The sequence below is a fragment of the Hetaerina americana genome, unplaced genomic scaffold (assembly GCF_022747635.1).
Source record: "Hetaerina americana unplaced genomic scaffold, ioHetAmer1.1.p SCAF_10, whole genome shotgun sequence".
Taxonomy (NCBI): domain Eukaryota; kingdom Metazoa; phylum Arthropoda; class Insecta; order Odonata; family Calopterygidae; genus Hetaerina; species Hetaerina americana.
Genome location: NW_027286070.1, coordinates 55,266,485 through 55,843,200, shown reverse-complemented (window position 1 = coordinate 55,843,200; position 576,716 = coordinate 55,266,485). Strand labels below are relative to the sequence as shown.

Here is a 576,716-nt window from a genome sequence, read left to right as displayed (position 1 = left end):
AAGGCTTATATACCTATGTACAGTCATACCCCACTCCCTCTCAGGCCACAACGTCACTCTGGCTGTCCCTAATTATGTTGGAATTGTGACATGCAGGAGTTCCAATAGTCATCACTTGATTTGTTCGTACAAAATGAAAGGCAGAATCCATGGAGCAATTATGCAGTTTTGTGTGTGAAGGTTCCCCAGTTAAAATTCAATAAACTGATCTTAATGATCACATCCTTTCTCTAGCTCATTTGTGTATGCATAAGCCTACCAAAATCAAATAGCAAAGTTTTTAAGATATTTACCGTGAAGAATAGTTGTATTGTGATAAGACTATATATTTTTTTATAATTAGGCTATTTTTGCTGTTATTAGGTGAATTAATAAATATTCATGGGGAAAATCGATTGTATCTATGGGTTTGAATATTTCTAATCAGTATAAGTGTATCATCACATGGATGGATGCATCATGCATAACTTTAACCGTTTTACTTACTCTCTTTATCGTTCAAGTTCAGAGTTTGTATCAATGTCTATAAGCTTACGAGATGATTTCTTCCATCATGTTTTGGGAGTAATATGTAATGTTAATTTTACACAAGTGTGACTGGCATCCTCTCATTGTGATAACAAAATAAGGTGATGCCTTAAGTGACAAGATGGACAATGAGGTATCCGTTTTGTTAAATATGCCTGCTGGAACTTAGCATTTTTTTTTTGACATTCAAAGTTTTGAAAATCCATGTTTAATGTTTTCAAATTTGATCAAGTTATCCTAATAAAAATTTAAAATTGGAAAATTTTTACTAGTGGACCTACACTTTTTCAAATATCTCAAACTCTGAATTTATACGTTTTCCATAAATCGATGCATCATTTTTTTATGTTTGCTGTGAAAAAAATGAAGCATCCTAAAAGATTGAAAATACATCCCGACTGTACAAGAATTCTAATGCCATCTGTTCATTGACAATAAAGGAACAGTTTAGAAATATATCTGAAAGTTTGAACTATTGAAAATCCATGTTTAATGTTCATGACCATAGTGCCAGAATTATCTCAATATTTGCCATGTACAAACTTTGGTGTGGTTGGGAATTGTCATTCAATATGTCAGTTAATGAAAATAATGGGGAAAATTCTGGAATGGTAAAGTGAAATGCACTACTGCAGAGTAAGTTCCGTTTTTATTCATAAACTGCCTTGACATTTAAGTGCATTGCATTTTGCAGTCATTGCTACCAGTTGGAATAGGTTTCAATGTGGAATTTCCATGAATAGTGACTGCCTAAACATTGAATGAATCACTACATGCACATTAATGGTGTCATATACTTGTAGTTTCAGCATCAACTTGCAAAGGGACTGTGGAAAGGCCTTCCTATCCTGACTTGAAGGAAGAATTTAAGTTTTCAAAGTTCAAGAACTTTCAGGATTCTAATCATTCAAAATATTTATTAGAGATTATATGTGTGCTTATTCTTATATATTAGGTGCAATTGTAATTAGTTTTCAAGCTATAGACTAACCCGTGGGTAATGCTAAGGAAAGAGTCACAAGTCTTCACCAAGGTTCTTTTCAACTATCGCCAAGTCATTAGTGTGGCTATTGATTGTCTTAGTGATGTCTCAGTTCCGTCATGTGTTTCTCTTTACAGTTAATCATATTTATAGCTATAATATATATAATTGTAGACAAATGCTTATAAAAAATTATGGTTAATGAATACTATCCTTTAAATAGAATCTTTGGTTAGTAGTTATGTCAATTTCAGATTTACAAGTTGGTGACCTTCTTAATGAACCCTTTTTGTGCTACTTACTGGGTGTTAGAATTATAAATATTTTTTCAAGGATAATATTTGATGTTTTTCTTCTAAATGTTATTTGCGTTTTGTTTGGTGTATTTTTTTGTACTTACAAACCCTTATATTTTTGCATTTGACCATTTTCTAATTTGAAATTTCATAGCAGGCACTCAGGCGGGAGGTTGGAGTACTCATTCTTTCTAACTCTTGTTGTCACCCTTAGAACAATATGTCCAAGAACTAAATGTTTGCATTTGTTTAGGAGTGGGCCTTGAATACAGAGAATAGTTGCCAACAGTTGGGTTAGTTAATTGATGCTAGAAAAATACTATATTGTGCTATTGAGAAAGGTAAAAACTGGAAGGAGATGCTGGTACACTAATTTATTTATTTCCAAACAGATAGCAAAAAGAAGTCGAAATCCATAATATTTTTTATTCTAGGAATAACACTCAATATCATATAATTTTTTTATCTGTGATGTGTTTTGCTATTTTATATTTATTTGCATGAGTTATGTGAATTATGTTCATATGTCAAAATTAAAGCAATATAATTGGGTATGTTTAGTATATTTTTAGTTTTGTGTGAAAAAATCAAATGCTAATTTAGTATTACATTAAAATATTATTTAATCATCAGCAGTGTTGCAGCAGTCATAACAAATTATTAAAGTGGCTCTAATGCAGATAACTTAATAATAATGATGCATAATGCAATGCTTGATAATGCAAGAAATAAATACTCATAACAAATGTTGTCCAGTTTCAAAATATAACCTTATTTTGGCAGTGGAATCTCAATGCATATGATATTATTATGCAATTGTATTAAGAGTAATCAAAATACTTAAGATATCCTTACTATATTGATTGCTCTTTATTAATAATGGTCTCAATCTGGTCTCATCATCTTTGCATGAATTACAGGACTGGCCTTTTTTTAAATCCTCTGTTTTAATCAAGTAGTCTTTATCAGAATAATAATCTGTTGACTTTGTTATCGGCATTTGCCTTAATTAGAGCCTTGTTAAGGCTGCTGTTCTAGCTGATCAATATCAGTATAATAAGCAGCTGACTCAGTTGCTTATCATCCCACTGATCTCCTCTGACAAAATCAATTGAAAAAAGTAGATTCTGTGGACGCATTTGGTTCACAAGCAATGAATCCCTCTTGTCAGACTTGAACGGTTAACTTGAAAGTGGAAAACTAAAGGCCTACAAATAGCATACCACACAAAAATTACGAATGGGTAGGTAGAAAATGTGAAACATACTCATGCTCTCTTTCATGAAATATGAGCTCCATTCATTTTTGTTAAAGTATTTTTTATTTAGTCACTTGTAATATGGAGTGATCATTGGTATATAGTCAAGAGCTCATGCTTACCAATTTTCATATTAATCTTAGGCCAATAAACTGTACTGTAGGTACTACTCTTTATATCAGGAGTCCATTTTGTATCCCAAAGTCATGCTAGGATTTCAATGCATGAGAAAGTCCCAGAAAAAAATCGTTGGGATTTCAACTGATTGATCAGAAATTCTTTTCTGGTAAAATTCGAAATGGAATGCTGCCAAAATATTCCATACCTTAATATCTGCAATATTATAGATTCATGATTTTTATGGGTGCAATAGTTGAACACTCCTATAGTATCCCATTTTTTGTGTACTAAATGTGCATTGTCCAGAATCTGCCTTAAAGCATAAAAAGCTATTGTGTAACCTATTTATTTCATGGGAATTTCAGAAAATTTGAAATAACATAATTATATGCAGGAATTCAAATACAGATGACAACTGAAGATTTGATAGTATTTTGATATTTGCCACATTCATTGGTATAAATTTGATTCTATGATGCAAGAATGTGTGTTCATCTAAGTTCAACTATTTTATCCTTCAGAAACAAGGTAGTACCTATTTCACTGGAAGTAGATTGAATTACTTATTCTTGTCCTTGTTTTTCCCCTGACATAGGGTCCAGTGCTTCTGGCCTTAGTAGTCCAGGTTGGTTGTATTTTATTTAAAAGTCTGCTAATTGTCATTTAATGATTAATCTTAAGTGAAGGAATGCAATTATTACTAATTATCATTTAAATTTTGCATTTTGATTCAGTGCTCTGTCTGTAAAAATTGGTCTTTTAAGGCTTAAGGTGCACATAATCTTACTTTATACTTTTCTGCTTATGTATCTAAAACTCATTTTTATTTCAGTTATGGTTTCTTTTATTTTGAGCTGCTTGTCTTTTCATTTTAAAGATTTTTAAAAGAATTTCTGTTCGATTAACTTCATAACTGGCTTGCAATTTTGCTTATGTTTCATGTCTTGGTCACATTGCATTACGTAGCTGGGGTTGAGATTAAAACAAAATCTGGCATATTATTTAAGTATTCAATGATTATCTTTGAGAAATCTTAAGTATTTTAAATTGAAGCATTTGAATCTGGCCAATTAACTGGAAATGTCATCATAAGGTAAATTTTCATTGGAGCCTAGGTACCTAAGTTCTATTGAAAGCAAAATACCACTTTCAACAATGAAAAAATGTATCTCCAGCAGAATTTTATTTTGAAATGCTCTTGGAAAATTTCTCTAATCTTGAAGGACAAAATAATCCCCATGTTAGCATGGGTATATTCAGTAGAAATTCCATATCGTTCCTTTATTTGTATGTAGAATTTTTTGCCATTTGAGATGTAGGAAGTTTCTTAAAATGCTAAAGCAATTTTGCTCATGAAAATATATCCTTTACCATCAAATGCCCTTCAATCTTCAGCATTTAGAATAGTCATTTTATATTGAATTGACAGAAAACTAATTACAATCTTGGGAATATCTTTTTTATTTATTCACTATGTTTAGTGGCTCTTCTTCACTTATTATCTAAAATCAGTACTATAATTTTAAAGACTGTAACAATATGAAAGGCCTATTTAAAATTATACTGGTAGGACTGGATAATTTGCCAAATTTTGATTTAATTCTTTACGTTAAATTATCTTAAATAAAGATGGCACATGGTTTGTTATTTACTGATTTCTCACTTAAATGTTGCTTTGTTAGTAGTTTGGTGGTTGCTTATCATGTCCCTAATGCAACTGGCACAAGAAGTAGGTATTTCCTAATAAATGTGGTCTCTAACAGGCATCTTTTGAAAGTGATCTTAGAATGATTTTCTTCAAAATGAACAATTGAAATATGAGCAAAAATGAGTTTTCATGATTCCAAGTAGCTGTAAAGTTTTTGTGTTGTGGAAGTTCAAATATATGGTCAGGTTTTGAGCATGTATTTTTTACTTCATATACCACAAAAGGACTTTTGTATTATCTTTTGCATATTCTCCCATATTCTTGAAAAAACTGTGCATTGTTGCTTAGGTGGTACAATATTAGCTGTTGCTGTCGATAAGTGTTTGTTTGGTGCAAAGCGGTCATTTTGATTAATTATAAAATATCACCTTATAAAACATCATCCTAGTTCATTTGCTTTTAAACTCTCATGTCTCTTAAACTTGTTTGTATTATCTAATGATTCTAAAGTAATTTAAATTTCAAGAGTTCCTTAAATGTTGTCATTCTTATTAAAAGTAGCAATTATTTAAGAGCATATGCATTTAGTCAGTGACTAACATAATTTGATATTAAATTTAGAGTAGAATATTGAGTGGACCCATCAACCCAAAAACCAGAATAATTTTAGGATTTAAACACTAAATAAGTGTACCTTTTGGGTGCTATTTTGATTTATGGCAACTGCTATAGCTAACATGGTTACAATAAATCATAATATATTGTGTAAATTGCAATCCAGATACATAGTGCTCTCTCTCTACTCTAATTTAGGCACTCTATATAAAATTCCATTATAGCATACATTCAAAATCCATTATCTTGTGGTCATGACCAGGGTCTTGTCATGTCTTCTCAATCTATCAAACCTTACTCTAAGATGGCTTATAGAAACAAATTATAATTATATCTGCTTCAATCAACTTCTCACGGTACATATAAATTTCATGTGACATTCAATTTAAAATTGTGGTAAAGGATGAAAGTTCCAACACTTTATTCTAATTGTTTATCAATTAAAATGAGTTGGTTTGGGGGGTTTATCCGCTCTATCCCTCAGTCTATCAGCTTTAAAACTGGTTAGGGGTCTCACTCTTAATCAGCTATTTGGCTTTGTTTATGTTGATCACTGATTGGTCAGACTGACATGTTATAGTTGACATTTCAGTTAATGTGTGTTCACCAACTTGATAGACCTAAGAATGTTGTGTGAAGTACTCATGTAGTGCTTTTTAAGTTGAAGAACTATTACGTAAGCTAACACAGAGTCTTGAGTTATTATTGACAGGGTAGACTTATGGTTTCGGAGGTTTTTGTAATTGATGAATTGTTGTAATGTTTGTATAGCATGAATATAATGTAAATGCTTCTAAGTATTTGTGTTTATGATCTCAATGTACATTAAGCCATTTTGGTGTTACTGTGTCTTATTACAATTCTGAAGTTTTACTAGAAAAGCTTATATAACTGTGTGAAGATTATAATGTAGTCAAAGTAGCTGCCATGTTAAATAAAGTTTTATGATTATTTGGGATTGGGAAGTGCTTGATTTGGTTTAGGTTTTATAAATGTGTGGGACTATAGGGATTAGTGTTGTTTGATGAACCTAGCCATTTAATGGCTTGGTGGACCTAATTCATTATCTTTTAGTATGGATTGATTATGTTTTGCATTTAAAAAATTTTATGTTTGCATTTAATGGGCCCCTTTATTTATTTCTTTGGCCAAATTAAGTTTATTACAGTAATTTGCAATGCTTTCATTACAATTTCAGTTGTTTATCTAGATTTTGTATACCTATTGAAATAAAAATTTTCAACTTGCATTTATATTTTGAGAAGTCATGGTTATTATAGATTTGTTGAAACATTGCTAACAATGTGAAATTATATTTTACAGTGTATATTAATGCAAACTCTTATTCTTTTCAGCCTTATCTGGCCTTACTAACTCAACTGCAGGTATGTGTATGTGTCAATTTTTTTTCTTAGTATGCTTAGCTTTTTTTAGCACTTAAGGATTAACAAATAAATCTATCAGTGCATCAGACATTTATTTTAATTTGGGTGCATGTAAACTGGAGCCAACCCTTCGTGTAAAACCTATTTTTTTAACTTATGATGTTACTTTCAAAAAACTTCATTCTTAGAAACTATCAATTTTAAACTGGATGGACTTTGCTGTTGAAATGAAATAGTTTTTTCACAAAGGGAAATTAACTTTTTCTAGTCAGCATTGCCTATTTGATCCATGAAATTTATTTACCACTTAACTGGTGTTCTATTCGCATGATTTATAGCACACAAACCTTATCCTGGCTCATATTACTAAAATAATAATAGTAATAATGATTTTTGTTCCTATTAGAGAAAGTATGGAGCAGGTCACATTGTCTGCTCATATTCTTTGCAGACATCATAGAGTGGATGTTACTGAGTCAGTATAAATCTCAAAGTATAAATATAAGTAAGTGTACAGAGTAAAACCAAAAACAGGAGGCTGGAGCAGTAACAAGAGTTTTTTCGTAGAGTTATTTATGAAGAAAAACATTTACCTAGAGAAAGGGATATGAATTATATGAATTCATCAACTGTGTAGCATTGATAACTACGAAGGAATTGATATAGTTTAGGCTTGAATAAGAAAATATTATCTATTTCACTTAATTTTCTCTGTAGTGATTTCAATAATTTAATTTCAGCATATCCATGGTTCTTAGCAAACAGGGATGAGTTGTGGGCACGTAGTCTAAAGTCTTTACAGCCTCTTGTGCTATACCTATGTACATCAATGTAAACCCTAAGCAGATGACCCATTTATCCTCAAAAGAGGGGATGCGGTTATTTTTCTTTGGTGGGGATGAAGTGAAATAAATGCTGTTTTCTAATTGTTGGTATAAACCAAATTGTCTGCACACCATTCATCCAGAGTCATACTTTCTCTGCACTATGACTGGGTTTTGGTTCTTGGAGTAGGTTAGGTGAGTTGTATCATTTGCATACATATACGAGGTCTTTTCAAAAAGTATCGAGGCTTTTGTGTTTTTTTCCAAAATTATTTATTTATTCATGAATATCTATTTTTTCCCCTTCAAAGTAATCCCCAATAGATATTATACACTGGTGCCAATGTTTTTTCCAATCCTCGAAGCACTTCAAAAAATCATTTCTTGTGACCTTGTTTAGCTCCTCCTTCAATACAATCTTTATCTCGCCAATCGTAGTGTAGCATAGCGTTGTCCTTTCATTGGCCTCTTCAGTTTCAGGAAAAAGAAAAAGTCACTGGGGGCCAGATATGGGGAATACGGTGGCTGCAGCATCATTAGTGTGTTGTTTTTTGCCAAAAATTGGCACACAAGTGTCGCCACATTACAATGCCCCTGCTGACATGTGCGAGCAGGGGCGTTTTAATGGTGCAAACGCCAATTTTTGTTCTTCCACAAATCCGGGCATTGGTGGCAAATTGCTTCACGCATATTGCGCATAACTTTCACATTCGACCGAACTTGGCGTCCTTTTTTCGGTCTTGGCTCGTGCTGCAGCTTCCATTGGGATGATTGAGCTTTAATTTCCACATCATAACCATAAACCCATGAATCGTCACCATTTATGCAAATGTGGGTCATTGTGGACAGAGTCCAACACCTCATTAGCAATGTTAATGGTCGAAATTGAGCAATTTTTGTATGAATTCACAGTGACCTGTGTCATGCCCAAATCATTGGTAAAAATCGAATGGCACAAGCCAATCGATATATCTAGGTCCTCAGTAACTTCTCTAACGGTGATTCGATGATTGGCCAATACTATTTTCTTCACTTCATCAATATTTTCGTCTGTTGTTGACGTGCTCGGGTGTCTGGCATGCTCTTCGTCGTTCACATCTTCTCGACCCTCTGAGAACATTTTGTGCCACCGATAAACGTTGCTTCGGTCCAAGGTAGTTTCTCCATATGCCACAGTCAACATTCCGAATGCATTCGCGCACTTGATTTCATTTTTCACACAAAATTTGATACAGATTCTTTGATCCATTTTTTGGAACAGGCAAAAATCGAAGACAAGTCGAAACACGTCCAAGCAAAACAGTTCTCAACAATTAACTGGACATTTAAAATGGCCAAACTTTTTGGTATAAGTGAGAGGCATAAGTACCAACATAATGCCACAAAAAAATTTGAAAAACATGGGGTTTTACCAATTAGAAGTTAATTAGATTTCATGGAGCGAAAAAACCTATGCCATTGGATACCTCAAATTGTTTATTTCTAAAACTTGGATCATCATGGTCATTCGTTCAATTTTTACCTTGCCCTATTTGGAATGGATGCATTTACATGAGGACAATATCATGAAGCACCTGGGTAAAGTCAGGTGACATCAGACAAAACAACATTCCTTATTTTCAGCAGACAAGAAACTAACAGCTATCCCCTTTGCTCACATTTTCATGTTAATGTTTGCCACTCCTGGATAACCATCTCTGATAGTTCCACTTAGTCAAATCACCATTTTTCCTAGCCTTCCTTGGACGACAAATGAGAAGTAATAATATCCATAAAATAAATAGTGACCATGAAATGTGCTTTTTATTTTATAAATGATAAATACCCGAGTAAGAATAACTATTGACAGTATTGACTTATTATATTATGGTCATAGTATGTCTGACCCTGGAATCCCAATGGCCCAAATGTGAATGGTCATTCGTTTTCTCATGAACCATTCATCAAAGATAGGTAGCTGCTTTATAATAATCACTTAAGAATAATTTATGACGTGGTCAAAATGTAGAATGTACAAATGAAAAATGTAGGTATCCAACATATGTGCCTTCACTTTCTTGGTTGGAAATCTCTTATAATTTTTTTAAGATAGATATACAACATCTTAGTAGGGATCTCTTCTCATTTTGTAAAATTTTATTTTGGTTCAATCTCCTTTAGTAATCGTGGGAAGTGGTGTTCTTTGGTATAAATAGTGGTGCAAAACTGAATAAAATTCAATGGGTATTTTTATCTGCTGAAAACTTTTAAGTTCCAGGGTTGATTTTGCATGACTTCCAATTTTATGAAATGCACCTTTTAGGAAGAAATGCCTTTGAATGTGCTGCTCAAAGTTGGAATTCGGGAGCAAGCATTTTATAATTTGGCATATATAAATCCAGTGCAAGAACCAGAAATAACATATTCAGGATTAAACTAATTTTGTGTGCAGGCATATTTATTTTTTAACTTAGAATTTCAGCCTAGCTATTTTATTGATTCCTTATTACATGGAACGTTGATTCCATACCGAATAAATAATTGGAACTCATTCTTATCTAATTGAAATTCAGATTTTGCTTTGGGTGAGGCTCTATTTCTATGCCTTGCTATTTTTATTTTTGTTTGGGCCTTGTAAATATCAGTAAACTACATTGTTCATCTTGTCTTTTTATAATTAGAAGTGTGACTGAAAAGTAACTCCCCATCAAAAAAAAACATGAAGCCCATATTAAAATTAGCCTGGCTCTAATTTTCATCTGTCATACCTATCTGGGGAAGATAAGTATTGTTAATCAGAACAGAAAATGCTCAAAATACTGTGAATAAAAGTCAGCTTTCATGCTTTAGATTATGCAAATTTATTTAGGTTTTATCACTACATACATTTCTGTGACTGATACATTTTCACACAGAAGTTATATCCATTGAACTATATAGCTAATTTTTCTTTAAAAGCTTAACTTTTTAGGCTGTCACTAATTTCATTCTCACTATCTGCATGCCATGCCATGGGTATGCAAAATTTCATTCCTCATGCATCGACTGTTTCATACAAAAGGGTTAACAAAATACACCAATGTGGATTCATTAAGCTCATTCATAATCATCATTTACCGAATGCTCTTCTCTGCTTAATGCAGTAACATTTATGGTCTCCTACTCAGGTGATGGCTCTCTTACGTATTTCAGATTGAAGTTTTTTTAGTAAGATTTAATGGCCCAAAATTTTGTTTTTAGTTGGATGCAATTCACTTTTTTTTCAATGCCATTCGATTTTACATTCCTCCCTAAGTTCAGCTACTGCATCATTTCTAAAACCAATAAACTATAACTAGTGAATCAAAAGTGGCCTAAATTTCAAGTAGAATTAGGTATGATCAAGTAGAATTTATGTGCAGAAAGAGTAATTAATTTAGGAACATAGTTGAACCTCTTGTTTATAAAATTACTTATATAATGCCCTCTTCAAAAATTAACATTTTCTTCTTGGAAAAATTAAGATGATGCTTTGTGAAAATGGATGCGTATGAATGTCTAAAATGTGCTTCCACTGTGTATTCGCTGGTGTTTTTGAGAAAAAACCCTAACTGTCTTATTCTCTTTTCCATCTTCCTGCTACTGGCTCTTTACCTACCAGCTCTTCTTGGGAAGGCTGGTGCTACAGGTGAGCAGAATTCTGTCTTAATGTCCTCTGCCTTTTGAAGTGCCTGAGAACTGTTATAAACAATTAGAACACAATTTCTTGCCTTTCCGTTTCATTTACTAACCACATATTAGGTGATGGCAAATTAGATTAAATAAATTTGGGTGCTATGTGGGGAAATAAAGTAACAGTTTTTATCCAAAAATCTTGGGTATCTGATGCAAACTGGCAATTTATGAAAATTGCAGGTCTTGTTCTTCTGAGTCAGGAAATCAAGAGATTGCATGTTGCTCTTTTTCCTTACAAATAGACATAAGAAACCCTCTTACACCGGCAGACTTATCACAGCGTCATTTAAGTTTCTCTTACTAATTGTTAATAATTATTTTTATGAAATGTAACCATCTTCCATGTTGGCAGTGTGAAGTTCTAACCTGTGTTATAATTCAGCAGAGCTATATTAAAAAGGTGAGAGATTTGGTTGAATGCTACTCAGATGTGTTTGCCTGTGTGGATAGTTGACCATAATGATTAGTCATGTTCAGTTTGTGTTTTATGTTTTCATCCTGGCATATTTCATGTCAAATTGGACCTAATTATAATAAAATAATTACTACTATTTTTTGTTGTGAGGACAAAATTGCTGCGAAAGCCTGCAATCTTTGATAACATAAACATTATTACAATTTGTATTTTTATTATGATAAAATGTAAAATGCACCAGATTTTTGTGTATAATGTACATCACTATCTTTATTTTGCATCTAAGTCCCTTGATGCATTGAATCTCATTCAGAATCATTCTACTTATTACCTGTATTGTGTGAGTGCCTTGTGATTTCAAATCTAGATCCACATCTGCAAAAAAAATGATTTGAAAAAATTGCATTAATCAGGGCATATTGTATCAACTGGTTATTAACTTTCAAAATTACCAGAGTTTGTGGCAGTCATTTTGTGTGAGGTGTACTGCCTGTAGATCATTTAAAACCATATAAATTATTACCTAACTGAAATTAAACTATGCTCTTCCCTTGAATATTCACATGAACCATGGTTAAACATAAGCACTAATGAGAAGAGATAAATAACAGAAAATGATTTTCACAAAGTAAATGTTTTACATGAGAAAGTATGTATATCTGTTCAAAGAAAATCTTCTCTAAAAAATGCCTGCATCAAAATTTTTGAATTTTTTTATTTCAAAGAAAAATGTTTCCAGTGAATTGTATGATCATGTGTGTCATCAGTAAACTTCATACATATCCTTACTCATAGACTGAAAAATTAGAAGTATCCTTTGATAAAGTCATCACTTATTGATTCTTTAGAGGTTATTTGTTGTTAAGCTGGTATAATACATTATATTATGGCAATAGTTGGGAAGGAATAGGATAGGTATGTTGGACTGAAGGAAGGGAGGAAGTATGTATAATTAAAAAGTGGTATATTGTAATGTTGGATGCCAGGTTGCATTTTGTTAGTAGGTGTAATAAAATGTATTGTTGTACCTTATAGTCTCTGCCCATGTAAAACCAACAATCTGCAATTTGTGAAAGATACTGGATAAGTAATGTTTTCATGAATTTTATTATTTATTTTTCTACCATCAAATTGAAGGGACCTGTTTTCTCTTGATTTCCATATTCTTTCTAATGAGTCATGTGTTTTAAGCCTCCTTTTCTCGCTTTCTAAGGCTCACTTCACAAGTTTCTTATTTAATTACACATTTGGTTGAAAAACTTTTTCATTGACATTAAATGAAAGAGAAATAAGAAATTGTTGCATATATAATTGATAGCATTTTTGTTCACGAAAAAAAATCACTGTCTAAAAAATTTAATCTTAGCTCATTCCTGTGAATCATGCCAGGCGACTTGTCCAAATGTATTAATATTTCAGCGTGATGAATTTCCTCAGTTCAGATTTACAGACTACTTTCGTATATAAAATACTTGCAACTTCTGCTTACTTTGTTTTCAGGTTACTTGGTCCCAGTTAATTCTCTCCCAACCACTCCTCTTCACTCCCCACCTGCCTATGTTTGGGATTGATATCATTTTATCCGATAAAAGGTTTTTCCTAGACATTAATTCACTGATATCTTAACTAAGAAACACATAATTGAACTTTGTGTCTTATGAAGTATTACACCATGTTTGTAGAACCCAATGTATGGAGTGCATATTCTGTGTTAACCAATGTTTGAGTGATTATAATTATATTTACTTCAGAAGTATTTCAGGAGACTCAATGCTTTATTTCACTGTATCCATTATATGGAAAAAAAATGCTTGGAATGTTGAGAAAAAGGAAATCCTGTGAAAACTTTTAAGCGTTAAATTGAATGAAATAATTCAAAATCTTAAAAATTGATGGTAGTAGTACGATTCAATGCAAGTAAAGGCCTTTAACTCAGAAATTTTCTAGAAAATCACTATATATATATATATATATATATATATATATATATATATATATATATATATATATATATATATATATATATATATATATATGTATGTATATATATGTATGTATATATATGTATGTATATATATATGTATGTACGAGGGACATCCGGAAAGTAGTACCCGTTCGTGAAATAAAGACACAAAAGTAAATATTAGCAAACATAAAAAATTTTATTTGAAAGAGGATACTTTAAACTACTTCTCAACATAATCTCCAAGCAAATTAAGGCATTTGTCATAACGTGTGACAAGTTTCTGTATTCCTGCTGCATAGTCCTTCGCCGCCAGCTCATTGAGATACGCGAGGGACCCATCTTGCACAAATTTTTGCATAATGCAGATGGTGTTTAACAATTTCATGAACAATTGTTCGAGAAACATTGGGAAAATGCTCACAGATGTCATCAATTGTGACGCGCCGATCGTTCCTCACGAATTCGTCAACTGAGCTCACCAGTTGGTCTGTAATGACAGACGGTCTCTCCGAACGCTCATCGTCGTGTGTGTTCCCCCTCCCCATGTTGAAGTTGCGACACCACCGCCGAACAGACGACTCGTCCATTACATTGTCTCCATACACCTCCTTTAATTGGCGATGAATATCACATGGGCGAACGTTTCTTGCATTGAGGAATTTAATTACTGCCCTCACTTCACAACTGGCGGCGTTCTCAATTTTTTTAAACATTGTAAACAATCACAGAAACAACACAGGCAATGCTAGCGTCACGCCGTAAGGGATAGGAACACATATAAAGGACGAACACAATAAAGGTGGGGAAGGCGGAATCGAACGGATCACAAGAGTAAAAATATGGCAAGTGGAAAGATCCGGTGTTCGAGTCCCGGTTGAGGAGATATTTTTACTCTTGTGATCCGTTCGATTCCGCCTTCCCCACCTTTATTGTGTTCGTCCTTTATATGTGTTCCTATCCCTTTTCCTTATATCTGTTTCTGTATATATGAGTATTTATTCGCCGTTTGGCGGCATTTCGTGTTTGAATGTGTATTTGGCCAATGTGGCTCATCTCTTTCTTCTGGCTATGCGTGCCACGAAACGCACTGTTCCTTTCCTGTATGATGTTGTATGAATTCTAACCCACTGTCCTTTCCTTTCCTTGTGTATTGTCTATTTCTCCTTTGGTGGGTGAAACTGCCCCCTGACGCCATCTCTTGGCTGAAAGAATCGGGGCGCTTGGCGACATATTAGACCCACGGATCTCAGAGTAAATTGACTATCCTCGATAGCTCAAGTGGTTAAGAGCATCCGCCCGGCAAGTGGAAAGATCCGGTGTTCGAGTCCCGGTTGAGGAGATATTTTTACTCTTGTGATCCGTTCGATTCCGCCTTCCCCACCTTTATTGTGTTCGTCCTTTATATGTGTTCCTATCCCTTTTCCTTATATCTGTTTCTGTATATATGAGTATATATATATATACATATACATATACATATATATACATACACATATATGTGTATATATACATATATATATATATATATATATATATATATATATATATATATATATATATATATATATATATATATATATATATATATATATATATATATATATAATAGCGCATGAATAGGCATATCTAATAGCCACTCTAGCAATGCTGTTGATTCACAGCCAATTCTGCCCTTATCTTATGCATGCTAAAATTATATATCATCAAATTTTGTCATATATTGTGTTCATGTACATGGTCAACCTGTTTTGATCAATTGGACAACTGCAAGGTTTTGCTGTGAAGTTTTTCTGTCCTTGCCGTGAAGTTTTTCTGTCAAGTACCAAGAGGTTCTGCCATGTTTTTCCTTGGATTTCTTACACAAGATTTCACCTTAATCCTGCAGCATGATTTCATATTTATTGAATGAAGAACACAATGTACCTTTCCACTATGCTTTATTTACATACTGTCTTTACCTATGTGTAATTACACAGTTACGTATTGTCCTTACATTGTGTTCTTCATTTAATGAACATGAACTTCCCCAAAGTTGAGCCTGGAACATTTGAATACATGATTTCATAATAATTCAGCATCTTAGAACATGAATAGTTTTTCTCTTTTTATAAAAGTCTGATGCATTTAGTACCTTTTAATTTTAGGAGCTACCCTAAGTAATATTCAAGTGTAAATGTAGAGAATTCAAAATTTGTCATGATGATAACTGCTAAAGAATATGTGCACACCTACAAAGCCTATGTGATCTAGGGATGTTACAGAGTGCTATATGGTGCCTGAATGGCCTCAGAGGGCAAGCAGCCATACAAGGTGCGCTCCACCCTTCAATGCTATAAGGCCTGAGAACCAAGACTTCTGAGAAGGGAAAGATAAGGGAGGGACTTGAACTTTGTGAGATGTGCACCTTTTTTTAGTGACAATATCTGAGAAAAAAGTAGATTTGGCACACAGGAGTATGTGGCACCATGAAATTACAAATTAAAGCCACTCCTTTGGATTAAAATGCATATTTATGGATATTTAAATGGAGTCCTCTAAGGGTTAACGGCAATAGTCCCTATTTGTTCAAAAGGCTTTTGTGTCCATTTCTGTGGATTCCAAAATGAATAGAATTCTCAAAAATGTAACTCCCCCATGCAATTTGAGAATTCTACTATGCTTTTTGAAATATTTTTAATATTTGTACTATGATAACTTTTCATTGCTTGTTTCCTCCCAAAATGAAATAATTTCTCTTACATATTCTCATATTTCTAAGCGTTGGTACAAATCGACAATAGCAACTGATATAGCCGTTTTTATGAATTAGAGAATAATATCCACACTATGCATTATAAAAAGAAGAGTGAAATATAGTATTAAGAAATATTTTTATTTTAAGAATTTGTTCACATATATATGTAAATATACATATATATATATATATACATATATATATATAATTATATATATATAATTATATATATATAATTATATATGTATATATATATATATATATATATATATATATATATATATATATATATATATATATATATATATATATATATATATATTTTTTTTTTTTTTTCATATATACATATATATACACACACACACAATATATTTTCTATTTATATATGTATGTATATAATATTCCTTTATTGTATTCTTCAATTCTAGGGTCTTTGGGAGGTCAGGGGTCTAATTCAGCAACCAATGGTTCTCTCAGTGGTGTAAATGCAGTGGCAAGTATGGGCCTGGGTGCATTGGCAGGAAGTGCTCTAAACTCGATGGCTACACTGAATGGATTAGGCTCCTCTTCAGGTGTGGGTTCTACAAGTGGAAGTAGTCTAGATGCTTTGACATCAGCCTATTCTGGCATTCAGCAGTATGCAGGTGATTGCACTGTAGTATGCAAATAAATTTAAAATAATGCACATGACAATGGAAATGAACAGAAAAGCATTTTGAGTATAATGCAAGCTGAAGCTGTTTGATTAAGTTTTATTTTGCAAGGTCTATTGACATAATATCAAGCATGCAATATTGCACAGGAATGTTTTCTATCATAGTAAATGCTTGGGATTGCATTAAAATCTTCATTTTGTTGCTAATCATTATTTTTATAATTTACCTAGATATTGTCATCTCTTCTGTTACTAGTTGTATTCCTGTGGAATGCCACACTGCAGTAAATCACTTGTGGTAGTAAAAATGTTATTTTTATTTAATGAGAAGGGTTCATATTATTAAACCAGTGGTCAAATATGAATGATGATGATTACATCAGAGGAAAGTCACACTTAAGAAATTTAAAATGGCGGAGATGACAAAATCAATTAATTTAAGTTGCTTTTTAGGAAAATGACTATGATATATCCCTCACAGCAAAGTAATATCTATTTCATGTCCATGCATTATTATTAGAACATTTTCAATATCTATACAATGCGCAACTATTAAAGGGAAACTTCGTTGAACATTATCCCACTCAAAGATGCATACTTTGAAATATTATATAAAGTTGTATTAATGTTCGTGAATAATAATAACTGGATATGTTATGCATATTTAGAATTTCAGGTGTTGAGGACCTCTCCTAGCCCATTATATCTAATATATGAAACATTATACATTGGATGAATATCTTGAATGTCTGTATAATTTTCAAATTTAATAGAGATATAACTTCAAATGTTTGACTTCAACTAATGGGGAAGGGTAAGAGAAAGTTTTTCCAAAAAAGTGGTACTTGGTGACATGGGGATAAAAATAAAAATTAACTTAGGTGATGGCACATATGTAGATCTAATTGAAAGATATGAGATTTCTCAAACATTATGATTCAGAGATTCTTTCTTAAGTCCCACAAGAGGGTTTTCACTCTCTAGTCACTGGGTGAAGGAAGGGTCGAAATTGCTCCCAGGAGGTGCACGTTAACCTCCATCACTCCTAAAATATGAAAAAAATCTTAAGATGATGATCTGTTTATGGAGGTATTCTTTAAAAAAAATATGTAATTCATAACTAGTGACTGTGTGTGTAACTAGTGGTAATATAAATCACAATCCTAGGGTCACTTACTTCAGGATAAATATGGTTTTTCAATTTCAAATTTTTTCAATTCGAAGACAAGGAATTCGTTTTCAAATTGAAAACAAGAAATTCGTTTTCAATTCAAAATTTCGAATTTTTCAGAAAGCTTTTTGAACTGAAAATGTTTGGAAAGAAATGAATTTATTGTTCCTTTCATTGTTGAGTTTGGTAAGGTATTTGCATTTAAGATGACATTGTTTAGACAGTTGTGGTATTTATTGTTGTTAGTCAACCTTTCCTATCGCTGAATCAGCATATAATGTCTCTATTAATAGCACTGTTACCATGCTAAACTCTTTAGCATACCCTTTGAGTCCTAACCAAAACCCTCCAATTGTAAGTTAAAGAATAATTTTGGACAAAGTGGCAGGCCCATCCAGATTCTCTGACTCAATCACCAAAGAATGATAAATATCTCCCTTTTGGCTCGAACATGTATCGCAGGGGAATCAAGGAGTAGAAAAATTTTCATTGAAGAAGTCACAAACTTGCTGGAAAAGCTTATTGGCAGTATTTTGCATGGAAGCTGAAACAAACACTACTATATCAAGTGTTTCAAGTGACTTTTTGGTATGTAGTTCAGGGCTTGGACTGAACTCAGTTTAGAGCCAGTCTGGAGTAGCCAAACTTCTAATGTCAACCTTTTCAGAATAGAAAAAAAATCATTTCTTCTTCATATTGCCATCCCTCTGTGTAGCTTGGGAATCACCTGCACAGGTCCTTCAGGGATGGAATAGAGCAGAATAGAAAGTGTTTAGGCACCATGTGCTACTTAAATTAAAAATCTTTTCAAAGTGTTTACTGGAATGAATTAATTACAAATATCTATTTGATGGTGTATAGGCATTCAAAAACTAACATTAAAAAAAAATATTTAGACATTATTTTGAATTTTCATAAAATCATTTGCTGGGTGGGAAGTTGAATGGTTTCCTAAATTTCATGGAAGGAAATGCGTTTTGCAAGTAACGGTTATTGATAAATTGTTCCTTCTTCTGACTTTGCTTGCATTTCAGCTGGATTTCCACAGTTCAGCCAAGCAGCAGTTGCTGCAGCAGCTGCCACTGCAGGTGCATCAAATCCTGCTGGCAAGCAAATAGAAGGCCCTGAGGGTGCAAATTTATTTATCTACCATCTTCCTCAGGAGTACAGTGACAGTGACCTTGCTCAGTCATTCATCACATTTGGCAATGTTGTTTCTGCAAAAGTGTTCATTGACAAGCAAACAAATTTGTCCAAATGTTTTGGTGAGTGTGATATTTTTGTTGGTTGTTCATTACCTCTGATGAAAAATAAAGGTGTTAATAGTTTTTGCCATAGAAAATTATAAACTGTGATTTCAGTTAGATTTTGGGTATTCTTGGGTAGTGTAATGTGAAATGCCCAGAAGTTTCTTGTCAATGAATGTGATAAATACCTCACGAAATATATTTGGCTGATTTTATTTCATTATGTAGCAATAAGATGAACAAAGGATATCCTGCAATCCTTGAAAGATACATCTGAAGTTCTGGTAGGATACATAGATTGCAAATAATATTTGGTGTACATGGAGTGGATGGCCATCAAATATGCATCAAAAATGAACTCATTCCAGTGCTCGTGGCATTGTTTTGGAATTTTTCCATCAAAGGGATGGCATCAGCTTCTCAGTAAATTCTATATAGGTATTCAAAATAAATTCATGACACAGGTTTGTACCCTTGATGTCAGAGATGAGGAAGAGTGAAAGCCTACAATCATCCAGGCTGGGCAAAGGAGGAATTATTCCCCTTAAATCTATCTGAAATTCATATGCCCGTAGGTCTCAGGAGATCCAGGCCCTCGGCTGACAAACCAGCAGGTTGAAACCTGTTGGTGAGGAGAGAGTTAGTGATGGGCTTATTAGTCACTTGACTTCAGAGGAGAAGGAGAAATGAAACAATGTTGAAACATTCACTCATATATATAGGCATTCTTTTAAGGGATTTTAACATAATAATTTTATTATTTAAAGCAAGCATATCCCAAGTTATTTTAAATGAAATTCCTGGTATACACTGTTTGACGTTTTTATGCTACCAAAGTATTTGAAATTATCTTCTTGATCTGAGTATTGCCAGCATGTGTATGGCTGGCATTTTAAACCTCGTAATTATTTCTGGTTTTCATGAATGGTTCTGCTATGAGTGAAACTTATCAGGTTTAACTTTTTTCCTTTTAGGCTTTGTGTCTTATGACAATGCCCTAAGTGCCCAGGCTGCTATCCAAAATATGAATGGTTTTCAAATAGGCACAAAGAGGCTGAAAGTCCAGCTGAAACGGTCAAAAGAAGCATCAAGACCATACTAAGTTCTGTGAGTGTTATTTTTTAATTTTTCATTTCATTTTAAGTGTTAAGGCATTATTTTAATTATATGTAAGATATCAAATACACTGAATTTTAGTGCATTGTGAATTCTTTATTATAATATTACTCTGAATGATCAGGGTGTTTGAGAGTATGCAATAAATTGTTATAGGGGTTTGGGATACTAGTATTTTTGTGTGAATGTGTAAAAAGTAAAGGTTTTTTCCTAGACTTTAACCATGAGAATATAGTGGAGAAGGCCTTAATCAAATGAAGTATTTAAGAAGAATGTGTTCTTATCATTAAAATTGGCGGAAATTATTATATGAAGGGAGAAGGTTGACATTAGGTTCAATTTTCGTGGAATTGGGAATAAAACTGTCATTTGGAAAAAATTTTTATTTATAACTTATGCATGAATTTAATGAGAGGTATGCCATATAGATGTATCTTACTTGAATATTCATGTCAATATTATCAATTTTTTTTGTGGTATTTAACTTTTATTTGAGTATGTAAATATCACTGTCATGCCATAGTGGTCTAATTGGCACACATTAGACATTTCAAATTTGTGTGGGGTTATTTTTGGTGTTGAATAAAACTAGGTGAAAACCATATTTTTATTAGATATGATATAAATTCTACCCATTTTATTGATTTTTGCTCAACTTCTTGAAGCCAAATAAATTCTCTATTCAACTGTGACAATTTAGCTAGGCATCATGTCATTAGAATCGATATTATGCTTGAGTACCATGGGCATGAAGAACGTATTTTACTTCTCTTGAAGACCTCTTTTGGGAGAACATCTTGAGGTCAAAAGCATTAACTGGAAACTGTTTTGCTCAGATAAATGGTGAAAATGAAGTTTTGGATTACTGTATTTTCACATCGATAACACGCGTGTTATCTATAAAAAAATTTTCAGATGATCGAAAAAATGACAATGTGTATTATGTAATTTTTTTTAATGAAACATAGACGTATTTATACATACATATATCTGATATAGACATATTTTTACGCACACTATGTATAATTTTTACATACAAGGGTGGTCTGAAAAGTTTCCGACCTAAGGAAATTTCAGGAAAAATGTCTTCTTTCTTTGTTATTTCAAAAACTTTTCAGACCACCTTCTATACGTGTTCAAGATAACTATGAAGCCCTGGGCGTGCTGGTATCTATACAAATTCATGATAACTGCAAAGTTCAGGGTGCGCGTTATAAATAAGGTACGGGTTATCGATGGGAATATGGTTTTTTAGAATGAAAACATTAATTTCCATGCAGAAAATTTTCCTTGCCTTTATTAGAAAGAAAATGTCCTCATACACAATCTAATGATAGATGAATCTATTTGCAATCTTTGTATTGTAGCCCTCATTTTATTTTTAAATTTTAACAACGTTAAATTGAGAAAAGTTGAACTGTGCCTATAGTTTAAAAACATCTGTTGAGGCACTGCCCCTATCCTCTCAAAATGTAGATTTAAAGCAGAGCTTAAAGTTTCCAAAGTGGCTGTACCTTTTAACTATGGTGTACTTGCCAAACGTGAAAATAAGAATAATTGAAGAATCATTGAGTTAATTCATTTGCGTTGAAATCTTTTGTAATGACATAATCGATTGAACTTCAGAGTTTGAAAATATCATGGTAAAATAGGAAATTTGGCCTGAAAATCATAGATTGAATTAGAATATGAAAAAAAAATTAGTTGATGCCATTTTATCTGAAAAATGCTGTTTTCAGAATATTAATTTTTTCAGGTTACCATATACCTTGTATAACTGTGCTAATAATATTAGTTATTCATTAATTTAAAGCATTGGATGCCTAATCCATGACATGGGTCACTGTAACTGATATTTTCAGCTGGAAAAATTCAGCCATTTTGATCTGGAAAATTCTTTAATCCTTTGATTATGTTCAAATGATATAGTTGTCATTTGTATCTTTGCATGCATGTAATTGGAATTGATTAATGTCTCTTTTCCATCACAACGATAAGCTTATATCAAAGCCTCAAATAATTGGAGCGTAGTTAATTACGAGGGTCATCCGGAAAGTAGTACCCGTTCGTGAAATAAAGACACAAAAGTAAATATTAACAAACATAAAAAATTTTATTTGAAAGAGGATACTTTAAACTACTTCTCAACATAATCTCCAAGCAAATTAAGGCATTTGTCATAACGTGTGACAAGTTTCTGTATTCCTGCTGCATAGTCCTTCGCCGCCAGCTCATTGAGATACGCGAGGGACCCATCTTGCACAAATTTTTGCATAATGCAGATGGTGTTTAACAATTTCATGAACAATTGTTCGAGAAACATTGGGAAAATGCTCACAGATGTCATCAATTGTGACGCGCCGATCGTTCCTCACGAATTCGTCAACTGAGCTCACCAGTTGGTCTGTAATGACAGACGGTCTCCCCGAACGCTCATCGTCGTGTGTGTTCCCCCTCCCCATGTTGAAGTTGCGACACCACCGCCGAACAGACGACTCGTCCATTACATTGTCTCCATACACCTCCTTTAATTGGCGATGAATATCACATGGGCGAACGTTTCTTGCATTGAGGAATTTAATCACTGCCCTCACTTCACAACTGGCGGCGTTCTCAATTTTTTTAAACATTGTAAACAATCACAGAAACAACACAGGCAATGCTAGCGTCACGCAACTTGGCTCAGAGAAGGCAGACAAGCCACTGAAGCTATCTGACCTCGTCCAGCGGCTACTCGCGTCGTCAGCACTTCATGCGGCACGAACGGGTACTACTTTCCGGATGACCCTCGTACAAAATTAATCACAAGTTCAGGCATGAATATTAGTTGAATTTTTGCATGAAAATTGGGATTCTGTTCAGTATAGTCACTTGCATCACTATAGTCACCTTTGGCATATATTAGTATTTCTCATAGTTTAAATATTTCAATTTTATTGAGAATAATTGTCAAGGAATAAAATATACAGTAGTGTTAACTGATTAACACTTTTTGTTTCAGGTTTTCCAATTTACTAATAATGATGGATATTGGCATTATATAAATGTTATACATCAGAAACAAGATCAGTTTTAATTTTAGATTCAAACAGCTATTTTAATGTGAACAATGCTTTAACTGTGGTATTGTTTTAAATTTGAATTGAGTATATTAATAATTGAGAAGAGTTTCACAAGCTACAGAAAAGGATTGAAAATCGTCTTGAGAGTGAATAATCTACTAAGACAATGTGGGGATTCTGACTTTTGACTTTTGTTCAATATATTATTAGTGGCATAGCAGACAGAACAATTTGGATAATAATTCACTTCCTGCAGTTTTTTTAATTGGAAAGCACACTGTGATTATTCAACCCTTATTCCACAAGTTCCAGTGAGGCCATGGTATTGATCAGTTATGTGCTCAGGGAAATACACAGTACTCATCCCTGGTGTGGGCTCAGAGCTTTAAAGTTGAGGTTGAATGTTGTATGAACAGGAAGGTATCATCAAATTTTCATATTCTTGCACTTATAGTCCATGCTAGTCTTTGTACTGTCTATAATCTAGAGTTGTGAGCTGATATAAGTAGGTGTGTGAAGCATACATGTTTTGTGGAACTGTTTTTAACTGTGACGGGAAAACTGTTTGTAACATTGTTATTATGAAGTCTAATTAATGTTTCTAAAAGTATTTTTTACATTGGAAGTCCTTTTCGAAAGACTGATATACTTCAGTGTATTTTTATACACCAGTTTGTACAAACATATTTATTTGTAAATCTGTTGTTGTGATGGTCTGCCAAATGTTAAGAGGCTGGCCTGGAGGTTGAAGCTGATTTTGTTACTATCATCACATTAGCCAGTGTTTTCAATACTACTCTTTTTTGCGACATTACGGAGGTTTAATTAACTGATTAATTATAGAGAACAATTCTATGCAGTGTTAGCCTTTATTTCACATTATTAATGTAGGAATTACAATCTGTTGTTAATATTTTCAGATTATTATTGGCTTATTTTTGAGTTATCATGACATTAGCTTAGTAGCACAAACTAAAATGTCAATTATAAATTGCCACTTGCTTTATTATCTTCAGTGATAGTTAACACATACACTACAGGCACAAATGTGTGTACTTGTGTTTTTATCTATTTAATGCATTACTCTGAAATCAAACATCAAATTCTAATGAAATATAACATTAAATAGAACTCAAGTGAAGTAGGTTGTTTTATTTGCCCATAAATAAATTTGATAGCACATATCTTGTTCAAGTAATAGATTTATTTTTAGATAGTATTTTGTGATCAAAGTTTTCATTTTGTGAAACTACTTTGACCTTGGCATGGTTTTAACGATTCCTAGTCACAAAGCATGCCTTCCTGATTGCAATTAAACTTTGAGGTTAGTTCATGGCCCTTTACTTGGAAGCTTATCTGATTAGACATCATTTATAATTTAACTTTCAATATTTTTTAATAAGTATCAACCCTGGTAAAATATTAGCCTAGAGACCAAATAGCCACGTATGAAACATGATTGTGGTAATAAGAAAATAAAGTAGGACCTTCAATTTGTTGACATCAAATTTGAAAATCTTTATAAATAGTCAATATGTAAATCCCAACTCCTGCCATGGAGAAAAAATACTCAACATTGAATTTATTTTTCCAATAAAATGTCTTTTATTAGTTTGCAAAACAATACAGATAAAACAATCCTTCTTTTGTAAATCATCAAATTCATGCCACTCACTCTTTCATTTTTAACTTAGAATGAACTAAAAAAGCTAAGCTGAAACTATATAAGATTTATTCCATCTAGTCCAGTCAGTTCACTTACTTGAAATAATTTAATATATATCCAGATGATGTACTCCAAAATTTTTTCTTGTTACGGGAAAATTCCCGAACAATATCCCGTTTTACAAGTGTTATGAGGATGTATAAATCAAGTTTGTAAATTTGTGAGTGCATTTACATATTTATGCTCTCATGTATTGCAGAATTTGAATTATTATTTTGATGTACCTTCAAACCATTTTCCTATTATTGAGATGACATTTAAAATCTTATATTTAAGTTATCGTATCAATTTGCAAAAAAAATTGAATTGCAAGTCATTGTTCATTATCCTTCTTTCTCCAAATCTAATAATTTTTGTGAAGGAACAGCTTGGAATTATTTTTTCTTATTCCATTGAAAAAATTTAAAAATTAATACATATTGAAACCAGTGATATCATGGCATGCGTATCAGCATCTTTCCATTGAAATACACAAGTTATGTTTTGCAAATTCTCAGAGCATTGCCATTGTATTTTGCTATGAGTAGTTAGGTATTTTTATTTATTAACCAGTGGCATTTGACCCAATGAAGCAAGTGAAGCAAAAGTGCTGAACAAAGTTGAATGGAAAAAATACTGAGAGATAAGATTCACACCTTATGTCCATGTCTAGTACCTGATGAAGCCTCAGGGAACCAAAACATGCATCACATTGGAGTTTCCTATTAGTTGGAAAGAGGTATTTATTTTATTCTTCATTATGAATATTAAAAATCTATATTAAATGGTTTCAGAATTTAAAGTCAGCAAAGAATGCATATCACCTGGTATATGGAATAGTGTGTGGCACCAGTTAGTTGAGGCATTGTTTTGCTCAGCAGTAGCCAAAGACTCATCTATTTTCTTCACTGATGCATATGCTACTTGGGGTTGCTAAGGCCAGCAGAGTAAGAATATATCCATATTACCTAGACTTGGATAAAGTTAGTAAGCTGAAGTTGTGAATGACTTCATACTGTTTATTTTAATTGGCTAACAGAATCAGAGGGATGTTAAATAAAAAAGTAGCTTTGCATAATATTCAGGGGATGTTAGTTGAAAAGGGGTCCATGTGGCCTTTTGTTGAAGCTTAATATCACAATAATGTGGTACTAGGTCAAACATTGCAAGTGATATTTTTCAGGACAGCAGAAAATATTAGTGTGAGGTAAATGTTGTCATTACTGGTATTAACGTAGTGATTTTGTTTTTCCATGTACATGCATAGATGGAAATAATTGTTTTCATTGCCTGAGATGCTTGCTTCAGTGAATTTAAACAATTTTAGTTACATGTTTCATGGCTACGTAATTACACGTAGAGATACTTTAATAATCATGTGCAGTATCCAATGAAAATGACAAAAACCACGTAATTACTCCCTGGTGTAGTCTCGAGGTGACAATGTACTAGAGTTAATATTTTTGTTGTGATCCATAATATGTTTCGGCATACTGGAGGAATAGGGCTTTAGAAGGGAAGGTCACATGCTGAGGAGCTATGGCTTGTTAGATTAGGTTCAGAAAAGATGAGCCACTGTAAAGAGGAATATGATGAGGCTCTGTTTGTTATGTGCTTTCTGATTCGCAGTGGTTATAATCCTAACATGATCCAATAGTGTCTCGAGCAGTCTTTATGCAAATTTTTGCCTTTACAAGCAAGCCCTCTTAAAATTTAAATCAAAAAATGAGTTGTGTTAGGGATCTAACAAATCAAGATGTAAAAAAAAGGTCATTAGCATGAGCATGCATCTTCATGACTCTGTTTTCTTCTCTGATTCATCCCTCCATGTCATTCCTGCCATCCTAGTCTCCACTCTACTGTTTGAACATCATGAAAGATGCTTACTGTCTTAGGTAAAATAAATAGCACACACGCCCACATAGTTTTTCACCTCTCCTTACTAGCTCCAAATTAATTTTTTTGTAAAATATCAGAGAATACTGCACATCTCTTAAAGTTGTGCTTACAATCTGAGAACAAAAAGCAGCAATTCCTCCCTGTTCTTTTCTCACCAATGATGTTGTCTATTTCAGTAACTGTGGCCATTCTTCCCACATTTCATTATTTTCACTCCTGCACTGTCCCTCTATTTTTTCCCCCTTCATGCTCAACTCTGTACTTCTGCTTCACCTACTTCAACAATCATGACACACCACTGGTTTTAAATATCATATGTTAAAAAGCAGTAAGAGTAGCAATCAGAACCTTTCAGATTTGATTTTCTTTTTATGTAGCAGTCATTCTAAAATCTAAGTTTCATGCATGTTCAAAGTAGCAGAGCTTCCAGACCATTGCAAAAAAATCATGACAAATATCTGAGGTCATTTACATGGAGTCTTGTCTACCACATTTGTACTTGATATTTCTATTTTTTAATGCTTGCTTTATTGAAGGAAAGATATTTTTTCATTTCGCCTTCATGCAAGCAGCTGTAGGCATCTTTTTGGAAATAGCAAATTCATCTAGCTTTTAAACCAGCTCCAAAGTATGAATATTCTCATCACTTCTGCAAAATGAAGCAGCGGTTGTAATATTTTTTTACAAAATGATGATATTCAGGTTGTTCTATCTTCAGAGTTTTCAGTTTATGTTTCGTATACATTTATTTAAATTAAAGACACATGAGAATATTAAATAATTAGCAATCCTAAGTCATGCCCTTTTTATACATATCATTATACTATGGAATTATTTACGTTTTTGCATGTAATGTTTTCATTGTTAATCCATATCAGTATTTAAACATTAATATGAAGCTTAAGTGCCATTAATTATTCTTCAATTTTGCTGCCATAAACTAATTTTATTCTGTGATAATTTTGAACTATGTGATTGAATTATTGAAGCCAAATTGAAGGGCAAAGAAATTGCATCACCATAGGAATACAGACTAAAAAATTAAATCAAAAACAAATTTTAGAATATGGCATAATGTCACGTGTTATGGCAGCAGTCAGCATGGTAACAATTGCAAACTACAATACCATTGCTGAAATGTAAAAAAGTGATGTAATTTTGTGTTACCAAATGCCTCTTTCAAACGTAATAAATATTTTGTGATTGCTCATAACTCAAATTGACCATCGGATAAATTTTTACCGCTTTTCATTTTATCACCTTGAATAATTCATTATATTTTGAAATAAGACTGTTCTTTGACAATGTAGACATACAAATGTCCTTGTGTGTATGTAGCCATCATGTTATTTATAAGAGAAAATATTGTGGCCAAGTGATGAGTTGCTGCTCCTGGAATTTAATGTAATGATGGGAGCTCATAATATGTCTCGTAAAAGTGGCTAATTTGATATAAATTTTCATAGTAAAGTAGGTGTGGTATTACAATATTGTCAATAATATCTCAGATTAGGTAATATGAGGTCATTGCAATGTAATTTGGTCATGGGAGTTCCAAAGATAAGAAGTTGGAATTACTTAATTGATGTTTAAGACTTATTTGTAGAATCTTCAGGGAGTGAAATGACATATTCATATGGGATATAATCTTATGCAGTGTTTCTAAGCTGCCTCCTTTTTTAATGAAAGCCCAATCATAAATTGCAGTGTGGAGAGGCTAAGGAAAGTAAATGCCAATTCTAAGTTTAACTGAACTTCATAGTTCCCTTCTCAATAAATTTGTTGTAGTTTCAGATGGTTTTATGAAGCAGAACTTTCTCCCTACTCGTGCTGTTATGCATGAGATGACAAAGATAAGGACTTTAGTGGTTTAGAAGCTGCAGGAGATGATAATTAACGAAATTTCTGCTTCTCACTTTGAATAACCAATTTGCTTGTTCTTAAATATGGTCCCCTACATTTTTGGTGATTTATCTATTTATTGATAATTGCATTGGGGTAAAATTGCACTTTTTCAAGGTATGACAGATTTGCTGCATTTTCAAAAAAGTGATGGATATTTTATAAAGCACACTTCATTTGGAAGTTCTTGTATATGGCAAATGTGTTAATATTGGGTCATTTAAATTTTACTTGATATATGAATACCAGGAAATGAGACAATGGTGGTTACTTAATTTGTTATATATGTGAAATGGTCTCTCTCAGAACATTCAGTGAAGTATTTCTTCTCTTAACTTGTGCTCTTTTGATATTGGCTGCGTGCATACAAGTGATTGTGGGTGATATGCCATTGTTACTTCAAATGTTTTATTTAATGACTCTTTAAAGTACCAACATGTTCTGTTTATGGTATTTATTGTAACTGCAGTTATTGAAATTATTCGTAAATGTAATTTTAAACCAAAGGTTTAACTCTGTGATGGAACTATAAATGAATAAAAGCATTAAAGAGAGTTTTCAATAAATAAGTTTATTTTATTTCATAAGATCTTGCAAATTTGTTTTAAGTGAATAACAGTTGCATTATGGAAAAAAATACTTTTTTGTGATGTGGTTCAAATTTCAAGTGGAAAATATTGTAAAATATTACAGAGATGTAGTCAAAAATTGCTTATTGTTACCTACCTGTCTATCATTGTCCACACACATTAATTTTATGAGACTTCATGTAGAATAATGAGTAATTATTGTGTGAATTAGCTCTTTGCTGTTCAATACACAGTTGTGATAACTTGTCATGTCCCTGCACGCTCTGACTGTATTGTTTCATTATGATGCTAAACCATACTTTTAGTGGCTTTTCTCATTAGCTTATTACATGAAAGGTGGCTATTTTGTGAGCACTAATTGTTAGTAACATTCATTAATCTTTTTATAAAGTTAGAAGATATTAGAAATAAAATGATGTTAAAAAGCATACGCAGTAATTAAGTTATGTGGATAATACCTACATTTTAAAAATTGGTTATTTAAATAAAAATGCCTAGGAAAACTTCACCATTATTTGTAATAATTTATTCTTAAAGTATAGTATTACATTGATTTTACATATTTTCTGAAGGAATGCTCTAATTATTATCTGCTTATCATAGAAAGGCCCTATCTAGATACATAGATATACAAAACAAATTATTATAGCCATGTATTTCATAGGTTAATTTTTAAAAATCAAAAGCTAATCATTTTGATAATCACTTTGATTTCTTAACCTCACATTCATATGGAAATAATATAACTAGCCTTTAGGTACTAATTGCCAATTGGTCAGATTTACGTCCATGTTATATAATGAGAAATGGCTGTTTCATGCAATCTTTATTTGATATATTTTATTATAAAATCTAAATTATTCTAAATTTGTAACCTTGTGAAAGCTAAAAAGTTAGAAGTTATCTAAATGCTTGAACAGCAACTTTTGTATCCATCATAAAAAATGAATGTGCAGTGTTTTCCAACAAATTGACAAATTTGTTAAAGGAATTCATAGATCAGCAACTTAACTTTTTTGTCCTAGTCTTGACTTTGAATTTTTTATTCATTTACTATTTATTTATTCAGCACTTTTTGGCCTTTTACATCGGGCTATTAATAATGGACACAATTATGACACAGTGGACACAATTACGAACACCCCAGCACTAAGTGGAGGAAAACCCACCCAGGCGGGAATCAAACCAGCGACCCTTGGGTTGGCAGACGTTACCCCGCCACCACCAGGGCTGGCAATTTAAGATGCCTTTCTTCAAATAATTTTGTATATTCAATGAAAAAGGGTGAATGCATTCCCTTAAGACATGAGAATTCATGCTTTGTTGTGCACTGTTGTGAAAGTATAATTAATCAGCTTAATCATTGTCATGCACATTTAATAATTTCAAAGTGAGGATGCAGAAACACCTAAAAAGGTTTTAAATCTTAATGATTGAAAAAACTCCTATTTTAACCTATACCCCAGATAAGCGATCTTGCTGAACAGGTGTTCTGTGAAAAAATTGTTTGGAAATCCAAATGGTCTTTAAAATATGAAATTTTGAAACAATTTTGTTTGAAACCATCATTTTATTTTGTTCCAATATAAATTGACTTTCACTTTAAATAGCAGCGGCTACTGTCTTTTTGCCCAGTTATTACCATTTAGTGTAATAATGTCATTGATATGGATAATCTCCCTTGATGATATTTTATATTGATAAATTCCAAACAAAAACTTCGAACCATAATAGCATTTAAAATAAAATTTAAACTTCGATTCTAAAGTTGATAAAGGGATCAAAGTGATAATTTTTAGGGAAAAATATGCCTCGAAGTGTCATGAAGTGAGTTCTCATGTTGAGTTGTTTGTATTTTATCCTAGGAATAGTGATGCACTTAACTTTTAAAGAGATAGTTAGGTTCTGAAATAGAGAGTAGGTATTTATAGAAGTTGATTTTGTAGCTTATGGAGTTGCTCATGGAAATTATCTGAAATAAGAGGACATTTTGAAGTTTGTGATTTAATTCGTACATTGCATGGCGGAGAGGAACTGTTGTAATACTAGAGGCATGCATGTGTGTTTAACTAATTGTGGTTTAGTTTTCAGTATTAATTTTTTTTGTTTGTGAATGACCTTCATTTGTATTAAAAAGTGACTTCTAATGTATGGCTTTTATTCTGATATGTGACAGAATTGAGATGTCAATAGGCATGGTTGATGTTCAGTACAATTACCTTGATTTCTAGTTTTGGTTGATATTTGATTTATACTGAAAACAGTTAATACAATGAAGTTAAATGGAATTGTATTTAAATGTGGAATATATCATTACACCTTAGATCAGATATTGTTTAAAATTTCAAAACTTTGGCTGTTCTAATTGAGTTATATAATAGAAAAGCCAGATGCAATGAAATTTACTTGCATAAAAATTGGTTCTTTGTGCACATTAGATACACAACACTTGCCAAACATGATTTTCACTGCTATTCATGATTTTATTTTTAATGGTAGCTGTTTTAGTTACTTTTTGTCACTCTTCAATTTGTTTTCAAATCCATGTTATCCTGTTTGTACAAACTGTTAGACAATTACTTGTTTTGTCCTAACTTATAAGTTCCACCATCCCATTTTGTTGCCTCCTTAAATGTACTTGACTGAATCCTTGAATGGTGCTCAAGAACCTTGAATGGACTTTTAGCTCTATGATGTGGCACATGTGTGTATTCCTCTTCTTCCCTGTTTGTCTATGTGTAAACACTAACTCTTTATTATTTCTTTTTGTATCTTTATCCACCATCTGTTTTTAACATTGGCGTTCCCTCTGTTTTTCTCCTGGACCATTAGGTGGCGTGCGTGTGAATTGTGACCTTGATTAGACCTTGAATCTGCTCGATCGATCGCCGTCCCTGCACGTGTACGTCTCGTAAGTGTTTGCCAATCAAGAGCCACTTTTGGCTTAGTTTGGACATTGCCTTTTTGTGTGTAGGTACATTCGTACAGCCATATCAAAAAGTTCAAGGGAATTGAGTTGAAAGGTCACTGGACTCTGTCATCACATGTTGCTGACTTACAAAGGGAGTGATTGGTGATTGAATCCAATTGCTCCACCTCAAAGGAGCCTTTGCCCTTGTCAGGGCACTATAGCTAGATTTTTTTGTTTTCCTGAACAAAATTTTATTATTTAATGTTACTGTGGCTTTTTTTCTTATGTACAAGGATTTTCTTTAGTCTGTGGATTATTATTTTTGAAAGAGGAAAAGTACATTTGTGTTAACTATTCACTTGTTGCTTAAAACCCCCATTTGTATGTGTTTTTTGTTTTGTCATTTTTAGTGATTGAGGAAATTTATTTAGAATGAATGAATGACATGTAATGTGCATTCACAGTATATTTGGGGGGGATACATTTTCCTAGTCCAGTGTGATGAAAAGTTAAGACAAATATGTTATGTATGAATTATTAAAAAATTGTGTAAATGTAAATGTTAAAAAGAGAAGGGATGTGCTAAGAGGTGCTATTCCCTGAAATGGTGCTTTGTTGTTTAAGCATCTTATACAACCAAATAGATTATTAATTTCAACCAAAGACATGTGTCAATGTTATGTTGGTTTTTGTTTATGGGTTTATCCACATGATAATAATCCATGGTTGTGATAGCCCATGTGTGATTTATCACATTGATTTGTACTTAATGAAATGTGGATACAAGTAATGTGTGTGCTTAGTTTTGTGGCCAGTTTGGTTTTATTATTAACCGTCACATACAGATGTATAAAGCAGGGCTCCTCTGGCAGCTGTTTAATATGGTCTTATGGTGAATGCACTGTTCGCTAGTTATAGTTAATATGTATTGTTTTCTGATTCTAGAGTCAACTTTCATGTTATTTGTTTATGTAAGATTTCATTTTAAGCTTTATAGTCTATGTTGCCCTGCACTGGTCCTAATGCATGGCTTTAGTGGTGATTGATTACTCCTGTGGGATGTTAATTTGTTGTTTGTTTACTATATGTAGTTATGGTAAAATTTCGTGTTGTTTTTCATATAAAATGTCCACAGGGCCTGGTTAATGTGCCATTTGTGTTGACAGATACCTTGTAAAACTTATATAATAAGTTTGTTTGTTAGTTGAAAATTACTTAGTTTTCATATAATTTGAGACAGTTTTTAATGGTAAGTAGCAAATGGAAGCTATGAAATTTCACCTTAGATTAATGTTCATTATCTGTATGCTATTGACTTCCTTGGTTCCAGGTCCTTGTTTTGTTTATTTGTTGTATTCGTAAGACCAGTCATTTTTGTTTTCACCAAACTGTAAATTTGAAAGTTCATACACGGCATGGCCAAACAACTAACTCCATACAACTATTCATTATACCCGCTTTTTGTCAAACCATTGCATCGGCAAATCATGGGCTGCTAATTTCTCTATCAAATTGTGCACAGAGTACCTTGCAAGCCGAGTATCTTAGAGATAAGAAGATTACTAGTCAGTACTTGATTACCAGTATGTCATTCGATTTGTTTTTGACTGCCAGTGTCTGCATACCCAGGGATAAGTAGTAAACTGCTTAAGAGTTGATGGTATTTTGTGACCAAGTTTTAATTCAAGTTAATTTTGATCAAATTTAGGGCCAAAGCAAGTTACAGTTATAATATTAGAATGTTCCTTGATTATCTTGGAGGTGTATATACTCTTGCTTGATGTTTAAGCAAAGGGTCTGCCACTGGAAAGGTTTTGATTGCATCATTAAGTGTGGGTTTATCAATATTTTTGAGAGATCGATCAACCAATGGAAACATACTGTGTGGTGTATGGAGCACAATTTTCTATCCATAATGAAGTTTTATTGTTTTTTGGACCAGTGTAAATGAGAGAAAAGGTTTGTGATGTTTTGTATTTTAATTTGAAAAATTTGAAGCTGGTTATACCCCAGAATGATCAATGTGAATCCCATTTATTACTTTATTTTGATAAAGTGTAATATTTTATTGTTGGAACTACTGATTTCTACATGGCTGTTGGTCAAAAATCTCAGGTAAATTGTAAACTATGCCTGTCATTTGTTCCCGGTTTACATAGGGGTTACATGTGAGAAAAAGAACCAGATATTTAAAATTGTAAAAAGAAAAATTGAAGATGAAACAATTATTATTGATAAGGTCCAAATGATAATAAATGTTTTGCTATATTTGTTTATTAGATGGTTGGGGAATCTGAAAAACATTACAAATGATGAAATTGCTGAAAGTGTAGGTATTTGTGAAACCCACACTAGCTTAAGTTTTCAGTACACAACCATTTGCTAAAAAAATTAAAATGTAAAGAAAAAAAATTGAGGACATTTTAGAACATGAAGCAACATGAACGTGTGATGGGGTGTGTCAGTTGGCAGTGGAGGGAAGGGATGAGGGTACAAGGGTAAAAGAGCCCTGAAGCCTTATAATTGACTGACCTCTCAACCTTGCATTGCCCCTCCCCTTTGTGACCAAGTGAAACATTGAACTTTTGAGGGAGACATAAGGGGATTCCTTCATTTCTATGCTGAATTTAGTTGAAATAGTGACACAGTTGACTTTTTGTACTAAGGAAGAAATTCTGTATAATGAAAGTGATAACTATTCAGTGTATGAAAAGGGCAGCAAAATAAATCCTATTTTGGAGATACCAAGGCATTTTAAAATTATACTTCTCCCTGTTAGATGAATAATATCTTCATCATTAAAGTACTTGTGTATCTAAGTGAATGATTGACTTGATCCCAATATCTAAATGATTAACTTGTATATCTATGTCTGTTTAAAAATAAATATTTACTGAGAATATTTTTGAAGTCATTTTTCAATAATTTCCCATTGATATGAAAAAAGTCCTTCAATGTACGTACTTAGAAATAAATAATTATAAAATGTTAATTTCAAATATAAAAGTTAATGCTTGGTCAGGATTTGGATTGATTTCCAGAAATTTAGAATTGTGATTTTAAAGGCTAAAAGAAGGTGTAGCAAAGGCCTGATGATCTGATGGACCTGCTAATGAGAAAGGATGGATTTACAGCCCAGGTTTGGTTACCGGCTTTGAAAATCTACTTCACATGTTCTAAAGAGGATAAGAAGAATCGTTTCTCAGGAAAATTGCTGTGTTCACATCAGGTAAGTTTTTCTTGTAAGCAGCCACCTAGCTGGAATTATATATTCCTTAGTTTTGGCATAATTATCTAAATATTCACACAATGTTATACTTTCGCTTTTAAAAGAGTAGGAGATGTTGTTAGTAGACTGCCCAAATTGGATGCCCTTCAAGTAGGACTGATATATAACATTTTTGTTTGCCCATGAAAAAAATTATTTGCTTTTTTACAACTACAAAGGGAAATATGGATGTTTAATGTATGATAGGATTCCTAGTTGTCTAAGTGCTCATTCTTATTTGTAACTTTTCTGGTTTTGTTTCAATCAAATGTGAAAAAATGAAGGAAATTGTTGTGACAAAACTTCCTTCTCATGTATGTATTCTCTTTTATTGGTATTCTTTCATTTTCTGGCTTAATCTTGCTTTTTCTTCCTCCAAGGATACCCTTTTTGTTATCCTTGGATTTTTCTCTGGGAGTACCCCTTGAAAGGCATTCAGGTGCATATGTGGAGGCTCTACTCCTCTGTGCTCAGTAACACTTGAGGTAGAGCGCAAGCACATTGAAAAACCCTTCCCTGAGTATGACAACTCTATCCCACCACTGCCTAGTATATAGCTCCTCCCCCCCATTATTATCACCCTGGGCGATGAATCCATTAACTATTTTTTCTTTTCCTACGGAGGCTCCACGCCATCTGGGATACTTCCAGGTAAAAGGCTTGTCCAATGACTAGGTGAGTATGTCTCCAGCTAATTGGAGGATCCCTATAACTTTTAACCTAAATTGGGATGCCGAAGTACCAGAGCACATCCTGTTGCCTCCTGGGAATATGACGTCTTTTGTCCCCTGTCCAACTCATTCATCTGCAGGTGCTGACATGACTTCCATTGGTTTTCACTGCCTGAGTAGGACTTCACCCTTCATCCTAGTCACACTGCCAACTTGGATCACTTGTCATTGATCAGTGATAGCTCTGCCCAAATAACAGTACTCTGGTTCACTCATGTCTGAACCTACCATGTGTGTGAATGTGTATTTAGCTCTTCTAAGAGCAATCCTATGCAAATTAAACCAGTCCATGTTATGATTCTAGTTTGTGGAAACTGGGGTGAGAGGAGTTGTGGTTGTCATGAGGCTTGGGTAATCATGGATCATCTAAGTCATATCATAATAATTTATAGATTTTATTAGATCTGTAATTTAACTTTTTGAAGCTCCCACCCCCAAAGGCCAGTATTGCTTTGTCCATTTACCGTGCATGCCTACACGTATTGTTGTATTTAAACCAAGTGGTTGTTGTTATTGAACCCTATCAGCTGATAAACTATTGTGTTCTCCACTGGTCTCCCCTTGTTCCTAAACCATAGTTCCCTTGCTCACTACCATCTCTTCTGTCTATGCTCGCCGCCGAAACCTCATCACTATCAAATGTTTCCCTTTAGGAACTACCACTATTATGCCCTTTAACTGATTGCCTACACAGTCTACATCTTCCTTCTGATGATTGCTTTATGTCATGTAGGCCTGAACAGTGACGAAGTTTATTGGTTCAACTTCTACTTCTAGAAATAATGTTCTGTCAGTTGCTTTCTTGTCATGTTTACTGTACTTCTTCCAAACTTTTTATTCAAGACTATTGCAACCTTTCAGTGGCTCTTATCCCCTCCACTTTACTGTGTATCTATCACTCAAGTAATACCACTAACCTTCCATCTCATCTCGCCCTAAAATATTTTATTTCTTCTTTCCATCTCTTACTTTATATTTTCCACTTTTCCTGTTCTCAACATCATCCCAACCTTCGAGGCCCCTATTCTTACTGAATCAGTTACCAGAACACTATCACCTAATGGCGACACCACTGGTGACAGATGGCTTTTCAGCGACCTCATTGAGGAACAGATCTTTTGAGGACTACCTCTCATCTGGTTCCTACCCTTTGACCTATCTAGCATGGCTCAATCAGGATCCATTATCATTACTTCTGCCAGCACAGCTCTAGAGGTTATCAGAACTCACAGGCCCTTCCACCCTGTCAAGGTTTGAAATCCATGGCAAAGGTCATGTTAATATTGACTTGCTAATTATATCCTGTCTACTGTTTTTTAATGTTGAGGAGAGGTCTTGTTTGTTGAGTATTAATGAACAGAGCTATTTCTGTAATGTTGCTCTTTTTACAATTGAAGAGTAATGTCAAGCAAGTTTCTGTTGCGGGTCGAGGATCCTCAACCACATCTTACAACCCTTTCACTGCCTCATTCTTTACTCTGGTACCCTACCCCTCTTCAGAGATAATTCCCAGTTACCAGGACACTAATTATCTAAAAAATGGGCAAAAAGAAATTAGGAACTAGAACAAAGAAACATTGGAAATCAAATTTCTCTGATCAGTAAAAGTTTTTGTCAAAGCAGATAGACAGAAATTCAGCGGGATTTCATACAATGAGCATCCTTTCTTATAAAGGGAAACATTTTCGTGAACCAATGTTTCCTGTATGAATTAACGTAAAATACAATAATATGTTCCATTCCAAAAATAATAAATTATGGTTTTTTCACAGAAAATTACATCTATTTTGTTTTGGATTGTTGAGTGTCTTAGTCTTTTCTTCTATCATGGAATGAGCCAACCTAGAATGCAAATTCAAATGTAGAAAAAAAAATTTTAATTTGTTTATTATTTATGATACATTCTGTTTTTGCTAACACCTCAAACTTTTGTGAAAATGCAACTCAGCATTATCAATAAACAAAGTTCTAGTATAACCACTGCCTTGTCAGGGTGATGCTTCGTAAACATGGTATGGTGCAACAGTTTACTGTGGCCTCTAGATTACATTTAGTGTGCTCTTCTGGACTTGACACTTCCTAAAGGCTCATTAAGTTCCAGAAAAACAAGCAGGTGTTTAATTTCCACGTTGGCACAAAATAGCAATGTGGACGTCCTTCATTGGTTTGTGGCAAGGCAACGCATTCTCTGCTTTTATGTGTACTGCTTTTATATAGGTTCGCTTCAGCATCTTCTTCCAGAACAGACCTGGCTTGCCAAAATTAAAAACTGTTGCGGCAGATTACCTTCAGAAGCTATGCCTTCTTTAAGTCACCAGTAAAGTTCTTTGCTACACTTGCGTAGCAGCTTGCTGATTCACCAGCCCTTCCAATGCCATGGATTCTGGTTCTTTTCTTAAGCTTCTCGAATACTTCCTTTGAATTCCCTTAAATACTTGATGATCCTGTCATCTCCTTAACAAAGGTTGGTAAAATCACTTTTGCCTTCTCATAAATGATATCCTCGTTGATAGTGTCACATTGCAATCGCTTTTCACTTATCCATACGAGAAGCAAACTTCTAACTTTGTTGAGAATACTTAGCAGTTGCGTAGATATTTTGTCACATTCTTTGAAGCACCTATTACCTTAATTTTTCCTTGTTCTGGAAGATAGTGGAAATTGATGTGGACCAATTGTATGAGAGTACTAGATAAGCCATGTTCACACCTTGATGTAAGCATAAAATTCTGTAAGCACCCAGAAATCTCTTTAAGAGGTGTGATTATTTCTTAGAAATCTTTGACGGCTCCTCAATTTAGCGTTAGGAATTCTATCTGTACTCTTCCATTCAAACTGCAGACTGGTCTTCCCCACATCGTAAGCAATAGCCATTTTAAAATGGCAATGGCCTGACTGATGAATTCATTTTTGACAACAGCCCTTGAACCATCTTATCTGTCCAAATGAAATAAAAGCTCAGTTTCCCAGTGGTACATTCCATTGGTCTGAGAGTGTCACATGGAGATATGAAAACATCTTTCAGAGTGAAGTACTAGGAGCATGGGTACTAAAGGGTGGTACATTTGAATGTGGTAGCTTTTTTACCTAATGTTCAAGCGGGTATTTACTTGCAATAGGTACAACTGTTTCCTTTGGTTATGAGATGGTGGAGGTGAAAATAAACCCTAAAAAGCAAATTAGTAGCCGGTGAGATATTTGTTCATTCCAGGGAAAAAAATATTTATTTTGACTTGAATTGTACCAAAAAGCATAATATTACCACCTGTATGCATAAATAAGAATGAAAATTTTTGTGGCAAATGAAAAAGGACAGAGGATGATTAGAATTTGGAACCTTAAGGAATTTTTCTTTAAGTCCTGTGATGTATTCACTCGGAGCTATAACGTTTAAAATAAAACTGAGAAATATTCCCATGTGCATTTTCAGGCACTGCTTCTCATGCTCCAGGAGAAATTTCTTCTTCTTGACTCAATCTCCTGTTACAATTAAAGGACTTATGTTAAGGTCATCAAACTATGACTTCTCCTGTATTAGAGAAACTATCCACTATCTGCAGACTGGTTATTTAAACATCACAATTTGAAACATTAATTAATTTAAAATGTGCATGTAAGTAGGTAAAAAACCATATTCTATATACCACATGCTTTGCAGCCTACATTCAGAATGCCATGACTATGATGTCTTCTGGAGATCAGATCCTTCTACTCCCAAAATCATGGAACATACTCCAGTCTCTTCATTCTCTCCCTAATCAGTGGGAGAATAGAGGGGGGAAGAATGCTGGGCGGAGAAGATAGTGGAAATTGTAGGATAGTGGAAACTGGGTGGAGAGGCATATGGTGTGTTGTGGCATATCCCAAAAAATGGGGACAGATAAACACCACTCACCTTACCTTACCCAACTCTCTTTTTTCCCCAGAGAAAAATTCCCAGATCTTTCCAATTTTTCCTATTTTCTAGATATGTGGCAGCCCTAGAAATATTTTTTTTTGAGAAAAGGAGTAACTACCCCCAAGTTTGACACACATTTTGTGGGACATCCTGTATACAACATACATGTATCTCAATGTTAGGGGCAGGGAAAGGGGGAGGAAATAGTTATGAAGGGAGATTAAATTTAGAAAACATCTATCCAAAATGAGAGGTGAGCAAATGAAGAGACTACCAAAAGTTGGATAGGTTAAGGAGAGCTCACTTAGTACAAAGTCCTGTACTATACGTGAAATACACACATCAGGGTAGGGAAGCCATTTCCTTCCTCAATGCCCCCTGTAGTTCCCCAGGGTATACAAAATCTGGTACCCAAAATAATCACCAAGCTTGGGAGAAGCTGAGGGTATCCAGAGGCATCACCTGGAATCAAACCCAGGCCCTCCAGGTAGTAGCCCAGTGCTCTACCAATTGAATTACCACCTCCACCAAGTGAAGAAATGCAGCAGTAAAATTTTGAAATCAGCCAATTTGCTTTTCTTCAGAAATACAAAGTGTACTTCAAACTGAAAACTGTGTGCCAAAGTTGTCTCATGCAAAGGTTAAAAATGCAACTACTGAATTACTCAGTACACACTGCTTCATATTTTAAGAACATGATAGGTGATAATAACAATATATATTAGAAAATTTATTAAAAGTGCTAAAAGTTTTCATATGCATAGTATCAAATAAAAAATAAATCAAATTTTATTTACAAGGTATCCAATATGCATAAAAATTTGCCAAGATACCAAATATCATTACACAACTCCAAAATGCACCACCTTAATAGAACCACTGTCTTCTTCTTCTGAGAAATCTGAAAAATGAAAAAAATATTTAGTTTTTCATCAAAGTGGGACTCAAGTTTAAACTGTTCCTTTGTTAAACTTAAGCAACATTTACATTTAGCAGTCATAATTTATCGAAGTATTCACTTTTATCTAAGCATACCCAGGATAATTAGCTATTCCCATCAAAGAGACTCTCTTGTTTGTAACATATAGCTGATGTAATGAAAGTGACCACCTAGGAAACAAATAACATCTTATCTAAAAGAGAAGACTCTAAAACAAAATCCAAGAGGATTTAGGGAAATGAAGTCTAACTGTTAATTCAAAGTTTTAACGAATACTCCCATAATTTGTTTCAGAAAAATTTCTTATTTTCAATACAAGGGTCGTTTGAAATGTTTCTGACCTCAACATGAAGATGGCAGCACTTTTCAACAAAAGTTGAGAAACATGCTTGCACATGCATCGAAAGATATTCACCAAAATTTCGGCCATTTTTTGACCCTCACTCGGTACTTGACAATCATTTGAGTGAGCCAATGAGTGGGTTTTTGTGAAAATGGAGAAAATTGTGTACCGACCTGTCATTTAATATTTGTTTTTGAAAGGCAATACACCTATGCATATTAAAGACAAGTTGGATGCTGTGTATGGCGGCTTTGCAGCATCACTTATAGCCATGAAATTTTGGGCAGCTGAATTTAAACATGGCCGTACCAGCTTGGCTGATGATGAGCCTTTCAGACAGCCAAAAACTACGACAACCATCAAATGGGTAATGGGCAATTAAGGGTAGAGAGATATCGGGTGCTATGGAGTTAATGAAAGAATGTTGGTTGCCATGTTTGCTCACTTTGGACCAAAAACGCATTTGCATGAACATTTCCAAGACGTGCAGGAGCGTCTTATGCAAATGAGTCAGATTTTTTGCATTGATTCATAACTGCACATAGATGAAATTTGGATCCAACTCTACAATCATGAGTCAAAAGAATAGTCAAAGCAGTGGACTGCAAAGGGTGAACCCAATCCGAAAAAGGCAAAGATGGTTCCATCTGCCAGGAAAGTGATGGTGACTGTTATTTGGGATAGTCACAAAATTTTGTCCATTGATTATCTTCAAAAAGGAGAAACAATAACAGGAGAGTATTATGCATTTTTACTTGACAAGCTGAAGGCAGAAACTGCAAAATACTGACTACATTTGAAGATGAAGAAGAAAGTGCTTTTCCATCACAACAACACAACTGTTCACACTTAAGTGGTCACCATGGCTAAAATTCACAATTTGCACTTAAAATTGGTTGACCACGCATCATATTTACCAGTTCTGGCCCCCAAGGACTTTTTCCTATTTGCTAATCTAAAAGTTTCACTCGGAGGATAGAGATTTTGCAGAGAAAGATGTTAAACTGTACTTGGACTACTAATTTACTAACTACTACTTGACATCTGAACCAGAATCAGTGGTATTTTAATCAGGAAAGCTACATCCAGCCTAAGAATTTTTCTCAATCACTTCTCACTTACATAATGCCTTTCTGAATCATGACATTAAGGAGTCCTACCGAGTATTTCATGGGTCTGTAGTCATGACATGCATGTAGAGTGAAATCCAAAGCAGGTGAATTTAACATTCACTAGATAGATAAACTTTAATTACAAACATGCTGAATTGGACCCAACTGTACTCTCAAAAAAATTAAAGTACCATCTTACATTGAGGTCTATGTACATGGTACAAGAGAGCTAATGAACTACCATGAAACAATAAAGACTGGAAGATTTCAGTCATCAAGTTCAGGATTAGAAACTAATTATGGTTAATTCACAAACAAATATATTTTCATATAAAATCTCTTGATGTCTCATCATCATATTTTTAAAATAGGGAGACGAACTCTGAATACTAGTTTTCCCATTGACAATTATGAATTACTTCGACAAAAAAAATTATGTAAATTGATGACTTCAGGACCATACTAAATCAATAACAAAATAAATAACTTACCAGGCACTGCATCAAGTCTTCCAACTGGGCGTGAGGCTTCCTGTGGCATAGATGGAGTGGGCAATACTCTAGAAATTATTGAGTCCACACCTCTCGAACCCTCTGGGATTACATGGCCAGGTGGAAGTCTTTGGGATGGTATGCTAACAGTTGTCATATTCCTAGTTTTTGCAGGCACATGAGGATCAGGTAATCTCCTTCGACTGTCACTAAATCCAGGTAATGTAGGCTTTGGTGATCCCTAATATTAAAAATTATACTATAAGAGACTATTTGTATTGATAATGTCGACATAAAAATTGGTAGTAATACAAAATATTCATTTTAACAAAAGGATTTATATTTTCCCTCCTGAAACACAAATGTACCTATTCACAAATAAAGTGGAACCTTGCTTAACGAGTCACTTTTTGTATAACAAGTGACGAGGAGAGGGAAAGGGATTCCCTGATGCATTGCTCGCCTGCTACTGCAGTCTAACACTTGTTCCGCTTGTATCTTAGCACCACTAAAGATCACACATTTTTACTGACTTGTATTCAAACATATTATTGGTGATTTTTTCATGCAAAGTTTAATCATATTTTTGCACAGTTTTAAAATTGACCCCGAAGAAAAATCCGTACAAAGAAAGCTATAAGGGAATAAAAATAAAAAATAACAGTGGAAATAAAAGCAAAATCATTGAAAATCAAGAACAAGGTTCACCTTGCTTGGCTAATCTATTATTCACATCAAAAGTCAGTTGACATCAATGATTGGCCTTTTCTTAAAGAACTCTAACAAGACTAAGGAGATGGATATTTCAAATAGAGTGTCAACAGTATCTACTCAATGGTTGGCTTAGCAGTAGTATTTAGGGACAGGAAAGGATGAAGGGTGGAGACAAACCCGGTGTCGGCATTAGCCTACTCTTTACGAAAGGTGCCAAGGGGTCCGCAGTTTAATGTCCCATTCGACGGACGGCATACTCACTCAAAGTGCCCTCCACAAAGCACCTCAAGTAGGGATCGAGATACCTCTGAAAAATATTCAACACTGCCAGGATTTGGACCCGCGCCCTCAGGGTGGGAAGCCAGTACAGTAGCCCCCGCACTATCTCGATCCCCTCAATGGTTGCTTATTCTCAACGATGTTGAAAGGTTGCTTCTCATATGCATAACCAAAAAGCAATTGCAATTCAACACCATTAACTATAACCATTAATTTGTGAGCAGGGGCAAGTGATGTTTGCCGGCCTCATTAATAGCCGAACAACTACTTAAAGGGAAACAGTTTGGGCTTTACTGTGAAAGACATGCTAATAGTAGTAATAAACTTCTGTTTTAAATGCAAGGTACTTCAGAAATTAATTTTCACTGCACCTTATGGTCTTACTTCTAAATTTTAGTACCATGATTTATCATTCTGAGCTATATACTATTACATACTAACTATCTGCAAACAATTATAGGTAATATTAATATTAAATCAAATTAAGAGTCAAGGAAATATGGTCTGCCAGTCCCAGTGGTGAAGCTGCAAATAGCTTTATCGGGCGATTGGTTCATCCAAAGAATGTGTAAAATATGTACTAGGTTAACTTTCCATCATGCAGTATGACTTAGATGTAGATTGATCAGATAATTGGCCACTGATGGAGTTAGGCGTGGTACATTAAATATAGCACCTAAGAAAGGAGTTTGCATGGAGTGGGCAAAAGGCCTAAGGCCTTAGGGACTTTAGGTCTCCAAGTAAGCCCCTTTCAGTCATGGAAAGTGATGTGGGCAAGGCTTAATTACTCTGGCAAGAGGAATTTCTTAGCTTTAGGAATGAATGTCATTAGCACCTCCCACGGAATCTTTGAATCCTTTCTAACCAGCACAGAACCTATCACCTCGGTTGACTGGGGGACGCACATTTTGAAATTTGAAAAAGGGAGTTATGCTCAACGTGAAGGAATGCTTCCATGTAATCTAACCTACATGGGCCAACAGTAGGGGAAGTGAGTGAATTCTGAATCTCTGTCCACTTCAGTAGGTTCTTTAAGCAAGTTATACTTGCAGAATAATCCAGCCACAAATGCAAGTTGCAGAAACTCTCTGCATTTATTTACTTTAATTCTTGTCGCAAAAGATCCTATCCTTGGAATCTTTCCGAGAGCCCTCAATTAACCCACTACAATAATAGGTCTACAGGTGGACATTGCCATTTTGCTTGGAAAGAAGTGAATAAAATTTGTTAGGCTATCAGAATTTTATTTCATTGGCAAAAATTTCCAACGAGGAGCCTGATTTGATTGAGTCAGACAAGTGGAAAATGATAGAACTTGAGATTTTAACTTCCGATGAGATAATGCTGATGCCCCAGAAGAATTCAAAGAAAAATTTTTTAAAATTTGTAAACTTACTGCTTGAAACCAAACATCTTAAAGAGCCATTGTTAAAAGTAGAATGAAGGGAAAGCCAAGTACACAAAATTGAAGACTATATTCAAATAATTCAAGAAGAGTTCACCAACGAACTGGGAAGAAAAACCCCCAACGATGGGTAATGAAATCTCTTTCTCAGAAAAAAGAAAGTTTCTAACAAAAGGAAAGAGCAACAAGGAAGCGAAGTGAAATTACCAATTGGGTAAGTAACTTTGTCCAAGAAAACTAATCCCATTTCACATACAGCCTGGCTCAACTTTGGGAATCTCTGAAATAAAATTGAATAGACCCGACAATATCAACTATCAACCAGTTATTTTAAGTTTCTAATAAAAAAATCTGTTAAATACACGAAGTTCTCATCCAATAAATTCCATTTGGTTCTTTTCCCTGAACAAAAACAAAAATTTTGTTTAAATTTAAACCAGAGATTTTATGAATAAATCCTAGAGTTATATTAGCAGTCACTTAGAAGATTGGATTTAGAGTAAGAAAGTAGTCAAGTTACGAAAAGGGAAGTGTCCTTGGGGCTAAAATTAAGGGCTTTGGTTCCTAGTGAGGAATTAATGCTGAAAGTCAGGAAACATTGTTACCAAACACTGCAAGTCCATTATACTACCTAATACAAAGGAAGTATGGATTCGTGTCAACATATTGAGAAATTCTGGTTGATACCTGTAAACTGACATAACATTTCAAACTTGTTTCGATACAAACACTTCCATAATTTCTTTTCCATTTCACAACACTAAACCTTATTCCATGAATTGCTGAAACTTCAACAAATATGAAACTTTCATGGTACACTGATTTGCTGATACTACTAAATGAGACTCACAACCAACAACAAAGTAAGTATTTTTCGCAGATCTAACAGCTTACTATTTCAGCGTCAATTGTTCTCCCTTTAGAAATGTATACTATTTCAGCAAAAAATGCAATTCACGCATTCACCTTATTTGAAGGCAAAATTTACCAAAGGATTCCTTCTCTGATCTTAGCTCTAATGCATTTCCATGTATTAACTAAACTTATGGTTTCGGAATATTAAATGCAGCTATGGGGAATTGAAAAATGAAAAAACCTAATTTAGCAATGAGATACCATCATATCAGCCATGCAATTCATCAGAAAAACCATTGGTGTAAAATGGCCTCAGTAGGAGAAATCATGGTTCACAAGTACTAGCCTGTTCTAGCTAATGACCATTCATGGATTTGTTCTTATATTATAATTTACTCCCTGCTTAAAATTCAGTGTTATATTTCTTAAATTAATGTGCACATCAAAACATGCTACACACCTTGATGCGAGGTACCATGTCAGCAAAAGTTACTTGTTTCTCCATCACTTCTATCCCTAAGTTTACTGATTCAGATTTTGCTTCACTTCCAGCACCTTGGGTACTGTCAATTTCAGAATCACTTGAAGTACTATCCTGAGAACTTTCTGTGCCACTGGAGCATTCAGAACATGAGGATCTGGAGCAATGAACTGAATCTGAAAAAAAGAGTATTATATTTTAGCACATATGAAGTTTATTCCGCCTTCCACATGTGAAGCCCTCCATCCAGATTAAATGGGAGTCCAGATTAGCGAAGGATTAATATAATTGTAAAAATATAAGACTCAAAACAACACTCACCAGAATCAGAATTGTGCTTCATGACATGCCTTTTCCCCCCAGTTATTTGGTCTGCTCTAGCACGAGCAGCTGCTGCCAACTTTGAATCCTTCTTCAACCTAGCATAGTAGAATATATCCATGAAAAGGTCATGATCATTTAGGTCAATGGCCAAACGGAATGCCTTTTCAAACTGTTGATATCTGTAATACATAAAAAGTCATATCAACCAAAATCCGAGGTATGATTATTCAGACAGCTTCACAAAACAATTCAATTTCACTCATCACTAGTGTAGCAACCCTTGCCTGATAGAATTATTTTTAATTAGTGTCTTTTCAACTAATTTTGTTTGTGGAAACAGCAAAAATTTATTCATTAATGAACAAAATAGTTATAATACAAACATATATTAAGTTATATATTTTAACTCCAGTGCTCATGTGAATCCTTCCTCCACAAAATTTTCATGACTAGTGCAAGGAAACTTGAAAATATGGCCCAAATAATATTTGGAAAATAAGAACGGATCTACATTTGAATTTCCTGCCTCTTTACAATAATACTTTCATTACCTTTACAATGGCAATTTAATCTTCTCATTCCTGCACTTTGACCCTGATCCTTACTTAAATTCCAGGCAAGGAAGATAACCGGAGGGCATGAATGGGAGACATTGCAGAGTTAATAAGGAAGTGGGGAGGAAACAAATGCATTAATAACACTATGGAAGTCTGAGATTTTGGAATTAAAGAAGAAAAGAGAGAGAGCATGCCTATGATCCATGGTCCTGCGTTACATATGGAGTGATGGCACATTCATAACAATCTAAATGTCAGCTGTTGTGACAGATGCAACTACCGAGAGGAGGCTACCAGCTAAAAGAGCCAACTTAATTACAGAGATTGTGGGAGTGATGTTTTGGAGTTTTGTAAGCAAACAATTTTGCATGTTTCTTAGCGGGCTTTTAGTTTCCACTCCTCAATTTTACAAGTATTTGGTTTGCTCATATATCTGGAAATAGACTTTTGAAAGTGAAATGTGGAGAATGGTAAATGTGTTGCGAGCCAATCACAACTTGGTATACAGTAGAACCTCAGTAAACGAAAACCTCGGATAGCAAGTAATTCACATATTGAGCAAAAATATTGTACACAAGAAGAAGTAAAAGCGGACTGTTGAAGATCTAATGGAGTTGCATTCTTTTTCACTGGAAGAAGTTGTGAAGGAGAGTTTGTCTGAGGAGGAGGAGGTAACAGAGGAGCAAAAATAATCTAATGCAATAAGTGAAATGCTGAAAGCATGGGAAACTTGCATCGTATATTAAGAAACATCACCCTAATATAACAGTTTTTACGAGGGCTACAAATTTATATGATGATAATGCTGTACTGCATTTGCGCAACATTTTGAAGATTTGGCAAAACCAAATGTATCTCAACAGTTTTCTAGTCAAAAAGAATTATTTACGTATAATAAATAATAAACTAATTCTTTTGATTTGTTTTTTTCTAGAAATCTAATTTGTATTCTGGGTTGGTTCATTTCACAACAGAGGAAGATATGGAGACTACAATTCTCTCCTGCATCATACATAGAGAAGAATTACCCAAATAAGAATAGCTATGTGTCCTAAAATTTTAAGTAATTTTAATGCTATGTCACATCTTTTAAAAAGTTTTGTCGGCAAAAACAAATGTTTCTTGAAAAGTTGTACAATCTTTATTGTAAAAATGAATTGAGTGTATCGTTAACAATAAATAAATTATTATTTTTTATTTATTCTTTTATGTTTTCCATTAATCAAATTCTCATTCATGGTGGTTTCATTATGTGATAGAAGAAAAGGTGTACATTAACCTGATCCTAAAATAATGTCTATCCAATTTTCTTTGAATCAAACTTGCACGAATTTTATTTTTGTTGGCATGGAACACATTAACATATTTTACATTACTTTATATGGAAAAAAATTATTCACTAAACAAGTATTTCGTTTCACGAGAAAGGCCGTGGAATGGATCATGCTCATATTACAAGGTTCCTCTGTGCATATATAGACATAATTTGTGTTATTTCTCCACCATAAAAAGGGAACATCAACTGCATAAGGTGGTGATAAAACAATGATTGATTTTGATTGCAGCTAAGGTGGTACTTGGTGGATTATCAATAAGAGGATGGAGAGTAAGGAAATAGGGTACTTGCAGAATGATCAGTTTGGGATCAGGAAGGGGAGAGGTACGCATGATGCCATAACAGTGATGAAGTCATTAATACTACGCAACATCAGTAAAATAAGATTATATTTGCTCATTTTGTAGATTTTTAGAAGGTATTTGATAGAGGAAATTGGGTAGAATTATAAATGTATTAGAAAAGACAGAAATAGATTGGAGAGATAGGTGACCTATCCACAGCCTTTACATAGCGTCAGGTCACCCAGGCAAGCATGATGGATGGGAGGTAGGGACTAGTTGAGTCAGAAAAAGGAGTAAGACAAGGTTGCCTATCATCTGCGGAGTAAATTATAGTAGAGGCATGGGAAAAACTGGAGATAGGAGTGAAAATTAAGGGGGTACTCATAAAATCAGGTTTGTGGATGAGCAAGCACTAGTTAGTTGGCCAAGGGGTTACAATCTTTGCTGAGAGCATTAGAAAACCTGTGTGATAGGTATGGAATGAGCATCAATGTAAATTAAATGAAAAAAGTTATGCAGTTTTCAAGAAAGAGGAAATCTAAATGAAATATTGAAGTAGGAGTTAAGAAACTACAGCAGATAGAACAGTTAACCTATCTCAGGATTGTTGAAGACTAAAATGGTCAAAGAAGTAGGGTATCAAGAGAAAAATTGCATCAACCAAAGAAGCTTTCACTAGAAGTAGAGGATTTTAAGAAAAAATTAGTTAATCCTTTGATAAGGAGCATGGTTTTGCATGGTGCGGAAACATAGTAATAGAGGCAAGGCGACAATGTACATTGGAGGATTTGAAACATGAGTGTGGAAATGAATGGAAAGGAAAACCAACAAAGAAGTACTAAGCAAGAGAAAGAGAGGGTTTTCAGTAGATGTCCAAAGGAGGTAGAAAAAGTATATGCATAGTATTTTGATTAGCGACAGAATTCTGAATACTGTGATAGAGTGGAGAGTATTTCACAGGTAAGTTGAAGAAAAAAATAAACTTGCTGAACAGAATGAAGCAAGATAGAAAGTATTCAGTATCAAAAAATAGTTTAATGTGGAGTGTGTCTATCAGGTTGTCTTTTTGGATGGAGCTGGTGAGTGTAGCAATGATCATTCTGTGTCAATCCAAAACCTACTTCAAATGGTACAAATCCAATAATTGAGGGCTGTTTAATAATATTTATAATAATGAGAACTTGGAATAAAATCTGTATCATTGAAAAAACCCTCTTGTGACATCAGAGTAAGCTAGTCCCATTTCAAGGTGAGTCTAGGTACCTCAAAGTACACTGCACCTGGGCTAGCTTGGGTGAAGCAACTGTGGGAGTTGGCATCTGTAGAGTTAAAAATAAATGTAAAGAACTCTGATGTATTTTCCCAAATGGCTTAAAAAAGCAAGATACATATTTATCGAGTCAGATATATGAAAAACAATGGTTATCTCAATTATTGCAAATGTTGCTTAATGGCACTTGTTACAGTATGTGGTTTCTGACAAGGTCAAATGTTACAAAAGTAGTTATTTGTAGCCATAAAATCAACATAATAAATAAACCAGCCAACTAATAGCCCACTGAAATGGAACAACAAGCATCATCTTCCAATAGGAAGATGATGCTTGTGATTCTACCACCAAATATACCAAAATAATTTATATCCCCTCACTTCAGCATTTTTTCAATTCATGGTCATAAGCAGATTGATAATAATAAAAAAAACCATAAACACAGTAATCAACCCTAAGGTCGGTTTGGTATGTGATGATAGAGTTCACCCAGTACTAAGCCCGCAGGCATGTGAAATTCACACATCAGGGTAAGGGGGCCAGTTCCCTTCCCTATGCCGATTATGGTTTCCCAGGAAGATCTGGTACCTGAAAAATTACATAGCTTGGGTGGAGCTGCAGGTGCCCAGAGAGGCTTTCCCAGGAATTGAACCTGGGCCCACTGGTCTGTAGTCCAGCGCTCTATCTCTGGACTACTGTGACCCACAATAATAAAAATAATAATTTTTATTCATCCCAGGAATAATAGCACACACTGAGTCAGCTAATATATTACATGGATATGTGATTATTATTCAATACATACTAATTATGCACCTTAAGATTCATTTACAGAATAAAAACATTTCCTCACAAGATATTTGCATACTGCTTCCTTAAATACAGAAAATTTTTCAATGCTGAATGCAATTTATTTTTTAAAAATTAAACCCTTTAGATGTAATTAGGGTTGTGGGTGTACATTTTTAAGCTATGCCCTATGATCAACTCTCTTGCAAGTATAGCAATAATCGGCTTCTTTATTCAATAAAATGTCAATGTGATTTTGCCTTAAATAATGGTTTGCAATGGCTCCTTTTTTCCATCTTTGATATATGTATTCTGATTGATATCACATCAATGCCTTGGCTAAATTAACTCTGATTACACCTAAGAAATACCAGCAGTGCCCAAAAACCCCACATAAATTATGTGATTCTGCGGTAGCAATCGTTTATTCACAAGACACTGACCTTGTATTTACTTAAACTTAATGTTCTCTCAAAGCAGAAGTGTGTAGCTACCTTAAAAGGAGTAGTGTGCCACTGAGTAGTTACCTTAGAAGGTGGTGGAAGAATCTTCTTGTGATAGCTCTCACCTTATCCCCAAACTCCAATTCAGTGGCATGACAAATTGGATGCAAGGGTGCATGAAATGTTCCTAGAGCTGCCTCCAGTAATGCTGGGGAAAAAAATTGAAGAAACTCTGAATACATGCCATTAGTAGCTAACTTGAAAACTCTTATTTTAGATGTAAATTTAGCAACTTCTGGTTAAGAGAAAAAAACATGTTAAGAGTGTCCATACTACACTTGATTGCTATAATCAAGGAAATACAATGTCAGTCGCAAAAGTAGTATGACTAATTTTTTCCCGAATAGACGGACGGACAGGCGGTGGTTTCTCTACCTCGGTTTGAGGGAGGAGAGTTTCAGGAAAGGCTGGAGGTTGGTGGCAGTTGGCTCCCAGCCTTTGTAGAGTGTGGATCATTTGTTTATGTAACTGCTATAATGTGACCTAGTTATACTCCATCGTGAAAATGTTATTGGAACAGTGCCATGCCATCTAACTTTGCATGAAACTGGGCAAAACTAGGAAAGACTCCTGACATGCTTGAGGCAGCTTAAGGTGACAACACAATGAATGTTTTTGAATGGCATAAGTTGTTTCCGGATGGTAAAGAAGATGCCGAACTCTCAGGATGCTCTTTGACCTCAAAAAGTGACCAAAGTATGTGGACGCAGAAGGGTGCAACTTTGAAGACTTTTGAGTGAATGTATCAATTCTAGCAAAAAATGTATTTTAATCAATTCAGTTCTGCTACTTTTGGGACAGACAATGTATGATATAATATATTATATATAATATAATCAAATATAATAGGTTTGGAAAATTGTATTATTTATAAGAGAAACAAGGTGGCTATCATTCCTGGTTTAGTATTAGTTTTATAACTTCTCTGCTGTATAAAGACCTTTGTTATGGATGACTTTGGTAGTGTAAGAGGGAACCTGGAACTGCATTCAATCCTTTTCCATTGAAACTGAAATTTGGCCATTCAGTGGTAAAAAGAGCCCCTGAAACAACTGCGATCTTCATAATTTTCCCAGGGGGTTTCAGACAAAGATACCTCAACCCTACTTTTTTTAAATAGGTGGGACAGATAGGAGGATATTTGACTGCCATCTTGCTTGACGCATTGAATTATAATGAAAATACAGCATATCATGGGGAAAATCCCATTAATATTGCGTAGAGAAGTAACACTTGTGGAAAAATTTAAATAACCCCAAGGGTCAAATCAAAAGGTAGAGTGATTTCATTTTTTCATGAAGAATTGGGTGTGAAAAACAACTTGGCAAGATGGGTTCAGTGCCTGCAGTGAAGAATAAATGTAATGGTATGGTCAATTCAGAGGCTGGTTTGGCACTTTTCTGTCTCAATCCTGATGAGTTTCAGCATGGATACATAACTGTGGACGGAAAAAGGATACGCCACCACAATCCAGAGACAAAGGACCAGTCAAAAGACAGGGTCATGCAGAATCATCTACATCGATTATTTCCAAGAAGGAAAAATGATAAATAGAGAGTATCATAAATTATTATTGCATCAGTTGAGTGAAGAAATTAAGAAAAACCATCCTCATTTCTGCCAAAAATCTCAAATCAAGACAATGCATGATGGCACACCTGCGCAGTGTTGATGCTGAAAATTATGGAGTTTAAGGTTACATGATCACAACATCCACCAGGCTTGGCCCCGAATGACTACTTTGTTTCCAAACTTGAAAAAATGGCAAGGCAGAAAACTATTCACACTAAACGAGAAGATCATCACCAACACAGATGCCTATTTTAAGGACTGTCCAAAATACTCCTTTTTGGACAACTTAAAAAGTTGGAGAAACACTGAGCAAAATGTACCAAGCTAATAGGAGATAATGTCGTAATATTAAAAAAAATATGCCCAAAATAATTTGTTTTTCTCTTTTTTTCAGGACTTATTGAATGACCCACACACATATAATAGCAAATATCGCAAAAAGTTAATTTTGCCAAAATAAAATTCAAATATTTTTAAAAGGGGTATTCCCCAACACCCTTTACAGTCTTCCAAAAAGTCTGAAGGAGTACGTCTATACATCTTATTACGTTACTAAGAAAGGAGATGCTGAATTAAATACTAAACAATGTTTACTTGTACGTGGTTGTGCTCCCCTAAGGAGTGATATATGTATACAATCTTGATTTTTTGTAAGAAAAAGAATAATTCTAACTTTCAGACACAATTGAAAATCAATAATGATGCATTTAGATGGGACATTTTTTATGATTCTCCACCATTATGAGATAGCTAATAAGTAAAGGTAAGAGCAGATTTGGTTGAAATATTTCAACTAAATAGAACATCCAATAAATGTACAATAAGTTGTACAGAGGAATCACCATAAAAACAAAGTCTGTGAACAACAGTCCGGCCTTTTCAGTTTCTCAATTTTATAAAAATACGATGGAATTGAAGTGGTAAAATTATTAATGGAACAGGAAATTATTACACATACCAAAAATTTCAGGATGAATCACAATCCCTGTTTGAAAGTTATGAATTTAAAAAGGCTCAACCATATAGAAAAGATTTTGCTAAAATGTCTTCCAGACCGGTGACTGCATTCAGTACTTCTTCAAGTCTTCCACACATTAAGAGTTAATGGGTGAGGAGGGAGGGGAACTCTACTTCACCATCATTAAAGGAATTTTAAAAGCGACCTGTGTCAATAATGAAAGAGAAAGGTACATAAAAAGTTTTAAAACATACTGATTTAGTAATTCAGGAAGCTGGAAATGTTGTCAAAATTCAAAATATTAGCATTGGGATACACTGATCCCAGGTCTATCTAGTACACATAAACACTTGCTGCAATCTGGCCTGTAACAATAACATTTCCTTTGGAAGTACAAAATGTTTTCCTTTCTTCTTGATGGGTAGAAATTCCTTTAAGTTTATTCTGGTATTTTGCTTAATTCAGCACAATAGTTAGAATGTGAGAGAAATGAAATGCAACAGGTATTATTACAGTGAAACTTAAATTCTATGGAATTAACCCTTCCTTACTTAATAAAGTTTCACATTTGCACACTGTTCTGAAATATGTATACTATGTTACTACTACAAGAAACAGGAAATTTTTATGGCCTTTTTTTAACAAAAATTTACCTTCAATCTCTGCATTTAACCTCTTTCTAAACAGGTGATTGGATATTAAGTAAAGTGAACCAAGGCAGGCTTGGCCTAAAGAATCCCAACCCAAAGAAGCTAGCAATGCTACTGCAGCTTCTGTCTTGTCCAGGGAAAGATAGCGGGTGACTACTGCTTCCGGACTTAATCCTCCCATAATCCTCTGGTAATTATCTGGTTGGAGTGTACCCCTAAGCTTTGTGCATCCAGATTGCTCTCCTCCAGCACCAACTACACGAAGTGATGCCAGTGGACCCCTGCAATGTTATATGATTAATGGAATCAGGCTTTTTTGTGAAATTATTTTACATTATATGAGCATATACTTCTTAGAACTTTTCAATTTAATTAGTTTCTACACAACTCTGCAGTGTTATGAAATTCTAAGTAAAAATAATGAAAAAATATAATTTGACTGACACAAACTTCATCCTAAGGGTATTGCATGCACACTCAAGTATTTCCAGTGATTTTGCCAATCCGAGAAAACTTGGAAGACATGAATGTCCCACAGAAATACACAGATGAAGCCTTCACAACAAAGGCTATTTGCATTAAAACATACATGTATATAGCCAACCACTTGAGCAAATTTTCGAATGAAATGGGTAAATACATGACTGAGATTAAGCATCATAAATAGGTTCACAAAAAATATGTGTACACAAATTGGGTACTAAGGAAAGCTGAAATATAGCTGGCAGGAGCTCCATTGTTTTCCCTGTGGAACTTAAAAAATACTGAAGTCACTAACAACTTATTACATTATTATCAATACATTATTATTAATGGCATCTAAAAAAACAAAATTTTTGCAAAGAAAGGTAATGGAGCATAATGAGAGAGCACCCTCAAAGTCAAGCACTATTTATTAACTCTACAACAGCGATATGAAAATCTATAAGCTGATGATGAAAATGACAACTTATGTTTTCAGAAAAATTTTATCGTTCAACATAATCACCTTTAATATCAATAAATTTCATCCAGTGGTGTTCCATTGCCATTTACCCATCTCTTTCATGTTCTCCCGGGAGTGCTGCAAGGTACTAATCTACAGCCGCAATCCCTTCTTGAATGGATGAAAAACGTTGACCAGCAAGGAAACTTTTTAAATTTTCAAAAGAGGTTGAACTAACAGGGAGCCAAATCTAGGTAATAGGGTGGATGTTACAGCAATTTATAGTCCAAATTCTTCATTATTCTAACCGTTTGCGGCATCTAATTATGCCAATATTTTTTAGCTTTCTATTATATTTATTATTGGTTTTATTTTCAGTTATTTTTTTATTTTCATAATTTTTATTGATTTACTGCTTATGTCTTCTCTAATTTCCCTCACCCATCCTTTGCCCATTTATAAGAGTACGGCTGGAGTTGACTCTTCCCATTATATTCATACGGCCGTAGTTATCGTTCGCTTTGTACATAGACTTTCGTATAACCCAAAAACTCAAGCTCCCTCAAAGCCAACTAGTCATGAACAAACTAAACCCAGAAAAACCTTTCAACCTTCCCATTCTACATCTGATCAAACCAAATACCTTGCAAGCTCAATGTGTACCCATCCTAATCCAGCCACAACTAAACCAGAAGATGGAAAACCCAGGCTCATCCTCATATCACATGCACATAACATTTCTATCATGCTATCCTTAAATGAATTCTACCAAGTCCCAATTATCAAACCTTTCAAAACAAATCAAACTCTCCAAAAATAAAGATCTTCCCAAATCAACATTACATCAAAATAAAAGTTCCTAAGCATCCAAAATAATAAGATTCCCTCCCAATAAATGTCATTCCATATCCAAACCAAACCAATATATACCAAAATTTTGCATGAAATAAATTTTAACACTTGCTAATGATGCAGATTAGGATGAACCATATACTACCTTGATCAAAAAGTTCCCGGAATAACCACCGTGTGGCGCTCCCATCGTTCCGATTTGAGTTCTGTTTTTTTTGTTAAATTGGTACATCTGTTGTTGATATTCCCTTTAAATCTTAGTGTCATAACTTGACATTTGCAAAAGTTACGTAGCCAAGAGTACATCTATCTCTGTGTGTGTTGGCGATTTTTTACAATTTCAGAAATGGATTTAAATTTGCAACAACGAACTTGTATTAAATTTTGCGTAAAAAACGGATTTAGTGGCGCACGGACGTTGGAAATGTTGGAAAAGTGTTTCGGCAACGATTCTCTAAAAAAAACGGTCGTTTACCAGTGGCACGAGCGGTTCAGAAGTGGTCGTGAGTCAATCGAAGATGATGAACGCAGTGGCAGACCATCGACATCTAAAGTCGGTGAAAAAATTGATAAAGTAAAAGAAATGTTGGTCAATAACCGCAAATTAACCATCAGAGAAATAGCGGAGGACTTGAACATTGCCTATGGATCCGCCCAAGACATTGTGGTTAATGATTTGGGTTTCCGTCGTGTAGCAGCAAAGTTGGTTCAAAATTTCATGCAAAAAAGAGACCGTGTTGACGTCGCAAAAGACATGATTTGCGAGGCTGAATCCGATTCCACATTCATCAAAAGGATCATTACTGGAGACGAGACGTGGGTTTATGAGTACGACACGCAATCCAGACATCAGGCAAGTGAATGGCGTTCACCAAATGAGCCGAGACCAAAAAAACCACGTCGTTTTCAGTCAAAAAAGAAGGCAATGCTGACGGTTTTCATGGATTACAACGGTGTAGTGCATCATGAATTTTTGCCAGAAGGCCAGACAGTAAACAAAGAGTATTATTTGGGCGTTATGAGACGTTTGCGTGAAGCAATTCGCCGAAAGAGACCAGAAATGTGGGCAGAAAACTCGTGGATTTTGCACCATGATAACGCACCGTCGCACAGTGCTATCATTATTCGTAATTTTTTGACGAAAAATGCAACAAATACCATCCAACAGCCACCGAATTCACCTGATTTGGCTCCCTGTGACTTCTTTCTGTTCAATCGAGTTAAAAAACCATTACGGGGAACGCGTTTTAGCAGCCGAGAGGAAGTAATGGAAAAATCGCAGGAAGCCCTGATGGACATACCGAAAACCGAATATAAAAAATGTTTCGAGGGTTGGATCAAGCGCTGGCATAAGTGTGTTGCAGTCGATGGGGATTACTTTGAAGGGGACAATATAGATTTAGATGAATAAACTTGTATTTTTAATTTTCTGAATAAATTCCGGGAAATTTTTGATCAAGGTAGTATGGCATCTATTACCATAAATATAATCTCATCAAAATATACATATAATACCTTTCAAACATCAGCAATAAAATGCCATCTGTCTGTGCATAGCTTTCCCTGTATTTAGATTCTACCTGGGGATTCCATGAAGCCAATATCAAAGTTGGTTGGTACCTAGAATATAAAATGTAACATTAACATTGAAATAAAAATTACAGTCAATCCAAATACAGCTGAGAATATTAAAACTATATGTTGATAAGAGTAAAAATATTAAGCTTTAGACTAAACTATCTCATGATAACAAATGTATCAAATGGAAAATCTGCAGAATACACCTTTAATAAATCAGCACACAATTCAATCACTCAAACCCTTCAGATTATATGCATAGCATGAACACATAATAATCTAGGAAGGCCAATTTGTTTCACCAAACTAGTATAATTTATTATGCGGTTAGTCACAATTTTTTTTGGTAAGTAGTGGAAAAATAAAAATGTAATTTAGCTTATTATTACATAGTAAATTAAAAAAAGAGATATATGCTGAGCGAAAATTCCATGGCCAATATTTACAGACGTAAATATATGCACACACACTATTTTTTAGGGTGGAAAAAGCCAAATATACCACTGGTTAAGTGTCAATCTAAAATGTTTTTGTTAAGAGTGAACATTGATTTACTCACAATAAGTAATTTGAATAATCACAAAGCTAGGGGAAATAAATAATTCAACAGAAAATCATAATTAACAGTCCTCCCAGGGAAATAAGGATAGGATTCTGACCATGGAACTTGATACAACTCAGCTCCAAATCAATGCCTAGGCTTCAACTTCTGTCAGACTTACATATGACAATTTTTCTGCCTACAACCACTTTCTAAGGATCATCAGTTTAAACAAACTCATGCCAGTTAATTAATTTTTCATTGTTGATAGCATGATGTATAATCTCAAACTTCTAATGCACCTAATGTAAGTGGACCTCGGATGGACAGAGGCTACTAAATGCTACCGCAACAATCCCTTTGTCTTTCTTATCAAAACCTAATCCTGCACTACAATAAGCCCCTCTTCAACTCTGTACACGTTCTTCCTCCTTTTATTCCCCCCAGCATCCCTATCATATTCTGCCTCTTCTTTGCTTGTCTAACACTATCCCCTCTATCCGCCTTCAACTTTTAATTACCAATCAAAATGTTTTCCATTCATCTTTTCTTTCTCATTTGAATTTCTCCCAATAACCCCCTTTTTTCCCCCACCTTATCTGTCACTTACTTGTTTGTTTTAAAAAATTATTTTAAAGCTGGAAACATTATACACTAACTTTACACAACCCTGAGGCCTCATGGATATGGCTCAGGCAGTGAACACCTTTCCCAAAAGTGAGTCTTTTTGATAGGAGCCCCAAAGAAAACCTCTTATTTTATTGCATCCCACTTCAAAACTTTACTCAAATCTTTCTCACTGCCTGACATACTAATTTACATGAAACTTTTAAGATAATTTTTCAAACTTATATTCTCTCATATTTTGAAATTATTTTCTAAGATTGCCAAAAACTCTGCTCTGTGGTTTCTATAGTTTCCCCACCCTATTAAACAATAATGTGAAAATATTTTTCACTCCGAGGAAGGGATAGTACAAGTTACATATGAAAAAGCAAGATGTTATATCAGCTGTCAGAAGAGATCTAAGGTGTTCATACCTAGTTTTGAGCAATGTCTCTTCCTATTTTTCCATTGCTTTTCATTTATTTATATATGAATTTTTCTTTTTTTCTAAAGTTTGTTCTGACTTATATAATTCATAGAAATACTCAGCAAGAGTTGAGAGTCTTCAAAGTCTAATATCACATTGTCCAAGTTTTTCATTGTGTCAGTTGCTATTATTTGGTCCCATAATATGTCATGTGAAATATGGGAAGTCATGAGGAGGAGACATCCAGTAAGACTCCTCATATTTTTTCTTGAATCACATGCTACTGAAACTATCCTATAACTGTTACACATTAATAATATCATGCACTTTCCTCATAGTGACAATAGATGAGAGGTATTAAACACCAGCAAAACAATTGGACTAGATATTGGCATCGACTCTGGGTCATATTTGGTATTGTTGAGCTCAGGTATTGATGTTTAACAACAGGCAGGAAAAGTGGCCAGGAGACAGAGAAAAAATTAAAAGTTCAATCAACATAGATAGTTTCACCAAACAACAAAGGTTTCTCAGAAGTCATCAGCATCAGTATTGGGTTGTGCCATAATTTATACCAAAAATTTGGCATTCATCGTGCTTATACAAAACTTGAGCTAAAACTGTTGACTGATGGCCATTGCCAAGACAAGTTTCAGGGCATCTGAGGGAAGATGCATGCCATAAGAGGCCAAAGCTGTGGGAAAACAAGAGTTGGGTGTTGAATCACAACAGCATGCCAAGTCACACATCTCAGCTGGTGGGGCAATTTAAATCGCTGAAGAGGACAACCTTCCTCTGTACCTTCCAGACTTGGCCCCCATAAACTTTTACCTATTCCCAAAGTTAAAAATCACACTGAGAGGATGCTGTTTTGAAGTTTAAACTAGATTCAACAAAATTCACTAGGACAGCTATGCACTATCTCAGAAAATAAATTCTAGGGAGTATTCCAACAGTGGCAGAAATGATGGGGATGGTGCATTGCAAGCAGGTGGGAGTACTTGGGATAAACATATATAATATTGTAATTTAAGTAATGAAATTTGCACGGCAAAAGGCCCTTCTTCTTTAAAAAGTATTCATATTCCTTTACATTGCCAATGTTATTTTTTCTGATTATAATTTTCCCTTCGTAAACAAGTCTCCAAATGTTATCATTGTCATCCGTGAACATATTTTGCAGGTATTGCTGACATTTAATTTGTCTGACCTGGCCCTGAGGTTTAAACATTTCATAATATTTAGGTTCACTTTAAAAAACATATATGTTTTAGTCACTGATAGTCAATTATTAATACATTTACATAAGTCTTAATCCACTAAATTCACTGCAATAAACTTACATCACATGATCGAAAATATTCTGTAAAAGGCATCATAACAATGTGTAACTCTTAAATCTAAAATACCCTAATATTAGATGAGTGTTGTCCATTACAATATCCACAATCATTCAATTGTTTCTGGCTCAACCTTGTGGAAATTCATGTTAATGAAATTAAGAATACAAAGTAACTTTCCACTGTTCTTTATTAGCATACGACCGGTTTCAACGGTCTGATGATGACGCTTGAGCATTGAAACCGGTCGTACGCTAATAAAGAACAGTGGAAAGTTACTTTGTATTCTTAATTTCATCCACAATCATACCAGAAATAAGGCGTGTACATGTAATCATCAAATGATGAATCTGTCTTTAGAACAGGTTTCATCTAACTGGTTCTGGCCATGCTGTCTATTGATATACTTTTTCTTTGGAATGTTTGTAATCAATTCATTTCCATCTGTCTTTATTTTCTGCAGAAAAATATAATGAAAGAAATATCTTTCCTTCAAATTTGACCTATGAAATTCAATTTAGAGTTCTATAAAAAACTATCTATATTCTTTAGAGCACCTTAGTTTATTTTTTACTTATTTCATACAAGTACAAAACTGATTTTTCTTCTCATATCCACATTTCATAACTCTTAAGACATTAATTCCCATTTTTCGTGAACACTCGTACCTCTGATATACATTGCAATATGCACCTCTGATATTATTTCCTCAGCACCATATCAACTCTTTTGGTAGACTATAATAATTTCAATTTTTCTAACAATTCATTTCTCTAATGTGAATCCATTTTATATCTCCTTTGTACAATTTTCACCCAGCCATCATCCTTCTAATGTATTTAAATGGGGAACTTGTTACAGTCTTTCTCTATGATCAACTTTGTCATTCCTTTATTCTCAACATCTTCATAATTCCAAGAAACTGTGGGAGATGCCATCACAGTAACCTTTAACAGAGCCATCCGCTAAGAGTGCATAACAATGCAATAATTTTGCAGTGTAAAAATCATTCAACTTGACCGAGACTCAAAACCAGATCCCTCGATGTCTGGCTGAGTGCTTTGGTAAGCTTGAGGGCTTTTAAAGGAACAAGGTGTTGTGACTAAATACCGCACATAAAATATCATAGGCATAAGAGGGCACCTAAGCAGCTTAACTGGCTAAAGCACTCAGCCGGACATTGAGGGATCCGGTTTTGTGTCATGGGTAAGGCAAAACTTCATACTGTTGTTTCTCATTTTAACATCTTTCGCAATTTTCATCTTTTGATCTATCATTTCCGTAACCGTTCTTCCACAGCCAGCAGACGCTTGATTATCCACATACAGTTAAACCCCTTATTTGCACTTTTCTAGGAACCCCAGAATAAAAGTGTAAAATATGGGAAAATGTAAATATTTCACTTTTATATGTTTAAATACTGAAGTTATTGTCCACAGTATAACTATATACTAACTACAACAAATAACTTCAACCGGAATTTCTTCACCAAAATCAAATTAAAATCCTGCCTTTCTAAGCAGTTACATTTGTAGAATACTTAACTTGATTCCAAACCTATAATAAGTGGTGTAGAGCATACAGTACATTAAATTTAATTGCCTTTGTATTCTTACCACAATCATGCAAAAATATGAATTTCTGTACTATAATTCTTCAGTAATACACCTTAAATGAGTGAATTATTATTCAATCCAGCAGTTAGAGCTAACTAGTACTATTTGCAAGACAATATTGTAACTGTACATTTCTGAAGGGTAAATGGGATGGATGGGCTGGACACTATCAATAAGCAGCAGAATTTTCCTGTTCTGATACCCCCTAGAGCATGAAGTTCATCTTCAATTATTTCTGAGTCAATTTAAGTTTAGATATTTCCTGTATATCTAGTGGGCAACATCTTTACATATTTGACCTAGGACTCTACAAAATACCGACCACTAGTGGCTGAATTTTCTCACTTCACTCTACATTATTGATTAATAAGACAGTAAGCCCTAGTTGGTTCAGCACCACTCCATGACAGCGTTCCCCTCTAAAGCATAGTTTTTTTATTCACTTCTGACAACAATGCTATAAGACACTGTCTCAGGGGTTAATTGGTGGAAGTTTTCATAGTAGGCATAAACAAGGGAAGACTAACTCGGTAGAGTCCACTAGAATTTTTATTTTTCACAACCATGGTTTCATCGCAAGGCAACATACAAACAAGTTAGTGGAAGAATGTTTAATTGCTTGAAAATGCTGGCAGCTGTGTCATTTTTTAGCTTTACAGATTATTCCAGTTGCCAATATTTCTGTTGAAAGAGCTGCGTAGTTTTAGGGGAATTCTCCCAGGCTACAATGTCATATGTTAATTTACTGTACATGCCCGCATGATACATGCAAGTGGCTGTTCCAAAATTTACTAGTTCAATATTCATCACATCATATAACTACCACTGAAAAGAGAAAATTGATATGGAACTTCAAACTCAAGATTTCACTGACTTAAAGGCACAGAACCATATCTATGAAACATTTAAAACTTCAACCCACAGATTTAACTTCAACGTTACAAACATTTTTTTTGGGGAAAAATGATAAAAGAAGATTTATTCCTATTTATCTTAACCATATTTGAATGGCACTAATTTCCCACATGGGAAACAGAATTTTGCACAAGTTTACAATATTACCACTGTGTCAACAGATGATTTTGTATCATTAGCATAAAAAGCAACACCATTTAAAAACATAGGGAGATCATTAAGACACAACAAAGATCCACAAACAGTACCGGCTAAAGGAAAAAACCGCAGGGAATACCCATAACCATTTCTTGGTAGGAATAAAACCTCATACATTTCTACTGGAAATGGTTACTGTCTGGGCTCTATTTGTAAATGAATGATCTTAAAAGATCACTGTACCTCTAAACAATTCAGATCAAAATCCTTCGATATAATCAAATTGACGATTGAGATATTGGTTGATAAAGTTTGGCTGATTATTAATTTTATGCTGAGTTAGGCAGTGAAGCATTCACTAAATGAGTCTTTAAGGATATGAGATAAATGCTACAATATCCCTTCCCATTAAATTTTCTAACAGCGTGCTGCATTTCATATTAGGCATCTTTAATACTCAGCTCTATTTTATTTCTCAACAGCAGGATGGTGTAACACGTAAACATAGGTTCATCAACTAAGCCATTAAATTATAACTATGATATTTAATTGAAACTAATACAGTGAATTAAAAATGTACCCAAAGTACTCAACAAAGAAAGAAAAACTAAAGAAAACAAAAGCATCCTTTACCTGAAGTAAACTCCTAAGTCAAGTAGATTTGAAGGATTAATGTTTTCTCCAATTAACTGAAGCTTAATGCATGCCAGAGCCACATCAAAGCACTGAAACTGGCCTTTTTCATTGGAAATCAGGACAACAGTACCATCAGGATGCCAGGACACTAGTGATGGAATCTGAAATATTCTCCTTAATCAGCAAACCAAAATCACATGCAAATCCAAGATGGCACACACTTCAAACCAAATAGCAAATCATGGAAATAGCAAACAGCACAGATTAATTCATTTCACAGCATTACATGGGACTAAAAAAATGCAATATATTAGAGCGTCCATACATGCAGAATTCAAACCCACAGTCTTGAGACTAGCTGAAATGCATGCTATCTTCAAGATAAATCAGGCCAGGATCAACACTTACAAAGGCAGCCTTCACCATGCTGGTAACTCCCAGTCCAGAGTTGAATAACACAATGGAGGAGTCTATACAACCCAGGACAAGGCGCTCCCCATCTGGACCAAATGATAAGCAGCGAACCTGTGTCTGCAGGGGAATGGATGTGGCAGCAGCCCTCTGCAGTCTCCGCCGGCCAACCACTTCGCATGTGCAGCTATCTACTGTGACATCCCCCTTCAAAACAGAGCATAATGTTGAAATTTGTGTAATAATAATAATAATAATTTTATTTCCCCAATTGACAAGTACATAGTATGGTACAAAATATCATACAATTATGTAATCGTATAGGGTACGTCAAGAAGTACAGTAACTGGATTACTAGCCAGAGAAAAGAAAATAAAATTACACCTACACATATAGTTAAGGATTTACACAATATAAAATTAGAATTACCCAGAATTGAAGTAGTCGTTCACACTGTAAAAACATTTTTCATTTAAGTACATATATAACTTATTTTTAAAAATAGAGAGTGATTTCTCATTTTTTAAACTAATGGGAAGCCTGTTGAATATTTGGATGCACAGAGAACGAGGTCCCTTGGACATCATTGTCATGCTAGCAGTCACTACACACAGATGATTTCTTGTCCTAGTCCCATAGGCGTGTGTGCCATTATTTGATGAGAATAGATGCATGTTCTTTTTTACAAAAATTATCGAATTATAAATAAAAACACTAGGGACAGTTAAGATGCCAAGGCTTTGAAAGAGAGGTCTGCAGTGGGCTCTATAGGGTTTATTGCACATGGACCTAAGCAATTTCTTTTGAATAATAAATATTTTATTTAACTTAGTTGATGACCCACTTCCCCAGATTATGATACCGTATGATACAAGAGAATAAAAAAGACCATAGTAGAGCGTTTTCAAAACATCCATACTAACAGTATGTTTCAGAATTGAAAGAAGATAGTACACAGAATTTAATTTTTTACTTAGATTTATGATGTGCAGGTCCCATTTCAGGTATTTATCAAAATATATTCCCAAAAATTTGTACTCATCAATAATTTTACAGTTATTTGACATAGGCTGAGACGTACTTTTATCAGAATGACAGGTTTTTGCAGAGAAAATCATGGCCTGAGTTTTTGTTTCATTAAGAATAAGGTTATTCCCATAGCACCACATGCCCATGTCCTGAATAATGGCTTTACCTAGAGTCATCTAACTGGTAACAAGTATTCCCTATCATACAAAACATTTTATTCTCTATATATGATATTTACTTAAGCATCACTTGATATTTTAACATAAATTGAGTATTTCTTGCATATTTTCAACTTTTACAGTTATTCATTCATAAATGTTTAATTTGTACACTCATTCCACATTTTTCTCCCTCAATAGTAATCTTTCCTGAGTTCAGTTTAATCAGCTTCATTCCATTTTACTATAGCAAGAATTCCTCACTATTCTTGTAATACTTCTCCAATTAATTCAAACACACAATAATTTTAGGCCCACTTTAATTTATTATTTTTATAAATGACCTCCAGTTTCATCTTCCTAAAAGTTAAGCCACTCTATATGCTGATGATACTTAAACATTATGCTTTGGTAATCAATTTACGGAGGTAAATGATTTTGCAGGTTTGACTGTAACAAGCAAGCATAACTGGTGTAAGAGCAATAAATTACAATGAATAAAAATAAAACATTATTTCAGAATTTCCATAATAAAATCTGTCCTCCAATTTTGAGCCCTTTATTCAGAGGTGATACTAATCAGGTTGTATAACACTCTGGTTCTGCAAAATTTTTGGTACTTATACTCAATGATACTCTTGACTGGCATTCTCACATAGTCGATACGATCAATAAAATGCCAATACAAACCTTCAAGATTCATAAACTTGTTCCAACTACCGCTTCAGATGTCCTAAAACAAGTATATTATGCCAAAATGTCCTACAGTGCAATCTTTTGGGGAACCATAGGGCTGAGGCTAAGGCCTTTTCTATGCACAAAAGATATTGGAAAGCTATGGCTAAAGTATCCATCAGACGTCCGGTAACGTAATTGTTTTTTTCTTCCAAATAATGCTATGACCATGCATATATACATTTTTAGTAAGCGTTCTTGTAAAAAAAATCCATGTTTATTTTTGCCTAACTCATTTGTATATTGCCATTTCTCTCGTGGAAGAGATGTTTAATTCAGCTTCTGCTTTATCTATGAAAGGTCCTCATCACTCTCCTTCACTTATTATTAACAAATTGCCAAAGAATATAAAAATAAATCCAATGTTTATAGGTTTTAAACTGGACTTTAAAAGGTACATTTAATCATGTGCTACTACAGTGTGGAGAATTTTATTAGTGATAATTTGTGATTATCAAATGATTTACATGCAAGGGTGTGTTTGCAGCATTTCAGTGTATTTTTTAAAAATTAATATAGGTTCAACTGGTATACTTCATTGAAGTGCATAGTTTCATATATTATTCTGATTCTATTTCTGTGTATCTTCACGACTATGTCACATGCCTGACTGATAGAATATAGTACATAAATAAATAAATAAAAACAATGTGGTAAAAGGAAAAAAGTTCATGCACACACCCTAAATATTATTATTGGTATTCTATCAGTTAAGAAAGGTTTTGGATGAAGGCAGCCTATGGTTGAATGATACATTTACTAGTCGGTCTTATCAAAAGTTTTCCCGTTTTTAAATTCAAAATTAAAGCAATGTTACTCCATAAAATGTATTACAAGGTTGTGGATTTCATTAATGATGGAGTGTAATATTGCTATAGAGTTCTTTGTTCTAGTAATTTGTATATTATTCTACTATCTTCTGACTTGTCCTATATCATGTACTTGATCGTTGGACCAATAAAATTATTATTATTATCAAAACAAAATTTAAGACCCAACACCAGAATAAGCCCCTCTCCAATTTCACATACTTCCTACCTCCCTTCATTTCATTCAACAAGCCTATCCAATTCAAACTCATCCTTTGGCTGTTTAACATTCTCCCCTTTACAACAGATTTCAACATCCTATTGACAATGAAAATACTCTGCATTCATTTCTCCTGCCTCCTCTGGATTTTTCCTTACAATCTCCTCACCTCCTCAGCCATTCCTCGCACTTTTTCATTTCTTTCCCTCACTATCTATTTAACCTTTTCTATCCTTCTCCATACCCACATTTAAAAAGAATCCAATTTAAACCAACTTCTTCCTTAAACAACCTGTTTGCACCGTACAAAACCATACTCCCAAGCAAAAGTTTCAACAAGTCTACACACGTACACTTTAATGTCCCTATTATCCATTCCCTCCTTGTAAAAGCTTGATCACATATTCCACTTCTTCTTACATCCCTACAACTTCAATGTTTTGATCCAAAAAATTTCCAAGATAGGTGAATGTACCACCTGTTCTGATTTGTTCAAGCCTATTTTAACATTAATCCTGGATTTCCTCTTTTTAAAAACCAGATGACCTTTGTTTTTTATATTGATTCTTATCCAATACCTATTGCACTGACTTACCAATGCATTCAACCATCCTAGTAGTAGTAGTATTTAGGGGAGGCGACTGACAGTTTGTCATTGCGCCATCGGGATGGACAGGAAAGGACGAAGGGTGGAGAGTAACACGATGTCAGCATTATCCTACTCTTTACGAAAGGCGCCAAGGGTTCCACAGCTTGACGTTCCATCCAACGGATGGCGTACTCACTCAAAGTACCCCCCACAAAGCACCTCAACTATCAGGATACCACTGAAAAATATCTGCCGCTGCCAGGATTCAAACCCGAGCCCTCGAAGTGAGAAGCCAGTACGTTAGCCACCATACTATCTTGATCCCCTCTCAATAATGATTGCAACCCTTAGGCTGAATGGCTAATCAAAACTTGATCATCTGCAAATCCAAATAATAGTCTGAATTTCCCACCAACATTCATTTCATCTCCAGTCCTGACCATGCCCCTTTAACCATTTCTTTTGCATAAACATAGATAAACACAGGTGATAATATACACCAGTCTTATCCTCTTCCTAACACTGATCATCCTCACTCTCCATCTGCCACAAGCAACCAAGTAGTCTGAGACATGTACAGGTTACACAAGTCTTCCATCCTGTCAATCTACATCTATTTTCTGCAATACAGTAATTAATTCTACCCAATTCACTCTATAAAACAACTTCTCAAAATCTACTGGAGGGACAGGTATATGCTGATTGTATTCTATATTCCTCTCTATTAATGACCACATTACTTCTATGGCATTATTTTCACCTCTCTGCAATATGAACCCAAACTGATATTCACCATATCATTTTCCTCCTCTCCAGTCACTTATTAATGACACTGGATACCACTTTAGCTCCATGCAAAATCAACCTTATTGTTCTTTATTTTCCTCATACTGCTATGTTCCACTTTCTTGGGACAGTAATGAAAACTGATCTGATGAAGTCTTCCAGTCAAATTCCTCTTACATAAATCTATTAATTATTCTATCAAAATTATTCTTCCCCCCATTTCCTATACCTTTGAGGAGTTCTGAGGGAATTGCATCTATTCCATTATATACATGCAATATTATTTTACTTCTGAGGCCTTGGTTTTATTCCTCCAATAAGACATAAGATGCCTGTACGGTGCACTCTTTTTTCTATGAACAGAAAAAAAAATCAATGCATCATTTCAATTAGAAAATTAATCATTAGGATATGAGTAACATGACTGCACATTCTTTGGATTCACATTGTCTCCACTATGTTCAATGTGGCCTATATCCTTGAGTAAAGCTAACCTTCCTTGAAACCCTCTGCTCCACAGTATGAATGACACCAGGCTCAACTTGACTGAATGAGACACAAATAGGATCAAATTCTGTTCTGTAATAGCACAACAATTCGGCTTTCATTCTGAAAACAATAAAAATAAAATAATAGTTGAAAAGTGATCCATTTATTAAGTCATCCATTATCGTTCAAAAGAGTAATAAGATTAATTACGTTCATACCCACTAATGCCATATATGTGAACATTGGCTCTATCTTGATCTTTGACTAAGGGACTCCATGGGTACACTTCATCTCTCATACATCTCCACCATACCAAAACCTGAAAAGTAAAGTTAGAAGAGATACATGAAGACCTATTCGTGAAGTCACACCAGAAGAACGGAGTTAAACTTGAGAAATCATACCATGTCACCTGCAGAATTACATGATAGTTTCCTCTCTAGTCGGCGCCCTGACGGTCCACTAAGCTCCAAAACTTGGAGTTTCGGTTCCATTCGTGACAGTTTTTCCGTAGGGGAATACTTCGATTTTTGCTTGGTTAAATAAATGAACGTAATTTGATTGTCATTATAGGAGCAGACAATATGTGTGTCGGTCTTCACAACTGAAAATTAACGGAACACAATAAATTTGGCTACTTTCATACTCAACAGATACTTTATTCATGAACAATGTTTAGGAAAACGAACTACTGTATCCTTACCATCAGACAGATGGTCCGTCAATAACTTTCCGATCAAGTATTTGTCAAAAATTATTTTAACAATATCGCCAGTGAAAATATCCACAATAATATTTGCAATAAGACCAGAACTGAATATTATTTGAAGCAGGTAACTGCATTTCCATTTGCAGTAAACAACTCGGAGATGCGCAAGACTCTCCTTTGGTCAAAAAAAACAGTAAAACGTATGAACAACAGTGAAATTCACTTTTAGAATACTGGAATTACATATTCTGACATCATTTTCCATTCGAAAATACCTCCAACTCCTTCACACCATCTTTCAGTTTGTTGGGTCTTTTGTTGTCAACGTTCCATTGTACTCCTCTTTTTTGGGCGAAAGATTTCTTCCCGCCAAAGTAAATGGACTCAGAGAAGTCTTTTTTCTCATGGTATTGAAATGCTCCATAATCAGTATCACTAATATTCACGTCTTCACTCACAGTCCAAAAGTGAGCTTCACTTAGTAATGTCAACATTGCAGAAAAATGAAAAAACTAATAGTATAAATCATTAGAAGAGGAAGAAGATATGATTCAATTTTATATTAGTTCCGTTTATCCAGGGCAAAACTCCACCATTTTCATCATTCACAAAACAGAATGCAAGTGTTCAAAATGACAGATTTCATTCAACTTGTTTACAAACACGCCACGGTGCCACGTGACCCGTTAGAGTAAAAAAATAATGAATATGAGGGACGATGACGCCCGATGCTATTTGCTTGAGGATACCATTATAGCATCGGCTACGTGAAATTGCATCAAAAGTTATTTCGTAAACGAAACCGATGCCATTTATATGAGTGCCAGCCTGTTTAGCCCGTGACATAATGTCATCCACAAATATAAGGACAGTCCACCCCCGCGTTATATCCTTTAACCAAGGATCGCCCACCCCCAAGTTAAGACCTTTAACTCTGTTTTCTTTATGACACCCCCTCGAAGAGGGAGTTGTTTTACGATGATACTACGACGTAGTTACATTCTTGGCCAGTAGATGTCGCTGACGTCACATTACTGCTCTTTGGCTACTTCGATTGCTACATGCATCTCTTAACCGTGCACAGATTTTCTCTTCTTACTTCCCGATAGTGATTTCACCTTGCTGTATCGTACTCGAATTTCACCCTTCCTCTGCAAACTTTCCATATCCTCGCTCTTCGTCTTCCACCGTGCTTCTTTTGTTTAACTACTGCATGTAAATTTATTATTTGGCTCTTAGTACTTCCTTTTGCTTAACTGTGTTTACAATATCCCATTTTCTTCTCTCATCTATTGCTCTGATCATCTCATCCGTTATCCATGGTTTCCCAGTCCTTTTCCCATAGTTTCTTTTGCTGCTTCCGATATCCCTTTCTGGATTCCTTCCCAATTTTCATCATTAGTACTCAGCTCTTTGCCGTCATTCATGGTTTTCTCTACAGCCTGCTGATACTCCTTCCCTTTCAATCCTTATACATTCCATTTCCTAAATCACCGCCCCTGTCTTATCTTTTTGAAACTGACTCTAAACTTCATAACAACTAAGTTGTGGTCTTGAGTCCGCATCTGTTCGCGGGAAGTACCGTCTTATGTATATTTTTATTCATTGAATTTTCTTGTCAAAACAAAAGCCCAGGCATTAAGGTGATGTTGGTGGGAAATAAAAACATTTACACTGGCAATTAAATATTTATTGAACGAGGAAACGATTTCAATTCAAAAACCACAAATTCTTAATTTAAAAAACATGGACTTAACATTTAAATGCCTATATTAACGACAAATATTTACATAATGAATGCCAATTTTTGATAGGCAGCACAAATCTTTCCAAGATACCTCCTTATTTTCTTAATCCTGGCTCTGCAATCAGCAACAAGGATTATATTAGAATTGTGGATTTTGCACTAATGAGAAAACTACAAGAAACCAATTTAACCTGATGGAATAACAAATAAAGTTGTAGAAAAAACCATAGGGAAAAGAGATCCCCGGGAAATATTTGAAACCATCAAGTAGTGCCAATAGATTGTGCACTGCCTAAATAATGTGAAAGACAGCAAGAGTAACAAGATATCAACAGCAAAAAGTATATGCCGATATTATTCATATCTGGTTTGTAGAATATGTGAAAGTAAATCCCCGACGATCTGAAGAATCGGAAACAAATATTATGAATGCCATGAATGAATTATTGTGAATTAATTTTCAGGGTTATTAAAGGCAGGTATTGTAAAAATAATTAATTAGTTCACTTTATTCATCTCTTTATTAAAAGTGCTTAATGGATACTCCAGTGGTAACTAAAACGAATAAATTCTCAAAATTAAGTTCCTGAGTGACACCTGAGAAATCGGAAATCAACTGTTTCAGAAAGTATTGGGGTTACTAAATTGGACAAAATTTTCTGAAGGAGATTGTCTTTTTGGTAATCATCTAAAAGAAAATGTAAAAAGGTTTCCTGAAGTAAATTAGGTTCTGCTGTAAGAGCTGTTCTACATTGGTCACAAGGATGAACCTTGAAATATGTCTGCACCATCTGTACACTGACATATGGACTGAACATAGTTTTGGTAACTTTGCGTCAAGTTTTCGTTGTCGTCAGTTGGTTCTCCTGTACTGTATTGAATACGCTCATGAAAAAGACAGGATAAGTCAGTAAAAAGGTCACAGCCATCATCCATGGCATTTCTTTGAGTCTGGTTGCAAAGCAAATTATTTATAAATGCAGTTATCAATACTGTCTGGAACTGGTGTGTATAGGGGTTGTGATTATCCCCATAGTTTTGCCTAATAATATTGAAAAATTTTCAATTGGATTTTGATTAAGGTGTCTTGTGTTGAGGTGCCAGAACTGCTTAGTTTTCAGTTCAGCCAACAGCAACATTACCGCTATTATAATTGTTAACCAACAATCCTGCAAAGGAAGGTGGATTAAATTTTTCTTTCCCAGGAACTAATATGACCTGATTTTGGCAAGGGCTGATTGCCAGTGATCCATATGTGGACTCCAATTCCTGAAGTCCAACTCAAGGGTTTCTTGTGTTATTATCAATGGTCCGATTTAAGCTGTCGAAGGTACAATCCACTTCCATAAGGAATTGTGTTGTAGCCAGCTCACCTATGCCAACAACACCTACAAGAACAAAAGAAAGATGTACGTGAGGCTAAAAAAAGAATTCCTTTAAAAAAGGAAAAGTATTCTCAAACTGGATCTACCCTCTTCCAACTAATGCATGTACTCCTGCAGACACATGGTTACTAAAAACTCGAGCCGCTAATTTTACATGCACTTTCTGGAATGATGTTGGGACAAATGAGTTTCTGAGAGGTTAAAGGGCCTACATATATGGAACATGATGAAGGTAATAAATGTAGCACACACAATTTTATTACTACCAATCCAATAATAAGAGCCACAAAAACAGGAAATCTAAATAATCTATTTGGAGCCATGATATTGCAAAGATGGTAGCCGGGTGCATTGCAGGTACTCCACCTTCAGCTACAATGTAGCTTTTGTAAAAAATGCTATTATGTTACATTTATCAAACAATAATTGATTTCTAAATTTATTCCATGAAAATTTCAAATGATTATCTTATGTAGCTAGCTATATTTATCCAATAATACAAACTAACTTCGTTTTCTAAAGGTTTGTCAAATAATCTTATGCAGTGATAACGTTGCCATTTCCAATGGAATTTCTTTCTTAGGTGCATGCACGAGTGTTAAGTTGCTGCTCGGTGAAATCAAAGCTTTGCTTAAAATTGCTGACACATGCATGGTTATACAGGGTAATGATCGATATTGTTGATTAAAATCTACCGGCAAATATAGTGTTTTGGATGGACACCGACTAGATAACGGTACAATGATGCACTTACTTGCCAAATCAACCTGACATCCTACACTATAATATGACCCTCTTCAATAAAGCATACTTCTTCCAACATCCCATATTTCCTCCAACATCCCAAAAATTTTCTTTCCCTTTCCTAGCTTACCTAACGTTATCCCCACAACCACAGTCTTCAATATTATTATAACACTAGAAAACAACGTCAAAATCTTTGTCGCACACTACGAAATGGTTTTATTCATCCCGTAGCCTTCTCTTAAGAATTATTAAAACTCATATCTCACAGCCTTTAGCAAGTGAATAGAAATTAGCCGCTTCAACTCCCCAATTAACATGTTTACATTGTGTTTTGTATGATCATTTAGACAAATGACTACTACAAGGCAATGAATTTGTCGATGTTATTTCAACGATGCCATAATGTCACGGTCTCGGCAGCCCTACACTCAAATAGCATCCAGAAATGGCAGCGGCGAATTCTACGGAATAACTGCTACCTCTGTTACCATTTCACGTAGGCAATTCCATAATGACATCCTTAAACGAATAGCATCGAGTGGCATCGTTAGCGAGTAACCCCATAGGTATGGTACGGGTCAAAGCGACATACCAAAGAAGAAAAACCTGATTAATTTATTAAACCTGTTTTGGAAGTGTTTTTTCATTCATTTTATTATAGTTAAAAATGTATGAATTTAAGATCGTAAGTTGATTACATTGCTTGTCATTATTTATTAAGCTTAATGGATGCGTCCATATGTTTCCAAGGATGCAGTTGTTCATTTATATGCAAATGTCTCGATTTTTTAGTTCCCTGAGAAGGGAACAGCCCGCATACACGTCGGTAATTGCCAAGGCCAGCAAGTTTCATAAAGTTGGCTCTAAGCTAAAGTGGTGTCATGACTAGCAGTCGGCTGTGAATGCGTCATTGTGATGGATCAACCTATTTGAACCGTCGTAGGGTAAGAATTTAGTGTATCATGATGGTATGATGGAAAGGAGGAATTTATGGCCATTTATTTTGTGTTCAACTCAAACAGCAATTGTAGTCGAGTTTATGGTGCCCCAGTAGAGTTATCGAGATAACCACACTGTGAGAATGGAATACTCGGTAAATACTCGGCCCCTCTTGCAAGAGAGTGACAGTGAAGTTGATGATACAGGCGGAAACAGCGCCATGGAGGACGATGCAGATACCCATGTGGTTGTTACTAGAATGGATAAGCCCATCTTAAAATTGAGGGAACCATCTGACAGGTGAGATGGAGCATGAATGACCATTATATAAGTACCCTTTTCTTAGGAAAGGGTGTTTGTGATCGGCATAAATACCCCGCGATCCACCAAGAAGGTGTGTGGCTGTGGGTGCCAGCACCATGTGGGAAGGGTGACTGAAAAGGGAGGATATGGGAGAGGAAAAGAAAAATATTCGTTGTGAAACTATCACATAGCTTGCAAACTGGTAAACGTGCTGGAGGGTTCATTTACCTAATAAACTCGTTAGTTGTTATGTGAAAAAGGGGAATAAAATGAAATAAAACCACCCATATGATAGATCTCCACTAATACAAGACATGTCATGCAGAACTGATAGATACGAAGGGGAAACTCCACCATCACATGGACATGCAGCTCAAGGTCCCCACCCCAGAGACAGGAGAGGGAGAACAAAGCAGGGCACGCATTACTGTGACAAGCACTACATTCATTAAATGGCAGTGTCATGCGAGAAGGGATTTGACAACTAAACTCACAAGATGAGTGAAGTTTTATACATTTGAATAAAACCAATAATTTGCTAGATGGTGTGGGTGGCATTGGATTTCTGCTATCTATAACCCTGCAGTTACTATCCCATATTTTCCATAGTAAGGAGACCTTGAGTCTGCTAGTTCAGGCATCTATTTCCCATATTTTATATTCATGATCCAAGCAACCAATATATGTTGGAGTGCAAATAATTTGCAAGACGTCAGTACTGAAAAATGTGGCTCTGAATTTATTTAGTAACTTTACCTACCATTGAATCGTCTTTATTCTAATGACTCCCAACCCAACTCCAGAAGCAATTCTGTGAAGCTTTTCATTTTATCGTAACAGTGTTTTACCAATCAGGCTGCCATATGTTGAACCCACTTTCTCAAATGAGACCTCCTTCAGTTGGATCCCATGCATATTCTAAATGAGGCCTTAAAAGAGCATGGTTATAACGTTACTTGCCCTTGTAGTCATTCCTTCCCAAAATGCATCTAATAAATGCCAATTTTTTATTTGCTTGCGTGCAGATTTTACCAATGTGGGTGCCCCAAGTTAAATCTTTAGTTATTGTAAGACCCAAGTAATCTGTCATAGGAAATCCTCATAAACTCCTTTCAGGAAAATTAAGTTGCGCATGTTTCCTCCTAAGAAATTTGAAGAAAACAGCTAGTAAAAACGTGCTACTCTTGCATTACTAAGGCCTTACTTACTCAAATATTACATATGGCATCATTCTCTGGGGCTCATCTCCTTTCTCCTGTGTTGAGAAATTTCTTGGCATTCATTTGGACTCAAACTTGACATGGGAAACCCATATAAACTGCCTTTCAGGAAAATTAAGTTCAGCATGTTTCCTCCGAAAAACTTTGAATGAAACAGTTAGCAAAGCCCTGCTACTATTGCTTAAATATGGCCTTTTCTACTCCAGTATTACATATGGTATAATTCCCTTGGGCTTATCTCCTTTCTCCCAAGTCATATTTAAGCTGCAAAAGGAGGCTATTCGCATAACTGCATCTAACCTTCAATTTCATCTGACCATCCAATCTTTCAAGATCTTGGGCTCATACCTTTCCCTTCCATATACATCCTATTCACTGTAAAATACATGAAAAAAAATCTGCCAGATTTCCATGCAAATTATTACTATCGCATTCACTACACTAGAACCCAGTCAAACCTGCTCAAATATAACTTTCTTCTTCTCTGCCCAGTCAAACCTCAAATATAATTGAAACAAAGCTGCAAGGCTAGGACCAAAGGCAATGAGACTAAACTAATATAATAAACTACCCCAGAAATGCAAAGATACAAGAGATGTAACCCCATTGTAAAAGACAAATATATGTGAGAAAAATTTTTTCTGTGGGTATGAATTTGTTAATGATAAAATATGACTAATGTATGAAATAAAGCCTATGAAAAAACTAATGTTTTCCGCATATGTTAAAAATGCATTAATATAAACTGGTATGTTTGTGTCTATACGAATGTATATGTAACAAACCATATACACAGTAATCAACCGAAGGTCGGTTTGATAGGTGATGGTAGAGTTCACCCAGTACTAACCCCAACGGCATGTGAAATTCACTCATCAGGGAAGGGGGGCCTGTTCCTTTCCCTGAGCCAGTAATTGTTTTCTAGGAATATCTGGTACTCCAAAAATTACATTGCTTGGGTGAAGCTGCAGGTGCCCAGAGAGGCTTGCCTGAGAATCAAACCCAGGCCCTCTGGTCAGTAGTCCAATGCTCCACCCCTGGACTGCCGCAACCCGTGACAACGGAAATATATGCATATATAATATAGTAAACCATTATGAAAGTAATGCATATGATTATATTTATTTCCCTGGGACAAATAGATTGGTTAATCATACTTGTACAAATGCTTAAAATTTTTCAAAATACTTTCCTACTGCATTAATAAACATGTGGAGACATCTTTCCCACTCCTGGAAAGAACTCTAAAACTCCTTGACAGGAATGTTGTAACATGCTTTAATTTTAATTGCAATTTAACCGTCAATCAACTGCAATTTATTTCACATTATCTCAGGTCCATCCTGTTAAATAATTACTAAGTTTGTTAATCTTTTTTTATTCATAATCAATAAGGATGAGAGATGGAATATCCTATTTTGTTCTTCTTCTCAAAAAATTGGGTCTTTAAATAATTTGTTTGTCTGCAATGCCATCCTTGATGGTTCAATAATTATGAGGGTAACTAAAGGGTTATGTGATTGCCCTGTGTGTTCAATAATAGTATTTAAGTATTCACTGAGGAGACCCTTATAATTGTATGGTTTTTGTGTGAATTTATCAATAACTTCTCTTCATAATTTTACTCCAGAGGTTACATGGTTTGTATTGTTTTAAGGGTGTAATTGTATTTAAGGGTCTAATTTTCCTAATTAAGTCAATAAAAATGTAATTATTATTGCATACTTATGTTAATTATACTTACTTTCTTTATATTCCCAAGGTATCATTTGGCCTACACTGTATTTTATATCCTCGGAATGACAACACTTCTGCCATGGAATTTCTTCATCACAGCAGAAGATGTGAGTTGGAAAAATTGAGTAATTTTTTGATTTGTTAGGTATTTTGGAAAAATACCTAATTATTCCCTATATTTCCAGTATTGGATGTTCAAACTAAGGGACACCAATGGGAATTATACTACTCTTGGAACTAAGACAAAGCTACAGACTGAGTTTACTGCATATTTGAGTATGGCATCAACTATCCCTAATACATTGTGTCTCATACTCAGCTCTTTTTTAGCTCATAAGTAAGTGTTAATCTAAATTTTGAATGTTGTTTTAATTTGATACATTGGCTTTCTATTTCCCTAACTTTGAATTTCTATCTTTTCTTTCAGACTGCCCTTACAGATTCGAATGAATGGTTCCCTAACTATTATCTTAGTTCTATTTATAGTCACTGCTGCTTTTGTAAAAGTGGATACAGATTCATGTAAGGATTATATCTTGAATTTTAGCATTCAAATGGATTTTCAACTTTGAATTTATTAATTATGTATTATTTTCAGGGCAAACTGGCTTCTTTGCATTGACGTTGTGTACAGTTGTGATTGTTAATGGTAAGTATATTTTCCTTTAACTTATCATCCATTTTGTCAATTTATGTCTCAGGTTCAATATACTTGGTCCATTAAAAGAAAGGTACAGTTGAACTTTGCTTAATGAGCACGTCGCATTATGAGTAATTTGCATATTGATCAGATGTTTTAAAAAATGACTTGCTTAATAAGCGATTGTAGGCATAACAAGTGATAAGGAGAAGGGGATTTCCAGATTGATTGGGAGCCTGCTGCTTCAATTTTTGTTTAGCTCTTGTTCTGCTTGCATCTTAGTTTCACTTGTGATCACATATTTTTCCAAACTTGCCATCAGAAATATTATTTGTGATTTTTTTGTCCAAAGTTTAATAATATTTTGGGTATAGTTTTAAAAATATCTTCAAAAAAAGCCACTAGAAGAAAACTATTAGAGAATAAAAATAACTATAGAAAGGGAAATAAGTTCATTGGAAAATGACATTGAGGTAGGAGCATGGCTGATATAGTATTCATATGCGAAGTCTGTCCAATGAATACGCCAACTGAGGCCATAAAACTTTATGCAAAATTTAGTCTACATTGATTTTGTCCCCTTCAAAGTAATCTCCTTTCGTTGTTATGCACTTATTCCATCTTCTTTCCCACTGTTTCAAGCGTCCTTGGAAGTCCTCGGCAGTTAGGCTTTTTAGTTTTCTCGTCGTTTCTCGCTTTATTGTGTCCACATCTTCCCAGTGATGCCCCCTCATCACACTTTTGATTTTGGGAAAAGGGAAAAGTTGCAAGGGCGAGATCTGGCGAATAAGGAGGTGGATCAAGAATGGTGATTGAATTTTTAGCCAGAAACTGGCAAACAGTCGATGCTAAATGTGCAGGTGCATTGTCTGAAGGAACCATCCATCATGTTCATTTAAAATAGGGTGCACTGTTGATTTTCCTAAATTCATTTCATCACCTATCATTCGGACAGTTTTTCAACGATCGGTAAGGACAAGGGACTGCACACAATCAATTTTGTTGTCAACACAGGTGGTTGAAGGTCGTCCCGGCCTTGCATCATCCGTGGCATCTTGCCGACCATCTTTAAAACGCTTAATCCACTTGAAAACAGATGTTTTCTTCAGAGCCTTATCACTGTAAACAGCTGTCAACATTTCAGTAATTTCTTGATAACTCATACGGCCCTTCACCAAAAAACTTCATAAATTCCAAAGAAACTGCAGGAGATGCTGCAACAGTAACTTTTAACGGAGTCATCCGCTAATGTGCATTTCAATTCTTATAAATGGAAAAAGGATGGGTGAGGGAAATTAGAGGAGATATATGCAGTAAATCAATAAAGATAAATATAACTGAAATTAAAAATAAAATAAATATAGTAAAAATACTAAAAATAAATAAATAGATAATGGAAACAGTTAGAACCAAAATATGTCTGGCTAAGGTTTACTTGATAGCATTGACCCTCACCCTTGTCAAGCACTCAGCAGTCAGGGGCATATAAATTTATAAATACATATATATATATATATATATATATATATATATATATATATATATATATATATATATATATATATATATATATATATATATATATATATATATATATATATATATATATATATATATATATATATATATATATATATATATATATATATATATATATGGCTGCAAATGGTCCTAAATCAATGTGTATAAAATTATATAATAACCTACCTATATGTATTAAAAAAGAAGAGCGTGAACCAGTATTCAAGAAAATGGTCCGAGAATACCTCTCTGATAAGTGTTTTTACAGCATCAAAGAATACCTGAGACCTAATTCATAAATGTTCATTCCTTCCTTTTATCCTTGTAACACTTGTTTCTTGTAATACTTTCTATTTTTTGTAAACCATGACATGTCCTATACACTTGCTAGAGCTACTATGCACAGTGTCTCTTGGATGAATAAAATATTATTATTATTATTATTATTATTATTATATATATATATATATATATACATACATACATACAATATATATATATATACACAATATATATATACAGTATATACACACACACACACACTTAGTAACACACAATATAGAAACACAAAAAAAGAAGAACACTCACACTTTATTTCTTGATATTTCGACGGAAACACTCTGTCTTCATCTGAAGATGTAGAAGTAATGATTACTTCTATATCTTCAGATGAAGACAGAGTGTTTCCGTCGAAATGTCAAGAAATAACCTGTGAGTGTTCTTCTTTTTTTGTGTTTCTATATTGTGTGTTACTGTGTATTGTACTATTCGGCACTTCCGTGTTACGTCTACGAAAGCATGTATATATACATATATATACATACATATACATACATATACACACATATATATACATATATATACACACACACATATATGTGTGTGTGTGTGTATATATATATATCTATGTATAATATAAACCCCGAACCCTCAATGGCCGACCCAGTGCTTTACCTAGTAAGGCTATCAAGGCGTACTCTTACTCTCTAAAATTCTGAGTGTAAGAGGATGCCTCGTTAGTTCGACTGGCTAAAGCACTCAGCCGGATATCGAGGGATTTGTGTTTGAATCTTCATCAAGGTGAATGATTTTGACACTCTGAGATTGTTGTAATGTAATATATCTCCTTGTTGATGTGGAATAAATGACAGAAATAATTTAAGGGTTCAGGAATAGAACAGTCGATCAGTTTCAAAATTGATAGAAATAACTGAATCTGTATCTAATAAGTGAGATTTTCACTGTATCATGCCTTATCTCTTCAGGAAAATAATATTTTTTTTCTTTCTTACTACACAGCTGCAAGTGCAATTTTACAAGGAAGCCTTTTTGGTGTACTTGGAAAATTTGCTCCACGCTTTATCACTGCTGCAGTGGCCGGCCAAGCACTTGGAGGGATTTTTGCAGCATTAGCTGAAATATTTTCACTGAGCCTAAATGTTAAGCCAACAACTAGTGCATTTATTTATTTTATTGTGGCAGTTGTAATGTTAATCCTGTCAATTGTTGGATTTTGCCTTTTATCAGAAACGGTAAGATTTTTTGTTTGAAGTAATTGTTTGTCCTGTAACCACTAAGCTATGCATGTTGTATTCTGAATTTTGATCTACTATGGTCACTTTTTGAGTCCAGGACCTATGACACCATAGTGTATTCTAATTCATGTATAAAAATATTGTCTTGTCTTTAATTTTTCAAGTTTTTTGCTCTGATTAATCTCAACTGGATTTTTTCGTATTTCCTTCAATTTAACTTACAATACTCAAGACTATTCATTTTATTTATAGTTATTCTTCAAGTTTCACATTCAGGATAAAAGAGATTTGGATAATCTATCTTGTGATTCGAGTTCAATCCAGGAAGTGGATGAATCAACTCAAAGAAATATAAATTATAAAAGCATCATGTTAAAGGTAAACATTTTATGAGCTGCAACTTATTCATTTTTAATTTATTTTCACATTTCTGTGGGTATTAAAAACTTGTTGACCTTTATATTACAGATATGGGTATATAGCTACTCACTGTGGATGGTATTTTTTGTTTCATTAGCTGCTTACCCTGCTGTCACAGTGTTGATTGTATCAACATCTCATGGCAACTCTTCATCTTGGAACAGTATGTTGTAATACCCTCTTTTAGATGACAGTTTTACCAATTGTAGGTATGTTGCTAATGGCCTTTCATTAATTGCAGATGTATATTTTGTCCCTGTCGTTGGCTACCTCCTGTTTAGTACCTTTGATTATGCAGGAAGAATTCTATCAGGGTGGCTTGTATGGGTAAGCTGAAAAGTATTGTCTTTAGTATGCCATTTTAGGGAATCCTTCAAAACAAGGTATCTTATAAAGCATAATTTGAAAAAGTCAGTTGGAGCTTTGGAAGTAATTGAATAGGTCTAGATATTTTATTTCGTCAAGTAGTAATAAGAATTCAGTTAATGCAGGTTCAGGAATTAATATTGTGTCAATCAATAATTTCATACATATTCGAACACTAAAAAAGTTTGAGAAATACATTTGTGTGTTTAGTATTGCCATAGATGACTTAACTCCTTAGAATCTGAGAATTAATTATGTGCCCATTACTTATTACAGTGAGTGTGACTATGTGATTCACTGGCCTCAAATTCACTTGATTCTTAAATTTACATAATTTTATTTTCTAGCCCAGGGATAAAAGTTGGCTGGTTGCCCTATTAAGCACTGCTCGTGTAGTTTTCATCCCACTGTTACTTCTCTGCAATGCCCAACCAAGGCAAAACTTGCCTGTTTTAATTAACTCGGACATTGCCTACATAGCAATCATGATGATGTTTGCATTGTCTAACGGTTATTTAGCAAACATCAGTCTTGTATTGGTGCCAAGGTAAGGAACATCTTTCAACTTGGTAGAAATAATTTGGAAATGTTTCATTTAAGCCTATTGTGACAGATATATCCATTTTTCTCTCTTGTATAAGTGAGAATAATTTTGATGTTGAACAAATATCAATTTCTATTGCAAAAAAAAACTTCAAATTATTCAACAGATTCAGGCGAGATGTAGTGGAAGTTTGTCGTAAGAAACAAATTTGCATTTAATCTGTGGAAATCAATCAAATTATGCCTACAGCATGGATAGTACTGAAGATAAAGCTTTCCAAGATTGTACTTCTCTCCTTCACAGTCTGGTTCCTGAGTGTATACAAGGGACAAACTCAAAGATTTTTTTTTTAATTCCCAAAAGAGAAAGATATTAGTATGAAATTAAATAAGGTGCTGCAGTTTGACCATGAAATACTGCATTAAAAATCAGGGGAAAGTGCATTTGAGGAAACATTCATGGAAGGAATTCAGAATTGCTCTTAACTGCATTCACCTACATTCTGCTCACCTGCATAATTAGTAATGACGGTCATGTAAACAATCATGAATTTTTTATAAGATAAGTGATAGGCTTTCAGGTTGTTGATGACTTAAGATGCTTCTGCCCTCTAGTCAAATTTTCTGAAATGCTGCTCAATTCATCTTGAGATATTATTTTATTCAATAGAAGTTTTAATAATTGCACTTCCTGTGCCAGTTTTCCTGTAGTTTGTCCATCAAAAATGTATTATTTCATCTTGAGTGCATATGGGCAATATTGATACCTTAAGTAAAAATATAAGTTGTTTAAATATGAAGGAACACTCCAATTTTTATGTTCATTATTTAATTACTAGTAGAAGAAGTCTTTCTGGCTTAGTATGTGCTTTTGTTGGACCCTGGCACTGGCCAAAATTATATTCCCTAACTCTTACCTACAAAGTATCCTTTAACCCCATACCACATATTGCAATAACTCATTCCTTAGCTCTGCATACTTTCTTACTTGATTTTCCAGCATACTACACGCTGTTACTGTCTTAAACATCCCATTGCCTCTCAAAATCTCCTGCATCCACTTGCCCTGCCTTTGAATTTCTCCCAGGAGCTATCTTGCTTCCCAAACCATGTCTAGAACTTCATTGTTTGTTTTTTTTCCTGACCATTTTATTTTCTCCATCCCACTTTTCATAGGCCTCCAATCCATGCTTATACTGATGACCAATTTTCTCACCTATATTTAATATATTTATTATTGTGATGTTTTCATTCATTTGGAAAAATTTGCATCGGTTACCATTTTAACCCATAGTATTTAAAACTACTTCCATGTCATTGCATGTGTAATCTTAACTAATAATCCACATGGCAAGAATTTACAAGATGGAGAAAATTTATCAAGGATTATTATTATAGAAAAACAATTCTTTGGTGGACTTTTAACTCTTAAATTGAAATATTTTGTTATCAAAATATTGAACTTCATTGTATATTAACATTCATTACTTGATAAAATTTTCCTCTGCTACAAACATGTACATTCATATTGATAGCCACTCCATTGTTGACTAAATTTCAAACTCTGATGATGCATATGAGGACAAATTTAGGTAAAATACTTTTTTGGTATAAATGGGATTTCTATAATTGAGTATTGAGCAGTACTATTGTTTTTTCCTCAAGGTGTGTTGATGCATCTGAACAAGAAGCTGCTGCATCATTGATGGCGGCTTTCCTTGGGATTGGCCTATCTTGTGGCTCATTTCTGAGTGTACTTTTAGTTAAATTACTTTAATTTGAAATGTCATATTCCTAGAAGAGACAATTATACGATGACAAATGTGTTGATCATGCTTTTTCTGAAATTGATCATCATCCAAAACCCATGAAGATGCACTGAAAACATGGTATTTATATTTTTTGTCAATAACAAAAGCTGATGTCTTTATAGGAGGTGTTTCAGAAAATTTTAGTGGTATAGTGTAAAAAAACAATATTTTTCCATTTTTTGCCAAAGGGCAATAATAAGGGCACCTATGGCATCATTCTGTTGATGAATTGCTTGTGATCATTCCATTCTACTTAAATGGTAACATCTGTGTATGTTGTGATGCATAGATAGCAATTTTGCTATAGCTTAAGGCATTTCTGTTAATTTTACTCCAACTATTCTATGTGTTAAAGTCGAATGAAATCCACAAAAATATTTCACTGCTAAATTAATATCAATTGGCTTTGATATTCCATATGGTGAAAGTCATGTTGAACACAGAAGAGTTGCAATTGTAAGTGCATTTATTGAAGATTTAAGAAAGAATACATTTTAGCTGATAAATAATTGGATGCCTTGTTTTACAGCAAAATGGTTTATCAAAAATCTGGTTTGGGGGAAATATTTTAGTATTTAATGCTGGTTAAAGTTTTCAATGAAACAATTTTTTTACAATGCGACATAATTATCAATACAATGGCTGTCTTTGTGGAAGTAGCCTGCTATTTAGTACCTGTCTGTTTCTGTAGAATGTGTTAATTGATGGAAACTTAATGGTAATCCCATAGGATTTTAAGCATTCATTCATTTGGTTTGAGGGTATTTTGAAAAGTTCTTGGAATCAGTTAGACTTACAGGTCTTATCCCAGTGAAACCTTTTTTTCTCTTCAATGTAGTCTCCTTGTACCTAAATGCACCTAGTCCAGTGATGTTCCAGTTTCTTGATCCCATTTCAAATATTAGATTCCTTCAGGCCTGCAAAATATCCATTTACTTCAGCTGTTATTTCTTCGTTTGAAGAGAATCTCCATCCACTGAGGAAAATTTTGAGCTTGGAGAAGGAAAGGAAATATGATGAAGCCAAGAAGGAAATCTGATGTAGATAAGGCTTGTATGGCAGCAATTTGTATCTTAGTTCATATATTTTTGCCATAGCAATGACACTTGTATATGGGCGTACATTGTCTTGATGAAAGATGACTTTCTTCCTTGCCAAACCTGGCCTCTTTTTGCTTATCTTCTGCTGTAGTTTGTCCAGGAGGTAAGCGTAGTGCTTTGTATTTTCCAGTCATTGTTTAACCATTGGGAAGATTAACTGTCAGCAGAATCCCTTTTGAATCCCAGAAAACTTAGCCATCACCTTAACGGCTGACTGGAAAATCTGATATGCCCTTTGGGATGACATCCCTATATCTTCAGCAATTTCTCGCACTTTCAGCCAGTGAACCTCCATGACCATTTTTGCATTTTTGCAATGATTTCTGGGGTTGTGGTATAAATTGGCTAACCACTACGCAGATCATGATCTAACCTGTCCTGACCAAACTTGAACTCATTTGCCCACTTGACAACATTTGAATAGGAAGTAGCAGAGAGACCCAGAGTGTTGTGAAAGTCTGCATGAATTTTCTTTGCTTTCTAACCTCTCATTAAAAAGTGTTTAATCATTGCTCAAATCTCAATTTTTTCCATCTTCACAAATCACCACATGGGAACAAGTGAGAGGCATCTGCACCACAGACCTCTTCACAGAGCACTGAAGCATTACTTGCTCACTCATACCTATTACAATGCAGGAAACTCGTTGAGCTAGCACTAATGGCTGGTGGTGATTCCAAGAACCTCTCAAGATACCCTTGTAATACTAAAAATAAAATGTAAAAACAACAGTCTGAGTGAAATATCTACATGAAAAACTTCTTTCACACTCTTGCCAAAATGTTTAATTTTTCATGTTGTAGTTACTAATTGAACCATACAATACAGGTATGCAGTATTTTCAAAATGCTTAAAAGGCTATTTGCATTAGAGTGCTCTAAAGCATTAAAGTTAAATAAATGTTCTAATAAAAGGAATCATAAGTGTGACATTATGTCAACCTACTGTATTTTTAGAGAAATTGGTTCCATTAACATAGTGTATATTTTTTTAATATTGAAGGATTGAATGTCAATGATTACAAGTTTTATGGAAATATCTTACTTCACTCATTGCATGCTTTACAAGACTTGATTTTGAACACTTGAAACTTTTTGTATGCTGAAGCAATCAGTCTGCAAGAGTTGTGAATGAAGTCAGAAGAGCAATTACTGAAGTTGAAATGTTTAGATGCACTGTTTTGAGTAAAGGTCTTAATTCAAGAATTGTGTAGAGATTCTAATTGTGGTGATATCTATTTCTATACTGAATGTTAAAGATCTCATTATGTATAAATGTTTGTGCATGCTGTCGAAATTCAGATTAGCTTATTTAAGCATGTGATATTGATCCATTTGAAAAGATATTAGTAATGTTAATGCAAAGTGTTTCCCAGCCTACCACATGAAAGCCGTTTTAATGCAACATCAAATTTTACATCTCTTTGTTATCATTGTTGAATGCTGTGTCTACTTAATTGAGATTAGGAATTTATTTCCTGAAAAACTATCTAAGCTCCACTCCATTATAATCCAATATTTTAGCCCAATGCCATGGGGTTAATATATACATTCCATTTTCAGCACAACTTGTTAAAAACTATATCAGATTTGCAATGTAGAGGTACTCTAAATGTGAATGATGATTTTCAATGTGGGTGGGTATGGGAAAAATTATTTTAAATCAAATGCTTTAATTTTTATAGTAGCCACACACAAATGGAGCATGAGCATCCTGGCCAGAGAAATATTATTTGCATAATACATTTATTGTCTCGTGTGATATAATGCAAATCCAATTATATGTGGTCTGTCATAAATCTTTCCCACCCCCAATGTAATTGTGTATACCTGTATACAGATAAGACACAACTCCATTTTCCATGGCCATAATATATAAATATCTCATTAATTAATATTTTTTATACATATTAAGTTTTAATGTTGCTCTGAGTGTTTTAACAATCCATGTGATATAGTAATAGTGAGTTAAGGAAAAAAGTAGGTGCACACTCAGTGTTGCACCCTATTCCTAGCTTCTGGAAGTATGGATACATTATACTCCACATTGTCTAGGCCTCTGGGGATTGGCTGCAATAACCATTGACTTTGGTTTCCATCCAGTGAAAGTATACACTATCCATCCAAATGAATCAGGCTCATGGCATCAAAGTATGAAATCATGAAATTGGGAGATTTCTGTACAAATACCTCATTAATTTAATCTCTAATGCCATCGTATGTCTAATTTATTCATATTGTGTTTGAAGTGTGTTAATTTTAATATGAAGATAAAATATTTTTTATATCAGAAATGGACATGAACCAAATGTCCATTTCTATCTGGAACAGTTTTAAGCTTCTTTAATTCAGGTTCATTAAAGTTTTTATTTGAATGTGATGATAAAAATGTCTTCAGCCTGCAAAGTAGTTATACCCATGAGGCCCGACTATAATAATGTTTACTGTTCAGAGTCCTAGGTAAAATGCGAGCTTAGAAGATTTTTATTTTGACTTTATATTATTTTTATACTTTTAATATTTTTACACAATATGCTCTGTACATTTTAGTTCTTTTAGCATTGAGTGATTGTTTACACAATTGAAAGACTTGCATTATGTTATCCCCTAAATTCTATTGCCAAAGAAGTGTGTGATGTGTGGCTTGGAGTAGGTTATTATGATATTTTATTCGATGGAAATATTTTTTGAGTGAGTATGTGATGTCTTTTGTTTAATTGTAAATGAGCTCTATACTCTGTGGCATATAAGTTGTTCGTATGTTTACCTAACATATGTAAATGGTGTCTTTATGAGAATTTTCAATGATAAACTCCTGCCATTTTATAAATCAAGTGATGGAATGTGGTGAAAACCTACATCAAATAAACATTCTTGTTTGAAAGTTTTGGCATAATTTGTCAAAAGGTCAGTGTTTTCTTCTTTTACTCAGTGTAAAGTTTATCCTAGATTAAAAAAGAATAATTTTTAGTACATCAAAACTTAAATGCCACAAGATATTATGGCTATATTTGCTCAGTGTTAAATTAGCAATGAAACCTATGGCTCTCCTAATGATTTCCTCTGAAGTTCATGACTTTTAATATGCTGTTATTGGTGTTATGTAAATGGTTGTGACACAATATCATGTTTTTTCATGCATATTTGTCAAATAAATATTATTATAAACAAATTAAAATTTGAGGCAGTTTGAATTATTTGTACATACTAGTATATGGAAAATAATGTACAGACAGCAGTTCAGATAAATACACACAAATTCAACTTTATAATGAAGAAACTATACATTGAGATAGAATTGTTGGTTATCAAGATGTCGTATGTTTATCATCAGGAGAACAATTTTTTTTAATTTTTCCTTGTTGTTGGGGATCTCTTCCATGGACTACAACCTTGATATGGTGAAAGGGCTTGTACGTTCCGATGACCCCTAGAGCTGTGCCGACGGTAGTAATAATAATTGCTCCTGATGGGGTCACCCATGCCAGATAGGTCGAAGGTTGGAAAAGGTAGTCCATGCAGCATCTGTTCCTCAGTGAGGTGTCTGTAAAGGCATCTGACCCCAGTTGGGCAGCAATTGAGTGATGGTGTCATGTTAAGAATACTATTGAAGAAGGCAATGGGAAGCCACCTATATTATTATTTTCAAGATTTATATGATGGACTGTATAGAGGAAATGAGTTGTGGCAACTCAGGGACTTGGCCCAATCCACGATGTGTCATGCCCTGCAGCAGGAGAGGCAAGGCTTCCATGGCCATCATCTCACCAAACCCTTGCAAAGGAAAACCGACAGCAGCAGCTCAGAGGACTGCATTGGTTGGAATAGGAACTTGGAATATTCAGGACTGGAAAATTAGAGAATACAAAGTGAGAGATTGAAAGAGAAAATGTAGATGTTTTAGGTCCATGCGAGGTGAGATAGAAGGATAGTGGGGAAATACTGGAACAATATTTACAGAGTAATATGCATTGGAGGGGATGAGAGCCAGCGAGGGGTGCCAATAATATTGAATAAAGTGGTAGGAAGAAGAAAAATCAGCTTAGAGCAAGCAAAAGATAGAATATTACTAGTAGAGATATAAGTAGAACCGACAAACTTTATCATTGTTCAGGTATACATGCTACTAAGCAATCATAAGGAGGAAGAAATCGATAGGATATATGACAGCATATTTTAGGGCGCGTTCCTGCAGGGAAACATTTGATAGTGATGGGGGATTGGAATGTGACAGTAGGTGAAAGAAGAGATGGTGATGAGGAGGGGGACTACGGTTTAGGCATGAGGAATGACTGCAGGGAGAATTAAATACAAATAGACTGGAAGACATAAATTATGCACAAATTTGTACATTAAAAAAAATGTATAAATGTATCCATATATACACACAAATATATATTAAGTATACACCTACACTTACTCAAAGAAAATGGCAGTGATTAGAAAGGACATAAGAAGGGAGATAAAATGAAATAAAGCCAACAACATTTCTGTGGAACTACTCAAAGGTTTAGGGAAATGTGGAAGGAAGATTTTTTTGTGGACTAATTCATAGCATTTATGAGAGAGGAAGTTGGCTGGAAGACTTGAATCAGTTTTAGTTCACATTCCAAAAAAAGTAATGCCTATGTAATATGAAAACTACAGAACAATAAGTTTGATTTTGCCTGCAGCTGAAGTGGTTCTCAGGATCATCAACAAGAGGATTGAGAGCTGGGAAAAGGATTACTAAAGGGATGATCAGTTTTGGTTTAGCAAGGGAAGAGGCACACATGATACCACTGCGGTAATGATATAGCTAATAGAGAGAATTTTAGAGTACAATCAGGAATGAATTGGAAATTCAGTGCAATAGATATAGCATGAGAATCAATATTAGTAAAACAAAGGTTATGTGATTTACCAGAAAGAAAAACGCTAAGCTTAACAACAAAATATGAGGGCAAGAACTAATACAGATGGAACAATTTACATATCTCGGTAGTGTTTTGGACCAAAATAGTCTTAAGTAGTAGGGACGTAAGGAGAAAAATTGCTCTAAACAAAGAAGCTTTCACAAGGAGGAGAGGATTGATGACAGGTACATTGAGTAAGGATGTTAAGAAAAGGCTCATAAAAACTTTGATATGGAACATGGTTATGTACGGCATGGAAATAAGGTCTTTGAATTATGATGATAGGCATAGATTGGAGGTTTTAAAATGTGGGTGAGGAGAGGGTTAAGTGGATTAAAAGGAAAACAAATGAGAAAATGCTGGACATGGTGGGGAGGGATTGTTGGCAGAAATCGTAAGGAGAGAAGAAAAATAGATGCAAGGCATGTTTATTGGCAGTGGGACGTTGAAGACTGTGATGGAGGCAAGAATGTTAGGCAAATGAGGTAAGGGCAGAAATAGGATAGGGATGTTAAATGGAATGAAGGAGGTACACAGAAATGAAGAGGGGCTTGTTGTAAAGTGGGACGATGAGTTATATTTTGTTAGGAGAGATGAGAGAAATATTTGGTAGTTGTATTCCATCCAATACCTACCTCAACTGATAGATTACCTTTAATAATGTTGGGAATATTTGGAATTTTGTAAATCAGTGATTCGCATGAGTGAGCATAGAATAATAAAATAGTTCATTGACAGCAAGGGCCGTATTGCAGAAAGCATAAGGTATATAACGGTGTCTTAGGGTAACCTATTATTCAGGTAGTCTAAGTATTATAGTACACCAATGACAATTGGGTTCATAAAATACCATCCAAGGAAGAAGCAATTAGGGATATTGATGAGGCATATTCAAAATGTATTACTCAGACAAATTTTTTACATCTTCGCATTTGTGCTTTCTCTATGTACCGGTTGCTACCAGGCTCACAGAATTGTACCTTACTGTGGTTTCACTTTGTTTGCTTCCCATATTACTTACCAGTTCAGCTGTTGCAGAGCTTCAGCTCCTTTTAACATTATTTCTACCTATGAACTATGTATGATGTAATTTAGCACAAGGGAAGAGGAATGCAGGATAAATACAGAAATGTGTTCCTTTATGTCCTAGGTACCCTGATGATAACCATATACATATACAGGGTCACACCCAAAAGTGGATTTTTTTACAAGAATTTTATTGACGATATACTTACATCGACTTAATAATCTTCCAAGTATGCTCCTTGAGCTGCTACACACTTAGTATAACGTTGCTCCCATTCCCCGTACGCCCGCTGGAAATTTTCTTTGGGGATGCCGTTGATGACCCTCGTCGAAGCCTCTTGAACGGCCAATATCGAGTCAATACGTCGTCCCTTGAGCTGTCTTTTCATCAGGGGGAAGAAGAAGAAGTCCGGTGGTGCCAGATCAGGAGAATAGGGCGGGTGTGGCAACGCCATATTTGGCCAGGAGCTGTCTGACGATGAGCGCGCCATGGCACGGCATGTTGTCATGATGAAGCACCCAGCAGTTTGCGATGGCCGGTCAGACTCTTTTCACGCATTCTCGGAGGCGGGTGAGCACCTGTACGTTAAGCGTCGGTCTGTGTTCAGCAGTGTCCTCACTCTGTCCACATTCGTGTCGGTTCTTGCCATTGACGGCCGTCCGGGGCGATGGTCGTCTTCAACGAGCTCCTTACCCTCTTTAAACAACTTGTGCCACTCAAATACTGTGGAACGGCCTGTATTTCCCGTGTTAAATTGTGCTGTCATTTAGCCAGCAATTATTAAAAGTACCTCTAGCCAATATTCATTGCTATTGCTATGGTTAATATTTTTTGCACAAAAGCAGCATTTTCTTCAAGTGAGGTTATTTACAGGGTGCGTTCTGAAAGTAATGCAATTGAATTTCCCACACCGCTCCTATTGGTCGGAGTGGGACTGAACCGCTTGGAGGGGGGACGCTAAGCTTTGCTGCAAAATAAGTCTCAGTGCTCTCTAAACTGTGAAAGTGGTTGGAAGTCAGTTATTGTAAACCCCTGTGTGCTGACCGTGTCATGAAAAAAATGGAATCGACGATGGAGCAACCTTACATGATTTAGTGTTGAGCTAAACTGAAAAAATATCTTGAGGAGACTGACAAAATGATTTGTGAGGCTTAAGGGGACTCTGCTCTGTCTTACTCACTAGTTTTGATGCCTTTAAGAAGGACTGGGAAGAGTTTCACAACACACAACAATTGTTGGACTCAAACCATCAATTGAGAAATAAGATGGTTGGTTGCCAATGAACTGAACTTGTCGTCCACTGTTGTGTTTTCCATGGTTACAGAAGATTTAGGGATGAGGAAAGGGTGCGCCAAGCTCGTGCCCAAGGTGTTGTCAGATGACCAAAAGACCAACTAAGAAATTTCAAGTGAACTTATGCAACGTATTGAAATTGAACCTAATTATTTGGACAGAGTCATCACCGGTGATGAAAAGTGGGTTTATTAATATGACCCAGAAACAAAACTCTGAGTGGCACAACGACCAGTCCCCCAAGCCCAAAAAGGCAAGAATGAGCAAATCAAAAGTGAAAACAATGCTCATTGTCTTTTTTGACAGTAAAGGAATGGTCCATTAGGGGTTTTGTTCCTCAAGGACCGATAGTTAATGCCACCTACTATGAGGCTGTACTGGAAAGACTCTGCAAAAGGGTCATCAGGATGAAAAAAAGACATCTCCACTACCTGGAAACTACATCACGACAGCGCACTACGATTCTGCGAGTTCCTGGCCAAACACCAGGTGCCACAATGCTGTCCCACCACCCCTATAGTCCAGATGTCACCCCAGCAGACTTCATTTTGTTCCCTCGGATTAAGGCAGCCCTGAAAGGAACCCATTTTTCATTCATAGAAGAGATCCAATCACCTTGCGAGATGTTCCCAAAGATGCCTTCCAGGGCACCAACCGGTAATGGCAGAGTCGCTGGAAAAAATTTGCAGAGGCCCATGGACAGTACTTTGAAGAAATAAAAGTATTTGTGCAAATCTGTTCAATAAATTACTTCAACAAAATAATTGCATTACTTTCGGAAGGCACCCTGTATGTTGGAGATATGAAATGTATTTTACAAAAATGAAAAATTTTACGTAAAAGAATTTCTTTCATGACCTCTTAAGTATCAATAGCAAATTTGAACGATCATTATTAGTACCATTATTTTTCAGAAGAAATAAGACATGATACAGGATTTTTTCTCTTCATTGTGGTGTACATCACATCGACTTACAGGGTCGCACCCAAAAGTGGTAGGACTGATTTTCTCTGGCGCGAACGGAGCGGTGGAGGGGGGTCTGCCTGGCAGGGTAAGGTGGAGGGGGCTCTTAGCAACAGACCAACACCAACCTCAGTCGCCTGCGGGCTGTCGTTGAGTGAGGACACCGTTTTTAGTGAAGCAAGTTTTTTATCCGCGTCGAAAAACAAAATGAATCTGAATTTAGAGCAACGTTATTCCGTGAAGTTTTGTGCGAAACTTAGGAAGACGGCAACTGAGACCCTCGATATGATCAAGCAGGCTTATGGGGATACTGCCTTAAGCCGTTCCACAGTATTTGAGTGGCACAAGTTGTTTAAAGAGGGTAGGGAGCTCGTTGAAGACGACCATCGCTCCGGACGGCCGTCGACGGCAAGAACCGACACCAATGTGGACAGAGTGAGGACACTGCTGAACACAGACCGACGCTTAACCAGTGACGAAATTGCAGAGCAGTTGGGTCTGTCTCCATCCAACGTCCAATGCATTATTTCACAGGATTTGGCCATGCGCAAGGTGTGCGCCAAGATGGTGCCGAAAATTCTGAGTGTCGACCGACAGGCAACGCGTGTACGCATTTCCGAAGAAGTGTTAGCCAATTTGCACCGAGATGAAAATTGTTTGTATGTGATAACTGGTGATGAAACATGGGTTTTTCAATATGACCCCGAAACGAAAAGACAATCCGCGGAATGGCACACTTCCGCGTCCACACGTCCAAAAAAGGCTCGCATGAGCAAATCAAAAATCAAAACGATGTTGATTGCGTTTTTCGACCGTCATGGAGTGGTTCACAAGGGGTTTGTCCCACCAGAGGAGACTGTGAATGCAAACTTTTACGTGCAGGTGCTCACCCGCCTCCGAGAACGCGTGAAAAGAGTCTGACCGGCCATCGCAAACAGCTGGGTGCTTCATCATGACAACGCGCCGTGCCATGGCACGCTCGTCGTCAGACAGCTCCAAGCCAAAAACGGGTTGCCACACCGGCCCTATTCTCCCGATCTGGCATCACCGGACTTCTTCTTCTTCCCCCTGATGAAAAGACAGCTCAAGGGATGACGTTTTGACTCGATAAAGGCCGTTCAAGAGGCTTAGACGAGGGTCATCAACGGCATCTCCAAAGAAAATTTCCAGCGGGCGTACGGGGAATGGGAGCAACGTTATACTAAGAGTGTAGCAGCTCAAGGAGCATACTTTGAAGATTATTAAGTCGATGTAAGTATATCGTCAATAAAATTCTTGTAAAAAATCAGTCCTACCACTTTTGGGTGCGACCCTGTACTTCTGAGTAATGGCCAAAGTCTTCCAAACCAGAATTCATCTGGATTTTCTAGGGGACGATTCAATTTATTTTTCACAAAAATCAGTTTTTAAAGCATGATAAAATTTATTTGCAATTCAAAGACAAACATTGAATGCTCTATAAGTGACAATTCTGGATCTGAAAGGGGTAATTATATCATGCAGATAAGCAATGCAATTATGGATTAAAGCAAAGCTTTCTATTAGCTTTCTCTCTTTATCCATCAGCACCCAAAACTCTCCACAATGAGGCAACTGTGTATAAATGATGTTGAGGCAGGGAGAACACCATAAATTTTAGCAAAGATATTCTTGGTTTTAATGTAAATATGAATTTTTAAACAAAACTGTCACAACCAGCAAGGAAGAAACTGGAACATATTTCCCAGGATTTTTTTTACTAACAGTATTTAATAGGTAATAGTGTTTTTGATAAACCCAGGACTTTTGTGCCCTGCTTAGCAACACTAAATATCCTTAAACCACATACCACAACAAACAATTATCTTGACTATGACCTTTTCAGCTCCCCAAGATGTTCTAAGTATCCACAATTGAATGCAGAGTACAGGCAAAATACGCCTAATACAGAGCAGAAATCCTGAAACATTATATGGCCAAAAGCCCTCAATAATCAAGTTTTGGAAACTGAACAATACTACATATCGTAACAAATTTTTCCCTCTTTTAAAAAAATTTTATTTAACAGCTTGTAATTAAACTAATCCTGTTTAACTAAATTAAATTTACAAGGTCTATTCAAAAAGTATTCCGACCTTTGTGTTGTGCCTGATTAATTATTTTAATGACAGATTGATTCTCCCAGCAAAGTAAAGAAATGCTCACTTTTCTGCTCAGATGTGCTTTTTATTTTTTTTTACCTTTACATTCTATAGTAAACCTACATTTTGAAAGGGAAAAGCAAATGCTTTATTTTATGGATAGATTGTATCGTCTACTTAATTGCTTTAGTGTGATAATGATGACTGCAAATATGACAGACAAAATAACATTTTGTTGCACTTCCTTAATAATGCTACGCAAAGATTAGATTTATAGAATCAAAACCTGGATACATATAATCACACATCCTTGAGTTTAGGGCAATATAGATCATCTGAATAAATAGCACAGTGGAAAAATGAAATCATCTACCACTGCTGTGGTAGTGGAAATGTGGCGATGACAAACTACACACTTCCATTCTTCAAGGCAAAATTCCTAAGAATTCAGGAAGAAGTACTGACTGAAGCTCCTGAAATGGGCTTGGTAAGGAATTGACTCAACATGGGAGGTAGGAGTAATATTTGAAAAGAAGTAAAAATTGTTTTGGTTTCTCTTAATGTCATGACTTCGGCTATGATACTATAATGGCAGCATTAACATGAGAAAGAGGGCAGGTCATCAATTAATCTCAAAAGAAATTATGGAGTTTTGAGGTAAACCAATTTTCAGTACATAATAAAGAGATTTATTAATATTAACCATGTACAATTTTACTTAAATAATTTTTAAGAGAATCAGCTCAAAGGCAAATCAATTTTAAATGAGATTCACATTTTGTCTTAATGACTACTATTTCAATAAAAGGAACGCTAATTTTATCTTATCTTTATGAGGTTATACTTAATAAGACATTATGTACAATATTAACACAATTGGATTTTGCAAAAAATTTAATCAATATATTAAATCAAGAAAACATGCAAATTTCTATCTTAAGAATTATCGTTCTTCTAAGATCACAGTTTCTTGTGGGTACAGATTAAGCTCCTGAAGTGTACATTCCTTGTCCTTTTCAGTCAGCTGTAAAACACAATTGGGCTTATAAATTTCTTATTCACTGTCACAAACAAAATATTAATATGCAAAGAAACCTTACTCTCACATCACAGAAACTTCCAGAGTAGTTGTAAACATAATGAAATCATAAGCTGTACACAGATAATAAATAGTAATGCAGATAACAAGCACCACTTTAAATATGCAAAAAATCTCTTAAAATTCCATTTGTACAACAAAATACAATCTATGTATACTATGTATCATTAATTTATATCAATTAAAAAAATGAAAAGAAATGAGTGGAAGAATCTAGAATCTCATTTCAAGTGCAAATAGGTGCCTCGATGATTATAACAGAAGAATTGTAAACAAACGCAGAGACCTTTAAGGTACAAGAACTTGAAAAGAAAATCCAGTCCTTAGAAAATTAAAAGAATAAAATCTTAAATATAATCATGATTGCATCCTGACTCAATCTAGTAACAAAGAAAGCTCGGGCAAGATACAGAGGGTGAATTAAATATAAGAGGGTAAGTCAATAAATAACTCGCAAAACTGGACAGAGGCAATAATTATCGAAGTAAATTCCTGATATTTATATCACTTTTCTAGATGTTCACCCGGTACATTCAGACACTCATCCCATCTTTTTACAAGTTCTTGATTGAAAAAAGCATGTTATAGGGGTTAACATGGATCTATCAAAAGCCTTTGATTCTGTAAAATCTAGCATTCTTTTAACTAAACTAGAACATTATGGTATCAGGGGAGTAGCTCATCATTGGCTTACATCTTTTTTGGAAAATAGGAAACAGTATGTAGAAATTGTTGGAAAAAATGGTGCTACCTACAATTCAAAAATGAAAACTATTAAATATGGTGTTCCACAAGGTTCTGTATTAGGGCCTTTACTTTTCCTGGTGTATGTGAACGACATTGAAAAAGCTATAATCTCTCCAGAGAATAATAACGTTGTGCTCTATGCAGATGACATAAGTCTAATAGCAGGTCATACTAAATCATCTCAATTAGAAATAGACATGTATGCTATGGCGAATTCAGTCGCTCAATGGCTGCATGTAAATAATTTACAACTAAATGCAAGAAAAACAGTTTACTTGTTATTTAGTAATAGAGACCTTCAGTCAAATATTTCAGTAGAAATAGAAAATCAATTGATCTCTGAGTTAGAACATACCACTTTATTGGGTTTAGAAATAGACAACAAGTTAAGCTGGAGGTTTCAAATGGAAAAATGTAGTAAAAAATTATGTTCAGCCCTATTCCTTTTAAAAAATCTTGCCAACTATTGTAATACAGAAGTATTAATCCCAGTATATCATGGTATATTTGAGTCCATAGCTCGATATGGCATTGTCTGCTGGGGGAGTTCAGCACATGGAAACATCAATAGAATACTCACACTTCAAAAACGTGCGTTAAGGGTTATATTTAAACTAAATGCAAGAAAATCCTGCAGGGAGTATTTCAAATGTCACAAAATCATGACCATTCCCAGTATATATATGTATAATGTGATATTGTATGCCTGCACGAAAACACCTTCACTGATCAGAAATAGGGACGTTCACAAGTACGACACCAGGGGCAAGGAAAATCTTCATAATGGCCATTGCAGAGTAGCAGTACTAAAAAAAACCCCAGAAGTTTCAGGAAGACTACTGTTTAATCGGCTTCCTGAAGAGTTAAAACGAATACTCCCCCAAGAAAATAAATTCAAAAAAATGTTAAAACATTTCTTTTTAAATAATGTTTTTTATAGCGTCCAAGAGTACACAGAAAGAGCCAATGTAGGAAATTCAACTTTTTTAAATCCTTAATACTCATATATGTCATGTACATTATTATTCCTAAGAACCTGTATACAATTGATGTAATTGAATTTTTGACAAAGCCCATACAATTATGTATTGTTCTATGGCGAATAAAACTATCTATCTATCTATCTATCATTTCCTGCAGCAAGGAGGTCTTTTGTTTGCTGTTGGAGCCAACGAGTAACCTTAAGGGCCTACGGCATCATCTCTTCCACAACGTTGGCCACCCAAATGACTTTTTAGGGGCCTGAACTGGTGAAAATCTCTGGGGGCTAAGTTGGAACTGTTCGGTAGCCAAGCCTTCCCAATGAAGTGTTCGTAACATTTTCTGAGTTCATCTGGCTGATGTTTGCGACTTATTTATTGACCTGCCCTCGTAAATTCTGAAGAGGGAAGGAATAACAACTTGTTTAAAACCTGTGCACCTGAATTAGCGAAAGAGGAAAGAGGTCAAGGGGTTATTACGGTTAGTAATTAGCAATGGACTATCCATAAAGTTGCGAGACATAGCGGCCTATTATCTCCAATGTAGTTCAATGTCAAAGTGGAATGCAGCGATACAAATCATGAGTAATCAGTGTGGTCTGTAGAGCCGTAAAATGAAAGTAGGCAACATTGAATGTTATGGAATAGGTAATGAACTAGGGTAATTTGAAAATCACCCATATGTGATATGCAGAAAGAATTTGAAAGAAATGGTCTCACTCAATATTTACAAGTATTCTTTATGCATACAGTTCTGACCAAGTTTTGGGTAGACAACCATAGATAAATAAACCACACTGTTGGTTACACCATTGTGCTGAAGGAGAAAACTGAAACATTGATCTGTGCTTTTCAGGGATTCTTGAAACGTGAGAGTTCATATGCAACTGTTGATATGCATATTTTACAAAGTTTACTTTCTGTTCCTGTACTTGCATTTCGTTAAGGAGAGCAAAAAGTGAAACACATAAGAAGCACGGCAACCATTTGAGTAGTGATTATTTATCCAGTGAAGAGCTTTCAGACAGACAGCTGCTGACATTCTCATGCTGTTCCTCAAAGTTAAGAGGAAGTAAAGCAATGCTCCTGGAGAGATTTCCCAGGCCGTGGAAGGGCATGTGTCCATCATTAACCAACATGAGTCCTACTTTCAGCATCCCAACAGAGAATTGTAATGATAAAAATTAAAGCAAAGAGTTCAAGAAATCTTCATGCAACATGAGTAAAATTGAGAATGTTAATGATAATGAACAAGTGTATTCTAAAGTGTTCCTAGTTTGATGTATCTCCCGGGAACAGATGGGTTCCAATGAAATATCAATTGATGGGTTCAAATATTTATTTTTTGAGGTCCATTATTGCTATCAATTTGGCATGCCCTGTACTGTAGTTTTTAATTCAAACACAGGAGTAAAATGAGAAAAATAATGCAAACCATTGAAAAAAGTTCAAAGGCAATTATTTCGCTAACATAATATTCCATTCCAAAAAGAACAAAATTGAAGACTACAGCATGTTTTATAGAAAAACCTTTCCATTTGCCAACACTTTTATTAACACTTAAAAGTAATTCATAATTCTCTAAACAACTGCCATTTGAACATCCCCTGTAACACTTATTTATGGTGGCTACAAGGTTGGATTTAGATGTATCAAATTTAGAATAAACTCATATTTTAAAAAGCAACCATCAAATTATGCCCTAGTCAACTCAAAAGCCTATATTTTCATAACTGAACATATTATTAGGCACTGTAGCCCATTATTAACAAAACAAGAAGGAAATCTGGATGGAAAGATGGAGACTAAGAATATAATGAGGCAAGGCATGACACTTGTGAATTCATAGGACTCAACAAATAAAAGAAGAAAAATCATGCCCTGGTTCGCTGACAGCAATACTAATGCACTGTTGTTGTCAAACGCCAACACTCAAGTTGTGCATCACAGAAAAGATATCAAATATTTCAAATAAATCAGGATAAAATAAGTGCAAATGCTTCAATAATGACCTATATCAAGTCTTCCTTACTACTGCATTAAATAAAATTTATTCAAATAACCAATTCATATTTAAGAATTTATTTGTAGTGTGTAAAATAATAACACCCGAGTAATAAATACTATGATTTCTGGAAGGACAAACAACTGCAGGTATGGTTCAAACACAGGCTAGATTTTGTTTCCATGGGCCAATAACATTTATGCACCAATAATTATTTTACAAATCCAGTTCATTTCACCTTAAAATTACAGTGAATACAATTTTTTCCCCACTGCCTATACATACTATAATTATGAATTCCCAAGAATACTAAATCCAAAAACTGACAAAAATATTTAAGACGATGACATAATGTAAGCTTTCGACCACCAAATTCAAAATTTACTGTTTATTTACACCTCATTATTTTGAAATTCAACTTATAAAAAAATTGACGAAATAAATGCATCTTATAAATTAGTACCATTCCATATTTAGGCGGTAAAAATTTAAGATTATTTCATCATTCCCCTAAAATATGACTTATATTTCCATAGTATGTGACCAACCAATGATATTTCCTGCACTTGCATGAAATTGACTTCCGCAATCCCAAGCATGAGAGCTATCTTTCTATTTATGCATTTGCCTTAGGTAGTAAACTTCACGTGAAATATTTTTGCTAACTTGACAGTGAACCCTTCACGAATACCATTTTTGACAAAAACTAATTTTGCAGAGAGCACTGCCACTTTCATGCATGCGCTTGACATGCTTGTATTAAAATGTATTTCAACTCACTACATAAATACCATTTTGTAAAAACCTTTTAAATGTATAAACAGTGTGATTTGATTCAAGCTGTTTTGACTACCTAGTTCATTAAGTTCATTGCTATGTTTCATTAAAACTTACACTAAGATACTTGTAACAAAGCAGTTAAAATTACTTACGTCTCTCCGAGGCCAGCTAGTGAGAACCTTATAATCTGTTTGTGGATATCCGAGAACTACAAGGTAATCCATTAAAACCTGTGAAAAGGTTCACAAATGGTCAACATTAAAAAAAGCACTTAATACTAAACCCATCTAAAGCCACTTTAATAAGTGATTCCCAGCATCTATGCAATGACAGAATATGCTTCTTGTGTCCATTAATAATTCATAAGCGAATTATCAATTTCCTATTATTACCCACTTGTTCAACTGCAAACAAGAGAAATAAATTGTACTCACAAAATGTGATTAACCACAACACTCATATAACTTTACTAAGAACCTCTTAACATGTGATCATAGAAAATGTGATAATTTTTAAAGGCATCTTCAAAAGAAAAAAGTATTGAGGCCATACATCTAACTCCATTCACATTGTGACAAGGGGAAATGGCATAGGTAAAAATATTCTCCAAATTGCAGCTCCAGCGTTAAAAGGGTATTAAAATATGTAGGTACTTGAGGAACCATATAACTGAATCATAAAAAGAAAACATCCACTTAATGACTTTTAATTGCTTATCAGAGTTTTCTGCCAGTGATTCATGAAAAATATTTAACAAATCATTATTTTTTGACACAAAATAATTGTGATCATTCCAGCATATAATTTCTTTTACTGAATGCACGAGATATGTTCAAAAAGTAACAGGTATTTTGTAATTTCGCTAAGTGGGTAGTGCATGGCATAGTGCTTCATGAGTTCTTGCCCTTAGGTCAAATGATCAATAAAGAATATTACTTATAAGTAAAATGCCGTTTGCATGATGCAATACAAAAAAAATATCCATATTTGTGGTTAAACAATTCATTGCTTTTGCACAACAATAATCCACCGGCTCACAATTAACAGCTTGTTCATGAATTTTTGGCAAAAAAAACACTGAAATGATGTCCCTACCTCCATATTCACCAGACAAGGTTGGTGCGACTTTTTTCTGTTCTCAGAAATAAAGAGAACCTTAAAGGGTCATCATTTTACTAGCATATATGAGAGTAAAAATGCATCACGGAGAGAGCAAAAGCTACACCAAAGTGTTTCGAGGATTGGAATAAAAGCTGACATAAGTATATAATATTCAATGGGAACTACTTTGAAGGAGGGGACAACATTGATATAGACTAACAAATAACATTCTTTCCAAATAATTAAAATACCTGTTATTTATTGAACACACCTCCCATGGCATCCTCTTAATTTAACAATTACAATCATTTGAACCATTCTGAGGGCAGGTGATAATTCATTCATTACTGTGCTATAAGATGTGATAATGACAGTGCTCATGTAAAAATATTTACTAAATTATTCTCTTTTGCACCACATGTATTCTGCATGATAAAAAAACATAAACGAAGCAAACAGTAATCTATTAATTTTAATTTGATGTATTTCTATAACTGCTATATGGATTGCAGTCTATTCTTCAAGACAAGATACACTTAACCTTTTAGCATTAACTACTTTTATGGCACTAAGGAATTTTCTCAAATACTCTAATAGAATCAAGAGAATGAATAAGATTTCACAGCGTGAATCTCTATGGAAGTCCATTCTCATAAAACACTTTGATTAAACCAAAACTTTTCCAAGCATCAATTAACCGTAGTTATATTGGTAGAGGGCATACAAGAAAAACTTTGTTTTTTCATTTATTTACTTTTTCAGCTCCAGATTTCTCCTGACAAACTGTAATATTTTTTCCAGAGTAATAGCAATGAAAATTCTTTACTACCTTCAACTTGGTGTTAATCAGGAAAAGCCGAGTAATAACTTTCTCAGTAGGCAACCGGAATCTAATCTTTGTTACAAAATCCCCAGCTCCCTCTCCAGGTTCCTCTGGGAGACTAGACTGGACCTGCAGTCTGTGGGCCTGAAATAATACATCAAGAAAAATTATTATAACAAAAGTTTTTTTAGTTTTTTGTGGGAGGCGACTGACAGCTTAGGCAATTTGCACCATTAGGGATGGATGGGAAAGGAAGGGTGGAGAGAAACCCGGCATTGGTATTAGCCTCCCCTTGTCGAAAGGCACCAAGGGGTCAGCAGTTTAACATCCCACCTGACAGATGTTGTACTCACTCAAAAGGCTCTCCACAAAGCACCTCAAGTAGGGATCGGGATACCACTGAAAAATATTTGTTGACTCTAGGATTTGAACCCAGGCCACCTCCATTGGAAGCCTGTATTTTAGCTACCGTGCCATCCCAATCCCCTATCACAACAAAAGAACCAATGTAACATGTGGGCCAATACTTCTTGATCAACAAATTACTTGTTGAGTATTACACAGGAGAGTCACTCAATCAAGAACTTTAATTCTCAGCTATTCATGGCTTTCTAAGGTTGAAAATTTTCTGTTCCAGACCAGATTACAAGTTAATTGAAATTATAATTATTTGTTTCACATGATTATTCCCAAGATAACATGAAATCAAGATGAAGGCCGGTTACTGTGCAAGCCAGGGTAACTCCTGTGATATTTCCTTGAATTCTACAGAGAAAGTTATTAATTGCAAATTATGACCACAAATTTTCATTCTAGACTGATCTCAATCATCTATTCTTGAAAGCCGTATTTGAATGCAGAAATATTTTTCTTGTCGTACTTATAAGTTCATACTATCTGACATGGAGTCTGATACAGACATGCTCAAAGAGGAAATGACACTTTTAAAAGATTCTCTTGCAGTTAAAAAGGCTAATCTACGTTAGGGTGTATGATTTGCTAATACTGTAAAAGTCAACTCGGAGAAAGATTCAATGTCTTAAGCTTCTGATAAATCAATCTGCGGTTGGTCTAAACTTAGCCGAGACTTGAAAGTAAAACAGGTGTCGATCTCAAAAAGAGAGCGTGTTACCCCCTCAAGCAGCATTTCTACAACCTCATATTTATGACGTGAAATGTGACAAAAGTGGTGCGGAAGAACTATCCGCAGCAGGGGAAGATAGATATTTTAAAGTGAGCAGAATGTTCCCTTTCAGGGATTCCTTGTCGCTCTCATTTCCATGAATGGAACTTCAACCTGGATACAACAGTTAATTTGGAAAACTATGAGAACTACTCCTGGAGGTTGACACATCCACTAACTTAGAGATTAAACAACTTAAGGCAACGCGTGGAAATTAGAGATAATTTAGGGATTCCATATGCCAAGATTTTTGCAAAACCCTCCAGAACCCCTCTTTCTTGCCATAATATGTTTGGGTTAATTACTGTTTTTTGAAGCCATGCCTGCATCCAAACCCCGAAGTATAACCTGTCATAGGATGGTCTTGCACATGAACATTCAGTGCATAAATAATACATTACTGAACCTCGAGGTTTTAGTAAACGAGATACTCTTTATATCCATACTAAAAATACTTTGTACTTTTCCACAGATTTTTATTATGAGATATAATGCGTTTCCCTGACTTGCGGCATCATCAGGTACAGATTTACTTAACAAACAGTGCAAGAATATACATACTCAAGACGATTGGGTGCATTATGGGGTTGGTTTCCCATTTCCAGGCTAGTTTCTCAGAAAGGAGTGGGGAGGGGGACAGGAACAATTCCTCGTTACAAAGTGTCAAGTTGGTGTTTGCTAGGAGCCTCCTTATCTCCATTTGCTCTAGAGTGTCCATTTTTAATCCTTTTGGCAGTATATGTACAATTGTATGTGTAATGTATTTGGACAAAGTCACTGCTGTGGTCGAATTCTGGTAGATGCTCAGCAAAGAGAGAGTTGGTTTTCTTATTTTTGTGGCATCTTGCATGTTCCTTGACTCATAACTTGACATTCCTCCCTGTCTGACCGACATAAACGGTGTTGCAAATCTTGCATTTCAGTTTATAAATACCTCATTTAAGAAGGCTATCCTCTGTGTCTTTACCATTGACTAGAAGTTTGGAGAGGATTTAAGGCAGATTAGAGGCAGTTGGAAATCATATAGGATTTCCAACTGCCTACCCACCTCACTCAAAGCAGCCTTTTACACACCCCTAACACACTGCCATCTCAGTAGATGCAGCATGTGTAAGTACTCCCCAAAATTCCAGCACCCAATTCCTGGGAGTAATCCTACATAGAAACATGTCTTGGGAAGAACACATATTCAAATTACGTAGTGTGTTAAGTTCCCTATGTTTCCTCATAAGAAATTTTAGACATTCTGTAAATTTGGAGGCACTTCTATCCATTTAATACGGTGAATTTTATTCTTGTGCTAATTTTAGTATCCTGTGATGGGGTTTCTCTTCCCATGTGGGCATAATCTTCAAAATCCAATAGAATAATCCAATTTTTATGTACAGGGTGGGGCAACTCCCTTTTTCAAAGGGTTTTTGCTTTATAAAAAAGATATTATGTTGCCACACCCAGTATTATGAGCAATGCTTCTTGTGATGCACTGTGTAAACCTCACTGCAAAAGGATTGGTTTATTAATTGGGTTTCAGGTTTTTCAATTAACTTCCCTATGAAATCAAATATGAAAAAAAGTGCCTGCTTTCAAGAAAGGCTGTTCAGCCTATTAAAAAATAATACTTTTTATTCTGTAAATGAATTTCTCGAATTGCCACAACACATCAAGTCTGACTTAACCAGATAATATGTAAATATAGTAGCATATTGGTATGTATACATATGCATGTATATATGTAGTATTTTTTCTAAAATTATAAAGTTTACATCTGACGCATCCTATATTTGTGAATATATATGTGAATATGCACCAAATCTTTGGACATATATAAGTATTTTTACTGTCATTAATAATATTAATTGGCAGATACATCCCAAGAAGTCATCATTTTAACCTAAAACAAGGTTCTGAATAATGCAATTAGAATTATGAAGAGTAAGACTTATACCATACCCATTCAGGAAGCATTAGTTTTCCTTTATAATTTACTGCCATATATTCATTTGTTTCATATCCACCCTCAACAGTTTAAAAAGTTTAAATACTATACATCACATCTTAGTATTTATTTGAAAGATAGGAGGAGGGGGTACCTTGCACCTTCATACCAGTTTCAATATTTTGAATTTGTGCATATATGCACTGACCATGTGAAATTTGCAATTGAATAGCAGCCTGTGCTTGTACATGATATTCCTTGTGCAATAAATAAACCCAGACACTGAATTGAATGTCACCATTAGCTGGTCAGCAATGACCAACAATTAGAGACACAAACATCAAATTCATCTTGTTGCCAACCTCTACATCTACATCAATACCCTGCAAGCCACCAAAAAGGTGTGTGGCAGGGGGTGCAGCACCAGGAGGAAAGGGTAAGGGATGAGGGGGTTAGGGTTTTTCAAATGGATGGGGAACCTGCAAAAAAAATATACATAAAAAATATATGTATAAATATAATCGTATAACCCTGCGCAGTCGCTACCTTGTAGGTTAATACTTATTATGTCGAGCCGGCTCCTGGGGGATATCGATTACAAGAATTCTGGTCTCTTATTGTTCTTGGAAAAAATGACCATTTAAATCTGTCTGTCCTGCAGTCAATCTCTCTAATCTTACATTCGTGATCCCTCCGCCCGTAATACGTTGGGGTTCATATTATGTTCTTGATGCCATTGGAAAAGGACCCATCTTTAAATGTTTTTAATAAGTTTAATCTATATTGTAAACGCCACAGTGTAAGGGAATCCCAGTTTAAATTTTCTAGCAAAGTAGTTACGCTACTACATTGGTCATAGCAATTTTTGACAAATCTAGCCCCCCTCCGCTGAAGTCGTTCCCAATTCCGAAATTAAATTTATCTCTTGAGGATCCCATATACTGGCAGCATACTCAAGGTGGGGCCTGACTAGGGCAAGAAAACATCGTTCCTTCACTTTTTCGTCACATTTACCCAGCACTCTTTTTACAAATCCCAATTTTTCATTAGCGCGACCGCATATTTCCCGTATGTGCTTTCCCCAGGAGAAATCGCGAGTAATTGTTACACCCAAGTATTTAAAGGAATCTACCCTCGCGATTTCTGTTTGCTTCACTTTCACCGGAATGCATTATATCATGAACAAATAGTACGAGTTGAGTTTCGCAGGATCTACCTTTACTGAACCCATGTTGGTTATTAATCAATAAATCTTGGCTATCGAGGTACCTCATTATGAAACTAACAATGATGTGCTCAAAATTCTTACAGGAGATGGAGGTGAGCGATATTGGCCTATAATTACTGGGATCCTCCCAGTCTCCATTTTTAAATATGGGTGTCACAGAAGCTATCTTCCAGCTGCTTGGCACGCTTTCTTCTGCTAATGATTTCTTAAATATTATATAAACCTCTATCACTATGCAGAAAATAAACCTAAACCCTGAGGTAGATCACTGAAAAACTATTCCTGAACATTTTCGTAATCCTCACGTGTCTACAACCTCTTGTGGCAAATTTGGCTTTAGGCTATATGTACATTATTTCTTTGAATATCCCCTTCAAATTGAGATTGAATTTCCAAGGTATGTCTCAATATTATTATTCAGATATGCATTCATCACCCATTTTGATCACAAACTAAATAGAATACGTGAATCACCGTCAAAACTTTGGTGAACCACCTTTTGTGTACAATATTAGCACTGACCTGCTAGTTAGCTTGTAATTACAAAGTGCATTTAGCATTAACTAAGTTTACCACGATGTTATGCAGCTCATTAATGCTATTATGTTACTAGTGCAATGAAAGGCAACAGCACAGTCAATCATTTAAAAAAATTATGCTCTCAGAGCATGCTCAAAACCATAGAAATTTAGGGAATAAATACCAAAGCAAAACAAGAACAAGAAGGAAATCAATGTTAAGAGCAATTAAAGAAAATAGAATTAGATATATACAAGAGTTTTCTGTTATTCTCTTTACTATGGGTCTTTTAAGGTCTGCGTAAATGGTACTTTAAAAGGACAAGTTACCTATTGCCAAATGATCAAACCCAAGAAGAAAAAAGGTTATTTTTTATAAATGACTCAGCATAAACATGTTACTTACTTGATATTCCTTGTAACACCTAAGTTTCAATTTACAAGATACTTTAAAGGTGTATAATATCCTCAAAGAGCCATAAAAGTTGTCTTATTTTACTCTTACTTGTATACAAATTTTAAACATGACTGTCAAGAAGGAGGAACAAGCTGGGCCTATGGCTGCATTAATTTAACAGTAGAGCTTGATGATATATAGTTTGTGAATACAGCTAGTCAAACCCAGTATTTACATTATCGGAATTTGTTTCCCTGCAATTTACATTTTTATCACGTCCCATGCATTTTCCTATTTTTTCCAATGCACATGGAACCCCATATTTACATGGTTTCATTTTCAGTGATCCCATTATTTGCATCTTTCTGTGTGCTGAATTGAAAAAATGCCACATTCCAAAACAGTCAATCATGTACATAAGCCTTCATAAAAAACTTTTTTCACTAAATTTCATACATTAACACCTAGAAAAGATGAGAGAGAGCAGTAATGTTTTAGAAAATAATTATATTTTCTTATAAAACTGTTGAAGCTGAACAACAGTTTGCACGAGTCAAACGGCAAGGTAGCTCAGATTCTTGTGTGGTTTGTTTTCCTCTATTACTTGGGAATGTAAATATTATCCTGCTTGAAAATGGAAAAATGAAGCGAAAAAAGAACATTCTCAACGGTGAAAATTCTCCTTTTCCTACATTTTTCTGGGGTCCCCAGAAAAGTGCAAATAATGGGTTTTACTATACAAATTTTTATCGCAAATGCATGCTGTAGAAAAAGATATCCCTGCAAAAGAAGTAAGGGATCAAAGGAGAAGGTGACAATTAATGAAGAAGCATCAATTGTCTTTCATCCCAGCTAAATTGGCACCATTCATACTTTAGCAAACATGTAATTTTGGGGGTAAATTTGGAAAAATATCCAAAATTTACTAATTAAATTACCTCCTTCCATACATACACTCCCTCTTAATTATACAATATATGAATGAAATATCTACATTATAATGCCAAAAAATTTAGAAATAAAACTCAGGGAAGTAGACATCGACTAATGATCTGAACTAACCTCCTTCTGTTTCTCAACTTCCTCCTTTTCCTGCTCCAGCCTCTTCCTCTCCATAGTTTCAATCATTTTAGCTTCCTCCTTAGCTCTGGTGAGTAGAAATATGAGTTGTAAGAAAAGATGTAGAGAATCATGCACACTAGAGTACATATATTATGGAATATATTGTTAAGACATTGAAGGCACTGAAGAAGTAATATGCTTCACTGATGAAATTCTACAAAAAGAAATTTCTAACTAAACAAGCATAAGTACTGAAGAAACCGATATGTACCAAAACACTCAGAAATTTCCAACCGACTATTCACAGATATTTTTCTTATTTTAATCAACAATAATTTAACAAGTAAGTTGCAGGTCTTTGAGCAACAAAACATATCAAAAAACATTTTAGGCCCAAATTATATTCAAAACTTGTCATTAGATACGTAAGTATTTATAAATTGACTAAAATGAAGACTAACATGCATTTCCAAACATGTGAGAATTTTGAAAAACATGCTCCTGATCAAAATGTAGAAATGCATTCATTATTTATACAAAGACTTCTTTAGGGACATCTTTAGAGTTTTAGAGAGACTATGCTCACATTATCGAGAAGTGCAGATTCCAAAGAAATGAGATGCATAATATATGACATGTTAGGATTTATGACAAAATATTGAGAGTAATATGGTTATTATTTTTTCTTTCTAGCCATTTTCAATTACAAACCATCAGAAATACTAAAAGTATTCCAAGAATATTATAATATTCTTACAATTGCCAAGTAAATTATTTAAGGAGTTACATATTTCCTATACATTGGTTATTAGCCTGGTATTCAAATTTGAGAAGGAAGAGGGGACAAGTTGAGCCATCATTTTTAAACATGATCCTTAGTAAATTTATTTTTAAAGGTTGTTTAATTGCTTCTGGAAGGATGCATCCTCCCCAAATGAGGTTCACCTATACCTTAACCACATAACCAAGAGGAGTGGGTGAAGGGTTCAATCAATCCCTGTTTGATAGCCAATGGAAAATGTTTAGTAAAAACCAGAGGAGCCTGTATTATCTCCTTAAAATACTCAAAATGTTAAGTGAGTAAAAAAAAATGTTTTGGAAACAGGTTTGACATCAAGGCTTCAAATTATTTCTAAAAATATTTCTATAATATTCTTCCTTCCATGTTCATTCACAAAGATGAATGTTAGGATCAAAAGACCATAAAATTCCATTAAGTACAGTGGATATGGAAAATAATTTCACATTGAGTACTAATGGAATGAGCAGAATACCATTCTGACTTCAATTCCCAGGGTTTGTCACAAAACTTTCACTAAAAATTAACAACATTTCATGAGGTTTAACCTTTTCAAAAATATTTTTAACTTTTCTGTATTAGTTTATTTTCCATTGGACATGGAAAATATCCAGGGAATCAAAATTAAAAATGCATTCCACTAACCCTGGGGATAACTACATAAAACAGTCTTCAACCTAACATTGAAATCATTTTAAGCCACTTGAGAGTCAATTTAATTTGGGTACATGTATCTTTGATGAGCATGATATAAATTTTGGCATGACAACTAGTGACCTATAATTTACACAAGAATGGTCCATTGTGAGAGGGCCATGGAAACATTACATTGCCCATTGGTAATTAGAATGCAAGACGTATGCATGGAAAGGGAAAGTTTGTTAAGTATGAACATGAAAAAATGATAGCCTCAGATTCTTGCTTTATGCATAAATATATTCATTAGTAGTAGTAGTAGTTTTGAGGGGAGGCGACCGACAGCTAAGGTCATTTGCGCCATAGGGGAAGAACAGGAAAGGATGAAGGGTGGAGAGAAACCCGGCGTCGGCATTAGCCTACTCTTTACGAAAGGCGCCAAGGGGTCCGCAGCTTAACGTCCCATCCGAAGGACGACGTACTCACTCAAAGTGCCCTCCACAAAGCACCTCAAGTAGGGATCGAGATACCTCTGAAAAATATTCAACACCGCCGGGATTTGAACCCGCGCCCTCAGGGTGGGAAGCCAGTACGTTAGCCCCCGCACCATCTCGATCCCCATATTCATTAGTATCCATGGAAAAGAGAATACTTTATGATTAAATTTGGTTTCATGGAATAAGATTAGAGAGCAAGAGAATAAAATGAGAGCAGGGGGGCAAGTAACAGGTGCTGAATTTGGTACCATTTTAGTCATTCTGAAAGTGGGTCTTCAGAAAATGGGAGAGATAAAAAGACTATAAAGCACCAAGGCAAATTCGACAAGTTTCAAGATATGAATGTAAGAACACATTCTTGAGGATAAGCTGAATTGGAATTGGGCAGAAAGTGAAATATAAATTGAAAATGCAATATCAAGTGATGCCTGGAAGAGTTTGACAAAAATGACTGCCTAATGGACTGAACTTGTCTATGGAAAAGATTTAATTTGGAGAATAAAAGGGGAAACCTGGTAGAATGAAGAAGTAACAAATTCTGTACATGCAAAGGGATGAAGATGATAATTACAGCTAAGGCCATGTTAAACATCAACTTTTGAGACATACCCACCATCTGTATGAGAAAGAAAACATAGTATTACATCACATTTGTTCTATTGGTATGGCATACACCCAATGTAAAAAACTGAACATGAAACGGACACATTTGTTTGTCAATGCTTACGCTTCCTGCAGGTTGATAAAAGGTTTGATTACTTTTATGCAGGATCTCAAGCATAGGATGCACCTTAAATATGAGATGGTGACACTACTTCCTCTCATTGCAAACTGGGTATGAATTTCTAATATTTACAGAAATCTCTTTTTTTATAAACATTGAAAATCAGCAGTCATAACTAAATGATGCAACAGGACTAAGATGGGATCATTAAGGGGGACATAGAGATTATCAACCTGAAGGTTCATTTTATAGGTGAAAGTAGGGTTCACCTACTATTAAGCCCAATGGCATGTGAAATTTGCATATCAGGGTAGAAAGACCAGTTTATTTCCCTGTTCTGCCTATGGTTTCCCAGGATGATCTGGGACCCGAAAAATTACACAGTTTGGATGGAGCTGAAGGTGTCCCGAGGCACCGACTTGGAATCGAACCCTGGCCTTTTGGTAATTGGACGAGTGATCTACCCACTGGACTAACTCTGATATGGAGCGTAGCTATGCACAGCGCGGAAACGTGGCCATTGAAGCAGGAGAAGAGATGTAGATTGAAGGCTTTTGAAATGTGGGTGTGAAGAAGGATGGAGAAAGTGCAATGGACCGAAGGGAAAACAAATGAGGAAGTACTAGGTATGGTGGGTGGGGAGAGGGTTTTTTGGGAAAAATCCTAAGGAGGTCGGGAAAATGGATGAAGGGCATATAGATCGGGAGTGGGATGTTGAAGACTGTAATAGAGGGGAGAATGTAAGGCAAACTAGGAAAGGGCAGGAACAGAATAGGGATGTTGCATGGGATGAAGGGAGGAAGAAAGCACTCAGATATGAAGAGGGACCTGATGTAGAGTAGGTTGCTGGATTGTGTTTTTTAAGAGTCACAAAATATTTATTTGGTAGTTGTGTCCATCCAAAACCTACCTTAACCGATAGATTATTGAAAAAAATAAAATGGTACATAAAATACTAAGGAGAGATATAAGAAAACAAAGCAGCCAAGGCACAGCAATGTGACAGCAGCAACATCTATTGACCCTGAATGTAACTACGCCGTAGTATCATTGTGAAACAACTCCCTCTTCGAGGGGGTGTCATAAAGAAATCAGAGTTAAAGGTCATAACATGGGAGCAAGCGATCCTTAGTTAAAGTTTTAACACGGGAGTGGGCTGTCCTTGTATTTGTAGATGACATTGTCTCAGGCTCAACAGCCTGGTACTCCCATAAATGGAATCAGTTTTGTTTACGAAATAACTTCTGATGCCATTTCACGTAGCGGATGCCCATGCAGTTCCCATGACAAGTTCCAGCTATATTAAGCATTAAAATATTTCTGTCAGCAGTCATGATGGATGTACAGAACACACAAGATGTGAGACAAATTCAAGCACTATACAAAATTCACAAGCTATGCAAAAAAAAGAAGACAAGAAAATTGTGAAAAATGAAAGGAAAATATAGCTAATATTAAGGATATTTACGACATTAGTTAACAAAGAAAAGTAACTATTTTTGATCAAATTAGAAACAAGTGAGATCTGTATCACCACACTTCTCTTTTCAATGCAAGAAAAGGTTTACGGATAGTAAAGATTTATGATATGGAAATATGAGACGGAAATATAATGGTCTTAACATCACAATGAAAAATTTATAGCACCAAATTGCCCTACACATTGAGATGCTTGCACCTGCAAAACTTATATTTTTTATTACATAAGCCCCTATGGAGCTTGAACAAAATCGTAGGCCTATATAATTAATGTATCTGTCGTTAACCAACCTTTTTATCCCTTTCACCAAATTTAATCTTTAAATGAAAATACAACTAAAACACCAACCCATTAATAACAACTTCAATATGCGATATTATTCCTTGACGTTTGATTAAACTGAGTGGTGGTGCTTGTTAGGATGTAATCGCTTCAAACATAAAATTGCTTGATTTTATACTTGAAGATATAAATTTGCATTAATAAAGAATTTTGAAAAATTTATTTGGAGAATAATATCAGCTTTCAATTATAATGGCATATTTCACATGAAGATGTCCTAAAAATCTGTTGATAATGCAAAGAACGTATTCTTAACAACTATATTATGGACTTAAGTAAAAAGTTAAATTGGAAGTTATTAATCCATATATTCATTCACCTGTCTGCTTCCAGGGAGGCAAAGTATGCTTCATCTTGTTCTCTTTTCACAAGCTCCCTAGCTGCCCTTTCCTCTTCTTCTTTGATTTCTAATCGTTGCTGTTGTTCAAATAAATCAACTGCCTGGATTAAACTTGAAAGGAGTTCGTGAACGCTTATACTTCCTAGATGCACAAGAAAAGAAAAATGTTTTAAAAAAGGAAATATTCTAAAGGTAAAATAATCAATTCCTCAAGTTTTTCAATTATGCTAATCTAAATGCAATAAATACTCACTACACTAAACTGAGAAATGCACTAAAGAATAATTGAATTTTTATTTTCTGATGATAATTTACCCTAAAGTTTTCAGTATTGTTAAAACAAAATACATACATATTTTGATAATGAATCAATAACAATTCAAAGGGCAGGCATATATCAGCAGAAAAGGTGGAGATAGAGATATGTAGGGAAATGTAGAGATAACATCCACTTTAGTTTCAATTATGACAATTTTAGGTGACTCCTCCTCAGAATTTACTTATTATACATTTCATATGCCTAAGATATATCTACAATTTTAAACATCACAGACTCATTTAAATTTTGAAAAATTTGGACTATGAACTTCTGTAATGTCGCAGTTCTTATTGGATGCTAAATAGAGTTCGCTTCATTCCATATATTTTAACTGAAGCTCAATAATTATGTATGTATGGCAATTATTTGCACACACAAGACAGAAATTACTGAAAAGTTTTCAAATGTTTATCACCATTAGTGATTCAAATACAATTCAAAACTATTTAACTCAAACAATGATCACTTACAGTGATGAATATATCATAGTACTTAATTAGTTAAAGTACAAAATAATTTGAAATTACCATGAATGACTGTGAATATTTCCGTTACTGATCTCGCCTTCATGACAATTATCAAAGTAGGCAGTTGCTCCACTTCAATATTTTGGATTGTCATTGATGCCATAGTGCCTAGACTCCTTGACACAGAAGCCAAAAGCCTAAAATAGATCACAGATTTAGTATCAAAATCTCGAAATAGAAGACAAAATATAATTACAAAATGTGCTCATTACAGTGTAGCTTTCATGCAGAGCATTTTACCTATTTCTAGTTGACATGATATTCAGCCTTGCACAATAAACAAAACACCCATTGCAAAACAATCTGCTGAGAAGCCTTTCATCTTTCACTTACTTATTTCGGTTGGACTGAAAAGTGATGTCCCATCCCCAGAGTACAAAGTTGGAAGTTAAACAGGAAATAATTGATTCAGCACACAATAGTTGAGCACAAAACACATTCGTAAGCACACTTGCTTCATGGTGTAGGTAAAGAGCCAGCAAACGCCTCTGAAAAAAAAAGATAGATTAGATTAGATATCATTCTATAAAATGTGTAATTAGTGTTTAATATTGATTAATAGTATATACCAATAATACCTGGCATGCTTCCACAGGATTGAATGGAAGAGGATGATGGATCACTACGCAATTAGGGAAATTTATTATTTCATCATGAAGGTTATTCATTAGTCAATTATATAACATATATTTTAATGCTTAGGATTGCCGTTCCAAATGTGCTCCATGGTATCGACTTCTAATTGTCCATGGAAAAGGAATCCCATACATCAGCTGATTTGTAAGTTTATTTACCTTAACTCCTTACCTTGATGGAGATCCACCTTAAGGTATTTAATTCACAAATTGACTTTCTTTCCTAAGATCCAAACACTCAAATCTACTCAAATTGAGGTTATCCACTGGGAAATAAAATATCACTTTCACTACTTCATTTGAACAATACTTTTCCTATATTTGTTTGATGGAACAATTTTTCTTTGATACAGCTCCACAGATATTTTGAACAAGTTTTACCCTTGTTAGAGTAATGACAGAATTGATAGTAAATAATCACTTAGTCTCTCATTTACATGTATATTTACTTATTTGAGTCAGTCGGAGTATAACAATAATTGAGGATAGAGCCACAATTCTCATCATACTCCATTGATGATTTTTATTAACCTGGTCAATAAAAAATTATACTGCTTAAAAATTACTTTGGATGAGATCACTAATTACTTGAATCCTATGCAGGCTACTGAATAAAGAGTGATCATACATTTTGAATCCAATAAGTGATTGTGTAAAGTCTTACTTTTGCCACATTGTCAGCTTAATATGTTAAGTACATGTTGCTTACATTTCATTGATTTGAATCTAGAACTGAATCAGTAGCAGCCATTGTAATTTGAAGCATGTTCAGTTTGCCAGCAGCAATTATAGAGGCAACAGGCTATGAGCAATATACTGCAATGAAATTTTTCCTCTGTGATCATTAGCTGAGGTCAATTTAATGCTACATAAGGCTTAAGGAGAGTCTGTCCTTCCATATGGCACAGCTACGAAATGGTTTGCAATGTTTAAAGACGTAAGACAATTTCAAAAGATGGTGAACCCTGTTCTCCAGCCACTGCTCTCACAGCAGTAAACATTAACATCATTACTGTCACTATCAGACAAGATTGTCGAATAATGTCAAGAGCACAATCATAAATATTGCAAAACTAATTGGGTACCATACACTAAATACAATATACTTTCTAAAAGAAAAATTGCACATGAGACATTATTGTGCTAGGTAGGTTCCAAGAATGTTAATACCTGGACAACAGAACACTTATGTGAAGACTTGCTAACAATTTAAGTTGATATTACAAGAGGATGACAAGTTTTCTTTCCTAAGGCCATTACTGGAATTGAAAAATGGCAATGTTCATTGATCCTGAGAGCACACAGCCAAGTACTGTCATCATAAACACAAATAAACTGTATGCCGGGAAACTTATAATCATAGTCTTCTTCAATATTCAGGCGATGATGCACCAGGATGTCATACAAGCATACAAAACTGTTAATGGAGCATACTATTCAGATATACTGAAAATTCTCCTGAGACATTTCACTGGGAAAAAGCTACATTTCAGGCTAGATTCTGAATGACAATCATGCACGCCTGAATATCACAAATGCTGTTGATGAATATTTAGCAAAAATTCATGTGATGTGTGTCCTTTCATCCAACTCTTAGTCCAGATCCAAACCCAAATTATTGTTTCAAGAATCCCAATGAGAAGAGATATTTCACAGAAATTTCTTTTCAAAATCAGAAGTAAGCATGGTCAAACTGAGAATTACAAATTTAAATGACTGCCACAGAAGAAAATACTGGCATCAAATCAATGAAACTTGTACCAAATGTCTATTACAGATAAAGCCAACCATTTAAAACAAAGTAAAATCTAAAAAAAATAAATCATGACATAAAAATTGTATGGTCACTACTTATTGAACAGAAATCACATCATGTTTCACTTGTATGTTATGCAATATGCACATTAATAGCTTTTTACAACATGAAATTCTGGAAAGAGACTCATGAGAATCACAGCTCACAAATTGTTTCCTACAGCTTCATATGGGCTACATGCCTACATGGGATAAATGTTAGTATTTCACAGAGCCTTCACCTTCTAGAAAGAACTCCCAAATTATTATAATAGAACTGTTCAATCCTAGATAGTATAAAATATTTAATAAATTACCAGAAATCAATGTGAAAATGGCACTAAAAATATTTTGGATTCAGATTGCAACACAATAGTGCAATCAATCAAAATTTAAATTACCTCTTTTGCAGGTTTTGAACATGCCTCTTTTACAGCATCATCTAGACAACCTTGAAAGAATACAGGATGTGCACGACCATAGCGACTCCGAAATTGTTCAGTAAAATGGAAGGAAGCAGATGCTTCATCCTCCACATTATCTGGAACTAAGGAGAACAGGACACTAATATTAATAAACATATTGCAAAAATTTTAATTTCAAATTTACATGCAAAAGTAAACATTTGAATTGCTCAAATTTGGAGGAACATTAGATTGAAAAGATTTTCTGGCCTTCAAAAAGTGTTCCCTTCACTAAAATACTTATTACAAAAAATTTACATTTTGCATTAGCTACAAGATTTATACTGAGAGGGCATTTCAAAATTTTAAAATGAAAACATTTTATATTATCATTACTACGAGGTTTGTTACATAAGAGTTGTACACAAATAAATGGGAGCCACATTAAGCATGTACCCATAATTTGCAAAATAGCAAAGTCATGACAAAACTAAAACAATCAGAGATGCCTTAACACCTCATCAATAAAATCCCTGTGAACTGATAAAAAGGTAGTTTTTGGGCACAGGTCCAAATCAAACTTGACTTCTCCAGAGAAAGGGTTTCTGAATCTCCCAATACCTGACCTGATTTAAAAAAATATATAACCATTAAAACATTGTGATATTCATATTTTTTCTGTTTTTCAGATCAATAACCTAACCACAACATAAGCAGTCAATTGATGAATCTAAAATATTATTCTTATGGTCATATTTTCTCATAGTTTTGCAAAAACAAATTCCCAAATGGTTTTAGGATCACTTAGCTGTTTAAGATTTAACCGAGTTGTTCACACATGCATTCATTATTCAGATTATAAATTATTATACACCATTGCATGCATTTTAGCATACGTTAACACTACAACAATTGTATTTAGCAATATTTGTGGGAAATAGACCATTTAAAAGTATTAAAAGAGACCTAACCCATAATTTAAATTACATATACTAAAAAGTGCCACCATATACATACTTAATGGCTGCATCCTCTTGCTTTCAATACCCATAATGGACATGTCATCCTCTGCATTAAATGACTCTGATGCATCTTCAAATTCTTCTACAGAACTGTTATCACTATCAGCTAGGTCAATCACTATCTGTAACAGAACAATAACTCATGTTAATGGCACTGGGAATATACAAATGAGATAAAATCAAAATTTGTTTTCCTTTATGTCCACTTCAGCTTTTCCATTCATCTCCACACCCACATTTCAAGCCAACTACAACTACACTATAATCCTGTTGTTTTCTACAACTATAATCCTGTTGATGTTTCCAATGACTATGTTTCCCCGTTCAACAAAACTGTTAATATTATTAATTTTCATTTGCCCAGAGATCACAATACAAAAAGACCAGGCGGGTGGTGTATATGCATGATATAAGGCATGTCAAAAAGGAGCACACTATGATCTATATCTAAGTTTTATGGAGCCTTTACTTAAAATCCTTAATGTCCATGACATTAATTCCCTCGTCGAGAAAGCTTCCGTGCCTAATGCAATTCTGTTTCCGCACTACTATTTTGGTCCTCAGGAGATCCTGTACTCCGGAAAAATCCCACAAATTGCAACCTTGTGGTCGGAAAACCATTACTTATGTGCAAAATCAGGGGCTGGTTTCATATTCCACATAACCAGAGTGTATATTTGGATGACTTTATTGATACCCAAATAAGCTAAAAGGAAATTCAGGTACTAATGTTTCCTCCCAACATTTGATAGAGAGCTCTAACATGATAGCTAAACAGTGCCAATGAAATGATGATGGAGAAATTCTAGATTAGAGGAAACAAGAAGTGAAATCAGTCTTTGGAGACCTTGAGTCCTCTTCATACTTTGAAATTAAATCTACATTGGTATTCTCTCCTAAATAAAAGTCCTGCTTCTTTGGCATGCAGGCCTTCTCTCAAGTAACCATTTTTTTCAGTTTGAAAAAAATTCTGGATACCCAAAGGCAGAAATGTGTCCCCACAAAAAAAGTTTTGCACCCCTCAAGGCTGAATAATGAGAGGATTGCACACATTTTTTAGTATTTCTGCAAAATGCTTGTCATTTTGTTTCATATAGTTACCTTTTTATTATCTCTAGCAACAGATGTGGGATGACTAGCAGTAACTGCTTTCCTCACCGACAACTTATGAGTAGGGTAATCAATACCTGAACATGCCAGAGTCACCTGAAAATATCAGGAAGTAAGTTCTCTGCCCTTTAAACGATACTAAATCCTGTGAAAAAATGTGCACAAAAGATAGGGAAATCTATCTTTCCAGTATGGGTTATATTCAATCCCTTACTTACCATGCAGCAATCCAGCTTGAATATGCTGCAGCAATTAATTTCATAATAACAAATACCTAACGAAATAACAATTAAAATATGGTCTTATGCTGTTAGAGTCAAACTCTGAGGGGTATAGAAGGGTTAAAACTAGCTTCATCTCACTCTTGATATAATACCATTTAATTTAACTTTTAATTACTAGCATGCATCAGAATTAAAACTTTAAAACCTAATTCATTAATATATAGTTATTCTATTAATAATAGTTAAAATTCTTGTCTTTTGCTAACTTAGGAAGCATACATTTATTTATTGATAAACAAAAAAATGATAAATGTAAAAAAAATCTTGCAATGCTTGGGCAGTCATTATTAATTTAATTATATGAACATAAAACATTGATGATATCCAATCTCAATACCAAAAATCATGCTTAAGCTGCCCAACAGCTTCCTGGTTCCCAGTTAGAAAAGCTAACCACAATACACTTATAGTGAGGGGATTCTTGCCATTAATTAGTTATTTACAATTCACTTTTGACTAGTTCTAACAGATTTCAGGGATGGGAATGGTATGGTGACAAATATAATGGCTTTCGACACAAGAGGCCCAGATTCAAATCCTGGAGACAAGATGTTTTCAGTGGTATCCTGATCCCTACTGGAGGTGCTTTGTGGGACGTTAAGCTGTGGACCCCTTGGTGCCTTTCATTAAGAGTAGGCTAATATTGACACTGGGTTTCTCTCAACCCTTCCTCCTATCCCACCCGTCTTTAATGACACACATTATCTCAGCTTTCGGTCGTCTCCCCTAATTGTAAAACCACTGTAATAGGGTAACTAGAATAATGGAAAGGAAAGAAGCTGAGGGTGGTGACAAAAATAATACAAGGCTTTCAAGTATATGGGTAACATGACCCGGCAGTCAATTTATCGCTTAGCTGAAATTATACCAACACTTGAAAAAGTCAAAAAGGAGCTAATTTTGAACTTACACACACAACTTTAACTGGTACCTTCGGTGTGTCCAACTTCAATTCAGTTTTTTCAACTTAACTTCAAATTTTCAATAAGCTAATGGATAGTTTTCATTGCTTAGAAATGTTGTCGGGGTCCATAGATTGATGTTTAAAAGGGAAGTTTCTTTGAACTTTCCCATGACTTTCAGGACTATTTACTTACATATTCTGTGACATAATGACTTTCTGCGGCACAAATACAAAGAAGTCCATTAAGTTTGACCAATCAAGGGTTCTTACAATTTGAATTTTACAATAGTGCCTAGTGCCTTAGGGCAAAATAAGGACATGGATTTTCTCAAGTGTTTCTAGGGCAGTTACCAGTACACACATTCCATTTTGATAGTGAAAATCCTGGCGCTGATATTATTTATCCTGCATTTCTCTATTTAATATTTGTGTGGATGTGATGAATTTTAGGCCTCATGGGGCTAGCAATATCAACACCCTCAAAAATCTCGACAGGATCAAAACTGTATTTTGGATTCTTTTGATAAGTCCTCTGATAGAAAATGACTAGATCAGCCCATTACCATACATACCAGCATCATCTAGCTATACAGACCAATACACCAGCTGCAGCAAATGTGATTTATATGTCAATGATTACCAAAACCACCACCATGCCTTTCAGTAGCATACCAGGATGCATAGGACAAAATAACTTTGATGCATGACATTTAATACACAAATGAGCAAATTGCCCTATAGTACTCTTGACACAATTCAAAATGACATTTCAAATGAGAAATTAACACCAACACAATTGAAATGAACACTACATAACAAGAAAGATTTGGATTTGGCATCATTTGCAGGAAAATGTATACTAGGGTAACAGTCAAGTACCATCTTGTCCCAAAAACAATCAGTCTGAAGAGAGCAAGCGTGAGAGGGTGTATTCTATTGGTCCACAGTCCCTTATGTCATAGCCACTGGGATTTTGCAGCACCTTCACAGTAGAGATATAGGGGTAAACATTTTTCAACAGCAAGTTTCTACCACTTGAAATAGTTCTGCACATGCCCTTGGACCAAGGAATTATTTAAGAGGGCATTCTTGCTAAGTAAGTTGTTTGAAGCAAGAGGTCGAGCATCCCAATTATGATTTTGAGCTCATTGATATCATGAGGCAATCCATTTCCTTTGTTCTTAGTGTTAAATTAATCACAATGAAGCTGAGGGTTATGACACAAATAATGCAACAACTTCAAGTTTATTGGTTGCACAACCCAGGGTCTCCTAAAAAATTATACTAATAATTAGTTTCAAATTTCAACATACGATTGGAACTCTTAAATTGCAGCTCTGCCCAAGCAATTTCCTCTATGCCATCTTAAATGTGTCTTAACCTGAATATATTGAAGATATTTATGAAACCCTTCTAATGTAACATATGCAGTTCATTCAAATTATTTAACAAATAAAAAAGAACTTCCATCTTGGAAATAAAACTTACAGAGTCATCATCAAGAGCTCTTTGTGGCCAACCTGTCCATACTTGGTGGCGAACTGGAATATCGGTCACAGAATGAACATCTCCTTTAACTTCTAAAACAGTCCGTGTGCCTGGAAACTTCAAACTGTAACTTTTATCTCTGGTTTCATCCTGAACATTTAATGTAAACTCTTGGGCTAGTCTTTCAGCTACCCTAGAAGAGCTGGACAAAAATTACAAAAGAACAAATTATAAACCAATGAATTCAATACATGCATTTCTTTAGTATGACACCTCAGAATCAGAACTAAAAACATATTGGACTAACTTGAAGACGCCCACTTATAATATGAGGGCGATTCAAAAAGTAAGGTCTCATATTTTTTTTCATGAAAAATCAAATTTATTCTTAACTTTGTGTACACCATAGGAAAGGCTAAGCACTTAGCTATTTTTCTACATAGTTGCCTTGATGATCAATCACTTTTTGCATCCTTGTAAGCAGCTTTTATAATACCAGCATAGTACCTTTCTACCGCCGCATCACGAAGCCAACTGACGACTTCTTCTCTGATATCAATTCATCGCCATTTAGTGGACGTGTACGGTACGGTAAGCAATTAATAGAATAGCCTTTGAGCAGTGATAACAGCTCAAAATTCCCCCAGTGCAGCAATACAATAAAATCAAGGGGGTATTCCACATCTATTTGCTCATACAAATTATAGCGAAGGAAGGACGTTTGAAGGGCCTTCCTATGAGAAATCAGAAGAAATAAGTTTTTCTGCTATCACAATCTCAACACAACTCCAAAAGTCAAAATGTTTTCAGGAAAGTGAATTCCAATTGAAACAGATTTTTGTCACTTAAAGTTGCAGCTGCCAAAAGATAATCAGTGCATTTAAGATTTAATGGCTTTTAATTTGGATCTCACTAATCCCAAGAACCAGTGAAGCTGTGAAGTAAAAGACATAACTCACTAATCACAATGAGCAAGGGAGAAAAAGGGATGCATTTAATACGGAATGCCTAATATATACCTAAAAAAAATATCTATTGGGGATGTCTATTCAATTCAGAATAAGTCATGCTTTCCCCCTGTCATCATTGATGTTGTTCTAACACCCTTACTATTGCCCTTTCACTATGCTTAAAAGTATTTGGCACATGTAAATAAATTTTTTCGGCAATGAGAAAGTCCACCCCACTGTGTCCTCTTTTTGTACGGACACCAAATTATATTCCCTGGTATGGTTGAAATTTTACGATAACATCAGGGAGATGCCACCCGGTAGCACTTAAATCCATATTTCACTTATGGTGTGCACAGCGTGTGAGGAGAGGAGGTAGCCAGAGGAGTTTAAAATAAGACAATAAAGTAGAGGGAAGAGAACACAAGAAGCACTTAAATGTTTTAAATATGCGATGGTTAGAACTTTTGGTAATCAGAGAAGACGGTAGGAAAATAACAATACCTGGCATCATTTTCAAATATCTTTGGGGCTGATGATAAAGAGCAAAGATATTGAAAGGGCTAACCCAAGTTAGATCATGTAATGGAAAACTTAGCATATGACTTTGCAGGAACCAACTTGGATGTAGCAGGCAGGGTTTTGCCTCTTGAAAATTTAGTTCCTTCCAGACCTCCTTGCCATTATTTACCTTATTTAATCACTTCAGCCATAATTTTGTGGTGAATCCATGATGAATAAGATCAAAATAAAACTTTGTAATGCCACATTTAAAAATAATGTTAATGTGATCTAGGTTTCACTGCAACCCAGCATCATTAGGCCTGATGCTTCTGGATAGCAGTGAAACCTAGGCCACGTTAAAGTTTATTTTATTGATGGCATTACAAAGTTTTATTTTGATGTTACTCTTCATTTGCTTTATTTCCCTGGTATATTGTATCCCTTCTTGCATTCATTCTATGTGCTTCCTCCACTTTCTCATCTCCATGTTTCCTTCTCTTTTCCCAGTTTTAATATTACCTTTCCTCTTTCTTAATTACCTGCCAACTCTAAAACCATTATTTGCATCATCCTCTCCTTGCATGGATATCCTGAAGGCCTATGCAAGATACTTGAAAAATGTATCAAAACAAATTGGAAATAAATAATTTTTTTTGTGTCCCCTAGTATCAAACAACCAAGTTATCACACAAAACACAATATGATTTTTTCGTAATTAATCATTTCACAAAGAAAATTCATAACTTTAGTTTTCAAATGCCCGCTCTAGAATCATAGAGGAATATTTTACAGGCAACTCTGTGCTCCAGAAGGCCCATTTTAATTTATAAAAGAAGCTCCTGCCACGCAAGTAATGGCAACGAAGACCTTCCCCGACCAAGAATTATGCCTGTACAGCACAAAAGATTCATAACATGATACATGTAGTTGTTCCCTAGTGAGATATTGAAATGAAATTCCTTCTGAGATCTCTGTAGAATGCTACAAAGTACAGTACAAATGATAATATTAAGTTTGATCAGTTAACCAAAACAACATGCCCCCACTCCAAGTTCACACAAAGGACCAGAGGGCCCAAAGATTTTTTCAAACAATAATAGAATGACAAGAGGATAGAAAGAATTATTTGATAAGGTAACAGTGAAAACCACAAGGTGTTTACAATGAGTGGAAATTGGCTAGCAGTTCACGACATAGCATAAGTTTTTAAAATCCACCCAAAACCTCCATCCCAATTGGTTAACTAACTATAATAATTATTATTCATTTCACAAAAATATAATGCTATCATAATCATAAATTGAGTGGCTGTAAGAAAACACTATAAGAAAAGTGATTCCATTCAAAGTAAATATCAGTGAAATAATGGCAAGACAAGGTAATCACACGCCAAAATATTGACTGCATTTGCCAATAAACTTTTTCAATAATTAGCAAACAAAAAAGACCAACTCTCATCATAGTCTCACCAGATCTCAAATGTCATTTGGAAATGACAGTTGAGATCCAGCATCGTTACTTTTAATGTTTCTATGTAAGTTAACAAACATTCAATAAATTTTCATGCCTTCTGTTAGTACAAAAAAACTTAAAACGGAGGCACTTGGAATGCATACATGGAAGCTCAGGATGGTTATTATGAGAAAAATCTATGGCAAAGTGTTTTGCCTAAGCAAAAAAATTATGAATCAAAAGAAATGAAGATAAATCAAGGTCAAACTGCATTTTAAATTTAAATACATTGATGTAAAGTAATTTAAAAAAAACATAGTACATAGAGCATAGATTTGTCAACTTCATCACTCAATTATCATGAAGCAGTGGACTAGAAGGACAGAACAAACATTTATATAGCACCACAGGAAAACCAACAGAATCTTGCAAAAAGATTCATGTAATGTATCAAGGATTAACTTACTCAAGAGACGAATCTAATCCCAAAGAATCATTAGGACAACTCAAGTGCAGGTTGTTTTCCGATGGAAGACCGAGAGAGGCTAGGGCAGTTGAGTTAGGAGGAGATGTAATACCACGTTTCCAGCCTTTTAGCTCCTGTCTGCATGATGGAACATCCAACTCTGCATGAATCATCGCCTTCAAATCACCTTCACAATGGAATAGTATTTGAAAACGAGTTTGATCCACGTCATTAATACAGTGAGAACAAAAATTTATAATGCACACTATAGCAAAGCAACATTAGCCATAAACAGTATTGACTAAATTCTATCGTTATCAAGTCCGAGTGCAAAAACAGTGTTCAATCCAAGTGCCATTGTCAATTAATTTATATTACGAAGATATTGATGGTTAAATTAGAGATTTAACTAAGGATTATACAATTTAAATATTTACTAATTTGATCACCAATGGAAAAAGGCTATACAAAAATATAAAAACTGAAAATAAATCCTTGCAGACCCACAAGTAAGAGCTCACACTCAAAAGAATAGGATAATTATTACGATCCTTGTAATACAATTCTTTATAGAAGAGGTAATAGGGTAAATGATGAATGCTCTTTTATATGAATTCATGATGAGCTAATGTTCATAATTACTAAATAACCAAAGTAAATGGGTATAACAGTGCTACATTTACATAATTTCTTTATTTTAATTTAAAAACTGGTAGACAAGTCAAATGATTTTTTAATGAATAATTTAGCCATTCAAGGGAAGTGGGAAAATTAACAAGAGGCAACCAGTCATTAGATTATGTAAGTTTCAAGATAACACAACTTAGAGTTTTCCCCTGAAATATCAAGTGATCCCAATTTCAGAACAAAACAACAATAATGATGATAAAAAACATAATTTTTGAACTTCACAAGAAAATACATTCATGGAACTCAATAGAACATTTAAATATTATCAATCATTTCAGGCAACTCAGTAAATAGGCTACTGATTATTAAAGTTGTATGTTATTACAGGTTTGGAAAGTATTAAAATTGTATACAATAGTGGCAAGATTTTTCGCACAAAAACAAATATCGAACTCCATTATCAACAAAATTATCCAAACCATAGCTAGCACCGTCAGAAATATGACTTGCAAGCTGGTGAGCAGGTAAGGTTCGTAATTAATCATAGGCAAGTTGTTCATTAAATGTTACAGACTGACAGATATAAGATGCAGAGGTAAAAAAGAGTGAGTAACGCTTAAAATTTAATTACCTACAGTCTCCGAGTCGGGGATCTTGAGGGATATTATTCTGTGTTTGTAGTGAATTTGAAAATTTAATAGCCTCCACGTTTTGGGAGAAAGTGATGATGTGGATGGAAAGGACTCGAGTGTGTATGCCATTGATCGCTTGCTTCCCGTGTCAGCCCTGCAAAGCCTTCTTGGTCTTCCTACGACTTCCACAATGTCTTCATCATTATCACCTCTTCCTGAAGGTGGCCTGCCACCCTGACCTCTTCCCTCGCCCAGGTCTATTATTTCAATGTCTGGACCGGTATTTACTTGAGACTCTGATGGCAGCGTCTGAGTTTCCTGAGGCATAACACGATTGATAGCACGCTGCAAGAAAATAACGGATTACTGGCAAAAACTAAACCGGAAGGCACTACATGATATAAAGAGCATTTACACAATCTTCTTAAAAAAACAATACATTATTAATGTGTGGATTATCGATTACTGACTCACTGAGCAGGCAATAATCTGTTCATTGTATATAGTTAATAATAAAACTGTCTATATAAGAAATGTTGTCTTATCGGTCAAGATTATATCCTAAGACATTTCGTCTTACCAGTAAATCCCAATTTGTTTCTTCCAAATGGTAAAGTGCTTCAGCAACATCCTCGATTCCAGTACATGCCTGGAAAAAAACCCTTCGTGGTAATAATTACACGCTATATAGAACTGCAATTGGGCCAAAATTGAAAATTCCTTGAAGGCAAAACTAAATAAATGTAGAAGAAAAACAATTGACCAAAACACAAGTGAACACCAAATCCAACAATAAAACAAAATGGGAGTAAAGCATACCTGAAAATCTGCCAATATTTCTTCTCTATTCTCCGACATGATGGTAATAAACGTCAGTTGCAGATATATTTCATCGACCTTAGCATAAAATGCTACTAGTACAAAATACGAGAAAAATTAAAATGCAGCCGGTACTTAAAGTACAGAATATCACTTCACCTAGCGTGTAAAGCTTTCGTCCAGGTACGCACAATCATTAAAGGGGATATGATGCAGACTTAGCGATTTAGACCAGCGCCTTAATATTTAAAATGATTCGAAGAAAACCATAGATACAGAAACCTCGACACATTAAGTAGACAAATCTAACTCTTTACCGAGCTTGTTATTGGGAATTCATGCCATTAATGTCCAGTACGCTCAGATTAAAAAAAGCCTGGAAAGATATAGCAAGGGAACCCGTCAATAGGGGTTCATACACCTCAAAATTTAAAATTATCAGTGGTTACCTTCAACGCACCTGACTTTATAGTACTGCTGTGTAACTTAATCGTATCCTAGCGGACGCATACGCTACTCATTTCACATTTCATTTTTCCGCTACGAGCGCCACAAGTGTCAAAAATCAGTATAATATATTGCGTTTTAATCATTTGTTCGGCTTGTTTAGCCTCGAAAGCCACTATTTGCAATTATTTTAGATCAATGGTAGCTCTAAGTACTAAGGGCACTGCGGTCTATCTAGCTAATACGGTCAGTAAAAACCAAATATTGAACATAGCTGTTGTGAGTTAATATATAATGCCGGGCAAAAGTTTTAAGGGTATTTCATTGTTTATGTTTACATTCTGGTTTGTCTTGTCAGGTTTTGGCTGTATTTGTTTTAGTATCTTGGACATTTGTAATTGTTGCTAGTGCTTATGTTTCAAGAAGAAACAACTGTTTTTCATAAAAGTTTTACTTAGTAAAATACAATGGCCACTGCAGATTCGGCTGCTGCGCTAGCGGAGGTAATGTCATATGTTATTTTTTTATCATATTGTGCATTTAGTTTAGGATACGTTCATTCATTCTTTTTTCATATTTTATTAGGAGCGCTTTAAGGAATTGTATCAGTTGGTTCATCAAATTCAGGAAGAGAGAGTAAAAAATGAGCATAAATTGAACAACATCTCGCGAGCTCACGAGAAAATCAACCAAGAGGACAAAATGTCACCTTATTATCAAGTAAGTTTTGCTTTATCAACATGCCTTGTATGGAGTTTTCCTGGAAAGTGAAAGAATCGAGGGAAAAGTTAATAAGGGTATTTGATCTTCTGTCGAGATTACCCTGTTAGCATATTTTTTATTTATATCAGGAAGACCTAGAGACATGTACCTAGGACAAATTAAAAAGGACGTAAAACAGAGAAGGAATCATGGATTGAGGGAATTGACGTTAAATTGAGTAGACTGGAGGGCTGCAGTAAACCAATCCTAGGATTGAAATACTGATGGTGACAATGATAATGATGCATTTATTTGCCCTTATATTTGGTGCATAGTCACACATTCACAAATATATGATATGTCAGATATAATAAGGTTTCTTATCCATCTTTGCCATTCCTATTCTGTTTTACAAATCCCTGTTGCTTCTTACATCACTAGAAATCTTGTTCCTAATGAGCAAAACTCTTCCATGGGTTCCAGCATGCCCTTGCCTTGTCTCTTGTGGGGATTATCTTCCTTCTTTCAACTGCAGACTGTTACTTTAGTTTTAATCTTGTTTATCTTGCTGTATTCTTTCATCTGCTTCTCCATGGTGGCTAGTGTTCTTGTTTGGTCATCTTTCTTCTTTGAAAGTATATCTCTGCCACCTAAAAATTGCACCTTACGTATCCTAGTAGTAGTAGTATTTAGGGGAGGCGATCGACAACTCAGGTCCTTTGCACCATTAGGGATGGAAAAGATGAAGGCTGGAGAGAAACCGTGTCTGCATTAGCTTACTCTTAACAAAAGGCACCAAGGGGTCCGCAGCTTAACATCCAATCCGATGGGTGGCCTCAATGTGGTGCCCTCCACAAAGCACCTCAAGTATGGATTGAGATGCCACTGAAAAATACTCGATGCCCTTGGTATTCGAACCCGAGCCCTCTAGGTGGGAAGCCGGTATGATAACCACCGCACCACATCAATCCCCCTTATATATCCTTTCTCCTTTAATTTGTGCACCATCCCATTTTTTTATCTTGTTAATTGCATTCCCAAGGTATGCTTCTAAATAATAAGGGCAATAATTAACAACCCAGCCTTGCTCCCTCCTTAGTTTCAATTTCTCCTTTGCTCCCATGGCATCTAATCGCTACCAACTGCTGCTCTTGTGTGTGAATCTTCTCTTTCATTTTTGTTCAGTCCATTTTCTTTTAGGGCATGTAGAATCCGATTCTAGTTCATATTATGAAAGGTTTTCTCCAGATCAATGCATGATATTTATGCCAATTGATTCTTCAGTATTCTCTACTAAGTCTAAGATTGAGAATAGTTTCCCTTACTGCATATTATAGAAAGAAATACCTGATTTCATAGATCTTACCCAGTAGCAGCTGGGTTAAAGAAGGAGAGAGTTAGGAAGGAGACACCCTCGAGATTTATGGGGTTATGAATCCCTCATTTAATACATCCTCTCCTTTTAACATGTTTCAATGTTATAAGCTAAATATATTCCCATGTAACAGTGTGCGTTAATCTTGTTAACATGTGACACTAATTTATATAATAGCAAAGCACATCCTCTGATTTTGGGTAACCCAATAAACCTACAATTTCCCTCCTATTGCCTAATACTTTAACTATGCTGTGCTAGTGTAAATACCCTAAGTCCCCCAAATCAACATATATACCAACAAGTTTTGATTGATTTCTTCTGATTATCCGCTATTTAAATATTGAGAAGTTGATAGTAATACTATTACTCTTTAAGTATCTATGAGGGGTTTCCAAAGCCTCTCTGCTATTGCACATTAAGTGGTATAAAAATGATTGAAATGTTTTGGAATTAAATCCTAAATTACTATGAAAATGGAATAATTTATTATGAATGCTCACCACAACTTTTTTTTTTGTCCCTTTGTAGCAGAAACTAAGAAGTTTGTACAGTGCAGCTGTTGCCGATGGTGAAGGGGAAGAAGAGATAATAAGAAAAGCATTGACTAAAATTTATGAAATACAGTCTATTCGAAATGAGCGAAGTATTCAGGTAAGTAGTGAAGCTACTTGTGCTGTTAATTGAATGAGCTTCCCTTGAAACAAATAAAATGATTTCAGTATGGAATGTTTTAATTAATGACTATAAAATCTGACTTCAAATAAGGTTGCCTTTAACAAATAGTAATTCTTCTTCTGAATTTTAAGAAAATTTTTCTTAAATTTACTTAAGTCTTGGCCCTTGAATACTGGCTTACTCTGTTACCCTCTTGGTGTTTAAAGATTATTTTCTTATAGGAAACTGCACATTGCCACCAAGTTGTTCTCTGCTATATATTATTTTCAAACAGACTTTATCATTGAAATACCTGTAAATGCCATTTTTTGAAGTTTTTCTCTCTTACTGCATTGTTTTATGGATAGGTGGAGTGACATTCTGGTGAAATTGCCACAGCAAATACATTGGTTAAGAGAATTGGTTCCACTACACATGTTAATTCTTTCCATCTCAATGATTAGTGTTTCACATGAATCAAAATAGTTTTATTTGAAAAATGTGATCCCATTGCAATCCAAGAATAAAATCATGAGGTTTCTCCACCACAGCCTGATTTTCAAAGTCATGCTGTCTGGCAAAGTTTAGTTTTTTGAGGATGTATGCATTCTCTTTTTAATTATTTACTTATCTAATCCTTAACAGTTATTGTAGGGTATACTCTCCTCAAGCCAATGACAACCTTGATTCTTAGGGATTCTACCTCAAATAATTGAAGGGCAAATAATAAATTCTTTGTTATTTACTCTTCAATTACTGTTGTCATCATTTATTTTGTATTATCAATGGTTGATGATAGAACATATTAAGAACTATCAATGGTGCATAAGGGATGTGTTAGTCCAGTGGGTAGAGCGCTGGGCTGGTGACCAGAGTGCCCGTGTTTGGTGATGCCTCTGGGCATCTTCAACTTCACCCAAGCTGTGTGATTTTTCACATGCCAGATTTTCCTGGGAAACCATAGGTGGCATAGGGAAAGGAACTGGCCCCCCTGCCCCGATGTTTGAATTTCATTCGCTGTTGGGATTAGTACTAGGTGAGCTCTACCCTCACATATCAAACCAACCTTGGGGTTGATAACTGTGGCTTATGATGAATATTTAATTGAAAACTTGAAGAGGTACTTGAATATTTCCTCTTTCCAGTTTTTTTACGGATTATTACTGTTTTGTCATTCATCTTTCAGTCAAGGCACTCTGGCATAAGTGAAACAATTCGCATTGGAGCCCTCATGAAGATGCTTCAGAGTTCAGCCTTAACTTTACCAATATGGGTAGGGCAACCTGGAGAAAAGCCACCTCCACTGTGTGGAGCCATTCCAGCTGATCCTAACTACATCGCTAAGGTTAGTATCTGCTGTTGAAAATGTTTTTGTTCTTGGAACAGACGTTCCTTATGTTATCATCAGGTGTACATTCCAAGTGAACTTTATTATATGCTTTTACTTATACAAGATATTGAATCACTGTCATTCATCATAATGCACTCATTTGCAGTGGTAAGGAATAAAGAGGTATCAATCTCTTCTAATAAAATCTTTCTAACTAACTTTTTTTTCAACTTACCGTACTTTCCCATCCATAATGCATGCATTATCTGTGCAAAAACGTTCATATGGTCGAGAAAAAAATGATGATGCACATTATGTAAAATGAAAATTGAAAAAAATCCATTTTTTCCACAAGTCCAATCCATTTTTGCACAAGTCACTGTGACCCCCTTCCAACTTTCCAGGATCCACCGGCTTATTTCTTCATAAAACACTTTTAATCCTTGCTGATTCTTCTTTACGAATTCTTGACTTTACAAAATTTAATTTTCTGGCAGCCTCACGATGTCCTTTTTCTTTGGCGAAATAAATGATTTTCTTCTTACAATATTTTTCTTCGTGGGTAATTTTCTTGAGAAAATTCTAAATTACAAAAGCTTAACTCAATTCAGTTATGAAATAGTCACCATGTAGGTGGCACCTTACGTAGACCTTGGAGGGTTTCTAGAACAGTAGAGCGCCGGTACAAACAAAGCGAAGTAAAGCAAACAAAGCCAGGAAATTCCATTTCATTAAAATTATTTTAATTTTATCCATTTTAATATATTAAACATCAGTTTATTGCAATACAGTGATTTAAAAAATGTCCATTTCTCCACTAAATTGAGTAAAAGTAACAAATGAGGTCTGTTCAAAAAGTTCCTGAACTTTATTTATTACAAAAGAAATAATTCTTTTACAAATTATTAGTCAGGGTCCTTTTCACAATAGTGTCCTCCCCAACATATACACTTATTCCAACAGTGTTTGTACGCTTTGAAACAGTTCTGGAATGCTTCTTCAGGAATACTCATAAGCTCTTCCATAGAATTTTTCCCTGGAATGGTGGAAAATCTTTTACCTTTGAGTGAGATTTTAAGTTTGGGGAACAGGAAAAAGTCACATGGGACCAGGACTGGTGAGTAGGGTAGGTTGAGAAGTACAGTGGTCTTTTTTTTGCTAAAAATTCATGAATTCTGAGATAAATGAGACAGTGACTACTGATACCACTACCATCTGATAGTTGGCCATGGCATTAATGCCTCATGCATGCTCACTGCAAGTACCTTTGCACTATAGGCCTGACTGCTCATTATATTGTCAATGAGGAAGCCTTTTACTTATCAGAGCATGCCCACAATGAAAACAAAATCTTCACAGGGTGACCATGATACATCTCCATTTTGTACAGAAGGTGGGGACTTTTAATCCATTTTTCTCTCTCCTTCCTGTCCATGTTTGTTTCAGCCTTAGCTGAGACATTTATCTAAAGCATGGAATGTATGAGATGTTCAAGGAGACCAATATGAGGCCCATATGCTAACAACTACTTTGAGAGGTGAAGAAGGCTATTTTTAATATTACTATTAATATTTCCAGCTGTACCATCTGCCCATCTTCCCAAAGCGCTAGGTTTGATTACATGGTAACCTTGACTTCACTTTTATCCATCAGATTCTAAGGGGAGCAATAAAATAACTAAATCATGATGGAAAGTAGTATGATTGATGTGGATTTGGCAATAAGCTCTCTTCCTTCTTTCCTAGGAGTTCCACATTCAATCAGGCAATATTATGCTAGAGAAGCATAAAGAAAACTTGGTAATAGGTCTAGCGATTCAAGAATCTTCCTCTTTTAACATCTCAGTTAATGTTGGTTTTTGTTTCTATATAACAAATGGATACATCCAGACTGTATTCTATATTCTTTTCTATTAGTGACCTTATGACTGCTATGTGATAATGTGTCAATCTGTCCTTTATGAAACCTAAACTGATCATCCCCATTCTTTGTTTATCACATTGTCATACGAAAACTCCAAAATGTTATTACTGAGTGCATAATTCAAGATGTTTATATGTACCAGGACCAGACCAATTGAGCTTCCTTGAGGAAAATCGAAAGACACTTACATTGAAAACTGATCTCCCTTTTATCATTCAGTGGGGAAATATGTTACCCTCAAGCTCCATTTTTTGATGGGAAATATATTACCGTTTACCATTTATTGATGCACAAATTTAGTATTTGAGTCCTTATTCATGCAATTGTATGTGAGACTCTCATTTTGATAACTGGTGACACAGTGACATAATATCTGATTGTACATATGACAGAAGCACAGAAATTCCACAATTAATAATGATTGACGACTATGGTTCCACCGCTGTGTGGCATCATCATGTAAAGATTCATTGTTAGGCCAGGTGTATATATACTCTATCAGGAAGAAGTGATGGGCGGAGGAGTGAGAGGGGGAGGGTTTGCTGCCACGGGTGTTTGAATCCTCCCATTGGAAAAAAGATTACATGAGCTCGAAGAATAACCGATAAACACCTGTGTGCACTCTAATTAGACCCCCATGTCAATTAACTATTGTACCCTACCTGCTCTCCATACCTATATTTTCCCATTATCCCACCCATCATCCTTTACCACCCAGTGCACTCATTTCATCCCCCCCCCCCTCAGAGCTACCAACCTGCCCTTCCCCCCCCTACATTCCCATCCATCACCCAAATTCTTTAATACTTCAAACCCTCCCCCTCTTAGTCCTCCACAAACCCCTTCTTCCTGATAGTGTATAGTGGTGAAATCATGGATGTCAATTAAAATTAATTGTGGAATAGCTGTTTCTGTTATCTGTGCATAGAAGAAATTCCACCGAGTGATGGTGAAAACAGTGTCATATCTGATGTTTTTGTACAGGTTGGGGATATGGTAGCAGCCCTTGTTCGTGGACCAGAAGAAGGAGAGAATTGGATTTTAGCAGAAGTTGTATCCTACAATACTACAACTGGTAAATATGAAGTGGATGACATTTATGAGCAGCAGAAGGACCGCCACCAGCTAAGTCGTAGGAGAGTGGTTCCTTTGCCATTAATGAGAGCCAGCCCTGAATCAGACCCTCAAGCTCTTTTTCCTAAAGGCTCAGTCGGTAGGAATAATTTTACTTAAATGCTACTATAAACAGGGTGCAGCAGTTATCTCCGGACAAATTTCAATTTGAATTTCCCGCCATATAGTTATGTTGGAGATCACGATTGGCATTCTTGAAAGCTATAGGCATCTAGTAAACAGTCATCACCTCAAAATGACCGAGATGTTACGTACAAGTGTGGAGTACAATTGAAGAGCCGCTATTATCAAAAGATTTTGCACTGGGTGTTCGCCCAGTGAAATAGTTTGATTCTTCGGGCACCCCAGATCAACTGTTTACAATATTGTGCCTAAGTATAATGCTTCGGAGAAGTCTGGGGAAGGTTTCGCTAACCCGGTGAGGTCACTAATTGTTGCAGTTGTCGAGAAGGCTCAGGAGCTGATTTCAGAGGCCTTGGGGTGTTGCTGAGGAAATTGGCATCAGAATTGAATATTAGCCAGCAAACAGCAAGCAATGCGTTGGATGGCAGATGAGGACCTACAATACAAGTCGTACACAATAAAGGTTGTGACACATGCTGTTTGAGGCTGCCAGAATGAAGCGGATTGCTTGCTGCAACCTGCTATTGTGTTCTTTAAAAATGAAGCTGTGGTGTGAATCAGATTCTTTTCTGATGAAAAAATTGTCACCGGTGATGCGAAGATCAACCAAAGAAACAACTGCTGGCTCGCCCACGACCCTGAGGATGTCCAATTGTTGCTCAAACAAAATTTCCTGGCTAGTGTTCACGACTTAGGTGTTGTGTCCAGTGTGGGTGATATCATGCCACCACATTTCTTTGAAAAGGGACAAACTATCACAAAAGAGGTATATCTGCAAATTTTGAAGAATGCCGTGAAACAATAGATGTTAAGGGGGTTGCATTGAGTAATGTTACTCTTGACAGATACCACTACTTGTATGTAAAAGGATTTTCATTTGTATTTTTTAAAAACATTAATTTTAAACAAAAGTTACATTTGTCCGGATTTAAGCGCCGTACCCTGTATATATATAGATGTATATATTAACTCTTAATTGGAATGGATAGTGGAGGAGAAACTCCACTGATATTGCATTTGCTTTTAGCATGGATCTTGTATTAAGGGGAGATTGTAGTACTTTATTTATAGAGCATATAAAACAAAATGACTGTTTTTGGTTTATAGATATTCACATCTTATATGCATTTAAGAATATTTTTTAGCTTCTCCATGTTGATTCTTCAGCATTTTTTATTTTAAAGTGATTTTCACATCTGATGCTTAAATTGTCTTGCAGTTATGGCATTATATCCTCAAACTACATGTTTCTACAAAGCTGTTGTGAATCAACTGCCAGTTCCTCCCTCTGATGAATATGAGGTGCTGTTTGAGGATCCTTCCTATGCAGAGGGCTATTCTCCACCACTCTCTGTCGCACAGCGCTATGTTATTTCTATTAGAGACAGAAAATCCAAGGTGACTCAAGCTGCAACTTCTACTGCATCCCAAGTTTAGCATGTATGTGTATAATTATGTGATGCTGTACTCATTGTCATGCAGTTATAGTGTTGACGAAATTTCATTGTTTTAATTAACAAAGAAGTTGGCAATTTAGAATTCATTTTGTATCTTTTTAGTGTCTTTGCATGACCATTTATCAGCATCTTTATTGATCTTGAACTCAGTGAGTTTCTGGCTGTCTTACATACGTTGCATAATTTTACATTATCATAATTGACCAGGATTGTCTTCCGAGTACAAAACTTATTACTTTATTAGGAATCATATATTAAATGCATAATCAATTGTCACTCTTTAACTCTCTTTAATGCTTAGTTGACTCATGGCTCACCGGATGATTTAAAGGTGCTCTTACCATATAACAACAGTATTAATTGAAATGCTTACTGTAAATGATCATGAGGTACACATACATATTTTCTTCCCTGGATCTCATTAATTGGATTAGAATGCATTCTTGACTTAAGCAAATGTAACGAATGATTGTAAAATAAACTATGATAATATATACTTCAAGGAAATACTGTGTTAAAATTATTTTGCTTAAAAACTGGAGCATATGGTATGGCCTCACATAATGCAAATTTGCCATAATATGGTTTTCCTCTGCCTGCATAATTTCAAGAGGTTCTGTGGTATTTCTTAAGATGCAGTTTTTTGTGCCATGCTGAAACAAACTTTTTAATATTGCAATGAGCCATATCATTTTAAGATTGTGAAGTCCAAGTAATTGCAGTATAGTAAAATCACTAAATTTGAAAAAATGCATAAAATGGAGGCATTGCATATAATAACATATATGAGCGTGCCATTTCTCCCATTATATACAACATCCATTTACATCAGTATGACTATGAAATTATATTCAGTAGGAAGTTAGTTGCATAAAATATAATGCTGAACTAAATCGAAGATTATCAACTCATTACTTCTAAATGGAACCTCTGATGCCTTAAATTTAAGGTGGCATCGAATGATAGCATGCCTTCTTGTGGCTTCTGTTAAACTGTTATAGATCAGAAGGGTAATTTGTCTGCTGTGAACTTTGCTCTCTTAACTTCAATTCTAAATATTCAAATCTAAATGATCTTTCTCAAAAAGTAATACTAAATGCCAAGACTTATTTTTAAAGTGTTTTTCTTGCTGGTGCTCTACTTAAAAAATATCAAATTTGACAAACGGCATCAAATTTCTCAAGTATGAGTTGGATTTTCTAAAATCAACCCTATTTTCTACAGAATGTGAATTTTTGAAAGTTTTTTACAATTTGCTAATGTCCTACTTGGAAACACTATCTAGTATCCACCTGTCAACATGGCTTAGGAAATCAAGATCTACTTCCACTTCCACATATCAAGTTGTCAATCAAATATTGTCTGACCTGGACAATAGATCTGAATCTGCAGCACTTCTCCAAGGCTTTTGACCATGTTAATCATCAAATACTATTGTCAAAACTCACTGGCTTTGGCACAAGAGGTGTATCCTTTGATTGGATCAAGTCATATTTAAGTGATAAACAACAATGTGTTTCTCTCTACAAAAATGAGATGAGATATGTATCGCCTCCAAAACTTATCAATCCAGTGTCCCCCGGGGTTTTGTTCTGGGACCAGTTCTTTTCCATTTGTACATTAATGACATCCCAGATAGATTAAATACCTTGCCTAGCATACTACCAGTACTCTATGCTGATGACGCCAAAGTTTTAGTGTCAGCCTCTGCTAACAATGACCTGCTGTCATAAGTCAGGCCATGCTACACTTCTGATAGATGAGTGGTGCCAGCAAAACTCTCTCAATGTGGATAAATCAAGCTAAGCATACATTACTATCAAAAATAAGCCAAAAACTAACATCACAGTCAATATTAATGGGATATTGATTCCACAGAAAACCAGTTCTTGCTTCCTAGGCACTGAAATAGTATTTTATCTTTCGATTATCATGTTAGCAAGTTATGTTATAAATTAAGCTCCATTTGTTTTCTCATCACAGTTATCAGGCACACTGTTAGTTATGATGCCCAATCAACTGTGTATTTTGGTTAATTCTATGCACATGAAATATACAGTGCCATTTTCTGGGGTTCCTCGCCAAAAGCCAGTACAATATTGAAAATACAAGAAGGGCTGTTCAAATAATGTGCAATGCATCTTTTAATGCACCATGCCGCCCCCTCCTTAAAAAGCTTTACATTCTGCCTGCATACGCACATAGACACATATATATATGAGGGTGGTCTGAAAAGTTTCTGACCTAACAAAGATACAAGACATTTTTTCTTGAATTTTCTGAGTCGGAAACTTTTCAGACCACCCATGTATATATACATATATATATATAAACAAAGATGTAGATTGTCAGCAGACAGATGTTTCAAAAATCTACATCTGTGTTTTTATATAGTTGTGCGTCGCCGAAGAGCGTTCCATTTTGAAGATAGAAATATATATATATAAACACAGTAATCAACCCGAAGGTCGATTTGGTAGGTGATGGTATAGTTATGTAGGTTATGGTTTCCCAGGAAGATCTGGTACCCAAAAAATCACATAGCTTTGATGGAGCTGCAGGTGCCCAGAGACTTGCCTGGGAATCAAACACGGGGACCCTCCGGTCAGTAGTCTAACGCTCTACCCACTGGACTACTGTGACCCATATACATACCTTTTAGCTTGATACGCCTTACTGGGTGTTTTTCCAACTTTGTTTAGCCATCCAAAAGGGAGGATTTCGTAAGGTCCTCAAAACAACCATTCAAGTTGGCAATGACTGCCTTGTGCCTGGAGAATTGTTTTCCAATGAGCCATTTTTTCAAGTTTGGAAATAAAAAAGTCACTGGGGGTCAAATCTGGTGAATATGGTGGATACTGTATTGATTCAAACTCATTACTCTATTTTATAATACTCGATAATTTTCGCCATCAAAACTGTGCAGGTGGGCACCTGTAAATTTAAAAAATGAGGATGTTTTTTCTTAATCTATGCACTCGGACAGTTCAACAATAACGCATTATATTCTGCGTTCATCGTTTTTTCTTTTTGCCAGTAATTGATGTTGATGAATTGATGTGTATCCCAAAAAACTGTAGCAATTGCCTGCGATTTCACCATCTCTGGCTTCTGCTGAGTCAGCTCACCTTTAGAAACCCACTGTTTCAACTGTTCCTTTGCCTCTGGAGTGTGGTAGTGTATCCATATTTTGCCGAGAGTTATGTATCAACACAGAAACTCAGCAGTCAATATTGCTTTGGAAAATTATCAAACCAGCCTCTGAATCAACCTCACAATTGCATGTATTATCCTCTGAGAGCAAACTTGCCACCCATCTTGCCAAGATATTTTTCACACCCAATTTTTTGTGTAAAATTGAAAACAAGGTACCTCGTGATATGCCTTTTACCCGGACTATTTCATGAACTTTGATTCATCAATCACTCATAACCATATGGTGGAACAGACATCTCAGGAAGAAATTTCAGAGGAAGTCATTTCCAATGAATATCCAGAACAACGTTCATCATTTGTGGATGTACTGCCTTGGTTTTAAATCATTACCCAAATCGTAATTAGTCGTAGAGACAGGAGCAGATGTGCCATGAGCTTCATCTAACAACTTTGATCTCTTTCAGTGTTAAGCCTTCTAAATAGAAGTGTGCCATCACTCCACAAAACTCATTCTATTTTTCTAAGTAAACAAAAAAAATGAAACTTCAGCAGCAGTCTAGTGAGAGACGAGGCTTACTAAAATCAAACCTTTCCCAATACTACGAGTGCCATCTCTAAGGAGCCATTGAATGACTCGCACATTTAAAATATATTTTTTTTAATTAGAGCATAATGATGATGGTATAACTTTTATCACGGTTTGTCTATAAACTAATAATAACTACAGTTATTAACCCGAAGGTTGGATCGATAGGTGAGGGTAGAGCTGGCCTAGTACTAAGCCTAATGGCAGGTGAAATTCACACACCAGTGTAGGGGGACTAGTTCCTTTCCCAGTGCCATTGGTGGTTTCCCAGGAAATTCTGGTACTTGATAAATCTCATAGCTTGAATGAAGCTGAGGGTGCCTAGGGGCATGCCCAGGAATGGAACCCAGACACTCTGATCAATAGTCCAATGCTCTACCTCCTGGACTACCACGCTCCCACTTATAATAACATATGATGCCTTTATTTTAGTTATACCAAATGACAGAATTCTAACCAATGAGGGGAATCACATCTTTAATTATATTATGAGGAAAAGTTGAGAAAGTGAATTGTCAAAATTAAGTAGTCACAATTAAATAATGAAGTGTTTCAGAGAACAATTCTTGGAACGTTATCTTTTAATTTGAAAAATTCAACTCTTTTCCCAAATAGTATCTCCATATTTTCTCCTCGTATTTTTGTAGAAGTTATGTTTTCAATATATATATGTACTGAGTGTTCACTCAAGGTATGCAATATCTAATGAGAAATCCATGATCTTAGACAGATTATGGATTTCTCATTGGATATTTCATACCTTTGCAAGACAATGCACCCAAGTGTTGTGATCTTTATTTATTCATAGGGCATTTCAAATAATTTCTTCTATGGCTTCTCAATAACATATTGGCATATGAGGTAATCTTAAAATAACCATCGAAGAAATGTATTGTCTCCAACCTATCTATTCTGGAATTTACACAACATATGTTTGTCGAAAACTATGTCGTATTTTAATAAAATTCCCGTAATTACCAAGTTACTTCTTTGATATTAAAAACTATTGAAAAGAGAAGGGCAATGATTATACTCTGTTCATGCATAATCAATTTCAATAGACTGCATTCAGTCCATGTCGATAACATTCTCATGAAACAATCCCTATGCATTGGACTTAGTATAAGAAGACCCTTTCCTGTTGGAGAATATTAGACAAAAATACAATTACAATAATATTCTGTGCCACACCCTCTCAGGTCCTTGATTAACCTGTTATTATAATATCAGGACCTATCTTGCGTGGCATATCTCTTTGGTATCATTTAAAAATGATTTTTCTCCAATCATTATCCATAGCATAGGTAACAAAACAAGAAACCTTAAACTTCAGTATACCACATGCAGCAATTATTGAAACCCCAAACCTCAGTTAAAGTCACATCATTGAAGTTGCTGCTTCCAAGAAAAAGTATGTAAGGTTCCTGAAAGTCAAAACAAGAAACTACAGCAACCTATGGTCATTCCCACATGGTGGACAGCAGAAAACATACAACTATGGCGACGTGAGGACAAATCTAAAATATCCAGAGATGACACAACCATTGAGCCACTGGGCAAGAGGTCTCTTTCATCATAGCAATTTTGATAATTCAAATGGCTCCTTCTTGATGTAGGTTGTCATTCTATCATCATTTTGTGTGCTTGGCATATGCTGTGTTACATTACTTGGGATCTGACCAGTAGTACCAATGACATTAAGTAAATTATTGTCAATGGATAAAGTGATCAAAATAATTTAATATTAATAACCAAAATTCACTTGCATATGGGCAATAAACTATTTTATTTGCTTTCATAAAAAATCACCAGATGGCAAGAGTTTAATACAAAAGTTATGGAGGAGTTATAGGTGGTATTTATCTGTAGAACCATGAAATCATAATTGCAACATAAGGTATTTCATTAAATAAATACTGCAAATATTTATAAAAAATTAATGGTTATTAATAAATTCCACACAATTTTACTGCTTTCACATAATAGAAAAATAATTGCTTCATGATTTGATAACATAACTTTCAATATGGCCAACATGTACATATTAACAAACCAATTATTCAATCAGGAAAAAAATATACTTATTTTCATTTGAATTTAACTGATATATAATAATATTATTTAACAGTTGAATCAAGCTTTGTTAGAAGGAAGGCATTTAGTGGGAATCTGAAATACCCTTGGTATGGTACGACTCAAAATGCTATTCTTATCACATATTACAGTATAAGGAATACGGTCTCTCCTCTTAGGATTCAGTCTTAATGGCTCAAAATAAATTTCCTTCGGCAATGACCCTAAGGATGGAGAAGTTGCTAGGCAGTTAACACATAACATCACCTCATCCTTCACTGGGGTGGTCAAAAACAGGCTGTGGTTGTTTTTATCTATTGCACGAACAATACCTGTAGAAATGACAAGAAATGTTCATTCAAATATTTAATGAATATTCCAGGAAAAATTTGGCAATCTTAAGAGCCAAGGGATCCATTAAGAAGCCATATCGTGTTAATTGATTCTATCAATAAAATATAAAGAATCAATCATTTTCACTGATAGATTTCCAATTTATGAGCCTATCAAAATAAATTAGCAGCATACAATATTTTCACCATAATGCACAACATTAATGACTCTTTTTTTACTTAGATATGTCGGGCAAAAACGTTTTCATGGCCACAGTCACATTAAAATACACACGAATGAATTTTGCCTTAACCCTTTCAGTGCCAGTGGGCCGACCTATCGGCCAGAGGGGTGTGTGTGAAAAATGCCATGGGCCGATCTATCGGTCAAGTGTTTTTTGCTCGCATCTTTGCTTTTTAGTGCATTGCAAAACTTTTGTAGACAATTTTTGAGTATCTGTAATGCTTTCTTATTATTGCTGACAAATTTTCAAGATGAAAGAGATATATATGTTTACATTTTGGTTACTTGAATATAAGGAGTTTTCTGCATTGTAGCGTATCTTCTTTTCCTGCGTAGCATATGCTGTGTTAGCATAAGCTTACACGTAAGCATATGTTTTATCATGTGTTCTGTATTACTTACAAGCTCGTCTATGTATTACATGGGAAGACCCAGATATACCTGGCCTGACCTAGAGATGGTGGCAATTGTTTGTAAAATATCACTGTATTAGAAAGTATGCAACCAATTAAGCTTATGTTTCAAGTTTGAAGAAGCTACGTTGTTTAGTTTTTGTTTAGCAGCCATCAATAGTGAACTTTTTCAGTGAATTTGCAAAAATGAATAAAATAGGTCATCGTTATGTGATAAAATACTTGCTTAAAACAATAAAATATTGGGTAGCAAAGCTTAAACGAGGCCGTATGAGGTGTCAAGACGAGCATCCAATTGGTTGACCAAATGAGGTGACGACTTCAGAAAAGGTGAAAATCCACGAAGTGATACAGGATGATCATCAACTGAAACAGCACAAGCTAGCAGACATGGCAGGCATTTCAAAAAGTGTGGTACATCACAATGCCTCATTAAAAGGAGGTGGAAATAGGAGAGGTGAAATGCAAAAAATAAACAGCTATGGGTTTGAACAGAATTCAAATATGAGAAGTCAGATTTAAGGGACAAGTTCAAATTGAGATTATTAGAAGTGGCGGTCATACTTTGCACATTAGGTTTAATTTTCCTTTTTTTAATTTTTCTTACACCTTAAAGTGTAAGTAATTCAATTGATAGTGCTATGTCAACAGTCACACAAATAAAAAATTATATTATTGGGAGATACTCAAGCTTAAAAACTTGGCTCTTGAAAATTTTTCATTACCAGACCAGCTTTTTATTTTTCACAATTGATGTAGGAATAATCATTGACAGAAAGATCCTAAACAGGGGCCATTTCAAACCCATTTCAGCCATTTTAATTTATTTAAATCTACATTGAACAGCTTGGCTATGCCAAGAATAGTCATTAACTGGGCCATAAGGATTGTCAAAGAATATTTGTTCCAGGTGAATCCACAATTGTTACTTATTATCCCTTCATTATTTGCTTCAATTTAATGAATTCCTACAAAAAATCAATTAAGTTTGGTAAAATAAAGAATGAGCAAAAGCATAACAGAAGACATTTGCCTTATGCCAGGTACTTAAATGTTATCTTATCCTTATTGCCGATTAACTTGACAAATGCTATGACTTTTTTTTAATGGCATTTTGATATGGATAAAAACAACATTAAGCTGAATATGAAAGGAAAGCCAACAAGGAAGTTCTGGGCTAGGAGGGGGAGGAGGGAGAATTGTTGGGAGAAATCAAAAGGAGACAGGAAGGATAGATTAAGGGCATTTTGTTTGGGAATGGGATGTTGAAGACTGTGATATAGGGGAGAGCATTGGGCAAATGAGTAAGGAGAAGGAATAGGATAGGGATGTTGGATGGATGTTGGTTGGATGGAAAAAGGAGAAAGCAAGTATGCTGAATTGAAGAGGGATTTACTATGGTGTTGTTGTGTTACATTTTATGTTATGAGAGGCAAGTAAATGTATTTTTGTGTCCATGCAAAACCTACGTAAATTGGTAGAATACAGATGATAATAATAATGGTAAATGTTGTAGCAAAATTTGCCAGATCTTCAATGTTAAATGCAAGACTTACCAAATCCTAAGCAAGGAGCAACTGGCATGTGGAAGAGAACTTTTGGATGCCATGATGTATTTGGCTTCAGAACTCTTCCCCAAGGCAGTTTTTCTCTTTTGGTTATTGATGTATCAGGAATCTCACCCAGACCCTCTTCTAATTGGTGATTTTGAGCTCCAATAATATTTTCCCTGCTCTCCTCAATATTACATAATGCAACAAGTCTTGCATTAAAAGCTGTTGTAATCATTTCTGGTTCCAACAATGGAGAAGGGAGACTCAGAATGAGATCTGATAGTTTAATCCTGTAAGAAATACATAAGTGAAGTTAATTAACTAATTAATTGTCAAATTCATATGATGAGAACTAGATTTGAACATTCCCATATTTTATTTCTGGTTCTACAACATGGTTTTCTTCTTCTTGTACTCTTCAATGTGTGTCGCATCCAGAGCAGAGCACATCCAGTTCAGAGCACACCAATTTCATAATGCATGGTCAGGTCTTAGAATCTTTGAGCATGCTACAAAAATATTTCTCCAGAGTAACTTAGTAAAATACTAATGAATCAAATGGTTGTGTTGTTTGAAATATATATTTGATATAAGCTACTGTTTCTAATGAAACATTATTCCTCATTTGAGGACAGTACTGTTAACAGGAACAGCTGTTTTCTCCCCAAATTATAACAATATCTGGGAAGTGTTTCATTGGTTCTCATCTACTGATTATTACTATGAGGCTTGGAAGTTCCAAAGAAAGTTTATTCGCTCTTGGCACATCTAATCAACTTATAATTCTTCACATTATAATCATACCTTATAAACTTATAATTCTTCAAATTCAGGATATAAATAATTTTTATCATTATTAGGTTATCTACCGATTACTATAGGTTTTGGATGGACACAATTACCAAACAAATATCTTCTTTCTCTTAACAAAACACAACCCAACATCCTACTCTACAAATAGCCCCTCTTCATCTCAGTATACTTCCTTCCTCCATTCTTTCCGTCCAACATCCATATCCTATTCCTACCCCTATCTTATTTGGCTAACATGCTCCCTTCTATCCCAGTCTTCATTATCCCAATGCTGATCAATATCCTTTTCATCCAGTTTTTCTGCCTCCTTAGAATTGCTCCCAACAATCTCCTCTTCTCGCCCACCATAGTACTTCCTCATTTGTTTTCCTTTCGGTCCATTTCACCTTCTGCATCCTTCTCCACACCCACATTTCAAAAGCCTCCAATTTACACCTATCATTCTACTTCAATGACCAAGTTTCCGCACCGTACATAACTACGCTCCATATCAAAGTTTTCATGGGCCTTATCTTAATGTGATGGTTGCTTTTTATATTTCCAGCCTAATAATGAAAAGACAGCAATTTATAGTTGAAAATGGCTCTATTATTTTTTGAAGTATTCTCCATGATAATCAATACACTTCTGCACTTTTGTAACACTTTTTCCCCTCTGATTAAGGTACCTCCAAGACATGGTTTTTGAATGCATCAACGGCCTCTTCAGGCATTGAAAAATGTTGGCTTGTTGGTTTTTCTTGATAAACAGAAATTAAAAGAATCCCTACTAATTTGACCATTTTAGTCCAAAACACTTCCAAGATTTGTAAACTGTTCCACCTGCTCTAGTTTTTGCCCTCCTATTTTAGCATTTAACTTAGCCTTTATCTTCATGGAAAACCCCAAAACTTTTGTTTCATTTACATATACTCTCACTCTCATATCTATCACAGTGAACTTCCAATATACTCAGCAATGCTTGCAGTCCCTTGGCTGACTGACATACTAGAGCTTGGTCATCAGCAAACCTAACTAATTTTATGAATTCCCTAAGACTTTCATTCCCAACTCCGGTTCTATCCATACCTCTTTAATCATTTCCTCCACATACACATTGAACAGCACCAGTGATAATGGGCAACCCTGCCTCACACCTCTTCCAAACACTGCCCATCCAGACTCCCTGTTCCCCACTTGCACCTGAGCAGTCTGAGCCATGTACAGGTTGCAGATTAGGCTCCTGTCCTCCCAATCTATTCCTCTTTTCTGCAATACACTCATTAGTTTTTCGCAATTCACTCTATCAAATGCCTTTTCGAAATCAACAAAACAGGCAAATACATCCTGATTGAATCCTATACTCCTCTCAATTAGTGAGCTCATTCCTGCTATGGACACATGCCTCTCTCCTCCCTAAACCCAAACTGATCTTCCCCTAAGTAATCATTTGCCTTGTTCTCCATCCTTTTGTTGATGATCCTGAGAACAACTTTAGTTGTGGGGGATATCAAACTTATTGTTTTGTAGTCCTCTTTGTAGTCCTTATGTAGCCTTTACCTTTTTCAGAGTAGGAATACTGATCTCACAAAGTCTTACAGCCTTCCTCATAGATACAATGAATCAGTCTACATAGACTCTTCTTCCCACATTTTCCTAAACCTTTCAGTAGTTTCACAGGAATGTTGCCGACCCCCACGGCCTTATTTGATTTCATCAATTTTCATGCACTTTCTATCTCATTGTCGAGTATACCTGAACCTAAGCGATCTTCGTTTACGTCATATGCCTTAGCTTGATGGACTAAATTCTTTAACATACAGTTCTTCTATATATTCCTTCCATCTTTCTTGTACCTTTTCTGTTTCAATTATTATCTTAAACGACTTATCTCTAACTATTAACACATATTTTTCCTTATTACTTCCGATAGCATTTTAACCTTCTTGTACAGAGCACCAAAGGCACCCTTCCTCTGCAAATTTTCCATTTCCTCACACTGCATCTTCCACCATGCTTTTTTTGCTCTATTTGTAACCAGTCTCAATTTATTATTTAATTCTTTGTACTTCCTTCTACCTAACTCTGTATTTATATTCTTACATGCCCAATGACTAAGTTCGTCGGTTCTGCTCTTACCTCTACCAGTAATATTCTATCTGTTGTTAGCTCCATGCTGACTTTCCTTCTTCCTACCTTTTTATTCAATATTATTGCCACCCATTGCTTGCTCTGTCCCCTCTGTTGTATATTACTCTGTTGCTCCAGCAATCCCCATTATCCTTCCATCTCACCTCGCATAGACCTAATACATTTCCTCTTTCCATTTCTCACTTTATATTCCCTAATTTACCTGTCCACCACATTGTTCTATCATTTCAAGTTCTTACTAATTCTAACTAATTCTGTGTTCTTCTTATGTGTTGCTTTTGTTGGTTTTGCTTAACAAGTGTTTTGTGAGATTAGAACTGCGGAAGCCTTGCCTCTCCCACTGCCAGGCATGACACACGGCCGATTGGGCCAAGTCCTGTAGTGGTCAAGACTCTCTATACTGCCCATCATAGCAATCTTGGAAATAATAATTGAGGTGGTTTCCCATTGCCTTCCTCAATAGTTTTTTTAACATGACACCATCACTCAATGGCCGCCCCACTGCGGTCAGATACTTTAACAGACACTTCACTGAGGAACAGACATTGCATGAACTACCTTCCTTAACCTTCGACCTACCTGGCATGGGTGACCCCAGCAGGAGCAATTATTATTACTATTGCCAGCACAGCTCTAGGGGCCATCGGAAGGTACAAGCCCTTCCACTACATCAAGGTTGTAATCAATGGGAGGGAATAAACCATTTGTAGCTCATTTAATGCCCTTTCCTGGCATTACAATCACGTAACTGTACAAACTATGCCACTCTTTAAAAAGTTAAAATCACTCCCTAACTGAATAAAACTTTATATTTGTAGTGAAAACCCATCAGCCTATATTTTGGTTAATTGATTACTAGGAGAGCAATGACTACTCAAATACAGTGGCTAAAGCATGAACCGTAAAGAGAGAAGCCCACACCAGTGCTTGTGTACCATGCTGGTGCTAACAGCAGTGGTTGTTTGCCAATTTTTGTTATAAAAATATACTGATATGGACTGCCTAACCAATGGTAATCACTAAATTATGGGATAGTGCAAATTCTAACAACCATTATAGGTGTTTTATGGGTATGAAATTGTCCCTGTGAGATCAAACATTACAGTGCAGCATCCACTGCTATTAAACCTATCCCTTACAATTTGCAATAGCTAAAGAATTATACACACACTAAAACAACCACCACTCTTTCTAAAAAAGGACATTACTTTAAATATTCTAGATAGGATAACTTGATTTGTTTGTTATTCTAAATTTCTGGGATAATAAAAATAAAAGTAATTTTGCTTTGGTCATCTAGCAAAAAAGAAGACTTTTTAAACTAAATTTTTTCAAATAAAATTTTAAAGGGCCCTATCAATCTATAGCTGCTTTCTCCCTATCTTGCATCTGTAATACATATTGCCATTATGAAAAAATATTGATATAAACCTAATTATTAAATGCCAGATGAATCTTTCCTTCAATTTGATTGGAATTCCCATTTTTTTAATAATTTCCTGGGATGAGGCCAACATGCTTCTACAATGCAGAGGCATTTTCTATGCAGATTTTGTTCTAACTAATCTGCTACATTAATGTAACTCAAATTATAAGCAAACTTGAATAGAAAAGGACATAATTAGTTCAAGAAACTATGCTTACATCTCAGGCGTTGATTGTAGTATGGAATACCTGGGCTCAGTCACTATTCGGCTGAAATAGGCTATAATGCACAAATCACGAGACTGCCAAGCTGGAAGGCCCCTAATAAGAGTAGAGCAAAAGAAATGTAAGTGATACCAAAAGCAAAAAAAATGGAAAGCATACCAAATGACAGAAAAATAAGCAATGCATAAAACCAAACACACATAGGCATGCATCAGATTAAGGTATGAATGCCACCAAAGCACCTTTGGAAGCCTGAAGCAAACTTCTCACAAATGCAAAAAAAGTTAAAAATGCTATCTTTAGTGTGTACTATGTAACATATCTACACAGAAAATCCTTAGCAGTGCTGCTCATTTAGTAATTTAAAAGAGTTTTCATGAATTAATAGCATTAATATTCCTTTTGCATCACTAAGAGTTTCCAATAAAATTGATTTGGCACGGTTTATTTACATATATAAACCTAAAAAAAGAATATATTCTCCATTTTTTCAGAAAATAATTATCCAGTTGATGTTGGATGGATAAATTAACAAATTTCAAATGACCCCCTAGATTTATTGATTTATTACATGACTGGTTTTGATGTACTATATCATCTTCAGGTTTCAATGTACTCTGTCACCATCGGGTCACAACCTAAAGATGATGTAGTACAACAAAATGGTCATGTAATAAATCAATGTCTAGTGAAAAACTGTTATCATTTAATCATTACTATGCTCAAATTCCACCAAATAACACCTAAAACTACACAAATAATAACAGCATTTTGTCTGATAATGAATATTATGCTAGTTACAAATAGAATGAAATGCAAATATTACAATTCCAAGGATATTTCATGTAATAACTTTAATGTCAAATAAAACTTCCCTCAGACACTTAAAATTATAACATTTCAATTAAAATTACATCAAGAGCATATTCTCTGCATTTCTGCTCTTATTTTTTCAAGGTATGTGAATGAAATTTTGGGTAGGCTGAACTTGATTGACTGAAAGTTAATTTCTTGGTTGAATATTATGCCTCCCAAAGAGTGAATTGAATCTGCTTCCAATTCATTCATTATTAAAACAAAATTCACATTTTTATCAATAAATGAAACGGTTTTAATATATACCACTCAGAATCAACATCCTCCAGCTCTCCTGAATCCTCTAAGGCCCGTGATCCATTTTCTGTCGCTCCTTGAACACCATTCAGTACTACTTCTTCAGCACTGGATCTTTCAGCCAACGACCTCAACTGATAATAAGCGTACTCAGACAGCTTAGGCCCCTGGTGACTTGAGATTGATGGATTCCAGTCCATTCCGTTCCAAGAGTTTACAGAGCACCAAGATAGGAGGTCCAAAGGTTCAAAATTCCGTCTTGAAAAGCGACTACTGATTTGTATCACATGAGTGGGATGGCAGAGCTGTATCAATTTCACAGCCAGATCACCACCAATACCTTTAAAAAAATTGCTACCATTAATAATCCAAACATTATGGTTACCTATACTTCTAATCAAAAACATTATGTGGAGAACAAATTTGTAAGTACTGATCTACATTGTCACAATACTAGGAGTATTAATTAGCTTCACAGCAGGTCCATTAGAACGAAGACAAACTTGGATCTTGGGATTTGGGTCTCAGGCTATATAAATAACTAATGATTGGAAGTTTATCACAATTGAACAATTTTTTAAGTGTAAAAATAATTTGCATTGACCAAGATTCAAACCCAGATCCCTTGATGTCTGGCCCAGTGCTTTGGCCAGTTTAGCTACTGAGGCATCCTTTTACTAACCAAAATTTTGTTTAAAGCATTGTGCCAGACAGCAAGGGATGCAGGTTCAAATCCCTGTCAAGGTGCATGCTTTTTACACTTTTGAAATTGTTGCATTATAATGCACATTAACAGATGACTCCGCTAAAAGTTACTGTCATCACATCCCCTGTAGCCTCTTTGAATTTTTTATTGGAAATGTATTCTTTACATCAATAGTTTTAAGTCAAAGCTCACAAACATTCTCAATGGTGGCAGTTATTATGGGATGTAACCAACAGCTGAGGTTATTTCTGCCATTAGGGATAGGTGAGTTATTGGGTAAGGGTGGATTTTTTGAGAATGAAGGGGAAGAGTGGAGAGAACATTAGCATTGCATTGGAATTAGCTTATATTAATATAAGGTGCCAAAGGAATGGTTAATGTCTCATATGATGAATGGCATACAACATTTGAAAAGATATACAGATAGCACCCAATGTAGGGATAGGAAAACTGTTTGTTGTATTCTTTAACCTTCTGCAGATAGTACTCAGCCCACAATTAAATGTGAGGGTCACAATATTTGAATGAAACACTTACATGTAGTGTACTCACTTGCACATGGAGTTGAAAAAAATCATTTTGAAATTTGGACACCACTAAGATTAGTATGTGTCAACAAGAGACCTCTGCTAAGAGTGGACAAGACACAAAGCATCCTTGACAATATATTCTATTGTTTCAGGCTTCACTTCGTGGAAGTATTTAACATCGATACCAAAAAGAAAGACTTGAAGTAGGATCTGTGGAAAAGTACAAGTCTTTCTTTTTAGTACGGACATCCTTGACAAATCATTCATTCCAGATGCAACATATATTTCAAATGCAGCAACTAATGAGGACGTTTGTTTCAAGACACAGTGTTAATAACTACAGGGAAAAATGAGTAACATTACACATAGGTGAAGAACACATTCACCTACCTCTGCAGAACCCCATAGTATTAATAAACCAAGGAAGTTGACAAAGAGCTGGATTGGAGTAGCAAAACTTAAGTAATTCATCAGCACACTTTAAATACCAATCTGGACATCTTTCAACATTTAAATCACCGATACAAATCATTCTAAAAGAAAGGAGAAAATAATCAGAAATAAAAATCTGTGATTACTATTTAAAAGTATTTTCAAAGTACAGAGTAATGCAGTGATGCACATAGATTGATTGTGATACATTGATTTACCATATTTAATTGAAATTGTTTAGAGCTCACATGTAATGTACAGTGTCATTTTCTGGGGTTATTCACCAAAAGCCAGTACACTATTTAAAATACAAAAAAGGGCTGTTTGAATAGTGTGCAATGCTTCTTTTAATGCACCCTACTCCCTCTGTAATAAGCTTCACATTCTGCCTCTTCCATGTATGTTTGCATGTGTGTGTGTGAGCTTCTGTATTAGCACTATATTTAATTATATATATATATATATATATACATATATACACACACATATATAAACAACAATCATCAGTGTTAAGTTCAACATCCAATTCTACAATAGTAATGGAGATTATCATACTTTATTAACCAAACCTCTTAAAACCTACAACAATCATTTTTAAGCACTAAAAATGCAGCAATTGGGCCTTAAAATAAGGGCGTCATTATTTTTAATAAGTTATCTGACAGTGTAAGGAATCTCAATAAAATGTCACTATTTAAAAAATATGAAAATCTGTTGAAACATATGTTCTACTCTGTTGATGAATGCCTGAAACTATAATTTGGGGCTGAATACTTTCTTTCAGTGTCCTGCATTTGTACAACAAATCCTTGGACAAAAATAAATTGCTTGATTGATTAATAGAATTCTAGGGTAAAACAAGAACCATAGAAGGAGATTGTGAACTGAGGGTGAAGGCTGAAATGTTATTTTTGAAGAAAAGAAAATATTTCTGGGTTGCCAACATGACTCTATTCCTTGATTGAATCTTTACAAACAAGAGAATATTTTATCAAAGAATTCTCAGCATAGAAGGTGTAGTAAGATGGGAGATATAGGTATACTGATCAATTTCTATTATTCCAAGTTTTTCAGAAATATTTTAAAAGCTCTTTTACAGTTTCTCATCTTATCTTTGGCTCACAACATGGTTTCTACAGTTTCCATTAGTTTGTATCTGTATGTATGTATGTATTTGTATGTTAATGCATTGGTAAAATCCACCTAAAGCTTCACATTTAATGAAAAGAGAAGCAAATTAAGTGATTCAACAAGAAACTGTCAGACTTTCGACATAGGTGGACACACAATAAGGCTATCATCTTAGAAAGTTTCAGAAGAGAGAACACCAAATCTGCTTCAATGGTAAGAACTCTTTGCTAAATCTTTCCTTGGTGAGGTCCACAACAGCAATTTCATCCCATCCCCTAAAATTTGGACAACTTATAGTAATGGTCTGTTTGTATCCCTTACATTCCCCTCATTTCCATTGGTTTTTTCACATAAAAATCATATTTCCTATGCTGCTACCTGATTGGAACAGTATAAATTGAATGATTTAATGGAAAAAAATGTGAAACATACCAAACAAACAGTGAAAGGCTGTTGCATAAGAACCATGGCTGTGAGCAACAAAAAATTATATGGAAACAGCAAACTTGATTCATTTACTCCAGCAAAATATTATTTAAATGGAAAACTACAAAACCTCCTTCCTTTATTATCAATCAGTCCCACCCCACCAGCCCTAATATCTTTGTTAACTTTCCAGGCCAACATTAAATTTCCATCACTGATGACCAGACTCACATTTAAAGCATTGTAAAAAAATTAGCAATATTAATTTCAAGATGGCTAAAATCATTATTCTCGCACAATCAGCTAAATGACTAAAATCATATAAGAGACTGTTTTAGCCGTTACTCTGTGGAATTTTTCCATCGTATAGAAAGATAGAAAACACAGCAATTCCACATTTACAGTGGAATTGCTGTGTTTTCTTTCTTTCTATACGACTATAATCATTGTTCTTGACATCTTAAAACTTCCATAATATGAAAACTTGACATCTTATTTAATCCATGGTATAATATTTTGGAAAAAAATAGCTTAATAGACAAAATTCATTCTAAAAAAATAGGAAAAACTCTACAAAAAAGGCAACAGCATTTAACCAGTACCACTGGTCATATTTTTTCATTAAAAACTATAACATAATACCTCATACAACATTTGACCTCAAAGATGAGCCCATGATTTTAGCAATCAGTGATGTCACCCTCCGTGATCTTCTGAAGAAAAGCATAGAAAGAACGCAGAAAATAGGAGGGAAAGAAATCTAACAATGGCAAAGCACGTTTTTTCTTCCATCTTATCAGTGTAAAATCCCATTATGTAAATGATATTAAAGTTGAAACTCCTGTTTGATTTTTTTAAAGATGTGGAATATTATGTCAGTTTAAATACTGATGAGAACACAAAACCATTTTTGCTGTAGCAACCTTGGAGTTCCCCAAAGGGGTATTCATTTCACATTTTCAAAAAGAATGATAAGATATTAAGAATTACATATATTTACAGCAAACATTTGGAGAAATACAAAGAATAGCTGGTCCTCTCTGATGCAGTCAATGAACCACAATTACCTAGTTCATGAACTGCAAAGAAGGCAGCTACCAAAAAATGCACATCTGGGAGCCCTAGTGACACAGCTTTTAACCTACTTCACTGAAGTGATGAATCACCTAATAACATGACCACTGTTACCCCAGGAAATTATCATCTATCTATGGTGTAAAGGAATAGGAAAAGGCTGTTACCTTAGTGACAGTTACGCTTGTCATCATTAGGCATCTTAGAGTATACTTATTTTTTGTAGAATGATTCCATCAAAATTGATGCATCATATCTATGCCCATAAAACTGCATATGATCCATCAATTTTGACAGAATCATTCTACAAAAAATAAGTATAACCTTTGAACACTGCTTCAATCTTGAGGAACTATTCTGGAAAATCATTTGAAGAATTAAACATCAGCGATGTACATTAGCAAAACTATTTCAAATGAACAAGTTGACTGTTACAGGATAGAAATTTCAGACAGAATTTTTTAATGGAGTGATTTTTCCAGATTTACTCAATTTTTTTAATGCATCTCTGGATTTGTTCCACAAAGCTTTGGTCAAAACTGTCGTTTGATGACTTTTTTATAATAGTCCAAGCATAGGAAAAGACTTTTTGATATTTATTGATGTGCTTAGTTAATTGCAGAGGAGTTTGACAAAGAATCAGGAATTCAAAGGTGATGATAAAGAAGAATATGTAACTCATTTCATGTCTTGGGCTTGATGGAACTGAGAGTGAGGCCCAAGTACTCTTTAACACCTTGAACTTAATTGAGTCAAACCTTCTTAGCACATAACTCTTTTGAAGGATATGAACTTAAATTTGAAAAAAATTGAAACCACTGGTACAGATGGGAGTAATTTGATCCCTGAAGAACATAAAGTAGGTACTAATAAACAAAGTAATGAAAGCAAAGGTCAAGAATGCTACCATAAAACTGTCTTTTTCACAAATTGAAATTAAACATCAAACAGCATAGACAAGTCGTCGAAATTTGCTGGATAAAACTAGCAACTTTCCATTTTTTTTAGAAATATAAAGAAACATTTTCAATAACTTATACAACATTTTAAAGCTTGAACATTCTATTTTTCTACATAATCACCATTTTGGTCTATGCATTTTTGTAGGTGCTAGGGCAGTTTTTGTATGCCCATGTATACCCGCACTGCGATGTGAGGTAAATTTTACAGTCTTCAAAAATAATCAAAGCATGATATTTTGTTTTTACACAACCATGTATCACATGTGCAGTTGAACTATATTGTCTGTGTAGGTCATTGAACTGTCAACTTTGATGAACTGTATAATTTTGCTATAAAATTAAAGTTTATGAATGACAAAAGATGAAACCATGTTTTTTTCAATATTTTCTTAGGATAACCTAAGTCTTGGGAGTGACTACATACAACAAGTTTTAACATGGAGGATTCATTATTGCCTCACCACCAGTGGGCACATCCATATGCAGAAGCATGACTGCCCAAGATTTACCCCACTCTGGATTCACCACTGCTAATTTTGTCCACATTACACATTTTTTATTGCCATCACTGTCAAATAAATCCCTCATACCATCCAAAACCCTACAGAATTTTTAACCCCATTAAGAGATTATCTTAACATTCTTACTTTTAAACATCTTAAATGGAAACTTTACTTTCAAGTTTTAATATCCATCTTCATAATTGGAACCATTTACTCATTCATTTTTTTCCATGAAAACTCCATGATTTAACAGCTACAAGTAATGCCATTCTTTGAAATAAAACCATATTATAATGTTCAGAGCAATACAAACCTTTCTGGATCTTTGAGATGAGTATAATTTGGTCCCAGCAATGGGTCAGATATTACAGTAGCTGATATGCATCCAGGTGGTACGAATTCAGATTGCCCTGGGTCAAAGTCAACAAATAAAGCACGCCTCTCTCTGAAATCATAATGCCCACTCTTCTTTCTTCTAATAGAACTTGAAAACCATTGGTTCACCATAAATCTCATAAATGTTGACTTCCCAACACCTTTTCCACCAAAAACCATTAGGCGAATTGGGCCTAATAAAAGAATAAATGACTCAAATTAAAACGGTATACACATAAAGAAATGAACTAAACCACATTATACTATAATAAATAAGTACCATTAGTATAATAAAACTTACTGGACTCTTCTTTGGTTTGGAAATTGATTGAAGTACATCCATATTTTATGTGGATCAGGCTGTATAATATCATGACACCATATACTCAGAGCGTTTGAAATAATTCCTAATGATAAATTAATAATACAGTGAACCTAAGAACACTACCCTTATGCTCTGGGCAGTATGGCAGTGGTTGGAAGTGAATTTCCAGCAACTAATACTGTACATACTTATGTCACAACCTGTGAGTGATTGTGGAGATAGGATCTGAGCATAACTCAGAAAATAAATGTTGCATCTGTTACTAAGAGATAAAGAGCACTTACAATGGCAAAATCTACACCCCTCCAAGTGTTTGCCATCATATTCTTAACACTTTGTATAATTAGATAAAGAAGCCCTACTAATTCAGTCAGAAATGTAGGCCTTCCATCTATAATTATATAACAAAAACACAACTCAGTGGGTGCATCTCTATTAAATAATTATAATAAGTTTGGGCTGAGTCAAAATTAAAAGCAGAGTATTTATGGGTACTTGGTATCATGGCTTATTTACATATTTCTAAACAGTTGCAAATGGCAGAGGTGACTCAGGGATTTTGAGTGTAATTATGGAGATGTATCTAGAAAGGGTTGTCTAAAGCCGCAAAAGACACTATTGGAACCGTTAACGCTAAAAGGACTAGGAAACCATGGATCACAGATGAGATGATTACAAAGATGGATGAGCGGTGAAAATGGAAGAATGTAAATACAGAATTAGGCAAAATGAAGTACAAAGAATTAAACAATAAATTGAGGCGGGCAACAAATAAAGCAAAAGAAGCATGGTGGTAGATGCAGTGCGAGGATATGGAAAGTCTGCAGAGGAAGGGTGAAATCGGTGCGCTGAACAGCAAAGTTAAATCTTTATCGGGAAGTAAGAAAGGGAGATCTATGCTAACAGTTAGAGATAAGGCAGGTAAGGTAATAGTTGACACAGGAAAGATCCAAGAGAGATGGAAGGAATATATAGAAGAACTGTATAGTTAACAGCTTAGAACAACAAAGTTAGACATAGAAAAGGAACATGACCTAGAGGAAGATAGCTTAGGTCCAGGCATACTAGACAGTGAGATAGAATGGGCATTAAGGGAGATGAAATTAAATAAGGCCGTGGGGGTGGATAACATTCCGATGGAACTTTTAAAATGCTTAGGAAAATGTGGGAGGAAGAGGCTATATGGGCTGATCCGTAGTATTTATGAGGAGGGAATCTGGCCAGAAGACTTTGTGAGATCAGTTTTAGTTCCTATTCCGAAAAAGGTAAAGGCCACGTCATGTGAGGACTACAGGACAATTAGTTTGATATCCCACACAGCTAAAGTTGTTCTCTGGATCATCAACAAAAGGACAGAGAGTAGGGCAAATGATTACTTAGGGGATGATCAGTTTGGGTTTAGGAAGGGGAGAGGTACGCGTGATGCCATTGCAGTAATGAGATTATTAATCAAGAGGAATATAGAACACAACCAGGAGGTATTTGCCTGTTTCATAGATTTCGAAAAACCGTTTGATAGAGTGAATTGGGAAAAACTGATGAGTATATTGCAGAAAATAGGAATAGATTGGAGGGAAAGGAGGCTAATCCGCAACCTGTACATGTCTCAGACTGCTCAGGTGCGAGTGGGGAACGGGGAGTCCAGTTGGGCAGTGTTAGGAAGAGGTGTAAGGCAGGGTTGACCATTATCACCATTGCTGTTCAACCTGCATGCAGAGGAAATGATCAAAGAGGCATGGGAAGAACTGGAGGTAGGAATGAAAGTGGGCGGGGAATTCGTAAAATCAGTTAGGTTTGCTGATGACCAAGCTTTAGTTTTTCAGTCAGCCAAGGGGCTGCAAACATAGCTTAGTGGTTTGGAAATTCAGTGTGACAGGTATGGGATGAGAATCAATATTAATAAAACAAAGGTTATGCGATTTTCTAGAAAGAAAAAGGCTAAGCTTAACATTAAAATAGGAGAGCAAAAACTAGAGCAAGTAGAACAGTTTACGTATCTCGGTAGTGTTTTGGACCAACACGGTCAAAGTAGTAGGGACGTAAGGAGAAGAATTGCGCTAGGCAAAGAGGCTTTCACAAGGAGGAGGGAGTTGATGACAGGGACATTGAGTAAGGATGTTAAGAAAAGACTCGTAAAAACTTTGATATGGAGCGTAGCTATGTACGGTGCGGAAACGTGGTCATTGAAGCAGGAGGATAGATGTAGGTTGGAGGCTTTTGAAATGTGGGTGTGGAGAAGAATGGAGAAGGTGAAATGGACAGAGAAGAAAACAAACGAGGAAATACTTGGTATGGTGGGCGAAGAGAGGGGTTTGTTGGGAGCAATCCTATGGATGAAGGAAAAGTGGCTGAAGGGGGTGTTGACCGGCAGCGGGATGTTGAAGACTGTAATTGAGGGGAGAATGTTAGGCAAAGGAGGAAAGGGAAGGAACAGGATAGGGATGTTGGACGGGATGAAGGGAGGAAGAAAGTACTCAGAGCTGAAGAGGGACCTGATGTGAAGTAGGATGTTGTGTTTTGCTAGGGGTCACAAATTATTTAATTAGTAATTATGTCCATCCAAAAACCTACCTTAACCGGTAGATTACCTAATAATAATATGGAGATGACGGTTGTTGGTTCGATTCCCAGATATGCCTTAAAGTTTCAACTTTAGAAATATTGTATTTATGATTTTTCTAGAATGAGACAAGAAGAAAGTAGATCCTGAGGCAAAAGCTATCCTTTATCAACGGTGAAAGACAGCAGTTTCACCATACGGCACTGGTGCAAATCAAGATGACCAGTTCAGAATTAACTGCCACAGCTATGAACAAGAGTGAAAGCCATGGAACTGGTTGCACTACTATTAGGTGGAAGGCAACTGGAAGCCACCAAATGCACGGCATTCAAATGCGACATGATGGCATTTTCTTCAAAGCAATCTTCCAATCTTTCTTCTTTTTAAAGCAATCTCCCAAACAGATCTCCAAGTGGAGCCTACTGGGATGGGAACACCATGCAAGGAAGACAACTGGAGGAAAAAGATATGGGATGTTAGGTAATTAAAAGTAAGCATAGATTTGAAAAGTTCTAAGATGGAGATGGACAGACTGGGGACAGACATCCTGGGAGTGAGCGAGATTAAGTGTGCCAGGGCTGAAGACTTATAGAAGAGTGTGTACAGGGTGATGTACTTCTGAGACAACCGGTAGATTGTAGAAGTGGGCATCACACTCAAGAACAAATGTGCAAGAAGAGTCAAATAGTTATGGTAACACAATGAGAAGGTTCTGATGATAAAATTAGAGGGAGAGATTCTGACCATAAAGTTTTGTTTAGTCTTCTACTGTAGCCATATCGTCAGCAATCCTTATACTTTCCCCTTTTTTAGTTTCTAAGTTCACTCCTCTACTTCCATCAAAGAATTATGCTATTATTTCTTCGACACACATAAAAAAAGGCGAGTGACAGACCGCATCCTTGTGCAACATCCCTTCCTATCCAAATCTCGTCTGTTGATAAACCTCCTACTGTTAATGAATTTCTGATAGAGATTTAGGCCGTCCCAGATCTATCAAGAGCTCTCTCTAAGTTAATGCATAAAACAAATACTTCATTGCTCTTTCCCCTGCTTCTTACGCCTATAATTCCCAACAGACCTATTTCATCTCTTGTAACTAAATATTATCTGAATCCATATTGTTCTTCTCCGAGCACACTTTTTAGTTTCCCATACAATCTTCTATTAACCATTTTAAAACTATTTTAGTGATATTTGATGTCAGGCTTGTTATTCTGTGTTCCTCACATTTCTGGATATTTTTCTTTTTTTCTAGAGGAACTATTACGGTTCCCTTTAAGTCCTTATTCCATTGTCCCTTTTGTAAATGTCACTGATTTTTATTAATTCTTTCTTTCCTACATTTTGAGTGCTTTCAATATTTCAACTGAAATTTGGTCCACTCCTGTGGTACTCCTGTTTCTCTTCTCTTTTATACATTCTTCTACTTTCAAGTATAAACATCATACCCTTATTTCTTCCCCTAGTTCTAATTCACTTTCCTTGGGCCTTTTCTCCCATTCAAGGGACTTCCACAGTCTCAATCTCACCTGAATAGAGCCGAATTATTATTATTCAAATAACCATTCAGTGTATCACTTCCAACTGTTCATTACCTCTTCTGGTTCAAGGTGAGTTTTCCCACCTTGGTCTGATATCTCAAAGCTACTTCTTACTTTGACATTAAATATTAGGTCTCCTGCATGTGTACATATCACATCATATCTTCTTTACTCATCTAATTATTCTATCACTGCGCTTGTCACTTTACCATTTTCTTTTGACCTAATCTGTTTCTCTTCTGAATTCATAATTGTTTCCCATATTCTCTTCTACCTTCTTCTGTATTTTAACTTTCCCGACTTCTTTCCTCCATTTTGTTCATCACCTTGCCTGAGATCCATTCTTTTCTGATTTTCCACTTGCACTTTACAACAACTACCTCTTTCATGCTGCATTTGATGTTCTCCCATGATGTCTCTCAACTGCACAGTTCTTATCCCATTTCCTTTCAACTTTCCCATTAATAGTTTTTCAATTTCTTTAGCTTTCCAATGTCTATTTCCTCTCGTTTACTTCCTTTTCAACTTTATACATAACTATTTAAGTTTCAATACCTTAAAAGAGGCTACTCTAAGAAATAATGCAATTCCATTTTCATTAATTATTTAAATATAGCGCAAAAGGGGGGATCATTCAATTTTAATAATGCAATGAATGCGGGAAAAACACACTGTGTTGAACTGTAAAAAAGATATACCATTAATATACAAAAAAGAGAACTCTTACCTTCACCTGCTCCTGCATTTAGTACTGCTTCAGACAATCGATCCCACTCGTAATTCTCTTCATGTAGACGACTGGAGACAACAGACTCCCCAGGTTGGACGAATTCCACTCCAAGATTTAGCTCAACATTCAATTCTGAAGGTTTATGATTCGTATCTATTGTACTTGGAATTAAAGGATTGAAATTAAGCGTCTCGACAAAGCAGCCAAAAAGTTTATCCCACTGGTCCCCAGAAGCTGGCTCAATGAGAATGGCACTATCCCGCAACCCTATCCTTCTTAAAATATTGTGGTCCAAACCAGGTAATTTCGGCATCGACTAAAAATATTGAAGAATGGGTAAATGTGAGAAAAACTAATGGTACATACCTAATGGTACTACTTTCCTTTCTGTATTGAAAAATAATAAACAATTCTCACCTCAAAATCACCGCCATTCATATATCCAAGAGCCTGCAAATACAAGGGGCTGGTTCCTTTAGGCGAGAAGACTAAGCGAGATTTCACACCAGGGAAAAATTCATACCCTAAAAAAGACGTGGATCCTATAATCGGCGTGACAGATAAAGCACCTCGAAAATGTAATCGACTAGGGTAGCGCAGTATCAGTAGGTAGCGCTTTCCTGAAAGATGATGGAATTCTGCGTGGTCACTATTACATTCTACAGAGGGTTTTCCGTGTCCCATTAGTTCTCCGTCATTTTCAATTCCATAATCGAAGCCTGCACAATTTTGGCCATCAACGCCCAAAGATTTAGAGCTTCGTTTTGCCTTTGACTTCTTCGAATCTAATAGTGCACCACTTACGGTAGACTGTTCCACTAAATTAATTTCTTTCACATTCCATTTGCCTAAGTCAGTTTTTGAAAGAATCTTTCCCTTGGAGTTCCCTGAATTTTCTAAGCCAATATCTTTTATTAGCCACCTCTGTTTTTCAAAAGGATAAGCCAGAGGATGTATTGTCTTCTTGGTAGTTTTCAAGCAGGGATTGCGACCATTTGTGGACATCACAATTCCCTTTAATAGGTCTTTTCGTACAACCTTTCTTCGGGAAACCACTTTCGTCGTTGCATATCTGTCGCACGAGCCTACACCGTGAGAATAAACGACATTTTTCGGCTTTCTCATTTTTTTTGTTTAAATTGGGTAGATTTCATAAGAATATCTTATCTAAAGAAACGGCGTTGCTAATTAAACCCGAACAACTTATGACCACATGTCCACAACCATTTCAAAAAATTTTCATGTGTTTTTTGTCTTTGACTACAAGACTCATAATGATTTCAACATTCAAATAAATCAATTTAACATTCTTTTTAAAGTTTTTTTCATGCATAATTATTTCCATAATAAATAAGATAAGTTGAGACTTTCATCAGGTTCTGAAGCTGATGCCATTAATTATGGTGCTTCCGAGTTAACCGCTATGACGCCGTATCACCTCGCCGCTCAATAGGCGCCATTTTAGTGTGATTGTGAACATGTCAATAGGAAGTTCATGCGCAGTAAAATGTAGATCCATATAGGAACATTAAATATCTGCCTTCTGGTGTTTATAAAGGAGCATATTCTAATTAAGTTGCTCATTGTTTATTTATATGAAAATTGTGTCACCATTGAGTTGTTTTAATCACCCACTGTTAAAATGAATGAATAATGCGGATGGATATAGAATGCTAGGCTTCAGTGTTATAACGTTGACTGAGGTGGTGTTAACTGGTTAGTATTTGAAGAGTTTTTGCGGTTCGCTGCTGTTATTGATTATCCGAAATGAAAAGAAGTTCTGATCGTGACACCCCACCGATCAGCAAGAGATCACGTTCTAGCATTGGGAGATATGATGATAGTTCGGACGAGAGAATCACTCCTGAAAGAGATCGTCGTGGAAGCCGAGGAAGATCCCCAGGACCAAGCCCCGGCAGAGGTCGATACCCCACGGAGAGTTCACACAGAGATGAATACAGCCGCTCCAGAGGGGTTTCTGAAAGGTCTTACACCTACAAAGTTCTCTGTGTGAGTGCACTGCATCCTAAAGCTAACGATGATGTGATCAAAGATACCCTGTACAGAGAATATAAGAAATTCGGTGACATTAGTGTCAAAATTTCTCATGACTTAGACGAAAGAGTGGCATATGTTTGTTTTAGAAGTTATGAAGATGCACGTGAAGCCAAGCATAGTAAACCCAGAATTATTTTATTTGATAAGGCGGCCATAGTTGAGGCAGTATACGAAAGCAGCAGTCGAAGTAGCAGCGATGTATATCGTAGTAGGCCTCGTAGCATAAGCCCAGAGTACGACCGATATTACCGCCAAAGGTCGCCTGTTATTCCTTCAGAGCGACATCGGCCAAGTGAGCGGTATGAAAGAGGATATGGACCGCCACCACCAGGGATTCCTCACAGAAGCGGAGGTGAATTCAGACGCGGCGAAGGTGGGCCGCCGCCTCCCCATCACGATTTCATTCGTGGTCCATCATCACATCACGGTTTGCCGCACGCGCCTCCCGGTGGTGGTCCACCGCATCATTATGGTCCACCCCGAGGTCATGGGGGAGGAGGTGGAGCTCATGGGGGCTACAAAGCCCATTTCGAAAAGCACGAAAATAAGAAAGACAAATTCCCCAACTACTTGCATCACGTCCCGCCGGAGGATGACCCTTTGGCTACAAGAACATTATTTGCTGGTAATCTGGAGATAAATATTTCTGACGAAGAGCTTAGACGTATTTTTGGTAGATACGGCATAGTCGAAGATATTGATATCAAACGACCACCTCCTGGAACCGGCAATGCTTATGCATTCGTCCGTTATCAGAATTTAGACATGGCCCACCGGGCCAAAGTTGAGCTCTCTGGGCAGTACATTGGAAAATTTCAATGTAAGATTGGGTATGGTAAGGTGACTCCCACCACGAGAATTTGGGTCGGCGGCCTTGGTCCCTGGACTTCTATTCCCGGGTTGGAGCGAGAATTCGACCGGTTTGGAGCAATTAAGAAAATTGATCATGTAAAAGGAGATGGGCATGCTTATATTTTGTATGATTCGATAGATGCTGCCACTGCTGCGGTCAAAGAAATGAGAGGATTTCCACTAGGAGGCCCCGAGAGGAGGTTACGTGTCGATTTTGCCGATGTTACGCCTGCTTTCGGTTACAAAGCGAGACCTTACAGCACTGAAGAAGTGACTGCTGCCGGAGATTTTAGGACCAGGGGCCCACCTGTGGGAAGAGAAGATTACACGGCGTTCGAACCAGGTTACGAGGCGTGGACTGACGGCGTTGAGTATGCATATCCTGCTGCAGCTGCTACGGGTCGTGGGGGTGGAGGGGGATACAGGGGCCGAGGAGGAGCCTGGGGAGATAGACGTGGTGGTGGACGTGGTGGGGGCTACCGGGGGACATATCCTGCAGATGGTTATCGGGAGGAAGATTGGGTTAAAAGGCCAACAGGTGCCGGCGCAGAAGCTGGTGACTTTGAGGTGTTGGGAGCTAGGGGCGCCGGTGGAGGGTCCAGGAGACAGTCTTCGAGGTCCCCAGAGCATGGTGACGATCGTTCCCCGCGGTCTCCGGGGGAGAGGAGAAGGCCGCGATCAGGTGGCAGTGACTCCCCTTCGGAAGGCCGGAGGGGAGTTGGTGGATCCTCTAACAGGCACTTAAATGGTGCCCTCACTTCTGCCCGGTCCCTTCCTGATATTGCTCGAAAGAGTGAAGTTGCCTGGACTGGTGCTCTGATTCTGAAAAACTCTTTATTCCCGGCCAAATTCCATCAAACCGATGGGGATTCAAGTATTGTTGGGGGTGCTGGTGGGGGAGGGGGATTGCTAAGAGACGAAGAAGGCCGTCCTCAATTGCGCATTACCCAGCGCCTCCGCTTGGATCAAAGTAAACTCGAAGATGTGTCTAAGCGTATAGCATCTTCGAGTTCCCATGCCATATTTTTGGCGCTTTCTGGTTCAACAGTGTCTGTTGCAGGAACCGGTGAAGATTCTGCAGTCCAAGCTCGCCCTTTAAAAAACTTGGTATCATATCTTAAATTGAAGGAGGCTGCCGGGGTGATCACTCTTTCGAGCAAGGAAACTGATGCAGCAGGAGTGCTGTATACTTTCCCGCCTTGCCCGTTTTCTGTGGAGCTTTTGAGACGAACTGCGCCCAACCTGTCAGAAGAAGGCCTTCGGGAGGATCACCTTGTGATTGTGGTAGTCAGAGGGGGTTCATTATAATGTTAGATAAGCATGCTTTTTGTTGTCAGAATTTCGAATGCTAATGAAGTACAGCTTATTAGTCTTAGGAACTGATTTGATTTAATTTTTCATGATGTTTTTCAGGAAATATGTTAATGTTGATAATTTAGGTTTGAGCAAAATTTTCTTCTGTGAAACTGTACAGTCCTGAATGAATCAGAGATAGAATCCATAATTGAATCCCATTCCACAATATGTGCAATGGTAACTGCAGTTGCTATTACATGGTATTATGTGTTGTGTAGAAGTATATAAGATGTAGCACTTGAAACACTTTAAGTATACTTATTTGCTCTGTATAGAGTTATAGGAAAAGTAATATATTGTACAGGTGTTTTAAAGTAATGACACAAAGTAATGTTTGCCCCTACATTTTTCATTGAATAAATGGAAAGGTGAAAGCTGTTTCGACTTTGATGATAGTTGTAATTGGTTTCTTTCAGGGGTCTAGTGTTTATTATTCGTGCAGTCTCCTATTTATGATAGGTAAATTGCAGTGTCTGTCTCCGTAAGATATGAGAAAGAAAAGATTATCATATGTACCTGCATTTTAATGACAAATATATTACAACATAAATTTGTTTACTCTAGTGTCATGACGGTAGTTCATTGGATGTGTAATTCTTGTTTTCATTGTGTAAATTAGTTTTCAAATATTGCTTATATTTTTACCCATGCTGAGTTATTATTGTGAGTTGACGGTTTCTGACTCCAGGGACCACATTATTTTTATGGCATCTAAGGAAAATATTTTCTTGGTTATGAATCGTAATTTGCTCAAATATGTAGGATCTTTTGTAATATTTTCTATATATTGTCGATGTGAATCCAGTTGTGCATACATGTCTTAATGCCTTTTTTTTCATTTGAGGGTTTTCTTCCTTTCTGCTGTCCACATGGCAGATCAACTGGAAATGGCAAGCATGGATCACAATGCAGTTCTGAACCACAGCACGCCTGAAAGCCATAGCACTAATTACCCAACCATCAACTTAATCAATCATTGATGATAATGTATTACTTGATTTATATTGTAACACGTTGTTTTCCTCATCTTCCAAATTCCAACTAAAGGATACAACAGCAATAAGAACTGACAAATGCTAGAAGTATGCATGATTTATGGGACGGTTGTGTTTCTTAAATAAGTTTTGTGTATTGTGGACAGTGTTTTTGAGATCATCATAATTCTTTTCATAAATGGGTGGAGTGCAAGTGGTCTGAAGTGGTTCAGTGGTACTGTTATTCTTGATATGAGGACATGAAGAGAAAAATAAAAGTTGTGATTTGTGCTTGCGTGTGATCTGTGTTCCAGTTTTTGTAAGAGTGAAAAGTGTACTGGTGTTTCTATAGTTCTGTGTAATAGCATACCCTTTTGGGTTTAAAGAATGAACCTTAAGTTCTTTTACTACCTTTTTATTATTTTCACTAAAGAAACCATGAGTCTTTAACTAGAATTTCATTAGCTATCAAATTTTTAGTCAGTATTTATGCAGATATCATTCTTTATACCCGGGTACTTGTTACTCAGGCATTCATAATGTGATAAATAGAGAGGTCCTTGTAGACAAATTAAATTTGTCTTACTGCATCCCATATTCAAGTGAGTCGTCACTAATCTTACCCTGTCGTACAAATTAAAGTGAGTGGATGAGTGTTCGAATTCAGGTGTGAAGTGCTAGAAGTGTCTTATTCGACTAAGAGTAATTGTGTTTCCTTTTCACAACAAATCTCAGAAATGCATAGTTTTGATGAAATTTAAGTAGTATTGGTTATTAGTAAACTTAATTGTTATTAAATATTTGAATTTTATAGCCATATTAGTTAATTGTCGTATTACCGGGTCTGATTTCACAGATAATTCAGGTTTGTAAGATCAAAATGGTATCGGAAGAGTTGCAGTGCTGAATGGTGGTGCCGGTGTAAGTTCTAAGTTCTTTAAAGTTTGTGCATGTGAATAGTACGTGTGGCGAGTGTTAATTTGCTTTTGTCAGCACTGGCTAGTGCAGGGAAATTCATGCATTTCTAGTGTAACTTGTGTTTCTGAGAAAATTCCGCTCCAGAGTTCGGTGCAGTTACGTGCCCAAAATTTGGAGCTTAACTTTGGGAGCTTAGTTGAGTTTTTGGAGTGAGTGTTGTGAGTGAGTGAGGCAAATTAAAAAGAATACTTATATCACGTGGTTTTAGGAATCCGTTAGTGCATTTATATTTTTTTCAAAAAGTATACTAAATTTTTTTGCTCTTAAATTATTTTAAATTTAGTCGAAGAAATTTATAGCTAACAAATGTGTTTTGGAAGTGAGAATGATTCAGTGGAGTGTAGTTAAATAACGTGTTGTGAACCAGATAAATACTCTGATACTATTGGCAAAGACAGCACAATTGCGGAATGAGGTAACAGAATCTAACGACATGACCAGATGAGCCTTAATTTTGGTAAGTTTTCTACAGATCCTGGAACCTGTTGGTAAGTTTTGAATGAATGATGAGTTTTTTAAAAGTGCACTCAAAAGTTAATTGCATGAAGTTAATATTTAATGAGATTGAATTCATAAAGTGCATTGCAAGTGACTCAAGCTTTCTACTTTATTCCATTGACGGGCTTGAACTGTAACTTTTATTCAATAAATATTTTACATTAATGTTGTATTTTGATTCCTGTGATGTTCAAAGATACCTCATTCATTTTATGTTGTAAGACTAGACTTAATCCCGAATGAGTCAGAGAAATTTGTGTTGGCAGTATTATAGAATTATTTAATCTGTCTTTAAGTGCTCAACTCGGATAGAACAGGGAAACGTTGCGCATCAAGTAATTCGACTTGGTCACATGATTCCTACCGATAGATGGCAGTGGCATTTTCAATTACTGCGCCGATGGCAATTCATCAGTGTTTCGAAAACAGTACAAGTGATGTTGATTGTGACTTGAAAATGAAAAAGTATTATCAATTAGGTTTGATTATAGTTTCTCTGTTGAGCGTTACTGCTTTAATATTCTATCGGCACGAATACCATAGGTTAAGGTATGTGCTTGAAGTGCTGAATTTCTTCGGTGATCCTGGGCAAAAATCTAAGCAGGACGACGGCAGAAGTTGTTTGCAAGCTCCAATAGGCATTAACTCGGGGGTAGGGGTATATGCTTCATGGCAGAGGGTTTCCAACTTTCTCTACGTGTATTCGGCATTTTGGGACAGTGTCTCTGCGCAAGTTAAGGCCATTGCGGTTAATAACGAGAGTGAGTCGTTGGATTCACTGGAATGCAGATTGTGGTATGCGGACAACATTGAAGCGAAACATGGTGATGGTAAGTGGAGAAAAGTTGGATGATATTTCCATTTAGTGTTTATATCAAAATAGTATCTTTTTTTCGTAGTACAAATACGCCCCGAAGACCTGGGAGGATCTTCGTTCAAATATCTATTTTGCAAAGATCCGGATGCTCAGAAGGGAGTGCCTCAGTACGTCGCGTTTTCCCTGAAGAAAGAACATCTGCCTGGTGCTACTATCCCGGTTCTTCAAAATTCAGTGCCAAGAAGTTCGTCGAACGCAACTGTATTCGTATGTACTGTCCCAGGGTTCATTACCAATTCTGAAGCAGTTGGATTTTTCGCATATCACCAGCTGATAGGTGTTTCAGAATTCGTAGTATATGGCAATCCACAATTTCAAGGATTGAATATTATTAATGTCCCTTGGAATTTTCCTTATCCAGGTACAGTGCAAGTTGAATCAGTAATTTCAGCAGATTGTTCCTTAAGAGCCTTCGCTGCAGGCGCCAAGTATGCATTAACGTTATCATGGAATCAGTATATAGTGCCTCGTTATCATCGAACATTGCAGTCCCTTTTTAACGACTACACTGGTTCGGGTAAAATAAGTAATTTTGAAATTACACGGGTGGAATTTTGCACAGAAATAAGTGATAACAGGAAAACTCTTAGTAATTATGCAATGCTACCCATGCAGAAGACGCACAGACGGTCAGACGTTGCATCTAAGTATATGACAGTGCATGCCATGTCTTCATTATCCCAACAAATACCTGGGGATATTGTCTCTCTACATCAGTATGGATTGTGCTTTAAAAGTAAAAGAAATAGAAAGGGTCGGGTAGTCTATGATCCTGTATTCCGCAGGTTTGATCCTGATCTGCACGAGGCGTTGAAATTTTGGACGTCAATTGAGTAAATGAACAAGTTTTTCAAGGCCTGTTTTTCGTCAGTGCCTTTTATACCAAGGGATATTATATTTCAGAAGAGCATATTGGTTTGTTAGCTCAGCAAAAACGTTGCTGAGGTTTATCTGGCCAAGGCCTTGTTTCTTGCAGATTACAATGTAACTATAACATTTTATTGATTTTATAGGATGAGGTTTTAAGAGTTCTTGCAGGCTGTGATATAAATAGAGCTAACAGAGGGTTTTACATTGACCTTTGCTGTTAGTGAAAGGCATTAGGAATATTGTCATTCATTCAGATATTTTCAGTGGTTGTAACGGCATACAATAGCTCTCTGCAGTATGTGGCAGTGTTATTCTTAATAATAGAATGAGACACTTGTCTTCTTTATAATTTATGTGTTTTATGATATTCCAAACCTATCAACAGTAACCTAATTATGGCAACTGTCAGCAAGTGTGTGGAGGTTATGATGTAAATTTTGCTTATAACCTGACTAATATTCCACTAATGGTCTCTGACCCTTGTCATGTTGTTCTCTTACTGAAGAGAATTAAATTCTATTCCACCAAGCTCAACAAGCATGCTTTTTCATTTGTATTTTTTAAGAATAGCATGCGCCTAGAGTCTTCCGACCATCATTGATTAAATATGTGGCCTACATACTTCATCATAAAAAGGGTTAAGTAAAAATTGGGGATTTTCCATGTGTAGCTGAGACATCACAATAACTATATGTCACAATTTTCAAATATACTGATAGAGTTTCCCAAATTGTTGAACTGCCTTGCTAGGAATATATTTTGTTGTTAATTAAGGATACAGCATTAGAATATCTAAATGTCAAGTTCTCTTATTACCTTCTCTGTTGGCTCTGATTTCCGTGCTTCTTGGCCCTTGCTTTTCAGAGTATAATTTAGTTGCCATACTTACAGCTTTACACATCATTTCATCTTATGTCCTTATCTGCAAACTTCTCAATGCGACTTGAGGAAAAGGTTGGAAAAGTGGTGTAATGTTTTATATTGCCATATCACAGAAAGTTGCTTCAGAATGTATTCCATAGCCGTGGTAACTTTTAGTATTTGAATTATGTTATTTTCAGGTATCAAAGCAGAGAGACACCCATGTGCCAATCAATTTAACTTTTTGTATATAAACCAAGTTGAATTAAGTCTCTGAGAGTATTTCTGGATATATCATGGTAGAGACGGTACAGATAGTTCTCTGTATTGTAGGGTCTTGGCCTTCAAAATCAATTATATGCTCACCTATATGAGTAATGGTGGATAAGAGGAAAATAGCCTACACTTTGGGTACCAATATGGTCCTAGCTCAACTTTTGTCGGGGACCGTTATCAAAACATCAAATAAGTAATGAATAAAGCAGTGCTGATAAGTTTAATTTACCTGGACATCAAGTATTCCTTTGTCTTTTGAGAATTATAGGGGAAAAAGTTACAAAAGTCAATACCCACAAGATGATGTGTGGACTTATCTTTTGCCAAAATGTATGTCAAATTATTGGGAAATGTTTTCTCATAAATATAATAATGCCGACGGATTGAGGTTGGCCCACCATGATTTTTTTGTTTGCTTTTTCAAATCCATTACGACTTGGTAATCATAATATGATCTACTTATTGAAGTGTTATAAATTTTCATTTATTTCCTGTTGAAGTTCCTTATTTCACAAAACTGTCCATACCTTTCTATTTATTTACTCAGGTTAATAAGGGTTACTGAATTTTCTCTTCTATTGCTTCTTTTGGACTATATAGTCAATTACTGAAAACACACCATTGAAGCTCTCCATGAGATGTGTTCTATATATAGGTACTTAAGATATGAATGAACCTTCCTTCTTCATAGACACCACATATAAGGTTTTCATAAAATGAGATCAGTATATGATAAGTGAGGGTTCTTTTCTCATTATCAATGCCTGTGTTTTTTCATATTAGACAGGAGAAGTTACTGGTGTTTGGCATAGATAATAAAAGGTTAATTATTTGCAACTGTTTGGTCCATACATTTTCTATTCATAAGTCTTCCAATTCATGGGATAGGTGTTTGAGTGCCCCTATACATAGATGACTATTGCTCAATGTTTTTGATTGTTAAAGAAACCAAAAAGTCTCGAGGACAGATTTTCTTATTTCCATGCTGTATATAAATATGCTTTCTGGAACACGTACCTTTGTGTTTTTGCTGTGCCTTATGCACTCATTTGAAGAGGCTATGCTGTTTTTTGGAACATTTTTTTGCAACCAAATGATGACCATATAAAATCCAACTATGCATGCATTTGATACGGTTATCATTACACTGGTCCATTATGATCAATGAATTTTACTTTTCTCCTTTTATCTAATTGGAGGGTATAAACAATATTTTCTCTTCAACTGTATTTTTGTCCGCACATACATAACCAAGGGGGATAACATTTATGAGCTCGTAGCTACTCATTTTACACTGTAATAGACAAATAATGGCTTTAGGATGTTTTCCCGGTTATCTCAGAGTTCAAGTTCTCAATATGGTAAGAATAGACTTGTAATTGCAGTACTGAGTTTTTTAAATTTGGTGTTCCAGAAATATCTTCTGATTTATTAAAATAGAACTTGTGGGCTTGGGGAGCTATGACATTCTTTCTTACTATTTGATTTATTTAAAAACTGGAAATACTTCAGTTATAACAATCATTCCTCATTAACCTTTGGAACACACTAGTAATGATTTTGATTAATTAGATGTTGATTGGGACAATCTTGTTTGTGCATTGCATTTTTAGTGTTAATTAAATTGTAAATCTAAGGTTTTTTTGATTTGTACCATCTGTCTTTGCCGAATATGGGATCATTAAAGATTTAAACATTTTTCTGTTGTTTGCCGTAGTTGTTTGTAAAAGTTTGAATCTCTTTTCTAGGAGTGGGAGCCTTTACGTTTGTATTTCATGGAGAATCTCTTAAAAGGAGTTTCGACCTAACTCTCTAGGCTTTTTGATGGTTTTCTAACTGTCTGAAAATTAATTCTGGAATGCACAATGTATTGAATGCCCCATTGCATTGAAAGCTTTGATTTTGTGCAGTTTTAGGTTATACAGTGGTGTGAGAAAATTTGTAAGCAGGTCTAATGACGGATATTATTTATGATTATAGATGATTATTGTATTTTATCTGAATGGCAAAGCATGTATACCATGCACTTATAGACTACTAATTTCGTCTAAGAATTTAGTAACCTTGAGATTTCATTTCATAAGTTTTGCTTTAGAAGTTATCACAACAATTGCAGTATGCACATATTATTCCATTGATTTAACATCAAGACAAACGTATTTTTATCATTGATGGGCTACCATATTTTAATATGTAATTTTAAATTGCAATGATGCTTGTTAGTTTATGCACACATAGGGGTCTTCTGGGATGGATTTGTGTGCCTTTGAAGTGATCATTCTTTTACTAACATAAAGTAATCATCTGTCATTAGTGAGTCCCATGGGGTTTTTAGGTTAATTTCTCTTTGTGAATGAGTTTGCTCCATGAAGTCATTATCATGTTTTATTTTTTCTTCATTACAGTTCAGTATTCATGACACTTTCATTTTAGCCATGTTAAATCCCAACCCATTTCTGTTTGCCCATTTTTTGGCATTGTGTCAATGAGATCCACAGTTTTGGGTTACAGCAAGGCAACCAATGCAAATACTAGCTTGATGATTCTGTTAATTTAAGCTGGAAGGCCATTCAATCTACCAAGTCTCTTATTACTTAATTCCTAGGAAAGTAGGGGAAATTACTGAAATATTGCAAAGTTTGCAAAATGAGTGCAAGGAGTTAAAAACTGAAAGGTGTGTCTGTACCTGTTATCAGATATTCCTTTGAAGTTTTTATAAGGATACAAAGGTGGAGTACACAGCTGCTTCATCCACTTAGGACTAAGTCATTAAAGTTGCCAAATGAGTACTGGAGGGAAGAACTTTAATTCTAACTGTGAGCCATACTCTCTGAATTCCTTTAATTATGCATCTCATATTCATTGCACGGGCTGTAGTTGACTATATTATGTATTTCCATGTCAAGCTATATTTGTTTAAATGGAAAACATCACTTAACACATGAATTCATGTTATGATTTATTCTAATTGTTTACCTGAAATATATTTCTTCCACAGGTAAATTGAGTTTTTTATTTTCCAAAGGCATCAAAATAAGTATTTGAAGGTTACATTAATATTGTTTCATAGAAAAATTGAATTTTCATTCCCCTTAGAATGCATATTGTAAGATTAATTTTGCATTTATTCAGCATCCCAGAAGGATGCATTCTTGGCAATCGTGTAATTGACATGTAATGCTTCACTACTTACAATCATAGAATGTAATTGATTGTGTCACCCTAACATCTTTTGTCTCAAAACATAATTAGGGAAGGTCACTATGCCTTTTTGGCTCATAGAATTTTCTGCAGTGATTTCATTGTTCACAGAATTGTTAAGCGGAATTCTAATATTGATTGAACCCACAGTTATAGTGCCTCCACTTTATGATAAGGTGGTGTGATAATATTATGCGGTGGTGAATTTTAATGTGAATAAAAAGTATGAACTGATGCATTTGGTGTTATGTCTATTTATCTCTTGATTTGGTAAAAGGATTTGCTGATCTTTTGCTATTAGGGCTCAATCATGGTCTCGAGAATTATGGTAAATTATGAGGGGTTTTTTCTCTGCAAAATTTTCTGATTTGTGTAATTGAATTGCCTCCTTCGATTATGTGATATTTTGATTCAGTAAGTCTAATTTTTCATCTTTGATGGTGACATGCTTTTTACGTTTGAAGAACTGTCCATTTACGATGGTGTTCCCCACTTCTTAGTTTATCATCGGAACATAAATGAATCATTCTAACTAAGGCATATTTAATCACTAAAACATTGGAAATGCAGGGCATAGTGTTTTGTTCTCAACAGATGGACTGACAGAGAGAGAGTGCACATGATGTACATTTACGGCCTCATGGTTTTTCATGGGTCTGTGAAGAACAGTTTGGTTCATGTGGGATGGATAACTATCCCACCTTTTTTCTTAGCAAAACAGTATCTTTTGGCTAAAGAAACATTCAGTTTTATTCTTGCTACTAACTTGGAAATTTTGGTTGCTTCTTGCTAAAAAATAATATATATGGTTGCATAGACTTGTCAGCAGTTTGCATTATGTTTGGCATCGTATTTCTACAAGTTACGAGGTTGCTACTTCTGTCTTGGAGACATTTCATGTTATGATATACTCTTTAAAACATTTTAAGAATGCACTATATTCCAGCGAAAGTGATTCTTTATGGATATGTAACATTTGTCTTTGCCGCTAATGGATACTATGATTGTTTACAGACAATGCATATCATCTGAAATGAAAGAGCGCTGAAGTATCTTTAGATCTGATTTTTGTATACTTTCTTTTAGCCTAGCATTCAGATATGATATAATGAAAGCAGTTGTGTAAATGTATTCGTCAGTTGGGTATTCTTTTTACTGGCTCTTCTGCCTGTGCATGTGTTTTGTTAGAATATACAACGTAGTACATGGCATGTATTGGACTGACGAAATAGATAGATAGCCTGATGATATTTTTATCAGCACTTGTCAATGATATTGTGTTGCATTTTTTTCTGAGGGTGCTTATTGTTATTGATGATTTTTTGTAAATCATCTTATTTTATGTCTGTCAATTATGCATCAAGTTTTTGAATCTTTATAAAGAGTTATTGCACAATGCAATGCCTTCCTGTATTGTTGATTAATCAGAGATGCACATGTTTCTTAAATAATTAAAATTGTAACTGTGCTGGTCTGTGATGTAATTCACCTCTGAAATTTTGTTGTACCATGTATTTTTGATAATTGTATATATTTACATGTACATAAAAACTTAAAATGTATGAATGATTACCTGAATTCTCTCCTTGGCATTAGCCCTACCCATTTAACAGCCGAGGTTTATTTCTTGTTCATGAAGTGGTGGCATGAATGTTTTGAATTTATATTTACTGTTCATAAATTTTTATCCAATAAACCTGATTTTCAAATTTGATATTCAAGAAAGATTTTGCAAACTTAGTATGATTAATAAGAGATGAAACTTTAATGGTGGAAAAGTGATCCTTATAACCTTAGCATTACCTTGTTACGGTGGAGGTGATGTATGTGATAATTTCTTGTTGTGTTAAACCCCTTAAATATTTCTCTTACTATCCATGTGAAAAATTTATTTTCATTGGTAATTTGAATAATGTGAATAAGTTTGGCAGGAGTTTAAAAAGTTGCTAATGGTTAATTGTCAACAATTTGATCATAATATCCTCAGTTGAACAAAAATTGAAATACAAAGAAATTATATTTGTTTATTGTTCTTCTTGCATTCCATCTCAAAAAGGATCTCTAGCTCTGGACATGAGCTAAGTTTAATTATTCTTCTGAGAAAATTCACTTGATTTTTAAAGTTTTTAAGCCACCAATAAAGCTGTATGTTATTAATTACCATTATTATGGCAATATTTTCTAGTTTAATCATGCCTTTGGCCCCTGAAAATTCGTGAGAAGATTGTGTATGTACCTTTTACTTCATTACAAATTTGAATGACCAAAAGAAACACTTTCACTAGACGATTTAATATATTCACGGAATTGGCTAAAATTCATCATAATAGTGACTAAACCATTTCATAGAGGAAGTTTTACCATATGGTCTATTATGTCTAAATCCACCATATCATACCTGGGACGATGTGATTCACTTGTATGACTTGATTTAAATTTTTTCATCATGGTACATATTTTCCCTTGAGTCCAGCCTAGTCTGGTTTCCAAAAGACTTCATTCAAAACTACTGCAGTTTTCATGATTAAATCATTGGAATGTACTGTTTAACATGACAAAGAATGGTCACATCAGGTGTAAAAAAATTTCAATATAAATCACCTTACAGGTTACCAGGTCTTTTCCAGAGAGAAAAACAGCTGACCATTAATTTCCAAATAAGTAAACAAAGGTACTTATTCATTTTCAAACAAATATCTGGTTTCAAAGTTAACACCAGCAACCTTACCTTACAGTTTTCAATTACACCGTTGATTTTATCTCCATGACACACTTTTTACAGGCAAGACAGTTTGTTACTTTCCTCCTAGTCATCCTAATAACATTAGTACTCTGATTTGCAGGAATATTACTTCTACAACATAGTAAGTGGATTTTCTAGCCGAAGCTTACATATTTGGTAACTAAAAAAGCTACAATAGCAATGAAAGGATCATACAAAATAAAAAATTTATTAACATAATTCAGTAACTTCTTTACAATTTCTTGAAGATAGTTGTTGCAATTGAAATCAGAATATGAGTGTACTTAAGTGAACTGAAATTAACTATAAGAGGAATGGAGCTACTTGAAAATTTTCCAAGCAAAACATTTCGAAGCTGCTGTAAAGTTGCATCATTGGTTAATAGAATTACAGATACGTTAAGTCAGTCTTTGAAGTAGAGACGAATTTAACACTCCAGCTTCAGCCAATGACTTGGAACCATCAGTGAGTTCACATCTGGGAAAGGCAGACAATAATGTAAATGATGTCAGTTGATATTGAGGACGAGCACTATTAAAAAGTTAAGGAAATCATTGCAATATTACTTGAATACATTGTGGCAACCAAATTGTGTCAAAATAACTTTAAATGGTAAATCAGATACATAACTTCAACTTCACATGCTTAAAAGGCACGACAATAGAGCTACTAAGAACTTTTAACAAGGAGATCATCATTCAGGTTAAAGAGTGTGTGGGGAACCCACCACAGCAGATATCGAAAAAATTACATCATCAATGGTGCATTTAGGATAAGGTATTGTGTTTGATTTTAAAAAAACATTGGACATTTTTTTATATTTATACGCATTGAAGTATTTTGGAGGCTGGAAGTTGATTAAGTAAGATTTCTAGATGAAACATGGATTTCAGTATTTGCTGAGAATATTACACCATTTGAAGTACAGGATGGAGAATTACGAGATAATCCAGTACATGCATAAGCGATGGCAATATATGGAACAGCCATAGGTGACCGCAGAACCATTTTTACTGAGCTGTTTTCTAAAGAATTAATTTCACAACCAAACTGAAAAGTACACCTATTTGACAATTGAAACTCCAAGGAATTTGGAGGATATATGAGAAACCAAATATGGTAATGTAAGCAATACATGCGAACTACTTATTAAAATAATATTTTTTTTCATTTATACTGGTGGTTATGAAATGCATTGCTGACTATACATTCATTGATTGTAACTGGGGAACTTCACTACACGGGGAGGATCAAGAGTCCATTTTCTACAAGGGGTTATGGTCTTCACAGCATTCACTAGCGGACAAACGAAATGTTAAGTCTCAAGAAAGGATACATGGTGATGTAGCGCCGCACATCATCTACGGTGTGGGTATGGTTGAAGCGACCTTGCAGGACTGTGCCATCAGCTAGGCGCACTTGCACAGTTGTGGATGGTTCTCCTTCATTAACATTTACTGACTGTACTGCTGCAGTTTCATTAGCCAATCGGTCAGGTTCAGACAAGGGCTTGGTTGACCCAATAACTGTAGGTACTACACTAAAATATGGACATAAATGACATGAGTAAAATCTAAAAATTACATACTGTATGTATAATAAATTAAAAATAGACCGAGACTAAACTATAGAAAATCAATGAATTAAATATATAACTAGATATTTGGCCTACAAGTTTTGATGTAGAAATATGACATGATTCAAGTGGTTGCTTAGGAAGCAGCAATTTCTACTTAGCAACCATCAACGTGTCAGAACTACCTCTAGATGAATCTTCAATAATAATCATTTAGCAAAATAAAAATGTTTGAAGAATTAATAAAATTAAATTAAGAATGGTATATATAATTACATATTAATGCAAGTTGGCTGGAACCTTAACACCTTCCAACACACCTTTGCAAGGTATTATATAGTATATAAAGTTTATAAATAATTAACATATCTTTCATTGTTCTTTAAATTACATTTTTGTCAGGGCTATGTAAAAAAAAAGAGGCCAAACCACTCACATCCATCCTAATCATAGGTAATGGCCAAATCTATTCTGCTCATATACTCTTGATGAAGATATTTAGCATAAATCTCATAATTTCAGATTAACAGTTATCATGCCCACAAGAAACATAACACAGACATGCAAAGCGAAAGTGCTGCATATACATATGAACAGGGGAGTTCAATACATTTTTATTAAAATCCAACAGTCCAATTATTTCAAGCAAACCAGTTTCCCTTACACTATTTATGAAAAAAATAAAACTGTCAATTTACCACAAGAGATGGGTATAAGACTTCATCTTAGGCTTAATTTTATACTGTCTCATCAAATCCAATAGCTAATTAACATGCACATTGACTGCATTTATGGACATTAACCACATGGTAACTCCATCTATTCGCTAACACGTACCTTAACAGTCTCTTTTGATTTAACTATCTAATACCAAACTGATTTTTGGCTCTACCCAGAGATGAATAATTAACTTTAATTTAATGAGGCATTACATGTTAATACATGCCTATTAACTAGCCTTTCCATCATGTTACTGGAGTAAGCATAAGTTAAGAATAAATATCATTTTAACGGAGTTGGCTACAGCCATTCAATTAAGTGGCTACAACACCAAGTTTAGGGTGATATAAATACATATGTATGTAACCACAAACTTTTGGGAAGAGAAAGCAAGCTGTGACTGTGAGCATGTAGTACATTTTAATTCCACAAATTGTAATTGTGACAGTTTTTATGCATCAAGCTAAAGAAGCATCCACACAGCAGTAATTCTAATCTGATTGCAACCAAACATTAACTTCAATGCGCTTCACATTACAACAATACTATTCATAGTTAAATTAGAAGACTATGTAAATAAATTGCATTCATTAGAATATATATATATATATACATATATACTTGACACTTACGTGCCTAGAAGTTGTCCTTTTCCTGAGAATGCCTTGAATTTGTTAGCTATATAATCTTCATGCCTATGGTCCTCCATGTTAAGATGCACTTCAGCTCCTCTCCTTCTCCCACGGCTTAATTCTGGAGGCAGTTCCCTTTTTATAAAGCATTAAAAATGTACATCAAAGATTGAAATATGATCATGCACATGTAAAAACGTCAACTCAAAGGCCAATTTGACAGGTGACTGTAAAGATCACCCAATACTAAGTGAGCAGCATGTGAAATTCACAGATCACAGAATTCCTTCCTCTGTGCCAAATGTGATTTCTTAGGAATACCTGCTACCTGAAAAATCATATAGCTTAGATGTAGCCGAGAATGGCCAGAGGCATCCCATGGAATCAAACCGGCACCCCCTGGACTATTGCACCCCTCTTTATGATACCCTAGATACAATTTCTTCTAAATATTGCAATCTATATAAAATGTAAAGTAGACTGAACACTTGTATTAATGTATTTGATGTATACAGTATAGTGATATACAGGAAGTATATGATGGTATACAGTATAGTGATGAGTATTAGTGATAGGAACCATGGTTTCAGATGCCCTGATTTTATTAGTTGCCATTGCATGCATTTTGTCTTCAAAAGTTGCTTATTTGATTTTAAAAGTGGCACAGTTAGTTTTAAAACATTAATGGTCGACAATAATGGAGTACCCTTCACTAATTTGTACTCAAAACAAAAGAGCAAAATTTATTGTCCCAGGAGTTCCAGTCATGTCAAGCAATAATATAGCAAAGTGAAGAAAGCATCTAATATTGGGAGAAATGGAAATAATACTCAATTTTCATGTGCTTCTTAAGCACTTTCATTAAAATGCTCAGAAAAAACAAATAATGAAATTTTCAAGAAAAAAGTCCAAGACAAGTACCATTAGACAAGAACATAATAGTGCTGCACCAGCAGCTAACTTGGCCATTCTTTCAAAATTGCCTTGACCACTAAAATCAGGAAATACGAATGAACACCTCATAGCTGATAATCTATGATCTGGAAAAGGCAATGTAGATATGGTGAAAAAGATGGCAATTTATACAGAATGGCAAAGTTAGTTGGGTTACTTCCACATTGATTCAGTTGCCTTGCCAATTTTGCTGGCATTGCGGACAGCACCTCGAGGTCCAAAGACTTCAAGTGCCAATAGTACATCATAATGAAAGCCTTCATTATTACATGTTTGATTGTGCCCGAAAGTTGGAACTAAAGACCCAGGAAAATATGAATTCGTTCTTTCGCATCTTCTGCAACTGACCCGTCACTTAAGACATTTGAGGAACTTAATAATGGCATAATTAATACAGTTACTTTGAGAAATGCAAAATAAGTAAAGATGAAAGGTAAGGGAGCCGAAGCAGTTAAAATGACAAGTATTACATGCAATTAAATATTGAGACTAGCTGTGCACCATTCTCGTATCATTTAGTTTTTAATTACATTTCTGTACAAACCTGAAGGAGAAGTTTTCAGGATTTAAAACTATAGGAGCAGATTGTGATTACAAATTTTGTTTCCTACTGTTAAGAGAGGCTATACTTGTGTTATATGTTAGAGAAGAAATAAGTAGTACAGGTAAGTTTTGGCCTTAAGCCATTAGGGTTAAAATGGTTACTGCAGATGTGAATCATGGGCAATTTTGGCACACACAGTTTGGACATTTATGTGTGGAGAAACTGCAGGCGATTCCATATTCTAGAGCAATGAATAATCAGAGTTGATGGTGTTTGGCAACCTATTTATAGGCCAAAATCGGACCATGTTTTGAAATTCAATTGAGTTGTTGCTATCTGTAGGAAATACCCTATAAGAAGAGATACTGGCATATAAGACAAGTTTGTGTCATCTATTAGCCATAGTGACCAGTAGTTTTAGATTCTGTAATTTCTTTTTTGTGTGTATCTGAACAACAGAATTGAAAAGTAGTATTATCATCTTAAGGGCACCAAAAGTGTTAAGTAACAAACACCTTCAGTTAACATAGTGCTATTTAAAGAAAAGAACAACGACAATTTAAAAATTCAATTATTACAAATATATTTTAATCATTACTTCTGTATGTTGATCCCATCTACTTAAATCACCTGACTGAATTAAACTTTACACTAATGCAATCAATCACAATGAAATAATCAGGTAGATGCTTTCATAAAAAATGCAATTGAAACATTGGGTTATCTTAGAAATAATTAAGAGGCTTTTTTCAATTCTCAGGCACATCATCATATTACCTAAATTGATTAATAGTGTGCTCCAAATACAGCAGCTGGATAAGACAATTCCTGGTTTAGATTTCCAAGTACCATTAGAAATAAATATGCCACCACTCTTGGTGGATCCTTTAGTAAACAGAGCATGTTTTTATCTTAATTCATTTTAATTATAGAACACATGATACACAAAAAAATAAAGCATAGTACTTGTGACCAGGAGAGTACAATTTGAATGGAAAGGTCTCTCAAATACCAAGGTCACTTTAATCTACAGAAGATTATTCAACATAGTATATCTAAATTTGCCCAAGCTTTAAGTGATAAAAAGCATGTAATAGGGATAATAACATATATACTATAAATAAACATGGATCTATCAAAAGCCTTTGATTCTGTAAAATCTAGCATTCTTTTAACTAAACTAGGACATTATGGTATTAGGGGAGTAACTAATCTCAGGCTTACATCTTTTTTGGAAAATAGGAAACAGTATGTACAAATTGTCGGAAAAAATGGCGCTACCTATGAATCAACAATGAAAACTATTAAATATGGTATTCCATATAGTTCCGTGTTAGGGCCTTTACTTTTCCTGGTGTATATGAATGACATCGAAAAAGCCATTATCACTCCAGAGAATAATAACATGCTGCTCTATGCAGATGATATAAGTCTAATAGCAGGTCATACAAAATCATCTCAATTAGAAATAGATATGTATGCTATGGTGAATTCAGCCGCTCAATGGCTGAATGTTAATAATTTACAACTAAATGCAAGAAAAACAGTTTACTTGGTATTTAGTAAAAGAAACTTTCAGCCAGATATTTCTGTAGAAATAGGAAACCAATTGATATCAGAGTTAGAACATACCACCTTATTGGGTTAAGAAATAGACAACAAGTTAAGCTGGGGTTTCAAATGGAAAAATGTAGTAAAAAATTATGTTCAGCCCTATTCCTTTTAAAAAATCTTGCCAACTATTGTTATACAGAAATATTATTCTCAGTATATCATGGTATATTTGAGTCCATAACTCGATATGGCATCATTTGCTGGGGGAGCTCAGCACATGGAAACATGAATAGAATACTCACCCTTCAAAAATGGGCATTAAGGGTTATATTTAAACTAAATGCAAGAAAATCCTGCAGGGAGTACATCAAACATCACAAAATCATGACCATTCCCTGTATCTATATGTACAATGTGATTTTGTATGCCTGCACCGAAACCCCTTCACTGGTCAGAAATAGGGATGTTCACAAGTACCACACCAGGGGCTAATTTTGATAATGGCCATTGCAGAGTAGCAGCACTACAAAAAACTCCAGAAGTTTCAGAAAGACTGCTATTTAATTGACTTCCTGAAGAGTTAAAACGAATACTCCCCCAATAAAATAAATTTCTGTTTAGGAAATTCTGTAAATGTTTAATACCCATATATTCCATGTACATTATTATTCTATGAATTTGTATGTATGTTAATGCACCTATAAATGTAATTGAATCTTAACAAAGCCCATACAATTATGTATTGTTCTATGGCGAATAAATCTATCTATCATGCAAGAAAGAACAGGAGAAATGTGGAAATTTGATGGCATTACCCCTGCCGAACAGCATCAAGAAATTCTCTGCTTTCCGGATCACTATAAAGCCGAAGTGGCCCATCATCAACGCTAAAACCTTCTCTCCACATTTTTAAGGTAACTTCAGTTTGTGACTCTTGCCGGGACGTTGAAGGTGAATGTACAACTGCAGGAAAAAATGTAAGTTTTTATTAATATTCCTGCCAGTTACGTCCTACTTCTTTACATCCTACTTCTACATTCACATATTTAATATTAGAAATAGATGGATTAGGCTTTATTAGATAAAATGAATTTGAAAAGAATAAAATCAGAGGAAAAGGCTAAGAGGGCATATAGGTAGGGAGCAAGAAATGGGAGAGGCTGAAAGGGTACAAGAATTGGGAGAAAATCGGCAAGAATTATGAGGTACGATCCATCCATATTTGAATCTAAATACTAAATGAACGAATACATTAGACAACTATAAATTTTTAATCATTAATAATGACGTTCAATAATCAACGCCATAAATAATTTACTAAAAATCACTATGGGTATTTAAAAAGTTAAAATACACCTTAAATGGGAGCTGACAAAACACAGAAACCGACTAACCTTCAGTGTCGTCATTTGATTGACCTAGTTTATAACCAGTTCCAGTGAAGGTAGCAACCCTTCCTTTACTTCCGTGTGCTTGATTCCTTGGATCGACTATTTCCGCACCTTGCCTAAAAAACGTATTAACCCCAAAATATACACAGCAACAGGCTAAATTACACGGCCTCCAAATCATGTAGCATATTAACTTTACACTATGAGCATTATTGTGGCAGATGGATTTCAAAGCTACAATTGAGGATTACTTACTCCTGGGCAGATTGAAACATCACGGATACAATATCTTTCTGCTTTTTTTTCGATGGACCAAGGATTTGTTGGCCACTACTCTCAGACCCACCGGCGTAGAATGCCTGTCCCTCTTCGTCGTCTTCATCATCATCATCTTCCACAGCTTCTTTTAGACTAGAAACAGTGGCGAATCTGGGGGAAAATATCAGGCATTAATTTATTCGTTCAGATACCTAAATATGTAAAATAGTAAGGACCAGTCACTAACCGCGACGATGTAGTAGAGCGACTTTTAGTTTTAGATTTGTCCGGAGGTTTCACGTTGGGTATTTCTTCCACATCGGGAGAGCTGTCGCCAGCAGGCTGTACTTCCCCGTCATTTTCATAAAAGGCAGCCAACGCAACCTGGACAAGGAGATGAATTACATCAATTAGAGCTTCTATCAATTACATATAAACCTTAATTTAAGTCCCAAAATTACCTCTAATCGCCACGCAGATGATTCTAAGTAAAATTTCGCCCTTTCTGTATCAACACCGGTTATATCCGTAAACTGTGACAATAAGGAATCTTTATCCATTACAAATCACTTGGCGAACCGTGATCAAAATTACCAGGAATGGGGATGAATCGTCTATTTCACTTTCTTATTACGTTATATTTGTATGAGAAAATAAGAAGTCTCATATGTTTCAGTTCAAGGCGAAAGTTGAATCTGCAGCATAGTATTTATTTAATTTAGGCTTTATGGAGGCAACAATTATTAAAACCTTAAAGCCAAAAAGAATAAAATGTATTCCTGACCACAACCTTAACTAAAGAAAATAAAATTGTGATGATTTATTCTGAATGATATTTACAAGTTTTGTAAACGTTTGTTCTAGCGAGGCATGAAAATTATAAGTTCGAAATCTTTTAAGTTTTCACACAGTATGTCCAAAAAACAAATTTGAAAAAAATTCACGAGTCACGTCGCGCAGAGATTTCATATTCTCGATGGCCTTGTAAAATAAAAATGAAACAATAGAAGCAACGAAGGTGATGATATTCAAGGCGACATCAACGACTAGTGAAGACGTATTCCATGGAGTTTGGGATGAATTGAGAGTCGTAAGGCTTGCTGGAGCGTGCTATATTAGTCCACTCTAGAAAGAACTGGTAACATCTAATACGCTTTCCTAGATTATATTCCTTTTCTTTCCACTTCAATTGATTAATATCTATTTCCAAGCTCAATGTACTGATGATTGTTGCGGGAACACAATTTCACGTGACATTGACAGTTAATAAGCACGTATTTCAAAATGCTAGCGTGTATATTTCGCTTAGCCACCGAAAGGCTAGAAATCCCAAGAAATACATTAGGGTTTTGTTCTCAGTGTTTTGTTTTTACGCGACCCTCTCTTTAACTCGAAGAACACCATCTCGTGGTAGAACCGGTATTTTCGAAACATGGCGGCGTTTCGACGGGAATCAGCTAAAGAGCTCAGTTATTCCGTTCACAAATGCTCTAGTGTCTCATCTATCTACGTTCCAGAGTAAGTAAAGCATTGGTTCTTAGATAACTATTAATTTAGCCTAAGGTTATTTTTATGTTGACACTTAGAATCAACTTTTTAGGTTGCCTTGGCCCGTTCCGTAAACATCGTAGGTGGCCAAAACGCATTATCCTGTACATGCAACAGGGATCCTTTTTACTCTAGGAAAATGTATCATACCAAAAGCTAGCGCATGAAATTACTGTGTTAACCACTTGAAACATTGTTCTTTAATTATCAGGAGATAATTTTTTCATTCATCAATATTTCTTGCTTCCATTTACCTTCAGGAATATTCAGGTTGATAAACCGAATGACCAGTCTTCGAGGTGGTCGTCCGACACTAACAACCCCCCACAGGTGAAAATTGAATTCATTTTCAGGCCATAAAATACTGTTTTAAAAACAATCTCTCATGTTCAAATTTTTTTCAGTTCCTCGTTCTTAAGCTTCAGAAATACTCATTAGTTGAGTCCATTACATTTGGAAAGTTTGAAAAAACTCATGTATGCAACTTAAAAAAATTTAAAGTGTACGGAGGTTTGCAAGATGATAATATGATTGAATTGCTAGAAAGGTAAGTACCTTTTTAGGTCATGTTGGTTATTCTCAAATTGGAAATCCTTGCAGCTAACTTTCATCCATGTAGCCATCCATTTGATGTTAATATTTAAGTTTAAATTTATTATAATCTAACTGGGGGGACAAAATATTAGCCTCTTAATCTAGGTTGCCCTTGTCAGTTGGTAAAGTGATAATACTCTCACTGAAGTGATATAATCATTTATGTACTTTCAATAATGTTACGATTATTTATTTCAGTGGCTTGCGGAATGATAGTTCTCCGGAAACCTTTGAGTTGAGAAGGTTTGTCGGAGGGCGCCCACTTCCTATCCGTTACCTCAAGATATCCCCATTTCAGTCTTGGGGTCCATCATTTAACTTTAGCATTTGGTTCGTTCGAATTACTGGCATAGATGCATGGGACATTGTGCAACCTTGTATTCACTCTTTTAACTTGGTAAGATATTAAGTGACGCTCATAGTAAATAGTTAATAGTGTTAATGAATGATGCGTATAAAATAAAGTACACTAAAGTAGTAAAAACCAAAATTGTTGAAATAATTGAGATATAATTATTAGCATGTAATTTTTATGGATTATTCTGTTTCTTGGTTCAATGACCTATGTCAGAAACTTGGCATATCAATAAATCTCACTGTGTTTGATTTTGCAACATAGTAGTGTGTATAAATAATTAGATAACTTTTTTGTTATTAGATTATTATTGGATTAGATTTAGGATATAAGATAGGTTTTGCCCGCAAACAGTTTTCCTTAAGGAAAATACACTTCAGTTATCTTAAATCTAATTTAATCTCAAATAAATCGCCCTAGATTGATCAGGGGGAGATAGATTGTTGCAAAAGACTTTGAAAATGATTGGATGAAACTTCTTTAATTACAGAGGTGATTCTCATTACATATATTTCTGTTATCATCATTTTTTCGACAAAAGTTTGTTTACACTAGAAGTTCAAATTATTTATTAGACTCGGATCTTTGTCCAATGAGCTGTAAATGTTAAAATGATATCCAAAGCAAAAGGAAGTTTTGTAGGCATTAAAAGCTGAAAAGAGTATGTCTTTATTTCTCTATAATGGGTAAGAGCTATCCAGGTCATATTTTCTATGGGTAGCTAATTCTAAGACAGGTGTAATGTGATGGAATATTATGGACCCAGTATAATATATCTGGTTATTGAATTAAAAAAGCCTAACACGCATATTAAAAATGCATTACAGATAATGAAAATTAAAGGCTTGTGTGGCTCATGATAAATTGGTGTTTAAAGAGGATAACTTACATGCAGACATTGCATGGGACACATGAATGATTAAGTTTCTCACCTTCCTGTCTTCATAAACAAGATTTGAGGTAACGTAAGAGGGGTAAACTCATTTCAGCTTATACACATCTGATACATATCACCTAGTCATGGTAATACCTTCAAAAAGTGAAGCAAGATAATCTGGTTGGAAAATGAGAGCTTGCATCATGGGAAAGATGTTATTGGTGTTAACAAGCTGCTGAGATAAGCTGTATAATCATAGGGATCCAATGGCATGTGCTGATGAAATAGTGTTACAGGGAGGCTAATCTCCCAGTTGCAGTATCCCTGGAACAAGCCTGTGCAAATTCCTTTTCAAACCTCATAATTTTTTAAATTGCAATTCAAATGTGAATAGGAACTAGGCAAGTTATTGTGTGCCCAAGGGCTGTTTAGCTTAAAAAATTCACGAGTTTCATTTGAGGGCATTTCCACCTTACAGTTTAGAGAACGAGAAGCCCTGAGGCTGTGCATGAAGCACCTGCGCTCCCGAGGTCATTGGGAGGCATTGGAAACCCTGGAGTCTGGGCAAGGTGTGCCTCGCTTAGAAGACCCTATCATCACTCATCTTCATAACCTTCTTGTGCGTGATGGAGATTACTTGGCTGCTGAAAAATTTGTGGAACAGGCTGCAAAAGGAGGTTTGTACATTGAAATTAGTCTTCTTTGATCTCAATTTGTTATCAATGTGGGAGACATTTCAAGGAAGAAATGAAATCATACATGTATTCAATGTGTCCTTTGCCATAAAAGAATAATCGTCTCAAAATGAGTGCCAAATTTACTTGCCGTCAGGCATGGAATAAATTCATATTTATGAATATTTTATCATTGAATCACAAAACAATGACTGCTACAGGTTTCCTTTTTGGTTTCATAAAATTAAAACATGATCAGGATACCAGGATGGAGATTAACAAAATGAAGAGTCGAAAGATGGATAGGAGATGCATGAAAAAAGAGTAAATGTGGAAAGTTGATTTTATGTGAAGTGTTATCCTTCCTGTTTTGTGCATGTTGATTTCTATGAACGGCCATCATACCACTGTAAGCTGCATGTCTAAAACACCAAGGAACTGATAAATCATTTCATTTCTATGATCTTACGTGATGTCATCTTTTAGGTTATTTATGAGGAATTCCAATTTCAATAGTTACTATGTAACTTTTCTTATGTCATTCCATCTGAGTTTTTCTATTCTTACTTCAAGTTGTGGCTATATACCATCTGTTTCATTTCCACTGCATATCATGTACTATATATTTCTCTGCCATTACACTTTGACTATGATTCCTAGTATAAAATGCATTAATTGTTTTTTCTAATGCAATATAAACATTTACTAATGGGTGCATGTGTGGGTAATGCACTCCTTGTGTATAACATTTTTTATTTTCATGTCCGTGCCCCTTACCTTCCTGAGGATAATCTAAATGGAGGAAGCCTCCCCTTCTTCCTAGTTGCTTGTTTCATTGCATATTTTGTATGTGTGTAAATGTTTAATAATGCTGGTATAAAGTCATGCTAGATTTTAATATTTCAATTTCATGGCATTTACTTGTAAAATATGAGCATCAGCTTCAGTGACACATATTGATTGTGGCATATGGTCTTTTTCATATTTTGTTCTTGCTCTGCTGGAATGGCTTAGTTGGCATCATCAGTACTTTTGTAAATAATCTCTAATTCAATGCAGATAATTTGAAACTTCAATTGGAAAATTAACAAGTTTACTTTTAAGTGCGAGTATAAAGTAACTCTGTCTGATTTTTCAATTGATACCGTCATTTCAGTAAGTTGCCTTCTATGCAGTTGCAATTTTGAGGCATTAGGTTTTTTTACCAGCATTAGTCAAAGTTAATGACGAACGAATTTTAATTTGCTAGTTAGTGTTATTTTCCAAGATGGAAAATATTTCCAATTGCTCAAGATAACTTATCAACCCAGGTTCATTCAAACATATGATTTCATAAAATTATGATATTTTATTACAAATGACTTGAGTAGAATATAAAATTACATGATATTTTTCTCATGAAACTTGTACATTGTATAGGCACGGGAGAAAAAAGGTATGATTCAAGGGAAAGGGAAATTTCTTATTCAGCACCCCTTTTTGCTGGCTGTACAAATACACAGATTGCTGCCTTTAGAAAAATATGACATCTGTGGTCTTATAATTGGTAGGCACTTGGGGGTCAGTGTTAGTGTATGACTTTGGCACAAAAATGAGAATATGGAATAGCTTTGGTTTTATAAATTGAACATGAAAATCTCTTTCCATCATAAAAGTATGTTTGAATAGAAAATCTAGCGAGAGCATAATTGGTGAAATTACTTGGTGAAAGTGATTCGTGGGTTGACTGAAACAGTGGGTAGTTCCACGTATGCCTCTTTATTTTATTACTTAGATTTTAACATGTAGCATTATAATCTTGTGTGTTTTTTGTGAGGTGTTCAGGGAATGTTTTATGCATAGTATAATGAATATACATATATGATTTATATTAAGAGTGAGCATGATAGCAGGTGGTTGGGAGGGGTAAGAATCAAGGTTAAATAAGGGATGACCAGAGTTATGGTACTGTCTGGTGTAGTCTCAAGGTGTTACTTCACTGAAGTCAATATTTCCACTATTGTTGTGCATAAATTATTCCAGACAAGAATTTGTGAAAAGTGTAATCATAGGAATAATGGGTAGTTATATTAGGTTAGGGAAGAGCCAGGTGTTCTGCTCCAGCAAGGATTGCCTGATGTACCAAAAACTGAATTTGCTTTCCAAAACACCATTCATATCCCACAGTCAAATAGTCTCCAAAGTTCAATCCTAACACTCCTAAAAATGTAGTGAACTAAGGCTTCAGATATGTAAGAAGAAAGGAGGGCACTCATCTTCTAATTTCAGTGTAAAATTCTATGTATGTATAAAGGATGGCTAAGGTTAATGGTGAGATGATATGGGGTTTAAATTTGGAAAATATATTAGGTATTTATTTATGCCACAGGAAACTGTGGAATGCACATTAGTAAATTGTTTATAAAGGCTCCAGATTTGAGTCATGAAAATCATCAAGCATCCTTAAGTAATCATATATTCTTTCAAATTTACATTTTCCTGAGATTTAAATCAAAGGGAAACTTGTTCTTTAGGACTCTCCCAATGTATAACATAAAAACACTTTATGACTGAGCTTTCCTCTCCAGACCCTGTTCCTCAACCTAGGTCCTGCCAGTTCAGTTTTTGTGTCTGCTGTTCAGACCTTGAGTATGAGTTAAAGAGATGTTTGGGGTTGATACTTGGTTGAATTCCATTATAATCTATAAGGAAGGATCAATTAACTCTGTATTTCCATAGAATAGAATTGTTATTGCTAACCAGTTTTGCTACACCGTAGAGCATTTGGACTAATGGAACCTGAGGTTTTACACATTTACATATCATCAAGAGAGGATGGGGGAAAGGGGAGTGGGATAAGGGAGGAGGGGTAGGCATACGATGGTTAGTCCCTAGGTTCCAGGTGGAGGGGAGGTCATTAGTTGGTTCCCTGAAAATCTGTTGGGAAGTAATTGCAGAATGTCCAAGAGAGGGGAGTGGAAAAGGCAGTCGCTGGTATGAGTTTCCTTTCTCCATGCACAGGTCAATAGGGCCAATTGTTCTTGGATGTCCATCCATGTCCTTTTTTTCTCTTTGTGTAACGTCTGCGGCATGAAGTTTACCTGGTGACCTGTCCCGAGGTGGTGAGCTGGAACTTACGTCATTCCTGTTTTCTTGCCGATGTCCCAATGATCTTTTTCTGCTCATCCCCAAAAACATACTTCTTGTCTGCCTAATTTATGACGCCTCACGATTCATACATTGGAGGTGGTAAACTCCAATCTGTTGAATGGTCTCCACAGGATCTTTCACTGTTGGGAGCAGGTTTTTAAGATCCAGTTTGTTGTGAAAGGCAGCATTTATGTTAAAGTCTTTGAGGAATTTTCCAATTATGAGGAGGTTTTCCCAGTATATTTTATGGGATGCCAACACTGTTGTTCAGGGAGATGGGAGGTATAAATTTCTCTAAGTGATAATTTCCGTGAATTCTTCTCGGGATTTCATCCGGGTAATCTCCTCCATCTCCATCGCTGCCGACGTTTCGATGAAATCCTTTTCCATCGTCATCAGGGCCGATGACGATGGAAAAGGATTTCATCGAAACGTCGGCAGCGATGGAGATGGAGGAGATTACCCGGATGAAATCCCGAGAAGAATTCACTGCCATCATCCGCCGGGAGAAATTGAAGTCCTGATAATTTCCGCTTTAAGTCATCTAAGGTGTGCTGTAACTGTTGGCTCCTGCTATTATTTTAATGGCTGCCATTTCTTCAATCAGGGCTTTGGGTGTTAAGGGTTAGAGTTAATGCCCAGAGTATCATGTCATGAAAAGTTGCTAGTTTTTGGTTTATTGAGTGTTTGGAAGAGGCATGGCAGACCTGGTCCATGCATTTGGGTTTATGCTGGATAGCAAAACTTTGCTGTCCAATTTTTATGGAGATCCTCAGACATATTCCACCTTTTGATGATGTATAATTGTGTTTAACATAAACCATTAAACCATTACCAGATGATTCTGCAGTGTAGGGAAATTAGCCAGTAATAAAAATTCTATCCTGTGGTAAAACAAAGTAATTTGATTTTTCCTTGTTTATTATCGAGTATGAGATTTTTTGCCTCAGTGAAAAAGTATAGCCTACTTCATGTAGTTTTTCCAGCTCGCACTGTGAACTCCATTTTAGTTCTATTTAGTGTCTATAGTAATATTGTGTATCTCTTGGAGTCACGAATGCAAGGCAAACCAAGTGGTGTATTGAGATGCAGGAAGGGAATTTTCTTTTCATTGATGTTGTGTCTTCCATGAGTTTTGGTCATTGTTCTTCCCATGCTTCAACTGTTACCTCTTCGTCTAAACACTCCACCTGGTGTTCAACTCTGTGCTTATGATTCCTCTATCACAGCACACTGTTGGAAGTCACCCTTGTGTTTTGTGTATATGGGGTTTTTCTCAGATTGGGATTTTTAGTCTTCTGTTTGTTTTCCTTTTTATTAGCCATTAAAAGAGAGAGGGAACATACTTTTCCACAGAATTTATGTGACTTGGTACAAGTTGTTATATAGTGATATGGCATCATCCGGTACACATTTGCAATAACACGTGATGCATATATACACAGTGAGATAAGGTGGGAGTAAGTTGGAGTTCAAACAGAATTGGTTATTTTAGAGGTACCAGTGACCAATAGGTGATATTGTAGTAATTCTGAGGTGTGGGAAAAGGGGTGGAGGACTTAAGAATCAGGGGGTGGTAAAATGTGTATTAGGGGGTCATGGTCAATGAGGGGTGGTGGGGTAATGAGATTATTGCGGAGGCGGGGTGGGTAAAATTTATTTGCTGAGTGTTACACTTTGAGTTGGATGAAATTTATAATTTCTATTTCCATTTGTTCAAGGGCATCCAATTTTAGGCCTTCTTTTTGCTTTTGGTTTCATAGTCACTGTTGTGATTGTGGTCTTTTAGATGCTTACCAAAGAGGGAGGTTGAGCCAGAATTTTCATGCAACATAAATGCTATCTTTGCTTTTACAGAGAAGTTTGGAAAGGGTCAGTTGCATATAAAAGGCTGTTCTTTGGGAGGTTAGGAGGCCATTTGATAATTTTAAGGGATTTTGTGGAGAATTCCTAGGGAACATTATCTGGTGTTGGTTGGGTTTTTTAAGTGTACATGGGAGATTTGATTGATGGCTATTTTTTGTTAATAAATTTTCAACAAAACTGTGTGTGTAACCATTGTTTTAGACTGTGGCTTTTATTTTTTCAAGTGCTATGTTGTAATAATTGAGGGTGAGTGGAATGATTAATGAACAGGGGAGTGGAGGGTGGCGTATTAATAGGAAAAGTGATTGTAGGAGTCATACAGCATTATATGATCAGCATGACTCTGAAAATACCGAATACTTGTTTTTATGTAATTAATGAGATTCTTAAATCTAAAAATTAATCGTGTGTTGTTGTTCATTCTACATAGGAAAGGCGTTTTAGGGTGCAAGGTATTTAAAATGAGGAATGAATCTAATTGGTGGTTGGTACCTGTCCAAAGACAGAATATCATCTACATGCCTAAACCAATAGCCTACATATAAGAGTTGAGTGTTTGAGTTGAATAATTTTTCTTCAAGGAAATTGATGAAGAGATTGCCTAAGAGTAGAGATAAGGGGAGCCCATTGCTAGACCATCTGAATGATGATAGAACTGTTTATTGGAAACAAAATATTATTGTTCCACTGCAGCCTTTATCAGGGAAGAGAAGTTGTTAACTATTTTGTAGGTAAGTTGGAATTGATTAGCATGGCATGGGCCAGTTGCTGGACTTCATCTGTGGGCACACAGAGAAAGAGATTGTTGATGTCTAAGCCAACTAACTTAGCATTGGCAAGGATGGCTTTTGTCTCTATGGATGCAGTACCAAAATTAAGAAAAAATTCTTGAAATTCCCACCATATAATACCTCATTTAGAAGTCGCCATTGGTGCTCAAATAAGCTTGATGCATGTACTGAACAGTCATACATTCAAAACAGTTGCAATACTGAGAGCAAGTACAGAGTATAACTGAAGAGCCGTGGTAATTGACAGTGTACATGCTGGTCGCTCGGCAGCAGAAATTATTCATATCTTTGGGTAACCAAAATTAATGTTTTATGATGTCGTCTCGAAGTATATTGAGTTTGAAAAGTTCGACAATAGTTTTCTGACATCTGAAAGGAAAACTTACTTGAATGAGCATTTTGTCAGGACACCCGACATCATTCAATGGGCTTAGCTAATTTTTGAGGATCCAGGGCTATCAATCCAAAATTTGTCATCAGTTGTCGGTGTGAGGCAAAAGATTAATTGTCCAATCATCAAGGAGGACCTCTGCAACAAGTATTGTGCACCAGTAATATAAGGCATGATTTCAGAAGCTGCTAGGGCAAAGCAAGTTGAACGTTACCACCTGCTTTTGTATTGAAGAATTCATGCTGATTACGGGAATTACCATCGTGTAGGTGAGTTGATGGACAACTGTTTTGCCCCCAGTCGTGGAGGCATCTTCAGGTCGAAGTGATTCACGTTGCAATTTGACTGCTATATATAGGAGATGCTGGCTGGGCCAGGAGCTCTCTGATTGGCTCTTTCTTGGTGGCCAATGGGAATCACCCTTTTATATGTGGGACCCAGGGTGTAGCCGTCCTCACTGTTGAAATTGTTTGGAATCTTTATTATTTCAACTGCTTCTCTTTATCAATCAATAATGCCCTTCTATTGTCAGCACTTGCTTGATCGAATTTGATCGTGTGCCCGGGTTCCAACCATGCATGTCCGGCAATTGCCGATGGTCGCAACTGTTTTTTATCTGTGGCCCTTTGGTGTTCTTTGGTCCTGCATCTGATGGACCGTCCTGTTTGGCTGATGTAGGACTTCCCACTTGTGCACTTTATCTCATATACAGCCCAGATTTAAATCCATTGGACTACTATGTGTGGAGCGTGGTCAAAAGGGTCATCAACAAGTGCAGACATCCAAATTTTGTGTCATTGAGAGTGAGTGTCATTATTGAAACAACATATGCTGATATCGACCATGGGACATTAAATTGGGCCTGTGAGTGCTTCAGACCAAGAATAGAGGCCATCATTCAAGGCAGTGGGGGATACTTAAGTAAATTTCTTTATGATCATAAAATATTTTATTACAAAAAATTTTGTAAACATTTTCATTTTTGTAATAAAAGAATGTTTGGAAAAATTGTTTAAAATGTCTGCCACCTGTTAGGAACTTAGCAAGTTTTACAGAGTTGTTTATGGTATGTATAGGTGTGAAATTAGTTTATTGTTTCAAAAGGATGTTAAGTTTAAGTTACATGAGATGGGCAGGGGAAGATATTGCTGAAATTAAGGGTCCGATGGGAGTATAATTTTTGCGTAGTTTAGGAAGACCATGTAATCTAGGAGCTAGGTTTAGTCAGAAGCCTTTTCTCACTACTGCTGAGAATAGCACTGATTTTGACTCTGCAATTTTCACTTACTAATGGAAAACAGGTTGGCTCTTTTGGTAAATTATCATTACATACATTATTGTGTTAAATGAAATCAAAATAGTTTTGTTCATAATCACACTCATTTACAATCACAGCAATGTTCTTTATGAGCTTTTTGTATGAGTTGTTCTTCTTTGGTGGTGTCTTGTAGTCTCTGAAGAATAGTATGATGGAGGGAAGAGGTAGAGGCCATACCAAGGGATGCATTGGGGAATGACATGAAGGCCTCTTCCAGTAACTGTTTTGAGGCTAGTGGTTCCTTCCAGAGGGTGACTTCCCTATCTTCAGCAATTGAGGGTCTTAGCAAGAAGTTTGGGAGGGAGGTGACAAATTTTAGACCCTTGTTGAGAAGATTGTGCTTACTATCTGAAAACACTTGAGTGGGTAAATTCACTCATCTCTTGGAGGGGATAAAAGTGGCTCTGGTTTGAAGGTCTTTCTTCTGGGATACTGTGGCATTATGCTGAAGGCATATAAGTTTTCCTGGATTCTTTCCATTGCAATTCACGAGATTTTACTGACCTGTTCCTTCCGTAACACTGTTGAAGAATTTCAATCACTCCACAATCTGAAACTGGAGAGAAAGTTCTTGGCCCAAAAATAAATGATAATCTGAAAAGGAATCAAGTTAAGCATACCATATCTATATTCTCCTGTCACCCAAAGGTGTTTAATGACAAGGACTGCTTTCTGAGCTGTAACTCATTAACTGGGTGCCCTGATCTTGATGTATGCTGGAAAAACTCAATTTTTTAGGCACTTTGTGCCGAAAAGAATGTTTAGAGTAGCAATATTGTACTTAAAATGAAAGCTTTAAAAATCGTTTTTGCTGTACTGCCATACAAGCATATGAAAGAAACTTTACAGGGTTAGGCTTCTTTTTGTGGAAGTTTTGTATATCCAATTATTGAGAGAGAGAACATAATAATTTTGTAATCCTGGATAAATTCTGTGGAAGAGTACTTCTCTCTTTCATTTTATGGTTATTCAAAACTTGCACGAAGTGAAGCCTGCAAGGATTTTTCATTGGCATTTTGTGTCCTAAATGCTGAACATGTGTCATTTGGCTTCATTGGGACAAGAAAATGTATGTGCTTTAGTGCATCTCACACCGCGTAGTCTTGCGACATAACTTTGTACTGTTTAATGTGGCAACTCTACTGAAATATATCATGAATTATAACTTGGCTCAATCTGAGAAAACATGACCAAAAATTTCTATTCTAAAAGTTAGTCTTGGTTCATTCAGTTGTTTTTCTCCATTCAGCTTAGCTGATATAAAGCACAATCTTTTGAGCCATTCATAAACCATAACATTAGGAGAAAATATTTTACATTTCCTTAAAAAATTAGCTAAAAAGTTAAATCTTCATCAAAAGTACAAGTGTGAATCAGTAGATCAGGCAGTAAGTTTATAGGCCCAGTTTTGTCTTCGAGGTTTCCATTTACTCAACTTTTTGAAAGAATTGTTCATGTAATGAATCTAATGATAATTGTTTAAAAAACTGTGTATTTGACCTCATGCTCTTATAGTTTTGTTTTGTCTTCTTGTAGGTTCGTTGTTTTCTCAATACATTGAACGCCAAGAGTATAAGCCAGCATGGCATGCAATGTCAATATCAGGGAGCAATTCTGAAATAAGTACACCAACATCTCCACCAGTAGAAATTGGAAACAAATCAAATTTGCTCTCCCCATCCAAGCAGCAACCCCTATCACCACGTCCTGGCATGAGAGGTGGACACCAAATGGTTATGGATCCTGCTGCAGAAACGATATATCTATTTGGTGGCTGGGATGGAAACCAAGATCTCAGTGACTTGTGGTCATACCATATACCTTCATGTCATTGGACATTGCTTTCAATGGATACAGAAGCTCAGGTGTGATATTTTACTTAATTTATTTCAACAAAAATGAATGATTTGTTGTTGTTTTCTTTAAATATTCCTATTTGCTCTTTTTTCAAAATGAATTTTGCCTACCAGGGAGGACCTAGTGCACGTTCGTGCCATAAAGTTTGCCTTGACCCTGAGAGACGGCAGCTTTTCACCCTTGGGCATTATGTAGATAGCCAGTTCAGATATCCAGAAAATCTCAAGGTATGTACATTTCAAAATTATTTATTGCCTATTTGTGATAGGCTCTTTGCTTGGGCAGAGGGTATTCAGATAGGTGGCAAATATTATTTATCAAGGTTTCAAACTTCTTTTTCATTGACATCTTACCTACATTTCTTTCTTACTAATATCTTTTGGGGTATACATTGTCAGGAAATGCATGGTATTGGGGTCTGAAAGTTAACTATTTAAATGAAATGATGAGTTCCCTGCTCACTTTCACTCTTTCATACTGCCCTCTCTTTACACATGTATTTGCCTTTCATTTGACATTCATGTATTGCTTCATTCATTTTTTTCTGTTCCTGAAAATGTCTGAAAATTCTAGAGGCAATGGAAGAAGGGTAGTAGTAGTAGTAGTTTTGAGGGGAGGCGACCGACAGCTAGGGTCATATGCGCCATAGGGGATGGATAGGAAAGGATGAAGGGTGGAGAGAAACCCGGCGTCGGCATTAGCCCACTCTTTACGAAAGGCGCCAAGGGGTCCGCAGTTTAACGTCCCATCCGGCGTACTCACTCAAAGTGCTCTCCACAAAGCACCTCAAGTAGCTATCGAGATACCTCTGAAAAATATTCAACACCACCGGGATTTGAACCCGCGCCCTCAGGGTGGGAAGCCAGTACGTTAGCCCCCGCACCATCTCGATCCCTAGTAGTAGTTTTAGGGGAAGCGACTGACAGCTAAGTTCATTTGTGCCATGAGGGATGTATGGGAAAGGTTAATAGAAGCTTGGCATTGGCAATAGCCTACTCTTGTCGAAAGGTGCCAAAGGGGTCCGCAGTTTAACGTCTCATCTAACGGACATCGTACTCACTCAAAGTGCTCTCCATAAAGCACCTCAAGTAGGAATCAGAATACCACTTAAAAATATTTGTCGTCTCAAGGATTTGAACCTTGGCCCTCTTGGTGGGAAGCCTGTACATTAGCCCATGCACCATCTTGATTCCCTCCCGAGACTTGTAATCTTCCTTGCCTTGAGAGGCTTTAACCATATTTAACTCCTTGTCTTTCCCTTACTGTCAACCCATTTTACTCTTCTCTCATGCATTTCTTTGATTATTCAACTTATATTTGTTCTTTCAGCAATATAAAACTAATTGTGGATATTTCTTTCATATTTATCCATTCCTGCTGCATCCAGTTAACATTTTTTCAAGGACCTATTCATTCCTCATCTTATGTTTCCTAATTTTATGGTGTATGCCCCTCTAGTACCCCACAGTCATCAAATTGACCACATTTATACTTATCCTGCTATACTCTTTCACCGCCATGCATAATATGATAATATGGGAAGAAGTACACTTATTCAGAATGTTATTTCTTTTTCCCTCAACACATTCTTTTTTTTTGTTATACTACACATACATTATTTATCCTGGCCTTTACAAGCTCTCTTCTCTCTGCTTCCTCTCATAAACATTCCTTCAGGATAAACAAAATCAACCATGTTCTGTTTGTTGCCAATGAGTCTCATTTTCCTATCATTTTTCCAATTTTCTTATGACAATGAATACTTCATTTGGGCATATTTATCATGGATTTCATTATCTCGGGTACCTCTTTGGAGCTATCTGGGACCCACTATTGAACTTTTCTCTCTCTCAATCACCAATGCTGCATCATTGGCATGCTAAAAAATGGGAGTAATCACATCTCTGAACCTAAAATCCACAGCATTTTATATCATTTCCTGTGAATGTATTCATAGAACCATACCAAAACCAGGTAATATTTTGCATTCTTATCATTTTTTTATTTCCAACTAGTCATTCAAGACCCAATTCACTCTTATAATCTTATTATTTTCATATGTTACTTTTACTGTGCCAAAAAATCCACTTTTTTGTTAGAAATTTCTTTTACTTATTCAGAGCTATCTGTTACAGATTTCATGTGGAAGTTATGCTATGCAGGTGATCTCTGCCTTATGATGTGCATACTCATATTTTTCCCAGTATTTTGGGAAAGTCACCCTTGTAATTATGAGGTATGCCAAGTATAAGACATAAGACAAAATAAAAAATGTCGTGTGTTAAAAAGATTGAATGACTTCTCATCAATAAGTTTTTGGACCACATTATAAGTTTGAGGAGACTCCTGAATATTTAAAATGTCAATTGTACAGACTACTTCCACTTCCTTTTTATTGTTGGTGTCTTAACATTCCTTTAAGTTCCCTTATCTATGATGATTTGATCTTATGTAGAAAGAGGTCAGTAAAAACATGAATATAAAGGATATTCTACCTTTATAGAATCTTTAAATAAAAGTAAATTATTAATTTGAAATAATAATCAATAATGGCATTCTTGAGTGCTTGTGAATATGAAAGATTGATTCACTGATTAAAGCATATTGTAATAATAAACTGTTTATTTTTTTAACCATCACAAAGTCTTGTATTTCAAAGTAAAATTCATCCCAGAGAAACAGGTATTTGCCGCCATACATCATTCTTAAAAAATGGTACCTTCAGACACTCATTAATGATTGGGAAATACCATGAGAAATGTTTATTTTAATTGTATGTAATCGAGGCATTAATGAATATTCAAATCCAAGAAATTAGATCAAATTTCTATAAAAATTCGGAATAGATATGCTATTAAAATTCCAGGATTATTGAATTTGGCTCCTTGCAAAACTACTTTTGTTAATGAAGTGTTTGTTTGCCAATCTACTTACTCGCTCTTATTGACTTTGATGTGGATATTTTCATTTTCAGAGTGACTTTTTTGTGTATGATATTGAAAGGGATCATTGGACTCTAATAACAGAGGACACCGCTTCCATGGGTGGACCACAGCTGATTTTTGATCATCAAATGTGTATGGATGTGGAGAAGCAGACCATTTATGTGTTTGGGGGCAGAATTCTTCTCTCAACATTTGGGTATTAAATTGATATTATTTCTACCTCTCTGAACTTGAAATCACTGCCTTATCATTAATGCTAGTATGGTTGCAAACACATGGCAAATTGTTTTTCTAATGTAATAATGCTATTGGACGTTTCAATTTTATATTTGAAATTCCCATTGAAACATATAGTGCTTTGCCATTAATGTTTGTAAATACTAATTTATTATTATAGGTAATCTACTGGTTGAGGTAGGTTTTTGATGGACACAACTACCAAATAAATAGCTTATCTCTCCTGACAAAACACAAACCTACATCCTACTCTGCAACAACCCCCTCTTCATATCCATGTGATGGGTGCATTCCAGAAGTGATGCGATTGAATTTCCCTCGCCTCTCCTATTTGGTTGGTGTGGGATGGTGCAGATGCTAGTGGAGTGGCACAGGAAATCCCAATCGCATTACTTTCGGGACACACCCTGTAAAATAGTCCCCCTCTCAGATCTCCGGGTGGGACTACTAGGAAGGGTACACATCGGCCAGGAAAGACAGATGCAGCATAGGGACATGGAATGTAAGTTCCATAGGGATGAGTGGAAAGCTGGAGAATGCCAAGATAGAAATGGAGAGGCTGGTTATATATATCCTTGGAGTTAGTGAGATCAAGTGGACAGGAGCAGATGACTACTGGAGCAAAGGATATCAAGTTATATACTCGGCAGAGAACTGGAGGATTGCAGGCGTTGGCATCATATTTAAGAAAGAATGGGGCAGAAGAGTAAAGGTAATATTGCCGTACTGCGAGAGACTTCTGATTGTGAAGTTGGAAGGAGAGCCCATGGGCACTGCGATCGTGCTAGTATACATGCCGATGTCTAGCCTTACAGAAGAAGATATAGAACAAGTGCAACTTATGCCAAAGGAGAAAGACTAGTCAAGTTTTGCAATGATAAGAATATGGTAATACCCTCTTAAAACAACATCGGCGAAGGAGGTATGCATTGAAGATGCCAGGGGATATTGCAAGATACCCAATAGACTACATACTAGTAAGAAGGATATACAAGAACCAGGTGAAGCAGTGCAAGAGCTACCCTGATCCAGACTTAAATAGTGATCACAACCTAGTAATCATGGAAAGCCTACTGCAAGAAAATTAAAATACCAAACAAGAGCCAAGGTGGGACTCAAAATTGCTGTCGGAAAAAGACAACACAGGAAGATTCACCACGGCCATTGACAGCAAACTAGGTAATGAAGGAGAAAGGAGACAGAAGAGAGATGGGATGAACTGAAGAGAGCAATCACAGAAGTTTTAGAAGAGCAACTAGTGAGAAAGAGAGTCGACTTGAAGGAACTCTTGTTCACGACTGAGATAAGGGAACTCATAGAAGAAAATACAAGAATGCCTCAATTCCATAAAGTTAACTCCTGAAACCATCCACAAAATTTTTTATATTGATTGCCATTGGCATTTTTTTCATTCTGTAGACCTGAATTTATTTATGAATTTAAACTTGCTCAAAAACATTTCTTTAAAATTTTCTTGTTGGAGTTCATAGTCATGCATATTCATTTTTATCTTAATTTTGAATTCAGATCTGGAGATGATCGTCCTGGATGTGCTGGGCTTGTGGGTACAGCATCTTCTATGGGTCCTCTGGAACCAACTTTCTCTGGACTCTTCTCTTATCATATCCCAACGAACACTTGGATGAAGCTTGCTGAAGACTCGAGTATGAGTGGCGAGAGTTGCAGCTCAACACTACCCACCATCCGCTCACGAGTTGGCCACTCAATGCTCTTTCACCCAGTATGTAACACTCTTTTCCAGAGCTTATCTGTGTCCTTAACACTTAGTTATATTTTACCACTTTTAATTAATTACATTTGTGGCACTGGGTTTCTAATATTCATCCTGAACCCAGTTGGGAGAGGAGGAAATAATCCAATAAGGTTTAGAGTCAAATATGAAAAGACAAATTTCCTTATTCCAAATTATTGGATTTGAAATCAATGTAGATTAATGTGTTCGATTTTGAAATTTATGAGTTACATGAAATGAGTGTATTTTGATTTCAATGAGGCTTACAGGGTAGGGTGTTTAAAGCAGTATTTTTGTAGTAAATAAAATATATGAAATTGTATTCAGGTAACGAATGGTATCAACTAGGTTTTTCTATTAAAGCAATATTCTTTTTAAGCTTATAATAGGCATGTGGTATGTTTAATTCTGGAAATAGCAGTTATTCATGGAGTTGTAGCTGGTATTATAAAATAACACAATATTGCAATTGACAACTACTTCACCCTATATTTTTCAAAACCAAGAGTGTATGTTTAATAAAAAATAGTTTTTTAATGATTGAAATTGCATGGTAATTCATCTTATTGGTATGATACCAATTACAGTATCATGTGCTTAAATATAGTTGTTGCGATTTGCTTATTGCAGTCCATCATGCAAGTTCACTTCTGGTGGTCAGAATTTCATTACATAGCTTGCTAAATAATCACTACTTAAGCCAAATGACAACAATAACAATTACTCCTGACACACTGCTCCTGTAACTGCGTCAGTTAAAAGGACCTGTGGCATTCAATAACCACACAACATCATTTGGTTGGTGTGGCCCCATGAGAGAATACGGGTGTCTGATGCCATGACATTCATCATCTCCTTGGGTATCATATGTCCTATTGTACTGGCATTGGATTTGGGGTATTAAATGTTAAAAATGAAATGTGAAAATAGAATCATCTTTGGTTTTTGCATCCCTTTTAGGGCAGTCGCAAATTATATATATTTGCTGGTCAGCGTGGCAAGGAGCACCTGAATGACTTTTTTACGTATGCTGTGGACACTGGGGAAGTGGAGCAGATACTATCAGATGGTGGCTCCAGCAAGAGTTCCGGAAGCTTAGGTTCAGAAGGGCGACGTGTACCAGCGGCTGGTTTCACTCAGCGTGCCACCATTGACTCAGAAATTGATGAAATATATGTTCTCTCAGTATGTACTTTAATATGAATTTTTGTATCTTCACTGAATATATTGTTAAAGTTACTGAAAAAAACTTCTTTTTCTCCAATAGGGTTTAAGCAAGGATAAAGAAAAAAGAGATGACAATGTACAAAATTCCTTTTGGGTGTATTATATCAAAATCAACCAATGGTAAGTATTAAAATTTATTCCTCTCCTCTGTTACATTTCTCATTTGGTGATGACTGATTAAGCTCTAGGACTGTGTCTAAATACCTAATTGAATTATAGCTGCATGCTTTAAGCAAAATAGTGGCAGGTTGTGAAGGAGGGCCATCAGGTAGAGTTCTCCCATTTTAAATGACGGTAAATAAAACTTGAGTGTACAACATATGAATAACAGAAGTGTTCAAGAAGGAATTATACAGTTTTTGATACCCCAAGAAACATTAATTTAGCAAAATAATACTCCCTTGGATAAATATCCACAAGTAGGTATTATATTAATTTTACAGGGTGAGGGGTGGGTAAGCTTTTTGTCTCAGCCTGACGTTTTGTTGACTCAGCCAGGAAATTTAAGATGAGGTGGAGATTGGACTAGAGAGTGTTTCAGATTAAAAAGTAATAACTCTAATATTTCACTTGGGGATATATGTAATCCCAGTGAATGTTGTATTAACATCATGAAAAGGTAGTGACAAATAACATTGAATTTCCAACAAATAGAATTTTTATTGCAGACTAGTTTCGCTACACTTAAGCATCATCTGGGATAGTGATTCCAGCGAAAGCCAGTGTTGCCAGTGAAACTAGTCTTCCTTTTCATTATAATAAAATTCCACAATGTCAGTCTTTTTTACATATTTGATGCTGAAGATTTTAAAAAATTAGGCATGTTTGCATGGCATGAAGTAAGGCAGGAAATATGAGGAGTTGAAGAGTATATTCAACAGATTAAGGCAAGATTTGATGGAAGTTGGTCATTATGAGAATAACAAATTTACCCTTTTCCACATATTCAAAATCTGTGGAAAAGTGTAAATTTGTTTTTCTCATAAGAGTTGAAGAGTGGTTATATGGAAGATTTGCTGATTTCATGGCACATGATTGCTTTGAAAAACCTGTGGAAGAATAATTTATTGGAATGCCGGTTTTATTTTTTTATCTAACTCAGGTTATCGATATCAGATTGTAACTAAATGGAGATTCATTTTTTTCCAAAATGATTGCTGTTTTTAAAAGCTATCTTAAAAAAGAGAAACTTGTTTGGAGAAAAAGTATTGCTAAAGCAAGTACTAATATAAAACAAGTACTCCATGGCTATTTATTAATAAATATTTTCTTTTTTAAGGTCTTGTGTTTATCGCAATGAAAACACGGGAGAGCGTTATTGGAGTCGGATGCAACACGTTGAACCTTGTCCCAGGTTTGCACATCAGCTGGTCTATGATCCTGTCCAGAAAGTTCATTATCTTTTTGGGGGAAACCCAGGTCGTTCTTGTCTGCCTAAATTGAGACTTGATGATTTTTGGCAGCTCAAACTTCAAAGGCCAACCCAGAATCAGCTTCTGCAGCGTTGCAAAATGATGATTCGCACTCACAGGTACTTTTTTATCCCCACAATTATAAATTACTTAGTGTATGTTGGTGTGTCCTTGTTAGAACATTCCTTTGGATATGGATTAGGGTAATTCATGTAATCTGAAAAAAGATTGCCTATTTGACATTGAAATTATGTTGTTATTTGATGTATTAAAATATCGAATATATTTTTGTTAGGCAATATCATTTGTTAAATAAAAATTAACTAAATTGTATTTAATCACTTATGATTTTTAATCATTTTTTTCCTAGGTTTGAGGAGTTGGCTGCAGTCAACAAGATGTCTGCCCTTAACTATTTGCAGACTTCTCTCTCAGAAATTGTTGACCACAATGATCCTGAACAAACCAAAGAAGTAAGTAAGGCTCATATTTCATTTTATCAACACTAAAGACATCGGTAAAGAAAATAAGGTCCCCATTTAAAAAACTATGAATTTGGAAAATGTCATGATAATCCTGTATTTAATTGTATATTGACGTTGAAATAAGGTAATTTATTTAATGGTAAAACATTGGTTTCTTGGCTGAGTATATTAGTATTCACAAGGAATTAAAAAAACTCACCAAAATTTAGAGCAGTATGATTGTTTTCATCAACTATGAAATTGTACATGAAGATGATAAATAATTCATTAAATGAATTGTACCATAATAAAGTTTGCTGTCATCCTAATCCATTAAAGTACAATTTCATAATCCATACTAAAAAGAAAGACTCGTACTTTTCCACAGATTTTATTATACGGTACAATTTCATAAGGTTAATCTTGATACCATTGAGTCAGTATGCAGTAGAATCTTGCTTAAAGAGCGAGTAATTTGCAAAATGAGCAAAAACAGTTCCCCCAAAATGATGTGCTTAATAGGTGACATTTTGCATTACAAATGACTAGACTTGAGAAAAGAGGGAAATTTTTTAAATGACACTGACCCTGATGCTTCAGTTTGTGTTTAGCACGTATTCCACTAGCATCTTAGTGTCACATTTTTCCAAACTTGTGTTTAGGCATATTATTAGTAATTTTTGTGCTAAGTTAAGTAATATTTTGTGCATAATATTAAAAATGTCCTTGAAGAAAAAGTTGCAAAGTTAAACAAACTGGCAGAAATGTCCCTGAAGAAGAAAGAGCTGTAAGAAGAAAATGGTGAGAGAATAAACATAGAAATGAAAAATAAAATCATTGAAAATTGAGAACAAGGTGTGATAGCTGATCTAGTATGCACATACAAAATCAGTCTTCATCAGCAATTTGCAATGTCCTCAAGAACAAAGACCAATTTAAGGAGATAGATGCCTCAAGGGGTATATACGTATTCTCAGCCATGTTAAAAGGTTACCTCTCATATGGATATACAAAAATCAATTGCATTTGACAATATTAACAAGAATATCATTTGTCGGAAGATGAAAGTGATTTTGGCAAACCATATCAAAAGAAGACAGGATCAATGGCCAAAAAAGTATTTAAGGAAAGTCATAGGTGATTATAGAAATTTAAGATAACAGCAGCATCCCCAGCATTATGAGGCTTGGTGAAGCAGTGAGCTCCAATTCAAAGGCAGAAGATTAATTCATCAGTGGCTCCAAGAAGCTTGTAGATTCTGATGGTTACCTGCCACGACATGTTTTTCAATGTGACAATCTGGGTCTCTTCTGGAAAAAAAATGCCATAGTGAATCTGAAGAACAACAGGCAAGAGCACATTGACCAGCCGCTAGCCAATGAAAGACAATTTCACTCAGATATTTCATGCCAACAAAAGTGGTGATTAAAAAATTAAACCCCTGCTTGTTTACCTTTCAGAAACTTTATAAGCCTTCAAGAAGTGTAAAGAATAGTAGGCTAAATGTGATATGGAAGTCATGGGAAACTGAAGTGTTATATTTTAAAAGGCACTACCCTAATAAGGTAGTGGCTTTGTGTGTCTCAAATTTATTTGATGATAATGCTGAATCACATTTTCACAAAATATTGAAGAATTAGCGAAAACAAATGTCTCTTGATGGATTTCAAGTAAAAGAAAATTAATTATGTGTCATAAATAAAGAACTAATTATTTTAATTCTTTTTTGTTTTCTACGAAAAGATTTCACGATCCAAGTTGGTTAATTCTACGATAAGATGAAAATGATTCACAAATCCTTAACAATACATACATACTTTGAATAAACCTTGTTCATAATTATTTTTTTCCATGGAACATATTATCATATTTTTCATTAATTTATATGGGAAAAGTTGTTTTGCTGAATGAATGTTTCACTTTATAAGAAGAATGCCTGAAGAAATTATGCTCGCTATGTAAAGTTCCACTGTATTGACCGTAAATGCTTGTAATAATTACTAAAAAGTCTTCATGCCATGGAGATTGGTGGGATAAGCATACATTTAAATTTATAAGATCCAAACCATTTGACACCACCCATTTTGTTTTAAGTGTTTCAGAATATTATATCTTGGTGAACTGGATTTTTTTCAAATGAGTTATACATATCTCCATGTGGATATTTTATCTTAAGAGATTTTAAGACTTTTTATTTAAACCCTTTTTGCTAGAGGTTTGTAGCAATGAAGAAGCTTGCCTTCAGCAAGAAGGCTGAAAATGGGCTACAATGCTTTGTGGAAACTCAGTCTGCATGTTACTGTGCTAGTTGCCACATGTGTGTGGCATCTTGTAGTCTAAAGTGGGTTAGATATTTGGCTTTTCTGGCTGACCTCTGCAGTTGTAATCATGTGATGTTGGATTTAAATCATATGTAGATGTTATTTCTCATCATGACTTGGCAGAATAAGAAAAAAAATTACTAAATTATCAGGAATATAAATTGCACTGTACTTAATAACCCTCTTTAAAATCATTATTACTTGCATAATCCATTTATTAATACAGAAAAATAAGATGCTGTCCTTGTGTTACCATCGCACATGAAGTGTTTTGCAGTCACCATGACAAAATGTTCTTAAATAATTTTCAGGATGTGGTTAGGAAAAAGTTGTAGCACATGAAAATGAAGTAACCCCACATTCATATTTTAATTCTTACTTTTATATTCTTTAAAATAAGAACTAGAATTACTCTACTTATCATGTTATCATCTTACGTTGAACAGTGATGCTGGTCTCTCAATTACTAAACATTATGCATCTAAAAATTTCATTTTATGTAAATGATTGTAAAATAAATGCCAGTTGGTACGAAATGAAGATTATTTTCTCTGTAGGATTGTTAGTGGCATTTTGAATGGCAAATGAAGTGTGATGGTGGATATAATGCAATACAATAATGTATATCCTTAACATTAATAATGAGTTTTGTGAATGTGTAATTGTATCTACCTGGGAAATCTTGAAAAAAAATGCATGAATATCAGTGGTAAACTTAGATAAATACTATTAATGCCTGGAAAGTCAAGGAAACTTTTGGACATTTTTGAGTGGAACTAGTCCAAATTTATAGTATGGGAAAAAGTACAGGTGGGAGCCCAAAATCAAAACTGCTTGCATACTTCATGCACATGTGAATTTCACTTGTTTTTAGAAAATTGTCAATGTACAGCAGTATTGCCAATTTATAGTGGGTCATATAATAGAACGTGAAATAAAGAGATGGCTGCATACTCACCACCTACAAAGAAAAAAAGATTAGCAAAAGACAGAAGAGGAAATTTACAGATGAGTGTGATAGTTACGTTGGTAAATGGGTGAGAGAGAAACAAAAATAAATCCATGTCTGAAATTGTTATCAGTAAAGGAAAGAGACAGAAGAAAAGTGAACATTTAGCTGGTGATAATCTGGAAATAAATGGTGTAGAGACGGGTCATGTTGGTATTCTAAAATTGATGAGTGAAACCATTTAAGCACATTTACTGAGAAAAGTGTTCTATAAATGAATTTGAAATCAGATTTTCAGATTTAAGTGCATGGTTGGAGAAATTGGGGTCGTAATGTGAAGTAAACTCTGTTCTCACCTCTCACATCAATATTACTGTGATATCTTTTCTTTGTCATTGGAGGTGCCATGTGAGATTGTTTCTGTGGTGATCTTTTTGCTCTTTAAAGTAATAATTCCCTAGCAAAATAGAGGTATTTTATATTCTCTGCATTTGATGAATAGTTGGTAGTTCTTTGATCTCTTCTTTAACTACAATTGTTGTAAATAGGGCCCCAGTTTTCTTAATTTTATCTTGGATATTCAATCGCTGGGTGGTCTGTATCAGATCTAAAAGATATTTTGATCTGCCAATCTGTTCACCCTGCCTAGTCTATTGATTAGTTTTTATTCAGTTGCTAGTTCATTAGCATTTTTTATTCTTGTGTGAAGGTATACAGCTTGCTCACCTGCCAAAGATTCACCTCATTTTATTAAAAAAATGGGCATAGCACAAAGAACAAAAACAGGGCTATATTCATTAGTAGAATATAGAGCGAATGAAATGTGTATATCATGAATATTGTATGCAATGCAAAAGAAATGGCAGACTGAGCATCACTTAAGAATAGCTTTATGAATATTTGATTGACATTAAAATTTTTAAAACCCTCTTTCACCTCTTTGTGTCATGCCAATTACCGTATTTTCCCATCGATAACGTGTGCGTTATCTATGCTAAAATGTTCTGATGATCGTAAAATGGCGATGCGCGTTATGCAATGAAAATGAAAAAATCCAAACATACGTATTTTTACACACACACATCCGATATAGACGTATTTTACTCACACTATATATAATTTTTATGCGCTTACATAATTATATGTATATACAGATGTGCGGCCTCTATACAAGATAACTATGAAGCCCTGGGCGCACGGTATCTATACAAATTATGATAACTACAAAGTTCTGGGTGCGCGTTTTTGATGGGAAAATTTGGTACTTTGATTTCAAAACTCTCGGTACATTGCTGTTCTCTGATCCCTGTGTTCTGTTCAAGTATGTTAGTACTTTCAATAAATTTTGGCCACCAAAATTATCTTCAGTAAGCTATCATTCCACAGAGTATTAACCAAATGGGTCTATTATTTCTGTATTGTTTTTATTTAATGTTCCTTTTCCCATCCTATTTTTGAACTCATTTATTGCATCAATTCTGACTTCTTCATTCTTTTGTAGCACCAATTTCCATTGATTCCAAACTTTTTTCTCCTGCTGTCACTGCCCCACCATTCATATCTCACACCTATGGGAGTAATACACTATGTATGTGGATATTGATCTAGTGTTAAATAATTTTTTTGATTTATTTTATCTTAGTAGTTGCTCTTCCTTTCTTAAAATGCCTTTGCTTTGCATTAGTGTTAAATACATGGCTAATTTAAGGAAAACAACCTTTAATAGTTTTATCTTCAGTTCCAGTTAATGGCAGCTGTGCTATTTCGAGATGAAGATGGGAGTGGAGAAGAGGACTGTGGCAAAATGGGTGCTCACTCACAAAATTCAAAAGACGGTGTCGAGAGCGAGGATGAGCATGTCTTGCTTTTAGCTACGAGTGAGTGCCACATTCGAAGGTCTCGCCTTTTTGATCGTATTGTGGAATTCTTCCCGGAAACTATGACACAACCAAGGTCAAACCTAATAGATCTGGTGCCTCTTTGAATGCCTTGATTTGAAGAACATTGATTACAAATATTACGATATGGCTGGTTCTGGTAAAAATTGATGATCATCCTCATTTTTACTGTTATATGAACAACTAAGCCTAATTTTGATCAGAAGCTCAATTTATGTTCTTTAATAGATCACATGTTTTGGTTTAGTCTTCATCTTCTTCTATGTCATTGACTATTATCTATTGAAATGTAAGTTCCTTAAGTTCATAATGATTGCTTATACTGCATGTTTTTTAATGCATGAGGCTTAAATATTGTATAAATAAATGTTGGACTTATTAATAGTTTTTAGGTGCCATACATTAGTCATTGAAAACTTAACTATGTTATACTTGTTTTAATTTTAAACTGCTGATTCAGATACTCATGTGGAGGTTACTGTTTCGGACAGCCGATATCAAAACACAAATTGTTAAATATTTGACATTTAAATCATCAATTGCAAGAGTGTACAAATTTTAAAAATCACTTTTCCAATTTCATATTTTGGTCATATAAGTCACTAATTGTTTGGATACTAAGCAGTGTTATCCATCACTACATTTCCATATGAAGGCTGTATCTGTAAAGTGTTACCAAGTAAGGCAAACTGAATAAGATACAGAAATGAAATGTCTCATTAAAAAGCACTTCTATTTCAATCAAAATTCAACTGCATTTCTAAATTATCAGGTTAATAGCCTCTATGTTACCTTTGTGATAAAAGTAAAGATACTGTTTACGATGTCTAGTTTTTCTGTGTTGCTGAATATTAGCAGCACATGGGCCTCTATTGTAAGTGCCTGAGTAGCAGGTAATGTAAGTCATAGTGCTAATTTTGTTAAAAGTAAAACAAAGTTACAAGTTGAAAAAAGAATATTAATTTTCTTAATGTCTATATATTTGTATACATATATATATATATATGTGTATACACATATATATATATATATATATATATATATATATATATATATATATATATATATATATATATATATATGTATACACACACACATATATGTATCAATTATGTATGTGTGTATATATATATATATGTATGTATATATATATATATATATATATATATATATATATATATATATATATATATATACACACACACATACATAATTGATACATATATGTGTGTGTGTGTGTATATATATATATATATATATATATATACACACACACATATACACACACGCATACATACATAATTGATACATATATATGTGTGTGTGTATATATATATTATGTATCAATTAGTTATCATTTCTCCTACCTAAGATTTTGCATAATTATTTTCAAATATATTTTAACACATTGTTATTTAACTAAAATGGAGGCGTTTTTAAAGTAATCTCTTTTTGTGTCCTAAGAATTGTTTGTTTTGACTGAAGTAGTTAATTTCACATTGATTAATGTGCAATTATGCTCTATTTTCAAAGGCTGATCACACAGTTATGTGTGAGTGTAATTTTAATGCTTGTCAAGGGTAAAATACCATATAGCTTTTAAGTGCAATGTTACTAAATTCGTTGACATGTTTATTTGTATATAAATGTAAGGGTGCATTGTATGTACATATCTATATTCTGAAGCTATAACCAATAAGCTGGAGATTTGTTAAACATTGTTCATTATGTATTTAAATGTAAATCAAAGCACAATATTAATTTGTTTGACTCAATGTAAGTTTTTTTTCCTGGAATCTCTAATGTAGTGAAAGATCTCAAGCTACGAGTATTTGACCTTGTAAAAATAACTTGTAAAGAGACGACACATGTACAGTGAGGCTGCAACTGTAGTTTTAACTGCTGTAAATATGAACAGAATGATTTTGAAAAATCATTCCTGACAGTTTGTACTTTGCAAATTTATACATGTTTAAAAAATATATTTTTGAAAAGTTGGCATTAATGTTTGCTGTCATTTTTTTGTATCTATGTATTCCTTTTTCTCTTTATTGAATTCAATTCCTCCAATGGTTCTACCTGACCCATCAAAGGCTGATCAGATGGTGTAAGGCTGACCACGTGGGTATCAATTGCATTGGGGAGGGTTGATCTTTTGTTATTTATGTGAAGTTATCAAATTGGTCGGTTTGCATTATCATTCCCAAAATTGTTGGATAGATCTGTCAATGAGCATTTTTGTTTCCCTAGACAGTTTCCTATTCCTGACACCATTGGCTATGCCATTCATTAGCGGGGTGTTAGACAGGACTTACTTCACCCATACTGAAACTACGCCAATGTTTAGCTCCAGAGGCTAACAAGCATAGAATAAACCAAAAAATTTTAAGTTTAAATCTTAAATGAAATCGTAGTTGGAGGAATAGTCCTCATTTTATTTTAAATGGCATGATGCAAAGGAAGCCACAGTTTTTTATTCACATGCACTCTATTAGACATAATTTGACAATATTTATTAAATTCCATTCCCCTTGATAATTATCGTATTGTGGTTGTGGCTTGAGCATTCTCATGACACTTGGCATTGTACTGGTGGTGGTAATGGTAATTAGCAGAGTTACTCCTTGCAAAGGAGAGGACATACCAAAGATGTATGCAATATGTGGATATGCTTGATGTTATGAGAGAAGGATCTTGCGCCATAATACACAAGTATGTACCCCAAGGGATACCTTAAGGTAGCATTTAGAGTTATGCTAATTCATCAAGTAAAATACTGATTTTATTGCCATTACCCTCTTATATTCCTTAAATGAAGAGCTGACTACAATCGAGAAAAAATGGAAATGTATCAAATAATGGATATAACCTGCTACAAAAGAAACTATAGGAATGGGAAAAGGAAACTATAGATCACATGAGATTATTGAAAAGATAGACCAGAGAAGAGAAAAGAAGAACGTAAAAACAGAGTTAGGTAAAAGAAAGTACAAAGATAAAAAATCGAGATGGGTAACAAAAAGAGCAATAGAAGCATGGTGGTAGATACAGTGCTAAGATATGGAAAGTTTACAGAGGAAGGGTTAAATTGGTGTGCAATACAAGAAGGTTAAAATGCTATCAGGAAGTAAAAAGGGAAGCCCTGTGTTAGCAGTTGGAGATGAGTCGGGTAAGATAATAGTTGGAACAGAAAATATCCAAGAGAAATGGAAGGAATATAAAGAAGAACTGTATGGTAAAGCACTTAGGCCAGGAAGTTAAGACGTACGAAGAGAATATGACGTAGATGAAGATAGCTTAGGTCCAGGCATACTCGACAATTAGATAGAAATGGTATTAAGGGAGATAAAATCAAATAAGGCCATTGGCGTGGACAATATTCCTACTGATATACTTAAAGGTTTGGTAAAATGTAGTTGGAAGAGGACTGATTCGTAGCATTTATGAGAGGAATCTGGTGAGAAGACTTGGTGAGATCAGTTCCTATCCCAAAAAAGGTAAAGGCTACATCATGTGAGGACTACAGAACAATACGTTTAATTTCACATGCAGCTAAAGTGGTTCTCAGGATCATCAACAAAAGGATGGAGAGCAGGGTAAATGATTACAGGCATGATGCCATTGTGGTTATAAGATCAGTAATAGAAAAGAATACCATCAGGACGTATTTGCCTGTTTCAAAGATTTCAAAAAGGCATTTGATGGAGTGACTTGGGAAAAACTGAATATATTGCAGAAAAAAGGAATAAATTGAAGTCATAGGAGGCTGATACATGTCCTGTACATGTCTCTGACAGCTCATGTGCGAGTGGGGGATGGAGAGTCCGGATGGGCAATATTAGGAAGCGGAGTAATGTAGGGTTATGCATTATCACCTGTGCTGTTTAACATGTACGTTGACGATATTATTAAAGAGGCATGGGAAGAGCGGGAGATAGGAATGATAGTGGAGAATTAACAAAATCAGTTAGGTTTCCTGATAGCCAAGCTCCAATTTGTCAGTCGGCCAAGGGTTTGCAAATAGTGATACTCAAATACTGTGTGGATTGGAAATTCAGTGCAATGGATATTGATTGAGGTTTATTATAAGTAAAACAAAGATTATGCAATTTTCAGGAAGAGGAAGACTATGTTAATTAAACATTAAAATATTAGGGAAAAACTAGAACGGGTGAAATAGTTTACATATGTCAGAAGTGTTTTGGATGAAAATGGTTAAAGTAGCAGGGACAGTAAGAGAAGAATTGCCTTAGGCAAAGAAGCTTTCACGAGGAGGGAATTGATGACAGGGACATTGAGTAAGGATGTTAAGAAAAGTCCCATTAAAACTTTGATATGAGCATAGCTATGCATTGTGCAGAAACATGGTCATGGAAGCAAGATTATAGGCATAGATTGGAAGCTTATGAAATATGGGTGTGAGAAAATGATGTAGATAGAAAGGAAAAAAAATGAAGAGGTGCTGGGAAATGTGGGGGGGAGGAGAGGATTTCTGGAAGAAATCCTAAGGAGATGGGAAAAATGGTTGCAAAGCATATTATTTTGCAATGGGACGTTGATAGAAGGGAGAATATTAGGAACTTGCATGGGGAACAGAGATAGGATAAGGATGCTGGATAGAAGGGAGGAAGTATACAGAAATTAAGAGGGACTTGATGTAGAGTAGGTTGCCGGATTTTGTTTTGTTAGGAGTCACAAAATATTTATTTGGTGGTTGTGTCCATCCAAAACTTATCTTAAGTGATTGATTACCCATTATTGCTAAATGACTGGATATTTTGGGATGCAAAAGAAACAATTCATTGGAAAAGTATTTTAAATAACATGCCTTTAAGAAAATTAAATGGCTGAAATATTAACTGATACTTCGGGCTAAAAGATATAATGAGTTGCACGCAGGAAACTTTGACTAACAAAGAGAACGTTAAGCATACTTCTTTAGAAGTTGATAAAATCTGTATACGTAGTTTTCAATGGCTGTATAAGCAAAAGTCCACCTGGGAACAAGTTGACATGTCCATGAAAAACCCGCCATCTGATTACCTTTACCCACTCTTAAATGAGAGAAATTGCAAGTTTGAAATATAATTGGATTGCATAATTTACCTCGTAAATTGATAGTTGATCTTATCGTTCATTACATGCTGAACAGCTAAATTGCTCATAAATTTATTATTATTATATTAATAAATGGACATTCTCCTTGTAATTCCAGAGCAAATGTAAGTGGTAGTTATTCTGTTCAATTTCTCATCCAATTATTTTGCAATAACGCTGGCTACTTTACGTTTATTAACTCTGAATTATCAATGTAGCTTCAAACTCCCGCTTTCTCTATGTAACGATTGAAATATTATTGTAATTATAAATTTTCTTTAAATACTTTATTAAAATTCAATTTAATTTTAAGAATCGTGAACATTGGAAAGGAAGCTTGTAATTTCCGTATATACTGATAAGAATGGAAATGGCTTTCACCTGTAACGCGGAAACAGGTGAATCTACTTCCGGTTCCAAGAGCCGGAGTTGTCAGAAGTCGACATTCCGATAGTGATCTATACATGGCATTCCTAGTCCTAGTGAAGTGGCGAAACCCAACTTTTGGATTTTAAATTTTCTAAAAATATGACCTGAACTCGAGGTGTTCTCTGTTTATTTATCTCTGGTGCCATTAAGGAAACGATGGCCTCCCAAGGATCTTACATCGTAGAGGAGCTAAGTATAGATGAATTAAGGCGTGAAGTAGAAAGACTTAGCCGTGAGTTAGACCAAGCTAGTAGTGAAAATGTTCAATCTGCTCAATATGGACTGGAGTTGCTTTCTGAGAAAGGTAGATTAGAGGTTAGGTGTGGCGAGCTTGAGGCCTTATATGAAAACGCTAAACATGAATTGGACATCACTCAAGAGGTAGTATTTGTTTGGATATTTTGGCATTATTTACATCCACAGATATGAGTGTTTATACTTTTCTTTCTTCTTTTTAAAGGCCCTCGCCAAATTCCAAACTAGTCATAAAGTGACAACAGAAACAGGTATCGAGCAGGAAGAGTCTCTTCTTAATGAATCTGCTGCATTGAAGACGTCCTTGAATACAAAAATATTAGAATTAGAGAGTGACTCAAAGCAGGTGAGTGGTTCCAGAGATATATGAGTTATTTTTAAAAATTAATGCGGACATGTTATTTGTTTCTGTTTGAAGTCATTTATCGTGGCGTTTTATTAGGTAACATTTCGTCTTGTCCATAGATCACCGCGTATTGCCTAAGCTACTACGATCGTTATTAACTGAAGGTTCAATTTGTTTACTTTCTGCTATTATGGAATTCAAATAAGATTGTTGCAAAGCTGAAGTGATATAATACAAGAAATTGCTTAAAACTGAAGCATGTTTATGTTTCAATATTGTGTCAAGGCTTCCAGATTAGTAACAGCAGTATTGTTTTGTATTTCGTTTTCTTATTGGCTGCCGTTTCCGTGTTTTTTTTCAATCGCAGGTTTCGGTCATGTTTAATTTTCATAACATTTCTTTTTAAAGAGTGACTTTTTATAATGCGTGGGAAAATACATATTTTGTTTTGAAAATGTACTCGTAGAGCGTAATGCCAAAATTGAGCTTAAATTTGCTATATAGAGCAAAAGAGGTGATAGCAAATTTTCGTGTCTCTTGTTGATGCATATATGGAATTTTTTCAACCCTGCATTTCAGATGAGACAGGAGCTGGAGCGCTTGATAGCTGAACGTGAAAGATTTTTTCTTGAAAACAATGAGTTGCATAAAGAAAGGGAAGAGTGGGAGCTTGAAAGAAGATCACTTCGTTCAGAAATTCGAGAAGCCAAGAAGAGGGAGACCCGACTTCTTTTAGATAACTCTGAGCTTGAAGAAGAGAATATTGGCCTGCAGAAACAAGTATCAGGCCTCCGCTCTTCCCAGGTAAGCCTTCAAACTAATTTTGGGAGTTTCTAAGTAGGAAAGAGTTATCAACTTGGTTACTGAACTTGGAATATAAAGATAAATTCTTAGCAGGTAAATATAATGTTTCCTGTACAAATATAAAATGTGTACTGGCACAAGTTGTGTGTGTGGAGAATTTTCCAAGTAGAAATGGACAGATTTAATGAAATAATAATATTTTTGGATTAACTATTTGCCAGCGATTTTTATGATTCTACGTTTTATTGATAACATAATGGAAACTTATCCTTGTTTAATACCCCGCAATATTGCCCGCAAATATGTGAATCAGCGTGTAGAGAAAGGAATGTGAATGTGAACTGGAATTTCTCATTGTGACATTAATGATACTCTAGGGCGAAGTACTCGGCTACCTAATTGTTAAAATGTTAATTCCTCATACGATAATAACGGTGATGGTTTACCACAATATACCAGATTTGTCGAACTTCCTGTGTGTTAAAACTATTATTGATTATCTACTTTCAGCTATCTATATCAGTTACTTGTTCGATTTCTAAATGGAAACTTTTACTTCCTAGACAATGAGTGCTGATGTCTAAAATCCTCAGCGTTTGTTTGGCTTTTATTACTTTTAGGTGGTCATCGTTTTTGCAGGGACCATTTTTAAAGAATATTACTCCAGTATGTGCGGAACAAAAGAGCTGATTCCTTTATTTCACATAAGTTGCTATTCACAGCCATTTCAAATTAAAGGGTGCGTTCCGAAAGTAATGCAAATGAATTCCCGCGCCGCTCCTATCTGAATGGCTAGACGTCGGCATACATACTTGCACGGTCGCGGTGTCCGTGGGCTCTCCTTCCAGCTTCACCATCAGAATTTTCTCGTTGTACGGCAATATTACCTTGACTCCTCTGCCCCATGCTTTCCCCAGTATGATGCCAGCGCCTGCGATCTTCCAGTTCTCTCTCGAGTATATAAGTCGATATCCGTCGCTCCAGTAGTCGCTGCTCCCGTCCACTTGATCATGCTAACTCCCAGGATGTCTGTAATCAGCCTTTTCATTTCAATCTTGGCATTCTCCCGCTTGCCGCTCATCCCTAAGGATCCCACATTCCGTGTCCCTATCCTGCCCCTGTCTTTCCTGACCCATGTACCCTTCCCAGTAGTCCCCACCCAGAAATCTGATAGGAGGACTATTTTACAATACAATTTAGGGGGTCTATTTTACCTGTTTATATCAAGTTTTCTTCCTTCACTCCAATGTACACAAAAATTGGGTGACTGACTTAGTTCATGAAATAAATTGGTTTTGTATTGAATTTTCAATTTATCTGGATTGTGTTAAATTATTTTTGGAGCAATAGGCAAGTCCGATCAATGAAATTAAGAACAGCCTCATGCTACTGTAGTGTTTTGTTTGACACTTTGAAATTGTTGCAATTTAATGATAACATGTGTTAATCTGGTAATCGATAGTGCATATTCCTTAAAGTAAAGAGTAAATTGCCTATTGACGGATTATGTCAAATATAATGAAATATTAGGGTGTCAATAAACTTGCTAGACACATTTAGAGTGCGGGGATATTAATTGGAATCTGTGGAGGAAAATGAAAGTCAAAGCTACCTTATTTTGTTGAATGTATCTTCTTAGTGATTTAAACTCAAAGAATATATGCTATTTTTGTCAAAAACTATTTTAAATCAGAAAGTTATGATATCAGGTTTATCATATTCGTATCTTATTATTTACATCATATTATCTCAAAACAATATTACCTTTGGCTGACCTCATCAGAGAACAATATGTTTTTGTCAGGTAGGTAGAAAAACTTCTAGTCTGAATGTTATTGTATTGGATTGGCCCTTCCGAGTAGAAAGATACAAGTTACTGTGGAAACTAATGTTAAGGCTTATGAAATATCAGAGAGCATTCGAGTTTACTGCTTACATCAATAGAATCAAAATTGTACTTCAAACTTGAAGAAAATGACCACGTAACTGATTGGTTTAAATGCTCGTTTCTCTGGTACAGTTCCCTATTCTAAAAAACATAAAAATATTGTTCTAAAAAAATATAGTTGTCGTCGGGATAGCTTTTGATGCACACTCAAAAGAAAAACATCAGTTCTTAGTGACTTAGAATTACATTATTAAAGGTTAGTTTTATAGCCCATGCATTCAAACTGTCATGTGGTGGAGCATTGGGCACGGTCTAAATCATCTCTATGTGCAAACTACGAGTAAAATATCAAAATTGAAGGTATCCTGATAACTCGCTCAACTCAAACCTCTTAACCTCATCTTTCTCTATCCATATCCTTTCCATCAAACTCTGTCGTTTAGAAAAGACATCTTCAATATAGAATTCCACTACTCCCCTTTGTGATGTTCGGAAACTTTCTAAATTGTATTCGTCTATGATGTATCTCCATGTAGTGCAAGCATTTATTATTTATTTATTTTGAAGATAAGAATGCATTAATATATTTTGTGTTTATTAAATTAGAGTTGTGGGCTGTAAAAGATAATTGTATCTTAATTACCTACTGGGTACATAAGATGTTTTATACTTAATGCATATTGTATGTATTAATTTTTGTACATTTTTTTGGATTGCTACATTTGGTGATGTGTATTGTCAATACCATGTAATAATTCACGTTGATACTATTTTAGTACCTTATAATCATATTTCATACAATATGTGCCCAATGCTAAGGCCTATTGAATATCTTAAATTCTGTCATCATTATGATAAATAGGTACTTTGTATGATGTTTGACTTAAATATTTAATAGATATGTTGACTCTGTCATGAAGTCTCTAGAAAAAATCCCTAGTAATTACTAAAAACAGCTAACATAGTAGTATTCTAATGTATGTATGATGACGGAAAATTCCCTTTTAATCCTCATATGAGAGACCTAAAAATAAACGTGCACACCATCAACAGTTATTGCAGCCTGATTGATGAAACAGCATGGAATTAACTTTAATCATGCTGTGATCGATAATTTCCTTGCCGAGTAATGGCTGAATGGTTACTGAAAAAAATTTAGCGGCTGTAGTACATAATGAGACAAAGCAAAATGTCCACTCCTTGATAATTACCTTCAGGGATTCACTTGACTAACATATCGTCTCCCTTCATTTAATGACCTATTGTTCACTTCAAAAATCATGTACACTCAGAATATTTAGAAATTTGTTGCTATTTTTGAACTATCAAAAAGTATTGATTTTTCGTGCATATAACAAAATTATATGATGAAAACATGAAAAAATTACTTGAAACAATGGAGAATCAAACGTATGAAGTGATTTCAGGTTTAGAAATTGAGTAAATTTTTGACACCCTAAGTCTTTCCCATTCTCTTTTAATGCACCTTGTAAGTTAATTCTTCATGTGGTAGTTATTTGCTAAATATCATTATGAACACACTCAATAATTTACCTGTAATTTACCATTTCACCTCATTAATTATTCACATTGGTAGATGTAATTTTGTGATTAGGTGTAAGAAAGTGGTTTTTGGTAAATATAAGAATTTATGATTATAACTCTTCTAAAACACTTAGAAGAATATGTTGAATACACATGAACTGGTTTGGAAATTAATCAGCTTGGATCTTGCCATTCCAGGTTGAGTTTGAAGGTGCAAAACATGAAATACGCCATCTCCACGAAGAGATAGATGTTTTAAATCAACAGGCTGATGAGCAAACGAAGCTGCAACGCATTTTGGAGAGACAGCTTGAGGAAGCTTTGGAGTCACTTCAGGTAATGCTTTTGATTTGTAGTTGTTTAATTCTTTAGATCCATGCTTGTTTGAATCATCATAGCCATAGCCAAGCCATTTATTAGCTCTCATTGAGTCTCCTAATTTCAAATGGTCTGTTATTTCTTGCTATTCCTTTAGTATTAAAGTTTTAAAAGTGAAGTTTTGATATGATGAAATTTGATGAATATAGAAATATTTGTTGTGAATTTATTAACTAGTCCTTACTTCATATGTTACTTTCACTAACACTGCAGTTTGTTTATGTATTTAGAACATGAAATTAAGATAATGATGATTTTCAAAGTTGAATAAGGAAAGATGTAAAAAATTTGATCTTTATATGTTATATTCAGAGTCATAACTTTTTCATAAAAAAGATTAATTAAGTTACTTAGCACATTGTAGAGTAAATGTGATTGGCATTGGATGAAAGTCGATCATAAGAAAAGTAAAGCAATGGTATTCTCAAGAAATAAGAAGGCTAAGATGAACATCAAATTTGAGGGACATCAAAAAATTGTATTGGTTAAGGAAGCATTTATGTAGTTGGATGACAGTTACCTTAAGTAATGGCTTAAAAAGAAAGATTATTGAAAACTTCAACATTGAGCATAGTTTTGTGTGACTCAGTAACTTGGTTTTTGAAGCTAGATAAAAAGCATAGAGTAGAGGTGTTCAAGATGTGGATGTGGAGTTAATGGAGGGCAGAAAGAAGAAACGAATAAGTTCGGGATATGGTAAGGGAAAAGACATGGTTGAAGGGAGAAATTCTGGAATGGCAGAACAAATTGATGCTGGACAATGCTTGGCAATGGAAAGCGCGAAAAAGTAATTAGAGGGGAGCATGATAAAGAGAGAAGAAGAAAGGCATTTTAGTAGGAGTATGCCAAGTTACAAAATGAGTTATTGAAATATGCAGAGTGGTATTTAAGGATATTTTGTATCATATTAGTTAGAGCTTATAGGTAGAGTAGTGTGTGGTGCAGGGTCATTAAAAAACCCTAAGCCAATCGCCTAATAATAAACACTAAAAATAAGTAGCGTTGATAAAAAAATTTGGGAAAAAATTCCCGGCCCTGCTATATGCTCATTGCATTATTTTACAATTTTTGTAACTATAGAAATTTAAAATTTAAATCACCATCATGCTTGTAGATTCCAGGGGGGAATCAGCATTCAAAATATGGGCAGTTACCTATATAATTCATTGTGATGTATATTAGAAAATAAAAAACTAATAAAAACTGTTATATTTCTTATTGCAAAGGAAACACTTGGTTTTTCCACATAAAATATTTATTCACGACCTAGGTTTCGACGCTCAGCGTCATCTTCAGGTGAAATACAGGCCAAAATCTTTCTTTATATAACAGAAGGAATGGGGAGGTGGGGGGGGGTGTGTATGGATGTAAGAAAGGAAGAGGAGATCCATACTTCCATCCTTACATCCATACACCCCCCCCCCCACCTCCCCATTCCTTCTGTTATATAAAGAAAGATTTTGGCCTGTATTTCACCTGAAGATGACGCTGAGCGTCGAAACCTAGGTCGTGAATAAATATTTTATGTGGAAAAACCAAGTGTTTCCTTTGCAATATGTATCGTTTCCACAAAGTGACGCCTGAAGCTATCTCCTTGTTATATTTCTTATTAGAATTTGTTTAAATATTGATTTTTTTGCTGATAAGAAATCCTGATCAATGTGCATATGGTCAGACCTCAACTTTTCAATTTTGAAATTACCGGTGCTAAATAGTATGTGTTAAGTTGAGGTTGTGGTAAAATTATTTGAAATTTGTCGCTTGATATCTTACGAATTGAATACCTAGCATTATTACTATGAAATAGTACAAACACCATCAGTTTGTTTGTGCAAACAGGCGCAATAAATTTACCTTAAAAAGTACTGATTTTGAAAAAGTTCCCCCTTCTCATATAGAAATAAGGGATCTGTTGAATTGTGATAAAACTATTATTAGCTACCATTACTTCATCATCATATTAGCAGTTTTCACAGCAGTTGATAGTACTCAAACAAATGGGAAGAAAGAGAAAAGCACAAAGAAAGAAGGCAGATAATGCCTCATGCATCGCCATCTTTACCTTTAGGCATCTGCCATGATTTAATTGATCACGGGTGTTCTACATAATAACTGAACATTTTTGTCTGAGAAAAGAATAAGCTCAATAAAATTAATTGTTTCTGTTTTGTTTGCAGCCTGCTCTTTTCTATTGTGCACAGATTCAAAAATATTTCTCTCTACCTATGACAGATTTTACAATTTCTGCTCTTTTTTCTTTTATATCTTTGGTCTTTTTAAGGCAGTATAAATCATTGCTAAATTTTTTATAGACATGGAAAGGTTTGACTTAAGTGATGTCATATTTCCATAAATTATCAATATTGATCTGATGCAAACCAATGTTCTTTATCATCATTTGAAACAGTAATGCTGTTGTATATTTAATTTGGAAAGCATTCCCTAAATTAGTTGAGCTATTTGATTGAGGACTTTTCAGTTGCTTGATACATATTTAATGTTTACCCTTTGTTCTTCCATGTCTTAAATCCTTGCTATTTGTACTTCCTCTTGCCTAAAGATATTTCAATTTGCCATATATGTTTACTACTTATCTAAAAATTTACTTTCTCTTTAATGATTAGAGTTTCATTATGTAAATTGGTTGACTAGATATATCATCAAACCCTATATTTTGTGTTGGTTGGTCTCAATTGACTTTTACCCACTTAGGAACTCAGGAATGTTGTTGTGCCCTGGAAAAAAATATTGAGGGTGAATGTACTAAGTAAGTAATAGATAATGAAAATTTCGAAAGAATTGAGTAATGCCGTATTATGCCAGAAATGCTTCATGGACATTGGCCAATGAACTGCCTACAATGCATACTTATCAGGTAGAATTGGGAGAAAATTCATTTTGAGCTTGCAGAAAGCTACTTGCCTGAAAACATGACTGAATATAATTTTTTTGTTTATTACTGGCATGCTTTATGTAATTTACGTAGTTACTTCATTTAAATATTAATAAGTTTAAATTTCTAGGTGGAAAGAGAAGCAAAATATGCCCTGAAGAAAGAACTGGACCATAGGATTAACTCTGAGTCTATGTTCAACCTGAGCAACTTGGCATTCAGTATAAGAGGTTTGTAAAAGATAAAATTTATTATAATATTATAGAATTATCATACCCATTTTCTATTTAAAAAATTATGTGTAAAATAAATAGTCTTAGGGCATAATGCTGAACAAAAGGAATTGCTATGAACAACTGAGCCAATGGTTATCAGTTTGGTGGAAAGAAAAATACTATGGGATAGCTAATATTGGACTTGTCTCAAATTTCTTAAGTTTGCCTAAGTTCAGTTGTTTTCCAGACAACTCCAGGGGCTGTTGATAACTTTCTCTGAGATTGATCTCATGAAATTAGTATTGCTTAATATTAATGGTGTTTGCTTTCTAAAGTAAGCCACCCAAGAACAAAATAATGATGCATATTAATATTCTAAATGCTTGACTCATGTGAAACGTGTTTATTATTGTCAAAATAAATTATTAATCAAAATAAATAAGTATTTCACATGATATTTTTTTATCATTTCTGTGATAATAATTAAACATTCCTATTGACTATACCATTTGATAAATGTCAGAAAAATATTTAGGTAGAACACAAGGAATCAATAAATGTACAATATATCTCTTTTAGTATGATAAAAAAATATGGCACCAAACACTCATTTCTCTGTGAAGGGGATGTGCATTTAATTTTGGTATATACAGTTCAGTTCTGGATCTTGTTTGATCTTGGAAACAAAGAGGAATTTGCTGCAAATAAATTAATTCTTCTTATAACTGAGCTACACAATTAAAGGATTTTGATTTATTGATAATGTGTTTGGAAAACATATCTCTTTCGCTTTAGGATTGGGTTCAATCTAAATCGATTATATAAACGAATCTTTTGAGTTTACATCCTTCCATTCTGAAATTATGAAATTACTGTTCGAAATATTTACATAATATTTACATATCTATCTTTACCTCATAGATGACCTCATTTAATGGCGCTAGAGAAAGAAACATGGACAATGAAGCTCGTCTTGTTTTTCATTAAACGGATACGTTTGGCGTGTATCAAACATTAGCTATTGCCTTTCCGCTGGAATAAATTATACTTTTCCGACGTGTGAGGTTAAAAATAGGGAATTTGATGTGCGCCGGGGCCGTTTTTCTCTGGGTTTTATCGTGGAAATAACAATGTAATTGGGTGTCGGCGGGAAGGGTAACGACGTAATGGTTGGGAGAGAGGAAGATGATTGGTGGAGTGGGGAGGGGCAGGAGTTTGGGGAATGGAGGGAGCTTACTGGGCGTGGAGGGGCAGAAAATAGCTGTGACGTCACTTTCCCTTTCTCCCACCCCCTCCTGCCCTCCTTCCCCGCCCCAGCGCGTTGACAAACGCCCTCACCTGCAAAAACCCTCCCCCCTTCCATTCCACTCCCCACTCCTTATCCCCTTGCTTTCTCCCTCTCACTCACTCCCTATCTCCGGCCTCTGGCTTCATTAAGCCTTCTCGTTATCTCCGGCGATCCCTCTCTGGTTCCCCTCTCCATCCACTCCCCTTAAAACCCTTCACCCTCCCCAGCCTTACGCCATCTTCATTCCCACCCTCTCTCAAATCCCCCACTCCTTCTCTCCTCCTCGACTCCTTTTCTCCTTAAGGCCCTCCCTAGCATCGGGTCTTCCCTCCCTTCCTTCCCCTTTGCGGATTTTCACTAGGACAGCCAAGTCTGGTTTCCATATCTAGTTTCCTCCGGCCTCCCCATAATCTGATCATCTCGTGATCCATCTATCTTCCCACGAGATTTTCCCTCACAGTTGGCCATTCCTTTCTGATTCCTCTCGTTCTCCACCTTCCTCTGCCTGCCTTCACCTCCTCGATCTCTCCCTTGATCCCTAGCTCTTATTTTCATTTTCTCCTCACTTCTCTCCCTCTGCGACCCTTATGGTCGGTTTTTTTGTGATACTCGAGTCATTGGGATGTCTGATGGAGCGAGTCAACTACTCGATCAGGGTTCAGTGCGTCTACCATCCCTAAAGCTAGTGCTTATCGTTCTCCAGTCCTTTGGCGAGGCAACTAAATCGGAATCGTTCGTATGATTTGAGTAGAGAAAAATTCCCTCCATTCTTTTCTGATAATTTTCCAAGCTAAAGAGTGGAAATCCACAGTTAATTGTAATGAGAGAGAATTAAAAAAATACATATTTTCTAAGTACCAAAAATGTTGAAAATTGTTTAAAGAAAATGCAAGTACGAGGGTCATCCGGAAAGTAGTACCCGTTCGTGCCGCATGAAGTGCTGACGACGCGAGTAGCCGCTGGACGAGGTCAGATAGCTTCAGTGGCTTGTCTGCCTTCTCTGAGCCAAGTTGCGTGACGCTAGCATTGCCTGTGTTGTTTCTGTGATTGTTTACAATGTTTAAAAAAATTGAGAACGCCGCCAGTTGTGAAGTGAGGGCAGTGATTAAATTCCTCAATGCAAGAAACGTTCGCCCATGTGATATTCATCGCCAATTAAAGGAGGTGTATGGAGACAATGTAATGGACGAGTCGTCTGTTCGGCGGTGGTGTCGCAACTTCAACATGGGGAGGGGGAACACACACGACGATGAGCGTTCGGGGAGACCGTCTGTCATTACAGACCAACTGGTGAGCTCAGTTGACGAATTCGTGAGGAACGATCGGCGCGTCACAATTGATGACATCTGTGAGCATTTTCCCAATGTTTCTCGAACAATTGTTCATGAAATTGTTAAACACCATCTGCATTATGCAAAAATTTGTGCAAGATGGGTCCCTCGCGTATCTCAATGAGCTGGCGGCGAAGGACTATGCAGCAGGAATACAGAAACTTGTCACACGTAATGACAAATGCCTTAATTTGCTTGGAGATTATGTTGAGAAGTAGTTTAAAGTATCCTCTTTCAAATAAAATTTTTTATGTTTGTTAATATTTACTTTTGTGTCTTTATTTCACGAACGGGTACTACTTTCCGGATGACCCTCGTAGTTCTGCGTAGACTTCTCATGTGGTTACACATTACAGTGTTTAACACCTTGTTTGGTAGAGATCTTTGAATGCCATGAATGAAGGAATTGCACTGTAAAATACAACCGCAAGGGAAAAAAATTAGATTTTTCATGTTTTACCTGATCAGAATGTAATTTATAAGATCAGTAATAGGGTGACCACCAATATGTGGGATTATTTCCTGTAGCTGGATAGGAGCCATAAGTTTTTGAGCATTTAATTGGATAATCCTAATTACAGTATGTCTTCAGGAAGATTGAAGACTGAAATGATTGAGGGAATGAGTTGCATATTTAAGGCACTATTTGTGAAAACTGGGACATAATTTCCTCAGTTAAAAGGGTAACATCATAGATGGCATTTATACCATGAGGAGATACCGTGTCAAAAATAGTTACCTAAATAGCAGGTAGATGATTTTTGAAAATTATTCTGGAAAAGCTAATTACTATATCTAGTGGTATTTTGGGGTTAATGGATTTCTACATTCCACCTTGTGCTGTATCCCACTGGTCATTTTTCTCACATTGAACATCAGGAAAAATGGTGTTGAATTGCTAATTGTTTTCAGACTTTGCCGTATCTTTAGAATTTCAGTTGTAATACAATATACCTTTTGTGACTATGAGTGGCTCTTATGCCATGGTGGCTTTGTCGCTTCAGGTATAACAGAGGAGCAGTCGATGGGCAGTGGGAGTGAGGAAGAGGCTGAAGGTGAGGAGGGTGAGGGAGAGGAAGGCATGGATGTGGACGAGGGAGAAGGGGAAGTGGATGGGAGTGAGGGTAGCCTCCAGAGGTTTGAGGCAGCCCTGAAGCGTAAGAAAAAGAAGAAGGGAGGTGCAACATCAACCCCAGCCCCTAGCCATCATGGCAAGCAAGTTGACCTGTTCAGTGAGATCCACCTGAATGAGGTCAGGAGGCTGGAGAAGCAGTTGGAACAGGTTAGTGTTGCCCTTAGCTTCTGCCAACTTGAACTCTTGAACCCTGTAAATAAAATGGCAAGCTGCACTCCTTGGAATACTACCTTGATCAAAAATTTCCCGGAATTTATTCAGAAAATTAAAAATACAAGTTTATTCATCTAAATCTATATTGTCCCCTTCAAAGTAATCCCCATCGACTGCAACACACTTATGCCAGCGCTTGATCCAATCCTCGAAACATTTTTTATATTCGGTTTTCGGTATGTCCATCAGTGCTTCCTGCGATTTTTCCATTACTTCCTCTCGGCTGCTAAAACGCGTTCCCCGTAATGGTTTTTTAACTCGATTGAACAGAAAGAAGTCACAGGGAGCCAAATCAGGTGAATTCGGTGGCTGTTGGATGGTATTTGTTGCATTTTTCGTCAAAAAATTACGAATAATGATAGCACTGTGCGACGGTGCGTTATCATGGTGCAAAATCCACGAGTTTTCTGCCCACATTTCTGGTCTCTTTCGGCGAATTGCTTCACGCAAACGTCTCATAACGCCCAAATAATACTCTTTGTTTACTGTCTGGCCTTCTGGCAAAAATTCATGATGCACTACACCGTTGTAATCCATGAAAACCGTCAGCATTGCCTTCTTTTTTGACTGAAAACGACGTGGTTTTTTTGGTCTCGGCTCATTTGGTGAACGCCATTCACTTGCCTGATGTCTGGATTGTGTGTCGTACTCATAAACCCACGTCTCGTCTCCAGTAAAGATCCTTTTGATGAATGTGGGATCGGATTCAGCCTCGCAAATCATGTCTTTTGCGACGTCAACACGGTCTCTTTTTTGCATGAAATTGAGGTCTTTTGGCACCAACTTTGCTGCTACACGACGGAAACCCAAATCATTAACCACAATGTCTTGGGCGGATCCATAGGCAATGTTCAAGTCCTCCGCTATTTCTCTGATGGTTAATTTGCGGTTATTGACCAACCACTTCTGAACCGCTCGTGCCACTGGTAAACGACCGTTTTTTTTAGAGAATCGTTGCCGAAACACTTTTCCAACATTTCCAACGTCCGTGCGCCACTAAATCCGTTTTTTACGCAAAATTTAATACAAGTTCGTTGTTGCAAATTTAAATCCATTTCTGAAATTGTAAAAAATCGCCAACACACACAGAGATAGATGTACTCTTGGCTACGTAACTTTTGCAAATGTCGAGTTATGACACTAAGATTTAAAGGGAATATCAACAACAGATGTACCAATTTAACAAAAAAAAACAGAACTCAAATCGGAACGATGGGAGCGCCACACGGTGGTTATTCCGGGAACTTTTTGATCAAGGTAGTAATTTGAAGTTCAAAAGAGTATGGGCAGCCAATGTTCAAAGCCAGCATGATACACATAGCACAAATGAATTTACAGTTAGGGAACTAAGTAAGTGAAATAGAAAGAATGAATACCATATTTATTTGAATCTACACTGCACCTTTTTTAGTAATTCTTCCCCTTAAAAATCAGGGTGCGTCTTAGATTTGCAGATTAAGATCGGAAGTAAGAATGGGCGAGAGAAGACATATGCAACCTGTACAAAGCTTTCAAAATTCAAATGGCATTCTTCTTGTTGTCTATTGGCCCTCTTGGCAAGTGAAAAGAAAATCTCAAACTGAATTCCCTTCATAGAAAGTTGCTATAGAGAGTGGTTAAAATAGCAGATTGTTTTTTGCAAGAGATGTTACAAACAATAATCTTTGAATGTTGACAACACTTCTGAACTACAGCTATTTTAAAAAAGTTGCCAGCGAGTCCTTTTTGCAGTGGTTTCATGCCATCTAAAATTATAATAGTTTTGATAAAATTAAAATTATTTTATTTTTTCCTGGGAATATGATGCAACTTTGGTAGATTTCAAGGAAATGTAAAGGTTATTACTGTCACCTTGAACTCTTTGAGGAAAAATATTTAAAACTCACAATGACTTTTGAAAGGGGTCCAAAATATGCTACAAGTTTCATTCAGGCAACATATGTATGTCATATATCATTACTGACAAATTCAATTTTTGCAATATTATATATACACACACTTTCAAGTAAGTGAGTGGTGTTTAACCCTGTAAAATTTATTAAATCCACAGAAACCAAATCCATTATTTTCGAGTTTATGCTGTTATAACTGTATATTGTGAAAGTTTTCTGGTTTCAGGTTTTCTTTTAATCTTTGTGACATTTATTGTCTTACAGCTTGAAGGTGAAAAGAGTGCTCTGGCAGTCAGCATGAGGGAAGCACAAGGGGATGCTGATAAACGTGCAGGGCAGTTGGACTTGTTGAAGGGTTGTGTGGCTCTCCTAGCAGCTCACTCCAGTTCACTTCAGCATCTGAAGACCAAGGCCAGTGACCAGTTGGAAGATTGCCCTTCACCTAGTAAACGGAATAAGGTTAGTTGTCTACAATTCCTTTCAAGAAATCATTTAAGTAATATTATAAATTAAATGTACACACCCTTTTTTGGTTGAGTCCTAGTTGATGAGGTTAGAGGGGATGCTAACCATCAATACCCATGCTGCAAAAACCACTGAACACATTACTTCTTCTTTAATATCTAAAATAATTATCCTAAAAATATTGGATTTGTTACAAAGAACTGTCAACAGCAGTGGAATTGGCTAGTGTATGTACGAGGTGCCCTAATGTCGCATCTCTACGCACCACTATCGTAGTAGCGTTTGTGGATATGGACAGCGATGTTTTAAAGAGTGCGTGTGTTCGATTCAGGACATGATTGGAGGTGGTCATTGTAGCTGAAGTGGGTTACATTGATTAATGTTACTATTGACAGATGCCAATAGTTGTATGTAAAATGATTTTTATTTTCATTTGTAATTTTTTTAATTAGCTTTTGTACAAAAGTTTCGTTTGTCCAGATTTAAGCGCTGTATTCTGTACTTAAGCTGCCTTAAATGTTTTTGGGAAGATGCCTGAAGATAGAGATTCATTGACTAAATTTTTAGTAACTGGTTCTTTGATGAATTCACAGTGCCTTTTAGCAGAGAGTATGGTATATCATCATATTCAGCTGGATGTTTCTTGCCTATTTTTGAAATATTGTTTTGGTATTGAGAGGCATACCCTACAATAGTTCATCTGGTTGGTGACTTAATTTTTGGCAGTCCGGTTATGGAATTGAGAAAATTTTCATGCAGTAGATTGGGAATATCATATTGATTGGTATTAAAACCAGCATTACGATATGCAGCATCTATACTCAACAAATGATATTTTGAGGGCTGTGTAATATTAATAACCAAGGCAACAATTTCAGAGCGTAAAAATCATTCGCCTTGACTGGGACTCGAACCCAGATCCCTCAATATCCGGTCGAGTGCTTTAGCCACTTAAGCTACCGAGGCGTCCTCTTAAACTCTGAAATTTTGGGGCTTTTAAAGGAACTAGATGTTATGACGAAATACCGTACATACAATGTCACATGTATTCGTAGTCGTGCGCGAGGCGCCACTGTCCACGAGGTTAAAGCCAACTTTAAACACGTATGGTGTTTTCCCTTTGACAAATTCCAAAGAAACTGCGGGAGATGCCGCAACAGTAACTTTTAACGGAGTCATCCGCTAATGTGCATTTCAATGCAACAATTTCAGAGCGTAAAAATCATTCGCCTTGACTGGGACTCGAACCCAGATCCCTCAATATCCGGTCGAGTGCTTTAGCCACTTAAGCTACCGAGGCGTCCTCTTAAACTCTGAAATTTTGGGGCTTTTAAAGGAACTAGATGTTATGACGAAATACCGTACATACAATGTCACATGTATTCGTAGTCGTGCGCGAGGCGCCACTGTCCACGAGGTTAAAGCCAACTTTAAACACGTATGGTGTTTTCCCTTTGACAAATTCCAAAGAAACTGCGGGAGATGCCGCAGTTTCTTTGGAATTTGTCAAAGGGAAAACACCATACGTGTTTAAAGTTGGCTTTAACCTCGTGGACAGTGGCGCCTCGCGCACGACTACGAATACATGTGACATTGTATGTACGGTATTTCGTCATAACATCTAGTTCCTTTAAAAGCCCCAAAATTTCAGAGTTTAAGAGGACGCCTCGGTAGCTTAAGTGGCTAAAGCACTCGACCGGATATTGAGGGATCTGGGTTCGAGTCCCAGTCAAGGCGAATGATTTTTACGCTCTGAAATTGTTGCATTGAAATGCACATTAGCGGATGACTCCGTTAAAAGTTACTGTTGCGGCATCTCCCGCAGTTTCTTTGGAATTTGTCAAAGGGAAAACACCATACGTGTTTAAAGTTGGCTTTAACCTCGTGGACAGTGGCGCCTCGCGCACGACTACGAATACATGTGACATTGTATGTACGGTATTTCGTCATAACATCTAGTTCCTTTAAAAGCCCCAAAATTTCAGAGTTTAAGAGGACGCCTCGGTAGCTTAAGTGGCTAAAGCACTCGACCGGATATTGAGGGATCTGGGTTCGAGTCCCAGTCAAGGCGAATGATTTTTACGCTCTGAAATTGTTGCATTGAAATGCACATTAGCGGATGACTCCGTTAAAAGTTACTGTTGCGGCATCTCCCGCAGTTTCTTTGGAATTTGTCAAAGGGAAAACACCATACGTGTTTAAAGTTGGCTTTAACCTCGTGGACAGTGGCGCCTCGCGCACGACTACGAATACATGTGACATTGTATGTACGGTATTTCGTCATAACATCTAGTTCCTTTAAAAGCCCCAAAATTTCAGAGTTTAAGAGGACGCCTCGGTAGCTTAAGTGGCTAAAGCACTCGACCGGATATTGAGGGATCTGGGTTCGAGTCCCAGTCAAGGCGAATGATTTTTACGCTCTGAAATTGTTGCATTGAAATGCACATTAGCGGATGACTCCGTTAAAAGTTACTGTTGCGGCATCTCCCGCAGTTTCTTTGGAATTTGTCAAAGGGAAAACACCATACGTGTTTAAAGTTGGCTTTAACCTCGTGGACAGTGGCGCCTCGCGCACGACTACGAATACATGTGACATTGTATGTACGGTATTTCGTCATAACATCTAGTTCCTTTAAAAGCCCCAAAATTTCAGAGTTTAAGAGGACGCCTCGGTAGCTTAAGTGGCTAAAGCACTCGACCGGATATTGAGGGATCTGGGTTCGAGTCCCAGTCAAGGCGAATGATTTTTACGCTCTGAAATTGTTGCATTGAAATGCACATTAGCGGATGACTCCGTTAAAAGTTACTGTTGCGGCATCTCCCGCAGTTTCTTTGGAATTTGTCAAAGGGAAAACACCATACGTGTTTAAAGTTGGCTTTAACCTCGTGGACAGTGGCGCCTCGCGCACGACTACGAATACATGTGACATTGTATGTACGGTATTTCGTCATAACATCTAGTTCCTTTAAAAGCCCCAAAATTTCAGAGTTTAAGAGGACGCCTCGGTAGCTTAAGTGGCTAAAGCACTCGACCGGATATTGAGGGATCTGGGTTCGAGTCCCAGTCAAGGCGAATGATTTTTACGCTCTGAAATTGTTGCATTGAAATGCACATTAGCGGATGACTCCGTTAAAAGTTACTGTTGCGGCATCTCCCGCAGTTTCTTTGGAATTTGTCAAAGGGAAAACACCATACGTGTTTAAAGTTGGCTTTAACCTCGTGGACAGTGGCGCCTCGCGCACGACTACGAATACATGTGACATTGTATGTACGGTATTTCGTCATAACATCTAGTTCCTTTAAAAGCCCCAAAATTTCAGAGTTTAAGAGGACGCCTCGGTAGCTTAAGTGGCTAAAGCACTCGACCGGATATTGAGGGATCTGGGTTCGAGTCCCAGTCAAGGCGAATGATTTTTACGCTCTGAAATTGTTGCATTGAAATGCACATTAGCGGATGACTCCGTTAAAAGTTACTGTTGCGGCATCTCCCGCAGTTTCTTTGGAATTTGTCAAAGGGAAAACACCATACGTGTTTAAAGTTGGCTTTAACCTCGTGGACAGTGGCGCCTCGCGCACGACTACGAATACATGTGACATTGTATGTACGGTATTTCGTCATAACATCTAGTTCCTTTAAAAGCCCCAAAATTTCAGAGTTTAAGAGGACGCCTCGGTAGCTTAAGTGGCTAAAGCACTCGACCGGATATTGAGGGATCTGGGTTCGAGTCCCAGTCAAGGCGAATGATTTTTACGCTCTGAAATTGTTGCATTGAAATGCACATTAGCGGATGACTCCGTTAAAAGTTACTGTTGCGGCATCTCCCGCAGTTTCTTTGGAATTTGTCAAAGGGAAAACACCATACGTGTTTAAAGTTGGCTTTAACCTCGTGGACAGTGGCGCCTCGCGCACGACTACGAATACATGTGACATTGTATGTACGGTATTTCGTCATAACATCTAGTTCCTTTAAAAGCCCCAAAATTTCAGAGTTTAAGAGGACGCCTCGGTAGCTTAAGTGGCTAAAGCACTCGACCGGATATTGAGGGATCTGGGTTCGAGTCCCAGTCAAGGCGAATGATTTTTACGCTCTGAAATTGTTGCATTGAAATGCACATTAGCGGATGACTCCGTTAAAAGTTACTGTTGCGGCATCTCCCGCAGTTTCTTTGGAATTTGTCAAAGGGAAAACACCATACGTGTTTAAAGTTGGCTTTAACCTCGTGGACAGTGGCGCCTCGCGCACGACTACGAATACATGTGACATTGTATGTACGGTATTTCGTCATAACATCTAGTTCCTTTAAAAGCCCCAAAATTTCAGAGTTTAAGAGGACGCCTCGGTAGCTTAAGTGGCTAAAGCACTCGACCGGATATTGAGGGATCTGGGTTCGAGTCCCAGTCAAGGCGAATGATTTTTACGCTCTGAAATTGTTGCATTGAAATGCACATTAGCGGATGACTCCGTTAAAAGTTACTGTTGCGGCATCTCCCGCAGTTTCTTTGGAATTTGTCAAAGGGAAAACACCATACGTGTTTAAAGTTGGCTTTAACCTCGTGGACAGTGGCGCCTCGCGCACGACTACGAATACATGTGACATTGTATGTACGGTATTTCGTCATAACATCTAGTTCCTTTAAAAGCCCCAAAATTTCAGAGTTTAAGAGGACGCCTCGGTAGCTTAAGTGGCTAAAGCACTCGACCGGATATTGAGGGATCTGGGTTCGAGTCCCAGTCAAGGCGAATGATTTTTACGCTCTGAAATTGTTGCATTGAAATGCACATTAGCGGATGACTCCGTTAAAAGTTACTGTTGCGGCATCTCCCGCAGTTTCTTTGGAATTTGTCAAAGGGAAAACACCATACGTGTTTAAAGTTGGCTTTAACCTCGTGGACAGTGGCGCCTCGCGCACGACTACGAATACATGTGACATTGTATGTACGGTATTTCGTCATAACATCTAGTTCCTTTAAAAGCCCCAAAATTTCAGAGTTTAAGAGGACGCCTCGGTAGCTTAAGTGGCTAAAGCACTCGACCGGATATTGAGGGATCTGGGTTCGAGTCCCAGTCAAGGCGAATGATTTTTACGCTCTGAAATTGTTGCATTGAAATGCACATTAGCGGATGACTCCGTTAAAAGTTACTGTTGCGGCATCTCCCGCAGTTTCTTTGGAATTTGTCAAAGGGAAAACACCATACGTGTTTAAAGTTGGCTTTAACCTCGTGGACAGTGGCGCCTCGCGCACGACTACGAATACATGTGACATTGTATGTACGGTATTTCGTCATAACATCTAGTTCCTTTAAAAGCCCCAAAATTTCAGAGTTTAAGAGGACGCCTCGGTAGCTTAAGTGGCTAAAGCACTCGACCGGATATTGAGGGATCTGGGTTCGAGTCCCAGTCAAGGCGAATGATTTTTACGCTCTGAAATTGTTGCATTGAAATGCACATTAGCGGATGACTCCGTTAAAAGTTACTGTTGCGGCATCTCCCGCAGTTTCTTTGGAATTTGTCAAAGGGAAAACACCATACGTGTTTAAAGTTGGCTTTAACCTCGTGGACAGTGGCGCCTCGCGCACGACTACGAATACATGTGACATTGTATGTACGGTATTTCGTCATAACATCTAGTTCCTTTAAAAGCCCCAAAATTTCAGAGTTTAAGAGGACGCCTCGGTAGCTTAAGTGGCTAAAGCACTCGACCGGATATTGAGGGATCTGGGTTCGAGTCCCAGTCAAGGCGAATGATTTTTACGCTCTGAAATTGTTGCATTGAAATGCACATTAGCGGATGACTCCGTTAAAAGTTACTGTTGCGGCATCTCCCGCAGTTTCTTTGGAATTTGTCAAAGGGAAAACACCATACGTGTTTAAAGTTGGCTTTAACCTCGTGGACAGTGGCGCCTCGCGCACGACTACGAATACATGTGACATTGTATGTACGGTATTTCGTCATAACATCTAGTTCCTTTAAAAGCCCCAAAATTTCAGAGTTTAAGAGGACGCCTCGGTAGCTTAAGTGGCTAAAGCACTCGACCGGATATTGAGGGATCTGGGTTCGAGTCCCAGTCAAGGCGAATGATTTTTACGCTCTGAAATTGTTGCATTGAAATGCACATTAGCGGATGACTCCGTTAAAAGTTACTGTTGCGGCATCTCCCGCAGTTTCTTTGGAATTTAATAACCAAGTTCTATTTAGGTTGATTTCAATTTTTAGAGAAATAAATGATGTACATGTCATGGTTTCTTTTGGTCTTATTTCACCAAGTTATTCTGTTCCTTTTTGATTACCTTATAATGTGATCTTAGTGGGACAGAATCATGTAATTTAAGGTTATTGAAGATTTTTTTATTAGCAGAAGAAGCCCCTATCTCTCGAGTTACCCATTTCCAGTTTGTTTTCCGGGGGACATGAGTTTTTACAGGTATTACAAAGAGACATAAATTGAAGCAATGCTAGAAAATAAAATGGAAGTTGTTGAATAAAGTGACAATTATTTGGTAAGACAATCCTATGATTGCTTTTATAGTGATCGTTTAAAATTGGATTGAGCTGAACATGAGTAGTAACAGTTTCATTAGACCCCTCTATGAAATGTACTGAAGTCAGCATTGAAAAGAAACTTAGATAACTGAGCTTTATGATCAGAAAAGTGTATATTCAACTTTATACTTTCATTTGATACAATTTAGGAGAAGATGATGTCAATTATTGAGGAGGAACAGAAGCTCCATTGAAAAGAAGGCCAACTCTCGCCAACTTTTCTGTCCATAAAGACAGAAAAGTTGGCGAGAGTTGACCTGTATAAGCACAATAGGAACATTCACTTCTCCAAATATTCAGCTCCCTGGTTGAATTTTCATATTGATTATTTCAAATTTTTAGGTGATTTTTTAAAATAATCAGCACACCACCATTTTTGTGTTCTGATCTACAAAAATATGAGACCCAGTAGAAACCATCAATACTGGCAATTTTAATTTTGGTGGGTTCAGTCATCATTCAGAGGTGCAAACAACATCAGGCTGGTGATTGATTAAAAAACGTTCAAGAACATTCATATAAGGTCGGATGCACTGAATGGTTAAGTGTAACAATTTTAAGGCACTTTGATTGGTAAGTATTGTGAAGTGATTCATTGACCTACTTCTGTTGGTAGGCATAACCTCGCAAAAGAATAGTTTCCCAAGAACATATTCATCAGCCATACGTTGGGCTGCTATATTTTATTGTTAAGTACTTCACGGACGGTGATATGGAAGGAGGTGTAATTGCCTTCTATTTGTTTGTGTAGGTTAGTTGAGTCTGTATTTCCGGAAATCATTCCTTCAGTTGCACGATTGTTCTTTTGTTGTGCCCGGGGTGGAGTTCCAGACAAACAGGTTTAATTGTTGAGGGATCCTTGGAAGAGAACACTTCTGAACTGAGGAACCCATCGTTGTACCAGGACCCTCTGTGCCCATGGCGAATGAAAGTAAATTTTCTTGTTTTCATTTTCTGAAACACTCATCTCCATATTCTCTAGTTTCATCAGCGAAAGTCATGGAAATCTTTTTTTTTTCAAGTTTGTAGTATTTAAGCATTCTGTTCCCATAGGTTCATTGGTCCGATTTATTGAATGTCGGTTATCGTGCATTTAACTTGAAGATCTGGTGAATTATCACCTGATGTCCTTTGATTTCATGCTAAACTTTCATTTCTGATCCAGGAGGAGGTGAATAAGAAGAATTTGGATACTGCTATAATAAATTGCCAGCAGTGGTTTGTAATAGCTGGCCGAGAATTGGATCAACTTCAGCAAGATATAGCAGCTGCACAGAAGCAGTGCTCTGATGGAGATAATGAGGAGAATGGGCAGTCAGCTCTTTCACTACTTCAGGCAGAAGTTACAAATATTAAGAATCAGGTAATTGAACTTACATTTGCTGTCTGCCTAGTTTTGTTCAGTCTAACATTCTTGAACAAAAATATGAGCCAACATTCTTCTATTTGCATTGACCTCTTTTTAATGCTTATGTGTATATCTGTTATTGATGTGGGAAAAGCTCTCGGATGGTAACTAGAAAATAAGTTTATCAAATCTGTAAAAAAATCAGTAAAAATTATTTTCAATTATTCTACCATTGTAATCATAAGTTACCTATTCTTGTAAAATATTTTAAATCACTATGTTAATTTTGGAAAGAGCTAGCATATTTTTTTTGTCAACAAAATAAAATAATGGTGTATAAATAATAACTAACGTATTCTTTTTTGGCAACTTTTAAAATTATTTGATAACACAATTTATGTTCTACATTACTTGATTCCAAAATATTCTTATTTCTAGTTATTGGAAGCAGAACATAAAGCATTGGGTATAGAACAGGGTATGGGAGCATTGGCTGCTTTTGCAAGTGAAGCGGGTGCATCTCTGGATGCAGCAATGAGTGATTTGTCTGCTGCATCAGATGAATTGGCTCAGCTGTATCACCACGTTTGTGCTGTCAATGGAGACACTCCATCTCGAGTCCTGCTTGACCATCAGAAACCATCATCACCAGTTCAAGGTTAGCAGGATTGTGTCTGATGCTAACTTTATAATGAATCTTATAGGGAGAGTAATTTGTAGAATATAGAGCTGGATTTAATTGGGTTAAATGGATTCTCATGTTTGTCTTTTGAATAGCTAACAGTTTTTATGATTATACTCAGGGAATATAGATTCAATCATTGAAAATGAAAGGGTTATCACTGATTAAATGATGTATTGATATAAAAGAACACAAAACACCGCATGAAAAGAAGAAAGTTAGCATCTATGTATAATCACAAAATCTCATTTTAGATTAAAACTTATCATAAAGGTAAAAGTCAAGCAAGGTTTCTTGTTACAGGGTGGGGCTAAGCCAAGCCCTAAAATAAATTTTATAATAATTTTACCACAAGGACAGGTATTAGTTGCCTGGACTTTTCTTTTGCCTTTTTCATGCTTGTTTATTCTCTTCACAAAATGTTTGCCTTGACCCATTTCCCAAACCTTGTTTGTAGTGTATAGAAAAACTGCGATTGAATAAGCAATACTAAATTCTCAAAATGTAATGATTATTGTTCATATATCTTATTTTTGGCCCTGGATATCTTTCTAGAAGGTTCACACTACACAGAAGGTTTCAGATTAAGCAATAAAGATACATTTTTTGATTATCCTCAGATTTCAAACTCATTTATTTAAATTGAATTTAAGAGGAAACTTCTATTCTCTACAATTTTTTCGTCTTTGCTTATTGTTTAAAAGTAAGTTATTTTGGCATTTGTTTTTAATTGCAGATGGTGTGGAGTCCACTCATGGAATCAAGGGGGAACAGGTTGATGTAGGGAAGGATGTGGTATCTTCAAGTGGCATTGGAGACAAGTTAGCTGTTCTGCTGCAGGGAAGACTTCCATCCCAGGTCGCCCCACGTGAGCTGGAGTCTCTGGGTGAGGCAGCTATAATGGCAAAGTGTTCAGAGACATTGCTGGACCAAATTCGTCACCTACGAGCTGCTGTTGAAAAGACAATTGATTTGTCAAAGGCAAAGGGTTTGCGCATGAGTGCATCTGCTGAAGGTTAGTTTTCAATTTGGAATTCGGATCAGTAATAGCAAAGTTTATGGACATAATGGTATGCAGTTATAAATATATTGTTGTTAAACCAACTTATTCATGAGTGCCAAGTTAGTGAATGTAGAATTTGGTCATAATCATTTTTGAGGCACTTTTTCATGGTTAAAGATAAATGGCAAAGAATGTTATTTTATTTAATAAAAAAATGAATGGACCGCAGAACACATTGACTTAAAAACATCAGTTTGGCAGTATCTAATTTTTTCTTGTACTTTTTAATATGTACATTCTTTTGTTCTTAAAGAAAAATTTTTGTTAAAAGTTTAGAAAATAATTTGGGAAATATGTCTCAATTTGAGGATACTAGCCACTCAAAAAAATTAATTTTTACAAGTACATGGATACCAAAACACTCTGGCTTGATTTAGTAGCCTATTAAATGATCGCATTGTTTATTTGCATTTCTTTCTAATAGTTTAAAATTCAAAAGATAAACTGACTCACTTTCAAAAAGAGAATGCTTTTTAGAAGTCATTTTTATGTAGTCACTGAGCTACGTTACTTTTGTTACATGATTTTGTAGCAACAAATACATTGCCAAGAGAACGAATGTCGTAGAATTTATCAGTTCAAATCTAATCCTTACTAATAGATTACATTTGCAGTAATACAATACTGTAGTACTTCAAGTATAACTTATTTTTGTGGTGTTGAAATTTATTGTTGAATAAGTTGGTTGTTTGTTGTGTGGTCATCAATTTCTTTACTTAATTTTTTCCTTATAGCTATGCATAACATTCCTAGATTAAGTAAAAATTGTTAAACTCTCTTCAACTAATTGATATTCAACCAACTATGGTGTACACAATTAGGGTTATTAACACTTAGTATCTTACATTCTATCTGTTGCAAATTGTATCAGTGATAGTATTGGATGTTTGTTGTGCCAGGGATTTATGTTCATTTATTTCATTTCCAAGTACCTACTTGGTTTAGTCATAGTCTTTCCTTCTGAACATAATTTCACCTGTTCATTATTACTCCTTTATTTTTTTAATTTTTACTCCATCAAATTATTTGCTATAGTTCCTGTTTGTGGCAGTTCAGCAATGCTTTTGCCTTGGTAAAAATTGAAATATTTCCAAACTCATCATTTCTTTACTGTAATTTTATCCTATTGCACTATTACGAACAGTAAATAATTCAGCTCCATAAGGCAGCTTTTCTGCTATGAATTCAAACCTATATACTGTAATGATGAAATATTTTATTTTCTCATGCTGTTCTGTAAATAATTTTATGCTAAGAATTCATATTCTGAATGTATGATAAGCGCATGAGTGATTCTCTTCACTATGAAGCTACAGGATGAAAATTCGAACTATTGAAGCTTTTCCTCTTTAATGCTCTGTGGTACATTGGCAAATGAAGTAAACGGGAGATGTTTTGTTCTGTAGCTAAATGGATTTTAAGTCTAATTACTTTCAAGGGGGTTTTGTGTAACATCACAACAGCGACATATTTTTATTCGTCTCCTTTTAGCTTTGCTGTATAAAATAATAGTTTCCAGCCCAGTTCATTTTCTTTTTTAAAGTTCATGATGTGATTCTATTTAAATTAACTCTAAATAGTTTTAAGATAGAGATATTTGTTCCAAATAATGGAAAAATGCCACATTTTCCCTTTTCAATATTACATCTGCAGCAGTCAATGACTCAAAGGAAGCAGAGTCGCAAGAAATTCAGGAGTTACAGGAGCAAGTGGTCAAATTGAAAGCATTGCTGTCAACCAAGCGTGAACAGATTGCCACCTTGAGGACTGTACTTAAATCAAACAAAAATACAGCTGAAGTAGCACTCAATAATCTAAAATCAAAATATGAAAATGAGAAAGCTGTAGTGTCAGACACAATGATGAAACTCCGGAATGAACTCCGTCACCTAAAGGAGGATGCCGCCACATTTTCCAGTGAGTTATTCACTGCTATTCTCTTGAAGTATACTCGCTAATCACTATGGATCCCGGACCCCTTGGCGCCTTTCGTTAAGAGTAGGCTAATGCCGACGCCGGGTTTCTCTCCACCCCTCATCCTTTCCTGTCCATCCCCTATGGCGCAAATGACCTCAGCTGTCGGTCGCCTTCCCTCAAAACTACTACTACTCATAATTTTGAACAAATTTTAACATAATGATATAGCAGTTTCTGATTGTGCATCAATCTGGCCTTTTTTTATCATTGTTTGAATGATTCCAATCTTTATTTTTCATAAAGGCTATTGTGAATGATTTTGCTTCACTTGTTGACCACCGCTAAAATTAAAACTAATGAGGATGGTCTTTGTAGTTAGAGTGAGTTCAATGCACAAAATGTGTTTAGTTATTTTTGTTCAGTAGAGTAAATTTGTTCGAATTATTTTTTCTGAATGGTATTGTGTATAGATTATTATGGTTGAGGTTACATGACCATTTGGTATGTATCAATTCTATTAATTATAGAAAGTTTCACTTATTCTATTACTCCAAGTCAATGCCTATCTTAAGTTGTCCTTGTATCTCTTTTCTAATACCACTTATTTATAAATAATGAACTTTTAACACGATTAAATTGTGTATCTTTAAGTGGGATAAAGGTCTTATGTCCCTAGTGGTCTCTTAAATCCAATAACAACTATGTGTTAGTTTGTTGATACCAAAGAATTTTTGTGCCATTTGTTTTAATAATATAGCTGTAGCTTAAAATTCTATGATAAAAAGGTGCTTAAAAATAAAATGGCAACATGATAACAAATAATTACAGCTTCTGTCCAGTGAACATAAGAACTGCTCTTAGTTGCAAAAATTTAACTTGCAATGATAATGTGATAGCAAATGTAACGTATATAAAACCAATTTTTGGTACATAGCCTAGAGAGAATATAAAATACACCTTAAGTTGCTAACTAAAAAGTTTTCTAAAGTTCCTCCTGTCAAAATTCTAGTATCAGAAACATCAGAAAAACAAAGTATAATTTTCTTCTACCAGAACATAACCTAAAATAAGTCAGTATTGTCTGCGTAAAATTTTTAAAATAACCCAAAGTACTTGAGAAAAATTTTAATATGCACTAGTTAAAGGTAAAGTTTTTTGGCTAGTGCTTACCCAAGAATGATATAGTATTATCAGCTTGTCACATGCGGTCATTATTGATTTTGTATCTTATTGGGTTGCTTTAGAGGCTGGGCACATTTCTAAGTGGTAGGTTTCACTATTATGTATGTAATAATTGTGAGATACAAATTTAAATATCATTTTATTTACATTATTTCAAATTTATTTATTCATTGTTCTTTTATATCCTAACCCTAAACACTAATAGTGTTCTGCAATATTCAAGCCAAGCACTTCTACAGTGGTACCTCTTACAATGAGCATAATTCGTTCCAGAATCTATCTTAGAAAGCAAGACACTCATTAAGCGGAACCATTTTTCGCGTGTAAATTTACAAAAAATAAAATACTGTTCCATGCTGAAAAATGAATTATGTGCAAGGTTTATTCAGCATTGTTTCGGATTGTGAATCATCTTCATCTTTCCTGAAAATAATTTTGATAATTTGGATTAAATTGTTCATTAATTTCAGCACGTTTGTATTTCATTAAAAAGTACAGTAATATATCATTTTTCTTCTTGTAAATATAATGCTTGAACTTATATGTCTTGTGAATGAAGTACCTAAGTCGAGACTTTGTTTTTCATAGTGTAATATTTAATTGTTCTATTTAACTCTTTAATTGTAAATTTAATAAATTAAATCTTGAAATTGTAAATAATATGATGGCCATTTGCTTTTTCTCTGATCATATTGCTCTTTCACAGGCTTGCGTGCAATGTTTGCTGCTCGTTGTGAGGAATACGTTACTCTGGTGGACGAGATGGAGAGACAGCTGGCTGCTGCTGAAGAAGAGAAGAAAACCCTAAACCAGGTAAATTCTTCCGCTTTCAGCATTTAACAGGAAGGATTTCCTTTTAGAAATGTAAAAGTTTCCTTTTGTGGTTTCATTGAAAATTCAAGTCCTTTGTTAATACTTGGCTTTACTTCTTGACTTCAATTTACACTTTGCTGAAAAATAGATATGTGGTCACTTGATCCTGTCCAATATTCTTGAATGTCAGCTCATTTTATGATTAATTTCAAATTAGTGACTTAATGACATATTTTTGTTTTGTATATGTTATTCAAGAGATCTCACATTTCCCATTCGATATTTTTTAATTTGCTATTTGCGTTACCTTATAAAACATATTTTATTGTTCTGTATTAAGCCTTTTATTTTATACTCGATCAGTAGATCATGCCCATGCAAATTGTGATAAAAAAAGATAGCAATGTTTTAATGAAAAATTTATTTTGATTGGTTAAACTTATTCAAGTTTGTCACCTTCCTATTAATTCTCTTTGCAAGGAACACACTGCTACAAAGATTTTTTTAAGCTTGGCCTGCTATCTGGAATTCTTCTCTCAGAATGGCAAGCAATTCACTATCAAAATTTTCATAATATCATCAGTTATGTTGAAGTGGTATCCTTTCAAGGTAGACTTCAGCGTAGGAAATACAAAAAAGGTGTCTGGACTTTTTTGTATTTCCTATGTAGCTATGCATGGGAAGAGAGAAATTTATATTTCTAGCATCTTTGTTAAATAATCAAAGCTTGGAATTCGGGTAATCACATGCATATTTGCTTTATAAAAATAATTTAGCGTTGAATGTTTACAAACATGCTGCATTTTGTTGGACAAAGAGATAAATGTAAAAACATCATCATTAAAACCCTTTGTTTAGAGTAAAATATTTTATCACATGTAAAACAATATTTTCATGCGAAGTTCAGAAAAATGAAAATTATTATATATTTTCAAATTCTTAAATCAATATTAAACTGGGGTTCCATGAAACTTAGAAGATCCAACAGTAACAATGACAATATGAATCATTGTATCTGAAGGGCTTGAAAAATCCATTCTTGTGTGAATTTACATTTTTTCGCGAAGTCACTGTGTGTTATATCAACTGGAGGACTGACTGTCTAGCCGCCTAAGAAATGTATTTTTCAGTTGTGTAGTTATTCTTCATAACTCTTTTCAAACAATGAAATGAACTGATAATATTTTTAAAATAGTTATTGGTACTTTTATTCATAATTATTCAGTCTATGATATTTTCAGTGCTTTTGCAAAAACATTTAAAGGTTGGTAATGATGGGGTCATCAATATTTCCATTGCTTCAAATCGCAAAAATAAATCTTTTCCAGCCAAATATATGATAATATACAAGGAGTGAATTTTGATAGCTTGTATTTGTCAATTCGGTATTTAGGTTAACTTCGGTTATGTGACTGCTGCTTTTTACATTTCTTCATATGTTTGAGATACCTCACAGCCTCTTGTTTCCATCTCATAGTAGTTGATAAATGGTAATAGTTAATAGATAATGGAAGAAAAAGTCACCAGTATAATTATAGTCCCTTGGATCCTCTATGTGGTGTGAGGAAGTGTGCATGCAGTGCAATTATATTGTCCGTGTTTATCCTAAGTATAGTTAATTGAAAAGTCACAGATTTATCTCAACTTGCTTCATCTAAGCGGCAACATATAGACGGAGACTGCAGTAATTACCTGTGCAATGAATAATGTATTCTGTCAATCACAGGCAGAGTTTCAGCAAATCATTCACTCTCTTCACTCTTTGATTTTGATTTGAATATTCTCTAGGTATTTGTAGTTCTCATTTATGTTTGAAATTATTGGCAAGCACAAGCAAAATTATTATATTTTCATGTAGGAAGTTAGTGTTCAAAAGGGTTTGGATGCATGCAGCCAGTTTTGCAGTTTCAGTTAATAAATCTTTTTCAGAGTGATACTATTAACTATAATTTTGACTGATGAGCTTTGAAAGAAATAATAAGAAATTATATCCCTTAAAAAATAATGGATAGCTTATGTGCAAATTACGCTTAAAAAGGAAGGCTATCACTGAAAAACAAATAACAAAAGCTCTTTCTACTCACCAAGATTCATCTACTCTGTTGATGGTGGAGATTTATGTATGCATATCACATTCTATGTTGTTTCATTCATAGGAACATCTTATGGATTCATTTATAAAAAAATTTGTTTATTTATTTAGTAATTTTGTATCAGCGAAGGTAGCTGATGGAAAATGGTGCTCAAATGTTGTTAGTTGCACTTGCTTGGTTTCATCTTCTAATTTGTATTCTGTTTTATTGATTTATTCATCACAAAATATGCAGAAACAAATGCTATCTCACACATATTTACTAGGGATTGAGAACTTGTTTGTGAGTTGAAAAAGTTGTAGTGCATTCCGACTTTTTGAAGTAGAAATTACTATAGCTTGCAATAGTGAGCATCAGGGATAACATCAACCTTCGGACGGTCTAACGTGTGCATATAAGGCCTAGGGATAATTTTTGAGCTTTTTTTCGGAAGAAAAAGTGCATTGTGTATCCCATCAATTACAATACTTTGGGGGGTTGCTTAGAAAAATGTTCAATGTGAGGACTTTTTGATTTACGTTCTGCCATTATTTTTATGATCAAATAAATTATGTTCTTTATTTTTATATTCCTCTGATGTATTCATTCATAAAGCATCAGAACCTGTTTAAAAAATATTTTTTCTCACGGTCTCAATTTTATATAAAACTTCATTTTACAGATTTTTTATGGGACCCATCAAGAAAATAGAATTTAGATTTTACAGAGCATACAAAATGCTTTTAATAGAATTCTTTAATTTACTCATCTCTATTGGGCATGATTGGTTTATGAACTGGTGTTACAATTATATCAATAATCTTTTTAGGAGTGATTATCATGGTGTTTCATTAATTATGCACTTTAAGTATAGTCATGCACTCGTCCTAAGTGGCATTATTCCATCTGTATTTCCTTTCACTGATCAAATGTGTAATACCGAGTAGGAGAGGCGGTTTAATATTATTTATTTTCTACTCATCGAATTTATATCCCTTGTTGGTTCATTCTGTGGTCAGAAATGAATGATGAAGATGAATCACCATCAACTTTTGAAAAAACTTTGAGGATAATTTATTTTTTTGTGTGGAATGCCTTATGCTGCATTTTTCATTCATTTATGTGAGAATAATTGTTTTGATTAACATGAAAGATTTCAGGACGAATTATTCTTGTTTTGCAAGGTTTGACTGTATAGTAATCAAAACGTTTATGTAAACATACTTATTCAACACATTTGACGCACAACACCCACTAAAGTGTTTTCCTTGTGATTAACACAATCAGGTACTTCAGTAAGTTTAAGGGGTTTATCAAGGAATTTTTTTTTCTTTCATATTCATTCCAACAAAGCTTTTGAGGCTGGCTGTCAAGCAGAAGTTATCACTGACGCAGAAGCTTGAGGAGTTAGAGGTGTGCATGGAGATGCGAAGCAGCAATGCTCGTCGACATGGAGGTGGGCATGGAGGAGGCTCATCGTTATCTACTGGAATTTCATCATCTTCTGGCCAGTCAGGTTCTAGGCCCAGTGGTGGATCATCGGGTTCTTCCAATGCCAAGGGGCTGTCTTCCTCTTTGTCATCCTCTCCTGCTTCTCATCACATCCGCTTACCAAGAGGACACCACCAGTCCGGGCGGGACTTCTTTTAGTTGTATTGGCCCTTCTTGTGAGTCAGAATTTTCCTATCCTCCTCTGTAGTGATAGCAGCACCAGCTGCGGATATGGGTGAGCCTGAGGGATTCCTCCAGATGGCAAGTACTGTGGTGTTAACACTTCATCTCACAATCACCTGATTAAGAAATTATTTTTAAGTTACTAACTTTGGCCGTCCTATAGCATTGCAGTACTAGTGAAAGCACATTTGACCTTTGGTGTAGCTTGAAGGAGGAGGGATTTGCAGGGTCACAGATGGAGTGCTTGTAAAAGTAATTTAAATTTCAACTTGCTTCTTGCTTGCTGAATTATATTATCATTTTAAAGCACCTCTGTCAATCCTATGATCCTGAAGGGATGTGATTGATGAGAATTGTGGTCTAGTTCCATTTTAAAGGAACATGCATAAGCAATGAGAGACATCTTGAGTGATGTTCTCCCCTGATATATCCTGAATTTTAAGTTGTTTCCACAAGTCAGCACCTTACAATTCCAGTAAACTTCTTGTCATAGTGAAATTATGTGGCATTGGCAGATGAATTAGTGCCAAGTGAGAGTTTGCAATGGGGAATCTATAAAATTGAGACCCCTTTTTATTATTTGCTAAAATGGGTCACCTAAGTAGTTCCCATTCTAGGATAATTGTTTAGTTTTCTTTTAACTAATAAAATTTGTAGCTAGTGAGAGTAATCCAGGCCTTGTAAGTGATGATCTGCTAATAGTCTAATGAAAATGCTTAACAAGTTTCTTTTGACTATTTTGATTCTTTAATTTTGTGGCTGCAATTGTACACATATATATATTTCTTGTGGAGATTTTATAGATTGTTTTATATGTTGAAATTGGTATATTTATAATAATAATCACAGGGACCATTGCTTGCAGAATGGATTGGTTTAATTGGAGTTGTGAACTGGATATCAGGAAGCAGTGAATCATTTTTTTTTAATTGGTCATCAATGCTTGTTACCTTTATCCCATTGTGACAAAGCTTCTACCAATTGATAATGAAGTAAATCAGTGTCAGTAGGACCTGGCGCATTTATGTGACCAAGTTTTTAGACTACCGTCCCTTTCATAGAAAAAAGAAAGATATAAAAATGGCAGCTTTTTAATCTTCGTCTAAATCAAATTATTTATTAATTTAAATTTTGTTGTATTTCCCTTTATAGATAAAATACATTTATTATTGTCATATTATGTGGGATTTTATATGTGCATGTGGTGCCATGAGGTGCTCATTATGAAGTGAAATAAATGACTGAATTGTCACATTTGTATTATCAATATGTGACTAAAGTGAATGAATGTGTGTGATGAAATAATATTGTTTTGTTGTCTTTGTTGTTAAATGATTATTTTGATTCTTTGTAAGTTAAAAATATATTTTAAGCATAAATTTTAATATACCCTTTTGAGTGACTATTTGCTTTATCTTTTTTCATATTTGATAAAGTATGGCACCCACGTATTTATTGTGTCTCTTTGTAGGCATCAAGATTGTATTGTTGTGTACAGCTAACATTGGGCTATGAAGTATTCTATTGAACTTTGGGCAGCTTATATTTGTAATGTTACATGATGTCTCCCATCTGAATGTGTAACTTATTGACTAATTTTTAAACTATGTTAAATCTGTTATTAACATTTTGTATTGTAAAGGGAGTTGAAGTGCTGTGAGATTTTTACAATGCATTAAACTCTCAGATAATGCAGAGTAATTATAATTTGACTCTGACTTTATAATGAAAGAAAATGCCAGTGTATTGGCTCATTAAAGGCTAGAATTCAATACATTTATGTTTTTGCTTTGATTGAATTTTCTTACCTATCAACACCGAACACTTATATTTTATTAGATGGTGCTCACAAAGGACAACACCAGAATTTTTTCAATATATTAAAGGCAAAACTATTAATTTAGAAAATAAATATCAAAGTATAATTGCAAGATCTAGGAGATTCATTGTGGAAAATACTAATCTGACATGGTGAGACTTTAAAATTAGATGCTTCAGTTTATTTTTCCTAAAAATAGACGTGCAATTTTCCACAAATGAAATTATTTATTTGTAACCCTAGTTTATGATATAGATGCCTCATCTTCTTCATGTGAAGAAAGTGATAACTTATTCCATGCTTATTCACCATATTCATGGTGTGAGAGGATGAGGGAAGGCAGATAAGTGCTTGGGAACCTCCTTGGGGCATGGAGACCACTAAGATGCCCTCACCACTGGTTACTACCCCCATAGCATGTTTACAAGCCATCATCAATGACCAACCAATTCCATGAAGTAAGCCTTCCACCTTGGGGCAGAAGATGAGTTGGAATGCTATCCTAATGCTTTTAGATATCCATTTTCTCTTCCAGCGCTAGAAGTTGTTACTATTCTTTACATAAAGAGATGCGTATACATTGAGACCGGAATTGTGGATAAAATTTTACTTAGAGAAATTTTATATCTATTCTTTAAGCAAATATGGGATTGATTCCCAATCAGTATAAAATGACTCTTTGGGATTTACCCTCAACTGCTGACTCAGTGCTTCTGCATTTGAAGTTGTTTTAATACATATTTCTGTGTTTTTAAAGAATTCTTTAGCCTTCTGGATTCTTGGGCTCTGCATGCATAAGGATTATTATAGTGTTGTATGTGTATTTTTAATTACATTGAGCATCTCATTCCTCTTTAAGGCCAAATAAACTGCATATGGAAAAGTTCATAATGGTTGCTTAGCTTACCGAAACATTGCTGGAAATGATTTGACTTGGATTGCATTCTTCACCTAGGTGAATGATTTTATCACATTTGTGTGTGATTACAGAATCATTATAACTTGGTCATATCAAGTTGTCTTCTTCAAATTTAACAATATTGTGTGACATGTCTTTTTTCACTGGAACTACTGCAATGCCCTTATGCTTGTTTGCCGTTAATTGACAATGGTGTTGTGTTGACGTTTGTATGGGCTTATGCTGAAAACTGAGAACCTCAATTTCTTACATTTTTGCAGTTGGGAAGAAATGCTTTTCAATCTATAATTACTGTCTTCACTTAAGCTCTGTGTAACATACATTGTAAAAAGCTCTCTAGACTTATAATTAAGAATTTTTTCTGGGGAAACTATCATGATTTGCTCATCTGTGCAAAAAAATTGAAAAGGTTAGATAGTACGATCGCACTAGTACATACGTTTATATAAATAAGTGTACCTATTGCTGCCATTAGTTAGAAACAAATAACAATTGTTTGCTACAATTCTCATTGCTTCCAATGTTTAAGATATAGAAAGGAATAAAATTTAAATAAAATCATCAATATTTACAATAAAATGTCAACTGAATCTCAATAGTTTAGAGGGTTGGAACATTATTAGTGTATCATTTGAATAGCAAAATTGTTTGTAAAATTTTGAGAAATACTTTGCGATATCTCCGGAAATCCATTAACTGTGAATTGTGTAGATCAGACCCATTGACTTTTGACCACTAAAACCAGAAATCCATGATATATATTGTTAATTAAATTACTATTTTCATCTCGGATAAGATATATAATTCTTAATGTACTTTTACTTGTAGTGGGATTGCGAGTAAATATTAATATCATAATCAGTTATTCTGTATCGCTTCTCTTGCTTTTCCTTGAATATGTGTACCAAAATGAAATTCACAATGTATATTTTTCTGCTACATCCATCCCTTTTCCTGTAAAAAATTCCCAATCCAGCAAAGCGATAGGAAATTAATTTTGTGAAAAACCTTGTAATGGGTAAGAACTGCCTCTCATTTGTCTATTATTGAGTTTTCAGGGATTTATTTTTCTGTGGATCATGCCATTCATTTCTATTTTTTGTTGTGCACTAACCTAGATGATTTTTTCTGCATAATTAAGATATTCTCCTATCATTAACCAAGAAGGCACTACAATGTTTTTGTGTACAGTGATTATGTAAATCAATATCAAATCAAGATATGAAATCGCAGTCTGGCTACTGTGTTAAAATAACTTCTAGGCAGACAGCCAAAACAATGTTGAAAGTGTCAGGGAAGGGAGTCATAACTTGGTTAATGGGAGAAACAGGAATGCAGTCAATGAGTTCACTTGGTGTGCCATTGGGAAATGATGTGGAAGGTATCTTGAATATTTCTTCTCTCTCTTTAAGTTGAACTTCAATTACTTAATGCTCTTTCTGGTTACAGAGTTATAAATTGTATTGCAATTTCCATGAGATTAATCCTCAAGAATTGAAGTAGAAAAAGTAATTTCTCTAACATTAACATCAAGAATATCAATTAAAGGTTTCCCATTAAGCATTTTCAATTTGCACATATATAGTACAGATGAAAATTTCTCAATTAACAGTTTTCAATGTGTTCCTTTGCCCAAATGTAAATGCATTTTCTGTTTCATAAAATGTTTAAACTAAGGTTGAAAATAATAAGCAAATATCTCTGAGAGCCAAAAATTGGCAGTGAGCAATAAAGTATCCCAATTCTCCGAGAGAAGATTAAGTAATGTATAAGATAGCAATGTAGAAGTCTCAGGTGTAAGACATCTGTGTTAAGCAAGATTTATAATTAACTGGAGCTAACTGAATGGTGTAAACATGGTCTTTTTTATGAATTATATTGAGATGATTGCATTGGAGGTTAATAGGTTATGTAATAAGAAAAAATTAGTGTATAAATATTGCAGTCACCTCAAGTATTTTGCATTCAAAATGTTGCTTGAAACTGTCTAAGAGATGGAAAATAATATTTTTCATTGTAGAACAGTACATCCTCATATTCCTTGTTAAATATTTTTAATGAAATCATGGATTTTATTTTAACAATAATAATTTAATCTAGGCTGCATTTTTTTAAGAATATTTCAATAATCCTTAGATGCTTATAAACTTGGTACCAATTGGTAAACGGTACTCCAAAAATCTTCTTCTAAAAAATTGTGTTTAAACTTTGAAGCATACGCATTGGTTTTTATATTGAGACTTTGACATAGGTGCAGTATATCCTCTTTAATCTCAGGCTGGCATTCAACCTTATCCCTTAAAAATCCCTGGACCTAATTCTGGGGCTCCCTTGGCTGAGGGTTCTCTGGTAGGGTTTTCACCAGCATGGTAAAGCTGGAATACTGTGGAAATTTAGATCATTTGGAAAACTTGGTTAACATTCAGGAATTCTGGTAAATGTTCTGTAAAACCTGCTAATTGACATTTTAGGTGGGAAAGTTCTTCACCTTTTATTTTTAGATGTGTTCAAGATAAGCCACCAACTCACACCTAAGAATCTCTGTTCTTCTTTGGAGTCCTTGATGTAACTTGTCCTTGCCCTCCATTGAATTACATCATTAAGATTGTACCAATTCAGGCAATGGTTTATGCGTTATATAAAAATCAAGATCTGCAAAATTCGATCCATGAATATTTCAATTTTTATTATAACAGGTTTAGTTTGTATTTTTAATAAGAGGTATGTATGTTTGTGACTTTTGTTCCTTATGAGTTATTTCACTTTCTTCTTGACTAGTGGTGAAAGAGTAATTTTCTTCTGCTTATGAGCAATTTTCAGGCTTCTCATTTGTTGATGATAATGACAGATTTCCATTGCCAATGAAATCATACTGCCCTCACTTCTCTGGGCAATATTTTTTAAGCATACCATTTTAGTGAAAGAGTGCCTCTTTATTCTTTCAGAATATCAGTTTCATTTTCAGGAAATGTTCCCTGAATGAAAGGCCAACAGTCAGTAACTTGTGATCGCTCGAGAATTCCTAATCACGATTGTGTGCTTAATATTCTTTGCGGTTTATGCAGAAATCTGACAAATAGCTAGGTATTATGTGTGTTACATGTGTGATATCACCATGAGATTATTAAGTGCTCCTTATGATTTACAACCCCTGCAGTTAATAATTATTGAAACATGAACATGCACCTATATATAACTTGTTTGGCAATGGGGAATACCCTGGAAAACTGAAAATATTCTCTGAAAAGCTCAGGGCACCCCCTGTCCAACCATAAAGTCCATTTTAGTAAAGGCTATTTTAATTCATTTGATCTGCATTGACCATTTACTCCATCACTCATTTTAGGGCCTTGGGTTTTTACTTCTGATATGAGCCTACTTCTCAGGTGTCACAAGCCTTGATTCACTCTGTGCCAGCAGAGGTGGGGAGGCAGTGGCACTGTCTCAGAGCACTGCAGGCTTATTAGTATCATACTATGTTTCATCATCAACAGCCAATACTAGATTGCTGATCCTTACCTGATAGAGATATCATTTACATTCCACCAGTATAAATTGCCTGATAATGTTCTGGTTAAGCTTTTAATTCTAAAGTTCACAAAAAGTGCCCACCATAAATTAGTTGAATATGTGTGACTAAAATTATTTAGTAAATAGTAACTAACTATTGGTAACAGGTGATTTCTTTCAAAGCAGTTGAGATTTTGAAGGTTAGGGCATGGGAAGTCAAAGATCTAAGCATTATTCATGTAATTTTTAACTTTAATTGTTCTGTTGTAACAAATTTTAACTCATTAACAATTTATCTTTACAGTTCCTTCAAGAATTAAATTGTATCAGTCCACTTACCCTCAAGAAATGATTGACCAAGTTTTCCTTCTTTCCTCTTGCATGATCTATCGACCGCATATTTTTATTCGTTGACTTTAATACCTCCTGATTCATAATTCTGTTGGATCACTTCCTTTTCGGCATCCCTCCTTCACTGCCCTAGTTATTAAGGTCTCCAGTTATTGTTCATGAGTTACACCAAAAATGACTAAACAGGGAGGAAAGTTTGTCACTGTGTCATGAACCTTAATTGTCTCATCATAGTCAGTGTGTGAAAAGGTTGTGGTTACTGCAATATATTCTTCAGAAAAAACTGCTTGGAATAGTTTGTGATATTGTATGGTCACTGAGGTTATATGCAAGGTGACTTATTTTATATGTTGTCTTAGTCTCAGCAAGCCTTTCATTTTATCCATCTACTTGCTATTGTTATTTAGTTTTATGCAGCTTACTTGATCTTCATGCGTGTACAATAATTAGTATTTGTGAATTCTACATCTTGCAATTAAACAAATTCTTATTAAGCAAATTCATAAAATTTAAACGGTACGCGGAATACATAAGCGCGCGCTGATTTTTATTATCTTTTGATGCCAGGTTTCAGGGTGACCTTTTTTAACTTTTTTCTATTCTCTATTATGTGTAAAAAATGCCAAGTACCTATTTGTTAAAAGTCTGCGATCAAATATTTCCGAGTAAAGAGGTTGTGGGCACTGACTTTCTCCCTCAGCTATTTTCTATAATTTCTTATCTGACGTGCGTGACGGTGTAAACAAATTGAAGTCTTCAGTATTACATGCCAAGCGCCGAGCAGGTAGAGCCGTAATTCTAATATATTTCTGTAGGAGGCGGTGTTGACGCGCAGAGAATGTCGTAATCTTTTACGTTCGAAAGGCTCGGATACCGTCAGACGGTCCCGACCCTTGCCTCCGTGCAGTTTCTCTTTGTGTTACCCGGACGTTATGTGATCTTTGAAAATTAAGACGCTCGATTACGATGGCTGAGGTAAAAACGCATCAAAACCTGGAGGAGATGGCTTCGACTCCACCCACTCCATCTGTCACTCTCAACATAGAAAGTGAACGTAAGTGAAATTTTTTACTTTAGATTCTGCTTGCGGGTTAGGTAAATGTTGTTATTACTCCTACGTTGCTTACGAAGTCACGGGAAAAATGTATCGCTCTAGATTTTTAGATGCCAGTGGGAAATTTTTGAGGAATCATTAACCGCGACTACGGCAGTGGTGTGATTGTGTCCAGCCGAAGTCGATTAAAATTTATCAAAAGAGTTTATTTCGTCATATATGCAAAATTGTGATTCGTAGTTACCGCGATAAAAATTATGCTATTCATTGCTTTTCATAAGTGTCTCAGTTTTTTTCGAACCCGCTCGTTTTGGAATAGCTTTCACGAGGAACAGTGTTTTGCCCCACTTATATGCCCGCGGGCAACTCGACATTGGCAACGCGGTAACCTTTGATGGAACGCTACAAAGTTACTTCACCGGATTGAATTGCGTGTGGCTGGCTCAGCAGCCCTAGCTCCTTATGGTCGGGGTTTCACGACCGTACGTCTTTCACATTGGTAACTCATTGTTTTAATTGTCATGCGCCTGTGGATATTGGAACACCATAATTTCACAGCGGCAGTTCTGAAGGGATTGAAATGGGCGCCTAAATGAAGAACGTTCCTACAACTATCAAAAATACAAGAGAAATCCCTAAGGCCGCATTCTTTAGAGTAAGGCCGAAGGGAATATGAATAACAAATAAAATTCTAAACGAATTAAAATGAAAATTAAAAATTACGAAAAAAGGAATTCCTTAAAACCGTTTAAAAGACTAATACTTAAGTGAATACGCTCTATGTATGGATTGAGATGTGGTTCAGTGATTTAGTTGGGCATTTTTGCCAAAATTCAAACAGTATTTGTAATTAAAGTATTTCAAGGTAATCGGGTTCAAAACTTAAGAACTCCACATATTTGGTTCTGAACCCATCGCTGACTTTTAATGGGTCATGGGAGGGGAGTAGCAAGCAATTTCGGGACCTTGAAAACATCATCAAGTTTTAGTGTGCGTATACTACGAGGAATAAGGAGTATAGGGAATTATTTCGTGGGTCCCCTTCTTGGAAAGAACAGGCCCCCAAGTTTTCATTGCCATGGGCACACATCGAAACTAATGAAAGAGCGCTCGAATTTCCAAATCGGCGGCTCAGTGGCCGTTGTGTAAATATTTCTGATATCGGATAACGCTAATATTTGAATATGATAAAATATTTTAGCTGGTAATTGTTTTACGTGAAATGCATTTTTTAAATTATAGGCGACAAAAACTTATATTTCAGTGTGAGATTGTACAGCTGTGTATTGATTTTAACATTTTTACATATTCCGGGGATATCGTAAGAATACTATTGCTACAGGGAAGTGGCAGAAGGCTCACTTCTGACCCGGTACCGACGTTGAAACGTCTTTATGCATTCAACATCGAGGACAGAATTTGAGAATTTTTCTTCTGTGCTCTACTGGGATTAGAGGTTGTATAAAACACAATATTCAACTCAAATATTGGTTTGACTTTAAGAAACATGGCAATTGCTCTGAGCTTGGCAGCAAAGTAATATGAAATGATTGTTTGCGGAAATCCCAAAACTTACGAAAAGCGGTTATTTACGGTAATTCGGGGATCGAGATGGTGCGGGGGCTAACGTACTGGCTTCCCACCCTGAGGGCGCGGGTTCAAATCCCGGCGGTGTTGAATATTTTTCAGAGGTATCTCGATCCCTACTTGAGGTGCTTTGTGGAGGGCACTTTGAGTGAGTACGCCGGCCGTCGGATGGGACGTTAAGCCGCGGACCCCTTGGCGCCTTTCGTAAAGAGTAGGCTAATGCCGACGCCGGGTTTCTCTCCACCCTTCATCCTTTCCTGTTCTTCCCCTATGGCGCAAATGACCTTAGCTGTCGGTCGCCTCCCCTCAAAACTACTACTACTTACGGTAATTCGCTGCTCAATTTCTCACGTAGGGTTCAAACCCGACTTCTTTACGCTTGAGAGTGCGTGATAATTACCAGCGGTATCAATTTTCGATGCCATGAGCGAGGACCTTCAGAGCTTGCCGTGTGAAGGTTTTAACGATTAATTATTTTCACAAGCGAATGCACGGCCCAAGCAACGTCGACCTTATTTGCGTAATTTAATCGTGAAAATTAATGTTGAAAAATTACATCTGACATGATAATGTAGTTTTCGGTGTGGTGAGGTTGTAGCATATTGGGAAGAGCCAACTTTACCAGGATATGTTAATTTTACATACCGTAAGATGAGCACCAGGGGTCCTTCTCTTCTCGAAGCTACTCGTCAGTTTACAAGTCCTTTTAATGTGTACAAACGGAATCCGCTGATGGTAGTATGTGGAGTAGCATATAATATTCGTCTACTTAACACAGTAGTTCAATTTGAAAGCTTTACATTACATTTCAGACTTTTCAAAAGACTTTTAAAGTGACTTGTAGCTTTGAGAAACAGATCCCTGGTGTTCTACTCTCTCCTATCATACCAACCATTAGGTCAGTTTACTTCCGTGATGGAAGTTTTCCTGAAAACCTGATTTTTGAAAATTCCCGAAAAGTTTACAATTTGTCCAATATGATTCTCATCATCTTGTATCTCATTACAACCTTAAGAAAGTGCGTGTGAACTTTGACTTTTTTATAAATTCATACCGGTGCATGCGACAAACCAAAAAAAAATGTATTTTTCCAAAAGTAAACGTTGAGGTGTATCTATGTTTTTACCCCCTCTTAGTAAAATTTTCAAGATTCTATAAACATGAAAAAGCCTTCTTTCGCACTCCCTTATGTGAATTAAACCTAAGACTTTCAGAGGAGAAGTTTTATGCTTCATCACTTGCGCAGTAAGAATTACGTAGAAAAAATCCATGGGATAACGTGGGTCTCAAGCTCAAATTCTCCGATGCGGAAGTGGTTTTCACTCCCGAAAGCGCTCTGTATGGCGACGAAACATTTTTGTGGACCGAGATTACAGCAACTTGCACCAAATCCCACGCTATCACCAATGCCTGCCTACCTTCGCACCAAACGCATCGCGGTCAGACTGTGGCATTTCAACTTGTCACAATGAAATTTCCGCCGCCAGCTGAGAGATGATCTAGTCCAGTGATCATGAGTTGGGGTTCAGTGAAGGTGCACTTCGTCATGCGGCAGAAAATCATCTACTGTGGGTTTGCGAAATTAAGCTGTGGAATGTTGGGTGGATTACTTTCTCCACTCATATCACCCTTTCGTTGCCCGTCTTTGATTATTTTCATGGCTCTCAGAAGTTCAAGGAAGAGTTTCGCATAAAATGTTCAGCTGGTCTAAAATATACAATTCCTTTCTCATCCCATGGATTGTATCTCTGGAATCCAGAGAAAAGTTGCAGCTGTTGATGAGCTACAGATGTTTAATTATTTCGATTCACGAGGTGTCGTACTGATGGCGCACAACAAAGGAATATATAGGAAAATGGTAGGTTTCCCGCACAAGACCCGATTACCTTTCTTGGCGCCCTCATGGAGATGTGTGAACGGAGAGCGCCCGCCGCAAGTGCTCACCTTCGAGAATGACGGATTGGCCCTGCTGCATCAAGGCCATATTTGTTGGATAGTAACCGCTGCCAATAACAATGATCATTCTGATGAGTTGTCTCGACCCTTGGTGTGGAATTCCATTTCACCTTCACGTGAAGTGAATGAAATAAGCTCATTGTGAGGCAGGGTGTTCACTACCCGAGGGGACTAGGACAGGTTTTGTGGGCAACTAGCGATGGCGGAAAACTCATTTCTCCCTTTCCCTCTACTAAACATATCTCCGGCCAATCCTGATATTCTTCCTTCACTGGGGTGCTAGTTAGATATGGTGGAACCGTTCACTAATTTATATTTTATTTATTTAAATAGTACCCTGAAAACCACCGCTAATGTGTGGCAGGGAGCTGATTAGCTAATTTGAGATAATTCAGGAAGTATATGGGCAACGTGGTAAGAACATCGGAAAGAGGAGAGAAACAATGGCAGGCGAGGTAAAACACGTTTTAAAAAAATCGGGGCAAAGTAATATTAACCGTAGGTTAGTATGGTTCCTTTACCATGACTTTGAGGCTATAGAATGAGTCAAGATTAAGGGGCTTTTGTGACGAGGATATTGAGGCGAACGGAGAAAATAAGTTTAGCAGATAGGAAAACTTAACAATGTTTGAAATGTGGCGAGGAAATTGATGGAGTTGTTACGTGAAATTTGTATTTCTCGTTGGTGGAGGTACTTAAGATTCAAAATATTTTTGCTTCGAATTGGCCTGATTCTTTTGGATCATGGTTGGCATAAATTGAGTTTTTATTTTGTTCATAATGGAAGTCATGGTCGACGCTTCTCCCAACCGTCGTTAGTTCCGTCATCCTCATTCATGTAAGCAGGCGAAGCGAGCAAATTGCTGCTGTTGCCCTCGAAATTAGCCGTGAAAATATTGATGAGAATGTGGAAGCTGACGTAAAGGAATGCTTACTTTCTTGAGGAAAACAAAAGTTCCAAAAACACTTGACCCATTGGTCTGCCGTGTAATGTTAGTTTCACTGTAGTTAAGGGACCGTTAAAAATGATAATTTATAGTTAATCATTCTTTACAACTAAAAATATGATGTAATCTGCGTGTAGTGCCTTGTTTCCTATTGGAGTGTCATTCATTAGAGCGTATAATAACCGGAATTTACGAAATTGTTATTGAATATTGCAAATCAACAGTATTTTGTCTGTAGGGAAATGTAATGTACTTTGAATCTAACAATCGCCAAATTACATCCAGAAATAACTTCTTTTACTAATAAAATATTGAGACGTAGGTAGGTTTTCATTACGTGTGCTTATCGATCTGGTTCTGAGATTCATTTCAGGTAAAATTCATATTTAACAAAATATTTGTTACGTATATATATACACACACACACACATATATATAATTCAAGCGAAAATAGAAAGGCATTTATGTATATAATTGTATATATATGTATATAGTATATATATGTATATATATGAAAATATGTAAATGTATTTATATGTATATAATATATATATATATATATATATATATATATATATATATATATATATATATATATATAAAATTATATATATATATATACGTCCGTATTTATGGAAATGTATGTATATGATATATATGTATGTGTATGCTATACATGTAATATATAATTATTAAGTAATCTACTGGTTAAGGTGGGTTTTGCATGGGCACAGCTACTAAATAAATATTTTGATTCCTAACAAAATAAAAAATCCAGTATCCTACTCCACATCAGACCCCTCTTCATCTGTGAGTACTTTCTTCCTCCCTTCATCCGGTCCAACATCCCTATCCTGTTCCTTCGGTTTCCTTGATTGCCTAACATTCTCCCCTCATTTACAGTCTTCAACATCCCACTGCCGGCCAATACCCCCTTCATCCACTTCTCCTGCCTCCATAGGATTTCTCCCAACAAACCGCTCTCTTCGCCCACCATACCAAGTACTTCCTCATTTGTTTTCAACTCTGTCCATTTCACCTTCTCCATTCTTCTCCACACACACGTTTCAAAAGCCTCCAATCTACGTCTATCCTCCTGCTTCAATGACCAAGTTTCCGCGCCGTACATAGCTACGAGTTTTTACGAGTCTTTTCTTAACACCCTTACTCAACGTCCGCGTCATCAACTCCCTCCTCCTTGTGAAAGCCTCTTTGCCTAGCGCAATTCTTCTCCTTACGTCCCTACAACTTTGACCGTGTTGGTCCATAACACTACCGAGATACGTAAACTGTTCTACCTAAAAAAAACTAAAGCTTGGTCATCAGCAAACCTAACTGATTTTACGAATTCCCCGCCCACTTTCATTCCTACCTCCAGTTCTTCCCATGCCTCTTTAATCATTTCCTCCACATATACGTTGAACAGCCCCGGTGATAAGGGACAACCCTTCCTTACACCTCTTCCGAACACTATCCATCCGGGCTCTCCCTGCCTCACTCGCACCTGAGCAGTCGGAGATATGTACAGGACATGGATCAGCCTCGTGTCCCTCCAATCTATTCCTATTTTCTGCATTATGCTCATTCTTTCTATAAAATGCCTTTCCGAAATCTACGAAACAGGCAAATACGTCCTGATTGTATTCTATATTTGTCTCGATTAGTGTTCTCATTACTGCGATGGAATCGCGCGTACCTCTCCCCTTCCTAAACCCAAACTGATCATCCCCTAAGTAATCGTTTGCCCTACTCTCCATCCTTTTGTTTATCATCCTGAGAATACCTTTAGCTGTATGGGATATGAAACTTATTGTCCTGTAGTTCTCACATGATGTAGCCTTTTCCTTTTTCTGAATAGGAAATAAAATTGATCTCGCAAAGTCTTCCGGCCAGATTCCTTCCTCATAGATACTACGAATCAGTCCATATAGACCCTTCTTCGCACATATTCCTAAACCCTTATGTATTTCCGCACAAATGTTTTCAATCCCCATGGCCTTATTTGATTTCATCTCCCTTAATGTCCTTCATTATATCTCATCGTCGAGTATGCCTGGACCTAAGCTATCTTCCTCTACGTCATGTTCCTTTTCAATGTATAGCCTTGTTGGCCTATGTTCTTTACCGTACTTTTCTTATATTATGTGTATATATATATACATATATATATATATGTATATATATATATATATATATATATATATATATATATATATATATATATATATATATGCGTCGCCAAAGAGCTACCATTTCGAAGATTATTTATTTTGTATGGAAATGAAAGAAGTGTGCTGATAATTAGTTGTGACGGGGAATGTTTCTAGAACCTATTCGGTTAAGCATTGTAAAGGAATGCCGTATTTTACTAGGCATTCAGAGCGAACCATTTAAATGTTTTTTTATTCAACATTTTCTCATCTCCTTTGCGATGTTTTTTGCCAATGGCTCTTCTCGCACAACTTTAGTTTTCCTCAAGATGTGTTAACAAAATAACCATAAGTCTATATTTCCTTTAGAGTTTTTCTTTCCAACAAATAATTACCAAGTCATTTTTTGCTTTTCTATGGCAGTCATGCGGCGCCTGGGTGATCTTTACGGCTACCAGTTGTTAGAGCGTGTTTTGAAGGTCGGTCGGAGCGCGGCGTTCGCAACTGCGAGTAAACGTGTCCGCGAACGTCCTTTTTTTCGGGGTTGGGCAGTCTCGGAATCCACCCTGCGCTGTTTACTTGAGGAGATACTGGGTTTTAAAAGACCACGCTCTTTGCGAAATTGAACGGAATTATTGCGAATAATATCGAAAAAAATATATCTATGGATGTATCTTAGTTTCTCTCTAACCTTTTGTGTTTATCGTGCAAACAACCTAATAATTAAGGGTGAGATAATATTTTGTCCGATTTTACGTGGAATCGTGTGCGTATATATATATATGTATATATATATATATATATATATGTATATATATGTATATATATGTATATATATGTATGTATATATTTGTATATATATATATATATATATATATATATATATATATATATATATATATATATATATATATATATATATATATATATATAACGATTGTACGGAAAAACTCACACGAGCGGCACAATAATGGGCTGACACAATATAACACAAATAGAATAGAATAGAAACATTTAAAAGGACACTCACACGGTAAATTGTTCGAGCTTTCGGTCCTCTCAGAGGCCTTCTCCAAGAGAGACTGTCTCTCTTGAAGATTTCGAAAAAGCGTTTGATAGAGTGAATTGGGAAAAACGAATGAGTATATTGCAGAAAATAGGAATAGATTGGAGGGAAAGGACGCTAATCCGCAACCTGTACATGTCTCAGACTGCACAGGTGAGAGTAGGGAACGGGGAGTCCGGTTGGGCAGTGTTAGGAAGAGGTGTAAGGGAGGGTTGCCCATTATCACCGTTCCTGTTCAACCTGTATGCAGAGGAAATGATCAAAGAGGCATGGGAAGAACTGGAGGTAGGAATGAAAGTGGGCGGGGAATTCGTAAAATCATTTAGGTTCGCTAATGACCAAGCTTTAGTTTGTCAGTCAGCCAAGGGGTTGCAAGCATTGCTGAGTGAATTGGAAATTCAGTGCGACAGGTATGGGATGAGAATCAATATTGATAAAACAAAGGTAATGCAATTTTCTAGAAAGAAAAAGGCTAACCTAAACATTAAAATAGGAGGGCAAAAACTAGAGCGGGTAGAACAGTTTATGTATCTCGGTAGTGTTATGGACCAACACGGTCAAAGTTGTAGGGACGTAAGGAGAAGAATTGCGCTAGGCAAAGAGGCTTTCACAAGGAGGAGGGAGTTGATGACGCGGACGTTGAGTAAGGGTGTTAAGAAAAGACTCGTAAAAACTCGTAGCTATGTACGGCGCGGAAACTTGGTCATTGAAGCAGGAGGATAGACGTAGATTGGAGGCTTTTGAAACGTGTGTGTGGAGAAGAATGGAGAAGGTGAAATGGACAGAGTTGAAAACAAATGAGGAAGTACTTGGTATGGTGGGCGAAGAGAGCGGTTTGTTGGGAGAAATCCTATGGAGGCAGGAGAAGTGGATGAAGGGGGTATTGGCCGGCAGTGGGATGTTGAAGACTGTAAATGAGGGGAGAATGTTAGGCAATCAAGGAAACCGAAGGAACAGGATAGGGATGTTGGACCGGATGAAGGGAGGAAGAAAGTACTCACAGATGAAGAGGGGTCTGATGTGGAGTAGGATACTGGATTTTTTATTTTGTTAGGAATCAAAATATTTATTTAGTAGCTGTGTCCATCCAAAAACCTACCTTAAACGGAAGATTACCTAATGATAATATATATATATATATATAATGTATATATATATACATAATATTATATGATATAGGAATTTTTAATGTTCTTCCTCATTTCTTTAGAAATACTAAATGTGCTAACAGGTGTGTGTTTCACGGAAAGCTAAGTCATGTACATAAAATTCGGCATGTGTATAGCTGTTTTAATTCTCTCTCATAAAGATGAAAAATACAAGTGGGGGGCCGAGAGCCTAGTAAACATCCCGAAGATTATTGCTGCAGAATGCCTACAAAAGCTCCGGAAGTGCCTCACATATGGCATGCAGGGACAGAAGGAGCGTTAAATTCGGGTTGCCCCCACCAACGATCGAATTATCTTTTTCATCCTATTGCTATCACCTTACTTACCTTTCAGTAATTATACCATTATGTTGCATATGATCCGAATTTGCTTTATCATTTAACATAGGCCTTACCGGTCCGGATGTTTGCGTGCATGATTTACGTGATGTGCGCCTCTGTGAACGAAACAAGGGTGTAAAATATGAAAATGAAAAGAATAAAATATTGGAGTTTTATTTTAAAATAAAACTATTTATGCTTAAGTTATTTTGGTTGCTATGGTTAATCCGTTTTAATACCCTCTTTTTAATGTCGCATACGGAGTATATAGACACATTTCCTGGAGAGTCGGGTGGAAAAAGAATTATGAAGATATTTTCGGATGATTCGTTCGATTGTGGGAGAGCCTTCCAAGTGTTGTGGGGCTTGTACTTCCAGAAAGAACCCCACCTTCGTGACAATTGTAGGATGACATTGGACATATAAGGTGGAATGTAATTCATTCGGAGCTGCTACAGAGTAGATTAACGCTTTAACCTGGCCTCGCCGCCAGAGAAATTAACGACTAAAACGCGGCGGATTAGACATCCTGAGGGATCGGAAGTGTTTACTTAACAGTGTGATCACTCCCAGTCGATGACCATGCCCTCACGTTTTCACCCGACGGTTGTTGAATTACAATAGAGGTCTGCCAATCAGTTATTATCGATTGAGCCATCTTGCAAGCACCTCCAGCTAAGTACGCATAATCATTGCGTGAGAGCTCTCCTCTCACTCACGTGGAATTACGAGTATGTTTGAGAGGCTTGAATCAACACGTCTTGGGGCTTAATTATCCCAGGAGAGGGGTTAACTAGTTGGAGCGGTGGATTATGCGTCACTTGAAGGATTCCGTTCATCCTCCATTGGATGGAGAGTTCGGATTTGTATGAAGGCGTTCGTGCTCCACAGCTTTACACACTGCTCCGAAGTCTTTGAGTGCATTAAACCGTCAGTCTGATGAGGCATAGCCGTGGAATGATTTTCCGGTGGTTTTTGTTCTGTGTGATGAATTTTGATTAATTATATTAATATAATGTGGAAAAATTCAATAATTTTGTAGCGAAATGCGTTTCAAACCTTCAGTTTTCTTTATTTTTATGTTATTATTTAACTGAAATCACAACAAACTCTCACCTGATATTCACAGGGGATGAACCTCCTATACTCCTTGATCAAAAAGTTCCCGGAATAACCACCGTGTGGCGCTCCCATCGTTCCGATTTGAGTTCTGTTTTTTTGTTAAATTGGTACATCTGTTGTTGATATTCCCATTAAATCTTAGTGTCATAACTTGACATTTGCAAAAGTTACGTAGCCAAGAGTACATCTATCTCTGTGTGTGTTGGCGATTTTGTACAATTTCAGAAATGGATTTAAATTTGCAACAACGAACTTGTATTAAATTTTGCGTAAAAAACGGATTTAGTGGCGCACGGACGTTGGAAATGTTGGAAAAGTGTTTCGGCAACGATTCTCTAAAAAAACGGTCGTTTACCAGTGGCACGAGCGGTTCAGAAGTGGTCGTGAGTCAATCGAAGATGATGAACGCAGTGGCAGACCATCGACATCGAAAGTCGGTGAAAAAATTGATAAAGTAAAAGAAATGTTGGTCAATAACCGCAAATTAACCATCAGAGAAATAGCGGAGGACTTGAACATTGCCTATGGATCCGCCCAAGACATTGTGGTTAATGATTTGGGTTTCCGTCGTGTAGCAGCAAAGTTGGTGCCGAAAGACCTCAATTTCATGCAAAAAAGAGACCGTGTTGACGTCGCAAAAGACATGATTTGCGAGGCTGAATCCGATCCCACATTCATCAAAAGGATCATTACTGGAGACGAGACGTGGGTTTATGAGTACGACACGCAATCCAGACATCAGGCAAGTGAATGGCGTTCACCAAATGAGCCGAGACCAAAAAAACCACGTCGTTTTCAGTCAAAAAAGAAGGCAATGCTGACGGTTTTCATGGATTACAACGGTGTAGTGCATCATGAATTTTTGCCAGAAGGCCAGACAGTAAACAAAGAGTATTATTTGGGCGTTATGAGACGTTTGCGTGAAGCAATTCGCCGAAAGAGACCAGAAATGTGGGCAGAAAACTCGTGGATTTTGCACCATGATAACGCACCGTCGCACAGTGCTATCATTATTCGTAATTTTTTGACGAAAAATGCAACAAATACCATCCAACAGCCACCGAATTCACCTGATTTGGCTCCCTGTGACTTCTTTCTGTTCAATCGAGTTAAAAAACCATTACGGGGAACGCGTTTTAGCAGCCTAGAGGAAGTAATGGAAAAATCGCAGGAAGCACTGATGGACATACCGAAAACCGACCGTAACTTTTGCAAATGTCAAGTTATGACACTAAGATTTAAAGGGAATATCAACAACAGATGTACCAATTTAACAAAAAAAACAGAACTCAAATCGGAACGATGGGAGCGCCACACGGTGGTTATTCCGGGAACTTTTTGATCAAGGTAGTATCTCATTTTCTACCCTTCGGAAACTATATAGTATTAGGCATGCGGCGCTTATTGAAGACCAGTTGAATACGTTTTCCCTAACCGTACGGGGGTGTCTCCTGTGTTTCGTCCAGTTTGTACCTAACGTAAGTAATATGTAAATTGATATGCTTTCATTGTTTATTGATTTCAATTCACAAAATAGTTTCTTAATTATTAATATGATTAACTAAACTTACTTTCGACGTCGACATTTGGGTTGATTTGAAAATAACTTAAATTTCGTACCTTTTGAGGGTAGTTGCTATGTTTTTTTAGGCATGTAACAAAACTCAAAATATAAAGTATTTATGAAATTTTTATTGGTCATTTTTGGTCATCATTTTGCCAATACTATTATTGCATTTATATCATTGATATTTTAAAATTAATGCTATTTCAAGGCATATGTACATAAAGTTTAAAAATTTGATGGCGAGCATAGAAGGATTTCATCAGAAAGTCAACAAATCTAGGCGTTAGCAGTCTTGAGTCCATGCGTCGCGACGCGTCGTTCGTTCCGCTGTTCACGTGTCTACGGTGACGAATGGCGCAGGCATTGCGGGATACCTCGAACGTAGTTCTAATATGCAAAATGATTATTTATGTTTAAAACAAAGTTAAGATAATGTCTTTCTTTAATTTGAAATAATTCTAAATTCATCCACCCATCCCCATTAGTAAAACTGGCGCAGATCTTTTTCAATTATATCATCTGTTTTATTGACCAATCGCCTGCCTTTTTGAATTATTCAGTTTGTAAGGAAAAGAAAGAGTCAAATTTTAGCAGGGCAATTAAATTTTATTTATTTATTTGATATTTTATTAAATTTATTTAAATATTGTAGTTTAAAAATTGATTTTCATCATTATTGATCCCAAATATTCAATATCAATCTTCAGGAGATTTCTATGAAATAGATTATGAAGATTTAGTGTTCTTATGATTAAAACTGATCTCTTAGAAAATGTGCGAGGGAGGAAGTGTTAAACTGGGAGGTTCCATCGGTTTCAGTGCCGCAATGCCCGAGGATACTTCTCATCTCACATCAGTGGTGGATTCAAAGGGCGATCCAAGGATCCATTGATGTGGAAAACCAGTTCAAAATATTGTGTTATGAAATGCATGTGATAAGGAAGAGTAGTCAGGGAAGCGGATTTGGTGGAAAAGGGTTTATGTGGAGGGTGTGGGAATTCCCCAATCGTGAGGGAGAGGTATAGGCTGCAATTGATCATATAAGTTTCATCTCGGATAGGCAGTCATCGTGGAAGTTGTTTAGGCAAGTGGTTTTTTGTGGCAAAAGTTGTGGGGAGTGGTTGGGCGGAACATACATTGGGGCATGTTACCAGGTGTGCTTTCAAATCGAGGGGATGTGGAGAAACAAACATCCCTCTACTTTGTAGAGAGACCTTGTTATTCGGCGAAACTCTGACGCCCTACCTTGACAAGCTCCTAAGTGATGTGTCAGTCGGTGATTAACAATGACCTTCCACAAAGTGGATGGACGTAATAGGATATAATGATGTCTCCAAGGTTGCCGGAGATTCTTGCGCAAATGGAGAAATAATTTTACTATTTTACGAAATTGATTGCAGTACCTTTATTAGAAGTACATTTATATTTGACCTTCGCATTCTCCGTGGAAGAAGTCAGCTGGAGTAACTTTTGAAGTTTGAGAAGTACCTTTAAGTGTCAGTTAATTATTTAGTCAAGATTTAAAAAATCTTGCTAAGCTGAATTCACGTGAGTTGATGTTAAAATATCTGGCTTTTAATTAAAATAAATTTGGCGTTATCCATCAAATGTCATTGCAAAAAGTCCTATTTGCACTTTGCCAATAAAATAGCTATTCAATTACGATTTGTGGTGAAACTCAGCAACCAAACTTCAATATTATCTTCAGGGATAATGTTGGAATTAATAAGTTATCTGCAGTACATAAACATAGGCGCTTTATGGATTCTGTAACTTTGAAGAGCAGTTTGATGGCAAAATTATCCATGTAAGCCCACTAATGAATAAACTTTGCGCAAGGAATGCTTTTGTAAGATGTGTTTTAATATAAGATTTGTCATGATTATTGAATTAAATTGTGAACCAGAGTCATCTGCTCACAATAGTGAGGTACAATTAGTATCAGCTAACAATGAATATTTTTTTCAACAAAACACACTTTATATGAAGATAAAATTATGGATGTTAAATATGAATTTACGGTATTATTGCATAGAATAAATTAGATTCCTCTGAAACGCATGAGTTTTATTCGAGACAGACGGGGTGAAGAAGTGCAAAGCAAATGATAGTTATTACTTTATTTTAGCTTTGTGGTAATCACCTGGTATTGGTGGAAATAGCATGAAACGATAATTTTGCTCGGGAAGACACAAGTTAGCTTAACAGACATTTCGCACCTACGCTACGTACTAACCATGTACTGCAGATACCTAGGTATTAGCAGCGGCCTCAAATTTGGTCTTTTGAATGTTACTGAAGTCGATTTTTACTCACCTGCCGAAAATACGGTCTTTTTTTCAATTGGGTTCATAGACTGAATTCTTCATTATTCATTGTATGTCAAGGGTCTTCCAACTCTGTGAGACCATCAAGGAACGATTAGGTTGGTGCGGTTGTATTTTTTTTGTACCCTACAAACCACCGCTAGGATGTTTGGCAGGGGGTTAATACACACCAGGATAATTTTACCCGAATAGTTTTACTCCTACTAGGTTCGGATAATGTTCTCCTTAACCCTTATCGTTCGTCGAAAAAATGACTTATTTAATCCATCTGTTCTACACTTAATCTCTCTAATTTTACTGACATGATCTCGCCTACCGTGTTAAGATGGGGGTAATAATACATTTTCAACATCACTGCTTAAGAGACATCCTTCCAATTAATGCAAGAGATTTAATCTGGAATTTTACCTTCACTCCGCGAGTGATTACCAGCCTAGCTCTAAAATTTTTGATACGCTTCTCAGTTTTGTACATCTGTACAAAAAACAACGGATATAATTATAATTGTACACGCTCTGACATCCCTCTTCGAGACACTTTATTGAAACTTTGTGTTTGTGTCTTCTTTACTGGTAGGTACAATTTTTTACCCCTTCTTGGAGCATCGAGTGCACTTCTAATGAAGTACTTCGCCCGTCGAGTGGGACTTACAAATATGGCTACTCCTTTTTCCCTCTCAAATTATCCACATGCCATTTCCATCCATAAGCATTTCTTCCTCGTGTTTGGTATCGTTTCCACCAGGGCGTGACACGAGCACGTTTTTTATCGTTTTTACATTCAGTTTCGCGTAAAATATCGGAGTAACGTTAAAGTATCCCAAGAGCAGCAGTACTTTGGCTCACGAGGGTTCAGTCAGGCAGCGAGGCAGACCTTTTTTGATTTTGACCATATTTTTTGAACATTCAAATGCCACATAAGCTAGCGGAGGCTTGCAGATTACTATATAAACATAAAAATTCAAATCATTCCCTCACTTTAGTGGCGGTAGCCGGCAGTTACTCCCGGACCCTTAGTGATCGCCAATGGCTTCCTTATCAAAGTGTTTAATTTTCTTTTTCGATCATTATCTCCACAACTGATCAGCATCCATCCTCATCTCTTCCATTTACTTATCCTGTGCCAATTCGATTCTTTATAAATGTAGCCATCCGAGACGAGAATAATGATTTACCATCTCCATTCTTTCAAAGCCATTTTATTTTTTTCGAAATAACGGGGAGAGAAGGTTGATTCAAATGTAGACATTTTCCCATGTCAACAACCGGAAGGTTTTTTCCGTAGGAAATATGCATGAGAAACTCAAAAGTTCACAGAGAAATTCTGCGTTGTGAAAGTTAAGTAATCACCATAATTATTTTAAATCCACCCACAAATAAACTTCACCCAATAAATAAACTCGCGGGATTACTACCTTTGGCATTGGTCATCGTTCGGAATTAATCATTGCACAAGAAAATACTCCGGTGTTCGCAATCCACCTTAAAACATTTCCAAACCACATGCACAAGTAAAAATCTAAACGACGTCAATTTCTGCGTGAGATTTTAAGGATCATCATTGGTAATCTAGCAATTAAAGTTAGGTTCTGGATGGTCCATAAATACTATTATATTTCGCTTGGACTTTCCCGTTTGCCCTTCATTGTTTCCTACTTTACTCCTGCTTACCATCTTTTTAAGCAGGGAGGATACCAAAGACTTCAAATTTTCTAGCATATAATATATCGGTTAGCCCCGACATTAAAGGTCTGCATTCAGTTTAAGAGTGTTGCTCCATCCAGAAGTTCAGATCCCTGATCATGAAAAAGATTATTTGAAAAAACGAAGGAAATCTCGGATAAAATTGGGCGGATCGACTTCAGAGGAGAGAGAGTGTCGGATGATAGCGATGATATCTCATGCGTCGTAACAATCCCACGTGTGCACTAAAAATCAGGGATACCTTGGGGGAAAAAAATTTTAAAACTTCCCAATAAATACTACATTAAGTAAGGCAAACAATCGCCATAATTATTTAAAGACACCTAACCAATAAACTTAAGTCAATAATGTAAACTCACGGGGTTACTAACACTTCTGTCGAAATATTGTGCGGAATCAAACAGCGTACAAGATAACATTCCGTTGAGTGCAATCCAACTAAATCATTTTTCCAACTGTTGGCCCAAATAAAATACGCACCCTCACGAGATATCTCAGTAAGATGTCAGGCATTATCATTGGCAATCGTGCCTATTAAATGTAGGTTTTGGATGGTTCCTGAAGACTATTATGTTTCACGTGGACTTCCCCGTTTGCCCCTTAGTATTTTCTCCTTCAGTTATTCGTACCTCCTGACTGCACTCATTCACGACTACTTCTAATTCACAATTTATTAGCATCAAAATCGTCATAGGTTAATGTAAATCTGGAAAGCATGCTTTGGACTGTCCTAAGAACTATTACTGATTAAATAATGCGTGGAATTACTCTTGTTTGCTTTCTATTATTTGCTTCTTCCGTACTTCATACATTCCATATTCTTTTTGCCAACCATGAAGCTTATTATCTTCTTTCCTCTTCCCCTTTCATCTAAAATTTTTCCTTCTTATCACATCCTTTAACATTCTATTTCCTTGAAAATTTCCTCCACCCAATTTTTCTGTTTCCTCTGGATTTTGCCTCGCATATTCTCTCTTCTCTCATTAGTGTTCCTCTCAGTCCATATTATTTTTTTCCATTCTTCTGCAGACCCATATTACAAAAGCCATCAATTTCCTCTCATCTACTTGTTTCAGTGATTAAGGAGCGGGTTGATACAACGCCACGCTGCATACTATTCTTTTCTTTATGTTTCTAGTTAGCTTAGTGCCATCAAGTAATTCCATCAATATTTACAAATGCTTCTTTTCCGAACGCCCTTCTTCAGATGTCAGGCAACGGGACGGAAATCTACAATCATAAAGGAAATTATTCACTAATTTACACACTCTTACAAGAAAACGTTTGCACTGAATCGTGGGATTTTTACAGCAGTTTTTCCTTAGTCATGTCTGGCGGAGAATCTCCTCGGAGTGTTTTACGAATTCGCCCAACGAGGTCCGACGTGCCGTAGAAATCCCCGCAGGTCCGTCGCATTCTATTTCTGAGAATAGTGATCGCTAATTAATATGGTGGAAGTTGCTCAACGGAGAATCATTTTTGTGCGGTTGATGAGCTTGTCAAATGCGCTACCACCTGTTGCAGAAATACATTTAGATTGTCTAATTGAAAGTCATTCGCATGTATCTGAAAGTTTCATGGTGAACTTTCCTTGCCGGAGAATTGCTTCTGTGAGTTTGTTTCCCACGAAAGTTTCGCCTATCCTGAATTCCTTGTGTGCGTGTCGGGTTATTATGCCAACTATGGTCGCGGTACGGGAGATATTAATCATAATTTCCGCCACGGAGGAAATGTCTTTAGCCTTTTTCCGACAGAAATTAGTATAGGAGTTTCTCTTAGTTGCATTATAAAATATATTAGTCGTAGGAGTTGTGCAAGTTGAGTCGCATTAATATGAAACTAGCGTTTTGAAATATTTGTCTCGAGAACCTCCCTTCTTTGTAGAAACTGAAAACACTGCTTCGTTTCATGTGTCAATCTTTTCCAGGATGATTATTTCTTGTACTCCTCTTCACTTTAGTTCATCTGCTTGTACTCAAAGGTCTCTACCTCTGCCTCGTTAAGGTAGAGATCTTGCACAATATAACGTGATCCGTTGCAAAGACATGTGGCAGGGTCATAATACCAGTAAGGGAAGGGAATGGGAGAATGAAGCGAAAGATTTAAAACATAGTAGCTCTATTTCTTGCCGCTTTTATTATGAATTATCCGAGAGAAAAATGAGTCAGCGAATCTTTAATTTTAGGAGACATCTCCAACGACGCCTTTGTCTGACCCGAGGTGCGATCGCGGATCTTTTAGTGTCAATTCGCTTTCGTTACGTACCCAACACTCGAGTTCCATCTGCGGCTCAGTTTGAAACCAGGTCCCAATTCGAGGTAACGATTTCTGTGGGCATTATATTATTACATATAATAATTGGAGGAATTGCGTTTTTTTTTTGGTTTCTAAGGGAAAAATTTGAAGAACGGTGATAAGAGCTTAAGTTATCCATTGCGTTAATGATAACTAGAACAATTTTGATTTCACACACTCACTCTGAAGATCCGTGATCGCACACCCGTTGATTGATTCGCGCTAATTGAAATGTTTGAATTATTTTGTGTATGGCACGAGTGAATTCGAACTATTAATATTCGATTCAGTCAGTGGAGAACTTTCCGATCGTCCTTGACCTCCTCGATTCCCATACCTGCGATAGCGACGCTTGCGACTATATTGCAACGAAATCGTTTCGTGAGAATATGCCTTTAAAATGCGGTATTAAAAGTTTGTTGAGGTCAAAACATGGAAAAAATTGCCATTTTTTAGTCGAAGGGAGATTACGTATGCTGGAGAAGCTTAGACATTTAAGATATACCCGGCAGTTTCATCTTGCTTACACATGATGACCCATTCATAAACCTAGTGACACACATAGGGGCAGGAGATCATGGCAAGCATCTCTTAAAGTCGCCTGTGGGTGTGAGGGAATGAGTGTATATGTATGTATCCGTCTAGTGCGTTTGCTATAACGCATGCTCAGATGAAGAAGCGAATGCGAAAAGCTACTTTAAACATTCCATTGTTTTTTAACTTGTAGCTACATTCCATGATTAAGACCGTATAAAAAATTCGTATAGTACGCAGTTCATAAGACAATGACGTGAGTAACGTTTTGGCAGGGTAGAAATAAACGTAAGTGATTATAGCTATAGCTTTGCGACTATGATGATACATAACGTGTCTCAAAACTACTTTGGGATTCGAATATTTCGCGATAAGTTGCTGCTCCTGGATACCGGTGAAGATAAACCGGTCTAATATGTACATGTTCAATTTATATGCATATGTGTTCTATAAACAATGTAGAATATTGGCGATCATTAGAAAGGGTTCTATTGATATCTCAAGGCTGCATATAAAATTCCATTCGTTACACGTTAATGCTGAATTGATGCGAAGTTCTACTCAGATCATTGTTTAAGATGAGATTAGATATTAATGTGTGTAAGGATTTATTTCAAACGCTCAGTAGTTAGTTACTACCTCAGTTGTGATTCCAAGGCGTAATCTTAGGACGCGGAGCAATTTTTAAGTTATGTGCTAAGGTGCTAACTGTAAGTTTTGTCGGTGTTAACATTGTGTGAAAGTTTTTAAATTTAATAATGACTATGATTAAATTTTTTATTTGGCCGAATCTCCAATTAATTTATCATTATTTATTATAGTTTTGAAATAGAAAACTAGAGAAGGAAGAAGGAAATAGCTATTTTGAAATGGAGGAGTGGGGTAGAGGTCACATGAATACATTGGTTATTTTTCTATAACAAAAGGCGATTTTGAGTATGTCAAATCATATTATCAATTTCCCGACGAAACCTTAAGGTTAAGTGCGTCCGTTCACTTTATCGCAGCACTCAAAAGTTTGCATTCTGAAACTTATTTTAGCCTTGCAATAATGATAAGGACTAGATCTTCGGAGCGAATTTAATACTTTTATTGGTTTCATACACATGATTGCCGTCGCTGCCTACACATTTAAAATCCGAAGACTGATCTGCTGCAGATAAACGCTCCATTATTTCAACTCATCTCATAAGTTCGACTTATTACCTTCGTTAAAAATTGTCGTCACGGTACGGGGGTACGTGAAAAGCCTTTAACCCATTTTGAAGCATACGCGTAAGTATTTTGACAACTGTCTGCGAACCCCAGGATAAATAGACGTTTTTTCGATTTCTATGACCTTGCAGGAAATAGGCGTTCATAAAGAGAAACCCGAAGACCTTTTTTTCATGAATGTTGGTCGAAGCTTCTCAAGTCGGCCTATCAGCTTGGTAACATGAAAGCATGTTGTATCCTTTTGAAGCAGCATTGAGAGTTGGTTTCCAGGAGAAAGTTCTCCCGCTTGATGGTCCGGTACTTGCTTTGCGAAAGTGACTGTCGTGCAGTGAATATACGTTTCCTTTGAGGTCTTTCACTTTTACTCTCGCTCTGAGTTTCGAAACCTTGATTCTGGAGCAGCGTGCTCGAATTCCTGTTGAAGCTTGCTTGACTGGAAACCACACGTTACCGGCGTAACTGGCTGGCGTGGGTTTCGGTCGACCGAGAGCACCTCACGTTGCAGTGCTTACCTTAGTTAATCTTGTACGTCAGGATAGTTCTTCTTGTCTGTTTGCATGTATGTAGCATTTCGACGAGGGAGTGAATGGTTATAGGTATGCAGAAAACTGAATGCAGACAGAAGATGTATAACATACAGAACGACGTACGCATCTAGAAACATAAATGTAAATACAGAGTGCGGCAACATAACTTCCTTTTCTTAAGGCAAAACCCATTTAAAAAAGGAAGTTATGTTGCCGCACCCTCTACCATAAACAAATTACGTAATTGAGTCAAACAATTATTTACTTGGCTTAAAGATATAAGTATGCATGCAGCTTCACCCAAGCTATGTGATTTTTCGGGTACCAGATCTTCCTGGGAAACCATAACCGGCACAGGGAAAGGAACTGGCCCCCCTACCCTGATGTGTGAATTTTCACACGCCGTATAGGGCTTAGTACTGGGTGATTTCTACCATCATCTACTAAACCGAACTTCGGGTTGATTACTGTGTTTATGGTATATGGTTTATGCATTTATGCATAAATGCTTTTGTAATGAATGCATGTTTATGCATTTATGCTTTATGCTGACTATTTTGAGATCAGTATTTTATGCAGATCCGGTATTGGTCTAAAAAAATCTTGAAATAATAATCTGTTAGAATGATGCATCAAATATAGCTGAATACATTCAATTTCGTAGATGTAATCCCGTAGTACCCTTTTAGAACTACTGAATATGTTTCGTTCAAAGTGCTAGTTAAAATATTTTTTCAAACATATTTTACATTTTCAGGTTGACTTTGATGGACAGGCTAACTTCTGTAACACTTCTAAGAGTCGCCTAACAAGGCAGCCTGTCACCTTACACTACAAAAAGCTCTTATTCAATGCCGCAAGCTTCCTTCCTCCTTTCATTCCTTCCGAAATTCGTATTCTTTCCATTCCTCTTACTCTCCTGTCCGACGTTCTCCCTTCTACTGCAGTCTTCGGTATCCTATCAAAAATAAAAAAGCTGTGGATCCACTCTTCTTGGCTCCCCTTCGTATTTCTCTCAGTAATAATCTCTCCTCCCCTACCATACCCTCCCCTTCTTGGTTTGTTTTTATTTTCCATCCATTTTATTTTTCCGTCCTTCTCCACACCAACAACTTAAAAGCCTCCAATCTATTCGTACACTTGTCATGCCAATGGCCAAGTTTCCACGCCGCACAAAAAGCCGCACTTCACATAATTGCTTTCTCTAATCTTTTCTTAGCATCATTACTCACTGTCTCTGCTATCAATTCCTTCCTCCCCGTTAAAATTTCTTTTCTCGGTGTAATTCTTCTTATTATGCCGCGACTGCTTTGGCCATTTTAGTCCAAAACACTTCCAGGATATGTAAACTGTTCCACCTAGTTAAGTTTTTTCTCTCCTGTTTAAATGTTCAACTTAACCTACCTCTTTTTCTAGGACCTCAAACCCTTTGTCTTGTTTATTCTCATCTCATACCAATCACAATGACTACTTAATGTGATCGGAAATGATTGTAACCTCTTGGTTAACTGGCTAAATAAAACTTATTCATCAGCAAATCTAACCAACTTTATGCATTCCCCACAGACTTTTCTTCCTATCTCCAGTTTCTCCTAAGCCTCTTCAAACATTTGCTCCACGTACGTTGAACAGCACCAGTGATAATGGACAACCCTGTCTTATTACTCTCCCTAAACCCAACCATCCCGGCTCTCTAGGCGCCACGTGCCCTTGAGTTGTCAGAGACGTAAATGTTGAGGATAAGTCACCTATTCATCCAGTATAATCCTGTCTTCTATAATAAATTTAATGTGAATATTGCAAGCTTGGAAATTAAACTTTATTCATAAAAATTTGAATTTGGGTTTCATTTTAAAATATGAAAAGGATTCGTATGAAAGCAGGCTGCGTACACCTGATTATTTGTGGCAGATGCTGTTACGTACTTGACAAATTAGGCAAGTTTATCTAAATATTACCCTATTTATCCTTAAAAACCAATCAAAAGACAGGGTCTTTGAAACTACTGATGTGAATATAAAGTATTGAGATGCATGAGGAAGTAATAAAACGAAATAAACTAGTTGGGAAACGTGGGACGCCAGGACATGAAGAGTCGACAGAGACCGGATGAAATTAATCCTTATCAAGGAGTTTCTATTCTTTTCTGCGTCTTTTGCGTCAAATATGACTGGATTATTCTCAGTTTTCGCAATCGTGAAGTTTCAACTTCTATTCTCTTTTGGCCGTAACATTTTTCATTCTTCCGGTCGGAAAGGCGGCGCCAGGCTTCTTCTTCTCTCTTTGTTAGGCATCCGTCTCCTTCCTTCTTCACTCTTATTTATCGACGGGAGAGCGTCTTTTTCTTCGCATTAGTCTCCCGCTTACGCCTTAACGACCGATGCTGCTGATTCACCTAAGGCCATTTCACCTCAGGCCATCACACGTTTTTGCCGTGTTGATGGTTTTCGCAAATTTGCCCAGGCACTTCGGGCAAGTTCCTAGTATTCTTATTACAACCTCATTTAGTCCCGCAAGATTTCCATTGATTTTGTTTGCATTGACGCGTCGTATTTTCTCGTATTTCGGGAATGTGAGAATTCCTTGGTTTGAGTTGATGACTCTCCGTAGCACTATGTTGCCTTTTGAAATGTTTCCGGTTCTCCTAATGACCGAAACGTCCTCGACTGGTAAAAATTCTGTATTGATGCCTATGCTGTTGTTATTGTAAAATTATTTTTAGTTTATCATTGGTCTCACAATTTAATATTTATACATGCATATATGTATGTTTGTGTATATATATATATATATATATACACACATATATATATATGTATATATATAATGTATATACATGTGGATACATATATATATATATATATATATATATATATATGTATCCACCCGGTAAGTGCAAAGACCCGGTATTCAAGTCCCGGTCAAGGAAATATTTTTGCGCTTGTTATCTCTTCGATTCCGCCTTCTCTCCTCTCCGGTGTTCGTCATTTTTATGCTTTCCTATCCCTTTTCCTTGTATCTATTTTCATATGAATGAATATTTATTCGCCATATGGCGGGATGTCGTCTTTTCATGTGTTTATATATGTGTATATATATATACAAATATATATACAATAAATAAATATATATATATGTATAATTATTAGGTAATCTACCGGTTAAGGTAGGTTTTTGGATGGACAAAATTACTAATTCAACAATTTGTGACCCCTAGCAAACACAACGTCCTACTCTACATCAGGTCCCTCTTCATCTCTGAGTACTTTCTTCCTCCCTTCATCCCGTCCAACATCCCTATCCTGGTCCTTCCCTTTCCTCGTTTGCCTAACATTCTCCCCTCTATCAGTCTTCAACATCCCACTGCCGGCCAATACCCCCTCGTCCACTTTTCCTGCCTCCATAGGATTTATCCCATGAAACCCCTCTCTTCGCCCACCATACCAAGTACTTCCTCATTTGTTTTCTTCTCTGTCCATTTCACCTTCTCCATTCTTCTCCACACCCACATTTCAAAAGCCTCCTGCCTACGTCTATCCTCCTGTTTCAATGACCACGTTTCCGCGCCGTACATAGCTACGCTCCATATCAAAGTTTTTACGAGTCTTTTCTTAACATCCTTGCTCAAAGTCCGCGTCATCAACTCCCTCCTCCTTGTGAAAGCCTCTTTGCCTGGCGCATTCTTCTCCTTACGTCCCTACTACTTTGATCGTGTTGGTCCAAAACACTACCGAGATACGTAAACTGTTCTACCTGCTCTAGTTTTTGCCCTCCTATTTTAATGTTTAGGTTAGCATTTTTCTTTCTTGAAAATCGCATAACCTTGGTTTTATTAATATTGATTCTCATCCCATACCTGTCGCGCTGAATTTCCAATTCACTCAACAATGCTTGCAACCCCTTGGCTGACTGACAAACTAGATCTTGGTCATCAGCAAACCTAACTGATTTTACGAATTCCCCGCCCACTTTCATTCCTACCGCCAGTTCTTCCCATGCCTCTTTGATCATTTCCTCTGCATACAGGTTGAACAGCAACGGTGATAATGGGCAACCCTCCCTTACACCTCTTCCTAACACTGCCCATCCGGACTCCCCGTTCCCCACTCGCACTTGAGCAGTCAGAGACATGTACAGGTTGCGGATTAGCCTCCTTTCCCTCCAATCTATTCCTATTTTCTGCAATAGACTCATTATTTTTTACCAATTCACTCTATCGAACGCTTTTTCGAAATCTACGAAACAGGCAAATACCTCCAGGTTGTGTTCTATATTCATCTCGATTAATAATCTCATTACTACAATGGCATCACGCGTACCTCTCCCCTTCCTAAACCTAAACTGATCATCCCCTAAGTAATCATTTGCCCTACTCTCTATCCTTTTGTTTATGATCCTGAGAACAACTTTAGCTGTGTCGGATATCAAACTTATCGTCCTGTAACCTTCGCATGATGTAGCCTTTACCTTTTTCGGAATAGGAACTAAAACTGATCTCACAAGGTCTTCCGGCCAGATTCCTTCCTCATAAATACTACGACTCAGCCCATATAGCCTCTTCCTCCCACATTTTCCTAAACATTTCAATAGTTCCGCGGGAATGTTATCGAACCCCACGGCCTTATTTAGCTTCATCTCCCTTAATGCCCTTTCTATCTCATTGTCTAGTATGCCTGGACCTAAGCTATCTTCCTCTACGTCATATTCTTTTTCAATGTCTAACTTTGTTGGTCTAAGTTCTTTACTATACAGTTCTTCTATATACTCCTTCCATCTCTCTTTTATCTTTCCCTCGTCAACTATTACCTTACCCGCCTTATCTCTAACTGTTAGCATAGATCTTCCTTTCTTACTTCCCGATAACGATTAAACTTTGCTTTGCAGCGCACCGATTTCTCCCTTCCTCTGCCGACTTTCCATATCCTCGCACTGCGTCTTTCACCATGCTTCTTTTGCTTTATTTGTTGCCCGCCTCAATTTATTGTTTTATTCTTTTTACTTCATTTTGCCTGATTCTGTATTTACATTCTTCCATTTTCGCCGCTCATCCATCTTTGTAATCATCTCATCCGTGATCCATGGTTTCCTAGTCCTTTAAGCGTTAACGATTTCAATAGTGTCTTTTGCGGCTTTAGATAACCCTTTCTTGAAACTTTTACATTTTTCTTCGATAGTACTTAGCTGTTCACTATTCTCCATGATTTTCTCTACCGCCTGTTGGTACTCCTTCCTTTTCAAACCATTTGATACTTCTACATTCCATTTTCTAACCCGCCGCCCCTGCCCTATCTTTTTGAAACGGACGCTGTATTTCATAACAATTAAATTGCGGTCAGAGTCCGCATCCGCTCCCGTGAAGCTGTGAGAATTTATCACACTGTTCCTAAACCTGTGTCTAACCAGAATATAATCTAGCTGATACCTTTCTGAGTCACCTGGCATTTTCCATGTGTACCTGCGTCTTTTGTGGTGTCTAAACCAAGTGTTGGTGATGACTAACCCCTGTCTCCTGCAGAACTCAAAATGCTTTTTCCCCGCGGTCATTCCTCATGCCTAAACCATATTCCCCCACCTCATCACCATCTCTTCTTTCGCCTACCGTCGCATTCCAATCCCCAATCACTATCAAATGTTTCCCTGCAGGAACACACGCGATTATGTCCTCTAACTGGTTGTATATCCTATCGACCTCTTCTTCCTTATGGTTGCTCGGTGGCATGTATACCCGAATAATAACCAAGTTCGTCGGTTCTGCTTTTATCTCTATTAGTAATAATCTATCCGTTACCTGTTCTATGTTGACTACGCTTCTTCCTACCTCTTCATTTAATATTATGGCAACTCCTCGTTGGCTCTCATCCCCGCCGCTGTATATTATTCTATAATTATCACTCCAGAAATCCCCGCTATCCTTCCATCTCAACTCACATAGAGCTAGAAAATCTGTTTTTACCCTTTCCATCTCTCGCTTAACATTCTCCAATTTCCCTGTCCTCATAATTGTCCTAACATTCCACGTTCCTATTCTTACTAATTTGTTCTTCTTCTCCTGCGTCGTCTGTCCTGCTGCTGCTGGTTGTCGCTTGCAAGGGTTTCGTGGGATGACGACCGCGGAAGCCTTGCCTCCCCCGCTGCCGGGCACGACACACGGCCGATTGTGCCGAGCCCCGTAGTTGCCAGGACTCAAAATCTCTGTATAGTCCATCATGTTAATCTCGGGAATGATAATTGAGGTGGTTTCCCGTTGCCTTCCTCAATAGTGTTTTTAACGTGACACCATCACTTATTGGCCGCCCCACTGGGGTCAGACGCCATTGCAGCCGCCTCACTGAGGAACAGGCGCTGCGTGGACTACCTTTCGTCTGGCTCCTAACCTTCGACCTATCTGGCATGGGTGACCCTACCAGGAGCCATTATTATTAATCCCGCCAGCACAGCTCTAGGGGCCATCGGAACGCACAAGCCCTTCCACCACGTCAAGGTTGTAATCTGGGGAGGGATATATACATATATATATATATATATATATATATATATATATATATATATATATATATATATATATATATATATATATACATTTATATATATATATATAACTATAAACAGTAATCAACCTGAAGGACGGTTTGGTAGGTGATGTTAGAGTTCACGTAGTACTAAGCTTGACAGCGTGTGAAATTCACACATCAGGGTAGGGAGGGGGCAGTTCCTTTCACTGTGCCTGTTGTGGTTTCCCGGGAAGACCTGATACCCGAAAAATCACATAGCTTGGGTGGAGCTGCAGGTGCCCAGAGTGCCTTGCCCGGGAATCGAAACCGGGCCCCTCCGGTCGGCAGTCCAAAGCTCTACCCCCTGGACTACCGCGACCCATATATATATATACATACAGGGTCCGTACAATAAGAGTATCGTGACGGGTTCACTGTAGCCTCAACGGAGCAGTGGATGGGGGTCCGACCGGTCGGCTCGGTAGAGGGGTCCCCCAAAACTCAGGCGCACTTAAGTTTATTCGCCTCCGGGCATGCGTTGAGACAGGAGGTGGATTGTTGTGACGTGTGATTGTTTGTGGTGTCGTCGCGCTAGCATGGAGCACACCGTCAAGCAACGGTACGCCTTGATGTTTTGCGTTAAACTCGGGAAATCGGCGTCGGAGACCCTTGAACTCATTAAACCGGCTTATGGACATGATGCCTTCTGCCGGACCAGAGTTTTTGAGTGGCACAAAATATTTATGGAAGGCCGGGTGCTCGTCGAAGATGAGCACTGCGTTGGAAACGGACAAGGGTTGGGAGGTTTAAATGACTGGAGCACCCAGATACTCGCGGGTTCTCACCTATATGATAGTTGAAGATTTCGGAAGGGTTTCAATCACCGAAACAGAGGAACAGTCATCGAAAGATTGGTCGTGGAACTCAGAGTGAGTAGGGATGGGATAATTAAGGAAGATGGGAGATTTGCTGGAATAGCCATGGTTATTCATCCGGATGGAAAGGGTAGTGGTGTATTCACCATGTAGATGGCAGGGCAGAAATTACTGGAGAGGCGTTATATTATTATGTTTTTTGAGGTGCAGGTGGCGTCGGGTTGGGATTGGTAGTAAGGTTAGGTGGCGGGTCTTAGAAGATGGCAGCATTTGCATCATGGGCGGTTGCATGCTGCGGACAGGGGCGGAGAAGAGACAAGGGTGCCCGGAGATGGTCTCTTCGTCTGGAGGATATTTAGCAATTTCGGCGGGCGAAACGAAACGAAGGCACAACGTGGGAAACAAGCGATGTGAACCGACTGTTATTCATAATTAGAAAGATTTCACGGATTATATGCTTAAATTTGTGGGTTCCGGGAAAGAAATGGTGATAAGGCTGGGTCATTATGGGCGGTTTGGTTTGAAGAGAGGAGTTAATTTGGTAAACAGTTTAAGAATTTTACTGTTCAGTAGCTTTTCAAAGTACCCACGTTTCCTTAGAGAGTCATGTAGGCTGGCCCATGTATTTCTCTTGGGAGGGGTGTTGTTGCAGACGCGGAGGTCACGGACTGAGCGTGAGAAAGGGATGGAGCGTTTTGTATGGGATGGTTGGCAGCTCTTGAAATTAAGTTATTGATGGTTGTTGGTCGGTTTAACATGGACTGAGGTGTTAAGTTTATTGTTCCGGAGGTGAATGTCCATGTATAGGAAATTAATATTCGAATCGGATGTAGATGAAGTGAAAGATGCTGCGAAGGAGGAGTTGAGAGAGGAAATGGAGGATGAAGTTTCGTGTCCGTGGGACCACAGGAGGAAAACGTCATCAATGTAGCGGGCCCAGAAGAGTGGTTTAAGGATTTGTTGGTGGAGAAAGGTATGTTGGTGGGACGAAATAAATACTCCACTAGCGTTTGAAATCTTGGTCTAATCATAAGCAGCAAATTCTCCTGGGCAGATGACGTATAACTTATTCAAAACAAAATCAACTCCATATTGTATTAAATTAAATAGACACCTACTATCTGTAAACGCCCATAAAAAGCTTGTTCATATTCATATATTTCCGATAATTGATTACTGCTGTCTAGTTATGATGAGTGTTCCGTATCTAGAAATCATATTTAAGCAATCGGTAGTTGATCACAAGGATCCCAGTGTTTGGAAAACAGCTAATGTAACACCTAAATTTAAAAACGGAGACATGGAGGCCGAGTTATTACATACCTATTTCTCTCAATTGCTGAGTAACTCATACATAAAGTTCAACGCCCAATCCTTTCTTATGATAAATTCACCCGTAGTTTCAGAAAAAAAGATCACGTCAGACATTATTTTTGCCATCTAGGGTGGCTGATGATAAAATTAAGACGGAGACTGTTTTTGTGTACACTGCTTACCAATGAAAGGTCGTATTTGCTACTTGATGCCTTCGTTACTCAACCTTCACATGACTAACGTTGTTACACTAATAGTTTAAGTGACAACTCAATTCCTGCCCTCTCATACAACTAAAATAATTCTCTATGAATGCAATAAATCTTTGGAAGAACATCCCCCAGCAACATGATACACACGTCCCTGCAAATAGATTTAAATCTGTATTATTTAGCGTCTCTTTTCATGTGTATATTGAGTTAATTGCTTTTGTTTTCCAACCATTGCACAATGACTCGTGTGTGTGTATATGTATATCGCATATGTACTTTGATGATTTATTATATTCATATCTTATATTGTGACATATTAACGTATAATTTTTAAAGAAAATTAGCGAATATAATTTCCTCGTCAAAACCACCAAAATTATTCATGTCAAATGCATAATATACAATTTTGTAACATACATGTATTTCGATGAGACGAAATTTGCTCTATATATTGTAAAATTTGATTTTATTCTTGAGGGGTTCTGCCATTGGACATATAAAATGTTATTATTATTTTTAAGGTTAGTCTCAAGCTGGAATCGGGTAGATTAATTTAGTAAACTCCTTCGGTTTTGTCTTAATTTATCTTTGCATGTCTATTCCAAGTTTCAAGGTAGATAGATAAAATACATTCATAGAGTTTCTCACGTCTTTGAGTCCATGTAGCAAAGAATCGAGTTCCTTCTCAATATTTGTATAAAATACTGCGATATTATTAAAATATGTCTTTAGTCTAACCGCTGTCTCAATTAGATGTATTATTGTCAACTTGGTGCTTCGGTTTTTCCTGAAGCTCTGCTGTTATTCATGAATGATCACAATGGATTATCAAACCTTTAATTGAATTGAAGCGGATGTAAAAACGAATATGTTGAGAGATATTATTATCAGCCAATATTTGTATTTATTCTTATCTGTTTGCGCTGACATCTTCCGTGACCTGCTTCTTGTAATTCATCCTTGGCCATCTGTAATTCTGCTCTGCCATATTTTCTTTATTTTAAGTCTTCGGCGACCGTTTTGCCTCAGGATATGTCCAGTTAGCTTCTCTCTTCTTCTTGCAAGTTTCCTTCAAATGCTTTTCTCTTCACTCGCTCTTCAAAGTACTCTCAAAAGTACTCTATTTTATTTTCAGAATTCCCTAGCATCACATTTCTATCGCTTCTTTTATTCATTTCTCAGGTGCTTGGATCGTGGATGTCTCACAGCCATAGGATAGTAAACTCCATTTGTAAGGTTAGCCCCATGAATCCCTTCATTATGTCAAGTACTACATATTTATCAGCCGTCGGTGGTTCTTTATTGTAATAGAAGACTTCTTCATCATGCCTGTTTCGCTTTATCTATCCTCTTTTTTCCAACACGATTCTTGCTTCGTACATAGTATAACTCTTCCAATTGTTCCAGTGTCTTCCCCTTGCCACATTTTAAGGTTACCTTCCCAACTTCGATTACTGACCGACCGTTATCATAATCTTTATCTTTCTTGCATTGATGTTGTTTTTCCCCTCTCTTTTCTCTATATATGCTATAGTGTCCTTGTCCGGCATTTTTTTTCTCTTCAAGCAAAAATATGTCGTCCACAAATTGCAGGCTGCTTACTATTATTTCTCCTCGCCTTGATCTCCTTCATTGTCTTAGAGATATGCAAATTAAAGGTCAAAGGCGATGATCTGACCTTCATCTTTTTGTTTCTTGTCTGCCTTCACCACACGTCACAGGCTCCCCTCTTGTATACGCATGTATATATCAATAGAGAATGTGTCAAACTCCTCTCGTAATTTTATTTCAATTTCTTTTGGGGTGCGCAGTAACATACGTACAATCCATGGGTATAATGTACAGTAGGTACTAGCCCACGTTGTGTAAAGTTTCCTCCATATCCAAGAATGCTATAAATGGAGCGCGTGAATAGCGTCCCTTGAACCCCTACTCCTTCTAAATCCAAAGTGACCCTTATGTATTACTATTCGACTCTCCTTTCCACTCCTCGGTACATATTGATTCTTTTCTTTATCTTGGAGGAGCGGGTCGTCAGTCGTGGTCACCCTTTAATTTTTTTTTGTATTTGGACTTGCTACTGTTATTCATAGTAAAGATTATCACCTCCGGAACAACTTTCAATTTTAATCTAACCATTTTTTCCATAATTATACCAAATTCTGACATAAGGGTTACAAACATTAGTGCAGCCGGATTTTACCGGTCTTTAGCTTTCTAATACAGCTCTATCAATAAGAGCCCGATTTTCAGCTGTTGGGAGAATGGGCTACCAGTTATAATTCTACGAAACATGGCTCTCAGTAACCCTAGAATTCTTTTGGTCGTTATAATATGGTATAGATCACATTTTGGTGCTCTATTGTATTTCATAGCCGAATGGCAGTATTGGTTTCTTATGTTGAAATACTGCATTAGCGTGAACCGACTGAGATTTCGTTTCTATTCTCTGGAGATCTCTTCCAGGATTTCATTTTCGTTATTTTTTCGTCATTTCTAATCAGATAATTTAATCCCTTGCTCAGTAGTCCTTCATTCAGACATTATTGTAAAAGTGTGTTGTATATGAATCTGCATTTCCTTCATAAATCTGACTTTATTTTATAATACACGCATCCTTACCTCCCGTTACCTTTTTTCAAACTTTAGTTGCGGCAAAGTGAGTAGTTTGAAGTTTTATTGTTTTAATAATTATCCTGTAATAAAAAATATGTTTTTATAATTAATAAACTCAATAATCAGCACTGTCATTTTAAGATTAGCAACAGACCCGGAGAATAAAGCAAGTGTGCGCCACTTTAATATGAATGATTAAATTAATATGAAATTTATTAGAGTTACATTATGATTGGGGTTAAAGGGTATACACAGGTATATGCATACACATTTAACTTTAATACTATACACAATATATATATATATATATATATATATATATATATATGTAGTAGTAGTATTTAGGGGAGGCGACCGACAGCTAAGGTCATTTGCGCCATAGGGGATGGACAGGAAAGGGTGAAGGGAGGAGAGAAACCCGGCGTCGGCATTAGCCTGCTCTTTACGAAAGGCGCCAAGGGGTCCGCAGCTTAACGTCCCATCCGACGGACGGCGTACTCACTCATAAGTGCCCTCCACAAAGCACCTCAAGTAGGGATCGAGATACCTCTGAAAAATATTCAACACCGCCGGAATTTGAACCCGCGCCCTCAATATATATGTATATACTATATACATACTGACATACATGCCGACCCCGGTGGCGGCGGGATAATGTCCTCGCCTGCCATTTCAAGGGTCGCGGGTTCGATTCCCGCCTGGGTGAGCTTCCCTCCATCTAGGGCTTGGATGTTTGTAAATGTGACCATTGTTATCGTTGTTAATATTTCGATGTAATGGCCGAAATGTGCTGTTTTCGGGCTAATACTGAATAAATAAATAAAACATGAAATTAGCCCATTATGATACATATAAAGAAAATATTTTATTATAAATGGAAGTCATTTATGGTGGGCCATAAAATTTTTCTATTTAAATGCAAAACTTCGAAAATATAAAAAACAGAAGACTGAATTTGCGCGCATACAACCGGTATGGTGCATTCCTAGTGGCGGCGTTCCCCATGTGTCGAAGGCGGTTGGAGCGGCTGCTTGCGGGTCGTGGCTTATGTTGGCGTCAACGATGCCGTCGACCGTGAATCTGAAGAGATTCTGAATTCCTTCCGGTAATTGAACTCGGAAGTGAAGCGGGTAAGTGGTGTCGAGAGGATTGATATGACGCTCTCGATCTGCAGTCTTATTTCTCGGATTATTCGCGGACCTCTGGTTTGTAGCTGAGTGGAAGTTATCAATCAGAGGTCGCGTGGTTTCTTCAGGGATATCGGGGGGTCTTCGTCAACCATCATCCGGTCATTCATACGTGTCGGAACCCCATTAACCGCACAACACGTCTGAGGCCGCCAGATGTATAGCGGGTGGGATATTTGAGCACTGCAGGGCTTTTTTAGATTAAAGCGTAGGTCAGCATGTAGGTCAGCATGTAGGTCAATTAGTGGGTCTCTAAAGTTTAAAAAATAAAGTCGCAGAATATCTTCACCTTATTCAAATCGCAGGCGCATATATAAAAATTGGGACAGAAATCTGGTTATCCACTGATATTTCCGATAGTGAAATTTTCCCAAAATCCTTTTCAATTCATAGAAATGTCAGATCAAATAGAATCGGAGGCGGTATCTTTATTGCAGTTATTAATTAAAAATTATTGCGTCAGCAGGGCTGAGATAATGCCGGGTAATGGCTTGTTAAGCGCGTGGTGCTCAATTAAAAGTCCTCAATGCAAACGAATTTATGTATGTGCATTTTACAGACCGCCAGTTGGCCGAGACAATTCAATACTAGAATTAGATTAGCAAATCAAAGGTTTTTCATCCCAACACAATGATCGCGACGCTATCATCTGTGGAGATTTCGATGTCCCATCAGTTGACTGGAGCATCTATACAAGTTTGTAGTTTTAAAACGGGCGGTAAGACAAAGATATCTGCGAATCGTCGTTGAATTCTTTTACGTCGAACTCGTTGAATCAACTGGTCACTTAACCTGCTATAGGTTATAATATTCTTCACTTGTTGGCAACGAATATTCTCGAAAAAGTCTTTAGAAACTATAAAAGGATTTAGTCACCACGGGGCAGTTGCTAAGTTTTCGCATCATGGGGTGCGAAATAAGAAGCCTAAAAGGAAAATTTACTTGTTTAAAGGAGGGGACTACAATGGCCTTAAGGTGCGTGCTACAGAATCAATTTGCTAGTTTTAAGACAGATAGTAATCACCGAAACACTGAGGATACATGGAGTCACTTCCTTGAGATCACGCGCTCAGCAGCCAACAAGTTCATGTCCAGTAAATGTAAAAAAGATAACACAGAACCTAGGTGGTACAACGCGGATGTTAGGAAGACATTACGACGTCAAAGGCTATGTCACGCCAAGATGAAAAATATTAGGAATGATATCTCTAGCGAAAAAAAGAATGAGATCACTAATGATCACAAAATATCTAGGGCGAATGCCAAGAATGAATTACGGAAAGTTTTAGGAAAAAGTTTAGCGTAAAATTTGAAAGAGAATCCCAAAGCATTTTGATCATAGTATGTCAGAGAATTTCAGGGAAATAAGTCAATTGCCGATTCACTCAAAAATGATGAAGGAGAAAGAGTAACCAGCAGTTTGGAAAAGGCTACCTTATTACATTCCTTCTTTCAAAGCGTCTTCAATAATATCTTACAGATTACCACCGATACCTTACGAAATCGTGCCTATCAATCGATGCCCAAAATTGAAACCTCATATGATGGAATAGAAGGTTTGCTGAAAAATGTTAAGCCCAATAAATCCTCAGGGCCCGATGAAATATCCGCTCGTATATTTAAGAATGCAGCTTCGGAAATCGCGCCGTATCTAGAAATAATATTTAAGAGGTCGCTGGTAGATCACAAGGTTTCCAGAGATCGGAAAACGCCTAACGTAACACAATACTTAAAAACGAAGGCAAGGAGGAACCGAGTAATTACAGACCTATTTCCCTCACATCCATTTCATGCAAGGTTATGGAACATATAGTTGTTAGGTGAGACACCTTGATGATCATGAGTTATTAATGAAAAATCAACACGGTTTCCGAAAAGGTAGATCCTGTGAGACACAACCTACGCTTTTCGTTCATGATATTCCTAGTTCGGAAGAGAGTAATGTTCCTTTTCTAGATTTTAAGAAAGCCTTCGGCAAAGTACTTGGTAGTAAACTACTCGTAAAGCTTGAAGGATATGGTATAGATAAAAATATGCGGGGTTGGATTGAAGACTTTTTGAATGGTCGGGTTCAAAGAGTATTCATAGATGGAGTTAGCTCAAATGCAGTAGAATTTATGTTCGTTCGAAGGTTTCCGCGGCGATGAGTAGGTGATTTCCACATTTTTCGGGCTGCGTCCGCGTATGTCGTTTAAATGTACAACAGTTTCGCCAGCTATCCTGCTGGCGTCCTCAGGTCAGTTGTTACCCTATGAAGAGTAATCGTACCTTTTTTACTCCTACTTTAAGATACGTTTATTTGCCGACGATGCGGTGGTTTACCGTGCTATCCGTGATCCTGGGGTAGCGGTAGTTTTGTCAGATGACCTTAATGCTATACAGTGCTTGGGCGACTTTTGGCAATTATAATTAAACTTAAAAAAGTGCGTAGTCGTAAATATTTGGAAAAAGAGGAATTTCCTCCCGAACGCCTACTGCATTGGGAACACCGAAATGGAATGTTTAGACCCAATTTAATACCTTGGTGTTGCCCTTACTCACGATCTCTCCTGGTTGAAATACATACGGGGAATACGCGGACAAGCTAACAAAAGATTAGGTTTTATTAGAAGAGTACTGCATAAATGTGATGAAAAGGTTAAAGAGATATTTTATCTTTAGCCGGTGAGGTCTTATGTAGAATATACTGCTATTATATGGGATCCTCATGAAGTTGGATTGATTGCCGAATTGGATCGCGTCCAGCGTAGAGGAGCTACATTTGTAAAACGTTGCCATGATAAACCTAGTAGCGTATCCAATATATTAGAGCAGCAAGGCTGAAGTCACTCTCGGTGCGTTAATGATTCTTTAAATTAAAGATTGAAGCTCTTGTATAAATTGGAAGGAGGTCTCTTAAGCGTTGACGCTGAAAATGTATTATTACCCCTATTGTACTGTGGTAAGAGAGACCATGCTAATAAAATTAGAGAGATAAAGTGGAGAACAGATAGATTTAAGATGTTATTTTTTCCACGAACGATAGGGGATCATAATAACATTGCCCGTCCGCGGTAGTGCCATGTTCGGGTAAAAATTAGTCAAGTGTGTATTCACTCCATAGCGGTTGCTTGCAGGGTACATAAATAAATTAATATTTGATGGCAAATCAATGGCCCAAGTGGTAAATTTTGAAGTGTTCTAAGGATAGGGAGAAGTCGAGTGAATGACACGGAGCATCACTTCGGGCGAGAGGATAAATCAAAATGTGTTCCGAAAGACGCATCAAGCGACTTGTGGGCATTTCCATTGTTGGAAGACTGACAAAAATGAAGCTATATATTTACTTTTATTTCCCAAAATATTAAATTGGTAAAACTGAGGATAGGTATGGTTCACCGGATAACAGGTACATTTTGAATTAGATTTTCCGTGATGAACGGGTGAAGCCATCTCTGGTCTTCATCTCCCATTAAGATGTACATTTCCCTTTCGATAGATAATTTTGTCTGTTCCTGTATATCGTCCTGTATAACACTAACAGTGTTGCTCTTATTTCATATACTGGTTACTATACTTCTTATTAAAGTTCCCCTTCACTGAATGCAGCTGTGGTTTTGAAATTAAATGAAGTGAATATTACTACTACTACTATTATTATATTAGTAATAACTTCAGATAAATATAATTTAAAAAATGTTGTAAAATAGCCAATAAAATTTATAAATGATAATATCCTAACACCATGCCAGTCAATGCATTATTAATTCACCTCGGACAGCTGTATGCTTGTGCATAACCAAATATACTACGTCGAAACATTTATTGAAATTATCACTTAATGATGTAAGGTATCATTTGGCATTTAAATTGTTTATTTTTTCTTTCGAACCAACTAAAAAAGTATCAGCTCATTTTGATTTTCAACTTTACAAAATCCGAAGCTTGGTTTTGATATAATCTTCGAATCTTTAAATTTCCATAATCATTTCTTGGCGTGGTATTAAAATGAGCAATGGGATGGGAGTTTAAATAACGTAGTCATCACATTTCGAGGAGCTACATTTTACGCAATATATAAATACCTCCGTCGAACCATTTATTACGATATTTAGTAAATGAAAAGATATAATTTAACAATTAAAATATTTAATGTATTAGTATTTATAACGAACAAAAGGTATATCAGCTCATTTTGATTTTAAGCCCAATCAAACAACAAACAAACAATTCGAAGATTGGTTTTGATTTTCTACTTCGAATCTTCAAACTTCCCCCCTTCTCGAAACCATCTTTTGGCGCTCTACCGAATAATGAGGTTAAAGCACTACAAAACAATTGTGCATGTGTTGCGTATTCATTAGAAAGAATTTATATTCGTGCATAGTTTTATCAGAGCATGTGCAATTTAATGGTTAATATCTATGCAGTTCTTGTTATTTGCAGAAAAATCATTACTTACGTCTTACAGGTTCTCGGTTTTACTATATAAATGTATATTTTGATGGAAAAATTTTAATACAAATATAATTTGCCTGAATTATATTCTTTTCTTTCAGTAGAAGAAATCAAGCATTTATTATTTTAATGAATATTTCCATGCTAACGTAGCTTACTGCTTTGCAGCACGCTTTTAATAATCGCTTGTCTTTTTTTCTGTCTTCTGCGCATGCGTGTGACATAGTGGGTTTTCTGCTGAGCTCTCAGAGCTGTGCTCGAAGTCAATCAAGATTCACAGCGTTTGTTACCATTCGGAACGTACACAGGGAGAACAGGGGAGACAAAGGTTATGATAAGTTGTCGTTCTCGTCCATTATTGACTGAAATCTCAGAAAAATGTGAATTTAATTTTTTTTGTAAATTTATGATGGATTATTTCATGTCGCAAAAGTAAAGTAGCATGTTATCCTTTTTCTATACCATTGATTGTTTTCATCTTCTTTCAGACTCTCAACTCGAAGAAAAGACAAGCGGTTCAATGGGTAACTATGATGAAGTAAGTATTAACATATTTTTCGTTTTTTATATAGCTATCTATGTGTCATTTTAGAAACTGTGAATGGTCATTCACCTTTAGAATGCAATAAGTTGTTGCCACTAATGTATTGTTCTTATAAGAAATCACCCTCCCGCCGAGAGCGTCCTTCTAGTTTATTGAATTGAGGCAACCTATGTAAAATTCAGATGTTGTAAATTATTAATTGTGAATTAATGAATGTAAGCGAAATTGATATATCTTCTTTCTTGTACAGTACAAACGCCTACGTTCAATGCTATTCCGTCATAATTGACGGACTAGCACCGGTTACATGTATTATTCAGTGATTCGCCGTTAGTAATATTATTTCTAAAATGTTAATTTTATAATATATTTTGCTCTATGTTACGTCCTCATCGAGATGAGGAAAAATAAATGCTTGTTCTTAGATATGACTTGTTGGCGGTGGCTACTTGTCCCAGATACCTACAGTTGCGATGAACGTTGAAGTTCAGAATGCATTCTCGTTAATTATCGCGGCCGACGACTTTTTTAGGGTCACGGCTAGTATGATCGAATTGTTCCCCTTTTTCATTCGGCTTCTGTTATCGCTGAATTTATTGTTATATGGTGGGTAACTTGGTGACTCATCTTGTTAGTTTTAAATCATATTATTTATATGATTATTTGTCTAGTAAATGTTGACTACCTTGCCTAAGGTAATGTTTCAACATATATTGAAGCGTAGGTGTTCCACTAAAATGTACTGGAAAACCTTTTTCTTGAATATCAACCATGAATTTTCACAAGTGTTACACCAAATGTAACTAACGCCGAATTTTTGTGTTGCATGGTGCATCAGCTTACTCCGGTGGTATGATAACCTTAGTGTAGTTTACATTTGAAGATGTCGAAGAAGAAACTTCTGAACAACGTCAGTAGTAAAGCTTGCTTTCCATTTTTCATTCTCATTTCTTTCCATCCTCGGCTTTTCTAGCGGAATAGAGAAAGTACTGTATCCATTGGTGTCACCTTGAGATATGATCTGTCATGCTTATTCTTTGTGTGTGTGAGAATGGCTATCGGGTACTCGAGGTCATCTGGCCATCCAAGGGTCAAGGCTCAATAGACGTTTTGTTTTTTAGGCTAATGGAGAAACACCGGAGAGATTAACGATTTGACAGTCATGGATTGCAGTGGCCATTACATAACTCTCATTATTCTACTAATAGTTTAATAAATTTAATTAAAAAACTGAAGAAAATAATATAGATAATAAACGGATTAGTTCGGCGTTTTGCAGATGGAACACGACTGTTACTTTCGTTTTGAGTCACATTCTGGGTGCACAAACTGCCAGAGAAGCTGTCACTGGCAACAGAATTTATCGTTTATTGTGTGCATCATGTGTATATTTTCATTTTAACAATCCTCTGCATTCCGTTGCCTTTTCTTCTGCGCTAATCTAATCTGCCTCACTATGCGTGTTGTTATTTGATGGATTTTTTGTTTAAAATAGCGGCCCAATATGTTCTCGGTCGCAGTGTCGCCCGTTCAGATAAGGCCATCATACCCCGAGATCGAAGCACTATTATGCCGATAGAAGGTCCCAAGGAGCATATGTGTGCATTAAGAGGGAATAAAAGGACGTATGGAATTAGGAGGGGGAAGTTGAAATCGAAGGGAGAAATATTAGAAGGGATAAATGGTTAATGCTTAGAAGGAAATATTCTTGAATTCTAGGGGTCGGCCACGTATCACTTCCCAAAACACCATCCTGCTCCGGTATTTGGCGATGAGACCCCGTATTTGCTGAGACCGTGAAACATTTGCCTCCAATATAAGATTAATGTCGAGATTATATCGGAGTCGTTTCATAAGGAGAGCCCGCATGTTATAATTAAAAAATTGATTAATGAACTGCAAAGTTAACTTTTAGTTATTAGGCGAGTTCATGATGGATGAACTGCCAGATTAGTCCACTCTCAGATAGTAAAAATGAAAGTAATTGAATCACCTTCATTACAAAACTTTCCCAAGTTTTCTCATTCGAAGAAGCCCAATCGCTTCCTCTTGCGTTTTATGAGTGAGGATGTACGTAGACTATTTAGGATCATCATCAAAGTGAAGAAGTTATGGCATGAAAGAAATTACATCCCCGTCCCTCAAACGAGGGAGCAAGCAACCAATTTATCAATATATATATATATATATATATATATATATATATATATATATATATATATTCTTAATGCAAACCGTCTTATGCTAACGTGCATTATGAAATTTTAGCTGTCTGCCCTTGAAGGCAACACCATGTATTCATATCAACTTGCTCCTGGAAATATATAATAAAAGGAAAAAAGTTGGTGTTCTTTCGGCCATTCACGTGCATTCACTCGCTTGAAAATTCAATTCAAATACTCGTAATTACCTTTCCACTGCAATTTATAAATCCACTGGCATATAAAGGTGACATCGGTGGCGGATTCTTGAAGCAGAGATGTAATTAGAATATTCCTTTGGTTTTCCTCAGTTTTTCTGCATATTTTTTTCCGTGGGAAACATCAGTAGTTTTAACCAATATGGAAGGGATTTGGGAATCTACTCGCCGCTTTCTCCGGGCCGCGAAAGTATCACGAAAAGGTCCACCGGACGAAAAATGCTTCCATGGACCCGAAAAATCTCCCTTGGCCAACATCATAAAGAAAATGTGGTCCTAACTTCTGTCAAAATGTTTACCCATCACCAAAACTACAGAAGTCAGGTTATACAAGTTTTTACCCTTCATTCCTCCAGAGTTACTATTTCCATTTAACCCTTCAATGAATTACGTTAAAATGAAATCGAGTGCCTTTCCAAGGAGAGAAATTTTAAAAGAGAGCGAAGAGGTATTTTCAGCGTCACATTGAGGTGATGCTGAACATATCGAGTACATAGATTCGCACCTCGTCCAATTTCAATCAATGTACGTTAGATAAGGTAAAGTATATAATGATTAAGTTGGGAATGGCAAATAACGAAGTGTATTCAATCGGTAAGGCGGATAAGATAGGTGTAAGATTTTTCTTGTAATGATTATTTTCCTAATAGTAGCAATGGAAACAGTTGCACTTCCAATCCTAAAAAACCAAATGACTGTATTTCTTCTCTACATCCCGCAATGCTCGCAGCTCATTACATTTAGCAAAAGAAGGATGAATCCCGCTGATAGCCCCCATATCTAAAACATTGGAGAAAATGAGTGAAAATCAAAGGAAGAAATTTGAGAATTGACTAAGCTTATCGTATTTTCCGATAAGATTATTCCTTATTATATTAAACGTTCCCTTTGTGATGTTTTCCCTAGATCCCTAATTTGGCATTTTCTTGCTGTACAGCATGTGAAAGGTTTTGAAGGACTTGAATATTGACAGCTTTTAAGTTGCTGCTATCACGTATTTTTCGCGGAAAAAGGAGTCCTTGTAATGCTATAGTTGAGGAATCAATATATCTTATTTTATATTAGTGAGCCGATGGGCGGATATAAATAGCACTAATAATGAATGATTGATTCAACTTCAGGAATGAACCGAACATTTTTCTAATTCTCCTTTAACTTAAATCAAGGGTTGTATAATTTCCTAAGGAAAGCCAATGTTCTTATTAACACTCATAGCAATCAGTGATCGGGTAAAAGCTTTGATGATATAGTATTTTCCTTTGAAGTTTAAATTGCCGCAGTACGTACGAATGTTTTTTGTGATGTGTTCATGTTTGGTTGCTCATGGAGAATGAAAACGAAAAATTTAGCATCATAAAACAGTATTTATGCCCGCGACAGGATGTAGACCCGAGATCTTTGCAATGATCATGGAGAAAGCAATCTCAGACCAAGACGGCGGCATATTATTCATGGCACTATTAGTTCTTTTGACAGCTTATGACAACAGGATGGTGAAGGTTAAAGCTGCAATCGCTATTAAAGTCAATGGAGATGATGACAAAATAAGTGAAAGGAATTACTGGCAAAAAGTATGTTTTTTGCTTACTAGGATTTTTATGGATAATAACCATCTAAGCCTCTTTTACGTAAGTAGCTCTCCTCAGCCGGCAACGAACTCGAAGGTGAACTAAGGTTGCGAGTTTGCCTCTGACATCGATTATTTATTATGTCGCATATGCAAGCGATTATCAAGTGCTAAATGGACGCTTCGTTAAGTGCTCATGGTAAGAGATTGAGTAAACTTTCAATGGAATTCTTATTAGAGGTTATTTTACAAAGTTTCTGTTATAAGTCAGTTTCTTAGTTGTTGAAAGTGATTTCATTTGGATGGATGGCAATGAGCCGACTTCGTGGGTGGATGTGGCCGACGATTAGTAACTTAAATATGATGCTCTTCAGGAAACCTGGGAACCCATGGAAGGGGGAATAAAAGAATGGGCTTAATAAAACGGTTAGGTGAGGAGGTTGAGGAAAGGAAAAAAAGGCCATCTGCCCTCTTTCCAGTTGAGGATTCGCACGAAGTTTACCGCAAACTGTAGCATTCCGACTGTAAATCACAAATCTTAGAAACGAGGAAATTCAGACGTAACTGATTTATGTTTGCCTAAAAATTGCTTAGGGGCGGATTAAACTGTGACTGCATTTCTTTTGTGGAAATTTCTGGAAATGTTTTTAAAACGTCACTCGTGAAAATGTGGAATACAATATTTCCCAGACCATCTTAAAGATAATTTTGAAACAGTTTACTTTTAAGAAGATAATTTTGATGCGGATTATCTAAGTTAACTGTCCTGATCGCTTTCCAAGGACATGACTCCGCATTCCCTGACCTATGGAAGCTACGGCACGAGATAATCTGAAGCCTTTCAGTGAACACTAAATATTTAACATAAGTTTATGCTTCGCACAAACCTCGCTTGTGGTTTAATCGTTACAAGAGTTGGCTGGAGTTGGTGTACATCCCTGACCTCATATCTCTGCGGTGGGTTGTGGCTCTTTCGCTCCAGCTTCATAATTACGGCTCCAGTTTCAATATTACGGCTCCGGTTCCAGCATTACGGATTCATCCGCCTGGGGTAGAAAAAATTATAATTAATCATTATGAGACCAAAGAAGAAATATACGCGTGTTGTCTCTGGTTCTCACTCTACTTCCAGTAAGTAAGTAAGGTAAGAACCGCTTTAAGTTAAGAACCTTTCAATTGAAAGTAAAGGTTGTGACTCTAGGCTCTATTCCGCACCCTTGCCGTTCGTCAGCTTGTTGAAGAGAAAATTAACGGGTTATTAGGTCGAAATTAAAACCACAGGTTACTGTCTTCTTTTTAATTTAGGTTGAGAAGTTAAAAGGAGTTTTAAGTGTGCTTTTGCCTGCGTTAATCCGAGCCCATCAGTTATGTTCGTTTAGGACTCTTGATCAGTATGGAACTAGTTTTAATGTGTTGCTCCCCGTTATCTGGCGGAAGTGATTATCTCTTTAAAGTCCTTGGGCGGGCAGACGAGAGTGACCTTTCCACCTCAAGTATTATGCTTGGTCGTCCAGACGTACATATGTACATATTTAGTGCAGAAGAGTGAGCAAGTTCGCGGGATACTTATAAGCAGAGGCGACAGTAGAGTTAGGTAAGGTTGACCCGTGGTAAAAAAATGTTTTTGAGAATATCATACATTGACAAGGCATGTAGACTAGATCAATGAAATTGTTTGGCTTACGTAGTGGCAGTTAACCTGAAAAACATGGAATAAAGCTGGAATAATTTTATGATAAAGATAAAAGCATTGCAGTTGATGTAGTTTAATCCATGACAAAGTTTTACGCGTATTCATTATTTTGTGAAAGTCAAGGCATGTGTACCTGTATGTCATTTTGCCGTATTGATATTGATTATGATGGTTTCTGTGATTCTAAAGAAATTTCTTGAACTCAGTGGACAATACGGAAAAAATGTAGTTATGTAGTTTCATAAAATTTTTATTGCTCTCAGCAGAAAAAAAATGTATTTCATTTTCGTATTTCAATTTAAAATCAGCATTTGATGCCACTGGGCCACCAAAGGGCTACGGGGACACAAAGTATAATGATATGATAGATCATTGTTCAATCAAAGAAAATCTGATTTTTTGAATTATCCAGTCTATTTAAAAGTGATAATAACATTCTTCCAAATGGAAAAAAAAACGTTTGGTTTGGACTGAAATTCGGTATAAAATTAGGACAGTCCTGCCATCCTCCCGCCGAGACGCATTTCTCCCATTTTGCACCCCACCCCAGGCGATGTTTATTTTTCTCTCGCAACCACGTAGTGTCGGACGATTCACTCGTTCACTCTCCTTTTACATATCTTAAATAGTACTAGAGAGTAAAGCAATGTTTCTCAACGTTTAATTTGTCACTGGCGAGTTCTTAAGTTTTTTGTGTACTCCTAGTTCCTTTACATTCGTTAGAGATGTACTCGTATCTCATTAATGCTTAAAAAGAAACGTCATAATGAATCATCAGATGAAAATAGTTCAATCATAGGTAAATTTTCCTCTAATTTTCCCCTAAAATCATTATTAGTCGTTTGGAGCTTAATTTTTTAGCCTTCATTTTCCCTTTTTTTATGTATCTTAACTCATTCGTTGCTTGCACGGAAGCTGCCCTGAGCACATTCGAAGCCACTGAGTTCTAATGCCATTTCTTTTCCCTACTTTCCTCTCGACTCTTCCTCCTTCCTTCGCTGAATCTATTTTTGTCTGTGAATACATTTCGTCTTATCTGTCAGCGTGCTTCTTTACTGGGGCATAGTACTCAGAAGCTTGTTTGTTATTCTACTGGAGCTTGCCTTGCTCCGACCATTTTCAGCAGCTTTTAAAAACTGGATTGGACTCTAAGCATGCGCCTTTTTCGTTTTTATATGATTTATTTGTGAAAGAAGAGGAAATGGAGAGGAACATCACCATATTTTATACCCAATCAGGATCCAATTCTATCACTTAATTAGCATTAGGGTAGCATTTCCTTGCTTCTCCTAACAAAACAACATACAACGACACTGCAATAAGCCCCTCTTCAATCCTGTATACTTCCTTCTCCCTTCATTCAGTCCAACATGCCTATCCTATTCTAATCTTCCTCGTTTGCCCGTTCCCCTCAATCACTGTCTTCGACATATCATTGCCGCATTAATGTATTCGCAAACATTAAATAGTTTCGCCTCTTAAGCAGTTTGGTGCCTTCTTACGTTATTGGAGAAATAAAGGTATTCATGTCACGTGAGGTCTAATGGCGAAATCAAAAATCGTATTCAGTCTGCAAGATATTATATTCTCTAAAATAAATGTAATATGCCGCTTTTGCAGAAATATTGGTCTGTATTATTCCATTGTGTAAAGAAGAAACAACAAAAATACAACCCTCTGCGTGCACTGATTGACTTAATGTTAAATAATTTCTATCTGGTGTTTCAATGTCCATCTTCTTTAACATAGGTGAAGAGCGAGTTTTTGCGGTCAGTAATTATATTCCATTAGTTTACTTTTTTTTAGGAACTCGACGGTCGTTGCTTCAGTTCTAATAATGTCATGGAATTTCTTCGTGTTTATTTGGCTATAATGTGTGTGTCGCGTTTTTGTTGATTCATTTTTTAGTCACTTTGAGTATCATTTTACTTTCCTCAAATTTTGATATTCTGTATAAGATCACTAACAACCTTTTGACTGTGTACGAAATGAATACCGGAATATATTTTATCTCCACACACTCCACAGTTAATCACTCGTCGTTCTCGATGCATATCCTTCCCCTCGATTTGTCTATCTATTGCTTTCAATTTTTGCCTTCTCCTCTCCCACCTTTGATAACATGAGTATAGCTCTAAATTTATGCTCTGAGCTTTGTCGCGTATAAATTATATTAGCGACTTTAAAAGCTTGGGGCAACCTTCGAAACAAGTTGATAATTTCTTTATGTCCATCTCCATGATTTCATATCAGTGGCACCGAATGACCGGAATACATAGTGTGGCCACCCGTCCAACTACACTCCATTTAACAAAGTAAATCTTATCGAGCATCGACTTTTTACTAACGAGAAAAGACAATGCCAGACTCGCTCGGCTCAGTGAAACGTGTTTCTCTTCTCTTAAATAGCAACAGCCGATCAACTACTTTCCGCTTTTAAGAAAGGATATTGATTTCTCGTGTACAAGTGTATATAAATTTCTTAGGTATGTATATAAATATGAACATAGCTGTACTATTTGTTTGTAATTTTCTGGAAATATTTAAGATCTTAAAAATCGATAACTTTTTTTTCACTCACAGGTGGCAGGACGTGTTTCACTCAGAAGCATGATTTCAATTTATTCCTTCTATGAGGAGCGGTAATTAAACATGCACTTTTATGTAGCTATTACATCATTTACAAACGTTTCTCATGATTTATGCTGACAACTGAGCGGACGTTTCGTATATTACACACATCTGCTGCTAATTTAGGCAGTCTCGGATTATTTATTTAAAAGTTTACTTTAAAAGTGCATATTTTTTTCGGAAAATTGCTGCTGCGAAATTCGATGATATCGAATTATTTCCTTAAGAGTTAACTGTAAAAGTTGAATAGTTTGTTTTTTCGAATTAAGTGTTCGTTATGATTGGCAAAATAACATCGCATTTGTCCAAAGCTGAAAAACTGCGCGGCCACTGACGACACCTTGATGAAGAAACTGCCAAAGTAAATTGGAAAAGAATACGAATTAAAAACATTTATATATATATATATATATGTATGTATATATGTGTGTATATATATATATATATATATATATATATGTATATGTGTATATATATATATATATATATATATATATATATATATATATATATATATATATATATATATATATATATATATATACTACCTTGATCAAAAATTTCCCGGAATTTATTCAGAAAATTAAAAATACAAGTTTATTCATCTAAATCTATATTGTCCCCTTCAAAGTAATCCCCATCGACTGCAACACACTTATGCCAGCGCTTGATCCAATCCTCGAAACATTTTTTATATTCGGTTTTCGGTATGTCCATCAGTGCTTCCTGCGATTTTTCCATTACTTCCTCTCGGCTGCTAAAACGCGTTCCCCGTAATGGTTTTTTAACTCGATTGAACAGAAAGAAGTCACAGGGAGCCAAATCAGGTGAATTCGGTGGCTGTTGGATGGTATTTGTTGCATTTTTCGTCAAAAAATTACGAATAATGATAGCACTGTGCGACGGTGCGTTATCATGGTGCAAAATCCACGAGTTTTCTGCCCACATTTCTGGTCTCTTTCGGCGAATTGCTTCACGCAAACGTCTCATAACGCCCAAATAATACTCTTTGTTTACTGTCTGGCCTTCTGGCAAAAATTCATGATGCACTACACCGTTGTAATCCATGAAAACCGTCAGCATTGCCTTCTTTTTTGACTGAAAACGACGTGGTTTTTTTGGTCTCGGCTCATTTGGTGAACGCCATTCACTTGCCTGATGTCTGGATTGCGTGTCGTACTCATAAACCCACGTCTCGTCTCCAGTAATGATCCTTTTGATGAATGTGGGATCGGATTCAGCCTCGCAAATCATGTCTTTTGCGACGTCAACACGGTCTCTTTTTTGCATGAAATTGAGGTCTTTTGGCACCAACTTTGCTGCTACACGACGGAAACCCAAATCATTAACCACAATGTCTTGGGCGGATCCATAGGCAATGTTCAAGTCCTCCGCTATTTCTCTGATGGTTAATTTGCGGTTATTGACCAACAACTTTTCTTTTACTTTATCAATTTTTTCACCCGACTTTCGATGTCGATGGTCTGCCACTGCGTTCATCATCTTCGATTGACTCACGACCACTTCTGAACCGCTCGTGCCACTGGTAAACGACCGTTTTTTTTAGAGAATCGTTGCCGAAACACTTTTCCAACATTTCCAACGTCCGTGCGCCACTAAATCCGTTTTTTACGCAAAATTTAATACAAGTTCGTTGTTGCAAATTTAAATCCATTTCTGAAATTGTAAAAAATCGCCAACACACACAGAGATAGATGTACTCTTGGCTACGTAACTTTTGCAAATGTCAAGTTATGACACTAAGATTTAAAGGGAATATCAACAACAGATGTACCAATTTAACAAAAAAAAACAGAACTCAAATCGGAACGATGGGAGCGCCACACGGTGGTTATTCCGGGAACTTTTTGATCAAGGTAGTATATATACATGTATATATATATATATATATATATATATATATATATATACATGTATATATATCACTCACGCGTTATTTCTTGATCATTTCGACGGAGTTCAGCTCCGTCTTCATCGGAAGATATAGAAGTAATGATTTTACTTCTATATAAATACATCTAAATATATAATAAATAAATAAATATCTATGTATCTATATAAATATATAGAAGTAATGGCATTACTTCTATATTTTCCGATGAAGACGGAGCTGAACCTAGTCGAAATGATCAAGAAATAACGTGTGAGTGATCTTTTTATGTGTACTTATATTGCTTGTTACTGTCAAAGTTTGATATTCAACACTTCCGTGTTACTTCGACGAAATTATAAATTAAGAAGGACGTAAAACAGAGGGGGTATCTAGGATTGAGGGGATTGACATTAAATGGAGTATAATGGAGACCTGCTGTAAACTAATCCTAGGATTGAAATACTGATGGTGATATCTATAATTACATATTTCTAGTGCACTTTCCACCGAGCCTCGTGTTTATTGTTAGGGCCAGTCTGATATATAGTATTAGGTCCTGAGTACCTGGTTGCTATTAAGTCCCATGGCACGGCGGAAAAACGTCTGTAATCCAGATCCTGCTGGTCAAATTTGATTTTAAAAAATAAAGTGGGTTGTTAAGTGGGTTATTTAATTCCATATATTGTTTAAGCATTCATTAACACTATAGATGCAACAAATAATTATTGTAAAAGGTGAAATTATTGTTTTCAAATAATGGTTGATTGTACATCCTCAAAAGGTACTGAATTTGAATGTTAGATAATTAAGAGAAAGCTAGAGAAGCTGAAAATCGATACGTAAAGAATTTCAGTATATAGCGAAAGTCGTGATATTTTTTGAGGCAGTTTTATTATCTCACAAATCTAAGGGAAACGTGTTAACAGAAATTTTTTTGAATTATACATGCTAAAAACAAATTTATCGAGGATTTACAAGCGTAAAAAGTGTAATTTTCAAGGAAAATCTGAATATTTTTGCGCAGATACATATATTTTCTTTTTGCACCCTCATAGAGTTACAAGGTGTTTACACCCTCAGCGTGTAATTTTCGTCATTGTAGAAGATCTTGTTTGTCGTATAGTAAAATGTAATATTTGCAGCTGTTTTCGTTATCACCTGTTAATGATATCGCATGATATTACAGTATCAGTGTGATGTGCAGCATATGCAAAAAGCTTTTAAAATGTTGCGCCTTGAACATTTTCTTCGTGTATCCACATGTGAATTGCCCTGGTCCTGATCGAATAATTTGAACATCTTTCTACGAAGAATGCACTCCAGGTCATTCAAAGTATTTACCCTGAGAATAAAAATGTTTCCTCCATTGCCGGTATTAGGTTCCATTTATTAAAAAAATCTTTAAAAGTTGGAGAGTATTATTTTCAAAGGTATTCGCAACGGTCTGCTCAGCAATCTCTGTACTCGCTCAGATTCATAAACTTATGAATTATTTGAAAAATATCACCAAAACGCCAAATTAGTCTGGTGGGTTCACCCCCCAGTCACGCACCTTTGCGGCACTTTGCGGGGTACTAGAAAATGGAGAAAAATGAAAATGAAAAATCATTTTCGTAGAGAGCATAAATTGAAAAATGACAGGATATGCAAAAAGTCGACGGACAGTGTTACTATCTTTTTATCAGGCATTTCACATCAACGCGAAATCGTCCTTAAATTTCTTTTCTTGCTTCCACTTGTCCTATCGACTTTTTTAATGAACCGTGTTTTTTTAAAAACTAACAATGTAAGTTTTTTAAGGTTAAAGGCATTGTCGCTTAATACATGCATACAAATGAAGTAACCATTAAATTAGAATGGTAATGATAGATTCTTCGCCGAAATATATTGCATTTTCTTCATTGTTTTCACCGTTGCACTGCTAAAGAACAATGATGTTTGGTTAATAATTACCCCGAATACTCTTGTCAATTACCATATTCTTGGTGAGTTTTTGTTCTCTCTAAAACTTTAATTTTGCGCCGAAATATTCCAATTGGCTGGCTAATTTGGCTAACAGTAGTAATTAGCTGAGGAACAAGTGGAATTGATAAAGAGCCTTCATCTTTTTTGCACACACGTTTTTCTAAAGCGTCTTAGCATTCCCGTTTACTGCAGGATTTATGTCGGAAATAAACTGTGATTTTTAAATGCATTATGGATGCATGCAAATGAGTTCTTTATGTTGTACAAGTATGCGTTCATTGTTATATCCGTAGAATTTTGTTTGGTTTTCTCAAACTTCCGTTCTTTCTTTTTTTTTCATCGCCTACGCAATTGCTCCCGCCTTGTCTTTCACCTATCCCCTTAACCTCGTTTTAATAAATAGGCCTTCATTTACAGCTACATAATGCCCCGCAATCCGCCGCAAGGGCGTGTGGCGGGGGAAGTTAGGTCACCACCCGTAAAAGGGAACAAAACCGCATGCAAAATCAACATATCTACGCAAACCTGGACCCATAGTAGCGTATACATTCATACAAAAAGCCTTCCAACCCTCACACATGCAAATACCACATAAAACATTAACGAGGCCTTCGGCCTCGTTTTAAATCCTTGTCAAAGCTCTATAATTAATACAGACTGTTAAATTATAGTATTTTCGAGCGCGGTAAAATTGATACTAGTCACCAAATTTCTACGACACATATCCTTTGCAGTCCATGAAATACAGGTATATGTCTTAATGGAAGAAGTTTCTATTAAGGTTTCACATAGTTGCAGCGGTGTGTGAAGGCTTGTGGGGTATTATGTAGATGAAGTATGAAAGAGACTTATTGCATTGCCAGATGTCGGGTTGTGTTTTGTTAGGAGAGGCAAAGGAATTATATCTCGTTTTATAGGCTCTGTCCATCCAAAATCTACCTTAACCAATAGAATACCAATAATAATCATTGGTACTTTACTGGATATGAAATTTTCCTTGCACGTGAACGCTTAACATAATTATATTATCATTTTGTCCTGATGAGGTAATTGCATATTTATCAGCTGCCCCCGAAGTGTACCAAAACACTCGAAAATTTAAGTAACCTGATTTTTATGAAAATCTCTGCCTGGTCATTTTAGGAGTCCCTCGTTTCCAATATTAACTCAGTAGTAAACGTTTCGGCACGAATGACCAGTATTTAACGGTAATTGTAACACCTTTATGTCAAATTTAATAAATAACGTCATATTTACCATTTCCATTGAAAAAAATCCCAATACTGACGATGACAAAATAACAATGATCAACTTTTTATTTGGGAATAAAATATTCAAAGTTATTTTTATCCAATGTTATTGTTTACTAAAAGTGACGGCAAACTTTTTCCATTTTGTAGAAATAAACTTTTTCCTCTTCCTACTCCACCAACTGCATTTTATTCACCGTTATTCATCGCAAAAACCATGCATTTAATTGGAATGTTTTTGCCAGGTGAAGATTTACAGAGCTCCTGTGACAATGAACACACGACCGTAAGCATAATTATCAGACGAAATAAGCACAATTACTAGTGATAGTGCGGTCTTGAGACGGTAACGTTCGACGTTACTAGTTTGGCCCTAATAGTCTTGGGTGCCTTAAGTACAGACTTCGTTAAAAGAAACTGTGTTGATGAGTGCCGGACCCCTTGCCTCTCCTGTTACGTATGTGATGTGAGCTGCTGTATGTATCACAGATATTTTTATTTCAACGTTTTGGCCCTTTGCGTAGTGTATTCTCTTTCTCCGGAAGAACTTCTCCCACCCTAGTTCCTTTCCTTACTTCTGTCGCGTCCTTTCTGCACCCCACTGCAGCGTTTCAATTCCTAGTCTCTAATTATCTTTTCTTTTGGGGTTATTCTTAGTTAATATCTTTAGCTGACCATCCGCGCTAACTACCCCCTCCTCCCTCTGTCCGTTTGGGTCTCTTGGTAATAGTTAATTTTTTATAATGCACTAATGCCTGAAGTATAACTTTCATCTTACTCATTCGTTCTCAGTGCCGGATAGATTGGCTCGTAATTTTTAGCAAAATAAAAAAATGGGACTTAAATGGTTTCAGGGAATTTGAGAAAAGGTCCACTGGTGTCATGTCATCCCTGAAGCGACGTGAGGTCAGAACATCCTGGGATCTTGTTTCTATTAGCTACAAGTCGACTTACAAGTCATCTGAAAAGTAATTAATGTAGCATAGAACTTTTAAATTCGGATGTGAATTGTAGACAGTTAACGAGTACTCATTTATTACTATACGCAGACTTCGTGTGCGCAAATAATAAGGAATTTTAGACTGTCTTTAGAGCTTTTAGAGTTGAGCCTCAAGTTATTGAACACCTCAGAACAATTAAAACTGATAGGTTAATGGATTGATGTCGGGTTGTATTAAAAGGTGAATAGAGTAGTTGGCTCTAGTAGTAGTCGATTGAGTAATGACATTTTTCTAGTTCTTCTATTCCCAGCATCTCTAATTTATTCATCCCTTCCTCAGAGTTTCTGATGTTTTCGGCCACCCGAAAGAATCACTATTTTTATCATGTCCTCATTGGTCCATATTTCCTTAAAAAATAAAAAAAGCGATATTTATAATTAAATGACTGAGCATATGAAAATTGAGCATTGCTAGCTATTGTGTGCGAACTGCCGAGTCGAACATTAAAGGAACAAAGACGCCCGCCCGTTTGGAAGTTATTGACAGAATGGGTAGCTGAAGTGTGACTTCACGATAGGGATTCTTGCGATTTTTCCTTATACACAAACCAAGTATTATATCACTTGTCGTCTATGCCTGTGAATTAATTGCAAATTTTCGTTGAGGGGTGCGCACAATGCGGCAACACACAAATCATTAAGTCCCAGGTTTATTATTACGGCTTAACGAAGCGAGTCCGTATGATGACGACACGAATGTTCGAGAAAGATGTTGGATACCCTCCCAGCATGGGAGAAGGGTAGGGTTCTGTTTCCTTTAATCCATGAAGTGGTGTATCAAAAACAAATGATTCTCGTGATGAGCGGATAAGCCTAAAAATAAACACTAAAATGATGATCGTATAACATATTCTCCCTATTGTCGATATCGTACCTCAGTCAAGTCAGGTCAAGTACTCAATCAAGTCACGGATCAAATTTTGAAATTAGGGCTTCATCACGACACTCGGGCTCTGCTAGATCTATTGATTAAAAAAAATGACATAAATAGCTCAGGTATTGTTGAGAATTCATTGAAGTCTGAAAATTGTTAGATGCGTGTGATTGGCGTGTATTCCCTAAGAGAGCGCATCATCTGCCTCATATTCTCCAAGCTGAATTCGTGACCACTTCTGAGAAAATTGAAATGATGGAAAAACATTTCCTCGTTTCCCAATGTATTTTATTTTTCTGCCTCTTAAACTGGAGGCGAAACTTGGTAGCACTTAATCGTCTTTTCGAAAGTGACGGGCTGATTGCGTCGCGAGGAGGATCCGCCCTTTAAGAAGCCACGTCACTGGCCGCTCAGTGGTAATTCCAGCACGTGAATTAAGTGCGATTTTCACAGGTTATTCACATCTCGAGTCAATGTCGCTATTTAATTGTTACAATATGCAAGCATTAAATGGTACTAATGTTTTCAGGGCTCAATATTGGAACTTTTAGTAAGCCATGGAACTTTTAGTTACATGTTAAAGTGAATGAAAAAAGTGAATTACTAAAAGAACCTAAAGGCCTGTGCTTCCCGCCCACTTGTCTGGCCGGCCAACCCAGGTCGTGGGTTCGATTCCCGCCCAGGTGAATTTTCCTCCACCTAGGGCTTAGGTGTATGTATTCGTCTTCAATGTGAAGACAAGGGGTTAGGTGGAAGGAAGGTGGTGGATTATGTATTGCATTCTCGCCCGATAAATAAATAAAGTGAATAAAAAATCACCGGCCTGTCGGGGTGGTGGCGGACTAAAGCAAGTTGTAAACGTTTTTCCTGTTGCCAAACCACATATCGAATTTCTTCCGCTTTTACTAAATAAGTTCATCCTCTCTCTCCCTATTGTTGGTATACTTGATCACTCCAATAAGCTAGCTGCAGAAATGTGCGTCACTTCTAGGTATTACCTGTATGTGAAAGATGTGGTATGATATACTAAATATTTAGGAGAAACATTCTCCACGTATGTAATTTGAATGAGGAACGGCATTAAAAAGGTTTTTCTGGGAAAATTAGTGCAGATGCTTCCATAATCGTACGGCCCCTGGGGATTTACATTTAATACAAAAAAATGTGTTATTAGAAGACTTATCATTCTCGTCTCTTTCGTTTGCACTCAGTATATTTTCTGATGATGACAGCCCGGTATAGTGGACTCTATCATTAGAATTTACACCCCTAATTTCTCTATAGCTTTATCTTATAGAGCGGCAAATATTTATGGGAACTCTTAAACATGTGAGATAATGCGATTATTTTCCCCTTGCTTCAAACATTAAACGGCAGCTTCAGTAGACGCAAGGGATAAATTTTGTGTTAGATATTTGATTTTGTCAATAGTTTCCTTATCTGTCAAGTTACTATTTATCGCTGTACTCGGTTTAAAATCTTTATCTGCTTGGAATGACTGTTCGTTCTTACTAGAATGAAGAAAAATGGTTAAAAAAAACTTTTCCTTGTCTCAGAAATAAATCGGTTCAGATAAAACTCTTCCTAACAGTACGTTGCGCAAAGAATCGCTTATGTCAGTGGCATTCAATTGTTAGAATTACCACATACATATTCTGACACATGCGTATTCAGCGTATATCCACTTAAGCTCGAGGCTATGAAATGGAAATGACATGACAATCATTAAACTCGTCCGCTGGTTTTAACCTATCGAGTGGGTTCATCGGAAATTTACTAGCAGTGAATAAGTGTTACTGTAGTTAAGCGCACAATTACTTTTAATTTGAATCAAACGTTTTGATTTATTATTCATCCCGTGTCATCTTTTATTTCAAAAGATCTCTGCTGTGCCACGAACTGTGTATTCATTGTACAATGCATATAAATAAGATTTCGGATCGTGTTTCAGCGTAGAAACATGTCTCACTTGACTCGTAATCTAATTTTAAAATCAAAGGTTGTACGTAATGTACGACTCAATAATCTCCCTCCCAGTCGCGATTTAATACCAATTTTTTATACTGTTCTCAGACATATTTGACGAGTTTTTTATTCCCTTTGCATTCCCCATCATTCTCTCTGCTGTTTTTTTATAAAATGCCGTTATTTCTCGGAACATCATTCAATAATATTGTTAAATTTTTGTTCTGATATTTGGAATGTAATTAATTTTATTTTAATTATTTGCTTAAGAATTTCACTAGAAATCAGCTATTCACCGACGGTGATTTTGCTGGGTTTTGTGTGAAAAATGTGCTGTAGTAACTGGCTATTGAATTTCTTGCGAAATCAATAGAATAAGGTTTTTATTTTTATTAGAAAAACTATTGAATTGATTTACCAGTTATTTACATAAAGCGACATAAGCTCAATGGAAATCCTAACGTTAGGACGTTGAATCTCTGCGGATGGCATAATTTAAGCAGTGGAAAGCCGGATTTAGAGAAACCTGTGGTGATTTTTCGACATACTGTTGTTTACAGCCTAGACGCTCATCTGAAAAGAAAACAATTTGCACTCCAGCGTCTGGCGGCGATGTTTCGTTGTATGATTCCGTGAGTTATGAATTGCGAAATGACCACCGTTACTGGGTAATTGCTTTGAGAGAGGTTATTGGTGAGTTTTGTATGAATAACACCAATAATCATGCTTTTGATAGGTACAGATACCTACGAAGAAAAGAAAAATGAAAAAGTTGCAATTCCAAATGTACTCTATTGTGGAATTGTTTTTTTATTGGTTTACGTAAAATGACGACGAAATTTTTATGCACTTCTGTGTAAAGAAGTTTTTCCTAGAAAATCAATGAATCCCTACAACGAAAAGCAAGCAGTTACATTCACCTCCCGCCCATCGACCAGACTTAATGATCTGAGTCTTTGGTTTAGTCGCCTATCTTCAGGGAGCAGGGATTTTACCAAAAGGGGGTAAATGTTATGCAAAGAAAATTCCTCGACAATTTTCGCAATTTATTAGCGTTTAAAATGTTCAGCATGGAGGTAAGTTTGACTTGGTGAATGATCCATGACCTGGTGATAATTCCATGTTAAAGTACTTTTATTTCATGTTAATTACATTTGATCGCATGCATTGACAGAGCAGTTGTTGAATGGTTGCAAGGAAATACTAATCATGAACCAAATGCAACCAAAAATTGAGGTGAATCCACATGATACAAGCAATATGCAAGGCATGCTGGATCAAAATTGTATTTTTAAAAGTTAGTTCCCTTTACAAGAATGTCATTTTATCTGTCTAAGTCACCGTGTTCTAAAGGATTACTTTGATAATCACCACTGGGGTATAATAGAGAATGTATGAATCTGATTTTTAACTTTAAACCCATAATTATCTTTTTTTAATAAGATGCAAATATTTATTTTGTTTAAGAATATAATGTCAGATAACTATTACTTAAATTTAATATGCTCTCTAGTTAAGCCAATTTGCTGGTAAGAATTAAGTTAATTTTAATGTTATTTAATCATCTATTAGGTTGTTCAGACTGCAAGAAGAGCCTTTGCAAGTGGCCGAACCAAGAGTGTAGACTTCAGAATCCATCAGCTTAAGAAACTTTTACAATTTTACAAGGAGCATACTAATGATATGATTGATGCTCTTGCCAAGGATCTGAGAAAAGTTAGTGCTGTTTTGTACATTATTGCGATCACAATTCTTTTGGCAGGTGATATGTAAAGCTAATTGAACTTTATCCGTTTCAGAGCAAGCAGGAGTCAATGGTTCTAGAGATAGATTATTTGATAAATGACTTGTTGGCAACTATAGATAGCGTCAAAGAATGGGCCAAGCCTGATAAGGTGAGGGAATCTTTTTTGTGAAGTTTTATTGAATAAGTTATTTCAGACCTTTATCCTTTATGTCATTCACATCCCATGCTGTTAACTTATTTTGAGTCATATTAATGAATTAGCAAAAGGCAACAATATTACAGCAGTTGGCTGTCTGCAATGATTATTTTTCTAAAGGTGTACATTCCATAGACATATTTGTAAGGAAAATTTCATTTATGATATTTGAATGAATATTTGTCTTAAGTGATTGTAATGAGGTGATTTCATGCATTAAACATGTCAGTACATATTTCAGTAAATTCTCTGTTCAATTTTGAGAGCAATTCACTTCTGCGTAGTTAATTTGCATTTGGAACTTAATCAAACATGTCTGTGCAGAATTTTAAAAATTAACATGTGAAAATGCAAATATAAACCTCAATCAATTGAGGTAAATTGGGGTAAATTGTTGTAAAGCAAATTGTCATTATTCTCCTTTAAATTTCCATTGAAAACAATGAATAAATTAAATTTGATTTTAATTTTCCAAGTATGCATTTGCATAATACAAATCTGTGATGAAGCTTGGTGGGAGTGCATATTTTTAAAAGCAGATAAATGATGCTTAATACCCAATGCATTGAGGTTGTTAATAATTCTGGTGATTCGGCAGTATCTATTAATTATGTTATTTTTTGGTACCAATCCTGACTTTTATTTTCTCCTTAATCAGTCACCATGACTTTTTTTTACTTCCCTCCTTACTCCCTCATCCAATATCATACAATTTTTTGTCAATTTATCAACTTTACTTTTTTGTGCTCACTTATTCTGTATGATTTTCTTTGATTTCCATTGTGCTGTCTTAAAACATTCATGTCTGTGCATGTAAGATGTGGTAAGGTCAACTATAACATTGATGCAATCTAAATGAATGTTTGCCAGTATGGCAAAACCATGAAAGTTAAATTAATAGTTTCTCATGATGTTGTATTTAGAGGGAAGCAGATGTTGCACACAGTGTGTATACCATTGATTTTGTTTGTGTAACAATAATTGTAAGTGCCGTGCAACATGTACATGAGGATGTATCATGTTTCTTAATGTGAGCCTATGTTTTATCTCCATCCAGGGCCCTGTGGTTTTGAATTTTGATTGTTTAAAGTATTTGCAAATTCATTTCTTTAAATTGCTCCATGGGTTTTATTAAAAAACATTATTTTTTTAAAAAGTTAAATTTAAAAATGTTGAGTACTTTTTCTCTATAAGGATTTATCTTCTTGCCATGCCTCTTCATTGAGTGAAACCTTCAATTTGCTTGATAGATTTACTAATATTTCAAATGAGCAGCTAATTTAAATTTAATTTTTATCAGCCCACTACCCTCCATCAAGCCTACCTCCAGCTCTTCCTGTACCTCTCTTAATTATTACTCTTTCTTATAACTTAGTTTCACTCCTCTCCCTATCATGATAGGTGCCTTTCAGTTTCCAACTCCTAATTGTACACTTAGGTTTTTTAGAGGATTTGATAATTTGAATATCTTTTTGGTATATTCCTATGTTATTTAATACTTTCATTGATGTGGCAATCCTTACTAATTGGGATGTTATTTTTATTGCTTTAGGATATCTATTAGTTGGTATGAATCTCTCTTTCTCAAATGAATTCTTATTCTTAAGATTCAATTTTCATATTTTTTGAGTATGTAGAGCATTCTACAACTACAATATCTTTGTAAAGATATTTTAATTGATCAGTTAATTTATTGATTAGTTGTGTATTAGTCTGAAAACAGTACTTCAGCTTTTATGTCGGACTTTGAACATTGATGTAAAAATTTGATAATTACATACACCCATGCCCTAGGTGGAGGAAAAACCACCTAGGTGGGCATTGAACCCTTGACTTCTGGGTTGGCAGATGAGGACATTACCCCGCCGCCATTGGGGCCGGCAAATGATTTATTTGAAGGGAATCTTCCATCTCACTTTGGCTGTTTTTATCTAAAATTTAAAAAAATACCTCAAAAATATTACATATATCCTAATATAAGCAAACTAGATATATTTACGTGATCATTCATTACAAAAATAAAAAATGGAAACCATTTTGAACAGCCTGGAGGGAAATATCCATTCCATAGCCATGTTATTATGTTATTTTCATCAGAGAGATTGGATAAATATAAAATGAAGGATTTAAGATTGTTGACATGCCTTCACACTTTTCTTATTTCTGTATTATTATTATTGCAGCCATCCAAGCAGTTTGTAAACATTTTGGATGAAGTCATTTTACTCAAAGAACCATATGGTGTGGTGCTTGTTATTGGAGCATGGAATTATCCTTTCCAATTGTGTCTTGTGCCTGTGGCTGGAGCCATTGCAGCTGGAAACTGTGTTATATTGAAGCCATCTGAAGTTTCTAGTGCATCTGCAAAACTTATGGCAGACTTACTGCCTCGTTATCTTGATCAGGTGAGTAATAATTATTTCATAACTACTTATGTGTAATCTTATATAGTCAAATTGTGATGATGTGGAATGATGGTGGCCTATTTTCAGTATGGCTTGTTGCAAGAAAAGGTGAGACTCCACTTATTGAAATTTCACTTTGTGTGTATCTTTAAGATACATTTAAAACAGAAATCAGAATCCGTCAGTTTATTTGGATGAAGAAACATTGAGAATGTTAACGCATTAAGATGGAAAATCTTTTACTCATTCTTATTTTTGATTTACTCTGAAAATTATTTCAACCCATGATGAACCCTGCTCTCAGCTCATGTGATTATGCAAGGGTCCAATTTCTTGTAGCTCATGCAGTGTAAAAAACATAATTATTATTCTTATTTTTCTTATTCTCATTCTTTTATAATTTGACCAAAACATAAAAAGTTATTTCATCAAGGAAAATAGATAATAAGTGAGAAAGATTGTGAGAAAAGATATGGATGGTTTTGGCAAATCATTGATGCTGAGATGTAATTATCAGCGATTTCCATATAAATTAGGTTATTAATGAATAATTTCACTCCCCCAACTTATTAACAATTATTTAATTCTTTTCGTAGTCTCATTAGCAGAAAAAAATCATTGTAGGTTGTCAAACCATAATCAATGTTGCTGCCATGACATTAATGTGCTGGCATATAACAGATAAATGATAGATATTTTGAATAATGGATACTTACTGCCTCATTTTCATTGAGATGTTTTTTTTGATTGGTCTTGTAAGTTAGTGGGCGAAGCACTTGGCTGTTGACTTGTGGGTCATGTATTCAAATTTGACAAATACCTCTGCCTCTCTCTGGTTAATCCAAATGGCATGATTTTCTTGTTTTACAATTTTTATGACACCACTGGAAGTGAGGGAATGCACCCTATACTCTGAAAATGTGAATTAACATTGTATATGGTGTAGTACCAGGTGAATGCTAACCTTGCAAGATCTTGTGAAGTTTAGGATTGTAATTGCTTTTAACTATTATAGGTATTCATATGTGAAAATTTCAGTTTAGATGTCAGCATTTTAGCAGGGGTAAATATTGAATTTCAGGGAAAAATATTGAATTTCTGGGAAAATCTCGGAACAAATAAACTATATATTTTGGAAAATAATCAGTTGAAGATTGGTAATTTTGTTCAAATATCTTGAATTTCTGTGATTTAGGGAAGTATTTCATAGAATAAATATGATAAAATATTTTAAAAAATTAGTTACTGAACTCATTATGCTAAATTAAAATGACAAATGGACATTCATGGGACAGAATGCTTTTACTGTGTAACTTCAAAAAAACAACCACCGTGGAATCAGAGGCTGAAAACTGCAATGCTATAGCTTTGGATTGCCAAGTTTCATTTCTAATATATTATCATATCTAAGAAATTTTAATTTGGCTAAACATTTTCACAGTTATGATATGGAAAATTCATTTTTTTGGTTACTTAAAAGCATTGGGGATATTCTGTGAATGCTGAGTTGAACCTTTAGGAAAAAATTCCTGTTATCAAACTGAATATGGTTTGTAGTTAACAGCATATACCAAAGTCCCTTTTATTATCACCAGCTGTCAACTTGTTTATCTGAACCCACATTCTTAGGGTATTTAATGTTTCATAATTATTATATTACTATGCAATACTTTTTTATGTTTTGAAAGTGATTTATGAATTAATGATACTTCTATTATTTGTTCAACTTTTATCTCTATATTCCATTTTACTCTGAAGGAATGCTATCAAGTGGTCACTGGAGGTGTTCCTGAAACCACAGAGCTATTGAAAAATCGATTCGACTATGTATTCTACACTGGATCAACTGCTGTAGGAAAAATAGTGAGAGCTGCTGCCAATGAGCACTTGACTCCTGTCACTCTAGAGCTGGGGGGTAAAAGGTGAGGATTTTTTCATGACTTAAGTATTTCAATTTGGTGAGGATTTTTCCTCTTAAGGTCACAAGCATATCCAGAACATATTATAAGTAATTAGAACCAAAATTGCTATTTTTCCAAAAGAAACTGTGGCACAATGGCAATATTTAACTAGAGGGAGATTGGAATATGGAACACTTTGGTCCTTCTCAACAAGTTCCTATTGAGAATCTATAGTGAGTTAAGTCATTGATTTCATATAAAAAGCTGTATTTCATAGATTAATCAGTTGGACAGGTATTATTATTTTTTGCTTTGTTTTTGCTAGTAAAAAAATGGCAGGGATGAATTTGTTTTAGAATTTAGTGGATTACTTAGCAGAATTTAGTGTCCTTCCCAAAAGTGGGAAGTAGGTCAGAGTGGTAATGGGACATTTTGTTCATCTTTTTATTTAGTCTGAGATGGATGAAAAACTATTTCAGGAAAAATTAAGGCTGTAATATTGCTATGAAATTGATAACCAGTGTACATTGCTTAATGGCAATTTGCTTCCAATATTCATATATTCATTAAACCACTAACTTACTTTTTTTTCCAATAATGACCAGTACATAAAAGGCAATCCACCAAATGGCATGCCTGAAGTGACTTTTATAATTTGGTTCATGTTCTTCATTAATTTCTGTGGCAAATTAAAACTTAGCATTTATAAAATCCTAACATAAACCAGACACATAAATGTTAAAAAATGTGCCTTGTTGAGTCCCGTACTTTTGAGTGACTTTAAATGAATGGCAGCATTAACAGATATGTTTTACATACACTCATATTTTAGTTATATTTTTGTCATCAGCACTTAGTATCATTTTTGCATGTGGCTAGTCCATGGGGAAATGTATTTTTGTTATGGCTTTGCTTTGATGATATGTACCTACTGTATATGTTAGAGATGTCAACGTCTAGTCATTTTAAGGGAATCATCACTCATTTTACCTTAGGAATATATGTAAAAAGACACTCATTTAATGACTTATTTTAAAGTAACCTAACCCTGCTGTAAAGTGAGAGTTTCTTAGACTTTTTATCAGGATGAGCTTTTATTGTTGTGGGAACACATATTAGATGAAATAGGTAAATGGATATAGACATTAGTATGCCCCACTTGTATGCTGATGTGTACTTTTGAGAGTTTAATTTTTGAAAATGTCCTAGTTTGTTAGTGAATGCTTCAGTATTAATTTCTGCTTATGTCATCTAACTGAGCACCTTATTTATCACATCTAGTCCCGTGTACCTTGATTCTACAGTAGACATGGATAAAGCTGTGCGTCGTATAATGTGGGGAAAGACTGTCAATGCTGGTCAAACATGCATAGCCCCAGACTATCTTCTTTGCACTAAAGCAGTTGGAGATGAGTTTGTGGAAAAAACAAAGGTCATTCTAAAAGAATGGTATGGAGAGAATACCAAAGAGTCCCCTGATTTCTGCAGAATAATTTCTGAGCGCCATTATCAGTAAGTATAATAAATATAAATCTAATGTATTATGTTAGATAATTGTTTTTTTGTAGCTTGCTACAGAATACAGAGAAAATGTCCAGGCAAATGCATTGGTTTTAATTACTTTAATCTCTTTACAAGTAGATTACTTATATAGTTGTCAAAATGGATGAAGAATATGTGACTTAGTTCCTAAAATGAAGGAAAAGTTCAATCAAAATTTATAAAATCAAGAGGGAAATTTTTAATGCAATAAATTGATGTGCTGGATTATTTCATAAAATAGTGTTGGATTAGAAATTTCCCTTTTGTCACCTAAGGGTAGCAGTTAATGTGTTTTGATTTTCAATAGAAGGGTTTTCAAGGCTTTCTAACTTCTGTTGCCAATCACCTTTGTCATAAAGGGATGTATAATTATTAGTTCTTCCTCCTCTGATGATTTGAAATTTACATTCACTCTTCATGACAAGTGATGCTCTTTTTCATGCTTTTACATAATACGTACTTCTTTTATTTGTTAACTACATTTCTGCTGTTAAGATCACTTACTATAACAGTGAACTTGGGAAGCATAAGTAACTGTGAAAATTAGTCTCTTGAGACTAATAATCATTTAGTTAGCTGATAAATAATTAGTTTAAAAAAATTAGGTACAATTATGAGATTTTGAATTTTTTGTGTTTATGTGTACACGTATGACTTTTCGGGTAAACTATATTTTTATGGTAATGAGTGGATTAATGTAATTTTTTTATGCAGGCGATTAACACGATTGATGAAAGAGAGTGGGAAAATTGCTGTGGGAGGAACATCTGATGCCAGTGACTTATTTATCGAGCCTACAATTCTTCAGGATGTGAGCCCATCTGATCCTATAATGCTGGAGGAAATATTTGGCCCAATTCTGCCAATTGTGAATGTAAATAATGCTTATGAAGCCATTCAATTCATTAATGCCAGGTTCGTGTTTTTTTGTTTTATTTAGTATTTGCTGGTTGATTACTTCTAGTATTTTATGTAATGATAGTAGTATGCAGATATAAAACCATGATTTTGAGCCCTTCAAGAGCTATTTGATATTTTGAGCACTTGAGATGTATCCAGTGGTGGTTCATTTTTGAAAACTTTTAAATGATGATGCATAAACATTTCTAAAAGAGTTTAGCTTTTACACTAAAGAAATAGATACAATTAGCTCAAATTGTTGGTTTCTTTGATCACAGGAACTATGAATTTTCTTCCCCAAAAGAATTTCTTTTTAGCAGTTTGGAAGCAGTACTACATCCCAGGCTCACGGAGTTCAACTGTTGTACTTATAGACCATAATTCAATGATAATGTCTTGTGAAAGTGAATTGAACCTAATGCATATTTTTAAACAGTTTTTCTGATAAATATATGATAAATTATTACCGTAATACTATAATAAGTGTGATGGCCGTATTTTAAAATGATCTTTGTTAATATAAGTGGTGGCCACTATGTAAACATAGATTTGCTATATAGTTTGTAAGAACTTGAGAATTAATTAGCAGAAAGATGGGTACCATAAATCCTATTATGTTTTTCCTCTTTTTGGTTGCCCTTTTCTATCTCATATAACTACTTATCCATTCATCTCCGCAAATATTTCTTCTGCTTTACTTCCAGAATCCTTTTAATGCACTGTGGTAGATATATGATATTATTTAAGATTTATTATTTTAATACATTGGTGTTTCCATTTATTTATATAGAAAATAATAAAACACTAAATTATAGCAATCAAAATTATGATGATAATAATAATATTATATTATATATTTTATGCGTCTTCTGTCTGTTGCTTAGAAATGTTTTGAGAGTTTTAACTTGTTAAACTATTGGGTAGTCTGTCTGCTGATATTAATTCAATTGTGGGTGATTCCGCTGGATACCCCTAGTTACATGTAAACTCGAACTGCTTGATTTTGCTGGTTTGAGACATTTCTAGGAAACCGCAAGTGGCACAGGGGAGGAGCCTGATCACCCTGATTCTGTGAAATTCACACATTTTGTGGACTTCACACAATTATGGGGCTTGGTACAAGGTGAGCTCCACCCTCGCTAATTAAGCCGCCACCACCTGTGGGTGATATGGTGAGATCTTTTTGAAGCAAATTTTGGGGTGTTAAATAAATGTTTGCTTGAGATGAATTTTTTAAAAGTATTTCGTTATTCATTTATTAGACATACATATTTGCTGTACATATGTAATAGCTCTAATTCACCTATCTTTTCTTGAATCATCCAAATAAATGAACATTTCAGTTTGGTTAATAGGTTGATGGTAATGCCAGAGCTGTAGTCCTTTTTAATACCATGTTTTGGATGCCATGTTTATCTTTGGGAATCTAATGTTCTTTTACAGTATATGGTCTGCTTGGAATTCATGAGCTGACAGCACATTAACCTCCTGAACGGGTGAATGATAAACTTATTCCTGTTACTTGGTTTTATCAACTCTGGAGCCGCACAAGATATTTTAAATCTAAAAAAATGGGAAATGTTTGCAAGCATAGGTAGACCACATATCTTGAAAACTGGGACTTGACGTTTCTAAATATCCAGGAAATTCTTGTTTTCATAAATCCTCTAAGTTCTCTAAATTTTATTCTACATTTTTGCGAAAAAAAATATTTTTGAGATAAATTTAGAAATCACTAACTCAGTTGATTATAACTTGTAGTTAATGAAGCATTTTTAGGTGCATATTACTATTAATTTTCAAACTGGGACTCCTCTCTGTACTCGTTAATGTTTTTCTGCTATGGACTAAGACTAAGAAAATGTATGTGATCATGCTTAGTATTGACATTTTTGTTCAATTTTGACTTCATGTAGGCTGGAATTTTAATGGTGATTGCAGTGTTGAGCATTATGGTCATACTGAAAATTAGTTACACAAGATCATCACCATTTGGATGATGCATTTACAGGGTTATTTCCTTAAATTCTCCAAGGCATTTGTAATTTATATAAGAAGTATATCTTTTGTTACAAGTCAGTTGAGAGCCTATATCCTTTGAGAAATCAATGGCCAACTTTCATCAAGGCATGAAGGGTGTTTTCTATCACTGTTTGGATCGGACCAATCCTGTTCCCTCCTGGCTAGCATTCATTCATTAACTTAAGTTGAACTATAGTAGAAGGCAATGTCCTGGGATTTTCCTTTGAAAATTTAATGTTATGTAATACTTGGCTAAGTTTGCTGACTGCGCAGTGTGTGTGTGTGTGATAAGAACTCTTTGAAAAACATATTTCTGTAAAAGAACCTTTAAAGCTTTTAATTTTAGAAATATAATTATTTTGGTCACCCTGATGTACATCCTATTGCATGGCATCATGGCATATATTGCATATCAGTATATAATTTGGTAGTAAAAACCCATTATAACAATGGCATCAGGTGATGGGAAAGATACCAGAGTTATCAGCAACATTTGATTGTTAGAAATTTTACTGGCAATGGAATAAATTATGATTAGAATGACCTCATAAGCAAAATAATTTACTTTTATTATCCATCAAAGCCATTCATTGGCATTTTGGTAGCAAACCATTGGAATTAACAGTTTGTTGGTCTTTTTCCCATGTTTGCTAACACTTCTCAAATGACATATTTATTTTCAATGCGACAGAAGCATGAATGTATGTATATTAAGACATTATACAAAATGGGTTTTTAATGTGAATATCTAATGTTATGTTCCTGGTTTCTTTTTTCTAATCATCAGCCCAAATGGATGCTTCCATCGCATGGGATGTGGTCATCATCCAGCTATAACATTCATATGGCTCTTCGGGATTCATATTGATTTAACAATGCATTTCATCAAATTAATTTTTTTTACCATTTTATGTTTTTAATGTTTTCAATTTTTCTAATTCACCTTGAACTAATCTAATAAAAACCTTTTGGAGTTACAAATAAATTAAATGTATTGTGTTTAGTCAGTGAATTGAATTCCAGCATCATAATTTGGTTTGGGATGCAGTGAAATGGAAGTATGTAACTATGAATTATATCAGTAGTCTGCTACACATGGTCTTATATCTGTACACTTGTAGAGGGAATAAGACAAGGGCAAACAATGAAGGTTTCTTGGGTAAATAACTTGTATGGGGCTTATTTTTTTGAATTTATGGTAACTATACTCATCATTTAGGTTTATGGCACAGTATATATGACAAAATAACCTGTTGATTTTCTCCCATAATAACTACCATCTACTCTCTCTCTTTCAGTTAATTAATCTAAAATGCGTCCTTATATTTTTATCACTGCAGTGCTTTGTCATTTATTCACTCACGATTTGTGCTGTCTGCCAGTTTGATTTGCCATTAATCCTGTATCATTGTGTTTGTTGAAAAACCTCACCCAAATATTTTTATCTCCTTACCCTTCCTCGACATAATTTTCCACTTCACGTCTTGTTGTATTTGTGCATATGCAGAGACTCACCTCTCACCTTGTATGTGTTCTCCATGGATAAGGCACTGCAGGGCTTGTTCCTGTCACAGGTGCAAAGTGGCACAGCTTGCGTCAATGACACCATTCTTCACTTTGGTGGTGAGTCGTCCATCTCTCTTCTGCAACATGATTTAGGCCTATTCACATTTCCCACCTAATATATTTTGTCCAATCCATGATGTTCTACTTTCTTCAGCTCATGCTAATAAGTTTGTGTAGCAGTAATTTTGGTTGCTTGATTAAATCATGCCAATTTCAGTGTATGTTTTTAATCACTTGATTCATATCTATTGCCAGGGTTTACAGTAAAGAGTCTATAGAATTATTGGTCTAGAGAATTAGACTGGTGCAGCTTAATGTATATTGCCAGTTGTTCATAATTTATCAGCATGGAAGTTTTGAAAATTATGGAGGTGTTAGGCTGATTACTCCCTTTCATATCGATAATTTATTCTTATTTTCATTAATTCTATACGCTTAGTTACAATATTCAATACAGTGTTTAAAAATGTTCATGTTTGATAAAGCTTGAGTACCATAAAATATGTTTAGTTTCATGTTAAGTTTACTTATTTATGTACATTTGCTTGTTTTGGGTGTGCCTCATAGAAAATCAATTAAAGTTGATGAGTATGGGATGAGATATGTTTTTTCCAAAAATGAGCTAAGTAATGTGAAACATGGCATTAAAAAAAATTGTGAAACACCATCATAAAGCATTCCTTGTTCAGTTATAGTTTAAAAATAATATTTTGGAATGATTTTGCATCCATTAAATTAATCTGATTTTGGTCAAAAATGAGAATAATTAGCATCAATTAATGAAAGAGCCTACAGAATATTAAAATATTCGCATTGAAAATATATAATAATAGTTTTTCTGTTGAGCTGGTTAATAAAATTATTTCAGTTTGCGGTGGCTATATTGGATGTATGGAGGAAACAACTTTCCATTTGAATACTACTTTCTTGGAAATTGTCTGTGCCTATCATTTGTATTTTATCAATTAGTATGGGTGTAAATGTTATTTTGATGGTATTCAATGGTTTATTCAAGAAGTGGTAAATGGACAAAATATTTCTTTATTTAGTTGCTAAAAATATTTCTTTTCTAGAAATATTTCTATTCTAAAAATGTTTCTTTTCTAAAAATATTTCTTTATTGAGTTGCTAAAAATTGAAAGTTCTTATTTGGATACTATTTATACCTGATTAAACAGATGTAAAATGTAGCATGGGTAGGTATATAGTATTCTTTTCTCTTACATGCTGATAGTTATGGGCTGGAGAATTATTGTAGGTGCCTATGTGTACCAATTTATTGCCAGGTGTTTGCCTTGAGATTGACAAAATTGTGTATTTTTCATAATTAGCATTGCAATGGTTGTGGTGTGCGGTTTGCTGTTTTACCTTGACTTGGTATTGGTTTACCTGCATGCTTGATTTCCTCAGTCCTATTATTCACATCTGTGTAAATATTCCAACTAACTTAATTGCAATTTTTTCTTCTTCTTTTTAGCAATGCAGGTGTTGTTGGCCAGGCCTATATTTATGGAACTTAGAATATATTCTGTATTCTTAAGATGCTATGGAGAATGAAAATATTGGTATTTAAAATTATTATTAATGTTGAAGCTCTTGACCTTATACTGCTTATAATTTTTAGTGTCTTTGCTTGACCCTGTCCAACAGAAAACATCTCTTCCAGTATTGCTGTTCTTTGGTTCAAGGAATTATGAAATGCATTATATCAAAACAAATCACCCAAAAATGTATATTCTTTAAAGTATGCTTTTAAAAATTGATTTAATTTTCCTGGTGTATACATGGTAGATGGTTTTTTCCTAGGTATCAGTTTATACTACATATTTCACACTCTCAGGTATTTGATTTGACATAGGATTAACACCTATTAAAAAAACTTGATAAAAAGATTTCATTAAAATGTATTATAATATCTGTTAACTTCTGGGTAATGATGAATGTGCCTGAAACTAAGCGGATAGATTAGGAATGTAGGGATCTTTTATGTTAATATTTTTCTTACAATAGGATAGGCTTGGACATGTAGCCTATCGGCTAATTATTTTCACTCATGTTCTCTGTAGCTTACTAATTTTTCTGGGTAAAATATGAAAACAAAGGGGAAAGCATATAAGTATTTGTATATAATGTTATGCTTGAGAATGATTTAAAAGAAGTGCAGGGATGTTATGTTCTCATTTGATTGGCTACATTGGTGTATGCTTTTTTCTGTTCGTGTAAATCATTAGCAAATTTAAAGTACTAGATGAATTACCACTCATATTAAATTATTTATTTAAATAACTGGAGACTTAGTGACCTTGTCATGACCAAACAAAAAAATGAAGTTGCCAACCATTGCAGCATAAAAAGAACAGAAACATATCCGAGCATTAGTGGTTAATTAAAAAATAATTCATCTTTTGAATTCTAATTTTTATCTCAACTCCATCAATATGCCTGGAAAAAAACTGAGTCAGCTGATTCTTTTGGTGTGTGAATGGAATGATGGTTAGACTTGATTTTTTTCCATATATTGTTCTACTCAGAATACGTTATAAACGACACTCTGCTTGATTGTAAAATGATACTGGCATCAAGATTAGCTACTTTTCAATAATGATTTATTAATTAAATTAGCAGTGCTCTCTTGTATTTGAGCTAAATTGTTTGAGGACATGAAGATAAGGGATGGAAATATTTTATTATAATTTAGAGAGGAAGGGCACTTGTTGACACTCTTCCCCAACCTAAAATGGAGTTTTTATTCTCACAGGTTCATTTGTAGTGTAGTATATGAATACATATGAGCATGTTTAGAACTTTGTCATTTAGGAGATGCCTAATTTTGGAATTATATTCCTGTTTGATTCTCTTTCATTATGCTTATGTATTTATTACCTCATGTAAAAGTGTACATTCAAATAGGTAGACATCGTTTGTAGAATTCATATTATGAATGGTTCATTTTATGGAAATGATACCATTGATTACAGCCCTTGATCTTCATTAACCGCTTACATTAGTTCATTGCCAGTCATTATATGTTGAGGACATTAGAATGAAAGAAGTAATCCCTACACTTCTTAAAAAATTAATGATTCTCTTGCAAATATCATGGTTTAGTTGTACTTCATGATGATAAAACAAGGTGGTGGTAAAAGCTTTCCACTTTCAACTGTTAGAATGAGGGTTGCATCTTCTTGATTTCTTTAATTTTTCTCTGAGAAAATGTAGTAAATCTTTCTCCTCATTGGTGCAGGGAAAAGCCTTTAGCCATGTACATCTTCACAGAATCGACAGCAACCAGGGATCAATTGATGACTAATGTTTCATGTGGAGGAATCTGTTGTAATGATGTCGTAATGCACTTTGGAGGTAAATATGTGACCACTTAATTCAAATACAACCATACTATGAACTATTATTTCACGAAATTCATAATGAATTTACTAATACAAATCAAAATAATACTGAAGACCATGTATTATTTAGTATTTGTGCATGCCACTCTTGTTATTAGACTTAAATTGCTTATTGTTCCATAGACTCAGCATGTTTTCATGCATGAAAGACGTCATGCTAATTGTTAGGATAATTAAGTATTGCATTTTATCATTAATTCAAGGCCTTTAGGAAACTTTGTAAATATGGCTTCTTGATGCAGTAAAATCTACCAAATATGGATGCCACTCGTTCTACAAATATCGTCCATCTTTAGTACTCTCTGCTGAATGAAGTTGACTAGGGTACACTTAGGGAAAATAGGAATAGCTACTTGTATGTTGAATATATTTGATGCTAATGTACATTTGTCTGCACATATAATAATGATAATATATGTGATGAATCTTTGATAAGTTCACTAGCTACTTTCAAACAAGCTATAGAGTTTCATGTGTCATGTTTTTATTTTTGATTGCATTAATTCCTCTGAGTGGTTTGAGGTAGTCTAGGGGTAGAGTGTTGGACTACTGACTCTAGGGCCTGGGTTTAAAATCCGGGCGAGCCTCTCTGAGTAATCTCAGTTTCACCCAAGCTATGTGATTTTTCGGATACTGGGAAATCATAATCGGCTCAGGGAAAGGAACTGCCCCCATACCCTGATGTGTGAATTTCACACACCGTCGGGCTTAGTACTGGGGGAACTTTACCATCACCTACCAAACTGACCTTTGGGTGGATTACTGTGTTAATGGTTTATTTCCCTGGTTCATATTTTGTTCCCATTCTCTCTAGTGATATTCTGTGTGTTTTTCATGATGTCCTAAATCTTTTCTTTCCCACACCAAAATTCTTCATAAATTTTTTCATGGAAACCCATCTTGTTTTTTTGCTACATCTCTACTTCAATGTCAGTGTATTTTACATGTGGGTGGCAAATATAACTTCTCAGAAGATGACTATGTAATAAATAAAAGAGCTATTGAAGACCAGGCCTCTAGACCTTGGAGATATCAAAAACGATTAAGAAAAAGGAATCACTATCAACCACTGATATGCAAGATTAACAGACAAGGTCTAAGCTAAGAATTTTGATTCTCTTTAAAAGAGCAAGTTCCTAATCATATTTGGAAAATGTCTTTTATTTACTTACACTTTGACTGCTTTACGTTCTATATTATATTTTAATTGATCCAAATGTATGTGAAGACATTTCCAGTTATAAAAAAATCTGAATTCTAACTAAAAGTATTTGTGGGCAGTCCGTGATACTTTGAGAATTTGGCATTTAATTCTGGAATTAAAAATTTTCTGTTGAGGAAGCATGCTCTATTTGATCCTTGGTAATATGTAAGATGACTCTTATACACTTACCATTTGACTGGCAACATACCTACTTGGCTGGCCAGCGCAAAGAAATATAATGACTTTCAGAAACCAGTAGTGCCATTAGTTGAAGCTTTTTTTTTTGGGTTTTGGTTTATATCTCTTTAACAAATATAGTAATGCCCTGTGAACGCTTTGTGAGTAGCCCTATTTTAAGGCAAATTTTCAGTGTCCATGCCTTTCCCAGATGCCGTTAATGCACTATATACCAATGTATATTAACAGTGATACATCAACTACTGTGGTAATATTTAGTGCTTTGTTATACATTCTTGCCCATTCAAAACATGCACGTCTGGTTGAGGGAAATATGAAGCTATATTAGTATTTACCTTAAAAATAATCTAAAATTAATATTGATGATGAAACTAGTGTTGCTACCAGGGAAAATACCACAAATTACTCTATTATGAAGTATAAAAAAATTTCTATGAAGTTATGTTGATTTCTTTAACTGTAAATGCTTAGCAGAAATTAAAAGTGGATTGGTATTATACCAAAGTAGCCAAGTTCAGGTTATTTGAGGACTCTGGGTGAAAACTGGCATTTGAAAGGATTAAATCTGTAATTGGGCAATGACTAGGTATCAATGTCAAAGTGTAAAAATTAATCATCCTATTTTTATGCTTTGCAATCAGTTCATTTCAATGCGTATTAGCAGATGACTCCGTTAAAGTTACTTTCACTCTATCTCCTATAGTTCCTCCAGTTTGTAAAAGTAACTAGGTACTATAGGCTCACAGTAGGCAAGGTTTTTGGATTGTAGATTTGTGATTTGTGACTAAGTGCATGTATATTAAACTATACTTGGGTTTATATTGATTATTTAGCTCGTGGTACTAGGCGAGATATACCTCCCAACAATGGAGGGTAGTTATGTACGGCACGGAAACGTGGTCACTGAAGCAGGATGATAGAAGTAGATTGGAGGCTTCTGAAATGTGGGTGTGGAGAAGGCAGGAGAAGGTGAAGTGGACGGAAAGGAAAACAAATGAGGAAGTACTAGGTATTGTGGGCAAGGAGAGGGCTTTGTTGGGAGAAATCCTAAGTAGGCAGGAAAAATGGATGAAGGGCATATTGGTCGGCAGTGGGATGTTGAAGACTGTAATAGAGGGGAGAATGTTAGGCAAATAAGGATAGGGCAGAAAGAGGATTGGAGTGTTGGATGGGATGAGGGGAGGAAGGAAGTACTCAGAGATGAAGAGGGACTTGATGTAGAGTAGGTTGCTGGTTTGTGTTTTGTTAGGAGTTGAAAAATATTGATTTGGTAGTTATGTCAATCCAAAACCTACCTTAACTGGTAGATTACTCAAAAAAATATGGAACTAATTATAGAATGTAGTTTATGATAATGATGAGGGTTCTAAATGGCATTAGCTTATGGATATTGGTGGCATCTATGTTTTGGGAAGTAAATGGAGTAAAATGCTTAGTTTCATTTTCCTCTGAATATATGATCATCCATTTAGTCCAGAAATTCACTAGTAGCTTGCCTTAAGTGCTTTAGTGGCTGTTTCATGCAGAGGCCCCATCAACAGTTTTCATTTTCTCATTACCTGCTTGGAATTTTTGATTAATTTCTCTAGATAATCTTAATTATATCCTAATCTTGATTGCTACCCAATGAAAAAAATGTGCATGATTCACATTCTTGTTACACAGAAAATTTGGTGACAGTGTGTGTAATACATTACTTGTGTTAATTTTTTTATAAATTTAGGAATAGCATTTTTGTTTAATATAAAAAATGCACTCTGTTGTAATTAATAGTTCAATATACTTTGTACTTTGGCCATTTCAGCATCACATAAAGACATTCACTTTATTTCTCTGTAAAATATATTCAAAACTTTACTGTAGCCATAAATGAAACAAAATACTTTATTGAATACTTTTTAAGTTACTTGACTTGGGCATATGAGAAGGAGAACAATTTTGTGACATCTTTTTGAAGAAGGAGCACTTTTCTCATTATAAATATTTGCCTAATTATTTATTTTGAAAAATATATGCTGTAATTAATGCTTATTAATTGCTTCTATCATTATATTTTTATGTTTTTCTCTAGTTGATAGTCTTCCATTTGGTGGTGTTGGCCAGAGTGGAATGGGAGCTTACCATGGCATTCACAGCTTTAACACATTCAGTCACATGAAGGGCTGCCTGGTGAAAAATTTTGGGACCATAGGAGAAACGCTTGGAGCGTGAGTATTGTAGAAAATTTTTGTCAACTTTAATACATAATGTTTGGGAAAAGAAATTTATTTACTTATTTGAATGAAAATTGACATTTGAAGCTCTCCCGAATATGTTCTCGCCATTTTGCTGATGGTACTTATACATGTATGTATCCCTAACAGAAGTTTTCTCACTGTGACAACTATTAAGTTTCAGTTCAGTACCAATAGTGTTGCACATAAGGTCACCTTTGTTTGCTATTATTCAATCAAACAAACATGAAGGTGACCATAGGCATGTAACTCTCAATACTGGCCTAAAATCTGAGCAACATGAAATTTTATAAACTTGAGTTCAGTTAATTTTGATGTAACTGTTGTTTGGATTAATTTAAATCTCACTACTGTTGAAATGAGAACTTTGGTGATAAAGTGTGTTTGGATCGCTTTTTCATTTCATTTTGGCCGGTATATTTTTTGACATATGTTTGCTTTGTTGGGGTCAAGAAAAAATTGACTTAAAAAAACTAGAAATTTGAAATTTTTAAATTAATTTAATTTTCTAGTTAACTTAATATCTTAAAGGTACCTCCCTACCCACCTCTCTACTTAAAGAAATAACCTTTCTACCGTGACTTGGCTTTAATATTGGTTGTGACAAGTCAATGAATCTTTCCAGTCCCATGAGGGTTGCATCTCAGCATTGCATCTTAATCATGTGTTTGCAAATTAAAAAAAAATCGTTTAAAAAATACACCCTTTTTCAGGGCGGTTGGGAAATTCAAGGAAAACTCAGGAATCGTCCCTTAATTTAAAAAAAATTGAAAATAAATTGGAAAAGACACAGATTTATTGAAGTCTGGAAAATATTTGACAATTAATTAATTCCTGATGAGAATGATGATCATTTTAGTTTAGGAGAGCATTTTGCTTTTTGAATATGCCATTAAGCACATAAACCCCAACAAAAAATTATCATTGGACTGGCTGAACTGATAGACACTTGCAGTAATGGATAATGATCAACAAAAACTCCAGGATAAGATTTGAAGGATTTTGAGAGAGAAATCAGAAAGAAAGTAGTATGATGGTTAAAAAAATCAGGACAAAGTCTCTAATGGGAATCGAGGAAATCATAAGTTACGTTTTTGTGTTTTTTAAGCTTGGTATATAATAAATAATTAAAATTAATCTCCAATAGCGGTAAGAAAAAATTACCACTTATTACTGCATATTATTACATAATAAGAAATTATTCTTATTAAGGCCATAGGAGTTTTCGTTTTATTTTTATAAATTTACGAGGCCGTAGAGCTCAATTTCTTTTATTTTGGTGAATAATAGTTAAGAGGGACATCATGGCAAGTTAGTGGGCAAAGGTTTCGGCTACTGACTGAACATCCCTAAATTTAAATCCAAGGGATGAATGCCTTTGGGTAATGAGATTCATCCGAGCTGTGTGATTATCCAGTCACTAGATCTTAAGGGAAACTGTTGACAGTATAAGGAAAGGAACATACACAGCTAACCTCAATGCGAATTTCACATGCTGAAACAATTGTTGTCAGTACGAGATGAGCTATCGTGGGAGGTAAAGCCAAAAGTTGTCTTTGAAGGCCAGGGTAGGTCAATGGTGGCTGGAAATATTTGCCATGTACTAAGAATATACAGAAAATTTTATTAATAGTGAGCACAGTAAGAACAAGATCTCAGGTATTGTAAGTAGTTATTTATGCATTTTATTAGCTACATGTGTATAAGTAATCACTGTAGTAGGGTCCCTATTATTGTAATGAACAAATATTTGGGCCTATTGAAGGAGTATTATTTAAGGAATCAAGATCTATTATTATATTATCTTGTAATTTCTCCTCAGCCAAGTTTGACTGTGTGATTGATTTTTCTAGTCTTGATTAAGTTATGACTATACTAACATTTACTTTATGTAAAAATATGTTGTTTTTTTTCAGGAGCCGTTATCCTCCATATTCAGATAAGAAAATCAAGCTCCTCAAAGCTTTAATGAGGAGAAGAACAATTTATGGGAAAAAATACATACCTTACATCATGGCATTTATTTTAGGCTTGGTAGCAATGGGCATATTTAGAGCTCTAGCCAAGGTATGTCTGCCTATTATTTATGAATATAATTACTTATATAGTTCAGTATGATAGTTATAAGAATAATTATGGAAAGGTTTAAATACATTTATTTGCGAGTTCCTTATTGTAATTTCTAAGTGTACTTCATTTTCCTTCTGTTTCAAATGTGATCGTTATTCATAAGCAAATTTATCACTCTGCAGTGATTATATACAAAATGATGAACCTAATAACAAAATTAGCATAAATTACCTTAGCAAGCATCTCAAGCTCTTGGAATTTTTTAAAAAGTTTACTAGCAATGGCTGTAAAAATGGCTTCCAAATACCGAAGTAAAAAATTGTAGTTATTTTCAAGAATCAAAATTAGTCACTTTGCCACTGAGATGATGGAACTGAAGCAGTATGCATATTTTTAGTCACATTAAGAATAGCTCTAGAAACTAAAACTAGGATAGAACTCACTGTATATGCAGCAATCCATACTCTTTGAGTTTAAATATATATTTAATTTTGGGTACCATGATGTTCACCACTTTCATGAAAGTGTTATATTTTAAAGAGTAACATTTTAGAAACTTCATTTCAGTGGAAATCATTTTTAAGATAATGCATTCTTCGGGAATGAGTCAAGGCTCCTTAACTCTTGGTGAAATGATTTCCTTGCCTGAGGTGTACATTTTATCATATCTTGTTTTGTTGTGACTGATGTGCCCACTGAGAGTGTAATCCTTCCTGATTAGCCTCACTGTTTTAGCTAGCTGTCTTGATATCTTCAGAAATGAAGGAAAAATATTTACTATCAAAAATAGCACGTCTTCATTTGCATTCCTATTTTTCAGCTATTGGGTATAATATTATATAAAAACCGTAACAACAATAATCAGTGTAGTAGATAATGCTAAAGTTCACCTAGTACTAAGCCTGACGGCATGTGAAATTCACACATCAGGGTAGGGGGGCCAGTTCCTTTCCCTATGCCGACTATGGTACCTGAAAAATCACTATTTTTTTTATTTTAATGAGCAAAATAAAATGGTACCACTCTGAAATTCATGCTTAAAAATAGTTCTCAGATCATCTGGCCTTTTAAAATGTATAAATTGGGGCGCCACTATCACACACAGAAAAACTTAGTGTAAGATTAACTTATGAGTGTTCGGAAAACATTATTATTGTTTTTTGGAGCAACTCAGTCAATGAAATCTGTTGAATCCAAGTGTCTAGTTAATCAAATCATAGGTGTGCATGGAACATAGAACAGACTCTGAGACCCCTTGCAACCTTGTTTGTTAAGGAGGAACTGTTTAATCACCATCATATTCATAATTAAGACCTTTTGTTGGATAATGTCAAAAATGAATTATTCATATACTATCATAGATATTATTAAAATAGATTTATTTTGTTCATATAAATGGATGCAATGGAAACCCTGAGGGCTCAGTATGATGCCAACCTTTGAATGTTATCACCAGTAATATGTGAGAATCTTATATTTGAAAGCTATTGATGAAATGGGAAATAAGGTTCAGGAGGCTAAATTATTGTTACAGGGAATTAATAAATTATTATGAAGAATATTGGCACTTGTTCAAGAATGACCTTCAAAGATTGACCATGGCTCTCATGGTAACTGTCCCCAGAGTGACTGCTCAGATAAGTGACATGTTTGAGACTGTGAATCTCTCCAGACCCCAGTGGTTTTCCCTGATTTCATCGTAATTAAATTACAGATTCATTTGATACACATTGTGCTCATGATTTCATTCATTGGAAAAAAATCTTTGCACACTCCTGATAACCATCTGTACCCACTTTGAGACTATAGGAAACACTTTGCAGGAATAATATTTCTGTATTTTTGGTAAAGAAAATCATTTAAGAGAATTGTTATGTGATCTTGGCAAATTTGCTCCATTCCCCTACACTCTGCCAAAGTTATCCTCCTCTTCCATATTTCAAATGATAATGTAAATAAAAAAAACTAAGAAGTGTACTAGTGTGGTTTTGTTACAAAGTTAAGAATATTATGGATGCAATATTTGATGCCTGATATTACTAAAGGTCTCTATTTGAAAGTGTTTGACTGATATTAGACTAATCTCTGGTTTAAAGATTTGTAGAAATTTTCAAGGATAACCTTTTACAGTAAATTGCCTCATCATTTAATTTCATTGTCTCGTGAATTTAAGTGTATTGAAAAAATATTCCGTAGACATATATATTCATTTTTAGTCATTACTGCTCACTTATGTGGGTCTAAATGTGGAGCTAGATTAACTTTCAGTACAATAAGTGATTGCAAAGTCTCTGAAAATAATTTACTTTTAATTAGTTACCATGTAATTCTATACATCCTCATGATATAATGATCATTTCCTATTTGCATGACTTTTATGTTACATTGTTTTTGAAAACCGGAAGATTAATTTGGGAATCATGGAAAATAGTTTGGCAACAATTCATTCTTTTAGCTGGCTTCTCTTTTATTTCATGAGTACCTGTTGTTGTAAACTTACTCTTAATGACAATTCTCAGTTTTAATAAAGCTATGCCTATTTTTATTGTGATAATTGTCCTTGATTTAACATGATTGCATATGAACTCAAAGCCTTTAGCAGTTAGTTAAGATTATTTTTGCATGAAAGTATATTTTTCGTTGTTTTCACCTGTAACTAATCAACATTATCATGAATGAAAGCAATGAAAGAGGGTCGAGAGACACCAATTTTTGTTCTTTTTCATCCATATCCCCAATCTTGCAGCTGGCATAGTTTGTAAATGACTCACTTTAGAATGTAATTTAGCATTTTTATAACCAATAGTTAGACATTTGGGATCCCTTCTGCATTAGATATCTGTAATGTAAAAACTTAAATGCGTTTATGTGGGTAATCCCAAAAGTACCTGACCCAAAAAGAAAACAAAAATTTTGGAAAAAAATGTATTCATTTTTCAACAAAATCTCCTTTCAGCTCTATTCACTTTTAACAGGGATATCAAATTAGTTCAATACCTTTTTTATAATGAGAACTGTCTTGCTCCTCAAAATAGCCATTAACTGTATACATCATTTCTTCACAGTTAGAAAATATTTGACCTCTGAGCCATTTTTTGAAGTTTGGAAACTGAAAATAATCTTAGGAGGCTAAATCTGGCAAATAGGGTGTATGAGGTCAATTTTTAATTCATGAAATTTGGCGATTGCAATAATGGATTTGTGAGCTGGTGCGTTGTCTTAATGAAACAACACTTTCTTCTTAGCCAAATGCGGCTGCTTATGCTTGATTTTTTCACTCAAATGTTGCAATAAGTTTGCATAATATTTGCTGTTGATAGGTTTTCCTTTTTCAAGATAGTCAATGAAAATTATCCCACCTACATCCCAAAAAACCGACGCCATGACCATGCCTGCAGATGAAACAGTCTTTGCCTTCATTGGAGCCGGTTTTCCCTTTTAAATCCATTGTTTTGATTGTTCTTTTGTCTTGGGTGTGGCGTAATGGGCCCGATATTTCATCCATGGTTAAGAAACGGTGCAAAAATTCTCCTTAGTTGCTGTGAAACTTTGCTAGTCACTCAATTGAAACATATTCATGTCACTGATTTTGCTTGAGTGTGAGTAAACGCAGCGCTCACCTTGCACACAGCTTTCTTATGTCCAAATTTTCAGTTAATATGCAATGTGCCACACTTTTTGAAATGCCTCCTATGTCTGCTAACTGGTGCACTTTCAGTCTATGATCATCCAGTATCACTTTGTGGATTTTCTTCACCGTTTCTGGAATCACCACCTCATTTGGTCGACTGATGTGATGCTTGTCTTAACCGCACATATGGCCTTGTTTAAATTCTGCTACCCAATATTTTACTGTTGTAAACAAAGGAGTAGACTCACCCAGGATAGAATATAGTTCAGCTTTTATATTGGTTGGGCTGAGGTCTTTCAAATAAAAGTATTGTATCACATAACGATGACCAACTTTCTCCATTGTCACAAATTCACTGAAAATATTCACTATTGATGGCTGCCAAACAAATATTATAGAACGTGGTGCCTTCAAACTTGAAACTTATGCTTTATAGATTGCATACTTTCTAATAGAGTGATATTTTTGAAACAACTACCACCATCTGTAGGTCAGGCCGGGTACTTATGGGACCTCTCATGTACTTCAGACTTGGGAAACCTGGAAAATGTGATGTCTTACTTTGCACCATATTTTTAACATTTTCTTCATTTTTTCCCTGATAGTGTTCAGTAAATATTCCTCTTTTGCAGAGGTTTTAATCATCTGTCAGGGAGAATCTACACCACTTGAATTGCAATATTGCCTTGCCCATAAAATACACTTTTTTTATTCCAAAATGTGTTCTTAAAGCAGTCTGCATCTTATGGACTCTTAGAAAAAGACAGTTTGCTGGAAAAATACTTCCCATCAGGTACTTTTTCCCATATCAATAGACAATAGGATTGCCTTCATCACAAATTTCCATTGACAGGGAGAATGAAATGGATGTCAGTTTCTAGTGTTTTTGGTTGAAAAAGTCCTTAAAAAAATGTGAAATTAGCAATGCAGTACATGGAAATGAGGACGACATTGTGTAAAAGGGAAGTGACAACTCCAGTGAAAATAACTGTGGAAATGATATAGCAGCCGTGACAATGAATTTCTGGGATTCTACAGCAAATAAACATTGATGTAGCTGCTAATTTTTAATGTGACGGCAATTTTCATCATATTAAGTGCTAACATCAAAATACTTTGATCCTTTATTGTTTAATCCAAGTATTTCTGGTAAATTCTTACTTGAAAAATCAGGGTACATCTTTTGCACTGGTGTGTTTTATGGGAGAGGGAATATAGATATACTTTGAATTTTCACTTGAAGTATGCTTTGTAGGCTTAAATCATATATTCAAAGGGGTTAGATTTATTGTTTGGAAAATGCTGCTTGTTAGAGGGGTGGGATAAAATATTAGTAATAAATTAAGAACATCTGATTTCTTACATGGTTTAAACTTTAAGCTGACAATCTTAAATCTCAGCTAAGCTGATACCTGCTATATGAACTAACGCATGAATCAATGGAGTATGAGATTTTTCCCCTCTTGAAAGAATTTAAAAATTAGAAGTCCTAAGATTTTTGATTCCCAAGGTAGTCAACCCAATTAATTCTGTGCCCCACATTGGTGTGCTCTTTAAGTTCAGTTCAGTGTTATGAGTACCAATGAATAGTTTTTATCAAAACAAAGTATGAATGTCAATATTCAGCATTGTGGTAATAGCTCAAATTTTACAATGATTGATAGGAGTTATTCACATTTTGAGACAAGTATTCCTAAAATGTGATAGAAATTGTTAGTGACTTGTACTTCTCATTTTGTTATGCTAGATTTTAAGGGTATATGAATCAACTAGAATAATCATCTTCACTCTTTATTGTTTGCTAAGAGATGGGTATACTAGCATGGGAATTGTATTGTATCCATGTATTGCATTATACAGCCTTTGGGATTGGATCAAAGAATAAGGTTAGGCCCAATATGGCACTCGTAAACCCTTTCTTACTCATTATTTGGAGGGATACCGAGGCTGCCTTTCTTAAAAAAATGATGAAATCTGTAACTTACTCATGAGAAACTTATTTAGAACTTAAGACATGAAATGGAAATGTGACATTGTAAACACCATTTGCATTATTCATTGGACTAATCAACCTCTTAATACTTTCCCCTCTGCCTCCAGAGGCTGTCGTATCTACCTCAGCTTCCCTTTGACAGTTGGAAATCATGACTCTTTTCTCCTTGAACTTCAAATCCACATAGAATATGATTATTGGCATTCATTAGCAAATCCTGCCATCATAAAAGTTTAGTTGGAATCGTTAAAATAAACTACTAATGCAGCACAATGAAAATAGCTAAATAAGTTAACACAGTAGAACAGCTTAGATAATCGCCACCACTGCTGCCAGGGTAATATATGGAAAGTATACTGTACTGATAATCCTTTATGATTCCTGTAATAATGGGTTTGTAGGTCACAAGATCAAGGTATGGCATAAAATGTTATTTTAGACATTATACGTATAACTCCTCTGTGGTTAACAAAATACAGCTTACTGTGACTGTGTGAAGAGAATGCCTAGATAATATAATGGATTATTTATGAACCGGATTACAATACCAAAATTTTGTTCTTCAAATCATAAAATGATTATATTTTTAATAATTATAAGCCATACATTAAAATCTTGGATGTTAACTGGCCAAACATGCTTATAAAATACCTACTATTAGCTAACAAAAGAACTGCATGAATTTTACTGTGTATAATATGTGCACCAACTTTTTGAAAAATGTTTACAGAAAATAATATGAATTATGCATGTAAAATTAGTCATTTTAGAGCATTTAAATTATACAAATAATTCCAGGGTGGTTGCTATTTTGGGACTTGAAAGATAGGAAAGTATTGTGAGAATCCCTAATGAAGTAATACTTTTGGAATAAAAAACCGATTGTAAATATTATATTTGACCATAGGGTAAGGGATGCATTTTTCAGCTAACAGTAGGACGAAGTCATTTGTTTATTTTACTTATGCTCCTCTTAATTTATTTTTTGATTGTGTATGGTTTTAATGAATACACACACTGAATGAAGATCATTTTGGCTGCTTGCACATTTGCCCAGTGCAATTTTCAGCTGTCCAAGATCTTCATTAAGCATGGGTGTTGTGCCAATTCTAGTGGTTTAGTCCCTCAGAAAACTAATGAAAAGCTAAAAGTGATTTGCAAGTATCACCTGGGGGTAAGGTCACTCACTTAGTTATCAAATAAATTGGCATTAGAAATACCCCCTTGGTATTCTCTCTTAACACCCATGACTAGTTGCAATGCCCTTAATAGCTTCCCTTATTTTTAAGTTAGTTAGCTTAACATTACAATCCATACACTGTTTCATTATTCTTTAAATAATGTTTCCTAAACCTGCAGTGTTAAGAAAAGATAAGCATTAAGCAGCATAAAGATTTAAGATAAGCAATAGCAGTGCTCTGACCATAGAAGAGTCAGGGAATATTAGAAAATGGCCTTGATTGTACTGGGATAAAGTGGATGAGTATGTATTAATAGCAACTAAATTTGTTGCACACTTTAAGGTATAATTCTGCAACTTGTATTTATGCTAAGGTTAAAATTCTTTGGACATTAAGGCTAGCCACTGAAATACCCTAAATAAATATTGGCATTAACATATTAGTCTCAGCCTCCTTTTATATTCTCAATGTTTTTAAGATATTCCTGTATCTAGCCAACTATATGTTGCCATTATTTTCTGAATCAACCATGTGAAATTTTACGCATCTAAAACTATGTTTTGATATCAATAAAATATTTTAAAACAAAATAAAATGTTTGGACTATTAGATAGTGTTAAACTTACCCTGCTGCATTGCATTTTTTGTTTGACTAGTTTATTGAGAAATGTCATCTCATCAGAAAAAAAGCAAACATTTTTATTCAGCACTGAAACAAATAGGGCTTAGAAAATTTACCTGTCTGTATCTTTGATTCAGTATTTCATCGTAAGATATTGCCATACAGAAACCTTAATAAATGACGTTAATCTTCGAAGTTTAGTAGAATGTTATTTGAAAGTCATGGACTAAATTTACCTGAGGCTCTTGGGTATGATGAAATCACAATTTACTCTAGTTGTTTTCCACTGTGAAATAATTAAAATGTGTGTAAAATTCTCAGAGTCAATATAGGTATAGAAGTCATCTGTTTGTGATCTGAGCGGCTGTGTTTGGGGAGTTTTCAGTAATTCAGACATTTTTAAACTCTCCAATATTTTGAATGCTCCAGTGAGAAATTTCAAGAGTCAACATAATAAATGAAGATTGAAACTCAAATGCATATAGAACTATTGGGTTTTGAATTTGTCTGATATAAGTAAAACAGAATAAAAACTCAGAATGTGCTGTAGGCACCCTGAAATTGCTTTGTTTTAGTGTTTATATATATATATATATATATATATATATATATATATATATATATATATATATATATATATATATATATATTTATGGTGGCCTTAAGTGTAATCCATATTTGGGAAATTAATGTCAATATTCAGTGTCTTTCTTAAATATAGCTTTCTTGTGAATATATATTTCTGTTTCTTTAAAGAAAATGCCCTCCAGATTTAGTGGCATGATTATGAATCTTCTGTGGGAGATAAAAACTCGGCCATAGACTTTCCTGTGATGTGTCTCATAGTTGGTCTAAAAGAGGTGGGAGATTTGTTTAGCTGTCAGCATGTGATGTATTTAAAGTAATACACAGGAAGGTTTTGATTTACGGTTTTCATTCGCTCCATTTAGAAAATATTTTTAAATGTAATTATCGAATTGGGTGATTTTCATCATTTTGCATATTGCACTAGGTATATAGCCCGATTTTGAAAACATTTAGAATGGTCTTGTGTTGCATATTTTCATAATTAACACAAAAATAAACTCATGAAATCATAAAAGTATGATAAACACTCACAAATTATTAAAGCTGAACTCCTTGGATTTCATGTTATGAGATTCTAATTCATCCTAACCTTAGAATGGTTTCATTAACACAAAGACACTAAAAAATTTCAAGTTAGCCTAACCTATTATTTAAATTTATCATCAGCGTTTAACCATGATATTTTTTAGTATTAACCATGTAATGAACCTTGAATTTTGCTATAGGATTGCAGGATGACATTTTCATTTTGTTTGAACATTTATATCGGCAACAATAGTGAAGGACTAATGCTGAAAGATTGACATTTTGTGATGCTTAAAAATTATTAGCAATGTTCAGCCAAAGTAGTGCGTTGAGTTTGTTGGAAAATATTTATAAAGATTGGTTTATGGTTAAAAATTTATTTTAAAATTTAAAATTGTTAATGTTAAATTGTACTAAAAGATGGCTATTGTAAATAGGAAATATCAGTGATTAGGAAAATGACATGATAAAGAAAAGGCCATATTTTAATCATCATATTGGGTATATATTTCTCACCCAATTCTGTATATTTTTAATTTGAAATTATTGATAAAAGTGGCTAATGCAAATAGAAACGATTAATAATTGAGAACTCAATCATAGGGTTTCATTTTATCTAGTCAGTATGTATGTATGTTAATATTACATTAAATTTGAGTATCAAACTCATTAAAATCAGTCACCCACTATCTTTTTAAATGAGATTAGGTAAATCAAGAACCCTCCTGTGTGTTTATTAGTCTTGTTATGCGTTTAGGTGTTGGAAAAGTCAATAACAGTTGCTATAGAAATTGAATCATAATAACTAAAGAATTATTTATACAATTGCCTGTGCAATGCCTGATCCTTCTTGTGTGTGGGGTATGCAGTTATCAATGTTTTATGGGCTATGGATGTATTAGAAATTGATCATTATTAAATGTAGACAGTAATAGAGCACCTACTAACTGCATGCTACTTTCATGCTGTACGAGGGGATATTGTAAACTTTTTATTATTACTATAAAAAACAAGATAAAAACTTAATTTTTATTTTGTTATTCTTAAGGCTTCTCTACATGGTCACAATCCAGAGTTATACATTTCTCCCAGCATTTCTTGTCCTTTAGAAGGCCATCATTGTAGAACTCAGCAAATTGAGTAAAAAACTATTGTTCCACCTCTAGAATATTGTCATTCGTGTTGTCAAGTTGCTGACCCCTAATGGTTTTTTGAGTTCAGGCAATAAGAAAAAGTTGCTTTGGGTGATAATGGGAGAAGAGAGTGGATTAGGCAAAATTTCAAGGCCACATCACTTTGATTGCCAGGCAAATCTGTGCAATGTTTTATTTGAAAAGAAGTCCATGTTCATGAAACCTAGCATGCTGACACCTTCAACATGTGGAGATCTTTGTGAATAATTTTCTGCACACCACCTTAACTAAGATCAGTCTCATTCATGATCATTTGGATTGTTGCCCTTCTGCCTAATAGGATAAAGTCCTTCCACTTTCTTGACTGTGCTAGTATTGTCCATGAGTGATGATATTCATAGCAATAATTAATTAAAAACAATACCCCCCCGTACATTGCTTAATGCACAAATTTTGTAGTTTGACTGATGTATTGACAAAAATTCTGGATTTTTCATGCCATAATATTAGATTAAAATTTGGCACCTCCTTGTTGCCGAGCATCATGTTGGTGTTTGTATAAATATTTGATAAGTGCTTGTTGAAATGTATTACGTGTACCCTTTTAAATTACATTTCATATATAAAGTATTATTACTCATGTAGCACAAGATTGCCCAAAAGTCTCACCAAAGTCCTTTTCCTGATATTACTATTATACCGAAGTGTTTTGGAGAGCTTCAGTTGATTATTATAGAATTCCTGGGGTACTCTATGGAATTCCTCTGTCTAGTATCAGAAAGTCCCTTTGAAGTCCATTCCAAGACTGTCTAGGGTGGAGTGTACTCAAGACCAATCAATGACATTGGTTTGCATAGGGTTCTCACAATAATCATCTTACTGAATGGAGGGCTGGAATGGGAGAGTCTTTAGAATTTTTGATGAGTACTTCAGCAGCTATGCCATTGCCAATATAGGAAAAGCATGCAGACTAATAATGGGTATTGCTGGGAGCAAGTAGATGTTTCATTCTAATTTGAAATAGATGGGAAACTTACTTGCTTCTATCATGGGTGTCATTCACTGAAATATATTCCTCTAGGACTGTGCATCATGTCTTCAATCTTAAAATAATCCATCAATATTGTAAATAGAAGTATTTACTCTACAGTTCTGAGTTCATTGTGTAAGATAACTCACAGTGTTTGCAGGTGAGCATAGGGATGGGAAATCCTACGATGTATTGTAATTTCATCAGGAATTAATTTGTCATTCCAAAAGTATACTTAATGGTGTAAGAAAAGGTTTCACATCATCATATATTTCCATTCGTTCATTTTTCTACTATTTCCAATGATGAAAAATCTGTTCATTGCCTTGATGGCATGTCATAAATGTCTTACAGATTATCAGAGTATGGATGTTTTTGTGCCACAGGGTCATTCAACATGCTAATAACCTTTTCTTATTTGAAATGAATGGCATTTTTGTTTTGGTAAGCCATGGCTCATGAAGCAAACCAATTGATTGTTCTAATCAAATAAAACAATGCTCATGGGAAGAGAGTATGTAAGTACAATTTATCTAATGTTGATAACATGGTCTTCATCAAGGCTTTTAAGGTTTTATCATTGAAATAAATCACCATGATGTGTGATTACACTTGATTTATTTACTTTCTATATTTACAAATACACATTATTAGACAAATGGCAAGGGATGTAATGACATTAATCAGTCATTTGATTCCTTTTAAAATAACTCCATTACAATTTATTTTAAACATTTTTATATTTTTAGGAAATGGGTTTAAAAGTGTTCTAAAAGAGAATTCAATGCCCGGATACTTCTGTTCAAAAATTATAATTTGTTTTCTCTTGTCCTCTGTGGTCATTGTTTTATATTCCTGTTGTAGTCATTCTTCCTGATGAAGGCTGCCTTATCCATTCTTTCACCTTCACTTTCAAGTCCTACCATGCCTTATATTTGTTCTAGGCTGTATATACCATGTAATAGAGTTGGATTAGAGCATTTTATTAACACTTGCTTTACTTTTAAATTTCATTGTGCGTAGCGAACTGTCTTTTTATTTGGTATTAACCAGCTTCTCTTTATGACCTTCTTCATTAGGAACCAAAACACTGAAGGCATATTCCTGCATTGGTCTAAAAGGGGCTTAAATCAAATGACTTTCTTGTTTAGAGAAGTTGGAATGCTTCATTTCCCATTGTATATTTTTAAGGATGAAATATGCACTTTGCCACGTTCATATGTGTCTGCACCCATTGTATATGCTTAAGTTAAAATTCAGTAAAAAAGCAATCCCAGTCATCACTGTGATTACTTTCCACACTATGTACCTGTCTCATTACATCTTTTAAATTTGTATTGCATGTTATGCCCCATTTAAATTAGTTTACCTGCCCTAATTTTCATAATGTGTATACTTAAGCCATCATAATGTTGAGAAATGCTACTAATTTTTAAGCCAGTGTATTGGTGTACCTAATAAAAGGTTCATTGTGGTTCATTCAAAAATAAATAAATACACATCGGTATAAATATAAACGTAAATGTGTGTGTGTATATTTATGTATACATTGAAATATGCCAGAATTTAAGCGTCACACCCTGTATATATACATATATGTATTTGCATATTTATATGTGTACATATATGCATATATATGTGTATGTATATGGATATATATGTATGTATATATATGTATATATGTGTGTGTGTGTGTGTGTGTGTATATATATATATATATATATATATATATATATATATATATATATATATATATATATATATATATATATATATATATATATATATATATATATATATATATATATATATACTTATATAATTTCGTCAAAGTAACGAAGAAGTGTTGAAAAACAAACTTGGACAGCAACAAACAATATAAGAACACATAAAAAGATATTTCATTTGTTATTTCTTGATAATTTCGACAGAATTCAGCTCCTCCTTCATTGGAAGAAATAGAAGTAATTACTTTAATTCTATTTCTTCCGATGAAGACGGAGCTGAATTCTGTCAAAATTATCAAGAAATAACGTGTGATCTTTTTATGTGTTCTTATATTGTTGTTGTGTATATATATATTTGTATATATATGTATGTATATATATGTATGTATGTATATATATGTTTGTATATATATATATATGTATGTGTATGTATGTATGTATGCAGGCGGTCACAGTATTTCAAAGAGAAATTGATGTGTATAATCAACTACCAAATGTTTCCACTTAGCTAACCTATATTTTAATGAATGCTAAATGTGTTGACGTTGAAGCTGACATAAAGAATGATTATGAATTTTATGTAGTATGTTTTTGTTTTGTTTAGTTGGTGCTGAATGGGCGTAGTTATACAACGCTATATGTAATAACTTATGGCTAACCATGCATTATCTTTTATTTCTTTTTAGGCTGCTGGTGGAGATGATGCCCTATAAAAGCCTTAGAAGAAAAATCAGGAGCTTATCTGTCTATGCCTAAGGTTATAGTGACAAATACATATACATATATATTTTTTATGTATTTATCTGCTGAATATCATTTGGAATATATAAGAAGTTTTGCCAAGCTGTTAAATGGCAGCTGTCTTGCCATTCTGCACCACCTTAAGTTTTCTAAAAGAATTCAAGAGTATTTATGACCAAAATGGATGCATTTGATTATTGAACTGTGTATGCCAATATGCTAATATTTATAGATCATTGAAATGCCGTTTGAATATAATTATTTGCTAGTTATTGGCTTTTATCCTAATGAAGGTTAACCATTTGGTGGCCTTTTCATGGAGACTGTGGGACTTGAAACATGTTAATGGTGAGAGATACCTATTGATAAAAGTATGTAATACCACTAGGTTTGTCAAAAGATTATTTAGATGGCTTATATGTGATAGAAGCCATATTATTTCACTGTTTAAAGAACGACCGAGTGAGTTTTATATTTAATATAGGTATACAAATTAATTAAATAATTATATTTTCACTTTCTTCTTGTTGTGTTATTATTGTTGGCTGCCCCCATAAAATTTCTTTGAGTTTTGGATTATGTTTCAGGGTAATCTATTTCGACCAATATTTCAGGGGATATAATATTTATAGGTATGTTCCTGAATTGTGAAATTTAGAGTTGACCCCTAGTATATGATTAGATTTAAACCCACCTTGATTAAGCAAATACTCTGATATATGAGGGTTGCTGTTTATATCTTCAGCCTAATAATGAAAAGACTTATTTATTGTTAAAATGGCTTTATGGTTTTCGAAGTATTCTGCATGATAAATCCATGCACTTTTGCATGCGCTCGAACTTATTTTTGTAACACTTTTTCTACTCCGATTGAGGTAAATCCAAAACATGGTGTTGGAATGCATCGACGGCTTCTTCTGGCACCGAAAAACGTTGGCCACAGAATTGTTTCTTGATAAACGGGAATAAAAATAAGTCATTTGGCGGTTAATCAGGGCAGGAGGATGACCCATCAATTCGAAGTTTTGGCCAGTCAAATAACTAGTTGTTTCAGCCGATCTGTGAGAACTTGCATTGTCATAATGAAGAATGATCCTTCGTTGCTGCTGCTTTTTCCGTATTTCACCCAGCGCTTCTGACAAACTAATGCTCGTGTAACATTCAGAATTCACAGCTCTACGCTTCTCTAACGGTACGGTTGCCTCATGTCGAGTTATTCCGAAAAAACGCGATAATTTGCTTCAATATGCTTCGTGCGCGAATCACTTATGTAGGATTTGGCTCGTCTTGGAAAACCCGTACAGTGGATTGCTGTTTTGTTTCGGGCTCATACGCACAGATCCAAGATTCGTCACCTGTGTAGATGTTATACCCTGCTTTTGATGCGCCACGATTGTATTTCTTAAGCATTTCTGTGCACTAATTGACACGAGCATCTTTCTGAGCTTTTGTCAAATTATGCGGGATCCAACGCGAACAAAGTTTTTTCGCAGCTAAATGTTCATGCAATATCTTATTGATGCTCGTCATACTACTCCCCAGGGATGCCTCAATCTCACGATAAATCTCATTACGATCATCCTTGACTAGTTCTTGCACAGCATCAATGTTTTCTGGCACAACTGATTTCGGACGACCTTCACGACTTTCGTTACTGAGCGAACGGCGGCCATGATGGAATTCGTTATATCAGCGTTTCAAAGTGGCAAAGTATGGGGCTTCATTGCCAAAAGTGGAAGAAGGTTGGTCGATGCACTCCTGTCTTGATAATCAACGTCGAAAGTCATAAAAAATCATCGCATCGAAAGTGTGCACGAGTTACCTCAATTTTTTCGCTGAGCCAAAATTTTCGAGTCACTCTATATAACACAAGTTATGATCAAATCTCAAAATGTTTCGAAGAAAGTTAGTGTTAAAAGGGTCAAACTTTCGGATGGAAACGTCAAATGGCACCTTATGGCTAACAATGCACACTTAGTGTTGTCAAGCTCGTAGCAACCCTCGTATGAGAAAATCAGGCTGTTAAAATCAGTGTCAAGAGAAATGACTTTAAAAGGTAGCTGTTTTACATGGTAACCTTTTAAAAGTTTAAAATTCCTTCTATTGTTAGCTCCTAAGTGGGTGTGGGCGATTAAGGTTAATTATGTGCCAAGGAGCTTTGGAAACATTGCATGCAAAGATGATTAAGAAACCTGGATGCGAGTAATTGAGGAAGAAATGGACACACTATAACTTAGATTTGTCATCCCTATGGAAAAAGGCAATTTTTTATATTACGAGTAGATATGCACAAAAGTGCAGTTCATTTCACTGAACTCATATGGGGCTATTCATAATTTGATTAAATATTCTATATTTAACAGATTCAGGCGATTTGTAGTGGAAGTTCGTCATAATGGGAAACAATTTTGCACTTCTCCTCTGATTTATTGTAACGTACAACGCGTCTCAGTTCGTCGAACCATCTTTAGGTACAAGGCAAGATTCAACACATGATGCATCATATTTATACCCGTTTGAGGAATCGGGAGGGGGAGAAAAGAGTGAGGAGTAAGGTAGGTGGGGACAAAGAGGGTCATTTCGGAAAAGAAAACACTCCGTTCCCCCAAAAACAGTCCAACAGTCACGACCCAGGCTTCGACTTACAAAATCATCATCTCTGTAAGTCGAAACTTAGGTCGTGAATAGCAAATTATATGTGAAAGAACAAAGCATCCTCCTTTCTGATATGAATCGCTTCTCCAAAGTGACGCATCAAATCATTCTATTGTGGTCATTATTTGAGAGGACGGTGGCAGGTAATTAGTGTCCTGGCTGTAGGAAGGAAGGAAGAATAAATAAGGATTAAGCATGAAGGAGACATCGAAGGGGCAGAGGCAGGTTAAGGGATGAGGCATAATTGATTTTAAGAGGGGCGTTATCAGGGAAGGGATGCTCGACACATCTGAGAGTTAAAGGTAGGGGGTGGTTGGATGGGAAAATACGCGAAGGGTGGAGTCAATAGGAGAGAGGGAGTTACACTTTTGCTGTGGAAGCGGGATTCTGAAGAGATGGGAGTGGTTTACAAAAATAATGTCATTGAATTTAACATTCATATTTAATTTTACAATTTCGAGTTGCTCTAAATATCAAGTCTTTCAAAGTTTCCGATTATTAAAATGTACCGCATATCATCGATGTTAACCTTCATTGATGGATCAGGAAGTGCCTCCATAATTAAAGCAAAAATCAAAATGAGGGCTAGTAAGACTGTTAGAAAAAATGATTGTGTCACAAAAACCCTTTTATGAACTTGTTGAGACAAATATGATAATCCGTTAGATTCATTCATGTATGCAAAAGTAAGGTTTGATTCTTAGCTATATTTGTGGTCGATCAATTTATGTTAAACCGTTAAATCACTGTACTCGAATGCGCAAACTTAAAAGCTTCTCTAATGAATTCTTTTTGTTGCTTACGAATTTTTCTATCGCAAAAGGTATTTTATAATTTATATTATTTGTACATATAAGTACTTATTAGCAGGGGATCGAGATGGTGCGGGGGCTAACGTACTGGCTTCCCACCCTGAGGGCGCGGGATGGTATCTCGATCCCTACTTGAGGTGCTTTGTGGAGGGCACTTTGAGTGAGTACGCCGTCCGTCGGATGGGACGTTAAACTGCGGACCCCTTGGCGCCTTTCGTTAAGAGTAGGCTAATGCCGACGCCGGGTTTCTCTCCACTTTATCCTTTCTTGCCCATCCCCAATGGCGCAATAGACCTCAGCTGTCGGTCGCCTCCCCTAAAAACTACTAATACCAAGTACTTATTATTAAAGATTTAGTTGAAGACATATTATTATTAGTATATGTCAGTTATATTATTGTTATGATGTAGTTATTAATTCATTAATGCACTCGTTAAATAATTAATTTCAAGTCGTTGAAACTTTTAATGTCGATAATAACTTTGACTGGGGCTTATGAAAAGTTTTTAAATATTAAAATGGGTCGCTTTCGAAGAACTGTTTCCTACTTTTTTTCTCAAGCTTTATCCTTACAGGTATAATTCGACCGTTAATTTTTCTTTCGTTTTGTTTTCCCTTTCTCACTACATTTAATATTGAATATGCCAAAAAACAATCTATCGATATGACGTACTTATGTCTTCTTTCCTCGGTGTTTTTTGGATTCACCGGTAGCTGCGTTGATAAACCGAGGCGAAGGCATTGGGATCGATACTCTTCTACCGAGGATGTCGTTTGGGGTTTTCATTGGGTTCTCTGGAATTTGCGACGACGAAAACATCAAAGGGTAAATTTTAGAGGTAAACTTGTCAACGTACCCGTTATGGTAGGGAGCTGGATTCTATTTGGGGAGACTCAAAACGATCTCAAAACGGGATGTTGACGGGAGATTCATTAGATCTCAATGAGGGCGCTGGTTTCACGAACGAGGCAAGGAAACGTACATTTTGAGGAAAATAATCGGATGTTTTTGGAAAGTTTAAAATCGATCGTCATGTTCCTGCGGGAAAGTCCTCAAGACTTTAGAATAATTTCATTGCATACCCAAAAAATGAAAAATGTCTATATTTAAATGATACAGCTGTAAATAATTTAAATGGGAATTAATGCATTTCTATTAATGGAATCTCTTAAAGTAAATTTTCCATTCAATTTATTTTACTAGGTTTTTTGAGCCATTTAGATGCAATTCATCTGTCTACCTAAATTTCCCAGTACAGCACAATGGGCAGAGCGTGGCTTTAAAGAGAGAATGATACATTAAGTAAAGATCTCCAGTTTAAATGTTTCTTCTAAATCTTCGACGACTTTTGTAAACAATATAGCCCTTTATAATGGAGGTTTAGGTTCCTCGATAGTCTGCATATACTCCTGGTAACCTCGAATGGCTCGCGAGATGGCACATAGACCCAAGGAAATCTATTTGATGCCTCACTATAGCTACTTGCTTTAATATTCCAGCTAAGTTTAAAAAAAAACAAGCGAATCCATATTCCCAATACCTATCATATAAAAGAGCCGTTCTGAAATTAAATATAGACACCGTTCCAAGGTCCAGAATTTTTGTCCTCATGCATTTGCAACTAGGCTGAAAAAAATACTTATTAATCAACGCCCAAAGAGGTTTAACCGAACAGAATTTATGAAGCGCATTTTTAAGCATAATTAATGTGCCAATTTAAATTGCTCATTAATTTATCTGACGGAACTTAAGCGGCCATTTTGATTAGCACTAAGGCCTTGGAGTTTATTGATTATACTATTTAAAAACCCATTCAAATTGATTATGCTAACGTACTTTAAAGTACTCTTCCTGTAAAGTGTTAGATCAAAAATCTCGCGTGTGGTTGCAGGTCTTTTTCTCCTGAACTTTACGGTTAGCGTCCGTTCATCTGTGCAACTACAAGTTAAAATAGACAAATAAGAATACTGAAGTGTAGCTTCGAATTGCAATTATTTCTTCCTACTTTCGATGATGCGAACGAATATTTCCGTGAAAATAGGGAATTTATTTGAGCTGACATTGTTCAACAGGAAGGGTATCACTACGAATATATTGAATTCCATGGTTTACATTTAAAAAAGTCACCTTATAATTCCTTCCACCCATCGGAAATTTTTCCATATGATTATGGAAATGGTGTTAAAATGTCAAATCTAGAAGTCATCGCTTATTCGGCATGATTACGCAGATTTCGCATTGAATGGGGAGATTGTTTTATGGGTGATTTAATTGTGTTATTCTTTAAGCCTTTTGTTCAGAGTAGACTAGTACATACCCACGGTATTTTTCACCGTATTTACTCCACCACGTCTTCGTGGTACCAAATTTGATGAAATTTCCTACTTTTTAAGAAAGAGCAAAAATAGCCTTTTCAGGCATGTCTTACTCAGTAAACACCACGCCTAGTATTTTTCTTCCATATATTATTTCCTCCTGTATCCCTCTCCCCAGGTCCCCACTCAATTTTATCTCGCACTCCTCTTCGCTTCACCGACCCTTTTCCGCTTCCCAAACCCTTTCTCCTGACTTCACTTCCACAGAGCTCCATTTCCCAGAATTCTCACGATCACACATCTACCCCTTCCTCAGTCCTCCTTTCTTTTCTTACATTCCCACTCTACCCGATGTCGTCTTTTCACCTTTCTCCTCTCAAACATCCCATTTCCTCGCTTGTTTTCCATCGTTCCACCCATTGATTCTCTGCTCAAATTCTCTTTGCGTACCGAATAAAACTTTCTATGGCATGCAGTTGGTACATCCGTTTCTGTTAGTGGTCTCCTTTCCCGAGACAACTGAAGTGGTCCTCTTTCTTGGCATTTATTTCCCCCCCCCCTACAGCAGTTAAACTGCACATTGAATGGAGGACAAAATGGAATTTCGAATTCAAGTGGTTCGATGAGGTGAGTTGAGCAAATATATATGTTTGGTAGACGAGAACATATCTATTGAACCTTTTATTTCCGCTAATTCTCTCCTACTGTTTAGTATCTATCCTCGCGCAATCCAACATTCGTTAGAATTGAGTTTTTAAGGCACTCAGAAGCTACGTTTACGTCGCCCCGTGAAAATAATGAAGAAATATCCTTGATGAAACAACTGCCAGAGACTGGATTACAATTCACTCTCTTGTCAAATCAGGGGATTCAGTAACACTGGCTCATACAATAATCTATTAGGGATTTGGTGGGAGAAGAGACTCCATTGACTCAATCTCGCCCCAAAATAAAGGCGACTACCTATTTATCTATTCGTTCTAAAAAATTTGAGCATTTCTGTCTTTGTCTTAGATTTTTTCCTTTCTTGACTAATTTAGTTTTTACCATTTTTCTGTTCATTTCATTTTAGCGGTAGGTGTGCGCTGTTATACAGCTTTTACTCCCGAAGATGGTTCGTCTAGTCGCCTGTCTGTCTTCACCCCGTGTTGATTCTCCATCGCTTCCCTAGTTCGCTCACCATTCCTTCATTCTTCTTTTCGATTCTTTACCCTCGATGGATCTTTCCTCCTCGGACCTTCCTCGATCCTTACCCCATCATCATCATAAATAATAATGATGAATAAAACATCCAAACTAAATCCTCCCCCTCCCAGTTTCTCCTTCCCAGACCCCTCAACACCATCCGTGGCCCCACCAAATGCCAAATCGCACGACTCAGCCACTGCCCGCCTCTTCTGGCGCCATTCACGTCCTCCAGGACCCTCTCACCCCCTCTCACGCTCTCACTTTCTCCACCACTGGTTCTCCAACCCCAATCTCCTGCTCTCCTACCAAATTCCCTACTACTCCCACGCTCTCTCCAGCCCCTCTTCCGCTTCTCTGTGCGTACGCTCTTTGAGCGAGGTTTGAGAGCAGTGGCTTGGGCAACGGCACGGGCGGTTCCCCAGGGCGACGCGGTGGGTCGAGGCGGTCTTTATACCGGAGGGTTTCCGGAACAGGTCCCAGGGTTCCCCATTCTCGCTCTGTCCTAACGACGTCCAGTAACCCGGAAGAGGTTTCGTTGGGGAGGTGTTAAGGGTAAGGGAACAGTAGGTGGAGGGAGAGAGTAAAAGGGAAGGGGTAAGGAAGGGCAGTAAGTTGTCATAGGAGAGGAGGAAGGGGAAGAATAGGGAGTAACAGGAAGACAAATGGATTTGCAACGCAGAATTTAGAGCCACAGGACTCCCTCTCCTTACTACACGTAAGACTTTATTATGAAAATGATGGAAAGAATAACATTTAAATGCAACAATTACTGTAGTGGTATCGCCAACAGTTCTTTGAATAATATAATTGCAGTGAACCATGAAAAAGAAAATCGCGCCAAGATTCACTTCGTGAAATATTTGCATTATGATCATGTATCATACCGCTTTTTCCATACTAGCGTTTTCTTCTGAAATAAGACTTTGGAACAAACGTCCTAATGTGAAAAATCCCGGTCGCTGTTATACTAGTCAGATAATTGAAACAAATTGTAGTTGACAGTAATACTCGTGTCGGACGAAGAGGCAATCGCGTAATGATTTCACAAATGGCGATTCTGAGACTGACCAAAGATGGAAAAAGCTCAATGCAACAATTTCAGAGTGGAACAAGCTTTTGATCACAAGCTTGGTTGGGTTCGCTACTATATATGTACAAGTATTTTATAGTATATATGCATTAACTTAAATAATGCGTATTTGATAATGCTTACCTGTTGACTGCAAAATAAACATGCTTTCGAAACAAACGTTTTGAAGGCATTACGAAATCGAAAGGAGAATGAATTTAGCATTAGCAGAAAAAGTGAATAAAATAACTGCGTAGAGCACGGTGGATGACTGATAGCATAGCAAGGGGAATTGATGCGTAAATGATAGAAAAACCTTTTAATATCGGTACATTTGGCAGTGTGTGAATTTTCCAAAATTAATGTAGCAATGAGAGAACCCTGGAAAATATTACTGTTATGAATGAATAAAAGAAAACGGCAGAAATATATATAAATGGAATGAATTTCATTATTACAATGAGACTATGGAAAAACTCTAGTATGGCTGGTTAAAGTTAATTAAAGTTTGGTGGAGCTATTTCTAATTAAACTCTCCGGATATCTTACATGGAACGCAATTCAGAACTCCATCGGATACCCTTGTCAAGGGTAGAATCATATTCCCTCATGTTATTCAATTGGCTCGGATAAATAAAAAAAATCCGTTCACTTACACTAATAGGAAATCCACTGATTAAGGTGAATCATATGTTAAAAGACGTACATTTTTAATTTTAACAAATGCCGTGTAGAAGTTGGTTTCACATTCCCAAGTGCTAGCGAGTAAATTGCGATAGAGGGAAGGGAAAGGATTAGCGACCGGGTTGGAGGTTATAAACGGGGCGGGGTTGGAGGGATGAGGGGGAAAGGGAGGAGAGGAGAAGGGTTTTGGGTCCTTCCTCTCCGTCCAGGTGGGCATTCCATTCACTCCTGGGAACGCAAACCCCGGAAAAGGGGGAATGGAAGATAACCTTTAGGGAATTCACTACTTCCGCCCCTTCAGAGGTGTTAGACAAGTGAGGATTAGGGAACAGATGAGAAAGTTAGAGGGCAGACGAATGACGGGGAGCGATGAGCTCGGTCAACGTGAGTTGAAAAATGTAGAAAAAATATCCGTTCCATATTTTGTACATTTGTATATGTACATACGAGGTCTGTCCAAAAAGTAACGCGAATTTTGAATTTCCACGGGTTGCGGAAATTTGAATATTGATTTTTTGGTGACGTTATGTATATTACTTATGTCTCTCCCTTAGGCCGAAAAGTTCGGCTATTTTGGATATTCCGTTAATTTTTGACGGCTGTTTTGCTGGAACGTGTTCTGGCTTGTCTTCGATTTTTGCCTGTTCCAACAAATAAATCAAATAATCTGTATCGCGTTTTGTGTGGGAAAAGAAATCAAGTGCGCGGACGCATTCCTAATGTTGACTGTGGCATATGGAGAAGCTACTGTGGACAGAAGCAACGTTCATCGGTGGTACAAAATGTTCTCAGAGGGTCGAGAAGATGCGAAGGACGAAAAGCGTGTCGGACGCCCGGCACGTCAACAACAGACGAAAACATTGATGAAGTGAAGAAAATAGTATTGGCCAATCGTCAAATCGCCGTTAGAGAAGTTGCTGAGGACCTAAGCATATCGATTGGCTCGTGCAATTCGATTTTTAACAATGATTTGGGCATGACACGGGTCGCCGCGAAATTCGTACCTTAATTCGTGCTCAATTTCGACCAAAAACAGCAACGCATTAACATTGCTAATGAGGTCCGATGACTCTGTCCGCGACGACCTAAATTTGCTCCAGAGGGTCATAACTGGTGACGAATCATAGGTTTATGGTTATCACGTGGAAATTAAGGCTAAATAATCCCAAAGGAAGCTGCAGCACGGGCTAAGATTGAAAAAAGCGCGTTTGAAAAAAAAGTTCGGTCGGATGTGAAAGTTTTGCTCACAGTTTTCTTCGATTGCAGGGGCGTGGTGCATCATGAGTTCTTACCACTGGGTAGAGCGGTAAATAAGGAATATTATCTGCGAGTTATGCGCAATTTGCGCGAAGCAATTCGCTACAAACGCCCGGATTCATGGAAGAACAAAAATTGACTTTTGCACCATGACAACGCCCTTCTCACACATCGTTACATGTGCGCGAATATTTGGCCAAAAACAGCACACCAATAATGCCGCAGCCACCGTATTCCCCAGACCTGGCCCCCAGTGACTTTTTCTTGTTCCCAAAACTGAAGGGACCCATGAAAGGACGACGCTACGCTACGATAGACGAGATAAAAACTGCATCGAAGGAAAATATCACAAAAAATGATTTTTTGAAGTGCTTCAAGGATTGGATGGCACAAATATCTAATGGGGATAACTTTGAAGGGGACAAAATAAATATTCATGAATAAGTAAATAATTTTTGAAAAAAACACAAAAATCGTGATACTTTTTGAACAGACGTCGTATCTACACACGAACGCAAAAGTTACCTGATAATCAAATTGGGCGCCTCGCAAATGTCTTTTATATGGAGGTAACCGCGAGATCTTCCGCATAGTACTCCACATACACTTTATGCATAAAGAAATCCTTTTATCTAATAACTGTTAATGGCTTTCTGCTTTTCTTCATGGAAATGAATTCGAGGCAAAATATGCTCGCTTATAGCAATAAGAAGTCACACAGTCTTGGTATTACCGGGCGCATAATTTTCCAGCCGTGGACGACACGAGATGGTCGTTTCCATTATTTGGGAACCATTGTACAGGGTGTGGTGAAATAACTACCTTTTTCAAATGGGTTTTGCTTTATAAAAAAGGAAGTTATGCTGCCGCACCGTGTATGTAGGTAACCAAGAGAAAAGTGTTTTCCCTGTTCATTTTAAGCGCATGGAAACGTATATTAATATGTGTGAGCAAGAGGAAATGAGTCCAGAAGATGCCATGGGAAAATGACTAACAAAATGAAAAAGTTTAAATTCTTTTATATCTTAATAATAAAAAAATCAAACATGTTAAAGAAAAACTATTTTTCACCTTAATACAAGAGTCTGCTGTATCATAAAAAAGGGTGCCACTTCGAAGAATTTTGGGTGAATGTTTCAATTCTGGCAATGAATTTATTTTTTAATCGACTCAGTCCTACTAATTTTGGGACATTCCTCGTATATCTCCGCTTAATTATCGAACTCGATTGCATATTTCTATACTCTGGAGTCAAGTATGTTCAAGTTACACATTTACATTGCTTATACCAGTTTCTTTTGAATAGAGTATTGAATTTGTTTGAAGGGAGAAAGAAACGGAATGAATTGTGATACAAGTAAGATGCTGGAAGCACGTGTATTACAAAAACTTATCACTCAACTCTCTCACTTCTCAAACTCATTTCTCAAGAGTAGGTTAGCCGGCGAGTGAGTCAGTCTTTCAGGGTCAGCCTTTCAGTTCACCTTCGTTTACTGAAATATTTTTCTCCTCCTCTTGCTATCTCCGCAATTTCTTCGAGACAGCTACCGGTCGAGCATAGGAACTGGCTATTGCAAGCAGGGCATAGGTACTGCGACGTTGAATTTTCACATTATTATAATTTGCTAAGATGAAATACGATGTTTTTGATACGAAGTCGTGATGCTTATGCGTGAATCGAAATCTGTCTCTCTTTATAATTAATTAAATCAGTTGTAAAAAGTATCGCGCTTTCATTGCATACTGTGGATCTGCTACCAACTAACTTCTCCATACGCATCCAGTCGTCGGACTTGTTCATGTTCGAGCACTGTTTAAAATAGACTTAAAATGTTTTTGCATTAACCAATGGCTACGGTATGTGCCATTTAGAATTTGATTTTTTCGCTGCATATCACGATGCTAATGCACACAATATGAGGCCAGCAAACATTAAATTTTTAAAGACCGGTTAAAATTTGAGTTTTAGGAGCCAACAGCCTCGTCCTCCCTTCGATAAGTCACTTCAATTGTTTCTCACAGACACTTTTCATGAGCAATCCGAGAACCTCTTCAGCCAAATATACCCACAAATCTTTTTAATTTCGAAAGTCAGAGTAATTCGTTCGAGTAATCAAAGAATAATCAAGACTCTAAACATTTCTATATTGAATAATATTTATATATCCACGATTTTTCTCAAACAAGTTAATGCAGAAGGGTCGTGGTAATCGATCGTATTGTTAAGTGTAGAGCGTTTGCTACCCAAGTCCTGGTTTAAACAGGATGCCCAGTACTTGGTGAGCGTTTTCTAAAACAACAGCTGCTGTACCGGAAAACACTTAAAGCCTTAAAAAATTCTGGAGGGACTGACCAAAGCAAAATAGTGCCTGAAGTACATGACAGAATTCGAGCATGCTTGCCTGCAGGCGGGCGAGGCAGAAAATTTGGAAGCGATGTTGAAAGTGGCGGTAGGAGGTGAGATGGGCGTGTACATTTCGAGTTTTGGTGCCTCAGTGGCACTTCTTCGCTGCTTCAAAGACAGGTATATAGGGAGGGGATTCAAGGGGGTGGGTGGAAGTAAGAGGATGGAGGAAACGTGGGGTAGGAGAGGGTAAAGGGGTCTGGTGGCGTCTCGAACTACTCTCCAAGATTGGGAAAGGAGGCGTTGAGGCTGGAAAGCTTGTTCCCTGCCTCTCCCCCTTCCCCTCTTCACCACCCTGAGCACTCTCTATATCTGTCTATCACTTGGTCTCTGTATCTCACCGTCCGTATCTCACTCCATCCTCCTCTCTCTAGCCGCTTCCCTTTGCCCTCCGTTTCTCTTTCTCTGTCTCACCATGCTCCCTTCGCCCTTTTCCTTCTTCTCAAAAATTCTCTCGGTTACATGGGGCGGGGAAAGGCGAAGGACGTTCTCTGTGGGACTAGGGGTCTTTAAAGGAGGGAAATTCAATGAAGGTATATATTTCCCGCACAAATAATAGAAATTCATTCTGGCTAAGCGAACTTGGGATTAATAAATGGATCCAATGTATGCAACTGGCGATACGAGTCAAAGTTACTGTGAGCCTTCAGTTTCCCGGCGTAACAAAAAACGTGCAATAGTCAAGGAAAAGCTGTATTTTAGAAATTTTATGGCTAATACTTTCTCTTCTATTTTAACTACAATCATTTTTGCATGACACAATATATCACAGGCATGCGTTCGCTGATTGTCTATTTATATTTTAAGACATGCTGCGAAAGAAGGAAGGAGATTTAAGGAGAAGCCATTAAAAAAGGCAGTTAATTTAGTTTTTATAATATATTATTAGTTTAGTTTTTACAATATTATATAAAACATATTTTATAGACTTATTTATTCTCGGATTATTCAGTCACTTAACCATCCATATCCGAGCGTTACTTTCGGTTTATTTTGAGAAATCGATAATACTTTTCAAATATAGTTGTATTTCTATCAGGTCAATGAGATTGCCGAGCGTTGACGGTCGTTTTGGAACTATTTTATTTAGTTTTGGTTTGGTGCATTCAAAATTGAAGATCAATTTTTGAACCCCTCTTCAAAGGTCAATTGACTTGAAAAATCGTAAACTTACTCATTCCTGGCCATAATACCAAATTCCATCTAATTTTAGTTGATTTCTTCTCATTTTCATGGACATCCCTCCCCACTTCTCGGATTTTAATGCTGTCAGATTAACCCTACAATATCTGTGGAAACGTCTTAGTGAGTAGGGTTCAAATTTGAGTTAATTCCACTCTCGTCCAAATTTTCATACTGTCATAAAGCCCCAGTCGTATGGATGTCTAATTCTGGAGAAGGGGTGAAGTTCGAGTGTCTCCAAGAAAAGACAATCGCGGAGGTCGAGGGTTCCATTTAGTAGGTATGTCATAAGGTGGCGTGGGTGCTTTAGCGGAGGTCGTGGAGTGAGAGAGACTAAAATGTTTAACAGACAAAAATATATAACATTAAAAGATATATGAAAAAATTTAAAAGTACACTTTTATTTAAAAATACCCGAAAAGTAGAAGATATATTTCTATTCAGTAACCAAAGCGTTCGCATACACATATTACTAAAAATAAATGCGGAGGTAGTTTTTACTTGTTCCCTTTAATTATATCACATGCACTATATAACTTACATTATTACCAATAAGTTCTGAAATTTAATATTGGATTTCGCTAAAAGAGGCGTCCAAACTTTTATTTTTAATCATGATTAGATCAAAAGCTTTTGATCGATGAGGAAAATTGATTTTATACTTTTTCAGTGGATTTTGAAATGTGTGTTTTTAAATATACTTATTTGGATTTGTCTTCCCATAAGTATTTAAATGACTATATTTTGTATTTTTAATACATTATTATTAATAACTAGGGCATTGACTAAAATATACCTAGTCCTTCATTAATAGATAATAATAATAATTGCTGAAAATATAGATATATAGTTTGGTATGCAAGTCGAAAGTTACGGAAAGGAAAAGAAGAACACGGATATAGGAATTGATGCATGAAAAGTAAAGAAAGATTCAACCTTACGATGTCGATTGTTGGACGAAAATGATTGATTATGGAACACAATTTCTTTTTACAGCGGTTGGAACGTAAGGGGCATAAATCCTTTCGTAAAAACGCAACTAAGAAAACATAAGAAAGGAAAGCTCGAAGAACTTTAATGAAAAACCGTGTTCCTTCGCATGAATAAAAGAGCACCTCTAAAGAAATGGGAGAGTTCAAGGGTGAACGAATGGAAATGAGGCGAGCGTTTTCGGTCGCGGTAGAAAACGCGCTGGCGCAGGCGCGAAAATTTAAAAATTGGCCCTAGCTGACGAAGGGCAAACACGAGGATGATGACATGTGCATGCATGGAGATTTAAAGAGATGAGGAGTTGACGATAGACGGAATGAACGAGGCGAAAGAGAGTTAGGGTGGGGAAAAAATAATGGGGTCCGTGGTGGAAGTTGGGGAGGAGGGGGCGACATGAGCAATGAGAGATCAAAAATGGGTGGGGAAAGAGATGTCGAGTGAAATTTAGTGGGGCACTGAGACATAAGTGAATCACTAGTAGGATGAAATGAAAAGAGAGGACCGCGGGGATGGAGGATTGGAATGAGGAGCAAGGAAAGGAAGGAAGGGAGGAGGGAAAAGTGGGAGTGGTTGGTGGTAGCGTAAGAGGAAATCGGGAGAAAGAGTTTTGCGACGTCATCGGAGGCCGTGCAGTAGCTGGAAGAAGTTCGAGATGGGAAGTGGGAGTGCAAGGGAGGAGGGCCGGTGGGTGAAGAGGGCGTAGGGCATGGAGGGGTTGAGGGAATGAAGACCAGGATGTACGAGAGGGGTTTGTGGGGTTGAGAAGGAGGAATATATGACAGAGGACCGGGAATGGCTGGGGAAAGGGATGAGGGAAAGGACGGAGCGAGGGATGGGATAGAGTGAAGGGGAGGGCGCGGTAGGGGAAGGTTGAATAATGCATGAGGTGCTTGGTGCGTGTCTTCATTTGTTTCAAGCCGAGTGGAGTGAGGCTGGGAAAGGGTGTGGAGGGGAAGGGGTGTAAGCGGGAGCGAGGACGGAGATTCCTTCCCAGAGACCCCTCCCTCCTAGTCCCTCACTCTCCCTGTTCCCATCTTGCGATTCGACTTCCTTACGCATCTCTTCCTCCATATCTCTCCCTACATTTTTGTTCTGCCTGCTATCCCAAATATCGTCGTTTCTCCACCCTTCCCTACCCAAACCCTTACGAGGAGGATGTCCATCTCCTACCCTAGTCTCCAAAACCCTTCTCTCTCCCCCTCTTTCTCTATTGACTTCGTGGGCGGATTTCCTGAAAATTTCGGACATGGAATGTTTGACTGTGGAATTAGGCGCCGCTGCAACTAGCGGGCGCTTCCTCTCCTCCTCCCCTCTATATATCCCTCTCTCTTTCTTCTCCAGCAACTGCCTTCATCTCCTTTTATTTATTCTCCTCTCACCCTCTGTTTCCTTCCTCCTACAACCCCGAATGAAATAACAGTGTTGCCAATCTTGTGATATTTTCTTCGGTCGGATTGAGAGAGATTTTGTTCCCTTTACCGAGGCATTTTTATTGCTCGGCGACGCGGCGTTGGCGCGAATTATTGCCTCACGTGTGGCAAACTTGATATCGATCTGCCGCACTAATGTAATGAGGGCCTCAAAATATGGGGAAAAACGTTCTCGCTGATGCCCGTATTATTTTTCGCTCATCAAGCGCAAAAAAAATTATTTTGCCTCCATCGCAGCTAATGTCTTATTTTCCTTTGATATTTTCATAATGAATCGTGAAAGGCGCATGCAGAAGTAATGCTAAATACGAGCAACCAACGTGTCAGAGGGGAAGTATGGTGGTATAAAACATTTTTCAATCCGTTCTTTAGGGGAGACTGTTTATCTAAAAAAATATAAGTATTGAAAGAATGAAGGGGATTAATTCAGTTATCCGGATTTTATCATTTGTCATGTGAGCCAATTCTAAGGCTGTGTAATTCTGTAATTGAGATTTACCCGAGAAGCAATCACAGATATTGAAACTTTTCCCTCATCACCATTGATTTATTTTATCCGGCGTGAACGCACGATGTCGCTCTGATTCTCGGTAATACGACTGCACTTTCACGAGACTTTGCATTCACCCGTGTCCCGATATGTATGTAAGTTGAATCTGATACATGTTCATATCAAAGGCGCGTACACTGCGGATGAATGGTTGAATCGTACAGTGCAGTGCATGTGATGTCTCAAGTGCCCATCCGCACAATCTTTTTCCTTCTTTTTACCGCGGTATACGTTCTCACATATCATCGTCAGATCACGTGTACACGTTCATATCCTCGTGCATTGTGGTTCATGGGATTCATGACCAGAAACTCGCGAATAGACGTGCCCTATACAAAATATATAGATTCTTGGACGAATAATCGAGTTCTGCACTTTCTGGGATTAGTAAATAGTTACAATTTTTTAATTTATTATCCATACTTAATCATCATTTTGTGGAATTGTCGATTTTTTTATTACAACTACTTACAGATGTCTCTTTTTGTGAGAAAAATGAAACTTGTTCGTCGTTTATTTCTATCTATAGCAGGTTGTTTTTAGGGAAATCGTTTCTCCTAATGCATAAAATGGCTCGAAATGTGATGAGTTCAAATATTACCTTAAGCTCTATGCTTGCATTATTCCTTACCTTGTGACCTTTATAGGTGTATGCTTGATGTAGGAAAAAGGTACGTTCGTAAATGTAAATTGGCAGAATTTTTCATAATTTGAGTTTATTGAAGGTTTTCGTACAAAGTCCAAAAGGCAAATTGATACGTTAGAAATTGAGAAGTGGAGAGGTGGGACCCATTGAAATGGGGTCTGGAGACGCTATGAGTTGATGGGAAAATTCCATTGAAGTTGAACGCCACCGCACCGCAGCGGCTGCTTGTTCTCACTGGCACGGCCCATTATGTGCTCGAGGATAAGCTGTAAAGTCAAAATATTTATGCATTCAGGATGTTTATCTAAATTTCATACACTCTACTGACGTTTTTTTCCGAATGAGAAAAACATCTTTCATAACAAAAAGGATTTTATACCGAAGCAGTGAAAAGTTTACCCATCCACATTAAGGAATCGAATGCTATTTGTGTATAAAGCGTAGATATGCTTTGTATTTTTTCTTGCACATTGCGAATTGAGTTCTGTTGACTGGCATAAATATTTAATGAGGACGAAAATCACATACTCACATAAATATTATTTAACGGGTCGGGAAAAAACACTACTGCCTTGATTTCATAGATCTCAGAAACCATATCAAAAAAATATTTATAAAAGATATAATCACTCAGAGAAAAATATATTTGGAGCTTAAAATAAGTCATTTGGATTGGGTTCCAAGTAATTATTCTTCGATTAAACTTGTATTCAAATCTTCTTTTCATTAAAGATCGCAAACTACATTTACGCGTTACGAAAAACAATTTTATCTCCTTCATTACCCTAATATTATATTTGATTCATTTTTTAACAGATAAGGTTACTGTAAGCAATATCCCAACATTTTCAGACATGAATGATAGGAATGTAAAAAAATACCACAAAGTTGGCTTTAACTCTATACTGAGATAATGCAGTTTATATTTGCTCCGCCGCTGCTAACACCGGTCACTGAATGTTCAAATTGCCTATTATAGCAATAAATATAGTTTTTGAGCATGTGTCTCAACCGAGCGTAGACTATCATCGTTATCATGAAAAAGATATTTAAATTATAATAAAGAAGTCATTCATATCACCCACATTGTTAGTTTTGATTAATTAATGCTACTTTTCGCGTGATAATAAATGAATATTATCTTAATAGAAGCATAGGTTTTTAACGTATTTAATGAAATGATGAAAATCAATGTATAATTAAAGTTAGGGTTAAAAATGCAACAACAATTTAAAAAAGTATATTTATGTATTCTAGAATGATTATGGATATGGAATGCCTAAAATACTCATTATCGTAGAAAGCGCTTTTATATAGTCAGGCATTGATTCATAATTTTCCTTGAAAAGATGAGAAAGGGTAAAAAAATGGGCAATGGAAAATATTTAAGGGAGTGGAAGGAAAATAAGAGCTAAAGGGAGGAGGAAGAAAAAAGACAATTTCAATGAATGGGAAAAATTAACATTTGGATCACTAATGGAAATGTTAATTTGGTGAATTTTTTACTCATATTAGCCATTCTGAGTTTTTTCTTCTATTTCTACTTCCAATTATACTTCCTTTTTTGCCAACTCCTTCATTATCAACTTTCACCGCATAAAAAAGAAAAAGACTAAATTATATGTCAATAAATAAATTAAAATCTGGTATTTTCAGCTCATGCAATTAGCTATATAGGAAATGCGTGGGAAAATCTCTTTTTCACCATTTCCGGTGTTGTAAAAAATCTTGATGAAGGCATGTAACCTCCCCAAAAAATAAATTTGGATTTACAATTTATTTACCTATATAACACTAAAATATAAAACATAATTTTCTTTATTTAATATAACTTTTCAAGAACAAAAAACTTAAAAATATTCTACTTTAACACCAAAATATTTCATTGATTTTTATGATTTTTATTCTACACTTGACCAAGTAGCAGTTGAAGTAAGTCCTGTGGTAATTGGGAGCAAGAAATAATTTAGCATATTCAATTTCCTTGATGGTAGCTAATGATATCGGTTTAATAAAATAGTAGCAGAAGACATACATTATTATAATATGTATGAGGATCAAAGTACGTTGCCTTTCCATCATTTCCCATGAAAGAGCTCTTTGCAATAAAAATTGATAAAATAATTTTAAAATTTTCGGTTTGGTTCAACGGTTAAGTGATATAGCATCACTGTTTCTCCTTCGATTCCTTTATTATTGCTCAACACATTCCATTTTAAGGTTAAGTTGGCATTGAAGACGACGTGAATAATTTAAAGATTCCTTAATTAATGCCATTGGAAAATTTTTAGTGATCGTGAACAATGTCCATATTTTAATGATTAACTTTTATTTCGTGACAATACTCTTTTAAATGAAATACTTTATTTTTCCTCATTCATGCTCGTATTGGACACTTAAAGTCATTCGGTGGACTGCTAATCGAAAGGTTTTTATTTGGCTTCGTATTTTGGTTAGTTGATACTTTTGTTTCTAACTTTTTATAGGCTAACATTGCTGTACGCACTTACCTTGCTCTAAATTCTGGCAATTGTGCAATTCCCAGTCGCATTTGGTGGTGAAAGTCTTCCCGGACGTACCATCACTCCTGATGCCACATACTGGGCGGTAGATATCCAACAGACACGCTTTTGGGCAATTCCCACTGTACTCCATGACGCCTTGGTCTGCATTGTCGCCTCGAACGGCAACGATTTGAACCAGGACAGCTGACACTGCCACTGCTACACCAATCACCGTCGGAATGGTTCCAAATACGGGATGAATAAACATCATGAGCGAGTTAGCCGTATTCCGTTAAGCAAAAATACATGTATTCAAGAATACTATTCGCCGGGAAAGCCTGAGATCCTTCATTAAAAATACATGTATTTTCAATCCAATAACTGTTGTATATGACGCAAGAAGACCCAGAAACACACCATTAAACACATGAAGATGGTGGTGACGAGCCTTAACTAATTGCGGCAAGAGGGAATATTATTTAGTATATAAAGCGCAAATCTGCTGATATGAGAATAATCTCATGGAGTTCACACAGAAAAGGAAGACCACACTAGGATCTACGGTTCCTAAACTGCCGGGATTTAGACAGAAATTCTTGATTAGGCGACTAATGAGCTAGTCATATGAAAGAAATAATCATAACCTAGTCACTCACCGAGAAAAAGGCGACGTCTACAGTGATGCATTCTGTTATGCGTTCCCTCTTCGACTGAACTGTTCATTTTCACCACCAGTCATTTTATATTCAGAGAAAGGAGAGGAATGTAAAGAGGTGAGAGGCATGGAGAGGCAAAAAGAGGCTGACGTGTACACCGTCCTTCACACATCGACCTTCGGCTTTTGTTTGTTTTAATTGTGAGCATCCAAAGTGGCTGGGATAGTTGAAGAAGCTCGAAAGTTGACAGAAGAAAGGGCATGGAATTCGCAGTAATAATTCGAGATTGTAGATTTTTGTTGTTTAAATCATGTGTACGTTTTACGCTACAGACAATTTACAAAACTAACCAAGTCTCAATGTGAATAAATTACCTGCGAGATAAATCACTGAAACCGCGCCGCAATGTGTAGAATACAGTCCATTTCTACAGGAATTATGTCCATTTCTACAGGAACATTTTCTTATTGTTATCATATTTATATTAAGGAAACGCAAAAATTGTATGCGAAATAAATTGGTATTTTGAAGCTTTATGGTTCTTTAGGGATTTAAGATAGTCCTTATTTCCCAAAAAATTATTTTTTCAAAGAAATATTTGGGAATTTACTCGTTCATTCTTGTCTTCATTACTTATTCGAATGATAACTTGAAGTGCTTCATGCATGGATATCTTGAGTATTGAAAGATGGACATTATTTGCTTAACATAGTAATGTAAATTATTTAATATTTGATTTTTTATTCCCTTGGCTTTCCATACTATTTCTGCCTACATGTTGCAATTTAAATGGCATGGCAATTTTAGACCAGCTCTTGGGAGGATATTTCCTCCAAAGCAAAGCAAAGAAATGTATTCAGTACAATCGTCGGTGCTATTTAAAATCTTTCTGAATTTCATATGAGGGTCACGATACTTGTTTTCCCGTTTTCTAAAATCTTGCTTCCTTTAGCTCAAGGTCATTTCCGTGATTGTGCTATGCACACAAAGAATGTTTCCATAAATAATGACAAAATATTAAATAAGAGAATTGCCATAATGTTCTGAAGGTAGTAATGTTAGTTTTAGAATGTATAAGGTAAAAAGGAAAATTTCTTTTTTATACTTTCGAAATTAATACATCATTATTGGAAAAACGCAATATTCTTCGCGGTTTTAATCCATGATTTCATTTGCTCGTTACTGATTTCCTTAATACGTTTACCTTACTCTATAATTACCTTTTCAATGATAAGCGTTTGAATACCCATATAGATGGAAATGGCTTACTACATATGTATATTTTGAGGAAGTGAGAGTTTTAATTGGCCTTATCGTTATAAATACTCAATTTAAAAAATTGGATTTTTAAATCCTCAAGATTGCAATTCTAAACCCAGAGTAACGCCTCATTATCGTCAGTATTTTAATCCTGAGATTGGTTTACTGAAGCCATCCATTTTTCTATATTTAATGTCAATAATATCGCCTTATAATAAATAAATGAATATATGATGCAATTATGATGATTGAAATATCAGAAAAACGCATGTTTCACGACAGTTACTTGCCATATAATATCAATAACTATATTTTCATTTCAGAGTTAATGTGATTTTACAAAATTAAAATAGGCTTCCTATTATACACATGTTGTGACTGGTTTAATGGAGTTTTAAATAGGTATTTTATCGATTTATATTATAGTAAACTTTAATTAATCACGGCGTAATTTATCGCAATTCCGATAAGAGCCATAACTTGCTTAATTTCCTTTTTTACTCAGATTCTCTCTCATTACCTTTGTGTATTAGGGTACATAAAATGATTCAAGCAGAAAAGTGTATAAGTTTCGATTTTCCGGTTAAAGTATCGATGACTCTTTCAAGCAAAAGATGGTTCAGAGAAATTATACAAAAAAGTGGAGGACTGGCAGAATTGGCAGTGGTAGAAATTATGACATTGAGAAATTTCATTTTAATTTCACCTAGCACTTCTGGCAAACAAATCCTCATCTACCATTCATAATTCACGGTTCTGCGTTGCTATAACGGTGCGGTTGTCTCATATCAAGTTATTCCGAAGAAAAAGGCGATCATTTGCTTCGATGTGCTTCGTGCACGAATCACTTATGTCGGATTTGGCTAGTCTTGGAAAACCCATACAGTGGATTGCTGTTTTGTTTCGGGCTCATACGTACGGATCCAAGATTCGTCACCTGTGCAGGTGTTTTACCCAGCTTTTGATGCGCCACGATTATATTCCTTGAGCATTTCTTTGCACCAATTGACACGAGTATCTTTCTGAGCTTTGGTCAAATTATGCGGGATCCAACGCGAACAAAGTTTTTTTACAGCCAAATGTTCATGCACTATCTTATTGATTCTCTTCATACTACTCCCCAAGGATGCTTCAATCTCACGATAAATCACATGACCATCTTCCTTTACTAGTTCTTGCACAGCATCAATGTTTCTGGCACAAAATCTAATTTTGAACAACCTTCATGAATAAATAGATAAAGAACGTACTACGGCCGAGTGCATGGAAAGAATGTAAAACCCAAAGCCGTACACTTAAGGGCACTTATAGGTGGAATATAGAAGGGGGTGGGAAAGTTATTGTTTGGCGGGAAGCCAGATGCCAGTGACCCGTCACTCAAACAAATGAAAATTAAAATAAATAGTTCAAACAATTACTCCCTTGATCAGGTATTTGCACACCAAATTGACCTTCACAAGTCGCAACCACACACACACGCAGGGTTTACGGGGCGGGAAGCCCGACGCCAGTGACCCGTCACTCAAACAAATGAAAATTAAAATAAATAGTTCAAACAATTACTCCCTTGATCAGGTATTTGCACAACAAATTGACCTTCACAAGTCGCAACCACACACCCACACAGGGTTTACGGGGCGGGAAGCCCGACGCCAGTGACCCGTCACTCAAACAAATGAAAAAATAAAATAAAAAATTATATAACACTTACTCCCTCGCTCAGGTATTTGCAAACAAATTGACCTTCGCAAGTCACAAACACACACACACACAGGGTTTACGGGGTTGGAAACCCGGCGCCAGTGACCTGTCACTCAAACTCGGAAGACACAAAAGTACAGTGCTGGAGGGGAAAGTGCCGAAAAACCTGACACCAGGTGTTTCGCCTGCTAAGCAGGCCTCTTCAGAGAAGAATGATTAGTCGGAGCCAAAATATGTAAGTAACAGTTAAGTAGGGGAGGGGGGGGGATGGTAACGGACGGGGGAAGGTTATGGGGGGGGGGGAGCACGGGTGGGTGGGCGAGGGGCCAACAGGAGAAGGTACAATTCTTGGGAAATTTGAAGGTCGAAGGGGGGGGGGATGGTCGTTTGACCGTTGGGGAAGGGACGGTCATGATTCCGGAAGGGAGATTGAAAACAAGGATGACGATATTGGGCCTTTGTCACTGTTCATGAGTTTTTCTTTTGTTTTGTTAATGTACAGACTTTCGTAATGGTCGAGTAGGTGATTAGGCACATGTTTCAATAGCTGTAGGTCTTCATCTACATCTACATCTACTCAATACCCCGCAAGCCGCCGCAAGGGCGTGTGGCGGGGGGTGCTAGGACACCACCCATAATTTAGAAAAGAAAAATAAAAAAAAAAATCGCATGCAATAACGACAAAATCATATATAAAAAAAAACATGGCATACATTCATGCATGAACACTTACACCCCACACACATGCAAACACTCAAACTACCAACTAACATACACATGCACCTGAAAGTATACCTAACATCTCTATAGTGTTTAATTTTGTTCCGACTTGTAAATTCAAAGTTTTTAATATTTCTAAAGTGACTTCGGTTTCTTGCTATTATGATTACTGATTGTTCGGGGAAAGAATGAGTATTTGTACCTATCTGTCTTGGAATCTATCTCCCTTAGTTTATCTTTGTGGTCTGATCTACCTAAGTAGTGTGGGGCCATTATAATTCCTTCAGTGTCATATTTAAACTCGTTTGTTCTGAACCTTTCTAAAAGTCTAAGACTCGCTTGTTCTCTCCGCACTTCAAGTGGTTCCCAGCCTAAATCCCCTAAGAGACCTGTCACACTTGTGTTTTTATCATAACAATTTTTAACAAATCTAGCGGATTTTCTCTGGACTTTATCTAATTCTTTTTGCCAAATTTTCTCCCACGGATCCCAAATACTTGCGGCATATTCCAAATGAGGTCTAACTAGAGCAAAATAACACCTCTCTTTAACTTTTTCATTACATTTCCCCACCACCCGTTTTATGAAGCCAAGTTTCTTTAAAGCTGATCCGCATATTGTCCTGATATGTGCTCCCCATGAAAGGCGTGGTGTTAGAACAACCCCCAAATATTTAACTTGATTTGCCGTAGTCAATACTGAACCCTCTATTTTGTAGTTTATATCCTGTTCCTCGCTTCCTTTATTCCAAAATTTCAAAACTGCACATTTATCTATATTAAGTGTTAATCCCCATTTATTGCACCATCCCGAGATATTGTCTAAGTCTCTAGAGAGTAGCTCGCGATCTAGTTGGCTCCTTATTTCCCTGTATATCACCGTGTCGTCAGCAAATAACCTTAGATTGCTACTAACGTGTGTGCTTAAGTCATTTATGTATATTAAGAACAGAAGAGGCCCTATTACACTTCCCTGGGGGACGCCCGAAGTAACATCTCTCTCCGTTGAGCACAACCCATCTATGACTACTATTTGTTTGCGGTTTGACAAGAAGTCCCTAATCCAATTAATTATTTTCTCATTGATCCCATAGTATTTAAGTTTGTGTAACAATTTATTGTGTGGGACTTTGTCGAAGGCTTTTTTGAAATCCAGGAATACTGCATCAACTTGGGTGTTGTTTTCTCCCGATCTAAGTATATCGTGAATGAAGAGACCAAGTTGTGTTTCGCAAGATCTGCTTTTCCTAAATCCGTGCTGGTTGTGGATTAGTATTTTCCTACTATCAAGAAATTTCATAATGTTAGTGACAATAACGTGTTCCAATATTTTACAAGAGATCGATGTTAAAGAAATGGGTCGGTAATTGGTTGGTTTATCCCTATCGCCGCCTTTATAGATGGGAGTTATATGGGCTAGCTTCCAGTCGCGAGGCACTGAGCCTTCATCTATCGATTTTAGAAAAACAATATGTAAAAATGGGGCAATGTCGTCAGCTAATTCCTTTAATATTCTAGCAGGTATTTCTTCCGGACCAGGTGCCTTGTGTGCTTTGATACTACGGAGCAGATGTACTATTCCCTGCTTGGTCAGTGTAAGATCGCTCATGTGTTCCCCGGGTGGGTGTGGAGGATCGTTTGGTGCGTTTGTGTTTTTGTTGTAGACGCTCTGGAAAAAATGGTTTAAAATATTTGCCTTTTTCACGCTATCTGTAATGATTTCTCCATTTTCCGTCTTCAAAGAGTGAACAGTGGGACGTTTACCCTGTATTTCCCTAACATAGGACCAGAATGACTTTGGATTTTCCTCAAGATATTCGCTTAGCATTTTAGATTTAAAAGAGTGTAGTGCTGTGCGCATAATACTTTTCGTCTCACTACGACATTCTTTTAGTAGCTGTTTGGTTGTATTCACAAAACTTATATCGTCACTTTTTAAACTCTTTTTGAAATTTGACTGTAGCTTTCTTTGCCTTCTTAATGCCGATCTGACTTCCCCGTTGTACCATCTAGGTTCCTTACTGTCGCATTTGAGTTTGGACGGGATGTACGTCTTTATTCCTTTGCGTAAAATATTTAAGAAATAATTCCAAGTGTTCTCTGTATTTGTTGTCAGTGTTTTTGTCTTGTATTCCGGTAATTTTATCTTTAAATATTCTCTTAGTCCGTTAAAATTTGCCTTGTTGTATAGGTATATTTTACGCTTTTCTTTGTTTATTTTGACGAACTTAGTTTTTAACTCCACAAGAATAGCCTTATGGTCACTGATTCCGTCTATTATTTCAATGTTAGTAATGATTTCGGGCATAGAAGTCGCAAAGATGTCTAGTATGCTTTGGCCCCGTGTTGGTGATTTAACTATTTGTTCTAAGGAGTGTTTTGTGAATATATGAAGGAGTTCTTGGCATGAATCTCTGTTTTTGGCAGATTTTCCCAGTCAATTGACGGTAGATTTGTGTCACCAGCGATTATAGTAATACTGTTGCTTTGTCTGCTGCTGATAGTGGATATTTGTTCGTCGAGCTTGTGTAGGACATCTGTGTTAGAATCTGGGGGTCTATAAAATGAACACACGTATAGGCTTCTGCCGTTGTAGTCCTTAATGTTGCACCAAACGCTTTCTATGTCATCTACGTCGCATTCATATCGTTGGCTACTAAGATGTGACTTTACTGCAATGAATACTCCCCCACCCAACCTATTTGGTCTGTCCCTTCTGTAAATTGTGAAGCCGTTTGGAAAAACCTCATTGTTTGCTATATCTCCCGTGAGCCAACTTTCTGTTCCAACTACTATGTCTGCGTTTGTACTGACAAAAATATGTTCAATATCCGATATTTTGTTTCTAATGCTACGGCAATTTAATGTTATAATTTTAATATGGCTAATAACTTCTTGTTTTTCGGTTTTATGTACGCTAACAAAACTGTTTTGAGACGATTCGTGGTGAACAGAGACAAAAGAATTACATTCACTTGCATTGCTATCTGTTATGTATGTAGAGGCACCAATTTTATTAAATTTACGTGGGTTATATGTTGTTTTAACGCAAGTGCTTGTTTGTTCAATATTTTTGGGGATTTGAGAGGCATTACCTGAACTGAATTGACAAAAAGCGCTGGATTCTACTTTATTTTTCCCAATATATGACCTACGCTCTTGCCTACCAGCTATGCTAAACCCTCGACACGTGTTCGTGTAACCTACGCGCTACCAACTGCGATGCCTCGGCAGTATAATGGACCCCGGAGCGATTAAGGGGTACCCGACACGATGAGAGGACGGGCCTCAGATCAACGAAGTCCGCTCCGATTCCCCGGCAAAATCCCAGCAATCTCTCATTTAAACCCTCAATGCGGCTCCAAACGAGCCTTCCGCGGTCTGAACGCGGCACAATACTACATATACTTAATTTAATTGGGACCTTCAACTCTGCCTCGACTCGTTTCACCTCCGAGTGCATCTCCTTAAAGGAGCGCAGGATCTCTTCAGATCCACGTTCCGAGGCGTCGTTTGTCCCGACATGAGCCACAATGCGTAGCTTGGAGCAGCCCGTATTACTGACGGCCGCCTTCACCGCCAGCGTCGCCTGGGGTACCCCGCCGCCCGGTATACACCAGGACGACAAGAATCCAACACCTCCCTCCTGTTGGACTCTGCGGCGCAGCGGGTTCATTATACGCCGGACATTTGAACTACCTAATATAACGGTTCCCTCCCTCCCCGACCGCTGATGCCTTACCCTAGGCAGTGCCCTCGGAGTAGGGATAGGGGCTGCAGGTACGGTGGTGCTGTCATCCGACAGCACCTGGTACCTGTTGGAGACGGGGATGGTATCTGCCTCCGCAGAGTCAAATCCTCGCCGCAGCGTTACCTTCCCCTTGCCCCGAGAGACGACCCTCCAATCGTCCGACCTACGGACGTGAGACACTCCCTCGTTGAGAGATGGGACACGGGGTAGGTCTCTAATCGCCCAGCCACGTGTTGCATTCGGACGAATCCGTGCACCCCTATGGGCGTGGCGGGTTTTCGAATTCCCACCCTGAGCACCATCTCTCCCGAGGGGAGCCCTCCGGCCGGCGATCTCCGATCGAAGCTCCCGCACCATTCTCTCCAGCATGACGATACGGGCCCTTAAAGCCGCGCATTCGCCAGTGCCTTCGAGCATAGCAACAGGGGACCTGGATGAAGCCATCCTAATTTAATTACCAAGTTCCCAACAAAAGCTAACCTGTATACACTATGCTAAAATTTCTAGAAGGGGTTAGCTAACTTTAGCTCAAACAATAAGTTACGATTTGGAATTGAATATGAAGCCTAAGTGGAAAAAACGATGCTTGAGTAAGGTCTGGTTTTCAGAGGACCAAAAGAAAGAAAAAGGAAAGCACTCACCGGTCGCCAATCAGAGTCGAAGGACAAAAACCACCACAATCCACTAAATAAATTACTACTACCACACACAGGTTAACAAACCACACACAAAACGAAAACTATATAAACGAAGCAACGTATACGTTGACACTACACTGCACTTCACTAAAACCAAAAGCACCAAGAATCGAGGTGGCAGGCAGGTAGTCTCTGGTGGGTCAAACCGGTTACCAGGAGCGCTCAGTAGGCAGGTCCGCTCAGGTTGAGGGCTAGAGAGAGAATGGTCAATTGTGATGTTGTGTGAGTTTTCGTGTATGTGTTGGGCGACGGGGCAACCTTCATGACTTTCGTCACTGAGCGAACGGCGGCCATGATGAAATTCGTTATATCAGCGTTTCGCAGTGGAAAAGAATGTAGCTTCATTGCCAAAAGTTGAAGCAAGTTGGTCGATGCACTCCTGTCTTAATAATCACACGAAAGTGTTCCCGAGTTAGCTAAATTTTTTCGCTGAGACAAAATTTTCGAGTCAAAGTTAAAAAGATCAAGTTATAACCAAAGGCAAAATGTTCTGAAGACAGTTATTGTTAAAAGGGTGAAACACTCAGATAGAAACGTCAGATGGCGCCTAAAGCAAATAGTGTTCCCTTGGCTCAAAATATAAATGGCCACTCTCGTATTGATGCCAGGATATGCAGTTACGTGTACAAGTTTTGTGATATTACTTTAAGAATATTATTCTTTCCTTTTATTTTTCATACAGGCAGAAAATAACTTGAGAAATAAAGCACTAAAAAGAATGACTGAGAGACGGTAGTAAAAATATGCCTGCTATTATTGATCCTCCTGGTGATTCCAACGCCCGAAATACTTCCGCCATTTAAAACTGCTCACTCACTCATTACACCTTCATCTGTAGCCTGGGTGTGTCCCCACCCCACGACACCAAATTAATCTTCCTTCTTTGGGGTGAATCCACCTTGGCCTCCCCCTTCAAATTGGAGAGGGAAATTCATGTCGTGAGGGAACCTTTTCTCCGCGAAATCCGCTCTTATTATTCTCATCGAATACCTTTTCCCATCTTTCTCCCCCTCCTCTACCTACCCCACCTTTAATATGGTTCAATCAATTTAAAGGTATTGATGCTCCCATTACTTCCTCCTCTTACTTCCCCAAGGACCCATTTCCCTCCAAGTATTACCAATTATCCAGTTTCCGCACGATCACACGAGGAGAATAAAGGAGCAAAAGGGATAGGAGCGAGAAGAGGTATTAAATACTGATGGAAGAATGCAAGGAGGGGAAATAGGACGATTAATACTGGTGGATATGGTTGTGCTGGAAAAGTAAATGCCATATTTGTTATAAATACATTTTAACCATTATAGAAGGTTTTACGGCGCACTCATCCATTCAAAACTCGATTGTACGAGATCGTATTTAAGAAAGGCAGAAAAAATTGACAAATTTAAACATTTTTATGATTATTAATAAAAAGTGAGGCTGAAAGATTTGTGAATAAAGAGAACCAAATGAGTGATATCAAAATTATCCAGTTAAATGGTAGCAAGGATTTTTAATCAGTAATTATTATTATGCCTTTATGCCGAGAGTCTAGCTTGCAAGGCCAAATGAAGGTTTATCGATATGATTATTTTCCACAAAACTCCATTCTCTTCATATTTTATTAAATGATGATTCAATTTATGAGATATTACCACTTATTATTGACCAAAAATACAAATTGAAGGTCTAAAAGAAGGGTGTGTACCATGATGTAGAAATGAACGACCTCACAACGCTTACTTCATTTGTTTACATTTGCTTTTACACTTTGATTACATATTTATGAAATCGTTGTACAGTTTGACTGTGAAGCAAGACATGTCTTGGAAAAGGAAAAATAAGAAAGTATGAGCTTTGGATGCATGGAATACATTAAACAAGTAGTAAAACTTTTAAAAATTCTAGCAGTTTTGACGGATAGGAAAATGATGAAACGATTCCGCGGCGGCCCTCTAATGCCGATCGGCTCTTCCGTCCAGATTTGACCAATCTCATTTGAAAGCATCTCTCCTTTCATTCCGTTTGGGAATTCTGGTTTTACCCGATCTAAAATGTTTTCAAAGCCAAGGGCCTCATTGTGACGTTCATAATCAGATCAGAATAAGTTATGAATTGCATTTTCTATTTTTAAATCGGTCAAATTTGGTCACCAAAATGAGCCGCATCGCCTTCGATTACCCTGAGAAATCGTGGCCAGGGTAAAAACAAGTCAAGGTAGAAATGTTTTCCCATTCCGCACTTATCAATCTAGCCTAAGCGTTATTACTTTCAAAGGACCTGGGAAGCATTCGTATATCTTCGCGCCCTTATTGCCCGTGTTTGATCCAGGGTCAAATTTCGGTAACTTTCGGCGGTGGGCAGCGTATGCATTGTAGTTGCAACGTTAAATGATGTGCGAAGAGAAGACTGTATTCGGTAAAAAATAAATAATAAGTTTTGTAAAAGTCAATATATTAAGTTTTTGTGTCCTTTGTAGGTTTAAACAATTTTTTGGAACCGATTAAAAAAATCATAGTATGGAATGCCTCTAGAGAAGGATTTGGAGGCATTACCTTGCCCCCCCCCCCCGCCCAAGACTCAGATATCCGGTACAAACACGATCGCGGTCGAAAATTTGTGTTTTAAGTAAAAAATTAGCGCGTGAGCCCATATTACACCTATTCGCATCGGTATACGTTAAGTGATTATTAATAACAATAAAATTTGATAAAAATGGCAAGTTTAATTCCAAAGTACAAATAATGGTTTTTTTGTTGTCGTGAAATGTTTTTGCATCGATTTTTTCTTATTTCAAGGCGCGGACCCGAATCATCGATCTCATGTTTGACTGAATTGAACAAGACAAAGAAGGGAGGACGGTGGTGGGACCTTCGGTGAGTATATTGCGATATAAGTCTCAATATATAAGTCATCACAATAGCTTTCAGCCGTTAATATAAAAATATCCATCCCTTACAGCCACTCCACTCACGGACAGAGATACTAGACAAAAGATCTGGAAAAATTCCTTTCTAATTTGCGGGTGGTACTATTAAAAGTAGAAACTAAAAGGATTAATTCTCATCCCGTTTATGTAAGTGCCAATTATTAACCAATAAGATTTAGATGACTAGTTTTATTTCTACTGATGTTGAAAATTCGCTCACAGATGAAGGTATGTTTGCGTCAAGCTTTGTTTTATTAATAGAGGAAACGGAATGGGAAAAGGATAGGGATAAGTAACAGGTGAATGTTATCAACGAACTTTGCTTGTCATATGTGCTATGGTATATTTAGTTGATTTGATAGTTTTAAGTTGATTAAGGGTTATGAAAAGTTTGTATACATTATATTGATAGACAGGTTTTTTTTTGGTCTTTGATTAGAATGAAAAATTTCACAGTCATCAAGATAGCCATCAATTCTAATTATATGCTTTTTCAAGTTTTATCATCGGTAGCCCGTAACTGTTATTAATGGGTGATCACGCTATATATATATTTATATATATATATATATATATATATATTTACATTAGTTATAATTTAACATAATTAATATAAGTATAAATTATAATACAGGACCCGTACATACGTGTACTTTCTATATATATATATATATATATATATATATATGGCTGACACAACATAACACAAATAGAAAAGAATAGACACATATAAAAGAACACTTACACGGTAAATTGTTCGAGCTTTCGGCCCTCTCAGGGGCCTTCTTCAAGAGAGACTGAAAATATGCTATGGAACAGGAGAGGGGAAAGAGTTATGGGCGTGGAGGGGAGGTGTGGAGGGGAGGTGTGGAGGGGAATGCTGGGAGGGAAATTAAATATGGCGGTTAAGGGTGGGAATTTTAAAGGAACGGAAGGATAGTATGTAGGCGGATTCACGAGTTCTCACCTCTATGTTGGTAGCTGAATCAGGTAGGGATTCTAGGATGCTGAGGGAAAAACACTGGTCGAATGAAAGGTTGTGGGAATTGGCGTGTGAAGGGATAGGAAGAGAAGAGAGTGAGGCAGAATTACAGGAGTATCGGTGATTATTCATTCGGATGGATAAGGGGGTAATGCATTCACCTATGTAGAAGGAAGTGCAATGCTTGCATGATAAAAGATAAATAATATTTTTTGAGAGGCAATTAGCGTGGGAACGAGGTGGGGGGGCTATGAGGGGATGTAGGGAGAGGGGAGTAGGCATAATAAGAGGACAGGTTTTACATCGGGGGCGGTTGCAAGTTGGGGAAATATTGGGAAATTTGTCACGGGGGGGCGCCAAAGGGTTGGTGGATCTCAGAAGGTTTTTGAGATTGGCGGGTCGTCTGTATGCGATAGATGGGCATTGGGGTAGTAAGGATGAGGTCGCGTCATTGTCATGTAGAATTGGGAACAGTTCTTTAAGGAGGGTTTTCAGTCTGTGTGATCCGGGGTAATAGGTGGTGCAAAGGTTGAGTCCTGCGTCAGATGTGGGCTTTTTATTGTGTGGTGTGTGTGGTCGGGTGGAACGGTGGATTTTATTTCGTAGCAACTTTTCTGGGTAACCGCGTTTGAGGAGTGCAAGGTGTAGATTGGCAAGGTATTTGTTGAGAGTGGCTGTGGTGTTGCAAATTCGGTGTCCGCGGATAGAGAGAGAGTTAGGAATCGAGCGTTTTGTGTGTTGAGGATGACAGCTAGTGTGGTGAAGGTATTGCTGATGGTTAGTGGCTTTGATGTGTACTGAAGTAGTGAATTTGTTGTTTTGAAGTGAGATGTCTGTGTCAAGAAAGGTGATAGTGGAGTCTGAAATGGAAGAGGTGAATTTAACCGTGAAAGATGAATTTAAGGCGGATAAGAAGTTGTTGAGAGAGTCAGAGCCATGTGTCCAGAGAATAAAAATATCGTCTATGTAGCGGACCCAGAAAAGAGGTTGAAGGGGTTGCTGTGACAGGAAGGTCTCTTCGAGATGGCCCATGAAGAGATTGGCGTATGATGGTGCCATCCTCGTTCCCATCGCTGTGCCTTTTGTCTGTAGGTAAAAACAATTTTGGAAAGTGAATGCATTTTTTGTAAGGACGAAAGTGGCAAGATTGAGGAGAAATTCCGTTGAGGGGCGCTGGGGTAGGGGGCGCAGAGAAAGATAATGCCGGAGGGAGGATAAACCTTCTGCATGGGGAATAGAAGTGTAGAGTGAGGTAACGTCGATGGTGGCCATAAGTAGGTTGGGTGTGGAGGGAATAGAGACGGAATTTAGACGGTCGAGGAAGTGGTACGTGTCTTTCGTGAAGGAGGGCAAGGAGAGTACAAGTGGTTGCAGGTTCCTTTCATTCGACCAGTGTTTTTCCCTCAGCATCCTAGAATCCCTACCTGATTCAGCTACCAACATAGAGGTGAGAACTCGTGAATCCGCCTACATACTATCCTTCCGTTCCTTTAAAATTCCCACCCTTAACCGCCATATTTAATTTCCCTCCCAGCATTCCCCTCCACACCTCCCCTCCACGCCCATAACTCTTTCCCCTCTCCTGTTCCATAGCATATTTTCAGTCTCTCTTGAAGAAGGCCCCTGAGAGGGCCGAAAGCTCGAACAATTTACCGTGTAAGTGTTCTTTTATATGTGTCTATTCTTTTCTATTTGTGTTATGTTGTGTCAGCCAATTATTGTGCCGCTCGTATGAGTTTTTCCGTACAATCGTTATATATATATATATATATATATATATATATATATATATATATGAGTTCTGTCCCTCTCTTCCTTGATAAAGGTGGCCACGACTATCGAAAATTCGAAATATAGTGAGTCTCTTTTTTGTGTGTTTCTGTGTGTTTTTGTCTGTGTTCACTAGTACTAAGTGTTATACATATGAATATATATATATATATATATATATATATATATATATATATATATCTATATATATATATATATATATATATATATATATATATATATATATATATAGATAGATAGATAGATATGTTATGGTTACATATACTTCAGATTTCAGTATGCACAGAATGAGATTCTAAGGCAAAATTTACTGTGATCGTTTCATTAGCTGTTCACAGGAGTTTTTAAACATTAGTATTCAGAGAAAGTGAAATGAAAAGCACTTCGGATACGTTTTCGGATGTAACCAGTGCAATCTAATGGTTATTGCGATTGAAGAGGTTAGATTGAATACATTTTATTCATACTCCTGCAGGATTTCTATGAAATATCAAAAGTTTCTCTATGGAAGGTGTATTTTTTTATTTTGCAAAATGTGGCAAATGTGGCAATTCTGGCCCATTTTCTCGAGGAAAGCTGGCTCCCTATGGCGATATATTCTCTCAATTCGAGTGTGGAATTTTTGTTGGTGCATTAGGTTACGATCGAAGGTTCCGGCTTTATGTTTAATATAGGAGGAGCAGTTAATGCGGGAGTCGGGCGGCAGCTGAAGTCATTAGGCAAAGGAAGCAATTTGATGGTGGGAAGGATTTTAGGGTGCGGGATAAGATTGGAGAGTATCTTGGAATCTGCATAAGCTTTCTCTAAGAAGGGTTAGGGAAGGTGGTTCTCAGTTAAAGCGCCTCCTCCTGATGAATAGATCTCTACAATTTTTGCCAGAATAGTGTTGAAAAAACTATCAGTTTCGAAATTTAAGTCAATCAACTTATTGTGTAAACTCAAAGTAGTCGTCTTATCAATCCAATATCCTAACACTCCGCGTAGATATTTTCAAAGACGTGTCGAAGCACTTCACACATATTATAAAATGCATATTAAACCAAGGGTTTTGTTTTATTTTTAGACATATTTAAGTTTTCATTAGAATCACCGCTGGTCATTAGGCAAACTTTTAACAATGTTGGAATTATAGTAAAAAATTATAGTTTACTGCTGTATCAAATTAGTATCTCAGGAGGCATCGTAGGAAAGTTGTAGAAGGCGGAAATCAAGAATTGTCAAACCAAAAGAAAGAGAATCGAAATGAAAATGAGAAGAACGTTCAAGAATCTGTGCTAACCTAATGAAAATCATGGTTTGTATATAACGTATCAGGAAGAGTTTTGGAAAAAAAGATTTATCTTATATATTTCTACAATACCTCAAAATTCTTCGAAGTACATCCCTTAATTGTCGACACACTTTCACCATCGGCTTTTTCACGACTCGAAGACTCTGGATGGTGAAGACTAGATGGATTCTGGAAGGTCCTTAAGGGTACGTGTGCAAGCTTCTTTGACGGCACTTGGGGTCCCATGGCGGTGTCCTTCGAGGGAGGGTTTCACTTAGGGAATAGGAAATAGTCTGCTTGTGCCAAGTTGGGACTGTAAGGAGGTTGGAGAATCGTCACGATGCCGTTTTTCGCTGTATTTTGTGCTTGCACCAAGTTACTCGACATGGGCCCACAAAAAGCTCCATCTAGCCTAAACGAACAATCGCAGGCGGTTGGGGTTTGGTGTATGTTGAAGGTCAGATCTCCCACCATCGAGCCTGCGCGGTGCAATGCACAGTCATGTCAGGAAAAAATTGTTTCCGACATTTTTTATACAAGCCTTGTTCATCTTACATTCTCACGAAGCTAAGCATACCTCCGGAGTAAAACTTAGCAATAAGATTTTTACCTCCGCAGCTTAAGAAAAGGAATGAATCGTAATCGTAATTTATCGTAAACGCTTACTGTAAAAAGAAAAATAAACTCTTTAATATTCCATTACGACAGCAGATTGAAAAAAACATGAATTAGCACTTTCTCAATACGAAGACAGATTTCAGTGAGGTGATTCTAAACTGAGGAGGACCTAAAACTGGCGGAGCAATTTTGATTGGGAGACAGGTTCGAAACGATTGAATTTCCCCGTTTTTGAATTTATTTGTATTTAATTGGTAATTAATCTCTATGATAAAACGCGGATAAAATTTAATTTTGTGTAATTATACACAAATAAGCCATCATAAAGGAGGGGAGGAATATAATTTCTCAGAATTCAATTTAAATTTATAATAAGCGTTTCAGGGAAGGGATGGCAAGGACCCTTATTCGAGCCACTGCCAATAATCTCTGGGAGATGAAATCAGAAAAAGGTGAAACTCATTAATAATGGTAGGGGGAGCTTTTCCGAACTTAATATCGGAATTAAAATTAGCGGAAAATATGCGCAGAATTTTGGGGAAGTAAATGATTATCAACATGATTACCGAATGGGAATCGAGTTGGAAGTAAAGTACTTAAAAATCGGGTTATATTGGATTAATTTAAATGAGTAATTTTGCAGTGAATATTGGGAAGAAAGAATGGATTTAATTGAAATTATCTAGCAGTGGGTCGCCAAAAAATTGGCAGGCACCCGAGGAAGGAAAAGAGAATTTGCAAGCATATTTACTTTGTTTAGAGAACTTTATATTGACCCTGCTAGTTTACTCCAAACATGAGAAAATTCTCTCAAAACATTGTAAATAAATTTTGCAACATACATTTAATGTTTACTGATAATCACAGCTCTTAAGTCGTTAACCGTTTACTATTTATCTTCCTGGTTTAATTCTACGCTTACTATGCTGAGTTTTCTATCAATGAAAGGTTAGATAAATTAGTTGACATTGTATTTTTCATGTGAGTGCCTCTCAGATTTGTATGAGCTTAGATGCGTATTTATTAATAAACTGTAATGCTATATCTTATAAAAATCTCAAACCATCCGGAGTGAAGAATTAATGAAATTAATCATTGATTATTCATGGAATGGGAAAGAAATATCACATATCAACCTATCCCTTAACCATACATTTGTTTTGCCAACTCCAGGTAACTGTCTCACATGTACCTATATTGCAGTCCGAGATAAAATAAAAGGCTCAGATGTTCCGGGGGCAAATTAGCATTTATTTAAAGTTGGATCTAACCTGGTATATTTGGAATAGCAAATTTTATGAACCATTCATGACAAGATTGGGAACGACAAGGAGGAAAGGAGAACAGTTGAAATCCTCGCTTCTATGCATTTGATTTGTCAATGCCGATAACAATCCCTCATTATTTGATCCTTTACCCTGGCGAGGGAGAACTTAGACAGAATTTGGGTCTAATATTAACTTTTCATGCTGAATTTTGCACGTCACGTTTTCTTTACCTGTTCTTCTGTACGAATTCCCAAGCTGAATTTAAAACTGTTCTTATTGTATTTGCTTTTATACAACCTCGACCTTATCTTCCTCTTTCATTCATTGCTCGCCATATTCTCTATTCTTTCTTTGTTGACGTTTATGAGATATCCGTGAACGCACGTTTTAACGCCCTTTCGTCGCATAAAACAAATGAGCAGCGGAATGAAAGAGCGTGCGGGCAATTTGTAGAGAAAGAAGGAGGTAGAGAGACAACTCGAAGAGGGTGGAAAGGCCTCGCTCGGGAATTCTAACGGTCTCCCGGCCAGTATCACCATTATCGCCGGAAAGCAGACTTTTTTTGCACGATGTGAAACGTTAAGATTTGGGGAGGGGGAGTGAAAAGGAGGACTCAGAGTGTGCGAGATTTTAAAGAGGTGGGGACTGTTGAGATAGAGAGGGAGAGGACCCTCTCCGCACTATCTGATGGCCCCGAACGAGTTGAGGAGAGGAGAGTAGTGAGAGGGGGCTGAGGCTGCGGATGCCAGGGGTCGAGCAAAACAACTACTAAAGTTTCCCGGGAATATCTCTCGCCGCCAAATTTCGCAGAGTCAACAAAATATCGGGCCGATCAAAATTCTAACTCCTCCACAACTGGCCGGATCGTCGATCTTAAAGATCCCCTCCGGTGTATCCGTTACGCCATCCCTTTACACCCCCCTCCCGCGCTTAAACCGCGCCCTTCCCCATAACTCCCTCTTTGCATCTTCCTCCTAAAAGAAATTGGTGATACAGATTTCAATATTGACACCCAACTGATTTTGTCGTCATCAGCGAGTAAATTAGTTTGCTATATTTCTTCACAGCTTATTATTCTAAAATAATCCTCTTAATTACTTCATAACTTCCTAAAGCTATATCTTTTATTATTATTTACAAGGCAAATTCCATTTTGGGATCCCTATTTGATTTTTCTCTTTCATTATTCATTACTTAACTGCTTTCAGAGGACAATATACCTCCGAGTATGCCCCATAGGTTGTTTTCTTCTTCTCAGTGTAATAGATCCATGTATCACCCTGCACTTCGAGGGACTCCCTCATCGGCGGGTCGCCTTTTTCAATAAAAAATCGGCGTAGATAATTTTTCTATGGAATTATAATATTTAAAAAAATACATCGGGGAAATTTTTAGAAATACCTTCGGCATTAGGGTTAATTTCAAAGGCAAAACATCGTAGTTGTTGAAAAGCATTGGTAAAAGTCTTTTTATGCTTACACTAATCAAATCGCTAAATCTCGTTCACGGATTATAGTACTAGTATAGCAATATACGCAATATACATCGACTAAATACTGATATTTCACTGCACTGCTTCAGAAGAAATAAAGATAAGACTCACATGCATATTGCGGTAGTAGATACTGGATATTCTGTCGCATGTGTAGGCTATCCGCCCTTGCTTCACAGTCCCTTGGATTACTTGCGCCATGTGACGTCATCCGCGCAGCAAAGGCAGAACAGAGAGAGAGAGAACATTTAAGGCGGCGTGGTATGGGAGAATGAAAGATGGGATGGGGGAAAATAAGGGATGGGTTAAGCGATGAACGCTAGCGACTGAGGAAGGGTATGGGAAGGGAAAAAATCTCTTTTTTCGTCTTCCTCTTTTACCCCATCTCTTGCCCCCCCACCTTCATTCTCCCGCTCATCCAGCTTTTTTTCCTGCGTTGCTTTTTACAAGGGTTGGTCGCGCCAGGGCCCGCTTATCGTTTCTCACAAACCTTGTATCATCTCCATTAGTTATTTTACACTTCCGTTTTTCTGTCCATTCGTCCTGTATTTTTTGCCTCCTCAGAAAAAAGTTCGGATCCGTTAAAACATGTAACTCACTAATTATTCTTCTCTACTCTCTCATGGACTACTTGAGGGATGCGTAAAAATATTATTTGACCCACCAAGGTCGTAATGATTTAGAAAGCACGTGAATCTGAAAATCTCATTCAGGGATATATATTAATTTGGGAATGTTTTCAGTGCTGATGCGAATAAATTAGCGCTTAGAAGTATATTTTTTTAATTGAAAAGTAAAGTAAAGAAAAAAGTGAAAAACTTTGCCCTCAAAGTAATTTAATACATTTATTTTATTCGCTTATATTTTCAGCGTGCTCATCTTAATGGCATAACTTGATAATTTATTTTATTTCACTTCGATTTTCGGAGCAATTTGAATTTTGAACGAGCTGATTGAAACGCTGTTGAAATTGTGAAAGTGCCAATAGTGCGCTTATAATATATGCGTCTAAGCACGGATCAATGCATACGTGCATTGCCCTCTCTCATTCACCCGCGCCTATCTCGTTTTCATCATAGGTTACTTAGTTTCACTAGTTAGTATCATCGGAGTAAAAAATTATTCCAGGGTCTTTGATAGGAATTTTTTAAATTATGGCTAACTCGTTATGGCCTGCTTGTAACAATTTGTGACTTTTTTCATTCATACCCCGATAGTTTAAGGTTCTTTGGGAAGAAAGGAATTTTACTTTCTTAGTTTATCCTTTGTTCTTTTTGATCATAAAAGTTTTAATGTTTGCTTGTAATTGTCAAGCATGCTTCACTTTTTTTAAAAAATATTTGATGCAATGCCTGCCAATGTTATTTGGTCTGAGTTCGTGATATAAATGAGTTAGATAAACACTTTCACCTTGCAACCGTAGAACTTCATCGGATTCTCATATCATTATGTTACTTATAAAAAATACCACTGCGGGCGTAAATATTATCCGAATACATTTATGGGAAGATGAATAATAGTTAATGATTTTCAAAAGAAAAATTTGTCGGTAATTAGTAATTATGGTATCAGGTTTCGAATAACGCATTACCGAGGGTACCTCCTTTAGTAGTAGCAATCAGAAAGGTAGAAATAAGAAAAGCAGAGATTGGAAATGTATATTTTCATGGAATCATATTCTAAATGGAAAGATTTTTTCGTTATTTTAATGTTGAACATAGGCAATAGGCCGCATATTTTTATCCTTTGCCGTACGACTCTTATGAACTGATATTTATGCCATTCAGTCATATCATGGAGCTCATATACATTTATAAAAGGGATCTTGGACACACCATCATCCGAGATAAGAGTGAACATTAACACGCGTCTGCGCCTCTAGGCTTATCTGTCCTGATGAGCACTTATACAAACCGTGAAATACATGAAAATTTACTGTCGCTACGTCAGTGCTCGAGATGAAGCGCAAGGTCACTTTTTCTAAAAAAAACAAAACTGTAGCCACTTAACATTTAATCTGCCAGCTAAAACGAGTTTTATCAAGATGAAGCATCTACTTGGGATCACAACGAATTCCTAGTCATGTATTCAATCTGTGTAATAGCAATATTTAGATTTACAATTGTTAAGAGTTGTAAGACTCCCATTGCTGTAACATGAGTAAAACTTCAGCACTTGATCAATCCATATGAGTGGAGAATTGAGGAGGGATAATTTGTGAGATAATTTAGGGTTCGGGAGGAATGGGGGATAGTAGGGTGATGCCAAACATGAGAAGCCGATTTTCGATCACCAAAATACACACACTCACGCCTTCCAACACTGTAACTTCTCATCTCTCCCCCCCATCCCTCCAAACCTTTCCCTTCCCGCTCCAGTGCACCCTTCCATCCCCTCTGCTCTTCCCAAGCAACTCGGCACCTCCGCCCACGCCCCCCTCCCCACTCCTCCTCTCCCGCTCGCCGCCTCATATCGCGATCGTCCACCCTTCGTATCGCGCCCCTAGCGGTTGGACCGCACACTAACCACGGCGCTGCCCACAACACGTGGCGGTAATGGCGGTAGATAAGGGGCGGCATGGCGAGAGGCAAGGGCCGGCACCGTGTTAAAGTGTGGGGTGGGGATCGTTACGGCGGGTGGTGTGTGCTGCCCGGTCGCTTCTTTCCGTTCACCTCTTCCCCGCTTATCCTCACGTTCTCCACTCACCTCTCCCTTCCGTAAATTTTCCTCAATATTCGGGGGATGTTGTTGCCTATGTAATGTCTTTGTCGCTACATGCATCAACTTTTGTGCCTCGCTTCTGTTTCATCTCCTCCTTCTCTCCCCCCCCCCAGGTATCGCGGAATTGAAAATTCCGGTTGAAATATCACTCTCTCTCTCTTTTCCTTTCTCATTACAATCACCGACAGTTTTGGATTCATGCGTAAAAAATGGAAGCGACTCAGTTACCTTGGGTCCTTCATATTAACAGAGGATAGTTAAGATATAGTGAACTAGGTATTACGTCACTGGATATAAATTTCAATAATTTTTCATAAAAGAAAGGTTTTCAGCTCTTTAGGGTCACCCCTGGAAGGCTTTCATGCTTAATGGTCGTGGGTATAATTTCTCCAAGAACTTATCCAGTTGACAATTTGAATCCGTAGCTGGTTGAGGGATAATATATGGCCAATATATCTAGAGTAAAATGAATTTAGTTTTTATTTACACCGTAATGAAAAGTCATGTATCGTAAATATCACTCGAGTGTTGAAATTTACTCCTTTAGACACAAAGCCAGTTCCATTACAAACACTAGATAGAGTTCTTTGTTTTAAATTATGACTAACTCTTTAATGAGTGTCAAAGGAAAGCAGTAATTTTACATGCATCAATTATTTATGGAGGGTTTTTGAACTAACGGACACAGTAGTACTACTTCTCTAATAGCTTGAATATTAATCATGTGTTTGGCTCATTAGAAAAGTAACTGCTAACAGTAGTCCACAAATTCCTCATATTGTTTTCCAGTTGCTTATTATTGTATTAACTTGTTGAAATCATTAGCTGACGATGATAATTGTAAATTGTATTTTAATGTAGATAATCCCAATCAAAATTACCACTCACCAAGTAAGAAAGAGCATGGCAAAGCGGTACAATCATCGGAATCTAATGTCATTCCAAATAAATGTTTTTTTTTGTATTCTAATATTAATCTTTGCGTATCACTTTTACATGGTTTGCATAAAAAGTATAGGGAAAAGTTTCGGAAAAAAAGATTTATTTGAGATATTTCTACAATACCTCAAAATTCTTCTGAGTACATCCTGAGAAGCCACTGGCAAAAGCGTCGATACACTTTATCGGTGGCTTTTCCGCGAATCGAAGGCTCCCAGGTATGTGGATTCCGGAAGGTTCGTAAGGGCACGCATGCAGGGTTCTTTGAGGGCACTAGGGTTCTATGGTGGTGTCCTTCGAGGGCGGACTTCACTTTGAGAACAGCGATTAGTCTCCTAGTGCCAAGTTGGGACGGTAAGGGGGTTGGGGAATCGTCGTGATACCATTGTAGAAAATCTTCTCGAGCAGACACTCGTCTCTGCTTTTGGTTGTCCGTCAAGACATTCGGGACAAGTTAAGTGCAGATCTTTCGGATCACCAAATTTTCAGTATTAATACGTAGCGTGCACTGTCACCTTATTTAATGCCAATGTGAACTGAAATCATATGTAAACTTAACCAAAGGTCTGAGTTCAGGTTAACGCACATGTCAGGGAACAATCATTACCGAACCTTTTTGTACAAACCTTGTAGACTTTACTCACTCTTAACGAAAACTTATCCATGATTCTAATTTAGCTTAGTTTTAATTAGTCTCTGTTAATACGCAGCACCTCTGTGGTCCTTCGGCTAGGCCTACAGTTGATTTTAAGCCCAGGCAATAGAAACAAGTAAAAACATCGTATATCACAATTTTTGCGAAGATTCGGCAAGGTCTACATTTGATTTTAAGCTCATGCTCACGTGATGGAGAGACATAAAAACATTTTATTTCACCCAGACTGCACCAGAGTGTTAGTTGATGAGATTTAGGTAGGGCAGTAACTAGTTTTTTCATTTTTTCCTGTAATATTTTAAAATATTCAAATTTTTAAAGGCATGGGAAAAGCTGGGGGATGTAAATTAAATTAGAGAAAGTCTTTTATGCATATAGAGATAGCAAAACTTAAGTCGGGCAACAAGATGAGGGTTGAAGTCATTACCGAGCGCATTATAGAATCATAGCGAGCGGTAAAGAATTATATTATTCTTGTAAATCATAAGAAAACAAAATGAAATCCTCAAGAGTTAGGAAGAATGGATTAAGTATCATAGTGGAAAAGCATGAGTTAGAGCACGTAAAACACTTCACATGCTTGGTAAGTGTTTTAAACGAAGGTGAGCATAGTAGTAAAGACGGAAAAATTGCATTAGCCATAGAATTATGAGAAAAAGAAATAGATAACAGGAGCATTAAGCACACGCGTAAAGAAATAATTAATAAAGGATATTGTGCGGGACGTATTGTTGAAGGATTCTGAACCTTGGTTTTTAAGGAGAAAAGATGGGCTTAGGATGTTTAGAAGATGTGAGTGGGAAGGATAAAGAGAATGAAATAGATGAGAAAGGCAGTTTCACAAAATGTGCGGTACGACTGGGAAAGATAATTACAAGCATTGGATGAAATTTGCAGAGGACATGATAAGCAGACCAAAAAGATATAATGCAGTACTACAGAGGTGATGTGACGTTGAAGACTCTCAAATGATAGAATGTTGAAACTTAGAGATAGAAATATATAAAATTTAATGCGACCGGTTTCAATGTAACTACATCATCATCAGGTCACCTTAGAGATAGAAGGCAAAAAATTACTGGAATTTTAGTCTACAATGGAGGGCTAGAGGGTGAGACATGATTGGAGTCAAATAATTATTTTGTACAATGCAATAGATATTTATGCTTAGAATAAATTAATTATGAGTTCATTAATACTTCCGGTGATATTTTGTCTTTTATGATTGGAATTCTCGAATTACATTGAAATGGGTGCTGGCAGCGCCCTTCAGATACTCAATAAGCTCAATAAAAACCACGCTCTCTGGAAGATCAAACCACTAAGTAAGAATTGTTCAGCTTAATGAGATACTTGTTCCTGAATGTCAATGGTTCAAAATAGATATATTATAACTGAAAATATTCCAAATGTGTAAAACTTTGTCTTTTATTCTCAAATTGAATGCAAACGGGAGCTGGCAGAATACTTAAGCTGTTAAATAAGTTCAATTCGAGCAACATTTCATGAATTAGTTTTGAAAATACTGTTGACCGTTCATTCCTACCTCCCATTTTTCCTGTTATAACCCAACCTCATACCCTCTCGGAAAAGGTATGATTGAGAAAAATGCTGGAATGGGATGAACGGGGAGGCATTTAAGCGATAGAGATAAGAACACCCGTTGTCAGAGACTGCCGTCGCGGAGTGCAAACTGCCGAAGAGAGCGAGGCAAAGGGGTGAACGGTAGGAGCCACCCATGTTTTTAAAGGGTATAGGTTCAAAAAGAGGAAGGTAGGTAGTCGAGGGGGAGAGGAAATTTTGGCGAGTGTTTGCGTATGCACGGCGTGGAGGGAGTGGGAACATGGTACCGGCATTGTGGTGAATTCGACGAGCTCAATTTCCAACGGTTCTGCCGAATTGGAAATAATTACACTCCTTCCATCTGATGGTTGCGTACCATTCATCATTCGGAACTATTTTTTCATGGTAAAATTCATTATTTTTTAGCTGCGGGAAAATTTATATGTGACTGAATTTGGCGGATTTGACAAAAATAAGTAAACATAATATGCATGTGCATATTTATGTACGCATTTATGCTTACGAGTATGTATCTAAAATCGGTGATTGGAAATATGTGTGGGAATAAATGCAATTTTCCGTCACGGGAGTGAAACAATATTAAACACAGGTACAAGAATAAAGGAAATTCACATTTTTTTCAGGAATATTTCGCAAAGGATTAGGTTCCTGTGCGCACGATGTCATATTTGCTTTATTTTATCTGTTGGCGAATTTCGAGTCCTTAAGCTCGTTCGTACTAGTGACTTAAGAACGAATGAAATGTGAATAATTTCTTTCTCATAGCTCCATATCGGAGCCTCCCTCGAATTATCCATGTGCATGGAGGTTTCATAAACAGTCTATGTTGGTGTGCATTGATTGAAATCATTAGCCAATGCGAAGCTGTTTAGTTACTATCTTGATTTCGTGAATACTGTTTTCACATTTTGTCCGAAGATACAATCGGTAGCATTATTTTTTGGCAGTGAACAACGGCTTTAGATATTATTTATTAGCATAAGCTATAGAAGAAATAATGAATAAGGAAAATCATAGATCAAGACTACTGATGAAACATAGGTATTAGGTAACGAAAAAGGGAAGAAGAATGCGCTTGAGACCACGAAGAATTATTGGAAGGAACAATTAAATGGACGATTGGAACAATCATAGATATAATAACTGTCAATTAGCATCTTAGATGTATTGATTTAATTGATTGTGTAGAAGAGGAAAAATGGTAGACGGGAACTAATCCTAGCTCAACGTTCGTCTAGTTCTGAATCCCCGATGTAACAATACTTCTTCCAGCGAGCGGTGAATGCACTTGATTTGTCCTCAAAATGTTCAAGTAGGGGAGCGGATAACCACTTCGAGCACCGAGAATCGGTCTGGGGCCCTTGACGTGAAAGGCCAGCGCACTTAGTAATACACCAGTCCCATCCCCTGAGAAGGACTCTTGTGTCGATTTCAGGGCTATATTTGATGTATGGACTCTCCTTTGGAGCTGCCTGGGAAAAGTGGCTCCTTTCCCAACGGGTAGACAATGTTTGTGTAAAGAGAAATATCGCCCATAGACATATTTCTCCATTTTAAATCTATTCCAATTTTCAGTACTGAATTATATTTTGATGTGTTCTTGAGGTTCGTATTGATCTGTCGGATCATACAAGTAACGCCCTATCGTATCGCAACGTTAAACCATCAACACAAATCCCCTACATCAGAGCACAACATCTTTGCCGAAGATAGAATTTGAAACTGCGACCATGGGGTTAGCTAGCGGTCATGTTTTCCACTGAGCTAAATGGTCGGCACTTACCTTAGTAGCTGTTTACTAAACGCCGGTGCCTATCTCCTTTCCTATTGTCTGTAATTTTAGTTCTTCATCATAGCAGAAAAAAGCGTTTAGTTGTATGACATAGTAAATGTTTACAGTCACTATTCTCCAGCTGTAGCGTTACAAATGCTATGCGTTAGGAATAAAATATAGCTCATAAAAGCTAAAAACCATGGGTTCTAAAAGAAACAAACCATGATTTCTGTGTTTGCCACAGAAACTCTCACCAAAACTTGACTAATCTCAATTATGTGCTACAATAGTTAATGGGATTTTTGGACGTTATTTCCAAAACATGAAATGCCAGGAGAAAATGCAAGCAGTTGAAATAATTGGAAAAAATGGAAATATTAGGCGCTGATTCTACGCTGTATGGAAATTAACCACGGGTTGAAATCTAAATTTATGAACAAAATCAACAAATTTTGACTTTTTCAGACGAAATATTCTGATTAACTCGTACGAGTATGCAAATAAATTAATTCTTCTTATAACTGAGCTACACAATTAAAGGATTTTGATTTATTGATAATGTGTTTGGAAAACATATCTCTTTCGCTTTAGGATTGGGTTCAATCTAAATCGATTATATAAACGAATCTTTTGAGTTTACATCCTTCCATTCTGAAATTATGAAATTACTGTTCGAAATATTTACATAATATTTACATATCTATCTTTACCTCATAGATGACCTCATTTAATGGCGCTAGAGAAAGAAACATGGACAATGAAGCTCGTCTTGTTTTTCATTAAACGGATACGTTTGGCGTGTATCAAACATTAGCTATTGCCTTTCCGCTGGAATAAATTATACTTTTCCGACGTGTGAGGTTAAAAATAGGGAATTTGATGTGCGCCGGGGCCGTTTTTCTCTGGGTTTTATCGTGGAAATAACAATGTAATTGGGTGTCGGCGGGAAGGGTAACGACGTAATGGTTGGGAGAGAGGAAGATGATTGGTGGAGTGGGGAGGGGCAGGAGTTTGGGGAATGGAGGGAGCTTACTGGGCGTGGAGGGGCAGAAAATAGCTGTGACGTCACTTTCCCTTTCTCCCACCCCCTCCTGCCCTCCTTCCCCGCCCCAGCGCGTTGACAAACGCCCTCACCTGCAAAAACCCTCCCCCCTTCCATTCCACTCCCCACTCCTTATCCCCTTGCTTTCTCCCTCTCACTCACTCCCTATCTCCGGCCTCTGGCTTCATTAAGCCTTCTCGTTATCTCCGGCGATCCCTCTCTGGTTCCCCTCTCCATCCACTCCCCTTAAAACCCTTCACCCTCCCCAGCCTTACGCCATCTTCATTCCCACCCTCTCTCAAATCCCCCACTCCTTCTCTCCTCCTCGACTCCTTTTCTCCTTAAGGCCCTCCCTAGCATCGGGTCTTCCCTCCCTTCCTTCCCCTTTGCGGATTTTCACTAGGACAGCCAAGTCTGGTTTCCATATCTAGTTTCCTCCGGCCTCCCCATAATCTGATCATCTCGTGATCCATCTATCTTCCCACGAGATTTTCCCTCACAGTTGGCCATTCCTTTCTGATTCCTCTCGTTCTCCACCTTCCTCTGCCTGCCTTCACCTCCTCGATCTCTCCCTTGATCCCTAGCTCTTATTTTCATTTTCTCCTCACTTCTCTCCCTCTGCGACCCTTATGGTCGGTTTTTTTGTGATACTCGAGTCATTGGGATGTCTGATGGAGCGAGTCAACTACTCGATCAGGGTTCAGTGCGTCTACCATCCCTAAAGCTAGTGCTTATCGTTCTCCAGTCCTTTGGCGAGACAACTAAATCGGAATCGTTCGTATGATTTGAGTAGAGAAAAATTCCCTCCATTCTTTTCTGATAATTTTCCAAGCTAAAGAGTGGAAATCCACAGTTAATTGTAATGAGAGAGAATTAAAAAAATACATATTTTCTAAGTACCAAAAATGTTGAAAATTGTTTAAAGAAAATGCAAGTACGAGGGTCATCCGGAAAGTAGTACCCGTTCGTGCCGCATGAAGTGCTGACGACGCGAGTAGCCGCTGGACGAGGTCAGATAGCTTCAGTGGCTTGTCTGCCTTCTCTGAGCCAAGTTGCGTGACGCTAGCATTGCCTGTGTTGTTTCTGTGATTGTTTACAATGTTTAAAAAAATTGAGAACGCCGCCAGTTGTGAAGTGAGGGCAGTGATTAAATTCCTCAATGCAAGAAACGTTCGCCCATGTGATATTCATCGCCAATTAAAGGAGGTGTATGGAGACAATGTAATGGACGAGTCGTCTGTTCGGCGGTGGTGTCGCAACTTCAACATGGGGAGGGGGAACACACACGACGATGAGCGTTCGGGGAGACCGTCTGTCATTACAGACCAACTGGTGAGCTCAGTTGACGAATTCGTGAGGAACGATCGGCGCGTCACAATTGATGACATCTGTGAGCATTTTCCCAATGTTTCTCGAACAATTGTTCATGAAATTGTTAAACACCATCTGCATTATGCAAAAATTTGTGCAAGATGGGTCCCTCGCGTATCTCAATGAGCTGGCGGCGAAGGACTATGCAGCAGGAATACAGAAACTTGTCACACGTTATGACAAATGCCTTAATTTGCTTGGAGATTATGTTGAGAAGTAGTTTAAAGTATCCTCTTTCAAATAAAATTTTTTATGTTTGTTAATATTTACTTTTGTGTCTTTATTTCACGAACGGGTACTACTTTCCGGATGACCCTCGTACTTGTAATTATGTGTGTTCATGTATATATATGTATGTGTGTATATATATATATATACACACACACACACACACACACACACACACACACACACACACACACACACACACACACACACACACACACACACACACACACACACACACACACACACACACACACACACACACACACACACACACACACACACACACACACACACACACACACACACACACACACACACATATATATATATATATATATATATATATATATATATATACTCATATATACAAATATATATATACTCATATATATGTATATATATACTCATATATACAAACGGCTCATTTTCACGAATAAAACCGTAGTCCATGCTTCACGATAGGTCCTGGGAAGAAAGTACATAGAAAATGTAACGAAAAAAATTCGGAACGTAATTAGAGAGAACCGAAAAATACATGAGAAAAACAATCTACCAGAATGAAAAGAAATGGTAGCCGGCTATTCGAATGCGGAAAGTCCAGAGCGAAGTACTATCTTTAGGGGAAAATACTTGCGTTTCCACTTAGACCACGTTTAAGGAAAGGGATAGCGTACCTGAAATTTGATGTGCTCTATTTTTTGCCCGAAATTCTGAAAATGAGATCAAAAACCCTTTCAATGGGGAAAGATAGAAAAAGTTTTTCGCTAAAGATGGTCCGAGGGACGCGATAGAAGATTAGGAGTTGTTACGTGGAAATGGATAGAATGAGGGGGGAGAGAAAGAGATGAGGAAGAGGGAGGAATAAGGATTTGGAGTGAGTGACGAGAGGCGGCAGTGGAAAGAGCCCAGCAAAGAGGTCCATAGAGAAGGAGAGGAAAATGAGGTGAGAACAGGGGAGGTGGAGAAGCAAGGAAACAAAGAAAGGTGACGAGCTTTAAGGTCAAGTACTGGTAAAAATGGAAGTATTCACCGCTACGAACATTCACCACTAAGCTCGCTGTGCTATTTACAGGTATCTTACACCAGTTTTACCGAAAATCTGAATGATAGAATAACTAGAAAGAAACTTAAAAATCAGCGAGATGGCGAGTTGAAAGTTTACATTATCTTTATTGATTTACGCGAGTATGCATGTGAGTTTATGGGTATACACACATATATACGTATGTGCGTGTGTGTGCATATATATATATATATATATATAAACGACGGTGGTCGGTCGGTCGGACGACGGTGGTCTCTGAGTCGGAAACTTTTCAGACCACCCATATGTGGATGTGTGTGTGTGTGTGTATATATATATATATATATATATATATATATATATATATATATATATATATATATATATATATATATAGCCTAGTGTCTCGCTTAAGTTATATATTTTCGATAGTTAAAGAAGAGAATACATCACAGATATATACTATATTTTCGAATAAATAGTAAACAATCTCATATTCATCGCTGTTTGCGGAAGGCATTGACCAACGGGTTAATGATGATTGGTAAAAATGTGCAATGCGAATTAGCTTGGTTTGGGGTTTAGGTTTAACGATATTTTACCATCGTTTTAATGTCTTTATCATTAGGCAAAACTCCGATTCAGATTTATTATTGATTCAGGATGCAAACTAATGTTTAGATCCTTTAAAAATTGAGTGAAGAGTCGTCTAAATAATATAAGTTTTGTTTCAAAGTACGTACAAGAATGCGTTTGGTTGTGAACTTCGAAATAACCATGGGAAAAATATTATGTAGTTTAAATATAGCTGCCTCTCTAATATGTCCCCACTCAATACCTGCCTCCTTATAGTAACAAAATTAGATACATTTTGCGGGTCGTCTTTGTATACCTTTCATAGATACAGATACCTTTCGAGTCTGACGAAATCAGAAAAGCGGGAATAAAAAATAAAAACTTGCTGATATTATTTATAGTTATATGTATTATGGATTTTTTTGGACCAAGGAAGCAGATTAGATGAATTTTGGTCCATGGCTACGCAATGAGTCAAGTTATATTTAATCGAACCAAAAATTTTCCTTTTGGCAAATTTTGGAAAATTTATTCTTTGGCAACTTAGCCACAATTTCTCTAATTATCCCTCAAATTAAAAAAAACAAGTGTACCAGTGCTCACTTTACCATTTGAAATAGCAAATAAAAAGATTTTTTTATTTTAGATTTTTTATATATTTTAATTCCAGCATTTTGAAATTTTGTCAAACTTCTTGGAAACCATTTCGAGCACTCTCATCACTTTTGATGTGACTACCTAGTTCTACGTCCAGCATGATAAGGATGCGATGAGCTGACATTTTTAAGAATACCTAAAACCTTACCAAAGCTGAGGCCTCTGATACTCCTGGGAATAAACGACCTTGGTATCAGCGCTCTTTATATGAGGTCTAGCCTTTCTTTGGAAAGGGAAGAAGAGATTAGCGGACTTTGGCATTATAACAGGCCTCGGTTGACAATTTTTTCAGTCGAAAGGAAATTTTAATACAGCGTATTACTCGTCGTTTTTTACCTCCATCTTCATTGTCGAAGGCAAACTGGACATAATTCAACTTCAACGCCCAAGTGAAATTAAAATATATAACTTTTATGCAATCAGTTTTGCCAAATTGTTAAATACTTGACATAAAAATTAAATCGGATGAAAAAGCAGAAACGAGACAAACATTTTCAATGAAACGTAATGTAAAGTTATAGCAGCAGTTATGAGGGGAGGCAGCCTACAGCTGAAGTAATTTGCGCCATTAGGGGTAGGTGGGTAATTTGGCTGAGTTGGGATTTTCAGGGAATGGGAAAAGGGTTGAGAGAAACCCTGCGTCGGCATTTAGCTTACTATTAAACCAAGGAGCCAAGGGGTCCACAGCTTAACGTCCTATCCGACCGACGGTATACTTGAAGTGCTCTCCACATAGTATTACAAGCATGGATATGAAAAATTCCGGACCCGGACCATTGCGGCGGGAAGCCAACCAATGCATTGGTTACCGCAGAAACCGGATACCCTAACGTTATAAATATATGTCCAAGTACGACTATAGAAACTCGATAAAAATATGCATAAAAACTTCAGTTTGTATCGAGGGATAAATATTCCACATAAAAATCATCCATTTGAGTGTTAATGCAACTACGAACATGCCAATAAACGAATATAATGAGCAAGTGTAGTAACACGAGACATGCAATGCATGTACCTAGATACGAATGGTTGTAAAATATACACTCTTGAGAAATATACACTCTCGACATGATTGTCGGGTAATACACGTTTATAATCAAAGGAAATCAAAGTGACGCGTAATATTTAAACAATTTACTGATACCTTACCGTGCTGCTTCCCATATTTATGGTTTAATTGCATCTTTCTAATTTGTAAATTCTATCTTTGATATTCTTTTATTAAAGCGGTTCTAAGTATTAGAAACGAAAAGCAGGCTTTGTTTTTGAAAAGAAAAACAATTGAATGCAATATTGCAAGCCACGTTGCCCAGTCGATTGCTGATAAAGTTTTGATAGATTACACCTGTTGGTTTTTCTGCGAAAAATTAAGGACTTATCACGCATGTTTTGTAAATTGCTACCTCGCTGAGGAAAATCCAAAGATTTATTTAGCAAAATTACCAGTTCTCCCCCCCTTAAAACAGTATAATCGTTGTTGAATGCGGCGTGAAGAATACGTGGTAAAGTAATGTAGGGTGTTACGGGACAATTCTTTACTGAGAATAATCTTTGAATATCTGAAATTAGAATAAATAAAAGATAGATTTGAAGGTGAATTTTACTTTCCGTGCGCATATCAAACTCATTCAGTCACATTCTTCCAATTCATTCCCTCATTTCGAATTTTTTATTCACTTCGAAGGTTAAACGGGACATATTATACGCAATGGAACTCGCCATTGTTAGGTGAAATTTTACTTTCAGTATTTGAAGCATGCCCACTTCTTTTGCGTAATGTCTAAGTCACGTATCAAGATATCATCATTTCAAGTATCATTTACCTTACTCGGTGGGTCGCGGTAGTCCAGGGCGTTGGACTGCTGACCGGAGGGTCCCGGGTTTGATTCCCAGTCAAGGTACCTGCAGTTCCACCCAAGCTAAAGTATTTTTCGGGTACCAGATCTTCCTGGGAAACCATAAATGGTACAGGGAAAGGAACTGCCCCCCGCCCTACCCTGATGTGCGCATTTCACACGCCGTATAAGGCTTAGTACTGGGTGAAATCTACCATCACCTACTAAACCGACCTTCGGGTTGATTGCTGTGTTTACCTTACTCATGTAAAATAGCACCATAAAATTTTCAATAAATGTGCTCTTCAACGAAATGAGTGAAAGCCAAGTTTCTTTAATGCTGAAACGCAATATAACTTGGCATAGTTTTTTTAATCAAAGCACACATGTTTTTCGTGAAGTGAATTATTAACGATGATGATGATGTGCTAGATACTATGTGTTTTGGTGAATTTCATTTACAATTCCCTAATGGTATCCCTTTTTGTAGTTCCTCTACTCATGCTCTACAAATTTCAAGGCATAAAAATGTGGTGTCAGAATTCTTGCAGGAAAATCTCTTCGCCTACATTCCCGGCCCTTATTTGAATCTCTCAAGCTTCTGACCTTACAATGCATATACATTTACGTATATTATATGCACACTGTCACTATCCTGGGATAGCAGTAACACGCTCTCTAAAATTGTACTCTTAATTCCTCAACACGAAGGAAAAATGGCTTCCACGGACGAGACAATATAATATAATAATACGTTTTAAAAAGATACTTGAAGGATCAGATCGTTGAAGCGCAATTTGAAGAACTTTCTATTGGGAATATCGAATTACTCTATCAGTGAGTATCTTAATGAAACGTGCCTTATTGCAGTGATCATTGTGTATTTGATGCATTCAATATGTAACTGCATTATTTGTATTTTTTGACTCATTTTATTCTTCATATGACTGTTGATACGGGATAAATAATAATTATTAATTATTCATACAAATCTTTTTGTAACAATTACAATATTAAACAATTAAAATTGTGACTGGATGGAAATTATACTCGTAATAAAGGCGGCAAGAGTATAGGATAGGTTGATTTAAATTATCGTAACACTCTTCAAAGTTACTGAGAAACACAATTTGCCATTATAATGTTCAAAGATTTGAAATTTAATATTTCAAGGAAGAAAGGTTTGTTTTTTTAATGCAATGCAAGGATTGGCTGTTTCATAAAAACGAAATGCTGATTATTAAATAAGGAAAATAATGTTCGACATGCCTTCCATCAGTAATAATATTGTGCGACTTTTCGCTCCATCCAATGTCGTATTCTTCCTTTCATCTACCAGGTGACGGAAAATGGTCTGGATGAGCATTCTTTTTTCGTCAGGTACCCCTCGGTACGCTCGCTCTCTCGGAACGTGATTCTATTATTCTCTCCCCATTGGGATTTACCGTATTCTTTCACGAGCGCGTTAACACATGCACTCACACGCGGGTGCTCATACACGCACACACACACGCACACACACATATTCACGCTCTATCGAGAGATCACATGGTCGGCCGTTCGAGTCATAAATCACAACCGGCACACACCTTCGCTCCTCAGGTATTCTCGTGGACAAAAAGTCACCCTCCATCCCGGTGTGCCCTCCGGTATCGGTCAATAAGGTGCGAGATGATGGTAACCGTCTCCGTTCGACGCCTTTGCCGCTTGCCCCACGATGCCGGGGGTGTGTGTAATGGTAAGGGGGAGACCTGGGAGATTAGACGACGAAAACGGAGCAGGATACGTATATTCTCTTCCCGGCCTTCTAACCCCTTCAAGGGGGTGTACAATAACTGATGCGCCACTAACCCGCTCGGCAACAATGGGCACAGACCCGCGCGCACGTGTCGAGGTAGTCTCAACACCAGAGCTGGCTTCCTTTTATTATGCCGTTGCTTGACGAGTAATATATTAAACCTGTCAAATCTTAGGGAACATGGAGAAGTGCGGTAAACCACATGAGAAATAAGTATGAGTCATTTTTGTCGCGTAAGATCCCCGCATGCCATGGGGGCAAACGCAAGAAATCGCTGAGAAAATGTGTGAAGAATAATTTCATGTTCCTTCTGAGGAACCCATATCAACTTTTATCTTCTCTTTCTACGCACGTTTGCAATACAGTATTGATTTGTTACTCAAAAGTAATTAATTTCATAAATAAGCAAGCACGGGGTCCCAACGTATGTGACCCCTTGTATTATAATAAATTTTGAGACTTTTATTGATTTGCAAGTATTCCATTGTATTTCTAATAATCAATAGTTTAATAATAATGGAATGTTTCAAAAAAGAAATCAGCAATTAAGATATCAATAAGAGAAATTAATTGTTTGATATAATGGTTAAATCAACCAAGAATTCATAAATTATTCAAAGAATGAACATATTAATATTTAAGACAGAAAGGTTAAAATTGTGGAATGAGATGAATATTTTTATAATATGTTACAATACTTTAGGATATGATTTATTATAGCGACATTATATGGCACCATATTGGACCTAATGTTGTAAAATTGTTCTACTTTAAAGCATATGTAATTGGATCCTCAAAAATTGCATTTTATTCTCATTATTCATTAATTGCGTATTTTTCATAGACTTGAAAGTGATACAGAGCATTGAAGCTGGTCGGATTAAATTTGAATCAATGGAAGAAATGACAAAAATATTGCTTACATACTGATAGATTCTAATTTTTTTCTGTTAAGATTTAACGTTATTTGAATGGAAATATACGTGATTACGAAATGTCTATGATGATTAAACAATTGAAAAAAGTTTTGTCATAATTTTTAATTTCCTTCGTAAAGTTAGCTGTGACAGGCATTTCATTTTAGGTGAAGTTTTATGCCTCCGTATTCAATTCAGTAATTTTCCTAACGCAATATACGTTTCCAATTTTGAGCGATTGAAACTGGAATCGATGGAAAACATCTACCAAATTATAATTATTTTGAGGGATAGCCAAAAATATTGCTCAGAGATCAGTAATGAGTAATGCTAAGTGATCAGGAAGGAAGCTATAAATAGGCATCTTTCTTTGTGCACTTGTGGGGTCTGATTGGAACCACGGAGTCACGACAATACATGCTACAAAAATTCTCACTTTCATTTATACTCTGCTAACTATAATCTTTTCACGACTGTTTCTTTGATGGTAATTTATTGCTGTCAGCACATGAATCACTTGATTTGTGTACTCCAGTTTCCGCCTTCTTTTGTAGATTGTCCTTACCATTTCAGCAAATTTGGTTCAACTTTTGACCGGTCATTAATTTTTTTAGCTTAATATTTGTATGAAAAAAACAATCATGCTCAAAGTTACGCTCAAACCTGTTTTTTTAGGGTAATCTCTCCATTGAATGCTGTTTTAGAGATTATAGTTACATGAACATCAACTTGTTCAGCGATACGCGACTTTATTCTTGAATTTAGATTTTTTCCCCCTTTAAACATTTATGGCGGAAGTTACTCAGTTTCCATCAGTAGTAAAAGTTAAAAAGTCTGCTTCCCGATCACGCGAAAATTCATCGAAATTGACTAATATTTCTGCAGATTTGGGGTCTATACAGCGATGTAATATTTTTAATAATGTGGTCTCAGAAAAAATAAATCTCAACTGTAAAAGCAAAAAATTTATAACATGCTATTCACCTTGAAACGAAGGTATTTATTCAAAAGGATCTTTACCTTCTGTTTAATGAACGAACGCGTCTTACGTAAGAGGGCCGTTCCCGAATGGATTTGCTTCCGTTTATCACCCACACCTCTCCGTGTCCTCCACTCCTGTTCCTCGTGGACTCAAGGTTGCCTCCGAGCAGATCCAAAAGGAAACATCTGCCTTCCTCCCATTATGTGAGCGTGGTCCGGAACGTCACCTGTTCCGGCGGAAACAGCAGGGGTCCATACATCGAAACGCTGAGTACAGTGGTGCCGGCAAAGCTGTGCTTCAATCGGTCGAGAGACTCACGTACTCCGCACCCGCGGAATTCAGGGCTCCATGGAGCACACTAATCGAAGGACAGCTCTGCAGGGGACAACAGAGAAGCAAGCCCGACAAAAAGATGCTCTACGGAGGATGAATGTGGTAGAACCATTCCATCTGTAGTTCAATCATCTCCGTGTCTCTCAGATGAATCCAGCACGTGTACCTACGGTGTGGGCAGAGGTAGACGAAACGAGAGAATACGATATCGGGGCGGAAGAAAGACGACGAAGGGAGAAATAATCACATTATAAACTAACAATTGAAATGAGATATCGCATCAAAAATTAATTTTTACCGATTTCTTGTTTTAATCCTTTCTTAAGTCTAGCTTAAGACTTTTTTTAATCCTTTATTAGTAGGGAGATAAGGAGACATCACCATGTCCTCCTAAATATTTGGCTCATGGTTGCGGTAAAGTGTGAGAGACTGGAAACCCGGCTGCGGTACATGGGGTGGAAGGATCTCCCACTTCCCCATCACCTTCCAGGGTTAAAAGTAAAGTCAAAAGAAAGGGTAGCAGGGTCTCTCTCTGAACAAACGGAACTCCTCACATGAAACATCTTCATTTAAACCCATCCATGCAGAAGTTTTGTCATAGCCACAAAAAGAAACATTTTATCCAGAGGTAAAATAGTTGGCAAAAATACGTCACTCTACGAAAAAAAGTTTTGTCCTCCTTTTGAAAGTCCAGAAATATTGTTTTAAAAATTACGAATTGTTAGGAGATATTCTACATGACTTGGGAAGTTTGCCTTTACTTTATTCACTAATTATAAAATAAAGTTTTGTGATACGACTGTTGCATACAAGTCCCGATACATTTTTACTTCGAGTAAAAGTCCCGATACTTTTTACTTGTCCAACGTGTATCAAAAATCATTGAAACCATATTTTTTCTTTTCCCATTCAATTGTTTCATCATCCTTATTATTCTAATCGGGCGATAATATTATCTCTCTAGCACGGAGTTTTTTCGCCATATTATTTCTTCCCAAGAGTGAAGCAAATTTACGAATCAAAAACATCAGGGATTAACCACGGACCTAACTAAACGACACCAACATCTTGGACGACACTTGAAGCAGTTTTGTTGACCGTTTGGCAAGTTTTCAGCGCAGCGGTGGCAGTTCACGGATTCGCGCCGACAACGCTAAAGGACTCCCATCTCCACCGTCTCACAAAGGCATCGGCATAGCGTAGATAGAGAGTGGCATAGGGAATGGGAGCGTCGCGATCTCCTGGGCTACCTGACCGACGAGATACTAGACCACCCGAAGTGGTGTGCGAGGCAGCAGCTTAAATGTCGTTAGCTTCGCCGAGGAAAACTCCAATTACGGACCTGGACACTCTTCTGCTAGACTCCTCCATTACCTCCAGCCTACTTCTCGCTCTTTGCCCCCCCACCTTTCCCCTTTCCTCACCCTCCCTCGCACCCCCAACCGCCGTTCTTTCAGCTTCCCACCCTTCCCCCTTCTTCTTCCACGCCCTCCGCCCTCCTCCTTGCGTCCTCCCAATTCCCACCCGGACAATCCCATTTCTCTCCATTTATCCTGCTTCCCTCAATCAACCCTCTTCACGGAAAACTTCTCTCTCCTTCACCCTCCTTACTCCCCTCCTTCCTCCAGAGAATCGCCCCCTGCGCACCCCTCCCTCCCCCTTCTCCACGGTGCTCTCCCCCCTCACGCTACCTCCCTCCCTCTAATCACATCTCCGCCATTTGCCCCAAACAGCAAGCCCCCTCCATTCGCTTGGCCATCGAACGTACACGGTGTCTCCCTCCTATTTTTTCCTCTCCCCTCTCCCGACCCGTCCAGAAGACCGTCTTCCGCCTTCCTTCACCTCCTCCCCTCCCTCCTATCCCATCATACCCTCACCTCCTCCTCAGGGTCCGGCCCACGCCTCCTCAACAACAGAGTAGCCGCCCCGTTCCCCGCGTGTGTGGTGAGGTGGGCATGTCAAGTGCAGTGAACAGTCCGTCGGGATGGACGTAGAGCAGAGTGGCTCCTTAACTTCCCTCACTTTTTTTTGTTGCCAAGAACGGGCTGATGCCCACATTGGATCTTCCTTCTCCTGCGGATAGAAAGAGTAAAAAAAAGAAGATTTTTAGCAGAGTAAAAAAGTCTCATTGAAGGAGTGCTCATCCGAGTTCGGAGTCTAATGTACTGGGTTCCCACAGTCTCACATATATTTTCGTTTTAGACCGGAATGCTTAATTCCCAATGCATTAAATTTATTTTTAATAGAAACATATTTTTTCGAAGAAATCAAGCTTTCTGTAATGGTTGCGAATGGTTTACGTTGCATTTAACTCAAGGAAATATTAGAAATGTATGTATCGTAAGTAAGTTGGCCTGCTGCTTCAAACAATATTTTCCGGAGACATTATCTTTAATAACATTTATTAATAATAAATATTTTAAATTTCTTAAAGTTTTGTAATTAATTGCGGATTTATGAAGAGAAATTTATTATTTGCAAGGACCATAGTATAATCTAAGACGTTTTTAATTGAAGAAATACTTTCAAATCTCAAAGTGTAATCGTTTAGGAACCTGACAGGTAGTCCAGCTTGAACTTCTTATGCTTTAAAATCGATATGACTTTGTTTCTATCAGCCTAATAAATCAAGTTACTTTTACCGGTTTTGCGACACTTAAAATTTAATTCTCTGATCTATTTAAAACTACGCCACCTCCATCTCTTAGATTTGGCTGAACCTACGCAAAACTCTAAATACCGTTTGCATCACATCACCATCACAATTTCCCATGATGGTTTTAGCAAAGATAATTTTTCATTTATGCATAATTCATGAGTATTATACTGAAATGAACATTAAATATTTCCGATTGAAGCTTGTAACTAAATTATTCTGGAACTCTCTCCCTTCCTGCTTTGTGACTTTTAATTCATGGTAAACGTGATTCAATAGATACGTGCTTGCTCTGCGCTAGTAATAATAAATATTATTTTGAGGGATGTAAAATAGATTATTCTATATTGGCAACCTTAGTTAGGAAAACATTTAAAGCATGGAAAATGTTTGCTTAGGATGGATGGCAACCATTATGCTCTACAACTAAAAAGATGCTTCTAGAATAAAATCAAGGCAACTTTTGAGCAAAGTATTTGTTTGATTTCAGTTCAAGGCAGAATTTAGGTTATCCGATTCCCAATATTTATCCAAATGATTACATCTTCCGCTTTTAAAAAATCACGTCATCCAGATCTTGAGAACTCGTTAGCTCCGCGGAATCTGAGTTTTTGTACATAAGGTTGAATTTATACCTTCAGACAGTCCAAGCATGGCCCAATGAAGGCAGAGTTAGAAGAAATTGATTGTTTTTGCCTCTTTTATTGTTGAATGCATATACAAATATGCGACATATTAACATCGTAACGTAGTAACTTAGTAAATGTGCGACAATCTTTCCAAGGGCCTTATGTCTCATTTCAGAAAAAATTAATAATAATTGTGGTTCATGGAGTCGCTCATATCAAACAATCAAAGACAATGGAGATAATACGTGGTATATTCATGAAGTAAGGACCGTTTGCTTATGTTTAAATATTGGCGCTTTAGAGCACAGTTTTACTCCTGCAGCGCCATCTACTCATTCATTGAGATTCATTGAGAAGCTATAGCGGCATTTGTTCTGTTTCAGAAGTCGTTTGCTTGTTCGTACATGCAATCAACACTGTCCGCGACAATCGTTCATCCCGCCAGCTGTGAAGTGCGTTCTGTCATACGATTCTTGTATGCAGAAGGATTTTCGGCTGCTGAAATTCATCGGAAGTTATGCCTAGTTTATGGACCGACAGTTATGAGCGAAGGAAAGGTTAGACAATGGTGCCGTGATTTTAAAAATGGACGAACAAATGTCCATGACGAAGAGCGAAGTGGTAGGCCCAGTATTCTTCCCGATGAAATGGTTTCGCAAGTGGAACAAAAACTGCGATGTGATCGTCGATTGACGATTAATGGCCTGGTTGAACAATTTCCTCCACTTGGACGCATTACTGTCTACAATATTGTCACGGATAACCTTGGATACCACAAATTGTGTGCACGGTGGGTACCGAAATACTGCTGCCAAATACAATAAGAAAATTCAAGATTTTCGTTGCGAACTCTTTGACAACCCTCCGTACAGTTCTGACCTTGCACCTAGCGATTACTTCCTCTTCTTGCACTTGAAACAGTGGCTCGGTGGATAACGTTTCGAAACCGAAGAGGAACTCAAGAACGGCGTTGTAATTTGATTCAACTCTCAGGCGGCGAGCTTCTATGCAGAGGGGTTTAAATAAGCTGGTGCAGCGGTACGAAAAATGCTTAGAAGTGAACGGCGATTATGTAGAGAAGTGGAGTATGTTTGTAGCTAACTAAAAGTGCTAATAAAATGTTTCATATGAATATATTTTTTCCTGTGACCAAACGGCCCTTACTTTATGAGCATGCCTCGTATTTTGTCAGGACGTGATTTTGGCGAACGCATTGACCGAAGTATTAATGCTGAAGGTAATTTTCAGCTATAACTTCCTTTCTTAACAGATATCAGCGATTATACAGCTAAAACCTCGGAACGTACTGTGTATAATTGGTGAAGCTTAAACGGCCGGATATTTTGTCTTGGGGAGAGCTGGAATGTATTGGGGTAATTCATGAGGCTAATACCATTTCGTGTTGTGCTTTTCCGTTGCATCGGTATGCGTGACAGCACCACCATAAGAATTAATTATTTGTTCCGCTCGAATATGAAAGGGAATATTTTATATTTATGCGCATTGCGGGACGACAGCCAATCAGAACAGAAAAGCACTCGCCTTTTTCCTTGCTTCTGCGTGACTTAGAAGATTAAAATCGTTTCATCAAATAGGCTATAAAACATAGGGATTGGTGAGCTATTAAGAAAGGGATTTGAAAGGGAATTCTGTCAGAAAATATGTTTGCTTCCTTCTACCATGACAGTTTGTGTGTCAAGTTTTTAGAAAAATATTGGATTGTATTGTCAGTTACAGAAGTATTTTGTTGTTAATATTTGAACTGACTTTCATAATTTACAAGATGCAAAATGCGTCGAACAATATATTTATAGAAGGAATAACCTGAAGATTGACTAAAAATTATTATTAATTACGAGGATTGGTGAATGACGTTTTACCTATTCATGTTTTTAGTTCCTCATGTAATATAATGAACTTGAACTACATATCCAAACAAATTTCAATAAGTGGAAAGTTTTGATTCAAATTTTGAAGCAGATGTTAATTTTCGAAATAAATTGGCATTGCTCATCCTTGCCGAAGAGAGGTTTGGATATGAACAATTATTACTAGATTTTTATACGCCACGTAATCAGTTAAATAGGTATTTTTCAGAGATGATTCCAATTTGGTTTTACAAATTGGAAGATTTGACCTTTAAATTGTTATTGGCCATCAATTAATTTGAACATACCCCAGTTCCCCATCAAAGTTGAAGTACCCCATCAAATGCAATAATGCTATAGAGTGGAGCTCATATCGTATACCCTATGATGTGTGAGATCACGCCTTTACTCTTTTTTCTCTCCCTCAGCCACATATCGTCTCTTATGTACAAACCTGCTGTATAAAAATACTTCATCAAGCCTAGCTGTGTTAGGGATAAAGAAAAATTTGCCGGTCGATTTTTACTCTTCTTGTTTTTGTCCTGATATTTTTTCTATTAATTAAGTTAAACATTTTCCAAAGTTTAGGACTAATAATAAGATAATAAAAGCGGAATTTCTATGTCTTTTGCGTTTTTGGTCAAATATGGATGATCAATGGATTCCAGTTCCATTGTCTCAATTTCACATTAAAGCATTAGATCCAAACGTTGGACGCAGGTAAGCTCTGTGGTTCCAACACATTGCCGGTGCTGCAATAAGAATTCAATGAAGAAGACCGCGTTGTTATAATTCACTCCGCTGCACAATGCGTGATTTGGTGTGGTGTAAGAATATATTTGGAGGACTAAATATGATAATGAGGATACCAGATGAAGTAAAGGCTAAAGTCACCACTAATCGTTCCCATCTCCAGAAATGATTACGAAGGATCACTTCAACATGAGTATATATCCAGTTATGCATAAGGTATCTCGCTTTAAATGTGTTAATATTATTCGAAGTATTATGATGGTGATTCTTTGATTAGGTTCCGTGAAAGAAAATCTCTTGCTGAGCCGAAGTATGCAAGCGAAGCATTATTCAAAGAGGAGATTAGCAATACGAACTCAGTGAAGAGTAAAATTTAATGCTAATCAGGGGTTTTAACTTTATCAGGGATGTAGAAGCTTGAACTTTAAGATAAATAGTACGAGTTGAGCTGCTTTGTTTCATATTATGCCAACCTAAATCATGGTAGTTTTTCCAGGAATTTCTTACAGGAATCGTTTTCATTATGTGTTGCATCATAAAGGGCATTGTATTTTATTACGTAACAGACGTGGTTAGACATGGAGTAGCCATGTGTACCGTATTTGACGTCATGAGATTGAAATATTTCCGCATAAAGCAGCAATTGAGTTTTGCTACAATAAAATAAATGGAAAACATTTGGCAGAATATTTTTTTTCTTAGGGACTTCCATTCCATTTATCATTATGCTTCAATTAAGACTATTGGGCAATAATAAAGATAAGGCGGGTGTGACGCCTTTTAATTTATTGAAAAATAATAACGATTTTTCAATAAATTGTTCCGTATACTGAGAGTCCTTGGTTTAAGTTGATTTAATTCATTTTTGAATTTTAATGTGAAAAACATGGTTGCCGAATTTCTTTAATAAATTTTTAAGAGCTACATAAATGTTTAAAAAATTGGTTTTATGTGAGGTAAATAATTTGACGAAATATTAAATGTTTTTTCGTATTTATTTGCATAAATCAGCATAAATTCCTTTTGCATCTGGAATTGATGAGCAGGTTGAACTCAGTTTAAACGATTATGTTGGTTCAACAATTGCTTTGATCCATCGAGACCAAGGCTAACTGTAAATATTCTCGAATTACTATCCCAATCATTAGTTAAATTCGGCTAATTGAAGTCATCTGTCGGACTGTATTTTTTCCTATAGGCAACACTTTTAACTTTAATTTTCCTTCTCTTCTTCATTCCCGATTTGGCCTCTTGCATCCTGTAGAACGTTCAGGCAATTTTTTTAAATAAGTATCTCAGATATTTTCAGAAACTTGTCAGTTGCTTCCACTTGACATTATCAGAAGTCTTCTTTACAGCATATGATGGGTTGTTGAATTTAATTTTTCTTCCAGCATCCTTAGCGTATGATATTTTTTGTGCCTTTCCTCTTTCTGTACTTAAAATGGTTTCTCAATAGCTTTTCTGCATTGCCTGACTCTTGTTTTGGCATTTCTTGCACCTCTCCATCCCGTTTTCCATGGCATAGCTATCTTCTTGTAGTACTTCGTAAATCTGCGATTTTTATAGTTTTCCTTGATTACTTAAAACTTTTCTTCTTTTAACTTCCAGTCTATTTGTCTTAACAACTGAATTAAAATTGACAATATTTCATTTGATATTTTACTACGTTGGCAATTGTTTCTCTTAAAATCTTCCACTACTTTGCTCTCAGCTGAATCTTTGTGATGTGTGGATACATATTGCAACTGATGAGAGGAGTACTACCTACCAGTCTCATCTCTTACTGATGATGACTTTCATTCTCAAGAACTCAAGAAAATATGGTTTTATGCAACCCAGTCTTGGCAGGAGTCGATATTATTTATTTTACAATTACGTTGCAATCAGGCGATTTTCCTGGTGGCAACGGTCAAGTTTGATCAAAGATAACTCTTACAACGAAAATTACATACATACACGCATTATAAAAACAGATAAGAGACAAAATATTTTTAAATACAATGACACTTCCATATCACATACAAACAAACTTTCACATCGCATACAAAATGCCGTCCACATCACATAAAAACAATATTTTAATAACTACAATGAAGTTTATCACCCAGTGGCTGCTTAACATTTATACTCATCTACGTATACATATCCACATAGCTCCGTTAAGATCATTGTTTCTCGATTTGCTGCTAATCTTTCCACTGAGAAAGGCAAATGACCCGTATGAAGAGATTCTAGACCATGTGAAAAAACTCCATCAGGGTTGCAAAATGTCCATGGTGATATGGAAATGCAGTCTGGAAAACCATACTTCTGAAAAAGGTAAATTCTATATACACGATTAGAATTCGGTGTACGATTGAATATCAATTTAAGAGCTATTTACTTAGAATGGTGCATTGAAGGCTCGTATAAATGATTTGGAAGAATATCTAGTGGAGCAAGATTTGTTAAAAAATTAGGTTGAAATTCATGAGATGCCAATGTGAGGGTGGAAAAAGAGTCAATGTCGCTTAAAGCCTGCATTGCATTAGGCGTCGACATAGTGTTTAAATTAATCAACTTCTGCTGGAGACTGAATCATTGAAATATCAGTGAATACCTGAAATTAACTTTTTTTATCCTTTTTTACCTCAGAACTAGTAACAATACGTCCAAACCTGGGTTTCAATGATGTAAACTCTTTTTCAATCGATAAAAAATTGATAGTATTGACAAGGATAATTTGGTTTACTCTAAACTTACCCAGTTAAAGCTTTTGAAATTGAAATAATTGACTCGGTATAATAAGTAATAATACATTGTCACTGGACTGGAAGTAGTTACAACAGTCTTGGTGTCTATAAATGATAGTTTCCAGGTGTGATACACTGTGCAAACTGTTCTCCTAAAAAAATCTTCATATCTTTCACCTTTCCATAGCTAAAAAAGTGATCACTGCTACCGTCTTCTTTGACTATATCAGAGCATTTGGCTGTGAATAAAAAATTATTAAAACTTTTCTGTGGAGCGTTAAATTGGATTTACTTGTATCTCAAAGGAAGAAGGCAAGTAGAAGAGATGTGAGATTGGGACAAATTTTATGGTATATTTCAAATATTTGCATCCAATTATGCTTGAATTTTGTTTTTGTATATTAATTTATTGCTTTTGGCAGCCATTATTTAGATTCTCTCTCATCATTTAATGTTCTTAGGTGCCGATAGCCACAACAATCGAGAAATATTCAATTCAAAATGTGTTGATGTCGTATTTAATGATATCAGCCTATCCATATACTAATAAACCTGCAAATTAAAAAAAAAGAACAGCAGCAATTGGGATAAAAACAGCAAATCCACATAAAGTGGTGATATTATTACCCACTTTCATACTGTTTGACTCTTTTACTTAAGTCCCCCTAAGCATCCCCCGCCACACGCTCTTGTGGCGGGGTATTATGTAGATGTAGAAAAAAGAAGAAAAAACAAGTCCATTGACAATGTCAATCGGCAAGTAGTTTACTACTCCATATATAGTGCCCACCAGTCGTATGTGTATCTGGTATACCAATCGTAGTGTCCACCACTGCTGACTCAATTGATTGCAATTGAATCGATGATTTTTATTCTTATTGGAATTGTTTTAAATACAAGTCCGTATATTGATAATTTCGTGGATTTATCCTTACGCTTGGTCACAGCTCTAAAGGGGCGATAAAGGGATCGACCACGGTAACTTAAACACACTATGGAAGGCTCTTCGTAAAGGCCATCGGAAATTTAGACTTCCCGCAAATTTGAATACATTATTTTTTCTGTGTTTCGCAGGAGTTTCTTGCCGACGGAGCTAGCTTACCCATTTCGCGGCGAATAAATGAGTCACTGGCTACCTGTGTGTGGTGGCGGTCGTCCTACTGAATCAAGGAGAAAACTCTCATGCATTGAACCATATTCTTCGCGTTTGGCCCGGTCATCTATTTCCTGGACTCTTGGTGGCAGAGGGCATCGGAATATCGGGAAAATGTTATCTGATTTTTACCCAGCTGAAACTATTTATTGAAGTTTAACCCGCCTGGGTTTTATGTAGCGAATTATGGGACCTTAAAGTTAGTTTAAACTCAAGAATGGCAATTCACCTAAAATATTTATGGAATTACAGTTACATTTTTTCTCGTTACTATAAACTTCTCACGAAATGTAACCGGGCTGCTTTGGTCAAAATTAAACAATGAAATAATCATAAGCTAACCTTACTCGATTAATTTGAAATCGGCCAAAAGTAATTACTGTCAAGTGTTCCATCTACTTGGCGTCTAATTATACAGTCATGCACGTTGAAACTGGATCAATCAATTATTGGGAGGCAAAATTTATTAAGAGCCAAAAAATAGCCATTATTGGAAAATTGGGCATTAACATGCACTTTATTGGCACAGGGAGTGAATGTGTAAGTGGTATTATTCATGAATGAATACTTGTAAATTTTAAGCTATTGTATTTAAATTCTCAGGAATTAATTTTGAAATGTTTTCCTTTTTATATATAATGAGGGAAAATAGAACGTATTTTTTGTATAATATACTTAAGTTAAAATTACCCTGTAAAACGTAGTAAAGCATGTAGGAAAGATATTTAAAGCACTGTGCATCTTGTTATGAAATGGAAGTATTGTTATTAGTAAGAGTCCGATAAATGCATAGTTATTTACGTAACCGCTATTAACTTCATAACTCCAACTCGAAAACCTTAGTTTACAATGATCGCTACTGCACTACTTTTCCATGGGAATTATGACGTGAAGGTCATCAGTATGAATACTTAATTAATTATAATATTCTAGTGATAACTAATGACCAGCCCAAATACCGATGCATGAGAGAGGGGAATATCAACTTACCGCTAATATACCTTAAACGTTCTTGCTATCTGATATAATGTAGAGCATGCCATATCCTTATGGAACTTTAAGACTAACCTATTGCTCATATCACTTGATCAATTCCATTTTCACGGTACCTTGTGAGACATTCTCTATTGCAGTTATATATACATTTATATTATTATTATTAAGTAATCTACCGGTTACGTTAGGTTTTGGATGGACACAACTACCAAATAAATATTTTGTGACTACTAACAAAACACAATCCAGAAACCTACTCTACATCAGGTCCTTCTTCATCTCCTTGTACTTCCTGTCTCCCTTTATCCCTATATCCCAATATCCCTATCCTGTTCCTGCCCCTGCCTAGTTTGCCTAACATTCTCCCCTCTATTACACTCTACAACATCCCACTGCCGATCAATACGCCCTTCATCCATTTTTTCTGCCTCCTTAGGATTTCTCCCTACAAACCCCTCTCCTCACCCACCATACCTAGTTCTTCCTCATTTGTTTTCCTTTCGGTCCATTTCACCTTCCCCATCCTTATCCACACCCACATTTCAAAAGCCTCCAGTCTACTTCTATCATCCTGCTACAGTGGCCACGTTTCCATGCCGTACATAGCTACGCTTTATATCAAAGTTTTCTGAGAGTCTTTTCTGTTCAGTTTTCTAAAGAGTCTTTTCTGAATATCCTTACTCAACGTCCCTGTCATCAACTGCCTCCTCCTAGTGAAAGCCTCTTTGCCTAGCGCAATTCTTCTCCTTACGTCTCCTACTTTGACCGTGTTGGTCCAAAACGCTTCCGAGATACGTAAACTGTTCTACCTGCTCTAGTGGGACCCTCCGGTCAGCAGTCCAACGCTCTAGCCACTGGACTACCGCGACCTATATATAAATAAATAAATATATAAATATATATATATGTATATAAATATATGAATATATGAATATATATATATATACACATATATATATATATATATATATATATATATATATATATATATATATATATATATATATATATATATATATATACACACATACACGCCCACATTCAAAGACGAAATTCCGCCAAACGGGGAACAAATACTTATGCACTTGGAAATAGATAGTGGACGAACACAGTAGAGGTGGGGATGGCGGCATTAAGCAGATCACAATTTCAAAAATATTTTCTAGACTGGGACTTGAACACCGGATCTTTTGACGTGCCGGGCCGATGCTCTAACCACTTGAGCTAACGAGGTAATGTAACTTACACTGAAATCTGCGGGTATTTATGCAACCAAGTGCCTCGATTATTTGGCCAAGGGATAACGTTTGGGAGCTGGTTCACCCACCAAAGGAGAAATAGACGACAAACACAAGACAGTAGATGGTAAGAAAGCAATCATGCAACATCATAAAGGATTGAAACAGTGCGTTTCGAGGCACGTATAGCCAGAAGATGTATATATAGCCAGAAGATGTATATATATATATATATACTTGTACAAAAATCTCATTTACATTTGCACTTATATGTGTATTTTAACTTCCTTTCTCTATGTTTGTCTATTTCTACGCATCACAGAAGAATATTTTTAAAATAAACCACCGGAATCAGTCGCTTGATTATATTGTTTACGAACTGTTTTCATGCTTGGTGTTTTAAGTATGAACGAAGCATTTACGTTAGCGCACCACACACTCAAATATTAAAAGATATCCCATGTTAGCATATTTTAAAAACCTATTATTGACAGTGTACGAATATATTTCATAGTTCCTATTCTAATTGTCCTAGATTTTGAGAATTAGATAATTAAGTCCATAAAACTAACCATTTTATAGGCTTGAGGGTAGAAATAAATGAGCTAGTGTTAAATGTTTCTACGTGATGATGAAATTATGGTCCAATGTCTGGACACGTTCAGCTTTACGTTACTTCTCATTGCAGAGAGAAAGTCTGCCTACAAAGTTCCTTCTGGCGACGTGTGTTGGAATATTTTATGCATGAAAACACGTACTTCTCGGAGCTTCTACGTACGACGCCATGTGGCGGATAAATACGCCTGCCAGAAGACTGGATTGCTTGAGCAACGCAGTGTTTCTTGAAATTTGACTTTGTTTTTGCCTTAGTCGAGCCATTACTCTTGCTCTGGTTCAAATAGGCTAAAGAGCGCCACACCAAAGAGGTAAGTTGATATCCAAAGAAAGAAAAACAAGACCATTAAATCACCTTTGAATTTTATTTTTTAATATTAGGGGACGGACTTGGTGGATACAATCCTTATTTTCCTTATTTCGGTTGTACTGAGAGAGCATACGACCCTCTCTTTCCCTCTCACATTATAGCGTATGCTACTCGTACTCAAGAAAATATTTCGCTTCTGAAATTTGATTTTATCGATGATTGATGCCAGAAAAAAATAAAATTTGGCACTTGTCAGATGTCACCAAAGAAATTTGGTGTGTTACCTTCTTCACATGAGAGCTCTCTGGAAAATTATCTTGATTTCACGAAAACCTCTTTTGGTGTAAAATTCATACAGTTACCTCTCGGTAATGCCAAAGACTGCAGTCGAGTTGGATCACGCGCCGAAGGAGCGGTTGAACAAAGATTTAATCCTCTCCGCGATTTCGGAAGGCGTTCTTATCCTATCTCTTGCCGCTCTCCTTCCCTCTCCAATCCTCCTGATATCTTCCCTTCCTCCTCCTACAACGACGACTACTACTACTAAAACCCCACGCCCTGAATTATTCATGGGCTTTTGAAACTGGCGTTTGACTTATAATATCGATCTCGTCTTTACCCCACCCCTCTCCCACATCACCGAGGAAATGGGGGAGGTATGTGGTGAAGGAAGGCCTCGTTACGAGCGGGGAAGGCTTAGCTAGGATGAGCGAGGGGGATGTGAGTCGTTATAAGTCTAGGTATATGTGTGTGTGTGTGTGCTTAGTCGCCGTCGGGATGGTTGAAGGCGGATTAGCGCTAATCCACTTGGGCGCCCCTCCAACCCCTGCTCTTCCCTTCGGTTTCGACTCCTACCTACGCCACCGTTACCCTCCCATAACCGATTCCGTGTTACCTTACCAGCTCTCCTTACTCCCCTCGCTCGATTCCATCTTTCATCTCCTACGCGTCCCCTATTAATGAGTCTAAGACTCCAGGTGGAATGCAACGCAGGTCGAAAGTCTTACATGAGGATTTCCGCTACCTGCTAAGAAAAACCTGCTCTTGCCACAGTTCTAAATAGTTAACTACTATAAATTATAGTCAGTGTCAGCCAGGAGTAAGTAATATTACTTTATGCTTTAGGACTAACTCAAATATAATTGGAAGACTGCAATGAAAGGGGACTCCGGTTAATTTATTTCTTTTTCTGGTAACCGTGTGTCTCTCTCTCCTCTCTGTATTATATACATATATATATAAATATATAAATATATATATATATATTTATATACATATATATATACATATATATAGTATAAACATTGATTGTATATATATGTAAACATGAATCAAAGTTTGTTTATATATATATATATATATAATGTATAACACTTAGCACTAGTGGACACAGACAAAAACACAGAAACACACAAAGAAGATACTCACTATTTTTCGAATTTTCGGTGGTCGTTGCCACCTTTATCAAGGAAGAGAGGGACAGAACTGAAGAGTTCCTTGCTTCATGTATATATAATACAAATATGTATAAAACATATACATACACAAGACTCTAGATATTGTTTAAACATACACATATATACACACATTATGCATTTATGTGTATGTAACGAGGGTAGTCTGAGAAGTTTCCGACCTAACATAGATAAAAGACATTTATTCTGAAATTTTCTGAGTCGGAAACATTTCAGACCACCCATGTATATATAAACTCCCACACATTTATATATATACACACACACATATATTTATATATATATATATATATATGCACACACACATTATGTTTGTATTCGCGTATATATGTGATTTTTCTAGGTTATGTACTTATTTTGATGAACCTACTTATTTTGTCTAATTTATTTATAGATTAATTATATATGTTGCTTTTAGATAATGAATATCAATCTTTAAATACTTCTTCGGATTTTCGCATTCCCTTTTTTCAGAACAACCTATTTGAGCAAAACGCTTGCCTTCTTGAATAGTTTATTAGAGACGATATTTAAAACTGAGTAAATGAAAATATTTGGCGAAGTAAACAATGATAGAAACAATATTTATCATGCACAAAAGCTTAGGCCTACATGGTTCTGGTAGAAGGATTGAAAAAGTTTTGACCGAAATTCGATATTCTTAGGATGTAATATTATTACTATGCACTTATTTCAAATAGTCTTCCTTCGAAACCAGTGAAGTTTCTACGCTGCTCATCTTCCCCTGCAGCACGTAATTTTTCTTTTATTTAAGAATATTTAAAGCAATATATTGTTCACTTTTAAAATTTTCATGTCAATTTATTATTAATTTTGCTATAATGGCGGTACAGGACTCAATTCTGCTAAAATTGTCGTTTTGTCGACCATGGTTGATTAGACGTCGGATTAAAGTAACTTTCTGACATATTCCCACACATTCTGGTACTTAAAAGTTTTGATTAGGCTGATACATGGTATCAGGTTGTATACATGTGGCATGCATTTTATATATTTTATCTTCCGCTGATCGTTTTTTTATTTCACACGCTATGATCTGTTATTCCTAATAGAGTTTGAAACTATAATTGTTTATGGGGATATAAGTGAATAATTTGTTAATGTGTTGGGAGTAACGTCTATGTACTAGTCAAGTGCATCATAAATATTGTTATGATAATCATTCTTGGGAGTAGGGCTGACAACTAGTGACTCCCGGTTTACTATTTAATGAATTGTGGTCATGTGCCAATTTGCCCTGACTGAAGGGGCCTCTGGATAGAGTTGATGTCCAGCCGGATCTTGGTCGACTCGTTTTCGAAGTCGGGATTTACCAACAATATTTCCGAGCAGTTATAATTTTATGACTTTCTAGTTGAAGCTTTTAACTTCATTAACATATTTTTTTACTATTTCTAATAGATATCAATACTATTCCTTCAATAAGTAATGAAAAATTATCATTGGAGCTTCAAAAATTGATTTTTAAAACCAATAAATGCCTCAAATGCCATTAATACGAATTGAGTGCATCATCATGATTAAAAACGTGTCACGAAAGCAGAACCCCACTGCGCATAAATTTAGATTAATAATAAATATTTTAAGGATACCGAGGAATGGCCATATTTTACACAAAAACAAGCAAATATGAAAGGAATAAGAGAACATTTATTGATTATATACGAGGGTCATCCGGAAAGTAGTACCCGTTCGTGCCGCATGAAGTGCTGACGACGCGAGTAGCCGCTGGACGAGGTCAGATAGCTTCAGTGGCTTGTCTGCCTTCTCTGAGCCAAGTTGCGTGACGCTAGCATTGCCTGTGTTGTTTCTGTGATTGTTTACAATGTTTAAAAAAATTGAGAACGCCGCCAGTTGTGAAGTGAGGGCAGTGATTAAATTCCTCAATGCAAGAAACGTTCGCCCATGTGATATTCATCGCCAATTAAAGGAGGTGTATGGAGACAATGTAATGGACGAGTCGTCTGTTCGGCGGTGGTGTCGCAACTTCAACATGGGGAGGGGGAACACACGCGACGATGAGCGTTCGGGGAGACCGTCTGTCATTACAGACCAACTGGTGAGCTCAGTTGACGAATTCGTGAGGAACGATCGGCGCGTCACAATTGATGACATCTGTGAGCATTTTCCCAATGTTTCTCGAACAATTGTTCATGAAATTGTTAAACACCATCTGCATTATGCAAAAATTTGTGCAAGATGGGTCCCTCGCGTATCTCAATGAGCTGGCGGCGAAGGACTATGCAGCAGGAATACAGAAACTTGTCACACGTTATGACAAATGCCTTAATTTGCTTGGAGATTATGTTGAGAAGTAGTTTAAAGTATCCTCTTTCAAATAAAATTTTTTATGTTTGTTAATATTTACTTTTGTGTCTTTATTTCACGAACGGGTACTACTTTCCGGATGACCCTCGTACTTGAATTAACTTTTTGTTCTTAAGTGTGACCTCATCATAAAATAACGAAGAAGTATATTTTTTATATTTAAGCATTTTTGTTTTTATTTTGTTCCTTTTATTGTTATTTCTAGCTATATGTTTACTTAACTTTAGTTTTCTATTAGTTTATAATATTAATTTATGATTTTAAATGAAAGCCGTAACTTACAATATCTTGTGAGTGAACCAAGCTATACTAGGCATAAGAGTATTTTGATGTCACGATTCTGACTCCTGATACATAATTCTTTGCTCGCTGTAGTGGCTGGAACGACTTGTTCGATATTTATTGAAGCATCATACCTTAAGTATTTATCATGTAACAAAAATGTTACTCACAAGCAAACATTTTTCATGTCCTCTACATGTCAAAAACATCATGCTTAAAATATTAGTACTGAATGAGAATTAAAAAAAACAATATTGTCTTCATACTTTTGCTTACAAGACAATGAAAAGTAGACCATATCTATTATTAAGGTTTATTATTGGAACAAGTGTATACGAAAACGAATTTGTAAGTAGCGTGTCTACCGCTAAAATATTCTTAAATGGTCTTCTGAGCCCATATAGGAATGTTGCTCGCTTAAGGTTTTGTTTGATCATTTTTAAAGAAAGCCCCATTAAAAGAGTTAAATTATAGTTCATAACATCACAAAGGGTTCTCTCTCTCCATCCCCTACACTATCGTCCATCTATCATTACATTCAAGTTTCACAGGTTGCATATACTTCAGGCATAGAAAATTCGTAAGGCCTACCACTACTTTAGTGAGGTAATGTTTAGGCAAAAGCAAGAGCAGCAAAGTTTGTTCTTATTTTAGAGTTTCATCAGGCAAAATATGATACTTTTAGAACTTTGTTTTTATGACTTCATTCATTTGAAAATTTCACATGTAAACGCTGAATGCGGTATCTTTGAGCAAACTGAATTTTGATAGACAATGTGACATTATGAATTAAAATTGAATTTAGTAACTTTATATGATAATTTTATCGTACTAAAATATATTCACTTTGCTAATATTTGACTTATCATAGGACATATTTTGGCATATTATGTGGATCATAGTTCAATATATATTGATTTATTTTGCGTAGATTTCCATCACACCAGATTCCCAAGACCCTGATAGTAAAGGTAAACCTATGAGGACATTGAGAGTAAGCAATATTTAAATCTATTTCACGATTTTTGGCATATTCATCCCCATGCATTGGTATCAGACTTTGACGTATCAAGAATAACATTTCCAAAAATGTGAGAACATTTCATTGTGATAAAATAATGAGTGAAATAAAATATGGAGGAGAACAGCCTCATGGTTTCTCTTGGTCCAAATTGAAAGATCGATGGCTTGGGCGTAAGCAACTGTATTAAATTTTCATGAAACTCTTACCATAGTGAGAAACTATACGACATTTTCTGCATATTCTTTCAACTTCCCATCGGTAAGCCATGTTTACTTTGAATAAGTTTTTCTAAATTACCACATCTTTAAAGCGCATTAATTCCCCTTCTCGTTAGTAATTTGTTTTAGTTTTCTCTTCAATAACTTTTATTTTGGACATCGCTATCTTAGAAATTTAGCTACATGTAACTGATGTCAAACAGTGTTAGAAATTCACCTAACTGCCCTTGTGTATTTTATATAATTGGGCACATAAATGTAGGTATCCACTTCTACTTATTAAACCAAAGACATTTTCATGGCTCTCTATTTAAACTTAAAAGTTACTATTCCTGAAAATGTTATTGGGATTAATTAAGTAGTTTAAATGTAAAATAATACAGCATTCAGATGCTTTAATATACATATCCATGTAGCATATTTACTTTATGGCACCAGTTATTTTTTTATCAAGTAATCCTTTAAATTCTCTTCCGTTATCTTTGCCAAAAATGCCATGGAACCCCTTTTGTTTTTTCCAGAAAAGATACCCTTTTTATATGAGCGATGAATTTAAACAATGTTCAAACATTATCATTCTCTCTTTGGTTTTTCATAAAAAATAAACATTTTTCTATCAATCAATGCATAATTTTCTATCAACATTTTTCTTGAAGAACTTGGAAACAAATCAGAATATCAAAATTAATACGGGAACATTTCAAGTAAAAATTAAAAATAAAAGTTTTAATGTTTAGATGAATCTTGCGCAGCATCTACTGCTTCTAATTTCCACGCATTGGAATTTTCCAATCCTGGATATACAAATTTATAGTTAACTTTCGTAGTACTCAGAAAATCTCTTCTAATTCGCTCTTATTGTGCCTTATTACATCTCTCTATAGCTTTATTTTCACCTTTGTTGTAAAAGATAAAAATGTAAGTTATAATTGAAAGTGTTAACGTGCTTAGGAGTATATTGTACTGGATATTCAATCTCAAGTGTTTTTCACCAAAATGGTTAAAGAAGTAGGGACATAAAAAAGAATTTAGAAGGAGTTGGGAAGCTTTTATCAGGATGAGGGAATTGATGACAAGGGCGATAAATAAGGGAGTTAGGAAAACATTATTGTTGACTTTGGTATTGATCGTGATTTTACAGATTTCCCGAGAGAGGCATGGATTGGAGGCTTTTGAGGTGAGGTGGTGGAGAAGGATGGGAAACTGGAATGGGCAGAAATGAAAACAAACGAAGAGGTACTAGGCATGATAAAGGAAGAATGAGGATTGTTGTTAGGGGTGCGGAGGAGGCAGGAAAGGTGTATGCAGAACACTTTAATTGGAGATTGGATGTTAAAGTAAGTGATAAAGTGGCGGATATCAAGCATGTATAAAGGGGCACAATTAGTGTAGTAATAATTGCATGAAATGAAGGGAGGAAGAGGAAATTCGAAATACCAGATGAGTTTATTTGTAGTGTCGGAAGTTAGGTTCTGCTTTGCTATATGCATATTTGTATAACCTCTGCCCATTCAAAACCTATCTTTACCGGAAGGAAAAGGATAAGCATGGTAAAAGAATATAATGGAAGGAAGGTAGATGGAATGAATGCAAAGTTGAAGAGCAGTTTATTGTTGCGTAGAATGTCATGTTGTGTTCTCTTAGCTGAAGTTAACAAAGGTCGCGGTGTTGATTTTAACTCCATCTTAAACCTGCCTTAGACAGTAGGCTACCAATAATAAAAAAATTAACTTATTATTGTATTTTTCTTAGGTTGTCCTCTTCCGAAAAGTGGAAAACAAATGACAAATGAAATAATATCAAAACGTAGTTTCAATGGAAAATCTTGCTTCAAAGATGAAGTAAGTTTAATGTCTACGCCAGTTCAAATCTCGTATTTGATCCAGAAATTTTCTCCGGGTAGCCAGAGCCAATATATGCGCAGTCGCGATGAAAACTATTGATAATATAAAATTTAGATTCCAATCTACAACATAATGCACACTCATGGGTCATCAAACTTATTTCTAAGCATACTTTATCGTAGATGCTCCAATAAATGCAGCCTCCCAGATTGAGAAGCTTATACTAACTTAATATATGCTGTCTTGAGGGGCTTTGCGCGAAGATCCAATCCTGCAACTATGGAATGAAAGGAAGGAAATCTTCCTAAGTAAGCAATGGACTTTTACCGACTATTGGATTTCGTGGCTTGCATGAAGGGTTTCCTCATTTTTCCATCCAAAGGTACGAATGAAATCATAAATTTATTCCTCAATGACTTCTAATTATCACTAGTAAGAAATGTTACGTGTTTACTTCCGAGTCGGAATCAAAGGAAGCGTCGCTTCCTCCTCCGCTTTTACTGTGCCTTTTGTATTAATTATTCAGGCCTGAATTATCATAGGCAGTGAGTAAGAACAACTTCAGAACTCTTGAACTGAGTTTCCGGTTGGTAACTCATTATTGATACTTCAAGACTCTGGATTGCGACAGTTACTTGTGGCTGTTAACAATAGAGTAAATCTGAAGGAAGGAATCTTTTGCAAGTTTTGGGATCCTTCTTGTCACTGGAATGGAATCGGCGCGTTGAAATATACCTTTGTTTACTCATATATGGACGAATTTTAAGAACTGCGTAACAAACCTAACAGTGCAATCAGAACTGTAATTTCCATCTTGATTTATGTTTTGCCAAACTTCGAAGTTATTTAGTAATATTCAGTTTGCCTCTTATGACGTAAGTTTTCACATCTAAGGCCTGGAATAATGAATGCTATCCAAAGATATTTTTTCATAGTGTATGATCTTATGACTTAAGTTTTTTTAGGGTTTTTACGAGGATCATCCGGAAAGTAGTACCCGTTCGTGAAATAAAGACACAAAAGTAAATATTAACAAACATAAAAAATTTTATTTGAAAGAGGATACTTTAAACTACTTCTCAACATAATCTCCAAGCAAATTAAGGCATTTGTCATAACGTGTGACAAGTTTCTGTATTCCTGCTGCATAGTCCTTCGCCGCCAGCTCATTGAGATACGCGAGGGACCCATCTTGCACAAATTTTTGCATAATGCAGATGGTGTTTAACAATTTCATGAACAATTGTTCGAGAAACATTGGGAAAATGCTCACAGATGTCATCAATTGTGACGCGCCGATCGTTCCTCACGAATTCGTCAACTGAGCTCACCAGTTGGTCTGTAATGACAGACGGTCTCTCCGAACGCTCATCGTCGTGTGTGTTCCCCCCCCCCATGTTGAAGTTGCGACACCACCGCCGAACAGACGACTCGTCCATTACATTGTCTCCATACACCTCCTTTAATTGGCGATGAATATCACATGGGCGAACGTTTCTTGCATTGAGGAATTTAATCACTGCCCTCACTTCACAACTGGCGGCGTTCTCAATTTTTTTAAACATTGTAAACAATCACAGAAACAACACAGGCAATGCTAGCGTCACGCAACTTGGCTCAGAGAAGGCAGACAAGCCACTGAAGCTATCTGACCTCGTCCAGCGGCTACTCGCGTCGTCAGCACTTCATGCGGCACGAACGGGTACTACTCTCCCTATGACCCTCGTACTTTGTACATAATGTTTAATATGCAATATCAATTTTACTCCCTCCGTCCTTGTGCCATTATCATCACTTTATTACTCTGATTTTCAGGTGGAAATATTTCAGATGGTTTAATTAGTTTTTGTCTAGTTTATGTACCTACAAGTTTGTGAACATGCAATGAGTAAAATTTATTTTGATTGATATTCTAATAGCTGATCCAAAATGTGCCTCTTTAAACATTACCAAACTTTTGTGGGCGAATTTTTCAGAGTTTATTCAAATAATATATTTTCATATATTTTCAAACTTGATTTTTTTCTTACTGTGTCTTCACTAATTTTCGTTAATTGTTAATGATTTTGAGTTAAGTTTCTTTCCTCTTATCATGCAAACCAATACTTATATCAAAATTTAAGTTACCGTTTCCAATTAATGATAAATTGTATCGCAAATATTTTTCTATTAAAATTATATTAGGATTCAGATTCCTATTCTTTGAATTTCAAAAGGAGTTCAGCAATTAAAAATATTTCTGTTCTCAAGTAATTTCACATAAAGTGAAAAAAATTAGACACGGAAGGAAGTAATGAAGGAGTTGACCTACACAACCAGTTTATTTATCATAAAACCGTAGTATTTCAATGTGAAAAATACTGCAAGCTTATCACGGTGCGACTCGGCGCCCAATTAAATAAAATACTGTTTAAATGACACAGAAAACTAAAAGCGGCTGTGAAAATATAATAAACTTACTGGAGGAGGTACACTCAACCGTGCGATACCGTTATCTTTGAATTTCACACTTATTACCTGGCACTGGTGCCTATGTTTTCATCCAAACCGCCAGTAACAGCACAATGAGGGAATCCAACATTAACTATGTCCCTTGATTTTGTTCCCTTTTTGAAGCTTTTGTGGGCGAGGTATCTCTCACAAAGTCAACGCGAGGTAACCCAGTTTCTCCGGCTCCTTTAAAACAGAGACACGTGGGCTGCCTGAATAAGCTAAGGTCGTAGTTTATGCAGTCTTTCCTTCGGATTTTTTTTTCATTTCGTTCATGGATCGTAGCACGTAACGACGCACCACCAATCTCTACATCCCCGTCTTTAATCCCTCCTTTCCTTAATCCAAAAGGTCCAATACTTCACCAATCTCCCCACCCCCCACCACCCATAACTTTCACACGCCACCCCCTCTCCACTTCCCGTTCTCTTTCCCTGACGCCCAGCCATCCTACCCTCCCGCTCTTTCTGTCTGACCTGGCATGCGCGCGGAGGTCACGCCGACACCGTGGGTCGATGACCGACTTCCCACTATCTCTCTCTCTATCTCGCTCTCTTTCTCTTTTTGGGGTCAAATTCTACCGCCGAGAAGGGGTCATAACGTATCTCTCATAGCACCCGAGGGGAAACGTGGAGAGAGGAAGGGTGAGAGAGCGAGAGAGGCCGGAGGAAGGAGGAAAGGGTGTGAGGTGTGGGATGTGCATGTCTTTACGACGTCCACTCCCTTCCTTCTACCCTCACCAACCCCTTCAACTGCTGCCCCATCCTCACTCCCAATCATCTCCTTACCTCTTCTTACACACCTTTCTTCTTAAAACTTTTCTTCCCCCCTCCCCTTGCGCCTCCCAAGTACGGAACAACCATTTTATATTCTCTCCTTCCCTCAGTCGAATCACCACTTTTCCACCGCCACCGTTTCTCGTTCACCTTCTGACCAACACTCCAAACCCTCCCCTCGGTATCCATCTACTTTATAGGGTTTTTCGGAGGTATCCTTCCCCGTGTAAGGGGATGGGAAATATTCTAAGATCGCCGTTTTTTTCTCCACTGAATCTTCCCACCAACATTCTGGGAAACATTTTTCCTTTCCCTTGTTTAAAAGAACCAAATGTTTTAAGTTGGAAGATGATAAAATCAAGAAAATAAACGATTAATTGGATTCCTAAAATTGCAGAGATTTAGAACCATTGAATAGTATGGGAAAGAATAAGTAATTAAATAGTTTTTAATTAAATCTCCACTGCTTGAAATTTACCTCTTCATCAATCGTTTTGTCTTATTTCAATTTAGATTTGCTCGGAGACATTTCATGCTAAGCTACGCAGTTCATGGAGAAAACGCCATTTTTTTAGGGGATAAGATGTATTTACTTAAAACTTATGCTGAAAATATTCCTGTCTCTTTTGGAAACATGTTGTATTTGTTTTTTGATACCACCTAATTCTTAAGATAAAAATATCAGGGCGAATTTAATGGCTAAAAAATAACTAATGCAGTTTTATTAAATAAATATACCTCTTTCAATTATTAGCCATTTAAAAAAGTTTGGTGGTCTTAGAGAGAGCATGCAAGCATACTTGTATATTGAAAGTTTTAACTCTGTTAGAATCCTACATTTTAGTCTCTTAAGTTGTTTGATGGAGGCAAGAGGGAAAGAATGGAAAATCGAGAAACGCAAAATTATGAAAAATTTTTTATTCGTGAATACTCGTCTTATAGTATTTTAAAAATCTGAGGTTGGCAATGTTCGCCAAAACTGCTTTGATGTTACTTCGTTCATCATCTATCCCATAATCTTTCACGCATTAATGCATTGAATTTAATTACGTTTTGCATTAAGTTGTTTCAGAGAAAAATTGAGAATACTAGTTTCGTGATCACTCTAAATTAGCTATGGCTTATCTTGAGAGCAACATGGTCGGCATGATGTGTGCAGTGTGCTGACGCTAGTCGGAGGCACCATTTAACTTCACTTTTACAGCCATATGCTTACGGTTTAGTTATCGAATTGCACTTTATTTTCACGTAAAAATTACGTAATCTTTCATTTCATTTTATTAAAAAAATTCGTTTCATCGTAACAAACAAACTGGGAATATTTTCCCCTTCTTCGCGAGCGAGCTGCATTGATTCAATACCTGTGATACCCTATGTCCTCGATGATATTGAATACACCATGGGAAACGATAACCTCAGGCCTGGTAGAATTATCTTTTCCACTACCAGGAAGCGGCTCTTCACCTTAACCATCTCAACTATACTTTATCGCATATTGAATTTCCGATTTGAATGAATGAATATTCATGCAATGTAGATGTAGACGTGGAAAAGGATGAAATAATCTGACCTGTTGTTGGAATGGAGGCACAAATACTGGAAACACGCTGTTAAACTCGTTTCTATCATCGGGGAGGGGTCAAAGCTCGGCGGAGTTAAAGACTCACTGATATCGAACTGCGAGTGAATCTCAGCGATAAAGCGGAGGGACTAGCTGGAAACATGCACAAGGAAGTACTCCATGGTTTCTTTCGTCTGGTTCGTGCTCATGACTTCACTTGCAAAATGGACACCAAATCGGCGATGCTGGGTGGTAACTCTAATTTACGTGCCCCTCTCGGGTCTCAGGATGTTATTAAAGTAATGAAACCCGATATTTGGGGGAAACTCAGAGGAGAATTATTTGATGGAAGGAAATAATCGATGCATAATATTTTGTAAAATGTGTTCTCAAATACTCCAGTTATAATTAAATGACTAAAAAAGGTTTTACTTTAATTTTAGCACACGATTCAACAAAAATTACATGCCGGCCTCGATTTTAAGAACTCCATTCACGAATCTTATGATTACATACATAACGATACTCACGCAAATTTTAGCCCACCGGATGGATTCTTGATTTCATCTTCTCATTAAAATAAATAGCACTTAGTAAAAAGCAATAATTAATTAACTGCTAATATACATATAAATATATATATATATACATATATATATATACATATATATATATATATATACACACACACACACACACACACACACACACACACACACACACACACACACACACATATATATATATTTAATATATCCCGGTCTAGGAAATATTTTTACATTCGTGATCTGCTGGATTCCGCCTTCCCCACCTCTCCTGTGTGTTCCTATCCCTTTTCCTTACATCTGTTTCTATATAAATGAGTATTTGTTCGCCGTTTGGCGGGATTTCGTGTTTGAATGTGTGTGTGTGTGTGTGTGTATATATATATATATATATATATATATATATATATATATATATATATATAGTTATAAGCAGTATATATAAGCAGTATTATATAAGCAGATATATATTTGCACAGAAAATAATGATAGTGGATTTACACCTGATTTTCTGAAGGAAATGTAAATTAAATTGAGATCTGCATCCTTTTATTCGGTTCCCTCTCCCGATCCCGATCGAATGGCATTCATGTTTCTTCCCGTTGCAGCCAAGTGTCAGAAGGGCCGAATCTTTTAATTCTGTCATTCGAGTCTGTGCCATTGGCCTCTAAAAGTGAAGAAGAAGAAGTAGTGCTCATCCTCTGTGTTTTCCCCTTCCCATGATAGATAGATAGATAGATAGATAGATAGTGGTCTTTATTTGGGCGAAATTGAGACCAAATGGTCCCTTCTTCCATTTAACCCAATGACCGTAAATGACCGTCATGATGACCGTACTCCAAAGGAAGGTGGCACTTGGTATAAGGGAAGAAAATGGAAATGCGACCCATTTGAAAGTTGGAGGGGATTTTGTTTTTCTCGATTGCTTCCTCAGGCGCCAGACGATGTCCTCTGGTCGCCTCAAAAAGGAGTCATCTCACTTAAGGAGAGAATTCCGATCCAGCTGAACAATTTGCCGCAAGACAAAATCTTGGCGAAAATGTGAGTTATCCCTTATTTTATTATGATATTACAGCTATAGTATGGATAACAATATGCGTAATTTTCCCGCTCGTACCATTGAGTTGTGCTTTAAAACTTTTCTAGAACTCACGCAGATAATATTAGCTTGAACATATATTGCATAAATTGCAGTATTTTTTAATAAACGAATGCATCATAGTAATGATAAAATAATAGGACTTATTGGAGCGTGAACATTTTATTTCCATTAAAACAATAATTACCACTTTCCGAACGTAAAGATGAACGGACAGCTTGAGTAACAATTGACCCTTTTACCCATTTTTGGCACATCTTTGGCTCTTTAAAGCTCCACTTAGTTGTAAATGCAATTTTTATTTATTCAATATTCGTTGAAATCTGTGGTCAAATTTAATTAATTCAATGTATAAATTAATGATATATGTCTTCGTTAAAATTAATTAATGCCATTTTAATAAATTTGGTCGATTCTAAAATATCTCTCCTTTTGATTGATGAGAACAACATACATACTATATGTAATAAAACAAGGCGTGGCATTAATATAAAATACAATCGTTATCGTGATCCACATTCCATTAATGGGAAATGCGAGAAGTCCCGAAATAGATTCGAAACGTATCAGGTTTCAAAGGAAAGAAGCATAGAATACTAAATAAGTGTATCAAACTCAGTTGAAATTATAATACCACCAGGTTAACACAAAATCCGATAATGTCTGTGACGAATATATATTTTATGCTTTAAGTAATAAGAAGTGGAATAAATAGTATATTTTTCATTTTAAATTACCTTCACCAATTATTCCCTTGGAAATTCATTTCTCTATAAGGTTATCTTTTATAATTCAATAATATTGAATTATAACATCTAACCTTACAGAGAAATGAAGTTCCAAGCGACTGATTGGTGAAGGTAATCAGAAATGAAAAATGGTAACATTATACTTCAGTCCTTGGGAAATGTCCAAGACTCTCTAAAGACTGCTATTTTATTAGGAATGATGCACTGCTAGAATAATGTACATCCTAGAGAAAATTCGTTTCACAAACATGGACTAACTGCTGAGAATCGAATCATAGGTACTTAAATTATTGGATTAATGGTTACTTAAATTTCAATTAATTCCTAACAACGATTTATGATAATGAGATATAATAAATTCTAGAATAACTTACATGATGATTATTTAATTTAACTAAAAGTATGAGTATATCACTAATCTAAATTAGATTTATCAGGCAAATCAATATGATCAATAAAATCCTACAAAATATTTTAATCAAATGCACATTAACTTCAACATCTAGCACGTTTCCTGCAGGAGGCGGAAGGGCTATTCCGATGCTTATTAATACCGGCTGAATAAAATAACCGCTAAATATCTTAAGTAAAATACCGCAAAAATAAATATACGAATCCCCGTCTATCTATCGGGTAAAGCAAGCATGAGGCTATCATGAAAAATTGTGGCCAAGCATATAATTACACCCACATGCCCACAAACACAGAGTTAAGGTATGGATGTTGACTGCGAACAGATTCCTTTACCTAAATTCGGAATAGAGCAGTTGGCCACTTACGATGCACAATTGTGATATATTTTCCCGTCCCTTGGCCACCTTTTTCAATCAGTTCTCTCATTGTCAAGTGGCGCATATCACCTGAACTCTAACTTATATTATATCGCACATTCAATGGATCCATCGTCAACCTTACTCTCTGAATAATTGGCTGTTGTTTTTCATAAATATCAGTCGCTTTTCCAAACTACTTCATCCTCTAACATCCTCTTGCCTCTGCCAGCCATTCGACTGCTGATTTTCAGTTTTGTCGTTTGAAACATTCCCCGAATCCACTAGCAGCATCGAGGTGAGAATTCGGGCATCTATACCCCAATGCAAAGCGTTTGAAATTCACGGGCTCTACATCATCGACTGTAAGCCAATAGCCATTAATCTGTCCCCTTTCTCGCTCCAGAACGGAATATCCACATTTCCCTCTATATATACTCGCCACTGCTCATTTCGACAATGATTCATTCCTAAATGCATATAATACTTAGGTTATTACGTGCTTGATAATCTTCAAATCGAAGGGTTAGCACGATAAAATCTTGAACTTAATCAGTTTCAACCGTTAATTGTAGGTTTTCTCCAAGAGTTGATTATACTATGGGCGCACAAGTTCACGATTCGTTAGCAGGTATGCTCCAAATTCACCACAGTGCTTATCGGTCACCGTCATTCTTTACTCCTATATTTATAACTATTGAATGCGTATCAACCAGAGCCACCCAACTTTACGATTGTAATCTATAAATTAGCAATATGTAAAGAAGGAAACGATGCGAACTTGCGCTCTTGGAGTAATTCGTATATACATTAGCTTTGCAGTCTCAAAAAAGACTCGCGTATTATAAACACTATTTTAAAGGGAACGTTGAAACCTTGATTGTGAATAATCGTGCCCCTAAGGTTAAGAGGTGGACATTTTACGTACCACTCCAACGCCGTCGTTTCCATCCTGCCTATTCTCTCGACCCCTCTCGCCCTGCAATGTGTGACCCCTCCCTTCCGTCCCCCACACTGAACCAGCCATTCCTCTCCTCCCCTCCCCCGGCAACACTGCTCCTCTTTCCTCTCCCTAATGCCCAGCCCCATTCATTAGCCGATTTTTCTTCCCGGGCATCCCAAGTGACCGCACGCACACATATGCTCACGTGCGCGTGTCAAAGGGGTTTCCTAATTTACCTGGCCATTCATCCCCTCGCACTCACCCACCCCCTCCTTTTTTATCTCCTACCACCCCTCCCACATATCTCTCTCTCTCTCTCCACATGTGATGCAGAACACCTCTAACCTACAACACTCTTCTCTCCCCACCTCCTTCATGATTTATCGGCCGCTTTCATGAAGAGTTTTCCTTGTCTTATCTCTTTTAGGAATTTATATTCCAAATCGCTTATTTTTTGACTTTAAATCTATTTTACTTGCTTAATGATTTATTTATCCGATAAGCTGATCCGGGAGGCTTAATGGATTATGTTTTTTTATTGCTTTAGCTCGCCTACTTCCGCGTGTGAGAATTGGTTGCTCTATATTACACCATGTTGTATTTATTTATTTTTATTTTTCTTCCTCGAGTGTAAAATACGATTATTAAATGATATGCGATCTCGAGACATACAAGCCCTTATTCACAGCGAACAATTGCGGGCGAGCTGGATTTCATTTTGAGGTGTTAAATGAGAATCGATACCTTAAAAACTGTCACCCTTTGACGGCATTAAAATGAGTTGCATTCATTTATTCCATTTGACGAATTATCTCGGAAAAGAAATACTTAGTTATTCTACATTTATTTTACTGAACACGACCTAGGTTTCGACTTGAAAGTCACCTGATGACTTTGCAAGTCGAAACCTAGGTCGATTTTAGTAAAATATACATGGAATAACTAAGTATTTCTTTTCCGAAATGAATCGCTTCCACAAAGTGACGCCTCAAAACATTCTATTCAACTAATTATCTCTTCCTACGAATGTCTAGTGGTGCATACATTAGTTAAATTAGAAAATATGTTAGTGTAAAACAACTTGTTTCTAGTTTTCATTCTTTAAACTCAAGATTAGGCGAAGGAAATAGTGCTAAGAACATCAAAGCTCTTTTATTTTTTTCCGTTTATTAAAAAAATCGTTTCTTCGAAAGAAACCAACGGGAAAAATTTATCCCTTCCTTAAAGTACATACATATTTTGGGTCAATATCGAGAAGAAATTTCGAGTATTTGATATGTAAGATTTAACAGTTTTAATTTTTCAAGAAATAGTGGGAACTGTCAAATAGAATTGCACGAAACAATTCCATGCTAAATTTTCTTTAACCATCTGACTAACATATTAAACTTGTCGGGATTTTTAAGAAACACATTCATCAAGAGACTGTTTCATAATACTTTATTAACAGTTTTAGATGCAAACAATAGGTCATATTCTGTCAATTAATTACTTTGGTCCCACGGTGTATCCAAGGATGTCTCTTCTGCTGCGACTCAGGCATTAAGCATGCATAATCACTGAGATATTCGACTACGTATTCTCCACACAGACGCGAATGCCATTCCTCGAAATAGAATGGATTGTCTTAAATGAGCTTTACTTGAAAAAAACCAATTCCATCGATGTTTTTTTATATCTACTCAATAAGTTGCATCTTCACGGCTACATAAATATATTTTGAATTTTTTTCTGCCAAGAAGGAACATCCAAAAGATCCTAAATTTAAATTCGCAAATATTCACGCTTTTACTATCTTTCATCCTGCCATAATTTGTCAGACGTATTTTATATACGAGGGTGATCCCAGAAGTACCCGGCTCAACAAAGAAGGCAAAATAATTTTGGAAAAAAATATTTATTTTTCAAAATAATCTCCTCTCAGCTCTATATAATTTTCCCAGCGATGTTCAATAAGTTCAATACCCTTTTCATAATAATAAGAACTGTCTTGCTCCTCAAAATAATCATTAACTGCCGACATCACTTCTTCGCGGTTGTAAAATCTTTGACCACCATTTTTCCAAGTTTATGAACAGAAAATAATCCCAGGGGGCTGAATCTGGCGAATAGGGTTCATGAGATTGCGGTTCAAACTTTAATTCAGGAATTTTGACCATAGCAATAACGGATTTGTGAACTGGTGCATTGTCTTAATGAAACAACACTTTATGCTTAGCCAAATGCGGCCGCGTTTGCTTGATTTCTTCGCTCAAGCGTTGCAATAAGTTTGGATAATATTCGCCGTTGGTAGTTTTTCCTTTTCCAAGATAGTCAATGAAAATGATCCCACGCGCATCCCAAAAAATCGACGCTATGACTTTGCCTGCAGATGAAACGGTCTTCGGCTTCTTTGGAGGCGGTCATCCCTTTCAAGTCCATTGTTTTGCCTGTTCTTTTGTCTCGGGTGGGAAGCAATGGACCCATGTTTCATCCATGGCTATGAAATGGCGCGAAATTTCTGCTTTGTTACTGTGAAATTTTGCTAAACACTCAATTGAAACATCTACACGACAGTTATTTTGCTCGAGTGTGAGCAAACGCGGCACCCATCTTGCACATAGCATTCCCATGCTCAAATTTTCAGTAAATATGCGATGTACTGCACTTTTTGAAATACTTACTATATCTTCTAGTTCGCTAGATCATTTTCAGTCGACGATCATCTAGTATCACTTTGTTGATTTTCTTCACCGTATCTGGAATCATCACCTCATTTGGTCGACCAATTCGATGCTCGTCTGAACAGGACGTGCGGCCTCGTTTAAACTCTGAAACCCAATATTTTACTGTTGTAAACGAAGGAGCAGAGTCACCCGGAGTAGAATCCAGTTCAGCTTTTGTATTGATTGGGCTGAGGCCTTTCAAATAAAAGAATTGTATCACATAGCGATGACCAATTTCTCTATTTTCACAAATTCACTGAAAACGTTGACTATTGATGGTTGCCAAGCAAATACTAAACAACGTGGCGTCTTCAAACTTGAAATTTATGCTTTAGCGATTGCATACTTTTTCATGCGGTGATATTTTACAAACGACTACCGCCATCTCTAGGTCAGGCCAGGTACTTATGGAACTACTCTCGTATGTCAAATTCATTTGATCTTGAAACGTCTAATGCTGATTGTCTTGAGAGTCTTATCTACGAAATTCACTCATGGCTATATGGTCTATCATATATGTTAAATATATCATCTTTAATTCTGTCAATAGGTCCAACCCAAAATATCTCACTCAATTTCATACTTGCCTGCACCGTTGCATCAATTCCACATTCCTTTGATTTTATTTTCATTTATTAATACAATAAACAGTCATATTGATACAAGGTATCCGCATTTTAACTTATGTTTATTTCAAATCATTGACAAGCAATTTCAAATTTACATATTTTACTAAAACATTTTACTTGAGAGTGGGGAAAAATGTAGCTAAGGATTTCCTTGTGTACCCATTAGTACTCCTTTGTTTCTGTTTAGACCGGCAAAGTGGTTCTACATGATTGATACCCTAACATACTCTATTCAGACCGTATTAGGAATTGTGTTTTATGATTGCTACTCGATCCACTCTAAGGATCGTTCATTCATTAAGCAGTATGGTAGTTCAGAAACTGTTATCCTTTTGAACCTTTCGTTCTCGTTTGCAACAAATATTGCATCGTATTTTCGGCTCCTGAAAAAGCTCTTTTGCATTCAAACCTTTACTTTTCCTAATGAGTTTAGAATGGAACTTTTAACTTAAGTAGTTAATTTTCAAAAATATCGTTCCTTTGATATACGTCGACTAATATTACTCGTTTTTTATGATTATTATAAAAAAATTCTTTGAACAAATTCTTTTACAACTTACATCATTAATTTTTTTACATAATTTATTTCTCTATGTATTGTCATGTTCTAATTCTTCTCGAGTAGAGGCGTAGGAAATATTCCTCTGTCTCACATGTCTGACAACAGTGGTAATAAATATTATATCACTCTAAGTTTCTGTATGACAAGGACTGAACCTTTGGGTTACGATTAATAATTTCAAGAGCATTAAAATAGCTCGTATGATAAATGAATTTTTTCCGTTTCTTTCCATGCATGGTGTCGTCAAATAAATGTCATAACTACATTAAAAGCAATTAGTCTGAAATCAATCAGCTGAAAATATAATTCGGGCTACGAGGCGTGGAACTTAATCTGATTGTTAATATTTATAAATTTCATTGATTATGCACTATAGGTAATAGAAAAATTAATTCTATAAACAAGCAATATATGTTGGAATGCGATTTTTTATAAGTTTCCGTGATTGAGTAATAACATGTTCGTACCTTTGTGAGTAGTTAATTCGATAAAGAAACGTGGGCGGAATAAGACCTGCTGATTGAGAGATGACCCAAACCCGTGAATAAAAATATTCTACGATTACCAAAAAATTACTATTGATTGGTTAATTTGATTTAGGGAACCTTTGAAACTCCCTCCTTTCCATTCCATCCCCTCATCCATAACAGCCACTAAGCCTGCTGTGTGGTCCTTTACAATCTCTACACCCACCAACTTCTTCTGATTTGGGCTGAATATTCAATGTTCATGCAAGCTGGAAAATTTAATCTTGTTAAATATTCTTTGCTTCCTTAATGCTCTTATTCTCATTCCCCAAAAACATTATTGTGGTGAGGAAGAAACCATAGGCAACTGTTCGCCGAATAAAGGGTAAAAGGACTACCCACCATTAACCGAGTTTTAAGTTAAGACGTGGACGGTACCACATTTGCACCAAATGAATCCCAATAGTACAGAAATTTGTGAAGAGAGGTTAAACTTCGAAACATTAAACCAGGCGCGGATTATTTAGGTTCAGCACGATGGGATAATTGTCCAGAAATCATGTCATGTGAATTTTAATCTCGGTTCGTCTATCATCCTTCTTCAGGCTTGTAAGAAAAACGAAATGGTAAAATATCTTTCCCTTTTCATGTAACAACGAGTAATTTTTTCAAGTACCATTTTGATGTTAAAAATAATATTGATTTTTTTAACAATTTTAAATTTATGTGGAAACCTGAAACTTAATCTACTTTACAACGTTATTTTCACAAATATTAAGGTACTTATCCAATCGCAGCTTCTAAATTCCATTCTCATAGAAATCTAACCTACTAAAAATACGCCTAGTATTAACACAAATAACCCTTTTAGAGAAAGTCATAAGTGTATAGTTATAATAACACTTTGAAGTTAAAAATTATAATTGAAGTAGGTATCATGACTTTATAGCCGGAAAAAATGGCCGGACTTTAAGGCAAAAATTAAAGCACAAAAATTTATTTGAATATTGTTTCATTAGAGTTAATATGATTCGGGCAGCTTAGTAATTGCTCAGCATTTTTGGAGTCGCATTCCTCCCGATTAAGTTCGCTACCTCCAGGTTTAATGAACCGGATATATGTTTTTTCTATGATCCTTAACTGCTACTTTATTTATATAATCAATAATTTGCTAATAATTGAGATGAAGTAAGATTCTATTTTCGATATTATACGGATAACTAATTTGATAAATTGCAGAAGTGACTTCACCAAAAGAACTTTTTATTTGTGGCATCCGTTTTTCTTAATCAATATGTTTTAAAATCAACGCTCTTTAGGAAAAATAATGAAATCATCTAGGGGATGGAATAGCTTCCATTTTGGAGGGAGGAACCTTGAAATTTGATGAGATATCGTAGCTTGGCTTTTCACCTAAAGATGGGGAACGCAACTGAGAAAATGAGGAAGGTAGAGGTAGATAAAATAAATTTAAGGTATGTTAGAAGAGAAGAGGTATCTGGGGGATATTCGATGAAAACAGAAAAGGTGGATTCAGGAGATATTAATTGGTGGTTAGAGGGTGAAAATTATGATAGAAAGTGGCATTCATTAGTTAAATGCGTGAGAATGGAGAAGCAAAGGAATTTCCATGGTACAAGGAGGGATACGAGCACAAAGCATGAATACTAGCGATAGCAGTAAATGTGGTGAAAGCATCGGAGTCATCAGAGAAAGGGCGAATATTATTTTTTCACCCACTCTCTTCATTGCCTTAATGGTAATTTCTTCTGCTTCTTTACTTTCTCTGCTACTTACATTTCAAGCCGCTTTTTATTAGTTTTCAGTTTATGCTTATTGGAATTATGTTCACTATCAATATTTTTCGACACCCTGCGAACCCCTCAGATCCTATGCTCTCCGTGAGTATCTATTGCCAAAAACTGATGATGCCTTAATTTTTTATCATTACTTATTGATTGTTTGTTCTCAGTAGTGTTATGGATGGGATGGATATTAATGTTAGCAAATGCAAATCCATCACTTTTAGCAATGAGGTAAATGGAAACAATAGGGAATATAAATTCTCAGAAAATGCCATTCCTAGAAGTGATACTTGCAAATACTTAGGTGTATATTTAACTAAGGACTAAGGGTGGGGGATAAATGTGGAGTACATCTATAAGAAAGCTTTCAAAACTCTTCATTGGGTGATGAGAAACCTCAAAAGGAGCGTTAGAGCAACCAAGGAGAAGGCTTATCAGACCCTAGTAAGACCAATTTTAGAGTACGCTTCTCTTGTATGGGACCCTCATGAAGAAGGTCATATTAAAAAACTGGAAAAGGTGCAAAGAAAGGCTGCCCGATATGTACTGGGGAAGCATAGGAGGATGGAGAGTGTGTCTGACATGCTAGAAACGCTGGGCTGGGAACCTCTAGAAACTAGAAGGAAAGTAAGCAGACTGTGGAATGTTCCGAATTCTGAAGGGGGAGAAAGCTTGGGCAGATCTTAGGAAAGAGGCGGGGAACCCAAATTTTATAGGCAGAAATGATCACAAATTTAAGGTAAAATGCCGGGCACAGAGAACAAATAAAAAAAATTTCTTTTCTAAATAGAACAATTGTTGAGTGGAACACCTTACCTGCAAAAATATTCGAGCCCTTTCCTAACAGAGTGTATACTTTTAAGAATAGATGTAAGGCATATACAGGGTTCGTCCGGAAAATAAGTGTACTTTTACATATCTTAAGCTAATATTCCTCAAAATAGGACCCTTGAGAGTCGATACACTTGTTCCAGCGGCGTTCCCATTCCTGGAACGCTCCCGCGAAGGCATCATCGGGAACCTCTCGAAGACTCGTCGTCGACCTCTTCTCTGCCCTCCACGATCATCTTGTGCCACCGAAAGATCATGTTTCTGGACATGGCTGACTCCCCGTAAGCCTGGTTAATCATACCGACAGTTTCGGTAGGCGATTTCCCAAGCTTTACCGCAAATTTGATGGAATAACGCTGCTCCAAAAACTTCGGCATCGCGTTCCATGACGTGGGTCGAGCGTGGAGGTTCGCGTTAACAGAGCTCCTCACTACACCACAGCTCAGAGCCGACTGTCTTTTTCAGCGTCGCTTGCCAACATACCCCCCTCCAATTGCAGCCCGTCAGAGCGGTGCTGGGCGCGTCTGGAGCGGCGCGCCCCGCCTAGGAGTCAGTACACTTATTTTCCGGACGAACCCTGTATGTAATAATTTGATTGATGTGTGGTGTATTGTATTATATGTAATAGCTTAATTTTTTTTTAATTTATCCCTTTTTTTCTTGCTGATTAATGGTTGTAAATGGGATGGGGATTCACTTGTTTTGTTAAAGAGATTTGTGTTTTGAAGTCTGGTTTTATGTATTATCTTTTGCGATTATTTGGGACTTGTGTGCCACCTGTCAATGTCTATCAGCACATGTGTATTTTTAATAATAATAATAATAGATGCAAGTGACGAATGCAAACTCGAATTCTGATACTCCTTCGATCTTTCAACGACAACCCCCTTTTCGGTTTTCCAATGTTGGTATTTGTTATTAGCCGTCCAAATTCCAAGCAGCATGATCCTATATTTGTAATCCTCTTCTTGAATAATCCTAACAGGACGCCTTTAGTTTTACTTGAGCACCTTGGCAAATTTGCTGCTTTTTGTCTACTCTGAATAGCTGCTTTCTCTCCAGATTTAAATTCTTTTCGGGATAACCTACCATCTTATTAAATATATAGGATGCGGGAAGTCCAATTTATACTTCTAGTTTTAAAGAAAATATGAACCGATTGATTTCATTATGCTATCACAATTAGTTACTATTTCATTATTTTCTTCAAAATTCGCGTGACCAGGTCTTTAGTAGGTTTCTTCGTCAAGACATTTTTCTTTTATGTGGCCCATATGATTTTCTATTCCTTCTTTCAATTTTCATGCATTATTAAACCCATGTCTTTTTTATGCAAAAAATCTATTCATATCATCGTAGTTTGACGATCGAAAACTCTTCATTTAGGTATTATAAATTGAATTGCTCGAGGCAGGGGTTTTCTCTCATTACTACTCATATATCTTCTTTAACTGACAATGTAATTTTAATTTTCTCTTTATCACTGTACATACGTATGGTTTCACCAAATTTCAAGCACTCGTCTTCTTTTCTCTTACTGCTCGCGTCCATGTCTAGCATTTTTAGAGAAAGAAAATTAATGACCTTATGTTGAACAACGGTTTTCAAGTTGCGAGTCTTGTTCAGTGGCATGGATGGATTTTCTATTTGAGAAAAGTGTTCTTAGCTTTTGATTTTCAGGTAAAAATGTCGCTCTTGCATTTTCCAATTCTTCTTATCCTGTTCCAAAAACAGAAAAAACTGTTCCACCCTTTAAAGATTTCCCATTGCCCAAGTTTATTTTCGTGTTTCCCTCTGCTCTTTTGTGCGGAATGAGAATAAAAAAATATGAAAAGGCCTACACGAGGATGATGAAAAATCGAGGTGCACGTATCTGTATAAATTACGCGTGTATCCTCAATCCCCACGGACGTGCGAATGCATTTCGGCTGACGGGCGTTACGGCGATGAATGAAATAATACCGGAGGAAAGGACGGCCGTAAGGAGGCCCTGAGAGAGAGGGAGGGAGAAGGAGTGAGACTGGGGGAGAGAGGAGGAGAGAGAGAAAGAGATAGAGAGAGAGAGAAAGAGATAGATAGAGAGAGAGAGAGAGTGGGGAGAGCGCAGAGATGAGAGGATCAAAGGGAGGCGGAGGAGGGTGAGGATGAGCTGTGCGGGTGGGGAGGCAGGCGTCGAGGTGAAGTGAGCGTTGGGAGAAGGGGGAAGATGTTTGTGGTCAGCTGAGAAGCAACGGGAAGGAAGGCGTGGAGGGCGGATTTTTAAGCGGGGGAAGGGTTCGGATTCTGGAAAGAGTAAGCGGCGGGGTGTGGAGATTGGCAGCGGTGTGGGAGAGCGCAATCGGATGCGACCAAAAAGAAGATCAAGATTTAAGGAAAAAGTGGCCAGGAAATGTGGTGGGCAAGTAGTCGCCGGCTGAAAATACATACATTTAGTATATTAGTGCACCTATGTATGCACATACACACAAAATTACATATTTGCAAAGGAATGTGCGCACTTCTTTGTAAACGGCGCAAATGTAGTGTAATGATGCACAAATAAATGAATACTTTCAATACAACATATATACACACACATAATTACATCTTTACCTACGTACTGCATGTTTATGCATACGAGTGTACATGTGTAAATATATACGTATGTATGCGTAAGTATATATGTTACATATCAGTACACACGCATATTTATATAGACAAACACACATGTACGCATCTATGTATGAGTGTGTGGGCATGCGAAGGGGTTGGGAGCACTGCGTGAAAGGCGTGCGGAGTAGGAGGCGAGGGGCGCAAGTGGATGAAAGGGGTGGTTGGGAGAGTGAGTAGGGTGGGTGGAGCGAGAGTATTTTTGGGGTGGCGAGGGTGTTAGACGGGAGGAGAATTGTGGAGGGTGTGTGTGTGGCGGGGGAGGGGAGATGGGAGGGTGGGTGGTGGGAGCGTGTAAAGGCGTTGCTGGAATCCGCGAGAGTTCTCCGGGCCAGGAGCAGCCTCGATCGATCAGGGACAGATGTGGAAGGGAAGGGAAAGGGGCCGGGCGTAGTGGGGAGGGGGAGTCCTGAGGGAGGATTCGAGAGGGGGGAGGACGAATGGAGATGTGGAGGAGGACGTCGGGAGGGTTTGGGACCAAGGAATGTAAGGAGAGGAGGCAGATGAGGAGAATGCGTGTGGGAGAGATGAGAAAGACTACGAAGGAAGGATGGAGGCGAGGAGGAGAGGCGTGAGAGGAAATGCGGGTGTAGTAGAGCGAGGGAGAGAGTGAAGCGAGATGGAATTAGGGGAAAGGATCAAAGGGTGGAATATAGTAGAAATATAACCAAACTTGAGGAGTTCCAAAACAGGAATTAGTCCTTCAGATCGTTATACAACGTTAAACCCACTACTTTGAATTTGACGAAATATATAATTCATTTTAGGGTGTGCCCGATTTGTTCGTTTGCCTCTCCAACTGCAAATTGATCAGGATTCATAATTCCAAGAAGGTGACTCAGAAGGAACATATTTTCTTACGAGGTGCTAAACTGGGAAATAAATCTTTCTCCAGTTTTTTTCCCTAGGAACCATTCTATGACTAAAATATCTCAACGCATCTGAAAATTCATTACAAAATAAAATCAGTATCTCATCAACGAGGTGAAGTAAAATTTTGGTCAAATTTTTACTTTTTTTAAATTTTTACAAATTTTACGTTGAATCGTCATAACCTTAGAAAGGTTTACTGCATATCTCCAGATTTACGAAATATGTGTAAAACTTGTACCCACACTTTCCTCGACAATATTTTTTGCCCCGTAGGAATAATGATACATTTTGGATGACGTAAAAAAATTAGGTGTTGCGATTGCGCTCGGGCAATCTTTTTTAGCATATAAATTTGTTTGCGGTTATCAAATTAAGTTTGAGCAGTGAGGAAATTAGATTCTGATAATGATCCACGAGAAAATGGTTTCGAAAGGGAAAAGGAGGTGGAAAGGACGAAGGTAATGGATTGAAGGGAAGGGGAGTGGGTAAGGAATGGTGAGGAGGAGGAGGAGGAGTCAAGTGAGGGACAGGAGAGACGTGGATGGTTTGGGGAGGTCAAAACGGGCGGGTGAGACGAGAGGGGGGTCGGGAGGGGGGTAGGGAGGGGGAGGGGAGTGTCGGTAGGGTACAAAGTAGCGTTAGGAGAGCCTAAGGGGATGGGGAAGAAGAGGTTTTGTAGGGAGCAGTGGGAGTGACAAGCGGAAGGGGAGGGGAATTGAAGGAGGGTAAGAATGGGATGGGAGAGGGAGGAGAGGGTAATGGAAAGCGGTGTGAGGGAGGAAGTGAGATTTTAGGGGAGTGTAGGGGAATTGGAGGGCCGAGGGTATGTGTGGTGGGGGAGAGATGGGCGAAGGGCGGGGGAAATAGAATGGGGAAAAGGAGGAGGGGAGAAGTGCTGAGGAAATGAAGGGAAAGATTGAGAGAAATGCGTTTTGAGGTTGAGCGGGAAAATAACAAATGAGCAGCGAAACATAGCGCCATGAAAATAGGCTTCGTAGTCCATGGTTTGGAAAGTTGGATACATTTTATCTTTCTTTCCTCTCTTGCTTTTTCTCTTCTCCTCTATATGAGGGCCGAATAGAAAAATTGAAATCACCCATTGCTATGACTAAATCCGTCACAAAATGGTTGCTATTGTGAGTATATAATCTCAGGACAAAAAATAAGAATCCATTGGCGAGCTTAGTTTCACTATCTATTCAGTAACGTCGCAACTTTTTCTTGCAACAAGCGCCCTCTTGCTTCCAAGAAGTCTTTGATTTAATGTCTGCAAATTGTTTCATAATTTTTAGTATAAGAATAATTTTAATATGACCCAAGTCAGCGGAATGCAAGGAATCGTTAGTGGAAGCGCATTCTCATGCTATAAAAAAACTTCTCTTCACCTTAGCATGCTACCTCTTAGAGTTGTTCCAAAAGGTTTCAGGTTGTTAAACTCGATGACCTTGCCTTTATTCAAATGGCAAGTAGGATCGCATCTCTGAAAACGGAGGCGTTACAATAACAAGTGATGGAACAACGTTTGCCTACTTCATTGCCTACGGAGGATGCACGTGTACCCTTTGCTTTGCTTGAACTCTTGTTACTTTTCCAGGGCGTCGCAATGGCTGCATGCCTCGCTCATAGTCACATAGAGATGCAAAAACTGTGGATTTTTTTGGTAGAGGTCGTAAATCTCAATGTAAATCTTGGCTCGAACGCTATTGTGTTTGGGTGTGAGCGAGTAGTGCACCCAACTCGTCGAGATATCCATTTCCGATTCGTCAGTTAGGGCACGGTATAGTCTGGAAACTTGTACATGCCTATAATTCTGACAAACGTGCGCAATTTAACCGAGAAGAGCAAGATAAACTATAGAGAAGAAGGGAAAAACTAGGGCAGATGGTAGACTTCACGTAGTGGGGTAGTATTTAGGAGCGTAATGGGGAATGGGGGAATAGGCGATGAGGATATTAAGAAAAGTATTTCGTTAAAAAAAGCAGCACTTACACAAAGAGACAAAGATACAGTATACCAATGTGAAGTCACAATTCACTCGCTAAATGAAGAAAAGACGCTCGGTTACTCCCAATAGAAGGAATAAGTAAGGGATTGATTTGGTGTTAAGCTGGCAAACACATATTTTTGTCTATTGCCTCTTCATTGATGGCCCTCAACCGTAATGCCTTGTCTTCCATCAGACCTCTTTCTCGTTTTAGAAGCTTTACGCATTTTATTACGGACGGACACGAGGGACAATTCTCATCCACAACACGTTCCTTGCCTGCGTTGATATCGATCGCGTTAAAATCTTCCATTAGATATTTTAAAACCACAGATATATCGACGTTCTCAATTTATCAGAACAAGCGTACCGCGATTGTTTCTGCTTTTGTTATCAAGTAAAATTAGTCAATAATTCACCCTGAAAATGTCAAGAAATTTTTTAAAAAGCTATTGCTTTAAATGTGACTGCATTCATTTCAATTGCAACCTAACAGAGACGCGATTTCTAGAATTTTCAGATGTACCCTAATATTTGGGCATACTTAGAGCCGGATAAGAGATTTGGTGAGGAATATATATATATAATCTCTATATGAAATCAACTTTCCTCGAATAAAACCCATGCCTTTCTTATATGTTTCCTCCTACTTGTTCCTTCCATTTATTACTTCTTTTGATGTCCCTTCCAAGACCCATTCTCCAAATTTTCTCTGAAACTTTTCCCTCTTTGCTTCTCTGTTCACCACTGTCCCTACAGCTCGATAGTAAATTTGCTTCGGAGTAGTGAGTCCGCCGGATTCCTGTAAGCGGTTTTGCAGAGGAAATATGATGTGAGGCACGGAAAATGAGAAAAGGACATAAAGGAATGGATGAGGTTTGATGGTAAAAGAAACATGGAAGAGTAGAAGTCGAGAAAGAAGAATTGAAGGGAAAAAAAGATTACGAATTAACCTAGAAAAATGAAAGGAACGCTAGTCATGTGAACAAATATTTAGCTCCCAAAAATTCTGTGGAGAGAATGAGATTACTCCCTTTTGGTTTTTGCACTTATGCAAACTCGCAGAGTAAAGGTAGAGTTTTAATCTAATATATTTCTAGTATTTTATTCGGGAGTATAATTTGACAGTGATAATAGTAATTTCCGCGATGTCACAAGTAAACTATGGAGTCCTGAATTTTGTATAATTGTCTTAAGCCTGCTAAACATGCATAAGTATATGCACCCCATACAGGATGTGGTACGAGTCGTATAAAAAATATCGCGAGAAAGCGTGTGCGATATTACGACATGCACGACACATAGAGGTTAAAACGAAACGGATAGCGATAGCTCCGACATTTGCTGCGTTTGAATGTTTTAAACTTGCGTTAAATAACCCATGTAAAATTGGTGGATATTTGCCTAAATTTGGTGGTGAATGCTAGTTCATCTTTACTTTATACATTTACTATTTATGGATAGCCTTCCAATTCACGTCCGTGCCATTTTCTTTGGGCTGTGAATTTTTCTTCCTCTGTTCTTAATTTTCAAGCACGTCCACCACGTTGTCGCTCCTAGCGCTTGTTTTAGAGTTTTCTCCACTTGCACCACATACGTTGTTATTAGAAACCAAATTAAACAAAGGTATCACAAAAGGATGCTACCTCTCGCCAACAATATTCAACGTATACCTTGAAGAGGCAATAAAAATCACGTGACTTGGGAGTCAATGACATCAAGATGAATGGCGAATAAATTAGTATGCTCCTCTATGGAGATGACAATGCAGTAATAGCCGAAAAATCGGAGCACCTGCAAATAACTCTGTATTGGCTAAGCACTTCGAGAATACAATATGAGCGTCAAAAAAAAAAAGAAAACTATAACCCTCATGTTCGGAATAAAGAGATTTGATGGCAGATATCATAATTCGAGGAGCAAAACTAGAGCAAACCCTTTGTCTACCTAGGCGGCATTTTAACTTGGGATGGAATAAGTTTGTCCGTCATCAAGCAAAAAAATAGCTCAAGATAAGAAAACTTTCATGAAGAGGAAGAAATCACTATACTCAAAGGACCTAAGGTTGCAAATAAGGGAGACATTTGACAAACCGCTTATATGGAGCATGGCTCTACAGATTAGGGACGTGAAAAATAGTCAAAGTTGAGCAGCAAAGAATGCTATTCCTTGTTTTGCTGGGAAAGGATGATGAAGGTTAAATAAACAAACCGTGGAACGAGGAAGTATAGAGACAAGCAGAATAGGAAAGACCATATACGAAACTCTTCCGCCAATAAGAACTAGATAGATTGGATACGTTTTGAGGCACAATGGATTCGTCATAAACATAATAGGAGGAAAGATTCCGTAAGGGTGATCAAGAGATAGAAAAAATTAAGAAAAACTTAAAACAGAAGTTATCAGGGGCGAGTCAATTTACGCTGAATTGAACAGTGTGGAGTGTTGCGGTAAACCACCTTAGGGTTGAAATACTTATGATGATGGTTGTTCAATCAACATTTGCCTGCCAGTTATAAATGTTTCTCTTAAAATTCTGAAATTTATCCGATAGTATCTACAAATTACTGAATGATTTTTTTATTCTTAGTGAAATAACAATAGTATTTACCTATGTTATCTTTCAAATACTTTTACTACTTCCTCATCTGCATTTATAGTTTAGTTTGAATCATATTTTAATGAGGAATTTTGTATATGTACGCCGTGTAATGAAATCATAACGCTTTTATGTATATCTTATTGGTCTTCTTCTTTAATTTATTTTTACTCTTCCCTCCCCTCAGTCCTGAACGAAATGTTCCTTTTGTACCGTTTTGAAGACACCCGAATCGTTGACCATTTCCTCCGTCTAAGCATTTTCCTTCCGTCTTTCCACCCTCGTTTTACTCCTTCCTTCACCCGTCTCTCTACTCCCTTCCTCGCACTTCCTCACATTCATAACCTCACGTCCCACTCAGTTTCTTCCTCTCTCTTCCCTCCCCCATGCAGCTTCACTGTTCGGCCTCTCGCACAAATCATCATAACACTCCGACGCCGCCGACCCGACCCAATATTCCACCATTCCACCTTTCCCTTAGGAACCGCTTGCCTCTTCTCCCCATCCCACACATCCCGCCTTCATTCCCTCACCCCCCGTTTAATCCCTCCCTCCTCAACAACACCCTCCACCAAACCTCTACGGACCACCTTCTCACCTCGCGGCTGAAAGACCCCTTCCGTTCAGTCTGGCGCTCCACTTGGCCTCTTCACTGATGGGTGAGAGAGGGTGTAGGTGAGTCGGAGCAGGAAGGGTTGCAGTAGTGTGTGTGGGCTTGTGCGAGGAACCTAGTACCTGGGGGAGGGTGGGCAATACAATGCCTTGTCTGACCTGTTGTTCGGTGCTACTGCAGGATGCAAAAGGGTGTGGTAGGGGTTGACAAATTTCGAGACCCTCTGCCATTTTAGACTGGGAGGGGTGAAGTGGAAATGGTCTGCTAATTGACGACGGCCAAGGCTATCGGAGGACGTGTGTGTAGGCGGTCAGGTCTACTCTTGTCTGCAGTATAAGTTGCACTGCAGTTGCGATAATGTCTGAATTATCTATTTTACTAATCTTTGCAATAGAGCTTTAAGTTCTTCAAATGACACAGTAACTATGGTGTGAATATTGTGAGAGGATATTAGCAGTGCCTTATATGGGCACTTTCAAATCTGAATGGTAACTTATTTAATTTCTTTCTCTCTAATAATACTTGCGTCAGTAACTAAAGTATAACTATGAGCAATAAATACGAAGTGACTGCTAGCTACCAGAGTACTGACCATTTGCTCTGATCACGGTTGTTTTTCACGCGTCAATTCATGTGTGGATGGTTTTTGTCATGGTCTAACATTTTTCCATTTTATAACAGCAGAATGCGGAGAAGGAGATCATTCCTTTATTGACGATTCCGTCCGAAATTTACCTTGACTTGTGGTTGTACATACTTAATCATACTTCTGGTATAACTTTGTGAACTGCGCAAGTGAAATCGAGTGTAAGTAGTGTAAATACATTTTAACACAGCTGTTAAGTCACATAAATAAATTCTGTCGTCTCCCGTCTACACCTATCCCCTCTCACCCGTCACCAGAGTCCCCGGTCTTTTTATTTTTTATTTATTTAGAATTACGTTGCAATTAGGCGATTTTCCTGGTGGCAACGGTCAAGTTTGGTCAAAGATAACTCTTACAACGAAAATTACATGCATACACGCACTATAAAAACAGATAAGAGACAAAATATTCTTACATTCAATGACACTTCCACATCACATACCAACTAACTTCCACATCACATACAAAATGCCGTCCACATCACATACAAACAATATTATAACAACTACAATGAAGTTTATTACCCAGTGGCTGCTTTAAATTTATGCTTAAAACTTCTAAAATTGGATGGAAAGGGCTCAAAGGGTCTTACGTCGAAGGCTGCTGTACCACCGAGACCGGGATGGCCATGAGCCTAAGTATGGAAATCATCGAAATTCACAGCTATTTTAAATAAATGTTATGGAATTTTTGAATGTGTACTGTGAAACAGGGTTTTATGTTATTTACCAGCTAATTAGTGGTGATTGCAGTCCTATCGCCGGGTACGCTTCGCTTCAACATGGCCACCCATACGATCGGATCCCACCCACTACTGGCAAGGTTCAATGTCAAACCAAAGATAACCCGAGAGGTGTCATAAGTGTTCATTATTGTTATATTAGTGTTTCTATTTATGTTTATATTCTACTATAGGTTCGAATATCTGTTTTTTCATTATACATATGGTTGCTTACGTTTTTCTATTTGTGCCATTCAAGTTTGTTAGTAGTCAACTTTTCATGTTAGCCATTGCTTTAAAATAGTGCGCATTTCAAAAGAAATATTGATATATATCAAAAAGAAAAGAAACTCACACGTTTTCAAATGTTCGTTGGCACATGCCACCTTTCTCAGAGAAGAAACGGACGGAAAAATTATACATATATTTTGTCCTTAGAGGAAGGAAGTCTTGCCACAGAAAATTTCAAAATACGAGGTCTATTCAAAATGTATCGCGAATTTCGAATTTTCGCGGGTTATGTTTTTTTGGCATTATGTTGGTACTTATGTCCCTCACTTATGCCGAAAATTTTGGACATTTTGAATGCTCAGTTAATTGTTGGCAACTGTTTTGCTTGGACGTGTTTTGGCTTGTCTTCGATTCAACCTGTTCCAAAATATGGATCAAAGAATCTCTATCAAATTTGGTGTGAAAAATGAAATCAAGTGCGCGAATACATGAGCAATGTTGACTGTGGCATAAGGAGAAGCTTCCTTGGACCGAAGCAACGTTTATCGGTCGTTCAAAATGTTCTCAGAGGGACGAGAAGATGTGAACGACGAATAGCGTGCCGGACGCCCGAGCACATCAACAACAGACGAAAACATTGATGAAGTGAAGAAAATAGTAATGGCCAATCGTCGAATCACCGTTACAGACGTTGCCGAGGACTGAAACATATTGATTGGCTCGTGCCATTCGATTTTTACCAATGATTTGGGCATGACACGGGTCGTCGCGAAATTCGTACCGAAATTACTCAACTTCGACCAAAAACAGCAACGCTATGGAAATATTGCTAATGAGGTGTTGGACTCTGTCTGCGACGACCCAACTTTACTCCAGAGGGTCATAACTGCCGAAGAATCATAGGTTTACGGTTATGACGTGGTAACTCCCATGCTCCCAATCATCCCAATGGAAGCTGCAGTACGAGGCAAGACCGTAAAAGCGCGCCAAGTTCGGTCGAATGTGAAAGTTTTGTTTGCAGTTTGAAGATCTTCGATTGCAGGGGCGTGGTGAGTCATGAGTTCTTGCCACAGGGTAGAACGGTAAATAAGGAATATTACCTGCTAGTTATGCGCAATTTGCCTGAGGCAATCCACCACAAACGCCCGGATTTGTGGATGAACAAAAATTGGCTTTTGCACCATGACAACGCCCCTTCTCACACATCGTTGCTTGTGCGCGATTGTTGGCCAGAAACAACACACCAATGATGCCGCAGTCACCTTATTCCCCAGACCTGGCCCTCAGTGACTTATTCTTGTTCCCGAAACTGAAGAGGCCCATGAAAGGATGACGCTGCACTACGATTGTCGAGATAAAGAATGCAAAGCAGGAGGAGCTCAACAAGATCACAAAAAATTATTTAGAAGTGCTTCGAGGATTGGAAAAACTTTGGCACAACTGTATAATATCTTATGGGGATTACTTTGAAGGGGACAAAATAGATATTCATGAACAAATAAATAATTTTGGAAAAAACACAAGAGTCGTGACATTTTTTTAACAGACCTCGTATGTTTCATTGTTTTCTGAAAACTGGAAGATTAATTTGGGAAATATAGAAATTAGTTAGGCAATAATTCATTCTTTTTGCTTATTTCTCATTCATTTATCAGTACCTGTAGTTGTAAACTTACTCTAAACTACAATAATCAGTTTTAATAAAGCTATGCCTATTTTTATTGTGATAATTGGCCTAGATTTAACATGTTTGCATATAAACTCAAAGCCTTTAACAGTTAGTAAAGATTATTTTTGCATGAAAGTTTATTTTTTTTGTTTTCATCTATAACTAATCAACATTATCAGAATGAAGACAATGAAATAGGATCGAGAGACACCAATTTGTGTTTTTTTCATCCATATCCCAATCTATGCTATTGCAGCTGGCATAGTTTGTAAGTTACTCACTTAAAAATATAATTTAGCATTTTTATAACCAAAAGGGAGACGTTTGGGATCTCATCTGTATTAGATATTATTGTTGCCGATGCTCTACTGTTCAAGCTAGCATGGAAGATAGCGTAGTCACTACTGGAATCCGTTAGTCATAATGCGAACAAGTGCCCCGATTTTTGGCCAAGAGATGACTCCCGGGAGCCTATTTCACTCAACCCGTTCGAACACAAGAAAGGAAAGGATACCAGGAAAAGCAGTCATGCAATACCATTAAGAGTAGGTATAATGCTTTTCAAAGGACACCCATAATTTTGCGTTTTTAAGTATATGCACCCTCACTGCAGAGATATACAGCCTCCCCACTCTTTTTAATGCCATAAAAAGTCGGTAAATATGTATGCACATGTAAAAATTTGCATATTTGTATAATCAACAAACTGAATCGTACATCCTCTAGCGGATACAGCTCTTTATACAATAATTTTCAGCCTAGTGGATCTATTATATTCAGGTGATTTAGGTATGCAATTAATTTCGTGGCCCTGAAAAATCATCTTAGTCTTATTTCGCTCTTGATTGCAACATTTCTACCAGTCTTAATTTAACAATCACACCATTATTTACAGTAGTTTTTCGCAATATAATTATAATTTGGTGCATGGACGCAGAAGAAAATCATTTTACTTGCTGATAACCAACGCCCAAAACTGATTTGTCATCTAGCTTGATCATTTGTTTAGTGAAGGTCATTTTGAATGTAGCTGAGGTGTCGAATCGGCTTATTCGGCCTCCTGGACTGCACTTAGGCGCACGGACGCAGTTGGTGATGCAAGGCTATTGGAGGGGATGAGATGTGAGTGCGAGAGGAAGTGGGAGTTAAGCAGCGAATGGCGGGTGGGACCCAAGCATCGCCCTCCCCTCTCACCTCACCCACCCCCTCCGCTCTCGCCTGTAAGGGTCCCTGGCGGACGGTTTTGGCGTCCTCGTGACAATTACCGTGACGATAATTAATTCGGAGCTCAACCGCGTCGGTGGCAGCAGCATCACCCGGGTTATTCTCACCCTCCTTCAAAAAACCGCGGCAGGGGCATCCTCTCCACCCCCGGACCGACCGAATCCCTCGCTCCTCGTCTCTCTCCCGGCATCCTCTTCCCCTGTCGCCGCTCGGTGTCACTCTCGTCCTTGTCCCGACCAATTACTCCCTCCCGCTCTTTAATCCTCTTCCCTCCCACCACCTCTCCCTTGCACGGACTGGTTTTTGTCGCCGCTTCTTCCGAATATTCAATCGTCTCCCTCCCTTCCTCCCCCTCTCTCCTCCTCAGCTTGGCCAACCCATTTGGCCGGCCCATTTGACACTCCCAAATTTTCCCAACCCCTCTACACTCACCCTCTCAGTCTCATTCGTTTTATTTGCGCATGTTCTTCTCGAAAATTCAATTGTCCCTCAAGCGAACAACCCACCTATCGTCCCCAACCTATTTGGTGCTGCGGCAGGATTTTGCTGTGTTTGTGTTGCAAGTCCTTGTCCGCTTATGAAAATGTATGTGCCGTTCGTGGAATCAATGGAACTTCTAGTTTTTATTTTGCATATGGTCTCTAAAAATATGGAACATTATTGTCGAAATTGAGTTATAAGACATGAACGTCCTGCCATTTGAAGGAAGGGACATTTTTAAATGGGACGTGTAATGTACTCGACGTTGATGCTATAGAACTTGCTTACTCGTGGCTAAATAATCGCTGAAAAGATCTGATGAGGTATAATGATACAATGCACTTAAAATGAGGAAACGATATTTCTTTCTCCTAAACAACTTGAAATATTCGTTCGGATTAAGCAAGAGAGTGAAATGAAGCCACCGAGCTGTAAAATATGAGCTTGTTTGAAAGCATACTATACTCAGCTTTTTCCTTTGCTGTTGTTCTTTTGAAGAAAAACCCCCAACAGAAAACTCATTTAATCACGTTTTTCTCTTAAAAGTCATTTTCTTTGTAACTGTAGTACTCTGGACATTTCAAGGGGCCAAGACAGGTACGCTTTGAAGCTGAAGAAAACTTTGGGGATGAATGATTTCCAGAGTCAATTAATTGAAATAGTTGGCATTATTTTATTGAACGTAGTGCAGCTCGACATGATTATCTTTTTCATGTAAAATAAATTTAGTGATAATATATTTCATTTTCTGGATTTTATAAAACTTCTACAATTTTAATTGTCATGTTTTTCCGGCTATAAAATGCAATCTGCTTTAGTCAGATAAAAATTAATTGAAACGGAAGTTGATATATTGCAAGAAAAACTTCAATCTTAATGCATTATTGCAACTAATACACAATTTATTAAGGTTGAACTTGTACCAATTGAGAACGTTTTTGAATATTAAATTTTATACTGGGCCTTTCGCTTTGTATGTGAAAGCTATCTATCATTCATGAAAATATCACAGTTTTCTGTTGTACTTAGGAACAGACGAAAATTTAAAGACTCAAACCAGAAAGCGATAAAGTTAATTTTTTGTGTAAATAATTAATATTATAAATATATATTCTATTGTTTCAGGCTTCACTTCGTGGAAGTAATTGATATCCATTATTGAAATAGAAAGAAAGACTCGTACTTTTCCACAGATTTTATTAAACGGCACAACGCGTTTCACCGACTTGCGGCATCATCAGGTACAAATTTGCAAAACAGACAGAGCAAGCATATATACCCTCAGGACAGAGTGGGGGCGGGGAGGGTTGGAAGGATTTGAGGGGGGTGGGGGCTCGCAGATGCGTTGATGGATTGTTTTGACCATTTCCAGGCTAATTTCTCGGAGAGGAGTGTGGAGGGGTATGGGAATAATTGCTCATTACAAAGTGTCGTGTTGGGGTTCACCAAGTGCCTTCTAATCTCTAATTGCTCGAGAGCGTCCATTTTTAATCCTTTTGGGAGTGTGTGTAATATCTCTGGGACAAAGTCACTGCTGTGGTCGAATTCTAGTAAATGCTTGGCGAAGAGAGAGTTGTTATTCTGATTTTTGTGACACCTAGCGTGTTCCTTGACTCGTAACTTGATATTCCTGCCGGTCTGACCGACATAAACGCTGTTGCAATCCTCGCATTTCAGTTTATAAATGCCTGATTTGAGAAGGCTATCCTGGGTGTCTTTTCCATTGGCTAGAAGTTTGGAGAGGGTTATGGGTGGGTAGAAGGCTGCTTTGAGTGAGGTGGGTAGGCAGTTGGAAATCCTATATGAAAGATCTCCCAAAAACGGGATCGAGCACCACTTAAAATCTTTAGATACTGCGGGCTGTGATACGAAAATTCTTTTTATGGCCATTGCTTTTTGTTTTTTCCGTAGTAATGTGTCAACTAGTTTGGGGTTGAAACCATTGTTGGTAGCTATATTAGTGATATTCACGAGTTCAATTTTGAAGTTTTTAGGGGAAAGGGGGATGTGTAGGAGGCGGTGGATCATGGAGTGGAGGGCTGCGTGTTTGTGAGAAAAGTGGTGTGCGGAATCATTAGAAATTATATGGTCTGTATATGTGGGTTTCCTATAAATTGCAAATTCGTGTCTATTATCCCTAATTGTGATTGTCAAGTCGAGGAAGTTGATGGTGCCGTTGACGTCTTTTTCCATGGAGAAGGAGATATTCCGATGAAGAGTGTTTAGGAAATTAAGGAAGGAGTCTAACTGTCGGTTGGTTCCGGTCCATAGGCATAGTATATCGTCCACGTAACGAAACCAATAGCCCACGTTTTTGTTATGCTGATTGTCAGCATTAAAAAGATGTTCTTCTACAGAATTGAGGAAGACTTCGGCTAGGAAGGGGGACAGTGGGTAACCCATAGCTAACCCATCCGTTTGGCTGTAAAGGGTGTGGTTGAAACTAAAATAATTCTGGTTAACTGTCATTTTGATGAGGGGGACCAATTCGTCTGAGATATTTTGGGCAATGGTGGAATCCTTGAGTAGTTCTTCCACCCTAAGCAAAGTTTCCGATATTGGTACGCAAGTAAATAAATTGCTAATGTCGAAGGAGACTAGCCTCGCTTTTTCCGGGACATCAATATCTTTCAATTTTCGGGCTAGCTCTATAGAGTTTTTAACTCCATATTTAGGTTTAAAACCTGTGAGATCTCGGAGCAATACGTCTAATTTTCGTGCCAGAAGGTGTGAAGGGGCGGACGCAGCTGAGATGACAGGCCGAATAGGTATGGCTTTTTTGTGTAATTTGGGGAGTCCGTACAACCTGGGGGCGGAGGGGTTCATTTGGATTAAACTAAATTTTTCCCTAGCATTTAAAAACTTACACTTGAACACTGCACGTTTCACTTCACTTTGGAAACTCGCGGTTGGGTCTTTGGATAACGGAGTAATAGGATTGTTGTTGATGAACTCAAGGCACTTTTCCACATACACTCGTTTATCCAACACTACGACACTAGATCCCTTGTCAGCTTTCTGGATGATGAGGTCTTCCTTGCCAACGCGTTGTACCGTATAATAAAATCTGTGGAAAAGTACGAGTCTTTCTTTCTATTTCCATAATGGATTATAAATATAGGCTAAATATTGATTTAAAAAAATCGTCAGGAACTTATTTATTTATAATAAATTTATCATATAACCTTTCTCATTTGCTCACGTGCATTTCCTCGGAGACCATTTCTTATTTCATGAACGTAGATTATATAGCAGCCTTTTGAAAGTACAGTTGAAAGACTGGGAGGAAATATCAATTCAACGACTTGTGACTAATATCCCGGCCAACATTTTATCACCCATTTTGATGCGACAATCATTAAACTGGCGATTTGGATGAAACAGTTTTCAAAGATAAGACATCACCAAGCTTCCTAATCCCGAAGGTTTAGGGCCATCGTCATTCCTTTCTTACTCATTCTTCTACTCTCCTTCTCCCCTTTCCTCCATAACTATTAAATTTTCCCTTCTATTTCTGTCGAAATGTTGCCTCGCAACACCACCTCTCCATGCAAAATTTAACGGACATTACATTCCAGTTTCGTTTCCGGGTGAAGAAGTCGTTGGAGACTATTCCAATTGCAAATCCTGTCTAGTTCTGCGGCTGCTAAGAGAAAACTTATTCACCTCGCGCGCGCATTAGTAGCCCGCGTTTCAAAGAACGGCGCGGAGAGGTAAGAAAGGTAAGGAAAGCTGAAAGGAAAGGGCTCCCGAGAGGTAACGTACGGAGAGGAAGACTTAAACATGAGGGAAGGAAAGTGGTAGCTGCGTTAAGTGATTAAAATGAAAATCTTAATAGGGAAGCATGGTTATATAGTATAGTCGTTGATGTTTGCGAGACATCCTTCTCCTCTTCCCCCGGTTGGTTTTGGCTAAATTTCTCCATACTTAGGCAAGTTCCCTTTGCAAGACGCAAGGGGAACTCTCATTTTGATTCCTAAACCCTTTAGATTATGTGGCGAACGGTGAATATACAATTTTCGATGTGGAGAGATACACTGACATATATTTATTTTAAATTATGTTTTTAGATTTTTTGATTTTAGTGAGTATATACTTTGTCATATGTAATTCGGAAAAAGAAAAATTATTTGGGACCCAATGCTTTTTCACGATGGTGGATTCAAGTTATGAGAAACGCTTTCTCCGAAATAAAGGGCTACAGGAGGTTAATGTGGTCATAGAAAATGAATGACAATGAAAGAATGAGCCCTTTTACGAGAATCATGCTGATTTATTGATATTTACAGCACGAAAAAGGAAAATGGATAAAGAATATGACGAGGTTTAGGCGCTGCATTAAAAACTCTGGTGTCTACGGATTTAGTCCTTCGGCACCACTCAATGACGACTCACCGCAATTCACTTTTATTCCGAGTCCTCATTCATTGCAGACTCGTTTTCATTGGCTTTTTTAATCCGTAATGCAATGGTTAATATTTGTACATTAGCAAATGTTCTCTAAAGAAAATCGACTAAAATGCGGAATGCGATTTGATCCCCCATTGCAGACAATTATGGTGTTCAGGATTTATTACCTCAGAAGGCAAAAAATCATAAACTAAAATCACAAAATTGCTGTCCCACGGGTGTGACTAGTACTGAATCACCTATGAGTTTTTACTTCAATTTCTTCATCGAAAAAATTCGCCAGTAGTATAATTTTTAATGCATCATGATCCATATATTGAGAACATGAAGTATAATAATTTTGATTTAAATACATCATAATCATAGGGTCATAGATATCCCTCAATGAATTCTTTAAGAATTAGGCCATAATGACATAAACCTGGTGCAATATCAAGGGGGTCAATATTTTTCATTGCCAACAGAAATCTACGGGCTAAGTGTAGGTTTTTAATGAACCTCGGTACCACTCGCTAGTTAACTTGTAAGCTAACATGAGGTAAGAAAGCCTTAAATGCCATTGTAGATAATGAAATAGTTCTTTAGCTCTGTACTCCATCTCCCTAAAATATATTCAAAATGTCTAATCCTTTCCGTTCTCTAACTCGCTTTCCCAGCATTCTCTCCTCTATTACCGCCTTCAGCAACTCATCGCCTTTCAGTATCTCCCGGTTGAACTCGTTCTGCCTCCTTCAAATTTCCACCAACAGTCATATCTCTTCCCTTACAAACTCAGAACTTTATCTTTGGTTTTCCTGCCATTCATTTTATTTTATACAGTAATCTCTATAACCAAACGCTGAAAAACTCCAATCAATACCTATCCTCTTTCTTGCATCAACAGACAAGTTTACAAAACATAAATTAACTTAAAACACTTCACATCAAAATTCTAATAGTATCTTTTTTAAATCTTTAGCAGTGTATTTAGTGATAATTGTAACCTTTTGCCTGCTTGGTTAACTAAAGCTTAATCGACCGCAAATCAAACCCATTTAAAGAGTTTTCTATCTAATTTAGCTCCAGTCTCCAGTTCTCCCCATGTCTTGCTTACCATTTTCTCAGCATATAGAAAATAATCGGTGATAATACGCATCCCTGTCTTTGTCTGTCCCTCCCGTATACTCCTATCATATGAAAATGTTCAATAATTTGGTCAGTTTTACTCTGCCGAAAGCTTTCTTAAATGTACGATGCATTCAAATACATCCTGATTGTTATTATCTACCACCCTATACTCCTTTTTACTCGTGACCTATTTTAGTAGTGAACTATATTAGGTGCTCTAATTTATAACTTTTTAAGTATTTTTTGAATTAGTCTTCGTGCGTCTCGAAATCCTCATTAATTGTGCTACTAAGAATTTTTCCGCACCTGATTCCTTATCAATCGATTCTTAACACTCAACAATGAATCCAATGCATTAATGCAATCATTCAATGCAGGAGTATAATTAGCTATTTATCATTTTTAGACTAACTAAACTATTTATTGATTGATTCCTAGCTGTATAGGTCTCTAATGAGTCTCCAACGCCAAATTTTATTTGGAAATTTTGGAGACCTGACATTCTAGTACAACAGTGTGGACGCCAATTTCTTTTCGAAAAAAATCCTTCCTTTAACTCTATCAATGCAACTACTACTACTCTGAAGGTTCATAAGCCAATGCATCCTGGCGATGGCAAGGTTCTTACGAAACCACTTCTGTTGCACATTCAAGGTGTCTATGTGCGACCCTTACGATATGGTTTATGCAGAGATTTGAATAAGCGCCCCATTCACCAATCAATTTCTCTTCCTCTGTGATGCAATACTTCATTAAGTTTTCCTAGCTAATCTATCCAGTACCACATAGTCCTAATATAACAATCATCACAATAATAATAATAAATAAAAAAGTCATTCTATCTTCTGCATTTATTTATAAAAATCCTTTAATTAGTTATCAAGCATCATTGTCACTCCTCCCCTGGATAACCTAAACATTATATTCCTATTGGCAGCCGTTTAAGCCCTTCAGTAGTCTTCTGTTGATATTTTCTATCTTGTAGTTAGGTTCGTAAAAAATATCTAAAAGCGGAACGGCGTAAAGAAAATTAAAACTTTCTATATAGTACATATACGCCTTGCCAGTATGATGTGCCAGAATATAAGCCTTGCCCGCCTTCATTTCGCGTAGTATTCTTTCTATTGCCGTTGCTGGTATTCCTGGATCTACGTTAACATTCATCCACATGTAATTGACTTGTTGTTGCCGGGGCCTCTCTTAATTTTAAAACCGCTTAAACTTATTATTTCTAATTTTCCTCGATATGCTTTGGTGCGAAAGGTACTTCAATGTCTTCACTCTTGAATTTTGTTTGATTTTTTCTTTTTTGCGCCCTGGAAATGTCTCCGTCTTGAAATTATTCTCACTTTTCTCGCGCTTAGGAAACTCCTCTTACCATTGAACTGCTCTTTGCAACCCTTTATTTTCTTCCTGTAGGATTCTCAAAGAACAATTCGTTTTTAGCTTCCTGTTATATTCTATCTGCTTTTTACTGTTTTTATCCTGCCTGCTTTGTGTAGTTAGGTTTCTATTTTAAATCCATCTTAATTTTTCCTGGGTCCGTATTTTCTCTTCCTTCTTCATCTCTATTTTCATCCTCCTGGTCATCCCTCGTGTCATAGAGCTTCCTAATTCCACTTGTTTTACACCTGATCCATTGCTTCCTATGCAGCAGCTATTTCCTGTTTCTGTAACCTCTCATTTCCTCTAAACCTTAAATATATCCGACTCTCTTAGAGTTTTAACAAATAATTTTATGCATCATTTATTTAATGCAATAATCTTTATCAGCATTAAGAAAAGTCCGTTTTCTTCAATTCCTTTTTAAATTTTTGACTACACTGCATAGCTATTACATTAAAGATCAGAATATACTAATTCGGGACGTTAATCCTTAAGAAATATCTATTTTATGGTATGGTGGTCTTGTCTAGTATTCTTTAATGTATCTACATCCGTAATGAAGTTTATAAAAGTTGCGAATTATCAAAAAACCAAGAAATTTAATATTTTTCTCATTTTCTTAAAAATGCTGATGTGATTTCGCCGGTATGGCCAAGTCAGCTTAAAATCTATCTAAATGAATAATTTGTCAAGTTTGATGTTCCTTAAATATTTTTATTGAAAAATATAATTTTTAAGTAATTTGAAGCATGTGAACTGTTGAATTCACCTTGTTTCTTTAGACGAGGAATGATTTCATGCAGATTGATCGAAGATGTAGCTGAAAGAGTATCGTCCTAAAAAGGAAAAAAAAATCTTTTGAATTGGGTTACGGTTCACCTATTTTTCGGTATGCGTTAAAATTAAATTTATCATTGACCTACATACTAGGTTTTCTGGGAATTTCTTAGACTACTTAACTAATAGGTTATGAAGCCATCAAAGGAAGTTGTGCTAAATTGATACCATGCGAGAATTTCAGCAGGGTATTTGACTCTTAAAAACGTGCTCACAGGTTGAAAATTCGGAAAAAGAATGAAAAAAAGTAAGATTAATGTTAAATTGACCACTATTTCAACTATTAACTCTAATTAGCCGTAAAAAAATACATTTTTTTGAATTTTTTGTTTTGATGTTATCGTGTCACAAACCAAAATTTGTCATGATTTGATTCTGCTTCATGATATATTTACTATTTTCAAACAAAGTTATTGAACAATAATATTTTTTGTTGAACTGATTCTTAAGCATATGTAGCCAGAATTTTTTCGTCAGAATTTTCGGTGTCAATCATTACCAATTATTTAATAATCCCATGTACTACTTTAAATTTTAAATATAATTTTATTAAGTGCAAAGAAAAAATCCTACTCATTGACAAAATTATTTTATGCGGTGCAATTTAAAACATAATTAGTACATAATGTCTTCTCAGCCTTCATTAGTAACAGTAATTGACAAAATTAAGAAACATTTTTGATTTTGCGACACTATCCGATGTTTACTTCGTTTCAAAACAGTAATTTTGCCACATGAAATTTGTCTTTTGTTATTAATATCGCGCAGTATGATAGAGAACAACAAAATGAAGAGAAAGGTCGATAAAGTGAGAATAAATTTGCACTGATTCCTCTCTGCGGATAACTTCTACCCGAGCCCAAGTTATTCCTCACACCGTTCATCAAAAGCCATCATCTCTCGTTTAATATCAGCTCCCTACGGGGCATTCTCCATCCTCTTTCATGCCCCGTCATAAAGAATGAAATATTCCCATCCCCTGATTAACCCCGATGTATAAAGACACTACTCAATTAATCAAAAAATTCCCCAAAACCTCCTCCCGATCTCTCTTCACCTCGCCCCCCTCCCCCGCCCACGCTCTTTCGCAAATTCCTCTCTTTCCCAATTTCTCTCACCCTTCTTGCCACCCTCCAGCAATTTCCCCCCTCTCTTATCCATAGCCTTCACTCTTTTCTTCCCCCTTCCCCTCTATCCATCTCCTACTCGTCTCAAACTCTCAAATCATGGCATCCACCTTTTCTCGGCGCCCACATTCCGCGTAGAATGGACGATATTGAAATGATTTTCAATAAATCCAAATTCGCAATTTCTATCATGCAGAGATTGTTTGACCCGATAGGTGTATCACATAATTAATTTGTGCTATTTACATTTAGATTCCGATACATTCATCACCCTATGACGATAGATAAAAAGTCTTTACAACCAATTTGGGGCGGCAAGGAAATGATTGATTTTCATAATATTGTTGAGAATCCCTATAATTTTTTTCAGAATTATTTCTCTCTTTTTAAAATATGATTTGCTTTTCTAGGGCGATTATTTATGACTTTTATCTTTACTTGACTTTAAATTTTAATGAACTGTATTTTGAAACCATAATATTTTACCAAACATAATCGGAATATAAAGTTAATGTTAATTTTTTATTCTCAAGACTTTTTTACATTGTCATCATCCAGAGTTATACATTTATTCCAGCGTTTCTTGACCTTCCGGCGGTCATTATTGCAGAACTCTGCAGAAGCCACCGAAATTTATTGATCCAACTCTTGAATGACGTAATTTGTGCTGTCAAATCTCCGACTCCAAAATGGTTTTTTGAGTTCTGGTAATAAGAAAAAGTCATTGTAGGTGAGAAAAGGATGGATGTGGCAAAATTTTAAAGCCACATCCCTTTGATTGTAGGTCAATCGTAGCTGCGATTGCAGGTCGCTCAAAGTTTGCCTCAGTACAGTAGTCTTGGAACCCAGCGTGTTGACACCTTTGACGTGTTCAGTTCTTCGTGAATAATTTTCCAAACACTGCCGTTACTGATAACAAGCTCGTTCATGATAATTTGGATGATTGCTCTTCGTCAGTTTGAAAATTACTTTTTCCATCTCACAACTGTTTCATATGACGGGTCATCATTTTCATGTTCAGCCATCACTTCGTCGTGGATTTGCCGGGCAACGTAGGCTCTCAAATGAAGGGACATTATCACATTGCGAGCTTATATCTTCTCCATACAGCTAGCTACTTCAATCTACGGCTTCCTGAAATAAAACAAATCTACATTCAAAACTATAATTTACAAAACTGTGCGACTAAGGATCAATTAATAGGCAGAATAATTTTATCAAGATACCTTCTGCTATTTATTAGCAGTAATTACTTAGGAAAGTTACCCCCACATATAAGTAACATTCGAAAAGTAAGGGCCATTTTCTCATATTTAAATATCGTGGGGTCAGAATATATTTGTACCCATGCAGCACCATCTATTGCTTGTTTCTGGGGCCACTGATGCTATTGCTTTAAGTTATTGTTTGCCTGCCGGTGAAAGCAGGTAGCAAAGCCCGGGATAATCGTCGCTACCTCCAGTTGTGAAGTGCGTGCTGTTCTTTGAGTTTTGTGTGTTAATAGATCATTTGCTGCCCAAATCCATCGGGAGTTGTGCCTAATTTTATGGCCCTACAGAAACGAGTGAAGGAAAGGTTAAACAATGGCGTAGATACTTAAAATGACCGTACAAATGTGCATGAGGAAAATCGGAACGGCATGCCCGGTATCCAGACCGATACAATTCACAACAAGTGGACTTAGAACTGCCATCTGATCGATGATTGACGATTAGTGCTCTGGCTGATAACTTTTATTTTTTTGGATGTATAACTTTCCACACGATTGTTACGAAAATGCCTGGATATCATTTATTGCGTACAGGGTGTGTACCGAAAATGGGTAACAACAACACAAAAAGCTAAAAATGTTTAGTGGACGAGCGATTTTGGACTGCTATCGACAGTTCCTACCCAGCGACTATTTCCTCTTCTTACTCTTGAAACAGTGGCTTGGTGAACAACGAAACAGCGCTTTGAAGACGTCGAATAACTCAAGCCGCTGCTGTCAATTGGTTCAATTCCCAAGTGGCGAATTCCTATGCTGGTGGACTTAAGAAGTTGGTACAGCATTACTAAAAGTGCTTAGAAGTGAGCCGTGATAATATAGAAAAGGATATTACATTCATGGGAAACTCATCCCATCAATAAATAACTTTTCTTACGAATATATTCTTCGAAGACCAAAAGGACCTAACTTCAAAAATATCACTCGTATATAATGTGAATACAAAGGGAAGTTGTCTTATATGCGTGGAGGCAAGGTGTATGTTATGTTTTCTTCCTTCACTTACCACAGAAAATTGGGTGACTGACTTCGTTCATGAAATATAGTGGTTTTGTATTGATTTTTCAATTTATCCAGACTATTTTAAATTATCTTCAAAACAATAGACGAGTCGGATCAATGAAATTAAGAACAGGCTCATGATATTTTAGTGTTTTATTTACCTCATTGAAATCGTTGCATTTTAATGATTACATGTATTAATCTGGTAGTCGATAGTGCATATACCTTAAAGTAAAGAGTAAATTATCTATTGATGGATTAGGGCAAATATAATGAAATATTAGGGCGTTAATAAACTTGTTAGACACATTTAGAGTGCGGGGATATTAATTGGAATCCATGGAGGAAAATGAAAGTCAAAGCCACCTTATTTTGTTGAATGTATCTTCTTAGTGATTTGAACTCAAATAATATACGCCATTTTTGTCAAAAACTATTTTAAATCAGAAAGTATTGTCATCAGGTTTATCGCATATGGGCCTTATTATTTACACCATATTACCTCAATACAACGTTACCTTTGGCTGACCTCATCATAAAACGATATGTTTTAGTCAGGGAGGTAGAAAAACTTCTAATCTGAATGTCATTGCACTGGATTGGCCCTTCCAAATAGAAAGATACAAGTTACTGTGGTAACTAATGTTAAGGCTTATGAAATATCAGAGAGCGTTCGAGTTTACTGCTTACATCGATGGATTCAAAATTATACTTCATAATTGAAGGAAATGATCACCTAACTGATTTGTTCAAATGCTAGTTTTTCTCCGGTGAAGTTCCCTATTCCAGAAAAACTTTAAAATATTGTTCTGAAAAAAATAAAGTTGTCGTCGGGATAGCTTTTGATGCGCACTGAAAAGAAAAACTTCTCTTCTAAGAGACTTAGAATTAAATTATTGGAGTATATCCTTCCTTTTTCATTAACTCTAACCTCTTGACCCACGCCTTTCTTCTGCGCCTGTCCGTTTTATCTTCTCCTCCGTGCAAACAATTTTACTGCTGACTTTTTATCGCAAACCTACCGTGAGAAATGTAACACGTTTTGGAAGAGCAATTCCGTTTTTGCGAGTTCGAGGATCGAATGAAAACGACCGTACGGTTTTGATAGAAGAAAATGTAAAGGTTTTATCAAATCCGCCATCGAGAAAAGACACGTGCAGGAGCAATGGGCTTGGTAATTATTACGGTAAACATAAAAATCTTCGCTATAGAATTCTACTACTCACTCGTGTGATGTTCACAATATTTCTAAATTGTATGCGTCTATGACGTATCTCCATGTAGTGGAAGAATTCAATATATATATATATATATATATATATATATGTATATATATATATGTATATATATATATGTATATATATATATATATTTGAAGGTAAGACTATTTATTATATTGTGTGTTTATTAAATGAGAGTTGTGGGTCTCTAAAAATTATTGTATCTTACTTACCTACCGAATACATAAGATGTTTTGTACTTAATGCATATTTTATATATTGACTTGTACATTTTTTATGGATTTTAATACTTGGTGATGTGTATTGTCAATACCATATAATAATTCACCTAGATACTATTTTAGTAGCTTAATAATCATATTTCAAATAATGCAATATTTGCCTAATGCTAATGCCTGTTGAATATCTTAAATTCTGTCATAACTATGATTAAAAACGTACTTTATATGATGTCTGACTATTAAATATTTAATAGATATATTGACTCGGTCATGAATTCTCTAGAAAAAATTGCTCGTAATTCCTAAACCCAGCTAACGTAGTAGTATTCCAATGTATGTATAATGACAGAAATTACATTTTAATCCTTGTATGAGAGACCTAAAAATAAACGCGCACACCATAAACAGATATTCCAGCATGATTGATGAAACAGTATGGAATTGACTTTAATCATGCTGTGATCGATAAATTCCTTGCCAAGTATAATGACTGAATGGTTGCTGAAAAATGGTTAATGAAAAAAAATTTAGCAGCCGTAGTGCGTAATGAGACGAAGCAACATGTCCGCTCCTTGATAATTACCTTCAGGGATTCACTAGGCTTGAACATATCGTCTACCTAATTTAATGACCAATCGTTCGCTACAAAAATCATATGCACTCAGGATATTTAGAAATTTGTTGCTATTTTTAAACTATCATAAATTTATTGATTTTTCGTGCATATAACATAATTAAACGATGGAAACATGAAAAAATCCGTTGAAACAACGGAGAATCAAACGTATGAATTGGTTTCAGCTATAGCAATTGAGTAAATTTTTGACATCTTGTAAAGTCCTAGCCATTCTCTATGGATTTATTTCTTAGTATCAAAATATTGCAGCAACGATTAAAAAGAGTACAAAAACTCGTATAGTTATAGGATTTAAAAACTCGCGTAATTTGCACCTTCGTAAGAGTTTTAGTTAAACTGACTTGCTTTCTTCGGTAGTTAAAGTTGAACTTGTTGGCTACATATTTTTATTATTATCACCATTTTTTGACGTTTCCAAATTCTTGCTGGGTATTTTAAAAGTGAACTAAAACTAAAACATTAGCTCCAGTTTTCTTTTTTTCCCTTCTAGTGGAGCCATGCTTCTTGAATTGTCACTGACTAATCCTTCAAGTAAATATGTGACACGACATCCATCCATAGTGTCAGTTATTTTGCAACAAATACTCATGTTATTCTTTTGTAGTGCATATTGAAGTGCCTGCCAGAGAGCGAATTTTCACTTTAAAAATTGCCTCCGCTGAAATCATAGTGAAAAAATTAAGCTAATAGTATTTCAACATTGATTTTTTTTCTGATAGACCTGAAACTATCAGTGCATTATTCTTATCCCGAACGGTAACATCACCCTAATCTCCCGGTATTTATATTTAGACAACGAATACTCATGCATATTCATTCGGCGATGAAATTTGCTCGCCAATATTACCTGAGACTTTTTTATTTGCTTGACGTATACTTACAAATGTTTTAAAGTTAAGTTCCGAGAGTATTGAATCACGGCCCTTGACAAATATAAACATTGAAATTTTTCTATCGATCGCTACGAAATGCTTTGAAATTTTATTTTGAGATAAGGCCGGTCCAAACTGTCATCATCTACTTTGACACGTCGCAGTATTCCAATACAGCGTGTCATTTCTTTCCGATTTTCTCACCCGCGCTTGAGGGGAGGCTTATTGACGTTCCATTTTGGATTTTACCCACTCAGCATTTTAGCTCTCGAATTTTACACTCCTATCCCTAACTCCACCCACCGATGTTTCCCTCATAAAATTTTTCAAAAAAATATTTATTTCATAACGTCTCCTCCCATGATATGATGTCATTCATCTAATTTCATGACAAGGTTTTACATTTTCAGCTCTCCGACATTTCGAACGTTATGGGACCCCTGAAAGAATATTTACGCGTAGAAGAGGCACCATAGCCCTCTGTTTAATGAAGCTTGAAGTCGCGGTTTTGTTGTCTCATTTAATGGGTTCCCTTTTATGCCGTTCAACCTGAGCGTCCCCTGCAGCCGAACATTACAAAGCGAATGGAATTTGCAACGATCACATATTCACTCTATGGAATTTGTTAATTAAGAAAAATACTTCAAAGACGGGAGATCACCTTAAAGGTTTTTCGTAATGTAATTCTAAAGAAACATGATATCATTCAATATACACTTATCACACCACAAATACATATCTAGTTTACTATATATATATATATATATATATATATATATATATATATATATACTCATATATACAGAAACAGATATAAGGAAAAGGGATAGGAACACATATAAAGGACGAACACAATAAAGGTGGGGAAGGCGGAATCGAACGGATCACAAGAGTAAAAATATTTCCTTGACCGGGACTCGAACCTCGGATCTTTCCACTTGCCGGGCGGATGCTCTTAACCACTTGAGCTATCGAGGAAACGTAATTTACCCTGAGATCCGTGGGTCTAATATGTCGCCAAGCGCCCCGATTCTTTAGCCAAGAGATGGCGTCAGGGGACTGTTTCACCCACCAAAGGAGAAATAGACAATACACAAGAGGAAAGGAAAGTGGTTTAGAATTCATACAACATCATACAGGAAAGGAACAGTGCGTTTCGTGGCACGCATAGCCAGAAGAAAGGGATGAGCCACATTGGCCAAATACACATTCAAACACGAAATCCCGCCAAACGGCGAATAAATACTCATATATACAGAAAAAGATATAAGGAAAAGGGATAGGAACACATATAAAGGACGAACACAATAAAGGTGCGGAAGGCGGAATCGAACGGATCACAAGAGTAAAAATATTTCCTTGACCGGGACTCGAACCTCGGATCTTTCCACTTGCCGGGCAGATGCTCTTAACCACTTGAGCTATCGAGGAAACGTAATTTACCCTGAGATCCGTGGGTCTAATATGTCGCCAAGCGCCCCGATTCTTTAGCCAAGAGATGGCGTCAGGGGACTGTTTCACCCACCAAAGGAGAAATAGACAATACACAAGAGGAAAGGACAGTGGTTTAGAATTCATACAACATCATACAGGAAAGGAACAGTGCGTTTCGTGGCACGCATAGCCAGAAGAAAGGTATGAGCCACATTGGCCAAATACACATTCAAACACGAAATCCCGCCAAACGGCGAATAAATACTCATATATACAGAAAAAGATATAAGGAAAAGGGATAGGAACACATATAAAGGACGAACACAATAAAGGTGCGGAAGGCGGAATCGAACGGATCACAAGAGTAAAAATATTTCCTTGACCGGGACTCGAACCTCGGATCTTTCCACTTGCCGGGCGGATGCTCTTAACCACTTGAGCTATCGAGGAAACGTAATTTACCCTGAGATCCGTGGGTCTAATATGTCGCCAAGCGCCCCGATTCTTTAGCCAAGAGATGGCGTCAGGGGACTGTTTCACCCACCAAAGGAGAAATAGACAATACACAAGAGGAAAGGAAAGTGGTTTAGAATTCATACAACATCATACAGGAAAGGAACAGTGCGTTTCGTGGCACGCATAGCCAGAAGAAAGGGATGAGCCACATTGGCCAAATACACATTCAAACACGAAATCCCGCCAAACGGCGAATAAATACTCATATATACAGAAAAAGATATAAGGAAAAGGGATAGGAACACATATAAAGGACGAACACAATAAAGGTGCGGAAGGCGGAATCGAACGGATCACAAGAGTAAAAATATTTCCTTGACCGGGACTCGAACCTCGGATCTTTCCACTTGCCGGGCGGATGCTCTTAACCACTTGAGCTATCGAGGAAACGTAATTTACCCTGAGATCCGTGAGAGCATCCGCCCGGCAAGTGGAAAGATCCGAGGTTCGAGTCCCGGTCAAGGAAATATTTTTACTCTTGTGATCCGTTCGATTCCGCCTTCCCCACCTTTATTGTGTTCGTCCTTTATATGTGTTCCTATCCCTTTTCCTTATATCTGTTTCTGTATATATGAGTATTTATTCGCCGTTTGGTGGGATTTCGTGTTTGAATGTGTGTATATATATACTATATATATATATGTTTGGGTCGCGGTAGTCCAGGGGTAGAGCGTTGGACTACTGACCGGAGGGTCCCGGGTTCGATTACCGGGCAAGTCTCTGGGCACCTGCAGCTCCACCCAACCTATGTGAATTTTTGGTTACCAGATCTTCCTGGGAAATCATAACTAGCACAGGGAAAGGAACTGGCCCACCTACCCTGACGTGTGAATTTCACATGCCGTCGGGCTTAGCATTCGGTGAACTCTACCATCGGGCTATCGGGTCGATACCATCACCCACCAAATCGACCTTCGGGCCGATTTGGTGGGTGATGGTATCGACCTTATATATATACATACGAGGGTCATCCGGAAAGTAGTACCCGTTCGTGAAATAAAGACACAAAAGTAAATATTAACAAACATAAAAAATTTTATTTGAAAGAGGATACTTTAAACTACTTCTCAACATAATCTCCAAGCAAATTAAGGCATTTGCCATAACGTGTGACAAGTTTCTGTATTCCTGCTGCATAGTCCTTCGCCGCCAGCTCATTGAGATACGCGAGGGACCCATCTTGCACAAATTTTTGCATAATGCAGATGGTGTTTAACAATTTCATGAACAATTGTTCGAGAAACATTGGGAAAATGCTCACAGATGTCATCAATTGTGACGCGCCGATCGTTCCTCACGAATTCGTCAACTGAGCTCACCAGTTGGTCTGTAATGACAGACGGTCTCTCCGAACGCTCATCGTCGTGTGTGTTCCCCCTCCCCATGTTGAAGTTGCGACACCACCGCCGAACAGACGACTCGTCCATTACATTGTCTCCATACACCTCCTTTAATTGGCGATGAATATCACATGGGCGAACGTTTCTTGCATTGAGGAATTTAATCACTGCCCTCACTTCACAACTGGCGGCGTTCTCAATTTTTTTAAACATTGTAAACAATCACAGAAACAACACAGGCAATGCTAGCGTCACGCAACTTGGCTCAGAGAAGGCAGACAAGCCACTGAAGCTATCTGACCTCGTCCAGCGGCTACTCGCGTCGTCAGCACTTCATGCGGCACGAACGGGTACTACTTTCCGAATGACCCTCGTGTGTGTATATATATATATATAAGGTCGATACCATCACCCACCAAATCGACCTTCGGGCCGATATATATACTATATATATATATATATATATATATGCGTGTGTTTATGTGTGTTAATGTGCATCTAATTGTATCATTATGGGTATTTATTACACATTGAAGATTCTCTCATTTCATATTGCAGCAGAAATACGTTCGGGTTATCGCGATTTCAAGAGCAACATGTATGGCTTCCAGCTTGGCTACGATTTTGTAAACATTTATGGAGGTTGATATTGTGGAGTTCGACAAGGTGCTCTGACAAGGGACTTCGTTGCACATGAAAGGAGAGTTGGGTGAAAATTTACATACCGCCTCAAATTTTTTCAGTTGCATAATGACACCGCTGGGACTGCATCGCATAAAAAAGTCTTTCGTGAAGCTCATTTAAGATGCCCGGCTCAGTGACGACCTTAATATGACTGGTACTCTCCTTTGTGTACGAATGCGGTTGCGAAAAAAACTAACTCTCCCGCCTTCCCCTCTTCGTTCCCTCAAAAGGCGCCGCCTCACACCGAAGCGATCTCCCTCTCCTAGTCCTACCCAGCGCCACCCCCAGACGCCGCCTTTCTTTGCCGCGGGCTCGGTAGCAACCATCCATCAACACGGATCGGCCTTTATGCCCGCAAATTGGGCTGCTCCCTGTAATTGAGTCTGACGTAAGTCTGTCACGCCCTCCCCTACCGATTTCCCCCTTCCATCCCTCGTAACACCCCACTCACGTCACACTCCCCCGTTCCCGGTCCCCGCTGCATGCCATGCCGAGCTCAGCCTACCTCATCTCCCCTCCGACCCTTAAGGTGTCAGGCCCATGCAACGGAGCCCCCTGGAGGCGACCTCCCCTCTTTTACGCAACACTGCCTTCTTCTTCATCCAATGAACCCAAAATCCTTCCATTTCTCTAATCTCCCCTTCATCAACCCCTCCGCTCTCACTTCCCCATGCATGATCCTCAACTCATCTCCCCTCCGCTCGTTTATCCACATTTTTTCCTTCCCTGCCTTCCCACGTTCTTCTCTCCCAACATCTCCCTCCCCTTATTCATCAATCTCTTACGCATTACCACCTTCGTTTTTATTTCAATCCTATTCATACAGCCCAGAAGGGACTCAATGGAGAATTTTCAGAGTACGATATTTGCCGGATGTTTGGCCTCATTGCCCCGCGTACACTATTCCAGCTCCCGGGGGGCTCGTGAAATCTGGTGATTTTCTTAAAATTTGCAAGTGCTCCGTCAATTTCTTAGGTGTTGAATCAAATGAAATATTCAGCAAATAATTTAGCCAATGCATTTCTATATTCGAGTCAAATGGCGCACAATGTGCCCTAAAGTAACTTAAATTTTCTGAATTTAGGTAGTCACATTTCCACGATTCATTTAAATTTTTAACTTCACCAAAGTTAACACTACACGCCTAAGCATAAATATTTTCAAAATATTACCTGAATAGTCAATTGTTAGTGCTATACTGTCAATTCAGTAGTTATGTACTACTGAACTAAGTCCCGGGGTATGCTTGAAAACATGCATCTACAAGATTATTTTGAACTGTTGACTAAATTTTTTGAACCAATTTTTCATTGCTCAACAGTTTGATAGGTACCTTAAAATAGTTATGCCAAGGTGAACTACTATAATTTAAAATAAATAACTGGATGCTAGTTATATTAAGTTTACTCGTACGAAGGTAGTATTATGGTCCTATACATATGTGGTGTCAGATTATATTTTTGCATCATAAGCCAAATTGTATTCAATTCACTTCTACACGAAGTAAATGAAAAGAATATCAGAAAATTGCGAAAAGTAAAACCTAGCCTTGCAGTTCTCCAACGGCTATTATCTTTCTCGTGGCTAACTTTTATGGCCGTTAACTCTTGAGTTTGCTATTGAAAATGGAATAGGATGAACAAGATTGTAGTTTGTGCAAATAATTATTATTCATCAAAGTATTCGTATCATGCTTGAAGTTAATGCTGTGGATATACATGCATTAAAGAGGGCCTGGCGAATTAACGGAAAGCAAATATTAATTTGGTTTATTGTAGGTCTATGATCAGATCGGTGCTCATTAGGATCAATAGAGCAATTTTAGAGAGTTATATCGTCGTAAAGAATAATGTATTATAATCACTAACAACTGATTTAAAATTATAGTCCTTGCTAATCACAAAACTAGTACCAATTCGGCGGGTAAGGAAGGTTTTATGTGTGTCATCTAACAAAAGATGCCAATAGCGTAATGTTTTTAAGTGGAATTTAATCGGATTTCCTCTTATTATACATTTATATTAATTATGAAATATTTGGGAATGGGTTATTGCGGTGTTAATTGCATTGGAACTCCACCTTAAAGAACCGTATACGAATTCCAGCGGTGACAGAATTTGTCAGCTGCATTTCGTTCCCTACTTGGAATCTGTGTAGCGAGTATTTTAAGCCGAGTACGCAATCCATGGGATGGGACTCTAAATTGTAGAATCCTGGGCGTTTTTCAGTTATTGTAGGCTCATGTTTTGCTTTTCACCCTATTCCTATTCTTTGAAAAACCTACCTATGCCAAATTATCCATCTATCTTTTTTAGTGGAAATGACCTTAACTGCCAATTGCCTCGCCTAGTAACTAATATTGCTATAAAATATTCAGCAACAGTATATTATTCGCGGATGATATGATCAAAAACCGATTTATACAATTTTACAAGATTTTTTAGTGACTTAAGAAATGCTAGTATTTTGTTCGAGTAGGGTAACCAACAAAAGAAGAAGTCCTACTGACGCACTTAAGGAAAAATAAATCTCATATCGCTTGCGCCTTAAAGTGTGGAGGCTAAAGCCAATAATATATCATGCAAGACGTAGCCGCCTCAAAAAATAATCATCGTACCAGTGGATTTTGGAGATAAAGGACTATATAAACAGATAGAATGGCCATTAGAAAGGCCATATTAAGAAGTTAAAGAAAATATACTTCCTTAACTAGAAGTCTGTTTTCTTGCAGCTATTGATTTATCACAGCAGCATTAAATATAGACTCAGCAATTTTTTCAGACGAAAATGAAATGATTTCATGGTATTCATGATTAAATCTCCAATTCCCTTTGGATATATTTTTGCTTGTTCCCCTAGGCGGCTGGCGTGGTAATGAGTATGCAGAAGTATATATCTTGGAATTCACGTGAAAAAACATTTAAGCAGTTGCAAGTAGTCCCAGATTATCGTTTTTTTTCCTGGCATCTTGTTCGCAAATATAATTTCTTATGGTGAATGATGATCATGTTGATAGGATTTTTTGTGTGAAATAATGAAATTGATTGTTTTTTTTTGCCGGATCCGTTTTTTCCTTAGAATTCTCACCCTTCTGCATCCTCCATTACATCATCTCCCTCACCATTTTCTCATTTCTTCCGATACTCCTCCCCCACTTTTTTCCCTTAATCTCCTCTTTTCATTGCGGAGAATGCGTGAGTGAAAAATCGTGTTGCACGAAAGCCGAACACGCTGCTTTCCCTGCCAGTCTCCTCTCACCCTCTTCTCTTCTCCTCACCGATTCGTCCAAAACCTCCCTCAATCGCTTTCATGGCACGTCAACAGAGCAAACCTCACTTGTAACAACTTTAACAAATGATTCATGATTGCTTTTGATTCAATAACATCATAATTGATTTTGTATGCAATATATATCTTTTTCTACAAATCAATGAAGACTCACCGGAGTAGTCGTAATCATAGGATTAGTTTAAAACTGATTCCAGTTATATCTTCATTTGCTGTGCTGACCGCAGCATCATTTCATTCGTGATTTTGTATAAAATGGTGGATGTACTCCCGTTTTGCCTCCCTCTTTGTCTTTCGATTCAAGTAGATTTCAATGTATATGTTTTCAACCATTTTTTTATTTTTCCCAAAAGCATTGAAGGCGTATTTTCCGTTGAGTCACCAATGTACCGATAGTATTTTTTAAACCTTTTAAATTAGTCCAATTTTTGCAGTTTGACATTACAATAGATTTTACTTTAATTTTGTTGTTTTATACTATTGGCTTCCACTTAAGGCCTACTTATTTCTTTTCTGTTAGTTATAAAACGAAATAAATTGACATCGTTTATCCACCTCGTTGAACGACTTCTTTACTGAAATATTCAGCCTTCTTCAGTTCGAAGCAAAATATTCGCGAATCTTATTGTGAGTCTCATATTTTAATTCGTTTCAGAACATTTTCCCGGATTTACTGATGGTTTACTTGAAATATTACTTATTTTACTTTCAGAAAAACACACACTTAAATAATAATTAAAACCTTATCAATATTTCCACTTGCACAGACCAAGTTAACAGACATGGAATTTTCATGAACCAGGCAAAACCGAGAAATCCTTCGTAGATAAGACTTGCCATTTTTTCTCTCTGCATATGAAGCACCCAACGTTATATCATAGATTCTTTGATTAGAGGTTGCTTCCGATGCGATATGATTGAATGTTGATCAATTATTGATGTAAAATAGGCATTTATGTATGTTTAAGAATGTTTATTTGTTTAATGCGAGGAGTAATAAAGGCATTTCTGGAAATTGGAACAGTACTCTTCTACAATTGCAGAGAGGAGGGAGGGTATATTCTTGTCTTATCAATGGTATCCTTATATTTGGACATTTTTGGAATCTTGATGTTTGCCTGGCTTAAAAAATAGCATTTTGCCCGCCATCATGCATTTACAGAGGATTTGTGGGCGATAATATTTTTCTAAGAAAGTGAGTTAGTTAATATCATACTTGAATTTAATGAGTTGTGATTAGTGGGAACTCTGACTATCCACGTACGTTTTTGCAACGCATACTGTTGTATCAAAGTTACCCCGGGATATTTTCTCGATGGCCATTTCCAGGACTAGATCTCCTTTTGTTTCTTCATCTGAGGATATGATGAGATAGAACCCTAATGTTAGCCGTTATGCTGATGATTTGTAGTCAATAGTATAAAATGTCTAAAATTCGGCGTATAAGGTGTAAAGATAACATGATAAAAGCCAGAGCAGCCTAATTACCGTATTCCGTAGAGCTATCCGGTCATTATAGTTGTTCGGAATTTCAAGTGAAAATGCATTGAATGAAGAATAATGCCGGAAAAAGGTGAGGAAAAAAAAGAATGATGCTAAAGATGAAAGAAAGATAGGTAACTAAAAACTTGAACGCACTTTCTTGAATTTGAGACTGTATATCGGTCTGAAAAGCTTATTTGATTGAATACTTTCATCCTCAGAAATTAGTTGGGGGGAGCATTAAATAAAGGGTAGAATGAGGTAGTCAAATAAATATCTACTTGCAATGATGTGTTTTGTAGGCGATGAATTACGAATTGTAAAAATTGGATTTTAAAATAGAGAGTTAATGACAGCATTGAAGTCGACTCTTTTGAATATTAGCTACTAAAATATTTTTTGCACTCAATTTTATTCCGTACAACTAGTTTCAACGCATCGGCGTCATCCGCAGGTAACTTATTTTATACTTCAGTGATAATCGATTTCCACAAAGTTAAGCCTGAAAACATCGAATGTACATAAAAAATTAATTATTAGATAAAATTTCATTTAACGTCGGAAAGTTTTTCATTTTTAACCGTTTTTATATGAGAAGCATTATTTATTTCATAATGCTCACAGACAAAGGGATAACGCCATTGCTAGGCGGAGAAATAATACCAGAGTACTTTCACTCTGGATCGAGAGAGACACTCTTATTGTTTAATATATATTTTAAGTAGCGTAAAAAAGTTTGAAATTATATGCAAACATCTATTTGATGTTTTTGTCATATTTAATTTACTATACTTCCCTTTTTATTTAAAATAGCGCGTTCATTTAAATTGAAAAATACAAAATTAACTTAACAGTCCTTTATGATGCTCTTGTGTGGTGTTCCAGAAGTTGTTGTGAGTGTTTAATAAATTTATTAATCATGTGTAACTTTTGCCATTGATGAACTATTTATCAGTCCTTCAGTTTAATGTGATAAATTAGAAAAGCGTTCAAAAGCAAAATTATATTTTATACAAACAAAAAATTATTACTACTTTCAATTTACGTAGAGCTTCCATTCATATAAACCAACTAGAGAAAAATATCCCCTGGGATAATTTTGGGAAGAAAGTGGTGATGTATAAAATCAACGGAATAATTATATTAAATTTTATCATATTAATTGAATGTGACTCACTTATATAAGTAAGAATTTACCTCCAATCGTCAATGATTTGAAATCACGACGGGAAATGTGGCTGCAAAGTGCTTTGGAAAGAGATGAAAGGAAATAAAAATGATTAAACGAATTTTCGGCTGACGGCTGCTCGTCTTTTGTTTTCCGAGGAGGCAACCCCACTCTTCCAACTTCGTGCCTCAACTTTTCCCTTACCCCGTACATTGCCAGATATTATCTTTCTTGACACGACGCTTCAAAAACATAACCATCACATCCACAAAATTTTTTCCCTCTTTCTCTCTCTTCATCCCGCAAAAATTAGCCCAACCCCCTACTCTTTTAGTAGGTGGCTCCGTTGGAAAACGAGGGAAAAAGCACAACCAGCAGCATCCCCCCCGACTCGTTCGTCACTTCCACTTAATGTCCATCCGCGCGGAAATCCCCCAGCTCCACCCTGCCATCTACCTCCCCTCCCATCGCCGGCCCTCCGCCTCTCATACCCTTCCCTTTGCCCCCCCCATCCCACCTCACCCCCCGTCTAACCCCCGTTTACCGCCACTCTCACCTCTCGTCCCCTTGGTGAATGCGTGGCACCTCCATCGACACCACCGACCTATCTCCGTTCTCCTCCTTCTATCTCTCTCTCCTCACCTCTCCTTCCCAGCCCACCACCTCCTCCTCCCACCCACCGTCGTTCCTGTTCATATCGACGCCCAATATCGATTGTGGGCACCGCTCCCGCAAGCTCTCTCCCGCCTCTCCCCCAACCACCTCCCCACCCCTTTTGCCACTCTCCTCCCCTTCTCTAAGCCATCCTTATTTCCTCCCTCCTCTCTCCTCGTTGTTAGACCATTGACTTGCCGGCCGTGTTAGGACCTTTGGGTGGAGCGCTCGCCACCTAGCTAGGTCGTGGTTTAAGCTCATCTCCCGGAGTGCACTCGGGGGCCAAATTTGGTCCTTTCCTAATTTCATCATATCCGCAAAAAAAATGACCACACGGTTGGTGTTTTGAGGGAGAGTTGTTGCCGCAATTGAATTGTTACCGATTCCTCTCTGTCAAAACGAGCGCACTATTATTCTTGCGAATAAAGTATAGTGTTATAAGGCTTAAAATGAATGAGAGTGGCTAATCCTCGGTATTCCGGAAAGAGTGTAGCGCGCATGCACTCGTATCGGCTCTGTGATTAATCCCCAAAGTGTTTGTGTAGCCATTCATATGGTGGCTTTATAAGTACCTGTTGGTTGCATCAAGGCTTCCTCATCCCATATCTGCAAATATAGAAATATTGCATTTCACACATTTCCTTCTTTTGGTGATAAAGCTTTGTGCGTATTTTTCATATTTCAAGATCTCATAGAAACAAAGTAATGGCTACGCGTATTACGGCTTGCCTTTCGAGAGTGGGAATGAAGGTTTTGACGAGGTGGGTCATGTTCTTGGGTTACTGCAGGAGCAAAATATGCCTAGATAAAAATTACTTGGAGAAAAATTAATTTTGCATAGATAGACCATGGGAAAATCGTTTACATATTGTGCAAATATCATACAGAACTGAAATATTTGTTCCTTTTCCCCTGAAATAGGCCATTCCTGTTATGAAACGTAAATATTGTGTATTCTTGAATGGTGGCAATGAGAAGAGTTTTGTTAAGCCCTTATAACGTGATTTTCATTTTCGAATTACATACGACAGTGGAAGTGGGCACTGAGTGAAGAGAAGTGTATTTCTCGTTACAGTCAAACATTTTGAGGAAACATCCTTCCCTTGTCGCGGGGAATGGCTGTAAATAAATAACTCTTCTGATTCTCCCGGCCTTGTTATTCCACTCCGCAGCAGCGCATCTCATTCCCACGAACGCGTCGGGAAAATAACGAGGAAATGGAATCCTAAAGTCAATAATAAATAAACAAACAAACTTTGAAATGTATACACACTGCCTTCCCTCGTTCCTTCCGACCCTTCCTTCGCAGTCTAAGAAGCCCCCGTTTGGCTTTATTCTCCATCGGGGTAATATTCCATCAGAGTGTGCAATAATTTACTCTCCAGCTGGCAGCTGACCCTATCTACAAAAGACTGAATGAATATACGGTCCATGAATATGTCTTAAATACACTTTTCATATGCTCATGCGCTTTTATGTTCCTTTTCTGCTAGTTGTCAGTTAAAATCGTTTGTACTCAAAACCTGGTGAACCCTATTATAAATATTGAGTTCACTACGGCTTCGTGATTGTTATGTACCGGAAAACCCAAATTATTATTGAAATTATGCTGAACTTTCTTCTTTTTGAAGTATTTTAACTCTTCTGACATATTTTTATGATTTTTATCTCTCTTTACTACTCAAATTTCCATTTTATTTTAAGCGTAATTCAAACTTATCTGTGCAGTTTTACCAATTGATACCGAAACTAATTTAGTTGCTTAAATAAAAATATTTCCAATGTGCTATGGTGAAATTGGATTTTTAAGGATTGGATTTTTATTTATTTTTATCTTGAGGTTAGTTCCTAAATAACGTCCACCCATTCAAAATTGCCTTCAAATTTTACGCACGGCACTAATGGACATGTTGACCTATGATTTCCGTGCCTTCAAGATAAAAATAACAGTTTCCAAAATCAAGAACAAATGTTTCACTTTGGACAAACGTACAAGCCTTATAGGCATCAGTAACTTCTTCAGGAAATGCCTAAAATAATGTTTTCCATTTTTTAAAATACTTTATGGACACTTTTTTTATAAAAAAAATTGTAAATGGTTGTATCGTTTAAAAAAATATCATTGAAATTAATTCACTCAGAAGTTTTAGTTTGTAGAAAATAAAAACCACGATCATCATAAATACAGGGCGATTATTTTTCAGGTATTTACTGATCATGATATAATTATTCTACGTCAGTCCAATTAGTCGCAATTAAGTGTTCCGCTTTATTTATATTCACTAAAATTCATTTCCCACGCCTGATTTAACAATGAAGCCATTCAAATCATTTCATTCATTGACCTCTCTGCTAAATGAATGGTGGTAAGCAGAAATATGGTGAAATTCCACCATTATTCATGGCAAATATCAGCACGGTTCATTCGTATAACACCAGAATGGTATTAATTTCTCAATAAAAAAATAAAGAAGTTTAGCTCACATCTATTCATCTGTCATGAATTACCTTGAAAACGCTAACGAGGTTTTATTCGGATTTGTTTTTCACTAAAATTCTTTGTTTGTACTTAATTACAATAAAAAAAAGATCATGTAGTCTTATTATTTCCTCATAAGGCCAATGCGGCAACACTCGATATTAAATACATCGTATTTCTGTAAACAGCCCGTAAAAAACTTTCCGCAGAAGCCTTTCAACTATTACATTACCATATTTTTATCTGATAAAATATATATGGAAAATTTGGTCCGAAGTGGCGTTGCTACTTCAAGGCGGCAGACAAATATTTCCCGAGAGCCACGTCAGGAAAGTTTGGCAAGTATGCTTAAAGGAAGAGTGATGATTCATAAATACTCCACAACTAACCTTATCTCAATTCAGAGCATAAGATAGCATCTTGAAAAAATTGCGTTTAGATGCCTAACCAGGGAAAAGAGATCGTCAAAGCTAACATTTTCAGAATTTCCAGAGACCTAGCATGGGATTTATAGTTAAAGTAATTTGAATGAATAATAGTACTACATTCCAAAAGAGTTGACTTCTTAACATTGTTTAAGCATTTTTAGATTTTAAGCATGATATTATCAATGTGCTCATTTTGTTTAACTCATGATTGAAATTTTCCACAATTCGTGCCTCTGAGTCTACTCTACCGGAATAAATTTATGCTCGTGGTTTTCAAAACGTGGAAGGGGGTAAGACCAATCTATAACTCTAGTTTCTTTGAGAGAAAGGAGTAATTCCAATAAGAATAAGTTAAAATCGGAATGTTTTCCAGTTCGCCGATTGTACAATGAAAACATAGCTGACAGCTCACTGACAGAGGTCCTTAGAAATGACGAGTAGGAACTATTTCTCCGATTCAAACTCCACCGACGCGAATGACCTTAAAGGCCTCGGGTGCTGAGTTTTCTTTATCAGTCAGTATATTCAAAACTGGAAAGCTTCCCACACACATTCCCTTTCGAAGAAATGGGATATGCCTAGAACACCATTTAATAAAGCAAAGGAAGTAATATAGATGCTTATTCGTTCCTCAAACCATCCCCTTTTAGCAAAAACATTATCAACTTAGACTTTGATTATCCATAATTTAAGAGAGATTTTGACCGAAGAGAAAAAATTATGTAATATCATAGCATGTATCCATGCAAGCCTCTGTTATCATTATGACTGTAATATTATATTTGGTTTGCGTGATTCTCTTAAACTTTCAATGAATATTGAAATTTGATCGCTTTATTTCAAATTCTTATTTCCTTATATTTTTACTAGTTTATCCATTCTTCTTATGCTTTCTATTAATTTTTATAATGGCTATTTTAACGGTTTTGTTTGTAAAATCATCGTTCTAATTAATTATCCGTGGCGTCATTGCCTCAATAATCGCGTTAGTCATCCACTCTCTTTTCGTCTCTAAATTTTGACAGGTAAGATGCTTGGTGTTTCTCTATTTTTTTCTAAGCTAAGTCATTAAAGAACACAAATAATGAAGAGGAGGTAGAAATTTTGGTTGAACCAATTTAAATGCTCTAGACTACTTTTTGAAAATGTGTACACCAAGGGTAAATCAAAGTTATATCTTAAATTAGTGATGAAATAATGAAGGGTAAACTCATCAGATCCAGAAACGGAAGGATTTGCGAATCCCAAGGGCTACAGGAAATATGAATGCGGCTTGGTAGGAGCTGATTCCAGGCTTCGCTTATTGCAAAAAAATACCACATTACATAACGAGGTCCTCATCACTCTAATTACAAAAGCGGAAATAAACAAGTTCCTGAAAACCAGAGACCAGATTTTCTATGGTTACTCTCTTTCAAAACCTTTGAGTACACAAATAAAGAATCATTCGTTTCATGATTTTTAAAAACATCCTCAATGGTTTCCAAAAATGCATATAATTTTTAATGCCAATGACTGTTTATTTACGTCAAACTTAGATCAAAGACACCCAGACCTAAATTTTGAGTGCACAATTTCGTATTTTAAACGTAAAACAGTGAAATAATGATTGTATTTCAGAATATTAACCTTCACTGTTCCCCAAAGAAGCTTGATGAGCCTTCTCTTTCGCATTTCAATTATTGGCAGGAATTCTAAAAGGTTTATCATTGGGGATAACGTTTGACGGCCAAGGTTTTAGTAATGAAATGGACTGTGAGGCGCTTTCAACAAATTCCTGCATTACTATGAGAGTAATAATAATAGAGGTATAATTTAAACAATAATATGGTGAGATACCAATTTGATGAACATCAAAATTAACTCGAACAGTTCCCAGAAGCAGATACGGATTGAGATCATAATTTAGTGTAAATGAAGCCTGACGTCATATTCTAAAACATAAATCAGGAAAGACGGATGGGGAAATGGAATGCATTTGGCTTAAACAGAACAGAAAGGAAGGAGTACCTGGAATTAATTGAAAAATATGATGAATAAGAACTATAGTAAAAAATGGGAACATAATAAGGGCTCTTTACAAACAAAACTATGAGAACAGTAAATAGGAAAATGACAAGGAAACCATGGTTCACAGATGAGATGAATAAATTGATGGAAGAGAGAAGAAAATGGATGAATGTAAACATAGAGTTAGGGAGAAGGAAGTACAGAGAGACGAATAATAAACTCAGGAGGCAGACTAATATGACAAATGAAGCGCGGCGGAGAGCGAAGTGCGTGTAAATGTAGAGACTTGACGAAGGAAAGGTGAAATAGGTGCACTGTACAGGAAGGTGAAAGCACTATCATAAAGCTGGAAGGATATATTCGTGGATACTATCAAAGATAAGGTATGCAAATTATCAATTGGCCCAAGAAGTATTTAAAAGAGGTAGAAAGAATACGTACAGGATCTATACGGTGAGGAGATTAGACCACCGAGTTCAAACATGCATGCATAATATGACGTAGGTGAGGATAGATAGCTTGGATTACTTTATTACGACATGGGGAAAGCATTAAGGGAATTAAAATCAAATAAAGAAACGGAGATGGGCTACTCACGGGTTTAGGAAATTTTAGAGAAAGAGTTTTTTGATTTGCAAAGTTGTAGTCCAAAGTTTAGAAGAGAGGAATTTGGCTGAAAGAGCTCGTCAGGTTTGTGTTATTTCTCATCCTAAAAAAGGGAAAGGTAGCCTTATGTTAGGAATATATTACAATAAGTTTGATTTCGCTTACAGCTAAGGTAGTCCTTAGGATCGTCAGCAACAGAATGGAGAAGAGATCTAATGATACCTTGGGGGGATGACAAGTTTGGATATAGATATGGGTGAGGTGCGCGTGATGCCATAACGGTAATGATAATTAATAAAAAGGAACATACAATCAGAATGTATTATTTTGTTTCGTAGGTTATGATAAGGTTATTGCTAGAGTAAATGGGTGGAATTAAGGGATGTATTATAGAAGATAGGAGTAGATTGGGGGATAGGTGAAATCCGCAACCTACACGTCTTAAATTACTCAGGTATGAGAGGCGTCAAGCTATGGTTAGTCAGTCAACCAAATGGATTCAATTATTTCTATGTGAGTTTGAGAATCTGTGTGATGGTACTTGCTGAAGATCAATAAATAAAACATATGTTTCGAGGTTTTCGCTCAGGAAGGCTAAGTTAAACATAAAAATTTGAAGGAAAAAACTAGAGTAGGTAGCACAGTTTACCTATATTAGCAGTATTTTGGGGCAAGATGTTCAAAGTAGTAGGTACATCAGACGAGGAATCGCCTTGAGCCAAGATGCTTTCTCAAGGATGAGGATTTGATGACAAAGAACGCCGAACAAGGAATTTTAAGAAAAAGTTAGTAAAAACTTTGATTTGCCACGTGGTTTTTTAAGGACTAGATATTAGGCTAAGAAGTTTATGGGTGTCAAATTTTTGTCCATCCTAAACCTCCCTTAAAAGTTATATTACCGAAACAAATACAAACTTCTATACCTGTTTGCTCTGTTTACTCCGTCTAAAATTCTTTCGCGTGAAAAAGTATTATAGACAAAACATACTATATTGAGTTAGACTTTGTGCTCAAGACATTTAGTTTTTGGTGTATCTCCGATGTATATTTTGCCTTCTTAGTCGCTAGCATCGGAATAAGGAGTAGCAAACAAACTGAATAATGCGAATGTCATCCGGAAGCCTCGCTTGAAATTAATTTCATCTCAAAATTTGAAATTATCTATCAAAACAAAATTTAGTTAATTAATCTGTAGTGAAAAGCAATAAGAGAACTATTGCAACAAATTGAAACAGAAAATTAATGAGTAGCCAGTAACCTGTAGATAAATAGCATCTCTCTTAGTTATAAAAATTTCGAAAAAAGGAAATATTTTATCGGTATGCCGGTAAAAATCATACCTCAAATATTCTCCAATACGGCTATCCCGTTTGAAACATATTAAAAGCACATTTAACACAAATGAAAATAAAAAAATACTTGCTTTCTCAAGTATTTTCTACAGGTACACGATTTAGTTATTTGGTTTTAGCAAATTTTTCTCTGAGCAGTAAATGTTATAACGTAACTCTTGAGCCCAAGGTATACGTAAGCTTACCCTTAAAATAGGAGTGTAAAGTTTAGATATTTATTTACTGCTGACGATTCCCTTTATCTTATTTTAGCATGCGAATATCCTCGGATTTTTATGTCGAAATTCCTTTCTTTCACTCATTGCTTAAAACTCCTGAATGAATTAATACATTTGTTTTTGAGTTAAGCTGCGTCATGTGAGCAAAAAAAAATGAAAAAATGTGGAGAAGTGAGGTATTTATGTAAGAAGATTCTTTAATGACGTTAACGTGAAAAAATGAACAATTTGCAGTATTAAATCAAGTGTTTCGAGTCATTTAATTTCATAAAGATTTCATTTACCAAATTGGAAAACATTTAGCCTGCTCTACTAAATGACATTGTACTTTTTCCCTTAAAAACATAGCCCCTAAGTAGTGAAAGATATGTTCTGGATGTCATTGCAATAGAAAATCGGTAGGTATCTATGAAGTAGGTATTGGAAAGGGGATATTTTTTATTTATCAAGGAACCTCTTCCTAATCTTTGTCTTGATTTTAGAAAATCCTCTGAAGTTCTGAACCCACTATAGAGTGCATCCCTAATTGGGCTTTTTCCTTCTAAAGGAATGGACTCTGATGCCCTAAAGAGAGCGTCAAAGTTTATTCACTGCCTCGCCCAATTAAGGTCAAAATTTGAGGGAAGAAGATTAATTGGTCCATCCCAGCCAGCGGCCACTGGGTGAAAAGACTGAAAACACCCTTCTCCTCTGTGTCAACACCGGAAACAGAAACTGGAAAAATTTCGTTTCAGGCAACAAAAGGGGCGATTGGGTAAGCATAAATATTGGTATTTTATCAAATGTTCGGCAAGTTTGGCTGGGTAATATAGGTAATTAACTTCATAATCATATCTGTCGATCTCGTCTCCCTCTTTGCTAAGGCCTTTGTTTCCAGGGAACCGTGAAAGTTCTTAAAGGTATTGTAATTCCTTCCGGAATAAATTTGAAGGAAGTGAAAAGTACAGGGAACAAATGAAATAGAACTCTTTGACCGATTTTTTCAAAATATTTTCAAGTTCTCTTATCTTTCGGAAAGCGTGTGTCATGTCTCGTTTAGTTGGCGCTAGCAACATGACTTTTGCTATCCTTCTCTTTCAAACTGATGTATATAAATTAATAATTATCCACAGATTATGAAAGGCTCAATGACCTCATGGGTTGCATAAAATACGTACCCTGATAACGTATAAGCATTGCTCTATCCTTGAAACTGGGATCATCCCAGAACGAGTAGGCTTTTTGATTTCCCAAAATTATTTCGGCTATTCTTTTTAATTTAATAATTATTTTCTAAATTCCGTCCAAAATTTCACAAACAAATTAGAGTAATGTAATTATAGTAGTAAGTAGAGTATAATAAGTAAAGTAGTATGTAGTGTTTTGCTATGGGTCACCAATTATTTAATTAGTAATTATGTCCATCCAAAAACCTACCTTAACCGGTGTATTACCTAATTAATATTATATATATATATATATATATATATATATATATATATATATATATATATATATATATATATATACACACACTCACAAATACGTGTGAGTGTTCTTTTTTGTGTTTCTATATTGTGTGTTACTGTATATATATATATATATATATATATATTCACTCACACACACATGCTCAGTTCCTTCTTTCTCTGGTGGCTTGGACTACCGAAAATTTGAAAATTGGTGAGTGTTTTTTTGTGTGTTTCTGTGTTTTTGTATTTGTCCACTAGTGCTAACTTTATGTATGTATGTATATATATATATATATGTATATATATATATATATATGTATATATGTATATATATATATATATGTATATATATATATATATATATATGTATATATGTATATATATATATATATATGTATATATGTATATATATATATATATATATATATATGTATATATATATATGTATATGTATATATATATATATATATATATATATATATATATATGTATAATATATATATATATATATATATATATATATATATATATATATATATATATATATATATATATATATATATATATATATATATATGTATGTACCACGATTGTACGGAAAAACTCACACGAGCGGCGCAATAATGGGCTGACACAATATAACACAAATATAATAGAATAGCAACATTTAAAAGGACACTCACGCGGTAAATTGTTCGAGCTTTCGACCCTCTCAGAGGCCTTCTTCAAGTGCTTAAAGCTCGAACAATTTACCGTGTGAGTGTCCTTTTAAATGTTGCTATTCTATTCTATTTTTGTTATATTGTGTCAGCCCATTATATATAGTATAAAAAAATACAGTAATCAACCCTGGTGATGGTAGAGATCACCCAGTACTAAGCCCTATACGGCGTGTGAAAATTCACACATCAGGGAAGGGGGGCCAGTTCCTTTCCCTGTGCCGGTTATGGTTTCCCAGGAAGATCTGGTAACCAAAAATTCACATAGGTTGGGTGGAGCTGCAGGTGCCCAGAGACTTGCCCGGTAATCGAACCCGGGACCCTCCGGTCAGTAGTCCATCGCTCTACCCCTGGACTACCGCGACCCAAACATATATATATATATATATATATATATATATATATATATATATATATATATATATATATATATATATATATATATATATATATATATATATATATATATATATATATGGAGCTGCAGGTGCCCAGAAAGCCTTGCCCGGTAATCGAACCCGGGACCCTTCGGTCAGCAGTCCTATGCTCTACCCACTGGACTACCGCGACATGAAATATTCTTACTAAAATTGTTTTTGTAAGACATGTTAAGAATGTCACAATTAATGTAAATAAATGTTCCTCTATAAAGTGGTTTTTCTGCAGATTTTAACTTCCCCATTTCTTTTAATAACATCTGGCTTTTGTATTTCGTAAATCCCATTTACCCATACAAACTCTATCAATTGCTATGATATTGCATTGAAATGGAATCCTTTACTCACTCGAAAAAGCTGTTAAAGAAGTATGGACAATTGTAAAAGACATACTTTGGTCCGTCGAACTGTGGAGCTTAGATCTACAGGTATCTTTGCATTCAGCACACGTAAATGTCGGATCCATTTTGCTTTGTTTTACACGCTAAGAAAATGAATTACTTTTAAAATGAAATTAGAATTCTTTCATAAATTGACCCCTCGCCGTTGTTGCGATACAAGCCAACATCCTCCAACTCAACCGTATTGTAATGCGTCTACCGTCGATCGAAAATAATTTCTGCTCAATGATTTCAAAACTTTCCCATGAATCGGCTAGGAAAATGTTTTCCCCGGGGGGAAATTCGGCTTTTGTTATTGCCAAAAGAAAGAATCAAAATAGGTTGGTCTGGTAACCTATGTGAATCTTAGGCTGATTTACATGAATTTGTGTTTCCCTTTGCGTGTGATGTTTATGGCGTGAATGCACATCATATAAATTCGATCGCTCTAAACTATTGTGATAACAAAACAATGGCGTTTTATAATACTGAATAGTTTTTCTTTAAATAAGTGAGGCGCAACTTTCATTTTTCTCCTTTGTTCACGTTTTTCCTCCTTCCAAATCACGAGGCGTCGATTTTTCGGTGAAGCTCTTGTTGCTAAACGATACAACTGTTCACCAGCAATATTACTTTCTCATTCGAGTTGAAATGTATTTTCAGAAGCTATTCAAGCGGACGGGTGGTATGCGGGAAAGAATCCTCAAACGAGAGTAAAATATATGTTCCCGCTTCCAAGGTCTCTCTCGCACTATTGATTTCCCATTGCTGGGTATTATATCACAAAAAAATGAGCGTTTTTTTTACTGCGCTCCTCCATCCACAATTGGGAATGTGTTTTTTCATGGATTATTTTTTTCCCCGGAAACTTTTCCTCATCGCACAGACTTTTTATTCCAAAGAAACGAGTTTGCAGTTGGGTAAAATGTCCGGCCGACTAAAAATTTCACGGAGATTGAGTGGAATTGAGTCATTTCCATTTGGTAAAGTCTACTTCAGAGAGCACGCTTATGAAAAAAATTTCTCTTGCGAGCATATTTAATGTTTATAAAGTGAAATTTCTTCTAAACTAAACTTTTTCTATACCTCTGTAAACAAATAAATCTGTGATATAATATTATATATCCTTACAATTTTTTTATTATAAAATTTAAATTAAAGTGAATGTGAGACCGGATGGTTAAAGCATGAATAAATTAGTTATGAGGGCGGTTCAGGGGGAGTAACCTACCTGGAATGGGTCACATTTGTTCAGAGCACTGACAAGTATCCAACTATAAATAGGCCCTGAGATATAATTCTAATGCAACATTTATTTATTTCAAACCTGGCGGTCAGTTAGTTTCGGCGGGAAAGTAACTTCACATTTGAAAAGCGAACAAGATACATGGAAAGAATCTTTCCTTATGAAACGTGTTGAAAATGAGCTAATTTTATAATTCATAACGCCTTTTCAAATTATACTTATATTTATAATTAGTGAGGAATGCCATTTTGAGAGAGAAGGAGATGTCAGAGAAAATAATCTTATTTTGAACTACATTGACGTTTACCATCGATTTAAGATCATATCGATCGTTAGTTTAATAGTTATGAACATTTAATGGTCATCTGTTTAAATGAAGTGAAATGGCAGTTATATCGCAATTATTGATTTGGTACTTACGATTACCGACAACATATAGTAGTTCCCTGTACATGCTTTTTAGAACTGGTGACGATGTTAAGCAGCTCTGGTGGAATAAAATTTAACCAAATTACTTTTTGTCAAAATGTATATCGAACGGGAATAAGAAAATAAACCATTAATGCACAAAGTGAAAGAAAATATTTGGCCAAATATTAGATAGTCTTTGTTCTACATGGCGCTCGATCTACTCTTTTAAGTGGTCTGAATGGTAAAATTATCTTTAGGTGGCAAACAAATCACACTAAAGATCGAATGTAAGATAAATGGTCCTTAAAAAATGGTGTATAAAATAGCAGGGAAAGGAGGGAAAGTGGCTAGTAGCCCAATTGTGAAATTGTGAAAAATTATGGCATATTTTATGCAATAAAGGATTGATTAATTTATCATATTCAAAGTATGCAATGTAGCCTTGGTTATTTTCGAGAGCACTTTTGAATTATTTTATCTTATATATTTTATAATCAACGGATAAATTTCATGACTTGCCTCGCTCTTTCAACACCCTTGGCCATTAATAACAATGATTTAGAGTTTACGGATACCATCCCACTATTTTAAGAATATAAATTAAGGTTTTGAATTAGCAAGTGACATATTCAAAAGTTAAAAATAAAAAAAGCACTGATCATGGGTACAATTTATCAGCAAAAATCATATGATAAAGAAAAAGTATGTACTGCAGAATATAATGTAACAGGAGTGCTGACTATAATTCTTCTAGATGGATTAAAATTTTTCTTTCATTGTGAAGCTAAATGCCCCGGTAAAGGTGAATGATTTTTACACTGTTAAGTTTCTGAGAGTAGTAAGAGCAGCAAATTTGTAGATACCGCATAATTTTATTCGAACCAGATGTCGCTGGTTAGGCGGTTTGATCAAACATCGTGAGGATGGAATTATTTTGTGAGTAAAATTACCAAGTATTGTGTATCAGTCATTGGTAAATAGGGATCTTGTAGTGGAATGATTGATAGATAGAAAAAAACTACTCTTTGCTTGTCGGACTCAAAACATTTATTCAGCGACAGTAAAATGCCTTGAAGAAACCATTGGAATGAATATTTAAAAGGTACCAGTTATCATGAAGAAACACTCTCCAACCCGGGTCCAAAATCGCTAAATTGGTTGACACCAGCTCAATCGTGTTTGCAAGTGGGTTTTCGAATTCGCCGCCACACTTGGAGTCAGCACACGCCCGCCCGGGGTCGGGACGCACTGCCCGTACAGGGAGGACATCTGGCGGCGGAAGTTCGCGGCACCGGTTCGGTGGGAATCGACCCAGCGGAGCAGGAGTCGAGAGGAGGGCGCACTGAATGGAGCGGCGAGAGAGACAGGAGGGGGGAGGAAAGGGGTCGGGGACGGAATCAAGGGAGAGGTCTCCCTCACCCTCTTCCTGTCTCTCTGGCCCGCCCGCGCGCTATCGTCGTCCGGGCAACACGGGAAAGCAAGGCTCGCGCGCGCGCGCACACACACATACAACCCACGCTCCAGGGACACTGTCTCTCTGCTCTTTCAATCCTCCCACCTTTCTCTCTTCGGTCCCGCTTCTTCCGTTTCCCGTTTCCTTTCCGCCACCTCCGTCTCCTCTCCTATCTCCCTCGATTTACCCCCGTTTCTTTAGTTACCCCAACGGTTTCCGGGCGATGGATATGATGTAAGAGGCTGCGTGACGGTCTCAAGATCGCTCGCAAAAGTAGTTATACGTCCGGAGGCCTTATCTCTCTTTTTCTTTTGAGCCCATCTACTCCCATACTCCTCTTATTCCCTGGTACTGGTGTTTGGTCTCAGGGTCGCCATACATAAAGATATAAGAAAAGGGATAAATAGAGTTGCTATTCCTCTGCCTTATATCTATGTATATATAAATTTATATATATATATATATATATATATATATATATATATATATATATATATATATATATATATATATATATATATGCTGTCTTACATATCGGGTTAATTGTTAGAGGGGATATCTAGGTGACCTCGGTTTCCACGTTAGCGGAATGAAATCTCATGTCCGTCAGTCTCCCCCCTTATCGCCTGCACTCTAGCCCTCTCTCCCTCAACTTCTTACCTCTCATCTCTCTGCTCTCGGGGATTAAATCTAACTAAGAGGGCTCCAGATGGTCTCAATTTCAGCCCTGAAGATGAAGTCGTTTGCCTGTCCGTTCCAAACCTTCCTTATTCTCTCCTCTCGTTTTCTTCCTTTCCTCCACTCATCCTTCACTTTACCCTTGATTGCCCATTCACTGGCAAATCATCCTTCTTATTTCTTTCCCTTCTCTAACTGTCACTATTGCATGTGCACATTTTTTACATTATTTTCTCGTCCACCCTGTTCGTCATTATCCATACTTTGTACCTTACCTTATCGTTTCTGACTTGTTTCTCTCAGGTCTTCCTTAAGCTTGGCCTCCTTCCACTATCCACAACTTTCATATTAATCTCTTGAGGACAGGGTACAAAACTTGACATTTCATGGAAATTTCAATAGATACTACTTGTTCCATCACATAGGGGACATTTTCAGGTATCGTTAAGTTTTCATATGTGAATTAAAACTGGCCTAGTTTCTTTGGAATTGGCCTTGCCGTATTTAAATGTTTCGTAAAGTATACAGTTTTAAGTTTCTGTCATCAAGATGCGATTTCAAAAGTTTGTCCTAAACCTATTGAATTTCTCTCTTATTTTAATTTCTAACTGCACTCTATCTGATTCATTAATTTTTTAAATGAATGCATTTCTATTCTCTCGGTACTCACCGAATTTATGATCGTTTTGGCTAGCATTGTCGCTTCAAGTTTCCAAATTTTACATTAAAATTTTTCATCAAAACTTTCGTAGTTCTTGGGTAGGTACCTAAGCTAATTAGTGGTAGCCCTTAGTTAATCATTTCATGAATTTTGATAAAATGTACTGAACTATCTTCATGCTCCATTTTCTCCTTTAGCTTCTTCCCTTGGATACTTTTTCATGTTCGGCATCTTTTCCAGTCAGTTCCCAAACGCTCCACTGCCTCGTCTCCTTCGTTCCTTCCTTTAAAATTTTTTTAATCTCTACCTATCTCTATCTCAATCATTCGAACATTGGCTCTATTCTTGCCACGATTTATTCTCACCTAGCATCATATATCTCCTAATATTCATTCTAGTTTAGAAGTTTTACATGTCTGCACTATCGGCAAACAAATGCTTGTTCGCGTGCCTGATTTCTCCATTTAATTTATCCAGACGTATCCGATAGCTTAAATTTAGCTTAGAATTTCCACATTTACATTTAAACGCTTTTAAAGGAGATATAAAAAAATCAAAATTTGTTTAAAATTCCAAAAACATTGTGGTAACCCGTCTCCATAACGAAATTATGTTTTCTCCTCTTAAATGAATTACGCAGGGGCAAAATCCACCCTATTCAACGCTAGATCTTTGGAGGAAAGTTATATTCTAGTATATACCGACCTAATTATTTTTGGTTTACCTGTGATGCTCTCCCATTCGAATAGAAGTGGATGGAAGTATGAATAAATGCAATGAATTGAATAATGAATCTGTACATTTCTATGAAGCGTGTTTTGGAAATTATTCTTAACCTGAATGATACGCTGAAGCATATAAATTCTCTCTTCTCCGTAATCCGTCTTCCTTTCATAATTTTTTCCCTCTGGAATTACTCCTCTCCTACCGTTATCATATCGTCCTTTCCCAACTTTCCTCCTCCTCCCTTTTCATCCCTTTTTTCATTCCCTTTTACGCACACAGCGGAGGTCACTGGAGGAACACGCACTCTCCCTTAGAGAAGGGCGGAGGGGTACGGTGCAAGGAGGGGCGATGGAGGGGGGCGGGGAGGTGGAGCAGTGGATATGTCGGGATGGATGGATATGGGCGGGAAGCATGAAACACAGCGCCACCCACCCACGGAACCACTCCCGACCCAGCCCACCCACCGCCGACATTAATACGCCCCACGTCCTTCCGCCTCGCCCCCTACCCTTCCTCAGCTTCCCCTCTCGACCCGACCCCCGCCACCGGCGCCCCTCACCGTCCCCACCATCCATTCCTATGCGCCACACGCTGTTTGCCCGCCCCCCCCGAAAATCCATTCACTCCCCCGGCCAACCCCTCTCCCGTCCATTCCGAGAGCACCATTTCCCGTCCCCCCCTCTTGGTTCCCCTACGCAACCGTCGTTCCCACTCCGACCACCCATTTTGACCTCCCACCCTCTCCGCTTCCTGTCTCTCTCCCCCTCTTTTCCCCCACCTCTCCGGGCTGCCCTCCCCTCCCCTCCGCCCCTTTCACCTCCCACTCTCCTCCATTCGCCAGCAGTGGACATTAAGGGACACTGGAGTAAACAGGACGGAGATAGATCACGAACCACGTCCCGCTGGATGAAGTGCTCGTACATGGCACAGCCAGATGTCCCCCCCGCCCGCCCGCGTTAGCTTTTTTCCCTCCGCTCCTTAATTTTTTCTCTCTTTCTCCTTTTTTTCCTGGGAAAGCTGGAAGGGAAGTTAGGTGGATATGGTTAGTACGGACGGGAGTAGTTGGGCGACGGCAGAGAGGCGGCGGCGGGGTTGAGGTGCGGGGATGTATGCGGGAACGGAGCGAGAGGAAGTGGGAGTGGGGTGGGGACTTGATGGGAGATAGGGCTGGCGAGTGGCTGGACATTGTGCCTTCAGTTTCCCCGCCTCCAACTCCGCTGCTCCCCGCTTTATGCATATCTGTCCTCCCGCTACTCCTACTCCCTCTCCCATCGCTCCTTCTCTGGCCCCTTCAAATCTTTCTCCGCCACCTCATCCCACCGAAACGACCCAGTTCGCTGCCTCATGGTGTTAGATGGTTAGAAAGGAATGAGAGGAAATCGGGTTCACAATCTGGGCATAAATTGGTAAATACGAGGGTCATCCGGAAAGTAGTACCCGTTCGTGAAATAAAGACACAAAAGTAAATATTAACAAACATAAAAAATTTTATTTGAAAGAGGATACTTTAAACTACTTCTCAACATAATCTCCAAGCAAATTAAGGCATTTGTCATAACGTGTGACAAGTTTCTGTATTCCTGCTGCATAGTCCTTCGCCGCCAGCTCATTGAGATACGCGAGGGACCCATCTTGCACAAATTTTTGCATAATGCAGATGGTGTTTAACAATTTCATGAACAATTGTTCGAGAAACATTGGGAAAATGCTCACAGATGTCATCAATTGTGACGCGCCGATCGTTCCTCACGAATTCGTCAACTGAGCTCACCAGTTGGTCTGTAATGACAGACGGTCTCTCCGAACGCTCATCGTCGTGTGTGTTCCCCCTCCCCATGTTGAAGTTGCGACACCACCGCCGAACAGACGACTCGTCCATTACATTGTCTCCATACACCTCCTTTAATTGGCGATGAATATCACATGGGCGAACGTTTCTTGCATTGAGGAATTTAATCACTGCCCTCACTTCACAACTGGCGGCGTTCTCAATTTTTTTAAACATTGTAAACAATCACAGAAACAACACAGGCAATGCTAGCGTCACGCAACTTGGCTCAGAGAAGGCAGACAAGCCACTGAAGCTATCTGACCTCGTCCAGCGGCTACTCGCGTCGTCAGCACTTCATGCGGCACGAACGGGTACTACTTTCCGGATGACCCTCGTACTTCAATTCCCCAGTGAATTATCACGAGTTCACTGTCACTTCCTTCCCTACATACGAGTAGTATCTTATTTGTGTTTAAGCCGTGGTGCTGAATTTGGAATGTTTAATTCACTAAATAATATCTACTGACTCGATCGCCAAACTGGGAATTAGTAAATTATTTATTTTTATTTCTTTTTAAAACGGTAGCCTCTTAGACTATACATAAAGTTTTAACCTTCATTTTAATTACTTTTCTATTGATTTTATCAAATGAAATTGCGCATTTTAGTCAGTTAAATTGGCATGGGAGGAATATTGGGTCTTATCATGTTTTCCTTAAATTTTTAATAACATTTTGTTATAGTATATTCTTGTTTGCAAGATATTTTAATTTCATGATTATTTCTTATTCTAATGGGCGCCTGATGCTTATGTAAATGTTATGTTGGTTATAAGCAATGTTCATGAAAAGGTAAAAGGAAGCTTTTAAAGGAGCCTAGAAGAAGGTACGGGTGACTCGTTTATTTTTGTGTACCTATCGGTGAAAATGCTCAAACTCTTAAAACTATTTAATTTTTTGGATCCAGGCGGAAGAAAAATTTTAAATGACTTCCTATAATTACGATACATAGATATAAATACTAAAGCTACCATCAGCGCAAAAATAATAAGGGGCTATTGTAGAATATTTTTTTTCAGTGTAGAATTTCATGCTGTGAAGTATTGGAATTGGGAGTGTCAAAGGTATACCAAATAGTTTAACACTTCTTTTACTTTCCAGGCAATTTTCGACGTGATTTTTAATCGGCTCACGTAGTTGGGTATTTTTAATCTGGGGTCTATCATAGCCATTTTCCAAGAAACTAAAATAGTAATTTAGCCTCTACTATGACGGAATGATTCACTCAGTTTTCGTATTTTCCATGAAGGCTGAAAAAGAAAATAACCTTGATATTAGTTTTGTTGGTAAACCTACAAATACCTGAATGGATTTGCTGTATTTTCTTAAGAAATTAGGATTCTATTTCGAGGAAGGGCGATAAGCTATTGTGGCGTTCATCTAAAACACGTTTCAACATGCAAGTTGCCTGATAAAATGAAGCGTTATATGCACTCAAATAATTAGTCACATCGAATTTACAATTTGAAATATTTGACTATAAATATGCTCGCCTCAGGCTTGCAGTAAGCGCCAATATTTTTTACAGAGATGATCAGCGAATGCTGTTCTGAAGCATGCGAAAGAATGGAATAAATGTTTAAGAGTTTAGAATTTAAATATACTTTTATTAATAAGGACCTTTTATTGAAGACTTAAAGGAATAATCAACTAAGTCGACGTTTATTCAGCGTTTACTATCACAGAAGCACCCACTACATTGGTATAAAGCCGATGAAATTTAATATATTTAATTACACAAGGTTTTACATTTAATTTAAAAAAGGATAACCATCTGTGTGATAAACGCGCTTCCAGTCAAAATAATACTAGTTCTTAATGTTCCTCAGAGTGGCAACGAACGTTTTCAAAAACTCCGCTCCTTATTCTTGAAGTGAAACTTTCGGTCTGCCCTTATTCTTCAAGGGAAAAAAGTTAGGGCTGGAACAATGCGATTTATCTCTTCTCTTCCTCCTGCTGTCCGTTTCTCCATTCTAGTCCTTCCGGTTACAAGAACTGCGTGGTGTGCCAATCAACCTCCGTTCTCTCACCATCCGGCTCTCACTGCGTTTCTGACCCCTCAATCACGCTCTCATTGTGGCAACGTTCCGTGGAGTCCACAACACTTCCCACTTCTTTCTTTACTTTGCCCCTCCGTCGGCTTCTTCTCTCCTTTTGACGTCTGACGTGTCTCGAGTGACCGAAAAACGGCAGCCGATTGCTCGGAAGCAAACTCTCCCTTAGCGCCCAATTTGACCGCGGCAGGCTTCCGCGTCTACGGTCCCAATTTATTTATTTATTTTTTTTTGCGAAGGGAGCCCAATTTCGTTATTTGTTTGCTTCCCGGCACGACAAAACAAGGAGGATGAAGGGGAGGAGAGGGATCTTGCCGCAGGGAGAAAGGATTTGATTCATTTTGCTGATTGCAAAAAAGAGATCCTTGGCTGCCCGAGGTGTCCGCCTGTTTGTATGTGTGCCCCTTCCTTCCTTTGAACTCTAAAGACCATTCTCCTGGGGGTCAAAGAGTCAATTTTTCCAGAAACAGTCGAATTACGAACCTCGCGGGCGGAATGAGGAACAAACGGGAGAAAAAAGCTGCGGCGTTGCGGAGTTTAAGAGCTGAATCATCACTTGAGGGCTCGTTCGTGCACCTGAAACTAGTGACTCCTTCAATTGAGACTTTCCTTTGGGGGTAGGGAACCACAAAAGCTGCCATTGAAACCATCAAATGTAAGTGGAAAAGTAGATAGTTCAGTAATGGATTCCCAATGGTTATTTTTCATCAGTCTCACACCCTTGTCCATCCTGTTTTTTTTGTTAAGAACATTTCATTGCATTAATGTAGCGCAAATTAATTTGATCTTAGGATTTTGTGTTTATTACGAATATTGAGCCGAAGGAAATATCTATGCCAATAAGGTAGAACTCATGAGTTCTTATCAATATTTTTAACAATTGCATACACAATTTTTAACTAAATAAATATTGTCATGTATTGATAATTATATAATTGCAATTAAATCGTTATAATTACATAATTTTAATGAAATAATTATGCAGTGCAGTTTCATCCATGAAATGCTCTAATTAACTAAGACTATATATAGAAGTTTTTTGCTGATATCCTTGTATAGTGTAAAGATTGGAATCGTATCACATGAATATACTCGTGTTCTCATCATATTTCACTTGATTTTTGCCCCAATTTTACGCAAGCAACATTTGAACCAAAAATATTTTTACTCCATAGCCCATCAGAAACTGAAAGTTGGGTTTCATATTTGTACTACATATTGTAAAATTAGTTTTAAATGGCACGCTATCCATCTTGCTATTTTTCAGGAGTCTTCACTATTTGTATAATACTTGCTTTGCATTAATCAGAAATTAAGATATAATTACTCTTGGAACTCGAAAAATTATTTGAATTTTGATTTATTTGTTTTTTATCAATAATTTTTTGTTTACCTTGTTTATTTAGCTGGAAATTATGATGAACAAGTTGAAACGCTTCTGAGAGAACCCTATCCATCGCTAGATATTGCGCCACACATACTTTGCGATGCCTTCCACGAATTCGGGTTGTTTAAGGAATGACAGGATATCACTTGTGTAGTAATATTATCCGAGGATCGATTCTGGCCTGCAGCAAATCAAGCCAACTCGCAAGATGGGGAGAACCCTGTTGTTAGGAGTGGCAGGCCGTTGGTGTGGGAGGGATGGGGATAGCTCATGTGCACCCCGACATCCTCCTCTCCTATCCCAACGGTCCAAGTGTTCCCCTCAACAATCCCTCTGGGTGTCTGCAGGTGACTGTCCATATCGACGGTTAGCTGTGCGAGCATTCTCATCGCAGTAGCAGACGTGACCGTGACGGTACCCCTGGTGAGAATCGGCATTTACCATCACGGCCGATGAATTATGTACAGATTTCCAGTGTAGGCTGAGGAAGGGGGCGTGCAACATGTGCGGGTTCGCTCCCAATTGGACACAAAGAGAAACAAAACCTTTTCAGCCAGAATCCAGTATCTCACCTGACACTCCTGAATTAAAAATGTTTGCTATGAACTTTTGATGAGTACTTTAAGGAAACAAAAATGGATCAGTGTTAAATGCCTCCATCTAGACTATTTCAGGGTTATCTTAATGTAGATCCTAAATGTAAATTTAAATATATAAATGATTCTTTGAAAAATATCTTTCCTCTCTCATAGGGCTCACATTTTTCTAAAATTAACCTATACTTGGAATCTCTTTTTAATTGGTGCCTTTGGTTTATCGCAGTTTCATATTACCACATTTTCCTACAAATAACCAAATTTGGAGCTTTAGTTCTTCATCGTTCACAAAGTCGTTCCCCTTCTTCAACTATTGACACTGCTAAAATGTTATGACGCACGTAGAATATAACGTATTAGGCTCTAGTTACTTCCATGAGGGCAATGCAGTATAAATGCCATGGAATATACTTTTACATCGCGATGGAATTTATAATTTCTTTTGTAATTGTGATGGAATATATACTTTTACATATAGATTTACTAAAGCCACGGTTTTGAAGTTTAGCGAGTGGACTATAAAGTATTTTCTTTTCACTTTAAAAATAAGATATCATTTTATCTTGACATTTCTATTTTTAAATGCTAAAGTATTTGTCCTGCACCCTTTACTTGTTACTTTATTAGAATGTTTGGCGTAGACAAAAATGTATCTCCAAAATATGTTTTTAAACATAGGTTTTGCCTATTACGTTTCAAGTATTCCTAGCGTCAAGTGAATAACGCATTTTGAATCACCAGATTAGTAATTATACAGATATACTCTTTTCTTTCGCTGCCAAACTGTTTCGTTTGCCGCTGCAACGAGCCACCTCACCCCAGTTTCCGAAATAATTACAATCATCAGACCCTAACCCACTTAAACTTCATCCTACTTCCTCTCTTTGCCATCTGTCCCAAGCATAGGCCGTCATATTCGTTTCCTCCTGATTCCAGGGACGCATGCGCAATCATGCATGACCGAAGCGTGTTCGTGTCACCGGGGCATGTCCGTGGATGCTTTCCTTTTTCACAGTCGATCCGACCGTGCGTGAATCACACGAACGCGGCCCTTCTCTCGGCGACCCCTCACCTTTATGCCAATCCTCTTGCCTCACCCCCACACTCCATTTCAACCCTCCCCCGGATACCTTCCCCTTGTGCCCGACCTCTAGGTCGCACCCTCCCGCTTGCTGTCTATGACCGCTCTCGATCCCTGTGCAAACACTCGGATCTGGCGTGGAGAGAGAAGTAGCGTGGAAGGAAGATAGGTGACTCTAATGACCATAGTACGTAGAAAGTACAAAGCATATTAATTTCATTCAGCATTAGATATTTTCCAACCTAATGCAATTTCAAAATTATGATATTCAATCTAAATGGCTTTCGTGTCTCCCCGGGTGGAATGTTAAAATTGTCTTTGCCATTACCTGTGACCTTCAGGTCTGCTTTGATATGACGCAGCTTTTCCTCATTCTCTCTCCCTATGCTATCCCGTCTTTTGTGTATGTTTTTTAACTACTTCCATCTAGATCCTCTTCATTAATCATGAGATTTTTGAACACATTTGAACTTAATAATTTACTAATGGTATCACTCCCTAGTTATTCTGGTATCAGTGTTATTTCGTTTTGGAGACGTTAAAATCCTCCGGATGAATGACCTCTTTTAAGTTCATCAACGACAAATCGCACTTACTTAATGCCGCTACGCTATGCATTCACCCCAAAATTTGTTCTCTCCGGACTTCTTTCGTGAGAAATGCCCCCATGGATGCCTCTGTAAAGTGGCATATAATGCGTCTTCTCAGCCATTAACGATTCTCATACCACTTACCACATTCTCCTCCGCATTCACCTAAATTTAATGGCGGCATCCAAACTTGCTACCTAGCCCATAAATCTGTTGGCACTGAAGACTTGCGCAACGGAATCCGTGACATATACCTCATGCGTTAGACCGCGGACCAGTTTTGATCATTTTTGCTACGGGTAGATACCTACTATATTTCGACGGCACTTTTTTGATGGCAGTGCTTAAGTTATTTAATTCTTTTGTTGGTGTGGATATTATCATAGAATTTTGTGATTATTCACGCATATGTTGTTGAAGTGATCTATGTTTGAGATATACTTTACGCAGCTGTTGACGAAATATGTTAGTTTTAGATATTTACCACTGAGAATTCATTTTTATGCGTCAACTTCTTTTCATATTTCTCAATGGTTGAATAAGAAATTCATTAGGGTTTTATATGTACGTGGATCGGTCTATGATTCATTGGAAAATCCAAGAGATGGCACTCATTGTGTCGGAAAAGGTTTGCTTTTAGTAAGCATTATCTCTCACTAGACTGCTAAAGATTTAGCTTAATCCATAACGTAGTTCCATTTTCATAGCCGAGTGAATTCACTTACCTTTGTTTTTATAAACATGGAAAAATATGAGTTTCTTGCGATTATGAAACACTTCTATTTAAAAAGCTTAGCACAGAAAGAGATCCAACGAGTTTGATGAAGTTCTACGTACATCTGCGTTGATGTGTAGTTATACGTGCATACATGCATACACATTCGTTGGCAAGAAAGTTGGTAGATTGTTTTAGTGAAGCGCTGTAAGTCTATGATGATTTTAAATGCCTTCATTTTAAATTATCTGACAGTTTTCGGAGATGGCGTTACAAGCGTTTATGCTGTTGGTCCTTAGTTTTATTTTTCCATAACTCTTAGCTTTGTGCCAACAGCTTGCTCCAAATCATGATTTCATCATTGTTGCGAGACCTTCGAGACGAGAATTGTCGCTATCATCAATATTCCCATTTCCATCCAAAACGAAGAGACAAAAATGGGTATTCGGAGGCAATATTTAAAGAAAGTCAAATTTGAAATATTTAAAAGTACTTATATGAGTAATTTGTTCTGTAATTCCCTAATTATATAAAATACCACTGAAATGTATGCAACCCTTTTTGTATTTTCTTAGCTTCCTTCAGTCTTTTATTTGTTCCTCAGGATCAAGGACACGGAAGTGCTGAGTTCCCGTGAAACGTTCTAAATATTTGCTATTTTATTCACGTTTCACTTACTACCTTGATCAAAAAGGTCCCGGAATAACCACCGTGTGGCGCTCCCATCGTTCCGATTTGAGTTCTGTTTTTTTTGTTAAATTGGTACATCTGTTGTTGATATTCCCTTTAAATCTTAGTGTCATAACTTGACATTTGCAAAAGTTACGGTCGGTTTTCGGTATGTCCATCAGTGCTTCCTGCGATTTTTCCATTACTTCCTCTCGGCTGCTAAAACGCGTTCCCCGTAATGGTTTTTTAACTCGATTGAACAGAAAGAAGTCACAGGGAGCCAAATCAGGTGAATTCGGTGGCTGTTGGATGGTATTTGTTGCATTTTTCGTCAAAAAATTACGAATAATGATAGCACTGTGCGACGGTGCGTTATCATGGTGCAAAATCCACGAGTTTTCTGCCCACATTTCTGGTCTCTTTCGGCGAATTGCTTCACGCAAACGTCTCATAACGCCCAAATAATACTCTTTGTTTACTGTCTGGCCTTCTGGCAAAAATTCATGATGCACTACACCGTTGTAATCCATGAAAACCGTCAGCATTGCCTTCTTTTTTGACTGAAAACGACGTGGTTTTTTTGGTCTCGGCTCATTTGGTGAACGCCATTCACTTGCCTGATGTCTGGATTGCGTGTCGTACTCATAAACCCACGTCTCGTCTCCAGTAATGATTTGAGGTCTTTTGGAACCAACTTTGCTGCTACACGACGGAAACCCAAATCATTAACCACAATGTCTTGGGCGGATCCATAGGCAATGTTCAAGTCCTCCGCTATTTCTCTGATGGTTAATTTGCGGTTATTGACCAACATTTCTTTTACTTTATCAATGTTTTCACCGACTTTCGATGTCGATGGTCTGCCACTGCGTTCATCATCTTCGATTGACTCACGACCACTTCTGAACCGCTCGTGCCACTGGTAAACGACCGTTTTTTTAGAGAATCGTTGCCGAAACACTTTTCCAACATTTCCAACGTCCGTGCGCCACTAAATCCGTTTTTTACGCAAAATTTAATACAAGTTCGTTGTTGCAAATTTAAATCCATTTCTGAAATTGTAAAAAATCGCCAACACACACAGAGATAGATGTACTCTTGGCTACGTAACTTTTGCAAATGTCAAGTTATGACACTAAGATTTAAAGGGAATATCAACAACAGATGTACCAATTTAACAAAAAAAAACAGAACTCAAATCGGAACGATGGGAGCTCTGCACATTGAGCCACCACGCTGATAATTATCTTAGTTTACCGGTAAAAAAAGCAAACGTAATTAAGATTTTTTATTTTTCCATTTTGACACCTTATGTGGAGGCTACCAAAACTTTAACATAATGTTGATTTTATAATTCTCATGTCCTGGGTGGTCATTGTTCCTTGAGGAGCTGAAAGTGATGCTCCATAAAGAGTAATCATAAAAAATTTCACTCGTATAATATACTGCGTAAAATTTGATTTAATGTGATGTTATCATCTTTATATCTGCCAATAACGTATATACCACGTATTTCACGTATGATGGAAGTTGTATTGATGTCTTTAGTTGCATACTGAAGCATGTTTGTGTTTCTACGACGTCTTTCTGTTATTGAAAAGCGCACTCTACGAAGGATATTCTTCACATCGGGGAGCAGGAAAAAGTCAAATGGGACTGGGTATGGATAATGGGGAGGATCAAACTTTGCATTAATATTTGAAAGCTAGTTGTAATAACCGATGGGTTTCATGGAATAGACCTAACACAAGCACGGCTCATTTGCAAAACTTCTGGTACAAATTTGTGAGTGACATACGAAGATGTTTTCAATATTCATGACAGTGCTCTTAACGCTATTTGGCAATCTTCTATCTTAGTGGCAGCCACTTTGTTAATGTCTACTTCCGTATTTGCAGTTCCTGGACCTCCGTGGCCAGCTTCCTGTGAAAAATTTTAATCCATCTTCCAGTTTGTATTTTAGGAATGACTTCCCATTTGTATGCGTTGCATAGCTCTCGACTGACGACTGCCTCAAACAAAAGTTAAATTTCATTACAAAAATGAAACTTGAATCAAATATACTGCATTATACAATAAGAAATAATTATAATACAAGCAGTGTACCGTTTAAGATCGTTTTTGGTTGGACGCAAACTGCATATAGTTACACTGACGAAAGTTGGACTGAAGAAATAATACATTCCTAAACGTCCACGCAAAAGTGATCTTGTGGTGGTTTCTCTCTCTTCCTTCCCAAATGGTTCTTGAAAGAACCAAACCAGAGGCGTCATTTCGCGCCTTTCAGCCATGGTTGAGGGCTGGAAATGTTTCCCCCACACGCCATATGTGCGAAGATATTTTTATTAATTTTCCTCGGACCTAAATTTCCTTGTAAACATTTCGTGTTTATTTCCCCACCGACGCTATGAAGGAAAACGGTGTCGCTACTTTTTGATGAAAGATGGTGCAAAAATCTGTGGGGCTGTTTTTGTCGTTAATGGCGCGGAGGGGACGAGAGAGAGAGAGAGAGAGGGAGAGAAAGAGTGGTGGGAGGAGGAGAGGAGAGGCTGGGGGCAAAAGAGATGATAAATCCTGACTGTCGTCACGCCGGAGAGTCGTCCGCCATTTTCGCTAACTAATGTTTACCACCTCATCCTTTGGGCCCTTGCCTCGCACTGGCGAGTGGGAGGGGGGGATTATGGCTATGGTGGGTTGGAATGGCAAAATAAAAAAAATTGGGGTTTCGCACGCTCGGGCCCACCCATCCACCCACGCAGGCGAGGCGTGGCTAGGCGAAGGGACGCGGGCGTGAGTTACGGCTCCGAGTAACGAGAGCATTTGCGCCGCCACTTGGGATATCATGCGAAAAGGGACGAGCGTGCGGAAAGCGAAATAGTGCTCTCTATACTCCTTTGCATGAATATTTTCGATAAAGCTCCCATCATTTTTTTCAGGCACGCGTCCTGTCTTTTAAATCCTTTCCTCGTGTAAGGTAGCGGGTTTTTTTTATTGGGATCTGCAAGCATCTCCTGTATTTGGACGAAACTTTTAATTATTCCATAAAAATTTCTTAAAAAAATATTCGGGTTCGTTTTTGTGTTCAAATATGATTCTTTATCATTCTTCTATGGGGTATTTTGCAGTTGATAAATTGTAATTTAGTCGAAGTGTGTCCCTGTTTGAAATTTAAGGCAAGAAAATGGCATGAACCCTGCTAATGGTCCATGCTTGCGTACCGAACCACTTTCCGGAAACTTCTTACTTCCTATGCTTCTTGCGCTGCCATCCCTTTTTCATTCACTAAAAATACCGAAAAAGACAATCAGTTTTTAATTTTTTCCTATGAATAATCCTGTGTAACTAGTTGTCTTGCCTAATACCACTTCTTCATGGGTACTTGGGAAAGAAATATTAGAGATTCCTCACAACTACAGAAATCAAACCTAGGTGTATGAAAAGGTAGAGCCGATAATTGCAACTTTACTTCATTTATACCTTCTAAATCCTGTGAAAGGGATTGGTTGGGCGTTTCAACTAATAATGGAATGATAGTAACAAATGATCATGTATTAAATATATTAGTTATCATGTAATTATTTGACCATATTAATTTTCTGAACATACTACCTTGATCAAAAATTTCCCGGAATTTATTCAGAAAATTAAAAATACAAGTTTATTCATCTAAATCTATATTGTCCCCTTCAAAGTAATCCCCATCGACTGCAACACACTTATGCCAGCGCTTGATCCAATCCTCGAAACATTTTTTATATTCGGTTTTCGGTATGTCCATCAGTGCTTCCTGCGATTTTTCCATTACTTCCTCTCGGCTGCTAAAACGCGTTCCCCGTAATGGTTTTTTAACTCGATTGAACAGAAAGAAGTCACAGGGAGCCAAATCAGGTGAATTCGGTGGCTGTTGGATGGTATTTGTTGCATTTTTCGTCAAAAAATTACGAATAATGATAGCACTGTGCGACGGTGCGTTATCATGGTGCAAAATCCACGAGTTTTCTGCCCACATTTCTGGTCTCTTTCGGCGAATTGCTTCACGCAAACGTCTCATAACGCCCAAATAATACTCTTTGTTTACTGTCTGGCCTTCTGGCAAAAATTCATGATGCACTACACCGTTGTAATCCATGAAAACCGTCAGCATTGCCTTCTTTTTTGACTGAAAACGACGTGGTTTTTTTGGTCTCGGCTCATTTGGTGAACGCCATTCACTTGCCTGATGTCTGGATTGCGTGTCGTACTCATAAACCCACGTCTCGTCTCCAGTAATGATCCTTTTGATGAATGTGGGATCGGATTCAGCCTCGCAAATCATGTCTTTTGCGACGTCAACACGGTCTCTTTTTTGCATGAAATTGAGGTCTTTTGGCATGCTACACGACGGAAACCCAAATCATTAACCACAATGTCTTGGGCGGATCCATAGGCAATGTTCAAGTCCTCCGCTATTTCTCTGATGGTTAATTTGCGGTTATTGACCAACAACTTTTCTTTTACTTTATCAATTTTTTCACCGACTTTCGATGTCGATGGTCTGCCACTGCGTTCATCATCTTCGATTGACTCACGACCACTTCTGAACCGCTCGTGCCACTGGTAAACGACCGTTTTTTTTTAGAGAATCGTTGCCGAAACACTTATCCAACATTTCCAACGTGCGTGCGCCACTAAATCCGTTTTTTACGCAAAATTTAATACAAGTTCGTTGTTGCAAATTTAAATCCATTTCTGAAATTGTAAAAAATCGCCAACACACACATAGATAGATGTACTCTTGGCTACGTAACTTTTGCAAATGTCAAGTTATGACACTAACATTTAAAGGGAATATCAACAACAGATGTACCAATTTAACAAAAAAACAGAACTCAAATCGGAACGATGGGAGCGCCACACGGTGGTTATTCCGGGAACTTTTTGATCAAGGTAGTATTTGTAACGGTACAAATATGGTCAGAAAATTATTTTTGACGATTCATGGGAACAAAATTGAAAAAATAAGAACAAATAGTAATAGAAATTAGATTGATTTAATCGAGAATTTGAGATTCTATAAGAAAAAATGTGATTCTTTATATGTGCGGTGTTTAGGCTGTACTTTTATGCTTTTAATAGTGAATTTTATCAACGTCATTCCTCCGACATAATATATAGTATGTAGGGTGCCCTGCTGATGAGGGAGTTAGGCGAACGTTAGACGGAAAGTTATTATTTGGTGTTCAACCGTTCAAGGTAGATTTTGGTTAAAGGATATCTAGGAAGAGTAAAATTGAATTTATGACAATAGATTTAAAAATAAAGGGAAATACTGAAAAGGGAGTCTGGAATGCCAACTTGGTTCCCTGCTGGGATTTGTTGCAGGGGTTGATTCATCACCAGACATGTAACATCAAAAATTAAGTTTTACGTAAAATCCTTTAAAAAATTATGAAAGAAAAATCACGTCAAAACAATTCCAAGTTTGATGACCACCTATGATAAAATTGGATTCCACAATAAGTATTACTGATTTTCACCATTTATTTATACCAAAGACTCGGAATTTTTGAGTGAATTACGTTTGTACAGGTATTGCATACATTTCGTGAAATTTGTCGTGTTTGTCGCTAGCGTTGTCTTGGACGTTCACTAAAATTTTATTTCGAGGTATTGATCTCCCGAAATGATGAAGGTCAATGATGAATCTTCTCAAAATAAAGAGGAAGTGCCTTGAAGTTTGCTCCAGTTTGGAAAACCCGGTGTCGATGGCGAATCTATTCAGTTGGCGTTTCATATTCCAGGAACGCGTCTCTGATGTTAATTGAGGAGCCACTGCATCTAAAACTATTTTAACCCCGACATGAAACTTTCTCATTCGAGTTGGTTCTATAAATTTTCCATCCCTTCCTGTGGAGCCTAGCTGCGGAGTTTTCGTAAAACTCCCGCTCTAGGAAGAAGGGAGTGTCTCTCCGGGGAGAAGACGCAGGCGGTCCAGAAGCTCAGCATTCACTTCATTTCCACTCCTCGAGGCGCAGCGACACTTTTCGTTCCCACGCGCGGCGTCGGGTAAATAACGAACAAATGCAAGCCCCGTATGCGTGCGTGCCTCTCGTTTGAGCTGGATTGTGCCTTAAGTGGGTGGGAGACAAAAAAACAGGCGTGTATTTGTTTGATGCATGGGGAAGCTGGTAGAAGGAAGGCTCAAAGAGAAAAGATGGGGTAGGTCTGGAGAAGGTAAAGGGGAGGAGAAAGGGGCATATTTAACCTCAGGCGGTCTCATTGAAAAGGAACGATGTTGTTTAGGTCTATTGAAATGCCTCTATATAAATGGCAATAGGCTGATTTTAAGCAAAATCTGTAAATACTACGAAATGTGCTTGTCTCTATCCTATTGATGGATATCCGGATCGCATCGAACAAAATCACCATCACGATCGTAAAGATTCACTTGGTAAATTCCCACCCCTACTGCTTTTTGACATACCCAAGTAAGAGTCAAGAAAATGTAAATATACAGGGTCATAATGGGACAGGATGCGCAATAGCGCAAAACCTACGGCACTCGGTGAGTTTCTAGGTACTCATATTTTTCCGTTAGGCTTACGATAGACGGCCAGGAAAACCTAGAAGATTTGAAGCTAGAGATAATTTGAGAGTGAAATCGGCAGGCAAGTGGTTAATTGCACGGATGAGATGATATTTTGATAGTATTGTGGTTAAACTTTTTTTATTGTTTTAGCTCATGGAGACACGGCATTTATTCAAATAAAATTGACCGGGAAGTCTTTATCCGGCCCATCTGCAAGAATTACTGTTTCCATAGCACCGAAAGCTTTGACAGAACTTGTTAAGGGAGTTGATTCTGCCTCAGTCGATTAATCTGGATTTTCATCAGTTTTACTTTTAACACCTCAATCAAGAGAAAGCAACCGACCGTGCCCCTTCACAACCTTCTGTGAATAGCAAAAAACTCATATTCCCAGGCAAATTGAAATTGATATAAACAAATAGACTTAATGAACTCGCAACTCAATGGTAAATAGCCGTAGGGGGCTGCACACCTCCTTTGTCGGAAATCGATCATCCACGGAATACCTGGGGGCATTAAACAAAATATTCTACTAACAAAGTGAGGAGGACAAGGAGGATATTTGTTCAGTCAGATTTATCAGCTAAAACTCACCTAATCGCGTAAACTTTATCTCAAAAATCGTGCTGAAGCTTTGTATCATTGCTTTAACCCCATCCCCTTCCGATGAGGCACATTCAATGTAAATATGTACCAGGGTTATGACATTTTTGTTTGAATCGGAAACATTTTGCATGAATCAACATAGCAGGGATAATCGGTTATGGAGTTCTAACAAACCCCAGCCGCAAGAATTAAGAATCCGTAATATTGTTTTGGTAATCTGAACAACCATATTTTTTAAATTCAGCTTCCCTTTGTTCAACTTTTTAACCACTTGTCTTATTTCTTACTAAGACAGTGATTGATATTGAGTTTTGATTTCATTCCCCCTAATGCCCTTGGAGTGGTTTACCGAAGTTGGTGTAAGAGGTGCCAGAATATTGCAGTAATTTCCAGTATTGGGGGACAGATGCATCCAGGATTTTTAAATATTAAAGGCAAGAAAGGTGTCAAATGACGAGGGCCTAAAAAGAATAAAAAAATCGAAATGGGTGTTTAATTAAAGTTACATCCATCCAACAGAGTGCTACGATACATGAAGTACTCTCCACTCGACACAAGTGGCGACCGGGGTAGTCCCACATTTTCCACCAATGCTCATCGACTGTTGTATCATGGAACAAAGATTATTTGTCCTAATTTTCCTGAAGTGGCTAAGAAAAATGAGATATTTTGTTGGAACACTATGGCCAGGCAATGATTCCAAGACGGAATCAAAAACAGCTAAAAGTGGGATAGTATATACTCTTATCCTTCCCCTGGAGAGTCTAGTTGCTCATGATCGTGTATCCATCATTTTTATCGTAATGAAGGTTACACTAGCCATTTATGGAAAAGTAGTTAGACACTCATTAGCCAATATTGTGATTCCATATCGTTTTAAAGTAGAACCTCTAATACAAAAACCTTGGACAAAGAACCACAATTTTGAGATATATTGTAAGTTATTCTTTCCTTCGTCGATGCATAAAAAATAACGGTGGTCATTATCAATATAACGAAGATATTCATATTTAAAAATCGTTGCATAGTATCTTGATTAGCAATGTTCTTACGGCGGTGTTATGATGTCATCGTCATATTTAAAAATTTTTAAATCAAAATTCAACGGAAAATACCACCTCATATTACAAAAAATTGTATATAAGGTACCTAAAGACACGAATTATCTTTTCAACGCATGTTATCGACGACATGAGGTAAATATTAAAGGTTGAAAATCAGCATTTATGGAACTTCTTGCTCCGTAAATCCCATATTTCCAATAATTTGGCAACCGCGTTTTCCGATAACAACAGTCATGATTTCAATCTCCCGCAGTCTCTTGCAATTCGTCAAAGGTAAAATTCTCGGTGCTTAAAGTTGGATTTCACCTCGGGGACTGAGGCGAAATGCCTGCGACATTATATTTACGGTATTTTGTCACAACATTTAGTTCCTTTAAAGCCCACAAAACTTCGGAGTGTAAGAGGACGCCTCGATAAATAAACTGGCCAAAGCTCTCGGCCATTGAGGGATCAGGGTTCGAATCCCGGTCAAAGCAAATACTGTTTACACCCTGCAATTGTTGTATTGTAATGCATATTAGCGGCTGTCTCCGTCGAAAAGTTAATGTCGCCGCATCTCCCGCTGTTTCTTGTAAATTGATCGAAAATGATCGATATGTTTTGCATATGAATGCAAGAGATATTAAAAAAACCGCAAAATTAAAATATTCTAACACTTAGTCGTGGTCAAATCCAAATTATTCCAAGTAATTTGTTCAATTTGCATCGGATAAAGAAAGTACCTTCCATTGGCAGCTCAAGTGTAACAAAGGTGAAGTGGAGTCGTAAGCAGAACTATAGTCGGCACAAATAGCTGGTATTTTTTTCAGTTTCAGTCATTTCAGTTCAGTCATCCCGAGTATGCATTTTAATGTATTTGATACGATGAATAGCGGTCATAGATAATGAGGCATTTACTTCATCTGAAATATTTTGTTTTGGTAATGGGAGGCACCATGGTTTTTTTCTGTGTAGAGACTCTCCTTTAACTAATGCTAGGCTCCTGGTTTGAGGATTTCAGGCTTAAATCTGAGTGACACCACTGAATGCCCAAACCAAAACCAAGTCTAGTGATTTTCTTGATACGAAATTTATGGGAAAGCACAAGCTGTTCTCTCAAAGGGTTTGGGGAAAATGTACATTTCAAGCTCTGTGCCATGGGAATTACTACGAGGTGGCCTCTACCCTTGCATAAAAAAAAATCCTTTGGGTGGATTACCACTTTATTTTTTGAGACATTGAAAATTATTCGTGTTTATGCAATGCGTATTACCCTTATCAAGTATATATTGTAAACTGATAAAAAACACTGAAAGGAATACTCTGTCCCAGCCCTGCCTAATGGTACTCATGGTACTCATATGCCTTATTCACAGATAATATTCGAATCAACCGCTTTCTGGAAGTGGGGAAGCCATCCAGCCCTTTTGTCAAGCACATAAGCTGCGTGGAAGCAAAAGGACGATGAGTGAAATCGGTAGGGAGTTGGGGGACGGTTTGAGGGTCGGGTGGTCCCCTTGAGAAGAAAGAGCGGCTTTGGATATTCATGCTCCTTTCTTTACGTCAACATAGCCTTTGCCCAGACACACTCAAAGAGTTTAGACCCGCCTCTTTTAAGTACGTCACTAGGCTCACATCGTGGCTAGGAATGCTCGTTAGTGGGAGACCCTGTGTGAGTCGACGAGCTATCTATTCTCCCTCATCCCTCTAATATGTATATCGGTGGGAATTCGTGTCTGCGGAGAGGGCTCGGGGCATGTGGTAGCCTGGGATGTGTAAACAAGTAGTTGAGAGAGGGTAGTGGAGGAGCAGCATTCCAAGGAATCTCGACGCTGGAGAGCTCTGGACCCCTCGCTTGCCCTCGGGACACCAAAGGACGAGTTAAAACTTTCAGATGGTCGAACAGATTACTGTTACATTTTTCATACCCGTGTTTATCATAAAATAAACGAGCCCACGTGTCGTACGTGACTGCATTTCCTTTTAAACTAATAATTTGAGTAATACTGTATAAGACAAGGTTTTGGAGACTTTTATTTCTTAACTTAGAAAAAACGGGTTCATTACGATAGAGGACGCACTGCAGTGAATTAAATAAGCTTAATTCCGTCTAAAATGTATTCGCTTTTTCAATCTTTCTCTCAAATTGAATTTTTATTACCTCTCGGTCATTGCCGATCCTTATTAACAAGTGAGATTAGATATTTAATGCTTATAATAGAATCATGATTATCCTGGGAAGAATAATTTAGTTCGACGTGCAGATATACTATGGTATCTATGCTTGGTCGGTAAATATGAGTCAAAGAAATTGAGATGCAAAGATTGTCATTTTCTTAATTTTAAGACATCTGAAAAAGAAAAAGAAGGAATCTTGTATAGTTTAAAATTTCATGGACAAATAGGGCTAAAAATATTAAATCTCCATTGCTGTACACGGAATGACAATAGAGAAGTTTTGAAATTTGACTATGAATCATTTACTTTTTAGATTTTTTTCTGTTATTTTGTGTATATTCTGGGATTTTGTTTATCTTAGGTCTCGGCTTTAGTCATAAAAACGGCATTTTACCTACGTGATAATGAATAACATTTGAAATATTGTATTTCCTTTGAAAATTTTAATTGTATTTTAAACATTAAAATAATAATGCAATGGCCTCTCTCAAGTATGTTACTGTAAATTGATTGTGATTGACGCGGTATATAGTATAGTGCCTATTAGACAAGCTTCCCACAAAAATGGTATTAATTTTGTTCCTGATAAAAGAAATTTCACCTGGATTTCTGTGCTTATTGTCCTTCCACGTCGAGAGTTGTCCAGAAAAAATATCTGGATAGGGATTCCTCTGGAATGATTAAGCAACCAGCATTTTTCACTGCGCGTGAGTCGGTTAGCATCGTCGTAGGGTTTCATAAAACCGTTCATATTCTCCCTATTTCCTCTCCGTAATTACCTAATTAATATAATTATTATATTTGCTACTTCGTTTACAACAGGTCCTTAAATTTGAATAGCCTTTCTCCGTATTTGGTCGCTATTACTGGCCCATTTGTTTAATTTTCGCTTTGTTTCAAATTCTCTATTGTCTGAATTATTTTCTAGGTATCCTTCCACTGCACTTTACTTACTTCAAATACCTTAACTATTTATAATTCGTCTTTAGTACTAATATTAACTAACTGTCATAACCCTACTTGTAGATCACCTCTCATCTTCTCGCAACCTCATGATTTTCTCCTAAATCACCCTGAATCTCCTGCACAGCCCACTACAATGCTCGTAAGCACTAGGATCTATTGCGTGTTGCAACTAATATATAAGAGGTTATCATTGATGCATTATTATTTTTTTTTTCACAAATATCTAAATATGTACCCATTTGTATCTACAGAATACTACGCAATATGCAATTCATGTGGCAGGGGGTTTTAAGTGAGGTTCAAAATAGGACTGGAAGTAACTTGTAGACGCATTATTTTTTAGGGGAAGTAACTAAGATCGTTTGCACCATTAGGGATGGATGGGAAAGGAAGGGTAGAGAGAAACCTGGCGTCCGCATTAGCCTATTCTCATTGTAGGGCGCAAACGGGTCCACAGTTACCGTCCCATCCGACGGACGTCGTACTCACTCAAAGTGCTCTCCATAAAGCATCTCATGTAGGGATACCACTGAAAAATATCTGTCTCCTACAGGATTCAAACTCGGGCCCTCTTGGTGGGAAGCCAGTACGTTAGCCACCGCACCATACCTTGAGTTTACTTGTTCATTGGATGTATCAATGAGTACGTGAATTATTCCCGCTCACTAATTCTGTTAGTGATCTGTAGGAGGATAAATAAAATCCTGATATTGTATGTTTGATTATATACTTGTCTTATTCTATAATCTTGCGATAGAGTATGGGATTTGAATTATGTGAAGAAAACATCGCAATACCTTAAATACAAGAAAATAAGTCACTAATGAATACAATTTTAACATTGAGTTGTCTTATAACCCAAAGGGACTCTCCTCCCAGGTCACATAGTAATTTGGGACGTATCGTCTCCTTGGGTGTTTTTCAAGAACCAGGGAGCTTTTCTGTCCTTTGTTGCTTCTATTGTAGTGTGTATGTTTCGTAGAACAGCTTTAAATAAGTCGTGGCAATAGTGTTCAAAGCTTTGGAAGCGATTATAAATGTAAAAAAAATAAAAAAAATATCGATGCTGATGCGCAGGTTATCACAAGAATTATCGATAAATTGCTTCGGATATTTACGAGGTAGGTTTAGTTTAGTTATAGAAAGTTCAATATTCCTCATTCTACTCTAAAGAGCAGCAAGTATATCAAAAGATGCAACGCGTGAGTTATAATCATTATATTAATGATATCCGAGAACTTAACTAGTTGATACATATGGTAAAGGTCAATTAAAATATTGAAACAATGGTATTCTACTGCTTACTGACTACCAGCAAACACATAACCTCGTACAATTACGGTACTTTCAACAGTTCTTGTTCCATATCTTCGAAAATCAAAGATAAAGGCGATATTAGATAATTAAAACTATATAGGGTAGCAGGAAAAGGAAGGATAGAGAGGAAAAAACTGTCATAACAAACTTCTTCTGGAGTTACAGAGTTTAACTTACCATCGAATAAACAGTGAACTGCACTAATACTGCAAGTGAAACGACAGAAAAAATACCTGTTTTTCCATAATAAGGGTACATCAGTGAAAATTTCACGAGGGCCAGATTCATTTACTTCAAACTTGAACACACTGGCTTTAAAGATCATCAATAGAATATTTAAAATCAACCAAGTACCGTGCGAAATTGATTTGTCAAAGCATTAAAATTTCGAGAAAATGAATAGGAAAATAATGAAGGGAAAGAGAAATGAAGTCCTCGCTACGAGTAGAGGATAATCGTGGTTAGAGACGGCCCAGAAATCTATCTTTAATGGGTAGAATATCTTGAAATAAAAAAATTAAAGAGCCAAGTGCTAAATCTAATAGTCATTTTCTTGTCCGATCACCTAAGACATTTTGGAGCCATGATCTATGAGGTACATAATCCATTAGCATTGTTCAGTGGTTCTTTCTCCATTATGAGAAATGTCAACGGAATGAACTCTTCAAAACAAAAGATTGGAGAGCAAAAAAACTGTTAATTTTAGCATGTCTTTAATCTTTTATTTTCTGGATGCCAGAAATTTGAGGGAAACCGCAGGTGGCAGATGGAAAGCCTTCATACTCATACTAAATGAATATCAGACAACAAAGGTTTATTTCGGAGTGAACTCTATCCTCACCTGTCAAAACCAACCTTCGGGTTAATTGCCGTGGCTTGGCACACCATTAGCAAACACGGAATATAAATTAATAATCAGGAGGCATGTGGAAACAATTTACAGAGTAGTAATTTCATATAACTGAGTGGTTTTAGGTGAAATATGCGCTATGTTATCAAAAGATTTTTAACTATAATCAGTTTTCTGCCCTTAAAAAGATACGGATTTTAACGTAAATTGCATATACGAGGGTCATCCGGAAAGTAGTACCCGTTCGTGCCGCATGAAGTGCTGACGACGCGAGTAGCCGCTGGACGAGGTCAGATAGCTTCAGTGGCTTGTCTGCCTTCTCTGAGCCAAGTTGCGTGACGCTAGCATTGCCTGTGTTGTTTCTGTGATTGTTTACAATGTTTAAAAAAATTGAGAACGCCGCCAGTTGTGAAGTGAGGGCAGTGATTAAATTCCTCAATGCAAGAAACGTTCGCCCATGTGATATTCATCGCCAATTAAAGGAGGTGTATGGAGACAATGTAATGGACGAGTCGTCTGTTCGGCGGTGGTGTCGCAACTTCAACATGGGGAGGGGGAACACACACGACGATGAGCGTTCGGAGAGACCGTCTGTCATTACAGACCAACTGGTGAGCTCAGTTGACGAATTCGTGAGGAACGATCGGCGCGTCACAATTGATGACATCTGTGAGCATTTTCCCAATGTTTCTCGAACAATTGTTCATGAAATTGTTAAACACCATCTGCATTATGCAAAAATTTGTGCAAGATGGGTCCCTCGCGTATCTCAATGAGCTGGCGGCGAAGGACTATGCAGCAGGAATACAGAAACTTGTCACACGTTATGACAAATGCCTTAATTTGCTTGGAGATTATGTTGAGAAGTAGTTTAAAGTATCCTCTTTCAAATAAAATTTTTTATGTTTGTTAATATTTACTTTTGTGTCTTTATTTCACGAACGGGTACTACTTTCCGGATGACCCTCGTACTATTACCCGTGAGTGGTTAGTGTTTATATGACTAAATTTGTGTTTTTGAGACTGATTTTATTAGTGCGAGACTCTAAAGAACACGAAGATGATTTTAACTTCAGAAATTGGTTAAACTAATAATATGCATATATTAATTCCCCTGTGAAGAAATCGTTCTCTTTCAACAGCATCTCGGTCAAGGTAAACGAATTGTGCGGGTGAAATTCCTGGATTTTCGGCGCAGATCAGCGGATGAGTCTGTGCAAGTAATTGTCAATGCATCTTCCACTGTTCTTTGGATGGAATTATATCCTGGCAATCCTTATAATGTGTTTAGAATAAAAGTAAATATGAGTGCAAACAATCCCGAGTAGATTGGGGAAAACAATTTCTTTTCAGTTTTTTAAAGATGTTTAGTGAAAATATATCGTAACAAATTTAATGGATTCACACAAAGCTCAATAAAATATAAAATATTGGGTTTTTAGATCAATAAACACATTGAAATTGTTGACAATGTGGTTTAGTCATGAAATGTCATTAGTTTTACTGAAAATGGTTTTGTTAAATATAATCTGGCATTGCTATGGACATTAAAAATTTAATGCTTCAGCTCCGTTTTCTGCCATGATACTTGAAAAGCTTTAAGTTTTACTGAGATTTTAAGCATTTTTTGCATGCATCGTTTTTTGCTCCAGTTTCATTATATTTTCATCATTTGCAAAATTTTATACTCCAGTATAGGCTGCAGGGTAGGAAATATATCCCCTGCCACACACCTTTTCGGTGGCTCACAGGGTATTGATGTAGATGTAGATATCTAGTTCTATCTCATTAATGGTTTCTGGCGTAACTTTATGGAACCGATTCATTATAAATAAATGAAAGGACTAACTTTGTAGTTCCACACGAAAATTTTTCGTGTGGAACTACAAAGTTAGTCCTTTCATTTATTTATAGTTCTATCTCGTCTGATAGACCAGATCGACGAGAATGTTTCATTTATAAATAACTGCTAAATAGAAAATGAAATAATTTAAAGTTCATTCATGGATTAAATTAATACCTACTCGCTGTATACATTAGATATTAGTCGTATTTCTTTGAAGATTTGACTCAACCTGGTCTTCATTGAGGAATTGCGGAGGTAGATAAAAGCAAATAACTCACTGAAAGATTTCTTTCTTGCGGAGGATTATCAGATGGAAATAATCATTTGTAAAATAATGCAATGCAATCCCAATTTTGTATTTAACTTTTACTGCGGTTAGAAAGTTTCGAAAACAAGGAATATTTTAACCACTTGATTGGTATTCTTCATAGTTTTCAAAACCAACAGTAACTGAACAAAAATTTCGTATCCGGTTTTCCAATTTTTCAATTTTCAAAATTTCAATTCAATAGGAATTCACGCAGCAATATTGCGAAGGGTAAAGTTGAGAAATTCGAGCTTCTAAATTCTCATACCGTTCTCGGAAAATCTGCATACATGAGGAATGAAAGACTTCGCGCTAATAATTAGGCGCATTGCGACAATTAACCGTACTAGTTCCGCATTCACTGGACTAAATGCAAGTAGTGAGATCCGATAATAGTTTAGTACAGCCTCTGAATGCGCTACCTGCGGTTCATTCGATCTATGCATTCGGCTCAAGTTTACTTCGCAGAAAGAAAGCGGAAGTTGTGAATTAGTGATACCATTTATTAATTTCCAGAATTCATGGGTCGGACGCTTCTACCCCTTCAGCTGTTTGCTTTCCCGAAAAGAAAAGCCCTTTCGGATCGGCGCCTCGAGCACATTTTCTCATAAAAGCTGAGCGCTGACTGAGAGGACGCAAAAATCGATACATTTATTTATTCTCTACTCTCCAGATGTATTTTTTCCCCTTTCCGCACACTACGGCACTCAATGATGAATGCTTGCTGAAAGGAGTAGGAAGAGGAATATCTATTCCACGAGGAGACAAAGCACTCTCACGTTTGATGTTTTTACCCAGTAATAGCTTTTAGCGGTCGCCGTGAAAACGCATGCGTATCTGGGGTATTTGCGCTATTAAGCCCGCCAATCGATCGATGAGACGGAGAAATTTCATGAATCCCTGTGCTTTTCACTTCAACCATTCAACGGTGAATAAGAAATCAAATCAAAGGCTTCATTTGACTGACTAATTGAGGACAGCGCCAGAAGGCATCCGAGGGGATTTTGCAGGTCGAAAGGAAAGCGTTTATTAATTTTCCTCGTATCCCAATTTGCGGCATTATTCAATTGGTGTATTTCGCTTTTATTCTTTCAGCCTTCAAAATGCATGATTACATTGTCATTCTGATTTCACGTTTTTAGTGGACGGACTCGAAGTAGTAGTTTACTAAAAGTTTTCCTTAACCGAGTCACGGAAGTATTCGTCCATGCTGCTGGAATGCGTAGAATTAGTAAGTGACGAATACGTTTCCCTTGGGGTTCCAATTATAAAATAAACAAAAATTCAAAAATACATATATTTTACGTATATATTGATTACAAATATCACGAACTAATTTTGGTTACACAAAATAATTAGCATATTTAGAATTATGATAAAACACAGTAAGTGTTGATAATATCGACTAAAGCAGCGGAATAAGGTAGATACAGTAATAGGCTATATACTGGGTATACTCATATATATATATATATATATATATATATATATATATATATATATATATATATATATATATATATATATATTGAATATTGGCGATTTCCTGAATAGTTTTTGTGAGCAGGTGCATTATGAACCTGGATATATGAATTCGTTTCGAGATTGCTGGTGTAATAACGTGTTAGTGGATGGCTCATTCCGCGTGTTCAATGGCCTCCAAATAACGACATAGCAAGTGAAAACGTGAATTCCGAGTTACAGCGAAAATGTTGGCATGTGCTCGGCCCGGCTCTATGTTGGTATGGCCCGGCAGTTCGCACGAAATCTCAGGTGAAACTGGGTGTGATTGTTATTTGTTACGAATAAGGTTAATTTAATTCTTACCTATTATCCGGATTTGCGGAAATAACTAAAATCATCACTAAAATTGCAGAATTTATGAAAAAACTCAATTCCTACTAACCCTATTGACATGCTTTCCTTTATAAAGTTTCTACTTTTCCTATTACTGAGGAAATTTAAAGAATTACTATTCAATTAATCAAGGAAAAATGGTAAACTTAATCGGAATTGGCTTTGGTTAATGTAGTCATAATTATTTTGGGGAACTCAATTTTGTGAGACATTTTGCAAGCGCATCTCATTTTAATTTTTGCTGCGCAATATCCGTGGTATTTATAACTATGGGAATTGTTTTACTCGATTTCATCATGCAAATTTAGCATGGAGAGGCAAATACAGGAGCACTGCCGTGAATTTAGATGAGCATTTCCAGAAAAATAAATGTTTTACAGCATATTTCCGAAATTATATCTAACAAAATATCGTCGTAAAATGGTGCCCAACGACGAAAACACTTTTAGAAAATTTCTTGCTTACACTTAGCTTCAGTAAGTAGTAGTAGTGAAGACATTCTAATCCATTCATCCAAGTTCATTTAGCCTTGAGATTTTAGAGACAATTCAAGCCAAGGACAACAATCGCAACTTTTCCGTTTGGGTAAAGTACAAGTATGCTTGTATTTTTGGTAGCAGCTGCAATTTAACTTCACACAATCAAACGCAAACATTATAGTGAAAATGTACCTCACTAATCACGCTGGAAGAATAGTTAATGAACTTTATTTTCGCTATGTCCTTGTAAAGTACTCTGCTGTTAAAGTACTGAAACAATAATATTACTTCTTCGAGTTAGAAACCGTTTTTCCAACTCGGTCTGAAAAACTATCTTATTCAAACTAACAATGGAATTTGATTACTGTTTTTTGTTTCATTCCTCACCATTTTACGTTGAGTGATATGTTTCACAAAAAAATATAACCCGATAAATTGAATGATAAATTATTTCGTTATTTGGAAGGGCGGAATAATAAATTCAAGGCAGAAGATGAGGCGGTGTGTTGTGTGAAATATGATTAAGATGTGATTGGTAATCAATACTCTAGTGTAAAACCTTCATATAGAGTATAACGCATTTTCAATCTTAGTAGTACTCCAATGATTATTGGTTCAGTGTTGGGTCCGAACCGTCACAAGATTAGAGACATAACTTTATTGAAAGAAACTTTCCTTCAACTGTCTCGAAATTAAAAGTGCTTATGGATGTAGTGGCATTTAATGCAACGAGTCAAGGGTTTTTTGAGATGTTTTTACTGTGGCCTGCCACAAAGCCTGTAAGTGTAACCACTAAAATGTTGCGTAACTAATTTAGAAGTGGCCTCAAACTTTAAGAAAAACTTATTCAAACTAAACAATACCCCGTCAGCCTAAGTATGTAGCCTTCTATTATCAAGGGAAAACTTACTCATTTTAACACATTTTTAAATTTTATAAAAATTATACAACTTTTACTGGCGTAACGCCCTATCTAATCATTTGGGTAGTTAGCAAAGTTAGTTAGTTCCTCATCAATGTCACTGCATTAAAAAAAAGCAGCGCTATGCCCATTGAATGCATTATGAATGGATTGAAATAGTTAATGTCAGCCAAATCCTTATTGAAAATTATTTTAACTAAATTTTTACATAGAGCCAATTTAGAAAATGGACAAAGCAGACTCTCACGGCATGTAGTACTGTTCTACGTTACATAATGTACTCCGGGAACGTTTCTTTTATTCCAAGGGCTAGTTAAAAAGGTCTCCAAGACTATTTCATTAACGTTGTGCACTTCGCAAGTAATGATGTCGTGTGATAATGTATTCTAAATGGGCTTCTGGGTTGTATTCCAGATTCGCGAGCTGGCGCAATACACTTGATGTGTGTGCCGGATAAGAAAATTGTAAAGCAATTGATACGGAAGCGCTGAAGGGCATAAAATTTTTTTCACATTTTAATAATTAATTTCAACAAGAAGAGCCGCCCCCGGCCGGGAGTATATTTTTTTCGACCCTTCGAATGTGAAGGAAAGATAAATTCAGAATGAAATGAAATTATTCCAGGCATTTTATTTTAGAAACAGGCTGGCATTGCTATCAACAACTTTCCAATGTACGAGTAATTCTCTTCACTTTTGCTAAAATTTAAAGGCATGATAGGAATGATTCAATTCCTGGGTGAGCGATTTCATAGATGTCACAGGCATTCTAATCAAGAACAATATGCAAATGAAACCATTTAATTTAAGGTGATTACCTTTTAGAACATTGCTTTCACCAAATGCTTTGAGCAAAGCTCCTAAAATTCTTTTGATGTAAAGTGCTTTCGATAACAGAAAATCTGCCTCACTTATTTACTGATGCAAAGCTTTTTTTTCCACGTGAAGGCTTATCTTTTTCGCATTGAATAAATTAAATGTGATGCTTAACCTGCTGTAATTGAATAAAAAGCTGTCAAAATTATGAATTATGATCTCAGGAGTTTTTGAAATATTTAAAATTCCCGAGTATTGACGAAAATAATGCAATCAGTAGCCAAGAGCACATCTTAATCGTGGGTGCCTCGTTAAGGGAAAACAGGGAAGAAGATTACTCCAGTTAATCAGGGTATTCAGAGGTACTTAAAATATTTCTCGGAATAACCAATCAAGTCCCTAAAACTAGGAATTAATCCATCAAACGCTGTGGTTCACGAATTATCATTTTAATTACAAATGAATTTGACTCTAATACTCTTGAGAAATATATTTTTGCAAAATAATTAAAAGTTTCGAATTTCACATAGAAAATGAAATAATTAGTTGAATAGCAATGATAGAAATTTAAAATCTTGCTAATGACGGTTAGCTACTTTAATTTGGACAAAACAGCTAATATCACATCGATGATAATAATGCTTCATTTGCGAGAATCATCGATTGGAATCGTGAACTTTATATCGCGACATGGAGGCGATGCTACCGATGAGCTACGTATACAGCTTTACTCTATATGCTAAGACTATCCCAGTAGCTCTTCGCCGAATTTCCGAGCTACTTTCCGTGGTTATGGAGAAAATTTCAGAGGAGAGCTACGTTAAAATTAGAGAATGTGCCCGGTACTTGGAAAATAAGTATGTATCGTATATATTTTAAAAAGCCGAGAACAATTTTACGTTGAAAACTTGGCCAGGGTGATGACGTGACCCAAAATAACAATGACCCTTTTTAATCAATGAAGACATTTTTAAAGACGACCCATTCAGAATTTTTGATATTCTCTCTCTATGGATAATGAAAGGAACCTGGGTGGAGGGATTCGTTTTGAAGGCCGAAATGAGAAGTCCAAGGCAGACGCTGCGGCGGAGGTTTTCATTTGTTTGCACTCGGGACGCAAGTGCTGCGCAAATAGAATAGCAGCTCTGGATTCGCCGCGCCGAACCAATTAACTCCAGCTTCAGTAACTAATTCCCCACGCTCGGACAGTTGCCGTGCAAAACAAACAAAAGGCGGCTGTAAGCCGCGGAGGGATTGTGTTTATATACAATCAACCATGCGAGGGTGCAATCACTTCGGTACTCCTACGGACGTGGATATCTCACGACACTCTCACAAATGAATTCCTTCAGTTAAGAAGTGATAAATTAAATGTTATAGCGCCCATCGGAATGTCTTTGAGAAAAACCTCTCGGATTTTGTATTTGGATGATTAAAAAGGGAAAGAGATCCTACCTTGAGGTTACACTCTGATTATTCCTTCACTTCTTATGCCTTCTTCCTTTGTTTCTCAGTTGCTCTAAGTTCATGCTTCTTGATATTTCTCCCTAATATTATATCCATATACTCAAAATTTTTCCTTTTTATATTAATTACTGGGAGAAGTTGTAATCTAGCTGTAATAAATAGTAGCGTGACCATTCTCCATGGTTTTCTTTCACTCTGTGTCACAATCATTCCACGAAAGAATACACATTTAAGAGAAATATTCAAAATGACCAAATCCCGAGACTTTACTCCGTGGATAAAAATCCACGGATTTTTATCCACGGAGTTGAGCACCATTCACCAATTTTATTTGATGAAGCGAGTCTGATCTATTGAAAATAGAACTTCTGGGCTCTATGGCTCATAATCCTTTTAATGTACTGAATTAAAATTATTGTAGACATTGAGGACTAGAATTTGAAATAAAACTTTTATTTAATGAAATATTACATGCGCAAAACTTTTGAATGTCCATTATGAATTCCAAAAAACTGCGGCAAATGCCTCAGCAGTAACTTTTGACGTAGCCATCCGCTGATATGTATTGCAATGCAAAAATTTCAGGGCGTAAAACTCATTCGCCTTGACCCGGATCCCGGTCAAGGCGAATGATTTTTACACTCTGAAATTGCTACATTATAAGTCGCATGTAGGTTCTATTTTTACTTTTATTTGTTTTCAATAAATGTTGGAGGGATCAATTTTAATTGAAAAAGTGTGAAATAGAGCTAAAAAAACGGTTTTCAGAACCTTCCTGTAACATTACCATTGACTTACCAAACACAATATTTTTAAAGATTGAACTAATGGACTCTTCATGAAGCATAACACTAAAACTGCCAGTGCATTACATAATCAAATAATTCCATTGAAAATATAGAATGAAACCGAATTAGCACAAGTCTTATAGCGATATCAAGCTCCAGTTCGATAATTGAGTAAAAACTGTAAAACTTGGGTCTTCATTCTAGAGGAGATACCCTTTGAATTTTGGAGAAACCGTGGCTCAAAGCTGGAAGAGTAGAAAAAATTTAAGTTTTTGTGGCACCCGTAGATCGTATTACTTTACAAATCTTAATGTTTCTAATGTAATCAGTAAAGTCAGTATAGTTAAACTACACGAGAAAAATTGCAAAATACGAATACGGGACGGAGGAGAGTGTGGGCTCTGACGTGGTCAAAGGAACAGAGGCACAGGGTTTGGCCACCTATGACTACGTTCAATGCTGTAAAAAATTTGTAGGATTTTAATTTATGGCGTAGACAATTATATTTGTACTCTTTACATACAACTTTCATCACCTTCAAGCTACAGTGTGGCGATCTAGACTTCACTCGTTCGTCAATGGTCAAAATTAAGAGAATGGGAGAAAACGAAACAACTCGCTGACTCTGAATTTCCCCATCCTGGATCTGATGTGTACTTGCACACGTGAGGTCGAATCAGTCTGTATATCAAAACTACGATCAAGATGCTCATATCTCGCTGACGTGTGCGTCATGCCTCAAGTACCCTGTGTAATGTGTCGGTGTCATCCGGTGTGAAAGAGTTCGCGTGTGTGCGAGAGGGGAATGAAGGGCAAGAGGAGTCGAAGGGGATAAAGGTAGGCGTAACAGTGGCTCTGAATACATTGTCGCTCCATTAACCTCTATCCACCTCCACCCCCTTTGCCGATCCCCGCCAACTGCCACCTCCCCCTTAGTTTCACTCCCACGCAACATGCGCATCGTTGCCTTTGGACTCTCGCCGGATGTCACTCGGAAGGATTTAAGCCTCTTCCTTGTAATTAAAAGATCCTAAGAACCTCACGAAATCGTCTTACACAGAATCAACTGCAATAGTGACCTTGCATTTAACCCTCTCGCTAAACCTCCGGACAGTTCAGGATTTTTCTTTGATAAGGCGATTTTACTGCTTACATTGGTACTTACACTTTTCCACCTGCGAAAGTATTACCAGGATGATAAGTTAAGTGACGGATCAGAGTTTATAATTTCTTTATCTTTTCAAAAAGAGGCCGATTTTTCAAATCAAATAAATTTTTTTGGAAATTTCATTGCACCCACGAATTATTTCATACTTTTACAAGTTTTAATGCCTTCTTTCCTTGAGTATTCCTCAAATAATTATGGATTATCTTCCTCTTTCTCTACATAAGTTTTAATTATTTCATTCACCTATAATTTGCTTGACTAACTTTTCCTCCTCCACCTAGAAATCAAAAAGTTTCGGAAATGAGCTCTTAAGGTTTTCCTTTATTAACATTTTTTCAATGCAACAATTTCAGAGCGTAAAAATCATTCGCCTTGACTGGGACGGTCCCAGTCAAGGCGAATGATTTTTACGCTCTGAAATTGTTGCATTGAAATGCACATTAGCGGATGACTCCGTTAAAAGTTACTGTTGCGGCATCTCCCGCAGTTTCTTTGGAATTTGTCAAAGGGAAAACACCATAAGTGTTTAAAGTTGGCTTTAACCTCGTGGACAGTGGCGCCTCGCGCACGACTACGAATGCATGTGACATTGTATGTACGGTATTTCGTCATAACATCTAGTTCCTTTAAAAGCCCCAAAAAATTTCAGAGTTTAAGAGGACGCCTCGGTAGCTTAAGTGGCTAAAGCACTCGACCGGATATTGAGGGATCTGGGTTCGTGTCCCAGTCAAGGCGAATGATTTTTACGCTCTGAAATTGTTGCATTGAAATGCACATTAGCGGATGACTCCGTTAAAAGTTACTGTTGCGGCATCTCCCGCAGTTTCTTTGGAATTTAACATTTTTTATTAGATACTAAAATAGATCTACTTCCTACTTAGGTTACACCTTAACTGTTAGAATTTTCTCTGCATTTGTTGTCCGTATTAATGCTTAGTACTATTCGGTTAATAATCATCTCCATGCAAAATTATTTCACCGTTAAAATGGAATGTGTGTTCAAGACGTTTGATATACTACTGCACTAGTGGCTCAATGTTCTATACCAGTGGGTTTTGGTGTATGGGCGAGGTGGATCAGAGTTCGCACGTGATTATCACTCACTACAAGTTTCACTCCTTGTCACTCTTTCCATTTTCCACTCACAATCACTTTAATTTTTATATTGTCTCTTGGCATGATGAAATTCAATTTAAACAGTTGCCTGATGGTCTCTCGCTGCTGAAGATTCACCCTTGGTTAGGTCATGCCCGGGTGCCATAGTTTGGTTTCTGATAACTTAGAAGTGTATATCTTAACGGATACTTTTTATGGAGAGAAGAGTAGACTTTTCCTTGAAATAAATTATGTCTAAAGATTTTTACATAAAGGTAAACCTACCTAAGATTTAAATATGTCCCATTATCAATAGCTTCTTCATTTTAACGTTACCAAAACCTAAATTCTTACGGCATCAATGCTGATGAATGGAAGTTCATCTAAATGATAGATTGTGTGATTGTACAGAGAAAATCTGAAGATTTCCACCCATTTCTAAACTTTAGTTTTCACAGAACATTTCCTTCTTGGTATTCAGTAGCAACAAAAAACACTTATTATTTTTTTCAAAGCATCCAAAAACAAGTTTATAATGGATGGGCTACTTGTAATAAAATAATGCTACTATATTAAATTTTTATTACTAGTTAAGACTTAAGCTATGTTCATTTAAATGGAATATATTTAAAACTGCATCGGATATCCACCATAAGTTAGTTCAACTGGCCTTGACGCTCCTAATTCGAGTGCTCGTTCGGGAATCGGCTTACCTGTCCTTACTCTAATTTTCATCCGGCTTGAAGGATAAAAAAAGATCTTGCGAGATGGTTGCGATGAGCTCTGAGCTAAGAGACCGGAAGTTCTGCTCTGCATGTGGAGCAATCACAGGGTAGATAAAGTGGTACGTAAGACGATTTTCCGACGGGGCACTCTTAACTAAGACTCGGTAGATAATCCATCTTAATTGAATGAGAATATGGGCGGGATTTTCGATGTCGTAATGAGGTAGGAGGGTGAGGAAATGTGGGGAGGACAACGGAGGGCATTTGATGTACTCCAGAAAAGAAGGTGCAGCTCACAATTGAGCCCCTGTGCCACGCCGTTTTGCAACTTGGCTGGGCCTAATATTTTCATATGGCAGCATCAAATTTCCAAACGATTGCATTTCATTGTGATCCTCTAAGTTCTTTGAAATAGTGCACTAGAAAAATGATAAAATGCGATAAACAAATTCATAATAAACTCTTTTACAAATACATTTTTACCCTTCTTATTCCTTATTCTGGTTTTTACCTGAAAGATTACTCCCATTTTCTTATTTCTTCCACGCCGATCTGTATGTAATATTCACATGTATCCTCATCCTCATGCTCAAATACATCCTTTCATGCATCCTCTTCTTTTGCTGAAAAGTGTAGTATTCTTGTTTTTAAATTCTCTTCAATCACATTAATCCTTTTTTTGTGTACTCTCGCCTTTTCAATCATGAATTCTTTCACACCTATGCTCTGCTAACCGTCTGTTTTCATATTTTTCAGCATGGCCAAATCAGCGACGGACAATTCTTTCATAAATATCTAATATTTCATAGGTGTTCCTTATCTTTCATTCTGCGCTTACTCATTGGTCTTTCTTTATTATTTACACAATAAATCCTCAAGATCTTCATATCAGCCGTATTTAGTCAAATAACGCTCAACCCAGTAAGCTCAAGTTTCACTTCCATACTTCAAAGTGGAGAAACGTATACTTTGATTCACCCCTTTGCTACTGACGTAGCTATGAAATATTTTTTTACGCATGCTCTATATATGACAGACAGCATTTTTTCGGCATTTCTACGCCTTTAAATTTCTTTATCTACCATCTTTCACAAATATCCAGAAAGGGTATACAAAAAAATCCACAAGTTAAATTATTTGGCCAGTTTTTATTTTTTATAACAACCTTAGTATGTCAGTACCCTCTGCCTTTGTACTCAAAGGTAATGCGTGGCAAATAGTTTGCCCGTTTTCGTATTAGTTCTTAAGAAGATTTATCTCGAACAGTCAATTTTGACGCGGGGTTTTTGCGAGGATTTTCTTGATTTTTTTGTAATGAAGATTTATCCCAGAAATTAATATTTACCTAAATGATACCATACATCATTATGTTGGAATGAATTAAAATTTATTGAAAAAATAGATTTATTCATAGGCGTGGCAATTTTCTTTAAGCATGAATGTTATTAATACTCGTGCAAGCTAACAATTTACATTATCAGCTCTTACAACATTGAGAAGTAAATGTTACTCAAATTTTGTGACATACTGGTGGGAAATTTCAAAACGGCCGGCAGTGTACCATAACTGTTATCGGGGAACGCTCCACTTAGCACGGACAAATTTAAAGCCTGGTAACCTTGTATACCCAAACTTTCATTACTCACTGTGGTCAAGTTAATACCTCAGTCGACATGACGGGTGGCGGAGGTCATCTGAGATAGGCACACTAAGAAACAAATAAGTAATATTAAGTGTACTGTTGATATTTCAAGATAAAATACTTTGAATGTAAATTGAGTAGCTTCAGGCGTGATGTGGTGGAAGTCGAGCATAATGAATAAATGATCGAAGCACTTTTCCACTTGATAATATTTTTTTTATTTTACGACCGGGTTTCGATGTTTTACATCATCATCAGGTCTTTAAAAAAACCGTATAATCTTGGGGGTAGTGGGTTCATGTTTACCAGGTAGAACGTTTTCTTCTCACTAAAAACTTTGAAGGATGAAGATATGGCATTTTTAACCAGCTTTTGGTATGCTGCAGTGGGGTCTCTCTTCAAAGTATCGAAATTGTTGGAAGAGATGAAGGCTTGGCACTGACTTATATAATTTTCTTTATCCTGAATAACTATGCTGTTTCACTTATCTGCTTTGATGATGGTGAGTTCTATTTGTAAGGTGAGCTGATGATGATGTAATACATCGAAACCCGGTCGTAAAATAAAAAAATGTATAAATTGGAAAAGTGCTTCGATCAGTTATTCACTTTGAATATAATTTAATAATAATTAGTATTCTAATTTGACCCGCATTATAATTTCTCCAACGTGTAAATAGTGAAAAAAATTGGTCCATGACACATTTCTGTTCCTTCCTTAAATTTGTGGAGGCAAAGGCTCCGGAAAACATTTCTAAGACTTTGCGTTTGAATGTTGAGTGCGTAGAACGAGTTCCTTTTTGATGCGATATTTTGTCATGAACTCGAAAAAGGAATTGTATACGTAACTTTCTATGGACAGCAATGAAGTATCGACATTTCCCACTTGTTTTTTCTAAGAGAAAAAATTATCTTTGAGTAAGAAACGATAAGACTAGTATTAGAAAAATTGCTAATGTAATGAGAAAAATGAAGCATTTAATTAACATTTCGGACTAATATAAAATATACATACACACTAGAGATATATGTTGGAATATATATTTACTCTGTTAATATGTATCAAATACACTACTTCGCCATAATTTAAATTTTAAGTGCAGTGCTACGGCTTCCATGAAGTACACTCGTCAGACTTTGACTTTTTTGCCAAGGATAAACCATTTTTCTCAAGGATCATATTTATTTGTTTCACATATATTCTGGGCAATAGACACAGTAATCAACCCGAAAATGGTTTTGGTAGGTGATGGTAGAGTTCACCCAGTACTAAGCCCTTTACGGCGTTTGAATTTCACACATCAGGGTAGAGGGGCCAGTTCCTTTCCCTGTGCCGGTTATGGTTTCCCAGGAAGATCTGGTACCCAAAAATCACATAGCTTGGGTGAAGCCGCCAGGTGTCCAGGGAGGCTTGCCCGGGAATCGAACCGGGGTCCTCCGGTCAGTAGTCCAATGCTCTACCCATGGACTACCACGATGCATTCTGGACAATATCCATAGTTTTAAAGCAGTCCAAGCCTACTAATAGAATAATTCGCTGTAAATACCATACATCATATCTTTATTTAGCTGCACTTTATTTTACTAGCTGCAAGTTCAATTTTAAAAATCCCTGTTTGATATTAATGCATAAAGAGTACCCTTTCGATACGATCCTGGTTACATTGAGCGCAATGAGTTATTTTATGCTGTCTTCGGGCCCCCCTTTAATCGAATAACCTAAGTTTATAAAACACCTATGCTTGAGGTAGTTCTCAAACCCACGAAGTTTGGGCGTTTATCAACACAGTGACTTGGTCGTAAAATTAAATTTGATTTAGAGGTGTGAATGGTCATTTATATTCAACGAGATGTGTAATCGATTGAAACCTCCGCTCTCTACCGTATTTTAAATTTAGATATTATCAAACAATGCATCTATTGTTCACTTCAATACAAAACGCAGATATTCCACCAAATAATCAGAAAAATTTCTTTTGAAATTATGAAAACCACGCATTCCAAAATGAAAAAATGTATGAGAGAATGTAATTTCACGAATACTTGCCTCAGGTCGTAATTTTCGTTTAACCAGTATACGTGATTTTCACTTTGACTTTCCAATACACACTGAATCATCCACGTTTTTCTGAATAAAATTTGAAAAAAATCGCTTAAATATTTCACAAATCAATGTCAAATTGGAGGAAATAAAAATAAAAGAATTAGTATTTAATTAAATCAAGGAAAGCTTTAATGTATCATGAGAGCTTTTATCACTCCGATAGTCTAAATCTATATTCTCTTAGTGGAGCTCATTTAATCGATCTACAAAATTAAAAGAGCAATAACTAGTTAAGATGACTGATAAATCACTAGATTTATTACTTGTATGTAATCCTTTCGTTGCCTTGGCTGCAAAGCAACTGAGCACCGAAAGTGCGCGTGGTAAGGAATGTCAGTGCATACGAAGACAAAAAGAAAATCATGTGACACAAGATTTTGCCAGTTTCATATTCTTTAGAATTGACCTTTTTTAACCAGGATCGTATTTTGCTCCCCATTCTTCCTCTCTTTTCTTCAATCCCTTTTCGCCACACCGCTCCTCAAAAACCATCACCATTACATTTCTATCCCACCTCTCTCTCTCTCTTTTGGCCAAAGCTTGCCTCCCGCTCACGCCGTCACGCTCTCCCCTCCTTTCCCGCCCCCCCTCACCGCATCGCCCACCTAAGCCCCACCTGCCACACTCTTTATCTTTTTAAGACTGACTATAAAATATTCTCCGGCAGACTCTCTCGGAGCGGTGGCGGGCAGCTAGCCTTCCCCATCGCGGAAATGAAGGCGACGCCGCATCGCTTCCCCCCCTGGTCGAATCCCTCCTCCCGACGTTCCCTTCGCCGCCAATTCCATTCCGCCCCACCGCCGCCATCCCATCCCAGTGCTCCGCGCGCACTTCGCACGTTCCCACCCCCTTCTCGCCCTTCCTCACGTCTTAGTCCTCCGCAGGTTTTTTTCCACCCCATTTTTCTTGAGAGAATATTTGTGAGGGGTTTTCTGTGCAAGGACCTTTGATACGTTGACTAAGATGTGAGGTGCCTCCCCTTGACGTGGAATTATTTCCGTTCCAATATCCAATTTATGCGTTTTTGGGCCTATTTATAATATTCAACGTAAACAAGTTGAGTGTCGATTATTTAAATGAGTGAATTGGAATCCTTGTCTGAGTCAATTTTGCTGCGTTGCGAAAGTTACGAAGTTTTACCCATTTTAATGCATGCGGTACAAATTATGGCCTCATGACGGTTGAATGTAGAAATCGTGGTTTCGGGGAGGTTGCTGGCTATGCTGAAGAGGTAGCCGGAGAAAATGTGACTTCTCCCCGACGGACCCTAAATGTGACGGTGACAAACGGTTTAAAAACATTGCTATTGAAGGTGCTATTGGTAATACCCAGCCGATGAGAGAGGAAAATGTTAAATACAATCATATGGAAGTTTAATCTCCACGGTGAAAACTAAAATCGCGAATGCTCATACTATTTTTGTTCATAATTTACCGTATTTCTATCATAGCTGTAGGCTTTATGCTATTACAATCGCAAATGCCAGCACATCAAATCCAAGTGGCCATTTTCTGGGTTGTAAAATTACTTATATTTCCGTTTCCGTTTAAATATACAATGTGTAATTGAATAAAAAGTAAACAAAAATGGCAAAAAAATTGTTTGTGATGGTATATCGTATGGTTAATATTAAATAAATATACTTTGCCAATCTTCTTGCAATGATATACTAATGTCTGCCATGGCTTGAAGTACCTCGCAAGATAACGACTAATTTTGTTTTTAGTTCCTTTTTCTATGAGGTCAAATATATTTGTTCCCTTATCTCGCTGTTGTATCAAACATACCAGATGCATTAGTTTTCTTGTTGGTTGCCCGTAATCAATTCCTTGGACACTGTGCCGTAATTCTTCGTACAAGGGGGATCGAGATGGTGTGGCGGCTAACGTACTGGCTTCCCACCCTGAGGGCGCGGGTTCAAATCCCGGCGGTGTTGAATATTTTTCAGAGGCATCTCGATCCCTACTTGAGGTGCTTTGTGGAGGGCACTTTGAGTGAGTACGCCGTCCGTCGGATGGGACGTTAACCTGCGGACCCCTTGGCACCTTTCGTAAAGAGTAGGCTAATGCCGACGCCGGGTTTCTCTCCACCCTTCATCCTTTCCTGTCCATCCCCTATGGCGCAAATGACCTTAGCTGTCGGTCGCCTCCCCTAAAAACTACTACTACTTCTTCGTATAAGCTTTCAAAAACACATTATGCAGTTATTCTATTCGTGAAAGCACTATTTCAATAACATTATAAATAAATGAAAGGACTAACTTTGTAGCTCCATACGTACAATATATTCACACGACCCGGTTTACGAAGTAAAACTTCACAACCGGTAACTGGTCATCAGATTTCGAAGTAAAACTTCATCATCACCAGGTTTTATTTCGAAACCCGGGTCATGTGAATAAATTGTTCGAGTGGAACTACAAAGTTAGTCCATTCATTTATTTGTAATGAATCGGTTCCATAAAGTTACGCCAGAAACCATCAATTATTTCAATAACGTTTACCTGAACAAAGACTCCCAGTGATCATGTTTTTAATTCAAATTTTCATTTGTGCCCTGGCATGTATGGGACGATGGAATTACTGATTACCGTAATTCAGTACGGAAAAGGAAACAAATAGTATACCGACGATAAAGAATGAGAAACTTAATTATTAATCTAACGGAATTCGGCAATTTTGGGAAGTTGGGATGATTGTGTGGATAATTAGATTGAATAGAGCTTGGGACAGTTGCCTAAGCTATTGAAAGGAAACGAGGCACCAATGATGTTATCTTGGGTCCAAGAACACTTACTAGTGGGATAGAAAAAGCGATATACGAAGTGAATACGAAGGAGGCAATTGAGATAAAAAACTATTCGCAGAACTTTCAATTGGAAAATATGGAGAAAGGTTTTTTGCAGTTATTAATATTACTTATTAGACATAATTTTGATAGTAAGATTTCAGTTACCATTAGGTCTATTCCGAGAAAGTAGCAGCCTCAAAGGAGTTCTCTGTTTAATTTAAGTTTCCTTGTGTTTAACACCACGCCTAGACAGGGTAATAAGAACTCACTGTAGGAATGATTATTAACAAAAATAGGATTGCAGCATGATTTAGTGAATAATGTAATGCAAGTATTGTAGGTGAAACCTTTGAGTTGAGGGATAAGCTGCGTATTTAATACCTCTTCGTGAGTTTAATTTTAAAAAATACTCAAGTAATGGTAACTGGATTGGGAATATAGTGGGACAAAGATTTTAAGAGCATAAGATTTCCGTTACTGCCAATGTTTTAAATTTTGTCGACGAAAAGGTTAGGAGTAGGAATAAGTTGAATGCAGAAATTCAGATGGAGTTGTAGATTATCATGTTGTTGAGATTTGCAAATAAAAAAGCTGCAATCAGCGTGTCAACCGAGGAATCATTGTTTGGCGAATCACAGTACTAATTGGCATTGAATAACAGATGCAAAAACAATGGCATTCATATTCTGTATAATAAAACAAAAGCAACGGAATTAACGGAAATCTGAAAGTTAAACATTGCATCAAGAGGGCAGTCCCCTGCGAAAAGATGGATATTCCCCTATGAATTTACAGAAAAAATGAGAACGTATGAGGTATACTTTGATTTAGGGAGTTGGGGAGAATATTTTACGAGACGGGTTATGAGAATGTTAACTAAATGAATACAGAAAATAGCATGGTGTAGATCTTGCATTTAGGGTTTCAAGGAGTTGCCATTTTGTTGTACTTTCATCTAAAATCTTTTTCGCATTGTTTTTCAACCCTTTCTAATAGTGTCCCTGAGCTGCGGTATTCTGGAGATGAACTGCTTGGTAACTGGATTAAGGATCTGGTGGCATATGATAATCACTCTCAATCCAAGATGCAAAATCAATAATCATGATAGTTATATCGTTTTCATGTCAGCCTTATTTGCAATAATTCATTTCCGGGGAGCGATGGGCAGATGCGTTACCACCTAGGTTGCATCCAAAAATAATTCGCTCGTAAAACCGCCATTTAAGAGAATAAATGACCAAATTTCCAAATACCTTAACTTTCATCTTTTAACTTACCATTGCACAGAATATAACTTTCCTTATCCCCGTATGTTAGCAGTCAGTCCATCAATGTTTGATTTTCGTCCAATCCGAACCTTATACATATTCACGGAGGCACGAAATTGACTAGCGTTGGGCAAGCGAGATTCTAGGATTCCACCTGACTGAATTGAAGACCGTCGGATACTGATCACAGTGAGTATTATATTTTATGAGTCTCTACTCGGTTTTTATACGAGCTTAGCTGAGGTATTTCAAGTGTTTGGGCGATGGGCTATGCATGATGTCCTTCTTTTACTCACTATGAAGGCCGTCTGCTACTCAAAGTCCACTAAAACACTTCATTTTCTGTGTCTTTTACTCTTTGGAGTTTACGTGATACCGTGATACTCGTCGTTTTAAAATGTAATTTCTGGGCCATTTCATCTTGTGCTCCGTTATCTGAGTGTGAAGTGCTCAACTTCTGTCTAGCAGGTCGTAAATGAAACGATTTTTTCGCTGAAACCTAATATCTGTGGACATTTTCATACATATCTTTCTTTTTAGAATAAATTAAACACAATAGAGGTTGATAAAACAGGAGTGAATGTTGCCTTATGACTTTGCAAGCCGTAATGTAAGATTAAAAAATATATTAACTTTATTTTGTTGTTAAATGCCTAAAGATACATTGGAGTATTTTATGTCTATGCCAGCCAAATAACACATGACCTTTGATTATGTGTCATATCAAGTTGTCTTTTGGAAAATTTTTTAAATACTCTTTTTCATCACAAAATACGGCAAAGTATTTCTTAAAGTTATAATATATTCTTTTAATCCTTAGGCTTCCGCGATGAAGCATGCAATAGATCATGAAGTATGCAATAGATCATGCAATAGATGAAGCATGCAATAGATCATGAAGTATTCATAAAAAAATAACTTTTTTACCATTGATATTTAAATCTGGGAAAGGAAGTTTTAAATCGGTTCTTAAAATCCATTTTTGAGTATTTTATTTTATTTCGAGTCCAATTTTCCTTTGTCCTCGGAACAAATAATTCCGATTAATAATAATTATTGACAGGGGTATTCTTTTATTCCTATAATAAAGGGCGTTTAAAATAAAACAGGGTTTATGTGGGTGTAAATTACGAGTAAAAATCTTTAACAAAATAAAAACTAGATTTAGATTTAAGGTATATTGATTATTGGCATGGAATTACTCACATTGAAACTCAGACAATATAGTATTTTGACGAATGGATTGTCAGCTCTGAACTCTTCGATCGTGATAGCTCTACACATAGTGTATCAGATGAAAATATAACCAAATGAATTCTGGAACTTCTCCTGAAGAACCTTTGAACGACATACACCAGACTTTTGATATCCGTCTATACAATGGAATACATATGGCGCAAACATTCACGAGTATCTGCTGTGGCATTTTTTATACTGTTACCAGTCAGTCTACACTATGAGCATTGCAAATAGAACCAATTTCAGCAATTTCAATGAATGAACTTTTCATTTAATAAGATGTGAGATGCATTTTCCTACCATTCTTTCAGATAAATTTTTTCTTTGGTAGTTTTTTAAGCAACACACGGGATACCAATGAACGTTCCCCCACATCTAATTACAAAATAAAAACAATTTCACGCACCATCTGCTAGGCAGCAGCGAAGTGTGCTGGCGAGAAGAGGGAAAATGAGGGAAGGGTAGCAGTGGAGTGGGAGAAAACGGCTGTAGGGTAAAGGAGGAATAGTATATATATATATATATATATATATATATATATATATATATATATACATTCAAACACGAAATCCCGCCAAACGGCGAATAAATACTCATATATACAGAAACAGATATAAGGAAAAGGGATAGGAACACATATAAAGGACGAACACAATAGAGGTGGGGAAGGCGGAATCGAACGGATCACAAGAGTAAAAATATTTCCTCAACCGGGACTCGAACACCGGATCTTTCCACTTGCCGGGCGGATGCTCTTAACCACTTGAGCTATCGAGGATAGTCAATTTACCCTGAGATCCGTGGGTCTAATATGTCGCCAAGCGCCCCGATTCTTTCAGCCAAGAGATGGCGTCAGGGGGCAGTTTCACCCACCAAAGGAGAAATAGACAATACACAAGGAAAGGAAAGGACAGTGGGTTAGAATTCATACAACATCATACAGGAAAGGAACAGTGCGTTTCGTGGCACGCATAGCCAGAAGAAAGAGATGAGCCACATTGGCCAAATGCACATTCAAACACGAAATCCCGCCAAACGGCGAATAAATACTCATATATACAGAAACAGATATAAGGAAAAGGGATAGGAACACATATAAAGGACGAACACAATAGAGGTGGGGAAGGCGGAATCGAACGGATCACAAGAGTAAAAATATTTCCTCAACCGGGACTCGAACACCGGATCTTTCCACTTGCCGGGCGGATGCTCTTAACCACTTGAGCTATCGAGGATAGTCAATTTACCCTGAGATCCGTGGGTCTAATATGTCGCCAAGCGCCCCGATTCTTTCAGCCAAGAGATGGCGTCAGGGGGCAGTTTCACCCACCAAAGGAGAAATAGACAATACACAAGGAAAGGAAAGGACAGTGGGTTAGAATTCATACAACATCATACAGGAAAGGAACAGTGCGTTTCGTGGCACGCATAGCCAGAAGAAAGAGATGAGCCACATTGGCCAAATGCACATTCAAACACGAAATCCCGCCAAACGGCGAATAAATACTCATATATACAGAAACAGATATAAGGAAAAGGGATAGGAACACATATAAAGGACGAACACAATAGAGGTGGGGAAGGCGGAATCGAACGGATCACAAGAGTAAAAATATTTCCTCAACCGGGACTCGAACACCGGATCTTTCCACTTGCCGGGCGGATGCTCTTAACCACTTGAGCTATCGAGGATAGTCAATTTACCCTGAGATCCGTGGGTCTAATATGTCGCCAAGCGCCCCGATTCTTTCAGCCAAGAGATGGCGTCAGGGGGCAGTTTCACCCACCAAAGGAGAAATAGACAATACACAAGGAAAGGAAAGGACAGTGGGTTAGAATTCATACAACATCATACAGGAAAAGAACAGTGCGTTTCGTGGCACGCATAGCCAGAAGAAAGAGATGAGCCACATTGGCCAAATACACATTCAAACACGAAATCCCGCCAAACGGCGAATAAATACTCATATATACAGAAACATATATAAGGAAAAGGGATAGGACCTCTATTGTGTTCGTCCTTTATACGTTTTCCTATCCCTTTTCCTTATATATGTTTCTGTATATATGAGTATTTATTCGCCGTTTGGCGGGATTTCGTGTTTGAATGTATATTTGGCCAATGTGGCTCATCTCTTTCTTCTGGCTATGCGTGCCACGAAACGCACTGTTCTTTTCCTGTATGATGTTGTATGAATTCTAACCACTCTCCTTTCCTCTTTTGTATTGTCTAATTCTCCTTTGGTGGGTGAAACAGCCCCCTGACGCCATCTCTTGGCTAAAGAATCGGGGCGCTTGGCGACATATAAGACCCACGGATCTCAGGGTAAATTACATATCCTCGATAGCTGCCCGGCAAGTGGAAAGATCCGGTGTTCGAGTCCCGGTTGAGGAAATATTTTTACTCTTGTGATCCGTTCGATTCCGCCTTCCCCACCTCTATTGTGTTCGTCCTTTATACGTGTTCCTATCCCTTTTCCTTATATATGTTTCTGTATATATGAGTATATATATATATGCATATGGGTTTATAGTAATATGTTTAATTTTAAAATATTTAGGATTAGTTAACGTCGTGTTGACGTGATAATGGGCAACATGTTCCAGCCCTTAAGTTAAGGTAATTTAATTTAGTTTCTCTTCTTAATTTACGGCCAATTGCCAACCCACTAGTGGTCTTTCTTTCAACTTCTCCTTCACTAACACTGGAAAGGTACACGTTCGTCACTTACACTTTCGTTTGTTATTATATCCCATGTGAAATTGTACAACCACTACAGCTGAAGGGGTGGACGATGTCGCACCGAAGCAGTTTTACAAGATAGGGCAAACGCCCAGACAAAATGGGGTTCTGGTCTGGTCTGGTGGGTCGAGGTAGTCCAGGGTGTACAGTGTTAGACTACAGACAGAAGGCTCCCAGGTTCGATTCCCGGGCAATACACTTTGGGCACCTTCAGCTCCACTCAAGCTATGTGATTTTTCGGGTACCAGATCTTCCTGGGAAATCATAACCGGCACAGGGAAAGGAACTGGCGCCCCTACCCTGATGTGTGAAATTCACACGCCGTCGGGCTTAGTACTGGGTGAACTCTACCATCACCTACCAAACCGACCTTAGGGTTGATTGCTGTGTTTATATATATATATATATATATATGCATACAGCATATAAACAAATTAATATAAAAATATCTCATGCCTTTTAACCATCTCTCCTTCTCCCGCCCCTCCTTACTACATTCCCTCCACTAGCCCACGATCGATTGGCTAGTTTTGAAATCCTGCCGCCAGAGGCGCGTCGTCGGATTGGCCCTCAGCTCGCGCACCCCTTCCCCTCTCCCTCCCCTCCGGCCCCAAACCCCTGTACCGCTCTCCAGCTCGCCCTCCCCACACTCTCAGCCCCTTCGCCGCGCAGACGCCAAGGCTCCCCCCTCTCGGCCCCCCCTCCCGCGCTCACGCCTCTTCCTCCTCTTCCCTCAATGCAGTGGATCGAGAGAGGCCGTCGCAGAAGAGAGACCCCGTGCCTCGTCGCTCCAACCCATAGCCCCGGCGGGGAGCCTCTCCCATTCGCTCGTGTGACTTTGTGTACCTCTCTCTCTACGTGTTTCAACCTATCCGCTTTTTATACACACCTTGCGTGCCCTGCGACGGCCTTAGCGAGCCATTCGTGCCGCGGAAGGAATCTCCTCGACACTCTGGACGTACCCCTCTCCCCCCACCGGAGATCGAACGGCGTGGTCGGCGGAGAAGGGTGTGATCTCCGGCCGGGCGTCCCCCGTTCTACCCGGGCCGAAATGCCATCATCATCGCCGTTCGACTGAGGTCGTCGATTCGACGGAAGCTGAAGCTGTATCCCGGTCCCCCTCGAGCCCTCCCACCTCCCCCCTTCTCCCACCCCGTCGCACACGTCTTAAACCCCTCACCCCCTTTTTGGGTGAGCTACCCCCTTCCCCCCATCTGCCCCCTCGGATCCTCCCCCGCCCGCACTCCAACCGGCGTCCCAGTGTACACACCCCTTCCCCCTCCACCTCATTCCGATCTTATTTCTCCCTCACCTTGCACTCCACCCTCTCCTCACCCTGTCTCCGGTGTTTCTCCTCACCTTCCGGCCCTCTTCCACCTCGGTGAAAAGGTGATAGGGTTGTTTTCCTCCTTTTCCTTTTGCCTCTCCGACTCCGTCAAAGTTTTAGCCCAACTGTCGACCGGATTTCGTTTCGTGTGTGTTTTTGTGTGTGCCTTGGTTGATCGGAGCGGGAGATGGAGGAATAAATCCCTCGGCCGTGTCGTGGACGCCTTCGCATCCCAGCATCCCTCCGCATCTTCCGTTCGGAGGCAACAATAGCAGGCTTTAGCAGATCGCCAGCTGTATTTTTCAATACATTTTTTGTCTTCCGATCCCGCCTTTTTACCCGAGGTCACCCCTTGCATGCAAATTGGGAGATAAATGAGGTCTTAATATTCCGCCCCCGCGCTTCTAGTGGGCGTGATACGTTTGCAGCGTCGAGTGTTCTCCCAATTTGAATGTCCTATAAGCGGTCCAATTTTTTTCAATTGGTGCCTTCATTTTATCGATAGAGGGTGGCGTGTGCTCGCTAATTCTGCTGGCACGAATCTCTTCTCTAGTCGTCAAGTGTGTTCCACCCCGTTCCCCTTTCGAGTTTCCAAGTGTTCCCGTGAAAAGGGGTTAGAAGTAATAATATAACCGCCCGCCGGAGGGACTGCGCCGATTCATTCCCTCACGAAGAGAAGCGAGGGAAAGAAGGAAGGAAAGGTTGAGCGCCGGAGCAGACGGCAAGTGACCCCGACCCGACAAGTCGATACCGCTCCGATCTTTGGCCAGCAACTCCACACCGCGTTCACACGGGTGCCCACGAAGTTCTCGACCTCTCGCTCAGTTCAGTGTTTTACGTACAAATACATAAATATTCGCATAGTTGTTATCGGTCGGATCCGGCGGGGAGGAGGAGAGGAATGAAGAGCGATCGGCTCAACAACCTCCGAGGACTGAGGAGGTGAAGGAAGGAACAGCGCTGCTGCCTTCGAGCGACGAGCCTGTGGAGAGGCGAGGAGAAGGAGCCGAGGTCCGTGACCACCTTTCCCGCCACTCATAACAGGTGAGCTTTCCTCGTGAGAAGAGGGTCCTTTGTGAGAAGGCTGGCCCAACCCTCTCCGACCCGCGCGCTCTCCCGGTGAGAGAGAGAGAGAAGGGCCGGGACACCCTCGAGTCCACCATGCTCATTGCCTTGGGTCAGGCCTTCTTTGTCGCCCTAGAGTGAGTAATGTGGAAGAGAGCTCTGCAGGCTCGACTCTTCTTGTTCTCTTCTTTCTTCAAACGGACAGTTGCAATTATTCACGAGACTCTCAGTCAAAATCTTCGATCCCATCGCTCAATTCCTAGAAACGGCCGTGTGGGCAAGTGTTGCTTTTCCGTTATGTCTTGTCGCCTTTACACAAAAACCGTGGCTTTAGAGCGCCCATCCGTAAACTTGCCCGGGAGCGTGCATTACGCTGCCACGAATTTTCCCACGCTTAATTGTTTCCCGATATTCTGGATTGCTCCGTAGTGGTATTTGAGACTACCTGTTTTTACAAGAAGTGTTTTTGTTTGAAAAAGTAACCAGCAGTACCGAATAATTAATTAGTTGACGCGAGTGTGAGGGTTTTCTCACATTGAAAAAATGTTTTCAATTTCGAGTCGGGATATTGACGTGGATGCACTTTGATCGAGTCACTAGGATTCTGGAAATGCAGGGTGCGGTAGCAAAACTTACTTTTTTATAGGGCAAAACTCCTTTAAAAAAGGAAATTATGTTGGCGCACCCTGCAATTAGTTTCTTCGTCCATATTAGATTATGGATCAAAAATATTTTTTTGAACAATTTCCTTGAAAATACATGATTTTTTAAAACAAAAAATGCCATTTGGGCTGTAGTAATGGAGGTTTCTGGGACTTTTCCTACCAAATATTTTGTTAGTTAACTACATTAAAAAATAATCCATAATAAATGCGTTAAATTTTCAAATGTAATAGTGAAAACATCTTAGTGCATTTTTTTCTTACCTTAACATTTAGATACTCTTTGATATGGAGGGAAATACCTTATACTTAAGATAGAAGTCACATAACACATTTTATGTTCTAAGAGTCTACAACCATAGCTTTCATGTTGTGACGACAGATACACCAACGAAAAGAATAATTATGATTATCCGATAAGCGTCGAATATGAGTGGAAAATACTAATTTATTAAATATAATCGGTTATTTCATTTTTTGGTTCTTCGTATGTCGAAACTAATTTACCAATGGCTAACTCATTACGCGTATTGCTTGATGGTGATGTCATTGGATTGAGAAGATTAATTCCCGATATGATGGTACCATATTTATTGAATGACGATGAAATTACTCTTGTTTGGCGACCTGTCTTGAGATGAGAATTAATTTTGGCTCCACACAAGCGAAGCTTGTTTGATCGATATTACCATCTCCATTCGTCAAACAATGAATTACTGTTTAAAATATTAAAGGCTTTATGGGTTTTCCAGCAGCCCATTGATGGTCCGTGGGATCTGGTAGACTTCGAAATATTTTGCCGTTGCACCAACTACCCTTGTGACTAATGCCCTCACATCTCGGGGGCGTGCGCTCCTAGATAGTACGAAATGACCTGGATGCTGCTTTTTAATGCCTTGGGCGAGGTTGATCTATGGCACTACATATGACACTCATTCACCACATACTGTATGAAAAAAATTATTTTGTTGAGGAGTGCGAAAGAAGTCATTCATCGATTTTTTTGCTTTTTTCTAATAACTTCCTTTATATATTTACCATTATAAAGTTATTAATTCTTATTGCACTTGTTTTTAAAAACCTGTACTCAGTGTTCTGTGAAACGCTTTTTGTCCTCGATAAAAATTCATTAAGTTATATCTCGAGTCCCGTATAATTGAATATTCAATTACTTTTACACAACTATGAGTATTACCCAATAAGTATATTTTTCTTCGGCATAATATTACGTTTGGTAAAGTCTTTTAGGTTTCTCATACTTTTAAGAACGTCACGAATATGTGTTTTGCGAATGGCTATATGTCTCACAGAGCCATGTGAAATCAGTTGGAATTCAATTACAAAAATACTGCCGTTAGTATTTTTCCGGTCAAGTAACACCTAAACTAACATTTTGTTTTATCCTTGAAATCCTTCAGAGAGAATCCTCGGTGGGACTTGCCTGTCGGGGTTAATGATTATTTTTACCGTTACATTTTGAATATTTATGGCTGATAAATGTAAGATAATTAATTGAAAATTATTTTAAAATTAATTTGCTTTTAAGGTCTCAACATAAGAAATAAAATTACGATATGTTGATCGCTAGATATTAAGGAAACATATCGTCTCACAATGATAGTGAATTTAATGAAGCAGTTTTTTAAAGTGCCATTTACATTATGTTAAAAATCGACATGCAAACTAGCTATCATGTAAATAAATTGATTTGAGAGATAGCTCAGCCCAATACTTAAAAGTAGACTTAGTAAAAATACATTTGTGAAGCACGAAGAAAGAATCAAGAACTTTGCGTTTCCACTGGAAAGAATTTATAACTGCCGACTGGCTTTGCTACTCTTGCGAGTCCAGATGAGTTTACAGTGTAGCGAAACGAGTCGACAATGACAAATTCTTTCGTATGGAAACGCAGTCTTTGATTCTATCTACGTGCTAAATGATAAGAACTACTAATTTGAGTTCCGATTAAATGATAATACCTGTTTACAATTTTATAATAAACTTTTTCCGTAGTAATCTACGATTTTGTGCCAAAAAATACAAAAACATAAGAAAAAATGACAAATAATATATCTTGCTGTATCGTCAGGGTCTGTTGTGCTATGGCCAAACATCTAATGCTTTCTGGTGTGCCTACATTTTTTCATGGCAAGGTGTATGGCGTAAAAAGATCACGTAGTCGGGTATTCGTATGTTTCTTAAGATTAATATTATAATTTGATTCTGAATTAAAACGATTCTCTTAATTTATAACTACTATTAATCATTCATTATACCTATGAATGCTTAATTAATAATCTAGATGTAATTTATCATATTTCAATTTCTTGCCCCAAAGTATTCAGCCATTAGTTTTGAGTGAAATCTTCATGCTAGTTTATTTATTTATTTATATATACCCTACAAGCCACCGTGAAACAGGGGGAGAACACACACCGAAATAATTGAACGCGAACATGACTCTACTGCGGTCAAACAACGTTATTATGGTCCCCTATCGTTCGAGGAAAAAAATATAAAAAATCTATCTGTTCTACACTTTATCTCTCTAATTTTATTGACATGATATCTCCTACCGTAGTACTATGAGGGTAACAATATACTTTCAACATCTTTGCTAACGAGACGACCTTCCAATTAATGCAAGAGCTCAATCTGTAATTTAACCTATGCTCCGTGAGTGATTCCCAGCCTTGCTGCTCTAATATTTTGGATGCGCTTCTAAGTTTATCATGACTACGTTTTATAAATCTCCCTCCTCTATGCTGTAAGCGATCCGATTCCGAAATTGGTCTCGAAAAAATAAACACGAAAACCAAACCTGATGAGATGCTTAAATAACTTGAAAGGTTATATCTCACACTTTAAATAGATTTTTGTTTCCTTTTCAATTAACAAGGAAGTAAAAAAATTGTACCATATTTTAAAGAAATATATGATGCAATTATACTAATTATACAAGTAGTTTCAAGCAAAGGTTGCTTCGGAATCTCTCATCACTTCTTGTATAACATAATACGAGGTGAACATGATTTGGAGGGAAGTGAGCGATGTGGTTGGAGAAGAGTAGAAGAATTCTTTTCGGATAAAACTGCCGAGAGAATTTCACTGACGAAAAAAACTGCTTAATCATAGTATTCATTTACTCAAGAGCTCCAAAGACATTCACATTTAAGATTTTACTTTCCAATTAACGTTAATTAAGACCTTTCTCTCATCGAGAGGCGTCAAAATTATATCGGCATTTTTTAAATCAAGATTAATTATCTGATTCTTTCTAATTAAATCATCAGAGTTCACGATTGCCGTTCTCGCGCCATTCCTTGTGATTTGACTCTCGTTCGATTTAATAATTATCTCTTTGAATTTCGGGGGAAGGGCATACATCTTCCGTTTCACGCTATTGCAGCCTACAGTTTCTCGCAGGATTTGTTTTTTCCGACGAAGTTCAGGATTCCATGAAGGGAGCAAATCTCTATTCCCACATGGAAGCAAGCAAAGTGATTAATAAAAATGCTCGAGCGCCATCTCAGAGCTTGAAGTAGTTTTCAAAGTTTATATCAGGCAAAACAAACGGATGTTTGCAGTTTATCTCCGTTAGAACTTCCTCAGTGGAACATTTAGAAATTCCTCCACAAATTTCTCCTTTCCTTTACCCGCCGCACCCTCTCTTTGAACCGCTGCCTGCTTATAGTTTCGCCGCCCACCTCAAACTCATTCTCTCCGAGAAAACCCTCAGGATGTCGACTTCCGTGTATTCCTCTCTCAAACCTAACTATTCAGGGTAGAACAATAAGGATAAAAGAAGGGAAAAAAATTCTTGGATGAAGTTTGAGGGTGTCATCTAGGACCTATTCAACAACGCAATCGTTTTTCCCAACGCGACAGTTAGGGCTCTATTCCAATAGCCGATTTCTCTGAGGGTTTCCTTGTGAAAGAGGTAGAGTGCGTTTTCTATTGCGAATAAAATGGGGTAAAATGTATTTAATTTTGAAGATGGAGTTTTTGGATAAATTCCTGATAGTCGCTGTTGCGTTATCATTCTTGCTGCATGTACATTTTTAATTGATTGTATGCTAATTAACGGAAGCCGGTAAAAGAGAGAAGGAGAAGTAATTTGTCTTCAAATTTCGTTGCTAACAGCAACGAAAGTTACAAGCCTCTACTTAACTACACCCGACACGCATGTTACCATTCTTTTTTTTTCAAACGCCCCACTATCACTCCAAATTGGTTGTCGTACAGAATGTCGTCTCATGGAAATTTAGGGCATGACCTGAGCTGCTTATGGCACTAGTTCTCGTGTAGAATACGTAAGATTCCAATCGTAGTCTATCCTATCTTTCTTATAGTTGCTATTTCTTGAAAACCTTATTGAAACATGGCTCGTGTGACACTGCTTTTAAGGTCAGTCAAGAAATCTAAGAGGGTATGTGCTGTCTTTAGTATGTTTTGTCTTTTATTTTACTGCTCTTTGTTCCGCACGAGTTGGTTGCGTGTCAAAGGTTCGTCTTGAGGTTTTTGTTTGCCATTTATTTCTCACGCACACAGTATGAACTTTTTTCACCATTGTTATCTTAAAAACTCGACCTTCAAGAATATTTTTAACTCCATATAAAGTAAATTAATTAACATGGTTTTGCAAGAAGCGCTGAAATATTTATCTGCATTTATCAAAGACGAAATTATACTATATTAGTGAGCATAATAATTTCTTTCCTGGAAAGTTTTTATGTGAACCTTTGAGAAAGTTTTCAAATATATATGGCTGTGGGTACGGAATAATTTGGTTATCAGATAGAATAGTTGCGGCCTCGAGGAGAAATGCGGCTTCTAGGAGAAGTACACGTATCTGTACGTATAAGGTTGTCAAGAGTATTTTTTTTCTAGACTTACCGACATTTCTTGCCAATCCCTATATTAAACTCTGTATTTTGGAAAATGTGGCAAAATTCGATATTTGAAATATATAAATTTAATCAATTATCAAGAAAACCAATGAATTGGGTACTGGTCAGAGGTCCTCAGGATAAGCGTAACTCTAGTAAAAGTACGAATTTTTGGGGGGTGGCTGTGAAAGACTATCTTTCAATGTACACGTTGGTATGTCTACAATTGTTTCTTAGTTCAACTGTAAATAATCTTTTAAGAAGTCTAAAAATTTGCTTAAATCGTATTTCAATGTTCTTTAGCCGCAATAATAATATTTTTACCCCCAAGTGATTTTATATTGCTTAATTCTTACCAGTCCAGGTACTAATGTGAAAAATATATTCAATTATTGATATGAAAATCGCGGCTATGGCGCTTATTTGATGTGTTAATTTTCGGTCCTGCTGAAGTCCATCGTTTTTTGAGTTACAATTGTCACATTCAATCCCTCGACCGTTACCAGTGCATGGGGTATGTCGGTGAAATAGTAGCCGTAAGAAGGCTTCACTCATGGCTTACATTTTCCAATGAGACTGATTTTCGTATCAAATGTTTATAAATGGTTAATTGGAAACCGTTCTGCAAATCCATCCCCAGTGATTGTAGGAGAATCAGTTTCTTCGCTCTGCCGAAAACCATTCACAATCACAGCCAAAAGGGTAATAAAGACTTCCACCATATTTTAGATTTCTTTTGAAAATCCTTTGAAATCTTATCTGGTCAGCTCTAACAGCTCTATTTATTTTGTATACGATTTAATTTATTGAGAACCTTAGTAGCTATTTTCTCCGTCTATGTTTCTTCGGATGAACGCCGAAATATTTCCCTTTTGTCATATTAATGGAAATATTTCGAATTTGTTATGTATCGGCTTAAATTCATGAAAATAAAAACCATGCATTTTCAATATTTTCACTGTTTCCTTACTTTCGAAATAGTAAAATATGTCTGTTTGCACGAAAACTGAGATATTCGAAAATTTCGGCGAATTTAACGCTCTATCCTGTTTTAATACTGTTCTGCTAGCCTGTTGTGTTTGTACACTCGACAATACCCAGATAGAAAATTTTCTCCCAGCATATATTTTAAGAAAAAAAGTCAACATGGCCCAGCCATCGGCCATATGGAAAGTCTTACATGGGTCCTTTTTCCTCCTCGAATTACGTGGCAAGGTGCTTCATTTTGAAATGTATCTATTCATGCTGCTTGCAATTCCAGTGCAATTTGGGAATCCCTTGTACTCGTACGTAGTTTGTATATCTTCAGTTAAATATCATTTTAATCACTACATTGAGGAATTGAAGCTCTCAGAATCAGTTCAGAGGTCACCTCTATTAACTTCCTATACAATGGCACCCTTATTCAAAGGATTCATGGTTAGACTTGAGGGGAAAACCGGAGAGGAGTTTTCTTTTTTTTTTGAGGGCTCTCTGCCTCATCCTCTTGCAATAAGAAATAGCTGGTTACGAAAAACATTCGAGAAAAACGTGCACTTGACGCAGAAAACTCACATCTCCAGAAATCTAAGAAAACTCCTCTCCTCTGTGCTTCCGTTAACTGATTCTAACGCATTGACACGAGAAAACTTCCCCAACAAATCTCATTAATAATATTCTTTCTTCAAAGTATTTGGAATGGATCGAAAATTTATCCTTTGTTATCCCTCTGTATAAACCTTTTAGCGAAAGAATTCATGGGCAGAGAGGGGTATCGAGAAGGCCGAGCATAGTGAAAGATTTCTCTTGGTTGTAAGGGATTCCGCTGCTTCTCTAATAATGTGAATGGTCTATTAAGGTGGGTTGAGCGTTCAAGTTAAGTTTATCTGCTGAAGGATACGATAAATCATAGCAAGGATCCTTGCGCTATAAGCAAAAATTGGCATTCACAGAGTGAAACAGAATAAGGGGACCAAACTATCGCCCTTAATTTGACAATGGAAGTAGTCCGTTGACTTCCGTATCGGAAAGTAAAGGCATAAGAATCAACTACTGGCTTTTGACGTGTTGCGCGGATGTGGCATTTAAAGTTGGGTTGGGGAAGGTTGAAGAATCTCTGCTGCAAATTTGTTTTTGATCTCTGGCTTAATTATTATTCTAATACAGTTAATTTTTATGAGAACAGAATTAAATTATTAATTGCACAACATAAGGCCATTGCGATAATGCAGTGAGTTTTAATTCGCCTTTTTAGTTGTTTGCCTTCACACCTTAAGCAAGATGACTTTGTTACCCTTGCAAATGATAAATTCGCCAACTATAACAAAATAGCAGTTTTAAAACCCGAAGGTGCTCGTTTCATACTCGTAACTTTATTGGAAATAAAGAAAGATAAACGTCTAAATATTTACCAATATTTTCATCGCTAAGAATTCAGCTTATATAAAATCCTTTTTCTTAAAAAGGGTAGGTAATTTTGATGGCTATCTCTCCACTCGAGAAATAAATTTCCATGAGTTCCCATGGCCATTAGCTGCAATCAGTCTTGGGTTATCGTAGGAAAAATGACTTAAGTAATTAAATTATTGCATAAGATTCCCAATTATACACTTTCCGTTACATTTGCTTTAAAAAATAACAACCTGGACAAACAGAAAAACCTCTAAATTAGCTATAGGAAAGCCTAAATAAGGTTGGCACCTGCAAATGCCAAATCGCTGGACTTAAGCCTGAGGTAGTGCCAAAGATGGCGAACGAATAGACCATTGTTTTTGGAAAATGCCGTTTGTTTGATCTTTATGGTGTGTATTTGGGGTATATGTGTACATACATAAAGCATGTATACTTGTGGGACGTGTTAGCCCAGGGGTAGAGCGTTAGACTACTGACCGAGGCTCCGAGCACGAATCCCGGGCACACCTCGGGGCCCCCTCAGCTTCATCCGAGCTGTATGATTTTTCGGGTACCATAGGTGGTAAAGAGTAAGAATCCGATCCCCCTACCCTGTGTTTGAATTTCACTTGCCGTTGGGTTTAGTATTCGGTGAGCTTTACCAAAACCCAGCAAACAGACCTTCGAGTTTATAACTATATTTATGGTTACATACGTGCATACCTAATGCACCACCTAAGAATGTAGCGGTCGTTGCTAGCTGTCAGCTCTCATGCTTGGAATGAAACCCCTTTTATTTACACAGCTAATCGCTAGTAAATTTTTATTTAATACTGATATTATAACCCCCGTTGACACAAACATTTCTGTTTGCTCGTATTTTTTTATTCCCGAGTCTAAAACATATCTCATGGGAATTGTTAATCCTGCAACTGATCATAATATTTTTTCTATTCTCCATCCGAGGACTGAACTCGAGAAGCATAGATTCATAAATTGAATTATAAAAATTGGTCATTTTTGTCATTTAAAAAAATAATTGAGGTTAGACAAATATGGAAGTCCCTTAATTATTCTTAAGTGAAAGTTTTGCAGTGATAGTGCTAAAAAATACCAATTATTGGATTTATTCTGCCCATGCCCAAGTTTGATATAAAAACGAGGAAAATATTGGAAAAAATTTGCAATTGGAACCGTCCATTCGAGAATCAGTCTCAAGTTTATGTCACGGTCTATTAAAGCTCGCTGGGCGTAAATACCATATCGTCCGCAAGGAAACGAGCTCCGGTGTCGTGAGTCGAGGGTGATAGGATCACCACGGAGGGCATTTGGATCGTGACACTCGAAGGCGGCCAAATACCGCCGGCACCGACCGCAACCTCCCGAACACAGGCAAAACAGCTCTCCAAGCTCCCATTGTTGTGCGGCGTCATTGTGTGGTCGCGGCGACCGGGAACTCGTCTGGCCTGCTTTGATAGGATTTTTCGGTGTAGAAGCGAGGGTGACAGACACGCGTCCGCACCCCTCTTCCGGATGCGTAAAGGGCAGCGGGGGAGGACGGAGTTTGTAGGAGGTTTTAACGGCTGTGACTGCCGCAAGGCCTAGGACGAGGGGGAGTAAAATGCTGTTGTTGTAAGGGGGGGATGGGGAGCGTAGGTGCGGGGCTAATGTTAGTCTGAGGGGGAGAGAGGGAAAGGAGAGGGAAATGGAGGGAAGGCTGAGACCTATATGTCGGATGGGAACTAAAAAGAGGTTCGGGAAGGAGGGAGGGAAGCCAAAGCCTTCGTGGCAAGTGCAATGGGGGCGTTGGGTGAATTTTTCGGCGCGAAGTCACTACGCACGGCGGATATGGGACTCACCACAAGACGGCCTCGTCCCGTTCCTTGCGTGCGGGGGTGTGCCAGACCGGGTTCGAAGTAAGGAAGAGTCGAGTTGGGTTTTTTTTTATTTGGGACGGGAGTGGGGTACACGGAAGAGTGTGTTGCATGTGTGTGAGTGATAGAGAGAAAGAGAGAAAGAGAGGAAGAGGGGAAGGGGCCAGGGAGGGGTCGGGTTGCGGGTCTTGCGGTGTCTACCTCTCTCCCACCTGAGTTGGGCGGCGGTTAAGGCTAGGGGGGTGGGCCTCAAGGCTGGAGGGGAAGCCGTACAACGGTAAAATGCAGGTGAGAGTGTTAGTATGAACGTAGGGTAGGGGGCGGGATGGGACCATGGGTGGGGAGGTGGCTAGAGGGGTGGACAGAGAGGGGGGTTGGGGATGGGCGTGGGCGGATGGGTGGACTGGAAGGCGATCAAGTGTGGTGGGGGAGGAGGTGCGTCGCGGATGGTGTGGGCGTCTGGGCCTGTATTGCGGGCGTTGAGCTCACCTGCGACGGTATTATTAAGGGCCCTCGGAAGGGGCAGGAGGAGGGGAAGTGGGACGAGGGAGAAAGGAGGAACTCTGGATAAACAATCCGAAGAGAAAGTGAGGGAGGTATAATGGGACCCGAGAGCAGACTGTAAACATCCGCACTCGACCGCATCCTCAGCCGACGCGCTGTTCGGTATGGAATGACGCACGTGAATGCACCACCTAGCCGCCACCATTACACTCAGTAACTCCGTCACAGTCAAGTTCAGTTACTTCATTCTTTAGACCAATTGGCAGCGGAGCGTTTATTTCCGCCTGCTTAATTTACAAACCTCACCGCCACCTGCTTATGTTTATTGAACTCTATGAAGTGCCAATGTTGAGATTCCTTGCCCTTATCTCTAACGATCATGCATTTTTGATAAGAAATACTATTACGTTCAACTCGACATTATCAAATATAGTTCTTTGTAATGAAAACGACATAATTTTTAATAATTCCTCGCCTATCATTGTTGAAGTTATTTTATGCTTCCCACAATCATATAGAATTTTCAAGCGGAATGATAAATATTAAAACGGCACCAGAGATAACCAGTAAACTTTTCAGAATGCTCACGCCACGACTGAACCAATGGCATCGAAGTCACTCCAAGCGTTCTAATCCACGAATGCGTAGGTAAGGTGTGGTTAATGAAGTCTCGATCCCGCGTTAGCAGCAATATTGGATTACTTTGCTGACTAAATATCGACTTGCAGAAAAAGAAGACCAGCGGCAGATTTCGTGTTAATCTTAAGTGATTTAAACCAGATATCGAAATCATTTAAAGAATGGGGATTGTGATTAATTTTCAGAATATGTAAGGTACTGAAGGGTGGGAATAAATGAAAATATACGAAGTAAATTATAAAATTGGTGGAATCAAGGTAAGCATTCCGGAACAGTTGAAATACTTACGTCTTACACTGACGTCAAACATGTCATGGGTAATATACATTGGAAGAATATACTCGTCAACCATAAAGAAGCTAAGCTTCTCCACACGGAAAATGTATTGAAAAATTAGGAGAGAGGTATTACTATGCTTTAGTTATGCTTTAGATCAGAATTCACGTCAAGTATCTGGGATAATTTATTTAGGAATTAGATAAGGTTGTGAAAAAATCCATTGTTTGTCGAAAACTGCTCATAGAGAAGAATGAGCGTAGTGGGTATGCTGGAGGAGCAAAGGAATCATTCAAGGAGCGAGGCAGAAGTTCATCGGAATCCAAGGCCCATCATCATCTTCGGTTTAATATATTCACAACACAACGCAGCCGGTACGTAATGTAATACGCATGTTGTTCAAATTTGCATGCATGCAGTTTTCATTATTTTTAACGCAATCATTGCTGAGATATTAGTATATTGCATAAACAAACTTAAATAATCTACTAGCTCGCGTGCCAATAATTCATTAAACCATGGGTTCTACATCTACATCCATACACTACACCGAAAGAACCTGCGGCAGGGGGTGTTAGGCCACCAGTCATACTATGTATTCCAGTACTTGACACACGGCACATCGTGTACAACTGAAAGAGCGCGTGTAGGGGGTAACCGGACATCAGTTGTGCAAATTCAGTTGTACACATTACGAATAGTCTACTATTAATTATAACTACTCCCTGGACTAAGCGAAAAGGGCAAATAAGGGAAATTCAATAGAAAGCCGACCCCGGTGGCGGCGGGGTAACGTCCTCGTCTGCCATTCCAAGGGTCGCGGGTTCGATTCCCGCCTGGGTGAGTTTTCCTCCACCTAGGGCTTGGGTGTTTGTGAATGTGACCATTGCTATCGTTGTTAATAGTTCGATGTAAAGGCCAAAATGTGCTTTTTTCGAACTAATACTGAATAAATAAAATAAATAAAAAGGGTGGGATCAGGTTCACACACCACGCAATAACTAATTACTAGGGTAGAATGCTGCTCTTGATGGACGGAATAATTCACAAATGCATTAGATCTATAAATTTATTTACATGCCACCCCACAGCCCAAGGGCTAGAGTCAGGGACGACAGCCATTAGTGAGCTGAGGAGGAATGTAACGTTTATGTTCCAATCTATTTTCACTAGTGCTAACCCATTTATGTCTTAGTGTTTCCCCCTTGAGGTGTTATCACGTAAAGAATGATAGAATCTATCCGTTGGGCAGTCGATCTCTCTTATTTTGTGATAATGTTCTTATGTAATTGGGGGCTGAATTATATCTTCTTTGCTAGATGAAAGACCAAACGATTGGTATCTTTGCATTAAGTTTAATCTCACTCTGAAATGCTTGCATATGGAAGGGTTCCCATCCCATATCTTATAGCTAAAGTGCGACACTTTGCGTTATTTCACCTAAACTTTTCAAGAATCTAAGGGTCCTTCTCTGTATCTTGTTCGATTATACGAATGATCAGTGTTATTTATGATGGATCCCATGTGTTCAGCCTATTCTACGTGTATGTGGGTTCTTACTAAAGAAAATAGCAGGTCTCCTCTTTTTTATCGATACATTTTTCGACTTTACGTTTTATTAATGCCACCTTCTTTAGGATCCCTCCGCAAACAGTGGTTATGTGCCTTCCCCATAAAAGATCGGATGCAATGGTGGCACCCAAGTATTTTACGCAGTCTGCAACGTTCACCCGAACACCCCCGAGTGTATATGTAAGTTTGTTGAGTGCACTCGTGTTTTTTTTTATTTTTTAAGAGATGCATTACCGAAAATTGTTTGGTATTTAAATGCAAACCACACTTTGTACACCATTATAAATCCTGATTGAGACGCTTTTTAGCATTTAATGTTCTGTATCGTTCACTGGTTCCCTTTAGATTATATTGTCATCGGCAAACAGTCTAATGTTGCATTTTACTTTTGAGGTTATATCATTGATATAAATAAGGAAAAGCATAGGGCCAATGCAGCTGAGGGACAGTAGATGTTACTTTTACATTACTAATTCTAATATTTATCTTTACATTCTATTATTAATTTGTGTTTGTGCTTAGTAAGGAAGTCCTGTGTTATTCAGGACAGTATCATTTATTTCGTACCCTCGCAATTCATATATCAAATCAGCGTAAGAGACTTTGTTAAAGGCCTTTTTAGAATACAAAAAATCGCATCTACTTATTTGTACGTTTTAACCGATTGTAGTATATCACGTATAAAAAGCCACAACGGCGTTTCACAGGATTTCCCCTTTCTGAATCCATGTTGCTGGGTGGATATGTTTGGTTGTGAGTGTCGTGAAATGCTATGAAGTTGCTAGCAATGATTTTTGGTCGGATTTTAGAGGAGAAGGAAATTAAGGAAATTGGTTGGCAATTACTGGGGTCTTATTTATTTCTGCTTTTAAAGATATTTGAGACGCTAGCTGCTTTCCAGTCCAGGAGAAATTTTCCTTCCAAAATCAATTTGTATTCTGAGTAGGGCGTACTTTTGGGCGCGTGGTCGAAATGTCCTCTAGTCCGAGGGATTTGTTTGTTTTAATGTGGAGGGGTTGTTGTGTTCTCTCTCTTCGCGTAATTACAATTCCATTTATCATTCTAATGGATCCTCTCTGGGTATGCTTATGTCTTAGGTGTAGACGCTTTTAAATAAATAAATTCAAACATTTGCTTTTTGTGTGCTGTCTTTAAATATATCACCGTTGCGGTTTTTAAGGGACTCTGTGCTTGAACGTTTTCACTGCAGTTCTCTAATGTACGACCAGAAAACCTGAATTATCCTCCAAGAATTTGCACAGAATATTTATTTTAAAGTGTGCTAAGAGGTTTTGCATGATTCTTTTTGTTTCCCTTATATGTGTTAAGTATTTTTCCGTGTCTTTTTGAAAGATATTCCTGCACCGGTTTTTTGAAGTTTTATTTTATCTCAAATGCAATTTCCTCCGTCGCCTCAAAGCTCTTCTAAGCACTCTGTTGTTCCATCGTGCCTCGTTGCTTTCGTGTTTTATTTTTCTAGGAATGTATGCATCCATAACACGTCTAATTGCACCTTTGAAGCACTTCTATGTGGGTCCAGTTCTAGCATTGTGCGTTTTCGTAAATGAGTTATTGTAGGTAATTTTTCTTAAGATAGTCAGCAAAATACTTGAAGTGCCCTTTATCGAAAATATATCTTTCTTCAGGGTTTCGCAATTTTATATTTTCAAAAGTTTACAAAAGTAGATTAGATAGAACATGCTTTATGGTGCAAACAGAGGGAATCGCGGAGAATCTCTGTGACAAGAAATTTTGTGACATATTTTATTATATTTTGGTGGAAGATACCATGTTTCTAAAATCTCCGTATCGGATATTCATATTCTTTTTTCTGATGTTTAAGCACGAGAATAGCCTAGTGTGCGAATCCCAGAGAGTAAACTAATATAGTTTTCCCTGGTATAATTCTCCATAAGTAGCTCGTATTCAACTAAAGTAAAGCTTCTGGGCATGAAGTACCAAAAGTAAGAACTAATTATTGCCTTAGTTATTAGCCATATATTTCAACAAATAATAAGGGATAAGAATAAAACAGTCCAACCGCTGTAGGACGATGTTCGGGGAAAAATTAGTCTGGTATGTATTCACCCCTTGCCACACACCCTGGCGGTAGCTTGCAGGGTACATAAATAAATGAATAAACAACTGATGAAGATCGTTTCTTTATATTACCTCTTCCTATTCATCCCTCACGTCTCGTACTTAAATATTATGGATTTAATATTACTGAGTAAATGCGATAAAAAGGTCAAAGAGTAATATTATCATTCGCTGGTTAGGCCTCATTTAGAATATGCTGCTAGTAATGGGTTTGGAACGAATTTGGATTGATTGCCGATTTGGATCGCATGCAGCGTAGAGGAGCTAGATTTTTGAAACGTTGTTATGCTAATCTTAGTAGCGTATCCAAAATATCAGAGGAGCGAGCCTAGGAATCAGAAAAAAATTCTAATCACTACCGTAGCGAAGTTTAAATTACAGATCAAATCTCTTGCATAAAGAGGAAGGACATCTCTTTAGCAGTGATGTTGAAAATGTGTCATTACCCCCATCGTACTACGGTAGGAGAGAACATATCAATAAGTTTCAGAGATCAAATGTAGAAGAAATGGATTAAAGATTTCATTATTTCCACAAACGTTAAGGGCTCAGCATAACAGTGTCCGACCTCGGTAGGGTCATATTCAGGCCCAAATTAGTCTGGTGTGGATTCATCCCCTGTCACAAACACTAGCGGTAGCTCGCAGGGTACTAAAATATCAAATCTAAAATTATTCCTATAGTAGTCGATGTGGAAAACGCAGCCAATTTAGGAATCTCAAATAGCTGCTGCTAGCAGTCAGCTATTTGAGATTTCTCAATTGGCTTTAGATGATATAATTTTAAATAAAGCCTTAAATTTGGGCTATCGGATGAGTTTAAAATTGAGCTTTAGTGACATTTAATAAAACAAAAGAATGCCTTACAAATGATATATTAATTGATTATAAAACTGTGATCCTGCAGCTTTCTCAATTTCTACAATATGAAATTCCCTATTCACTAGGTTTTCTAAGGAAAGTAAACTAGTGGGACTTCAAATTCCCTTTGAAGGCGCAATTGAAAAAATATTTCTGCTGCTAATGCAACGGAAATATGTTCATGTGATTTGATTTAGTGGCTATTTCTGGGCGGTCAGGAGAGGGAAGTCTTTGGTTGTCGATAACGCTCGTTAAAAGCATGGGTAAAGTAGATGGTTAGTGGTTACAAAATTTGTGAGAGAGTCTAGGCAAGCGGCCGAGTTTTCCGCCTGAGTGAGTGCCTGGATCCCATAGCTATTAAGTACTTAGCCTCTTGTATAACCTTTTACGTCGTTGGAAAACTCATCGTGCCCATTCGGTCTGATGAAGCATACTTAAATACTACTCAGGCTCTCCATTAATTATTTTCCTACCTAATTATAGGTCTCCGTCTATTTTTTTTCGGGAAACAAATACTCTCTACCATTATGACTGCTCATATTATTTTCTTGATAGCTTAAAATTTATAAGTGGAAGCAATCTGATGAACACAAATCCGAAATTTTTTTCTAATACAAAATCTAATTTTTCATGCTTAAAATGTCTTGACACATAAAGTTATAAATAATAATTGTATATTTATATTACATATAAGAAACGTAATCTTTATTAATATCTATTTTTAGAAATTCAACGCCCTTATATTCGAGGCAAAGGTACTTCTAGCTTAGACAAAAGAGGATAGTTGTTGATGATTTTTATGTTATGTACCGGTTGCCATTATTCGTGAAGCTTGACTGAATCGATGCATCTGTCCAGCGAGCCTGCACTCAGTGTAGCCAAAGGTTAAACATGTTTATCTCAAGGAAAGTAGGTAATTCGTATTAAATTAGGGAAGTCAGGATATTGTCAGGAAAGTTTTTAGAGTGAAAACAAAGTCACTAAAAATGCTGTCATTCCCCTTGACACCCGGAAGCACTCAGGCGTCTGCTGAACTTTTGCTTTCCCGCTCTATTTCCTTCCTTCTCCCGCCTCCTCCACTTTCGCTCCCGCCGAAAGTTCCTTCAATTCACTCGCCCTTAGCGTAACTCCTTTTTCGTCATTCAGAAAGTTCATTGATAGCAACTAACGTGCGTGCACGTTAAGCTTTCTCCGTTCACCATTGTTATCAAAGGTAAACATTACTTATTGATTGGTTGTATTTATTCTACGATTGAATTTAAAGATGAACCTCTAAGTATTGTGATGGTGTTGAAATCATATCTTCCTTCTACATTACTAATATATCTCCTGCTTTCCTCATTTCAGTAAGCAAAAGGCAAGGAAAACGCACTTACTTTCTTGTAGAAAAAAGTAAGAACTTAAAATTACTATTCCGTCTTTCTGGTTGTTGACCTTATAGTGAGGCATTATTGGATTGGTAATGGCGATCAAATTTTTCTAGACTCTATATACTTGTATATGAAGGTCCTTGATCGAACTTGAATGAGTTGGGAATATTTGATATGAATAAGAAATATTTTTGCACTTGTGATCTTCCCGATTCAGCCTTTCCCACCTCTCCTGTGTTCGTCTTTTTTGTGGTCCTATCCCTTTTCCTTGTATCTATTTCCATGAGAATGAATATTTGTTCGTCATATGACTGGTTTTTCGTATTTGAATAAGTGTGTGCGTGTATATATATATATATATATGTGTGTGTGTGTGTGTGTGTGTGTGTGTGTGTGTGTGTGGGTCGCGGTAGTCCAGGGGGTAGAGCGTTGGACTACTGCCTGGAGGGCTCGGCTTCAATTCCCGGGCAAGTCTCTGGGCACCTGCAGCTCCGCCCAAGCTACGATTTTACGAGTACTTGCTCTTCCTGGGAAACCATAACCGGCACAAGGAAAGGAACTGGCCCCCCTACCCTGATGTGTGAATTTCACACGCCGTCGGGCTTAGTACTGGGTGAACTCTACCATCAGCTACCAAGCCGACCTTCGGGTTGATTACTGTGTTTATGGTATAGATCATATAATGGAAAGGGATAGGAACACATGTAAAGGACGAACACAGAAATGGTAGGGAAGGTAGAATCGAGTAGATTACAAACATAAAAACGTTTCCTTGACCGTGACTCGAATCACGAATCTTTGACTTGCCGGGCCGATGCTCTGGCCATTGAGCTATCGAAGAAACGCAAATTTTGCTGAAATCTGCGGGGGGCTAATGTAACCACTTTCCCCGATTCTTTGGCCAGAGGATGGCTTTGGGGAGCTATTTCACCCACCAAAAGAGAATTTTATATATTCATATCACTGGATACTTACTTTTATTCAAATGGCAATGGACCTTGGCGACGTAATTGATAAAATAACTTAAGTTTTGATAAAGAATAACTGATTTTTAATATGATGTTATCGCTCTGAACAAATACAATGAATTGCGATTTTTTATTAGAGCTTTTCTATTTATATTGGAATAGTATTTCGCTTTAAATCATGGTTTTATTAGCGGCGGTGTGAGTAGAATGGTAACTTAAAATCTAATATCACATGACTCTCTCGCATGAGAGCTTTGGTTACCGCTGACCGCCATAATCAGTGTCTTCGCCTCCTATACACCTCCTTTGACCAGATCGGTGCGACATTCAATCTCCAACGCCGACATCATTACATGTGTATTATATTGATCCCCTCCTGTGAGCTCCCTTGGTCATGGACAGCTAATTGAATTGATGACTGAAGGGAAATAAAAAAAATGAATAAAAATTTAGAAGACTACAAAAAAATTCCTCTTTTACTCGGCGGTGTTTTTCAAGGCACGATTCCCTTCGGCGGCCATTCTTTCGTGCGTGAGTGTGTGCCTGGGGCGTGGGGATGGGCTCCTCCTCTCTCTATGGGAGAGGGGTTGGGACACGGGAGTGAAGAAGAATAAGAGGAGAAGGAGGTCTGATGTAAGATCCTTCGGAGGATGTTGCCCCCTTCGTGATGGTTCCCATGTTCCCTCTATCTCGCGGAGAGATTCCTTCCAAGGATAACCCGCTCGCTTGGTTTCAACCCCTCGTGGGAGCGTGTGGGAGTCTCGACCCCCTCATCTTCCTGTTAATGCGCGTCTAATAACTGAGGGCGAACCATAGCTACAGCCACCTCACGACGGCACCGAGTGGGACCGTCGTGAGGTGGATGTATGTCTCACATCAAGCTAAAGATTCCGGTGGGGTATTTGGATGACAGATAAATTCCTCTTTCTTACGCGAGCGTGCCAACTAGTAAATATTTTTGTTCCAACTTGGAGAATCCTGCATTATCTTTATAAAATTGGAATGAAATATAAAGAACGCTGAAAATGTAAGATTATGACTGATTTTAAGCGTGTGACCGTAGTTTTATTCATGGAGAACAATATTTTTCTTTGTAGTTGTCATAGCTTGCCATACGTAGACCGATGCAGTAGGGTATAATGTAACTTTTCATGTTCTTCAAGCTCACCTTTGAATATATTGGATTCCTCGAGATAATTTTTACTCTCCATTTACTTAAAAAGGACTTTTTCCACTATCAGTTTAAGTAATATTTATTGTACACTCATGTTACCACAGCGCAAAACCCTATAAATTCTTTCCACAAGCGAATTAGCAAAACACATATAACCACGAGAAAGCTCGGCTCAACTTATGGAACTTCATGATGAATTGTGTAAAATAAAAACTTCGTTGCAAGTTACATTGACATTTATTTAAAAGAACCGGTTACGTCGAACAGTCGACATAATCAGGCAAAAAATGCAGGATTACTTTTGCCGTATGCATGCGCATGGATATGGTGGGAGGAGAGGGCTAGGGTGGGGTTGGAAGGAGATAGATTTACATAATTTGCCGCGAGAAACATTATTGCATGGTTGTTTGGATCAATAATTAACATAAATATAATTGAAATCCTTGAGTACCCCATGCCTGTCGGGGTGAACTCTGCATCTTTGGTTTCCAGTGCCAACAAAAGACGATGAATGACACCATCGTAAAGGCCACGTCCCACGCCGTCTTTTTCGGTAATGCATACGCTCATCATTCATCCCGTTACAGCCGACCTTATACGTCGCGGTTCATGTGTCAACTCTTCCTGAGCGGGCGCCAGGTCTGAAATGCCCCCGGAGCCGATCTATGAGGCCCGAGAGTGGACGATGCGATGCGGGCGAGGGAAGGTGAAGCCGGAAGGAAAAGACGGCCTGGAAGAGGGAAGTGAGGAAACAGAGGGGAGGGAGGCTCTGGCTGGGTTTTAGCTGCGGGCCGGAGGGAGGCGGGGTGAAGGAGGAAACGTTCAGTGGCCGGAGGGAGATTTCAGGCGGGAGGGAATGCTTACAGCGAGTGGGAGGGAGCACGATACGGAGTTCTCCGGCCCACCCCTGCTGTGAGAGTGTGTCGCAACATTAAACCTCCCTCCCCCCCACCGCTTTTTCTCCCCCATGCTCTTCCTCATCCCACTCAGCCTCCACCCCATACCACTTCTCCTGCATTTTTTTACCTCTCCCCACCCTTCCTGGTATGCGAGAGCGAGCGGACCAAAGATTTGAGAATCGTGATCTGCCGACCGCACCACGGAAAGAGGTGGATAGATATGGAAAAGGGGAGAGATAAATAGATAATTTGTGATGGGTCGATAAAAAGGCGTTCTATGCTGGAGGACGACCTGAGAACGTACACCTACGTGGATAGGAAGGCGTCCTTGTTCCTTTTGTGCCTAGAGCTTTAGTATATGTACGAGTATGTGACGGCATAAGGCGAGCATCTTGTTCCCAAGAAAGAAAGGAGCACACGGGAGAAATCAAGATTTGAGAAGGTTCATTCATGACGCACGTGTGAATTCAAATGCATAAGTTTCAATTTTAAAGAACATTTCCTATTGAAAAAAGAGCAGTATTTTGATTGCTCATATTTCAGTTCTGTTTTTTTAGGGATGGCCATTTAATCTTAGAAGTTGATTATGCCAGACATTTGATGATTATTGCAGTATAATTAAGAATGTACTTCCTTGAGATGCAGCGTAGCATTAGTTATTTGTCAAGTTGAAATTAATAAGGTTGCTAATTTAGGTCGTGATTTTGTTCGATTATCCCGCTCTGAGTTTCTCATCATGCGAAATAATAATATCATATCATATTTCAGTATCTAAAGACTACTATTATATAAAATAAATGGATCGTAATGAATTTTTAATGATGGATCGCTGAAATAAAATGATTACTTAGATTATCTAACTTTAATATACAGGTTCACATGACTGCGACGTGAGTGACTTAGTTTATTTTACTTAGCGTGTTTATGCTTCATTATTAGGGATTGTTTCAAACCTTTTTAGTTGAATTTGTTTTCCTCTCCATTTTTATTGTCACACGAGAATAAAAATTATGGTCTTCTAGATCTTGAAACACAAAACTGTCATCCCACGTTAGGGCGTTGACCACAAAGACTGAATTATTCACTGGGTCAACTGTTAGGCTCCCCCAGTCTGATCGGTGGCCCGTGGTGGGGAATACGTTATGGTCGAAGTTAACTAAAAAGAAATTGATTGGAGGAGGACAGCTGTTCTTCCCAGCCGCTGTAGAAGTTAGTTGAGAGGTAGACAATATGTGTCTTGTGAGAAAGAGACAATTTAAAAATCAAAGAAAAGTACTTCTTGGTTCAGGTCAATACCACTATTTTCTTTACATTTTTAGTTTGTCCTTCTTACATCTCCTCCTTTTAAATGATTCTTTCGCTAACGCAATACTTCTTCTAACTTTCTTACTACCATAACACTTTCGTCCGAAGCATTGCTGAATATGTGGCATGTTGGACCTAATCTAAAGCTTGATCATTCATGATTAATTTTAATAAGCCGTGTGATTGGCATGAGTCAAAATTCTCTGATTTAGCTCTGCATACAGTCGTTCTCATGCCTATCCTTGGTTTTCGTGGCGATTATGTTAAAAGACGCGAAACAAAAGCGAGTCCTGGGTCACCTGTGTAGACCGACTAGAATAATTTGTGTAGAATTTCTATTCCTAATATTCCACCATATTTTTATAAAAAAATGTGGACTATGTTGTATTATCTTTGATAAACTCTGCGTCTGAATGTAATCAAATCGGTGCAAATTCTAACTTTGATTTACTTAGCCTTAATTTCCCTATCAGAATTAAGAATATTTTCCATTAATCGGGTCAAAATTTGTCTGGCGTGTATTCACTCCCTACTACACACCCTAGCGGTGGTTTGTAGGGCACTAAAAATTGAAAAAATGGATAAATTACAGTATTAGTGCTAAATGGTATCATATATAAGTTTGATTTCAGTTACGAAATAGATCAAATAATAATAATAATAATAATCTTCGCAAGACGGCCCTAAAGGTTTGGTGGAATACGAAAATATCTATTTGTACAAGCTAACTTTTCAATGTATTAATAAAAATCTAATATATCATGTGTAACACGTGATATTTTCTTTTCGCGCGTTTTTAAGCTCATTTGTGGCAGCGCTTGAATCTATCGTCATAAAAAATCATATGATAAAGCATTATTTTTACATAAATTTGAATTGAACTTTCCTGTAATTATTACTTTTTGCTAAGTAAAAAGGAACAAAAACAACTCAAATTTGAGCACTGATCAAATTTGTTATTCCGGTAGTCCCCCAGTGGTACTGGGAGTATTATGTAAGTCTTAATTTGTGTTAATAAAATACTGTGGCAAAATCGTCTCAGAAAATTTGGAAGGAACAGAACATCCGAAAATTCTTCACGACTGTATTTTTGCTGGTTCATCTCCAAAACCACTCTTTTAGACCCACGTATGGCAAGCAACCAATTCGGTCAAACAGCTTTGGCAAATACGGAAGAACAAAAATGAGTACGCACACATTCGAATAAAATCCGCATGTTGAAGTACTCGTATATGAAGCCTGCAGCTACGCTTTGGTATTTTCTTATTGGCAGAAAGTTGTTGGATTAGAAATTCGTCTGAATTGACCTAATACCGATTTCGAATCCTTGGCTTTGTATCAAGGTTGGCGCTGGTTTTAGGCCAAGGTTGAGCCACGATATTTTTCGTGGTTTATTTGAATAAATAACTGATACATTTTGAGAAATTGACTTCAGCATCTTGATCAGGGTGACCGTGCACGAACATTCCCTTTTGTTTCCAGCGTGGAAAATGTCCATAGTATCTGATTTGAGTGAGTTAAATCAATCTCAACAGTCATCACTAAATAAATTTTCTGGAAAATCACCTCCTTCGTGGATAAAAATGTTAAAATGACGTAATGGTAATTGAAATATCAAACCATCCATTCGATAACTTTTGTCGATACCTGTGTTGAATTATAAAAGAAACGATACATACCTGTATCGTTTGATGGCTATTCGTTTTAGCGAATTATAAAAGAAACGATACATATAATTGATGGCTATTCGTTTTAGCTCATTTTTGGTAGCCTTATATATATATATATATATATATATATATATATATATATATATATATATATATATATGTGTATTCCACCACACTTTTCGACTCGGGTGTGGATATCATTTGTCCTGGGGTTACTCCCAAGTTGATTAACTCGGGCGATAAATCTCGGTTCTCGCTAGAATTGGTTGTTTTCATTGAAAATCTCTCCAATTACTTTCGTGTTGGAAGTAAAAGAGTCATGGATTGATTTTTAGTTAAAATATTTTTGAGCGATGCTCTTTATGAAAAACTGATAATTTTAGAACTCTAGAGCTGAAGATAAGTTTCAAAGCTTAACTATGTATTTAGTACAATTGAGAGTATTTAATTAATTTAAGTGGCAACAATAGGGTCATCAATCCTAGAACACATATGATTCTCTTGTTCAAACTTCTTCAAGTGTTTTTATTTCTTCTTATTCATTCTATCTGAGAACGTGCTTCAAGTGTTGTTTTATGAGTTTATCTCTGCAGCCTTCCAGACTTCGTTACTAAAATAGAAAATGTGCACTTGTCTCCGTTTCAAGTTAGTTTGTAATCGCAAAGAATATCTCGAATTCAATTTACATTGTTTTGTCGGTCTTGCGTCTATTTATTTTTTGGATCCCCCAGTTTTAGCATCAGAAAAATGAGTAATCCTTGTTCCGATATATACGATCTATATTTTCGTAGGTCTATTGTTCGGTTTCAAAAACCGAAAGCCACGATATATAGGTGTATATTCTCAGGAATTTTGAAAGAGTGGAACTAAAATCATATGGTCCGTAATTTCGGGGATCTTGTTTATTCCTCTTTTTATAAGTGGAGTGATGTGGTCTATTTCGCGATGTTCGGTACTTCATATATTAACAAGGTCTGATTAAATGTTTTTCTATGGGAACGTCTTGGAGTAATATTCAATGCTTTTCATGGCATTTCCTCCAGTTCCGGAGATTCGTTAAATTGTTAGCTTATTATATGTTGATTTAACCCTTTACTTCAATATTTTGTCTTAATCGAATCGTTATCGATGGGATGATCTCCCGTTGGTTTTCATACATCGCTATGATATGTTTACTTTTTCAAAATAATTATTGAGAGCGTTATCTTTGCGTTCGCTATTTTAAACCAGTTCTGTGTGCAATCAATGTGGCCTTTTAAGAACACAACTATTTCGCATTTACCTTAATGAACCGTAAAGATCAAAATAGCGTTGTAATTTTCCATGTATTTTATCTTAAATATTTGTTCCAGGAAGAGAAATTTTGGATTTTTGCTAAATAACACAAATTTTTCCCTTTCGGACTAAACTCTACTAATTTGCTTTTAGTATGCATTTCCACGATCGGAGATTTCCACAGTATGAAATAACATTCCCTTGCCTCCCACTCTAGTCTTTCGTGACTAGAATCAGTAGAGATATTAAACATGGAATATTATTTCTTATCTCTTTTTAGATCCCTTCTAATGCACAAATATTTACAAGTTCGTTGCTGTCATGTTTGATCTAACCAAGCTTGCGCTTACCGATTCCACGGCGCTGTGGACGATTATCACGTTTTTCAATATCTTGATTATGTAAAAACCACCTCTGATCCGAAAATACATGTTTTAGTTCGACCCTGTACTCCTTAACGTAATATTTGGCAAATCTGTGCTGATTTTGTATCATTCTCATGTGCTATTATTTATTTCCGGGCTGGCGGTAATTCCGTCATTTACCTAAGTCATTTTAATGATGTTGTAACCGAGCTAAATGTTAAAAATAACTACAGTGTTTTACTGAATTTTCGACATTCGATTTTCTGGTTATGCTTCGGTAAACATATTTAAATCTCTAATGCTATCCTTTACTTTTATCTAAAGTAAACCATAAACTCAGTAATGAACCAAAAGGTCGGTTTGATAGGTGTGAATATTGCGGTAGTAAATAAAATAAAATCTGTTAAGCAAATGAAACATAAAACTCTGTTAAATTATATTTGATTTCTATTCTATCGTAAATTCTGTTCAAATCTGTCTTGTATTCAGCGATTGAAGGAGGAGTTTCTCCTTTCTGTAATCTTTTTATGTTGGTTTATATGTCGTCTATTTCAAGTAATCCATGCTAACACTAATTAGGGTGCCTTTACAAAAACCTCAGTGCAAATTGGAGAGGTAACAGGTGCAAGTTGGGGTGAACCTAGCACGTTTTCTTAATACTAGTGCGGTTTCCAAATTTCAATGCAGAAATCTGTTGGATAAGAAGACATAATTATGAGGGCAGCTCAGAGGAAGTGAATTTGATTACCAATATCTTTACCATCTCCTCCCTCCACCGCTGATCATGGTATATTTATTATCTTGCAAAAACTAAGGAAACAAGATGTATTAAAGGAAAAATAACAGAAGATTATAACATGTAAGTAGCCTCGCAATAAAATCTAACCTTTTGGACAATCCGATGGCTAATCGAGAATTTCTCTCATTTTTATGAGTCTCATTTAGTGTCCCAAAGTAAAGATAGCGTATGTTCAATTCAAGTGAATAATCACGTTGTTTTATTCAATAAGTTCCCTTCTTGTCACTCAAAGGATTAGACAGAAATTTAAGCTTCAAATGAGTTATAACAATTGCTGGTAGAAGCCATTGAATATTATGTGAATATAGAATATGTGAATATGGAATACTACAAATATGCTCTTGCAAGACATTTTTTGAATTGGGGGTCCAGTATATAACAAAACAGTGAAAAGTTTTATGCATGATAGTAAAACATTTCAACTAGCATTTGCGCAGCAGTTCGTTGAAATTATCAACAATATTTTGACGGGTGACCTAAAATATTTAGTCCAATCGGATATTTTTCGTATTCCTTATGCATGCATACGCAGAGGAGAAATAATTACAGGGTTATGTTCAAGATATGTATGTTAGATATTGATGATATATTTCTTCTAACAGAAATCCACGTGAGCGGGACAACTTAAATGTATATATATGACCTTCGGGTTGATTACTTCGTCGAAGTAACACGGAAGTGTTGAATAACAAGATTTAACAGCAACAAACAATATAAGAACACATAAAAAGATCACTCACACGTTATTTCTTGATCATTTCGACGGAATTCAACTCCGTCTTCATCGGAAGAAATAGAAGTAATGGCTGCTGGAATAGGAGGGGTGAGGGGTGCTAGAGAGAGTTCCCCTTCCCTTTCTCTCGCACCCCTCACCTCTCCTATTCCAGCAGTCATTACTTCTATTTCTTCCGATGAAAACGGAGTTGAATTCCGTCGAAATGATCAAGAAATAAAGTGTGAGTGATCTTTTTATGTATTCTTATATTATATTTATTTAAAATATAAGAACATATATTATACATAAAATATTATATATATATATTATATACGAGGGTCATCCGGAAAGTAGTACCCGTTCGTGCCGCATGAAGTGCTGACGACGCGAGTAGCCGCTGGACGAGGTCAGATAGCTTCAGTGGCTTGTCTGCCTTCTCTGAGCCAAGTTGCGTGACGCTAGCATTGCCTGTGTTGTTTCTGTGATTGTTTACAATGTTTAAAAAAATTGAGAACGCCGCCAGTTGTGAAGTGAGGGCAGTGATTAAATTCCTCAATGCAAGAAACGTTCGCCCATGTGATATTCATCGCCAATTAAAGGAGGTGTATGGAGACAATGTAATGGACGAGTCGTCTGTTCGGCGGTGGTGTCGCAACTTCAACATGGGGAGGGGGAACACACGCGACGATGAGCGTTCGGGGAGACCGTCTGTCATTACAGACCAACTGGTGAGCTCAGTTGACGAATTCGTGAGGAACGATCGGCGCGTCACAATTGATGACATCTGTGAGCATTTTCCCAATGTTTCTCGAACAATTGTTCATGAAATTGTTAAACACCATCTGCATTATGCAAAAATTTGTGCAAGATGGGTCCCTCGCGTATCTCAATGAGCTGGCGGCGAAGGACTATGCAGCAGGAATACAGAAACTTGTCACACGTTATGACAAATGCCTTAATTTGCTTGGAGATTATGTTGAGAAGTAGTTTAAAGTATCCTCTTTCAAATAAAATTTTTTATGTTTGTTAATATTTACTTTTGTGTCTTTATTTCACGAACGGGTACTACTTTCCGGATGACCCTCGTGTATATATATATATATATATATATATATATATATATATATATATATATATATATTTATTTATTTATGGGTCGCAGTTTTCCAGGGGCTAGAGCGTTGGACTATTGACCGGAGGGGCCCGGGTTCGATTCCCGGGCAAGGCAGTCTGGGCACCTGCAGCTCCACCCAAGCTATGTGATTTTTTGGGTATCAGCTCTTCCTGGGAAACCATAACTGGCGTAGGGAAAGGAACTGTCCCCTCTACCCTGATGTGTGAATTTCACCTACCATCACGTACCAAACCGACCTTCGGGTTGATTACTGTGTTTATGGTTTTTTTATACACTTATTTATTTATTGGAGACTGCCCATTCACAGCTCGAAGACTTTTAGCCTCTGAATATGGACGCATAAAAAGAATGAGTGATATGTCAATTCAATAATAACTGAATGGGATGAAGCCTCAGTAGTGCGGTGTCCTTTTGATATAATTCATTTGTAGCAGCCGATTATGCACCCATCGAGGGTTTGGGATTCGAGCCCCGTTCAGAGTGTCCCAAATCTCTCACATTTGTTAACCGCTGACATTTTTAATTGCCACTCCTCCCTATGGAAAGCAATCTCGATATTCAGTGAAGTACTTCCCGATCCCGTTCGAGTGTTATGTTTAGGGATCTCACGCACGGCCACTCCGCGATCGGGCCGCGCCAATCAGTCGCACTCTGCAGCCACACCACACCCCTCCCACATTTTCTCCTTCCTCCAGCCCCTCCCCTTCCACTCCGCCACTCAGAGCCGCGAGTCGACAATCGAAGTTTTCGAGTGGTCTGGAGAGTGTGGCGCTGCTGGACATTCGGCTTGGATGATCATGATGATGATAGCTGAGCACGGAGAGGGAGAGAGAGAAAGAGAGAGAGTGAGAGAGAGGGTAATTGCTCCCTCGTGGAGTGGAGCTGTGGTTTGCAGTGCGATTGTATGCACGGGGACGGATGCAGCGGAGGATCCTCTCATTCCGTTCGAGTAGCCTTCTCACCGGGAAGGCTGGGAAGCACTTCACTCACACGAGAGGACACGAAGGAATACGACTCTCTTCAATATCGATCTATCCATCGCGCGAGAGCGGAGAGCCAGCTGTGCTCACAAGCACGGCTTTGTCGTTCTAAATGTTTGCGGTTAACAACGACGGCATGTCCTATCCGTTTCACATACGAGGAGGGCTTTGGGGAAATCTCCAGCAGGAGAAACAGTCGCGTTTAATTTGGCGGCACTGCCCGTACGTTCAATGTTCTGATAAATTCATAAGGCCTCTTGTCGGGATTTTTACATTTTTCAGACTTACGACCTACGGTATGAGTAGCATCTCTCCTGGCATGCTTTTGTCAAAGATATCGAGCGTACCTATCTGGGTAAGGGCGGAATACTATGTGGAACCTTATTAAACCAAGCCCTGGTTGGAAAAGATTCGCCAATGAGGCCATGGCTTAATTTAATAATTATTGCTCTCAGTTTTTTGAAGTTGGATTAGCGTCCCAAACTAATAAATATTTGAAATATTTACGGCTTAAGCGAGACGCATACATTTTGTTTTATTCCCTTATTTTTCTGTTCTACATTGACTTTCAACGTGCTCTTTCAACGATGAATTTAAGGGTTCATTTTATTATTTTATCCTTGGATCTTGATTATTTTATTTTAATAAGATTTTGACGGGTCAAATACACGAAAGTTGTTAAACATTTCGAGTTACATTTTCGAACCTATGCGTTGGGCTTCAAAAATCTTAAAAAAGGGAAACAGGAATTTTTTTCTAAGACCAATGAGTGAATTGTCTAATCTAATAAATAACAGCCTAAAATACTTATTGTCATAAATATTGCGAAATTTCAGTTTTACCGAAACTTCACCAGGTTCTTAATCGGTAACAGTTACCCTCTTGCCAATATTGCATTTGCCTATTTCATGCTTTGATTACACAAAATTTCATTCAGATTACCATTTTACGATTAATCTTGGGAAAATAGCAGCATTTATTTAATTCTTTAAATTTTTCTCTATTACCTATTATAGTTATTTCATGCATAGCATTTTTTCATCAAGTGTTCAAGTGTTAATAATATTTTTTCCAGTTCTTAGTGTAATGAATTTCATTGTTAGCTGCTATATTCAGCATCTTTCATTAGTTTTGACTTACCTTACACCGATTTTTAAACTTGTATCTGTGCATTTCGGAGCTATCGTCAGTCACACGTTCGCCTCGAGACCTATATATATATATATATGTTTATGTATATATTTATTTATTTATACATAGATATCTATATATAGTTTCTTAGGATTACTCTAAGATTCTCCATCGTCATATATGTCTAATTTGATATTATTAGCAATGATCCATTCTTAATTTGGCCAATACATATCCATTTCATGCATCGTCATTATTAACATCTATTTTTCAAATATCTCCCGTCTTCTAATATACAAGTACAATATCTCTCCCTTTATTGCATGCTTAATATAAACCTTACATTCGGGCAAAACGCACATTTCTACTTTTTTCTTTAATTTCAAAGCCATTTTCCTTTTCATTCATTTTTCTTTCATACAGGGTTGCACCCAAAAGTGGTAGGACTGATTTTTTTACAAGAATTTTATTGACTATATACTTACATCGACTTTATAATCTTCAAAGTATGCTCCTTGAGCTGCTACACACTTAGTGTAACGTTGCTCCCGTTCCCCGTACGCCCGCTGGAAATTTTCTTTGGGGATGCCGTTGATGACCCTCGTCGAAGCCTCTTGAACGGCCTTTATCGAGTCCAAACGTCGTCCCTTGAGCTGTCTTTTCATCAGGGGGAAGTAGAAGAAGTCCGGTGGTGCCAGATCGGGAGAATAGGGCGGGTGCGGCAACGTGGCAACGCCGTATTTGGCCAGGAGCTGTCTGACGACGAGCGCGCCATGGCAGAATTTTCGGCACCATCTTGGCGCACACCTTGCGCATGGCCAAATCCTGTGAAATAATGCGTTGGACGTTGGATGCAGACAGACCCAACTGGTCTGCAATTTACTCACTGGTTAAGCGTCGGTCTGTGTTCAGCAGTGTCCTCACTCTGTCCCCATTCGTGTCGGTTCTTGCCGTCGACGGCCGTCCGGAGCGATGGTCGTCTTCAACGAGCTCCCTACCCTCTTTAAACAACTTGTGCCACTCAAATACTGTGGAACGGCTTAAGGCAGTGTCCCCATAAGCCTGCTTGATCATATCGAGGGTCTCAGTGTCCGTTTTCCCGAGTTTCGCACAAAACTTCACGGAATAACGTTGCTCTAAATTCACATTCATTTTGTTTTTCGACGCGGACAAAAACTTGCTTCACTAAAAACGGTGTCCTCACTCAACGACAGCCCGCAGGCGACTGAGGTTGTTATCGGTCTGTTACTGAGAGCCCCCTCCACCTTACCCTGCCAGGCAGACCCCCCTCCACCGCTCCGTTCGCGCCAGAGAAAATCAGTCCTACCACTTTTGGGTGCAACCCTGTGTTGAATTCATGTTAGACCGTGATAGCACATGCATTATCTTATCATTACACTCTTTTATTTGCCAATACTGATCCAAGGGGGTTTCCAAGTGACCCTCATTTATTTGCTCAAATGTGTCATCGTTATTGTTTTTTTTTCGATAATTTCTTTTTCCGCTTTTTCCTTGTTTTCACCAGTTGTATAGGGAAGCGATCAACAGCTGAGGTCATTTGAGATATTAGGGATAAGCAGGGTATTTCGGTTGAGGTAGGATTAACAGGGAATGTGGGAGAATTGAGAGAAACCCGGCTTCGGCATAAGCCTGATCTTAACGAAAGGTCCCTGAAGGTCCACGGTTTTATAAGCCATTCGACGGGCGGCGTACTCCACTCGAAGTGTTCTCCACATGACATCTAAGTAGGGAAAGGGATGCCTCTGAAAACTATATCACTTCCGGGATTCGAATCCGAGCACTCGGGGAGGGAAGTCAATACACTAGCCACCACATTAACCCCATCCCCGTCTTTTATTAATTTTTACACCCAAATTCCGTGGTTTTTTCTGTCTTTCGGTCTCTTTTGTTATTTATTAAAATCCTTCATTCTGTTTGGTGAGCCGAGCCATGTTTCAAAATCCTCCATCCCTCAGCGTAACATGCTCCCACACGGTTTTTGCAGATTTTCAGAGGGGTAATATGTGTCGAGTTTGATTCGCGGCTACCCAGCGAACTCCCATTCGCGGAACCTTTGTCACAATCTTTTAGGTGCAAGGAATTCCACCTGACGCCTACATCAGTCAACTCAATTCCATGCGAATTTCCGTCGGTCATCGATGCTCGCTTCTGGCCGGCCGGGGGAAGGGGTGGGATTCCTAATCGTCGTGGGGGCGGACGGCAGGCAATCGCTCTCCCGTCACAATGGCACGGCGGGAGGGGCGAGAGCTGTCCCCACCCCCCACATCGCGCGGTGGGCGCTCGCGTGACGTCACGAAGGATGGCGGTTGAGGCTCGGCCATATAGAAGGAGGTCAGCGGCGATTGCGAAACCTGCAGAAATGACGGCAACGAGGGTCAAATTGACACTCTGCGGGCGCACACGGGATGCAAGAAACGGACGGAGGGCCGGAGGGGGTGGGGGTCTTGGCGCTGCAAACTGAGCATCTGGACGAGTTTGTCGATGCTTCGACGTCACGGCACATTCGGTCGAGTTTGCTCGACCCTCACTCGGTCTCTGTTCCCAAAGCTTCAATGTGATCGAATTCAGGACAGATGCGTCAAGCTGGAATCGACCAATTTGGGATGAAATCATATTGGCAGGTCTCACGTGCCAAACCTATACCTATCGGAGCATTCCCTTCTCGTCACAATAGATGGGGTCAAATATCGTTACGATGTTAACGCAGGGACTCGCAGTCGACACGTGGCAAACATTGGCCTAAGCGAAATTGTAAACTCTCAATCCACTATTCGATTGATCACTTCTCAGTACGTATGAACGAATTCACTGAACAGG

General features: G+C 36.7%; 13 protein-coding genes and 1 long non-coding RNA gene across 38 annotated transcripts in view; 9 read left to right on the top strand and 5 right to left on the bottom strand.

Moving 5' to 3' along the window:
- LOC139700149 (CUGBP Elav-like family member 1) overlaps positions 1 to 35,466 on the top strand; it is a 1,070,669-nt gene extending 1,035,203 nt beyond the window's left edge. For 4 of the 14 annotated variants that reach the window (XM_071598714.1, XM_071598708.1, XM_071598703.1 and 1 more), the window contains 7 exons: positions 3,780 to 3,809; positions 6,803 to 6,838; positions 11,276 to 11,302; positions 16,893 to 17,108; positions 19,325 to 19,555; positions 20,512 to 20,644; positions 32,644 to 35,466. In XM_071598714.1, the coding sequence (XP_071454815.1) occupies positions 3,780 to 3,809; positions 6,803 to 6,838; positions 11,276 to 11,302; positions 16,893 to 17,108; positions 19,325 to 19,555; positions 20,512 to 20,639 (668 nt within the window). In that variant the 3' untranslated portion in view covers positions 20,640 to 20,644; positions 32,644 to 35,466. Of the gene's footprint in view, positions 1 to 3,779; positions 3,810 to 6,802; positions 6,839 to 11,275; positions 11,303 to 16,892; positions 17,109 to 19,324; positions 19,556 to 20,511; positions 20,645 to 23,654; positions 30,159 to 32,643 lie in introns of those variants that run through there. The other 10 variants (XM_071598711.1, XM_071598705.1, XM_071598713.1 and 7 more) reach the window with 7 other exon arrangements.
- Positions 35,467 to 41,316: 5,850 nt separating this feature from the next.
- Positions 41,317 to 71,863, bottom strand: frtz (WD repeat-containing and planar cell polarity effector protein fritz). Its single transcript, XM_071598699.1, has 14 exons — positions 71,267 to 71,863; positions 70,986 to 71,166; positions 70,687 to 70,886; positions 70,501 to 70,601; positions 70,288 to 70,402; positions 65,465 to 65,674; positions 65,054 to 65,217; positions 58,775 to 58,879; positions 55,486 to 55,763; positions 52,327 to 52,450; positions 47,561 to 47,742; positions 47,219 to 47,415; positions 43,506 to 43,746; positions 41,317 to 41,520 (listed from the first exon to the last, which is right to left on the bottom strand). Exons 1-14 carry the CDS (start codon positions 71,483 to 71,485, stop codon positions 41,462 to 41,464), a joined length of 2,376 nt encoding a protein of 791 aa, XP_071454800.1. The 5' UTR covers positions 71,486 to 71,863; the 3' UTR covers positions 41,317 to 41,461.
- A 3,397-nt stretch (positions 71,864 to 75,260) lies between these two features.
- On the top strand, positions 75,261 to 90,167 carry Ent1 (Equilibrative nucleoside transporter 1). 4 transcript variants are annotated; one of them, XM_071598697.1, is made up of 13 exons: positions 75,261 to 75,436; positions 75,663 to 75,814; positions 75,893 to 76,109; positions 79,095 to 79,176; positions 79,255 to 79,406; positions 79,497 to 79,591; positions 79,668 to 79,718; positions 82,530 to 82,762; positions 83,018 to 83,143; positions 83,234 to 83,348; positions 83,427 to 83,512; positions 83,899 to 84,098; positions 85,760 to 90,167. In XM_071598697.1, the coding sequence occupies exons 3-13, from the start codon at positions 75,952 to 75,954 to the stop codon at positions 85,869 to 85,871; spliced, it is 1,410 nt and encodes a 469-aa protein (XP_071454798.1). In that variant the 5' UTR covers positions 75,261 to 75,436; positions 75,663 to 75,814; positions 75,893 to 75,951; the 3' UTR covers positions 85,872 to 90,167. The 4 variants fall into 4 exon arrangements, with proteins under 4 accessions (XP_071454798.1, XP_071454797.1, XP_071454796.1 ...); XM_071598696.1 differs by having other exon boundaries at positions 75,261 to 75,539; XM_071598695.1 differs by having other exon boundaries at positions 75,261 to 75,555.
- Positions 90,168 to 98,011: 7,844 nt separating this feature from the next.
- casp (Fas associated factor casp) lies at positions 98,012 to 130,410 on the bottom strand. The gene is made up of 16 exons (XM_071598694.1): positions 130,381 to 130,410; positions 129,921 to 130,296; positions 129,682 to 129,750; positions 129,101 to 129,446; positions 127,840 to 128,026; positions 124,468 to 124,669; positions 121,783 to 121,887; positions 120,677 to 120,803; positions 119,657 to 119,802; positions 117,160 to 117,314; positions 116,827 to 116,963; positions 115,960 to 116,122; positions 111,163 to 111,247; positions 104,845 to 104,982; positions 103,067 to 103,144; positions 98,012 to 98,327 (listed from the first exon to the last, which is right to left on the bottom strand). The coding sequence occupies exons 2-16, from the start codon at positions 129,957 to 129,959 to the stop codon at positions 98,247 to 98,249; spliced, it is 2,058 nt and encodes a 685-aa protein (XP_071454795.1). The 5' UTR covers positions 129,960 to 130,296; positions 130,381 to 130,410; the 3' UTR covers positions 98,012 to 98,246.
- A 79-nt stretch (positions 130,411 to 130,489) lies between these two features.
- On the top strand, positions 130,490 to 139,565 carry Sgf29 (SAGA-associated factor 29). The gene is made up of 7 exons (XM_071598693.1): positions 130,490 to 130,613; positions 130,726 to 130,870; positions 130,953 to 131,087; positions 132,976 to 133,098; positions 134,288 to 134,446; positions 137,339 to 137,567; positions 138,831 to 139,565. Exons 2-7 carry the CDS (start codon positions 130,835 to 130,837, stop codon positions 139,046 to 139,048), a joined length of 900 nt encoding a protein of 299 aa, XP_071454794.1. The 5' UTR covers positions 130,490 to 130,613; positions 130,726 to 130,834; the 3' UTR covers positions 139,049 to 139,565.
- A 5,060-nt stretch (positions 139,566 to 144,625) lies between these two features.
- Positions 144,626 to 165,841, bottom strand: LOC139698847 (polynucleotide 5'-hydroxyl-kinase NOL9). The gene is made up of 8 exons (XM_071597784.1): positions 164,846 to 165,841; positions 164,426 to 164,744; positions 159,208 to 159,463; positions 154,757 to 154,899; positions 153,140 to 153,470; positions 152,012 to 152,113; positions 147,429 to 147,715; positions 144,626 to 145,215 (listed from the first exon to the last, which is right to left on the bottom strand). The coding sequence occupies exons 1-8, from the start codon at positions 165,551 to 165,553 to the stop codon at positions 144,944 to 144,946; spliced, it is 2,418 nt and encodes an 805-aa protein (XP_071453885.1). The 5' UTR covers positions 165,554 to 165,841; the 3' UTR covers positions 144,626 to 144,943.
- Positions 165,842 to 166,116: 275 nt separating this feature from the next.
- nito (RNA-binding protein spenito) lies at positions 166,117 to 170,060 on the top strand. The gene has a single exon (XM_071598691.1). The coding sequence runs from the start codon at positions 166,196 to 166,198 to the stop codon at positions 168,644 to 168,646; it is 2,451 nt and encodes an 816-aa protein (XP_071454792.1). The 5' UTR covers positions 166,117 to 166,195; the 3' UTR covers positions 168,647 to 170,060.
- Positions 170,061 to 171,570: 1,510 nt separating this feature from the next.
- LOC139700143 (uncharacterized) lies at positions 171,571 to 178,791 on the top strand. The gene is made up of 2 exons (XM_071598690.1): positions 171,571 to 171,974; positions 172,044 to 178,791. Exons 1-2 carry the CDS (start codon positions 171,602 to 171,604, stop codon positions 172,856 to 172,858), a joined length of 1,188 nt encoding a protein of 395 aa, XP_071454791.1. The 5' UTR covers positions 171,571 to 171,601; the 3' UTR covers positions 172,859 to 178,791.
- A 1,362-nt stretch (positions 178,792 to 180,153) lies between these two features.
- p47 (NSFL1 cofactor p47) lies at positions 180,154 to 188,889 on the bottom strand. Its single transcript, XM_071598689.1, has 8 exons — positions 188,063 to 188,889; positions 187,849 to 187,985; positions 187,599 to 187,772; positions 187,347 to 187,459; positions 186,768 to 186,915; positions 182,901 to 183,035; positions 181,309 to 181,512; positions 180,154 to 180,503 (listed from the first exon to the last, which is right to left on the bottom strand). The coding sequence occupies exons 1-8, from the start codon at positions 188,159 to 188,161 to the stop codon at positions 180,371 to 180,373; spliced, it is 1,143 nt and encodes a 380-aa protein (XP_071454790.1). The 5' UTR covers positions 188,162 to 188,889; the 3' UTR covers positions 180,154 to 180,370.
- Positions 188,890 to 188,916: 27 nt separating this feature from the next.
- On the top strand, positions 188,917 to 215,216 carry muskelin (muskelin 1). Its single transcript, XM_071598688.1, has 14 exons — positions 188,917 to 189,119; positions 189,410 to 189,479; positions 189,554 to 189,696; positions 189,942 to 190,140; positions 191,454 to 191,652; positions 200,681 to 201,009; positions 201,115 to 201,228; positions 203,976 to 204,142; positions 205,711 to 205,924; positions 206,897 to 207,121; positions 207,204 to 207,283; positions 208,443 to 208,694; positions 208,946 to 209,048; positions 214,048 to 215,216. Exons 1-14 carry the CDS (start codon positions 189,034 to 189,036, stop codon positions 214,291 to 214,293), a joined length of 2,427 nt encoding a protein of 808 aa, XP_071454789.1. The 5' UTR covers positions 188,917 to 189,033; the 3' UTR covers positions 214,294 to 215,216.
- A 4,516-nt stretch (positions 215,217 to 219,732) lies between these two features.
- Positions 219,733 to 253,444, top strand: BicD (protein bicaudal D). Its single transcript, XM_071598687.1, has 13 exons — positions 219,733 to 220,114; positions 220,194 to 220,334; positions 220,914 to 221,138; positions 224,770 to 224,907; positions 227,973 to 228,072; positions 231,681 to 231,958; positions 234,181 to 234,375; positions 242,093 to 242,290; positions 242,714 to 242,933; positions 243,694 to 243,972; positions 245,674 to 245,937; positions 247,826 to 247,932; positions 251,358 to 253,444. Exons 1-13 carry the CDS (start codon positions 219,890 to 219,892, stop codon positions 251,652 to 251,654), a joined length of 2,667 nt encoding a protein of 888 aa, XP_071454788.1. The 5' UTR covers positions 219,733 to 219,889; the 3' UTR covers positions 251,655 to 253,444.
- Positions 253,445 to 259,169: 5,725 nt separating this feature from the next.
- Aldh-III (Aldehyde dehydrogenase type III) lies at positions 259,170 to 349,834 on the top strand. Of its 6 annotated transcripts, none has more exons than XM_071598681.1 (13): positions 259,170 to 259,331; positions 297,437 to 297,486; positions 316,323 to 316,466; positions 316,550 to 316,645; positions 318,877 to 319,098; positions 320,857 to 321,020; positions 322,281 to 322,511; positions 323,256 to 323,456; positions 330,274 to 330,389; positions 333,910 to 334,045; positions 335,989 to 336,139; positions 344,326 to 344,429; positions 349,259 to 349,834. In XM_071598681.1, exons 1-12 carry the CDS (start codon positions 259,244 to 259,246, stop codon positions 344,389 to 344,391), a joined length of 1,665 nt encoding a protein of 554 aa, XP_071454782.1. In that variant the 5' UTR covers positions 259,170 to 259,243; the 3' UTR covers positions 344,392 to 344,429; positions 349,259 to 349,834. The 6 variants fall into 6 exon arrangements, with proteins under 6 accessions (XP_071454782.1, XP_071454783.1, XP_071454784.1 ...); XM_071598682.1 differs by lacking the exon at positions 330,274 to 330,389 and adding an exon at positions 326,971 to 327,086; XM_071598686.1 differs by lacking the exon at positions 259,170 to 259,331 and adding an exon at positions 271,061 to 271,126.
- A 16,736-nt stretch (positions 349,835 to 366,570) lies between these two features.
- Positions 366,571 to 369,705, bottom strand: LOC139698839 (uncharacterized). Its single transcript, XR_011703019.1, has 3 exons — positions 369,657 to 369,705; positions 369,007 to 369,219; positions 366,571 to 366,762 (listed from the first exon to the last, which is right to left on the bottom strand). It is a non-coding gene; the product is annotated as an uncharacterized lncRNA (long non-coding RNA).
- Positions 369,706 to 542,720: 173,015 nt separating this feature from the next.
- Positions 542,721 to 576,716, top strand: part of LOC139700136 (protein turtle-like) — a 744,763-nt gene continuing 710,767 nt past the window's right edge. For all 4 annotated transcript variants that reach the window (XM_071598677.1, XM_071598678.1, XM_071598679.1 and 1 more), the window contains exon 1: positions 542,721 to 544,325. The gene's annotated coding sequence lies outside the window, so the exon portion shown is untranslated. The remainder of the gene's footprint in view (positions 544,326 to 576,716) is intronic.

Excerpts from the sequence above, each read along its gene's own strand:
- nito (XM_071598691.1), top strand. The coding sequence starts at position 166,196 with ATGAAAAGAAGTTCTGATCGTGACACCCCACCGATCAGCAAGAGATCA.
- Sgf29 (XM_071598693.1), top strand. The coding sequence starts at position 130,835 with ATGGCCACTGCAGATTCGGCTGCTGCGCTAGCGGAG. Across the intron at positions 131,088-132,975 it reads AAATGTCACCTTATTATCAA|CAGAAACTAAGAAGTTTGTA; the intron begins GTAAGTTTTGCT and ends GTCCCTTTGTAG. Across the intron at positions 134,447-137,338 it reads ATCCTAACTACATCGCTAAG|GTTGGGGATATGGTAGCAGC; the intron begins GTTAGTATCTGC and ends GTTTTTGTACAG.
- frtz (XM_071598699.1), bottom strand. The coding sequence starts at position 71,485 with ATGTTGACATTACTAAGTGAAGCTCACTTTTGGACTGTGAGTGAAGAC. Across the intron at positions 52,451-55,485 it reads GTTAAATGCAGAGATTGAAG|CATTACTGGAGGCAGCTCTA; the intron begins GTAAATTTTTGT and ends TTTTTTCCCCAG. Across the intron at positions 47,743-52,326 it reads TTCTTCCACCACCTTCTAAG|ATATCAACAGTTTGAAAAGG; the intron begins GTAACTACTCAG and ends TATGTATTACAG.
- LOC139700143 (XM_071598690.1), top strand. The coding sequence starts at position 171,602 with ATGAAAAAGTATTATCAATTAGGTTTGATTATAGTTTCTCTGTTGAGC. Across the intron at positions 171,975-172,043 it reads TGAAGCGAAACATGGTGATG|TACAAATACGCCCCGAAGAC; the intron begins GTAAGTGGAGAA and ends TTTTTTTCGTAG.
- muskelin (XM_071598688.1), top strand. The coding sequence starts at position 189,034 with ATGGCGGCGTTTCGACGGGAATCAGCTAAAGAGCTCAGTTATTCCGTT. Across the intron at positions 191,653-200,680 it reads GGAACAGGCTGCAAAAGGAG|GTTCGTTGTTTTCTCAATAC; the intron begins GTTTGTACATTG and ends GTCTTCTTGTAG. Across the intron at positions 208,695-208,945 it reads ATGATGATTCGCACTCACAG|GTTTGAGGAGTTGGCTGCAG; the intron begins GTACTTTTTTAT and ends TTTTTTTCCTAG.
- Aldh-III (XM_071598681.1), top strand. The coding sequence starts at position 259,244 with ATGGCTGAGGTAAAAACGCATCAAAACCTGGAGGAGATGGCTTCGACT. Across the intron at positions 316,467-316,549 it reads TTGCCAAGGATCTGAGAAAA|AGCAAGCAGGAGTCAATGGT; the intron begins GTTAGTGCTGTT and ends TATCCGTTTCAG. Across the intron at positions 322,512-323,255 it reads ATTTCTGAGCGCCATTATCA|GCGATTAACACGATTGATGA; the intron begins GTAAGTATAATA and ends TTTTTTATGCAG.
- BicD (XM_071598687.1), top strand. The coding sequence starts at position 219,890 with ATGGCCTCCCAAGGATCTTACATCGTAGAGGAGCTAAGTATAGATGAA. Across the intron at positions 220,335-220,913 it reads TAGAGAGTGACTCAAAGCAG|ATGAGACAGGAGCTGGAGCG; the intron begins GTGAGTGGTTCC and ends CCTGCATTTCAG. Across the intron at positions 221,139-224,769 it reads CAGGCCTCCGCTCTTCCCAG|GTTGAGTTTGAAGGTGCAAA; the intron begins GTAAGCCTTCAA and ends TTGCCATTCCAG.
- casp (XM_071598694.1), bottom strand. The coding sequence starts at position 129,959 with ATGTCGGAGAATAGAGAAGAAATATTGGCAGATTTTCAG. Across the intron at positions 121,888-124,467 it reads GAGCTCTTGATGATGACTCT|GTGACTCTGGCATGTTCAGG; the intron begins GTAAGTTTTATT and ends TGATATTTTCAG. Across the intron at positions 111,248-115,959 it reads GCCTCCCTGGAAGCAGACAG|AGCTAAGGAGGAAGCTAAAA; the intron begins GTGAATGAATAT and ends TCTACTCACCAG.
- LOC139698847 (XM_071597784.1), bottom strand. The coding sequence starts at position 165,553 with ATGAGAAAGCCGAAAAATGTCGTTTATTCTCACGGTGTAGGCTCGTGC. Across the intron at positions 164,745-164,845 it reads TGAATGGCGGTGATTTTGAG|TCGATGCCGAAATTACCTGG; the intron begins GTGAGAATTGTT and ends CAATATTTTTAG. Across the intron at positions 159,464-164,425 it reads AAATGCAGGAGCAGGTGAAG|GCCCAATTCGCCTAATGGTT; the intron begins GTAAGAGTTCTC and ends TTCTTTTATTAG.
- Ent1 (XM_071598697.1), top strand. The coding sequence starts at position 75,952 with ATGGAATACTCGGTAAATACTCGGCCCCTCTTGCAAGAGAGTGACAGT. Across the intron at positions 79,592-79,667 it reads AAAAGTGGATACAGATTCAT|GGCAAACTGGCTTCTTTGCA; the intron begins GTAAGGATTATA and ends TATTATTTTCAG. Across the intron at positions 83,349-83,426 it reads CAACTCTTCATCTTGGAACA|ATGTATATTTTGTCCCTGTC; the intron begins GTATGTTGTAAT and ends CATTAATTGCAG.
- p47 (XM_071598689.1), bottom strand. The coding sequence starts at position 188,161 with ATGGATAAAGATTCCTTATTGTCACAGTTTACGGATATAACCGGTGTT. Across the intron at positions 187,986-188,062 it reads CATCTGCGTGGCGATTAGAG|GTTGCGTTGGCTGCCTTTTA; the intron begins GTAATTTTGGGA and ends CTCCTTGTCCAG. Across the intron at positions 187,460-187,598 it reads ATGTTTCAATCTGCCCAGGA|GCAAGGTGCGGAAATAGTCG; the intron begins GTAAGTAATCCT and ends TACGTTTTTTAG.